The sequence below is a fragment of the Triplophysa dalaica genome, chromosome 1 (genome assembly GCF_015846415.1).
Source record: "Triplophysa dalaica isolate WHDGS20190420 chromosome 1, ASM1584641v1, whole genome shotgun sequence".
Classification (NCBI taxonomy): Eukaryota; Metazoa; Chordata; class Actinopteri; order Cypriniformes; family Nemacheilidae; genus Triplophysa; species Triplophysa dalaica.
Genome location: NC_079542.1, coordinates 15,485,475 through 15,976,045, shown reverse-complemented (window position 1 = coordinate 15,976,045; position 490,571 = coordinate 15,485,475). Strand labels below are relative to the sequence as shown.

General features: G+C 38.3%; 25 protein-coding genes and 1 long non-coding RNA gene across 46 annotated transcripts; 13 read left to right on the top strand and 13 right to left on the bottom strand.

Annotated features, from left to right (window-relative positions):
* Positions 1-31,973: 31,973 nt before the first annotated feature.
* On the bottom strand, positions 31,974-75,980 carry ambra1a (autophagy/beclin-1 regulator 1a). The gene is given in 12 exon segments (XM_056747335.1): positions 31,974-32,023; positions 32,533-32,605; positions 35,819-35,886; positions 35,889-35,969; positions 47,508-47,648; positions 48,501-48,547; positions 48,549-48,684; positions 51,989-52,009; positions 61,489-61,578; positions 74,026-74,192; positions 75,668-75,753; positions 75,975-75,980. Coding segments are annotated over 12 exon segments (966 nt in total).
* A 5,572-nt stretch (positions 75,981-81,552) lies between these two features.
* On the top strand, positions 81,553-88,178 carry acp2 (acid phosphatase 2, lysosomal). Its single transcript, XM_056745072.1, has 11 exons — positions 81,553-81,713; positions 82,561-82,656; positions 83,861-83,947; positions 84,088-84,240; positions 84,406-84,504; positions 84,658-84,747; positions 85,839-85,971; positions 86,460-86,548; positions 86,693-86,799; positions 86,893-87,065; positions 87,197-88,178. Exons 1-11 carry the CDS (start codon positions 81,630-81,632, stop codon positions 87,325-87,327), a joined length of 1,242 nt encoding a protein of 413 aa, XP_056601050.1. The 5' UTR covers positions 81,553-81,629; the 3' UTR covers positions 87,328-88,178.
* A 204-nt stretch (positions 88,179-88,382) lies between these two features.
* On the bottom strand, positions 88,383-96,141 carry snx1b (sorting nexin 1b). Its single transcript, XM_056745058.1, has 15 exons — positions 95,819-96,141; positions 95,506-95,626; positions 95,218-95,360; positions 95,056-95,122; positions 94,932-94,975; positions 94,690-94,831; positions 94,445-94,523; positions 94,261-94,336; positions 94,064-94,177; positions 93,881-93,974; positions 93,462-93,667; positions 90,443-90,586; positions 89,866-89,946; positions 89,551-89,622; positions 88,383-89,477 (listed from the first exon to the last, which is right to left on the bottom strand). The coding sequence occupies exons 1-15, from the start codon at positions 95,948-95,950 to the stop codon at positions 89,427-89,429; spliced, it is 1,566 nt and encodes a 521-aa protein (XP_056601036.1). The 5' UTR covers positions 95,951-96,141; the 3' UTR covers positions 88,383-89,426.
* A 364-nt stretch (positions 96,142-96,505) lies between these two features.
* slc8b1 (solute carrier family 8 member B1) lies at positions 96,506-105,480 on the bottom strand. The gene is made up of 15 exons (XM_056756774.1): positions 105,044-105,480; positions 104,589-104,741; positions 104,377-104,429; positions 103,774-103,831; positions 103,203-103,308; positions 102,730-102,897; positions 102,420-102,527; positions 101,990-102,049; positions 101,487-101,617; positions 101,175-101,316; positions 100,637-100,758; positions 100,378-100,531; positions 100,104-100,184; positions 97,953-98,017; positions 96,506-96,874 (listed from the first exon to the last, which is right to left on the bottom strand). The coding sequence occupies exons 1-15, from the start codon at positions 105,218-105,220 to the stop codon at positions 96,686-96,688; spliced, it is 1,767 nt and encodes a 588-aa protein (XP_056612752.1). The 5' UTR covers positions 105,221-105,480; the 3' UTR covers positions 96,506-96,685.
* A 3,174-nt stretch (positions 105,481-108,654) lies between these two features.
* LOC130418889 (troponin I, fast skeletal muscle-like) lies at positions 108,655-112,177 on the top strand. Its single transcript, XM_056745084.1, has 7 exons — positions 108,655-108,746; positions 110,938-110,975; positions 111,063-111,099; positions 111,186-111,314; positions 111,418-111,507; positions 111,600-111,776; positions 111,901-112,177. Exons 2-7 carry the CDS (start codon positions 110,968-110,970, stop codon positions 111,988-111,990), a joined length of 531 nt encoding a protein of 176 aa, XP_056601062.1. The 5' UTR covers positions 108,655-108,746; positions 110,938-110,967; the 3' UTR covers positions 111,991-112,177.
* Positions 112,178-116,673: 4,496 nt separating this feature from the next.
* On the top strand, positions 116,674-119,993 carry tnni2b.1 (troponin I type 2b (skeletal, fast), tandem duplicate 1). The gene is made up of 7 exons (XM_056745097.1): positions 116,674-116,704; positions 117,991-118,040; positions 118,627-118,663; positions 118,770-118,898; positions 119,137-119,226; positions 119,336-119,512; positions 119,690-119,993. The coding sequence occupies exons 2-7, from the start codon at positions 118,033-118,035 to the stop codon at positions 119,777-119,779; spliced, it is 531 nt and encodes a 176-aa protein (XP_056601075.1). The 5' UTR covers positions 116,674-116,704; positions 117,991-118,032; the 3' UTR covers positions 119,780-119,993.
* A 1,136-nt stretch (positions 119,994-121,129) lies between these two features.
* On the top strand, positions 121,130-137,403 carry lsp1b (lymphocyte specific protein 1 b). 3 transcript variants are annotated; one of them, XM_056752396.1, is made up of 15 exons: positions 121,130-121,380; positions 123,843-123,986; positions 124,297-124,729; positions 125,022-125,143; positions 125,475-125,531; positions 125,628-125,832; positions 126,398-126,436; positions 127,405-127,448; positions 128,325-128,406; positions 129,126-129,266; positions 129,728-129,823; positions 130,666-130,752; positions 130,927-131,017; positions 131,164-131,205; positions 136,798-137,403. In XM_056752396.1, exons 1-13 carry the CDS (start codon positions 121,322-121,324, stop codon positions 131,008-131,010), a joined length of 1,593 nt encoding a protein of 530 aa, XP_056608374.1. In that variant the 5' UTR covers positions 121,130-121,321; the 3' UTR covers positions 131,011-131,017; positions 131,164-131,205; positions 136,798-137,403. The 3 variants fall into 3 exon arrangements, with proteins under 3 accessions (XP_056608374.1, XP_056608366.1, XP_056608383.1); XM_056752388.1 differs by lacking the exon at positions 131,164-131,205; XM_056752405.1 differs by lacking the exons at positions 126,398-126,436; positions 131,164-131,205 and having other exon boundaries at positions 121,131-121,380.
* LOC130425923 (mucin-17) lies at positions 131,212-136,790 on the bottom strand. Its single transcript, XM_056752376.1, has one exon. It carries the CDS (start codon positions 136,335-136,337, stop codon positions 132,075-132,077), a length of 4,263 nt encoding a protein of 1,420 aa, XP_056608354.1. The 5' UTR covers positions 136,338-136,790; the 3' UTR covers positions 131,212-132,074.
* Positions 137,404-142,779: 5,376 nt separating the features above from the next.
* tnnt3b (troponin T type 3b (skeletal, fast)) lies at positions 142,780-152,249 on the top strand. The gene is made up of 12 exons (XM_056735558.1): positions 142,780-142,814; positions 142,912-142,922; positions 144,626-144,769; positions 146,842-146,860; positions 147,360-147,405; positions 147,501-147,617; positions 147,738-147,815; positions 147,909-148,013; positions 148,093-148,205; positions 148,299-148,389; positions 148,739-148,779; positions 150,999-152,249. Exons 1-12 carry the CDS (start codon positions 142,795-142,797, stop codon positions 151,033-151,035), a joined length of 822 nt encoding a protein of 273 aa, XP_056591536.1. The 5' UTR covers positions 142,780-142,794; the 3' UTR covers positions 151,036-152,249.
* Positions 152,250-152,498: 249 nt separating this feature from the next.
* otog (otogelin) lies at positions 152,499-183,238 on the bottom strand. Its single transcript, XM_056735446.1, has 53 exons — positions 183,013-183,238; positions 182,385-182,483; positions 182,134-182,288; positions 180,722-180,843; positions 180,384-180,592; positions 180,152-180,282; positions 179,942-180,048; positions 179,712-179,821; positions 179,368-179,493; positions 179,182-179,290; positions 179,022-179,068; positions 178,139-178,284; positions 177,159-177,291; positions 176,874-177,051; positions 176,615-176,739; positions 175,383-175,595; positions 175,112-175,277; positions 174,205-174,279; positions 173,985-174,028; positions 173,724-173,889; positions 170,214-170,321; positions 169,586-169,724; positions 169,345-169,479; positions 169,021-169,164; positions 168,812-168,931; positions 168,576-168,692; positions 168,289-168,445; positions 168,108-168,134; positions 167,599-167,766; positions 166,078-166,356; positions 165,891-166,008; positions 165,725-165,804; positions 162,776-165,162; positions 162,478-162,655; positions 162,227-162,375; positions 162,004-162,093; positions 161,727-161,913; positions 161,085-161,305; positions 160,868-161,006; positions 160,311-160,499; positions 160,020-160,229; positions 159,814-159,918; positions 159,635-159,739; positions 159,290-159,391; positions 158,738-158,836; positions 158,463-158,503; positions 158,253-158,328; positions 157,947-158,125; positions 157,772-157,876; positions 155,473-155,592; positions 155,133-155,178; positions 153,439-153,518; positions 152,499-153,358 (listed from the first exon to the last, which is right to left on the bottom strand). Exons 1-53 carry the CDS (start codon positions 183,134-183,136, stop codon positions 153,158-153,160), a joined length of 9,186 nt encoding a protein of 3,061 aa, XP_056591424.1. The 5' UTR covers positions 183,137-183,238; the 3' UTR covers positions 152,499-153,157.
* Positions 183,239-186,200: 2,962 nt separating this feature from the next.
* On the bottom strand, positions 186,201-193,982 carry slc22a18 (solute carrier family 22 member 18). 2 transcript variants are annotated; one of them, XM_056754734.1, is made up of 10 exons: positions 193,464-193,982; positions 192,642-192,739; positions 192,409-192,554; positions 192,180-192,312; positions 188,507-188,616; positions 188,308-188,418; positions 188,071-188,171; positions 187,870-187,971; positions 187,634-187,754; positions 186,201-186,836 (listed from the first exon to the last, which is right to left on the bottom strand). In XM_056754734.1, exons 1-10 carry the CDS (start codon positions 193,557-193,559, stop codon positions 186,652-186,654), a joined length of 1,203 nt encoding a protein of 400 aa, XP_056610712.1. In that variant the 5' UTR covers positions 193,560-193,982; the 3' UTR covers positions 186,201-186,651. The 2 variants fall into 2 exon arrangements, with proteins under 2 accessions (XP_056610712.1, XP_056610721.1); XM_056754743.1 differs by having other exon boundaries at positions 192,642-192,779; positions 193,464-193,576.
* Positions 193,983-194,259: 277 nt separating this feature from the next.
* Positions 194,260-214,844, bottom strand: ptprja (protein tyrosine phosphatase receptor type Ja). Of its 7 annotated transcripts, none has more exons than XM_056747694.1 (31): positions 214,681-214,844; positions 209,061-209,082; positions 208,723-208,914; positions 208,260-208,364; positions 207,050-207,307; positions 206,654-206,914; positions 206,281-206,547; positions 205,928-206,185; positions 205,030-205,281; positions 204,533-204,787; positions 203,707-203,970; positions 203,069-203,320; positions 201,895-202,158; positions 201,485-201,745; positions 201,108-201,377; positions 200,376-200,630; positions 199,920-200,192; positions 199,684-199,830; positions 199,347-199,539; positions 199,024-199,142; positions 198,636-198,717; positions 198,189-198,236; positions 198,090-198,098; positions 197,774-197,861; positions 197,293-197,383; positions 197,140-197,213; positions 196,920-197,054; positions 196,605-196,721; positions 196,370-196,530; positions 196,096-196,231; positions 194,260-195,892 (listed from the first exon to the last, which is right to left on the bottom strand). In XM_056747694.1, exons 1-31 carry the CDS (start codon positions 214,732-214,734, stop codon positions 195,737-195,739), a joined length of 5,319 nt encoding a protein of 1,772 aa, XP_056603672.1. In that variant the 5' UTR covers positions 214,735-214,844; the 3' UTR covers positions 194,260-195,736. The 7 variants fall into 7 exon arrangements, 6 of the variants coding, with proteins under 6 accessions (XP_056603672.1, XP_056603679.1, XP_056603685.1 ...); XM_056747701.1 differs by having other exon boundaries at positions 208,260-208,361; XM_056747707.1 differs by lacking the exon at positions 198,090-198,098.
* Positions 214,845-217,265: 2,421 nt separating this feature from the next.
* On the top strand, positions 217,266-234,980 carry ptpn5 (protein tyrosine phosphatase non-receptor type 5). 2 transcript variants are annotated; one of them, XM_056755117.1, is made up of 14 exons: positions 217,266-217,703; positions 218,040-218,131; positions 222,013-222,211; positions 222,348-222,458; positions 222,610-222,687; positions 222,843-223,081; positions 227,372-227,558; positions 227,645-227,729; positions 227,821-227,900; positions 229,109-229,246; positions 229,503-229,613; positions 230,538-230,698; positions 230,868-230,981; positions 231,220-234,980. In XM_056755117.1, exons 3-14 carry the CDS (start codon positions 222,044-222,046, stop codon positions 231,311-231,313), a joined length of 1,566 nt encoding a protein of 521 aa, XP_056611095.1. In that variant the 5' UTR covers positions 217,266-217,703; positions 218,040-218,131; positions 222,013-222,043; the 3' UTR covers positions 231,314-234,980. The 2 variants fall into 2 exon arrangements, with proteins under 2 accessions (XP_056611095.1, XP_056611088.1); XM_056755110.1 differs by lacking the exon at positions 218,040-218,131.
* A 1,661-nt stretch (positions 234,981-236,641) lies between these two features.
* kiaa0232 (KIAA0232 ortholog) lies at positions 236,642-250,391 on the top strand. The gene is made up of 8 exons (XM_056747182.1): positions 236,642-236,855; positions 240,637-241,168; positions 241,829-241,969; positions 242,691-242,760; positions 243,018-243,105; positions 243,209-246,521; positions 246,998-247,106; positions 247,287-250,391. The coding sequence occupies exons 2-8, from the start codon at positions 240,935-240,937 to the stop codon at positions 247,301-247,303; spliced, it is 3,972 nt and encodes a 1,323-aa protein (XP_056603160.1). The 5' UTR covers positions 236,642-236,855; positions 240,637-240,934; the 3' UTR covers positions 247,304-250,391.
* A 377-nt stretch (positions 250,392-250,768) lies between these two features.
* Positions 250,769-270,893, top strand: tbc1d14 (TBC1 domain family, member 14). Of its 2 annotated transcripts, XM_056748202.1 has the most exons (16): positions 250,769-251,784; positions 252,057-252,173; positions 255,045-255,738; positions 256,171-256,297; positions 262,132-262,247; positions 262,346-262,428; positions 262,688-262,805; positions 262,899-263,005; positions 263,858-263,944; positions 264,355-264,449; positions 264,531-264,602; positions 265,378-265,506; positions 265,594-265,703; positions 265,949-266,207; positions 267,725-270,581; positions 270,782-270,893. In XM_056748202.1, exons 2-15 carry the CDS (start codon positions 252,113-252,115, stop codon positions 267,779-267,781), a joined length of 2,115 nt encoding a protein of 704 aa, XP_056604180.1. In that variant the 5' UTR covers positions 250,769-251,784; positions 252,057-252,112; the 3' UTR covers positions 267,782-270,581; positions 270,782-270,893. The 2 variants fall into 2 exon arrangements, with proteins under 2 accessions (XP_056604180.1, XP_056604189.1); XM_056748211.1 differs by lacking the exon at positions 252,057-252,173.
* Positions 270,894-283,019: 12,126 nt separating this feature from the next.
* Positions 283,020-285,035, top strand: LOC130426060 (uncharacterized). The gene is made up of 5 exons (XR_008907142.1): positions 283,020-283,207; positions 283,310-283,382; positions 284,026-284,151; positions 284,350-284,461; positions 284,640-285,035. It is a non-coding gene; the product is annotated as an uncharacterized LOC130426060 (long non-coding RNA).
* Positions 285,036-290,627: 5,592 nt separating this feature from the next.
* On the bottom strand, positions 290,628-292,959 carry ccdc96 (coiled-coil domain containing 96). The gene is made up of 2 exons (XM_056749539.1): positions 291,699-292,959; positions 290,628-291,470 (listed from the first exon to the last, which is right to left on the bottom strand). The coding sequence occupies exons 1-2, from the start codon at positions 292,818-292,820 to the stop codon at positions 291,129-291,131; spliced, it is 1,464 nt and encodes a 487-aa protein (XP_056605517.1). The 5' UTR covers positions 292,821-292,959; the 3' UTR covers positions 290,628-291,128.
* A 29-nt stretch (positions 292,960-292,988) lies between these two features.
* On the top strand, positions 292,989-297,194 carry tada2b (transcriptional adaptor 2B). The gene is made up of 2 exons (XM_056749540.1): positions 292,989-293,372; positions 293,994-297,194. The coding sequence occupies exons 1-2, from the start codon at positions 293,103-293,105 to the stop codon at positions 295,179-295,181; spliced, it is 1,458 nt and encodes a 485-aa protein (XP_056605518.1). The 5' UTR covers positions 292,989-293,102; the 3' UTR covers positions 295,182-297,194.
* A 398-nt stretch (positions 297,195-297,592) lies between these two features.
* On the bottom strand, positions 297,593-300,843 carry grpel1 (GrpE-like 1, mitochondrial). Its single transcript, XM_056749541.1, has 4 exons — positions 300,692-300,843; positions 299,230-299,386; positions 298,800-298,881; positions 297,593-298,442 (listed from the first exon to the last, which is right to left on the bottom strand). The coding sequence occupies exons 1-4, from the start codon at positions 300,757-300,759 to the stop codon at positions 298,096-298,098; spliced, it is 654 nt and encodes a 217-aa protein (XP_056605519.1). The 5' UTR covers positions 300,760-300,843; the 3' UTR covers positions 297,593-298,095.
* Positions 300,844-305,767: 4,924 nt separating this feature from the next.
* sorcs2 (sortilin-related VPS10 domain containing receptor 2) lies at positions 305,768-456,250 on the top strand. 8 transcript variants are annotated; one of them, XR_008907140.1, is made up of 28 exons: positions 305,768-306,193; positions 351,953-352,020; positions 391,091-391,190; positions 425,548-425,712; positions 426,650-426,723; positions 428,506-428,570; positions 431,092-431,210; positions 432,559-432,648; positions 437,288-437,467; positions 437,980-438,126; positions 439,497-439,599; positions 440,708-440,784; positions 441,227-441,318; positions 442,394-442,501; positions 446,618-446,738; positions 446,910-447,043; positions 447,181-447,309; positions 447,503-447,674; positions 447,856-448,042; positions 448,356-448,489; positions 449,146-449,269; positions 450,057-450,169; positions 450,279-450,401; positions 450,803-450,902; positions 451,016-451,056; positions 451,401-451,427; positions 451,715-451,817; positions 452,367-452,385. XR_008907140.1 is itself a non-coding variant. In XM_056752557.1 (28 exons), the coding sequence occupies exons 1-28, from the start codon at positions 305,834-305,836 to the stop codon at positions 453,253-453,255; spliced, it is 3,417 nt and encodes a 1,138-aa protein (XP_056608535.1). In that variant the 5' UTR covers positions 305,768-305,833; the 3' UTR covers positions 453,256-456,250. The 8 variants fall into 8 exon arrangements, 6 of the variants coding, with proteins under 6 accessions (XP_056608535.1, XP_056608516.1, XP_056608507.1 ...); XR_008907141.1 differs by lacking the exon at positions 452,367-452,385 and adding an exon at positions 452,292-452,307; XM_056752557.1 differs by lacking the exon at positions 451,016-451,056 and adding an exon at positions 453,191-456,250 and having other exon boundaries at positions 452,367-452,503.
* Positions 456,251-456,508: 258 nt separating this feature from the next.
* On the bottom strand, positions 456,509-466,389 carry shrprbck1r (sharpin and rbck1 related). The gene is made up of 14 exons (XM_056745328.1): positions 465,339-466,389; positions 464,607-464,781; positions 464,434-464,517; positions 464,130-464,271; positions 463,754-463,844; positions 463,320-463,635; positions 463,000-463,112; positions 462,708-462,881; positions 460,417-460,577; positions 460,155-460,266; positions 459,429-459,608; positions 459,111-459,209; positions 458,830-458,973; positions 456,509-458,519 (listed from the first exon to the last, which is right to left on the bottom strand). Exons 1-14 carry the CDS (start codon positions 465,606-465,608, stop codon positions 458,439-458,441), a joined length of 2,142 nt encoding a protein of 713 aa, XP_056601306.1. The 5' UTR covers positions 465,609-466,389; the 3' UTR covers positions 456,509-458,438.
* A 136-nt stretch (positions 466,390-466,525) lies between these two features.
* maf1b (MAF1 homolog, negative regulator of RNA polymerase III b) lies at positions 466,526-473,206 on the top strand. The gene is made up of 8 exons (XM_056745341.1): positions 466,526-467,047; positions 467,674-467,758; positions 470,766-470,897; positions 470,985-471,147; positions 471,306-471,427; positions 471,529-471,648; positions 471,735-471,827; positions 472,027-473,206. The coding sequence occupies exons 2-8, from the start codon at positions 467,676-467,678 to the stop codon at positions 472,049-472,051; spliced, it is 738 nt and encodes a 245-aa protein (XP_056601319.1). The 5' UTR covers positions 466,526-467,047; positions 467,674-467,675; the 3' UTR covers positions 472,052-473,206.
* A 2,665-nt stretch (positions 473,207-475,871) lies between these two features.
* Positions 475,872-479,518, top strand: si:ch73-174h16.4 (leucine-rich repeat-containing protein 14). 2 transcript variants are annotated; one of them, XM_056749573.1, is made up of 4 exons: positions 475,872-476,422; positions 476,667-476,946; positions 477,053-477,934; positions 478,293-479,518. In XM_056749573.1, exons 2-4 carry the CDS (start codon positions 476,669-476,671, stop codon positions 478,870-478,872), a joined length of 1,740 nt encoding a protein of 579 aa, XP_056605551.1. In that variant the 5' UTR covers positions 475,872-476,422; positions 476,667-476,668; the 3' UTR covers positions 478,873-479,518. The 2 variants fall into 2 exon arrangements, with proteins under 2 accessions (XP_056605551.1, XP_056605552.1); XM_056749574.1 differs by lacking the exon at positions 475,872-476,422 and having other exon boundaries at positions 476,692-476,873.
* Positions 479,519-480,655: 1,137 nt separating this feature from the next.
* On the bottom strand, positions 480,656-482,506 carry LOC130427624 (uncharacterized). Of its 2 annotated transcripts, none has more exons than XM_056755177.1 (6): positions 482,394-482,506; positions 482,194-482,315; positions 481,901-482,069; positions 481,545-481,714; positions 481,359-481,420; positions 480,656-481,168 (listed from the first exon to the last, which is right to left on the bottom strand). In XM_056755177.1, exons 1-6 carry the CDS (start codon positions 482,418-482,420, stop codon positions 480,984-480,986), a joined length of 735 nt encoding a protein of 244 aa, XP_056611155.1. In that variant the 5' UTR covers positions 482,421-482,506; the 3' UTR covers positions 480,656-480,983. The 2 variants fall into 2 exon arrangements, with proteins under 2 accessions (XP_056611155.1, XP_056611163.1); XM_056755185.1 differs by having other exon boundaries at positions 480,656-481,096.
* Positions 482,426-485,784, bottom strand: LOC130420088 (transcription initiation factor TFIID subunit 3-like). The gene is made up of 11 exons (XM_056747212.1): positions 485,654-485,784; positions 484,976-485,093; positions 484,709-484,779; positions 484,582-484,633; positions 484,167-484,331; positions 483,896-484,042; positions 483,598-483,735; positions 483,067-483,228; positions 482,757-482,972; positions 482,501-482,585; positions 482,426-482,436 (listed from the first exon to the last, which is right to left on the bottom strand). Exons 1-11 carry the CDS (start codon positions 485,782-485,784, stop codon positions 482,426-482,428), a joined length of 1,296 nt encoding a protein of 431 aa, XP_056603190.1.
* A 1,449-nt stretch (positions 485,785-487,233) lies between these two features.
* On the bottom strand, positions 487,234-489,860 carry LOC130419864 (WD repeat-containing protein 97-like). The gene is made up of 5 exons (XM_056746902.1): positions 489,655-489,860; positions 489,179-489,429; positions 488,929-489,047; positions 487,471-487,638; positions 487,234-487,397 (listed from the first exon to the last, which is right to left on the bottom strand). Exons 1-5 carry the CDS (start codon positions 489,673-489,675, stop codon positions 487,234-487,236), a joined length of 723 nt encoding a protein of 240 aa, XP_056602880.1. The 5' UTR covers positions 489,676-489,860.
* Positions 489,861-490,571: the final 711 nt, after the last annotated feature.

Sequence of the window (490,571 nt, the reverse complement as noted above, 5' to 3'; positions counted from 1 at the left end):
TAAGACCATTTGTCAAAAGGATAAAAAATTATATATCAGTAATCTATATCAGTGTCCTCATAAAGCTTTAAAACTAAAACAAAAAATGTAATATAATGGCGAGAATTACGTTTAGTTCTACTGTACAGGCTGCAGGTTTAAATAGAACATCAAAGCTTTTCCAAGAAAATAAATGGTGCATTTAAGCACAAAAGTAGAGAGAGATGGCATGGCTCTCCAAGACACTAATTATATTTAATCTTAGCAATGTGAACAGGGCTTGCCCTACAGGTGTAGAACTCTAATGGCCGACCACTAGCCCCATGCAAATTACAAAATTAGAGTGACTATAGTACTAGCCCCGGGAAACCATTATGTAAAATGTAAGTGGCCTGTTTGCCAACATTTCTTTGTATAGTGACCTTAGATTCATGTGACACAATTATATGATGTTAATTCCTGATTTGTCTTAAGCCAGTGGGTGAGTTTCAAAAAGTGCGTGTGTGTTTCTCTAACAAGCAGAAACGCTCTTGAGCAAAGAGTAAAGAGATGGTTCGGCTCCGGAAAAAGTTATTCTTGCACAGCAGCACTAAACTCCCAGAAGCCCTTCCCACAGGGCAGCCAATTTTTTACCATTAGCTGAGCAGGTATAAGCAACAATTTAAAAACATGATGTACTAAGTGACTTGGATGATTAGCCCGTCATTAGGATAATGTGTGTTTAGTGGCTTCAGTAAACCACAGGGAGAAAGGATTCGCCAGAATTACTTCATACAGCCTCACATAGAGAACATTAACAGTCAAGTACAGCTAATAACATCCCCTATTCTCCCATATCCTCATCAGTAAAGGAGAGGAGAGAGAGCTATAAAAGTGTTTTGTTATAAAAGTTCACTGATGCTTTTGGATACATTATTAATTCAGAAATCCAATCTTAAAATTGCAATTTAATATAGTTTTATGAGAACAGATTTATTTCACATCCTTTGGGATTCTGTCCTTCTGCAGATCATAGTCTCTAAACTCACCAGGAAATGAAAATATTAAATCACTGCCCCAATCAAACACACACAAACTGAGAAACGCACACACACAAGTGTGATTAAGATAAATTAAGATTGTATTTTGTTATGTCAGTTATTTACTCTTAGTCTTAATGCTTGTAATCAGACTTTATTATACTACTGTTGTCTACACATAAACAATTTAAAGTTTATACGTTAACATTACCATCAACAATTATCCCGTTTAAAATAAAGAGGGCTAGAGAGTGATAAATCTCTTTCAAACTATAAGTAAGTTGACTGAGATGCTGAGAAAATGAGGTGTTTCCTCTCTCAAGCTCTACATAGTCTGTTGTTTGTATTCTTGTCTAAAGGTTCGTGCTGTAGGTGCTCGTGACGGTAAGGGACCATTGCAGGTAGGAGGAACTGATTTAAAATGTTCACATTTTACAATTTCAGAAAAGAAAGTCTCAAAAAAAGGTTCACCTTAAGCAGATGGCCAGCAAAAAGACACAACAGTAAACCCAAGCATGAGTACATTCAACAGGACATACGCAATGACTCTGAGTGGATAGGAGAAACAGAGTTGAAGAAAGAATGACCACCATGAAAAGTTAAAGCTCAAGGAGTATAAATGTTTCCAGCAACAGTGTGTCGAAATATTGCTGTTTATAGATTATATTTTAGATTTGTCTTAAACTGTGAGAGGACATGGCAAAATGCACATTTTTAACCTTTTTTTGTCTTAATGGTTCCATAAAGATCCTTTTACAAAAGGTTCTTCCGATTATTAAAAGGGCAAGAAAGAGATGGTTCTTTAAGGAACCTTTGACTGAGAGGGTCTTTGTGAAACCAACAATGGTTCTTCTATGGCATCGCTTTGAAGAACCTTTTAAGTAGATTTATTTTTAAGAGTGTAGTGTTTGTAATTAGAACTCAAACATAAACATTCACACACTGATGCTTGGGCCTTCTTTGCCTTCCCACCCCTCTCTCTCTCTCTCTCTCTCTCTCTCTATCTCTCTCTTTCCCTCAGATGTGGTTATGTTAAATTAGATTTCCTGCAGCAGAACTGATCTAATTGGACTAAACTTGCCTTCTGGGAATGCCAATATTTCCCAGCATGCAGTCGGGAACATATCAGTTATGTTAGTGTCTGCAGGTGGGGAAAGAGAGACGGAAAGTAAATCTGGGAAAGCACCTGTAAGACAGGTAACATATGTCTCAAGCCCCACTGCATCTTGACAAAGTGTTTTGACATTGGCTTGAATATTTACTTTCTAAAAGTAACAGTGAAAAGTGAGTTACATCTGATTTCGTTTTTTTATTTTGGCTGTGCATTTGTCTACTTGCCACCCCATGACTACAAAGGGACACCAGAAGCTGAACTTTCTGGTCAGAAGAAGTTCCACCAGCTACAGATGGTCCAGTTCTGGCATCTTTGAGTCTGTTCTCGCCTCATCATTAATGGTATGGGTCAGACATTACACACCTAGTACTGTACTGTATATATGCTGTGTTGTATATTGCAAGAGTTTAACGTAGAGAAAACGAAATATATGTACTTTATTTACCTGTTCTCTCACTAGGCTTTTCTGTTCCACAATATTACTTTAGATCCGAGACAATGCCCGCCTCATAATAATCACACATTAAGCATTTAGATAAAAAGACAATTCAAACAAACAAATGGGAGTAGTGTAATATTGTAAACGTACTTAAATAACCAATTACAGATCCTCATGTTAAATCCTCTGAGAGTTCACCACAGCAGGCATATGTGCATGTCTGTGTGAAAGAAGACATTTGATTGACAGAGGCTAAATACGGCCTGACTTCCTCTCACAAACAACTCTATTTATAGAAGCAATCTCACCTCCACACAGATTTATATTTTCCAACAGCGTTTCCCTTATTTTCCCACATAAAATCTAGATCATTATGAATTCATGCTTGGTTTCACACTAGAGGATTGTGTGATCTCCAGAGCAGTCTGTGAGCGTTCTCGGCATAATGGCTGGAGTCTAAGACGGGGATAATTATCCCACATCACACTGAGTTAATGCCAGAATTATAGTTCAACGAGAGCTCAAATGGCCTTTCGGTTAAAACAAGAGGTCAACCGTATCTTATCTATGCTCAAATGAACATTGTGTCAAACAAGCTGAGGGAGATCAAATGAGAAAGAAATCAAACTGAGCGTTAAGTATGAATATTAAAAAAAATTGAATCTTACATTTTTTCCTGTAGTCTGCGGAGAGAACACATCATATATGTTTTAGGTTAAAGTGTCCTTGCCCATTTGATTGTTTTTTCAGCCCTTGTTCAAGGTTTTAACCTTTTCTAATGTGATTATGACAATACACTGCTCATCTTAATATAATCAAGGAGGATTTTCGAGAAGTTCACTTGTGTTTAAACTTGTACCTTGAGGATTTACTGTGCGAATTAAACAAACGTGAAACATAATTGTTTATAATTTTTACATTTCCCTGCAATGGGACTCGCACAGACACAAGGAAAATAATTTATAAAGAAAATCCTATAGGCAAAATGAATAACTGTTGTCAATATTGGGCATCTTAAAAGAATATAACATAAAATGTACACATTTATTTTCTAGATTTGTCACAAAAAAAACATAAGGATGTATTCTTTAAATACACTGTACATTTGTGTGAAAGGCTGTAAATGATTATTTATCAAAATCTTAAACATTTAAAAGATTTAGAAAATTCATAATCTACTGTATGTAATTCTGTCATTGATATACTGTATAGATAATAATAATTTTACTCTCAAACAGCAGAAAAAGGGTCTCCTGTAAAATGAACTGAAAGCTTCAAAAACTAAACAAAGTTTTAATAATGTCTTTCATGACATTTTGTACTGAATAATTGCCATCACACGTGACTTAACAAGAAAGTCCTTTGTGAATTTGCTAATTTTTCATTACTACCTGCACAGAATTTCATGTTCGCCCAGCTGACTATATTTCAGGTTGCTCTCCATGAGTCCAAATGAAATCCCAATGTCTACATATTGCTTAAACAGCAAACTTCAGGTGTAATGAGGGAGATTAGCGGGACAACGAGGGACAGAGTGACGGCCCACAAATCAATAGCTGTTCCGCAGATGAGGAGAATTTATTCTTCTGTAAGTAGAGCAGAGTCCGATGATCGTGGACAGTAATCAGATTTAGACTTATGTTCTGCTGAAGAAGCCACTACAGAACACTGTAAACACTCGGCGAAAGCGAGATCCTAGAGCCAAGGTTTTTTGATTGGAGAGAGAAAGAGAGAACATAAAAGGGAGGACAGTTTGTGTAGGAGAAACTGCCAAAGGCAAGAAAGGCAAAACGAGCATGGCTCGGGTCCCAGAACAGCTATAAGAAGCTGGACTTTATGTTTTGGCATTTCATTATTCTGTTATTTACTCAGAGCGGAGGCATGGCTCTTTTGCCAGATCATTAGACTGGAGTCAGATGTACGGTAGATAGGGCGCAGGGGATGTTGTTTCTGTTGGGTTGCTTTGATCCAGGATACAGTAACAGTGGGCAGAAATATAAGCAATACACCAACAACCCTAATGTGTTTCTGGCACATTTAGACACTGTTTATTTCAAACTAGAATGTGTTGGGGAGTATAAACCTTAAACACCTTAGTTTCAAAGTTAAATGTACCAACAGGCTGTCAAACATCTCTTTACAAACAATTTGGCCAAAGAACCTGTAGAGTATAAACCTTAAACACCTTCGTTTCAAAGTTGAATGTGACGCCAGTTAGATCCAACAGGCTGTCAAACATCTATTTACAAACAATTTGGCCATAGACCAGAGGTGGTAATCTCTGATCCTATCGCATTCAACTTCACAAAATCCACTGAATTCTCGCCGCTGTCTGTAGGTGTCGGGTTATGTTTCTGTGTATACTGGCACTATGGTGTAACCAAGCAATATGAGAAAGTTAAGCCAGTCCATCAGAATAAATGCCAGTGGGTACTTTTCTCAACTCATGGAGAAATGTTTTGACATACTTCTTTTCTCACACGTCTTCATTCATTCTCTTTCTCCTACCATTTCTGACAGTTTCTTGAAGCAGTGTGATTATTATGCCACTAAAATAAATGACATTCATGTGAACCTGTCCAGCAGGAAAGATCACACACATGTGCACTGTCTCTGTTTCAGTCATATATCACATTAAGACATCTGAATACTTCTCAGACAATTCTATTCCAAAAGGAATATCTGAGATGAAAGACAGTCAGGCATAGTAAATGAAATAATATAACAGAAACTGTAACTTTATATGGAATTCTGAAATGTATCTCCCATTAGTCTGCCAGATGTGGACCACTAAATGACCTAGTTCTAAAACATCTTGAGGTCAGTCCAGTTTAAGGGATAAGGGTCTATTAGTTGAAGAATGCAGAGCCTCAGCTGACTGAATCAATATTTAATGAACACACCAGCCTCCTATATTACTGCCTCTGAACCAACAGAGCCATTTTAAAGTAGTCTATCAAGAGTGACCACAGGGATTGTAATTGTGTCATCTTGGAATTTAGAATTTTGCTAAAGGTTTGTTCACCACTTTTTTTCATTTTATTCTTATATAATCAGTGTTTTTGCCATTTTCCCTGTAAAATATCCAAACAAAAATATGAAAAAAATAGTAACAGATAATAAGATAATCTATATATTTCAGAGAATACACATTCATTTTTTTTTACCCATTTTCAGAAAAAAAGTTGTTTAAAGGGACACTTCACCCAAAACCCTCAGGTAGTTCTAAACCTGTAATTTCTTTGTTCTGTTGAACACAAAGAAAGATATTTAGATGTAACAACTGAGATTTCTGGGGTAGTCAAAGGTGCTCCAGACCTGTTTGTTCACAAATTCTTCAAAATATTAACTTTTGTGTTCAAGAGAAAACAAATACCACAAATTATTTCTACTATGGTAGTCAATGATGCCCCAAAAACTCTTTTTTTTGTGAGTGTTCCAACAAATTTACACAGGTTCTGGATCAGCTTGAGAATGTATAATACATGAAAGAATTTCCATTTTTGGTTTGACTATTCCTTTAAGCATAGTGTTCACTAAATTCCGCTGTGATTTATGCTTAAAAAGATAGTAAAAAAACAATGAATGAGCACTTGTACTAATATTTTACCTGAAAAACAAGACAGAATACTGATTAAGAAATGACTTTATGCGGCGTAAACCTGAGGATAGAAAAGACTTCAGACTCTCTACCTATTGGGTTCTAAACTACTGTACATCAAGCTGCTGAATTAACGGTTTAAACCATTTCATAACTTTATTAAATATCTAAATCATGTGACACTGTCGTCTTGCTAGAAATGCATTGAGACATTCTGGAAATCTGGGATATGAGAAACTGCAAGATGTGGAACACTGTGCATCTGGAATTGCTCTCATTGATCAGTGCACACACATGGTCTCTTTTTATGAGGTGATTTCTCTTTTCTTGGAGGACTAGAAAAACAGGCAATGATTAAAATATAAATTATGTAAATTATGAGCCTGACGTGCACATCCATGATGTTGAAAGTATAGAAAATAAAAATAATACATAGCTATTACTTACATAGCCTAAATAATACAAGCATATTAAGCGTATTAGCGAACTCCTGTCGAGTGGGGTATGGGGTTTCTAAGAAAATCTAAGATGAAACTTCCAGAGAGAATGAAAGTCATGCGAGCTTGAGTTTTGTATGTATCTGTGCCTGTGGTCAGTTTCACACAGGAATTATGAGTTCATTAGTTCAATTGCTTCTTAGGTTGATTCTTAATGTCACATCAAACAAGCCTGTGATCATTTTAGGGGGCTGGGACACTATGCGATGTTTTTTAAATGTTCTTGGCACTAATTTTTTCAATTATTAGAAATGTATGGTCTGATGCAACCAGAGATATGAAATCCTGCCATAGTCTATTCTCTCACAGTAAGTGTAACACAATCAGAAATTAATATTCAATTCAGTCCCTCCCATAGTAAGAGAGGTAAGAGAGAGGTAAGTCTAGTAGAATACCCGTTACCTCCTCTAAATTGTGAGGAGATTGCTAGTGTCCACATTAACTCCTAGCTCACTCAGCGCAGCTATCTCAGAGCTTTTTTCGATTGTGTCAGCAGTGGTGTTTTCTTCCTGCACCTATGCAACCCACTTCACACAGTAACTGCCTCTCTACTACGTCAAAACCTCAGCAGAACAATCCTTCCACAGCTATTACACAACGCTGAAACACAAGAGCAGAGGTCAGATCAATTGCACTTTGGTCCAACACTTCTGTTTATAAGCTTTTTATTTGGGTGAGGTTGACAAACACACGGTTTGACTTCTACAACTTCACATTTTTCTAAAGAATCTTTGTGAAGTCCTTCCCATTTACCAAAATGTCATCCAGATAGACCAGGCACCCCCCCCCCCCCTAGGAATACCCTGGAGCACTCACTTTGTTAACTGATCGAATGTTGCCAGAGCATTGCACAGACCGCAGGGCATGGTCCAGAATTGCCAGAGGCCTGTTCCTGTTGTAAAAGCAGTCTTCTGCTTAGAGTTGCACCCACTACGTCCACCACAATTCCTGTTGTTGTGGTTCCGTCAGACCCTGACCACTCCCCTCCGAAACAACTTGAGCCATTTGCAGGGAGGTTGGACTCTCATCTTCCTGACAGGGGCCCGCTGAGCACAAACTACTGAGCAGCCCGGTGATGGACCAGAGGCAGAAACTCAAGTCAAGCAAAGAGTCAAAAGCTGAGCTTGCAGATGGTGTCTCTAGGTTAATTTGGGTGCTGCATGGGCTGGTGGGTTCAGGTTTAGTCCCTGAACAAGCTCGAGTGAAAGAAAATTGGCACTGCAGACTTCTCTGCCAGCATTAGGTTGGCTGCTCCGAAATCTACAATCTCAGGGGCCTTGTGCAGGAAGTCAATACCTATAAGGCAGCATTCAGAAATCTCAGTGACCCAGAACAACATTACTGTATGGTGTCCACACACCTCGACATTAACATCACCTTGGCCTATCATAGCTGCTTATTCAGCTGTGATAGTCGAAAAATCGGAAAGCAGCTGGTCTTCATAAATTTCTTAGGATGAATAATGGTGACCATGGAGCCAGTATCTAATAGAGCCTTCACTGGTTGTCCATCTACTTTTACCTCTATTTGACAACATACGACCGGATTAATCAACTCAACAGACGATCCATATGGAGGTGCTGGAGGAATGGCTGGGTCGGTGAAACCTTAATTTACTTTTTTTTACTAATCTCGGACCCTGTCCATTTCTAAACATTACCTACATCACAATAAACATTTAATAAAAATAATACTGGGGGATAATTTAAGAGAATATACGGTATTAAGATACATGACATTATTGCAAGTTTTTCTCTATGCAATGTACACTGATGTCAGTGGATTGTCACAAGCTATGAATTATAATGTCTGCTATGGGAAGCATGTAAATTGTAAAAAAGGATGGGCCCTAAAACAGATCCCTGTGGCACTCCGAATTTAACCAGAGATTTATGACATTTCATCATTCACATAATCAGCATAAGTGTTTGGATAAATAGGATTTGAACAGGCTACTACCTGTCCACCAATCCCACCATAGTTTTCTAGTCTATCTAATAGAATGGAAGTGAAAAAAGTGATAAAAGTGAAGGTGATGTGAAGTTTGGCCAAGTATGGAGTTCCATACTCAAAATTTGTGCTCTGCATTTAACCCATCCAAGTGCGCAGACACACAGCAGTGAGTTACACACACCCAGAGCAGAGAGCAGCCATTGCAGCAGCGCTCGGGGAGCAGTTGGGGGGAAAGGTGCCTTGCTCAAGGTTCTCACCTCAGCCGTGGAATTGAAGGTGGAGGAGAGCACTGATCATTCACTCCCCCCACCTACAATCCCTTCTGGTACTGCATCTCTAACCATTAGGCCACAAATGCAGTGGTCTATAGTATCATAAGCGGCACTCAGATCCAGTTGGACTAAAAGAGAGACGGTTCCCAGATGGCGATCAGATGCTTTGAGAAGATTATTTGTCACTTTAAATAGTGCTGTCTAAGTGCTGTGGTTGGACCTAAACCACACATTTTTTCTTCCCAGTTAAAATTGCATGAAAGGTCTCAAGAACACAAAAATAATCATATAAAAGTCTTAAAGGTGCAGTTTTTTTTAACAATTTTGCAGTAAAATATCCAAAAACCACATAGGCAACTAGACAAACAGTTAATTTAAATATGTAGAGAAAAAAAGTCTTAAGAACGAGATTGCAAAATAAGGGTTATAAAGGATTTATATTATTACTGTTGGGTTGCATACTACAACCCCCATGCCCCCAATGGCTTGGGGCCCCCTGCTCATTACCAGGTAGCTATTCTGTCTCCCGTTTAGGGCTGTATTTCAACATTCTCAGACAGTCCCAGGACAGTATGGAATGAAAGCGTTATCTGATGAGCTATCTGACACTGCAAGGCTTGTGCAGTTCATATCTCATCCTTGATTGCACATGTGTGTTGATGCATGTGCTCTTTAAAATGGTGAATAGGTGCTCTAGGGGCATGTGTTGAGATTTGGGACTTTCTTGTTAAAAATCACTGTTGGCCTGATTAAGTCAATTCTTGTAAAAGTCTGGACACACACACACACACATTCCCTCACTCAGGTGCAAGAACAAAGACTCCATGCTCCACTGGCTTTGAGATGGAGAGAGAGGAGGAGAGATGAGAGGAGCAATTGGAGAAGAGCATGGGAATGAAAGGAGACTCATGAAAGAGAATAAAAACTTTACTGTGTATTGACTTTCAAGTATCACAATGTGTGCTACAATGTGCATCATTTTTTCAGTTCTTTAATTTGATTATAATAGTGCAAACCTTCAAATCTGTCAATAATCATTTTATTATTACTCAAACTGTATGTCCAAGACCAAGTAAGAGATAATCCACAGTAATCAGAGCATTAAGGGATTTCAATGCGGGAAGTGGAGGCCAAAAACCACACGTAGCAAAGCGGAGCATTGGATTATCCCGCTAATATCATGGTCATTTGCCAATAAAAGATGTTATTGATGTTAACGGTGCAATTTTGATTTGTCAGGTGAAAATTATTTTCGGCAGTTTATTTCAAACATTGATTAAACTGACTTCAATTACCTGTGCATTAAAAGGTTTTAATGCACTCCTTCCAACCAATCAGAATCGAGTATTCAAACAAATATCCCGGTTACGTATGTAACCTCCATTCCCTTATGGAGGGAATGAGATGTGTCGAACCGACAGATGGGGTTCTGGCTTGAGAACCTCATCATCTTCTGACTTACTTTGAAAAGGCCAATGAAATTGCAGAAAGAGATTTGCATGCCTCTGGCCTGGACATCCAGGTATAAAAGGGAGACGGCGTGCTCTCTTTTTGTGCTGAAGAGCCTGAGAGGATCTCTTGATTGCTGCAGCAGGTGGCATGTGGGGAGCGCTGCAAGTTCATCACCTGGTCCCGAACGGGAGTGGTGGGAACTTTGGGTACGTAGCCATGATGGGGTCTCAGGATAACGTTACTCTCAAGTCTCTCTTGCAGGAAGGACAGCACCTTCACGATCGAGCAACTCTAATGCCTAGTGGCAGGGGCCCGAGCCTGAGTGATGGTCTCAACCACTGCAGTGGGTAGGCCACACAGGATCTCTTCGTCCCATCCAGGAGCCAGACATGGAGGTACCAAAGGACTGGTCTTGGATGCCACAACGTGCCCTTCCTTTGTGAAAGAAGGTCCTTTGTAAGGGGAATCGGTCTGGGGGGAGTTGTCGCCAGGAGCATTAGCTCTGAGAACAAAGTCCGGTTGGGCCAGTATGACGTAACTAGTAGCACTTGATGCTCCACTTCCCTGACCTTGCACAGGACCTGTGCAATGAGCCTCACTGGGGAGAAGGCGTACTTCCGCATGTGTCCTGTGGCCAGATGTGCGCTAGGGCATCCGTGCCGAGGGGGGCCTCGGACAGTGAGTAAAATAGCGGGGCAATGGAAGATGTCCAGGGAGGCGGTCAACCTGTGCCCGCCCGAACTGCACCCAAATGGGCTGGACTGCACAGGGGCGGAGTTGTCACTCTGAATGGATCATGACCTGCAGAGACCGTGGATCGGCTGTTTGAGGTTGCCCGGGACGTGAGAGGCCTGCAGGGATTTCAGCAGCTGCTAATTCGAGAGGAGAAGGCGTCATGTGAGTTGCGACATCTTCTGTGAGTGAATACCACCCTGGCCACGGCAGGAGTGCAGTCCAAGCGGGGAAGTGATGGAGATACACCTCGGTGTGCCATGCTCTCCAGGGAGCCCAACTCTGAAGCCAGTGCTGAAGTGGTCTCATATAACCATGAATCAATCCTGATGCCAAACGGACATCAGGATAAACTTCTGCGTCAACATTCTGAACGGGAGCCTGTGAAGGCCCTTGTTCAGAGTGCTTACCTTTCTTGGGAACAATGAAGTAGGGCCTGTAGAACCCTCAAGACATCTAGATTGCATCCTTTGGCAGAATGTTAATGGCCTCGGCCCGAAGTACAGAGGCATTCTCGCCTTGAACCGAGGTAAGCAGAATCCCCCGAAATCTGGGCGGCATCTGGCGAATTGGATTGAGTAGCCAAGACAGATCGTCCTCACTAGCCAAAGCAACAGGCCGGGGAGCTGTAACCTCGCTCCCAGACACCGGGTCAGAGGAAATAGGGGAAAGATCTGTGTCGGCGTCCCCATGGGGGGAGATTATGTGGCTGTGACTTACCTGCCTGTTGTCTCCACTGACGCACCATCGAGGAATGTGCCGAGAAGGGGGCGTTGCAGGTCCTAGCAAGCTCCTCATGCATCTCCGGGCAAATAGGTTTGGCAGCGCGCTGCTTATCAAGGTATCGGGAGTCAAGCATGGGTGACAACCAAGCAAGACCGCAACACCTTGATAGACTGTGCTCGCAGTGCAGGTATGTCGTGTCGATGAACGCTACCTTAGCATGCTGGCGACCCAAGCATGTGATGAAGGTATCATGCCTGTCGGGTTGGAGAATGAGGCGGCTGCATCCAAGGGTACAGCGGTGAGACATGTCAGGCGACAAGTGCAAGCTGTAAGAAATTGCTCTTTTAGACACCTTGGCCCGCTTTCTTTTATACCTGTATTCATGCCTTGACCTTGGCCTTGACCTGCCTGCTTTAGGAACACTAATAAAATATGCCTTCATGCATACACATTCAGTTTTCATCTAAAGATTGTGAAGAGGGCAAAACGGCCACAGAGTCTCAACCTCTCTCTCTCTCTGCTTTTTATTTTCCACCCATTTAGGTTATTATGTAACACTCTCAGTGCCTCTAAGTGCAGTGTCCTCTCTCTCTGTTTGAGAGGCGTGTGTTTGTATGAGGATCATTATTCACCTTCAAAAGACAAAGAGGTACTACAGCATCTGGTTAGACGTGAGAGATAAATGTGTGTGTGCGTAAGAGAGAATGAGATAAATAATTAATCTGATTAAAAACAAAGCTGTTGCTTCTACATGGAAAATTTAAGTTAATGTAATGAAATGATGAACATCCTTTTTTTAATCCTTTTTAGACATTAATACACAATTAACTGTCAAAAAAATTCCAACACTTTTTCAGCTGAGCCTTTTATAGTTCCTAGGTGTAAAAACAACATCCATTCCATTCATTTTCACATGTACTTTTATAAGTCATCCAATGTTAGCATATCTCTCTTCATCCACTTTACAATATGTGGGTATACATTCTAGAACATGCAGACAAGGGCAGATACTTTTATGCAAATATGTACCCGTAAAAAAGATGCTTCAAAGGTCATTTGGTTTTCAAATGGTTCTAGCTAGAACTTTGCCCATTCAGAGAACCCTACACAAACATAAATGGTTCTTCATATCTTTAAGGGGTTCTTGGCATTACAAAATATGTAGAACATTTTAACAATAAAAAAATAGAACTACAAAACAAGCAGCACACCTTCACTTTTCCATATATATAATAGTTTCTTCTAGAGATACACTTTAAAGTCTGTGTGTTGTGTGCTGTATTTTGTGACAACTGGTCACTGTGTCCAGTTTGTGTCACTGGAGCGGTGCCCTTTCAAAAAGCACACTTTTCAACATGAAGAGGGTATAGTAGTATCTCAAAGCTACATTTTGGTTGCAAATTGATACACATCTGTACCTAAAGGGTATATACTGTATTAAGACATTTTAAAAAAAAGTTATTGTTCCAGTGAGAGTTTTTGTGGTTTTTGTGTGTCTGTGTCCTAATATGAAAAAATAAAAATAAATTTTATTATCAGTAGCTTACATGACCAAGTCAAAGATACTTCAGACTGTTACGATTAAGCAGCAGGGAAAACAGGAGAATGGATCCAGGTAAGTTCTATAATAAATACATACTGTGCGTATAATCCATAATCAAACAAGGAACACAGCAAGGTAACACAAGCAGATAGAAGGCGTAACACAAAAGAACAATCGACAAAGCACAGCTGAACAAAGGGCCAATATACAAGGATTAACTCAAGGGGTAACAAGACACACCAGGTGATAATCAAACTGCAAAAAACAGCTTTCCTGCAGCTCAGTGGTAAGAGCATTGCGTTAACAACGCAAGGTTGTGGGTTCGATCCCAGGTTGATTGCACATACCTATGTAAAAATGTATAGGATAATGAAATGTCCTGCTTTGGATAAAAGCATCTGCCAAATGCATAAATCTAAATGTGTAGACAAAAGGGGCGGACTGTCCATCTGGCCTATTGGTCGTTTCCCGGTGGGGCGCAAAAGTATGGGGGATGCTTTGGCCGCTTAGACGGTCGTATTTTAAATGCGAATGCATGCAACTCAAATGCAAAAGAGACGTATGCATGCAACCCCCCTTGACAAGATCCAGAGAGGAAAGCATTCAAGTGCAGGCAGCAGTGATGCAGACACAACCCCTCCTCTGCTTTATCTTGGATTTGCCCTCTGGACGCGTGGCTGGCTGCACAGAAGCAAGGGGGGTTATGGCTTGCTCCGTGCTGGAGGAGTCGGACGGGGAGTCCCATGACTCCCTTCTCCAACGCCTTCCACGGAGAGTGGGAAGAAAAGGAACAGCCTAACTCGGGAAGGGTGGTGCTGGGTTCCCCAAGGTAAGGGTGCCCACAATGCAGTCATCTGGACAACAGACCGGAATAAGAGGAGTCCTCACAGCAGCTGGGAGAGGAGCCTTTGACAAGCTATTCTCTAAGCAGCAGCCATTCCACCCACTGTGGGAAAGGCTGATAGACCAACTCCTACCACTCGGGAAAAACTGGAGGGTCGTCCATCCCGGTCATCACTCCAGGAACGGAAGCCTTCCTGGCCTCGACTTCATGTAAGCAAAACGAATGAGCACAGGACAGCATCCCAAGGGCATTAAATAGAGGGAACTAACATGGGATAATTAACAAGCAATAGGTGTTACTAATGGAAAGCTAAACAAGGAGGGGGTGGGGACCAAAGACGAGACCAGAGAGAGCGCATGTTATGTCAGATCCAACAATAACGTGTCTCACTCCACACAAAACATGAGGCTCTGTCATGATCCTGCCAATAGACCAAGAAAGATATGACATGATGAGGGAGAATCACGACACCCCAGTTCGACAGACTTTGCCATGCATAGCATGCCCCAACCCCCCCCCCCTCTGGTCGACAGATGTAATGGGTATGGTAAATTTAGTGGAGGACAATAATTTATATAAAGTTTGTTTATGGGCTAGTTGTCATGTTTCTTTAGATTTTACACGACCCCCTCCACATCTAAAGACCGCTAAGGCAAGGACATCATTGACATGACTGCTTGATTGGCATCGCTCTGGTGAAAATAACTTCAGTTAAAAAATTTAGACTAATAAACCTTCAATAGCAGTCAGGAAGAAGAAGCTTATACTTTTTTGTGGGGTAATTTTCTCCCTCTCTATATCTTTCCACTATTCTCAACTCAACTCAACTTTATTTATATAGCGCTTTTTACAATTTTCATTGTTACAAAGCAGCTGTACATGAGACGCATTGAATACAAGTACGAATTCTAAAGCAGCCCCCCCGGCCAGGCAGATAGTGCAAAACAATATGCAAACGGTGGTGAGGAACCCAAAACTCCCATCGAGAAAAAAAAACTCAGGGGAACCCAGGCCCAACCAGGGGATTCCAGTTCCCCTCTGGCAAAAGCTGCTGCCTCTGCACAAGCTCAACAGTGCTTGCACAACAAGGCTTAATAAAAATATAAAAATTATTATCATTAACAATCTAATAGCATTTGAAATGTTGTAGGAAAAACAAAGTTGTCGCGTCCTTTATCCAGCTCTATCCTCTTAGCTCTTGTCAGGTCACCGCTTCCCATTCTCAGCTCTGCCATCAGGTCTGGGCATGACCTGCATCCTGCGGTAACCTTGGAACAAAGAGACAAGACTGGCTGAGAGTAGAGTACTGTTCTGCACTCTTTGATGCAACAAGTACATCATTTGTTGTTTGATGTGTCCCTGGTTCCGGTTGATCTAAATAATGCAGCCTAAATCCTTTGAGGATTATTATTATGGAGGTGTAGTGTATGCAAGATTAAAAAGATGAGTCTTTAGTCTAGATTTAAACTGACAGAGTGTGTCTGCTTCCCGGACCGTGCAGGGAAGAATATTCCAAAGTTTAGGCGCTAGATAAGAAAAGGATCTACCACCTGCACTTGATTTTGAAATTCTAGGTATTACCAACTGACAGGACGCCTGAGAGAGTAATGTACGTGGAGGTCTGTAATACAATAGAAGTTCATTCAAATACTGCGGCGCTAGACCATGTAGGGCTTTATAGGTAATAAGCAAGATCTTAAAGTTAATGCGATGCTTTATAGGTAACCAGTGCAAGGTTGACAGAACAGGGGTTATATGCTCATACTTTTTGTACGTGTAGGAACTCGAGCTGCCGCGTTTTGAACCAGTTGTAGTTTTTGTAATAGCCCCGCAGGGCAACCACCTAGAAGTGCATTACAGTAATCTAGTCTTGATGTCATGAATGCATGAATTAATTTCTCTGCATCTGACAGTGACAGCATATGACTATATTTATCAACTCCATGTTGGGGCTTTTGTCTTCCTTGCGTAAATTATTATAAGGCCTGGTTCTGGGCTGCTAGAGATCTCGATAATGATGAATGAAGAATTTTTAGTAATTATAAAGGGAGTGTTTCTGTGCTATAAATAATCCATTCCGAATTTAATAAAACTTGTTTTTAGTGCCAAGCCTGGATTGAAGTAGCCTGTTATTTTATGTAAACCTGTTTTTAATATATAGTATATAGTTATGCATATTATGATCAAATATTTTGTGTATGTTAATGTAATTGTAAAAATTTAAAAATGTAATTTTACATTTTTTGTTATTAGACTAACCCCCACCAAAAAAGTATTATGGTGAGGACCCCCCATAAGGCTTGATTCAATTCGATTACTGGGTGAGAAAGACCGCAAAATTAGTTGTAAATTTGCTATCAACCCAGATTACAGTCAGTTTAGGGGTTACGGGTCCCACTGGTCTTTATTTCAATAATCAATGTCACAGTTTATCAATAAGAATGCTGTTTGGACATTTCCTATACAGTGCATGTGACTATTTGGTTGTTAAATGTTGACGTAAGGAATACTTTTCTGGGTTCAAGTATCTATTCATTTGAAGCTGGGCTACAGCTTAAACTTCTGTTAATGAGCACTGTTTACTCACATCGCATATTTAAGCAGAGCATTTATTAACTCACAGTATACACTACAGTCTCAAAGTTTACGGAATCTCGGACATCAATATTTGAATAAATTATGAAAAAATGAATCACTGATTGGACATGTGGGATTTCATTATGAAGATAAAGGCTAAGATTGTGGTTTTCACATAGTTTTAAAGCTCGCCATGAGCGTATTTTTTGCCTATAGCAGGTTATTGAGCGTTTGGACACGGAAACAGTACATGACCTTCCATTTATGGTGGTGCGTGAAGCCAAACTTAACAACCGAATTAGCAGAGGATGAACAGGGTGCTCACACATTTCCACATCATTTCTGATAGTATAAACATACAACATGCCATTTCTGTAACATGTAATAGCTATGTAATTACATACGTAATGGCTACATGCTGTGCCGAGGGGTAGTAAATGGGCTGGATCATTAGCACGATGTTTTGCTGTAGTCATCTCCATTAACCTCAGCCCACTCTGTTTATCTGCCACATTATACAATTAAGGGTGGCTTTGCATTACAGAATTTCTCTCTCAGAAAACTACCATCATTAAATCCACTCTCTCACAAAGTAAAACTGTACATGTGTGCTTTCAGAAAAATGCCACCACACACACACATACACACACGCAGTGCCCACTTATGTGCCTATGCAGCTTTTCGTTTCCGAGCCTCGGTGTGGAGCACTTTATGCAACAGCAGATCTCTGGAGAGTAAGCACTGTTAGTGTAGGTGATAATGCTACACTATAATCATGTCAGTATGGAGATCGATGCTTTGATTCCACACAAAACACCTGAAATGGTCTAAAATACTGTGCATGCTGTTTTGTCGCCCTCAGGCTGACGGTATATAAAGTAAGCATATAAAGTGTCTATAATTATTTTTTTGCTCTTAAGTCAATAAAATGTGTCCTGCTGAAGAAAGTCATACTGGTTTAGAAAGAGATGAGAGTGATAATTTTTTGGGGTGACTATTCGCCTAAAGTTGTATATTGAGTGGGATGTTAGGTGATCGATCAGATGACCAACTGAATATTACTTAACTGCCCTTTCATCAAACGCTTATACTTTCTGAATTAACAAATTGTTATTCATGGCTTTGCATAATGACACATCCATGCAAATAGAGAAAAGAGCAAATGCACAATATTTGCTTTTCAGTTTTGGTGTAAGATTAAAACTTTAAAATATGAGGTTTACAGTACAACATAAGGGAAACACTCAACATTGCTAGTTATTTATAAAAAACTCTGCATACCACTGTATATTATAGAAGGAAATATGGTTTCATTCAAATATACAAAAAAAACTTTGAAAAACAAAAAGCTCACAGCTCTTATGTTTTTGGTTTAAAAATCTTGATTCATTAAATCTACGCATAAGTGTAATGTTTTGCCAAACCTCCTATGATTCTTCTCAAGCTTTACCTCATACCCCGAGCACAACTATGCAATATAAATTGTAATTTTCCCTCTATAATCTCACAACTCTACATCCATTCACAACACCAATCCTGCAATATTACACTGGAGACAAAGAAAGCAGAATCAGCAATGTTTAAAACAACACACATCAGGCTAATGGCTAACAAATTTACAGCCAGACAGCAGGGATCCCTCAGAGCCTTTAGGGAACAGCGTATAATCATTTTCACAATGCAGCCTCATACCTCAGAGCTTTGGGAAGTAGAAACTGACATCATTCCATCACAGGAATGGACTTCTCGAACCGTCAATTAAAATAATGTTGATATTTGTCAGGATGACACTGATTAGTCAGGCAATGAGCATGTATATGTGCAGCAGAATGCAGTCTGGCAGCAGGCCTCTCTGGAGTCATATGCATAGTCTCTTATAATGAGCCCTCTGCTGTCTTGGATCCATAACAGCAATTAGCCACCATTTAGATTTAGCTGAATGGAGCCAAGGCATTGAAGGTGGTTCTTGCATTGTATTTTTCCTCTACAGCAGCATACTTTGTTGGTCAGTTGTGTTTTAATGCGTGACTGGATGATGATGTACATGTGTGAATTAGTGTGTGGTTTATATCATGAAACTGATTTTTATGATACCAATGTCTCACCTGTCACAGAACGCTGGGTTACTCTGAGCACCAGAGAGAACCTAATTACACGCCTGCAAGACCTGGAACTCAAAACTGAGACTGATTAAATGGACTCTCCGGGGAGCCTTAAAATCCCAAAATAACTCATGGGGGAACTCACAGGCCAGGGCTGAAGTTGCTTCCATGAAACAATTGTCTTTTAATAACTTACAAACAGCACATTTCTGTTCATCAAAATATCTCTGTGAACGCCAATGCCTTCTAAAACATCATACATGAATATATATACATAAGAGTGCAAGGCGCTTGTTACAGAAATAAAGTTTATTGTATAGATAAATATCCTGTTACCTCACAAGAAGGGGGGAGTATCATTATCGACAATTGTAACGAGCAAGGCGGAACGAGAGCCGTGATGGAACGGCGCAGGGTCGGTGACGCAAGTGATAATGAGTGTCAGCTGCGCGTTGCACCGGTCCCGCATCTCTCACGGAGGAGATCGAAAGCATAAAAGGAAGACCGACATGAGTTAACGACGAGAGAGGACCAGGCCTGGACTTTATGTTATGTTTTATTATGTTTGTCTTGCCGGCGGTCGACCGTTAGGGAGTTGCCGGCATTTTACTTTAGTTTTGTGGTTTGTTTATTTTGATTAAAAGTTTGTTGAAATTTTGCTGCTTCCCGCCTCCTTCTGCCTTACTTGGACTTTGTTACATTGGTTCCCAAACCTGGGTAGAAGGAGGGAAATGCTGTCGGAGAGCCCTCGCTGCTGAGGGGGATCGCGGTGCAGAGGAGTTAGGGCCGTGCAGATGAGGGAAGTCTGCGAGTGGCTGCCGAAGGCGGTGGTGCTGGATTAAGTATGCATCGGTTGGGATGGATAGCTCACTGCCGTGCTCCTGGGCCAAGGTGGGGTTGTTGCTGTCCGAGAGGGAGCGGAGGAGTAGTCACCGTTGCCCGTGGGCCGGAGCCTGCTGCCACCCGGCATGAAGGGGAGGAGCAGGAAATGGGGGACTCGCTGCAGGCTGCCCTCAGCAGGAGGAACCATCACCGGCAACTATGGGGTGGAGGAGGATCGCGCCGGCCACTGAGCATCCAGTACCACCACATGGCACCGTAAGGAAGAGCCTCTGGGCTGGCTGAGGACCGAGCGACAGTGTGTCGGGGAACCTAACCTGATTTTTTTCTTTTTCCTTTCTCCCCTCTCAGGTCGCAGTAGCTCCTTGTGCTACCGTCTCCTTTTCTCTCGTCTCGTCTGTCCATACCCCCAGTTGCATTTTATTCTTAAATGTCCAGTTCATGAAATTTAGCGGCATCTAGCGGTGAGTAATAAATTGCAACTAACGGCTCACTCAACCGCTAAGCCCTCCATTTCGAAGCACAATGTTGGTTGACACAAGACAAAGGTATTTTGCATCTTTCCTGAAGGAGATAGCGTATTTTACAAAACGAGCTCTGTAGAGCAGTTTGTCCATTTAGGGCTACTGTAGAAACAACATGGTGAATTCCATGAAAGGGACCCGCGGTGTATGTAGATAGAAATTGTTCATTCTAAGGTAATAAAAACCTAACGATTCATTATGTAAGGTCTTTATACAGTATATCTTATTGCAATTCTGTCAAATAGATCCTGTTAAAAATAGATTTGTCAACTTCTTAAGAACGTGGTAACATTCTTACAAACATCCTATAATTTATCTAAGAACAGCTTCAATAATCCGTCCCAGATTTGAATATCCTAATATTAAAGTGATATTTCATTAAAGAGTTAAAGAGTACATTAGAGAGCACAGTAAACGACCACTACTGACTCGTCTTTCAGTTCAGCATAGCACTGGATCAAATGTGTATGACATAAATTGTGACCGCAGTTAGTGCAGATCTGGTCAACTCAGCAGCATCACAAGGCTAAAATATGAAGCATTGTGATACAGTTATTTACAGTATACTTATACATGAAGACCAGTATAACTAACAACAAAATATTTGCCTGAGATTGCTGCTCAGTAAAAACAGCAGGGAAGCATGAGAGATCTTTCATTCAGGTCATCTCCAAAGAAACAATCCACAGACTAAAATACATTACTAAATAAAATGCTTCCAGCTGCACATCCCTGAACTTCCTCATCAATATCTTTCCTTGGCACAAATAAAATCATTTACACAATATGTTTGTTTTCTTTTTATTCCTTTTAAATCACATAAAGGGTTGTGCTTTCTCATTTAGCAGCCAAAGACCTTTCACTTTTCTTTTAAAAGAAAAATCTTATTAATAACATGGTTTTCTGAAAAACAAACAAACAGAAAAGCACAACAAATAAAAACAGACAAAAATAAAGTCGTACATAAAACATCAGAAGAGTACACATGAGAAAACATCCACTTTAATCAGTCCTCAAGACCAAACACACGAAGTACTAAAACTGTTGTTTTTTATTGTAGTCGAGGCTAGTGAGCAGAATTCTGAAAGCAGAGGTATCATTGTTTACCAGAATATGAGGGTTGTGCCCTGTGACAAGATGCTGGGGCCATTGCCAGATATTAATTGAAAGGATAAAGTAGTTTGCCAAAAGAAGCAATGCAGAAAATTATGCATTAAGGTGCGAATACAACATAAAAACATTTAGACATCCACCTTTCTTGTGCAGTAACACTCAGTATGAAACGGCTGGCCAGAATGTTCAAACTGAGACTTCACATTTCGAAGCCTTTCCCTAAAGTTACATATCAACAGAAGCTACACTTCACCAGATGAGAAATTTTCATCATGTTTAGTGGTGACTCTAGTTGAGAGCCCTTATACAGTGCTAACAGTTCCAGTGGGATTTTGCTTGTGGACAGCTGGTCAAAGCCTAAAACTACTGAAGCCAAAATTAGTCTAAAATTCAGAAAGCTCAACAACAGAGGCCGGGACACACTTTGAAGTTCAACGTCATGGACACAGTCTCTGAACACATAGCCTCTCTGAACTGTTTTCTGAGACAGCAGATTGAAACCAGAGTAATACATAAGAAATGAAAGGAACGGATGCAACACAAATGTTGTCAGGTGTCTGGTTAACTTTCGAAGGGGCTTTAAAAAACCTACAGTAAATGACAGATCTGGGTTAGTGTCTTGCTCAAATGCACATATACATCAGTCAGATTTTTTCATGTTGTGACTGTCTGAGTCTCACACTGTGTTTACTGTTAATGATGGAGTCAGTTAGGGAAGTGAACGGTCACACAACCTTTCAGAAAATATTTTAGGGTCAGAGCAAGACAATTTTATAATACTTATAAAACCTTCCACCTTCCGTCAAAAAAATGGGTAAGGATTTTTTTATCCTGGCAGGGGAACACAACAGTTAAGTGTGAATATTAAGATTTACAATGTGCTAGTTTAAATAAAACTATGGCCTGTCTTTTACCTCCCGTACTCATCTCCATGATAACTTGATAACTATTCTCGCTTCTTCTGTAGTTATGGTCATGCACAGGCGAAAGAGAGGGTGAGGATGAAAGTAAGGATGCAAGATCATGAAGCTCCTCCCCCTCCAAGACACTGTCTGTTTCCATGGAAGCGGATGGGCCATTTGCGTCTAGAGCAGATGAGTAAAGAGGGATAAACTCCTGTGAAAGGAGGGAGGTGTGAAGTCTCTCCTGTTCTACAAAGGGTGCCATGTCTACCCCTGTAGAAGAGCCCTGAGGTGTTGGTAATGACTCGGGAGCAGTAGCTTGCGGCTTCAGCCAAAGACACAGGAGCTGCCACGGGCGGAGCACTGTGCATCCACTTTTGTCTGGGAGCCACTGTGAATAAGAGGCCATTAACATTTGGATATGTGAAACATACTCCTGACCTAAGACAGAAAGACCAAGAGGGGAAGAACTTCTAATAAGGTTTTGAAAAATGTATCAACTTTATTTCATTCTTGGATCAATCAATCTGAGTGAAGAAAACAGTTATAATGCTGGTTGGCCTTTAAAGAATAAAGTGACGCTGGGCAAGAAAAAAACATGATAAGCGAGGTGTGCCAGTGAAAGATTCATGTTTTGGCAACATCATTAAAGTTTTACACACATTAAGTGCATCCAAAACAGCTGGTGCAGGGCCGTTTAACATCCAAGACATATGTTGTATGGACCAATTAAACAGAAAGATATATGGTACAATTAAAACAAAGTGATAGTTTCTGAATTATTAAACAAGTGTTTCTGCAAACTCTTTGATCCTCACATAGCATTTAGGCACTTTGAATAAAGTTTAGTTTGTGCGAGTATGAAAGCCAGTTGCAGATGCTTGCATCAGCATCAACAATCCCTTTAAAGCTATATAGTTATGTTTCTTCATAATTATTTTGCACTGATCAGTGCCTCCACTTTCATTCTTTGATTTGAATTATAAATGAAAGGTGGACTCTAGACATGAACTGTGCTGTACCACAATTTATTATTGTAAAAGCTGACAGGTCATAGCTTCTGGGGTGATCATAAGTGTGGCAACAGGATATTCCTGGAACTTGTTATTTGGTCCAGAATGGCATTTTTGCCAATAAACTCTGGGACAGCACGACCTGATCATTATGTTCCTAAGGGGCACGAGTGTATGAATGCAGCACGCCATATCAACTTTATACCGGATATCTGGGGGAGGAGTCCATTCCATTCCATTCCATTTTCTACCGCTTATCCGAACTACCTCGGGTCACGGGGAGCCTGTGCCTATCTCAGGAGTCATCGGGCATCAAGGCAGGATACACCCTGGATGGAGTGCCAACCCATCGCAGGGCACACACACACTCATTCACTCACGCACTCACACCCTACGGACAATTTTTCCAGAGATGCCAATCAACCTACCATGCATGTCTTTGGACCAGGGGAGGAAACCGGAGTACCCAGAGGAAACCCCCGAGGCACGGGGAGAACATGCAAACTCCACACAGGGGAGGAGTCCGGCATGCAAATTTAATTTGCTAATTTCATTGGCCTTTTCAAAACTAGGCAGAAGATTATATGTTCTCAAGTCAAACCCCATCTGTCGGTTCGACACAACAGAGGTTACATCCGTAACCAAGACGTTACTGTTGCCGAGTTCTTTGATTATCTATGTTAATGTAAGATACTTGTGCTGTTTATCTGTGCAGGTATCCGTGGGAGTTGATCCATCATCTTCCTAAGTTTGACTGTGGGGAGGAGTTCAAGAACCACCTCAGACCCAGAATCCTCTATCCAGTCTGTGGCTAATGAAGAATGACATTGTCAACAATATTTCAGCTCATAAATGTTTTTTTAAAACATACTTTTATGACATTTAAATATTTTTATTAATTTCAATGTTTTAATTCTATAAAAAACTGTCAAAATAAAAATTCTACACACCAACCAAAACCGAAACAAATGTATAGACGTGGTAAGCTGATAACTTAAAAAGAAACAGGAGAGATTCCGCTCTATGTGATGAAATGGATTAAGTCCCGTCAGATTCTGTCTGTATAGGTTTTCTGACAAAAGCTTGAATTATCTTCTTAAAGCAGCACATGTATATATAATCCCATGATGGAAGTGCCTGCAAAACAACCTTGCAAGTCTCACCATTTTATTACGTTTATATAGTCTATCCCTTTTTCTAACAGATATTTATCATTGTTTGATCTGATTTCTTAAGTGAAACTTGAACATTCTTTGCTTCATGTTTCACATTAACATTTAATGGCTTCTCAGTCACCACCTCATAACAATTCAACAATGTTTTTATCAGTTGAAAGAATTGTGAAATAGACATCTATTTAGAAAGCACACAAAACAACATCAGACATGAATGATGGAGAAGATTTCTCTTCATCTATGGGACTATTACCTAAGTATTTTATGACACCTGCTGCAAAACACCTCATCAAGTATAAGACACAAGACAGGAGAAAGTGAGCAATTTGTCAATAATTTGCTATGTGATTGCTACGTGATTGCTCATTGTGTCTAGCCTGGTAATACCAAACTCTTCTACTCGCTTTGCTTCGTAGACAAAGGCCGAGTCCGAAATCACATACTCAATGAGTAGGCACTCAATTTCAATAGGTATGTAATCAACGGGGCTAAATGGGTACGTACTGTTTTCCCTGGGTGCAGTGTGAATGCGATCGTCCACCATATTGATGAGTGTACATGGGCCAGAGATTAACCATATGATGTAATAACAAGCACAACAACTTAAGTTATGAGAGACAGGTGCATTAACATCAGTAATGCTAACTTTACCTTCCATGAGTTTTCCCAGCATTTGCAACAAGTTTGTAATGACTTCACCAAGGAGATGTCAGGGCGCTGCTCCACGATCTCGCCTAAGGAGAGCACTGCTGATTCTATTGTCAAGGAATATAAGTATTATTCCTTATAAATTAAGTGTACCCAAGAAATGCATTGCTAGCCCACACCTACACTTGTGCACAATATTATTGATAAGTTTTGACAAATTCTTATATAATCTTTTCCTGAAAATGATAAATTGTATTAAAATAGGCTGCTAAATGTATTTGTATTGTCATATGCCATCTATGTATTAATACAGACTACAAAAAAGTGAATGCATATGTTTTAAGTGAAGCAATCATATAATGCATGATGTAATATGTTTTATTTACAGAAGACTATAGAATACACACGAAAAATAATACGTAAATTTGATGTAAGAAAATAAATGAACAGCAAAACACAAACACACTTTGCTATGTAGCATCTTACAGGTTAACTTCACACTACAGCACTTTAACAAATGCAACTGCAACGCAAAGAAACCCGATGTTAGCTAGTAATACACCTGCCTTGCAGTTCTCCTGTCCCGTGGGCTCATGGGATAGATAAGTATCCGAAGTATCTGTTGCTGGGTGCTTCAGAATGTGGGCGTAACCAGTAAGCTATAAGAGAATTTCTCACCTACTCTTTTATTAATTATTAGTGATGCTTTGAAAAAGCATCAGTATAACTGTTGTGCTGGAAATATTTTGTTCCGCAGTTTTTTTCGTAGGCCCCTGAATGAAGGCTCATATCGACGGGCCTATACGAGAATTGTGTGCTAGGACTTTTATAAGCGATCGGGCGGGGGGGGTTCGATAGGGGGGCAGAACACCACCCCGAAAATCCCATTGATTTAACATTGCGCCGAACTTTGACGGGTCGTAACTCCGAGTGAGAATTTTGTAGAAGCATATGCAGGTTTCCACATTTGAACAGCCTCTCAGCCTCTGTAAGAAAATAAATCATAATGGGGTGTAAAATGTGCCCCTGGGGCGTAAGAGCACCCCTAAAATCAGTTTTCTCTTCTTCTTGTTCAACCAATATTTCGGCACGCTACTTGTCTCGCAGCTTTATTCGTAGGCCCCTGAATGAGGCCTCAAATTGATGGCCTATATGGGAATGGTGTGCTATGACTTTTATAAGCGATCGGGCGGGGGGGTTTCGATAGGGGGCCAAAAAACTCCTCAAAATCCCATTGACTTAACATTGCACCGACCTTTGAGAGTTCGTAGCTCCGAGCGAGACATTTTAGAAACATGCGGATTACCACATTTGAAGACGTTATCAGCCTCTGTAAGAACATACATCACAAAGGGGAATAAGTTGTACCCCTAGGGTGTAAGAGCCCGCCAAAATTTCCCTATACTTATAATGGGGCCCATTGACTTCCATTCAAAATCCTGGATAACACTCTTTATGCGTTATTTTCAATGAGAAATTTGATGGGTCGTTGCCTCGAGCGAGAACACAACACCTGTACTACAACACCTTCAACTGAGCACATTTTCCTTTATTTCGATCACTGTCAAGTTTACCATGAGGTGTCATTTCTTATCAACAGCTCCAAATACAGAATCTTGCAAACGTCAACCCAATAAAACCAAATTTTCTTCAAATAGTGTTGAGCATGAAATCAGTCAGTCTCAATGGCTTTCAGAAAAACACATGCTGAGCACAAAAAAAAGCAAAACATTAAGTTACTGTCTGTGGTTACTGACTGAACATCAATCAAACAGTACATTGAACATGATCCAGAATATTTTTTTTGAAGCCAGAAAACATTTGGATACACAATGCAACTGTCAATGTTCTTCAGGGGACTCAATGATCTGTCAGAGCACTGAATGTTGTTCTGTGACCGAGCCAGCAGGACCCCGTGTGAAGCGTTATTATCACATCGCATTTTCGATCATACAGAGCTAATGACCGAGCCAATATCAGCCCGCATGGGACAATTAAATGGCTCAGCGTGGAGCATCTTCTCATGGGGTTTGTGCTGACTGAACAATGAAAAAGTAATATCATATTGTATCTCTTCCCTAAGATTTAAATGCACCCAGAGGCTTCTGTAAGAAACACATTTGTCTCTGATGAGCTATACATTAATTATTTATCTGGTATACAGCATCTGTCATGTCTCTTAAAATAGTGTGACAGCATGAGAGAGAGAGAGAGAATTAATACCGCTCAGTTCTAGACTCTACAAAACTACGGTATCACACAAACAAGCTTTTCAGCAAGTATCAGGCACTGTCAGAATGAAAAATGCTGTGAATTAGTCTACTCTTCAGAGCCGACATGAGGCTTCGTGTGAATGTTTTGACAGACTGTACAGTTAATTCCCCTAAAGGTGTGTGAGTTACTGCAAATATTGTAACAACTTTAGCTTTCCAAACACATAGAAAATATTTTGAAAGTGCTTATCACAATAAACATACAAGTTTGTATATGCAAATTCTGTGTGTTTAGCAGGAGAGGTAAAGGACACAGCACAGCTGAGAAAAGCGATAGAGATTATCAAGAATCGACTGACCTTTGGCTGGTATTCTGCTGATGACATCTGAATGTGAGAGTTCTCTATAAAGAATCGTTCTAACGTGTTGAAACGTCAAGAAGTGAGATAATGAGACAGGCCGGAGTCTGTCTGATCACAAAAGTTGGAGGACGTCTTTGGAGAAACTTTATAGTGATCATTGACTACCTTAGTAGGAAAATTGCTTTATTCATTTATTTTGTGATATTTTGAAGAATGTAGGAAATAAAACAGTTCTGGGGCACTTTTGACTACCATTGTCATTTTTCCTACTGTTGTAGTTAATGGTGTCCGAGAACTGAATTATATATAATTCAGGATCATGTTTTATTATTATTCGTATATGCAATTTGTAAGTTTAAAGCCATTATTTTACAGAATAAAACATTATCTGCTACACCATAGACCAAAGATATAAACAGCTTTAAGACCACCTGGAATTGGATTAGGGGTCCATTGGGATGACTTGTTTCAATTTAATGCTCCTAGACTTTAAGAGCTTAAGGACAGGTGTAGAAAAATCATGTTAAGCTCAACCATCTGTCACCTGTCAGCAAACTCAATCCACTCAGGGACATGAAAACAAGTGAGAGTACCAGTATCATGCTAAAATCAGACCCCTCCATATATCGTGCACATAAATATTCCCAGAAACCACTTCTAAAGAGGCTTTTTGGAAAGATTGGGTTTATTTCTCTGCCTGAAATATAATATGAGATGATTTGTTAGAAAAAGCACATGCTGAACAAAGATGTAAATGCTAAACGACCTGAGAAGCACACTTCACATTCAATACAGTGGTCAGAAATCAAAACAGACAGAAATGACTGAGAGTAAATGAGAAACAATGTATTGTGTGATTCTCAATATAGAGTTTCGACAAAAAATCTTCCCTCATACTCATTATATAAAAGATGTAGAGAGGATGCTGACACAAACCCTAAACCTCTTTTTCACTGACTGCAGTTTAAAACAATACAGTAGCACACTTAACCCTCGCCCACAGATCTCACTGCAGGGAGTGTGCACTGTTTGTGTGGGAAGATGGCTTTCCTTGAGGTGGGAGACTCAGATATGAACTTCTATACCCTAAAACTTTGAGTCATCAAGTTCTTGCCACCTGTAGTACCTCAGGGACACAATAACACAGGTGCTGCTCCAGGCAAAGACGTGTATATCTGACCTTGCTCATACGCAACAAAACTAATACTATGATGAATCTGGTACTGGGACCAAGTTACAGTACATACAAACTTAGTACCAATAAATGATTTTAAGGAATGCAAGATGGACAACGACACCCAAAACTTTTTAGCCTGATATAGCACACCCACTGATAGCCTACTGTGTGTTCAATGAATGCCTTGTGAATTTTGCACACAAGCATGATTTTAATTCACCAGGTACCAGCTTCATATGGCGAGTGAAAGACCTAACCTCTGAATTTTAAACGACTTCATGTCATTATACTTTTCTATTCATCCTATGTAAAAAATGCAAATACAACTTCACTTACTATAGGGTTTAGCTTTAACACAAATTGAGAAAAGAATTCTTTCAATGGTTTCCCGCTTATTTAGGTATTACTCCATGTTCATTTGATGCTTGCGACAACAATAAAGCTAGAGCCAATCCATTTACAGGACACATTAGGCACCCATGCCAACAACTCACCAGACCAAAATCCATGTATATTACAGATTCAGTTTCACAGAAAAATCAGTGTGGACCAAAAATCCACTTGTCATTGGAATTTTGTGTCACCTCTGATCAGGACACATCATCATGGGATCCTAAAATTGACCCATACTTGACAACCTGGAAATAACTCTCACAGGATTAATCCGAAGAGTCTTGTACTGACAGAGAAAGTGAAAAAATAGAGAGGAAACATACTGATGTCTAATGTACATCTGAAACTACATACAGATGGTCGGATGTACATTTACAATCTATTGATATGGAAGATGGTAATTATTTATTATAAACGGCTCAATAGACAAACACACGCTACTGTATGCACAGACAATTCTAATGCAGAATCCCAGCAGGCATTATATCAGACATATCGTCTCAACAACTGCTCACGGCCATGTTTATAAATAAAACTGCTCATTTAAGCAGACAGCAGGATACAGACCAACGGTCTAAAAATACAAATGTCAGCTGGGTCAAAGCCTTCTGTCGCTTCACTTCCCCTCTTGATTTATATCGGGACCTGAAGATATTTGAGCTTTATTGGAATATGCTCATTCATCTGTTTGGCATGCTGTTAAATGATACGCATGAGAAATAAGGGTAATAAAGCTAAGCGGAGGCATCTGAAGTGAGCAGCGATGGGGTGGGGTTGATGGGTAATAGAGGCTGAAGAGAGAAAACTTCTGGTACCAGTAGAGACGTTCAGAGTTTGTTTACTGGTTCTTGCTCTCCCTCTAAGCTAATCAACATTAAACATAAGAGCGTTTTTTAACGCTCACATTAACTTGAGTGATTTAGCTGTTGGGTGCCCAGTGAAGTGGTTCTCCTGTCCTCTGTAACTACAATTAGCATAAAAAGATAAAATGCAGCTCGCAATCTTCTCACTTCACCTTACTGACTCCTCCCTAGGGCCTACAGAATGAAACCGGGACAAACAATCCATACATATGTAATTGTGTATTTATGGCGAGATTGTCTAAGAGATAATAGGAATGTTGTGTGGATGGATACACTGTACTTTCATCTACTTTCTTTGTGTCGGGAACAGAGAAAAGCAGCCAATTCATTCTGCCAGAGCAAACAGACTAAAACTAAACAAGATTTTATTTTTTTCATCTCAAGGAAAAAACCTGAGCTGTTTAAGACAGTCAGAGAACGAATGATCTTGGGAGTAAATGATGTTCTGTTTAACAAACAGATTCTTACCATGAGTATCTTGCGCCCCTGAGAAGTGCTGGGCTGCTGAGGTTCATCCTCAGGGTTACGGTTCGTTTGCGTCCCTGCATTCTGTAAACGTTGCATTTGTGTCCACTGTGATAGAACATCTAGGGTAGGATGTCGTGGTTGCAGACCAATGGGATTCATCAGGCCCAACGCTCTATTTAAACCCCAATCCGTCCTGCTGGTCCTGGAAACACCAAACATCACCACAGCAGGATGAGGGACAGATACACTGAGTGTTGCAACAGCATCACGCTGTTTTAGGTGATTCTGGTCTGATCTGATATGACGGAGATATAAAATCTGCACTGTTCCGGAGGAGCTTAAGATTGCGTAAGACATGTGTATGGTCAAGGTTAATCAAGGTAAATTTTAGGTTTGTTAAGTGAAGATGAGTTACATTTAAGCATGCATTTGAAGGTGTTCACTTAAAAGCGTCTGTCAAATAAATATATGTAAATGTGTCAAATCAAGGGGGTCAAGATTTGGATGCAATCTCCAAGTTACTGGAATACTGGAACTACCTTAAGGAGACATAAACATCAAAGCAGCATTTAAATCCCAAATTTTTCATTATATTACAGTAGATGTTTGATAGTGAAAGATTTTATGTAAAGCTCTTAAAAGAATAAAATGGATTTAAATATTTCCCTGTATGCTGCCTCTCACATCACACCTCAGTATAGTCACTATTGAGAGGCTTGGGACTGTGCGTATTCGTGTGGTGCCATCTACCAGCGTTCTCACCACGTCAGAATGTCATTTTTCTGTAGCTCCACAATGATTAGTCACATGCCATCGACAGCTTGTGTAAACGGCTCAAAAACTGTATGTGGAAAGTGAGCGCCCATGAGCAAAGATAGCAGAATTCAAATTTGCTTTATGAACCGGTTGCACTGCAAACCTTGCAAAAAGCCTGTTTTTGAAGGATGAGGCGTTTACAAAACTATATTTTACCCTTAGAGCAAAGCGGTAGCTTGAGAATAAATGTGCAGCAGAGGTCTCTTTCACATGCAAAAAAGGTTTATATCTGGTTCATGAGTTTAAAACACAAAATCAGACAAATGTGCACATAAATAAATAAATAAATAAATGTGAAAATATACATTTTAGCATGGACTGGACATTATTTAGTAAATATCACACAAGCTCTTAAAATAAAAATTAAATAAAAGTGAAAGGAAATGGGTGCTTGTCAAGGGGTTTGGGGTTGGACTATAACAGAGGGTCAAGTCTGTTATTTTTTTGTGACAGCCTGTATATCTTGTCAGACCTAAAATACCATGTTTAGATGAAAGAAAAGCATCGCTAGATTCATGACAGTGTAAAAGTCACAATTAGGTTCACTTTGCATGTGCCTAATCACATGATGTCAGCAGTCTTTTGTTGTGCCCTTCCTCTCAGCACTGTGCTCCTGTCATGAGTCTTGATCTGGGCTGGCAATAGGAGGGCCGAGGGTTGGATGATCTAAAGGAAATAGAACAAATCAGTGAGGCTTTAATCAAAGAAAAAAAAGAAAGATTTGCGATACAAATCTGACTAAACAAATCTTCAAAACTGCCACTTTACAGGAAATAAAAAAACACTGCATTTTTTCAATAAATAAACACTGTGTTGTCAAAGTTGAAACACTCTTTTAAATTTGTTTAATTGGTTAAATATTTGCCAAACCCAAAGACATACATGAAGGTGACCAAAATAATTTTTTATATATGAGAAAAAATAAAAGTCATGAAAAATAGATTTCTGCCTGACAGACAAAATGCTCAATTGACCTGTTACTATTCCCACATAATCCCACATAATGAAACACTATTAATTTAATGGCGCTGAAAATTTTACATACTCAAAGCAATAAAAAAAGTTTAATTTGGTTTGGGTAACCACTCCTTTAGGGGAAAGCATAGGCTAAACAAAGATGCTGGTTTAAAATCAATGCAAAAATACAGGTGCTGTCAAAGAAAGTATGTTCAGACTTCTCCTCCTGCTAGTGAACTTGGTCTCTGAGGGTTGAGAAGAGCTGTCGCCATTTACATGTACATCAATGCACTCATACATTTCCGCACGGACAGAGCGAAAGAAAGAATGCGAGAAGTGCCTCGAAGGCTCAAGGACAAAACCATACCATACTCTGTCAAAATTTAAAACGGAAAAAAAAGATCAAGCTTATACTTAATAATTCTGTAAAGACTAATGGTATAAGTATAAAACAAGTTTTCATTCTGAGGTGGGACTAAATTAATCACAGAGAGATTTAATAACTTTCTTCTTGTTTACAACAAGACTGTACCATGAGCTATGGTTTCAATTTCCAGTTTGTAGGGGTTAAATACAGACAAATGATTTGTTGCCGTGAGTACGACAAGTAAAAGTTTAGGTTCAATGTAAAAAGAAGGATTAACGCTTTAAGCAAAGCACCCAGACAAGAGAAACCTCTCTCTTCAGCTGTGTCAGAGCTGCAGTCCGCTGACTGCTCATTTGCCTAGCTCAAAGAAACCCGCTCCGTTCCCCACGGACCCCTACGATGCATCTATGCAGCTCATTAGCATAGATCTGACAGTCCCATGGTTGCCGAGGCTGACATCCACTTCATCCAACCATGCCGCAACACCTGTCTCAACCCAAGAGCTTCCAGAGATCTGTTACCTCCCAAAGGGCCTGTCCAGCTCTTCTGTCTTGGCCCTATTTCCCTTGTACACTATTCTTATTTCTCTTTCTGTCTATGGAAGTCTGACTAATAGAGCAAAGCATCTCTGTCATTTCTGTTTAAAGAGTGAAGCGGGTCAACGAAAGATGTGATGGATTTGTATACTGGATATCTTAATTCCTCTTGATTTCTACAAAAGTCATTCACAACATGTACTGTATAACAACCGCTGTTTCAAACAGGTATTGGTATTTGATGCATTTGATGTGGGCTATGAAGGTCCTGCTGCTTATGATGTTTTTAAAAACAATCAATATCTGAGCACATTTAAATTAGGCATTTTTCAACCCATCATAACAAGTGGGTGTTCACAGCATGAGACCAGTTTGATTTCTGGACCCGCTGTAGGCTAATTGCCAGTTTTAGCGAGGTCGATACTACTCAAGTGGAGAGAAGCAAACCATATAGATGGTTTAATCTGACATTGGGTACAAGTGTAACATATAACAAAAATTATAAGGATAGTTCAGCCAAAAATTTAAATTCCGTCATCATTTATTTACCCTGTTATTGTTGTTAAAAAAGATTTAACACAAAAGAAGAATTTTTGAGGAATACTGGTTTAGTGTCAAAGGGGGCATTGTTGTTGGGACACCAACTTTCTTCAGAATATCTTCTTTTGTGTTCTGCAGAAGAATGAAAGTCAAACAGGTGTAGAATGACCAGAGGGTGAGAAATTGATAATAATATTCATCATTGGCACCAAAAACCTAATAAATCATCTAATGCAGAGGCGGGCCAAGTTTGTCATCCAAACAAGCCGAAATGCATCATGAAATGTTGTAATACCTGAACTGTGTGTGTAGTGGGTCATTAAGATTTCAAGAAGAATAAGACTCCGGTTCTTTTGAGGATGATTGAAGTGGAAATATATCTTGCTCCTGTGCTTCAGATCCTCATATAAACATCGAATGATGTTTATATTATAGAACCATAGAGAGTGTTGCCCTTCATCATGCTGTTCATGAAAAGGACTACTGAATTTTTTTGGGACGATGTGTGGGCCATTTTTTCAGTAATAAAGGAACATCATGAAAAAAACATGTTTGCAAAGGGAATAATGCATCAGGTCCTGTAACAGCCTCATCCTCCGAACACCTCTACCCATGTCAGTGATCGATTGTGTTGTATCCAAACTAAACAGCTGCTACTATAAATCAATAAAGTTGTCTTAGATCCTGAACATTCTGAGATGACATTCAGCTTGCATGACAATACCGGTGTAAACAGACTCATGCTGAAGTGGAATAATACTAAACAACTGGATGTCTGAAGTACACACTTAATAGTCAAAATACTTTTCTGTTTTACAATTTATTACCTATCTACTCAAGGAACATACATTTTTAAAATACATGTCACTTGATAGTTTATCTAATAAAATAGCATTCATAATTTTTAATGTGTGGCTTAACAGTCAAACATTTTTTTCAGGTCACTGTAGTGTGTAGGCGCACTGTTACATATCTTACATTCCATTAAGGACATTTTGTAAATTGGGATGTAGAACATTGCTTCATGCGTTCTGTCAATTGAATGTCAATCCTCTCCGGTAAGATTCAACCTGCAACCATTGTTTCTCTTCACAGAAGCAATTTGTGACTATTCTTCAACACATTAAATCGTTTTGCTGCTTTTGTAACAGTTGAAGGATTAAAGGCAAAAAAATAACAAAGACGGGACAATTACTTCTGTCGGCAATCCATTTGTCAATTTTTCAACAGAGATTAATAAAGCACATCTTTCTGTATATTACAATCGGAGACAGAATTCACTGAGTTCAGTGATCACCATTATCCCCCTGGTCATCAAATAAACCACAAATAAGGATGTGCCTGTGGACTTGTTCGTGGTGCATTTTTCTACATTCCATAATTAGCAAACAGTCTGTTTTAATGAAGTGAGTGTGTGTTTTGTTTACACACTGTTTGTGCCTTAATGTGGGCTTTCTGTATCCACAGTAACCTTGATAATAATTATGACAAACCTGCAGAACAGAAACATTCACAAACAAGTTGCAAATTATACAGTCAAATACAGTGGAGAGCAACGATCTTTGAAGAGAATTCATTAGTGTCTTTCTCTAACAAAAACCAAACTATTGCGCTTTTTGCAGATCTCAACCAGAAAACAAAATGCAGATGGGCAAAGCAGTTAGGTTCAAAAGTAGACAATATCTGAACATTCAAATAGCTTTTTGCAAGCACAAACACACCCCTGTGCTACAACGCATGGCTGTCTGCATATACATTATTTCCACACACCGTCCATCACACTTTATTATAGTTCCTACATTCTTCATATTATGGGACATTTTAATTTCATTTGCTGACCCGTATATGAAGTGCTCATTATAGGAAAGCAAATTTATGAAATGGGTTTCATCTACCGTATTTCATATATAAAAATCAAATTCAGACACAGCACTTTTGGTCTATAGTGCAAAGTAATAAAACTTAAAACTCTGAACTGTGATTTTCTGAGTGAAGAAAGTAATTTATACAAAAAGAGGTAAGAGTGGTATTTAGGTACTGTATACTACAGGTGACTCACACAGGTCTGCAAATGACCAGATCTCCTTTGCTGGTTCCGTAAGCAAGTCCAAGCCCTGGCTCTGGCAGCAAGCAGAATTTTTACTGAAGTGTCTCCTCTGGTCTGGGTTCCTTGGAAAGACCACATCAAACACCCTCTGAAACACACCAGACACTTGTTTAAACTGTCCCACAGTACTGTAGTTTCACCAGAGGTGGGGGACTCGAGTCACATGACTTGACTCGAGTCTGACTCGAGTCACAATTTTCAGGACTTGCGACTTGCTTGATTGAAGTAAGAAAATGACTTGACTTGACTTTGACTTGAGAGCAGGTGACTTGAGACTTGACTTGACTTTAAATGGAAGACTCGACAATGACTTGAACTTTGTAAAGTAATGAAATTACCTAAAATAATTATTGTGACTCGGCAGCACTACAGCGCCTGTGCCTTTAACGCTGCTCAACTCAAACCGCGCCAAACAAGGTGAAACAGCCAATTACTGTAGAGCAGTTACGATAGAGAGGAAACTGAACTTAAACTTAAAAAAACTCTTTAAAAACTTTTCGGTCATACTGACGAGAATAATTTCATAGTTCGAATCTGTTAAATGTCAAAAAAAAATTTATACTCACAATAACAGCAAAACGTTTTGTGCTGTAAAATAATGAAACCAGTTCAAATAGAAAACAAATATTCTCAGATTATATATTACGTATGAAACGTGCATACTGCGTGTCCACCGCAGAGATGACGATTAAGCATCATAACTTCATCACTGGGCTATATTAACATACATTTTATTTATATTCTACCGAAATGAAAAAGATTCGTTCATTTTGATAAACAAGATTCAATACCGAAGTCAATAAAATGATCCGGGATTCCCATCAATAGATGCAAATTCCCTATAGGCCTACTGTTCACATTAATGGACAGCACAAGTATTACAGCATCATATACTTAAAACATACAATAGTCAAGTTTTCATTCACAATTCTTAGTTTATAAGCTTCATAGCCTGTATAAATGCATTCTCTCAGATACAAGTATTTCCATTTCTGTGTAGACGTTGCAATTAAATTGAATTAGATTTTATTATACATTTCAGACTGGATTTCTTTTGTGTAAGCAACACTTTTATTTTCAGATATTAATGTTGCACAGATATGCATATAATTCATATATAGCAATGTGAATAAGAAACATAATGTATGTATATAAGTTCATCTTTTCTGTGCAAAAATAAACATGTATCTAAAAAATTAACCTCTGTTTATTTTAGTACTGCGACTTGACTTGACTTGAAACTTATCAGGACTTGACTTGACTTGCTTAGGGTGAACCCTTGACTTGACTTGACTTGTCTAAACTGTGACTCGAGACTTGACTCGAGACTTGATAGTTAAGACTTGAGACTTGCTTGGACTTGGCCATATGTGACTTGTTCCCATCTCTGAGTTTCACTCACTGTATCAATCACCTGCAACTCTCATCACCCTCTCAAGCAGAGACGTGTCGGATCATACAGAGGAGAAAATGTGAAGTCAAACCTCTTTCTTTAAACTTCTTTCTTTCTTTGCAAACCATTCACTTCTCCCTGTCGGTCAACCCTGGGATACTACTTACTCTACACTGGCGCAGAGAAACAGAAGGAAAAAACTGAGAAAATAGGACAAGCTCATGTCTGCCAGGGAGACAGCGGTTTCAATCATCTGCAGATGAATGATAAACAGACAAGTTTCTCTCTCTCCTTGCTAGACAGTGAAAATTTAGGACAAGGATAAAAGCCGGAAAGGCTGGCAGCAAAAAATCTTTTAGGGAGGAGAGCGCTTGTTGCATGTGCTGTATGTCTGAGTGACTACACCTGAACGTATATGAGTTGTGTGCATGTAGGGTTTATCAGTGATGTCATCATCATTCAGGCACCTATGAACGTGTGAATGTATGCAGTTTGTTTTATGAATTAATTATTTAACCGGCCGTAATATGTTGTTCATTATTTTCGGTCAAAACATTTCCAAAAGAAGTATCAAGTTTGGTGTGACCACAAAACATTGTGTAAGAAAAGTGTCAACAATTTCCCCTCGCTACTCAAAGTACCGCTTACTCCAGGTTTACAGGTGAAAAAAACCTGTTCTGAGCACCAGAAAACAAAGTTGATCAGACTTTTAAAAAAAGAGTTTTAAGAGTTTTCGCTGATGAAAGCGAAAGATGGGGTAGGAGTGTGTCTGTTTTGGTGATTTGAACACCAACAACGGCTATGAGAAATCGGACACCTTGCCTTTAATAAAGATACATTAAAATAAGCTGGGAGGATTATGGATATGTGAGCTCAAGGCAATCGAAGGGCGCTCCGCACTAATGTACTCGCCCAACTCACATCTTAAATATTACACTGCTCGCAATACAGACATACACTTTTTTATACAGGCATATCATCTGAAAATACATCATCTCGCAGTATTAAAAACACAGGCAGGATTTTGCAAGAATTTAACAACTAACAACAATTACTGTTACATTCAAATAACAATATAAATAAAATATTTTTTGTGCATAGTGCCTTGGATTTAACTTTTAAGAATTGTTTTTCTGTCTCTCATACTCTATATGGCACACAATTAATTCAGCTAATAGGCAAACACTCAAATTATACTGTTGTATTCATTTCGACACAATATGTCAACAATATTATATATAATATGATAGAACAACGCATTATGTGAACTAATAAATATACCTACTGTGAATGAGAACAAATGGCCATAAAAGCGGAAAACAAAATCTCTAAACTCAGTGCCAAAAGTGGTGTTGCTATGGCTACAGCTGAAAACGTCTTGGTTACGTATGTAACCTCAGTTCGCTGATGGAGGGAACGAGACGTTGTGTCGAGAACGACAGATGGGGTTCGCCCTTGAGAACCAATCAACTCTGACTACTATAGAAAAGGCCAATGAAATTTGGCGAATGCAATTTGCATGCCGGGCTCCGCCCCCGGAAATCCGGTATAAAAGGAAGCCGGCGTGCAGCATTCACTTACCTTTTGTTCTGAAGAGCCTGAGACCTCTCAAACTGCAGCAGAATACGATACGTGTTCGTGGCATAAGGGACACAACGTCTCGTTCCCTCCATCAGGGAACTGAGGTTACATACGTAACCAAGACGTTCCCTTTCTGTCAGTCTCTCGACGTTGTGTCGAGAACGACAGATGGGGTTGCCTATGGAAAACGCCACAACGCTGTATCGCGTCACAATGTCAGCGAAGCGACGGTAACAAGCCTGGGCGTGTCATCTCAAAGCTTTCGTGAGACTGTAACCTTCCAGTGTGGTGGTCGGGGTGTTCCAGAGCTTTCTTGGAGAAAGATGGGTACAGCCCTGACCGGTAACTTTCACGGACGGGGCCTTAGCTCTCTATAGGCGAGAGGCCGTCCGGATCAGTTTACACCGGGTAAGCGCGACTCTTAATCAGAGAAGCGCTACAGAGGCCACCTCCTACCCGTGGGGAGGAATATGGTGGATATAGGTATGGTCTCGTCCTTGGAGGAGAACGCATGGAACGTGCGGACTGAGTAGTTAACCGCGAGGTGGAGGCCCACCTGGGGAAGCTCATGGGTTACCAGGAGTGGGAACCATTCTCATGAGGATACATCAGACGGAACAGCCCAAGGAGGGGGTGTTACAGACGTCCGGTAGCACTAGGTCCGGTTAGAGCTATCTGTGATAGCTCACATGGTATCCCGGCCTAAGGGGGAAGGCTGCTCTGCCCAGCCAGCCCCCAGGGGATGCTTGTTTGGTGATGGATGGAATGCCTATTCTTAACCAGTGTCTGGGTAAGAAGGGAGGCTGGTGAGGTACCAGTTTCTTAGCGATGTGTTCGGGTAAGAAGAAAAGGTAAATAGCACACTGACCCAACCTGTTAGAGGGTGGAAAGGTGCTTTCGCAGGCATACGCCCCCCCGGATGCCAGTCCTACATGTCGCCACGCAGGACGTGGGCTGACACCGGGTTTACGCGAAGGTTGTTAACCCTTGCAAAGGTGTTTGGGCATAGCCCAACCCGCAGCTCTACAGTTGTCTGCTAGAGAGGCGCTTCTGCCAGTGTCCAGGAGGTGGCTAAACTCCGTGTGGAGTGAGCCCTCACTGCCAATGGGCATGGGAGATTCTGAGATCGTAATGCCGTCGTAACGGCGTCCACGACCCAGTGCGCCAGCCTCTGTTTGGAGACAGCCTTCCCCTTCTGCTGTCCTCCAACAGACACGGAGCTGGTCAGAGCTTCAGAGCTCTGCGTGCGGTCCAGTACGTACTGGACACAACACTAATCGGGTTGGGTCTTCCTCCCCTATGGGGACCGCCTGCAAGTTCACCACTTGGCCCCGGAGGGAGTAGTGGGAACTTCTTGGGCACGCATCCGGGCCTGGGTCTCAAGATAACGTGAGAGTTTCCAGGGCCGAGTTTAAGGCAATCCGGGGACACGGAGGATGCTCGGTGGTCCCCTACCCTCTTGAAGGAAGTGAGCGCCGTCAGGAGGGCCGTCTTACTCTATGAGGAAGATCGGAACCTCCGAGGGGCTCTTTGGGGGGCCCTGAGGCTCCCCAGGACCACTTAGGGTCCCAAGAGGGTATGGAGCGGAGATGAGGCGGATTCCGCCCTCTCGCTGCTTAGGAACCTGGTGAACAGGTCGTGTTGCCCTAGAAACTTTCCACCGACTGAGTCGTGATGAGTGGCAATAGCGACTACATACACTTTCAGTGTGGAAGGGAGATGTTAGTCTCCAGTCTCGTGAGAAGGGGAACACAATCCTGATCAAGCACCTCAGTGGGTCTTTCTCGTTGAGAAAGACACCAGGACGAGAAGAGGCACCGTCTAGAGGCGTGTAACCGCCTAGTAGATGGGGCCCTAGCCTGGGTGATGGTCTCAGCCGTATAGGGGGAGTAGCCATTTTAGGATCTTCTCGTCCCGTCTAGAGACCAGACATGGGTGTTCCAGAGGTCTGATCTGGGATGCCAGAACGTGTCCTTCCCCTGAGAGAGCAGGTCCTCTGTCAGGGGAATGGTTCAGGGGGAGTCGCTGTCCAGAGCATCGGCTCTGAAGCCAAGTGCGGTTAGACCGGTGTGGTGTAACCAATAACACTTGGTGCTCCTGCTCCCTGACCTTGCACAGAGTCTGTACAAGAAGGCTCCTGGGGGGGGAAGGTGTGCTTCCGCCCATCCCGCGGCCAGCTGTGCGCAAGGATATCCGTGCCGAGGGCAGGGACTATCAAGCGGGCAAATGGTGGTGTTACGGGAGGTGAACAGGTTTTACCTGGGCCTACCCGAATCAGCCTCCAAATGAGCTGGACTGCACGGGGGTGGAGTCGCCACTCTCCACGAGGCATAAACTGGCGAGAAAGCACGTCGGCTGTCTAGTTCAGTTTGCCCGGGGTGTGTGGCCTGCAGGGAACGAGTCACCTGTTGACTCCACCGGAGGAGGCGTCGAGCAAGTTGTGTTTAGCTGCTGTGAGCGAACGCCACCCTGACGATCTGTATTCGCTACAGCTATAGTGCTGTCCTCGGAACAGCACGTGCATGTCTCGCACGAGAGGCCGTAGCCTGCTCAGTGCAAGTAGCATAGCCCACAACTCTTGGCAATTGATATGCCAGCGCAGGCTGGGGTTCGTCCAACACCCCACCTGCGTGCCCGTTGCACACTACACCGCACCCCTGCAGGGAGACTTCAGTCGTCACCACGACCTGCCTCATAACCTGCTCAGAGGGACCTGAGTCCGTTGAAAAAGTCATAAAGACTAGGGGTTATGGTGCGTCGGCAGCAGGGCGGCATCACCATGCGCCTGCTGCCGGTGTGCAACGCTCTCCTCGGAACTCGACTCTGAAACCAGTGTTGGAGCGATCTCATGTGCATCAACTCGAGGGGTATTAACCCGCGAGGACGCCATGTGTCCCAGGAGCCTCTGAATTGTTTCAGGGGGACCGCTGTCTGCCTAAAATGTTCATTTCAGACAGTTCAACACTGGTTGGGCACAACTGCGGACAGGTGCGCCGACATGGTGACAGAGTTGAGTTCCATACCGAGAAAGAGGATGCTCTGCACTGGGGAGAGCTTGCCCCTCTCTTGGTTGACCTGGAGTCCCAATCGACCTAGGTGCCGGAGCACCAGGTCCCTTTGTGTACATAACAGATCTCGCGAGTGTGCCAAGATAGGCCAGTCGCTGAGATAGTTTAGTACCTGCTCGCCTTCCTCCCCTCAGGGAGAAAGGGCGGTCAGGGACAGACCGAAAGGGAGGACTCTGTACTGATATGCCCGCCTCTCGCACGCGAACCGTGGGAACGGCCGGTGTCGAGGAGGATCGAAACATGAAAGTAAGCCTCCTTCAGGTCGATTGCCACGAACCAATCCTGACACCTGATAGATGTCAGGACGCGCCTCTGTGTGAGCACCCTGAATGGCAGCTTGTGAAGGTGCTCTGTTCAGGGTACGCAGCCTTTGGGGGCAACCCGCCGTCTTTCTTGGGAACGATGAAGTGCGGGTCGTGACCCACTGAACATCTTGGTTTTGAGGGACGAACTCGATGCCTGTTTTGCCAGAAGGGTGATGACCTCTACCCGAAGTACGGAGGCGTCCCTGCCTCTGACAGAGGGAGAGATGATGCCCCGAAACTTGGGAGAGTCTCTGGCGAACTGGATCGAGTAACCAAGACGGACTGCCCTCATTAGCCAGCGAGACAGTGTGGGCAGCTCTCGAGCTCCCAGGGACTGTGACAGGGTGACCAAGGGGACGGTCTGCTTCATCATTCCCACGGGGGGTGGTTCGTCGGCTGGCGGAGCTAACCATGTCGTGGGGAGTCCCCGGAGGGAAGGTTTGCTCTGCCTACCTGCCTGGCGGGACAACGGCACGCACTGTCGGTTTGAGAGTGGTGACAGCTTTCGTATGTGTACGACCTCACGCCTCGCCAGGGTGTGAGGTCGGTTCGCCGAGCAAAGTCCAGTGGAGTGTGCGATCGGCTGCAAGTAAACCCGGGGAGAACAGAAAACTCAGTGAGTAAGTGGGCGCCAAGCCCTAAAAAGGGCCCGGCTTTGGTGACGAGGCAGGAGTCGTCCCGTACCGACCGATCAGAGCCGTGGCTGTGAAGGTTCGGGCCCGATGTTGTTCTCCCTGGGGTCTTCCCGTCAGTGTCACTTCTCGCAAGGAGGTTGCTGACGGGGTGGAGGTTTCCCCCTCGACCTCTGCTTCCGGGGTGCCGCCTGTGGGGGCACAGGAACCGGAGCCGATGTCGAAAGGGTCCTGGGTTGCAGGGAAGCAGACGTCACGTGAGATCTCGGAGGCCTGTAGGCGGCCGAGTCGCGGCGTGAAAAAAATGTGGTTAATTGCCACTGTCTGCTTCACCGTCAAAAAACTGCTGAGCGCAGTCCTCGACGGTGTTACCAACAACCCACCCTGCGAGATGAGTGCATCAAGAAAGCGGACTTCCTTGGTGTCACTCTTCTGCACAAGGTATAGCCGGGGGTGTCTCTCCTGGACCACTACCGTGGACATCGTCCGACCCAGGGCCCGTGCCGCCGCCTTAGTCGCCCGTAGAGCGCTGTCAGCGGCGGCACGGAGATCCTGCATTATACCCAGGTCGGCCTTACCCTCGTGGAGCACTCTCAACGCCCTGGCCTGGCGGACCTGCAGGATGGCCATGGCGTAGAGAGGAGGCAGCCTGGCCCGCAGCATCGCAAGCTTTCGACATCAGTGATGCCTAAGTCTTACGTGCTTTGGACCGTAGGGGTGGCCGATTCCCCCCAGGTGGTAGCCGTCCGCTGCACAGGTGCACAGGTTCGCAGAGTTCCCCATATCACTATCGCTGCTAACGTGGGTGGTCATCAGGGCCGTAGCCACAGATGTCACAGCCCGGGTAGCAGACGAAATGGTGGCTGGTTCCCGTAGGAAGACAGCCACCCGTGACCGCAACTTCTGAATGACAATCCGCCCGCAGTGCGGGCAGATGTGTCAACGAACGCTGCTTCAGCGTGCTGGACGCCCAGACACCTAACGCAGCGATCGTGTCCATCCCCCTCCTCGATGAGAGTGCCGCACCCAAGAGAACAGCGGGACATGCCGCGCTGGAGAATGCTCAGTTAGTCCTGAAAAGGACCTTTTAGAAAAAAATCTCTAACACCTTGGGAACCGCCGAGACGCCCAGGGGAAGGTCGCTGCAGGTAGGGACAATCCGCTGGTACACGTCGTAGATCCAGCGATGTAGAAGAAGAAGAATTCATAGAATTCGTTCTGTTCGTAGTCATGAGCGAAGGCTCTGAAGAACAAAAGGTAAGTGAATGCTGCACGCCGGCTTCCTTTTATACCGGATTTCCGGGGGCGGAGCCCGGCATGCAAATTGCATTCGCCAAATTTCATTGGCCTTTTCTATAGTAGTCAGAGTTGATTGGTTCTCAAGGGCGAACCCCATCTGTCGTTCTCGACACAACGTCGAGAGACCGACAGAAAGGGAACAGGCGCCTTGTGGGGATGCTTCTATGGCAAATGTACACAGCTGTTAATAAGCATTTTGCAACCATTCATCTTTTTCGTGGAGTACAGATTGTGCCATGATTCAAAGCAAAGGCTTGAAGTTGTTTTTGGGACAAAGTTTTTTTATAGGCATGTTGTTTAACAATTCATTAAACTTCAATAAATTAGCTTTAATGTCCACGCAGCCGCCCTTAGTACTTATAATATATGAAATGTCATTTTACACTATCTCTCTCCTGTGTTTTCGGAGTTGAGCATAAATACACTGCCTACAGGTACCACAATGCAGAACACATACACAACACATGGCACATATAAATAGACACAGTATTAAAATGCACTTTTTTAAAAGTTCATTTAAATTAAACTTTAAATTTATATGCAAAGTGACCAATTCGTTGACTCGTGCAAAATAGTAATGTTGCAATGAAAAAACCTCCAAGTAAACAGCTTTATTTTACAAAGGCCTGCATACATACAGTACTTTGGTACATTAGTATTTTCATCCAAGTAAAATGGTTTTGGGCCAGTAATTTACATCTTTTGCTGTGGTGTGTCATTAGTAAATATCAGTTTACATTTTTAAACACTCCTTTGGCCATTATTTGTACTAACAAACTTAATCCAAAAGAATGGTGGCAATGTTTCAAAGACGATAGAAGAAGCTTACCTGCAAAGCTGCAGTACTGTGAAGTTTTGGGCATTTGTGTAAAAATTCTGAGCAGTGGGTATGCGCTCAAAAATAATGTTGATTTCACTTATCAATTAACTTCTATTATTACACGGCTCCTTTGAATGCTTGATTCTGATTGGCCAGTCGCGACATTCCAAAGGTTGTTCTTTTAAAATAACAACCGCTCAAAACTAATAACACCCTGTAACCCGGATGCTGCAAATCATTTTGAGAGGGGCAGTTTAATAATACACAAAAATAATAATTAATTAATAACTTTTAATAAAAAATATGATATTATATCTACGAATTATTAAACCAATTTGCTTGTTTTGACGTTTGAACATCATTTCTTACTTTAAAACCGAAACTAACCGGCTTTTCCTCGCGGAAGGTCTGAATTCGGTAAAAATGAGCTAATAAAATATTTTCTGTTTTTTTCTCATGTGGCAAGTAACCGTGTAATAAGCGGGATAATGTACAAGCAGTCGGCTGTTATCACGAAGAAGCCCCTTCAGTGTGATACAAGACCCTCAGCTTCGCGTCGGGTCCTGATCACACTGTCGGAGCAACTTTCTGAGATAACAACCGGCTTTCTATACATTATCCCTTACTTAACTAAATCAAATTTAAATTTGGTGTGACTAGCCTTTAACGCATTGTTTAAACTTTAAAGCATCTTTCGTGATAGACTTGCACATAGATTTTCAGCTTTTGGGGATAGTTTCTTAGCGCCTATAGGAGACAATGCCACAATTCTTTTTGATTTAGTTGGCCTTGTTTTGGGATTTTATGACCACAGAGAGTCAGGATCTTGGTTATCATCCGAAGGATGGTGCTTATTGACAGTATAGTGTCCCCATCACTACACTGGGGCATTCGGACCGACACAGACCCCAGGGTGAGACTCCCATCCAGTTACTGACCAGGCTAAGCCTACTAGTTACTGACCAGGCTTAGCTTCAGTGGGCAACCAGCCTTGGGCTACAGGGTGATATGGCTGCTGACTTGATGATCGTGGGACCATCTCACTGGATTTTTACAAATAATGGCAAGTGAAATGTTTCAAATTGTAAACTGATATTAACTGACACATTACTGCAAAAAATGTAAATATCTGCCTTAAAACCTTTTTATTCGGGTGAAAGTACTAACATGCCTAAGACTTTGCATAGTTCTGTACATAATACACAATCTGCTTTCCCCGTTTAATTTGAGGAGGCAATAATACCGGTCCAATTGCATGAGCAACTCTGCAGTTTTGTTACAGTTGTTTTGCATATACAAGCTTCTGCTTCAGCATTAAATATAAATTACAGTTTACTGGGCCTCTTCTGTTGGAGCGCTTCAAATATTTCCTAGGAAAAAAATGTAGTTATGGCACACGTTCATGTTCAACTTTCTCCTGTACTTCAAAAGATTATTGTGTGAGTTCTTTCAACAAAGTCTGAGAAACTTTAAGAATGTCTCGTCTTAGTCTCATTTGTGTGAAAGTCTGACAGTGAGAGGACAGACCTGAGCATCTCATTGACTTCTGATTATCTCACATAGCATGAGTGCACTGCCCACTTCGTTACATCACCTCTGGTCCAGAAATACAATGTCCATTAGAGCTGAGAAACAGTGTCCGAGTGTCATTAAGAGAGACAGAACGCATGTGTGGGTTTAACTCCTGCAGACACTAACAAGGGTTCTAACTCCCCTCAACACCGGCACACTTCCTGATAAACATAAAGCTATTATTGTGAGAACCCCACTGAGGTGACCGGCCTGATTAAGGGGATGCAGTACATTTATTATATTTATTAAGCCGACCGTGAAACACACAGAGACTTTGCATAGGAGCTGATGAATCGCCCGCCAATGCCAATAAAAAAATCAAGATAACGGCTCACTTCGGGCGTCCAATGCTTATTTGGTGTTGCGGTGTGTTTAGAGACTAAACAAGAATAAAAATGAAGCCCTCCTGCTCCATTGCTCTCAAATTAATCCATGTTCAGAATCCTACCATGAACACAGCTTAAGAAAACAAAAGTCAACCATGTAGATATTTCCATTTCTGCCATTCGCTCCATACAAATGCACTGTTTTTCCATTTCTCTCCCTCTCCCTCGGTCTATTTGTAAGAAAGAGTATCTAGGTCAGGCTCCTATTCAAAGGCTTTTCTAAACCCCAGGCTCCCCCCTCCGCTGTTGAGAGTATAGAGAGCTGATCTACATAGGGCAGACCACCAAACTTCACGATAATCAAAGTTTATGAAAGCAGTTGCTAAATGGTTCTTGTGGACTGTCTGAAGTCTTAACTTTTGAAAGTGCTTTTGAAAATATGGGTGTCTTTTGTTATAAATGTTTAGATGAAGTGCAAATTTAGAAGGAAGCCTTTTTGTGTGATCGCTTTTGCCTTTATTATTTATTTTCAATGTGGACAATTATTTCAACGTGGACATGATCTGCTCATATATTATCTCATCTCTTATTATAATTATCTCAATGCTGCTAACACAGTGTGTATACAGTATATATAATGTATATACCCTCATTCCCCCTTCTCCGTGGTCCTCTGTGGGGCTGCTGAAGTCTGAAGGCCTATGCAACCATGTGTTGAGTGATCTGATGAAGTAAGATCCAGCGAGATGCCAGACCCACCATCACGAACTGACAGTTAGCATTGGGACCTGTGACCAAAAAACAGTTACCACACAAACCGCAGGTATACACACCTGTTACACTGCAAAATGTGATGACAAAAACTAATTTATAAAAATCCAGGAAAGCTATTTTAAATCCTTTTAATGCTAAAGGTTGATTTTGTCAGTAATTAATTGCTTTAAATGCTATAACTAGAGTTTTCAGAGCTGGCCGGTCCAATCTATTAAAGGCATGAAATTAGCAAAGTTCGCACCTAGACCCGCTCAGGCAGCAATTACGGCTAAAATCATTTTTCATTCTAAAACCTAATTGAATTTCGCAGCTATTTAGCTTGCCATACGCAGGAGAGAGAAGGAAAGACCTGCTGGCGCGATGTGAGCAGCAAATGGAAATGTGTTTGTGCAGTTTAGTATTGAAGATCTGGATTGATTCCTCTCATTAATCTACTGTTACTGAATAGAATGAATAATAGACCTATACAGCTGACAGTGATGACCTGCGGGAAAGAGGAAGAGAACAGCGTTCCAAATCACTTTAATCTAAAACAAGCAGAGCTCATACTTCCCCGTCACTGGTTTCCATTAGGAAACCTTTCTCAGCGCTGCCCTAATTTGGCTTTTAAATAGGGACTATCTAATTAAACCAGCCTCCAAAAGAGCTTCATCACCGCTGTCTGTTCAGCCAATTAAAGGGAAAGTAAGAGAGCACAACACGGACAGCCAATTCCGCTTGCGTGCAGTTTAATTAGGCACGAGTATAAAATAATTTAGGTCTTATGGCTCAATCAGTGTATTAAAACATTGCTGACACGGGGAGGTCAGTAATGTTTGTGAGCTAACTTGTCTAGGTCGTGGAGTTATTGACCCAGGGTTGCTTACCGAATCGTTTGGTGTAGAGCTTCTCTCCGAGGTTGTGTGGAGCGAGAGTAGAAGGCCAAGATGCTCTCATCATGAAAACCCCTTTGAATGCTGGGATTTAACACGGCCAACAGTTGCCTGTCTGCAGAGATATCGCAGCTTGCGTTGTTATAGATCTTACAGTTTGTCACCAACACGACTGATGCTAAGATACAAATAATCACATTAACAATCACATGCATTAGGTCAAAAACAACCATGTAAAAGAGTGATCAGAATGTCTGCAATGTTACAGTTTATCATCAACATTATATCCTGGAAACTTTAAATTAATCGAAAATGGAGTTTCCTCAATTTTTTTCTGCTGTAGTTGTAATAAACTGCTCTTTTAAGCGTGCAGATGTTAAGCGAGTATGCTCGTAAAAATGGCCAACAACTGAGGTTGACAAATGCTTCCGCATCTGCCAGCTTACTCTTCCACACCCCAAATTCTATTTGCACACAAGTCGTATCACAGTACTTTGTGTAACAATCTTTTTGCTAAATTAGCAGAAGCTGCGGAATTGCCGTGAGTTGAGTCGCAATAAAAGTGATTTAGCTACAAACAGACAGCCACATCTGTTCAACCCACACTAATGAATAAGAGAACAGAATGGCGGCAGAGAGATGAGTGTATGTACCTTCTTATTTCAGCACACCGCATAAACCTTACACGCACACGGACACACACACATATATATAAACAACATCCAATGCTATCATTCTGCTGAGCAGGAAGCAGAGAGAGGATGATGCTATTGCTCCGAAAATCACATGTCAACTTCGCAATTAATTTAGATTTCGGTTTCCTTTTTACCTTGTACACACAACATAATTCTTTACTGTTTCCATGGCAATTTGAATCCCAGTTGAAGCCATTTCTCAAGCAACAGAATGGCAGTAACTTCAGAAAGCAAACACAAGCCTATTACAACGCAAACAAATGTCTGCATTAGCTGAGGCTTTTGACTCAAAATAATGGTTTAGATGAAGTAACTTATTCAAAGCATCAGGAAAACAATAACAGAACAATAACACGTCGCTCTAGTCTCTGCCATTAGCAGAGGTCTCTGAATAAAGCATCAGGTGTGTGTGTGGGAGGGAGGCGTAATTAGGGTTGTTTGTGATTTTGAATGTGAACGTGTGATTAAAGTGTTTGTCATTTGCTGGAGAGCGAGAGTGTGTACGACCAGTGCCAAAAAAACGCAAGCTAAACAAGAGCAGGTGAGTCCTGGCAGGTGACTGCAAGTCATTATGCGCATTTTGAAAGGTGGATTTGTTTTAATCACCCCGGTGTGTGTTGATCAGCATCTGTGCTCATAGGGGAAGGTCAAGAGAATTTGAGAGCAGAAAATGGGAGATTTAGGCAAGAGGGTGTTTAAGCGGCCCAAACACACAGGGTTTCTGCAAATCTCATATTAATATTGAGTACCTATAGAGTAGTACTGCATATGTCGTATTTAGTTTGATCACATTTATAGAAGATAGATACAGCTGTATGATTACTTCCGAAATCATATGGCGCGTGAGGGGGGAAGGGGTAGGCTGAACTAAAGCACATTGTCAACAAGACACAGACAACAACTTCACTCACCGCATGCGGTTCATGTCCGGCATCTTTTAGCGCTGAAACAGCTCCATATATCAGTCTGATCATTTAAAATAACATAATGATTTCATTGCACGTTTCATTTCACATTATAGCGTGAGCTAATTAAAAACATTTATTTACATTAGACCTGGAATCATATAGAGTAAGTACATGTACAAACCCAGTTTGGAAACGCTTGGCTAAAATGTTTTTAAAGTCACCATGAAATCAAACAGTGTTTTAAACAATGTTGCAGTGATCATTAGAAAAAATGTATCTGTGCACAGCATATATTTTTTTTATAATTCATTTTCACTTGTAATCTTTAATAAAAAACATTAAAGATTAGCTAACTTGACATTTCATGCATTCTGACTTTAACCTGTTAAACGTGCTGGCTTCCCATGCTTAACATGGTCAACTTGTTTATAGACGAGTTGTAAGTATGATATAGTATTTCTGTGCTTGATACACTCCCCCAGCACTCCAACTTGTTTCGTAACAGGGATCCTATTCCTTTTATTGGGCAATTCTCCCTGGAAAAGCATGCCCATGGCAAGGCCAAAGAAATAGCCCACCCATGCGGCAAACGAAGAGCGATAGGAAGACCCGCTTATCAAGATTGGGTGCGCTGTTGTCCTGCAGCAGCAGCTGGTTACTCTTGCGATAGTGAGAGAAGTTTGGGTGTGTTTGTTCACGACATTTCTGTGAAGGATTTTATATAAACAGTGGATATAACGCTGGATTTGGAGATTGTTTGAAGCTGATAGATCGCGACGTATATGACGTATGCAATACTACTGTATAGGTACTCAAGATTAGTAAGAGATTGGCTAAAACTGAGTGTGTTAGCCCATCTTTAGGCTCCTCTTCCCCTCTCAACTCCTCACCACATGACGTAAGCAACAAAAAACTATACAGAACTACAGACTATACTGACTGTCCAATGGACAGTCATTTTTAGCCCCCCCTACAGCCCCAATTTACAACAAACCAAAAAGGAAGGGAAAAATAGATTTTTTTCTAATTTCAAAGGCTGTTCGGATATACGTTACGGTGTGAGTGTACAGCTTGTACAACAGTGTAAATTTGCTGTCCCCCCAAAAATAATCCAACACACAGCAATTAATGTCTAAACCGCTGACAATAAAAGTGAGTACACCCCTAAGTGAAAATATCCAAATTGGGACCAAAGTGTCAATATTTTGTGTGGCCAAAAATTATTTTCCAGCACTGCCTTATCCGTCTTGGGCATGGAGTTCACCAGAGCTTCACAGGGTAACACTGAAGTCCTCTTCCACTCCTCCCTGACGACATCAGAGAGCTGCTGGATGTTAGAGACCTTACGCTCCTCCACCTTCCGTGTGAGGATGCCCCAGAGATGCTCAATAGGGTTTAGGTCTGAAGACATGCTTGGCCAGTCCACTTTTACGCTCAGCAAGGTAGTGGTCGTCTTGGAGGTGTGCTTGGGGTCGTTATCATGTTGGAATACTGCCTTGCGGCCAGTCTTCGAAGGGAGGGGAGCATGCTCTGGTATTCCCTCAATGAACTGCACTCATGCAGCCCCAGACCATGACACTCACACCACCATGCTTGACTGTAGCCAAGACACAATTGTCTCTGTTGTACTCACCTGGTTGCAGCCACACACGCTTGACACCATCTGATCCAAATAAGTTTATCTGGGTCTCATCAGACCGCAGGACATGGTTCCAGTTATCAATGACCTTAGTCTGCTTGTCGTCATCAATCTGTTTGCGGGCTTTCTTGTGCATCATCTTTAGAAGATGCTTCCTTCTGGGAAGACAGCCATGCAGACCAATTTGATGCAGTGTGCGGCATGTGTGCACTGACAGGCTGACCCCCCACCCCTTCAAGCAATTCAGCAATGCTGGCAGCACTCATACGTCTATTTCCCCAAAACAATCTCTGGATATGACGGCGAGCATGTGCACTCAGCTTCTTTGGTGACCATGGTAAGGCCTGTTTGCGGCGAGGCCATGGAGTGGAGCCTGTCCTGTTAAATCGATGTATGGTCTTGGCCACCGTGCAGCTGCTTAGTTTTAGGGTCTTGGTTATCTTCGTAAAGCCTAGGCATTTCTATGTAGAGCAACAATTCATTTTTCAGATCCTCAGAGAGTTCTTTGCCATGAGATGCCATGTTGAACTTCCACTGACCAGTATGAGAGAGTGAGAGCAATAAAACCAAATTTACACACCTGCTCCCCATTCACACCTGAGACCTTGTAACACTAACAAATCACATGACACCGGGGAGGGAAAATGGCCCAATTTGGACATTTTCACTTGAGGGGTGTACTCAGTTTTGTTGCCAGCGGTTTAGACATTAATGGCTGTGTGTTGAGTTATTTTGAGGGGACAGCAAATTAACACTGTTATACAAGCCGTACACTCACTACTTTACATTGAAACGTAGTTTTGTTTCTTTAGTGTTGTCACATGAAAGTATACAATAAAATATTTACAAAAATGTGAGGGGTGTACTCACTTCTTTGAGATACTGTATATGCTTAAATGTATATGCAAAAATATAATTGTGCCAATTACTTAGACCAAATAAGATAGAAAAAGAAGCCAATAAGAACACTTAATAGATGAGAACTCTTTCAACACTCTCAAAAATTTCCAGAGTGAGATTTTAAGAAGCTGCATGATAAAACTTGTCAAAGGGTGCCAAATTTGAAGATGCTAAAATATAACATAGTTGTGATAAATTTGAGATTTATCACAATATAAATCCCACAATTACAACTGGGTTTCGATAAGTTTACTATTGTTCTAAACGGTGGGAAAAATTATAATAAATAACTAGATTTTTGTCTGGTATTGTACAAGATCCCTAAATATTGCAGATGGGTAAAATACCTTCTGGGCAATGTGTGTCAGACCAATGGCAGATGAAAAGAGTGACTAAAACTTTCATTAGAATTTTTATGATTTATTTATGCAAATCTATTATCTATAATCACACATATTAAAAACTGTCGTATCTGGATAGTGATATACAGAATAGTTGCAGCTAATGTTTTTTTAAATAATCAAGATTGGAACAATATTAAAGGGATAGTTCACAAAGAAAACAAATATTCTGTCATCATTTCTCACCCTACTGTCATTTCATACCTGTCTGGCTTTCTGTCTTCCACAGAACACAAAAGAGGATATTTTGAAGAAAGTTGGTAACATAACAGTCCCAGTACCCATCTATTCTATTGTATGGACACAACACGAGTGTTATTCACGATGCCATATTTTCCATTTTTGGGTGAACTATCATTTTAACAGACACTTATGCACAGTTCTAAACACAACATGTATACTTACAAATCCCTCTGTATGTTTACTGACAGTACTGACTAATAAAGTGCAAATAACAAATCAAATATCATCAAGCCTACTTACACCTATGATGAAGGGTAATTGAAATGAAGGCTTCTGGCTTACAGCACAACAGAGAGGAGGGTCACAGGGGCAGGTTGTGTAACAGGGGGTTGGGCCGCACTACTGGAGATGGATAAGTGGCTCACGGCTTCAAGCAGTAAGAGCTCCCTACTGGACATGAGTAATGGATTTGCAGGTATAAGGTGACGGCAATTCCAGTGGTGCTCAGAGGGAAATCCTGCCGCAAGAAGCTAAACAGTGGTTTAATCTTCCAGTTTCGGTGTTGTGATATTCTTCACAGAAGATTGGATGTGTGACAAGCAATGACTGATAAATGTAATGCACGGGACTCCAGATGCTGTGGACAGAGAGAATCTGGTAAGCAGAAATTAATCAGGCCTCTACAGGCATATTTATACTGGATCCGTTCCATCGTCTGATTCAATAAACACTGAGCCCAGATTTATCCTCAATTATTAACTCGGTCAACTGCAGAGCCATTGGTCCATGTCGGGAACTACAACACAAAGTCATCAAGCGATTAACAGACACAAGAAATTTGTGATGGGATTTCCTAGGCATGACTTGAGGCAAAAGCACAATGTTAAGAGCCTGTCTCACATGCCTGTCCCAGAAACGAACAAGAATGGGAGACAGGGATGAGAAAAAGACTGGATTAAAATGCCTCCGCAAAACATTCTCCAGAATAACCCAGTTTCAAGGTCGAATGAGTAAAAACACTCACGAGGACACAAACACATCTCCATCTCACGCATGCACACACATTAGCCCTTCAGATAAAACATTACTGTGATTAACCTGCTAATTAACAATGGACAACAAAACATGACTGATGTCAATTTAATGCACACAAATATTGTAACAAAACACAAAGACAGATACATAAGACAATGAAAGTGCAGAAAGAAAAGAAAACTAAAGATCAATCTGTGCATGCAGTGCATAATGTATTGTTGCCAAATCATTATGCAGGCTTATAACAACATGGCATCTCAGTCAACACATCCCCTATCAAATGCTTCCCTCTGTTTTGTAGACAGTAATGCCGTTTCCCCAGGGCACCACTAGAATCTTGATATTGGCTACAATATGAGACAGTAAAAAGATGCTCTTCTTTATTTATAAAATGTATACACACTATTGTGGCAATAATTTAATAAGACAGCTGCTGCTGGCATTTCACATACGAGCCTGCGTTAATATATATATATATATATAATATACATATTTAATTTCCCTTAAAGAGTATACAATATGTTGAGGCATTTTAAATAAAAAAAACTCTTCATCATTTATTACAAAACTGAATATTCATAGATAGTGTTTTTGCATCAAATCATGTGCCTGTGTTTATGTATTCATATAGATGTATTGTTATAAGCTGAAGCTCTACAGCCATGAAAAATGCCATTCAGCTGCTGAGCATTTACAGAGACATAGCACTACAATAAGCCCTGCCGTGACAGCATGATTTTTCTCTTTGAGTGTCTCTTAAATCTTCTCACCTAGAAACCCTGTGAATTATAATTCATGAGAACCATATGGGAACAAAGCCGAAGGTACATGAAAACAGAAAGACAAGAAGGAATCATATGGATCTGCATCACAAATCGAAACTTGCTGATTAAAATACAGCATGTGTGTCATGTTCTCCTGGCAAAAGCCAACACAGATCTCAGTAGTGATGGCTTGAGGGCAAATCACAAACATATTTGTAACATTTCAGTTTTGAAACATCACAGGGATTTGATCCTATGTTGTGATCTTTGCATATAACAACAAGTACACAGGGCTAAAGAGTTTGAACCATACAAGCCTGAGGACAGAACAAGGGCTACACTGCCTTCTGCTGAGAGCATGTTCCTACAAACACACCAACAAACCGGCCCGTTCCTAATTACGTATTAATGAGGAGGGTGGTGTTGAAATGATAGATCAGTAACAATTACATTGATTTATGATCCCTAGCTCATTCCCCACATTATTGGCTATACGAGGATATTGTAAACGGTTTCTCAATATGAGCTCCCTGAGGGCACTGTAGCTTTATGAGGAGGATCTATCCAGTGTCTCTGCTGGTAACTGAAACTCCCCATGTAGCACTTTGCTCTTAGATTTACAACTCTGAAGTCTCATTGACATTCTTAATTGGTTCTTCGACAATCTTTGCATATTAATGCATGTTAAAAACTGATGGATAAAATTATACACAAGCTAAAAATACTATCAAAACAAACTTGTAGGACCTCCAAGCCATCTGGTTAAATATGTTTTAAAATACTACAGATATCGAGCGGAGACCAGCAGTCGGGTCAACATTTTTCTTCTCACGATGAGGGGGAGGCGAGAAAGAGAGATTTGCTGGTTTAATTAAGGATGAGAAAGCACAACCTACACCGCCCTCACGGCGCAGGTCAAAGACCCGCAGCTAAATTACAGTCATCGAAAGGATGCATGAGGAAAACGGCTCTCGTATTCAACTCAACCTCTATCACAGAGCAAATTTTGACAGAACTACAGAGCTTCAATCGTCTACGGAGAATATATTTACATTTCTCAGATGAGACTGCAAATCTATAACGTGTCCCATCAACAAAAATCATTATCTTCGAGAATGAAGTATGACAATCCAGCATACTGGATTTCTAATGTTTCTGGGAAGTAAAAAGTTCCCTTAATTAATGTATCAAACTGTTAATAAGATAAGAGAATCTGTAATATTTAAGCCAGAGCACATCATTACAGTAGTTCAAGCACGTTCTGGGAGAATTAAATGCTTTTTTCCAACAATTAAACCAGACTGCATTAACATAATAATGGAGAAGGACATAATCACAGAGGCCACCCATGTTCACCAAAGCCTAATCGTACTTTTTAATTAAAAGCTACACAAAGTAACAAACCACACTAGTCTGATTGAAACGTTTTGATCTTAAGTGTTTGCTTGAACAAAGAGCTTCCCCGAATTGAACATGAGCTGTTTAAGTACTCACCGCTGTGACTGCTGTACAATATGAACTTTTAATGGTCTGTAAAATCAACACCTCAGCTTATTTCATCCATAATGCATATAACGGGTCTCATGAATTTAAGGATTGGAGTGTAATGATGAAGAGGAGGGAATGTGCACTGTGCAGGGACACTGAAATGTACTCATGCCTCTGTGGAGCAGCAGAGACCTGCTGGTTAATGAAGAGGGCTTCTGACCAGGAGGTCAATACCCTGCTCAGCTGACACTGTCTGGCTTTACCTCCTGCAGCTGCATCCCTTTCACTCAAGCCATGCTGTGGCACGTCTGCTTGATCTTTTGGTTAGGAGATGTGAGAACATTCAGAACACGTATCTGTGGATCTGAGTTTATAGCAAATGCTGGCTTTCTTCTTGCTATGATTTGTGACAGCAGAGTCTGAGATCGACCATGTACCAATCTAAAGTAACTGTTCAAGCTGTGCACATCTAACGAATGATGATTTATTCTTCTAAATGTCTGTAAAAAAATTATAAAATGTACCAACAATTGGTTTTCCATTTGTTTTATTGTTAATTGTTAGGTTAAAGACCTTAATGTAGCGTTATGGTTTTATTGCCTTAGAATGAGCTATTTCTATCTATCTATTGCATGGAATTCGTTGTGTTGTTTCTACAGTAGCCCTAAACAGACAAACTGCTCTACATAGCATATTATAATACGTATTGAAAATTTGTAAATACGTATATGAACACAAAACCAATGCAAGACAATATGTACTGGTGTTGTTCTGTCACCAATATTCTTCAAATGATCTTCTTTGTGTTCTGCAGAAGAAAAAGTCATACAGGTTTGCAATGACAAGAGAGTGAGTAAATGAAGACAGAATTGTCTTTTTGGGTGAACTATCCCTTCCCTGTCTTAAGTTATTTTGGCTAAAAAAATTATTCATTATCTAATGCTATTATAATGTATGAGGCAGGTTTTAGTTTACTTCTCCAACCGTGTGAAGAAAGAAAGACATGTACACCTAAAATGGGATGAAGGCAGTAAATTATGGCATAAATGTCTTATTTGGGAGAACTATTCCTTAATATCAACAGCTGAACAGTACTATTTAAATATGACTTGGGAAACTTCTTCACGACTCACGACACACAACAGCAAAACAAATAAGAATTAAAAAGTCTTGAGCAAATCAAATACAAGCACGTTGTTCTTGGATGGTAAATCTGTATTGAGAATTTATGTTGGGGTATTTGTAAAACTACACTTGGCATCAATCTTGCAAAAGTCTCCAGATTTACAACATCCCGCAAAGCTGGGGATTTTGCTGGCAACAGGGATAATGAGATTTTCAAAACTGTGTGTGTCTGAACATTTTTAACAAAACATCTCAAAAGATCTTCTTTGTTCTCAAAAAATGCCATCTGACAGTACCACACCAGTTGGATGCACTTTTGCATGAATGATATGCGTCGTTTTGTTCCGTCTTATTTCAGCGTCGTGATTTAAGTTGTATGCCCAGTGCAGTTTGAATCCTATCAGTAGTTTTTGCTCTGTCTGTAGAAGATGTGCGTATAGAGGACTAACACGTAAAACTCTCAATCCTCATCCATCAACAGATCCTCAGCATAACGGCCACGTCTGGGCTAAGGGATAAGGGAATGTCAAGCTGAATTTATAAGGATTACCTTTTTTTAAGTCTACCTTTCTTCACACCTCAACACTCACGCAGTGTTCACAACGCTCATTTTTTGGTGTATACATGCCCTCAGGGAAGCAAAGCTTTGTTTTTTGAGATACTGAAGATTCTCCCAGGCTGAACAGATGTCAGTGCCTAAGTGCTGCCAGGTGTGAGATCAAGCCCAGATAACAAGAATCACTCGTCAATCTTGTAATCATCCCTGGGTAAATGCCAAGAGCTTCCAGTAACAGTTGTCAAGAGAGGGCAAGAAATAGAGAGGCGGGGGAAGAAAATTACTCTATGTGGCCAATTTCCTCTTCTGTACATGGCATCTGCCCTCCATCACCCACAGTCTTGCGTTCAGTGGAGTGTTCACACTTATCTTCCTCATAGTTCCTCTCTCTCAAAACTATAGCCTCTTTCCTCGCTCACGTCCCTTTACTTTGAGGGGCATTGAAGCATTTTCTGTTTCTGAACGCGTGGATGGGCCTGTTGGAAATATTAAAGGACTAGTTTGTCCAACCTTCTGTCCTCATTAATTTACACCGTGTCTACACCGGGCGCGAGCGATGCAACATTAGTTTATCTTAGAATTGATTTTGATGAGAATAAGATAATTTTTAAGATCACAAAAGTCCTCTTAAAGTGCATTACTGACCTTTTTGTCCTTTTAAACCTGTTTGACTTTCCTTCTTCAGCAGAACACAAAAGAGCGTATGCAAGATTCATTCAAGTTTGACGTTATTGATGCATTGCCATATTTGATTTGTATGAGATCAGATTAATGATTTGAATTGAAATTAGTAATTTAAATTTTATTCTGTTCATAAATATATCTCCTGTTTTATATGGATTATCATACGCTACATTCATATCTGGAGCTTGAAGGTTAAAGGAGTTATGACAAAATTTTAACCCGAGCTTTTGATATATAAGAGGGAGTCATATTCACGAGAATATCAGGTAAGGGTCAGAACTGAAAATGCCCTTGTTACTGAGATTATATCTGTTATTGACACCAGGCCCAGCGAACACCAGGTTCTGGAATGCACCTATCTATGACGACACTGATAGGTTGAAGACCACCTCCACAGAAAAATATCAACGACTACTTCTATAGCCCCGCCCAGTGGTTCACGCATGACAGAACTGAAGTACCACAAGTGGCACGGAACCAGATAGAGCGAGCAAGCAATAAACAAACATGCTGTTAAAGATAGCTAAATATTGTGCAATCCCTGGTTGTGGAAGAATACAGTTGCTGCATAATAGTAATGCGTGGTTAAAGTAAATTTTTAAAGAAGTTCCTGTTCATGTGGAAGAACACGGAGCGTTAGTTTGTTTCATTTCTCCAAGGATTCCTTTGTGAACAAGGCACAGGTTGAATTAAAAAGCAGTGCTGTGCCGTCAATATTGGATCCGATAGGAATGGCGCAGCAATCTTATTTGAGAAAAAAAAAATTGTACTATGCGTCACTATTGCTTTGTGTATTGCATTGCAGAGGTTGTCTTGATTACATACGAATCATGATCTCTGTGATTTGGGGGGTTCATATATCATTTTTCAAGGTTTTATCCAATGTTTGCAAATAATGGAGGCTGTTTCAAAGTGTTTTGGTATTATTTTGTGTGTTGGGTGATATCCATAAATTACCGGAAGACTCCCATTTATTTATCTATCATGGAAACTCTCGTAACATTTGAAACCCACAATCACAGTGATCTTTTGTCTGGATCGTGATCACCAGTGTAAAATGCTGACAGGTACGGACATATATCTTTTAACACAATACAAGTATAGGCTATAAGATCTGTACGCAAAGCTTTGCCATCGCATCCGGGAAATAAGTCAGTAAATTTGAGTAAAACCATTCCGTGCGAATGCACCACATGAAATACCGATGTGGGGAGGTCATTTATAAATCACAGGAGGTGTCCAGATCATATACTAATGCCGTGTGAAAACTTTGAATGGTGCTGATGTGTAACCTAAAGTTATGTCTCTATCCAAATTCACGGAAGGCTCCAACTACACAAACTGCTATTCCATCATAGCAGTGGGAGTTTACTTTCAAGTGTCTTCACTGCGGCACGCCCATTAAAACTGAGCGTTTGTAGAGCTGGCCTCAAAACCTGGGTAGAAAATAGCCTATTACTTATTGATTTCGAAGTTTTGAATTTAAAAACCTGGCGACCATCATAAGTAGACCTCATATACAACCGTATAAAACAGTAAACAAGCCCAGTTCATCACTCCTTTAAGATATCTGTCATTCCAATAAAAACACTGTGGCAAGGGGGGCGTGGTCTAGCTGAGTCAGAGAGAGAGAGAGAGAGAGAGAGAGAGAGAGAGAGAGAGAGAGAGAGAGAGAGAGAGAGAGAGAGAGAGAGAGAGAGAGAGAGAGAGAGAGAGAGAGAGAGAGAGAGAGAGAGAGAGAGAGAGAGAGAGAGAGAGAGAGAGAGAGAGAGAGAGAGAGAGAGAGAGAGAGAGAGAGAGAGAGAGAGAGAGAAAATCGGCGGGAAATAAGTAGGTCAAAGGCCGATTGTAAACACCTGTCTGTAATTACAGTTATTGGCGGGAAAAGGATAAAAGCCAACACGAGGAGAGGTTCGAGAGAAAGAGTTTGGCTGAAGACAGAGAGACGTACGAGAGAGGACGTTTACCGAAAACAACGGAAAAGAAATGATGTGCCAGAAGGCCATAGTTAAATATTATTTTCTTTTACTTTATGTTTTTGTATTTGACAAATAAACCACTTACCAGCCATGCCGATCCTGTCTCCTTCCTTCCACGTTTTGAACCTCATTACAAACCCCTCAAACATTAATTAGTACTATAATTTTTTGCTCCGCAGTACAAAGACATACAAGTTTTTACTGGCCTGAAGAGGAGTAAACAATGACAGAATTGTCATCTTTGGGTGAATTTAAATATAAGGAGAAACATACAGTAGGTCTATGTATATTTGAAGAGTTGGTTCCAAAATGAGATAACACCGTTTTAAAAAAAAGTAAAAAATCATGTTTTTAACTGCAATCATTCTTTTTATTGTGTAAGTTAGCTGTATTTTATTTAGTTACTATGGCTGAAATCAAAACAAAACAACTGCAGTTTGATTGATATTAATTGGAATTGCCCATAAAACATTTAAAAAAAGGAGTTCTCATTTTGGAACCAAACTCTTCATTTGATAACATGACTTCTTACAAGAGTTTACTAGCTTTCCTGTGGCTCAGTGGTTAGAGCATGGATAAAAGCACCTGCCAAATGCATAAAAGTAAATGTACATGTACTAACCACTGATCTCAGTCAAGTCCCACCACAGCAAGCGAAAGGTTGTGTTTGAGATGTGGTTTGCTACTGCAGTTTGACCATCCCTTAACACAGCACCTTTAAAACACAATTTAAAAGGATACAGTACAGACATAGCATTGACAAAATTGTCATGAATACATAGAAAATAATGCATTTTTTAATAATCTGCTATTGCTGATATGGTCTAATTAAAAACAAAAGCAAATCTAATAGAATCTGACAACAAGCCCTCTACATTGTGTTGCGGTCTGCAGAGGTCTCGGAGTGCAACCCACAGCTTGTACACTAAAGAATAACACCATCAAATTAAGAAAAGGGACATAAACTGTGTACAGTCTTCATACTAAAAACAAATGAAACTATCCACACTAAAATCAATATGGCAATCATGTATGCTATCTTAACAACAGCTCAGCTTCTTCTGTGAAGATGCCCTAATGGTAAAATAAACTCTGTTATTCTCCAAGCACTTATCAAATCAGATGATACACACAGCACTGAATTCAATACAGATCTCTGTCTGCTACATAACTCTTCTCAGAGGTAAACAAGGTGATGCCGGACAGTGCTTTTCAATGTTCAACCCTGTCACCATAATTACAGAAGGAAGGAAGGCAAGCTTTGGCCGAATAGTATACTTAGAGGTCCATTTGCCAGTAGAGGGTCGATCCTGGGCCCGGCAAACAGATTAGATTTGCCTGTTATGACCTGGGCTCAAGGAGATGTAATGCAGACATAAATATCTATTAGGCAGCTTCTCCCTGCACTCTCCTGTCTACCCATTACTGCCAAAAGAAACCCAGGTGCAGCGAGATGGCATTCAGACGGAGCTTTCGGGAGCTGCTCTAACAGCCATGGACTAATGAGCTGGACAGGTTCTCTCGAAATGAAACACCCTTTGGGAACCAGAATGCTATGGAACTACTCTAAACTTAAGCATAATACTACGCATGAGAGGATATGTATGCTAACTGAGAGTAAATGTCATTTTATATGCATGAAGTTAAAAACATAAACAATATTCCTACAAATGTTTTTCAGTTTTACACAGTTTGAACCCTTTGAAGGAAAAGTCCACCCAGAAATTTAAATTCCCCCTCAAATTCGCCCTCATAATTTACTAACCCTTTAATTGAGCACAAGTGAATAATTGTACAGTAAAATGTCATCTTGTTAAATTCTCAGATGACGCTAAAGATGGTCATCTGAGGCGAAACAATACATTTGTGAGAGAAAATTATTAATATATTGTGCTCATTCAGAGAAACTGAATTCAAATAGAAATCGGCTGCATGTCTATAAATCTCACTAATTCTTGCACGTCTCAAAACTTGCTGTCATTTTCATGTTTTCATCATAATACTGTTTTCAACGGAAGAAAGGAAATTATATACATCTGGTATTGCGTGAGGGTAAGTAAATGATGAAATAATTTTTACTTTTGAGTGAACTACACCCCAAAATACCTGCTATAGGCCCGGTTTCACAGACAAGGCTAAAGAATAGTCCCAGACTTAAATGAATGTTTGACCTGTCTTAACTGAATATAACTTGCCCATAAATATCTTAAAATATATAAGTGCCATTGTTTTGTCTCAAGATGCACACCATTAATGTATTATCCTAAGGCATTTTTATAAAAGCGACATAAATTTCTTAATTCAAACTAAGGCACAGTCCTGGTTTAAGCTAAGCCGTGTCTGTGAAACCTGGCCATAAAGTTTTTGCTATATATATAACAGAGACATATTGTCGTTGTGCTTCTGAAACCTTGGATGTCCAAATTCAAAGTTTTTCAGGAAATGGATAAAACGCTGTTCATTTTAAATTATTAATAAATACTGTGTTGTCCAAGTTGACCAGCACTTAAAAAAATTTTTTGGGTCAATGTTTGCAAAACCCATTGACAAACATAAAGGGTGATTGTAATAAGGTTCAATAAAAGGAAGGAAGGAGACGGGAACTGGAAAACATTTAATCATTTAATAAAATAACAACTACGTAAAAAGACATCCGGCCCCCTCACGGACGACTGCCGGCGAATAACAACTACCACAACTAAAAGCCAGGCCTGGTCCTCTCTCATTGATGGTCCGGTCCCTCGTCCTCTTATGCTCCCGATCTCCTCCATGATACGAGATGCACTTAACGCTGACGCTCATTATCACTCACTCACCGGGATCGACTCACGGTCTCGTCCCGCCTACTCCACTATAGTGATTAATAATAATGAACTGTGGAAGAAATAAGCATGAAATATGGAGATAGAAGGTTTCAGAAGGACAGCAGTAATATACAATCTTAATTTATATGAAGATAAATTAGTTGGTGTACAAGCCTTTCCTTAAATGGGAAAAGGTCAGAATGAGAGAATGATGGACAGATCTAAAAAGAGTGTGACACATTACAGTGAAATCTCTGAAATCTTATCATCTGTCACAGCCCAGTTACGCTAACCTTTTCACAGAAGCCATTTTCCTCAGAGATACACAGTAACTTCACCCTGGAAATGAAACATTTGGGAGTATGGGGCACCTGAGGTGAATTTTATGAGGCGGACAAATCACTGGGGGATATATTCATTTATGTATTCATTTACCACTACACAGTTACATGATAAAGAAAGAAGTCATGAAATGTGGAGAGGGACTTTAAAACCTGGTTCAAAAGTTCAAAGCAAGTAACCATCTAGTTTGCCAATACCCGAAACTATTTTTATTAACAGATACACATTTCTTAACTGAGGCCAGCTGATTTTTTATACATCTCCCTGACTAATGTTATTGTCAAGAGGTATTCAGTCAGCATCAGACATGTTTTACTAATCTCATCATGTTGAGTTGTCCCTGACAATTATTCAAGAAGAGAATTCTAAATAGAAAAAGAAAATGAGCAAACAAAACAGCACACCATTTCTTAACAATATATTGAGCATAATTTTATAATAATGTCAAAACAGAGAGGACCCAAACTGCTACTGAGCGGACATTGATGTACATTTTATTGTAGAAATGAGCGTTTATTTATTTATTTATTGTCGGGACAGACATGTTTTGCAGTGCATATTCTGCATATATTGGCTGAACAGGAGACATGGTAACAGACTAAAGTCAGAGATGCGCTCATTCACTCACCATCGCAAAGATCTGATGTTTCAGACAAACCATAATTCCTCTTAAATTCATGTAATTTTCTCCCACTAACTCGATTTACTTATTATTTCATGAACCTTACATGTATAGTGTCATACGAAACAATGATTCCATTGCACTGGGACATGATTTGAAGGTTTTGATTTTAAACAGGTTTCAGAGTCTGGCAGGACCAGCGCTTCCAACCCTGCAGGCTGATTAAACCTCTGCTTAACATCAATTACAGTCTCTACACTCAGACACAGGCAGAAAGCACAGAGGAGGTCAGGTCTCCACCTTCACAGAGAGCAGGAAAACTGTTACAGCCATTAACTAGTCTCCATTCCAGCTGGCAATGTTTGTCTGGATACGCTTCAACAACCCAGTAGTAATAATGCTGTGTCATGTGGATATATTTAAATGCATGCACAACAAATCTGACAGCCCGCATGCTATTTCACAAAGGCTGTGGCTTTCAAAGTGTAACAGTATTAAAACGATAAAATGGCAATATTATTTCAAAATGAACTTTTCTATTGAGTAGCTTATCAAGTATGTTGACACTTCAATCTTGCAAAGCCTCGCATTTTCCCCCACCAGAGCTTTCAGAGCAGACATTTAAAGCCTAAATGGATCGATTAAATTTGGTTAAGAGTTCTCTGCATGATTGTGATTTGCAAGAGAGAGCATTTGCCAGAATAGACTTTGTCCAAAATAGCACAGTAAAAAGTACTATGCATGAAGAAAATGTGTCCTTCTGGGAACATAAATGAGACATTTAAAAGTATGTTGACCCTGCTCTTTTCCCTATATAATAAGGAATAGGTAAATAAGAAATAAGAAAGTCACAAGGACTTGAAACAACAACTTAAACAAACCGAGGCGAGTATATTCTGTGTTTATAAGTATATTTAAATTTTGGGTAAACTATCATTTTAAAGACGCAGTTACCTCCATATGAAAATAGGAATTTATCAGAATTTACTAATCTTCACTCATCATATCATTCCAAATCTGTATGTGAATAGAAGAGAAAAGAAGCTCTCTTGAACAACGGTGGCAACAAAGCACCACCACTGTGTTTTCAGTGAGTAAATATGTAGTTCATTTATAACAACTGGCTGCCTGTACATTATCCCATTTATTACACGGTTGCACGGATAAAAACTGGACATGAAATGTAACCTTGAATTATTTTATTGGCTAATTTTACAGAATGCAGAACTTCCATGAGGATAAGCCATTTACTTTCGGTTTTAAGGTAAGAAACGATGGTCAAATGTTACAAACAAGCAATTTGTTTTAATCATTTGTAAATATAACGTCTCATTTGTTATATAAAATTAATTTATCAAAAGAAAACTGTCAAAATGATTTGCTGCATTCAGCTTGCTGTGTGTTATTAGGCAGTTTACTGTGTGTCCTTAGTTTTGAGAGGTTGTTATCTGGGAATAAAAAACCTGCAAATCTCGCGACTGGCCATTTAGAATCAAGCATTCCTATACGCCATGTTATAAATATAGAGTATATATAGTGAGTGAAAAGTATAGTAACATTATATATATATAAATCAGTTCCCTTTTGAGAGAGGTCTCTCAACATTGCATGAAACGTTAGGGGAATCACCTTCTCTAAACCTTACTGAAACCTTATTGAATAACGCCAGTAGAAATGAAAATGTATCTGGCCAATGTGGTCCAAGACAGCGCTTAGGGGCGTGGTAGCCACCCCTGTATATTACACCGTCTGGACCACATAACCTCAAAATCTTTCTCCTTCACTTACCTTCTCGTGCTGTTGAGGATACACCCAGGAGAAGAGAATAGAAACAGCTTTATGATTGTTTCCGAAAACATATGGCGCGTGCCGGGGGGGAGGGGTAGGCTGAACCAATGCACAGGCACACCCATTGACAACAAAACACAGACATTAGTTTCACTCACCGCATGTAGTTCATGTCCGGCATCTTTTACCGCTGGGACGACTCCATATATCAGTTTCAAACAAGCTCCAAATCCAGCGTTATATCCACAGTTTATATAACATTCATCACCCAAACGCAGTAAACAAACAAATACCTGAACTTATAATAATGAGTCCAATAAGGGAAATAAGAAAAGTTGTTACGAAACTGATTTATATGTTTTGAAACATTCCGAAACCTGTACGATCGCTGGGGAAGTGTATCGAGCACAGAAATACTAAGTAATACACCCAACTCGTATTTTACAAGTTGACCATGTAAAGCATGAGAAGACAGCACGTTTAACATTGTTAAGAAGTCAGCATGCATAACACATCGTTGCAGGGCTGCTTTATATTCTTACACCAAACCTAAGGTGGAAAATTTGGGGAGTTATCTTTGATTCCTGCCTTAAATTTCACCAGATCACCAGATTAACTCAGTAGTCAAGTCATGCTTTTTTCATCTCAACTTCTGTCCAAAGTTAGATTTCTTTTTTTCTTTTAAAGAATTGGAAAAGGTATACATGCATTTGTTTTATCACGGTTGGATTATTGCAACTGCCTGTATGTTGGACTGCCAAAATCCTCCTTGTCAAGACTTCAAATGGTCCAAAATGCCGCAGCCAGATTGTTAACAAGGGTTCGAAAACGAGATCACATTACCCCGATTTTAATGTCTTTGGTTGCCAGTGCAATACAAAATTGAATTAAAAATTGTGCTGTTTGTTTTTAAGTCTGTGAAAGATCTGTCTCCCTCATATTTGTCGGATCTTGTTAATGTGAATAGCCCTGCTAGACGTCTGGGATCCTCAAATAGTATCACTCTATCTTATCCAAGATCAAGATTGAAACAGAGAGGTGACCGTGCATTTGCAGTGGCCGGTCCTAGGTTATGGAACAATCTGCCGCTATCTGTGAGATCTGCTTCCTCTGTTCATGATTAATGAAATGAAAATATGGTTTCATAAAGGTGTAGAGACAGGGATTCTTCTAATATTTTAAGCCATGTCTCGTTCCAACTTCTCAGGGAACCAAGCTTACGACAGTAACCGGAGACGTTTTCCAGAGCTAACGTAGCCATCATTTTTCAGCAGCATCTCAATATCAGAATCCCCTTACTTAAAAAATAGAAGGTGCTGAGGATACATGACCCCTGACTCCTCATTCTGAATGTTTTCATATGGAAGAATAAGGAGCAGCTGAGAAGCATTACCAATGCTCCACCTCACAACAACGGGTCACTACCCAGAAAGACAGAAAAAAAGAAACAAGAGAAAAGAAATAGAGAGACCTCAGCTGAACTCTCTAGCTGTGTTTTAAAGTGACTCTGCTGGGTTTTCTTAAGCAACTCTAACCCAAGGCACGAGTCTTTGTATGGACTCTTGGACGCATGTGGTGCTAAATGAGGTCATAGTGACTGTCCCATATAATAATTAAATTAACCTTCTTCTTTAAAAATACTAAAACGCTCTAAATTTACTTCAAGCCACGAAAAACTACCAATTTTACCAAGCAAAAAAACACAACCATACGTATATGTTCACTGAACTGCCAGAGAGAGAGAGAGAAAGTCTGGCGGAAGAAGCATTCCATTAAAGATAAACCGGTCTTTGCTGCAGTTTTTCATGCTCTGAAAAGTCCATATAAACTGGGTTTTTCTCTGACAATAACAGCCCGAGGGATTCGAAAGGCCCGCAGTGCTGGGTGGAGCAGGACTGAATGGATCAGAGTCATGCAACATTAGAAAGGGTCGCTGTTCTCCATCACTACCCCTTCATTCATTACATTCTCCATCCTTAGGCCTCCCGGCTCCTATCTGTACTGTAGTTGAACAATAAATAACACACACACACTGATGTACACGCCCTAAGGCATTGTTCACTGCCTTGCTTAGGGTCTTGTCATACATTTTGAATATTAGGCCCAATAAAATCTTGGTTTGAGATCCACATAACCTTTAAAGGGGCCATATGGTGCAAACACTGTTTTTCTGTGTCTTTGGTGTGATATCAGTTGCCCTTTCTTGTATAAGACATGTAAAATTTCAAAAATGAAAGTGTTTGAACAAAAGATGCATTCTATCTAAAAGCGAATGCTCACCCAGACCTGCCTGAAAGGCCTGGTGTAACCACACCCCCACAAATCTACATCAGTTCGTGGAATGATTTGTTTTGGAAGACCACCCAAATGTATACGCAAGTAAGCAGGGCGTACCTGTCCGTTTTTTGCGTTATACAACTCAAGTATGTCATGTGATACGTCTTATACGATTCTTATAATAATAAATAACTTTAATAATACTGTGGTGAGGAAGGCGGGACGAGAGCTGTGGGGTGGGGCCGGTGGCGTGAGTGATAGTTGGAATCAGCTGTGCGCACACCGGTCCCGCATATCTCACGGAGGAAATCAGGAGCATAAGAGGACGAGCGACGGGACTGCTGACGAGAGAGGACCGGGCCCGGACATGAATGTAATAAGGTTCAATAAAAGGAAGGAAGGAGGCGGGAACTTGCAAACATTCAAACAAACTTTAATCAAAATAAAATAACAAAAACACGGAAGAAAAATGCCACAAAATTCCAACTATCACTCACACCACCGGCCCCGCCACATGGCTCTCGTCTCGCCTTCCTCACCACAAATACTTTTTGTTGAAGGAGAGCGAATAATATAAAGATATAACTTTGAAGATCCCCACCAGCACTTCTCTAATGGGCTACAAATCGATTGTTACTTAAATGTGGGATATTTAAAGTTTTATTGTTTAAAACTGGACAGGCTTTTTTGTTTAAGGTAAATGTCAAAATTCTAGACTACATAAGTGAAACTCACTTTTCAAATAATATAATAATTGCCATATTTGGGTTTCAATTTAGTAATTATAAGCAAAAGATCCAATTAAAATTGTTTAGCCTGATAACCAATAATAAAAAAATAACAATGGTCTGATTATACGATTACTTAAATAATCGTTTTAGCCCTAATTCATTGTGTATGTCTGAACATAAACAACACAGATTTTGCATACCCCTCAGAAAATGTGCAGATGCGCCCCTGCATGTCATATCATCCCTTTAAATTAGAAATAAATCACCGCTCTGACGGGAGGGTCTTCTGACTGATTTCGATTAAAAAACTGCACTCTCTGATACATCGGATCATTCTCTGTGCAAAACGAACTAAATTATACCGTATAGAGAGAAAAATGGTTGACAGTGAAATAATATATCTCCGGGTATAGGTAAAAAATCAGCTGAAACGTAAATTGGTTTGCTGCGGGGCTTATATAAGGTTTTCTGAGAGCATTTAGAAAAGGTCCAAGTTTGGAAAAAGGGGACGATCTGTGCTGGTAACTGTAGTCGAATTGGATGTTTGCCTGGGAGTTCACAACAACAGCCCTCCCCTCTCATATCCGAACTAGGACCAATCATATCCCAGGGCTACACCATGAACCTCTGCAAATGTAAAATCTAATAGCCGCCCACAAAACATCCCATTACTGAACTTTAATCCTAATTAAATCCTGAGTCTTATTACTGGATGCTGGGCATTGCAATTCCCTGAAAATTCAACATGATTAGTTCCCCCTCAGCGCACTAGACAATTGCCAAAAACGAATGTAAAAGCGATTTTAAAAATAACACACAACAGTAATTTAACACATTTACATGTACATTGTACTACATCATAGCTGCACTTGTCAGGCGAGAGACTGGGCGACAGGTGATCTACGAAATAACGGCATGATGCGGTTTTCTGTGTGAGCTGGAGAGGGTTTAGAGAGGGGCATTTCTGAACCTGACATCACATACTGCAATTAGTGTGGGCTGAAGATGCCTCTGTGTGTGGGAGAAAGAGAGAATGCTTGTGCGCAAAAGTGCAAAATTGTGTGGAAATGTGTATTGTGTTGAATTTGTGCAGGATGTTTGAAGAGGGGGATCTTTGAAGTTAGACAGATGTTACAGGGAGGTTTGCACTCAAAAGTTGGTTGATAAATATCTGCCATGTCAGTATCCTCTCCACTGATCTCTCCAAAGTAAAACTGCATGTTATTTCCTAAATGTTTGTACAGTAGAGCGACTTTCTGGAACAAACAACCTCAAGCAGTGCTCCATTCGTTCTGTCTGGTCCTTCTACACTTCTTAAGAATTGTTGACTATAAAGAGCAGAGATGTGCAGTGGTACATCAGATGCAGCTGACAGCTGGTTTAGGCAGTTTTCGAAAATAACAGTCGAGAGCATGCATGTGTACTGGTAGGTGCGACTTGTGTATTTCGGGACTGTTGAGTGTTTAAATGCAGGTTTAAAGGTAAGATTTAGGAGAGCTGGCATATGTTCGTGTGTTTGAGTATATGTTAATTTTCAGGGTAACCCATTTTGTTGTGAAAAAACAGATGGAAAGATGGAAAGACCAAAAGATGGAACATACAGGGATGCCTGAACAATACCACTACAAATACACCTGATTTATGAAGTTAAGCAGAGTCAGTAAAGGTTCAGTACTTGAAGTGACAATAAGTTGGCGTGAGTGATAACAGCTTCATGAAAGTTGCTTTGAAACATTGCAACATTGTAAAAAGATCAATATAAAATAAATTTATAAAGAGACTTGTAACTGGAAGGTTGTTGTATCAAATGTTGCACTATTTTTCAAACAAAGTAAATAGTTACTAACTAACCAAGACGATGCAATGTATGAATTCAAAAAACAGCGTTGTTAATTGTGCATGTCTGGTACGTCATGAGGATAAATAGTTGCAATAGGGAATTTTTTTGGTGTGCTATCCCTTTAATGCAGCAAAGTAGAAGCTAACACAACTATTGCTAAAGAGCCTTGCTGAGAGCCCTTCCAGCCAAAATAGCAAAGCGAGTGGGCGAGATAGCACTCATCACTGACCTGACACAGGACGTTATACAAACATTTTTGGGAAATTTTATACCTAAAGCCTTCAGTGAGGAACCGCCTGAGAGAGGAAGTACAGAGAGCGCGTCAGAGAGAATAAAAAGGCAATGTTTTAGATTTTTTAAAGAATGCATGTGGAGTGTTAACAGACTCATACGCTGTATGGTTCTTAAAAGGTTCTTTAATGTTTTTAAAGGTTCTATTTAGAACCATATCTTCTGAGGAACCCCTTTACAGCTGAAATGGTTCTCTGTATTGGGAAAGGGTTCTTTATTCCCACCTTTTTGGTTTAAAGTAAATCAGTTATTTAGAAGCTGCCTCCTGATTGGTTGTTTGTCCAGAATCAAAGTGCTGATTAACAGTCCTGCTGAGGACAGTGTTGCCAACTTTGCGACTTTGTCGCTTTATTTAGCGATTTTTCAGACCCCTTTAGCGACTTATTTTTCAAAAAGCGACTAGCGACAAATCTAGCTACTTTCTGAATAAGCCTTGAAGACAAAGCAAAACATTCTGCTTCACTTCTACTGCCCGCCAGAACGTGAAAACAAAAGGATTTTAGCTTAGAATAACTGCTGGTGTGTAGTTTTAAGGGGTCGAGTTCACTCACTGTTAGATAGTTTTTTATTGTCTGCCAACAAAAACACAAAAATAATTAAGTATAAACAATAATAGAATTTAAGAACCTATTTATTGTGCATTTGGTTGAATTATTTTAATATAATACTATATACGACAGCTCAGAGAGTAAATTAAATAACAAATTAAAAAACCTCCTGATTTCTGATGAAGAAAGGGTTCTTTATAGCACCACTGAGGTTCTATATAGCACTTTTCAAGGCAGGTTTCTTAATGTAACCTCATAAAAAGGGTTCTATATAGCACCGTATTGTTACAGGCCGAAGAATCCTTTTTTGGTTCTATTTAGAACCATTTTTCTTGTAGTGTAGGGACAAAGTGACCATGTGCAGACACACGTGCGTTATTGTCCCCATACACATACAGATATAATGCAGGTTAGTAACAATAATCACCAATAGGAAGATTACAATTTCCGTACGCTCACAATGGTTGAAAGCCACAAAACTCGTTCATAAAGTCTTTAAAGTTCAAACGTGTAGATTTTCTTTAACAGTATCACTGTAAGTATTCTCAGCTGAATGAGGACATTCATTCCCTTACGGGGTAAAAAATATGGGAATGATGGATAAAGAAATAAAAGAAAAGAAGAGGAAATTTGTGGCAGACATAAGTATTAATATAGATGCTAACTGGAAGACTGATGGGTTTCATAAGTATTCTGATGAATATGGATCTGTGGTCCCAGGTTACAGAGAACGCTGAACTCTTCAGCCAGCGGGTGGAATTATTCATCATTTCAGAAGAGGGCATCTAATGTGTGCCAAAAAAAAAAGAGAAAGGGGGCAGAAGGGCTGTGTGGTTTGGAGTGGAATGAAGAGCTGATGCTGAATGAACAAGGGGAGGGTTTAAAGGGAGGGAAAGAGGGATTTTTGGTGCTGATGGTCCCTCAAAAAAACAAATGACTAAACCTCTAAACACAAACAGCTGGTTTTAAAAATACAAAGTGTTTTTTTATTAAATATGGGGCTTTATAACTGAGTCACTTAAATTAGATAGCATTGCTGATAATGAGATCGAGAGGAAGTTGTAATTTTATTATATACAAGAGTAAAAAAAGATTAGTTAATTCATCCACTATTCTAACAGAAAACATTGTTACACCTACACCAACCCTACACCTGTGACACAATCTGCCATCACGAGTCTCCTCCAACTAACCAGTGTCTGTCACACACTGTATCGTGAGGCAAATATGATCTATGTAGGCAATCGAATAACTTGAATAATGTAGTCAATGTTAGCATTAATATTTTGTGGCAGCTGGCTGGATAACATTTGTTTCTTCTAACATGTGTGCATGTATGCTTTGTGTAAACCAAGGTCTCGAGGTCTCGATTCCCCCCAAGATGTCTACTTAACATCTTGTTTTTTCCTTCATTGATATCTTGGTACCCGTAGAGCTTTATAATGGACTATTCATTGTAAATCTGCTTTGAAACATGTTATACAATACGAAAAGTGCAATAGAATTGAATAAACACAATAGAGTAATACGAAATTCTTCCCTCACTCAACCATACAAAGAATTGCACAATTGTGCACCAGGCAAAGCACAGAGCAAAAACACAACAGCAATACATTACTACATCCCATCAGAACCAAAGAGCAGTTTAATCCAAGGTCAATGCAAAGAGCATGCACATTAAACGCTATAAGAACCTCTGCTAGCGGCAACTCTGGCAAAATTGTTGGCAAGCTCAATAACAGGTGGGTTGAAAAGCAAACGCGATTCTGGCATTCAGGGCCTGGCTGGTATGTTTTCTGGGTTGCCTAGCAACAAACCAGGAAACTAAGTCCATGGAGGTTTTAACAGGCGGATGATTATGTGCAGGTACGAACGTGGTCACAATCACAGGCTTTATGTGTTTGTGCTTGTTTACTTACTCGACTCTTCAAAGTCAACTGCGTTGTTCTCTGCATTGGGGGCGGCGCCAGAGGTTGTCTGGATTAGAGGAGTGGGGTCAGGGTGACGGAGAGAGTGTAGCCAAATGCTGTCATGTCGAGACAGATACTGGATCATACGCTGTGCATAATGTGCTGCGGGAGACAACCTTAATGCGTACAACACACACAGAAATAACAGTGTTAGTTTCATTGAATATCATATCAACCAAATCATCCAGCTGATGATAAACACAACACAAATGACTTAAGCTAATAATTGTACATTTTGAATATTCTTTTTATTAACAGTATGACATATTTCTGTGCATCCAGAAATGAGCATCAATCTCCTAATTTACGCTACAGAAAGCCATCGTTTGGGCAGTTACATTAAGAAAGAAAAAGCACCGGAATCCTCTTCCTGTCATGTAGTAGTAGTTGTGCAGGGGCAAACTGACTCCTCCTTAAAACCAATGAGAGTTATATAATAATAATTATATAAAATAAACCCCAGGGTTCGACAATGGTCACATTTCCACCAGCCACATGAGAAATGAAGTACTTATAAAGCCAAAGATATCACACATGTTTAATTACAGGACAGAATCTTTTAAGACTTCTCAGAACTCCTCAGGAAATGTAAAACAGCCCAAATAATGACAGTCTGTCTCAAAGACCCTCAAGACAAAACACACACAGAGGACCTGTTTTCTGATGCCAACCTTTTAGCATTAGCAAACTATTGAAACGTTTATCAGTTTATTGAGGATGCTTTAGATTCAGTCTCAGACAAATGAGGAGGTAGACAGAGAGATCCACGAAAACAACAGTGTAAATCGTGCCATTTACTCCTGGGTATCAATGTGTTGGAGTCAGACTACTTCTCTGCCCGAATGGCTTCTATCACCAGGTACACTGTCCCCAAGAGAAAATGAGTCTGTTCTCGCAATTCACAGGCTAGATGTGCAGGTCGGTCTATGTTTTTGTATGTACCAGCCAGTCGGAGTCCGTGGTAACAATCAGTCTTGATCCTGAACCACAGCTTATTCCCCAGAGCCTAACAACGACTCACTAGCCATGAACTTGCTTTATTATGAGCCTCTCTCACAGAGTTAGAGAATGCTGACAGGCTATGTGTGCGTGTTTGAATTAGGGGGACATTGGGGCGCTGGCAGGTCTGAAATGTCACACCGCTGTCCAGCGGCATGACACACACTGTTCCTCATTACCCAGAGCTCGCGGGCCAAACAGCCGCAAGAAACAGTGTGACTATGAAATTCACTCTCCATTACACAGCAGTCACATAATTACCGGCCCTTCATACAAACCAACAAACAAACCTAGTGTTGGGGTAGATATATTTGAAGCATTGCAATATTTTACCTCGAAAAATTCTCATAGTCTTAAACCAAGAACAAATAATTTTTGTTCTTTTTTTAATTTTAGGAGGTCAGGAGGAGGAATGGCATTTAGAGATACTTTATTTATCCAAAACTATCCGAAACGAGACAAGAATTTAAATAAACTAAATTCAAAGTAATTTCAGTATAACCGCACAATGACACAGAGGGGTCGCCAGGGTCCCTGCTGATCATCTAAAAGTCAAGCCAAACATCACTCATCAGAGATAGGAATGAATCACCTGGCAGGGTCAGGGTAGATGGGATGGTCCCTTGATCCAGAGATGTCAAGTCGTGAAAGAGACAACAGGGATGACGCATCAGCCTCCTAAAAAAACACCAATAGATGTAAGAACACCAAAAACTCAAGCTGCACACATCATCATATATACATACCCGCTTAGTTAATTTCAAGTACTTTCACTTGTTGTTTACATGAAGCATTTCTCAACAGCTCCTTCACAATCGGACAGACTATTTTCCCCAAAAAGATTTTTCTTTTCTTTTAATTTACATCACTCTGTTTCTTAAGTAACACTACCCACCAACCGCCATTACAATCATTAAAAATCTCATTATTCCACACAAGAACATTAGTATGCTCATTACCGACTGCTACGCAAGGGCTAAATGAATATAATGTGCAAGTAATGATGTGCGGTTTGCCAGGCATGGCTAAGAATCGGTTAATAACCCGTTAAATTGGGGCATTTGTTAAACTCGTGTCTGTACTGTTCCCGATACATCAGAGAGTTGGCTGAAGGCCATTAAGAGAGAAGACAGAGTCCTGCAGACGAAATCATGCTGCTTTGGACTGGCAGGGAACAAAACTAGATGGACAGTAGTGTAGCGTGAGGGGCATGACTCAGTGTGTTGTGTGTATGCAAGCGTTTCTCGTGTGGGTGTGCTCTCCTCTTCATTAGAATGCCATCTTCTGCCCTTTGACTCGCAGCGAAAAACAGAACGGATCGATTCGGACTCCTTTCCAGGCAGTTTGGTTTGTTTGCTTCCTTTGACTCTCTTAAAGATCAGGATCTGCATTTGAACAGAGATCAAGCAAATATAGCCCTTAAAACAGTACGAGAATATTTTAGAAATCTGGATTTTTTTATCACACGTTGGTTACGATCCCCTTTTGAAGCACAGAACCTTGAGAAGTCATGTGATCCTCATTGTTCACAGTTTTTACATGGTTTGTGTTTACAATATTACAGTAGCCATCCATTTAATGTCAGTAATTGTTTTTCTCTGCATATAGCAATGTGGTTGTGTACTCTACTGCTATGAGGCAGCTGGTAATTTGAACAGTAATGAGGGTTGCTTTCTATCACAGGTACAAGTTCTTTATTGCAGGTAGGGTTGCCACCCTTCTGAAACCTGCGGTAACACTGAACTGGAGCAGAACTCGTGGGAAAACAACAAATGGTTATAAACCCTTTACTTCTGCATAAGTGAAGTGTGACAGGGTTTCATTACACAGAACAATCAAATTACAGCACAACTGTGCTCATGAGACAGGCTGATCAGCAACATGAGAAAGGAAGGATTGTTTGTTAAAGCCCATAACGAGGATAAAGTCCCATGGACTTCAGTCAGTGTTTAGATATTTGAGCAGTGGATTTATGCAAGCTTAGTGTGATAAGCTACTGCCCCCTAGGGGACTAGTTTTGGTATTGCAAGATACCCGAGGGGAGTTCAAAGACTGTCTCTTATATTTAAGATCAGTTTTCTTTTTTAAAGGAAAATTTACTTATATTTACAGACTGGTCAGCTTAACAGTACACGACACACAATCTCTTCCAAAAACGAACCCTCAGAAACTTAGCAGTGCTAAATTCATGGTATCAGTTTCTAGGAAACACATATGCAGGTGTATAAATGAATACAGTAATTGGAATGCACTGTAAGTAACTTTAAAAAAAAATCTGTCTGGTTGTCTATGCCCTTGGTCATGCATGACTATTCATCTTCAGAGATTTCTAGAGAAGTAGACAACTGGAATCTGGTAATTCAATATTTAGTTTACAGAATATAAAGGAGAGAGTGACAGTGCTGTTGAGGTGATGCAGGCAAGAAGAGAAAGCTTACAAATGTATACTGACAGATTCTTGTGCTTCCTAAAACAGTGGCAATAAAAAATATGTCTTACTAGTTTCTGTTGACATTTAAATTTGTTTTAGGTCTCTCAGGACAGTTTGCACAATTTGTTTTATGGGAGCACTCCTGACCGTCTCAGAAGTCCATAAGGCAGTTTACTTGTAATATACTTCGTGAAAATAAAGTGAAACTGGAGCCGGTTGTCTTTAATCACTTTTTTTACCCATTACATGACAGCCTATAAAGAAAACGCAAAAACCCTGCAGCCATTTGTGTACAGTTGTGTCCCGTGAAAATGTTCTCCTGCTATCACACAAATCCCAAAAGACAGACTAGTGGTATAAATTGACTAGATGACACCTACTTCTGATTAGTTGACTGCAATTCTTACTGTGTAGTAAAAGAGACTTTTTCACCTCACTCAACTTTAACTGTTTAATAATAACTTTAACTGTTTTAATAACTGTTTATTATTCTATGCTGTAAGGATTCATAATCTTGTTATTCTGATAAACATCTCATTACTAATTTCTCTTTCAGGTCTTGACCTGGATTTCAATGAAATGCACACAGGGCACAAACTGCGGTCCAGCAAATTTTATATAAGACAATTCCCAATATGCCTAAGAAGAGGTATGGTTCTACCTTTTAGTTTGCAACAATTATGTACGTTTTAATTTCTCTTTGACATGACCCATTTAAGCATTTGAAAAAAAACTTCACCTGCATAGTCATCATCAGGTGTGTTTTCAGGCATTTCCTGGGTTTAGGCTTCTTGTGATACATTCGTTGAACATGCAAACATGCTCCACTAGGCCATTTTACTGGTTGAACACGGCCCAACGGCCTGCTTTTTAGATTGACCAGTAGCAGCACGAAGGGAGAAGGGCAAATCAGGTTGAGGGACTCTGTGGGTTTGCGGCCAGGGAGGTGAGGATCAGACAGAGAGTTTGAGTTGTGGTAGACAGGACAAGGTGGCTGACCAGTCCTCTCCCTCCGCTGAGTAACCTGACCCTAGATGAAGAGGCTGTGTCAGAGTCTACAGTGGTTCAGGTGACTGTGCAATGGGTTTTCTTCACTGGAGAGTGGCTGGTAATGAGATGGGCCTGGTTGCTCTGGGTCCATGTTTTTTTTTAGCATTTACTGAATCCGCTGTCCCTCCTGACTACTGTTCTTCTGATGAAAGTGAGCGTAACACACAGGGTTTCTGCCAATCTCATATTAATCTTGAGTACCTATAGAGTAGTATTGCATAGTTCGTATCTTCGAAGAGTATTTAGTTTGATCACATTTATAAAAGATAGGTACAGCTTTACTATTATTTCCAAAAACATACGGCGCGTGCGGGGAGGAGGGGTTGGCTGAACCAAAGCAAGTGCGCACCCCTTGTCAACAAAACACAGACATAAGTTTCACTCCCCGCATGCGGTTTATGTCCGGCGTCTTTTAGTGCTGGGACGACTCCATATATCAGTTTCAAAAGATTTCGAAATGCAGCGTTATATCCACAGTTCATATAACATTCATCACCCAAATGCAGTGAACAAACAAACACATGAACATCGCGAGCGTATGCTCTCTCTCTTTCTCTCTATCTCTCCTGCTTACAAGTGAAAGTGACGTCTGTGCATGCTCCTTCTCCTGCTCTCCTGTTGCCGTGCCGTGTGCATTTCCGTGAGATTGTCCAATAAGGGACTAAGAAAAGTAGTTACAAAACAGTTTTATATGTAAAAAAACTTTCCGAAACCTGTATGATCGCTGGGGGAGGTGTATTGAGCACAGATATACTACGTAATACACCCAACTCGTTTTTTGACAAGTTGTCCATGTTAAGCATGAGAAGACAGCACGTTTAACATTGTAAAGAAGTCAATGCATGACACATTGTTGCAGGGCCACTTTAATGCTTCCTATGTCCCGAACACGTACTCCATAAAATAATGGTTCCCCCAGTAGAGGGCACTCGTGCAACGTAAGCAATGATGCACATCCGAGTCAAGAAGACTTAGAGAAGTTTGCGAGGGAAGGGCATACAAATTTGGAGTGGAACGCAGCCCCTGTCCCTGGTGGAGGAAAGCTCTGTACAGTAGAAGCCGAAGTGTAAACAGGTGATGGGGTGGAACTCCCTGAATGTAGAAGGACAGAAAGGAAGGCTAGTGGAAGAAGTGCAGGTTCTGGGTGGAGGCATACTACTACCGCTGCCTGTCCAGTCTGACCCAAGTAGAAGCCCTCCAGTTTCCACGCCTGGGCTTTGCTGTCAGAAAGCTGGAGATGGTGGTCTAGTGGGTTAAACCACTGACTGGTAAATCAAAAGGTTGCTGGTTCGATCCCAGCAGCCACCACCAGTGTGTCCTTGAGCAAGACACTTTACTCCATGTTGCTCCAGGGGGATTGTCCCTGTAATAAGTGCACTGTAAGTCGCTTTGGATAAAAGCATCTGCCAAATGACTAAATGTAATTAAGCTAAAAAAAGTAGGTGCCATTCCTGCCATATTATGTGAAATGGGTGTATGTTGAACAGGCTGGGAGTGCAACTATGAGCGTTGATAGAAATGAGGCATCTCCACACTATTTGTTGAAATCTCAGGATCATCGCCATCGCCAAGTATTTATGAAAAATTGAATTCAATGGTTATTTGTGGAACCAAAAAATGGTTATTCAATGGCATGGCTATGAAGAACCTTTTAAGCGCTTTATTTTTTAAGAGTGCAGTGTGTGTAGGATTCCAAAAACCTCAAAGTGACATAAATTCACCCAATTGCAACGTGAATGACTAAGAGAATGCAAAAAAACTTAAAAGTTGTGGAAAAATTAGGACTATTCCATCATATATTCATTTTTGAACTTTTATAAAATACATGAATTATGTTGTTTTAACATGAATGTGAACTTATTTTCTTGTCAGTACTCAAGATCGGCAAACATGACAGTTTTCTGCAAATAAAAACATAGTTTATTTGGAATTTGGGAGAAGTATTGTCTCTAGTTTACAGAATAAACAAAAAAAATGTTTTACCTAAGCACAGGTCTATAAAGAAATTTATAAAAAACTGAAAAACATATTTGTAGGAGGTCTTATTTTTTTCTGTGGCTGTAAAATGCAGCAAGGCAGCATGCTGAGCACTTATATATAAACAAGAGGGTGGGTAAACACGTAAATTTTCTTTAAAGTTTCAATGAAAAGATTATCAACATCTGATATGCCAGTCTGAGGAAATTGTAGAATTTAACTCAAACAAATACGTTGGGGCACTAACAAGTGAATCCACAGTCATGATTTCCTAGGGATAGTCAAGATTATGTTTGTTTAATCCTTAAAAGAGTTTATATTATAGCTGTGCTGAACATGTAGACAAAACCAGCAGAGCGCAGAACCTTCATAATCAATTTCCGACAACATCGACGTGTAACACATCAACAGACGCGCCTCTTTGCGGAGAGTTCACCAAAAATAGAAAAATCGGACTTTTTCCTTCTTACAAATATGCGGAACACTAAATCATTTATTTTTCCAACGCTTTTTGTCGGTATGATGGAGGTGAAATGGTCCAATGTCGTTTCCGAGAACTGTTGGGCTACATTTTAAATGATAGATTTGACAATTTTACATTTATTATATGCTTCATTAGAACTCATACTGTTCGTCTGTATGTATTCATGGCATTCTTGGGAAGACTAATAACAAATAAATCATTTCTTGATTTCAACTCAATGTAATCGCTCTCCATCAAAAGAGAATTAATACCAGCCAGCTGTTTACCTGGTGATTTGGAATGTTAAGGATGATGTCTTGGATTTTACCATAAGTAGGACTAATACATTTTTTTAACAGTTAAAACTGCTTATGTAAGGACAATAACACGCGGTCATTTAACAAAGGAATCTCATTAAACTAACAAATGACAATATTGCAATTTCATACTGAGTCTATCCCCTTTTTAAAAGCAGCCAATCATGTTACGTCTTTTAAAGCTGCAGAATGAGTAGGCCAATAGAATCACTGATCTACCCGGAAGCCCGTGCAGCTCGTCCTGTGTTTGCCGAAACGGCCAGGCAACGAAATATCAGTGGGGTTACTGCATTTCTCGCTGCTTTTGTCCTCGAGTATGGATTCATATTTCTTGATCCTCGTATTTTTATTTGGTTTCAGTTTTGCCAATGAAAACAGAACACTCAAATTTGTCACTGTGGTGAGTATGCGTCTGTCCATCGAGTACTGCTGTCGTGTTGTGTTCATTTAGGACATTCATTTAGGCTGCAGCTGGTCAGGTATAGACGCTTTAACAGTATGAAATGTCACACAGAACAGGCTTCTTCTTACTCATCTGTGTTTTGCAAAAGCTGTTCTGAAAATACAATTTGTATTTGTCAATTTTTGATGTTATATGTCCATAAAGGGCAAACATTTAAACTTGCTCAATCTGCGGTCTTATGACATGATGGGAGATCATGAAGTTGTTACTTTCGTTTTATCTGTATGCAACAGAAACTGCTCAATTTAAATGGAAAATGAATATACAGTAAGTAGTTTATGGCTTAGAGCTTTGTCACAAAACTAGGATCGCAGCATGGTGACAGGTGTAGTTCAGAAGCCATTGAGTTTTTGTCAATTTAAAAGTGTTTGCGTAACATGCATTGCTTATAACTGAAAGCATTCTTGGGACATTTCCTACTTGAAAAGAGACTAAGAGTTTGTGTACTATCTGTATTGCTCCCAAGCCAAACTGAGGTGAAGTGGTCCTTGGTTTAGTGTTATTTTTATGTAAATTAAAAGGAGATAAGGTGGAGTAGTCACTTACAACACATCTTAAACCGGAACTGAAACATCAAGAGAGAATGTGTTTGTGACGCACATTTAACCCAGCTGATCTCTGTGAAAGAGGAAGATAAGATCAAGGAGATGGAACATCTTAACCCATGAAAAATATCCGTGTCAGTATGGCCACGTGACATGACAAAATGGATTTGCTCATTCAGCTGCGAAATGTAATTCATCCTTCCAAAACAATACTTATGATGTATTTGTCTTCCTTTTAGCTCTATCGTCATGGTGACAGATCTCCAATCAAGGCTTATCCAAATGATCCCTACCAGGAGAGCGCCTGGCCCCAGGGTTTTGGACAACTCTCTCTGGTATGCACACACACAACTAAGTTTATCAAACATACAGACTTTTTTACTGGTTACATGCTACTTTAGGTGTCTACACGATGAAACAATGTAAACAGTATAGTCAAAGCTAGTTGTCTAGTACGAGGGCAGCAAACTTTAAGGATCCTGAAACCTCAAAACACGGCAGCAAAACAAAGAAGCTAACTGGCAACTTCCACATCAAACACCCTCTCTTCTCCCTCCCCTGCAGATAAGTGGTGAGGCCATCGAAACGACACACAACTTCAAATTCCTAAAACACTTCTCGTTATTTCTCGTGGATTTTGAACACAGCCTCCTCGCTTTATTAAAACAGTGCCTGCACTTACAAAAAAAAGAAAAAAGAATATACAAAAAACTGCCAAGTACATCAAAGACATATACACCGTGCGGTATAGAATGAAATCCAAAGCATCAGGAGGATCCTGTTACCTGGAAAGTGATTTCTCTTTCTGACTACATAGACCGAAATGAAACTAAAATTGACTTTGACAGGGGAATTGCTAGATACAGTATGTTAGCTATAATTTGGCTAAATTGACAGTATAGCACATTGTTTTTTTTAAATACCGCTACTTAAAGGCAGGGTGTCCGATCTCTCTTAGCCGTCGTTGATGTTCAAATCACCAAAACAAACAAAACCCTACCCCCATCTTTCGTCAGCGCTCGGCTAATGTCCGTCCTGTGCAGTGTGCACCTTACTGCTGATTACTACAAGGTTGTTTTGGTACTTGGCCCGACTCAGTTGTCTAAAGTGTAATTTGAAAATCAGTTACCACGCCTTTAATAAAATATACGTAATTAACTTTTATGTAACTAGTGATAATATATAATCTGGAAAGCTCCCTGCAAGTAAAATGCATTCACTTCAAAATCTCCTTTGTGCCTTTGCTCTGCGATAGGGCTGTTATGTATATCACAAGAATCCAAATATTGCAAATGTGCAATATTTTTGGGTTGTGGATGGTATGATTTTCAACGCAGGAAATGAATGGCTGCCTGTGGTGTATGTGTTCACCTTGCAAGCCTGCAGTTTGTTTTCACCTCCTCATATGTGCACTAATTTGAATTGACAAATCTAAAGTATTATCGTATCACATATTTTCTTAAATATAGGAACCATCCTGTGCGACAAAATAATGTAGCAGATGATTTTTTATGAATGTTATTCTCCTTAATTTTCAAGATTGGAATGAGGCAACAATTCGCACTGGGCCAGTTTTTAAGAAAACGCTACACAGGATTTCTGAGTGAAGACTATGAACGGCATGAGGTCACTGTCTCTCAAAATTCTTATTTAATCATGTTTATTGAACTGTTACATTAGCGAACTCTGAGTAATCAGACTTGTTTGTTATTGTGCAGCTTCTGACTTACTTGTCTGTATATTTCACTGATGTCTTTGTTCTGTAGATATTTATACGAAGTACAGATATTGACCGGACTCTGATGAGCGCAGAAGCAAACTTGGCAGGTCTATTCCCACCTAATGGTTCTAAGGCCTTTAATCCTGATCTGAAGTGGCAGCCAATACCTGTTCACACTGTTCCAGAGGATCAAGAGCGGGTAAAACATCTCCGTACAGCTCTTTTCTCACTTTCTTGCCACCTTTTTGTAGTACACTGAGAGTTGGCCCTTGTCTCCATACTGATGTGGTAATATTTGTACAGCAGCAAGTTTCTCTAAGTTCCACTTGACATACCTACTAACAGAGTGTCCTTTGTTTTCTAGCTGCTCTCATTCCCTCTGGAAAACTGCCCACGTTACGAAGAGCTCATGAACGAGACTGTGAAGTCAGACATTTTTATTAACATATCCAACACCTACAAGGTAAGTCATATTTTCCTGTAGTAGCAGCTTTATGTGCATGTGCTCATGGTCTTTCCAGTAATGTTTTACAGCTGTTATGATGCAGTGTTAAACAAAGCATCTGCAATTTTGTGATTTGGGTTTGAATAGTGATGTCATTGGGTTTTTATGCAGGACTTTATACAGATGGTGAGAAATAAAACAGGTTTGGACAGAGTCTCTCTTGAGTCTGTTTGGAGCGTCCATGATACACTGTTCTGTGAGGTGAGTTACTTCTGTACATCACGTGTACCTCTTTTTCATTGTTAATCTTTGTGTTTAAATATTGTCAATTTAAACAAAATAAGACACCGTGGGAGACTCTTGGGTGGCAAGTATGATATAAATGATAATCTTTGATGTGACATGGATGACAAAAACATGTCTAATGGTTCCTGCATTCCATCTGTTTTTAACACGGTTGTGCCATGTGTATGGCCTCTAACACTATATAGTGAAATTCTTACATTGTATAATTATTTTTATTCAATAGCAATGACTGCTGGAAAACAAATTAAAAGTGTAAATTAAATAATGTACATGAAAAGGTAAAAACATGTGTGCATTATTTTTTAAACACATTCTGTATATGGAATGCATTGTTTACTTCCGCATTAGCTAAGGGATGATTTGCGTTTAGGTGGTACTTGAGACTGGAAGAGCTCCTACAGTACATTTACATTTAGTCATTTAGCAGACGCTTTTATCCAAAGCGATTTACAAAGAGTGAGGGAGCAACAAGCGATATGTCATACAGGAGCCATAATACATTAGATCTCAATACAAAGTTACTGGTTTCAACTAAAGTTAGACCACTACCTGTTGAGAGAAAGTGTTTTTTTAAACCAATTCCGCATTGCACAAGGTGCAAACAACGTTAGTCTTGTCGATGTTCCTATTGGGAAGCTTCTTAAAAATTAATATTCCCTGAAGCAAACCCGGCGGCTTCATAGCTGCATCCATGTTAGCACGTCACGTTTGATGCGGTAATTTCACAGTAACGTTATGTTGTGTTCAGACCAAACGCGAATGGCGCCTCAAGCGCGAGTGATTTATATGTTAATGAAAAGAGCCAATAGACCTACTTGCTGCGCGAATCGCATTTCCATTATACCTTAAACTGTACATTTCAAAATTAAATGGTAAAGGACATACAATTAAAAGTGTAAAATGTGTGTGGAATGACTTGTAATGTTTCAACTATGACATTGCTTGATTCCAAATAAGTTTTATGATTTTAAAACCCAAGTGTTTATAAATTAACATGTTTACTTGTGGTTTTTTTCAATCTTTTTTCCGTTATACTCTTTCACCAGGAAATGCATGGAATGAAACCACCTTCTTGGGTGACTCCTGATGTGATGGGGAAACTGGAGGTTTTAAAGAACTTTGGCTTTCAGATCCTGTTTGGAGTCTATAAGAGAAAGGAGAAATCCAGACTTCAGGGAGGTGAGAGCTTAAGACTGGAAAGCATTTTCGTATTAACATTAACGTTATTAACGTTTTACTCTTTTATGCAAACATAGACAAATGAGTTTGTACGGCAGTGTTGTAGGAACAGGGGGTGTGGCCGCTACCTGTATTAAACACAGTGATAGAGGGTAAATAAAGTAGGCCCAAAAAGTATTAGGATGCTTTTGAATACTTAAGTCACATTTCAGTGTGTATACATTTCATTGCATTAGAGAAGAAACAAACATTTAACGCCATTTCATCTGTAATTTACAAGAAAACAAGTCTTTTGTGAAATGTTTTGCTTGAAAACTCTACTTTTCTAATGCAATTACAATCATAGATTTTTGAAATGTGGTTTAAGTATTCCTTTACTTTTTGGAGTATGGAATTGTAAATTTAAAGAGAAAATGGCCGATACTAAAGACAGATTGGATTACACAAACTTGAACATGCTAAGACAGCACTCGTGCTCTTTCTCACAGGCCTCCTGTTAGATCAGATCATCAAGAATCTCTCCGCTGCAGCAGCTCCAAGCTCAAAACAAGAAGTGAAGATGATAATGTACTCCGCTGTAAGTGATGTGTCATACTTAACAAACATCATGAGGAACAACAACCAAAAAAGCCCACTTTGTTCTGTCTGTAGTATGACGCATTAAAAAATAATGCGTTGTGTTAACAGAGAGTTCATGTTACATAATGTATTTCCTCATCAGCATGACACCACAATTGTAGCTCTGCAGGAAGCTCTGAACATCTTCAATGGATTGCAGCCACCTTATGTCTCCACCCATATATTTGAACTTCACCAGGAGCAGAATGGGTAACGCATCATCTGCATTTTTACTGAAATTTCATTTGTGTACAAGGCTAAAATACATCAAGTCATAAATGTTATGTTGTATGTTTCTTTTAGGCTATTTTCAGTGGAGATGTTTTATCACAATGGCAGCTCTGAGCCATATGCGGTGTCTTTACCGGGGTGTTTACAGCGCTGCCCTCTAGAAGACTTCATGAACCTCACACGTGACGTTATTCCACAAGACTGGCATAAAGAGTGTCAAATTGGAACAAACACAACAGACACTGGTAAACCTACTCGTTAACATTAAAAAAATGTTGCTACTATATATCAAAATGTTTATATGCTAGATTCAAACATCAATTTTGTATGATATACTGTACTTGTGTTCTGATGGTTCTCTCTCATTTGTTTGTAGAGGTCATTATTGGGCTGGCTATATGTGGCTGTCTGATCTTTCTCCTGGTTCTGCTGCTATTCATACTGCTGTGCAGGCAAAAGGAGCCAATGGCCAGCTACAGTCATGTCATAAATGAGAGTGATTCCTGACAATCATACCAGCTCCTCCGCAAAGAGGAATTCTGGGACAGCGAGGAGGACTTGTGAGGACACAACCCCAACATCAAAAGCCAATGCACGCTGTCTCCACTACCTTTGGCCCAAACATTTATTTATATTGAGGGAGGCGTGGCAATTTTATTACATTCTTGCAACTGCGAGACAGAAAAAGGGAAACAAGAGCTGCAGTAGTGTTTCTAGTTATAATAACTTTAATGGATAACTGCATCGTTGGTTTATTGGCTAAGATGTTTGCAAAATTCAACGAGGGGAGCTTTAATGTAAGTGGACTGGTGTGAATGTGGTCTCCTAGAAGGTTGCTGTCCTCTCTGAAGCTCGAGGACTTTTGCTGTCCCCGTTTGCAGTCCTTGTTCCTTGGTTCTAGTGCACTTATGAGAGCAATGTACAGTACTTGATCCTTTTTTCTAAAGGTTCACATGGTGCAATGAAATGTCTTAAATATAATCTTGAGGGATTTCACAAAGAAGGACTACTGAATGCACATCGAGGCTTTGTCATGTGTTAATATAATGCTTTTATGAGATTCCTTCATATGAGGTCACATACCGATACGTAATAGTTTATTAGATTCAGAATAACGTGCGCTTCTATTCTCAGGTGAAAGTCAGATTAGCCGTATTTAAGTGTTTAAATCGGCTGTTGAATGTTCGTTATGTATGTTAATACAGTTTAACATCATAACCATGATCAATGCAAGTTACATTTTAATCTTGATTATGAAAGATTTTGACCTCTCCACACAGTACTAATTCTGTTCCAAGTATATTTTATTCAAAATGGTATTGTTTGGTCAAAATGGTGAATAAAGAATACGGATTGTTTTCCCACTCAGCATTAATTGCAGCATAACATCTTAAAATATTAGCGTTATTTAAATTGTTGTATTGCACTTTCTCTGCTTAGTGCTCCCCCGTTCGGATGAGTTAAGAATGGTCTGGATAGAATATTTTAAAATGCCAAATGTATTATAATAATGTAATTCTGGTTCTGACATGGTGTACCTAAAAAAATGATAAACTCAGAAATTATTTTTACTGTTTTATTTTCATCAAATGCAAAGAATGGTTGACATGACAACTGTCGAAAACAAATTCACATCAGGAATTTAACGTCTAGTTAATTAGTTCAAATGGAGGCTTACAATACATACACACAGCAGCTCAGAGTATTTATCATCAGAGAAAGAGTTTCAACAACACATGTGGTTTTGCTAAGGATGTAACTAAAATAAAAAATATTGAGAATTAGCAACCCATTTTGGTTTCTGTAGGTAGTGTAATGTAACGCATGTAGGCGGGGAGTGTGCAATACACATTTTACACAAAGGAAAACTGTTCTTTTTTTACTTGTTGATATAGAATTATTATATAAATGTTTGGTCCACATATAAGTGGACTTCAATCTGAACCAGTCCAGATCAGTGCATATGTTTGAGTGCATCAAATTATCAGTCAAAAAGCACCAGTTGACATTTTCCACAAAACATATTGTACCTGAATGTAACATTACAAAACAGTATTTTCCCTCCTTATTCTGCGATTCAGTTATCACACTGTACTATACTTTGCATTAATTTGAAATGTTTTGCAATATCAACCTGGGTAATATGGCCCTGGAAACATCTGGTGTATTTGTACTGTTTCTAAAATGTAAATTCTGCAGATCTGAAATGAATGTATATTCTGAATTTTTTCGTCTCATACATGTTCACATTCATTTCAAGACCAAAATGAGACTCAAAGGCAGTTTAATGTCTACTAAAACAATACACAGGCTAAGCACCATTGAAAACCTTATAATAACACTAAACACACTTACTTATGTGCACAGGTAAAAAAATATTTTTGCTCCGCACACTGTTTCTGCTTCAAGATGCTTTGACCTCAACATTTTGCTGTTGACAGTGATAGGAGTCACTGCACAGAATTACCATCATACACTAAGGACTCACTGTCATGGAATGATAATTTGATGCATGTTGTCTGACAAAGAAGAGAGCAAAGGAAGTTTAGAGAGAAATGTTGATTGTCTGTTATCAAGGTCAAAGATTAAGAGCGTGTGAGGTCTGATCAGGCGATAGCTTTAGCCTCAGGCAGGAAGGCCTCCCAGCATTTTACAAGCTGATTGAAGAGAAGTTACAATAAGTATCTGTTTAATAGTGAAAAAGAAACACACACTGAAGAATGCACTTACCCGATGCTGTGTGTGAAGTAGGGATTCAATGTATTTCAGAATGTGCTGTTTAAAATCTCTGGTTTTCTCTTTCTGTGAAACAGAACATTCATTTTGCTTTTATCAATTTAATCCAATTACAAAAAAGCTGATATGCTGGTAGGTCCAGCATACCACTAGATGATTTTTCAGCTTAAGTCATGAGCCACATCAAGTGTTTGTAAACAATCTCAAGCATATTATAAATCCACACGGATGACTTTCACGGCCTTTGCAACCATGTGAATTTGAAGGTATTATAAGAACGTGAATGTGAAGTATAAGAACATATTTTACCTCAAACCTGAGCACCTCTTTACGCACAGTACAGGTGACTCTTTCAAAATCTCTCTCGTACTGATTGACTTTAGACTCCCACTGTGAAAAAAAACAGAATAGAGAATTTGTAACTAATCTTATATATCTTTATTATAAATTGGTTAATCGCAACATTCTGCAGCTAGATATTTTTGTATCATGACCACTAAACCATATAGACGGTTTCATTTGATGCATGCACCTGGCCCAAAGTACCGGGTCTGTGTTTGGTTATAATAATAGAAAATGATCATGTTTTATTAATATTCATATTGATATTTAATTGTATTAAATTAAAACTACTTAACGGTTTCATTGCATTGATTCATTGCAGAGGTCTACCGGAAGTTTGGGCCACATAACGTTTTTCTATTGTTGTTGCATGAACCAAATGTATAGGGATAGATTAATAAATGGGGATTTACAATCAGATGGTCGTTATAACAAAATAATACCCTTCGAAATGATACAAGACCCTCAGCTGCATTTCTGGTATATATTGCAACATCTGACTGTTCATTAAACCTACTTTTATTGTTTCTTTAAGAGGTTTTACCTCATTTATGTCATCTTTAGCCTGCTGAAGCTTGTCGGGTTTGTTTGCCCACAGCAGTTTGGCCTCAGCCTCTCGTTTCCTCTGAAGGGTGCTCTGAGCTTCCTGCAGACGCTGCCATGCCTTCATCCTTTGCTCAAAACAGCACTGAGAAGGACCACACAGTAAACAACATCAGCATATTAAAAAAAGATCACACTCCATTTTCACCAATTCATTATAAAGTTCAGGTGCTTAAAGGAGGCAAGAATTCAAAATCACAATTTTAACCCAAGCTTTTGTTATATAAGAGGGAATCGTATTCACGTGAATCTCATGTAAGTTTCAGAACTGAAAACGCCCTTTTTACTGAGATTACATCTGTTATTGACACCATGCCCAGCGAACGTCAGGTTCTGGAATGCACCTATCTATGACGACACTGATAGGTTGAACATCACCTCCACAGAAAAATATAAATGACTACTTCTATAGCCCCGCCCACTGGTTCACGATAAGCAATCAATAAACAAACATGCTGTTAAAGATAGCTAAATTTTGTGCCATCCCTGGTTGTGAAAGAATTAGTGGCGGGCATAGATTTTTTTTTTAATCTAGATTAATCTAGATTAATTCCAAGATTAATCTAGATTAATCTAGATTAAAATGGCTCATTTGAATTCTGCCTAAGGCATTCAGAATATGTGTGCTACTCAAATAATGAGAACGGGTTTCTCAAGCCAGGTGGCGCATTAGACCAGGGGCTCATCTCCTGTTTCCAAAATGCATCACAAACTGCTTGAGAAAGCTGTTCTACTATGATAATTGGTGATGAAAATTAAATTATGTTCAATAAGATGAACTTGTGTTTACTTCCGCATTAGCTAAGGGATGATTTGCGTTTAGGTGGTACTTGAGACTGGAAGAGCTCCTACAGTACATTTACATTTAGTCATTTAGCAGACGCTTTTATCCAAAGCGACTTACAAAGAGTGAGGGAGCAACAAGCGATATGTCATACAGGAGCCATAATACATTAGATATCAATACAAAGTTACTGGTTTCAACTAAAGTTAGACCACTACCTGTTGAGAGAAAGTGTTTTTTTTAACCAATTCCGCATTGCACAAGGTGCAAACAACCTTAGTCTTGTCGATGTTTCTATTGGGAAGCTTTTTAAAAATTAATATTCCCTGAAGCAAACCCGGCGGCTTCATAGCTGCATCCATGTTAGCACGTCACGTTTGATGCGGTAATTTCACAGTAACGTTATGTTGTGTTCAGACCAAACGCGAATGGCGTGTCAAGCGCGAGTGATTTATATGTTAATGCAAAGAGCCAATAGACCTACTTGCTGCGCGAATCGCGCGAATGAAGCCCTGCTTATGAGATGATGAGGCGGCTTCTGCTTCCGCGAATGACGCGAATCACGCGAGTTGAAAAATCTCGTTCTCGCCCCGTACAGTGCAGTTAAGCTGGTATACATCCGCGCTAAAATATCAAGGTGAAAGTCATCATAGCTTGCGTAGTATAGACCCAGCTCCCAACCCAACTTTGAGAATAGATTAACGGCGACATTTTTTTTATCGCGCGATAAGAGTCTCACTGGGTTAACGCCGTTAACGGCCCACCACTAGAAAGAATACAGTCGCTGCACAACCTTCCTCAGATTCCGATAGGAACGAGTGGTTAAAGTTTATTTTTAAAGACGTTCCAGCTCATGTGGGAAAAACATGGAGTCTTTGTTCCGTTTAATTTCTCCGAGGATTCTTTCGTGAGCAAGGCATAGGTCTACACTGAAAGCAGTGATGTGACTTCAATATTGGATCCGATAGGCATGGCGCAGCAATCTTATGCGAGTAAAACATTTTTGTACTGTGCATCACTATTGCTTTGTTAGAGATCGCTTGATGTGCCCTGAGCGCTCTTCGTACGAGATTAGTATTACCTGGGAACCTCTAGTCATTTGTATTAATTGCAGAGGTTGTCTGTGATCTTAAGCTCGTGCGAATCACCATCTCTGTGATTTGGTGGGCTCATATATCATTTTTGTAATAATGGAGTCTGCTTTGAAGTGTTTCGGTATTATTTCGGGTAGGGATGCAACGATACCAGTATCGGGTATCAGCCTGATACCAAGCTCTTGTACTCATACACGTAATGACAAACCGATACCAATGACCGATACCTCACATGACATACATAGAGCCCTATGATTTCCGCAATGCAGAAAACGCAGACAGAATCGAGGACTCCAGGCATAAAAACAGAATTTGCTGTAAAACACCGAATGGCAGGAAATCTGGCAAATGTATTATTTCCTAACAATAAATTAGTGCTGAACTGCTAACGTAACAGCAAACGAAATATTCAGATACGGTTTAAATATGTATTCTGCTTGTTTTGCGTGACTGTGTGTGAAAGAGTGCTGCGGTTGCGTGTACTGAACCTGAACGCATTGTGCTTGTGAAGCGTTCAGAGCCAGCGTTTTCCTGCACGAGGACACGAACACATAAACACCATTTGCAGTGATCCGTCAAAATTAAAGTCTGCTTAACTTAAACAAACGCTCTTTGCGGCGTCCCGTCAAAATGACAGTTCGGTTGATTAGAACAAGTTATAATACAATCACATTTTACCACACCTCCCCCCTTGATTTTTTTATAATTCGACCACAGAGCATATTGTTTGCTTTAGCAAGCTTAACCAATTTCACAGAAGGCTCCAACTATGCAAACTCCTATCCAATCAAAGCAATGTTTTTAATTCCATGTGTCTTAAATACAGCACGCCAATTAAAACCGAGCGTTTGCCGAGCTGGCCTCAAAACCTGGGGAGAAAATAGCTTATTACTAATTGATTTTGATGTTTTTGGATGTAAAAACCACGCGAACGTCATAACTAGACCTCATATAACAGTATAAAACAATAAACAAGCACAGTTCATCCGACCTTTAATATTAGCTCTGTACCGATTTTATTTGTGTGGTGGGCTTTTGGTGCTGGTATTGGTTTATGTGGACATGTGGTTGTGCGCTCTAACCCTCACGGCTCCCAGCAGTCGGACGTAGTCGGCCAGCAGCTCTGCTAGGATGAAGAAATCACTGAATGCCTGTTGGTGCTGTAGCTGCTCCAACTTATCCTCCACCTCTGCCAGCTGTGACAGCGCACGAGACAGCGCAGTGTTCTCCTCCACACTACCCAGCATCGCCACACTCTTACTGAACACCGCTGTGTTAGAGCACAGCTCTGTGGGATTCATATACTCTCGATTTGTAATGGGAAACTGAAAGCTTGGCTTTACACAAGGTTTACAGAACAGACATCAATAAATGAAAATCTTGGATTTATAAGTGATTTCCGTCACCATTTTTCATTTCCAAGATATTCTATGACAGTTTCTAACACCAAATTTAAGAACTGTGAATCTATTTGAAACTGTTATTTATTTTTCACTCTCACCTTTCCTATGGTTAACTAAAGAGTCAACAGCAGTGTGGAGTTTCCTAAGCAGTTGCTCCTCATTCTCCACTTCCTGCAGCTTACTCTCAAACCACTGCCACACACACATACATACACAAATGGGTATCAAGCTCCTACTAAATGTAAACTATATGCCTTAGAAAATAGGGACTGGTATCTTACATTATCTGATTCATTCATTTTAACGGTCTTCTTATTGACTGCATCTGACGCTCTGTTTATCATCTTTAACAGACCAGGTCCACTCAAAGTCTGAGTATTCACCGCCCTGGGCAACTAAAACACACACATATTCTCTATGTACAACATTAAACATCATTTTTAAAATATGATGTTTCTAGGATGATATTGGTGATCACCTCGTCTCTTTCTAAAAATTCGCGAACATCAGGGTCCTGCAGAAGAGATGGATGGGCTGCTACCCTCTGCAGATACCTACAGACAATACAGACGAGCAGTTGACCAGTTAATATAACATGGAAAAAAGCAAGTGTGTTAGTGAAGCTGCCTTCTATGTGTATGTAAAACTGTCCATGAGTTTACCTCTCCAGCGCTGATCGTCTCTTCTCCACAAACTCAGCAGAGGATGAATCCTCCTTCCCCACCTTCACTTTAGTCATTCCTGGGACACAACATCAAACCATAAACACACTCAAACTCAACCCACACTGACATCGAAGCGCTCTTCTTTAATAAAATTAGCAGTTTCCAGTTTTCACAAAGACCGTTGGCAAAGAAAGTTGAGAAGGTGACCATGACTGGATCAAACAGAAAACAAGATTCTTTACCCACTACGCTCTTCTGAGGTGGGGGAGGGATTATGCAGCCTATCAGGGAATGCTTTGCAGACAGCTTCTCATAAAGTCCAAGAAAATCACTGAAACGCCGGCGCACTGAGAATGTCTTACTACGAAACATGGGCAGTGTCGTCTGGAAAGAGAGCAAGAGTGACACATGAGAGAGCATAGTGCTGGTTTACAAACCTTCAAACCACCATGTTATTGGGTTTAAAAAGTGAACAATGATGAACCTGAGTTGACACTTTGTAGGACATGTAGGCATTCATGCCATCACCTGCAATACAAAAATACATAAGATCAAAGTCACTAAAGTAAATAAACAAGTGAACAGCTCAATACAAAGGGGTTTTCTACCCATTTTCTCTGGGTTGGTGACCGCAACGTTCAGCTCAAACTGATCTTTGCTTTCTTCCTCCTCCAGCTGTTAAAAGATACCAGAGTTTAGTTACAAATAGGATTATACATAAATAATTCATCAATGCATCTGAAGGCACATGAGGGGTCTTGTTTCAGTACCTCCTCCGTGGTCTTGTTGACAATACTGGGTTTGTGAATGGAATTACGGACATGTGCGGTGTTGCATGCCAATGCGGTCGGGCCGATAATCTCTCGCCTGCCTTGACTAGTGGTGTTGGTAAGCGTCAGTTCTACAGTGGCTTCTGCAGTTTGAGCAGAGAAGACATCTTAACATGACCTGTGGATGCCTCACTACTTTACAGACAAAGGTGGAATTTGTTATTCAGATCAAGCGTTCTTATGCATTTAATGTGAGAAATGCTGCTATAACGGAGTGGAGAAAAATACCAGTGAACAGATCCAGTTCTTCATCCGAGTGAAGACCATTAGTGGTGTGATGAATACGAGACCCCTCCTCACTGAATATATCAGCCTCTTCGGGAGCGGATGTGGGTGTGATCGGTTTACTCTGCATAATAATATTAATATGGCATTATAACTAATGTAATGAATCATGACACACTTCTCCTTTAAGGACACGATCAAACTGTGACCGTTAGACACTTATTATTAGCGATCAGTTATCTTTTGTTTACTGACACTTAAATATTCACACTTATTCATATTAAAAATATATATCTATCCCAAACAGGTGTCTTACACTCGCCCCGGTGAATATGTCTTCCCCTTCATCATCATCCTCGTCGCTGTCCAGGACTCGAGTATCTAATTCAGCCTCCTGATCGTCATTATCGGGGAAAGGCGGAGGATTCCGCCCGCAGCTGGCTGACATCGTTTGTTTCGATCATAAAATATATAACAGTGCTTAAAACTTACCGATTACTTGTTGAATTTGGAATAATTGCTATCTGGCCGTATGTGAGAGGTAAACAAGGATGGTGTGTCACTGCTATAGGTAACATCAACCTACTTAAAAACATCCGCGGGTCGCTCTGCGCTTTCGGGTTCAGAGAGGACGCTGCAGCGTTGTTGTATGGCCACCTGCTGGTCTGGAGAAGATACTACATGTATTTCATGTCATATAACTGTTTGGTTACAAGCGTTCTTCCAAATATCTTTTCGTGTGTTTTTTGGAACAAAATGATGAATACAGTTTTGGGACAACTAGTGAGTAAATGAAGATAGAATAAAATTTTTTGGTGAACTGTACATTAACAGCTAACCAACCAAGCTAACTAAATTACGCCGGTTCAATTAGTTTTTTCCACAAAGGATTTTTTGCATAAAATACAATATATCATACAACATTGTAACTATACACAACTACTGTATTACAGTCACCCTAAGAACATATTCTGTGCTAAAGAACAACAGACAACATGCAACATATTTTGCAAGTGTTCTTTTTAATAAAATAATTATTTGATCATTTCAGTTCATCAATCAAGGTCATATTGTACTACTAGTGAACAGTAATAACTGGCTCAGAGCATTTAAAAAAAATCAATCATCGTGTAAATTCTGTCCTGAGGGTTATGCACTGGTTTGGTTGGTTTCCCTGCTGATGTCAGAAGTGAATAATTTTAAACTCTGTGAGAAGGGCAACAATGAGGAAGACAACATAGAAGACCAGGAGAAAAATGCCATAGACCCTGCTCAAATGGAAACACTGCAGAGGAACCAGTATGAAGGAGAAGACTATTGATAAACCCAGTGCTCCACACAGAACCCAGCACAGTACGCCCTCCGGCTCCAGCTAAACACAGAACAAAACAACATTCACAGATCAGCCTCAATGACGCAATCCTCTTACTGTCTAAATACAAACATTAAGCAAACTAAAAATTCTCCTGACATGTTATCAGGTGCATGTTTAAAGTCTCCATCTATATGCCTTTGTTCTTATCTAGTCAAGACATTGGGTCTCATTCACTAAGCATGCGTACGCACAAATTTTCTGTGATATACGATATATATATATATATATATATATATATATATATATATATATATAATTACACGTAGATGTATATTAAATATTACAATTATTTCATCATATACATTAAAGAATAATAAAAGCTGCGTTAGACTATAGCTCGAGCTGCAAGGTTTCTCTGCATTGCAGCGCTTTTACAGCCGTCTAACGAGAACTCTCCAACCTGCGTGTTTGTATAAAAAGTGGTTTATTGTGTATGAACTGCCTTTGAGGACTGTGCACTTGGAATTACTTGCGAGAAAGCGTCTGCTGATTTCGTAACATGGGGTTGCCTGGAGTAACTTTGACTTGTAATGACGACAGTTGGTAAAGGGAAAGTTTGGTGGAAAGCCCTAATACAGGGATGAACTGGGTGTGATTTATGCAGAAGGCGGAAAGTTTTTGTTGTAGGTTCAAATGTGCATATAAATGTGACCCTGGATGACAAAACCAGTCTTATGGGTCATTTTTCGAAATTAAAACTTTACATCATCCGAATTAACCAGCTTTCTATTGATGTTTGAGTTGTTAGGATAGGACAATATCTGGCGGGACACAACCGTTTAAATCTCAGGAATCTGAGGGTGCTAAAAAAATATTGAGAAAATTGCCTTTGAAGTTGTTAATCAGAGGCACTGTGGAAGGTCATCCACTCACAAAAATAAAGTTTTGATATATTTACGGTAGGAAATTTACTAAATATCTTCATGGACCATGATCCTTACTTAATATCCTAATGATTTTTGGCATAAAAGAAAATGGATAATTTTTACCCAATTTTTGGCTTTTACCTAAAATGTTACGGAAATTACGCAATAATAGTGAATGAGACCAATTGTATGTAGAGCAAGAGACATACCGTGATGACATTATCATTATGGAACATCTGCACCAGGCAGCCCAGACCCACACCAAACAGCATGTCTGAAATAATGTTAAAGACTTTCAAAGTTCCCTATATTTATACTTCACTTGTACTGCGTAGCAGGAGGTTATGGGGAAAACTCATTTTTCTCCAATGACTAAAGCTTTTTAATAACGCAGTGGATAATGCACAAAGTAAAACTTTGAACCGGACCTTTACCGATTGGGGGCTAATGGCTATATATATTAGGGTCCTTCAAATGCCGCGCTGTCCCTGTCCCTTGTGTGGGGTCATCCTACACGCTGCTGATCGTCACAGCGAGTGCATCTCATGCTTGAGGTTATCCAAAACTGAAGACGCACTCAAAGAGAGGGAATACCCTCCTTGCGAGAGCATAGTCTTTCCTCATTGTGCTCACGGATAGCATTCTTTTCAGAGCGAATCCGCCCCTTGTGGACTCCCGTTTTCTTCCTCACAAGACCCTGTGAGGGAAAAGAAGCGGTGTAGAGAATCTAAGTGCTCGGGAAAGACCAGCCTCCACCACTGCGTGGCTCACCTTCTCCACAGGGAGAGATTTCGCACTTCTTTCACAGAGAGTGTCCCTTGGCCGCCGCAAGTGATATTGTCTCGTTGGAAGCCAATTTGAGGAAGATGACAGCATGTCATGTCGCCTTCAGATCCGGAGGAGCTGTTGGGCTCAGTGTTTGACCCCGTCCCCCTGCAGAGCACAGTGAGTCCAAGCCTGGTATACTGTAGACTCTGAGCTGTTTCGGGTCATGGGCTACGTGTCTGGGTAGATCCAATCTACTTAACTACACCGGCGCCCTAGAAGAAGGATCCCCTTTGGCTGGAGCAGGGTGATTCCCTGTGCACTTCATGCAGTTGAAAGGTGGTCTTGACAGATGCCTCCAACACAGGTTGGGGGGCTTTATGCGTTGGCTTGCCGGACTTCGGCCAATGGTCGGATCAGGAAACACTCTCCCTGGTGTTTAGCCCGCGGCGCGAATCAAGAATCCTCTGACATTTCGTTGATACTGTCCTTCCTGCAAGAGCTGTTGGGTAAAGGTCATTCCTCTTCGATGCTCAAGGTTTATGTGGCAGTCATTTCAGCTTCCCATGGCCCCATAGCAGCCCAAACGGAGGGTAAGAACAACTTGGTTGTTTGTTTCTTGAAGGGATCCAGGTGGCTCTGCCATCCTCGCCCCCTCACTGTTCCCACGTGGGATCTGCCCGCAGTGTTGAAAGCTCTGAAGGGCTCTCCCTTTGAGCCTCTGCAGTCTGTGGACCTCTGTCCTTTAATGCTTAAAACTGCTCTGCTTCTAGCTCTGTTGTTGGTTAAATGTATGGGCCATTTATATGCGCTCTCTGTGAGCCCCTCCTGTCTTAAATTTGTGCCTGACAACTCTTGGGTGGTCCTCACACCAAGACATGGCTACATACCTAAGGTGCACTCTACCCAGTTTAGAGCACAGGTAGTGACGTCCGTCAGAGCACTGAAGGTTTACATCGAGCGTGCTGCCCTCTTCAGGCGGTCGGAATAGCTCTTCGTTTGCTTCAGTAACCGCACCAAAAGGTTCCCGGTCACAAAGCAAGGACTAAATGGATAGTTAAGGCTATTACGCTACCATATTCTTCCTTGGGCCTTCAATGCCCCACGGGAGTTACAGCCTCTACTAGAGGTGTCGCCACCATCCTGGGTATGGTGTAGTGGTATGTGTCCACAGCCTGCTGGGCTTAGCCTTTCAGATTTATCAGATTATATAGTCTGGACCTCCTGGCCTTGCAGGCTCGGGTCCTTTCTGCTAAACGGGCTCACACTAGGTCGCCAAACTGATGGTTGCTTCCAACCGCACTGGCACTAAGCACACTGTCATTGGACTGGACCTGGACTGGTTCAAAGTTTTACTCTGCACGAACCAATGGACATGCAGTATTCACTGCGTTATTAAAAAGCTTTAGTCATGGGAGAAAAAGGAGTTTGCCCCATTATGTCCTGCTACGCAGTACTCTTTCCCGTATCTCAGGGAACCGAGGTTACGCCAGTAACCGAGTACGATCTCTCTGTGATAATACAATAGATGTGCATACACAAATAATAAGAATATAAAAACACAAAGATAAAAAAGCACACAGATTAAAGGATACTGAAGATAATGCCCCCAAAACATGCTGAAATGGCCATCCGTGGGTAACCCTGACGGGCTATGGTAATGTCGGCAAAGCAATCTGAAAAGAACACACAAACCACATTCAGTCTAACCAAGTACAGATACTGTGCGTGTAATGTCATGATATTGCACTACTTTTTGGTACTACCTTTTGGTAGAAAAGGTGTACAATTATTTTAACAGCAAGCTAGCTGTTACAAAACTAGTTAAATTTCAGGTGCTCAGATATAATGTGCTATAAGTGTGAATACCGCCAATGCTGTTGCCCCAGGCTAACAAGGTGAGCCCCAGTACAGTGTTACTGAGACAGAGAACAATTCCCAGAAGATGCAACACACTGACGATCTCAGACGCCACAGTACTGATCCACAGCGCGCTGACCACAAATCCCAGCAGAGAGAAGAGCTATACAGATAAACAAAAAAAGACCTCTAAAAAACATTTCTGTTTGTATGGTGCTGGATGTATGTTCTGATAAATTCAGGAATTAATGAAAACTAGATTTCATACAAAGTGGTATGGAGGAGGACGCTCATTTGTGGTAGTAAAGAAGACTATGCCAGAGAGGAAGGCTCCAATACATGCTATGAGCACCCACACCGGAAGCTCTCCTTCAATGAGGTATAAGCCATCTGGAATGAAAAATACTTTTTAAGAATTTAACAACATTTAAGAATTAAGTTCCTAAGCCAATGCCCATAAAAGTATGCAGGTTCTAAAAGCCACAAGTATACTCTAACTATTCATATTTATGTAATAGCGTAAAACCATAAATATTAGAACATAATAATAGAACCAACTCACAAACCACATGTATGAAAAAACACATATATACACAAAGATGTGGTAGCAAATGTTTTCAGACAGTCACAAATGAATGCGAGATGAGTTTCTATGGTAAGCACTTATATGTTTGGGTGTGCATCTTTCAAATTCGTTTATGCGTAGACATTATGTACTGCTCACAACAACTTATGAATGCAATGAATAGATTGTTGTAAAACAAGTTTGTTTCCTTTGTTCTTTCGAAAAATTCAAGCTGACTCACATTTCCCAGACTTGAAGGTGAGCACACACACTAGTGGCCCAGTGATTATGTGAAGGCAGTTCAGAGGACGTTTCCAGTTGTGATCCTCTTTATCTGTGTCCACCACAGGAACTGTCAGCAGTAAGACCACTTCTACAGGCACCTAACCAAGTCAGTCAAATAGGCAAGAAAACAGTATTGGATGAAAACAAAAGCTCACTACAAAACATTTTGTTATAACATTTGTAAATGTATTATCTTCTATGTTTAAAAGAACTTAAATGTTTTTTTTACTTAGTGAAGCAAGGAAGTAATACGTGTGCAGATTTTCACCTTTATAATTTTAAGGAGCCGCCCTCTCCAGCGCTGTCTCCTCCAGGTCCTGCTATCCACTGGGTTAATGGCATTCAGGAAGATCTGGTTGGTTGATAGAGTGTAAGGCAACAAAGGCTCATACTCTACATCTGAAACACACATTCATTCCAACATATTTAACATACATGATGCAAGAATCTCACACAGACCTTCTTATACAGTCTAAATTCAACATTTATGAGCAAGAAAAGCATTTTAAATGAACAATCATTACATTTATTGAATGCAATGTTCAAGCATAGGGCAACACTTTCACACCAAACAAAATGTCCTCAATGTTAGACACTTGTGAAATCTTGGACTTTTTGTTACTACTACCTAAGCAGAAGCTTATACACATTGCACATGCTGACAAAACCATACTCCTCAAAGAGTGTAAAACCACACACATGCATTTTGAAACCACACACACGCATTCTGAAACCTCAGAAACTCACAGTTATCATTTAGAAGTTACCCACCATGTGCTTGAATGCTTCCACTCAGACTTCCTCTATGTGAATCACTGGGAAGAATCTCTTCTGAATGCCACACAGAAAAATACTTATTTTAGATTTACACCTAAAAATGAACACCAAGGTGACCTCAAAGATAAACAAAGAGTACAAGCCACAAAACCTACATTTTATATTAGAGTCTTTAAGGGCATACTTAGAAATTAGAAATAAGAAAACTTCATAACAGAAAAAGCATGGCCGTTTTTCTGACTGGACTGAACCATGCGCAAGATAAACATACAGAGCTGTTAACTAAGGTTTTGGCACCATAACATCCAAGTGCAGCTAGTTCGTCTTTTACTATAATAAATCATTAAGTCCTTCCCATTCAATACTTGTAATTTGATTGTAATTTGACTTTAAGAGTGGTTTGTTCTTGTATTTGGGCCCTGACCTCTGCCGGAGTTCTCCAAAGAGCCATTTAGCTGGTGCTTCTGACGACTGTATATATATGCACTTACAACAACTGCCAAAACGTATACAATATACAGCCCCAGATATCCTGCAAATAAGAAAAATGGCGGTCAGAGAGAAAGAGAAATGTCTTTTAATTGGTATTGCCAAGTATTTCACAAAACTATGCAGGAAAACATGAAAGGAGCTAGAAATGTGCATGAAACATGCTAAGTGAAAAGAGATGAGCCAAATGGACAGACAGATCATAGAAGGCATAGATGTATTTAAGACAATAACAATTATCGCACCCACTGTCTCTCCCAGGGTGATGTGGCCTTTATAAAGGATAGTGAAGGTCCAAAACACAGCTGCCATGTAGAATATAACATCACGAAGGAACGGACGGGACGCCACAGTAAACGGTTTAACCAGGGCAATGCTCCCTGCGACAACTGTTGTTACAAAAATCCCTGCGCCTAAAAAGATTCAGCAAAAGTACAGCAACAATTGATCCATATTCAGCATTAAAGATATGCTAATACATCATTAATATAACATCAACATACATCAGAATAGTAACAATACATTGATGTGACATTATGGTAATGTACTTTATGTGTAAGGGTTGAAGAATATCAGAGGTATTGTACAAGACTCTGTGTTGTGTTGTGTTAACGTCTGCATACTAGCATCAACAAACATTTCATGTCTTCCATAGGGTTTTAAACATGTAGTCCCCCCTTAACTTATGTCAGAGTCCTTCAGAGTGCTGATAACTGACCAAACAATGCTCCAACAGCAAGACCAGCGGTCTGAGGGTGAGAGAAAGCAGCCAAGGCACTAAACACATCTGGAGCCCCATTTCCAAATGCCAGGAACGTCACTCCCTGTTTGACTCCTTCATTACGGAAAACAACAACGGTAAAAAGAATCCACAAACACACATTATAAGCCCCTTTTCCCAACCAAAACACAAGCCTTACTCACTAAAGCAAATTCATTCCTTCACTCAGTCACACACAGGAATTTACACTTTACACAATCTTGCACACTCAATGACACAAAAAGTTTAGCAAACTTCTTCAAACTACACAGACACACACCACTACAAACGCAAAATTTTACAAAATAGAGTACAGGTTAACATTAATGTATTATTGGCTTACATACTGTAATATACTATATACTGTATGTTGTGATTTGCACTTTACTCCAGAGTTTATTACACTGCTCTGGTTGATAAGAACCACAGAACAAGTGTTATTGAACTTCTACAGCCAAATGAGCACAAATGATCAGGATCAGCTGATGTGGGCATAACTTCTGTCATGTTTCAAGCATTTAAAGGATACAGCCACATTATGAGTCAATCTTAGTGTTGAGGAGATGGCTGAGAGGTTTGGGCAGAAACTACAAAAGAAAAAAATGCATTATTTAATATCTCATATTACGACGCATGTTACGCTACATACTAAATGTTTCCATTTATACTAAAACTGCATGAATAAACAAATCCGATTGTTCTTCTAACGAACAACCAAGTGACTTCTGGATTTTATAAAAGCAGAACCTATTAAATCACAATATAGAGAAGTAAAATGATTCACATGATCTAAAGAAATACTAACACAGTGCCCAGGTCACAGTGATAACCAGGTCATGACCGCAGAATCATGTTAGATTTGATTCTGCACTTTCTTTTTAAAATGCTGTTTGTAATAGACACACTATGGAAAAATGCACTGTGCAAATATCGAGGCAATACTAAACTGTAAAATAAACCAGCCTAAATACAAAAACAGTGACAGCCAGACCTCACGACCAGAACTTGACACGTGATTAAATCGGGCTGGATGACCATTGATAAATAGTTACACACCAAACTCTGAAGTCTGTTGACAAATGCACTGCATGCGCAGATTAACTAAGAACCTTTCGCATTCACACAAACTCACAAGTCTGATGCAATCAGCCCAAGAACAAGGAACAAAACAAACAGCCATAGGACCTGTTGGAAAAGAGAAAGAAGCACCAAAATAGAAGTGAGTTGAAGAAGATTAGAAAAATGTATGACTCTCCGGCAACACTCCCCCACGCAACATCATTCTGTGTGGTATTTGCCCAACTGTGTAAAGTAAACAGAGTGAATACAGCAGACTGTCCTTACATAGAGTGTGATGACTAGGGGCAGTAAATTAGGCAGGAAGAGGCAGAATGTGATCCAAGGGTAGTTGATAAATCCTTCATCTGAAACACAGTCAGGTGTTTTCTTCACAAACTCGCATCTCTGACTGGCAGACAGGTTCATCACCATATCGCACTGCAACACAGATCAACTATTATCAAAGAAGCATTTTAAATTATATAGTTATTACATAATCAAACACCACATGCATTTACTCAACAACTGTGCTGTATATAGAGAGCAATATGAGGAAAAATGTAATCGTTACATTAAGACATTAAAAAGTGCATCTACTGACAGAAAGTATACAGTATGAGGATGGAGTCACGTGATCCTGCATGTATACGGACGAACTTAAATGATCGTGCAGGTAGCGAGGCAGCGATGACAGCTCCAGCCGTCACGGAAAGATTTTAACTCCTAAGATTTTTACTCACCTCGTCTCCATCGCTGTTCAATGGACCAGTTGCAGGTGAACCTGAATTCCAGGCATCGCCAACAGCCATGCGATGCGTGTGTGACTCATACAGGGCAGTGTAAACAGACCCCGCGCAGCTGGCACGAGCCCACAACAGGGCAAGAGTGCAAAACAACACTAAACGTACAGCAGGCATTTGTAGGAAGATACTGTTCCAACATTGCTTTTCAATTCTTTACTACAATTTAAAACATTCATCTGTTTTTTTTTAATTGGAGTAGATCGGCAATAGCTTTGACGTTCTGGCGATGTTTATCTCCGATGTGATAATCTCATATTGGATCTATACATTGGCTTAAAATAACACAGGAATAGTCATCCGTAATGCCAAAACACAAAGTAATGGAAAGCGTTTCAGTAATTTCAGTACTTCCTAGTTTACAGTGACGAGCGCAGTTTAAGGAGCCGCCTGGTTCTCTTCTTAAAGGGATAGTTCATCCGAAAAAAAAAAATTTGATTTATAGATCCTCGTTTCATTCCAAAGCTTGAATGACTTTCTTCTGCCGAACACAAAATAAAATATTTTGACGTGCACTCGTGAGCGAAAACATTTCCCCCATTGACTTACATTCTAGACACAATATATGTCTAAAATAGGCCTATCTTCTTTTGTGTTGCAAGAGTTACAAGTTACTTGTTCTGAACCATGAGGGTGAGTCAAAAATGATGTTTTTTTTTGTGGGGAGGGGGCTGTCCCTTGAGGCGAATCCTCGGGGACGTAATATGTTAATACTTATAATTAACAGGATGAAACCTTACAAAGTCAAACACAGAGAAACCAACCAAAGCCGCAAAACATCACAGAATCCATAAATAATACAGTATATATTCCGTATATGGATGTTTGTGTTGTTGACACACCAAAGTCACACTTCTTGAAGGATCTAATTTATTATTTGAAGGAATTACTTAAATCATTCCTTTAATTTCTTTCCCATTGACAGATGGTGATATTGGTGAACTTCGTGTTATGGTTTATTTTACAGTTCATCACACATATTCACTATGATGCTTTTTTCTAAACGGCCAAAACTAACTGAAATAAACGGGCTAAAAATGTATATTCATATACATGCTTTGACAAGGATTTATTGGGGAACTATCCCATCATTATTTTTCTACATAAACGACCCTCACAACCCTATGATTTTACTCACAAAATAAAAACATGGTTACTTGATTGCTTTTGTCACTGTGGTTGTGATGCTTTTTCTATCTAAATTTTCAAAATTAGCTTTTCAAATTAGAAATTAAAAAATACAACAAAATTGATGACTGCTGGAAGCAAAACAATTTGGCCTCTATTGACATTCGGATTTATAGACCCCTTTTATCCTAAAATCCTTCTTTGCTTTTACACAAAAGAGAGACACACACAGGTTTTGAACCAAATGATGGTGAATCAATGATGACAGAATGTTAGGGTTAGGGTCAAAGACCTGTTCACTATTTTAACATAAAACTTTATTTTTGCAAATAAAATGCATTTTTACATATTACTACAAATGGTAAACAATCTGTCTGAAATTAAACTTCATGCAAAGCTAAACTAATGTATAGTGTATAATATGGTTAATTCTCATAGGCCAGCTGCTTTCTCCTGTGGTGGAATGGTATTTTTATTTTCAAGATATATGGCTGCTAGAACTGTTGCTCGATGTTGATGACATTTTTAAGATCGTGACATTTGCTGAAATGAGGTGTTAAGTTATGAGGTAGGGTTAGAGTTACCTTTACCCGTGGTAATTAAGTAGGACATGTGATCAGCAGAACATCCAACAACCGATCTGAAATCTGAATGAAAGAAATCATATAGCCCAGTTGGGTCGTTCCAATAAAAACAAAATTGAATATCAAAAAATGCTAGTGTTGTGATCTCAGATTTTGTTCTAAAAATGGCATACATGATTATGCAAAACAAGTTCTCTGTAAGCACTTAAATTATATTAATGTTATTTACGACACAGTAGCAAGAAGTACTAACACCACAAAACATCATAGAAACCATAAATGCATTCTGATGTTTGTGCGCTTGTTAATCCACCAATTGTTACTTCCTGCAGGATTATGACATTAGGAAACTAGCTTTTCCTATTTAAAGGCCTTACTTTAACCATTACTTCCCATTGAGAAATTGTGTGTCTGTGTGTCAGAGTGTTCTGATATTTCTTTGCTTTCTTGTATCATTCAATTTCAAGTGGTTGTTAAGATCTGGTTTATATATTTTTGTTTATTACAAAAATTGGGACTTCAGGGCGCTGAGCAAAGCATTTATTTGATAAAGATATTTTTAAACGAAACTCTACCATTTCGTAATGTGACTTCTGTTGGTCTTCGGAAGGATGAGCTTAGCCTAATTGTTTAACCTTTCATCACAAATTAGATTTTCTATTTTGTCGGATGGCCAAAACGAATCAAGTTAATTATAGGATACTTTGCAACATCCACAAGTTGTGTCTCTGCATGTGTGTCTAGGATATTGCTTGAGCTGGGTGCAAGTAGTCAATGTGTGCAAACGTGTTAATGGTAAAAAAGGTATTGCAGGATTGTTCCCGCCGGGGCTGGACTGGCAGTACCAGTTGGGGTGTCAAAGTGGAGCCATTCACAGAAACACAACGAACAACAAAAACACCTCACACACACTTATGCACACATGTTGTCATTCACACACATTGATGACAGCATTGACGCCCTTCTCTTTACCCTTTGGAATTAAAAGCCTGTCGGGAGGCAAAGTCTCCCACACGGAAACTTAATGTTAAATGAAAGGTCAGTCAGGCCGGATGGATAGAGTTTCTTCTGAAGATGACTACTATATTTTTGGCTTGTGTCATGGATTTTATGCAATTACAGCACTGCTTTGGCGTTTGAAATATGCTGTATATAATTGGACAGAGCAGAATAGCAGCATGTGCAATTGCAAGACAAAACTGCAAGCAGTTAATACTGAGTGCTGTGCAGTATATAGTATACAGAAGTATTATACATACTGTTTGTAACATGTGATGTCCTTTGAGCTACTATTTAATTGTTTAAAGGATTGATCCTGTGTTGACTAGTTTATACAGTTTACTGTTGTATAGAGATTTTTCTTTCTCTCATTTTAGGTACATGGTTTTAGATTTTTCTCCCCAAATTGTTTAGGAGATAGCCATAATAATCTAGTTTTTGAATAAAAATTAACAATAAATGTTTGAGTATTTGTTTTGAGTAAAAATCTGTTATATTGCCATTAAATTGCAGACTTGTCAAGTCTGAGCACATTGTTCAGAACTCTTCTGAACTGTAATTTGTTTGAAAGTGTATTTAATAGTGTTTCCTTCAATAATAATTCATTAACCAAAAGGGTAATATTGATATGTGTGTTTGTCCTGTCTTCTGTAATTTATGTTGTTCAGAGTGTCGTAACTCATTTAGCAAGGTAAATATGTAATAAAATAAGAATAACAATCTTGAAAGCAGTGGTTATTTATATGTTTGAAGCTGGGTGGGGTAAGATTGGCTTTCAACGGCTTGAAGGCTCATTGGTCTGCTGTGGTCACTAATTCCATAAAGAGTTAAACAGTTTTGCTGAGCACATCACAGAACACCATCAAAACCATCTTTCACTACGGAGGCAGTCCGCAGTTCCTCATCTTTTCTGTCACCCACATTTCCTGAAGGTGAGAGGTTGGCTGACCCTTTAAACATTGTATTGTATTTTATAGTTTTTGGATGTGTTTTATGAAAATTACATATGTGCTATATGCAAACTGCATTCCTGATTTTGAATTTATTTCAATATGAATTATATATATGAATTGAATGCAGTATATATTTGTATATACTGTATGTGTTATATTAGAAGTGAGTTTGTTTGTGTTTCATTGCAAAAAACTGTTGTTAATCATTAGTTTGTAACTGTTGAAGAAATATAAATATTTTGAAATCGATTGTGGAAACATTTATAAGTGCCTTTTACCTGCATGTTTTGAGAAGTGTTGTGGAAGGTGAGATCCACAATGAGGGACAGTTCCTCTGAAGCAACCATGTATTAATGTTGTAAAAGCAAGTATTGCAATGGCACAAAAATGAGCCTTGGTTACCCCTGACTATTCCAATTGTAGTAAATGTTTCAGAACATCTTAAATCATATTAATTTAAAGTTTTTACAATTTCATCAAAGTATCAATATCAATTCAATATAACTCAATACGGATGATAGAGCCGAGGGAAGACTATGTGCTAACATTTCAATAACCCTGAAATCTGAGGCCTTACTCAATCCATTACTCAGCTCATCGTGACAGCCCGCACTAGTTTTAGATCTTCAGGAATTCTGGACACAAGGATTTGAGGAATTTTGAAAGACAGAATTATTTTATCTGGGTTTTATTGTTAGAATATGAATTACTGTTTTCAAGAGAGAAAGAAAAAGAACAAGACAGATTGTATAACTGATCTTTAACTAAAAAGTCTTAAGCGATTCATTGTGAACTCACCAGATAGGATCATTTTACACTCAGAGATCAGTTTTCAGCTTCACTCACATCTACAGTATGTCACACACAGCTAAATGCCAGTACTGGGCGATACATACACATGCAGTTGCCAACCTCTACTTTGAATGCAGATTTATTTTTACCTTACAATATCACAAAATGATGTCACCATCTAGCTATAATAATAAAAAAATATATATAATTTGACAAGTGCAATAAATATAAATTAAAGTGCAGCAATTAAGAAGGTAATGTAATCAATTAAATAATAGGTTATTCTAGACACACGTTCTTGTATGTGACTGGTGGGGTATTCCCGGTGTACTTTGTTTGAGTAAGTGTAATTGAGTAAGCTTTGGGTGAGACGGCGAGACATGTAGTACATCTATAGTTAACAGTGTTTATAGTATGACTGTTGATAGAAATACTCAATGCCTGAAACTGAGTAAGGGCTGGATCTCTGATGAATGCAGAAACTTGTAACATCGGTTTCTACACCTAGGTGGCAGTAATGTTACCATGTAGCTTGTAAGAATCAGAAACAACTAAATAGCAAAATACCGTTGTTTTACATTTACAAGGAATTTAGGTATTTTCAGCAAAATGATAGTGAAGTTGTTTATTTGTTATTTAATGAAAAAGACTTTACTAATTGATTTTAAAGCACCTCGGCATAAGTCTAAAGTTGCAACCGGATGTGGAAATCTGATTCTCACCCAGTGTTGGGTGTAACTAGTTACTAAGTAATTAGTTACTGTAATTTAATTACTTTTCCCTTGAAAAAGTAAAGTAAGGGATTACTCATATGTTTTCTGTAATTTAAATACAGTTACTTTTGATGTAATTAAACAAAATACTTTGTTAAATATATGCGTGTGCAATAGCGTAATTGACTTCAAAATTCAAAGTCTTACTTTAAAATCTGTGCTTTAATGTATAAATCTCACATTTGTAATACTATGGTCAGTTAATAATATTATTTATTTGAATGAATGAATTAAATAAGCCGTTTCATGTCTATCCTTGAATCACTGAACTAATCAAGGTTGATGTATGATATAGAAAGTAATTAGTAATGAGTAACTAAATACTTTTTGGACAGACTAATTTGGACAGTAATCTAATTACACTATTGAATATGTAATGAGTAACTAGTAATTAATTACTTTTTCAGAGTAACTTACACAACACTCTTCTCACCATATGTCAATCCTCACCGAACCAAATAGATAAACAATGAATAGTTCTCCTAACAATATGTATACATTATATACACTCAAAGATGAATACGCTCACTAGATAATCGAGTAGCCCCATTAAAGCTATTACATATTTATATGGACATCTCACCTGGTTTTCTGTATTTCCACAGAACACAGAACCGCTCCAAAAGCCTGTCATCATGTCTGAGTAAGCCTCTAACCAATTCTTCTTTCAAGCACAAATACTTTCATTCAACAGTATTTAAATATTTTCTCTCTATTAAAATCTTGTCAGAAAAAAGATGACATCGAGCCGCAGGCATCAACTCAAGGTATCAGAACCTGTTCAGTTCGTCTACAAACTTCAGGTATGCTTTGTGTTTTGTTGCATTTGTCTTTTGTTCTTTCTTTGTTCTAGAGTTTGCTCCTTGCTATAGCCAAAGACCTGATGGAGGCAGAGGAAAAGCAGACACAGGAAGATAGAGTGACTTATATGGACGAGAAATGCCCTCCTCTCTCTTTGCCTGGCTCTATGCAGGAATTACAGGTACAGACTCTTGGCGCAATGAAGACACACGCACAATATCGATATGAACGTGAAGCATATTGTAACCAAATCTGCTGTTGAACATTTTTACTTGTGTTTTCAGGATCTGTGCAAACAGCTCCATCAGAAGGTAGATGTGGTGGATGAGGAGAGATATGACTTGGCTTCCAAAGTGTCAAAGAGTGATAAAGAGGTGTTTTATTCATTGTTTCTGTTCTTTCATTCATCTTCTTTATTTGTGTGTGTTGTTGGTTTTTCATTTAATGGAATTGTTTGTTTTTTTAGATTGAGGATCTGAAGATCAAGGTTCAGGACTTGAAAGGTAAATTCAAGAAGCCCGTTTTGAAGAAAGTGCGTATGTCTGCTGATGCCATGCTGCAGGCGCTGCTGGGATCTAAGCACAAAGTGTCTATGGATCTCAGAGCCAACCTGAAACAAGTCAAGAAAGAGGTCAAGGAGGAGGTGAGCGCACACTGCTTTTGTCACATGCATTCACACACGCTCAAGTATTGACATACATAATTGAGCCTGTCTTGTGTTAAAATTCAAACAGACTGTCAACCGTCTCTTCATTTCATTATTTCAGAACAAGGAGGCTGTTGGTGACTGGCGTAAGAAAATCGATGAACAGGCCGACATGGGCGGCAGGAAAAAGATGTTTGAATCCGAGGCTTAAGCAGGCAGCCTTTTATTTTTGGACTCGTTTGTGATGGCCCTTGCATGTTTCACTGTCAGGAGTGCTTGCTTCTTAACAGCACATCCAGCAAGCCAACAGTAACTACACCAAGACTAATATTCAGAATGTCATATACAACATGAATCATATGTGGACTCACCTTAACAAATAAATGTGGGAAAAGACACTGCTGTCATATGATCTGATTATTCTTTGGTCCTCTTCACTTTCCACCATCATTCTCACACTGCTAGCAAAATCGATAATCCTCATGCCATTTATCAAAATCTTTTTGAACATAATGTTACACATTTGAACTAATCCCATCAACAGTAGTGTGGCATTATACATACTTGAACACACAGGTTGTGCTTACTGCTAAACAAGTCTTGAAAAACTGCAGAGGTCTCCGCACTCGGGTTGGTGTTCATATTGTCTTTATCATTAATATCTCCTTTTCCTCATTGTTTACCTTAATGGAAAACATGTAGTATGAGAGATCTGTGGAGAAATGTGATTAATGTGTGTGTAAAATTGTGTATTAAATTATATTAAAATGGTTACAGGGTGTGGATTACCCAGTGAAAAAGAAGTGAGGAGTCTCTGAGATGTAGCTAAAGGTCCTGTTGGTAAGTTACATAAGTGACAGGTGTGTCTGTGTATGTGTGTGGGGGGTTGTTTTATTGATTCTGGGCTCCAAATGTCTCGGCAAGGAGGGTAAAAGTCTTACATACTTACACTGTGGGGACGGTAACGGGGTAAAAAAAATGGCTGGAAAAAAATTACAGTACATTCACAATTCAAGCACAGCTGACCAGATTTCTACTGACTGAAATTAGCCCAATGACCCAATTAAGGTTTCACAAATAAAGGTCAAATAACTGGAACAAATGTCAAACAAGAACATATTAAAGGATTTGACAACAGCAAATTGTTTTACAATCTAACACCATTAGGTATAGGGTGAATCAGGTCATTTTAAACCTTTCTGACTTAGTTTTTTCTGCAGAACACAAAAGAAGTTCAGTTACCAACATTCTACAAAACATCTTATTTTGTGTTCTGTAGAAGAAAGAAAGAAAGTCATGCAGGTTTGAAACGACAAGACGGTGATTAAATGATGACAGAATATTCATCTTTCAGTGAATTATCACTTCAAGTGGAGTTTATTTACAAATCATGTACCGTGAGTCTTTGAACGAATCGATGGCGCCACCAGGTGGCTGACAGAGGAAACAGCAGAAGATATTCTCAGGCAGGGTAGATAGTACTATTTTTATCTCACTTTTAGGGTGAATTCCTGGTTCTGAAATCGTACATTTCTGATTCATCCTTTTGTTTTCATCAAGTAGTAGGATGGGAGACCATGCCTTACAACTTAAAACTAGCCTACATCAACCAGCATGACTGATGTTTAAACACCCAATAAATATTCAAATGAAGATAGATATGAAAGTATATGAAGACATAGTTTATATTAATATTCAAAAATGTTTTAATCAGATTAATCGGATCTGTTTTGTTGTCAAACATCATAAAATGTTCCCTAATAACGCACCACACCGTACCACCTCAGCAAAGCCTACATGCCTTCTGTAAGTACAACTTTTAAAAACATAATATATTCCTGAACAACATAATATTTTCAAACAGATCTGCTGAAATTTAGAGTGATTTGGGGGAGTCAGTAAACCAGACTGATATGATGTCATTATTTTAATAGTAGGCTAATTACTATATTTGTTAGGGTTGTACAATGAATGCAAGATATGTGTCTGCAGACGTGTCGAGTTCCCAGCTGTTTTACTGCCGCTCAGTGGTGCTAGAGATAACAACAGGTGGAAAAACACACACATATATTCCAGTAACAGCAGTGAAGACGATTTAAATCTTCATATTCCCCATGATCCTTGACCAACCAAATTATTAAAAGAGCTACTACCTGTTGCAATTGAGCCCATTCATGACATTATACATTTACATTTTACATTTTAGGCATTTGGCAGACGCTTTTATTCAAAGCAACTTACATTGCTTTATCCTATACATTTTACATAGGTATTTGCAATCCCCTGGGATCGAACCCACAACCTTGCGTTGTTAACGCAATGCTCTTACCACTGAGCTACAGCAAAACTGTATTTGTATTTTCAAATCAATCTAGGCCATTTCCCAGGACCCTTTAAGCTGGCCGTGCTTAAACTTCTTATAAAAAAAATGTAGCCCCTTATTAATTAGGAAGCTATAGACTGATTTCAAATCTCCCTTACCTGTCTAAAATAAGTAGTGTCCACTTAGTTGTACTTTTTCTTACAAAATAATGACATGCACAAAATTATTTAGTCGGGCTTTAGACCACATCATAGCACTGAAATTGTGCTTGTTAAAATTACAAACGACCTTATTATAGCATCAGATAAAGGCAACATCTCACTCCTAGTCTAACTCTTGCAACGTGCAACCATCTTTACTAAGTTAGATTTATGCAATGCTTAGTAAGGATTAGAAAGTGGGATGAATGGAAGACCGTTTTTAACACTCCCACAGGCCACTTTCAATACTTGGTTATGCATTTTGGCCTGTCGAACTCCCCCGTGTTCTTCAAGATACTCGTAAATGACGTGCTCAGAGATATGGTCAACTGTTTTGTCTTGGTCTAACTTAACAACATTTTGTTCCCCTCAAAACAGAGAACTAAGGCAGAGAAGTGCGAGCTCCACGAACGATCAGCCCACCCCAGAGAATCGCAGAGTGGTCTAGCGGTTCCCGGGGTTTGACAATTTCTACAGGCGGTGCCCATGAGGCTTTAACCAGATCTCCCTGCCTCTGACGAATCTCACCTCCACTCTTAGACGGTCCGCCTGGTCAGAACGGGCTCAGATAGTGTTTGCTAAATTAAAGAGCCTTTTTGTCTCTCCCCCCTATTCTCCGCAACCTGTCCCGTCAGTTCATTGTGGAGGTTAATGCCTCAGAGGCAGAAAAGAGGACAATCTTGTCCCAACGAGCCTCCCCTGACGACAACTTACCCCCACTGAGCCGAATTACAACATCGGGAATTGACAAGTTGGCTGTCAAGACGGTGCTGGAGGTGTGGCTGGAGGAGTGGCGCCACTTGCTGAAGGGCGCTTAGGTTCCCTTTCTGGTTTGGACCGACCCTAAAAAGTTCGAGTACATCTGCTCCGTTAAGAGAATAAATTCCCGGCAGGCCTGCTGGGCTCTCTTCGTTTTAATTTCAACTTCTTTAACCGCCCGGTTAGTAAGAATGATAAACCTGATGCGCCATCACGCCTGTTTGAGGCCCAGACTGTCTCCCCCTACCCAGTGCCCATTGTACCCCACGGACGAGTGGTTGCAGCGGTCAACATCAGAAAAAGCTTTGGATGGCACCACCATCCAGGTTAACTGCTCAGAGGGCCTGTTATTTGCTCCCCGGTCGGTTTGTGACAGCATACTCCAGTGGGGGTACTCCTCCAGTCTAGCTTGCCACCCCGGAGTGGCTCGCATTAATTCGCTAATCAAGCAGTGGTTTAAGTGGTGGTCCATGGTGTGGAACGCTTGCAAGTTCTTTTTGGCCTGCCCTGTCTGTGCTTTGAGCGAGAGCTGTAGGGCTTATTCGACCGCTGCCCACCCTTTCGAGACCCTTGTCCCACATCACCATGGACTTTGTCACAGGACTACTCCCGTCCCGTGGCAACACTGTGGTTCTTACTGTGGTGGACAGGCCCTCGCAGGTGGTTCATTTCATTCCCCTTCCCAAATAACCATCAGCGAGGGAGACAGCGACCATCGTGTTAGACCATATCTTCAATATTCATTGAAATATATTGAAATATCTTCAATATATGCTGTTTAGACTACCAAGCTCCTTCTGAGGAGAGATGCTGGGTTCCGGCTCATGTCACACTGGACCTTGAATGTCCACTCTGTCCACTGTCCCAGTGAACGGGGTCACTAGAAGCGCTTCACTTTTTCTGTTCACCCTTATGTTTGTTTTCTTTGTCATTTTTTGTGAATAAATCCACTCCTCGCACTAATTTCTCTTTTTCTGAGTGGGTATACTTACAAGACTTCACATGCTAAATATGACAACCTTCCTTTAAGATGGGGATGCCTTAATTTAGGAAAATGCATTTTTTTGTTTTTAATGTCATAAAAATATAAATCTAGCCTATGTGTAATTTTTGATTGTATATGTAGATAGAATAATGAATATTTATGTTTAAAGGATTGGCCATACTTGTGAGGCTTTACTGTACTGTGTGGCATCTGGCATATACTGGCATCTTGTGTGATTACAGTACAACGTTTTGGAAACAAAATTGTTCTCACAATATAGAAAAACCTGACATTTGCTACATTTTTAGGATATCCCTGATGTCCCCACAATTCAAACCGGTAAATAAACTGACTGTTCTGAATGATTTTAAATAAAGATCTAAAGAGGCCAACAGATTTCTTTGGTGGTTTAACAAGGCTAAAATACCATTAGCTCACCACAAAATCAATAGTCTTAATGGAGAGTCTTCGTAATAATAGTTCCAACATGTGTGTTTGGGAGAGAGGGGGTGTGGAAACCTCATTGGCTTACAGAAAAATCTGCGTCCTTAAAAAGAACGAAGAAGCCATCTGGGAAGCCTATATAAACCCATCTTATGCTATAGCCTCACACTCATTCTTTGTCATCCCCTGTGAACCTCCTGCTGTGAACTGAAAGGTGAGTCTCTCCATTATTCTGTTCATCACTGAGAGCACTAGACTTGATCACTCTAACATTAGAGATGCTAAGTTGTTAATAACAGAAGATCTTCTTGCTGAGCTGCTACTCAGCAAAATCATGCAGTCCTGGACATGTCTGAAAGTAGTGTTTGTTACTAGTAAAAAGGCTGACCGGCTAAACGATTTTATTATTTTATTTGAAACACTGCTGTCAACTTCACAGTCGTATGCTATTGTATGTTATCATGTCAGTTCTATTATCAGATTACTTCAGCTCAGATAAGTGTTCATTAAATGAATCATTATAGTGGAAAAACATTTTATAGTACATATAACTGTTTTAATATTGTTGTGATCAACATCAGTTTTGACAAATTATTTATTGCAATATTTATCGTTTTGCAAATTTTGGAAAGCTTTCATTTAAAGGAACAGCTAACCCCAAAATTATATTTCGGTAATTTACTTTTATTACAATTCTAAATAGCTTGATGAAAAGATGATGACAGTATCAATCTCCTTTCACGTTAATTGTAAAAGCAGTGTCAGCATTCAGAGTCATACAGGTTTAGAAGACATAAGCATAAATAACTTTGGATTTTTCTTAAAACGTGTATTATTCCATCTCTAAAGCTCATATTTTCAGTATTGATGTGAAACATCGAGTAAGTATATTCACTCATTTTCTAAGATCATACTTTACAAAGCACCTCATCAAAAGCACACATTCATTTCTTTACATTTTTCATCAAAGCAGTCTTTCTTCTTTGGTTCTTCAGCAATTTTTGTATTTGAAAAGCATATCACTCTTTACGTCCGTATTTCCTTCATGTTTTAAGTACTCGTTTCTATATCCCAAAAAGATAAAAGACGTCTATCAGCTCAGGCAGCATTCAATCAAAAATCCTTTCTTTTTTGGCAAAAAGCCTAATATAGTCGCTTGCTAGCAGAGTATTTTTGAAACTGATGGGGGTTTCAGCTGTTGGGCCTTGAAGCTGATGAGATTCCTAAGGTGGCAGCAACAGGTCTTCTCCCAGCTGTCTCTGCCTCCTACAAAGGAACACCAAAAGTATAAGACAACTGCTCCCCAAATTCAAACATCTAAACACCTAACACTCCTGTGGGTATTCACACTTCTACATATACCCAAGTTCCCTCAGAGGAGGCCTGCCTTTCACACAGACTGTATTGACCAAATTTAGACTTGCTCCAAGGCTGATGACTGAATGCATATTCCCATTACTGTTGATTGAAGGCAACATCTCTCTTCTCCTTCACCCACAGGAGTCTTCACCTTGACAGGGGTCGCCACAAAGAAACGGCAAGATGTCTGAGTAAGTATTGATTTACATCATCAACTTTGTGTGGTTGAAAGTGTGTAACCACATATGAACACAGACTACTGTATAAATGCATGCTCGACCACATCACTCAATCTACATTCTCAGTTCACACAATTATTATCAAGCTTCATTGAACAAACTAGTTTAACACATATAAGCACATTAAATCTGCATGATATATTTTATATGATATCTCTTTTCTGTTTCACATTTTATAATCATGCCAATTTGTCTACCAAACAGACCACACTCTTAAAATGTAAGGTCCTTAAAATGTTCTTTACAGTGATGCCAGAGGAACCATTTTTGGTTCCCCAAAGAACCATTCAGTCAATGGTTCTTCAAAGAATGTTAAAGGTTCTTTATGGAACCATCTTGACAGAAATGGTTCTTCGAAGGCATTGTGAAGCACCTTTATTTTTATAAGTGCACCTTAAAGTGATCAAAACCTCTCTAAAACCCACAGACCAGCCTAACTAGCCTGGAAGACAAGTCTAGAATACGACTAGTGTACAACAGAGTGAACTTACTACATTAAGTGTATTGAAACATAATGTGTTTACTGTATTTTCTATAGAAAAAAGATGACATCCAGTCGTAGAAACCATTTGAAGGTGAGTTTATTTCTTTCCTCAATAAGCTCTAGTATAAAGTTCTGACCTGAAGTGTCTTAAAATTGCCTGACAACTATCTGTGCTTCTCTTTATTTGTGTGCTCCAGAGCTTGTTGCTCCAGATTGCTCATGGACTTTTAGAGGAAGAGGCGACTGAGATCGACCAGGAAAGAGAGAGATACATGGAGGAGAACTGCCCTGCACTTTCACTGCCTGGAAGCATGCAAGAACTACAGGTACACACAAACTGATACATACATATAGAATACTACCATACTTAACCGTTAAAGAAATAGATAACCCAAAAAAACATACCATTATAACATTTGACTCTAGTTGATTTGAACACAAATGGCTTTCTTTCTTGTGAGCTCACATGTGTATTATGAATGCACACAGCATGTACAGTATTAAGTATGTAACTTTACACATAACTAACAGTGTTTTTGTGTCTCTGTGCGTCTTTGTGTAAAGGAACTGTGTAAGAAGATGCACCATCTGATTGATGTCGTTGATGAACAAAGATACGATATGGAGAGCAAAGTGGTCAAATCTAACAAGGAGGTATTTACTGAGCAGTAAAACAAATGTTCTATTCTATGAGACCTATAGATCATTTATTGGTTTTTTAAAAAGCAAATTGTTTTTATATGTTTTGTTTTGATCTTTGCAGATTGAGGATCTGAAGATCAAGGTTCAGGACCTGAAAGGTAAATTCAAGAAGCCTGTTTTGAAGAAAGTGCGCATGTCCGCTGATGCCATGCTGCAGGCGCTGCTGGGCTCTAAGCACAAAGTGTCCCTGGACCTGAGAGCCAACCTGAAACAAGTCAAGAAAGAGGTCAAGGAAGAGGTGAGTGCATGTTACTACACTTTTAACACCTTGTTAAAGAATATGTGTAAGCATATATAGAATTTACTGTAGATAGTTTTGAAGTACGAGAACAAAATTATTGTTTTTATGTAAAAGCGATGAGAGAACTACAAAAAAGGCATTTAATTTTAAAACATTTTGATCTTTATGTTGCAGGAGAAGGAGGCGGTGGGAGATTGGCGTAAGAACATTGAGGATAAGGCTGGTATGGATGGCAGGAAGAAGATGTTTGAGTCCGAGGCCTAAAGCATTTCTTTCCTCAACTATTTTAAATTTCTGTTTAGTGATGTATACAGTTAGATTGTCTTGATGCTTGTAGTCTTCAGAGTTTTGATAGGTATAAGTTGAATACAAAAGGTTTGTATCAGGGGGGTTTGATGTAAGGGTTGAAAAGGGTTAAAAGTTACAGAGTATTATTGTAAAAAATATATTTCACTAATAAACACCCATGTGAATCAAAGTGTTTTTTTTAATAAAACATTTGCCCCAATTTCACATGTATGAAAGAAAGAAAGAAAGAAAGAAAGTGTGGTGAAGGAAAAGACGGCAAGAGGGAACTACTAGTTTCAGTCACTCATTTCACTGGTTGCTAAGCAATTTTCTAAATAAGTCAACAAGGTGCTTTAAAGGGACGTTTCACCCCCTAAAAAATCTGTCATCATTTACTAACCCTCCAGTTGTTCCAAATCTGTATACATTAGTATAGGAACATTTTTGTTCAACAGAACAAAATAATATACATTAAGAAATTGTTCCTACTATGGTAGTCAATGATGGCCAAGACCTGTTTGGTTACAAACGTTCTTACTAATTTCTTTCTCTTTGTTAATCAGAACAAAGACAGATTTGGAAAAACTTCAGGTTGGGTAACTGAAGTTTTAATTTTGAGTGAACTGTTCCTTTAAGTTATCTGACCCTCCTCCTTAGTGGCCGATTCTTAAGGTCTAACATAAGGCCCGGTTTCAAATGACACAAATTTCTGGTTACATTTACTAGCATGTGATATCCTCAAAGTGTCCGTTTATGAATTTTGATGGACCCACGTAAAGCAGGCTGTATGCAAAGGTTCAAACGTTGAGAAACTCTGAGAGACACAGTATTGTCATTTAAGTGTTCTTCTTGAATACCATTCGTTTTCAGACATAAACACTTGTGATGTATTCATCATTGAGTCACCAGTGTGCACTAGTTACCAAAATGATTTTAATTATAGTTATGTTATTGTTTTCCTAAGACCATGATTCATATTTTACATGAAATGATAGTAATCAAGGCAAGTGATCCATTTATCCACATAACTGCTGCATTATCTCTGGCAGTTATTTAACAGGAAGGTAATGCATGTGAATATGTTTGCACTGCTGTGAGTTGCAGTCTCAACTGCATGATTGACAACATATACTATTAGGGGTGTGTGTGTGCGTGTGTGTGTGTGTGTGTGTGTCTGTGTGTGTGTGTTTGTGGTATCATCTTACTTTCTCAAGGGACTGTCACATGACCAGCGTGCTTTGTGCTGATTGGAAGGAAGAACTGGAAAAGACAGGAATCAGAGTTTCAAAGCTCTGAATGAAAAACACATGGGGAGAGCGTGAGATAGATAAAGAGAGAGAGAGAGAGAGAGAGAGAGAGGAGGGGAAGGGGAGCACAGTCACACACCCTTTAGAGAACTCACAGGAAGGGAAAGAGAAGCACACATTCTGATATCTTTTAAAAAACATTTTACGTCTCTTCAGTCACAGCAAGGCTGCTGGGCTCTCAGTTAGTCAAGCTTCAGTGGAAGTCACAAACATGTCCACATCAATCCTGCGACGAAATTCCAGCATAAAGAGACTGCAGAAGCTTGAGAGGTGAGGTGGTTTTTATTTGTGTCTTTGTTTGTGTCTGCGACGATTTGAATTGTGTTCTTTAAATGGAAACTAGAATTAGCGACACTGCAAAAGTTCATTATGAAACTCCTAGTCTGCATCTTATTTGGTGAATATTTAATTCCTAAATCATGACTTTTAACTCTTATTTTGCTGATGGTGGTGATTTATTATCTGGTAGAACAGTGTAGCACTGGACAGTCATAAGGACAGAGAGATTTTTTAGCAGGGACCACAGAAATATGCTGAGTGTGAGGGGTCAAACAGAGGGAAACAAGGAGCATGGACTCTTTCTGCTGTGTTATCAGCTCTTCATGAGCTTGCAAGGGGGGTTAAAGTTCTCATAGGCTGTTTAGCGGATATACATTTAAAGGTCTAAGAATGTATGGTGGACACAGTGAGAGGCAATTAAGCACACATGTTAAGACCTAAGATTTGAAGGTTGTTGGAGGGGTTGGTTAAATGAGTTTTCACAAAGTTGTGAGTCATGTCATAAGACACGTCCATCCTACAGGATGTGTCTATATTTAAAAACATTGTCCCGTAGCCTCTCCAGATGGCTCTCACGGCACATGGTGACTCAATTCATGACATCATATGAAATGGCAAAGACAGGCTTCAATAGCTTGTTTTATTGCTGAAATTTTCCTAAGGGCGGTGACATCATATGGTAGTGTCTCTGATCAGCCCCTGCTCTAAATCTGCTGTGATAGAGAAACAGGCCCCTCCCACTCTGCCCCGAGGACATGGAGCTCATCTAAACTGTGCAGGAAAATGTGATTGTTTTCAACACAACTTGCCATGTTGAATGAAAATTTTACAAAGGAAATAGTAGTTACATTTAATTCGCCCTAAATTAATATCAATTTTGTAATTGATCAGTGGTTAAAGAATTGGACTGCATTCAATGTTGACTTCCTGACGATATACAGAATCTAGAGACTTAAGGACGACATGACTAAAGGAACACTATTATTTCATAATAATAGGCAGTTATTATTAACCTTACTTCTTGACTGACTCTCAAATGATTCGTTCTGCAATTCATCTGTCTAATCCCCTCCTTCCCACTAGCCTAGTCTGATGTGATTGGTCAGAAACTTAGTCTGCTATGATTGGTCTACTGCAAATGAGGCTCGTGAGCTACAGTGATTGGGGGAGAAGAGTGAAGTTTTTGAGGGCAGTCCTTGCAAAATGTAGGCGGGACTGTGGTGGTTCGTGAATCTAGGGACGACTCGTTTGCGTGATTCAGGGTGATTCTCTCCCTTTTTTCCAAGCCAATAACTTTGTTATTCATTCACCTTCGGATTAAAAACTTGGCAGACTGCATACTTTCAATCACGGCAACATTACACAATGCATGAAATGTAATTTTCATGATCACATATTATGTACTCTTTAATTTTTTATTTCTTCTGGTTGTGCTGATGTGTAAATGGAAAATTAATAGTTCACTTTTATTACCATAGTCATTTTTATTCCTATTACGGAAAGTCAATTGGGGCTTATTTTGAAGTGAACTACTCCTTTAAGATCTTTAATTGCTATAATGGATTGGCATACAGAAGACTTTTCTAGTCAGCAAAATTGTAGTAACTTAATTGTAGTAAGCAAAATAATAATAATAGTAATAATAATAGCTGAGGTCTGTGCTCTTGTGGTAAATTTTGCAAAATTATATTTAGATCTACAGTATGTTGTAATGACATGCTCCCTTTGTTTCTCTGTTGGGGTATTTGTGCCAGTTGCATTTTGTTTAGCTTTTGTAATGTCAACCTCTATGAAGGAAGTCAGTCAACCATTTCCTGTCAACCCTGCTCTTCCTGTCCTAGTTTAACCGACTTCCTGTTCAACCCTGACCCTGCCTTCTGTCAGATGACCCTTATCCCTATCCCTACAGTATTATTATCATGATTATTTATTACTGAGGAGGATTGTATGAGGTTATCTGAAAGAAAGCAGACTCAGAGTACAGTGTAGCTTGAACATGTCTTACTGTATTCTGGGCTGTATTCAGATGCTTGTCCTGGGCCCTATGATGACACTGTTTTTCATCATCTATAAAGCATATTTTTCCCAAACTTTTTGGGTTAGCCCTCCAATAAACAACAAATTGCCCTATATGGATTCACATAAAGTTAAAGTAAACAATAGTTACTGTATATAAAATTAAATATATAGTGTATACATGCATGATGTTGTATGGTTTTATTGGAGAGTTTGTTTTTACAAATGACACAATGATAAGATAGCAGCCATGCTCTCAAGGAAGATTGTGGAATTGAAAAATATGCGGAGAAACTTTGCTGAACTACAGTGTTCAGGTGTTGTAAACCACATTCATATTGGCGTTCATATTGGCCCACTACCTTGGCGTTGTTAGCACAATGTTCTAACCACTGAGCTACAGGAAAGCTATGAATTAGTTGCTTTTTTGTATGCAGGCTCACTGCTCAGCGCAGTCTGGAGGATACAGAAGAAATTGAGAGGGAACGCAGAAGACGTACAAGAGCCAGTTCCTCTGCTGAGCCCCAATCCTATGTGACCCCGCAGGACACCCCGCACAATGCACAGAGTCTGGACAATCAGTCAGTATCAAAAACCTGAAAAACACCCCACTGTTTTCAACAAATCCATACCAGAGTGTGTTATTTGTTTTGTTTCCATGGAATATTATCCCTAGAGTGTGACTCACACCCACTTTCTCTGTTTTACTCTTTGTGTGTGTGTATTCATCTGTGTGATAGTTTATGTGTGTATACTGTACATGTCAAGACCGCACCTGCTCTTTTGGGTTCAATCGCAGAGGGATATTGTGTTCTATTCTAAATCAAGTTGTATAGGCTGTTGTGTTTTTGGCATCAGTAGGTAATTCTGAATGTGTTTCACTGTTTTAAGGGGTCAAAACGATCTGGTTCCACGTTCTCCACAATCTTTTGAAGAGGACGAAGGCTTCAGCGATTGGACACAACAGCTGAGTAGGCGAAAGCAGAGACAAATGGCGCAAGTGGATGTTGAACCACATTTAAATGAATCCCATCACTCGAAAGTCCAACTGTGTTCCAGCTCTGCTCAAAGTAAACTGTATCAAAATGAAGACGACATGTATGACGCAACCACATTCAAACAGACCCGATCACCCCTTTCAAATCAGAAAAATGTAGATGAGGGTGACGATGAAGGTGATGATGTCAGAGAGAAAGAAATAATGAATAACATTCACAAAGAGAAAGAGTTCAGGCGATGGTGTGAAGAGGAGGAGAATCCAGGAAGAACGAAAGACAATGAGTCCTGGAGAAGAGAAAACCAGAGATGTGAAATGGATGAGAAGGTAAGATGTTTTAACATGTTAAAACAACTAATAAAACTTGCACGTAGACCAGTGCAATACATTTTTGTGTTTTCGAAATGTCTTAATGTAATTTAAAATTATGTTTCATGGCATTTACTGAAAAAGGGAAGTTATATATTAAAAGCCCATATAGGTCTAGCCAATATATATAAACTTATTAAAAATGTTTGGTTATGTCACATGAAGCCATTCCCCTTCACATCCAGACCGCAAAGATACCTACAGTAAATAATACATTTCATGTTAAAGCATACATATTTTTAACACTAAGGGTATGGATAAGAAGGCAGAGATGAAGATATCCTTTACCTCCACAATCCTCCTCCAACAGAATGGGAGATTAAACAGCACTAATGGACATGACGGGAGGCAAATAAATGAAACGTGCAAAAGGTAAACAAGCATGCACAGTTTTTTTGTGATAAAACAAGTCAGAAAAACATCAACAATCATTGTTTAATGAAATGTTATACATTCCTAGCATGGGTTGTAAACGCATGTAGTAGCGAAATTTCACACTTATTGAATGTCTGCTTTCAATAAGCATAAAAAATATGAAAACACAGAATCAGAAGAATGTGTCAATGTGATGTTCTCAACAGAGATTGAGAAGTAACTGCAATGTTTTACACATACAGAGTGTGTGTTGAGAAATGACACGTCAGGTGAATTTCATAACTTCCTCAGAGCAAACTGTCCTTCAGTTCAGCCTGTTTAATCCTAGGTCACAAAGAAGCATGGACTCTCCAGTCGATTCGGCTGATCTCTGCACATCAGAGAGGTACAAATCTCAAAAAAGTAAAAATTCTTCATAGTCATTCATGCTACTTGTGTTAATGATTTATGGCATTCCTTTTCCTAATCCCTTGGTATTTAGTGTGTCCGAGGATGTGTTTGTAAGGAGCAGTGAAGAAAATCATCAGCCCAGAGATACAGGAGATCAGGTACAGAGAAGGATGATAGAAGAGGGGAGAGATAGGAGGAGGAGGGATGTGATGGAGAAGCTGAAGAGGTTGAGTATATCCAGCGGAGATCCAGAGGAGCCCTTCAGTCCTCTCAGCCCCAAAAGTCCCGCCTACATGGTAAATGTAATGATGTTATCATCAGCATTAGACACAACAATATGTCAGAAAAATTACATTAAATACACAACAATTCCTTGAATTATGTTCACATTTGCTGCATTTAAAAAAGCAGATAAAAAATAATGCAATGCTTGTTTGGTTTATTGTCCCGGTATCATTATGATCTGCTGATCTGTGACACTAATGCTACCAAAACCTACAAAATAGAGCAACAAAAATAACAGCATGTACAGTACAGTAGTTAATGTGATTTATAAAAAGCATTTCATGCATGTTGGTTTTCATTGTTTTAACATCCGAGAACCAAATCTCTACAAAAAAACGTAAACCTAACAGCACAGAAACGAAAACAAAAAGTCCTACTTAAAGTGTAAAATCTAAAATGTTTGTGTATGTGGCATCTGCTCAGTTCTGGTGTTTTTCTTTTGCTTTGTGGGGTTTTCATCTTTTTCATTGCAATGTCAGTGTGGGTTTGGGTAGAATGGGGACTGAACATTGCTGAGGTGCTTTGTGTGTGTGTGTGCTTTGCGTGTGTGTGTGTGTCTTTGCTTGCTGGTTTCAGACTGAGGGTGAGGAGTGTCACTCAGAAGGTTCAAGTTCGGTGAGTTGCTTACTTTGTGCTTGTGCATGACCGTATATGACACATTAAAATGTGTGTTTGTGTGATTTTCTGCACCTCTCTTTTGCTTTGTAATGCTTTAACTGCAATTGAACTGCTGTTATGACTCCTGTCTGTATTTCTTACACAAATCATAAGTGCAGGTCACATCCTACACATACAGTACAAATAATAGACACTTATGCCTTTACATTGTTTGGCAACATATAAAAGCACACAGGAAGTTGGTGCCCGGATGATTTATTTTAGCAATAAATGCATCTCATCCTGTTTGGCAACACTGAACCTTTATGGCCATTACCGTAATTGTGAAAGAAACAAAAGAGTATTCACAAGGATTTAAATGATCAGCAAAGACTAAGCGACCGGATAAAAAGCCTCCATTAATTAAATTTTAAACTTGACACATAATGACTTTGCATTGACACATTATGGCCTTTTGCAAATACCATCTGTTGCCCAATAAAATTGCACTTGCATGTGTTCTGCAATGTTGCCTGTCAACATTACGCAAAATATATCTTAAAGCATTTTTACACTTAAAGGTCCAGTATGTCATTTTTTGGAAGATCTATTGACTGAAATGCAATATAATATACATGCCTACATCTTACACAATGAAGCGTTATGAATTATTACATTAGAATGAGCTATTTATATCTACATACACCACGGGTACCCCTACATGGAATTCACCATATTGTTTCTACAGTAGCCCTAAACAGACAAACTGCTCTACAGAGCGTGACTGGTTAATACGTCATAGTGACAACATTATAGTCCTTTGTCAGGCACCGTATTGCTTTGAGAAGGAGTGGTGGACTGAACCGTTTGTTGCAATTCGCAACCTAGCGCTAGATTGCGCTTAATTTCATAAACTGTACCTTTCAGAGAGTAAAATTGAAGTTATCAAATATTTCTAATTAAATGTATTCACTGTTCATTTACAGATCGCCGAGAGGACCGAGTCTCTAAACCGGTCTATTAAAAAAAGGTGAGTGTACTTGTAATTGTTGTTGTAGAGAGATTCAAGGTAGGGAAGGAGACGGGAACCGGAAGACATTTAAACATTAAATAAAGTAATAACAGCCGGCGGCCCTTCACGGCCGACCGCCGCCGAACAAAACAAAAACAAATACAAACATGTTCAAGCCTGGTCCTCTCTCTTCGACGGTCCGGTCGCTCGTTCTCTTATATGCTCCCGATCTCCTACGTGATTCGAGACCGGTGCGCGCACAGCTGGCGCTCAATCACAATTACTCACCGGTCTCGAACCACGGTCTCGCCCCGCCTACTACACTACAGTTGTTTTTCTGTTTCGCTGTGGGGTGTCTTTGTATGACATCATGGGTTCATTTTTGTTTATGCAAGCCATGATTATACATTGAAGGTTGCTGTCAAAAAGATTAATTGGATTGTCAGTATTTCTCTTTGATCGGCCTCTGAACAGGAAACATTGATTCATTCACCAGGGACAACTGTTTGCTGTTTGGGAAATTGTTCACCTTTCACTCAGGCAGACAAGACATGAAATGACATGTCGTCCCTTTCTTTCTCTCTTTCCTCCTCTCTCTCTCTCTCTCTCTCTCTCTCTTCATTTAACTAGGCAATGAAAAATAGCCATTTGCCGGTGTAGTTAACATACTGTAGACATACATATCAAATATAAATATTATATGTCTATGTTTATTATCTAGTCAACAAAATAATCTGCAGTTAAAGAGAAACTATACCCAGCTACATTGTGCATTTATTATGTGCCCAACACTACACTATCATATAAATAATGCGGTTGTTCATTTGAATGGTGTTGTCTTGAAAGAACAGTATCTGATTAAGTAACTGATTTCAACTGTTTGTTTCACAACAGAAACAGCATTAAGAAGACCCAACCTCCAACCATCATCTCTAAACTAGATTGCAGAGTGGAGCAGTACAACCATGCTGTTGAGGTGAATTATACCTTATACCTGTGTATTGTTATGTCTACAACTTTCTGCATGTACTTAAAAACTGAATTTACATTGAATTGTACCTTGTGTCTGTGTGTGTGTGTGTGTCTTCTACGGCATACACATCCATGCAACTTTAATTACCCCACCCAGTGCTTACCTGCACCTGATCTGATGTTTACCACTCCCTCACATCTCACTGTGTGTTTTCAGCATGTCCAGACATCTTTTCTCTGAGTCATGCGGATTCTTTCAGAGGTCCTCGCTTTGAGCTTGTCCTTTCTTTTCTAATCATATCAGTCAAGAAATTGTAAAGCCCCATGGCACATGTGTGTGGATGCTGGTGACATAATCACATGGTCTCTGATATTATGTTTTGATTCACATAGGTGCTCATTTCTAATGACTAATTCACACCTGGTACAGATTTTAACAGACCGGTTCCACACCTGCTTATACCCACAACAAAGTCACAGTGTGTGAGGATTACAATAGAAACACCTCTTTTCATTTATTAAAGTTGCTTGCTAATTCTTTGTTATTTTAAAGACTGTTTTGGTTGTCTTGCCTTAAATATGCTGTCTCATAAGTTTCTAGCCATTTATAAGTTTTTATGCTCCAATATAAATATATATATATTATATCCTTTCAGCCCACTTTTGCAGTCAGGGGCTTCTTGTTTTAATATGGAGGTGGTTCCTGTGTATATGTTTGTGCAGGAGAGCAGTAAGGAAGGAAATGCAGCCAAGCAACCACTAATGGATGTCCCGACACCAGAAGAACCTGTATCAGCTCGGAAGACACTGTTTGAGGCAGGGGAAGCCTGGAATCAAACTTCAGGAAAGACCCCGCCCTCCAAGGTGTATATTGTCGTCACATCATCCACTATTTATTGACATAGATGTGATAATATTTGTTATAGCAACAGTGGAAATGATCACCCAAACACAGTGATTCACTCAATATTTGGATAAGATACTGTAGTTGATTTATTGTTGAATTAATGTTAAATTAACATTGATTCAACAATAAATCAATGATCTTTGCTATCTGGGGCGTTACCTTGATTTAGAAATGGAATGAATTTATAGATCTTACATTCAGTCAGATTGATCAGTCTGGTTTGCTTCAATGCTATTCACAGCATGTGAGTGAGTGAGTGAGTGAGTGAGTGAGTGAGTGAGTGAGTGAGTGAGTGAGAGAGAGAGAGAGAGAGAGAGATTGAGAGAGAGAGAGAGAGAGAGAGAGAGAGAGAGAGAGAAAGAGAGAGCGATAGAAATTGATAAATAATAAAAAATGAAACATTATGGCTCTGATTCAGGACACAGAGGGAATGAAGGTGGGCGTGGCAGATCTAATTAACCAATGGGTTAAGGGAAACTCTGATGTCAGCTGCAAAAGCCCCTCCTCCACAACAGTAAGTCTCTCCTTGTTATTCACACAAACTAGAACAGTGAAGCCACAATATCGTCCTAATTTAAAATAATCTGAGTGGACAGAAATTAAACAAAAATTCCCTCAATTTCATTTTCTGGCTTTTCATCATTCTTCTGATGAATCTTCTTCTTTTCCTCTAGTTCTCTTTTTTCCACTTTCTGCTGTTCTATTCATCCTTTCCAATAAGGTAAACAATTCTTATCTCACTCTGAATGGATTGGTTACAGTGGTTTCTCAATTTCTCAGCTGGTTTCTCACATTGGTTTCAAAACGATCCGCTGGGTTAAAGTCTTTTGATGTCATAGAACCACAGAGAGCAGTTGGAACTGAGGATTTCAGAATATTTGTGTGCCCTTTGTCTGCATGCATTTATTTACATTATTTAGTCAGAATATTTTTGTTTTTTTGTGTGATTATTTTATTGTTCTTTTATGAATTCACAACAAGATCTGCACTGTAAAACAAACATTAACAAAGAGATTTTCAAATCAAAAATAAAATAAAACATTAAATAAAAACATAACGCTTACTGTAAACTTGCCTTTCTTAGATGAGTTAATGTGGCTGTCAACTGCAGTAACCACTATGTGTGAAATGGTTAGTGTTCTATAGAAGAGTACCTGCAGTGTAAGATCTTTTCTGTTACAAGCATGTTGTTTTGTTTTCTGATGCCATCTAGTGTTTAAAGCCAGAACAGACGTTTTGCCATGACAAAAATGAACTCGCTTGATAATCTGCAATTTAATGTTAAGATTTTTTTATATTTAATTATTGATACATTTTATATTGTGAATGTGTGTGTGTGTGTTTGTGCAATCTCAGGATGTTAAGGCTGGAGAGGTGCGTAACATAAAATCCATGTGGGAGAACATGGGAGAAACATTCTCTCAAGTCGAACCACATGGAAAGGTACACCATACTGTCTAACTCATCTCATCACTTAACACTAATCAGTTAAACAACTGTGAAATAAAAAGCTTGTTATTTCATATATAAATGTGTGTTAGGCTTCCTGTATTGTGTTATACTCACCTCTCCCTTATCTGTTTGTTTAATACAGTATTTTTATCTTTACCATTACAGGGATATGGTGGGAAAAAATACAAATTTGTTGTGAGTGGGCATGGAAAGTATGAGAAGGTCTTCATTGAGGATGACAAAAACTGAAAAACAAGTAAGAAATGTATTCTCTTTATTTAAATATTTTTCAAAATGACAAGATATACATACAGCATGTGCATTATTGCACAAACAGAGTTAATGCTTTATCAAACCAGACTAAAATGAATAAAAAGTGTTACATCATCTTTGTTACTACAGATAACCTACATAAACAGATGAACTAGCAGAACTTTGAAAAAAGTAAGGGTCAACACTCAAACTTTTTTTATGTCAATCTAGTAAATGAACACACCTTATACTATTCTAAACAATAATAATGAAACAATGATCCGTTTTAGTATGATTTCATTTTCTTATTTTCAAATACCTACAGTATATACCTCCCTATAAAGCCCATAATAGCTTATTTTGACGAGGGTCTAAACTTTACATTCTAAGGGGTGATTCACACATAGCGTCTTTTGCGCGGGCAATTTCATTATTTTAAATCTAAACACGCGGCAGGTGCACGCAAATAGGGAGCAACATTTTTTAAGGCTTGTCGATGCTGCGTCGAGTTGGAGAAAGTTCAACTTTACAGTGTGCCGTGCGTGAGCCGGATGTCATTTGACTAGAGAAAGCGCCGCGGCTCGTGTTTTCCGCGCAGTTTTAGACGCGAAATGTGAATTGCCCCTAAGGCACTCTATTCTTAGCCTGCCAGCTCGGCTGACCCGTCTCGGATGACATGAGATAACTTAACCCTTAAATCCATCCCATGGCACACCTCTCTCTGAGCCAGTTTCCTTTTTGATCATTCCCACCATGACGTTGTCAGACCGTGTCTACATTTTCACTCTCCACAGTTCACATCCTGAACAGCTGCACCCATCAGTAGCCCTCTTAATGTAGGAATGCACTAGGCCTCGATTTCTGCTGACCAATCCTTTTACAGTACAGCACTACTCACAGCAGACCTCACTACATAGCATACATGATTAGAGTCCGTCAGCGATTGAATTAAAGAAAGCTCAATTAAATTCAAAGTCCGTTGCACCAACTAAAGCGTGAGTGCTTATTCTAACATTACAATTGGATAATTCAACATATACATCAACTTATCTACTATAAAATCAAGCATCTGTAGTTTTTGTTGTAGGAGGCCCAAATCCTTTGGCTGTTCTGTTGAAGTCCTTTGGCTCTTCACCTTTCTGTTTGCGACTAATAAGTCCTCTCTCAAAGGCCGTGGCTATTTTGGTGAGAGGCTTCGCAGCCGCCTCCTTCAGCTTCCGAGCATTAAAACGTGGGCTATAGAGAAGGATGGGCAGGCGGTGGACAAATGATGGAACTACTTGGTGATCCTTTTCTACATTTTTTTGCTCTTCCTCTGTTTTGTCGGCATGTATCTGCTTCATTATGTTTTCCTTCGTGGAGAACATTTGAAAAAGTACAGCATCCCACATTTTTAATGCCCTGGGCTCTGCTTTCTTTTTCTCTACATCTTGACCCTCTATCTCTTCTGTGACACCTGCAGACTCCTTGTTATCAATTGTCTTTATATCTACGTTCTGTCCGTTTTTCTCAATTTCGGGCTCAGGAAAACTAGGTTCTTCTGGTTCAACCACCATGTGCTTTTTTAGTTTTGTCCAGCCGCTGAGTTTGGCCTTTAGGCCTTTGGGTTTCTGAGCAGCTTTTAGTTCGTTTTGTGTCTTGTGATCCCCTGATGCAGATTGAGAAGAAGTCTGACTGCTAACTTTGTCATTTGTGCCTGATTTGTGGGTTTTATTTTCACTGGATACCTCAGTGTCAACAGCATCATTTTGTCTCTCAGCGGTGAAAGAATTTCTGGAAAAGTCTTGAGATTTTGAGGCATCACTGATAGACTTTGATTCTTTGGCTTTATCATCAGTGATGATGTTGGTTTTTGAACCCTGAGCAGATAGATGTGATACAACCATGCTTGACTCTTTGACTGCTGCAGTTTGGGATGTTCCTGATTCTTCAGATGAAGAGAGTGATAGAGATTTGGCCACTTTAAGAAGCATGGCAGCAAGGTTAGGTTCTGCACTTTGAGCTTTGGAAATAAAATGTGATTTGTTATTTGAAAATATTAATGATTTCTGAGGATCAGATTTAAAGGGTATGGTTTGTTTGTTATCATGTAGTTTGCTAGGTGAAGTTGAATTTGTTTGTGCTTTTGTTAAATTTTTCAATTTAGAGTCAATTGTAAGTTTAGCTGCAGTTTTGCTGGCAACGCTCATGTTATTAGAGTTCTTAATGTCTGATGTTAAATCAGACATTAAAACAGGTGGTTTTGACTCTTTTATGGCACCAGTAAGAGACATCAAGTCTTCTTTTTTGTTTTGCATTAGAGATATTTCCATTGCCAACAGGGTGGTTGGAGATTCACTATTAGATGCCTGTAAGAAAACTACAGGTTTCTCAGAAGAAATACGTGCATCTGAAGGTGGTCTGGTTGTTGTGTTTGAAGGGCTAGGCATAGATTTCAGGCTCGTTTCGTGTTTTTGTATCTGCTGATTTTTAGTTACATCACTGTTTAACAAATGTTGTAGGTTAGGAGGTGTTTTTTGGTATACGTTTGATACAACTGCAGACTTATTTGCTCCTGGATGAGCTGTGTCTATTTTCAACAAATCTGCAGGTTTAGATACATCTGATTTAGTGTAACTTGCAGTATTGGGTGCATTCGATGTATTTGAGACTCCATGTTTTGATAGGTCTGTCATGGAAGGGGCTGCAAAATTAGATGTTCCTAAGCTTGAGTGAGCTGAAGGTTTAGGTTCTTCTGGATTTGGGAGGTCTCCAGGTTTAATATCAGGAGGGATCTTGTTGTAACTTCTGGTGTCGGCGCAGGGCATTTTAGAATAGTTGTTAGTTGAGTTTGATGTGTCTTTTTTCACAGTGAAACCTTCAATGAGTTCATTGTTGATGTTCATGGTAGTGTGTTCACTGCTTGCAAGGATAGTAGAATCGTAAAGCTGGTGCATTTCTAAAAATACCTGGGTTTTCCGCTCTGGAGTTGGAGAAACTAGTGACTTCATTGTTTTCTCTGATGCAGAGTTAGACCTTTTGGTTGGATATATAGATCTGTGTGCATACCCTGACTGAGCTGTTTGCAGTGGGAGGTTTTGAATAGACCAAAAATTCTGTCTTAATAATTCGATTGTATTTGAGTTCGGAATATTTGATTGTGCCATGGGAAAAGGATAAGCTGGCATTTTTTTCCCCTCTGTTGTGAATGAAGGGTTGATGTTTGTAGCCGCTGAAATTGGTGGTCTTGAAGCTTCTGATACAGCAACACTGGATGGGTTTGCTGTCTTTTCTAAAGGTGTATTTTCAGCATTTAGAGCTGGAGGCCTTGGCACCCTAGGTATTGAATCTTGTTTGCTTGAAGTTTTAACTCGTTTATCCTGGGCAGTGTTGTTTACAGTTTGAGTTTCAGTATTGTCAGTAACTGGTATCTTTGTTGCGAGCTTTGAGGAAGAAACTGCCGCAGAAGGTTGGAAAACCTCTGAAACTTGCTTTTGCACATCAGATGATGCTTCACTTTTGATATCAGATTTGAAATTGAATATTTCTTGAGATCCTGTTGCAGAACATTTGGAAACAGAAGCACTTTTCAAATCTTCTTGTACTTGAGATACAGAAGGATCATGGTGCGAATGGACCTTGAATCCACCATACGCAGTGTATTCTGCAGGTGTCAATCCATAATATGTTGACTTTCGTTTTGGGGTATTGGGTTCATTTTGAAGTGGTGTCTGGTTGCCCACAAAACGTGCTGGTGGTCTTGGTGACCAATATAAAGGAGTAATGGATGTATAAGATCTGGAGGGTGCAATCATGGGCTTTTCTTGTTTTGTATTACTTGGAGCAGAATTAGTTGGTGTTATTATATAGGGCTCTGAAGTTTCCGTTTTGGACATTGAATGCTGCTCTGGAACCTTAGATGTAAGCATCTCACACTCCCTTGAGCTTAAATTGCTAGATTCAGCGAGTGTCTTGGATAATGAAACTGCACATTTAGAAATCTTTGGTGTGTGACATTCCTTAGAATAGGCCTCAGAAATAAATGGTTTGAGTCCTGTGGCAAATTGAACAACACCGTTTGGAGTGGAATAGTTTATTTTATCCACAGCAGTTTTTGGAAGGACAGCATTGTTATCAACTACATCACTTTGATTTTTCACATTAATGGATGAGGAAGATTGGAGCCAGTGATTCTGAGTTTTCTGTCCCAGGTAGTTTCTTGAAGATGCTATCGATTCCATTGTGGATGAAGAAGTGGTGTTTAATATAAACAATCTTTGATTGTCCTCAGTTCTTTTTGTAACAGAGTATGTATGTGTGTTTGGTTGACTTAAAGGCGCTTTAGCCTCATATGCCATCGCTGCATTCTGTTGAGCATTTATTGGGTCCTGTTTTGCGATGGACGGTCCTTTAAAAGCTGTCTCACGTGCTAATGTGTCCTGAACAGGTGGCTTTAATACATCATATAATGAAGTCTTTGGAGTGAAAATCCTAGTTTGTGGAAACAGAGGTATTTTCTCCACTGTGGAAGTCATGCCTGTGCCAAATTGTGTATGCTCAGAGCCAATTTCCATAATGTGATCATTTGCAAAAGGCTTGGGAGTAGACAGTGCAGGTGTAACATTCTTATTTTCTTCATTCATGATGTGACTCTGTGTCACCCTTGTCTGGTGAGCAGATGAAAAGGATGATGTCACATTTGGAGCAGGTGCTCGAACTGGAGCCAAAGTGGGAGCTTGTGTTTGCCCTGAGGCTTGATAGTTATCCACACCATAACTTAGCTGTTCTTCTGAAGGCCCATACCTAGTCACTTCTCCAAAAGGCTGGGATTGAAGCGTTTGGCTGAATGCTATCTCAAGTGGTGCATCTGTGTACGAATTAGCAGTCTGCTCTGTGTCATCGTCAAAAAGAAGCGATGAGCATGTGTATAGTGGTGCTATCTGATGCTCCAGGGATCGGGCAGGGCTGTAGTATGACAGTGTTGGTGTGGAACTGTAGTGTGAGCTATTGGGAGAGTACAAAAATGGGGAACTCGAGTAGTGGTGGAAGGGGCTTGTGGAAGAATATCGAGAGTCAGGGGTCCTTCTGAAGAGAGGGGTTTCTGGAGTCCTGGGAGGAGTGGAGTGGTCACTGTGCTCTAGATCAGGACTAGCTTCATTCACTGGAGATAGGCTGGACCGGAATGGGATGGGTGTCTGAGAGCATGAGCCGACTTTCTTCTTAGTTGTTTTCTTTTGGAGTTTTTGCAGACGGATGTTGTCTCTCCCTGGTTTGGGCAGTAGAGGGGGAGGGTACTGCTGTGAAAGCAGGTTAGACTGGCTACCGTAGCTTAAATCCATAAGCATTTTATCACCTGCATTAAAGACAATCTGATGTTAAACATAATTTCTTAATTAAAAAATCTTCAACAATTCTGAATTTGACCTTCACCCAAAAATGTATTTACTCAACCTCATGTTTTTCAAAACCTGTACGACTTTCTTTCTTCTGCAGAACACAAAAGAAAGTATTTTAAAGAATTTAAGTAACCAAATTACCTCTATCATTGACTTCCATCATATAATATATATATTTTATGTTTCACATAAGAAAGAGTCATGAAGAACATGGGGTAGCACAAATAATGGAAAAAATATTTTTGGGGTGAACTATTATGCATGTTGATAACAAAAACAATTAGATTAACTTGACACATATGCTGTAGGCCATGTTCAGTCATTAGTTTCCTGTCTATTTTTAGTTTATGTAAAATAAATACTTGCTCTGTAATCTCTTGCATAACGTATTTATCTTTTCTCTCTTTAGCTGGCTGATAATCACAAAGATGGAAAACGAAAAGATGCCGTTATACAAATGTATAACAGAATGTGATCATCTCCATCATTATCACACAATATTACCGGTTATTACTTACATTATATAACACATTACATTATAATGTGAAGCTTTAAATCCAGTTTTTTTTTTTAACTCTATCAAGCTATACACTTGAATCACTTGTCAGACTGTTTAGTTTGGAAAAACACAACCGTCAGTAAGTATTTAATACAGAATCAGGTCTGGAAGATACTGGGAATCAGTGAAATAAACTTGTCTGTGATGGTTTTTTAAATCACATTAATGTAATGTGAAATGTTGGGGAGCACAGAATGCTTCAATTAATTTTTAAAATGGATTTGCATTTTAAAAGAGGATAGAAATATGTAGGTTATGTCCAGAAAAGAAGTAACAGAGCAATGTTTTATACAAAATGTTCAACCTTTTTAGTGAATGTTTTTTTTTCTGTTTGACTGTACTATGATTTTGCCAGATTTTTGTCTCATACAATGAAGAACATTTAGTTAATCTTAATACACACCCCAATCTCATAAATGACTGTGAGGATTGCATGAATAAAATAATGCATTTTTATATATTTGCCACAAAAAGTTAATAAAACCGCCCTGTAAAAAAAGTGAATGTCTCAAGTCACTTTACATTTTCTGCAACTTTATACAAAAAATTGTAGCATGGCGTAGAAGGTCTTTATAATGTCCAGCCGTCACACACATTGCAATGCAAAATTCAATTAAAATGGTTTATCTGTCCAAATGGTTTATACTCTTGCACCATCCAAACCATCAAACCAGCCTGGACTAGCATTGAAATTCATGGAGGTTTAAGTATTTTCTTTTCAGCTGGGCTGTCTCTGAGCAACTTTGTGGTCAGTGTGTATTCTAGTGCCTGTAGCAGTGTTGTCCCTGAAATGTGAGCTGCTCTACATTTTATTTCTGCTCACTGAAAGACTGCACATCCTGCCACCACAATAAGGCTTGAAAACATAATTCTTACTCACAGAACAATAGCACGGACACACATTCATTATCCAATATCAAAAACCTATATATTTTATGCAAAACCTTTACACAATATTTGTTTGTTAGTCTAGATAGCAACCATTAAACAAATAAAGCAACCTCCGAGAACAAACTTCAAAGTTTAAACTCTGAGGCTTGTGTAAGACTGATCTCTCCAAGTATGTTTTTCTTTGGACCGGAGACCTTTGAGATCACTGCTAAAGAAGTAGCTGACTGATATCTGAGCCATGTCTGTCTTATTTGGCTTCGGCTCTCTAAACTTAAAGTGCAAAGACTTGAAACTAAAAGGTTGTGTACAGTATATGGCATTCCAATACAAAATTTGACAAATCTAGGTGTGTTGGTTGTGCCATGAGCATTTGTTAGACTCAAGGTAAAGCTGGTAAAGAGAGGTGTGCTGATCTGAAAAATGTTTGTAAACAGACATAAATCAGTCAGTGCTACAGTTCTGCTCAAGCACACTGAAATGTGTTTATTTCAAAAGCAAGATATGCAAATGCAATACATTTTCTATGTATATATGCATATGTCAAAAAACAATGCAAATTCAATCAGCGTTCAATAGTATAAAAGCATGTACTTTGATAGCACTTGATTCTTGTGTTGGTCAGCGCATTGAACTGAGGCCTTATTTCTCACACAGAGCCAAGCACCAGTCAGCCACTAGCACGTCACAGTCACGTTGTTAATGAAAGCTGAAATGTGCAATTTTGGGGAGTTTACCTGTGCGAGTTCTGCTGCGGGAATTAGTTTGCGTCTGTAGGCTCCAGCATCGAGTGTGGTGGGGGAAAGATTAGTGGAACAGAGCTACAGGACATGGTGACCTACCCCTTTTCCATGCCAAAAATAAAACTCCTCGCCCTGTATGCCATGCTCTGACAGCCAGTGAACTGTAACGAGACAGGGGGTTTCCACTTCACCTGAGATGTGCTGTATGACGGGGCTGTTGTCGGTCTGTTTCTCCTTTGCTGTTTTCTGGTCTGGTGAAGGCCACGTGGAAATGTGATATCTGTTACAATGGTATTACGGTTAACTTGTCTGTTAATCATCTGCGTTGCTAAATGCTATTTAGAGGGACTCAGTCCCCCGTGTCTTTCATCTCAGCGTCCCGTTAAATCCTGTCATTAACTCAGCTGTTAGCACCCTTAAAAATCTACGATTATGTCATCTGAAAGCAGTGGCTGCAGGAAGACATCTGAGACTATTTCAGGTTGGACTTTTTTGGAGGATCTATTGACAGAAATGCATTATAATAAACATAACTATGTCTTCAGAAGTGTATAAAGATACATTGATAGATAGACAGACACAGACAGACAGACCGACAGACAGACAGAAAGATGATAGATCATTTATTTGTCCTCAAAGAGGAAATTCATTTTCACAGGAGGGTGCATATGCAACATGACATATGTACATATCACAATACACTACAATCAAAAACACAGGTCACAAAAGAAAAACACAGTGCCACAATAGCTAATTCCTAATGTTTAAAGCACGTATAGCTGTTGTAACAAAACTCGTACTATAGTTAGTCTTCTTAAACAAAGGTAGTCTATACCTACTGCCAGATGGAAGGGGTATAAAATACTGATTTAGAGGTTGATCTGGGTTATTCAGGACTGTCTGTGCTTTCCAAATCACAGCTAAGATAACCGAATGTGATAACTTAGTAGACATGCCGATAATCTTCCCAGCCAAATAAGTTATCTTTAGAAGTTTGTTCTTATTAGCGACTGTAAGCATGTGGAAAAAACAGATGGAACCATACATAAGACCCAGCTGAATTATATTTCTATATAAGAGAAGAAGGAGATGTGGCTGCACAGACACATTTTTAAGTTTACGAACAACTGAAAGTCTCTGTTGACAGCACTTGTAGATACCTTGAACATGCTGATCAAAATTAAGATGGACATCCAATATAATGCTAAGGTATCTTAAATGATCGATAGATAAAAGTACTAGTATGGGTCATTGATTTTGAAGAACAGAATATCAGTTCTTCAGTCTTTGAGACACTAAGGAGGAGAAAATGATCATCACACCATGTGAAAAAATGTGGATAGTAAATAATAATTATCCTTATTATTTAGCAATGCAAGAATAGCTGTTTCGTCTGCATGCATATTTAAAATAATGGGTACAAGTAAATGAGCTCTGAAAGTCATTTGCATAAAGATAATAGAGAAAGGGACTTAATACACACCCCTGGGGTGCTCCCGTATTAAAGACACTAGTTGGTGATAACAAATTATCCACTTTTACCATTTGGGGTCTATCAGACAGAAAATAAAAAATCCAGTGAATTAATAATGATGGAACTTACAAGACCAGTAGTTTCTTAACTACCTGATGATGCTGGATTGAAAGCAGAACTAAAGTCGATAAAAAGTGTCTAGCATAATTTCCAGAAAAGACCTTAAGCGTTATGTTTTTATAACCTTAGAAGGAGCTATTTCTATGATCATACAAGGTCCCATTTCAATGAATTTACCATGTTGTTTCTACATTAGCCCTTAACGGACACACTGCTCTATAGAATACGTTTTTTTAAATACGTTAGCTTCTTTGGCAAAACATGATCAATATCTTAGTTCTGTGTCAGCCATCTTAGTGCTTTGAAAGGGAGGGGTGAGTGGTGGAGTGAGCTGTTGGTTGAAATTCAAGACCTCACCGTTAGATGGCGCTAAATTTCAGGCACTGATGTCTTTATATGACTTTATTATACAGAAATGAAAACGGGGTGAAAAACAGGAATTGGTTCCACAAGCTGATATTCAAACTTGAGTCATCCAAAGCACTGCTGAAATATATGAGCCCTTCCCCAAAAAGGAATTGGATAAGATTCTTATTCCTTATTTTTTAGCAGGAAAAAAAAAATTTAGTCCCGCACGACAAAATATTAATTACTTGTGCTTTTAGAAAGCTAAAAACATACAATCAATATATTACAGATATTGATAAAAACATGCAATCAATATATTACTGATCCTGAGTGGAGTACACATTGTATATAAGTTCACTTCAGCTGTTTTTATTGTCATGGGTTTGATTAAAAGTATTTTTCACAATGTTTATAATGTTTGATTGTACTAACCGAAAATGGAAATAATGTTACTTTCATAATTCACCAACATGACTATGAGCATCAGTGCTAGTTGATATTAATGAACAAATAAAAAGCACGACCCACAGTCCACAACTTCCACACCGTAAAAGTTTTATGCCCCTCTGTTAATGTCCTGCATGCCGAGCTCATTTCTATAAGCATGTTCGCCCACTTGAGCTAATTTTTGCTTGGCTTGTGCTATGACAGATATAGCAATTGGGCGTCTCAGCCTTCCAAATCTGATTGGCCTTTCATCAAGCACATTCTCTGGGTCTCCTTATGGTCCAGCTTCCCTCCTCCCAAGATTACTTCCTCAGCCAATGAGGTTCCTTAGAAGATCAAGTATCAGTATAACTCAAGGACTTAATAGGTTTCAACGTTTGCAGAAGCCTGCAGCCCGTCTTCGCCATCAAGAGACTCTCTTCTTTCGGCTTTTGTGAGGTAAGGGTTTGGTTAAATGTTCAGTATGTCCAAGACAAAGTTGGATAGAGGTTAAGCTATTTCCCTGATGGTGCTTTCTTTTTTAATGCTATGCGGATCAAGCTTTGGTCACAATCATTTTCGGATTCATCTTTATACTATTAGCAGAATTTGATGTAATTTTCTCTATCCCAAATAGTTTTACATCTTATAGTAAAAGCTGTATGTAAATGAAGATGTTGCTATGCTGAATGCCACATGGGCTATGAAATCTGTCTAACAACTGTGTAGAGAGTATGGGGAGGCAAAATAGAAACTTAGGTTTAAATATGTATACGCTATAATAATGTAAAAGTGAGAATGAGCACCAGCTAGAGTTTACATTTACATTCATGCATTTGGAAGACGCTTTTATCCAAAGCAACTTACATTGCATTGTACTAAACATTTGTATCAGAGTATGTGCAATCCCTGGAATCCAGTTCTCTCTCAGTGCGGGATGGCATTGTGTGAATAATACACCTAGGCTTTTAACAACCACCACAATCCAATTAAGGATTTACACATGGCTGGCGTTCTCTTTTCACTTTAGCAATGACAATAGAGGCTTAACAATGAACAGCTGACAGCAGGATAACAGCACAAACAGGGCAGTCGTACTAGAACAATGCTGAAATGATTTCTCAACAATACAGTTGTACATGGACATGGGAACAATCAAATTTTATGACCTGTCTGTTATGATAATTATTTGATTGTAATGTGAGATACCATTCAAATGTTCGTTTCACGTCAGAATAGAAACATTGGAAAAATCCTAAAGTATTCCCTTAAATGGCTCATTATGATGTGAGCAGAGGCTCATGCCCACAAAAGGCAGGATGGACAGCACTAAGATCTGACAGAATGTGAGAGAGCTGATGCTGAGAAATCTGATCATGTGTTAATCTCCAAACGCTTATGCAGCTGTGATGAAGATCTGAGTCACAGAACACACCCAAAAATACATACACACACAAATACCTTTCTGTATTTTTATATTTCCATTAAAACATTATTTAGTATTATTAATTTAACTGTTATTCTTGTATGGATTTTTTGTTAAACTAAGGCTCTGCTCTCTGTTACATCTGCTGAGTCTCTGATTTGTCATGCTTCACTCTGATCACTTTTAAGTCAATCATTTCTTTTTACATTTACATTTATTTTATATTTACATCATAAGACTGTATTCTATGCAGCTGACTAGATACAAATATATAAAAATGTTAAGGCTTCCTAAAATACTTTTCAAGGTTCCTCATCACAGCTGTCAGTGTGACATCATTGCCTCCTGTGGCACTAAACACACTTTAAAGAGCATGATTCTTCTCTCTGTCTCCTACATACAGATCTAAAGCTCCTGTCATCATGTCTGACACAGAAGACGCGTATGTATTCAGATTTTTGTCTCAATTTTTTATATTTAGTTTGATAAAACGATATGTTCAAGACCAGTATAACATTCTTTTTTCTTTCTTCAATTAGTGGGGTCGAGGGTAAGTAAAAATCTGTATTTTTTTACTATTACATTATTATTGTTATTACTGGTTTAGCAATACATAAACCCCTGCGAGTCCAAAGTGTTTCATAAATGGTTAAGTGTTACAAATTATTAAAATATTTAAAAATAGAATAACATTAGAAATATTACGTATATATATATCATGTTGAACATACGGTTATATCTAAACTATGTTATTCATTCAGTGTCATGGTTGTTTTGGTATGTCAGCAGTTGTTAACGTAAAAACAGTGAGAGCCTTGGTAATGCATCTGTGCCTGTATGGCTTTGCTCCATTCAGTGCTTAAATTCAATTCATAAGACAATAAATAAATATTTCATACATTGATATGTCTAATGCAGAAGCAGTGTCCTGAATATGCCTGCAGTGACTGATATTGTGCCACCTGCTGTCTGACAGCTGTTTTACATATCTCATGCCGGCATACTGCCATCTGCCACTGATACAGAGACTTTTTTTAGTAACAAAACTGGAGGCTGACTTGTCAAGAGCAGTGGCCGATGGCAGTATTAATGATGCTCATGTTACACATGTTCTCTGAAGCCAATGCTCCTGTGGGGGTTGAGATGCTAGATCACATCAAATGAAACAAATCTGTCATCATTTCCATAATTTCTTTCGTACTGAACATATGAGCACTGACTCCACAGAACAACCACAAAATGCTTTGTATGCATTTAGGGTATGATGTCATTCTAATTACATTTTAATGATGCTGAAAAAAGCTTTTTGTAATTGTTGTCTTCACTGCTTTCTTTTCTGCCATTTGAAGATTACGGAGAGGAAGGTAAAATAAACAACAGTAAACAAACAATTAAACATAACAACAACAAAGGAAGACAAAAACAATACGGAAGATTTATTTATTAACTATCCTTTCAACATACTAATCCAACACAATTTCCCCTTCTTCTGTTTGAACCTGCCTGACATTGTCTTCATATGTTGTAAATAAGTAAACTTTAAATAATTAACTGAAAGCAGGACATGAAAATTAATTGATTAACTAATATTTGTCAAATTTAAAATTTGAGTCAATAATCATATTGATATTTATTAATAATAAATAATCACTTAGACCTTTCCAACGAGTGCTCATGCTGCTTCAATGGTTCGAGGATTTTATGACCTTTTGAACAGAATACATAAGATCTAGCACAACAGACTGCAAATACTGTTACCAAATCAACACACAATAACTATTTTGACTTTGATGAAACTTATGAGGCCATTGCCATGGAATCTAAAGTTCTTGTGTGGCTGTTGAGAAGGTCATTAAAAAAACCTCTGTTATGCGTGTCATGTCTGTTTTTCATGTTTGTATGTCTTTTGTGCTTGTGCAATTGTGAGCTTTACTTTTAATTATTGTTAGACAAATTAGAATTTCTCTGTGACACTAAGTAGTTAGAAATGGATTTGGATTATTTTGGCTTGAAAAACAGGACGTTCAGTATTTTGGGGGTTTTTGCATGTGAAATCATTGCAGGTCTCACAAATAGGTTCTCCCTTGATAAGCATCATAGCCCATCATTTCATTGGTTTCACACATGACGATGTGTCTTTCTCTTTAACCTATGATTAATCACCCTTGTCTGACTGCTCCCTCCTCTTCAACGCATTAACGGTTGCCAACCTTCCTTCCCCTGGTTGCTTGCTGCATGTGTTATTATGTGAAGAGGTAGTAGAGGTAGAGGTAGCTCCAGAGGCAGCTCCTGAACCGGAGCCTGAGCCTGAGCAAGAACCTGAGCCAGAGCCAGAACCAGAGCCAGAGCCAGTAAAAGAACCAGAACCTGAGCCAGAACCAGAGGTGCATGAGGAAGGTATGTGGCATGAATATTCATTCATCCTTCCCATTTTCCTCCCCAAACACTTAAAAATTAGCCGCATTAATATAGTTCTAGTTCCCCAGTAGTTCCTTCCCTACAAACCATGTATCAACAAACTGCCGGTACCTCCTCTTCTTACAAGCCCACCATGATACGGTAATAACAGCTTACGTGTGCCATTTCACTTCCTTTCATTTGCCATTTGAATGACTTATCAGAATTGGACAAATTTCCATTTTTAAGTTAGAAAGATTTTCCAATTCGGATTCACATGCAAAATGTTGGGAATGAGCTGGAGCGATCGAGCTCTGACAGACACGGGCACTCATCACACCTATGCAGCATTGTTCAGATTGAACGCCGGTGGTTTGAGCTGATGAATCATACTACAACCCTGCTCTTAACTCTCTTTCCATGTCATTTAGTTTGGCTCATAGTTGCCCCCAGCATGATACTACTGTAGGTAGGTTGCATCTTGATAACAAACAGATGCTGTTTGTAAAAACAGAAACGGATAAAACAAATGCATGTATTCAAATAATCCCACAATAAACGCAACTAGTTTAGTTTGCTATGGGGTCTCATAATTTTTTATAGAATGCTTATGGATATTAATTCCAGAAAAAGGTAAGAATTTTTCAAAGGGACAAAAAAGGCTACCTTTAATAAAGTTACTTATTGTCTCTAACGTCTAAAGCTTAACACTGGAAAGGCTTTCTTTGACACTGTGGGCAACACACTTATAAATAGTAAAAGTTCACATTAAAACATTCCCTTATTAGAAATAAATGTTTCAAACAGAATGCAGGTGGTGTCAAATGAGACGTCTTCTATTGCTAAGATGCTTTTTGTCCACTTTGAAATTCCAAACAATGTTTTAGGAAAATATGTAAACTCAGTATAACTTGCAGAAATGTGGTTGTTTAGCTCTGTTCTACTTAATTTGCTCATATTGAGGTGTCTCTTTCAATACATAATGTAAAGCCATAGCCTTATCTATTTATTTAAATATACTCATTTTTTGATTATCATAAATTACACATTGTATTTTGTCATTAAAGCTGACACCTCAATCTGAGTGTCCGCTCAGCTGAACTCATCTGAGCACGAACCATGTTAATGTTCTTTGTTTTACTCTTGCTTTCAACACTTGATGCATGCAGAGGCCTATGAAGAGGAAGGTATGTTGGTAATTTTTCTGTATTTATCATTTCTGATTGGAGAGAAGTCATGGGGGAGGGATTAATGCTTGCAAAGACTACTGTAGAAAAAGAGGTCTGAAAGTTTTTTTATGACCAGATTAGCTTCTGAATGGGGAAACACACAACACTGTCCAGATATACTGACTGAATATATTACATTTGCAAGGGTGAAAGAATATGAAATGCTGACAATGCTCTTTGCTTTGCTTCTTTCTTTTTGCATGAATGTGCCACACCACTGGAAGAAGAAGGACAAGATGGTAGTTTTTATTTCTGGCGTCTGGGTGTGGCTTTTGCTTGTGTTTTGGGGTGTGAAGGTCACAACAAATCTTTAGGAATCATTGCAACAGCATAAACCTGTGTCATTCCACCTGCATAATCTATTCAGAGATCCATAATGTACAAATTAACACAGATTTAATATAGGTGTAGGCAGTCAAAAGAGATGGGAAAATGAATGAAGGAAAAAAAGCGGTCTTTTTCCAAGAGTCTTGTGTCATTGTGTTATTTGTTGAAAAGATGGGAGCTATCCCCTTGTCAAGAGTTTATGTCTGTTTTCACTCATGTACTTACACTATAAGCTCCTTTTAATGCATTTATTCTTCTGTTTGATTTGTTGACCCATATGTTTCCCAAAGTTCTCACTAACCTTGTTGATTAACATTACTGAAATTAATATATGTAGTTTCCCTATGTAAACATAAGTTCATATCATTCTTAAGTTCAAAACCATAAACGTCCAGCACTGAGTTTTTACTAAGAATAATATTGTGTTCAACAATTTTGCTAACTCAGCTCCCACTTTTAAAATCTCTATAACCTTTTACATATCCCTCTCCCTTTTTTATTATTTCATCCTAACAGAGGAGAAGCCCAAGTTCAAGTAAGTAAAACTGTTCACTAAAAACTCATTTACACCTACAGTATCATGTGCCCTGTTTTAAAAAAATAAGCATACTTCAAGTTTATTTTATTAAGCAAGGTTCAAAGATATTTTAAAGTATATTTCATGCTAGTACAGTTCTAACTGTACTGTTTCAATACAACTTAAGAAAAAATTGCCCCCCTATTTAGTTTATTACAGTGAGTGTACTTTAAAATGTTACAATGATAGTAACAGTAGTAAACTTTGAGAACATAAAGAGAAGCAAAGAAAGTAAACTGAAAGTATCCTTTCTTATTTCAAAAGAAGTATTCTAATAGCAGGCTTGAATAAAAAATTTGTAAGGGTACTCAGTAGTACATTTAGTATAGAAGTAAAAGTCAACTAGTGCAATAGAAAGTGCATATTTCATATTTTTAGTTTGCAAATAAGGAGCTTTTAAAGCTTCTACAAAGTTTCCAAAATGTCACGTAAACACACTTTATTGTATTCTTTTCAGACCAAGTGCTCCTAAGATCCCTGATGGAGAGAAGGTTGACTTTGATGTAAGCAAATACATCTACTATTTTTGTGCTGTAAGGATAATGTATTCAACACTGTACAAATAAATTTGCAATTTCATGTGTGTGTGTATAAACAGGACATCCATAAGAAGCGTCAAAACAAGGATCTTGTTGAGCTGCAGGCCCTGATCGATGCCCATTTTGAGGCCAGGAAGAAGGAAGAGGAGGAACTCATTGCTCTGAAATCAAGAATTGTGAGTGTCATGACAAGGTTGTTCCTCCAGACCTCTTGACCTACAAATGCAAGTTTTGTGCAGCGTATCAGGATGGTATAATGGACAATTTATGTGTGTGTTGTGTGTGTGTGTGTGCAGGAAAAACGTAGGACAGAGAGGGCAGATCAGCAGAGGACCCGTGCTGAGAAGGACAAGGAGCGCCAGGCAAGACGTGAGGTGCGTCACTCTGTGCATAACACAAATTTGCACGTTTCACACACAACAACATGTTGTTAAGACGGATGTTGTGTTGATTTGACAGGAAGAGAGGGTGAGGAAGAGGAGGCTGATGCTAAGAAGAGGGCAGATGACGACATGAAGAAGAAGTCTGCTCTGTCTAGCATGGGCTCCCAGTACAGCAGCTATCTGCAGAAGGTACAGATCAACCCCTCGATAGTGACTTTTTACTCTGAGTGTAGTATCAGAGTGATTCCTCCATCTATTTCTGATACAGGCCGATTCCAAGAGGGGAGGTAAGAAGCAAACTGAAAGAGAGAAGAAGAAGAAGATTCTGTCAGACAGACGCAAGCCACTGAACGTTGACCATCTGAATGAGGACAAGCTGAAGTAACTTGAAGCTTATATTTTGACGGGATGTTGTCCATGAAGTGTTAAAAAATAGCACACTACATGCATTGTGGTTTATGTGCGTGTTTTCAGGGAGAAGGCCAAGGAGCTGTGGGACTGGATGTACCAGCTGGAGTCTGAGAAGTTTGAACACACAGAGAAACTTAAGAGGCAGAAGTATGAGGTGAGGGAACTGTCAAATGATCTTTCAAACCTTCTTAAAAATGTTTCACTTTTATTATTATCAGGGTTTTTTTTACTTGGCAAAGCCAACTAGTTTTTCTTGAGCGCATTGTATACGATTTAAAACATCACAAAGTTTAAAAAACTCTTTATCAAAGTAAGACTTCCAAAATGTAGTAATCTAGACACAAGGTAACACATTTTTATATTGACACCTGCACTAAAACACATTGCAATATCCAAAGGAAGACATCAGTCACAGTGACAGGTGTATGTTAAAGAAATATGTTACGTTAAATAGTTTGTGCGCGTGAAAGTACGCGTCTCAGCTGTGCTCTGGTGTTCTACAGATTACTACCCAGCGTATGAGAGTGGAGGAGCTCAGTAAATAGTGAGTAACTTGTACTGTAGGAAGCCAAACAGGCTTCGGTCAACTACAGGGACTTGATAGCATGGTGCATGCATGAGACTCTCTGGTCTCCAAGGCTCTCGGGATACAGGTCAACTCTGACCACAGGTGAAAGGTTGAATGGCTTTAATATGCTCTCGTTCAAATACTCAGTAGAATCAAAATCGGAGCTCTTTCCACCAAGAAAAAACACACATCGACACCAACTGAGACAAATTAAACCAATATACCAACAGCCTACAGTAACTGTGATATAGTAGTGCTCTATACTTTACAGTCATAAAGCATCCATTTTAACGTATTCCAAGAAGTCCAACCAGCAGGTAAGTGTGTGTAAATGTTCACACGTTATATATTGTTAAACATTTTTAAATAGTTCAATCATTTTCTACTTTTTTGGCAGTGTAATAAAAATAATTTATATTCTTCGACACACAATATGTGCCCCCTCAAAGCTACTTTTTAGTTCAATAAGATCCCAGCTTTTAAAGTTGTCAAGTCATGAGAATCAAGCTGTCACAATCCAGGATCCAGAGATAAAGGTAATGATTCGGCCGTTTAAAAAATGCTGATGTGTTATTTTCAGGTTATCTCTCTCAGAAACCGCATCGATGAATTGCAGAAACAGTGAGTAGTTCTACCCACCATTATAGATCTCGCACAGATGGACTGACTATTTTCCATCTGCCCTTACTCTAATATTACTTACTGAATTATCTAATTCATTTCACACCCCATAAAACTCTCAAAGACACTGTCACACATGAGATGCCAGTCATATTGGTTAGGATGAGTATGACTGTCATTGGCGGCAAGGCTTTACAAAACATGTCCTGAAGGTGAATAAAGGGCAGTGCTCTTGAGGTTATAGTTGATATGGGTAAGTATTTGGGACATGTTTGTAGCATTGTGACATTCTGAAGGTGAAGGCTTTGAGAGGGTGAGATTCATCAGAGCTGTATGAGGTGTGTCAAATCAAGTCAGACAGTGGGTTCTCTATGAAGTCTTCTCATACAAGCTTCTGTTATAATGATTAACTGAGTGATTTACAGCCAATGAAAAGTAAAGCAATGTATTACTTAAAGTAAGAAACTCAGTCAATGCGAGGCACTTCCAGAGCTTCAGCTGTTTGATCACTTTTTAGTTTAGTTTAGCTTATTAGCTCAGATTTTTCGGCAAACTTTCCTTAGAGTAAATAGAAAAGACAAATAAGACAAAAGTTGACGTATATCATTTGAATTGCGAAAAATCATTGTGTTAAGCAAAGTTCTGACAATATTGGTCTTAAAAGAATATAAAGAGAAATAGTCCATCACTTATACATGACTTAACAATCCAATCTCTGCATAGTGAAAGACATTTTCTACAAATGATTTTTTAAGCATAATGGAGAAACGTTACCAAAGATCTCTGTTTTCATTTTGTTTGCGTGGTTCAGTTTTGGCAATTACGCAGAGTTTTGCTCCAAACCTACAGTTTAAATGTAGCTTTTTTTCATTGGCGTCTGTAGAAATCTGAATGAATGTGTATGGGACAAGTCAGTTGGTGGTGTTAATTGTGGTGATGTGTAGATGGGTCGTGGTGATAATGATTTAAGACTAAGACAGTCCTGTTTAACAAACTGACAGAGCTAAGAGAAAAAGTGGTAAGTCTTGCATGGAGTGAGAGTGTGATTTTATTTCCATGGGCATGTCGAACTTTAAACTGAGAGGAACATCCTGCAGGACTGGATTGAGAAAACTGGTTAACAATAGTAACTAGCTAAAGTTTGTCGTCTTATGAGTTTTTAAAAATCACAGAAGTCCTGTCATGTAAGGTGTTTTCCTCATTTTACTAGAGATGCACTGATAGTAAAGTTCTCCACCAATACGGTGACGATTATTTATATTGATATATGCCGAATCAGATTCTTAACTTTCTGAATATTATTAATTCATATCACGACTCTTAATATCAAAGATCAAATTGGTGATGTGTCTTAGCATTTTCTATTTACAAAGCAGATATTCATTGCATGTTCCTGTCCTATTTTGATTGACAGGATATATTGGCCCTGATCGTCGGCTGTTTTTAAACTAGATAGCTTTTATTGACCGATACCAATTATTGGCCGATATATCGGTGCATCTCTACATTTTATACAATCAGGTCAGCAAAAAACATTGTCTCTAACTCTTATCATTCTTTGTTGTAACCTTCAGCTCAAAGAAGGGTGCTGCTGCTCGCCGCAGAAAGTAAACTGTCATGGAGAAGTCTACCGTCGTGGTATGGACGTTTCTGCTGCCTGTCTCTTTAAGCTCTACACATACTTGTCAGGACTTTCTGACACCAGAGATGGTCAAAGGCGGTCTGCCACTCCCTGCGTGATACTAACACAGTCCGGTTTTAGCAGTAGTTGCAGTAGACACTTCCCCCATGTGTCTGTCTTTAGGTTCTCACCTTCTGTTTTTGTAAATAATGTTTTGGCTTGCCAGCTATATCTGTTGCACTGTAACTATCTGGCAGTTCAATAAAATTATTCGGGACTGAACTAAATGTTTCCTGATTATAGAGAAATATTATCTGATATTTAAATATATTCAGCTACCTTCTTTCTCTAAATGCCCTTGTTTTGTCCTAGCCATAGCCTTATATTTTTCAGAAATGCCAATGTAGGTTTTCATATGCAGCCGTGCAAACAGTGTGAAAGTTTCTTTATAACTGACTATTTATTTTACATGGAAAAAAATGTTACAGGTATTTAAAAAAATACCACAGTAAAGTGGTTTCCTATGGAGTGGGCGTACAATATTGTGGTGCCTTGTAAGTTTTGAGGTATTGTGCCAATGATCTTAGTGTATCTTACAATATGGCATACATATCCAGTATCAATGCATTTAGGTGACTGATATATTTTAAAAATATTAACACAGTAAAACAAATTCATATGGTGACAGTAGGTTTTAAGAATTAATGTTTATAAGTAGTCTCTGACTGTTGCAAATAATCTTGCCATGATGTATAATTATATTAAACAAATGTGAGTTATTTAAAGAGAAACATACAAAAATAATGATACAACTGATAAAAATACCACCATGATTCTCGCCTATAAATAATTAATATAGCCTAAAAACCTGAAAACACATTTTGTTATGCTACGCTATTACTTGTTAGGCTAAAATTAGCTGGTCCACTAAATGAAAACATCTCAGTCACAGTTACTCTTAAACTACAGTTTATTTGACAAAAGTGGAATTTGAAAATAGTACATTTTTGTTTCTGCTTTTGGAATTTTGCAGTCATTTAATTCAGTTTGTAAAACATACTGTACTATTTCCATAATTTAAGCATTAGTGTTTATTGCAATATTTAATCTAGTTTAATCACAACATTTGTAAGGAATAAGAATTTGAAAAAAAAAACAATGCTGTACGTGTACGTCGATAAAATAAAGATTGAAATTCACTATGTTTTACTGTTTTCTAAAGAATTTTATTGAAAATGTAAATAAACATATTGTATGTTACACAATTAAAATATTCAAACTAAGCATAATATTCTTCAGCAGGTATAATATATTTTAACCAAGAACCTAATAAGGGCTCCACAAAATATTGTATAGAGTCTATGAAATATAGAGGTATTTATTATGACCATCCTTTTTGCATTTTGTAGATGGAAGTTTGCAATACTGTGGACACAGATATAAACACAGGAACTTCACATATTCGGTTTTATGTCAGTACTAAACATCTCACTAAAGAAACTACAGCAGTTTTTATGCGTGCAATAACGTAGAAAAAATCTTCAACCTCTCAATAATTTAGACCACATCAAGAAAATATGAATTCTGCAGCAGCTGAAGTGCCTCAAAGATCAGAGCTACACATAATGTATGCTTACTGTATGTGTGTAAAGTCTTGTATCTTAAAGAAATGCTGGTAATAAATAAATAAAGTGCTCAAAATACAGCATAAGGTCAATTACTCAATAAACACGTGATTGTTATAAGGCATGTCAAATCACTTAAAATCATTAGCAAATAATGTTACCTGCAGAATAGCTTCTAAATACAATTAGTAAGTTGGTGTTATTTCAGCGTTTTTCAGTCATAAAAAAACATATATACAGAACAGAAGCACAGCCGCATTGAGCTGTTTGATTCCTGCATCATTTTTACACAGCAGAGCATGTGCTTCCACATTTCCTCACACTTCAAACAAGCCACCCATTTATACCATTCTCTGAGATATTGTTTGAGAAATTTCATAGAAAAGACAACACTATTTAAACTTCAGATCTCATGGTGAAGTTACAGTAACTTTCAAGTTGAATTTTAAGTAACACTTTCTTTTATGGTTTACACTTTTTTATGGGCTTATGACCACTGGCAGGAACAGTCTGTAGGTTCCTGTATGGAGTAACTGACCCACGTGGAGTTTCCACTACAGTAAAGTTGCACTGAACGTCGCTGGAGTCCCATCTCTCTGCAGCACTTACAAAAGCGTGCATACGTGTTGATGTTGTAGTTGTAAATACTTGCAGACGGACACTTTCCATCACATGACACTATGTTGACCTGTGAAAACGGCATATGATGTATGAGCCACACAAAAAGGTCAGAGAAAAATGAGAATGATATATTTTTTTGATACTCACTGGTCTGTTGCTGCGACAGTCATTCTTTCTAATGGTCATCCTTACTGTCACTTTCTGACATGACTTTCCATCCTCTTTACCTGCAGGGTGAGGAGCCAATGAAAAAGATTTTTCATCAGAAGTTAAATAACCTTAAGTAAACTGCTCTCCCTATGTTACAATAAGCATTTTAAACACTAAAGAACCACCTCCTCCTATAGATTACCATTTATTTACTGAACTGGTTGTTCTGCAAGTTTTATTTTTGAAGAAGTATTTTTATTTGACATGTAATACTCAGAAGCTTTCCAGAAAATGTTCATTTTTGTCTTCCTATTAACTGTTGGTAAGATGGTGTTTTAACGTTGCAATGCAACTGATAACAGTCTGTTGGTAGAAACACTTTAAAAGGAACAGAACGATTTCTTAAAAGAAATGCTGGCAGACCTCCGTTTCATAATTGTTCATGGCTTTGTTTTATGTAGTAATAATGAACAAGAGGGATTGTTCATTCGAATAAATAAATAAATAAAGATTCGATAAGCATTTACTCATCATTGTGTCTTTCCAAACCTGTATGACTTTCTATGGCAAAACACACTATTTTAAAGGACACTGATAACTAAATAACACTAGCCCCATTGACTTCCATTATATAAGCACAATAGCACAGAGACATTTTTCAAAATATTTGGTGTATTATCGCTTTAACATGTGGTTGATTATAAGGCGATGATAAAGGCTGGCAGGAAAACAAATAACACAATCCTTTCCCCACTTAGCGGAAAAGTAATTAATATAAATAAAAATAGTATATGTAAATCATATAGAACAAAAATTGTATTCAAAATTGTTTCAACACCCCAAAAGCAAGAAAAAAATCAAAACCCCCAAAATGAGCCCCAACAAATGATTTTCCAATAGAATTACAGATCAGTAGCCAGAAAAAGCTGTATTACTTGGGGTAATGTGGCAGAAGAAGCAAATTGGCTTAATATTACCTTGCCATATTACCCGAAACATTTCCAGACACCCTATAATCACAAACTATACATGCGATGTGATTAAAGTAAAGTCTAGACACTCTGGATCATGCATATCTACAGAAACACACTACTGTAATCGGCCACTACCAACAGTACATTGTTGGAGATCAACAATGCACTGCCCAACAGAGCAAAATGGGGAAAGATTTAGATGTCAAACGAAATATATTTAATACTAAAGAAATATCATAAAGGATGAAAAATTGTTCCGTTGTCTTCGGTTATCTATTGAGAAACCTGTATTGTTTGAACGGGGGAGTACATTGTTGGAAATCAACAATGGTGATGGAGAGCCTCGTGGTCTGATGTTAGTATCATGGTACCTTGTTCACAGTTTGTGCTAACTGTGGGTTTCAAAGGGCTAACAGAGAAGGGGAACAGGGAGTTTGCAGCGCCTGGAGAGATTGTTACACAATGTTATACTCATCCTGATGCAGCTTTTGTTGTGCATGTCTCTTCTGTTGTGATTTTTTATGAAAGTGAGCCTGTTTTTGGGTGATACTGTAGTTTCTATAATTATGTCCAGTGAAAATATAAATGATAAAACAAACACTGATTGTAGGTTGTGAGGCTATAACATATATATATACTGTGATATAATGAGTAAAACACAACTGATGTTACTGTTTGTTATAACAAAAGTAAAGATGAAGTGATCTTTGTACTCACATGTCTTGCAGCAACCATCCATGTAACTCACAACAGTGCCACCAATCTAAGACAAAATGAAGACTTTACAAACTGACTTTTTATTTGTAATATGTCGTTTTTTGTAAGATATTTTTTATCAGTTTACAAGACGAATAAAAGGGTGTTTTAATACAAATAACGGAAACTACTTCATAATCGCTGATCCACTACCAGCTCAGACAAATAGAAACCATAAAAGCTGTGTACGTATGTGTTAAATCTTCAGCTGAACTAACCATAACAGAATTCATCACTTGCATGAATGTTTCTTACCTACCAACTGAGGGATGTTTATAATTAATAAGGAAAGGACATTCACCTTCAGGCATTCTGTTTCATTGAAGGGAGGGCAGCTGTAGGGATGAGAGACAAGAACGGGTCCTGACAGGGTCTCTGTACAGTCATAGTGCATGCAGTCAGACCCCCAGCTGCGCCCGGGCTGCAAGAGACAACACAGAAAAAAAAAATTGTACTTTGTTTTTTATTCAAGACATACAAGAAAAACATTACAGAACTGTTCTCTGGTCACCTGTATGTTTTCTTTTTACAACGTGTTGACAGAAGTACATGTCAGGAAATACAATGGCCATCACCCATATCAGAAGTCCTTATTCACAATCCATTTGCAAATTTGCAAATATTTCTCAATACGCAGATTCAGTGAAAAGGATATACACTCCTGACTCTGAATACCGGACACAATATCAAACCAATCCATCTTTGGCGGGGGATCAGATTGCAACCACTTTCGTGTTATCGCTTTCTTGCTGGCTGCCAGCAAAATCTTTAAAAGATATTTGTCCTCTTTCTTCAAGTTAATTGCTAATTCCCCAAGTACATTGCTATAAATGAACATTCAATTCCATCCCCAAAAACGTTTCCCATTATTTGTAAAACCTCTTGCCAATACACCTGGATTGCTGGAGAGCTCCAGAATACATGAAAACCATCTGCTCCCCACATTTCCTCCAACATATTCCTCTCCCCTTATCTCCCGTCTGGGAAGATTTTATCTTAGGAGTTATAAAGTATCTTAAAAGGTATCGCCAGCAAAACTCTCTCCATGTTCCTCAGCCTGTTGTACTAGCCTCTACCTTGCAAACATTCAACCAATCTTCTTCCGAAATAGTTAGACCCGATTCTTTCTCCCATTTTAATCTAACATTTTCTGTAGATTTTTTATTAGTAGATTGGATAACTGAATATAGTTTTGATATGAGATGTGTAGTGTCGTTATTCTTGTATTGATCAAGGAGTATATCAATTAGACAAAATGTATTTGTTTTCAGAAATATTATTAACTATGCATTAAATAGTTATCATTTTGTGCAATACATAACATAAAAGTTTAGTTTTTTGTCAAGTTTGTACCATACACATAATATTTTGATTGTTTAATCTAACCTGACGGGGCAAATATTGTATAAATATGCCCCCAACATCAATTTTGGCTATTACTGGTTATTTAAAAACTGTAGTTCTAGAAGGCAGGACAGATCATTAAAGGCTAAGTTCATCACAAAATCTAATATGTGACCCTGGATGACAAAACCATTCTTAAGGGTCAATTTTTTGAAATGTAGATTTTTACATCGACTAAAAGCTGAAGAAATAAGCTTTCTATTGATATATGGTCTGTTAGGATAGGAGACTATCTGGCGGACCGAAAACGGTTTACAAAGCTGGATTCTGAGGGTGCAAAAAAAGCTAAATATTGAGAAAGTCGCCTTTGAAGTTGTTAATCTCAGGCATTGTAGCAGGCCATCCACTCACAAAAATAAAGTTTTTATACATTTACGGTAGGAAATTTAAAAAAAATCTTCATGGAACATGATCTTTACTTAATCATTTTTGGAAAAAAGAAAAATCTGTAATTTTTACACCAACAATGTATTTTTGGCGATTACTAAAAATGTTTCCGTGCTACTTAAGACTGGTTTTGTTGTCCAGGGTCACATATGTGTGATGTTTTACTCCCCCACATGACGTTAAACATGTTTTGAGACCTCCCAACTTCTTTGGAGCACAAATAAAGATTTGTCAGTCTATTGTTCACGAGAGAACTTCCACACATGCACATTCGGTTGGGCAAAAAAGTGCAAGTCTTCCTCAATATCGAAATCATCAGATATTTTGCGAAGATTAGCTAATGTACGTCTTCTTGTAAACACGGAGTTGCGTGTCTGGGTTGTTAGTCAGAACACCGGCATCTGCCCCCACTGAATGAGTATGCGTGGAAATGCTCTAGTGAAAGCGCACCATAGGCTGACATGACAATATATCAATTAAAGTTGTTATTTTGGTTTGTTTTTCACACATTAAACATTCTAGTCGCTTCACAAAGAATCAATTGAGCCACTATGAGCGGATGGACCAATTTAACAATGTCTTTTGTACTTTTCTGGACCTTGACAACAACTATAAACATTATGTCTATGAGGAGGCCTGGAAATCTTTTGTACGTCACCTAAATATCTTAATGTGTGCTCCGAAGATGCCGGGAGGTCTCAAAACATGTTTAATGTCGGGTGGGTGAGTAATGAAATCAGAACTGGTCTGGGTCTGGTCTGCTTTTTATGAAAAGTTTCTAGTGAAGATGAAAATGAACAACATATCACCTTGTGCATAGTTACAGATCCATTGTCATTCCGGTGAAGACAGGAAATGTTCTTGCAGACACCACAGCAGCTGCTGTAGTCTTTAGGAGGGAAGTAAATCTGGTGCTGTAGAACAGATTACATACAGTTCATTTTTGTGTTTGGATTGTGTGTGTACGTGTGTTTAAATACTCACAGGCTGGCAGCGTGCTGTGCAGTTGGTGCTGGTTGCTTTGAGGAGATAGAAACCTGTGGCGGGGTTTAGTGTGTGTGTACACTGTGTGGTGTAACACACACCCTGATCACGATGTTCGACCAGTGTCTGCCCGGGCCGCATCACTCCCCTTACCCCATCCACACACACTCCATCTCTCACTACACATACATAAAAATGCGATTCAACCATGCATTAGGAAATAATGTATATGACTTGGAATATGTAATATATAATATGAGGAAAAAGATGTCTTTTTAGAGCATTTCCGAGAGTGTGTGTTCTCACCACACATGAATCGCTTGCAGTTACACTGGTTTTCTGGATCAGACAGAAATGCTCTGTCTAACTTCATACTCTCACCCTGCAACACAAGACATCTGATATCAGATTTGACCCAACCGTTCAAACAAGTGCCTGATCACAAACAAATAACAGAAGAATAAATCATTTAGATATATTCATTCAATTTCTAAAAGAAACCGTGCTAAGACTCACCAGAGAACACGTAGGACGACGGATTTTTTCACATGCACATTCTAGGAAAGAGTGAGGCTTTAGTCTTATTCAAAAACACACAAGCACCTCATTTGTAAGTCGCTTTGGATAAAAGCCTCTGCTGGTTGACTAAATGTAAATGTAGATCTGCATTCTGTTCATCGGCACACATTCATTGACAAAAACAAACAACAACGTACAATACACTTATTGAATTACTCTTTAATTTTTATTAATTATACTTTAATCACAGTATTAAGAGTGGAGATGCTTACCACACGTCTGTGATGGACAACATATGTCTTGAATTTTTGTGGAAACTGCAGTCATGCCAGCGGGACATGTGACCAACGAGCATCGAGAGGGCTCACACCCTACATGGATATTCACATCTTTTTTTTAAATATCACAATATCACAAGGAAGTAAACACTGGTCCAGAAGCACTTCCAGTTACAGTTTTTATGTGTGGAATATTCTATTTTTTTTCACCTTTCGTATACTGTAAAATAAAAGCTTAAAGGTAATCCTTAAGCACTTTAATTCAGTTATAAATATTCTGTTGGTTGTATTTTGTTTAGAGTTTGTGCAATGTTAAAAAACTAAAACAGAAAGTTCTTCTGTACCAGCTTAAGTGTTTAAGACTTCCGAAGTGGTCTATAGAATTCACTCCATTGACTCCGTTCACTTTTATACCTAGCTAATAATATTTTTTGACCCTACCCATCCCTTAAATCTAAAACCCTTCTGCATTTTACAGTACAGTTTCATTATATTATTTAAAACGAAAATATTATTTGTATGTCTATATCAAAAGTTTGCACTTACAGCAGTGGTAAGCTGGGCAGCAGCGTTCTGTGCTGTTTGTGTCAACGATAAGCACTTCTCCATCCTGACACACCGGAGCCGCCTCAGAGCATCTGTCACACACTAAAACAAAACATTAACCAAAAAATATCAGGCTATACAGAATACATCAGAGAACTTTAAATGATTAAATGTAAATTGTTATTGCTATGCTGAATTAAAACATTATAACAATTAATTATTTATTATTTAATGACATAATTTAATAGCATTACATTATTTTTAAATAAGTAAATATACATATAAAGGCAATAAATAATTGTTAAAGAAATATTACAATTAATAATATTATTAGTAATGACTTACTGCAGATGTGGGCCAAACAGCAGCTGCCTTCAGCCCGTGTGGCAATCAACGTCTGATCTTCTCGACACACAGGAATATCCAGAACACACTGATCAGGGTCACATTCTACACAGAACACATTATTGTCAGTCACATCCTTAGCTACACTGAAGCAAGCAAATACAAAGAATCAAACTCACCACACATATATTCCGGACAGCAGGAGTCCTGCTTGTGATATGACACCAGCTTCTCTCCATATTTACAGTCTGGAGGAGCAGCTTCACACAAACTCTGATTACAAACTGTCAAAAAACAATCACGCAGAATTGTAACATCCCCACCATCCAAAGTGATATTACGTTAGCATGTCTGTAGTTATGTGTGAAAGGATTGTGAAACAGACCACAGGCTCTGTGAGGGCAGCAGCTGTTGTCATCTGCCAGATTCACACTGATCTCTCCTGTCCGTGTGCAGATCGGCTGAGGGATGTTACTGCAGTTATACTCCTCCGGCACGATGCTATCATTCTCACACTTGTACATACAGCAGCCGTCCAGTGAGGCTTTCCATACCTCTCCCAGCGCTCGTGGCGTTCCAAAACTATCCGTACATGCTAAAGACACACATATTACAACCTAAACTTAAAGAAACAACAACGACAAGAGGGAGAGAGAGAGTGAAATAGAGGCCGTACCACACTTGCTGGGTGGAATGCAGAGAGAAGAATAGGGCCGGTGTAGTAGAGTTCCCTCTGGACACACACATCCCTCTGAAAGGCCGGTGCATTGCTCTGGGACGAACTCAAATTCTTGGTTTGAGCAGGAAGGGGCAGTGCAGGCTGGCAAACAGGCTTGATAGCGCAGATTTTCTGGGCAAGCAAATGCTACAGAAACAGAAAGAACAAGATAATAATATTGTGCAACACACACACCTGAAAGGTAAAGTTTAGCCAAAATTTTGTATTATTTTATAATTTATTCACTCTAATGTCATTCCTAACCTGACTTTCTTTCTTCGAAAACACGAAAGAAGATATTTTCAAGAACGCTGGTAACCAACCAACATTGTCCCCCACTGACTTTCATTGTATGGACACAAAACCACTTCTCAAAATATCTTCTTTTGTGTTATACATATGTGAACACAATGTAAATGTTAATTAAAATACATATTCATATCATTACTGGAAAAACATTTGATTTCTCTCATAAACTGAATATTATGCGAGAATATGCTCTAGTAAATACATACGGCAGAAATCAAAGCTCCTCCACTCCATGCAGATGTTAAATTTGTGGCAGGATGCAGCGTAAGCGGCCAAAGCGACGCAGGGATTATTCACATACTCCACATCTCTCACCCACATCTCACAGAACGTTGATGGAGGCACCTAAAGCACACACATGGGTTAGGAAATGAAGTAGTGGCAGTTTTTGGTTGGAAAGGCCTTGACTGTTGTGTGTCATACATAAGGATGGCAGATGGTAAAGCTCTGGTTGTTCAACATCCTCATGCACTGGGAACAGTCACTGGTGGTACAGTTGACCTCTCTCCTTCTGCTGTGATTGATGTAGCTGGTGGTGTTGGAAATCTGCCAGCTATCGATGAACACTGCTGGATCCTCTTGTTCCAGCACAACCGTACCATTAGACAGAGTCAGATCATTCAATGGGTTACCATCACAACTACCTGCACAGGGTGGAAAAAGGAAAAGAATTGAGAGTGAAGAAGGTAGATGGTATTAAAATATGATGTGATGATAAAGTATGTAGTTAGGATATTGCCGTGACTTGATACTCCACCCAAAAATGAAAATTCTGTCATAAATAGTTGTTTCAAATCTGCGTACATTTCTTTGTTCGGATGAACACAGAGAAAGATATTTGGAACAATGTTAGCAACTGACATTTCTGGGGCATCACTGACTACCATATAGAAGAAGAAATTAAAATGGTAGTCAATGGTGCCCCAGAAATGTCAGTTGCTAACATTCTTCCAAATATCTTTATGTTTAACCGAACAGGAAATTTATACAGATTTGGAACAACTTCAACAAAGTAATTTACATTTTTCGGTGGTGTGTCTCTTAAATACTATAATGGCTTCATACCACACAAGCCCATGGTGGGCAGTCTGTTTTTATAGCTGTCCATCTCAATCACCATCATGCCTGTAGTGTGAAACCACTGGATCTTCAATCCAGCTGGACTTCGGATTAAATACATGTTTCCCGTGTCCAGAATCTCAAACCCAAACTTCTTAAAACGTGGTTTTGCATACCTGGAGTTCACATACAGCTGAAAAACCAACCAAATGTCTATTTAATCTATTTCATCTGTAAAATCTACAAAAATAAAACAATTTTAGACAGAAATGGGGACGCTCACACGTCTCTGCAGACGGTTGATGAGAACTTCATTGGATTTGTGAGTGATGTTTAAAGCTGCCAGACACAAATTGGTGAAGTTCCACACAAGCTAAAAGTAAAAAAGATCTTTATTGTGACGATAATAATTTATGATTTATGATAATTTATGATAATAAAACAAAGACTTAATGTTTTCAAGGTAGATAAAAGGTCAGAGTTCAGAAATGCTTTTCATATCTCACAGTGTCATCTGGTCCAGAACATTCCTGCACCAGGATGCTGATGGTCTCATTGGGAAGCTGAGTGACTACAAATAAAGCAGCTTTAAAAACTGCAACGCTGTTCCCGTCAAATGTGATCACATTCAGATCAGGAAACACCGAACAACGACCTGCACAGCAAAATGAACATTAATTAAATTAAAAAGACATTTAACAGTTCAAAAAATGCCAGAATGGAAAAGATTATGGTGTATAAGGTGTGCGTTCCTCACATGGGCAGTTCCATCTTGGACAACACTTATCCCCATTGACCAGTACAGCGAAGCCAAGCAGACCACAGTTTGGAGGTGTCGGATCATAAAGGCAGCTCTGGGATTTATTGAAGAGAAGCAACTGGCCGCTCACACAAATAAGCTTAGTGCATTCATCCACAACCTCTGAGTATGGAGACTACAGATGTATATATACACACAAAATTAAGTTAAATACACATTTAATACACTTTTTGTTATCCAATATGTACCAAAGTGAATATTACAAAACCACAAAAGTATTTCATATGTGACTCACAGTGCATACTCTGCCGGGCATGAGTGCAGTAGTTTTGGAAACCGCAGGTGTCTGGGTAGTCATCCAGTGCTCTGGTTGTGTGGTGTAGGGAGGGCTGGTCATCACGGATGAAGCAAGTGTTGTCAGAACAGTGTCTGGAGCAGGCGGTTTGGACGTGACTGAGGTAGGTTTATCCACCAGAGGGCGCTCTGTGGAGCTGCTCATGCTGGTGATGGCAATGATCTCAGTGACAGTAGGAGAAACAGGTGCTACTGCTGTGGTACTGGCAGTCTGGGTGACAACTGATGCCAAGCTGGCCACCAGAGCAGACGTCGTTGTTCCGGTTACTGACGGCAGAGTGGTGGAATGTGGAACGGATTCAGTAGTGTCTTTTGTAAATCCAGTTGTGTATTCAGTCGTGCTTTCAGTGGAGTGTGTTGTAGCGACAGGAATACTTGTGGTTGTATCTGTGGATGCGGTGGTCATTTTATCTGTGGGTAGGGTAGTGTGTTGTGTTGTAAGTGATGTCTCATCTGTGGCTGGACGGGAAGTGCTAGTTGTGACTACTCTTCCTGGAGTTTCGTCTTGTGTGGTAGCAACAGACACCCATGAGGTTACGACTGGTGTGACACGCGTTGTGAGTTCAGGAGTTGTACTGGAAGTGCTGATGAACTCACGCAAGACTGTTGACGTTTGTGTTGTTGAAGCAGTTGACGGAACGGTTACATCCCTGTCAGGAGAAACCCTAGAGGTGTCTGTGACAGGCAGTGCGGTCATGGGTTTGGTTGTTGATGTTTGAATGATGGAAACCGTCTCCTTTTCAGTCGTGGTGGAAGTTAGTAGAGACTTCTCAGAAGTGACACTTGTTTCTGTGGGTTTTGTTTGAGTTTTAGATTCTGATGTTGCCGTTGTCACTGTCAATTGTGAAGTGACCTCAGGCACTGCAGTTAGTGTGCTCATAGAATAAGGTGGAGGTGGTGATGTGCTGACTTTATCTGTGAGGTAAGCAGTTGTGGAATCTAAACCCCAGTGAGACTCTGTGATGTCTATTGCAGAAGCAGATGTAGCTGTGGATGTTGTTTTTTCAGTTAGTGACACGTGGGATGTTAGTAGGGTTGATGTTGTTTCTGTAGGTGCTGAGGTGAATGGGATGGTGGTGTAGGTGGTAACTAAGGTCTCTGTTGTTCTGGCAGTGGTTCGGGAGGTTTCAGAAGGTATAGACGGAGTTGATGTGGTTTGGATTTCTCTCCAGTCTGTTTGTAACATCCTCCCAGTTGTTGGAACTTCAGGATAGGTTTGAACAAAATATGTTGGCTGATGTGCTGCTTTTGTTGTGATTTCTGTTGGCACAAAAACAGGCGCTTGGGAGGACATTTTGGTGATGTGGGTTGTTGGAGCGGTTGTGGAGACGGATGTACTTTTTGATGTTTCAGGTTGGTCTGAGGTTGATGGAATAAAAGGTGTTGTTTGAGTTGGAGATTGTGTTGGAAAAGCAGAGCTGGTTGATTTCACTGGTATGTGGGTGGTTGAAGTTTCTGTATCTGGCGGGGGGGTAGAAACAGTTTTGTATGTAGTTGTATCCAAAGGTTTCTGGATTTCAGGGGTGCTCTCATGCGTTGTCTTTGAAGTGTGTAGAGATGTAGAAACTGTGAGATTTGCTGTTGTGACTGAAGTACTTAAAGCTGATATTGGTGTTGTGGGTGCTGGTGAAGTGAACTTTGTCGTGCTGATGGTTTCAGAAGCAGTCTGTGAGCTACTACTAGACATCATAGTTGGAGTTGTGGTCTTTTCAGTGACTTTCAAGGTCTCTGAGACTCTGGGGGACTCAGAACTCAAGGTACGTGAGGTGAGGGGAGATGAGACTTCCACTGTTGGGGAAGTGGCTTGTGTTGAGCTCATGCTAGTCGAGACTGGAAGCACATGTAAAGTGCTTACTCTGGTTGGCTCCTTACTTGAGGTAGATGACAAAGTATGGCTCACAGTCGGGATAGTTGTGGTCCTGGTGAGTGGTACTGAGGACTCTGTTGGCTGGGTTGTTGTAGAGGTCACAGAGAGAGATGCTGAGATAGAGGTAGTATGCACTGTGGTGGGGAAAGTGGGACTGTCAGTGCTGCTTGGTGCTCTAGTGGTTCTCTCAGTGGACGCCAGCGGGATCGAGGAGGAAGAGGATGTTGTTAATGTGGTAATGGTTTCCAATAGAACAGGTGTGACAGCAGACGAGGTGAGTTTTTCAGTCGTTGGCATGCGTGTTGTAGGTGTAGCAGCAGTGGTGCTGGACTCTGGCATAGTTTTGATTGTGAATGATGTTGAAACAGCAGGAACACTCAAGGTGGAAATTGCTGAGGATGATGTCGATGTTATTGCAGTGCTGGGTGGTGTGAATGGAGGTACAACGACTGGTTTAATGCCTAAAAATAAACACAAAATATGATCATTAACACAACTACAGTGTACGTAGTACATGTGTTATGTTAAGATAGCTGCACTAGTGCTGTTTTTATTGGTTCCTACAGGCTAGGATAAAAAAATGAAACATTTTTAAATTAGTTAAATTTAGTAGTCAACCAATATGGGTTTAGCATCAAAACGGACTTTAACACATTAAATTATTCAGTCTACACTTTTGTGTTTGTGAGGTCAAATGATGTATTCATTGAAAAAGAATTAATTTATATAACATCTGTTTTCCTGCTGGAGCTTCCAGTGGGCTGGGAATGTGACCCCCATGGTATTGTTAAAGAAGACTTATTATTCATTAAAGATATATAGGATGATACGATAGGTAAAAATATTAAATATCGTCCGATTACATCAGCCATGGCAATATACTGCGTCAGTATACTGGTTTAAAATACAATTTAAACAGCAAAACAATACTTTTGGTAAAATCATATAACAATTACTACGTCAAATTTTAGCTATTAAAGTAAGAACAAGCATGAGGTTTTATATGACTTAGTTTTAGCTTACAGTCTTCCGGATAGACACATCTGTGAGTGACCTCATCTAATACCATGTGACTTGGACACTGGGGCAGGCATCCCTCCACCCTACAGAAAGATGAAAAATACACTTTCAGCCAAACAGGTGTTTATGTGGCGCTCTGCATATATAAATAAAATGTATGTACTCTTACTTTAGTATGCTGGTACAGCTCAGACCTGATGGATCACTGCATGTCCTGAAACACGGACTCACACATGATTCATACCGCCACTGACATCGAGGACCCATTGGATAGTCCGGTATGGTGCCTGTAGTAAAAAATAATGATTATCTTCTGTCCTATATTTAAATGTATGCATATATGTGCACATACTGACCTGTCAGTCTGAATAAAGTAGCCCTGCGGTAGCGATCTGAGTGACTGTATTTCATGAGCTGGAATCTGGACATCATGAAATGTAAGAAATAACCAGGCCTTGCCAAGGACTCCAGTGAATCAAAGCCTGAAATCCATGTGTCCATGTGAAGAACAAATGTAGCTGCATCCCAGAATGCTGCAGTTTCTTCCCATTTCTGCAGTCTTAGCTGGCCACTGCCCTCTACACTCAGGAAGTAGTTGGGTCTGTCTGCTGCCTCAAATGACACCAGTGATGAATCTGCAACAACGATATTAAACCCATTTGGAAACTACACATTTGCATATACATGGTTCAGTTTTGAACCAATTTGATTATAAGACAAATATATTTAAACTAGTGGTGGGCCGTTAACGGCGTTAACGCCGTTAACGCAGTGAGACTATTATCGCGCGTTAAAAAAAATGTCGCCGTTAATCTATTCTCAAAGTTGGGTTGGCAGCTGGGTCTATACTACGCAAGCTATGATGACTTTCACCTTGATATTTTAGCGCGGATGTATACCAGCTTAACTGCACTGTACGGGGCGAGAACGAGATTTTTCAACTCGCGTGATTCGCGTCATTCGCGGAAGCAGAAGCCGCCTCATCATCTCATAAGCAGGGCTTCATTCGCGCGATTGGCGCAGCAAGTAGGTCTATTGGCTCTTTGCATTAACATATAAATCACTCGCGCTTGACACGCCATTCGCGTTTGGTCTGAACACAACATAACGTTACTGTGAAATTACCGCATCAAACGTGACGGGCTAACATTGATGCAGCTATGAAGCTGCCGGGTTTGCTTCAGGGAATATTAATTTTTAAAAAGCTTCCCAATAGAAACATCGACAAGACTAAGGTTGTTTGCACCTTGTGCAATGCGGAATCGGTTTAATAAAAACACTTTCTCTCAACAGGTAGTGGTCTATCTTTAGTTGAAACCAGTAACTTTGTATTGAGATCTAATGTATTATGGCTCCTGTATGACATATCGCTTGTTGCTCCCTCACTCTTTGTAAGTCGCTTTGGATAAAAGCGTCTGCTAAATGACTAAATGTAAATGTACTGTAGGAGCTCTTCCAGTCTCAAGTACCACCTAAACGCAAATCATCCCTTAGCTATTGCGGAAGTAACACAAGTACATCTTATTGAACATAATTTAATTTTCATCACAAATTATCATAGTAGAACAGCTTTCTCAAGCAGTTTGTGATGCATTTTGGAAACAGGAGATGAGCCCCTGGTCTAATGCGCCACCTGGCTTGAGAAACCCGTTCTCAAAGACTTACTTTTAGTCATTATTTGGGTAGCACACATATTCTGAATGCCTTCGGCAGAATTCAAATGAGCCATTTTAATCTAGATTAATCTAGATTAATCTTGGAATTAATCTAGATTAATCTAGATTAAAAAAAATAATCTATGCCCACCACTAATTTAAACCTTTATGGTGGGTGATGAAAGTATTTTAATTGTATATTCTTTGACTTGAGCATCTCACCATGTGGTCTGACTTTGCTGAGGCCTGGTGTCATCATGAACAGTGTCAGAACCTCATCAGTTCTGGCAGTGTCTCTTTTTGGAAACACCAGTCCACTTGTCTTATTGACTGCTAACAATGTGCCTCTATCTCTGTAGGTCAACATCTTAAATGGACCTTTCCCTAAAGCTATGAAAAAGATACACACACACATAAAACAACACATTTTAAAACATCATGAGTAAAATTATAATGCCAGTATTCTATATGCCTTATACGGTCATTTATATATATAAACATTTTCCAATACTGTATATCTCAATACACTGTATTCTCCGTATATTGCCATGCTAAGATCCAATATCTGTACTTACATTCATCTTTTTGTTAGGAATTTAGATTGACAACCAGTAAACATGAAGAATCGTGAATTTGACATATCTATTTAATATCATTTTCTCAGGTCCCTCCTATATTCATATAAACACCTATATGTGTAATTGTTCTATGGGGAAAATATGCAGATGTACCTTTGTTGTAGTATTCACAGTCATGAGCTGTAAAAGAGAAAATCAAATTATTACTATAGGCTACTACAAAAATGTAACTGAAGCACTCCAAGATCTGTCTCCTCATGTCTTTCAGGAGAAACTGTATTAACTTTATAGTTGCAGTCTACCGAGGATATGTGATCAAAAAGCTGTCACTCACGGCAGACGGAAGGGGAGCGCCAATCCACTGTCACGCCCTTTTGGCAGCAGCGATGAGTGTATGCCGCCACGCTGGTGCAGAAACACTCGCAGTCTCCTCCACGATTACAACCACACGTGTCTGCCAGACAGTTCATATAGAACCACGTGACATCCACCTACGGAGCATCAAACACCTTTGAAAACACCCTCAATCACTCACATATACTACATGTCCACACACACAAACACAATGAGTGCATTGAGATGGACTGGTCACTAGACTAGCAATTAAGTATTGTCACTTACCACTGGGTGGCAGACTTGAAACACTTCACTGAGCAAAATTCCACACTGTCTTTTTGCAAAGGGCTCCCGAAGAGGGTTCAGATTGCAAGGGTGCCTTATATCAGGGCTGTTCACACACTGAAGAGACATTCCCACAGAAACAAATACTGTCAAACTAAGCAACACACGTACAGTATGTTCATCCACTGAGAAAGTAAAAAGTGTATGTTGTATGTTTGCTTTTCTGTTTGTCATACCTCTGCTGCTGTCCAGCTGTTGCCAAACTCCTGCGGTGTGGATGAATCAATGTTCTCTGGTGTTCTCATCTCATTCGCTGTCTTCTGGTCAAAGTTTCCACACAGACCAGATAGCTTGCCCTAAAATTACAATAAAAACATGTATGTAGTTACAATACGTGTATCACCTACATCACTGTCACTGCAGTGTGTTTATGAGTGTGCTTGACCTGCCAGCGGGGTCCAGCCTGTATGTGGATGGTGGTTTTTCTGTCCCAAAGCACTGTGAGGTCCTCCCCAAGCAGATGCACTATAGTGTAGTATCCTGCCAGCCAGATATATGCTTTCTGCCTGTCGATCACACTGGATGGGTTCTGTCAAGAACCACAAAAACAGAATAATCTCAAAAAACATATTATTCTTGATCAAACCAAATCATTATTTTGTAAACATTAGACTCGAGCCAGAACACCATATTGTTTATATAACACATCGTTCTTCAAACTTATCCATGTATTGTAAGTATTTGTATGAAATATTAAAAGTATTCTCACAGGTCTGCCGGAGTCATCATCAAACACTATGAAGGAGCGACCAATAGAGATGAGGAGAGATTTCCTGCAGATCACGCCACTCTCAAAGCAGTCCACATTCTCCGCTGTGACACTCATCATTGCATCAACTGAACTCTAGAATATACACACACAAGCAAACATTTTGGTCAACAAGACACATGCACACACATAAAAACGTTTAATAAGGATGTGAATGATGAGTTTCTTGCTTAAAGCTCACCTTGACCAAATAAACCTTGCAGGCACCGATATAATCAAATAGGAAACCGTCAAACGTGCGGTAATGTCGATCTCCATACGTCGTACACATGGATGGACACGGTCGGAATTCACACTGGAACGTCCCGTGCTGACACACACTGCAACACATTATTTACAAAATACAAACACTTTAACTATATATTTCTTCGCTTACTGTTTTCTTCCAATTGTCTTTAGTGAAATTATGCTGTTTAGTTAGTTCTGAGCAACATTACATTGTGATAAAGTGATTTTCTGTCATAATTTACTTAACCTTTAAGTTGTTTCAAACCTGTATACATTTCTTTATTCTGTTAAACACAAAAGAAGACATTTTGAATAATGTAGGATAACAAACAGTTCTGGGGCACCATTGACTACCACAGTAGTTTCTTTTCCTATTGTAGTCAATAGTGACCCAGAACTGTTTGGTTACAAACGTTCTTCCAAATAAACTTTGAGTTCAGCATAAAAATAACATTTATAGAGGTTTGAAACAACTTGAGGGTAAGTAAATGATTTTATCAATTTAATTTTTGGGTGAACCGTCACAGTTGCAAGAAAGAGGTATGTAGATATATCCACAAAATGGATGTGAAAAGTCTCACCACTGATGGCAGGGGGATGATACTCGGTCTCCTGGGTAATATTCTTTCCCTTTCCACAAACAAGGACATGCGTGTGGCTCGAAACACTCATCGCCATGTTTTAGGAGCCTGTTGAACACACACACACATGAACCTGTAGGCCTATCACACATACGAATATGCTAAATAAGAACATATGAGCGGTGCTTGAGAGGTCAGGGCAGCAGGACTTTTGGATGGACAGCCCGAGACAGAAGAATATCTGGATGGATAGCAGTATAAGAGAAGACCTCACTGGTCACCTGAGAAAAAGCAGGCCATTCTCATTCTCACAGATCCAAGCTTCCTTTTAGTTAGCCCCGCACCCTTTCCATCTTTCTGATACAGATCTTGTAATATCGCCGAAACATTTTCATTGGCCTGAGGGCGCTTTGAGAGTTCCCAGCACACTGTCTGTTAGAACTGAGTAAAGTTACACCCCAGATAGACAGGCGTTAACAGCTTTCTTTATCCCACAGCCAGCATGCTGGATCACTTACTCCCATCAAAGAAGAAATATGCACCTAGCGCTGTTCTGCGTGCATTTATTAAGAGACGGAGAGATGAGACCATAACTAAAGAATCACACAGTCCATTGCACACCAATTATCTTCATGCACTGGTGATGTTGGGTTCAACACGAAAAATGAAACATTGACTCAAAACAACAAAACAAAAAGACTGGGGGGCTAAAATTTAATTTGGTGTCTAATTTTGTATAATTATTACTATTGAATTGTTTTTAAAAGAACCCATTGTAAGAAGAGTTCTCAGCTGGTGGGACACGGCCTACAGTAGAAATGGGTCATAGGTCTGTTCTGAAGGGGGTTGCAGACAGCAGAGAAATTGCATAACATAAAAGAAGATCATAAAATATGATAAATATTAAAACAATTGTATATCATAAAAAAAAATCTAAATTCAACAAATTACAAATGTCCTGTTCATTTGCTTTAAAGTTACCGTTAACTATTGTTTTCTCAACATTTATAAATGTTTCTTATATGGCCAATGTGTCATACATTTCGCATAATAATGGGCCTAATAAGGCTCATGGCAATGTCATTTACTAAACCACACAAATGTACTTTCTAATCTCTGGTAAAACATACAATGGCCACAATGAGATCTGCAGGTTTCAAAAGGAGATTTAAACAATGTGACCTCACTCTTGTTAGCACTGTGAGAACTCTCATCTCTGACCCAGTCAAATGCACGACACTCGAGAAGCAACAGAGGTCATTTGCGTTGACCCCTGACCTTAACCCTAACCCTAAACCTGACCTTATTCCCAAGAGAAAAAACAATTGTTTAGCATCTATATTCACACAAGTGAAATATCCTTAGCACAAAGATCACAGAAAATTTACAAATGTCTATTTTGCTTTTCATGTGGTCAAATGAAAATGTGCTGATTTTGAAGTATGAACTATAGGAATGTCTTTAAGCAGCTTATCGTTATTTGATCCAGCTGTGCACCTGTTTACTGCGTAAATAAGAATTTCTGCCATTAACCACATTGCTTTGAGGTGGAGGAGGGGGTAATTGCGCCGTCTCATTAGAACAGGAATTCCCCTGCTCACAAAAACACTCCTATACCTGCTGGTCCCATGAGACACACGGGTATCAGCATCACTCATTGCTTAATGGGGAGAGAGAAATAGAGAAGCAGGCCATCGCTGAAACATTTTTAACAAACTTCTACAGGTTATACTGAAAAGGTATTCAAAATATGTGATTTAAGAAAAATGTTACCATAGGTAATGTGAGCAGGGGAATTCAAGCAGTATGAAAGGTCTAGATCAAATATAAAACACAGGTACCACACAAGCACACTCATGTTTACCAATATGCCCAGATCCTTTGCTTGTCTTTGAATTTGTGTGTTTGCAATATATGTCTTCATGAAAGACTACATGCTTGACAATACACTGCATGGTTGACAGAATAAGATAAGAGAAAAGCATTTTAATGAATAAAAACGACACACTTCAGGTATACAATGAACGGTAGCACAGTTTATCTATAATTCTGCCATACTTTAGATTTTTCCCAGCATATGTAGACTTCTGATTATTTTCACATCCAATACATATATTATTATAACATTCTGCTTTGTCCTCCGCTGCAATCATTTTAGACCTCTGGAAACTGCCCACACCAAGGCAGTGGCCACATATACGGCACATAATAACAATATCCACTTATCAATAATCTCATCATCATTATTTCTCTAGGGCCCTTTGTGACTTATTGACACCGGTCCAGATGCCAAACTATCAAGTTGCAGGAATTCATTAAACACTCATGACAGAATCTAACCCATGATATTTCTTCCCATGATGCTCTTGAGTAACGCTTTTCTGTTTAAAAGGTCAGTAAGTCAGAAGCAGGTGAATCACGCACACACACATTTGGCCATCTAAAATATCACATCGCCTCTGTTTGCAGTGGAGACTCTGGTTGCTCTCTAGATGTCTGTGAGCTCATTCAGTGTGTGAGCGATGAATGTTCATGAGAGTTGTTCGCTTTGTATTGAGAGTATTAGATTGCCATTGTAATTCTAAATATTCAATTTTCAATTCAATATACAATTTTAATAAAGCCAAGTTTCTATTTATAAAAAAGTTTTGATGACAAAAATGGAGTAGTGAACTAAATGTAAGCACTTCAAGATTTCCAGGTCAATTTAGCCACGATCTTTCAACAAACATAATAAAAAAAAGAAACTCGCAGACCCAGAAGAAAACCAAGAAGTGGTCTTATCGTGCTGTTATGGCTGAGGATTGCTTCAGGAAGTTAAGCTTGTGATGTGGCACTTAACCTCAGTTTGCTTGTGTAGAAACTGGCATTAAATGTATCAGATGACAAAAATCCATCTATAGTTCAAGAGTCGCGCTCTCCGAGGCCCCTTTAGTGGGAATGTGACGCGAGGGGCAGAAAAAAAGAAGGGAAGTGGAATCGAACGACAAAGAACTCTTTTCACCCGCCACAGAAAGCAGCAAAGGTTCTCACTGAGTCAGTCTGAGACCCTTTAACTGATCTGTATCGACATCAGTACCTCCTCCAACAGACACTATCCGTGTGAGACCTCAACATGTAGAGAGGAATGCCATTTGTCTGTAAGAGCTCTTCTGGGAATTGTTGATTCCTGCCCGAGTGTGCATTTGCAAATCTTTTCTATACTATAAGCACAGGTGCCACTGATCATTTTTACTCTGAATTGTCTAAAAACACTATTTGACCCAGATTATCGAAAAACATCACAGTGGATGCTTGTGTAATGGAAAAGTGTAATTCCTGACGCTACTCCTGAAGCTTAGCCATGGATCATTGCTCCATCACACACACACACAACACACAAGGCACTCACTACATGATCCTCTATCACAAACATACACAGAAACATCTAACCTTTGGAGATAAAAAAATAAACACTACAAAGTGATACCAATTATGCATTCAATAAAAATATAATGGCTCTGAACTCACCCTGCAGGACAGACGCAGCCGGGCACACACGGCTCATGGGCGGAGCAAGTGAGGTTTAGTAAATACGACTCGCAGGTCTGTTCACAAGCTAAACCTTTACTGGGTGAGAGCCTGTCCACTCTGTTCCCACAATCCTCATAAAACTGGTCCGGTGGACACAGCGAATCTGAGAGAGGGTGAAGAACACACATATTGTCAAATTTAGCAGTGCACAAATGTAAACTCAGACTCACAATTAAGAGGCTGAAACACAATACTCACCAATAATAGTGCTCTGGGAAAATAGCTTTCCATCTTGGCAAATTCTGATGAAGAAGTAAAAAAAGATTTTCTTAGATTTTAGGCAGAGAGCTTACGTAGATCAAGGGCATAAGCAGTATTTAGATCATTGCTTAAATACAAAACATTACTTTTTACTGAAAAATGTCATGTAATGCAGAGTATGTTAAATGTTTAAAATGAGTGAATGGGACTATCTTACTGTACACCCGATGATGTCATGATCACATCTCCGGGTGAGTAATCTGCACCCAGAAAACTGCAGGGACACTCACTCCTGCAACACGAAACATTATATATAAGAAACAGATCCAGAATATTATGTATTACAAATGCTTAAATCGATAGTTTAGCTAAAAATTAAATTATATTGTCATTTAATCAGGTTCAAAACCTGTATGCCTTTCTTTCTTCTGTGAAACATAAAAGAAGATATTTAGAGAAATGCCTTAGTGGTTTTGTGCACATACAATGGAAGTAAAAGCGGGACTATGTTGATAGTTACCAACTCTCTTCAAAATCTTTTAATATCTCTGCTGTGTTCTGCAGATGTCACAGGTTTGGAATGACATGATGGCCAGTAAACAATGAAAGAATTTTCATCTTGGGTGAACAATCCCTTTAAAGTATGTCCAAAATGATGTGACCTGGTAGCAAGAAGAGTTCGTCTCGGTCACGTCCTGACTTTCTCTAAGCTTTTGCCAGCATGAGAGCTGTAACTCTAGCACCGAGTATGTGGCAGGGAGACACGGGACATTAAGGGAAGTGAACCCGTGCGAGGGTGAGGAGGCTAAAAGCGTTATACAACACCTGAGGTTGTGAGGTCCATAACATTTTACAGCCTGCTAGACTTCCAAAAGCTTCTCTCATAGATGTGAAATAAACCAATATAGTGCAAATTTACACATCAAAGCTTTATATAGTCGCTCATTTCACATTTTTATATAATTATTTGTTTATGAGATATAGCCTGCTGTCCATGATGATAGGTGATCACCGGAGCTCAATCAATAAGCTATCTTTAGAAGAATCATATTCAATACGTAAAATTGAAAGTGAAGTTTGGGTGCTCGATGAACGATAGAAGGAAAAAATCAAAGTGCGCGTACTGTGGCACGCAGGTGTGTGTATGTGTGTTCAAGTATGTTCCTTCTGGACACACACAGCCCTCCTCACACTCATCTCCACAAGTCTGTGGAACAGACAGAAACAGGCAACGACGCTGGCATAAAGACACACACACTCCGTACTCCATGGTGGGTGGACATGCGATGGCTGGAAAAAACAAATATACAGTATGAACGCATCCTTTATCCTCTCACACAATAGGAATACAGTTGTCATGTATCTCTGTAATATGTAAACATGTGTCAGACTCACCACACTCAGTCACATGTGAGCGGAACTCAACTATGACGCCGTGTCTCCTGCAGGTACGGGCGTAGTGAGCAAGGATGGAGCAGAGGCAGGGCGCACCACACTTACAGACGTCTGCACGACACTGCAGCTGATACCCCATAGGACTCACATACTCATGACAGGCAGCAAACACCTCCTGCATCAGCACGTCACACTTCTCCACTGCATAAGCCGCTGAAGTCACATGACCAACACAGAGTTTGACAAAAGCACATCCTTGTGCCAAGGTACTTATATGGATTTTCGGCATTGCTTTACTGTTCTTTGGATGAAAAAATAGTACAAGTGCATTTTCTCGTATAGCATTGTATATTTTAACAGCTAGAATGAAGATGATGATTCATTTCCAGGTATTGGACAAAACAATGTTAACACCGGGAAAACAGGTGATATCTTTTGCATTGGACTACATTTTGCCTTTAATACATAATTCTCATAATAGATTTATACAACTTTGAACAGTCCCCAGTAAAAAAAAATAACATTTGTCTATCAGAACAGACGTTTCAAATGCTTAAGAGTGGTTGGAGAAGAAAACTCTCTCATAATTGTGTAAACTGTTGCTCTTGAAACATTAAACAGTCGGGGTGTTAAAGTTATAGATGCTCCTGCTGAATGAGCTTCCAAGATTTGTCCCCTACAGAAATTGAACTAACCACTAATGAACACAACTTGTTTTGGCACAACTTTGTAGCCTACACAATAAATAACAATAACCAGAATATCAAAGAGTGCTCAAATTATTATGTCTAATAATAATATCACTGTTCTGTACAGTATGTCATATGGCAGGGGTTTTCAAACCGGGTTCCGGGACCCCATGGGGGTTGCAAGTCTACTGAACATTATGATTGTTTCATTTCTAAGAGTTTATCTGATTTTTGCTACATGCATAGTCTCCAGAATTGTTTATGTTTGTTTCTATCTAGTGAGTTTTTATCACCATAGTTACTCTTTTTCGCACTCCAACTGAAAGTGTAACCAACTATTTAAGTTCGGAAACAATACATTGTCTTTAAAATATCACATTAACCCTTCATCTAACAAAGTTTAAATATTTCTCGACACATAAAAAATATAGATGTCTATGTATTTTTGAACGGGGGTTCCTCACAAAAGGTTAATCTTATTTGGGGGTCCGTGGCATTATAAGATTTGAAAATCCCTGTCATAGGAAGCTAGAAAAGCGTCACCTGCTTGCTGGTGCGTGTCACAAGGGTCAAGCTGGGGTAGGCTTGGCCGTGGCACACATGCCGAAGACACTCGCCATGCATTTCCAAACAAGTATGGTGTGCTCTCGATCATGCCAGAGGGAGCACTACAGTGACAACATAATCCACATTTTAGACACTTAGAGTAGGGTTAGAGAAGAAGTTAAAACTGTAAGCAAAACACATATGCCAGGTGAAAGAAAGAGTGATGGATCAGCAAAACTGAAAAGATAGAACTCACAGGAAGTCATCCTGAAAGTTCCCATTGAAGGTTCCGCAGAGTCCAACAGTATCATCTCTCCACTGCTCCTCTAGCTGCAGATACAGTCTAAACTCTCTCCAGTTATACTGCAGACGCAGACCCTGCGATGACTTCACCTGAACAAACATCGACGACAGCTCCTGGATCTGAAACACATCTGCACACAGCAAACAGAAGAAAGGCTGTACACTAGGGCACTAAATCATGTCAACACAGTGATACAACAAATGACCATCATATCAAAGAGCAAGCACAGTAACTTACCATCTGAATATGGGAGTGAGATTCTAAACTGGCTGGCTAGAAAAACCTCTCCACTGTGGCTCATGGTGATCTCAGTACGTGGATCTTCATCAATCACCAGGTTCACGGACTGAATACAAGCACCATCCAGATTCTGCGGAAAATAACATGCACAGCTCTCATTCATGCACTCATGGATAAATGTCTTTGGGGGCTAACAAACATATCGGATCATCTGTACATTTCAATTTTGACTAATTCACATAAATGCTTCATTCCTAAACCACATGATTACTAAATGAGTTACTGGGAGCTGTTCACAGGAGATAAACCACTTGCACTCTGAATCACTCCATTCAAGAAAATGATGAACGCTACCAACAGGTGCTTTTGCTGGGATCTTTCACCGGCCGCTTTACTGAAATACATCTCTAGCTCTTTCTTCTCTCTCTCTGGCTCTCCTGCCATCAGCAACTACAAAGTCACTGGCTCTGTCATTCAGAGGCTCAGATAAGCAAAATAGCTTGTTGAGATTCCAGACAGTGACACCATACACCAGAACAGCTCTCCGTGTGTTGAGTTTTAGCATCAGCAGATCTGGGCTTTGGGAATGGAACGCTTTGAGAGGGACGATCTCTTCATCTTTTGTATCTTTTCATGTTTCATGTCAAAGCAAATATAAGGTCTAATAAGGACACAAGTACATCTAAGACCGTTTCATCTCAACCCAAAAATCGAGACCCAGTCTTTTGCACTACTTTTGCTTAATTTAGCAACAAATTTAACTAATGGAAACCAGCAACACAAACCACTTGTGATAAGTTAGCTTGACCAATCACAAAAGACACTGTTTTAAGTCTGTCTGCTGAACCTGCATTTCAGCAACCAGATCAATCTTTAAATCAACACAGCCAAACAATTCTGGAACATGGTGAATAAATGTTTGGTATGCTCCGTCTGGCATGCTACTGCAAAGAGAATAAAAGTGCATAGGGACTCACGGTTCCACAGGGTGCATTCTGAATGGTCACGGTGAACCTGCCCGAGTTTCTGCTCTTGGCTAAGACATACTGGCACGTAGCAGGAAAGGTGTAAATGCGGCCATCAAACGACTGGAAGAACATGTCCCCGGTCACAGAGCATTCTCCTGTACCAACAGAGCAATGCCTCAGTTAAAGCAAAAGTTCTCCAATTCAAATTAAGTTAAGTATCAGATTGAAAGACAGTTATTGAAGAGAATATGTGACTCTGGACAAGTCTTAAGTAGCACAGGAACATTTCTAGTAATTGCCAAAAATACAAGGTATGGGTAAAAATTACAAATTTTTCTTTAATGCAGGAAATCATTAGGATATTAAGTAAAGATCATGTTCCATGAAGATAATTTATAAATTTCCTATTGTAAATGTACAAAAACTGTATTTTTGTGAGTGGATGATCAGCCGCAGATTAACAACTTCAAAAGCGATTTTCTCAATATTTTGCTTTTTATGCACCCTCAGATTCCAGTTGTGTAAACAGTTGTTGTTCCGCCAGATATTGTCCTATCCCTAACAAACAATATACTAATAGAAAGCTTATTTCTTTTGCTTCAGATGATGTAAAAATCTCAATTTAGGAAAATTGACCCCTAAGACTGGTTTTGTCGTCCAGGGTCACATATTACTTCAAAATAACACTTATGAATAAATGGTACAAGCAATTTTAAATATTCTTGTTACATGACAAACAAAATCTCTACACAGAAATAACATATTATTCTAATGGAATGAAATAGAGAGTAAAACCATTTGTAGGGGATGAGAAAATGATGACATTGAACAACTTATGCTATTACAAAGTAAAATATAGAAAATCAAGCAAACAGATGGAAAACAAACACACCTGGACAGTTGTGCTCTGTGCAGTTCCATATTCCCCCAACACACGTGCTATAAGAAAATGATCAAAACTGGATACAGACTTCAACGAACACACAATTATTCATGCATTATTTAAAAACGACATCATGCATGTGCAGTATGGGTAGTAAATAACGTCTGACCAGTTGTTGCAGTCTTCCTGAATGATTTGACCGGAGGGGTAGAGCATACCATGATGCTCACACGGACAGTCCGATGCCTTAACACACACTCCATCCTCAAAGATCAAATCTAAACACAGCCAAAAGATTTTATTTACTGTACATCAACTAGTGAATCTACTGAGTATGTGTTTTGTTTTTAATCACCTTCAGGGCAATAACAGCCATCCAAACACTGAAGCTTGCTGTCTATACACATGCGTTCAATGTTGCATTGCGTAGGGCAGCATGGGATACACTCTCTGAAATGTAGCTCACCAGGGCAATCGACAGCTACAGAACAACAAACCATTATAATATTTATCTTAATGTAAAACAATACACTAAAATAACACACAAAAGTGCTCTAGTAGCTTAAATGGACATGGCACTAGCAGCGAAGAGGTCATGCGTTCCGTTCCCTGGAAACACACTTTATATTGTCTTTCTATAATGGTGACAACAGGAAACATGGCACATGAGGGATATTTGAGGATTCCCAGGCAACCTACCGCACTCAGGAAAGTGTGCTCTCCAGTTATGTAGAGTGTGTTCAGCATGGGCACATGCCCTGGCATACTCTGTAAACACCTGGCATATGATATCATCTCTGGAACCAGATCTAGACCAGATAAAATCACAAACCATGTCAGTGGGTTTTTATTATGGATTTACAGCTTCTTAGTAAATCATGCAAGCAGTTCCATAATGTGATAATGCTGCCATACATATCAGTACTTACAGACAGAGGTCATTGGAGCAGCTGGCCATGTATGAATATGGACTGACAAACTCGTGGCAGGACATAAACGGCTCTTTTAAAAGGATGGCACATACTTCCTCCACTGTCTGAAATGAATAACCAGAGTTGTTATTTACAAGGTGCATTGTGGGTGTATCTTTGAGCGCACAGGGCGGTGGGGCCGATGTGTGCATGTTTCATGTGCTGTACCGATATGACATAAGGACTTTGCGTGGCACACGGTGAAGGGTAAAGAGAGGAGACGACAGGGCATCTGGCTCGCTCTGGCTCATCCTCTGCCCAGCTGTTTCCAAACATGGCCAAATCCTGTGTGAAAATACCTGGACCAAATATCAGCGAGTGGAATAACATTAGAAAGCTTTATCATATATCAGTTCCATTTTTAATCACAACCAAAATGACAAAAATTATTAAAACTTGCCATAGCTGGTCTTCAGGTCATCCTGCGTGTCAGCATTGAAATTCCCACACAATCCACAAGTGCGTCCCACAAACTGAGGACTCATCTTAATGTACACAGAGCCAGTGAGCCCCTGCCAGGCCAGTGTAAAACCCTGTGGCTGAGACACTATTATGTAGTCCGAGATCCTCTCAAGTTCAACATCATGGATGTTATGGGGCAGCTGCACGCTACAGAGGAACACATTCAGCCATTAGAAATGCACACACTTTACATCTTTAGATGAATCTGTGAGATCACTGCAGTATAGGTTGAGGTTAAGTGAAAAGGGCTTTAGATAAGTGTGATTGTTCATTTACCTTTGACCCTTGAATGTAACATTGAAGTTCTGTAACCTAAGCTCTCCCTCCCACGGTAGGAAGAGACTGATGGAGCGTGTGCAGGAGTATGGGAAAGAATTGCATTCTGGGTCATTATGCACCTGTGAATAAATAAGCAGAAATAAAGCATGATAACGGGATATGATTTTTTTTATCGTATTACAGAAATAGAGTTAAAAAGCTACAATAAAAAAATCCTTCAAAAACATCATCCAAAGAGTGAAATCTTTGTATCTAGAGATGTCAGACCAAGGCTGCTTCAATTCTACTCAAAGTCATTCTGATAAATGATATTGGCACTCAAGCTATGGCCTAAAGAAACTTCTGTCTGAGGTAACTTACTTCTTCTGGATTCCCATCAGTGAGCCTAAGAGAACAAAGCTAATCCTGTTTTGGTCCTAGCTGTAATGACTGTATTAAACTGTAATGAGCATAAATGACTATAATAATGAGATCACTTTCTCAACGAATGCCAATGAATATATTCCTCAGGCAAGAGTTGTACTGTGTATACACAAGCAAAACCACTCACACAGCATATTATTTTAAAGATGCCTAGCAATAGAATATAGATGGTTTCATCAGACACACTTGTCTGGCCCGAAGATAACGTCCGTTTTCTGTTTGTTGATCAGTCTGGCTATTTATTTATTTCTCAATTTTTTTTTTTTAATTAGTTTATATTAATATTTTAAGGTAAAATAAATGTATTAAATAAACAATTTGTTGAATTCTATTGTATGTTAATCTGGTAACACTTTACAATAAGGTGGTATTTATTAACAATTAGTTAATGCATTAGCTAAAATGAACTAACAATGAACAATACTAATGCAGCATTTATTCATATTAATTCATCACTGATCACTTTGTTAATGCACCACGAATTAACATGATTAACTGTATTGACATGAACTAATATTAACAAGGATTAATAAATGATGAAAAACTAAATTGTTCATTGTTAACTATTTTTTGCCAATGCATTTACTAATGTAAACAAATTCCACCTTATTGTAAAGTTTTAACATTAATTTGATTAAATAAACAATTTAATGGGTTGACTTGTGTAACTTTGTCGCATTTAAGTTTATCCAAGTAACAGTTCTTTGTAACCCAAAATAATACTGGCTAGACATACTTTTAACTTGCTAGATATTGTAATTTACTTGTTATTTCCTATGTTTGTTTTCACTAATAATCTACATATACTCTTTTCTTTGTGGATCTGTACCAGAAGTCAAGTTTTGGCCACGAAAGCGCTCATGCGCAGTAACGTTTTATTATCTTTTTAGACCTATGAAAAAGCCATTATGTACAACTATAATTACACACTTCAAAAACAGATCTAAACACAACATTGCTTCTAGAGATTGAAAAGATTTTTTCACCTGTATATGGACACTTGACTGACTGTCTTCACATTCTCTCAGTAATGTGTAGCTACATTTCCCAGGGTAGAAGTAATAAAGTCCATCAAAAGTTTCATAGTTGTATTGACCCCACGAGCGGCACGTCATCTCTCGCTCAAAGCCTAAATTGGGAACTGAAGCGTTTCATCTATTATTTCTATGCCACAACATGTCACTGTCTTTCCCATATTTTCTAAAAGACGAACGTTTGCCTGTATGATCAACAGTACCTGTCTGACAGTGTGTTCCTGTGGCCTGGTATAAAGTGCAGTTACAGGAATCTGGATGGACACACTGACCTCCATTCAGACAAGGAGATGAACACTCACCTACAATATACAAGACAAATAAAGCTCAGTGTGCCACATCAATCATAAGTTATGATGTGTGTTTCAGTGCCTTTGTGTGTGGTATCAGAGAGCGGTGCAGGTTACTGGATTGCTCATTGAAGCATAAATGAATCGTGCTCTTTTGTGTAATGACGACACCGATCAGCCTGTTCAACAGATGTTCACTGAAAGAGCCACATTCTCACATTTCAAATAATCAGAAATGTTACTTGTCTAAAGTTTTACCAACCAAAAAATAAGGTAACTACAACACAGACTCAAACAATCTATTATCATGCATACGTGTATAGTAATAACAGCCTAGAGTTAATAATAAATGCAATGCTTTTAGTTAAACACATAGATAAATGCCTGCAAATTTTTCTGCATGCACATAACATAAGCATGTCTGTTAAGTTCCCTACAGTTATATAAGAGACGATGGCACGTGAGAAATAAAAAGCACAAAGACCCCACAGACACAAAGACTTGTAAAGGTATTGAAACATTGTGCTTGTGGTGGTCTTACCACTGGCTCTGCGTGGTGATGGCTTCTGTGCTTCTGTCTGCACTGATGATGTGTTGCTCTCTTGTAAAACTCTCTTGAAAGAAAAATCAATTGAAGTTAATGTAGAATAAAATGATTCATTCATTTATGTGTGTGAAAAGCCGCAGAGCTTCGGTTGTTTGAGATTAAACAATTTCTCTAGTCTTTGTGAAAAATGCTTTATGAAGACAAATACTGATCTTTTTTCACTAGGCCACTTTACCTTTAATTCAACAACATATCTGTTCTGAAACTGCATTCATTTGTTCTCATAAATCAATTTTTTGTATCATTTACCACAGAATCAGAATTTCACTGTAGAAATTCCGTACGAAATCATAATCTGATAAATAAATTTCACTAGCATAGAAACAGGAACCATTAGGCCTAAATGGATAAAATTTTAATAGTACAGGTGGGGGGGGGCATGATAACGATTAACCAATCATTTTAGAAATAAATAATTTTCTTATCTGACCGAAACCAGCTCTATTCTTGCCACTTTTCCCCATCACACCTGATATCTGCGAGTTCAATAATTTTATGTAGGCTGCAAAGGAGATGCATTCTGACATAATGAACGGGGCCAGTGTGTCTCCGTGAATAGCGGCTCTGGGGAACAACCGATCCAGCTTTACCAATCCTGAGCGCCCAGAGGACACCTGAAACCGCTTTACTGCCACCGAAATGACGGCTTTTGTCCCAAACCGCTCAGCAAAGTCAGAAAAGAGGGATATTTTTCATAAATTATTAAACATCTGTCATTGGTCGCAGTCTGTCATTTAAAAGATATCAGTGGTGTACATCAATAATGAAAAATGGGTCTGCGTTTTAAAGCTCGTTTTAGCACTTGCTGAAATCGTGAGCCTGTAATAATGTGATAAATAATTCGAAAATTACCTTGATAACATAATTTGACATCCTACATGTCAAGTAGCCTATACTAAGAACTCTTCTAAACTAAAAGTAGCCTATAGCTGTTTCATACGTGTTCATTATTGTATTTAATATTTTGAACAAAGTTTAATGTAAATCATATTTTGCTATTATCATTATTAATTTGTATTAATATCACATTTTTTTGCCGTTACATCATTTATGTCATTCAGATGAAAAATACACACAACATTTTTCAAACACCTTGTTTGCAGTAATGTTATGCATTTAACCTAATGCCACTGCATTTAGCGCAGGTTTCCTGTGCGCTTTCTCAATGCATCGCTTCAGCTCTCCTACCTGCACCGTTTGGGAAGCGGGGTCCCATTTCTCCAGCATTATCCTGCTGCTCTTGCTGCTGGGACACACAGAGAACAAGGAGTGGTTTGTTCCTCACACACAGGTAATCAGCACTTGTGTCACACAGAAAAGCGAGAGACTCACAGGCGTTTCGACTGAGCTTTGTCAGCCTGTTCAGAACTATTACAGACCCGAAGACCTTTCAATAAACCATCTGCGCCTTTTGTTAAACATACGTAAAATTTGACTCGAATTAAGTCAAAATTTAAAAAAGCAACATTTTAAAATTGCGATAAATAAGTGCGTAAACACTGAAAATATGTTTATCAAATTTCGATGATGTTCTCAATAATAGACATTTATCCAAAAACTATATTTTGCAATACAAAGGGGGGGGGGTCAAAAATATAAAAACAGTCATGGGACTCACAGGCAATTCGAGTGAGCTTTGTCAGCCTGTTTCATAACTATTACAGACCCGACAACATTTCAATAAACCATCTGCGATGTTCATAAAGTCAGAATTAAGAATTAAGTCACAATTCAAAGAGCAACATTTTAAAATTGAGAAAAATTAGACCGTGAATACTTCAAATATCTTTATCATATTTTGACGATGTTGTGAATAATAGATATTCATTCAAAAATAATATTGTTATAACACGGGGGGGGGGGTTAAATCAATAATATAAAACAGTCATGCAGTCAGAAATGTAAATATTAATGCTTACTTTTCAAAATCATGCTGGCTTGTTAAATTCAGTATTTCGGTTCCCCACGTGATATGTGCTGAAGAGAAAACAAATTGTGGCCAAATTAGTTTATTTATACATTAATGATTGCAGTTATTCTTTTGACAATCGGCATAACTCTTTTCTGTATCTAACCACGTACAAGTTTCATTCTTTTAAAATCATCGTGTCTAATACACGTCTAATCTATGCATAGGCTACATAATAATTATGAAAACAGTTTACCCATTTTATACTGTAAAATGAAACTTTACATTTAATCTCATTGTTCTTTACAATTAAAAATGTTAATTAAAGATAACATATCAGTCTAGCATCGTGATAGGCTACTTACCTTGATATAGTAAGATAAAGAATAATAAATAGATTATAAAAAGTTTCTTTCCGGGAGTTAAAAAAGGATCCATTCGTGACTCATGCGCATCACTTTAGTTGGAATAAGATTCTCCCCTCAATGTCCTGCACCGATAGGCATTACCGACTCATATTCCCGTCTGCCTTCAGCCTTTCCTCACGCTCTCGCTCCTGTGTGTCCGCGCGCATCCCACCACCACCACAACATAATGAGATAATATATGCAAATGAACCAATGAACGTCACGTACTGCATGAAGCATGAAGGAGAGGGAGTCATGTTTACTTACAAAGGAAGAAATTTAAGTTTCATCTTGAAGAATTGTAGGCTTATGTAAATCTGTCAGACTAAAGATTCAGACTTTAAATGTCATTTTGGTCGACCTGCTGATGGCTGGGGATACCCTAAGCAGTTAATAAAGGTCTTCATCATCTTAACCCTTACTTTCCACATACGCTTCTGAATATATTTGAAGACAAAGCTTTGCAATTCACTGCAATTATACACAGTCCAGCAAAATAAAACATCAAATCAAAAAGGTTGGTAAAATGTGCAGGCAAAAAAAATAGGGAAAAATGTCTTCTAAAGAAAAAAATCGATAAAAATGGAAAGAGGAGACGTATGTAAAAAATAACACAACACAAAAGCTTTTCACATGAACAGAGCTGAGAAATTTTATTTGGATTCTTATTCGCATTTGATTTTGTGTAAAATAAACAGTGCTTATTTAATCTCAATTATTTGGTTAATTTTGTACAATTTGAAGGAGTTGCAGTGTAACTTATCAGGAAAGGAAAATCTTATAAAAAAACACAACTAATGCAAACATAAATTGAAATAAAGCTTTTATTGAAAAGTCTTTCATTAGGATACAATGCAATTTAAGGTGATTATGCATTTTGCATAATGATGATACACTACACAAACATGAATAATGACTTTTTTTGTCATTTCACAGATGTGCATTCTACTTCAAGTACAGCACTCTTATAATATTATTGCACAACTTGTTTGCTCGCAGACAAAAAAGGACTATGCCACATAAAATATCTTAATGTACGAAACTTCATTAAAAAAATGCTGACATATGAAAAAAAAAATCAATGAAAAATTATTTGTATACATATTATTTGACAGTAACACAAGATTTTGACAAATCTATGCTAATCACAAAACAGAGTAGCTTGCCTATTTGTGATTAATTTATGATGCAGTAAGTAAGAAGGCAGATAAAATGCCTATTTAAATTGCCACATCACACAACATCAATAACTCCGTGTCATGGTCTATGAGGCTGTGAGCGCCCTCCAGTGGCAAGCAAAAGGCTGAAGACAGCAGCATTGGTGGCAAACTGAATGAGTCCAAAGGACGGAACCCCATATGTCTCATAAAGAAATCCTCCAATAGTCGGGCCCACCGTTCGCAAAAGAGACTGAACCGAAGCACACAGACCCAGCATGGTTCCTGAGTACACCACACAAATTTAAAATGTGCTTTATTGCCAGCCAAGAACCAATTCATGCTTAAAGAAAACATGGATAGGCCAATTTTATAGTGTAATACATAGCATATAGTATAATGATGAAAAATCCAATTCATAGAATAAAATCACAATTATTACTGTTTTAAATCTCAGGTGGGTTATTGCACTACTAGTTTCTTTGAAGAAAAGGTCTTCAAACTGTCCCAGGTGGAATATGGTATTATTCTCCACCTCATTTATGCATTTGGTAGTACATTTATGTATACATATATCCAAAGTAACTAAAAGTGCATTTCATGTATGCATTATACTGTATCAGAGTGTGTTTCCTGGGATTGAATTCACAATGCACTGCAATATCAACCAATCATCTCACTTGATTAGTACAGTTAATGGAAACAGAATGGAAAATCTATGTTGATTTTCCTACTGACACACTTGAATAAATAAACATTTAAAACATGTGACTCATAAAATGCGCTCGTGTTTTGTGTTCAGTACTGTATGTTTGAGTGGTCAACCACACATCTCACAACATTAAAAAAATACTTAAAACCTATCTCTTCTGTGAATATTTGACAGAAAGAGAAAGGGTTAGTGTTTTTTGTCTATCAACGTGTAGTGGTCTAGCTAGGTAGTGGTCTAGCACCTATTTTATTGCTCCTGTATGACATATCGCTTAAGACTCCCTGAACTCTCTGTAAATCGCTTTGGACAGAAGCATCTGCTAAATGACTAAATGTAAATGTGTGTAAATGCTTAAACATGTGTGGATTACCTGTGTCAGATGGAGATACGCTCTTAGTCAACATGCTATCTGTGATGACATTGAAGATACTGAGAGAGAACATCATTGGTATCACAATGAAACAAAACTGAAACACGTTGGTCATCAAAGCCTGAAACGCACAAAAACACACATATTACTAGGGGAGTCACATAATCCAGCTATTTGAAATATCCAGCTATTCTGCTAATACCTCTAAAAATAATGATGATATGTGATATGTTTACCTGTGCAAGTCCTACCAGACTGGACAACCCAATAGAGAAGAGTAATAAAGAATACTCTGGAAATTTAGATGTAAGACGCCCAATTACAGCACCTTGAATTACCTGAAACAAGAAACCAGTGTGAATTTTAATATCATAGCAGCTACGGTATTTAAACAACAATTTATCTGATACATGACTGAAACTAAATTTTGCATGTACCATATTTACAATTCCAAAATATGCCATCAAATATCCATTCTGTTCTGCCTGCAGTTGGAAGAAGTTTATAGCAATGATGGAGAACATAACTTGAAATATACCTGAAACACAAAAGCAATTGACAAATAGATGAAACAAAACAAATACAACATTTAGGTATTTTTTCACTTTAGAGCGATTCAATATATTTAAGAAAGAGACAAGTTACAGCAGCACTAAATGAATATATGTGTTCACCTGTTGGTAATCCAGAAATAATCTTCACTGTAAATGTTTTGCCAACACCTGGAAATTTCATCAATCTAGAAATCTCCCCCAGATTAAACACAGATTTAGATGGTTCCTTCTCTAAACACACAAACATACATCAAATAATGCTAAAAGTGTATTTCTGTTGTGTCTGGGTATGATTTATGTATCTGCACGTATGTCATACTTTCACTTTCCGACGTAGTGTGTATTTTGGTCTGTTTAGGGATGAAGTTCCACACCAACAGGAAAGATACAAAACTCCCTACAGCTGCAAAAGATGCTGCAAACTTTTCCCTGCATAAACAAACATAACCATTGCAATTGAATGTAGTGGATCACAGCTGCTTTGTTCAGACTGAACGGGTTTGCGTTTTCCAAAACCTTCATAACGCTACGTCGTTCTTAAATTATACCTTAAAATTTACCTTATCGTTAATACGTGTTTCCCGAAACCTTAGTTAAGTATTCCTTCTGTAAATCATACTTTCATAAGGTTGGTCTGGACTGTTCTCTGATATTCCTTATCGCCTTTGATGGTTCATACCGCTATGCAAAAAGATTTTCTACATCGCAGTTTAATTTAAAATATCAAATTTAATATAATAATTTAATATGAAATTATATTTAGTATTAAATTTCATTTGAACTTTAACTTAGTTTTAATTTTACATTAAAATACTCGGGTTTAATAAAGGCTTTTGAGTATTTTCATAAATAAAATTGTCATATAATGATGGTTGTTAGCGTTTTTAATTACAGCATATTATCCCAAGGTTCATCAGCTGGCAAACCATTTGACAGGTAAAGCGTATAGTATTTATAAAGGGAATGAATGTTATGGGTAGTTTGGTCAAACTATGGCAGTGAGACAGCGAATAGTTGTCTTAAATCAAAGACGGTGCCGTCCGCAGAGCCAGTAAGTGTATTGGCACAATTTCATTAAAGAAAATTTTTGTCCCCTGGCTACCATGTTAAAAGAGAAAATTCTACACAAATTTAGCCTGCCACGGGAGCAAATTCTGCAGCTCTTGCATCTTGTGGGCCCAACTATGTTGAGACAACTCGACGGAGCTATTCGTTTTTTTGCATGGCGAGATTTCTGGAGATGTTTGGGGATGAATATGGGCTGAGAAAGACCTCGGTGTGGCGGTGCGTCCACTAAGTCACAAACATCCTGCTCCGTCATACCACCGATTACAAACGTATGCCTTTCACCAGGCACAACGTGATGGAGGCACATGAAGGCTTCCATGCGAGTGATTGGAATTCTGGATGGAACACTTATCCCTATATGCAAACGAGTGATTAATGGCAAAAATGTGAATCAACATAGATCGTGGAGAACTTTAACACATGATGGCAAACTATGAAAATATAAATGACCCTTTCAAAAACAAGCGAAGCCAAACAGCAAGGTAATGTTGCTGGCTAATGCAGAAAACGTATGGCCGTGAAGGTGCGGGATCCGACACTTGCAAAATTATAAATACATACATACACAGACAAACACACACATATTTCTTTCTTTATACTATTTCACTGAGCCCTGATAAATGCAATTTCTTCTATTTCTGAAGCGTTTCTTTATAATAAACATTGTTCTCTCAATACTTTACCCACTCTATAATGCAAGGTAGAGCGAACAATCGATTCTCGAGCCATCGATATCCACCTTTTCAGCACCACAGACACGGACAGCACTTGCTATCGTTGCCTTTAAGAAGGTTTACCTTAAGTAACCTTAAAAGGTATAGTAAGGGGAACACGCCTAGAAAAGGTATAATTTGCGTTAAGGTGCACCTTTAGAGCCTTTGTAGCATGCTAAGAGACAGCGTTATCGGTAAGCGCAGCCAAGAGCATTAGATTCAATTACATTTCTTTAAATAGCCTCAGGGTGAAAAATGTTTCATTTGCACTTGTTGTCTGTGCTGTTGTTAGTGCCCAATTCACTAAACAATTATCGGCATGTGGTTGTGGTGCACACACCCAAGGAATTGCTCCATGCGATTCTCAAAGCTTGCCAGTTATGAGATTTGGTTGTGGAGGATGCAACCGGCCACAGTACTATGCTGGGACTGTACAGCATTGTCTACTACTGTAATCCTGGGACCTGAAAAGGTTCATTGATGTAGGTGGATACAAATGTGCAGCAAACATTTTATTTAGATAAAAAAAACATAAAATATTAAGTGACATAACAGTTTCATAGTGTATTATGAGTGTTTAATAGACGTGAAAAAAGCACACAAGAGCGATAGTGAGATCCCATCTACAGTGTAACCCAGAGTACACAAGCAATAACGCAATAGTAAACTCTATGGACCCGCGTCAAAAAAGTATTCCCTTAATATTTACATATATTTCTGTAACTCTAACTATCATATGCTGTATCAGTAGAAAGCTTAGAGTCTCTAGTTTCTGGCAAAGGGCACCATTTTGGCTTTTATCGTAAAAAAAATAACTTATTCAGGCTGAAATTCATCATATCGACATGTCACAGCCCCTTTAAAATCATGTGTTTATGATCATGCACATTTTTTATAACACTCAAATATGTCCAACATGTTCAAGTTACAGTATATATCGAATGAAACCTCTTATTCTAAAGAATATAGATCTCCAGCTGGATTTATTGATGTTTTATTCACAGATCGAATGCAAGTCGAATGAATTATGAAATATTTGTAAACAAACAACACATCCATCGAATATCTAAGCTATAAATGCTACATAATCTCTTTCGTTACATTGTTTTCTACAAAATAAGTCCATTCTTACCTCTTTTGGTGGTTTTAAAACTTAAATATCCGCTTCCACTGTATGTGGTTATGTTTAAAATTGGGTATGCCAAATTCAGGCGGAAATTACGAAAAAAGGACATTTGAGTTGATTTAGAATAATAACTTAATACCACATGATAGAGATCAAAAAAATCTATATTTGTTGAGACCTGTTGGAATTAAGAACAATTGTCTGCAGAATCCTGGGCCCCACTTGTGCCCAGGAAGACACTTTCAAAAACAGACTTTAAAAAAAAAGCGTCTTTATTTCTGTATTTTTTTTCATAGGACTGACAACACATTCAATAATGTTTATCACTTTCAGCAGTGTTTCATGAAATTTTGAGGGGATTCCTGGAATCTGACAGAAAAAAATGATTTACGTATGTGGAAATGGTGTGCATTTAAAATTGGGTATGCCAAATTCAGGCGGACATCCAAAAAATGGCCTAGAGTTTAACAGGTTAGCAAACTATGTGTCAAGAGATATTGAGTTTTCCCCCCAAGCAGTCACACTCTTAAACAAGCCAAACTGTTTAATATCACAATGGCAATGCCATTCATATCATTATATTATGAACATTATTAAAACAGAGGATGATTATCTGACAAACCAGTGGAACCTCAGACCTCCTTTCCTCTATTCCTATTCTTGACTGCTTCCCCCTGAATAAGGCATGGGAAATGTCCAATTGGGCAATTCAACTGTGCTGAAATAGTGGGATTATAACAACTAGTCCTATTAAGCGGATCACTACATCTGACAGATGACTGCACTCGTCTACTGTATATACTGCAATACTGACCAATCACTGTACATCATATGTATATTTGTTGTTGTGTAGTTATGTTCAAGTCTATTTCTGTAAATTATTTTTCAACTGTTGTTTAGTTATGTTTAAACACTGTAAAGAGGAAAAAGTTTATTTTGTAATTGTGTACAGACAATTATTGTCTCTCTCTATATACTGCCATGTTGACGGGAACTGCACCCAAGCTTTTCACCCACTGTTGCACTTACGGCGTGACAATAAAAGGATTTGATTTGCGTTGCATTTGAAGTGTAGTGTGTCCTACCCAAACCGCGTGCAGAGAGTTCCACCCAATGATGATCCTGTGATCATGCCAATGCCAAAACAGAGACCGAGTTTTCCAAGAGCTTCTGCCCGCTTCTCACTCGCTGAGAGATCTGCTACCACCATTTGACTTCCTTTTAAACACACACACACACAAATACAGGTTAGCGCTCAAATACACATGTTCATCCTTACATCTGTAACTGTGTATTAGAGGATTTCCTAGTTACCTGGCAGTACATGCATAAACACAGCAGGCAATTTGTGTATGAAAAGCATAAACGGGCTGTCAGCCACTGCCAGCAGTGAGAAATAAACCACAGATGCCAAGCAGGACACAGACAGGGCTGATCGTGCTCCAAACACATCCGCAAACCTGAGAGTAGACATGGCACACACATCAAAACAAAGTATAATCAGAGAGACGGAATAGGAAGGTAATTGACAAGAAATTATATATTACCTTCCATAAATAGGGCCTCCTATCAGCTGAATAACTCCAACTGTGGTCTGCAGATACCCGAACCAAATTGTGTCGAACCCCAGCCTTCTTGCCAAATACTGCTCCACAGAACACACGACTAAACATGCCATATACAACCTATGAATTATAAAAGCTAGACTAGCTGGTTGAGTCTTATTATTAAACAGAACATGACTTACATCGTGGCCAGCTTTCAACCCAAGAGCAAGTATAACAATATGTGACCCCGGATCACAAAACCAATCTTAAGTAGCACGGGAACATTTTTAGTAAAAGACAAAAATACATTGTATGGTTCAAAATGATCGATTTTTCTTATATGCCAAAAATCATTATGATATTAAGCAAAGATCATGTTCCATGAAGATATTTTGTAAATTTACTACCTGAAATATATAAAAACTTTATTTTTGTGAGTGGATGGCTGCCACATTGCCCGTTTATTAACAACTTCAAAGGCACTTTCTCAATATTTTAATTTTTTGCACTTATTTTTTGTTTTAAACGTTTGTATATTCCAACAACTCATCAATAGAAAATCTCAATTTCGAAAAATTGACCCATAAGACCAGACCTAAGGTTTTGTTGTCCAGGGTCACATATATTATTTATACTCCATTATATTATATTATTGTTTGTCAATAAAAACAATACTTAATAAAATAGAATAAACTATAAAATAAAAATTGCTATAATATTTTGAATAAAATAAAAGATTTTAGTATAAATGTAAAACAGATGGCTCGGTAATATGATAGATATTTAACGTCATTGTAAATGTGAAAGATGTGAACGACGAACCGGTGTTATGGAGAACTGGAGGAAGAGCCAAGTGACGTCCAGAACTACGATGAGGTAAGTGATGTAAATGACTCTCTGCTTCTTTGCTGTATCCATAATCGACAATTATTTACGCGTTAAGATTCTCCACCAAAGGACATTTAGGCTTTTATTTCACTCGATCTCCTCCTTACTGTACGTTCAATAAAAGCATCCGATCAAATGTGTCCACGGTCATACTTCGGAGTCACGACAACATCTCTCACCACTAACGTTACGTGGATGTAACAGTATGAACTGTGTAAAAGTGACAAAGCATAATTCATGTGAGTGAAAGGTTGAGCCCAACAACGCGCTGCGCTGAACTTCGACCCCGTTTACTCTCACAAGTTATAACAGGTTGTAGGACTTTGAACAGTTCGCGATTAATTCAGTATTTGTTGAAACAAATAACCGGTAACGTGACTGGATTATGGAAAATAAGTCAAGAAAACCCTTAATGCTTCACCCTCGCCATTTTGTTGTGAATAGTGTCGACAATTCTCCTTCCTCTCTGTGTCGTGATCACTGGAGGCGTGACTATGGGCCGCTTACAGGTCACTAAACCCCAACAAACCTGGCCGACTGATTATGGATCAAAAGTCACTAGAGATGTTATTTAGGTTAGAACTTTCAAAAGCATCATTTTTTTCTACACGGTAGATGTAAATTGTACTTAAAGTATTTACTTTTATTTTGTATAATACCACGAACCAACATTGTCAGGAATCACAATAATTCAAGTTTGTTTCAAATGCACACAAAATAACCACAATGGTGTTAAACGAAGTGCAGCACTTTTTTTTATTTAAATATAATACAGAGTTCATCTGTAATATGTAATTTACCGTGACCAGCAGAGTATTCAATACACTTAAAAAAATAAAAGGGCAACATTTTAAAACTACAAAAAGCTAAGGCAAAAATATATTTATGTACAAATATAACAATTTCAATGCACAAACAGGGTGTGACTTTCTTTGTAATAAATTATCAGTAGGTTTATACTGAACATTTACAGTATATGAAACAATTCCTGAAGTATTTGAACAGTAACTTGAAATGCTTATCAACTTATTGCACATATATGGTCCCAACAATTACAGTAGTAGTTAGTAGCCATATACTTTTTAATAAAAAATTTCAGCTGGTTTTGACTGCTAAGGTAAAAGAAAATTGGTAACACTTTACGATAAGGTTCAGTTTGTTAACATTATTTACATAAGATAAAATGACCTAATCATTAGTTAACATGACCTCACAATAAACAATACTGGTACAGCATTTAGTAATCTTAATGTCAACATTTTTAAATAACTTTTTAATCACATGTATTGGTTAATTTTAGTTAATGCACAATGGACTTGAATGAATTATAATGGTTTTGGCTAACATTAAAAAAGTTTTAAAATGCTGTAAAATATTGCTTAGTTACATGTTAGTTACTGGATCAATAGATCTGTTCTTATTGTAAAGAGTTACCAAAATTATTTAATTTAAATATTTGCAGTGTTACTTGTTATTAACCTGCAGTAAAGGGGTTGGATTTATTACACATTAGGGACCAATTGATGTAAGCTTATTACAGAAGACACTATATTGGAGGTTCTTCAGAGCAATAGGAGGATTTTCAATAGTGAAAGAATGGATACAACTGTACAGTATTTATTTCACTTCATACAACCTAAACTGGAAAGTAAATATTTGGAAAGCCCAATATGTAATTCTGTTATAAGCCTATGTGCATCCACCTCTTGTGAAACCAGCAACTAGCTCCTTAAATATCCAAGGCCTCTGTAACTTATCAGATTTAATTACGTAACTGTCAGATGAGAAGAAATAAAAATAACTGCATTACAAACTAAAGCGAAACCAATTGAGAAACACTGCTAGGACCATTCAAGAGAAATGGCATGTTTTCATCAGCAGGATAAATTCCTCACAGGTTATTGCACATCTTCATTACGACGAATGAAGATGAAAACATGAAAATGTTTAAGGTGAGAAAATGCATATGTCATATTACACTATGAAAAAATTACCACTTTTTTCAATGTGAATTAGCACAACACGGCACTGCCACTTCACTTCTGTACTTGATTAAAAACTTCATTAATAAAACTAAAAAATATTTGGCATAATTCTTTATAAACAAACATACTTGAATAAATATATTTAGATTTTTGTTTCTTTCAATTAAACTATCAATTTAAAAAGTGTTGACAGCAGTGCAGAGTAAGGTTCAGGGCATAGGGTCAGGCATTATGAAAACCATTTTTAGATTTTTTCAAGGGTTCAAAGTTCTCATAAATAGTGAGTGCAGCTGTGTTTTGGTAGATCAAGTCTACATTGTTTCCAGTCCTAGACTTGATGAAGTCCATGGCACACTGGTTAAGAAATACATATTGATCCTGCAGAATAAGAGAATATAAAAGGTCCACATTGTTAGAAAACGAGAACCTGATAATAGCTTGTCACACATCGACATTCTTTAAATACTGGTGCACTACCTTTTCCAATAAATCTATTTAACATTTTACATTTTGTCCAACAAAAAATGCTGATGTATGTGTCTGTACAACCAACAAGAATTTTAATGTTGTTCATTGATTACCTCTGTCTGTACCATCAGCGGTCTATGCATGCGTAAATCATGGATGATCCCATATACATCCACTACACCATCACGTTCAATCTGAAAGATTAATCGATCAATGGCGATCAAAGTTCCTGTCCGGCCCACACCTGCACTGTATTTTGGGTATAGAGAGAAATGAGTATGAATTTCAGTTTTCATTTAATTTTCAAGGCACTGTATGTTTCTTTTAAACGATATGTATCATTTCTTTCTCTCAAATATGTTCAAGTCTTCAGAAAATGTTCAGTACCTGCAGTGCACAAGTGTGGGTGAATGTCGTGAGTACTGTTCCATGTGTTCTCGGACCAGGTGCCTGAAGTTGATGAGAAGCTCAGTGGTCTCAGGTACTCCATGATCCGGCCATGCAGTGAAATGAAAGTGACGAACTGATCGTGTCTCTGCTGTTTTCACCTGTGAGGTCAGGACAGATTTATGCAACAACTATGATGCATGACTTTAGAAAAGGACAACATGAACCTACTTACATTTTTTACTTCAAAGTCACTTATGGTCCAGTCCTCTAGTGGGATCGTTGAAGTAGTCGTCACTGTCAGATTGTTAAAACTTTTCATATCTGATGGCCAGTATTCCTCACATTTTACCTAAAAGTGACAGCAATAATTTCCGTTCAATGTTTGTTAAATAGATGCAAAAAACAATGAATAGGGAAAAAACATAATGCTGAATATACACAAATGAATGCGATGAGTTTATTAATGACTAATGCTAAATACAATCATTATCGAATTATATCTATGAAATGTCAGGTGAGAAGAGATCATTTAGAATAGCTTCTGTACCCGCCCTTGCTCATTGCATTTGGTGAGCATGACAATGGTGTGCACATTTTTCTCCCAGATCATCCTCCAAAAGTCATTGACCGTGCAGGGCAGAGGTCCTTGTGCTGCGATAAACTCCTTCTTTGATGTGTAACCCTATAAACACAGAGTTAGCATGAGATTTGTGTCAAAATGCCAGCTGTGATCTGATATATTCTTGCTTTGAGCTTTTCCTCCTTACGGGCATGTAGCTGGCATTAATGTACTCATCAAATGGGCTGCTGGGCATAGAGAGCTTAACTCGAGATGAATCATCTGCCGAGAAGACATGAACCACGTTCATTTTAGAAACATGAAAGAATGACCAAAATAGACTAAATAGCAGCAGACTTACATGGCAGCACATTGTTGTAACGATTCTTGGCTTTGTTTTCAGGGGCCGTAGCGACAGTTTTTGCCTGACTCATTCCAACCGGCCTTAGATCCTACAAACACACAAATATGAAGAATAGACAAAAAACAGAAAGCAGCTTATTGAACACCATCCATAGATTTCTCATTTAGTTAATGATAAATAAAGCATTCGTTTCTCTGTGATTTCTGTTCTATTAAATGCATAATTCAATAAGTCACAATGTGTCTAAATATAATATGGGAATGCAGCATGTACAATAGCAAGCTTCAAAGATCTGTTGTGGTCTGTCTTCTGGCAACACTAGCACCACCTTGAGGTCTTTCTTAGTCAGTAAACAAGCATTCGGTCAAATCTAACCAAATGTGACTTAACAGCAGTCCAAGATTTAGCAGCTGCTTCTTTTTTTAAAAGTTCCAATAAAATATTTTTGTAAAATAAAGTCAATATTTTGAAAAATCACCTCAAACTCTTCAGCAAATCCACAGAAAGAATCAGCTCTTTGCCTCTTGTAGTAGGCCTCATAATCTTCCACCTTGATTGGATTAGTCCTGTGACATCATTTAATAAACCACCACAGAAACTATGTATTAAACCATTCAACACATTGCACAATAATAATAATTTAAGACAGTATAACTTTAAACATAATTTGAACATAAACAGAAACAAGACATCTCATTATCAGACCCATCAGAAAAATATGTTGTTTTTTATAAAATTATTTAATTTTATTTGAACACAAATGCTTACAAAAAAGAGAGAGACCAAGTACTTACACTTTGTTTCTGTAAGAAACAAAGAATTAATTAGTGTTATGTTTATAATAAATATTTTATTCTTCTTCCGATGCTATTTGATGAGAAAAGTACACTTACCGTATGGAGTGGATAGGAACACTAGTAGAATCATCTTTACTTTGTTTCCTGATTTAAGATAAGATGAATTATTACACCACTAAAGCAAAGATTTAAAGGACAACAGCTCACCCAAATATGAAACTTCTCTCATAATTTACCCTGGCACGCTCCCAGTCTTTAGATTTTTGGTTGAACTATGCCATTATTTAAGAAACTAGCAGTATGTGAATAACTCTACCATGTTTCGTTTGTAAATGGCAAGCAAAAGTTTATCCAATTCAGTTAATCATTATACATCTATTTTAACTTTGTGGTAAACAAATAAAAAAAGAATTTGCCCTCGAAACTCAAACACACTTAACGATCCAAAACATTTTTACACTAACATTTCCTGTTCCTCTAAAATGTATCACATGACATTGGTAAATATTTAATGTTTGAATCCAAACATAAAAAAAGTCATACCGTCTACAAACCACAACACCGATCAAGATTACAATGAGAACAGCAATGACAGCGACTCCTCCAGCTACACCCCCAATTACCACTGAGAGATGAAGAAAGACGTTTTTTTATATTATATATTAATTACACTAGGTTATGTTAAAGTCACCATCCACAACAAGTACGCTGTTCACAAATGGTTTGTGCCTTTGACGGAAAGGTGATCAATGTTTTACTATAAATGCAAATCAAATACACTGTTCGCAAAGGAATGATAGTAAGAAAATACACATACATGCATTGTAAAACAAGCATAATCACCTGATCAATGACACCTGATCAATAAAACAAGCATGGATGTGTTATTGTGAAAAAGCTGATGTGACATAGTCAGTGTTTTGAATATTACCTGGGTTCTCTGGCAGAAGGATGGAGGTTGGACAAAACTGGGATATGGAGTAGTATGAATTAGACACGTTTACTAAATTGTTGCTTATCTCCAGATGAGTGAAAGTGATGATAGCAAAACTGCAAAAAGCAAAACACAGCAACAGAGGCCGTGTAACATTTAGCAAACACTTTAGCAAGCAACAACAGTATTCATGAATCTGCACAGTAATGAAAATGAAGAATAAAGTCTTGGAGTTTAGTTATATTAGTGACAAAGTATGCATTACATTGAGTGATTTCTATAATCTCTTTGCTGGGTATAGTAAAACCCAAAGGTCTTACCGGTAACTTCCTTTAGCATTAAGTTCCCCATTTGTGTAACCGTTCCACTGTGTCTGATCTCCAATGACAAGGGTGTGTTCATCCACATTTCTGTGCACCGTTGCTTTCACAACAGCCAGGTAAGTGGAGCACCGATTTGCTTTCCAGTGTTCATAGGTATTAAACAGCAACTGGTTAGACTCAATCTGGCAACCTGTGGAAGTAAAACTCACATTTACATTTGTTTAATTACCAACTAACAGAACCATTTTACATGTAATGAAGATGAGCTTTTATATTATTGAGGTATAGAAAATGTTGACATTATACGGTCTGAATAAACATCTATAAGACATACCAGTAGCGTCGGCGTGTACAAGGACACCATAATAAAGCACGGGACCATTGGCGTCATTAAAGACTTCCGGCTGAAGAATCACAGTAAACTTGTTGTATTGTGTTTCACTCACTTTCGCTGCTTTTTCTATTGTAGGGACAACAGGTCCTATACACATAAAAGACCGAAAATATATGTAGAGACATATAGAGCAAGCAGAATATTACATATTTTACAAATAAAAAAAATCTCATTACTTGTTATTCCAGTCATGCATTGGATCGTCTTCACTGTACTATTCTTGCCACAGCCGATTGTCCAAAGAGAGGCATTGTACGAAGTTTTGTACTTGAGTCCAGTGAAGCTGTGGTTGAAGCCGGTGTTTGAAGCTGTAGTTGAAACTGAAGAATCAGAGGAGAGCTCGAGTTCAAAGGATAGATATCCACCAGGAGGAGAACCCCATGAGAGCATGAGCATTGGTAGAGTTAGATTAGGTCCAATACAGGTCAAAGTCTCCACTGGAGCTGCATCTGTACATACAAAACATTGATTCTTTAGTAGAGATTATTTTAGCATTGTAAAGGATAACTGAGTTTTTCTTACTTATTTGAAAACATTTTGTACAATTTACAATCAAAGAAAGACTATCACTACTCTATCTAGATCTATTTTTCTAGGGGGTTTGTATTTTAGCAGTGCAAGTTTGTATTTACCTGTACATGCTTCCTGCCTCTCATCATCTCCCTCCGTGTCGTCAGAAGTGCTGCTCCTCACACTGATGGTATACCGTGTGGAAGGCATCAGATTTTCCACAGTAAATCTTCCTGAACCGGTTGTATAATTCCTTAGCTCCGCCTTCTCATAAACTCTTACTACATACTTTGTGACTCTTTCTACTTCCACCCATGTTACAGATATAGCATTTGTTTTCGTGGAATTAATTTGTAGGCTTCGGACAGGATCAGGCTCTATAACCGAGACAGGAAGGGATTAAGGTTTTTAACAGAACAATTCAACACTCTTATACTGTTGTAATTTTATAAAAGACTTGTAGGTGCAGTATTGACATTGTGAAAGAAATCGAGTCACTTGAGTTCATACTAAAAACTGTGAAATGCTACAAGATGACGTACATGACACATAAATGTAACTTGTCGCCCTTTGCCTGCGATTTGGGCTATTCTTGACTCTTATTTATCATTATCAAGTCATCCGTTTAAAAAAACATTCCATTAAATTACAATTGTAGTTTGGTAATGAAACAAAATAATACATTTCCACCATTTTTCCGATATTTCAGAAAAAAGTATTTCAGAACTTTCAGAAGGCATAGGGCTTCAGATCAATCGGTTTGTAATGTTAAGATACATTTTTGACTAAAATGTTACTTTGTAAATAGAATTTGATCACCATTCGCTACAATAATAGAAACCGGTTGAACTTACTAGTTGTTACAGGGAATCTGAACACAGATTCACTCTTGAAACCCATTGGCCCCTCAGTAGCTACAGAAACATTGTAGGATGTTCCAGATCGCAAGTTGTCCAGAAGAAAAGTGTTATTTGTAGTCCAAAACTGACTGCTGTTAAGGCCTAGCCAGTAGGTCAGGCTGTAATTAAAGCTGCCAGGAGTCATGCCCTGAGCTTCAACCCACCACAAGAGCAGAGAATGGTTGCTCTTCGACAACTCCTTCAATTCTCCTGGTTTGTTTGGATCTAAAACACAAGTAGCATCCATGAATACAACCATCTGGTGGGTTTGTGTTTTAAAAGTTTTATTTTTGAATGATTTCACATTGCTATGGTTCAGGGTTGACACTTACAGGTTGCATTGTTTACTGCACTTGATGTTTCCTGTAAGGTTCTTAAAACAGTGGTGAGTGTGACATTGTAGAGAGTTGCAGCTTTTAGTTGACTGAAGGTATGATTGTGCTGTGTGTTATTGAGGTTTATGCTTGCGTTCCATTCCATACTGCTGATGTTGAGAATATACATGTCAAGTCCACCGATAGGAGGATCCCACATCACCACGAGAGAGTTATTTGAGCCCCGATTCTCTACTTTTGGAACCACCGCAGAGGGCTCTTTGGAAAGAGAGAAAGAGAGAGAGAGCTTTCAGCAGCATTCATTCCTAATATTGTTTTCAAGGAAGTATTTGTGCATTGTGTGTTGTGTTGTGTGTGTCTTCTTGGTGGATCGTGTGTAAGAGTCAGCACACATATCTCATTCATACTTGTGAAAGTAGTGATGTTCTGTGGCTCTCCCAAAATGCCATAAGCCAAACTATAAAGACTGAACAGACACTGGGTCCCGGGCACCAGGTCCGTTACGGTGATGTTTTCAGAGGACGTTGAAAGGTTTTTACTGTTTGGTAAGCAGTTTGACACTAATATTCTATAAGAAATTCCACTGTGGTACCCAATAGGAGGATACCAGTTCAGCCTCACAGCAGAAACATTCAGAACTTCGGAACTCACATTGGAAACTGGATATGGTTCTGCAACACAAACAACGAACATGGGACAACTGTAAAAGTAATGTCTATTAAACAAATAAATAACTAATACATCATTGGACTTCATATTATCATCTAGTCTTTTTCATAATTTGTGAAAGTATTTCACAGACAACAAAATAAAAATATCACCAAACACCTCAACTACAGACACAATTTCTGCATCTGCAACAGTTCAGCCCAAAATGAAATTTACTCTTCCTCAAGTTGTTCCAAACCTGTATAAATTTCTTAGTTCTGATGAACACAGAGAATGATATTTGGAAGAATGCTTGTAACCAAACAGTTCTTGGCCACCATTGACTGCCATAGAAAGAACAATTGCTTAAAAATGTCTTTGTTCTGTTGAATACAAAATAAGATATTTTGAAGAATGTAGGTTCTGGGGCACTTTTGACCATGATTGTCATTTTTTCTACTATGGTAGTCAATGGTGGCCAAGAACTGTTTGGTTGAAAGCATTATTCCAAATATCTTTCTCTGTGTTCATCAGAACAAATAAATTCATACAGATTTGGTACAACTCGAGGGTGCGAAATGAAGATTTTTTTTTAAGGTACCTTTAAATGAGAGCAAACCTAAAACTAAACTGTTATTGACATAATAATAATAAAAATAATAATATAACCGAATCAATTTCAACTTAGTATAGTGACGTTCAGTTAAAAAGAACAATGTATACGTATATAAAAAAATATCTAATGAAAAATAGTTTATCTAAAAATTTTACAAAGTGAAAACCGCTTTATTTTTCTCTGACAGACAGAGAACTCTAAGCTTGCCTTATTTATGACTCATAACCACAGATTAAAGTATATGAGCTACACTTCAAATGTTCTGAACATACATGTATATGCAGTAGTATGATTTCATGTGCAGTGTAGTTACTTACTGCTGTAGACTGTTATGAAATGGGGCTTAGACTGGGTGTGACCTGCTGTCTGTGTGATAATGCTGATGTTGTATTGACTAGCAGACTGAAGTGACAGCAGCTCTATTGAGGTGTTATTCACAATTTTCTGCTCATTTGTGATGTTGAGCAAATAGGAGTACCCGTACTGCTGATCGTCATGTTGCTCCCAGACCAGAGTTATACTACTTTCTGTGAATCTGGTTACTTTCACTCCAGTTACAGGACTTGGATCTGAAAGGACAAATAAATAGACATGCACTTTACACTTAAGCAATGGTCTGTCCAGTTTGGTAATTGTTGATCACTGTATGATAAAAATATGACACTATTTTTTTATGTCTAATTTAGTAGGGTCCGAAATGAGACATAAAAAAATAGTGTCATATTCAAGAATTAACTGGGTTGCAAATCTATCGTTAAAAGAAGTCATGCCAGATATTGTCACTGTTTCTCAATTAAGAAGACGCATCTGAATGATATGAATGGCAAAATAAACAAATAAGACATTGTAGATTAACATGGAGAGCAAAAGAGAAGAATTTCGGTCTGTTTTTCACACAAATAGCTTGTGGAATAGTTATCATACAGTATATGATACAAAGGTCACAATTGCTTACTCGTATATGTGGAGATATACAGAGGAGTGCTCCGATATCCCAGTGCACCAACGGTCTTCACAGTGATGTTGTACTGGACACCTGCCCTAAGGTCAGTCAGAAGGATGAAATCTTGGCTCCCGTTAATTGAGCGTGATAGATTTGTGCTGCTGCACTCCAGGAGGAAGATGTATGACCCGGAGCTCATATTGAGCGGTCGAGCCCAGCTGATGTTCAGAGAATCTGTGCTTCCTGCAGACAACAAGTCACGAGGAGGAGTAGGCACTGTAAAAACAACATCATATATATCATTCCCACAAACAATCTGTTCACTGTAGCGGCACTTCTTTCACTATGCTGAGCTACTAATATTTTCTACCATTACGCCAACGTAACAGTTTGGATCTTAAAGTGATAGTTCACCTACAAATGAAAATTCTGTCCTCATTTACACATGTTCTAATGAACACAAAGAATGATATTTGGAGGAATGTTAGCAACTGATATTTCCAGGACACCACTGACTACCATTTGAATTTTTCCTACTAACGATGTCCCAGAAATATCAGTTGCTAACATTATTCCGAATATCTTTCTTTTAGTTCATCAGAATAAAGAAACATATACAAGTTTGAAACAATTTGGCGGGGTTCATGACCGAACTTTTATTTTTGGGTACACTACAACAACAGTTTCATATTTGATAGTTTACCCTAAAATAAAAATAGCGTCATCATTTACACCCCCATGTCATTCAAAACCTGCATATGACTCCATACAAGCGGTTTTTAGAAATGTGATTTTTGTGTGAATTTGTGCAATCAGTATGTTTGCGTTGGAGTCTTACATGTAGCATTCTGGATAACATCACTGTCCTGTTTAATGGGTCCACTGATGCTTGAAACCACAACATTGTACAAAGTACCAGGCATTAGGCCTGAGAACACCACAGAGGTTTCATTTTTTAAAACTGTTTTGGAAACATTTGGAAACGGTTGCAGTCGGACACTGTAGTGGCTCACAATGCCAGCGGGCGGCCTCCAGTCCACTTTTATACTCAGAGTAGTTCCCACAGCAGAAACTATGGATGCTTTATCAAGCCCTGACAACAAAGAATTAAATGAAGAATAACTCGTTCATTTCCTCGCTGTGTGGCATACCTAGAGTGTGTATAACTGCACAATATGATTTGTATACTAGACCACCCATAGGAACATTTAAATGCTTAGTGACACAGGAAACACTGACTTGCTGTACGTTTTTGGGTGAAATTTGTAATACTTCAGCTGAAACTGACAATATGATAAAAACAGCAGTGTTGAAGTAACGTGTAAAAAGTAATACCTGTAAACTCCGAGACGGACACAAGTTCTGAGCTAATGCCGTTTGCTACAGTTTGCACAGTAAATGTGTAGTTGCTGCCAGGTATCAGGTTTGTTATATTTGCAGTCTCACTCCTGTTTTGTGCCCTTAGTTCTCCATTCACACTCACGTTATACACATATGTAGATTTGTAGTCACTTTGATGAGACCAGGAGAGCAGCATCTCAGTCGAGCCAATTCTAGTGGCAATTAAATTAACCACTGGAAGAGGCTCTGAAACACAGATACACAATGCCATTATACACTAGACTCACACACATCTCAAGTATTGTGTGCTACAGTTAATACGGTATGCAAAGAGTATTATGCAAACTGTATATTAAAGTTCACTCAAAATTACAATTCCGATTACATTAACTCACCCTCAAGTTGTTTCAAATCTGTAAACATTTCATTGTTCGGATGAACACAGAGAAAGATATTTGGATGAATGTACCCAAACAGTTCTTGGCCACCATTGACTACCATAGAGGGAAATTGTTTTTAAAACAAATTTCTTTGTTCTGCTGAACAAAGAAGAAGATATTTTGAAGAATGAAAACAAACAGATCTGGATCACTTTTGACAACCATTGTCATTTTTCCTACTATGGTAGTCAATGTTGGCCAAGAACTGTTTGGTTACAAGCATGCTCATATTTTCTTTTGGGTTGAACAGAACAAAAGACATGTACACAGATTTGGAACAACCCGAGGGTGAGTAAATGATGACGGAAGTGAACTGTCCCTTTAATTGAGGTGTAGCACACATTATACAGTCTACACATGTTTCACAGTTTTTGGTTTGTATATCAATAGTTGTAGCCATTTCAGTTGCTGAAGTTCTTGATTTACATGAATTGTACTGTATTTAGACTCACTGGTATTACACGTTATGGTTAGTGAGGGGCCAGAGATGTTGCCATTCAATATGTGAGTTCTAACACTGCAATTATACTGAGTACCGGGTTCCAACTCAGTAATCTGATAATTGCTGGATGTGGTTTTGAACGTATTGTTGAGTGTGGTAATGTCGATTATGTAGGAGAACAGGCTGGAGTTTCCACTAGGGGGGAGCCAGGTGAGATTGACCCATCTAGTGCTGACAGAAAACCCGAGATTCTTTACTGGATTAGGAGCTGGTGGAAACACAAGAATACAAACATACAACCATTAAACAAATAGTGTAAGCCAAACATCATTTGTTTACAACCCAAGAGAGAGAGAGAGACACCTGAATATGAAGTGAGGTTTACACACGAGCTCCTGCGATTTTTCACTCCAACCGTGGCAACACAGATTTCATACCGGCTGCCTGATGATAAATTTGAGAGTATCGAGGCAACCTGATTTATGGTTTGGTTGCCATTTGATTGGCCGGATGTAAAAGATACTTCATAGGACACATCAACTCCATCCATCGAGAGAGGTCTCGACCATTGCAAAGAAATAGATGCATTGGTTCTGGACCTCACTATGAGTGCTTCAGGTGGATTAGGTCCTGAAGAGAAAAATAACACCATGCTATTAACGGTTGTACTGGTATAAATGTTGTTTTTGATGTTCTGGTGATAAGACAAAGAGTGTATAAAGCTTTTCTAACTCACTTGTGGCAAACGATACTACGGATGAGATGTTTTTCAGGATTCCCGAAACAGACGTGACTGTAATGTTGTAGACTCTTCCTGCTGTAAGGTTACCAATCTCAGTCAAGTTTTCAATTCCAGGCAGCTCCTTTGACATGCTCAGCTCTGCACTGGAAATGTTCACTATATAACGCTCCACTTGACCTGGAGGAGCCATCCATTTTATGGTCAGACTGCTGTTGCTGAAACTCACCTCAGTGATGTTCTCCACCTGTGCTGGATCTGTGTACAGGTAATACATGTTTCATTAAAATGGAATTTAAAGAACATTTCAAAACCACGGGCATCCATACACGCAACCTGATTAAATCTGGAAAACACAAACACTGCTAAAATCTCTCGTTGTGCATTACTTACATGTGTTTTGGGATTTCTCATAAGCCTGTCCCTCAGTGCGGTTATCAGAGGCCACTGAAGTGACCTTGAAATTGTATTTGGTGCCAGGTGCGAGTTGTGAGACGTGCATGGAGGTTTGGTTAGTGGTGAGGGAGAATTGCGGGTTTACACCCCAAGCTACTCTATAATACGGGCTGATGCCATTTTGAGGCATCCAGCTCAGAAATACGGAGTTCACAGTGATAGATGTCACAGAGAGGTTAGTGACCTGCTCAGGGCCTGTGAGTGCAAGAGAGTGGACATAGACACCCAAAAACACACGTTAGTTTACAATATTGTTTCTAGAGATACAACATCACTAATTACACATCATATCATCGCGTCCTTCTGAAACCTCAAATGACCAAATGTGCCCTTTTTCAGGAGATGTAAAAAACATTGTATTTTTTAAATGATTAAATACTGTGTTGACAAATTTGAGAAGCAGTTTTTAAAGGGATATTTCACCCAAAAATTAAAATGTCTGTCATCATTTGCTCACCTTGTTCCAAATCTGTTAAACTTTATTTGTTCCGAAGAACACAGAGAAAGATATTTGGAAGAATGCTTATAATCAAACAGTTCTTGGCCACCATTGACTACCATAGTAAAAAAAATTACCTGATCATTTTTTGGTTCTTTTGAACACAAAAGATGATATTTTGAAGAATGCAGGACGGAAAACGACTTTTGAATACCATTGCAATTTTTCCTACTTTGGTAGTCAATGGGATCCAAAAACTGTCTGGTTACACGCATTCGTCCAAATATCTTTGTGTTCATCAGAACAAATTAATTTATACTGATTTGGAATATCTAGAGGGTGAATAATTTATGACCGTTTTTATTTTTGGGTTAACTATCCCTTTAATAGTTTTTATTGAAACCCACCTGACAAACATAAAGGATGACTAATGAAAATGATTTATGGCAAAAAAACAGCATATGGAGATTTCTAAAGACAGCAGCGATATGCAAAAGGATTTTGTTTTTTGTTTGATTAAACTCAAACTAACCAAGTAAAAAGGGACACCTACACTAAAAGGGATTTGTTTTAAGGCATACGTTTAAAGTCACACCCCAAAAATGATTTCATCATTTACTACCCATCATGTCTATAAAATCCTTTGTGACTTTCTTCTGCAGAACACAAAAGTAGATATTTCGAAAAAGTTTGGTAACCTAGACTTACGCAGAGTAAAAGTTTGATTAACCAGTGGTAACTGTCCCGTCCAGGTCAGATTGACTGAGGTTGAGTTGAACTGCGTCACAGTCAGATTGTTGGAGGTGTCTCCTACTGTTGGTAGAGAGTCAAGAAACACTGACATGACTGAAAGAATGAGGAAATTGTGTGGACAAATGATACATGAATGTGCGAGAAACTAGATAACAATCAGCATAACTTACTTTGCAACTTACTGCTTAAAAACATAGGTGTCAAACTCCAATCCTAAATGTCTCACTGTCCTGCAGAGTTTAGCTCCAACCATTCACACTCAAACCATTTTATTAAATTCTTTGGAATTACTTGAAAATTACAGGCAGGTGTGTTGGACAATCTTAGCTTGACAGGCCTGCATGTTGACACCATCAAAGGTCCCTTAAACACTAAAACTACTTACATTCATTTCATAAGTAGAATAAGAAAGGCTTACTGGTGCGGTTGCTGCAGCACTCATCTGAACAGGTGATTTTTAAGAAGTATGTGTATCCAGGCTGAAGTCCAGTCACTGTGAGGCTTGACTGATTGCTTGTGAAAATGGATCCCTGTGTACCGCAGGAGGACATGTTTCCTACATGGATTGTGACATCTGCTGTCGAGTTTGACTTGTTTAGGCACAAAACACCTAAATACAGACATTTGATATATAAATACAGACATATTATTCAATGTAATTTACATTATACACCACACAATTAAAGATCTACAGATAAAGTCTGATTGAAATGGGCTGTAAAATTGAAAGCAGACATAAGACATGATTTTACTTACATTCAGAATGTCCATAAGGGATCTGGGGAGGAAAACAAATTCTTGTCAGGCATATTATCTGCATCTTTTATTTATTTATTTTAAGTTTGCCTAGTGTAGTAACAACTAGCATTGAGAAATGTAAGCTAGTTTACAGACATTTGATCGTCTTTGTTTAAAATGTATAGCATTGTTAGTTGTGGAGTTTATCCGCATTTGTGTGTTACACGCAGATGTATCTGATGGTTTGAGGTATACCAGGGATGTTTTCCACTTCAGCTTTTTATGCCCTTCCCTCATTAAGTTCCCTCTATCTCATGACCTCAGACGTACATGATCGTTACAAATTTATCTCTCGAAATTTATGAAGTGATGAAGGACAATTTCACTATTATTCTTACATGTGGAAAATACTTATATTAGAAAATGAAACAGTGTTTCAACACTTAAGACTGTAAATATGACTAGATCATATTTCATTTCCCTCCCATTCTCTAAATATATATATTTTTTTATTCTACATTCTAATGTTGTTCTCTTTTCCTAGTTCCGGGAACTGGTTTTCACTGGCATGTATTATCAAAAGACACACCTTCTGTTTTGCTATGATCTGATTATTATCAGGAACCTTTTCAGGTTACAGATTTCACATGTTATCAATGTGTATATTGTCTTTCTGTTCTGTTCTGAATGGCCACAACTTCTGTATAGGAAGCAATAAAACCAAAATGAACATTAAAGAAAAACAACACTCTATAGTTATATAGTCATATTTCATCCTCCATATCTCTATGCACTTTATCCTGAAATTAAGTTTCTTTTGTTGAGCCTATCAGTTAGAAGGGTGTGTATAGTTTAGAGTCTATCTGGGTCATGAGATGAAATGTGCCAGTCTTTTTACTTTAAACAATATGTTTATTCATTCAAATTTTGTCTAAAACAAGACTTCCTCTTTTTTGTTGAGAGTGTTGACTTCAAGCACTTTTGCTGAAATGGCAATGGCAACAAACTAGGGATGCACCAATACCATTTTGTGAAGACAGAGTGAGAGCAGTACCAATATTTTTTCAGGTACTCGCCTAAACCTTTAACTGTGTTTTTTGTGAGGTGTGTATGACTGTGTACTTTTACAGTTACAAGATCATGAGTTTAGTATCATCTCTGTCACAAACAGCCTGGATGTGGTGGAATGGAAAGTAATGTCTTTGTTGGTTCAGCCTGAATGATTAGAAAAGTACATTCACACTTCTATGAGTTCAGAAATGTTGCTCAAATAATAATCAGTTCAACTTTAAAAACACGTACAGTGTACATTCAAGGTAAATTTTATGTTTGACTGCAAAACACCTTCATTTGTTACAATTGAAGAGTTCAGATGCAAAACCCTCTAAAAGCCACCTCCGTCAAAAATAAGATTATGATATTGAGTGAATGCTCTCTACACGTACCATACATCATTCACTTCTATGCTTTTCGAACATCTAATTTCTATTGGTATTCAGTACCATTGATGATATATTGTTAAAAAACACCCCAGTGGTTTATGCAAGTTGCTACAGCAAGCTCAATTCAGGTAAAATGAGTCAGAAGTGTCAGCCTTTGGTATGTATCGCCATCTTTTGATTAAATGAAAATTATAACATAAACCTTGATAATCCAGAACTACTATTCACACACATTAACTGTACAACCTTCTGCGGACTCTTCTCTTATCACCAGATGTACAGATCGGTCCATCCACTCCCCACAGGAAGGAGGCCTTACCCAGAATGCATCCACACTTCTTACTATGACATAAAGTCCGGTCATTACACTGTGAAATTGCAGGCATTTAACTTGTATGTGTTGACATGTTATTATCTCCCTCGACACAGTAAATTCTGTCATTATTTTCATACTCTCATGTGAATTCCTGAAGACTAATGTGAATTTCAGAAGAATATTCTGACCACACTTTTTGAATGTGCACATTAGTAAATGAAACCTCAGTCTCTATACACTGACTGAGTTCTGTTGTTTTCATACCTCAATTTGGACTTTCAACGTGAAACATCAACTGATTAACAGTTTTCGACATGTTTCAGCAATTTTCCCTCTGTCTAAATGTGCCCTCTTAGAGTGTCTGATAGGTATCAAACAAAGTGAAAAACGAAACTCTGAAACTTCCTCTTTTCAAATTCAAATAATTGCCATTTCTGTTGCACCCCCTTTCATCACTGTTCATCACAAAGACACGCCACACAAGAAATTTTCCATCATGTGACTGTAGAAGCAAGGATACTGTAGCAGAGGTGAAGTACTATTTACAGAGAGGGTGGTATTATTGTAATGCTGTTAAACTGTTAAAGGAATAGTTCACCCAAAATGAAAATTCTGTCATCATTTACTCACTCTGTATAAATTGCTTTATTCTGCTAAACACAAAGGAACATCAGTAATCAAATATCTAATCCCGCATTTACTGCCATAGTAGGAAAATAAATTCTATGGGAGTCAATGGGAATGCTACACAATTGTTATGATGCGTTTGTGTTTCTCTCCATATACATTAATATATAGAGACAAACAGATAGACAAGACAGAGATTAATATAACTGCCTTGCTCTAAGCAGGAAAATTCTGTTCGCAATGCAGACACCATATTTGCATGTTGCTGCTGTGAATAAGAGTAGTGCCATGCAGACAGACATAAATTACAGTTTAAAACTACAACGCCGTTTTACAGTAACAGTACAGTACGAGTGGTAATATATACTTTAGCACAATGTGTATACACATTGCAAAGAACACAGATGTATTGTAGATCCCAAAAAATCTCCATAAAATTGAATCATGTATCGCCTTGTCATGAATATTGTTAGCTCTAGTATAGCATACAATTACATCAATATTTCAGCATGAATGGCATTTTCACAATTTGCATGTTATCTATTTTATTATTTATGCAAATTCATGAAGCCTGACATTTTCAAGTTTGCAGATTTCAACCAGCCATAACATACAATAAAGCCATTGAAATCTGAATGAATAGGGCAAAATTTACATTGAACACAGAAATGTGTGTGTGAGCGCGTGTGTTTAATCTATTCCGCCCCGCAAGGATCCTTCCACAAGAGGCTATTATAAAGCTAGACACAAGCATTTTTGGGAAGGCACAGAAAGCAACCTCATATCTCACTAATGACTGTGAATTTAATTTCTAAACTTTGGAAAGTACATTGCACAATCCTGGTCTGTACTAAGGCTTCTGCTTTATTTACTTGTCTTTTACTCTCAATGACAGCGTTTATTACTTCCCAGAACTTTGTCATTGTCTCTACACTTTATGCCTATCAGGCTCATGGCGTCGCTGTTGGAAATGTGCATTTACAAAAATGTATTTTTTTCTGTTTAAAAAGTTTATTAAAAATGCACAATTATGTGAAGAAAAGACTAGGAAATTTTGCAAATTTTTTGAAGTAATAAAAGCATCAAGCACAGACTGTCAATTTAAAGCTGGATGCTACAATGTATAAAGACAATATAGCCAACATGTTTAATTTTCACAACCTATTACAGTTCAACACATTTTAAATACTGCATACTAGTATTGCTAGAAAGGATTTACAACACAACAAATAATCCACAGTGTAGCATCTAAGCATTTTTTCATACTGTACATGAAAGGATATTATTTTAACCATTTTGTCTTGCATCATCAGAAAGCAAACATAATATTATGAAAAACGACTACATCCAACAGATGCTCCCTATTAAACGGAGCCCAAATTCAACGAGATACAATGCACAGATCTTGAGATAAACCTCAAAGAATAAGGGAAGTCTGCCTCCCTGGGGACGAACTGTAATGCCTAGCTCATGCAAACTGTACTGCTAGATTTCTTCTGCATGTTTAATTACTCTAACACAGAGCACCACATTTCATGTATAGAATAAAAAGCAAGAAAAAAAATAAGAGATTTGAAAGAAAGAAATAAGAATTTACCCATAATACGGTTCCAAATAATTATTTTGACTCTCTATTGAACACAAAAGTGAAAACGTTAAAGAATGTACTGAGAAGTATTCCTAAATAACAACGTATTAAAAACTTGTCTCGACAATCTAAAAATCCCTTCTTTATGGAAGAAAGCAAGCCGTGCATTGTGTTTCATGGATGAAAGAACATCATATACACAAACGTATTCGGATACAAAGCAAAGATCTTCTCTCCTAGCTGAATTTCTCATTTCTAGACAAAACAAAATGGTTGTTTAGTAATCAAACCAAACCTTTTACCATTTGTCTGGGAAAATCTGTTCAACGTTTTACAAACAGTTAGGTCTTACTTACGTTTTCCACACATTAGGGCCTTATTGTAAAGGTTACTTTTTATCCACGTATGAAATCAAGATCTATGTTTGCTCTGAAAGAATTCTTCAAACAGCAACGCCCATAATGACGTTTATTGCAATAGATGGTTAGATTAGAATAAAGAGCGAATAGTGGGTTAGAGGGACAGGACTTCATACCATCTTCTTTTCCCTGTTCCGCAGTTCTACGTCACAGTTTTCCTTTTCTCCATTACCCCCCAAGGAAGATTATTTGGTCCAAATGAGCTGGACATTTTCATGACACATTTACGTAAAACACTTTACCTTCTTGATGTGTTAATCGCCACACCCTAAGGATTAAAGGCACTTTGCATACACGTTTGTATAAAATGAGAGAACAGATTCCTTTTATATCACAGTGTAGAATCACCATTTGATTTTTTGGTAAACCAATGCAGGCTTTTCTTAACAAAACATGACACTTGCCTTATTGTTTCAGTTTGGATAGAACTAACCATCTTCTGTTTTACTGGCAAACGACAACTCAACACAGTTTTTTTGGCGGAACAATATATAAACTGAATTATGTAAAAGACAACATGATACTAGTGAGAATCATATCAAGTATCTGGCTGAGGTTACTGTCCCCTGTGAAAAATCTGAGACATCTATTCTAGAAGCATTGAAAAACGTATCCCACAATTCATCTCAGTCTGTTTCCCTCTCTGTGCACCAACGCAAACGACGGAAGAGATTAATCTTTAATTTGCATAGATAACTACTGGTTGCACTTCTGGTTAATTCGAACATCATGGAAAATCTTCAAACGTATTTAAAACCACTACTATTGATAAAAAGAACTGCTGCAGACAAAGTTAACAGGTGAAGCATATCAATAGTCACATCTATTGCGAATGACAGAAGGAAACAAAATCACTGTTGAGTAACTTCAGTTCAGTTGCGGTCATGAATTTGGGAAGAGTTTTAGTAAAGCAGGAACAGAAGTAGAAACAGGCTACATTTTCTATGTAACATTTTCTATGAACCAACGTGTGCAAAACAAGTGTAACAGTTTGCGTCAACATGCAAATTACAAACAATGAGACTGTCAACTCAAAAACACTAAATAACACGCGTGACATCGTTTCATTTTATTTCAAAGCCCCCTACTTACGAGCTCAACAAGTTAACGTTAGTTCATGAAAAAATAAGCTTGATAAGTTTTCGACTTTACGAGCAGAACTTGTTATGCTATTTACACAGAGAAACTTCAAGGTTACAGTTACTTTACAAGGAAATGAACGCGGAATAAAAACTCATACACTCACCAACACTAGCAGAGCAAAGACGATACTTTCAAGAGATAAATAATGCTGACCCATGTTGGCTAACGACAAAAAAACTTTTATGTCATTTTATAATTAGTTCAGAACAGAGTTTTAATGATAGCGGCAGTTTTGCTCATTCCTTCTTCAGGTGCTGTGGGTTCTGACCTTTTATCATTGATTTGTTTCATTTCTCTGCGTGAAAGGGGCGGAGCTACACGATGAACTCCGCCTTCAAAAAGTTTTGCTGCAGATCAGGCATAAACACCATCGTTAACCAACCAACACATAACATCCAACCAACACAAAACATGCAACCACCCAAACTTACTCAACTTTTACTTAGTTTCAAGGACAAGTTTCTTTCCATTCGCATCTCTGAATATCTGTTAAAAGTTGTCATAACAATGACAATGATTTTGAAAGTCATATAAAACAATAGATTTAAGTCATTAATGTGATCGAGATGTAATGCATTTAGGCCATTTATATGTAGCATTTTCACAGCCAAACAGTCATAGTTGCTAACGGTATCTATCTAGTCTCATCCATACATGACTGTGTATTTTGTACGTAATTTGTGTATTTCTGTTATTTCTGCACAGCCTGTTTCCTTTTAGGTCACATTTTTTTTTGTGGAACTGCAGTCAAAACTGTTGGTATTCTGATAGGTTGTTTAGGTTTACATTGTTTTCTCAGAAATGCATTTGATCGTTAAAGAGAATGACGCAAGAGAAATGAATGCTGGTAAATTACAATTCTTTCAAGATTTCTCCCAGTCACACATACATAATGATCGGTAACAGCAAGTAAGTACTTATACAGTATTATTAGGGTAAAAATAGCTGAGCAATAGTCTGTTGGTACGTAAGAATGGCACAGGCCTACATCACACAGAAAATTATAAATTCATTGTTATTTTGTCATTTACTGTTACTTGGCCTTTTTTGTACTGAAACACAATTACTATCGCAACCAGCTAAAATTAACACGCCAAATGAAAAATAAATATAATTGTTTAGAAGTAGCAGATCAGAAATACTCTAACAACACAACACAGCACATCTATTAAAATTCTTGCTAACCATTTTACCATCATCTAGTTCTTTAAACTGTTTACTTAATATATAGCACAATAAAACTACACATGATGATGAATGTGCTGCTAGTGCTAAAACACTTTAACTATTTGTCACTGGTTACAGTATAAGAGTATTTCACTGTAAGTCTTTCTAACAATCAGACCTGTTGCTGTCTGTTCCACTCTTTGGCTTTTTCTGTTGTCTGTGTAACAGTTGTCTTTTTTGGGGGGGTCTCAGTAGTGTTCAGCTAAGTATGTTGTCTCCTGGGTGACAGTGCAACTAGACAAAGTACAAGGCAAATGAGATGACTAAACAGGAAGTGGTCAAACACACAGATCTCTGGTGAATGTAACACTCAAACTCTTATCTGGCTTCTCACAATGGCTTTTTAGACTCTTCTGATCATAGCGAGCATTGCGTTGACTGTAATTTCTTCTAGTATCTATGCTTAAAGCTACATTAAGTGCAGAAAAAATATGTAAGACCAGTTCATGTATATTTACCATCTGTACAACCAGTCGAACAAGTAAGTATTTACATCTATTATATATCTCATTTATAATAATAATATTTAAAATAAAAAATGAATACAAAATGAAAAAGGGCACAGTGAGTTCAAACATGTATGCACATTAATATAATCAAAAATGACATAAACCCTTCCACATTATCTGCTTCCATAACTAAAATGTGTCAGTACCACTTAGTACCAGTAGATGGAAGCAGATACCTAGATTTGCCAAAATATATATTTTTAGTCTTTATCGGTTCCATATGTGGAGTAATTTGCGTGCAAAAAAAAACAAAGAAAGAAAGAACTAGGGGTGCATATAAATTATTTGCCATATCGATATCGGCAAATAAATTGTAATTTTTAATACTGATTTTGGCCGATTTAAAATTTAGGCCGATCAATTATGAATCATTTTCTCCGGTTAAACCACTTCAGCTGCATGCTACTCACAGTTAAAATCGAGTGCAGTATTGTCTTTCTGTCATGATCATTCACTTGTTATTAGCAAAACATTGTTTATGTAGGTAAAGAATGAAGATTTTTATAAATTATAGGATGTCTGTTAAACATGTGGCTATTGAAAACGATTTTCTGGGTTGCTCTGGAAGAACATCTATAATTTGTTTATTAAATAAACATACCAGAAAAGTGTATAGTAGGCTTTGCATGATTTTCAGGGAAAAAAAGAACAAATGGTTACCTTGTTTTCTGCAATAAATGTTTTCAAATAAAAGCAGTTGCCAACTTTTTTACTTTCGTTTCAGTCTCAGAAAATGTTTTATTAATATTTAGATACTGTATATCGGCCGATAGGCTATATCGATTATCGGCTTCCAGTGTTAAATAATCATCGGTAATCGGCCAAAATTGAGACTTAATATCGGTACAAAAAGTGAAAACCTCCAGCACTTCATTTGCAAAAGGAAATGACGCAGTTGCTAATGTGAATGCTAAGGGGACTTTAGAAAAAAGAGGGCACTAAAACGCCTAGTGATCTCCAGCATCCCTCCAACCCATTGTACCCCAAGATCCGTTGCCTAGGTTACATCTCCAGCTGCCACCTGAAGCGAAGCATCACAGCATCCTCCTCACGAACTACAACAACTCACACGTCAACGCCTTTTCAATATCATACAAAAAAGGGATCTCACGAAACAAAAATGAAATATATGTAACGGTTAAAAGAGAGCGCATATATTTCGACCCGGGTGCGAGGGAGCGCGCGTGCGCGCACCGACCCTCCTCATTGTGATTGTCAGTGAAGAGAGGCGGGCTCATATGGAGGGCCGCCGTTCAGCTCTGCAGCGACTGCAGCGTCTCCCGCTGCCTGCTCTTCTTCCGCGCGCGTCTCCGTGAGCGCTGTGATGTGAATATTAATGATGTTGCGCGAATCTCCGCGCTCATTTTCACCGCTTTCACCTATCTAAGAGGTAAGAATGCATCTGTATTTTTCCTATACCGTGCAGTTTGCAGTTTAATCCGGCGTTGCTGGCATCATAGCGTTTGCTCTGTAGATGCGCGCATCGTGTTTTTGAGGATGCTGAGATGCTGTTTCGACGCAGCGTTATTCTCAATGAATAGGCGATGCGAGTCAATGAGCGAGGCGTTCCTTTATGATGCTGTAGCCCTATTTAAAATGATGTTTTTGTTTTTAAAACTACTTTACAATCTTGATGGTGTTTACCGATTATTTTTTTCTATTATAGGAAAATGTTGGATGTTTTACACAATGACTGACAGGCACCTGTTCTGATGTGTTTGTTTAGACCTGGAGGCGGAACCACATATTTAAATATACCTGCGTGACAGATGAATAATTCTTCACATTTTTGTGAAAGAAGACGTGTTTACTTAATCGGTAGGTAGTCGTAGACAATTTATTTTAAAGAGCTCAGTAGTTGTATTTTTGCGGCCATGTCAAAATGGCTCAGCATTCAACAAGTGTAGGCTATGTCCTCCCTTCTGCAATGTCCATGATATTTTCCAGATTGACTGTCTGTGTGCGCGTGTGTGTGCGCGCGCGCGCGCATTTATACCTTCTGCATCTTAGAGAGGGTCTATGCAGAGGGTCATCAGGATAATATGTTCTCTGTGTTCAAATTGAGAATTTAGATCAACATAAATGAGGTTAGTGCATGAATTATTTTTAGAAAAGCTATGTGGGTATTTAGTTCGGATTTTTACACAATGTGACTGGTTGAAAGGATCCTTTGCCCATGAGATCAGACTTTCTCTCCCATCTCTGGCTCAGTTTTTGTCTTTCCTTCTCTGTGATACAACTGGCTAATCACATCAGCAGTGGTGGGCAGAGAAAGAGAGGTGGGTTTTTAAGACACCATGACAGCACTCATTCATGGAAATCTAAAGATACGGTGTTATATTGGGCCCAGTCTCTACAAAAAATCACAAAGATTGAACTCATTCAACATAAAGTGTAATCCGCTAATACAAGCGAGCACAAAGAAACCCCGGGCCTGTAGTGTAGGGCTGTTATTACAGTAAGCAGGTAATCTCTCTTTCTCGCTCTCTGTGTCTCATATTGCTCTCTTATATCAGAATAATTATCATAGAAGAAAATTATGTATTACCATTCTTATCTGAGAAGTCAGGACAAATAAAAATAATGTTAATATATCCACAATGAAAAAAACAGGCTTAACGTGTGAACTTCTGCACTGCCATGCTTATAAAATATTCAACAATTTGTACATGTATTGCCCTCCTCTATCAATATAAGAATGCTGACATATTACCTTTGTTTTAATCCCAGACTATAGTTAAGCACGGTGTGTAGAAAGTGAAGTACATCAATGTTAAGTGTGGTTGCCGTGGCATATAGCTTTGTTTAGTTTATGATGTTAACGTGTGTGTGTGTGTTTTTATTTGTTAAGATATTTGCTTAAGACATTGGTAAACAGGTTCTCATCAAAAATCTCTATAAATGTTGCAGGAGTCGGATGGGAACAGGTGTTTCTCCCTTTATTTGTTGCTGTTTTGTGTCTGGTGCAAGATCTCATTGTGTGTCTGTGTGTACAATACTATGTGTGTATGTCTGTGTGTGGGGGTGTTAAGTTGTGGTTCTATATAAACCTTTTGCCGCTGAGTGTATTTGTTTCCATGGTTACCCCATGCCAATGTAGATCACGTCATCACCAGACCAGACCTCTGCAGCTATTGTTTACTGATGATGGTAGAGAGAAGACTGAGTGTGTCTTTAGATTTTAGATATGGCCCTCACAAACCATACACACTGCTCAGGTTCCTCATTGTCTGTTAGTCTATTGTCATCTATTTTCTGCTTAATTCTTGTATGTCTAGCTTGGATTTGTCATATCACCTGCTATATTTTGACCACCTGTCATTAATCTGCGATAGACACACATGGAGGGCTATTTATTTGAGACTGCTTAGTGACTTCTACTGTTGGTTGACTTGGTATGCGGCGTCCTGTGCTTGAATTGCCATCTGTACAACTTCGCACAGAGTGCATGAGGAACAATTCTGATATAGTGGTATTAAAATTGGGATGCTGCAGTTCAAATAGTTTCACTGTATTCATTTTTATTTTTTTACATTTTATTCCTTTCTGGAACCCCCTCACATAACTGCTTCTGGTTTGTTGAAAGTCTTGAGAGAGCTATTTGTGATGATCATGTGATCCAAATTTTTTCGAAAATAACTTTTTTTAACACATGTGTTTCAATTGAAAGTTCAATATTGTTGTATATTACATACTCTCTTTATAAATAAAATGGATCAAAGTGATCCAGAATTTAAATATTCGTACGAAATGACATATAAACTTTATATTTTGTTTCCACCCCGGACTTCTGGATTTTTTGCAATATTCTTTTCAGGCTTGCCAGTGATGTTATATCAAAAAGCAGAACTATTGAAACACAGCACACTCAGCCAATCAAATTACAGGTTCAGAACTGTTATATGAAAGAGATCATAATTATCTTTACAATTTTTAAAACACTCCTTTTCTCTAAACACAAATTCATAACTTCTAACCCAATTCCCTCAACATCCTATTTTCAGGGAAAACTTAAGCTCTGAAAAGGCAAACTTTTCCCTCAAACATGTCAGAGAAGCCCTCAGAATCACTTACACTACAACATGGTCTTAGACACTGCACACTGGTGAGATGCATTCAAAACACTGTTACTAAAACCTCTTATTGGGATTCAAGAATATAGTAAATTGACAGCTGCAGTGTCTATGACAATATATAATCTTAAGGGAGTGCAGATAGAGCAGATTTAGGAAAAAATAAAAATACAAAACTGTAAGTTAGTAATCTTAAATAAAAGTAACAATATAGAAGAAAAACAATATAAAATGGGTATGCAGCACAATACAGAATACAATTGCATAAAACATACCGTACTGTGAACGTGGCATCCTATGTACCTTTGGCCCAATTTCATTTCAGGATACTAAAGCAATTTCTTGGTCTTCTGACAAGAGATTTTTTGTAAGTGGTCGTCCCTGAAAATAAACTACATAATGACTTCACAGTAATAAGACTAGGAAACAGATTTCATTCAAAAAGAGAAGATACTGTATGTGCTGGTCTCTTTCATTAATTGATCTTTTAAGCAACAATGAAAATGATACATTTCATTCAGATAACAGTGCCTACAGCCAGAGGCTGTTCTTTCTCTGTCTCTCCCCGTTGGATGGTTTGTGACTGGGGATTGAATGCTGATTGAGCAAGTGGCATGAGATGATTATGCTTAGGTTTGATGAAAGACAATCTGAAGGGTGTGTACTTGTGTGTGTATTTGTGCACACTTGTTTTTTTTGTGTGCATTTTTATCCTTCAACACTGCAATCTCTTCTCTCTATAGCTCATTCTGAGAATTCAAGAGCATCCAGCTGCAGCATGAATAGCATTGAAGAATAAATAAATTAATGAAATTAATCAGAGGGTAACGGAGCAAGACGGGGGAGGTAAAGATGGATGTAGGTGAAATGGAGGAAGAGAAAACATTGGCAGATGAGGGTCAGAGAATATAATGAGAGGGGTGAACATTGAAGAAAATATGAAAGAAAAAGGTATAGGCTTGAGAAACAAAAGAGAGGAAGAGTGAAATGAAGAGAATTGATGGAGAGGGGGTCAGACAGGATAAAAAAGTGAAAGAGCTTATGTTGCTCAAGTGACTGTCAGTGTGTGTGTGTGTGTGTGTGTGTATGTGTGTGTGTGTTTGTGTGCGCGCGTGTGTCTGTGTGGAGATAGAGTATTGATTAGTGTGATCCATCCACTCCAACACTGAATCTTGACTCTGCACTAAAGGTGACACAACCTGCCATGTCTGAGTTATCAGTAATTTCTCCTCCTAGTTCAAAATTAGACGATGAGTATAAAATATAATGTATTTTACTATAAACATTCTGTATCTTTGCTATTCCAACCTTTTTTAAACACTGATATTCATAATCCTTGTGAACACTGGTACCGTGATTTTCACACTGTATATGGCATAACATATCGTTATCTTACCGTGATGTCCTCATCACTGTCTCATTTGCATAGTCCACCGCTAAATGTGTCATTCCTCCCACAGCAATGTCATGAATTATGAAAGTCTGTGTAGCGAGTACTATACTGTAGCTACTGTAGATCACAATTAGCTCCTGTTTGGATGAAAGTCGCTCATGATTTTGTTTGACATGTTGTATCATGTGCCTAAATGACACTACAGTATTGTTTTCACACTGCGTATGTTTTAGCTGTTTACAGACACGACTTTTCAAGAGCAGCATGGCAGAAGCCCCTGTCGAAGAGGACACACCAAAAGAGCAGGAGAGTGTCACCCCACATGCCAGTGATCCCCTGCCAGGGCCTGGAGCTGCTCTGTGGGGTAGAATATTGAAAGCAAGTGTCACGGCTGGTGCTTTCCTCCTGCTGTACTCGCTGTCTCAACTCACAGTGAGTTTATGCACACTTCACTCCACACATATTATACATGCAGATAACATTTATTAATCTAATAAAAATGAAAAGCCTTTTTTAGGGAATTGTGTATGTAATATATACAGTAAGATTGTTTTATTGCTGTGTTCAGGGTTTGTGGGTTCATTACATGCTGAATGGATACAGGGCTTTTCCAGCCGCACACAAAGTTTTGGACCTTCTACAGTACCTTCTCTCCACCAGTGATGCCTCTGACCAACAGGTGACAGACATCGATGCTTTATCGCTTTATCATATTGCCCGCAATGTGAAATGGTCTTAGAGCTACTATAACAACTCACTGACAAAAAGGACATTGAAGTATTTGTGTTTTTGAAGACATAACTAATGCACTTGAATGGACTTGTTTACAGATGGAGATTTGGAGGGTAGAGAGTTTTTTGCCCCTCATAGCTACACTCTTCTTAGGTGTTGTCATCATTGGTACTGGAGTAAGTATTCTGTATATGCTTTATGAAGCTTATTTAAACATAACATTATCTTTATACAAAATATACGAACAAACATGGGCAATGTATATGTATGTTTTATAACTTTATCCTCTGTGCATAAGTTGAACTTTCCTTTTCTCTCTTTATTACAACAGACACTGTTCTGCATTAAAACCCTGGTGCCTGGAAACCCAACTTGCTTTCCTGATGATCGCCGTCAGTCCATGAGCAGGCAACCCTCCTTTACATATTCAGAATGGATGGATACCAAACAGGATGATTTTTATGAACTGGATGCTGTTCCTGAGACACCCGTGTTCGATTGTTTTATGGACATAAAGACTGAAGCTGATGCTGTCACGCTCACTGTTCAGTCTGTGGGTTTGCAGGAAAGGTGATACAACACGCTCTTCTTTGCATCTCTTTAATCTGAATTTTTACACATAATCTATTCGTTCTCATAAATATTTGTTGTTGTTGTGTAGTAGCTTTGTTAAAGGTTTCAAAGCAACAACATAAACAAACGATACTGTGCATGCGCACGTTCATGGAATGCCCTTAACTTCCGGTACTCATTCACAAATAATTGAGTGCCTGTTGATTATTTGATAACAAACAAAAGACTTGAATTTAGACTGCGATACCAAGCTCAACAGCTAGATATCATTGTCGTATACAGTTTCTTTAAAGGAGGCATGAATTAAAATCACAATTTTAACCCAAGCTTTTGTTATATAAGAGAACTGTCAGAACTGAAAATGCCCTTTTTACTGAGATTTCGTCTGTTATTGACACCATGCTCAGCGAACGTCAGGTTCTGGAATGCACCTATCTATGATGACAATGATAGGTTGAACACCACCTCCACAGAAAAATATCAACGACTACTTCTATAGCCCCGCCCACTGGTTCTCGCATGACAGAACCAGTGTGACAGAACCAGTGTCACCGAACCAGATAGAGTGAGCAAGCAATAAACAAACATGTCGTTTAAGATAGCTAAATATTGTGCCATCCCTGGATGTGGAAGAATACAGTCGCTGCATAACTTTCCTTCGGATTCCGATAGGAATGAGTGGTTAAAGTTTATTTTTAAAGAGTTTCCAGCCCATGTTGGAGAAACATGGAGCATTTGTACGTTTAATTTCTCCGAGGATTCCTTCGTGAACAAGGCACAGGTCGACACTGAATTTGTGGAGAGTTTAAAATAAGAAAGCAGTGGTGTGACTTCAATATTGGATCCGATAGGCATGGCGCAACAATCTTATTTGAGTTTAACATTTTTTGTACTATACGTCACTATTGCTTTGTTAGAGATCGCTTGATGTGCTCTGAGCACAATTGCACAACATTAGTATTACCTGGGGACCGCTAGTCATCTGTATTAATTGCAGAGGTTGTCTGTGATATTAAGCCCATGCGAATCGCCATCTCTGTGATATTGTGGGCTCATATATAATATTTGAAGGTTTTAAACACGGTTTGCGAATATTGGAGGCTGCTTTGAAGTGCTTTGGTATTATTTCGGGTGCTGGGTGATATCCATAAGTTACCGGTAGTCTACCGTTTGATTATTTATCATGGAAACTCTCGTAACATTTGAGACCCGCGATCACGTTGATCTTTTGTCCAGTTGGGATCACTGGTCTCCAATGCTGACAGGTGCAGTAATTTTAAACGCAATATAAGATCAGGATCTACAAACTATATGCAAAGCCTTGCCATCACATCCGAAAAATAAGTCAGTAAATTTGAGTAAAATCATGCCCTGCGACTGCGTTACATGAAATACTGATGTGGGGAGGTCATTTATAAATCACAGGAGGTCTCCAGATAATACTAATGCCATGTTCGGAATTAAAGTATATACGCACCCATTCGCTAACAAAACACAGACATATGACTTAGTTTTAATTACCGCGTTCGGTTCATGTTCTGCATCTTTAAGCTCTGGGACCGCACCATCTATAAGTTTCAAATGATCTGCAAATCCAGTGTTATATCCACAGTTGATGTAACATCCATCACCAAAATGCTGTAATCAAACAAACACACCTCTCTCACTATCCGGGAATTACAAGCTTCAGCTGCAGGCACACATTGCAGCCGATCTTGATGGTAAGCGGGTCTTCCTATGGGCCGGCTATTTCTTTTGCCTTGCCGTGCTTTTCCAGGAGAATGGCCAATAAAAGGAATAGGATCCCTCTGACAACAGAAAAAATATAATATAGTAAAATACACCAGCTAACAGAGAAATGTAATTGCGTCCCTGCGACGCTATCGTGACGGAGGGGGCCCCCGTGTTCATTGGGCACGAGCCTCTCCGTGCTAAATATTTGGTAACACCTGCAGTTCCAGCATCACCCAAAGTGGCAGGGGAAGGGTTACAAAAACACTGATATAGTGTAGTCTAAATGCTTGCCTTTCATGATCTCCTTTTGTTTATTATCTCCCGGTTGCACCAATGGTCCAAAAGTTAGTGTGTCGCACTTTTCTGAAACAAAACAATGTTGTTATGTATCCACATGCTTTTTAAGTGGGTATACGGTTGTTCTTGATCTTTTCTTGTGGGCATACAGCGTATACCTGTGTATCACTACACCACTACCCCCAAGGTTCGTATAGGTCTCAGGAAGTTTTTAACATGAAATTCCATTATATGACAACTTTTCTTAGTCCCTTATTGGGAAAAACAAGCCCACATGTCAACATTAGAAGTGCCTCCCTGGCCCTCCTCCAGGTGCTGCCGCAGTGTTGAATAAACACATGGACCGAAGGAACAGCAGCTTCAGAGACCTGGGAAGGAATCAAGGGTGGTTGATAACCAAGACAACACAAAAAGGGGGACAGCCCAGCAGATGACACCGGCAGGGAATTGTGAGCATATTCCGCCCACACCAACTGCTGACTCCAAGTGGAGGGGTAATGGGAGAGCAGACAGGGAAGTATCCGGCCAAGATCTTGGTTAGCTCACTCTGTCTGGCCGTTGGTCTGTGGATGGAATCCAGACAACAGACTAGCAGTGGCACCAATCTGCCAGCAGAACTCCCTCCAGAAGTGGGAAACGAACTAGGGCCCCCTGTCAGAGACCACATCTTCTGAAGACCATGGATCTGGAAGATATGTTCAATGACCATTCAAGCTTTCTCCAGAGCGTAAGGGAGTTAGGGAGGGAGATGAAGTGGACTGCTTTCACCACAGTAAGGATCACAGTATTGCCACTGGTTGGAGGGGGATCTGTGACAAAGTCCAGAGCAATATGTGACCAGGCTCGGGAAGGGACGGGGATGGAGCAGACCAGCGGGAGGTGAATTAGTTGATTTATTTTGAGCATAGACAGAGCATGTAGCCACATACCGACAGACCTCCTCTGCCATGGCCAGCCACCAAAAGCACTGGGGAACGGCTGCCAGCGACGTCCTCACTCCTGGATGGCAAGATAACCTGTAGGAATGGGACACTGAAGAACCACAGTGCGGTTCAGCTCAGGAACAAACAACAGACCCACCGTACATCCTTCATGCACCTTGACTCAGCGTAAAGCCTGCCTAACACGCCCTTCAAACTCCCCAGGCAACGGCCCCCACCACACTTGCAGGAGTCAAAATGCTATTGGGACAGGTGGCATCAACAAACATGCCAAAGTGCCGTGACAGGGTATCAGGCTTGCCATTCTTAGAGCCGGGCCTATAAGAGAGCACAAAGTTGAAGCGCCCAAAGAACAATGCCCAGTGGGCCTGTCAGGAGTTAAGTCTTTTGGCAGACCGAATGTACTCCAAATTTCTGTGGTCGGTCCACACCACAAATGGCACTGCGGCCCCATCCAGCCAATGGCGCCACTCCCCCAACGCTAACTGCACTGCCAGCAGTTCCCTGTTATCGATGTCATAGTTCCTTTCTGAGGGAGACAAACGTTGTCAGTAATAAGGGATGCAACTTGGGATGCAACTTGTTATCATGAGGGTATACTTGAACCCCCCAGACACCTACCTCTGATGCATCCACATCCACCACAAACTGTCAGGCCGGATCAGGTATGAAAAGAATGGGAGCAGATGTAAAACGGTACTTCAACTCCTCAAATGCAGCCTAAGTGGCCGTGAACCAACAAAACTGGGACTTGGTGAAGGTTAATGAAATCAGAGAAATTCGCAAAGCCCAAGAATCTTTGCTGGGCTTTGCTCGAGTAGGGCACCGGCCATTACGAGACGGCCCTTACCTTCGCGGAATCAATGCGTATCACCTCCACCGAAATGATGGAACCAAGAACGGAACTGACCGAGCATGAAAAAGACACTTCTCCGCCTTCACAAACAATTGATTCTCTAGCAGCCTTTGTAAAACCCGTCTAACGTGATGGATGTTTTGAGAGGGGGAAAAAGATAATGTCATCTGTCAGGCCATCCAGAAAACAGGCTGTAAGAGCTGCTTGTTGCCACTCGCTGGTTGCCGTAAGTGTGTCGAACTCGATAACAAAGTCAGCCACTTAACGTTTACCCTACTAAAATATTAAAATATTTGGGTAACCTATTCTATTAAGGTTGTTCTTGTAATCCTCATTTCTGTCAGGTAGTAAACATTTAAACCGACATCACATCTGAAATCACCCACATATGTGATCTAAGTGTTTAACTATTTCCTGCCACTTGCCTTAAGATCACTAAAACTCTGCTGTGATTTTTAGGAGAGGTTCAAACGTGTCGTTGACTCTGGACATGTGTACCCCTGGCACTACAGAGCCGTATGGAGCCCTCTTGTCCCCCAGAGATCAGAGCACACAGGAATACCTGGAGAATGCATCCAACCTGCTTACACCTGAACAGCTGCATAAACGCGCTCTAGACGATGCTGTACTGCAGGCTGAGTTTTACGTGAGTATCCCATAGTCACATGTAAATACACACAATAACCCGTAATCATAACATCATCGATAGACTTCTGATTCTGCTGCAAACAGGAAACACCCATGAACTTTGTGGACCCCAAGGAATATAACATACCTGGAGTGGTTAGAAAAAATCGCTACAAAACCATACTACCAAGTGGGTATATATTCTGTACACCGCTTACCATATTGTTTCCTCTATGTGAAATAGTCTGTCCGAATTTGTAATTATTTTTCTCTTTGTGCAGACACGCATAGCAGAGTTTGCTTAAAAGAAAAAGGGGAGGGGGATTTTCTAAGCACCTATGTTAACGCAAATTATTTGAAGGTGAGTATCAGATGCAAATGGAAAAGATTTGTGATTGAGTGATAGAATACACCACAGTTATGCAGTCAGAAAGCTATCATTTGTGGGGGTCTTTGAGAAGTTTTAAAATGCTTATCAGGTTTAGGAGCTAACAGGTTAAGCTGTTTAGCCTTTCTGTAGCATTTTGGAAAGATGTTTCATTCAGGGGAACAAGAAATCATTTGTTTCCAAACCGCTTAGTCTAATTTATGTTAAAGGTCCAGTCAGTGAAATCTAGTGGCAAGGTTGCGAATCGCAACCAATTGGTCACTCCCCCCTCCCGTTTGAAACACTATGATGGCTGATGGAACATGGTGAATTATATGCAAGGGGACCCCCGGAGCATGCCTCTCAGCTGCTTGTCCAAGCTCTGGTCATATAAAGACTTGACTTCTGAAATTCTCTACTGGCTGGCCTTCCAACCAATGCGTTCAAGCCCTTGCAAATGATCCAGAATGCAGCTGCACGTCTAGTTTTCAATCAGCCTAAAAGAACCCATGTAACACCCCTCCTGATTATACTTCACTGGCTGCCAGTTGTCCCCTCGTATCAAGTTCAAATTTCCGACACTGGCCTTCAGAACCAATTCGCCCATCTACTTTAACTCAGTGCTCCAGGTCTACATCCCCTCCCGTCAACTTCGGTCTGAAAATGCCTGGTTCCATCACAGATTGGCACTGAATCACTTGCATCTATCCGAAGTGAAGCATCTTTCACAAGTTTAAAAAAACAGCTCATAACACACCTGTTCCGCATTTATATAACTAACCAATAACTCTGTATGTCTGTGAAAAAACAACAACTGTTGTTCATTCTCTTCTTTGCTTACTCCAGCTTTTATCCTCCTAATAACATGGCCTTGTAAACTAACAGTACCGTTCAGCGTGTTGACAAAATGTTTATATGCTTTTCTAGTTGTAAGTCTCTTTGGATAAAAGCGTCTGCCAAAACAATAAATGTAAATGTATATTATATGGCATTTCGTTTAATAGATGCAAAAAATAACAAACTTGGCCTTTAAAATATAAATAAATAATTATTTCTTATTTTTGATAAATCAAGCTTATTTATAACAAGCTTTTATGAATTTCTTACCTATTTGTGCGATTTTGAAATGATCACATCACATTTTTTGATTGTTTGAAGCTACTAAAATGTTGCTTCGTTGTTTTAATCTATGCTGTTATCAGGGCTATGGAGGGAAAGAGAAGGCGTACATCGCTACACAAGGTCCCACTGTAAACACAGTGGGGGATTTCTGGAGCATGGTTTGGCAGGAGCGCTGTCCCATTATCGTCATGATCACCAACATCGAAGAGAAAAATGAGGTTCGGTTATCTGTATAATACCAGATTCTCACTTCCATATGTTGCATTTACTATTCAAGCGGTATACGGAATGTACATGGTAGCATAAAGTATATGTATTCAGTATTATTATTTAGAACTAACACAATCTTACAAGCACAATTATTATTATTTTGGACAAACGTGGAAGATTTATAAATTAGTAACTTGCCAAAAAATTATACAAGTACAATTTTATTGATGAATGTGGTAAACCATATTTATTTGTGTTCCACAGAAATGCACAGAATACTGGCCAGAGGACAGTGTTGTCTGTGAGGGTATCAAGATCACTGTCAAACAGGTCATCCAAGCAGATGACTACAGTTTAAGGATTTTCACTGTGAAGGTCTGTTTGTTTGCGTTTGCAGATGGAAAAACTAATTTGTACTAAATATTGCGTAGAAACAACTGCTTTGCATTTTTGTTTTGTGTGTGTTATTTACTAACTGCAGAATCCCATACATATCTCTAAAATAAAAAACAAAATGTATATTATCAGATTCTAGAGCCCTTGAAAAACAAAAGAAAGAATTAGATATTATTCTGCATCCTCATATCAACTAGAATAGAGACCAGTAAGGAAATAAAATAAAACTTCTTGTTGTCTTCAGATACATATTAAATTCTGTATTTAAAGCAGTCAATTCCTTGGGAGAAAGTTTCAACATGTCATTGTTATTATTCTGTATGAGCGAGAGAGAAAGACGAGAGGTAGAGAAAGTGAGAATGACAGGCTGAGTGGAATATTTTTCTATCTCTGTGTTTTCTACTGTCTCCTCTGGAGGCATTGTTGTCATGGCAACAAATACGCAGTATTTTAAATATGCAATGCAGTGTTTCACATAATTGATGGAAATATTGTAAATCACTTTCTGCACAAGATATCTTAAAGCAAAATCAATTTCTGTTAGTATTGGTATAATAAACCTGTTATGTTTGTAAATGTGTACACTCTTAAAAAGAAAGGTGCTTAAAAGGTTCTTCACACCGATGGCATAGAAGAACCATTTTTGGTTCCACAAAGAAACATTTAGTCAAACGTTATTTAAAGAAACATCTCTTTTTTTTGTTTTTATAATCTAAAGAATCTTGTTTTGCCACAAATAACCTTTTGTGAAACAGACAGGTTCTTTGGATGTTAAAGGTTCTTTATGAAAGCATTTAGATAAAAAAAGGTTCCGCTATGGCATCGTGAAGCACCTTTATTTAACATCTGTGTTGATGATCTAAAAATGATTATTAACATATAAATGAATGTTTGTATGTGTAGAGTGAGGGTGAGGAGCGCACTATCAGACAGTACTGGTACACGTCTTGGCCAGATCAAAAAACTCCAGATAAAGCCCCACCTCTGCTAGAATTGGTTCAGGAAGTGGAGGAAGCAAGAAAACAGTCTCCGCCTACCAGTGGTCCTGTCATTGTCCACTGCAGGTACCAACATATACATATGATATATGTTTCTATACATATATCTATACAGGCATTCATAATTACTTTATGAGTCAAGGCAATTATGTGTTACGCATTTTTCAGCAAATTTCTTTTGTACTGTTTTTCTTTTTTCCTGTTGATGTCTAAAATCATGTTTTCTAACACTTAGTGCCGGGATTGGACGCACCGGCTGTTTCATTGCAACCTCCATCTTGTGCCAGCAGCTAAGAAATGAAGGGGTGGTTGATATCCTCAAGACCACCAGCCAGCTACGCTTGGACAGGTACAAAGTTTTATTACCACAATATGTTATTAAACATATCAGTTTGAGTACTGAGAAGGCAAAATATTTGTTAGCTTTAAGGCCTCAGTGGTATCCACTGCAAACTGAGGTCTTTGAAAAAGATGTGGTTGCATTATGCATTATGTGAAACAAATGTTTATATTATGGACTGTAAAAGTGACTGTGCTCTTTTATGAATGAAGTGCATTCAAATTGATCTCATGCTGTTGTTTTTCAGAGGTGGGATGATTCAGACAGCAGAGCAGTATCAGTTTGTTCATCATGTACTCAGCCTGTATGAAAGACAGATTCAGAAGACCTCAGAAGAGTAGAGCCTCCATGAGTGCACAACCTTCACACCCCTCCTTATCTGAAGATATGAGGCAGGGACTGACGTCCAGTAGATCTCATGTTTTTATATACAACAGTAGTGTAGGATGAACAGGCCCGATATAAGATACTACATTACCCACAATTCCTTTCCCTGTTTGCTTAGTCCCATACCTAATCCAGACACCAGTCAGTTATTAAATTTAGTTGATTGATTGATTTATTTCTATTTTGTTTATTTGTCTTAATGCGAAACGCAACAATGTTTCTATGTGTGTAACCTTCATAGGCAGCGACATTGTGTGAACACAATAACAAGCAGACACAAAGGCCTCCATCTGTTTGAGATAGATTTCTGAGCCTAAATGACAGCAATTTTTCTTTTACTGCATTTTTACAGGATTTATAACGTATGGTAACTTTAAGATTTGTTGTGAAGTGTGTGTGTGTGTGTGTGTGTGTGTGTGTGTGTGTTGTGTGTGTGTGCGTGTGTGTGTGTGAGTGTGTGTGTGTGTGTGTGTGTGTGTGCAAATGGTCATATGTTGAACAATTCGCAATCTGTCAGTGTGTATGTGTGTGTGTGACTACTGGAGCCACAGAGAGAGCGGAAGGGAGAGAAAATGTTTACTATATGTGCTATGATGATTATCAGACTTAACTCCGGAAGTGGGTTGGTCTCTAGGGAGAGGTTAGCCTACCACATGTAATACAAAATGGCCTTAATATGTGTCTTTCTGTCCTATCTAGGGTTGTTTTGAGATGTTGTCGAGCAATTCTAAAGGCAGTGTGGTTTTGCAGCCTGTCATAGTCTCATTAGATACAATTAGAAGTGAGACGGATGCCTTTTGCCTTCTTGGTTTGCGTGTTGTTGATGCTACAACCTGAAAAGTTTGAGTTGGACTCTAAAAAGCATTGATGCTGCACCTCAAGGTTTTATGTATCGAAATGCCGAAACACTGTTTCCAACTAATTTGTAAATCATAGCGTGTATCAAGCAGAAATCACAACGGTGGGACGTATATAGTTGTTCTGTTTTTGCCCTGGACGTCCAGGTTACTGTGACTCATCTGTGACTTACCTTTATTTTCTTAGCTTGTTTTGCTCTGGATACATTAACATTGTTTATATGTGGGTCTGCGTATCTGAATAGTTGAAATGTATAATCAGTATTTGCCAAAGTTGGCAGCTCGTACAGCTTTGCTGTGACTTGCAGTTTGCATGAGCAAGTACATTTTGAAGTTCTATTTAATTCTGAGCAAGACGATTTCGAAATAAGCAGATGTCTGTGTGATCAAGTGATCATGAGCTTGAGATATGGCGGAGTCTCTGCTGATGGAATGACCATCTTCAATCAATGACCTCATATGATCCAGATGGAAGCACAACACTGGAATTCTAATGCAAGTAAACCTTCGACTTTCTCAAACAGTACAGCTGTTACTCTGATGGTATCCGGTTGTCATGTGTTCCTAACAAGATGTTTCATCCAGGCAGCACTGACCTGAAAGTAGGACACCTTCTTGTTACACCTGATATTTTACTTTTGTCGCCAGTTCAAGGCCTCAAGATAGTGACTAAAATGGACTTTCTTGCTTTAATTGCTGCTGTTATAATAGTCTTTTTATTAGGCTATAGCAGAACTGCTTTTGTGTTTAGTTGGTACTGAGTGATTGAATTTTTTTATTTAATTAACTGATATACTGTATTACTCTTATTTATGGAAAGAATTTTGTCTCTATGTTTTCGTGCTGTTATTATACTGCCAAAGACTTTAGTAGTCCATCACACAGAACAACACACACACAGAAGACATCCTAATTCTACATTTCAAACCGTAGCGAGACCAACATGTGGCATTGTATACATGTATGAAACCAGCATTTATATTTTTATCCTGTTTTAAAGCAAAGAAACTGGATTCCCACAGTAAAACCTGTCTCCTCTTTTACTCATATTTTTATTGATCAATACTATTTTGTAAACAATTTAATAAGAAGGAAAATGTCTCTAATGAGAACTTATGTTATCTACTAATGATCTAATGATCTAACTAATGATCAACCAGGGTCAAGCTAAAGGAGGAAACAGGTTTTGATTTAATATGATCTGTTTACTCCTTTAAAGGAACAGTATAGTAAATACAAGCAACATTGACAGCATCTTAGGCATACTACTGCATTTTAGGGCTAGGCAATAAACTAGGTAAAAATTCAGATACAAACGAATTAAGATAAATACTGACTTATCCAGGACTTACATTTTGGGTTTTAAACACTGGGCTGCTTTACTTTAATTCATAGTGTGATTTGTAAAAGTGACTTTTCTATACAAAATATATAAAGTTCTTTAGGATTCAACATAATGCCACCAATGCTGTCAACAGTGCTTGAGCGATTCCAAAATCCAGAACCTTTCATGAAGGAATAATTTTAATATTTTAAATAATGCATCTGTAACATGCTGTTCACCGTTATGCTCATTCGACAGGTTTTGTACCTTGTCTATCAGGACAACCTTTTAGAAAAAAAACATTTTCAGTCACAAAAACATGTCTGTTTCAGGACTATACTGTTTTTTGTCAGCAGTCATTACGAGAATTTATTCACAACAGAGAGTTCTATTCAAACACGTATTGGATTAGTATTAAAAGGGTGACCTGATCATCTGTGATAAGGTCATTTTATTGGATGTATAAATGTGTTCTTTGGAGAAAAGTTAAATCTTTCATAAAGCAGTTCATCAGGACCACTATTTTAGCTAATTCAGTCCTGTGTCAGCTGAATAACAGATTTATTTAGAGAATCAAATCCAGTTTGAATCAGTTTTGTGGTTCCTAGGCTTGTAGAGCAGGGCCAGTGTCGCAGTTTAGGGGCTTGCAGTTCCATACCCCTCCCTGAGCTCACTGCCCACTCACTCTCAGTTAGACCCCACTTCCTACTGAACACTCCATCTGTCGGGCCGTCTGTGTTGCCAGAGAAGAGTAACAGACACATAGGCACCAGCAAATAAGTATATCATACAATCATATACATGCAAATTAGATCTCGGGCCAACCCAGCTCGGATTATATTATCACAACAGTAAATTGATCGATTTTAAAGAGAATCTGCAGTATGCTCTTTTATGTTGAAATTGATTTTAATTGAATCATCATGAACTACTCACTACCAGCATAGTATGTCTTTATGCACTATTGTACAAAGCTAAAACAAGCACAAAGATGAAATACTGATTTTTGAATGTGAATGCAGGGGCCTGTGCCTCAGCTGTCTTAATCTCTGAAATATTTCATTGTAACCTGAGTATTTTACCTTTTTGCTTCTTCATTTCACCTGAAACGTTCTCAAGGTTTTGTTTAGAAACCATGTGTTGATCAGTGTTTTAATATTTTATGCTTATTTATTGCCCTGTGATTTTGGTTCAGATGGTCGGCACTGATCCCATTGTCTGAAGAAAAAGAAGAAAAACATGAGTTTTTGTTAATTTTATTGCTGTTCTATAGTGAAATAGATGTAATTTGGAAAATACAATTTGCCTCATTGCTTTCGTATTGTTTCTCTACTGTTGAAATACAAATAGAATGTAACATGAATAAGTTTACAATATCATGGCTTGTATTATTGGTATATGCTTTAATTTTTAAATAAAATACCATTCTGTCAATCAGAACTATTACGTGATTGAAATTTGATTACATACAGACATGTTGCTCTAAATTCATTCGACACATTTCCTAAAGCCTGTTACACATTAAGCATATTAAAATAATAATGCCATAAACACTTAAAGCAATGAATAATGTTATTAAGAGCAACATCTTTTCATTTTTTAACGTTGTGCTACCGTAATCTACAAAAATGAATGTGAAATCCAGGTCAAAGCAAATAATTAATGATTTGAACCGGCATGGTTCTGTATTAGCATCTCTCAACCAGCAGGTGGGGCAAGGAGCACAGCAATGACAATACATCATTTCAAACATCTCAATTATAAACATTAAAGAGATAGTTCACCCAAAAATTAAAATTAATTTGCTCACTCTCATGATATTTCATACTTCCATAAACTACTTTGTTCTGATGAACACAGAGAAGTATATATGGAAGAATGTTAGGAATTTGCAATTCTGTGACATCATTGACTGCCATAGTACTAAAAATTAAGTGGCAGTCTAAGGAGCCCCAGAACTGTTTGTGTTCCTTAATTCTTCAAAATATATCACTTTGTGTCAACGGAACAAAAAAATATATTTTTCCTACTATGGTAGCTGATGATGCAACAGAACTGAAAATTGCTAACACTCTTACAAATATCTTTCTTTGTGTTTTACAGAACAAAGAAATGTGTATAGGTTTGAAACAACCTGAGGGTGAGTAAATTATGACATAATTGTATTTTGAGTGAACTATCCCTTTAAGAAACTAAAGTATGTACTAGTTTATGTGACTTAGTGTGTGGTAAACAGCATTTAAGCTTTATTAGCCTTTTAACGCTTGATTTGATTTCGTTTCAAGATTGAAATTTCGTTTCAGCTCCCTTTGTAGTAGCCCTTCTGGTGGTCCCAGCACGTTGGTTGAGAAACACTGCTTTATAAATAAAAAGTTACAACTATACGAATGTTAAAAAGTTACAAACAGCAGAAGTTTATTTAGTTTTTATTTCTCAAAACCTGCATGTACAACATGCACAATATTTTAACATAAATTATACATACAACTTTACTGTATTGCTCTTTGTTAAAGATTCGTGTTGTCATTAAATGTCCACATAGAAGATGATCCTACATACATTAGAGTGCGTTTCAGATCACTACAGAACAGCCATACATCGTTCATTCGGCTGACGCAAGATCTAGCGGAGGGATATCAACCAATGTAACACGTTCGTAATCTGTCTTGTTGCCTGGAGACTAGTAAAATGGTGTCTAAAGTTGCTTCAAAGCCGTCCACACCACGGCCATTTTGGCTCAAACTAACTGTTATATGATGTTAGGACATAGATATAAATGACTAGATGCCGCATTAGCTTATTTTTCTATGGGCCGCTTTAAGTAAGTCGTCCGCCACATTGGAACGGGGCGAGCCGGTCCTATAACGCTCAAAATCAAGCTGACTTTGTATGATTATGAAAACATATTTATTGTTGTGTAACAACAACGAAAGGCTATCCCATTTTTCAGGAATTTAAATCCCCGTGGTTTTCACAGCCGTGGTTGCGTTGCGCAGTGTCGGGGCATTCTAGTAAACTGGATGAAGTCAGCAGACCGTTCCAAGATGACGGACACGTATAAGTGCCTGGAGAGCTTGAGCGCGGCATCTAGTTATTTATATCTATGTGTCAGGAGACATATGACGCGAGCCCAGCTTGATCCAAAATGTCGTCAGCTGCGTCCTATCCAAAGCTAGGGACGTAACAGATTCGTTCCTGCGCCCGATAGCTGTGACGCTATTGCGGCGGATCTCAGAGCTCGAGCTCGGATCGGCAGCGGGAGAGAAGTCATCGCTTCTCCTGCTGCTTTTAGCACACTGCGTAGGGTTACAGCAGGTACGATTATTGACTTATCCTAAACTGCGTTTCTGTGTTGTAAATGTTTGTTACATACTACATTTTCAATATGTCAGATCGCATAGTCAGATATTACAAACGACTGTAGCTAGGCAAATCAGCCGCGCCTCCTCCCCGGTTTAGCTACAACTGTGTAACGTTACTAGCATAGCTTAGCGCTAACGTTACCCTACTGTATGTGTTTACTAACCTTCTTCCTATTTTAGACGTCATTGTTTCTTCAAATAAATGTTTGAATAAAGCTTTAAGGTCCGCTCTTTGACGTTTTTTTTAAACATATACACTTAAATTGTCTAGGAAGCAATAAACCGGGACTAGACTCTGTTGCGTAAAATGGTGTCCGAGTAGCCAGCAAACGAGACTTTATGAGCGGTCGTTTGTTTATACTTTAAGCCGCATCAGATTGAGTCTTTATACGACAATGACATTTGTCGTGCCATCCGGATAACGTTAAAGCCAAAATTTGTATTTTTTTATTTAAATGTTGTGCAATTAGGGGAAATATCCTGCCCTGCCAGTAAACAATTTGTAACTTATCAGACAGGTTACTATGGAGCAGAGGAAAACGATGGACTTCCAAAGCTTGCATATGATTATATAGTTTCTCTGCATCGTTAAGCAGAACAACATATTAATGACCGTTAATTCATGCTGAGTAAGAGAGAAGTAGTTTGTCTACTGCGCTTACACCTTATAGAAGGTGGCCCGTGGACGCCGATGTTTTTTTGACCAAACTAGCTGTAATATTCGTTTATTTGGTTAATTGAAATGAAGTAAATTAGTAGCAAAAACGTTACAGTCGGTACCTTTCGATGAGTAACTGAGTTCAAAATTGGGGTTTCTGGTAACGTGAACTGGCTTGTGTCAGGTGATAGTTAGCCATTAGCTAGTCAGCTGGCCTCCTGTCATTCAGTTATTCTCCTGTCATTGTCAAATAGTGATTGCAATTTGCACTGGATGGTATTTTGATGTGGTTATCATTTCTTTTTAAACGCGTATTCTGGAGAACTTGGGATATTTTGCTTTTTTAATTGCCTTTAAAAGTATAACGCATAATTGTAACGCTTGTGGATATATTCTAACGCGATTAATTTAAGCCATATGAAGGGGCAAACGTCAAGGGCATCATTTCGCATTCAAGCACTATAGATATAATTTTGCATGCACTCTTGATCTGCTACAATATTGAAAAGAAATGCAAAAGGGAGTTTGATGCTGTAGTCCGAAATGCATTACTGTTTATTTAGACTCCCAAGCGGTTCCTCATTTAATAAGTTCTGTCTCGTACTCTAGTGGCTTTGTGATTAATGTGAATAGGGTACCAGAGCCTTTGTGATTAGTTGTATTGTTTAAAGAGCTAACCGAAAATATTCTTCTGATGAGTGATTCAACTCTTGCAATGAAGTGAATACCCGGTGACACTCACCCGTCATGTATGATGATGGGTGTGACGACAGAGGACTGGGAGGGGTGGACCGCTTATGGCATTTTAAGTTTATACTTGTTCGTACTTTTCAACACATTTTATTTCTTACTTCACTCAGATACGATTGTCTGAATAAAAATGTGTGGTTTGAAAATTACCCTGTGGTTTTTGAATGTACCCTGTTTGTGTTAAGGAAGGTAGTGGTTTTTAAAGTAACATTGTTTCCTATTATGTCACAGATAAAGTCAAACTGCATTTATAATTGTTATATATATTTTTTTCTTTATCATGTATAATTAGTTTTTTTGCAATGTCACAATTATAGTACACTGTGCACCAGCTGGCTGTGTCGTGCTTATGATTTTGGTTTTTATGTAGTCTGTGTGGCACATTAGTATGTGTATATTGGCTGGAGGTGATTATTGCATAGCTGAGTCATAACAGGTATGACCTGCTTATTTAGATTTTTTGTAATCTCATGCATTGTTTTGCATGACATGAATGCCATAAATAAGATTATACCAAGGTCGCATTCCAGACAGACTGGACTTTGTTAATTACTAGTTTGAGTTTTAAAATGTAATGGGTTAGTTTACCCAAAATGTAGATTTTGTCATCTCTTGCTGAACACAAAAGGTAGTTATTTTTCGCAGTGGTAAAATTATGTAGAATTCACTAATAGTTGAGAGATCAGTTTCTATGAGAGACTGTGCTTGATCGTTCTCACAGTTATAACAGTAAAATCCTTTCAGAAAACTCTGAAACCCACTGCATTAAGCAGTAAATGAAGACAGTTGCTTGTTAAGATCAACAGTACTCTATTTGTGAAGAATTCACAGGTTTATTTCTGTGATTTACTCTAGTGATGCCTTTACTTGTTACTTGTTAATGTCAGAAGGAACATGATAAAAAAAACTGTCATGAAATACAGAATGCTTAACATGTAATGCACAGTGAGGAAGTGAGTCTAAGTGGTGGGGTTACATGGTTCTGAAATGCATACGAGCAGTTTTGCTCTGAGCTGTATCGGGCCTGCTCTTATGAGGACTTTGGTCTTGAGGCGTGAAAAAATATAGTGATTATTCTTTTTTTTAATTTAAATTCTGTTAGTTCCCCTATTAAAGTGCTGTCTACATAGTGTTAATTTATCATAAGCGCTGTCTAATCATACAGGGCTTCCTTAAAGTGAAGGTAACACACCCAGTCTCTGCCAATCTCATGTTAATCTTGAGTACCATAGATTAGTATTGCATACTTTCTATCTTAGAAGAGCACTATTTAGTTTGATCAAATTTATAAAAGACAGATACAACTGTAAATTATTTCCGAAAACAAGCGAGCCCCTGGAGGCGTTTGGGGGAGGTGGAACTACAACACAAGCACACAATGCATTATCGCATTATCCCTGCATAACTGTTGATTCACTATAAGTCCATGTTGTTTACATAATGCACATACATGCCGATTGCCAACAAAACACAGACATTTGACTCGGGTTCACTTACCATGTCATACGCACAACTCATTTTTTGACAAGTTGACCATGTTTTGACAAGTTGACCATGTTTAAGTATGAGAAGCCAGCACGATTAACATATTAAAGATTTTAAAAATGCCCCAGACACTGAGAGCATTTACATGCATAGTCTTACTTCGGTTATGCTTAATAAGATGATAACAAGTAAGGTCATAAATGCGTGAAACAGTTTTATTTTATCGGGGAAAGCTCATAAACTGCATAAGCAAAACCCGCTTGGCAGAGGTAGTTTATTTTCCCATTTGTTATGTCTGCATGTCTGACAGCGCAATAGTAAAAGTACCAAATGGAAGAAATAGTGAAACAATGCGTAAAAGCTCTCGAATCATGCAGTTGATGTAAAACGTCAAAATGAAAAACTATTGCATATCCAGGCACTGCGGACATGAGAAGAGATATAAAAATACAACTTCTTACCATTTTCCTGCTGCATTTTTTTATTACTAAACAGACTATCGGCGGTGACAACACTGCACACGAGAAACCTGTCATGTCTCAAACTTCCATGTAAACGCGTTTTTTGGAGAAGCCGGATTATTACTCTGTATGTGAACATGTGAAAACAGGTTTCTTTTATAAGCTGATTTTCGATTCACTGTAGAACTTAAACACAGACTAATCGATCAAACTACAAGATACACTTTGTGGTGTGAATATGACATGCAGTTGAATCTTCCACCTACTATTGAATTTTGATTGTCTTTGATATAATTTTTACTAAAATTTGACACTGTAACAGCTGAATGACCTGACAGTAATTTGGAAAAAAAACTTATTTTTTTTGCTTTATCTTGCAGGTTAGGCCTGGAACCAGCTGTTATTTAAGATGAACCCTTATGACTGAAAGTGACCCCATTTAGTAAGCTGTCAGCTTCCAGTGGTCACAGCCATGCCTGAAGATTAGAGCCTCTCTTTGCTTACAGCAATACAAATATAGAAGATTCTACATGATTCTTCATGTAGACCTTCCTGTGTTTGTCCTGCTGTATTGAATCCATCCTCCGGTACATTAGTATAAGTTCTGTCCCTTTCATACCACTCCCCCATGTCCATCTGGGAACATGCAACTGCATCGAATGGCTCCAACCTAGTCTCATGCGTCCAGTGAGTGGAGAGTCAGACGGCCCTGCCCCTGAAAGAGTATCACAGGCCTTCCCTCCGTCTGGCCCTGTGCCCTCCTCAGAGATGTCTTCACTGCAGTCACTTGGGCCAGTGCAGAGTTGGCTGGGTCAGGAGCTGGAGAAATGTGGCATAGATGCAGTGATCTACACCCGCTACGTCCTTAGCCTGCTGCTGCACGACAGCTATGACTATGACCTGCAGGACCAGGTATGGAAAAAGTGTATTGGATTTGGAACATGTATAAATTTAGTTAGATGTGTTAATCAGATCAAGTGATGAATTTCACAGATATAGTATGAAATAACGATTTCTGTCATGTCATTCTTTACCCATATTACTTTCTTTGTTCTATAAAACACAGATACTTCTGTTTTGTAACTGAAAGTTACCTTCAAGATCCCTTCACACCAATTGCTATATTGTCTGTAAAGCTGTGCTAAACTCCACAAGGGACATGCATCCCAAGGAATCCAAATTATTATCTAATTATTATTATCTTTTAAGGCGAAGCACTAGATTTGCTTATTCAATAAAATTTAAATGTAAACAGATCCGAGGACAAAATTCCTAAAATAAATAATATTAGTTGAATGTAAGTTCAAACTGAACTGATACTCTCATGTCTAGTAACCAGTTGTATCATGACATCTGAGAAGCAATGACATTTGAAATGATTGATGTGCTGCCATATTTGAATTTAGCGCTCAGATATTTCTGTTAGCGTTTAAATAGTGAGCTTTAATTAAATGGTTTCCCAGTTATTTATTCAAGAATGCTGTGATTGTAATAATTGTATTTGACAATTGTGTAGCATCATTTCACTAATGCTAGCCAATCAGAGCAAATCCTTACTTTTTTTTTGCACAGGAAAATGACATCTTCCTGGGCTGGGAGAAGGGAGCGGGAAAGAAATGGGGGAAGAGCAAGAGGAAGGGAGGGACCGACCTTAGTCTGGAAGAGATGAAGAAACAAGCTGCTGTGCAATGTTTGCGTTCAGCATCTGATGAAGTAAGACCAGTTTGTTTTACTGTTAATTTCAAATGTGTATTGCCAATTACAAAGTGGGTTGATAATGTTTATTTTAGAGTATGAGTAGATGATGTAGAGTTGGTAGAGCAAAGATTGGTTAAACTGTTAACATTCCAGAAGTAACCCCCTCATGGCTTTAACCTCTAGTGATAGATCCTAAAGCTTTGTATTTGCCTCAAATCCTTTACCATGAAATAGGCTTATTGCATTAGAACTACTTTATAGGTGTTTAGTGAATAACACTGACATTCTTAAATTTATAGGGAATAACAAAAGTTGTGTCCACACAGCACCAACAATCTTTGAAAAAATGTGCATATATAAATATATATTAAACATGTAAAGTGACATTGTTATTTACCACTTCTACTATCTATTCAATTTAACAGTAATAACCTGTCTATCATTCGGCTAGGCGACATCAGGCATGCTGCAAAATGGTTTTACACACTGTTTCCCTGTGTTTTAATACAAAGAACTAGTCTGTTTGAGAATTACGAGTAAAGCAAAAAACGCTGCCTTTGATATCCTGTTTTTACCACGTTGATGTATTCACACTGAAGCTAGTTTGTTGTTATTTCTCGGATCAGAGTCAAATAGCCATAGCGGGTCTCACTACACTGATAGTTAGGAGTAAACATTATCTACAGACAGTTTTCATTTAAAATAATGCAAATCAAAATGTCCTTTTCCCCTTCAGAATTCTGGAATTGAAAGCTTGGTTGAGGAACTTTGCTCCAAACTCAAGGAGATTCAAAACAAACAGAAAGGTTGGTGGACATGTTATCTGTTTCCTGGAGGTTGCACAAAAATAAATTTCACTATAAACTTGTTCTTTAGTTGTTATTGTTTTGTAGTGCTTTAACATGTCTAGCATTACAGTAGTGACATTTGCAATGAAAACATGACACAGAAAAGAGTTAATTATTAGTTTTTTTTAATGATGTAGACTTAATGATAATTGTAAATTTTTATATAGGAAAACTATCATGTTGTCATCTTCATGCTATGTTCTGTTATTTTATAGAAAAAGAAAAGCAAGGAAGTAAAAAGACAGATATATCTCAGTCTCCTGAGCTGGATGAATCACCTTCCTCCAAGGACCAGGTTGAGATGTAAGTAAATTAACTTTACAACCTGTAATGTAATAATATGGAATGTTGCACACCTTGATTTAAGATCACAGTTAAATAATCGTAGTGTCGTTTCTTCCCTTAGGTACTATGAAGCTTTTCCACCACTTTCTGAAAAACCTGTTTCCTGTCTCCAAGAAATTATGACAGTGTGGAACAAAGCAAAAGCTTGCACATATTCCAGCTCATCATCTGCTGTCCCTCAAACAAGCACAGACACATCCTCCCCAAAAGACTGCACTAGTGAAGGTGAAGCTTTTAAGGACCGAACACTCGAAGCACCCAGCTCCACTTTAACCAGCGAGAGGGCCCAGCAGCGACGCACAAAGAGGGAGAAGGAGAACCGATTCCATGGTAGCGCTACATCAGTGGCAGATGATCAGGTTACTTCTCAAAGTAAGAAGCAGGCCAGACACCGGACAGAGGGGAGGTTCCGCCCCAGATCATGGTCCTCTGGCTCTAGTGAGGCTGGCTCAAGCTCCAGTGGCAACCAGGGTGACCAGAACTCTATTTGCAAAGCAGTCCGCATTAGACACAAGTCTCGAGAGGTCAGCAGCAGAAACAAAAGAGGGCGCAGCGGTGGACAGGTCAAACTGGCTTTAAAAGTGATTGACAAAGAGGAAAGGAAAAATGCACGTCGCAGCATAAGCACCACTGGAGGCCCGCATAAGCAACAGCAGCACTACATGAAAAAAGGCAAGAGACCTCTGAGGGAGATTCGCAAAGATGCTAATCTGGTCGAGGCACAGGAGTCAGGAGGAGAGGCCAATAAAAAGGAATATATGGAGGAGCCTCTTTGGTACACAGAGCCCATCTCGGAGTACTTTGTCCCCCTCAGCAGAAGCAAATTGGAAACAAAGTATCGAAGTAAAGACGACTCCACGACTGACTTTGATATGTCCATAGATGTGGACTGTCTGTCAGAGAGAATTCAAGGAATATGCATTGCAAATTCTTTCCAAAGGGCGTACCTTGCGGCAGGCACTTTTGTGGACGGGCACTTTATCGAAGTGCCCGGTGAAGGTGATGAAGAGTGTACTGAACTGAATGGGATTCTGAGCTACCCTCCTCCTGATGATGGTCAAGATATAGATGACAAGCATCTGTCTGAATTCACTCACTTCTATGAAGTTGATCTTTATCAATCCATAATGGATCCTAGTGCCTCCGATGCGGTACAAGAAAGTCGAATCTTGAACATGATTCGTCAGAAGAGCATTGAGCGAAAACACTTTGAAGCGGGGTGTGTAGTTTTAGATGGCCTTGAGCTGCAAGAGGAAAGTGCAATAAGGGTGGATTCTCTGGGAGCCTCAGAAGCTGATACTTCTTTCACACAAGATATGGAAAATATTGCTCAAGTTTGGGAGTGTTGTTCGTCATCTAGTTTGGAGGATTTGGAGGGAGAAAGTTGTACAGGTGACTCTCCTGTCAGACTCTCCCCTTTGTTGGACAGTGGTCCATTTAACTTTAGAAAGTTGTCCGGAGCTTTCGCAGGGCCTCATCTCCAAGAAGCCAGTGATAGCATCTCTGCCCTGAACTCCTGCTTTTCGCTTTTTGAGTTGCAGTACGATAGCCCTACTTTTTCTTTCCCCAGTGACTCGCTCACATGTGGTCAGGACAATGTAGACTCAAGTAGCTGTTTAGATCCACAAGGCAACAAACAATCGCGTTTGCTAATTTGGACCAAAAACAGTGCCTTCGATGAAACGGAACACTGCTCTAATTTATCAACTAGGACCTGCAGTCCGTGGTCCCACTCAGAAGAGACGCGATCAGATAGTGAGCAGATAGGTCCTCCAGCGGATGAGTTTGCACAGTTTGGTAATGAAGAGGTCCGTTGTATTCCCCTTATTCCACCTTCCTGTCTGGAGGAGGACCTTTTGGATTTCTTGCAGGAGAACTCAAGTCACCAGCAAGGAGAACAGAGTATAGGCACAGAGTCAAACCAGCCGTTCAATAAGAAATCGAAATTGGAGTCTATATGTGGCATCGCATTAGAGCAGGATGAGAGTAAACTGTATAATGCTGTTGTGTTTTCAGATGTCCCAAATCAACAAACTGATGAATACACCTCAGGGATCATAAAAGATATTTGGATGGCTATTGGAGACAGAGACTGTGTCTTAACACTTGGGGTGAAGAACGCAGGAGAGCACTTGTTTTCTGAGGAGGCTGCTGGCTACCAGTGCAGTTCTCTTGACAAGGATGTAAAAGGTGAAATCACTCAGAAGAAGGCTGTGCAGCGTTCAGAATATCATCTTTGGGATGAGCATAAAAAGGATGAGGGTCTTTGTAAAAACAAGCTGTCTAAAATGGATGGGGATTATACAACACCGTCCAAGCCCTGGAATTGTAGTTCACAGGACAGCACATCATTTATCCTCGGAGGGGTCTATGGAGAGCTGAAGACTCTAAGTGGTGACAGGGAATGGGCTATGATTCCACCCAGCGATGCTTGTGGGAGTCTATTGCAGTGTGCAGCAGCCGCATCCTCTGACATGGTAACCTTTGCTGGGGCAGACGTGTTCATGAACCCAAGCAGTTGCTTTGCTCCTGGCCACAAGCCATTGTGGAGACCGCTTGTGTCCCTCGGTCAAAACGAGCAGGCCACCAAAGGACCAGGGGATGGTCTGAATAAGGGATTTTCTGTCGTCTTCCATGAAGATTTACTTGGATCATGTGGAAGCTTCCGTGGAGAAGAACCGGGACTGGAATACCCGTTTTCATCCTTTGATCTAAACAACCCTTTTTCCCAGGTCCTGCATGTGGAGTGCTCTTTTGAACCAGAGGATATGGCCTCGTTCAGCCCGGGATTCAAGCCAAAATCCATTTTATGCTCAGACTCTGACAACGAGCCCTTTTGCCCTTGGTTATATGGCATCAACCGGACTCAGTATCGGGCCATTCGAATTTCCCCAAGGACTCATTTCCGGCCAATATCTGCCTCGGAGTTGTCTCCAGGAGGATGCAGCGAGTCAGATGTTGAGTCGGAGAAAGAGGAAGTAAGTCTTCCAGTCGGTCAGGTAGACCTCTTTGATGACCCACAGGCTGACCTCAAGCCCCTCGAGGAGGATGCAGAGTGTGAGGGTCCATATTATGGGAAATCGGAATTAGAGTCGGGGAAGTTCTTACCCAAATTAAAGAAGTCTGGCATGGAGAAGAGTGCCCAGACATCGCTTGATTCGCAGGAAGGTGGAAGCACCCTGCTGCCCATTACTGAACAAGAGATTTGCGAACATTGCGAGACTGCAGCAGTGTCGGAGTTGCATTCTGATGTGCATTCCTCTGTTTTTCAACAAGAGGAATCTTTCAAAGAGACAGAGTCTTGCAAATCTGTTGCAACTGATCAGATTCCAAAAAGTGGGGAGTCATTGGATGGGGTTCAGGATATGCATGAGGTAACATTTTCCTTCAAACCCTGTGGACCATATATCAATATATATACTGCATTTCACATAAAGGGATACTTAACCCATAAATGAAAATTTACTGAATGCTTCAACCAGACAAATTTTGCCCCCTATCGACGACCATTGTAGGAAAAATATAATTGTAGTCTAAAGTGCCCCAGAACTGATTTGCTGTACTACACTCTTCAAAATGTCTTCTTTTTTGTTCAACAGAACAAAAAAAGAAAGTAATTTTTCCTACTTTGGGTGGCAAAATCTGTCTGTTACAATCATTCTTCCAAATATCTTTGTCTGTGTTCATCAGAACAAAGAAATTTATACAGATTTTGAACAATTCGAAGGTGAGTAAATGATGACTGGAAATTCATTTTTGTGTGAAGTATCCCTTAAATAAGGGAAGGTTATAGTCTTCATTCTCATAATTTGTTTGCTTGATTGTTTTTTTTGTCCCTTTACCTCAACAGTTTCCTCTGTTGAATTTTGGAGAGCAGTGCTTAACTAATATACAGCATGAGGAGTACTGGTGGCAAAGTACTCTATGTTCTCCTTTGTTTCCAGGTTCTCAGTGCAGAGGTAAGAGGTGCTCAAAGCTTTACTGTATTAGATTCTACAGAAATCATTTGCACACTGCTTGGAGTTTGTTAGCCTATACAATACGTTGGCAAGAATTTATGTATTCACTACAAATTGTAGTTACTACTTTGTGTTGACATTTACGTAATATTAAGTTGTGTCCCTTCCTTTGCTTTTTAGGAAGCAGTAATGTATAAATCGTCTGCTGAACACCAAGGCATAATAATGCCAGTTTTCTCACATCACCTTCAACCATAATCCAGAGGAGGACCCTCATAAAAACATCAACCTCAGGGCCCATGGGCTCTTATTTACCCACACTGTCCTAAACCCTGTTAATCCTCAATCAGTTCACCTGAAACACCATATCAGTTTAGAGGAAAAACATGGGAATTGGTTGGATGTGCAGTTAGATGATTTTGTTCAACAGCATTTATTATAGACTTGTTTTCAGTCTGCTAATTCCATGGTTGATCATTTTTTGAAGAGAGTAAAAAAAGGCATAGTTAAGCATTAAGAATGTTCTTTCATTTACCCCTTATAGAGTTTAGCTTCTATTTTATGTTTGATCAAGGATTAACTGTAGCTGTGGTCCTACTGATTGTGCATGTGCTTGTGAACCTAGTCTCAGTCTTTCTAATAGCATAAGTTTCTGTGACCTAACTAAGAATACTCAGAAGTCAGGTTGAAAGCACTACGATTGCAAAATCCCCAGATCCCATTTAGTTTGATGTTTGTGTGAGGTTTGGTGTGCTAAAGAAAAAAGTGCTGTTGAGCCCCCCAATGCACACTTTTCTGTGCTGTTTTACATTAACCTTCTGATGGTGTCCCCATTACATGTTGCTTTGAGAGGATACTAAGGAATAAAAGAGGATTGGATTTTTACAAGCTCAACCCTGCAACAGGAAAACTGAAAAACAGAGAGCTCGTATAACGCAGAGGGTTAATACACAAATAGATCTCTTGCAAGGCTATATATCCTTTAAAGTTGCTTGCATTTCTTAAGTATACCTCCTAATACAGCCATTGTGATTGATTGATTTGAATTGTTTAGCCATTTATTTCACCCACTTCAGGATTTAATATAAAAACTTTTGGTGACAAAGAATAGTTGCAATATCAATATTGTTCCAAATCTTTAAACAGTTTATTATTTGGAAGTAATTGTACATAATTTCTTATAAGTTATCGTTAAAAACTATTACACACAAGATTGCACATAGATGTTTCTAAGATATATATAGTTTTATAGAGTGAAGCAAAGATTGGTTTGTAGGAAAATAAAGAGGGGTGCATTAAGCAATATATTTTGGCACACCATAACTCAACCTTCTCAAATCTTTTGTTATATGCAAAAAGAAACACAAATTACATTGCTTCTGAAAACTGGTAGATTTCTTTCTATTCACCCTTTTTTGCAGTGAAGGAGGACTAAACTGCTCTGTTGGTATTTGTAGTGACAGGGGAAAGAAAGGATGCAGGGATGTAGTGTTACCCTTTTACGTTTGCATAAAGAATGCTGTTTGGTTTGAAAAGTTCAAGATTATTCACTTTCAGTCTTGTCATTTTTGTAATGCAGAAACTAAATCCAGTCCATACTAGCATTGTTCATTATTTTGGCATATTCTCTTCGATTACCTTTCACACAATGAGAGGATTTCTCCATGTTTAGCCTGCCATCTGCTGGCTTTAATATGTTCTATCAGATCTTTCCAGTTTATTTTTTGTTACAGATGTACCTATTTGAAAATGTTACACGTATACTGCATAAGCAGATTGTAAATGGTGTGACGTGTGCATTTACAAGTTGAACCATAAAAACTGGGACTTTGGGAACCAGAAAAAAAAAGAATTTCCAAAAGCACCTTTGATGTTTGTTTTGCTTTTATTTAAACTTTTGGTATGCAGGTTTTTTTCTAGATATGTGGGCCTAACAAAAGCTAATGTTTAGGATATGCAGATGCTGCTTTTCCACATACACATATAAAACTGTGCTTGTGGCTTGATGGAGCATTACTTGCAAATATTTTATAGTAGTCAATCTGACAAAAAATCTCAAATTTATGTCAACATTTACCAAACAAATTATTTAAAAATGACCTTTATTCATAACCTTACTTGGCAGAAGAGTTTTGTTTTGTTGTAACAGCAGATTTTATAAAAAAGGGTCACTATTGCCTATGCCCCATATCAAGTGAAAACGTGAAGAGGCAGGATTTTGAGTTGCAAACTAAGCCCTTGTGTTTTGTATGAGCCAGGTTAAATTGGATTGTTTAACTTTTTATTTGCTTCATATGGTTATGGGAGTGTGATGTCTTGGATCATAATATCTAATCTTTACATATGTGTAGTGATTGAAGCCTTGTTGGATGGCACAAAGAAGTTGTTTTACTATATGCTATACAGCAAAGGTTTATGGATATCTTAAATTGCTTTTACTTTGACAAATAACATTAAATTGTACTTTACGTTTTCCAAACTCAGTAATTGAGATTCCAAAATCCAGTTTTTTTTCACTATTAATACTTGCTCTCTAAAACATTTGGGGATAAAGGTTTCCATCCTCTGAAGTAGACAGTCCTCTGTGTTGTTATTCTTTCAAGGGGTTGTTATAGGGTGGATGGGTGATGGAAAACAAAAACCTTTTCAATTTATGTATGTTGAGGGGCATAAATGATAAATATGTGTGATAATTACGACACCATATGTAGAGCAATTAAAGTTAAAGATTTGCAATAAAAATCCTCTCTAATTAACTTGATAAACATTTTAAAATGTTTGAATAAACTTTACAAAAAAAGAGTGAAACAGTTTTATTTTAAGTCTGGCTTTGTGTGTGTCTGTTAGTGTGTGTGTGTGTGTGTGTGTGTGTGTGTGTGGTGGTGGTGGTGGTGTTTTTGGCGAAAGACCTTAATACTCATGTCTGTTGGAGAGTGAAAATTGCATTCATTTGTCATCTTGTTGATTTCAGAGTTTTTTTTTTGATTGTGTATTTTGAAAGGGAGTGACATCAGTGTGTTCTGAGAGGACAGCTGTTATGTCTGCACTTACAGTTTTAAGTTTTGATTGCAACGTTGTGCAGCTTTTAGTACTGAATTGTTTCTTCATTTCCTCTCTGTAACAGCTTCCTAATTGGAGGCCAACCCTGTATCTTTTCTCTCACAACATGATCAAATTCATCGAACCCCAGACATAAAGTTGGTTGCATTGTTCAAATGCAATCAGAGTACATAATTTTGTTTCATGTGAAGTTCAAAACCTTTAATAAACATTTAAAAAAGTTTATTTTCCGTTTCTTTGAGACATATGTCACTTTTAAAGGGATACTACACCCAAAAGGGAGAATTCTGTCATAATTTTTACACCCTCAGATTGTTCAAAGGCAGCATACATTTCTTTGTTCAGTTAAACACAAGGGAAGAAATTTGGAATAATGTCATTAACCAAACAGATCTCAACCACATTGACTGCACACAGTATTTATTTTCCCTAGTAAGGCAGTAATTGGAGGGCGAGATTGGCTTGGTTACTGACATTCTTTACCAATATCTTTCTTTGTGTTCACCAGAACAAAGATATTTATACAGGTTTGGAAAAAATTGAGGGGGAGTAAATTATATTTTTGGGCAAACTATCCCCTTGAACATGTGTTCTGGAGTTTTAGCTTTAAATTAAGCTTTTCCCCTTAGCCAGCCTGGTTATAAAAACTGTATAAATAGCCTGTAATAAAATCTGACTAAGGTGCATCTGTCCATAGGTTAGAACAGTTAGAATAAAGATGATGCAAAACACTCTATAGTTAATTTACGTTAAATAGATAGTTAACCAAAAATTCAAATTCTTTACTCACTGTCATGTTTGACCATTTTCCTTTGCAGCACCCAAAAGAAGATATTTTAAAGAAAGTGGGTAACCTAGGGGATGACTTGAATAGCATGGGAGTGAATGGTGACAATTTCATTTTTGGGGTGTACTATCCCTTTAAATAATAAAATGTATAAATGTATCTATAAATGTTTGCCATTTGCGCGAGTTTACAAATAACGTGATTCAAATAAGGTTATGGTGGCGATACCTTAATAAATCTGGTAATGTCATTGCTAAAAAAGGCTACTTGTGTAAACGTAGGGAGAGAAATAAGAGAAGCTCGCTTTTATCAGCCCAGTGCAGGTTTGTTGGGATTTGTATTAACGTGAGTTACTATAACAACAGTCTGCCACCAGGTTACTGATACCGTCAGCGCGCAGCCAAACTTCCTGTTCATGTTCACCTTCACGCCGTGCGTAACCTTACTCCATAAGCGATACAATAAGTTGTATTTTGTATTGATTACTGTAGACAGTAGCGTTGAATAAAACACGAGCGTTTCAATTTTGTCGCGCTCAGTGTACAGTGTCGACAGGGCACTGGAGGTCACTTCCTGATTTACTGACAGTCGGCAGTATGTCCTAACACTTTCAAACAACCTCAGCTCATCTTCCTCTCTTTAAATTACATCGTTTTACGTGATCAACCAGCTACGCTGTCGCTACAGGTGGAATCAACGATAGTTTTCCCACTTTCTTTGAGAGACGAGGTTCCACTTGACGCAGGTGAATTCATCGATGCGTTTGTACTCCTTTCTGCCCGTTTCTATCGGTGTGGATATTTTAAAATGGCGGTGGCAGCATCAGAACAGGTAAGATACTTTTCGCGAGCTTACATCGAGCCGATAGCTTTAATCGTGTTAAGAAGTTTGACCGTAGTTTAGTTGCAGTCACGTGTCATGTAGTATAAAACTCGTGAACTTGGGAACAGTGAGTCAAGTTAATGAAAGAAGGGGAAAAGTTGTACGTACGTAAGTTGATTGCGTAAATCATACAAGAAACGCAGAAGTGCGTTCAATGTGTCATATGTAGTTGACAGAGCCATGCGTGCATGTGAATTAGTTTGATATGTTATGTTTTGGAGGGTCGGGACTAGTGATAGGCATGAAGTGATGGACACTATACACCTGCAGCAAGAACATGGCAGAAGCAGTGCAACACACGACCAATGAAAACGACACAAACTGGCAACACAATGACGGTGAGTTAGATATAATATACATTCTACAGGTGCTGACGTACTCGCTTTCTCCAGTCCGTCTAGTAACTGCATTAATATTTATGTTGTATACTTAATGGTGGAGTTTGTATAATATGTCATAAAACCATTAAACATTTAGTATTTTGAGATTTTTGAACATTTAGCAGTGAACCAACTACAGTGGGCTGTACTAGTGTAACCTTTTGAATAGACATTCACACCCTGAAGAAAAAATGCTGAGCACTTTAGTCTTGATATTTCCAGTGAAAAATTATTTAGACAATTGTCATCTTAATAATTTTTGCCAAATTATACAACATACTCTTATTTTGTATTTAAGGGCATGTATTTGTGCTCTATCAAAATATTTCTGAAGTATATTATTTTTAACAGAAAGTTCCATTGTTATATTGATAAGTGTTCAATCCCAAACGTTTGGAGTTTACAATTGCAGGGTTTTTTGGCAGAAGCCGAAAGCTGAATACTTCATGTGAATGTAGTGAACTCGGTTCAGTTAAGAGAAGAATAACCTGTAGAGCTTGTCTTATTCATTGCCTCTCCCATCGGTTAAAATATATATTTTTATATCATAGTGAGCTAATGCTGCCTTGATGTGTAAATTGTGATATGATCAAGCCCTATACCCCCAACCATTCTCCCTCTATCTGTATAATGAAATAAACAAAAATGGTCTATTTTATCAGAAAGAACATTATGTCTATGATCATAGTGCTGAAAGGATGTTATAACTTGATGTTTCCTTGGGTCACATTTTCAGTCAGGTTCAGGTTGCATTTTGTACTCTGGACACCCTCTAGATTTATCATGTGCATCTGTTATGTGTGACAGAAATACTACGAATGAAAGATAGAGGTTGTTGTGTTGTTTTAGTGAGGGTCAAAACGCTGTTTACCCAGTCACATCCATTAAGCCTTGTCACTCACCACATAGAATGAGTAACAAAAAGGGTCTGGAGAGTGGAGACTGACATATGGGAATACAGCGAGTGCTGAGACCAGTTATCACCTAATGGAAGATCTGTGTAGAGCAGTTGATATCAAACTGTGATACCAATAGTGCACGCGAGATTCATTTTCCTGCCGACTTTAGCCCCAACTCTGATAAAACACCTGAAGAAGCTAATCGGCGACTTCAGGAACAGACGCGCTCAACTTAATGCGGGTTTGCGCAGATTGTTTGGCAAATCGCATTAAAGTACCGCGAGATCGATTCGAATGCGCACGGAGCAATCTGCACTTGACTCGCTGTCGCGGTACTTAAATGTCATAAGCTGATATATTTGCGCAGCGCCAGAGTTGTGAACCACTGCACTGGTGGTACCTGAAGAGACCCCTGGTGGTACGTGACACAACAGAACATTTTATATTTTCTAAAACTCTATATTTTGATTGAATTACTTGTTTTAAATACAATTTCAAATGATCAATTTCATCTCAGTCTATGTGGAATTTTAGTATAGTTTATAATTATTGTTTATTTATCATTGGTCGATGTAACTTAGGCATGTGACAGACAGCTCAAACACTGCTGGATCAGACAGACGCTTGTGAGTCTCTCACTCTCTTCTGATGAGCTGCGTATAAATTAAGCTTCTTATGTATTTCTGCAATTGAACCGCTGTTTAAAGCTGATGTTACGGCTCCGAAGTGCTTATTCAACATGCGTTTGCATCTACTCGAGGTTAAATCAATGAAGCGTGCTGTGCGTTTAGATTTAATTTTGCACACGCTTTGACAAGACCTGCTGATGTAAAGTGTGAGTATCTGCTTGTTATGTACAGCTGTTGTCTTGATGTTTAAGTGAATGTATATTTATTTATCTTACATTCTTTCCATATTGTTTGTCTTTAATATAGGTTTGTACTGTAGTCTTTCTTCAGGTCCCCACAAAGTTAAATCCCCCATAAAAATTCTTTACAGAACCCTGTTTACTGTGCAATACAGAAAGGTTTTGTGTCCACTATTACTGCTGGCTAACTTGAAAAACATGGAAAAAAAACATGTTCTTTAGTTTGAAAACAGCTAGTAGATAAGAAGTCTTTGTATTATTAATAATAGATTCGAATTGGAGGACCAGGTGTAAAGATAAAGATTTGCAGCTCTACTATTCAGATTCGCTTAATAAAACTAGGTGTTATAATCCCACTATTTCAGCACAGTAGTATTTCATAGCCCAATAGGACATTTCCCATGCCTTATTCAGGGGGAAACAGTTAAGAATATGAATAGAGGAAAGGAGGTCTGAGGTTTCACTGGTTAGGCATCCTCTGTGTTTTGGGGGATAAATGATTATAGATTATTATGATAATTATCATAGCATTCTTACCTTTCCTTGCCATTATCAGAGACCTCTCATGAGTTTTGTGTCCCAATTTCAACACATTATCTTGAGTAAAAGATGCCTTTTGGTGAGGTGCTGCTGATAATGCCGTTGTATGGTTCCCATCAATTTATAGAGTGTTTATTCATATGATTTTTAATGGTGGTCTTCAGGTGGTACTTGAAACAACTAATTTTATTAAAGGATGTTACTTGATCTGAAAAGTTTTAGAACCATTGGTATGAACCTTTTTCATGAGGAGGATTGTTTAGATACAATTGAAGCATTTATTTTGACATAATTCTATACATAATTGACATCACTTGGAAGACAGTGTGAGATGGATTCTGTTTGGTCCCTATGGACAATTTCGGCTATTGTCTATAAAGAGTCCTGTTAAAAGAATTCATACAGTGAATAGTGCAATATAAAAATATATATATGTTGTGTATAAGAATCTGAATGAGTCTATGCCTGTAAATAATATAATTTTCCTAATTTCTCAACTCGGTTTGTGATGTACTTCTCTAGGTTCTCAAGTGTCTTCATTCAGTGACTCAAGATTCGATCAGTGTTTACAGAATACCTCCAAGCCTCTCAACCAAAATAATCTCAACCATCACATGCACTCAGAATCTCAGCCACAACATCTCAACCTCAAACCCTTTAATGGCCAATGTGATGAAGACTGCAGTAGTTTGGCCTCTCAGGATTCTGGTATCCCCACACTTGAGGTCAACCCACCGGAGCACGTCCATGCACGAGTCACCACTGCTCAGATGTTGTTTCCGCCTCTCCATGATGATAATCCAGCTACACTAAATTTGGATGCATCAGACAATTCCATACTCAAATCCTCCACCTTCCCCCGCTGCGACTTCGACTCTGTACGGCTATATAGCTCTGGTGGTCTCGGCGGTGCGACGGGCAGGAGTGCTTTGAACCGCAGTGATGATATTTCTGTGGGCAGCGTGTCCAGTTTGAGCACTGAGTTTTCTGCTACGTTGTCAGTCAGTAATGAGGACTTTTTAGACTTCATGGTAACATCCGAGTCCAGTGCTGTTGTTACATTTGAGAATGAAGATCACGTGCATCGTTGTAACAACTCGGTCTTACCCAATAATGATCTATCTGTAAGCAGCCCACAAAGACAACCTGGGGGTTTGTCAACATCACATGAAGGCAGGGAGAAAAAACTGGGGCCGCTTGCCAGCTTCTTCCACAGGTTAATATTTCATTGCATTTGGGTTGCTTTTATTTTCAGTTGTGGATTTTTCAATAGTTTTATCACATGCTACATTTTTTGTCATAGGGAAGCATTTTAAAAGTAGTGTTCTTCATTTTTTTAAATTATCTGCTTTCGTTGTAGGCGTATCATATCTTAGTTATAGTGTATCTGTTATTTGAGGCAAGTTATCCTTTCATGGTCAGCCTCATAAAGGTTGCATCTACATATGAGCTTTTCTTTCCACAGTTTTTAATTTATAAATTAGTTATTTGATATTAAATATTTTCAATGCCAGACTAGATTTTTTTTGTTCATTTTCAGGAGTTCACATTGTGTCTGAAATAGAAAAGCTATTAAAACTGAAGAGATTCTGTCTTAGCAGAATTAGCCCTTTCCTTAATGCCTTTACTTCATTTGTATATTTGTAAGGAGTCTTTTTACTAAGAGGATGAAGGACACTGCTGCACTTGAAGGTCAAAGAGAGCCTGGATGGAAGCTGTTTGGCAAAGTTCCACTTAAAGAAGGTCCACCCAAAGACTCCAGGAGAATACAAAAGGTATGTTCACTTGTGCCGTTATAAGGCTTATGGCTGACCGGATACTGTAGTTGTGGTTTTGCTCATTTTAGAGGTTAAGCCACAGTGTTTCCCACAGAATTTAGGGAGACTATGGGATATCATCCCTGTGTTTTCTTGGGGGGTCAAGGGGCAGGCAGTAAGAAAGGGGCAAGGGTCAGTAAGAAAGATTAGCATTTTTTTTTTAAGGTAAATGCTGCAATCTGGTGCTTTTTAAGAGCAAAATTATGTGACTAAATCTATAAAGGATACAATAGCTATAGTAGTAATTTAATCATTGGCTCCATAGATATAAATGGTGATATTATGGCACAACAAACGGTGAAATGGTTAATTCACAAATAGATCCATCAAAATGTTCTGTAAAAACAAGAGTACAACAATTTTGTATTAACCAGTAGCATTACATACAAATAGCCAATAATATGCCATTTAGATAGTTCAGTTAGAACCAGTGGTAATAACATGTAAAATAATTTTCTAACGATTGTTAGATAAAACAATAAATGAATTATTACTTTCACTAGAAATCCAAAATATATATAACCAAAATGTATCTGATAAGAGTAATTTTAGGGTTAATCGAAGTGCTTTCAGAGCTGTTTTTTACAGGGTTGCTATGATCCAATGCTCAAAATATACTAAAATATGCTATGATCCAATGCTCAAAATATACTTCATTATAAGAATGCCAATAACTTGTCATCTCTGTTCATTTAGTGTTCCCACCTTTCATTGAGCATGGCTCATGTGTGTTGTATGTGTCATATGAATGGAATCTTGCTTGTCAGGCTAAATACAGGAATAATCTGGATTTATTTAATGAACAAGATTCATTTTGTTATTTCTAGGTCTGTGAAATGATTCATCATGATTAATCGCATCCAGAATAAAAGTTTGTGTTTATATAATGTATGTCTGTGTACTGTGCTGTGCATATTAATCTTGTTTTTGTAAACACACACATACATGTGTCATATACATATTTCGGAAATATTTGCATGTATTTATTTATATTAACCAATAATTTAATTATCTATCAATGTTTATTTATTTTTTTCTTAAATAAATGCATGTATGTGTATATTTTTATAAACACAAAATTAATATGCACCGCAGAGTACACAGACATACATTATATAAACACAAACTTTTATTCTGGATGCAATTAATCATGATTTATCATTTGACAGCTCTAGTAGTTCATTTTATCTTCCTGTTATGTACTATTATGCTCAACCTGCATTGAGAGGTTTAGCAGTCATGCAAAATAGTGTATATTGTAGTTGGTATTAAAAGATTAAGGCTTACTGAGGAAAAACCCACACAAAAAATGTATGCACTGATATTTACTTATATATTCATTGTACATATTAAATACAGTTGGAGTCAAGCAGTGTTTTGTTATTATGGATTCTTGTTTTTAATAGTTGAGCTGTATGAGATTAAAAAAAAAACTAGTCTGTAGAGCGGTTTGTCCATTATGGTCTACTGTAGAATCAACATGGCAAATTCCATGTAAGGGGACCCTCGGTGAAATAGCTCATTCTAAGGTAATAAAAACATAAGGCCTTATTATGTAAGGTCTTTATACACCTCTGAACACATAGTTATGTTTATTATATTGCGTTTCTGTCTAAAGATCCTACTTAATCTTACACACACCACCTTTAACCTTCAGAAAAATAAACAGAAACATAACTCGCAATAAAAGTTACCATTATATACAGAACCATTGCTTCATTTAAGCACAAAAACCAATAGTAGTGCAAGATTGATTGATTATTGACTTATTTTTTGTTATTATTATTATTATATGAATCAATGAAATGGCTTTTTTACATTAAGCTTCAGTGTTGTTTCTGTACGCTACAAACAACACTGAAGCTTAATATAAAGAAGCTATTTCATTGATTCATACAATAATAATAATAACAAAAAATAAGTAAATAAAGCCGACAATGTGCTTAAGGTAATTTGAACCCCACTATTTCAGCCTCCCTGCATCCATCTACATTTCACCCACGTGCAGTTCCAGCCTTTATCTTTCTTTTTGTTCTCTGCTGTTGTAATGGAAGATTGAGTGATTGGGTGACAGGTTTAGAGTTGCTGGTTTATTTAGACTCTGTGGCACTGACTCATTGGAAGAGATGAGTTAAGGTGAACGCAACACTATGCACTGCATTTTTATATTATTTATACGTTTCAATATTCTACCATTTGTACGATTTTGATTAAACAAATTTGTGAGATTGATTTTCTCCCAGCATGTTTATATGAATTACTTTAATCCAAACTCACAATAACGGCTGGTTCCCGATGGCACAGGCCAAATAACACATCATGTCTTTCTACGTATATAACCCAGACATGCACAGCCGAACACCGAGCGCACCGATCACACAAGCTCTCGCTCCTGTTAGCTGGAATAGATTAGTATGACTGCCTAAAAATCAAGGAACCTCTCTCAGCACTGATGGTGATTACGAATAACATTAGCATGCTCACACACACACATGGACACAGCAGGTGCAGGGGAAAAGATCTGATCCTCTGCATCTCTCAGATGTAGGGCCTCACGGTTGGGCACGGGTTAGCTGGGAGGGACTAACACAGAGAGAGAGAGAGAGATACAGCAGTGTCAGGTAACTTAGCTAGGGTGAGACAGCAATAATAGCAGAGAGGAGAGCAGAGGAAAACGGTAGTATCATGCTACTGTTACTCAGGGTGTGTCCCATACTCGTGTTCTTCATCTGCTACCGTGCCTTGCGTTTCTGTCTGCAAGGTACTTAGACTTGTGCTTGTGGAGAATGATAAAGTGTGGTGTTGGAAACACTGGATTCTGAATGTCTCAACAGCACTGCAGCGTTCATGGTGAGTTCAGATTTTTATGCCTTTGACGTTTCACTTGACTTTCTTCTGAGACATAAGTATGTAAAAGGAGGGCTTGATGATGAGTTGGAAGAGGAAAATGAGAAAACTGTTGAAAAGGAATTGACACTGAGAGAGATTTTAGCCTTTTTGTTTCACTTTATCAGGTGTATCTGCTCTGTGTGGGCCTGTTGCTAAATTACATTGTCATCTGGTTTGTGGGTCAGCGCTTAGTTAATGGTTTGTTAAAATGATTTGGACTCTTAACATTAGATAAGGAATGAAAGTTTATGTCCTTCTCTTGTATTGTGTTGTTGGCTCATAGTTGAAAAGTGGGTCAACTTTTTTTTGAGAGAGTGCAGTGTGGGGGCGGATTAAATATTTATATTCACTCACTGAAGGAAAGTGTGCTTTCTGACTGCATCAATAAAACAAAACTTATTCCTCTTCTTTCATTTTGTTTGGATATACAGATGATTACTTAGAAAATAGCATAATGTAAAACAGATTTAGATTGTCATTTCAAACCTGTATGACTTTCTTTCTTCTGCAGAACAGAAAAGAAGATATTTTGAACAATGTTTGTAACCGAACAACGGCGTACCCATTGCCCTGCATTGGTTTTATAGAAGCAAAAGGGGAACCAACAATGTTCGGTTACCAACATTCTTTACAATATCTTCTTTTGTGTTCTATAATCTATAAGAAATCCATATAGCTTTGAAGTGACATGAGTGTGAGTAAATGATGACTGAATTTTCACTTTTGGGCGAACTATCACTTAAAGGTACAGTACCACTAGGCCAATGTTACATCATTTTTTCAACTGAGCACTTACAATATCTCAAATTTTTCCAACTGCTTTTAAATCCTGAGAAAATTGCCATTCTAAACAGTGGACCGGGGCTGTTTAGCTGCCTGTCAATGGCGTCATATCAACGTTACTCTTTGTTACCGCCTTTACTGACATAGCAACCGCGTGACACTGTCGTAGACAGATGCGGAAGTAGTTTGTACCATCTGTCCGTCTAGTGTTATTGCAAATGATGTGGGTACATTCTAAATAACTTTTACTGATTGATTTGAACACTTAAAACTGTGCAGTGTTATAGCACCATCGAATTGCACCATTCACGAGTTTACCCTCGCAGATAAGCAGCTAGGTTGTAGGATGAATTGGTAAAGCATGGATATGAAGGTTATGCGTATTTGGCATGCTGTGCTAGGAATGGGCTCCGAGCTCACCGGGTCTATCCGAACCCGAAGCACTCTACCCTGGTTAGGGCAAGTGCGCCGGGCTCGGAACCGGCTCGAGCCCAATACCCCCCCGGGGGTCCTGCGGGACTAACAGGAAAATGAGAGGAGCTGGGATGGAGGAGGGATGTTGAACTCGCGAGAAGCATCAGGTAAGACTGCTTGTCTATTTATGATGGAGCTTGCTTGAGCTGATAGGGAAAATGCTGTGGATGCTGATGTTGTACCAGCCGAGATGATCGTGATGAGGTCACATGCTCGAGCTATATTTGATTGCTGATGATATACCGGCGGGCTGATTATATGCTTAGGTTCCTCCGGAACTTTGTTAATAAAACATCATTTACTGTAACATCTATGACTTACAGTTTAGTTTTAAACCTTACACTACTCGGGTCTAAGTCATTGTAATGAAATAAAATGATTTCATCAAACGCAACATTTATAAAACTCTTCTGCTAACATGAATTCTCGTTCCTGTCTGATTGATGTATCAGCGATACCATCAGCGGTGGAGTTTAAGACAACATATGCCATCATTCCACGCTTCTACACAGCGTCATCAAGCTACGCGATTGTTGTTGTTTTGATTGTGCACCCTCTAGCGACAATTTCTAAAAGCTGTATCTTTAAAGAACATGTTCATTAAGGGTATAGTTCTCCCAAAAATTCCTTCATCATTTACTATCCCTCATGTCATTGCAATCCTGTATGACCTTCGTCTGTATAATACAGAAGATATGTTGATAACCAAACAACATTGACCCCCATTTACTTCCGTTGTATGGATACAAAACCACAAAAATATTTATCAGAATATCTTTGTGTTTCACAGAAGAGTCAGATGTTAAACCACTTGATTAAGTTAAGCATTGGAATTGTTACATTAATGTTTATCATGGGTATCGATTGCTTTTGAAGACCACCGCTATTTCCGGCATGTGCACATATGCTGCATGTGATAAGTACAGTGGTGTAACCAGGATTCTGTGGTTGCAAAAATAAATACAAAGCCTTAAAGAAAAGAATTAAGAAATAGAATGATGTAAAATTCTTATATTGCCTAAACTCAAAATGCTCTTCTTTTCACAGACTAGTTCAGGGACTTTGTATCCGTCGATACATGTTGCTATCCAATGTAGCAAAATCAAGGATAAACAAATATTTATAGTTGAAGCTAAACATTGTGACAGATTAGTTTGATGTTATTGTCTTCTCACCCCATGGCTATATTGTTTTATTTTATTTTCCAAATGATCGATCACAAATGTGTTTGCATGCCACAACTAAGTAATGTGAGCGCATTTCATTGCTGTGCGTTTTTTGCTCAGTAATGTATGTTAGATATATGCATTATTGTGTGCATTGCGGCTGCTGTGCTCTACTCTGTGACCTTGAACGTGTCACTGTATCAGCAGCTTTCTACTTACATTAACACACAGCAGAGTAGTTGATGAATGGTTGATACAGAGAAAATCAATGATTTCAATGATTTGTAAGGTTAGTGAAACTGTGAATGACATAGAAATAGACTGCTATTAATACAAAACTGAAACGGACAGCTACTAAAACAAATCATACAGATATATATAAAGATTGTAAGATCTGTGTATGGATGGAATTTACTTAACATGTTTTGTATATTTATGGTTGTGCATAGATTTTATTATGCATTTATTTATATTTTGCAGGAATATGAAAGGAGTGGAGAAACAGGCAATTCCACGTCTCCTCAGAAGAATGTAAGAAGGAACCTGGACTTTGTGCCACTTTCAACCACAGCGCTTATACTGGAGAACCGGCCAGCGTGAGTGTTTGTCTCCTTTGCTATCCATTACCTCTTATCAAACTGCATGAACAATAAATGAGATCTAGATTGAAAGCGTTCTCTTTGAACGTGTGTAGGAATCTTCCAGCAAAGCCTGAAGAGGAGGCCCAGAAACACAGACAAGAATATGAGGAGATGGTGGCACAGGCCAAGAAGAGAGGTGACTTTCTTCTCATGCTTGTGTTTTTGTATGTGTGGACACAGTGCCTAATATTCATTTTGAATAATAAGAATGATAATCTGTCCCTCTCTGACAAGTATTTGTGATACCCTTTGTGAATTAAATTTGTAGTTGAAAATGAAAAAAATGTCATCATTCTGTCATCATTTTCACACATTTGTTTTGAGCTGCAGGGGATGCTGTTGTAAAAGCTATAATCTAATATTGTCTTTTACTTTGTGTTTCACTTACTGTGAAGAACTGAAAGAAGCCCAGAAGCGGAAGAAACAGCTGGATGACAGGTGTAAACTAGAGGACAGCATTGGCAATGCTGCTCTCACCTGGAGTCAGGAGATACTACCCAACTGGCAAAGCATGTGAGTCAGTAGGACAACATATATCACAAATCGCTGTTATTCCTTGTCACAAAAACACACAGATATAACTAATTCTTTTTCTCCTTACTAAAGGTGTTCATTGAGGCGGGTGAGGGATTTGTGGTGGCAAGGTCTTCCGCCAAGTGTAAGGGGCAGAGTCTGGAGTCTGGCTATAGGCAATGAGCTGAACATCACAGATGGTATGAATGTGTGTGTATGTGCACAGTCACACCAACCTTAATTATAAAGTAGCATATGTAGTTTGTCGTTTTCATTGAAAGTATCTCCTGCGTCCAAAGTGCTTTAATAAATAGAGTAGAACTGCATATTCAGAACACAGCATTTTTAAGCAAACACTCAACGTTGTATTGATGTCATTAGGTAAACAGCGCTGCAGTAATCATGCTTTTGTGGTTGTTCACATGCGTCCCTATGAGAACTCTGCTCTGAGAATCCTTTTGTGGTTTTAAATGTTTTTGCAAACTTCATCTATTGTGACCATGAGTGAGAAAGGAAGTATTAAGTGTTATTGTAAATGATCCTTGATGAGGCAGGCATGTCTAGCTGAGTAATTATAATATCAAAGTAGATTTGTATCATTGTTCAGATCTATACATTCTGTCTAATTAAAAACAATGCACCTCTTATGTTTGCTCCCCCATAAAAAAATCTTGTTGATCAAAAATATCTTCAATAACAATTTTTTTTTTTGAAAAGTTACATGGTTATCTAACTATGCCACTTAGAGGTTTTCTTTCTTTATTGTTTTCGGGGGGGTGGGGTTGGGGGGGGGGTCGCTGCTGTCCTTCTGAAACTTTGAATCTAAATATTTTGAGCTTTTCGGTTTTTTGGGGGGGGGATCGGGGGTCGCTGCTGTCCTTCTGAAGCTTTGAATCTAAATATTTTGAGCTTTTCGGTTTTTGCCATAAATCTTTGTTTGAAAGTGGATTTTGCAAATATCTTGGAAGGACAGTGACGATTTTTAATTATTTTTTATTCTATGTATACGTGTAAATGACACATTCATTTTGTGTGCATGTGTTTTTAAACAGAGCTGTATACCATATGTTTAGCAAGAGCCAAAGAGAAGTGGAATGCCTTTCTATCTCCAACAGCTACTGCAGAAACAGAGACTGAAGGTTATTATATGTATTTTTTCCATTAAATTAGCTATTACTTTCTATGACTGCATGTATGATAAGGTCTGATAATTAGTCTGATCTAATTACTTTTTGTGAATATATGGGGGTGTACGTTGCCTGGAAACTGGGTGTTTTTTTAAATGGCCTCTTTGGGGAACACATTAACACCCATACATTTGATTCTTTTTGGTAAAATCTTTAAACATCTTATCTGTTTGTCTAATGGATTCATGTTGTTAGGAGATGATGTTCTTACGCTTATTGTAATAAAGTAATCTAGTAAAATTAGTTTTGCATGACATCTGGTTGAAGTACTACAACTTTAACTAGGTTAATAAAGTAGAAAGTCTGTGTAGTAAATATTAGCGTTATTCTTAGTTAATATCTACTTTATTGCTTTTTTCCAGATGTAGGTTTGTCTAATGCTGACCGGGAGGACAGTCTAGAACTGATAAAGTTAGACATTTCCAGAACTTTTCCAAATCTTTGTATATTCCAACAGGTAATGGTCATTTCAATGTATCTGCTGTTTCTAGTGATGGGTTTTTATAATGCATTCATATTAGCATGCGTCTCCTTTCAGGGTGGCCCATACCATGATGTATTGCACAGCATTCTTGGAGCTTACACTTGCTATCGTCCCGATGTGGGATATGTAAGACCCCTATCTTATTTACTTGAGTGATGTGTTTAACATGCTCTATACCATTCCACTGTTTAAGACAACAGAATCACCTATTTAATCTAGCTGTGATTGTCACAATCTTAACTTTTACAAACATTGAGTCATACCAGGAGGTTTTGACAGATTTAAGAAGGAACTGACAGCTTTGTTGTGTGTAATACAGCTGGTTTGCTATAGTAGACAGGGATCAACCAGTAGGTTATCAGACATATATGCGTAAGAGATGTTTTTTAACCCAGATGTGTAGAAGTTCAACATAACTACACACCCCTCGTACCATATGCACACAGACCACTATTTCGATGTGTGGTCAAAGGACGCTTGCACATACACCTCTGCATAGATGCTGGGTGTGAAGATCTATTATTATTACTACAAGCAGCTGGAAACTGTTATATTTAAACCTTTCCACTATTCTGTTAAAACGCATTCTCACATGATCATTTTGTTCCTCCATGAGCACAGCCACACCCACATAAATTGGGTGTTAAATTGGAATGAGAATAGAATCATTGAAATTATTGTTCATTAATATTTAACAAAAGTTGTGGTTATTCATGGACCATAAAGGAAAGTTATTTAATTCAAGTGGACGTTGGTAAACAAAATGTTTGTTTTCATGAAGAGCAATAAAAATACATAGCAATCTAATGCTAAATTAGGTTGTCATAATTCATGCGGAAAAAGGTTGAGTGCTTTTGTAAATCGCAATAAATTAATTTTGCCTGTTTGTTTTCATGTGTAGGTACAGGGAATGTCTTTTATTGCAGCAGTGTTGATTCTCAACATGGACACAGCGTATGCCTTTATTGCTTTAGCAAATTTGTTGAACAAGCCTTGTCAAATGGCTTTCTATCGAGTGGACCACAGCCTTGTGAGTTATACAAGCATATCCCTCTCACACAAACACAGTGTTATGTCCATGTTCTATTCATATTGTCCTTTTATCTTGCCTTCCTAGATGTTGACATACTTTGCAGCATTTGAAGTGTTCTTCGAAGAAAATCTACCAAAGCTATTTACACATTTTAAGAATAACAACCTGTCCTCTGATATTTATTTAATTGACTGGTGAGTAAGCATGTTTCACATTGAGATTAGTTAAATAACTTTGACTCTGAGAATAATTAATTTAATAATAAATTATATTCTTCATCAGTATTATTGCTGTGCACGCTGCACATATTATTTACTAAAGAAATGCTGTTTATTAGAAAACACTATATCCTGAAGACAGAATGTATGTAATAACGCCCATATCTTTAGTGGTTCAGACATGTATCTTATTGAGAGTTTGTCTATTTTTGTCTGGGTAGGATCTTTACCTTGTACAGTAAATCCCTTCCACTGGACATTGCGTGTCGTGTATGGGACGTCTTCTGTCGAGATGGTGAGGAGTTTCTCTTCCGTACTGCACTGGGTATCCTGCGTCTTTATGTGGACATTCTCACACGCATGGACTTTATCCACATCGCTCAGTTTCTGACACGTCTGCCTGACTACATCTCTACTGAGGAGCTCTTCTCCAGCATAACCAACATCAACATGAACTGCAAGAACAAGAAATGGGCACAAGTGGGTTTCATTTCCATATACAGTTTCTTCCATAAACACATACAGTGAGGAAAAATAATTATTTGATCCTCTGCTGATTTTGTAAGTTTGCCTGCTTACACAGAAATGAAGGGTCTATAATCTATATGGTATGTTTATTTTAACTGATAGAGACAGAATATAAAAAAATCAGGGGGACATTTTGTATTCAGTCAGTTAAATAAGTATTTGATCCCCGACAAAAAATAATGTTGTACTTGGTGGAGAAACCCTTGTTGGCAAGCACAGAGGTAAGACATTTTGGATAGCTGGTAACCAGGTTTGCACATTTGTCAGGATACATTGTAGTCCACTCCTCTGTCAATCTTTAAGGTCACTAAGCAAATTGGAGTTTTAGCCTCCTTCACAGATGTTCTATAGGCCTAGGGTCTAGAGACTGGCTAGGACATTTAATGTGCTTCTCCTTAACCCACTCTTTGGTTGTCTTGTTTTGGGTCTTTGTCATGTTAACCGCAAATCGACGACCCATCTTCAGTGATCTAGTTAAGGGGAGGAGGTTCTCGTCCCAGATTTTAGGGTTCATGGACCTCTCCCTCAGCCCCTCAATGCGGTGAAGTCATCCTGTACCCGTAGCAGAGAAAAGCCCTAAAGCATAATGTTTCCAACACTGCTTCTCTGTCGGGATGGTGTTCTTGGGCTCATAGTCAGCATTTCTCTCCCTCCAAAAACAGGAGTAAATTTTGGACTCCCAGCAGTGCCAGCACTTTCGCCAAAGCCTTTTCTGAATAATTTTGATGTTTGTTATCTAACTGTAGACGGGCCTTTTTGGGCAGATGGACCTTGGGGTGCTTCAGGATTTCAATCTATTGTGGCATAGCATGTTACCAATGGTTTGCTTGCTAACTGTGGTCCCAACTGTCTCGAAATCATTAACAAGCTTCTTCCATGTAGTTCTGGGCTGATCTTTAACCTTACTCGTGATCATTTTTACTCCATTGGGGAAATCTTGCAGGGAGCTCCAGACCAAGGGTATTTGGTAGTTATTTTGTATTTCTTCTATTTCAAAATAATCGCAGCAACAGTTGTCTCCTCACCAAGCTTCTGTCTGTAGCCTATTCAAGGTTTGTGCAGGTCTACAATCTTGTCCCTGACATGCTTTAAAACCTATTTGGTCTGGACCATGGTTTTGGAGAGGTTGAAATGAAAGATACAGATTCTGTAGGCAGGCATCTTTTATATACAGAACAAGCTGATTTAGGAGTACTTTCTTAAAGTGACAGGACTAGTCTGTGGTCCATATAGGCACATAACCAATCTGTGGAGCCTGAATTCTTGCTAGCTGGATGTTGATCAAATAATTATTTCCCTCACTGTCCAAACAAATACACTGTAGTATAAAATATGACTTATTATATATATTGATTTAACTATAACACAATACTAAACAAACAGACAGTCTAAGATCATATTTCCTGATAGTGTATTGCTTTCACTGCTGTTGTTAGTTTGCTAACATTTCGGTCTTTGTTCTCCTCCAGGTTCTTCAGACTTTGCAAAAAGGGCAAGATCGGGCCAGTCCACTACTGAAACGCTAATACAAAGAGGAAATGACTCCTGTATACCTCATCGAAGACTATGGAATTGCAGTGGTCTCATCTATGTCTCCTGTTCTGTTCCGTACAAACTGTTTCTTGGATATAAACTGAGCACATGGGACAGGAACAAAAGCAACATGTCTGTGATTTGGGGTTGCTGAGGTAAACAGGTCTGTACTGAGGAATGTTCTCTGTTTAATGTGTTTTTTCACCCTTTCCATTTTGCTTCTCTTTTATTCAAATGTTTCATTCCACTTAAAACGGTGTTTCAATTTAAGCAATACAGGTGTATATTTTCGCCGTGGGTTTACTTAGAATGTTGTTTTATTTATTGTTTTTTTCATGTTTTGATGTTCGTTAAACAAATTAATTGACATGAAGATTCCTGACCATCGTGCAGAATTCTTTCTAAACTCAGTCAAAGCGTTGAATGTCAGTGAATCCCACCATTGCTTCTAAAATGTTTGCACCCTTTTGAAGAACTTAAGGTGTTTGTGTCGTTGTGCTATTGTTACAGGATTCTCTTTTTCTCCATTTCTTTATATGAATACTGTATATTGTGACACTTAAAACCAAACACGCTGGAGTAATGATATTAAATGGGCTTTGGTGTGGCCGTTACTGTAGTCTGAAATACACAAATTATGTGACAGAATGTGGCTTTTACATTTTGATGAAATTTGGCTTATGCAGTGGTCTAAGTGTTGAAAAGAGGGTAGATGAAAGATTACGGTGAAGAACCTTTCAGGAGGTGTTTGTGGTTTTTAGTGGTTGGTGGAGGCTCATCTCAATTATGCTTGACACCTCACTGTGTCTGATGACATAGAAATGAGCTTAGCTACACTTTGCAGTGACTTCTTGACTTTAATTACTACATTATGCGGGGATTAAAAATATCTGAAAACTGTATGAAATTTGATCTGAAAGATTTGCACAAATTCCATGTTATTTAACTTCACAAACTGTCGTGTTGTTTTTTTATATTTGTTTTGTATGTAAATACCATGCACTAATGCGGCCTAATTTATGATACCATAATTTAACAGCAATAACTCATCTCCTTTTCACTCATCATTTAGTTAAAATCTTTGTGATCATCAGTTGGTTCTGACAGCATCTTATTGAACCTACAAAGGCTTTATTATATTCATTGGCGTGTATAGTGCCAGTGATGGAATATAAATTCCTGTGTATGGTCATTTCTTGTTTGTATGTGTGTCTAAACAAACTATGAGGGCACTGCTAAGTAAATAATGGAAAAATGTGTCAACCTGCAGACGCTGTTTTGTTGATGTTCTTAAGATAATTTCAATATGTGGTGAGATTTTAATGCTTTATTGTTATCACTGTGATCGAAGGAATAGCTGTCCTTACCACCACATTATTTGGGGGTTTAAACCTCACTGCTGCAATAAGCTGCTTTGCACGTGTTTTCTTTTTCACACTCGCAGCCTCTTCTTTTCTGTGCTCTGTTTTTTGTTAGTATATAGGAAGCCCAGTCCAGGAATCTATAATGTTGGCTGTTACATTGTCCACTTGAATTTTTAGTACCTTAATAGATCCCACCTTAAAATAATTTAAAGAGTCTGTCACTAAAGTACTTATTGTTTATTTATTATGCTTTCTTTGTATTTCCTTAAAGTTTTAAATTGTCCTGTGCTATAAAAAACAGCTAGTTCTTTCCAATAACTTAATATAACCAAAATATAATATAACCATAATGGATCTTCTGAATATTTATTGGTGCATTTGGATGCTTTTTTGCAGTCCAGTCTACAACAAAAAGAAACAAAGTCAATCTTATTAGTAAATGCTAAGCGGACTTATGTGTACAATCTGAATCTACATTGTGTTGAACTTTGTTGTGCTGAAATCTTCCCAACATAAATGGCCATTAATTTAATTGGCTGTCTGGATAATCATATACTGTTGGTCATATGACAGTGGAGTCCATAAATGTGGGAATCATGTAAAATAGTGCATTCTTGTTCATTTGTTTGTGTGATGAAGTGGAAGAAGGAAACTGATTAAGGCAGTGGGGTGTCTATGCTCAGTTAAGGGTGATACAATGTTTTTCATTCATCTATATGTGCTCTGTATACAGTAAATATGACAGATCAACTGCACATGCAATCTTGCACCTAAACCTTTCATATTGAGTAGGCATTGACGCAACTTGCTCGGTTAACATCGTCCTTACTTTTGGACGATGGGCTGATGGGTGACAGGAGAGGTTTAAGCAAAAACATCCAAAAATTCATGTACAATCACAACGTTCTCTGCTCTCATTTGTTGTGTTTTCTGTACTTGTTGTATTGTTAGAACATGCTGCCTTTGTGTTTGTTGTCAATATCAATGACTACTGATAAAATAAATGAAAATGATAAATACTTGTATTGTATTGTAATTCTATTAAATGTTTATGGTACTTTATCTCATCATTTCATTACACGTAGGCTAATATTGAGAATTAGTTTTAATTGGTTTTTACTTTATGGTAAGATAAACAGGTCATAAGGATGATGATGACTAACCACCAAAGAAATGTTTCCTGTGTCTTTTTTTCTATTGGTTTCGATCACAGTGGAACATTCTCTCACCTCTAACCTGCCCCTTACCCAAACCACACTCGCCCCTCCCCTTCTACCTTTAAAAAGCATAGTTCTGTTTGCAGCACATTATACTGTTCATATTAACAACATCTCGAGAAGCAAATCTGCAACTATGCGTCACTGTTATACTTTTCTTCTTGTTGGACTTCTGGTCGTCACATGGATCCAGTCTGGTGTAATGGCCAATAGTAAGTGTTTGTTCAGTCAGTGATATGAATTAACATACCAGTACTACATTTATTAACCTGTTAAGTGACATGTTAAAAAAAAATTCAGTTCCGACATTAAAAAGTGGTCAGAATCTAATGATGTGATGCAGCTGTTTTTAGAGCATTTTTAAGCCAATGTTTTAATATTTATTAACCAATAAGTTACATTACCAACACAGATGCCAAACTACCAGTTGAATGCTGCTTTCAGTTTTATGAAAGAAAAATCCTGTTCGTAAAAATCAGATCCTACGAAAGGACGGCAATTGAATGTACCACGGCTGGAGTCATGTAAGATTCTGTAACATTCAAATGAATATGCATTCCTATTTTGTGTGAATTATATGTATCTTTATACCTTAATCATATAATGTTTTACCATAAAAATGCTTTTTTGTAACAACTAGGATAGATGAACAGATCGCATTATATTATAACTTTGTATGACTGTGGTGTGGAATAACTGAAAGTTTGTTTCTGTAACAGTTTTACCACAGTGAAGAACTTTCAAGTCTGTGTGAACCCTTCCGATGACTGGGTGAAGAAAGTCATTCAACGAATTGATAAAAAGCAGCTGGAAGCAAAGCTTTAGTTCACTACACATTTCTTCTATAATGATTTTGTCTTTCTTTCACTTGTTTTATACCAATATTTTTTGTTATTAGAAACTTCAAAGAATGACTGCATTATATCCTGTTTGATACTGCTTTGTTTTGCTTTAAATGACAAAAGTATACCTTTTTTAACTATAGTGGTAAAAGTAATACATGTAAGATACATCAGAAGGGATGCATGATCGTTTTCAATATCTTTATTTCCCAGTATTTTCATAAATATAGTAACATATCCCTGTTTTTACATGCAAGTTAAAGTACATAATAAAGTCTATTTTTCTGTGTGAAAACCATTATGCCTTGTATGATTCTCTGAATTCTAATAAAGCATAACACAACAACACAAAAAAAATTCATGAGTAAGATTCCTGAAAGATCTCTATTAAATGTAAAACATGAAGGCTCTGTGGGGAGAATATGTGTTATTTAAGGGAATTGCTATAAAATTATTTATTTGGGCAAAATTACATTTAAAGCTGTGATGATCAGGTCCTCGCCAAAGTGCCGCCACCACGCATTGGCCCCCGGAACAGCGAACGCTGGGCAATGTGCATATAGGAAGTTACATTAGAGAAAGACTGTCATTTATTTACACGTATCAGATTTCCTGCTACTGGTGTTGGGAACACAATACTTGCTGACTTCACTTACCTCTATATGGATGTCCTGAAAATACATAACAAATAATCTATGGAGTATAATAATCCAGACATTCAATTCCATTCACTTTTATATTGCATTGTTGCAACTTAACATGAAGTCAAAACAAACCAAAAAGTTAGTAGGGTATTAGTTATTAAATACAAGCGGTCAATTGTTTGGTTGTTGATGGAGGTTGCCTGAACTGGAGACTGGGATGATCAGTCATGCTCACAGTCTCTCGCAGGAGGAGGGCTAGAGCTGGTGTAATCTGTAGTTACCCCGGGATAGGTAACCCGATGGCCAGTCAGTCCGCAGGCTCTCACGGGAGGATCTTCTATATTCCACTGAAGATGCTTGAGCCATGTCCCTTTAAAAGACGACGTTTTATAAAAAGTTCAACAGCTGTCCACTTTCTCTGTGACTGTCTGTCAAAAATAGAGTTTGTACTACATTTGTAGATAAAAACATTATCAAATTTGCTAGAATACTTAAAAAAACAAAGCATGCAGATGACGAGGAAGAGCTCTGTCCATATGGGGTCAGAATTGTGTACTAAATATATAGAATGATTAAGGCACCTTAAACCAAGATAAATTAATGAACAGGTGACCGACTAGGAATTCCTTGTTATCCTGTAAAAAATCCCCTTAAAAATGGTTAAAGTATTGGCAGAAATTTACCAGTACATTTTCCTCTATTTTACGGACATTCCGTTAATGCAAAAATTTATGCAAAAATTTAATGCAGTGCAAAATGTAAAATACAGGTAAAAGAACTGTAAAGTGAATACGGAAAGTTCATTTATATTCATACAGTATGTTGGCCTATTTTTTTTTAGAGTGAACTAAATATTTTATAAAGTATAAATATGTCAAAGAGCACCATGCTTAGAATGTGTTGGTGATGTTGGCTTTTTTAATTACCTATTTTTAAATGTGCCACTGGATACAAACACCTCAGGCCTGACACCGGAAATCTAACACTTGTGGTCGGCCACTAGACCCTTATAACCTCACCGTGTGAGAGTGCACTTTCTGTGTGGATGGTTAGCACAAACAAAATCATGTTTCCCTTGAACGGTGTTTCACCTCGAACAAGTCAAAATACACCTATAAACCAAAACCAGGATTATTTTGTGTTTAAAGTTATTCCGAATAAGCACTTAAATTCAAGCACGATCATATTTGCCTCAAAATCGGGGGGTAAAATCAGCTTCTTTATGAAAAATATGAAATGCATTTGGTTGCCTTGTCGACATGACTAGATAAATAGCGCCATCTGCTGGCACTCAGGAAAAAAACAACAACAAGACAGCAGACCGAATAAAGCTTTTTATACTTTTTGAGAAAGCAAAGTAATATTTCTTAGTATCGATTTGATTCTTACAGTTGCCTACTTAATATCTTACAATAGAAAAATTACACTTGAAAATATAGTCCTTTGTTTAAATACACTCTTTAAATTCAACACATTTTAAAACGCATAATTCATTAAAGAGAATATAGTCTATATGTGAAAAATTAAGTGGAATATACCTGATAAGTAAGATCACTGAGTAAAAACTATATCAATTAATTTTTTGATATATTTTGGAAAGCTCTTTATAAATTTTAATTGATTGGAGCGAACATCAACACAAGATCTTCCAGAAGACCAAAAGAACACTTCACGTCCTCTATCAGCTCTTTTTACTAACTAGTTGCTGCCCGCATTAAGTTTAAGTCATACATACAAAAATGCCCCTCTCTGCGCCGACATGAAATCTTACCTTCACCTTCTTACACATTTCCAGAATCTAGCAGGCAACAAATAAGCAACACCTTGGAAATGTATCACCCCATCCACTTTTGGAAACTGTCTTGGCTCTTCGCCTCCTTCATGGCTTCACCATGGTCCATCACCATGTTTTTCTGCAGTTTGTTTCTGAGCCCTTTTAATTTAGTCTCTATGTTTTACATTTACATAGCTTTGTGTTTATCTAGTATTAGTTTCGTCCTTTACAGGTTCTTGTAGCCCATGGGTATTCAATTAAAGTTTTAAGAGGTCCTTATTTTATTCCAAACGGAGGTCCGGACAGTATGTTTTTTGAAAATATATATTTAATCAATTTAGCCCATATATATAGTTATATTTTATTGGACATTTATTTTATATTTTGATATCCACAGTATGTAGCCTGTGTCTTGCTAGCTCGACCTGATTTTGCGAAGTGGTTGATGTCCTCAGGACAACATATTTATAAATAAAACCTAAACCCACACCAAACCCCAACCTTACCATAACTTACCCCTAAAATCAGAGGGAAATGATAAGCGAAAAACAATGGTCTAGTAGGACCTAATCTTGCTTGGAAGATTACATTTAAAATAAACTGTAAATTTATCTCTGAAATCTGATTGTTTGATGTAAATGTTGTCCCAGGGTCAGCATGATGTTGTCCTAAGGATATCAACCACTTGGCAAAAACAGGAGAGATGTATTGCGACTTTAGGGGAATTTCATCTTAAAACTAAATAACTACTGACAAATTATTACCATAAAGGCCTAACATTTCTCAAGACACACGCAAGCATGAATCTGGCGTCCTCCATTTTTTCCGACAACAAAGCACCTGAACAGAACCAGATCAGAATCTTTACATACGAAAAGGGAATTACCAAATTTCCGAGAGCACGTGAAGGCCGCATTTATGCTATGGTGGCGTCTCGTTTCGGAGGGCTGCGTACTCAGGAGGTCTCATTTGAAGTCTGGGACGTCATGGAGGCGGTCTCGTTTCAGAAAAGCAGGTAGGTATGCACCCTTCTAATGGAACCTACTTTCACAAGAATTTGGAGGACACATGAATTGTATCCTTCATTGCTAGAGATAACCATCAATTCTTTCCGTAGGCCATGTCTGTCATTTGAATAAACGGCAGCAGCTGCACATTCAATCAAATATGTGGTGTTTAAATGTTAACAGTTTACAAATTGAATCTTAGCAGGCAGATGTGGTAAATATGTTTTGTAATGACTTCTTGCCCTTCTTTTGTAATATTGGAAGGCGTCACTAGAGGGCGCTCGCGATCTTGAGGGTAGAGTCCCACGTGCGTTGCATAAGCTCACATCATAACACTGCAAACACCCGTCAAAACTCTCTGCCTCATCAAAGACTTCAACACAATATAGAGAATTTAAATCAGATATTTATTGACAGAGATGAATAAACATTATTTTTAGGCTTAACATTATAGTCTTGTCTTACCACATAAACTAAGCAGGTTGTCCGATTTGAGAAAAAACAATTAAAAGCTTCTTTAGTCACACCCACAAACATCACTGTCCATTAACTTAAACGCGCCAACTCGATCGAAAATCAGTAAAATATGCGTTTACTCTCACATCTGTAAGAGAAAAATATTAATAAACCGCTAAAGTAAAATCAGGCAGTGAGGTAAAAATAACTGACCGTTAAGGTTTAACTGACGAGAGCGCGCGGATCTTTGCAGAACTAGGAAGGCGCGTGCTTGCTGGAGACGCGCGCGCACAAAATAAAAAGTCTTAATTGTGGTATCGAATTAAACTCCAGTTTAATAGCTGTCAGATTAATAGTATCAGTATCAGATTAATAGTATTCGTTAACAGATTTTACTCATGATACATTTTCCATACAGTAACACAATAAACAGAAGTGACCAGATTCATTAATCAGATGACCAGTGTCCCTGTTATCTGAGGACCAGTATATCACGTCGCTACAACGTTCTCCATGGGATTAATTCACAACGTTATTTGAGGACGTGGCTATAGGACGTTTCTGGAATTTAATGCAAATATTCTAAGATATAGAACGTTGCCTAGACATCCTCAGAACGTGGTCACATAGTAATTTCATGGTGACCAAATGAAGACGAACTGGCGATGTTGTCAGAACCTACTGTGTAAACTGGGTAGTGTCTTCCTTTAAAATTGGCCTTGACGTGAATCTAATGTGTGAGTTCCCTGTGAATACGGGAATATGGTTCTGCAATCGGCAATATCTCCAACGTATTGTATTTCTTTCGCGTTTTCTGGTGAACTGTTATATTTTGTCTTGATCACAAAAACAACTTATGATGGATGGCTTTAAGGACTTATATGTGAAATCGAGAAAACGGAGTATTTTATATGTAGTATTTATAAGCCTCTGACACCTCCACGTCAAAATTTATTGTACAGTATCGTCATTAAATCTATTGAAGTGTGCAACAATTCGCTGTGCAAACTATTGTTGCCGAAGACATTTGGTATATAACTAAATTTATTCATTTATTAATTTTAAACACAACATAACAACAACAGCACATGATTGCATTGGTAAAGCATTTGAACAGCAAGGGATTTATTTACATTACTGACGTTAAATGCATGAAAGAGAATAGACACAGCTTTGACCACAAGCCTGCTGACAAAGTCAAAACAAAGCAATGTTTTAAGTGCCTATATGAGAAATTCAAACAAACACTAATATCTTATATAAACTAACATCTAATGTAAAAAAATAAGGAAATGCAGGAAACATTTGAAAGATTATACGTTTCCACCAGCTTCAAAGAAGCAGTCACTTCCACAACATCCTTCTAAGTCATCAAAAGAAGTAAAACCCCTGCAGCACACCTCTTTTCCCACTCCCCCTGTAGCCTTCACCACAGTCTTTTTATAGGGTATCACGGTGAAGGCATCTTGATAGTTTGTAGGGAATCGTACAGGGTTCTGAAGTTAGAACTGAATGCCTTCCAGTTCTCCACACCTGGTAAATGTATAAAAATTAGCTGACCACATTTACAACCAACTGCCTTTGAAGTACAACACTGTACTAACAAATGTCATATATGAATTGTGTAAGAAACAATTCTTTAAGGACTAAGCACCCATCTATGATGATGTCACCAAAGACAGAATAGTTAATTAGACTTTAATTCAACCTTGTCCAACCAACGTAAGGGAGCCTCTCTTCTGAAGCTTTCCAGGCAAACAATGTTGTTGAAGCACCTACATGTGAAGGCAAGGGTGCTGATTGCACATCCATATCCTCAAGCACAACCTGCAGCAGGAGTTCCCAGAGGACTGCAAGAGGAAGCGGTAAATAAATAAAGTATAACAATCTATAAATGTGATAATGATCCACTTGCAGCTTGAAAGTCGACTAAAATGGCAAATATATCCCTGTTTATGTTCAGGGGTGGGTAACTGGTTGCAACTATGAGGAAGAGACAATACAGAACATCACTATTTAAAAAAAAGTCAAGATTTATTATTAGTAAGAGGGAACCCGAAACAAACTAAACAATACCCTTGTCCTATTGGTTGTGAGCCCTGATTCTCCCTCTTTTACACGGCTGGCTCGTCACAAATGATCTTGATAAATTCATGATATTGAGAAGACTTTATTAATACAGAGACTTTAAAAATACAGTAAATGAGAATTGATTGCATGCAAATATGACTAATTAAATATCACACAAAGTGTAAATACATTTGCTATCATTTGATCAATTTTAAGAAATTAACTAATAACAAGAATTCAATTGTGTAAGTAAAAGTAAAAATTTAAAAAATATGAATATTTTATATGTTTTTTGTAAAGTTTAAGACTTGATAGCGCTTAATGTTCACTTCTCTTAGATATTTAGAAGAGTTTGACATATTTTTCAGTTTTGTGGTTACCACTGTTTAGAAGATAGGTGCATGTGATTAGGGTCTGCGAAGCTCATGTGTTTTTTACCAATTAGCATAGTCTCATGCATACAATTCTGAGATCAGTCTCCTCTTTCTCATTCTGTGTTGCACAAGTCAAGGTGAATATATAATATATTATAATATATAGAATAATATATAAATATTATTCTAATTTTTTTAGAATAATATTTGTGTGAACGGTAGTAAAATTTAATTTAGCTATACAGCATTCAAAATTTAGTATTGCAAACTTGTCCGGGTTTACAGTGCAATAAATCCAATTGAAATTCTTAAGTTGGTAATAATATTTAAGTCTGAGTACTCCACACTAAATCAAGAGTACATCTGAACTATTTTTTTTAGTTACTTGAACTCAACAATACCATTTAACATTACTTCGTTTTTTTTTTGAGGCAATCGGTTTGCATGCTTTTTTTAATTTTTTTTAAGTACAAATTAGATTTTACAGTGCTGTTGTCTGTAAAGCAGCTTTTCTTCGTGCTGGAGTCTGTAACGCAGCTTCTCGTGCTGGTGTCTGTATCCAGCTTCTCTTCGTGCTGGTGTCTGTAACGCAGCTTCTCTTCATGCTGGAGTCTGTAACGCAGCTTCTCGTGCTGGGGTCTGTATCCAGCTTCTCTTCGTGCTGGTGTCTGTAACGCAGCTTCTCGTGCTGGTGTCTGTAACTCAGCTTCTCTTCATGCTGGAGTCTGTAACGCAGCTTCTCGTGCTGGTGTCTGTATGCATCTTCTCTTCGTGCTGGTGTCTGTAAAGCAGCTTCTCTTCGTGATTGTGTCTGTAGCGCAGCTTCTCCTGCTGGTGTCTGTATGCAGCTTCTCTTCGTGCTGGAGTCTGTAGCGCAGCTTCTCGTGCTGGTGTCTGTAGCGCAGCTTCTCTTCATGCTGGTGTCTGTAAAGCAGCTTCTCTTCGTGCTGGTGTCTGTAACACAGCTTCTCTTCGTGCTGGTGTCTGTAACACAGCTTCTCTTCGTGCTGGTGTCTGTAAAGCAGCTTCTCTTCGTGCTGGTGTCTGTAACACAGCTTCTCTTCGTGCTGGTGTCTGTAACACAGCTTCTCCTCGTGCTGGTGTCTGTAACACAGCTTCTCATGCTGGTGTCTGTAACACAGCTTCTCCTCGTGCTGGTGTCTGTAACACAGCTTCTCGTGCTGGTGTCTGTAGCGCAGCTTCTCTTCGTGCTGGTGTCTGTAAAGCAGCTTCTCTTCGTGCTGGTGTCTGTAGCGCAGCTTCTCTTCGTGCTGGTGTCTGTATGCAGCTTCTCTTCGTGCTGGTGTCTGTATGCAGCTTCTCTTCGTGCTGGTGTCTGTAAAGCAGCTTCTCTTCGTGCTGGTGACTGTATGCAGCTTCTCTTCGTGCTGGTGTCTGTAACACAGCTTCTCTTCGTGCTGGTGTCTGTAACACAGCTTCTCCTCGTGCTGGTGTCTGTAACGCAGCTTCTCGCTGGTGTCTGTAACACAGCTTTTCGTGCTGTTGTCTGTAACGCAGCTTCTCTTCGTGCTGGAGTCTGTAACGCAGCTTCTCTTCGTGCTGGAGTCTGTAACACAGCTTCTCTTCGTGTTGGTGTCTGTAAAGCACCTTCTTCTCGTGCTGGAGTCTGTAATGCAGCAGCACCGTTGTCGGTGTTTATAAATTAGATATGGGGTGGGTAGCATAAAGAAGCCTTTTTAAAGCACCTTTATTTATATATGTCTGTGGACACTGACAGCAGTGAAAATGTCTCGACATCTGACCACAGCCAAGACATTTTAGAAACCATGTTTAGACACTCACCTCCATATTCAACAGTTCTGAGTTTATGCCCAGCTATATGGGCCATTATCAGACATTATCAGATAATGTGTTGGCTTGTAAATGTCACCTGTGCAGAAAGGGCACGTGAATAAATTGACATATGCATGAAAGCGCTGTAGTTGTGGCTCTTCACCTCTCCGCTGAATCGTGATGTGCTGAAAAGAAAAATATTTAAAATGAATTTCCCCCACTGTGTATTACAATAAATAATTCATTAACATATGTAGTGTCTTTTAGACTCAATATTTTTTTTTCATAGAAATTAGAACATGCTGAAAAAATAAGCAACCACTACCTATGCTGGATTAATGGCTAAAGTCACATACAGACTCATCAAAGAGAATATCGCCTGTTGGTTTGCGTAAGTTAACGATAGATTGAATGGAAGTAAAGTGGAGTTTTTACAACTCGCTAGCATATTTACACATATTAACCAAAACATTCAACAGATTAGTTTAAAACAATCAGCTTACTTTCATGTTTATGCGAGAACCCTCATTTGCAGTTTTGTTGGAACCGCCCACTCGATTTTTGCAAATCAGGCGAAGAGATTGAAAAATGCCTATCCCTGTTTGAAAATTCCCATCAATGGTAAAGGCCCCTTTTGTTCTGCAGAGACCTATACTTGTATTCCTGTGGGCGGAGGTTATTAAAAGCACTCGGAATAGTGACATCATGTACCCGGGAAGTAGAGGGCTGTAGTCCTCATGGATTTCCATCAATTGCAGGGAGTCTTCGAAGGATTTCCGGCAATAACAGGGTTCGCGCCTGTCCTTAACGTCTTAAATTCACTTTTCATAATGTTGTTAACCCTTACACCGGTGTAATTAGAACATTAAGCCCTTTGGCGGGCACTGAGCCAGAGACACGCAATCCGGCCACATATCACAAGTATTCACTGCTTTCAATCAAATAATGTTTATTTTAGGCTTCAGACATATACAGGTGCCTGTAAGCACAAAATAAGCAAAAAAGAGTTTGTAAAATACACACACTGATGTGATGAAATACACACTCAAATATAATTTGACGGACGTGTTTTATTCACATCAGATACTCAGTGTCTGAACTGTAAGCAATTTCTAAGATCACTCTATTCTTCTACCTGTTCACTACGCACTTACTTTTGTGTACCTTGAGGGAAATGGATGAATTCACGTGATGTAAATCCGACAAATCTAGAACCGTGGCAGAAGAACACGATCATTATTAAAGTGTTTAAATAACAAAACACATTCACTTGCACATATTTGACAATCGGAATATCAGATATTTCATGACATGGTCAACAGTTTATGAACATTTTGAGTAAAAATGAAAAATTATGTAAAAGCAAAACGGCTCTGCGGTGTGTCACATGATGAGCAGTGCTGCATCGTAATGGAAATGTTAAAGTAATACCTTGGAAAAACTCACACTAGGGGCTCGTTCTAAACATTTTACTTACTTGTCAAAGTAAATGGGCTTACGTTTTTCAAATAGTGTAATTAGCTTCATAATTTTAGCTTGAACACGTCTTCAATTTAGGAAAGACAGTATTCTACTGAGGGGGATGTAATCAAAACCTGGAGTGGAGCAAAAGCACGTTCCTCTCTCCACTCTAAGCGTTCTGTAATCACTCCACTCGGAGTCCACTCCAGGTTTTTCAGTAGTGTTTTCTGACTGTAGCGTGTTAATCTTGGTTTTGGAGAAGAGCATGTCAGGCTGCGGCTGAGGTAGATATATGTTTCACAGCCAAAAGGCAGAAAAAAGAAATTTCACTCTAGAGACTTTTGCTCAAGAATTTTGCACAAGAAGCATTTTTCTCTTTTTTTTCTGTTAATTAAGAGTTTTTTAGAAAACATTGTTTGGTTGGTTGATTGATTGGATAAATAAAAATAGCAATGACAAGTTATGTATATGGTTGATTATTTGTCAAATATTTTTTAATAGATTAAAAACTGCTTTTAAAATGCGCAAACTGGCAATATTAAAACAGTTTAAAACATCTCTCCTTAAAACGCTATTTGTCTTGATGTGTCAGTTAAAGGAATATTGGCCCGAAAATTAAGTTCAATCAGAAGATGTTTTTTGACTTTAATCCATGAGTCCGATTCCAGCCGTTCTATGTAGTCCTTGAAAAGCGAATTCTGTTAGAAACAATATCTTTATTGTCATTGAACTTTGAACTTTATAAATTTCACAGGTATTGTTTATGCTCTAACAGCAACATTACACACTAACTAAAGGTTGAAAAATGGGAACGCAGGAAATGGGTACTTTCATGGGCAATCGTTGAACTGATGAATCTATTTGTTTCGAGACTAATCACATTGACTGAGGTCAGTGTTTCATATACACAGCCTAGCTGTATGTATTTATTAGTTAAACGTAGTCTTGGAGCACTGCCTTTGTGCTTTTGACTGAATAGTTTTTCCCTATCGTGCTTCTTATACTTTACAATAAAATGTGTTTTGTATCATATATATGATATATATATCTTTATTCAACTCTAAGTAAAGGCTTGCAACGGTCTTGCTTCTTGTAGTTCAATACCAGTAATAGAACAATGATTACTGCTGGTGATTTGTACATGCATGCAAGTCTAGTATGCAGTTCACTATTTGATGAAAGATTAAAAGCAACCATAAAAAAATGTAAATACAAACTTAAATATATATTAACTTTTCAATCAAAATAAATTAATATATATCTCTCAAAACAATGAAAACAGCATTTTTTTACGTAGCTGCACATATATGCCAACAAGAAAATAAAGTGGACATGTAAAATGAAATTTCAACACCAGTGTTACTATAGTGCTAAACATTTCCCTGCACTGTTTAAATGGTGATTAAATGTAGGTTAACACTTGTCTGTTGCTAGCTAGCTTATTTCACTATGGACATTAAGCCAACAGATTAATTCCACTCACAGACTATAGGCTACCCACATTTCTTGCTGAAAAACTGGAAACTACACTGTATTTCTGGTGCATCTACTGACTGCAACTAAACACCGTCACTGAGAGTGCTAAGGCAGGACCAAACCATTTCATGCAGATAGGAGGGGCGTCGGTCAATATGGATGTTTACTTTTTGGTCAATGGGGATTTTAAACTTTACTGCCAAAAACAAAGAGATCATTTTATTATAATATTAATAAATATATACAGAATGATGATGGTTTAATTATTTTATATTAGTTTTTACCAATTTTAGGGTCCCTTTACCAAATTTTTGGGAACTTTTCCCACCTATACGGCGCCCCTTCTTCATGGTGAGATAAACCAGTGAGTCATGTGATGACTAACCACCAAGAAATGTTTCCTGTGTCTTTTTTTTCTATTGGTTTCGATCACAGTGGAACATTTCTCACCTCTAACCTGCCTCTTACCCAAACCACACTCGTCCCCATGGGCGCCGTAAAGGGGTGGAAGGTTAGGACGATTCTAAGGGCCCAGCCTGATTCAGGGCCCAGAAGAGCAGACCCCCTTTTTATTTTCCTATTTCTTTTCTCTTTTTAATACATACATTAAATGTGCTAGGGCCCCTCGTGCAATAAATGTGCATTTTTTCCGTTTTGACCATAGATTTAATATTTAAAAAACAAATAATGTAATTACTCTTTCAGTCACACCCCTCCCTGCTCCCTCTCACAATGGTTCATTCCACCTGCGCTGTCCGAGCTACGATCGCTAGTGTGACGTCTCTTGCTTATTGGACTTGTTATGATGCAGCACAGACAGTGACACACGCAGGCATGTCACATCAAAAGTCAGGGCATCAAAAACGGAAAGAAAGGAAGGAAAGAGAAGACAGAGAACGCCAAAGTCGACAGTATGTCACACAGTTTTTCAAAAAGAAAGGTAGCTTGACCTATTCCTGTATTACAAAACTTATGTTTGTTGCTACATGACCTGCTTTTATCTAGCTAGCTTAGTAAAATAATTACTGAATTATGAACACAGAATCAGCGGCTGCTGCACACCCACGTCCTCCTTCCCCCACGTCCCACGTCCCCGTCTTAATCAGCCGAACAAGGTGAGCCTGAGCGCGAAACTTCGCGAAGATTTTAGCCTCTAAACACGTCTTATCTACTGTATTCGCCACATGATGATAACTTTCCAAAACAAAAAGTAATCTACACGCTTCTAAAACGACAAAATCAGTTTGCCGTGTCGTGTGTTCTGTGAAGTGACAGTGCTGCTGCTACGATAGATGCTGTCAAACTTGACGTTCTTAATATGAATAAAATGCCCCAGAAAATAATAATATAAAATTGAATAAAACGTGTCTCTACTGTAGCTGATGTTTCCTGATTGAGCAGTTTGACCCAGCTAAAGCTTGTTCATGTAAAGTATATGTCAATATGTGTACATAATGTTCTGTTGTGCTTGCAAATGCAATTGAGATAATAAATGTTCTCCCTTTTATGTAAACAAGTACATATTTCTATATTTTTTCTTGTTTTTGTAGGCTTTGTACTCATCCTAAACATTTTAACTATGCAATTTGCTAATTATCTTTTTTATAAGTATACAGGGCATGTTTATTGGGTTAGATTTTATCTGTAAAAAATGTAGGGGGCCCAGAAATTTTGGTTTCCATAGGGCCCAGAATTTCTGGCGGCACCCCTGCTCGTCCCCTCACCTTCTACCTTTAAAAAGCATAGTTCTGTTTGCAGGACATTATACTTTTCATATTTACAACATCTCGAGAAGCAAATCTACAACAATGCGTCACTGTTATACTTTTCTTCTTGTTGGACTTCTGGTCGTCACATGGATCCAGTCTGTTGTAAAGGCCAATAGTAAGTGTTTGTTCAGTCAGTGATATGAATTAACATATCAGTACTACATTTATTAACCTGTTAAGTGACATGTTAAAAAAAATTCAGTTCCCACAGTTAGAAGTGGTCAGAATCTAATGATGTGATAAATCTGTTTTTTAAGCATTTTTAAGCAATCTTTTAATATTTATTAACCAATAAGTTACATTTCCAACACAGATGACAAACTACCAGTTGAATGCTGCTTTCAGTTTTATGAAAGAAAAATCCCGTACGTAAAAATCAAATCCTACAAAATGACGGCAAGTGAATGTACCATGGCTGGAGTCATGTAAGTTTTCATTAAATTCAAATTAAGATGCATTCCTACTTTTGTATTTTTAAACCATAATAAATTTTACCATAAAAATGCTTTTTTTGTAACAACTAGGATAGATGAACAGAACCCATTATATTATAACTTTGTAAGACTGTGGTGTGGAATAACTGAAAGTTTGTTTCTGTAACAGTTTTACCTCAGTGAAGGACTTTCAAGTCTGTGTGAACCCTTCCGATAACTGGGTGAAGAAAGTCATTCAACGAATTGATAAATAGCAGCTGGAAGCAAAGCTTTAGTTCAGTACACATTTCTTCTATAATGATTTCGTCTTTCTTTGATTTGTTTTATGCATTATTTTTTGTTATTATAAGCATTATATGATTTGATACTGCTTTGTTTTGCTTTAAATTACAAAAGTATACCTTTTTTAACTATAGTGTTGTGGTTAAAGTAATACATCAAAAGGGATGAATGATCGTTTTCAATAACTTTATTTCCCAGTATTTTCATAAATATAGTAACATATCCCTGTTTTTACATGCAAGTTAGAGTACATAATAAAGTCTATTTTTCTGTGTGAAAACCATTATGCCTTGTATGATTCTCTGAATTCTAATAAAGCATAACAGATAAACACAAAAAATGTCAATTCAATGGACAAAATTACATTCAAAGGCCCTTGCCAAAGTGCCACCGCAACCCGCAATGTGCATATAGGAAGTTACATTAGAGAAAGACTATCCTTTATTTACACGTACCAGATTTCCTGCTACTGGTGTTGGGAACACAATACTTGCTGACTTCACTGTTCTATATATAGATGTCCTTGAAAATACATAAAAAATATATAATGTATGGAGTAGAATAATCCAGAAATATTAAAGTCCATTCACTTTTATTCTGCATTGTTGGAGCTTTACATGAACAAAGTCAAAACAAACCAAAAAGTTAGTAGGGTATTAGTTATTAAATACAAGCGGTCAATTGTTTGGTTGCTTATGGAGGTTGCCTGAACTGGAGATGGGATGATCAGTCATGCTCACAGTCTCTGGCAGGAGGATGGCACGTGGCGATCAGCTAGAGCTGGTGTAATCTGTAGTTACCCCGGGATAGGTAACCCGATGGCCAGTCAGTCCGCAGGCTCTTACGGGAGGATCTTCTAAATTCCACTGAAGATACTTAAGCCATGTCCCTTTAAAAGACGACGTTTTATAAAAAGTTCAACAGCTGTCCACTTTCTCTGTGACTGTCTGTCAAAAACAGAGTTTGTACTACATTTGTAGATATAAAAAAAAAAATATGCTAGAATACTTTAAAAAACAAAGCATGCAGATGACGAGGAAGAGCTCTGTCCATATGGGGTCAGAATTGTGTACTAAATATATAGAATGATTAAGGTACCTTATTAAACCAACATAAATTAAATGAACAGGTGATTATTGTATGATTATTCATTGTTATCCTATGTCTACAGTGTAAAAACTCCCGTAAAAAATGGTTAAAGTACTGGCAGAAATATACCAGTACATTTTCCTTTATTTTACGGACATTTCTGTTAATGCTAAAATGCAATTTAATGCAGTGCAAAATTTAAAATACAGGTAAAACAACTGTAAATAAATACAGAAAATTCCTGCAGTGTATTGGCCTATTTTTTTAGAGAGAATTAACATGACAGAAGTTTTATAATAAGTATTAATAGCTCTTTATAAATTTTAATTGATTGGAGCAAACATCAACACAAAATCTTCCAGGAGCCCAAAAGAACACTTCACGTCCTTTATCAGCTCTTTTCACTGACTATAGTTGCTGCCCGCATACATACAAAACTGCCCCTCTCTGCACCAACATGAAATCTTACCTTCACCCTCTTACACATCTACACCTTGCAATCAACAAATGAGCAACACCTTGGAAATGTATCACCCCATCCACTTTTCGAAACTGTCTTGGCTCTGCACCTCCTTCATGGCTTCACCATGGTCCATCACCATGTTTTTCTGCGGTTTGTTTCTGAGCCCTTTTAATTTAGTCTCTATGTTTTACATTTACATAGCTTTGTGTTTATCTATTATTAGTTTAGTCCTTTGCAGGTTCTTGTAGCCCAGCACTGTAAAAAAGGTTGCTGTAAATTTTACAGTAACTTACTGGCAGCTGGATGGCAAAAAGTGTTTACAGTAAACAGTTTACACTTTTTACTGTTATGTCTTTCCACAGTAATAAAACTGTCTTCTGTATTTAATTTACAGTACCAGAATTGATTTCCTATTACAGTATCAGGATTTTTTTACGATTTGGGTTTAGCTTCATTTACTTTATACAGAATACATTTCCTACCTTTATAAAACAATCTATTATTCACAAGTTGCAATAAAGTTGAAGAAACAGGTCTTGTCACAGCAGATAAAGTTGTATTTTAAACATTATTTCATCTCAAAATACTTCGAAAATCTACTATCTACAGGTTGCTGTTAAAACGTCAGAGCGCATACGGGTCACATGTACATATTACAGTAGTTTTGGTTTGTTTTCTCCTTCCGTGTCTGATATCTTCATTAGTTGATTAGTCCCTCGCCTGTTTCTGTTTCCCTTGATTGTGTTTCCCTTGTATTTAAGTCCTGTGTTTTCCTCAGTTTGTTGTTGGTTATTGATTGATGTTAACTGGTGTTTTCTCCTGGTTCTTGGTTTTCGTTTGTGGATTTATAATTAAAATACCTTTTGGTTTATACCCCGTTGTCGTGCGCTCGTGTGTTCCCGCTACGCGTGACACACTGAGGGGTATTCAAATAAAGTTCCAAGAGGTCCTTTATATTTTATTCCAAACGGAGGTCCGGACCGTATATATTTTTTTAATAAATAAATCTTTAATAAATTTAGCCCAGTTATATATATATATTTTTTATAAAATATATGATCTTTTATTGGACAATTTATTTTATATTTTGATATCCACAGCATGTAGCCTATGTATTGCTATGTGGCTGTAGGGGAATGGCCTCTAAATCGAAGTCAAATAATTAATCTTTGTTAATAAATAAAAACTACTGACGACAAACAAACAGCAAATGTAATGTAACAATTAAAACGCTCTCATCATAAACAGAAAACAAATTTACTCACTAAATTAGCCTTTCCATGCTATTCAAACAAGAACTACTTCTATCTTTAAGTAATTTCTCAATTAGAACGTTGTTCATTAAACAAATGTGACCCTGCTTCTGAAAACCCAGAAACATTAATTTAACTGCATTGCGTTAACAACGCAAGGTTGTGGGTTCTATCCCAGGGGATTGCAAATACCTATGTAAAATGTAGGCTATAGGATAAAGCAATAAGTCGCTTTGGATAAAAGCGTCTGCCAAATGCGTCAATGCAATGTGAAAATACAACAATATCTTCAATATTGACTGAATAATGCCATTTTAAAGATTTAAATCTTGGGGATGTGAATGCTTTAAACTGGGTTTTCACAGGGTCACATTAATGCTGAGCTTCATAACGCGAGCAGAGGAAATAAACCCCAGGCCTTAAAATGAAGCGCGTTTAGCGCTAGATAAAGATAGCGGCAAAATATCAATTAGGCAACATAAATGTTTCTAAAGGCACGTGTGATGCGATTCTGCGATTGAAGGCGCTCAATTTAAACAACCGAAATAGTCAAATGTTTTCAATAGTTCATTATGCTTCCTTCACGTGCTTAGGGTGCTTACCGAAAATATGAGTTTCCGATGTAAAAGTTGCAAATGAACGCCCTCTGGTGTCGGGTTTCCCACTGGGAAGCTGGAAATAATTTTGATACCCGAGTTCCCAACATGGCGAATGGGAGAAGGATCTCGTCGTTAAATTAGTTAATATTTACATTTAATAAAAATAGCCCGTATTTCATCAATAATGCAGAATAGTCAGCAAGCTGACTAGTAAAACTAGTAGGATGTGGGTTCAAACTATTACATACAGGCCTAACATTTTCCCATGACACACGCAAGCATGAATCTGGACAACAAAGCACCTGAACACAACCACCTCGGAATCTTGACATACGAAGTGGGAATTAGCAAATTTCCTATATCACGTGAAGGAAGAATATTAGGTCGCCCCCGGGGCTCTCAGTAAATCCTTGGAGTCTGACGTCATCACGCAACCGTCTTTTTTTGGCAATTTTAACAATCGTAGGTAGATGGTTAGAGTAAGGTTAGGGTGTGGGTTAGGTTTAGGGTAAAGGTTTCGGAAGACTTGAAACATCAAGAATTTAGTCAAAACCAACAAGCCACATCCACGGATTTGATTCGAAAAACCAAAGATTTAGTGAGAGCCATGTCGCGCGGTCCAAAGAAAAACTCAGAATCCGGCAACGTGGTCCGCCAATTGAGGATAGACTGTAGCCTATTGAAGGCTATAGCGCGTTTTAGTGTTTTCTATAACGCCTGTTGTTTTCTGTGATCTATAATGTTGGCTTTTATCCTACGACCTGGGTTCCACATGTGCAGTGTTGGGTAAATTACTCTGAAAAAGTAATTAATTACCAGTTACTCATTACATATTCAATAGTGTATTTAGATTACTGTCCAAATTACTCTGTCCAAAAAGTATTTAGTTACTCATTACTAATTACTTTCTATATCCTACATAAACCTTGATTAGTTCAGTGATTCAAGGATAGACATGAAACGGCTTATTTAATTCATTCATTCAAATAAATAATATTATTAACTGACAATAGTATTACAAATGTGAGAATTATACATTAAAGCACAGATTTTAAAGTAAGACTTTGAATTTTTATGTCAATAACACTATTGCACACGCATATATTTCACAAAGTATTTAGTATAAGTACATCAAGAGTAACTGTAATTAAATTACAGAAAACATATGAGTAATCCCTAACTTTACTTTTCAAGGGAAAAGTAATTAAATTACAGTAACTAATTACTTAGTAACTAGTCACACCCAACACTGCACATGTGTGAACATCACATTTTTGATTTTGTGCACGACAATGCTTAATTCTGTTTAACTGGCACCTGTTGTTCACAAACGTGTGCACTTATACTGCCATTTGGTGGTGTCAGAAGAGAAAAACACCTTACATAAAAATTTAAAGATGGCGGCGAATACATCGGAATAATAAAGGCAGCTATGGCAGGCCAAAATGTCCAAAAGGTAAAAAAACAAAAATGTGTTGCTTCTTGTTAAGTTATACATAGAATTGTGGTATAATTAATATGGCGTGCAATTTTGACACATTTAACTGGTGTACTATGACTCTAAACTTGATGTCCACACATGTGGACAATGGGACTTGAAATTGAAAATGTAAAAATGCATAAAAAAATAACTTTTAAAGTTTCTAAACAAAAGTTTTAGAAAAACGCAGTTTGGGAAGAATTTGTTAGAAAACATAAATTTTAATTATTTACGCCCACACTCTCCCTGGTGTACCCACAGCATTCCCACACTTCCCCCAGTGTACCCACAGCATTCCCACAGCATGCCCCCAGTGTAGCCACAGCATTCCCACACTTCCCCCAGTGTATCCACAGCATTCCCCCAGTGTACCCACATCATTCCCCCAGTGTATCCACAGCATTCCCCCAGTGTACCCACATCATTCCCCCAGTGTACCCACATCATTCCCCCAGTGTACCCACATCTTCCCCCAGTGTACCCACATCATTCCCACAGTGTACCCACAGCATTCCCCCAGTGTACCCACAGCATGCCCCCAGTGTAGCCACAGCATTCCCCCAGTGTACCCACATCTTCCCCCAGTGTACCCACATCATTCCCCCAGTGTACCCACAGCATGCCCCCAGTGTAGCCACAGCATTCCCACACTTCCCCCAGTGTATCCAGAGCATTCCCCCAGTGTACCCACATCATTCCCCCAGTGTATCCACAGCATTCCCCCAGTGTACCCACATCATTCCCCCAGTGTACCCACATCTTCCCCCAGTGTACCCACATCATTCCCACACTTCCCCCAGTGTTTGCAGGCTGTTAATAAAAGAGATTTGTACTTTATGACACAATGGTGTATTGACTGTTTTCTGTGGATACAGACCGATTTTCCACATGTGTGGACATCTTTTTTTCAAAAAATGCTTCATATTCAAACATAATATTTGGTTATTATATTTACTGGTTCCTCCTTACCCCATATATCTAGAAGAAATATAAAAAGCAAGCCAAACCAAAGCTCGGGTCTTATCAGTTTAAATGTTTTTTTGTAAATTCTTTCGAATATTAACATAACCAAAATGTATCACTATTTTAGGAACTTAATATCATGTGTCTACGTGTAGAAAGGAGCAAAGTCATCCCAAAGAACCGCTGAAGCACCAAAATATGGTTCTATATAGCACTAAAAGTGGTTCACCTATGATTACGAGCGAGACACTTTTAGTGCTATATAGCACTATTTTTTTAGCGTGTTATTCAAAGTTGGATGTAGTATGTCCCAAAAATAAAGTTTTATCCTCAAAATTAACAAAGTGACCTGTACTGTGATACATTGAATTACACTGTAGACTAGAGAAACAATGATGTTTTATATGATGCACTGAACTTGAATATAGCAAAACAAAAGAATAATAAGAATGATTTTTTTATGTAAGGCTGTCCATGTAAGAGAAGAGAAAACACTTCAACCAATTTATTGTTGGGGATGTTTGTATTGTCATTTGTATTCTGGTTTACTTTGCTCTATCTTTAGTTTTACACCAGCACACTTCAGCACGAGTTCAGCGTGGCGTCTCTTTAGCGTCTCAAGTCTCTGCTGCAAGCACTCTGAGGTGTCCACCCTTTCTTCAAAGTCCCGGAGTAGTGTGGTGTTACCAAGCAGACCACATCTCTGTTGCAGCTTAAGGTTGTCTGTACGCAGGTTGTCACGAGCCTGTCGGGTATGTGTCAGCACGTCACGTTTAAGAGCCAGCGATGCATCCGCTTCTGCCAGTTCAGTGCGTTTGGCAATATTCTCTATCTGCACAAAATGCATCTTCTCTTTCATGTGGGTAATGCCCTGAAGTAAAGTGACAAAATAAGTTACAAATTAACTAAACATTTAAAAATAATAGTTTGCAACAGATAACGCTGGGCTATGTGTATCATCTGTATAAAATTTATAAAAATTACAAATTTACTAGCCTATATTATATATCATATTTTGTGTATATATTGTGACATTCATATGCAAAGAAATGAATGAGAAAAAAAATCTCATCATCACTATAAAACTTTTGTGATTTACCTGTACAGAGCAGGCAATCTTATTTTTTAACCTGAGCAGCTCTTCACCACGCTCCTTAAACTTCTCCTTAAATGTCTGATTCTCAGTCTTGAGCTGCTCAAAGTCCATCAGGAGCAAGCCATCAGCCAACTGCTGTTGAGAATGAAACGCAGCCTCCAATTTACAAACTTTATTCTTCAACTTGATGCTATTCAAACGCACACATGCCACTTCATTTTCCTTTTTCTGTTCATCTGCCAGTAGCTGCTCCACCTTTTCTAGTGTTGCCTGCCGGCCCACTTTACCAGTCAGAGCTTTCACAGCAGCTTCATTTTTCAGTAAAGCAAAAGATCGCAGCTCATGTTCAACCTGGTTGAGTTTCTCTTGGCTTTGCTGGCACAGCTCCTCCTCAATACACTGTTGATGGAGATCTAAGCTACGCTGGTTCTGAAATTTCATGTCTTCCATGAGATCCATGTACTTCTGATACTGCTCCTGATCCGAGATGTGTTTTGAGGGTTTTGGATGTTTATCATTACCTGCGTTCCTACTAAGGCATTCTGATATTTTAGTTTGGAGCTGAACATTTTGCTTTGTGAGCTCGTCACTCTCTTCCTGTAGTTCATGTATAACATCCTTATATTCAATATGGTTAACTTCTATCTCTTTCTCAAGCACTAAAGGTTCTTCAGGAGGACTGGACCTTTCTCCATCTGGCATGCAGGGGTCCAGAACTGGTGTTTTGTTCTGTACGTCCTCATCCTCTGCTGTCATGGTGCCCTCTTCTCCGGCAAAATACCTTTCAGATCCCTCAGTCTCACTTATGGCCTCATTTATTAAGGATCCTAACCCAGCTTCCTCCTCTGTTACCACATGTGGTCCTGACTCACTTATGTCTGGTACACTTGCGTCCGATGGTATTATGTCTTTTGTCACGACACCCTCTTGTGGGCCAACTGAATACATCACATCATCTTCAACGGTTTCTGACATATAAGGATGAAAAGTTTCATTTTCTTCCTTTCCATGTTGAACACTCTCTGCTTGAGTAAGACCCTCAAAAGTTTCAATGTTTTCCACCAATATATTATTTTCTGTATTAAGCATTTCTTCATGTTTATTCTCTGCTGAGTCCTCTTCCATTTTGAAAGGTCGAGCAGTTGAAATTTATATAATCCTCAAAACTGTTAAAAAGCTCAAAAATAGCGACGAACATTCGACGAACAACGTCTCTAACGAAGGAGCGCTTGTTTAAACTAGTGCGTGTGTGTTGCCCTGGATACCCACGGCGAGAACCAATCAGAAGCGCTCGCTGTTTATATTTATGAATATGAATGAGACGCAGCTGCGTGACTGGAGATACTGTAGTGCGCATGCCCGGCCCCGCGGCTCTGCTGCTTCCAACAACAAGCGGTAGTAAGCAATATGGCCGACCTGGGGAAGAAGTACTGCGTGAACTGCCTGGCAGATGTTACAAATTTGCGGATTCGCTGTGCCGAATGTCAAGATATTGAACTTTGTCCGGAGTGCTTCTCCGCGGGTGCCGAAATTGGCAACCACAGACGATGGCACAGCTATCAGCAAGTTGACGGAGGGCGCTTCTCGCTCTGGGGTCCCGAGGCTGAGGGAGGATGGACCAGCAGGGAAGAGCAGTCGCTGCTCGATGCCATCGAGCAATATGGATTTGGAAACTGGGTACGGGTTAATATAAATATATATTGTTACAGTTTACTTGAACTTTCTTTTCTTTACGAAACTTACACCGTAATATTGTCATGTTTACTGCACAGTGTAATATAAAGCTTGCAACGATTACCGTGAGGAAACATTTCAATGAAAAATACAATGTAAAAATGTTTTCTCTTGTATAACAGGGAAAGGTGGCTTAGGAATGTTACAGAATGCTAAATATGAACAATTATTAATGTTATTCGTAAAAGCTATGCAAAATTGAGGTCAATATTACCATACGAGTTCCCATAGGAAGAGCAAACTTGAATGACTATCCATTATTACTGTAAAAATGCACTTTCGTTTACTAATGCATATTTGCATTGATTCTGCAAATTTACATTTAATGCAATTTAAATTTGTTTATATAATGCTTTTTACAATTGCAAATAGCGAAACTGATGATTTAAATGAATTAAAATTAGATAATGTGACTTTAGCCTGGATTTCACTGACAGGTTCACATATAAACATTTATATAATACACAAAAATATAAAATATATATTCATGCATTCATTTAATTTTGAGTTTCTGTATTCATTATTATGACCTGTGCTTATTAACAGATTGTTTCTTTATGTTAGGAGGATATGGCTGCTCATGTCGGTGCATCTCGCACCCCTCAGGAGGTCATGGATCATTACGTTAGCATGTACATCCACGGCAATCTTGGCAAAGCCTGTATCCCAGACAGCATCCCAAACCGTGTGACAGACCACACTTGCCCAAGTGGAGGTCCTCTGTCCCCAAGTTTGACCACACCGTTGCCCCCTCTAGACATATCTGTGGCCGAGCAGCAGCAGCTTGGATACATGCCGCTTCGTGATGACTATGAGATTGAATACGACCAGGAGGCGGAGAAACTCATCAGTGGGCTGTCTGTCAACTATGACGATGAAGATATAGAGATTGAGATGAAGCGAGCACATGTTGACATGTATGTGCGGAAGCTGCGTGAACGCCAGCGACGTAAAAACATTGCTCGTGACTACAGTTTAGTACCAGCGTTTCTGGGCAGGGACAAGAAAGAAAAGGAGCGTGAGCGGCCTGGTGGTGCAGGTGGGGTTGGAGGGGCTGGTGGAGTTATTGGATTGGGAGGAGGTGCCACAATCATTCCAACAGGGTCATTGAGCTCCTGTGCAACAGCAACTCCTAAACGTAAAATCACAAAGGAAGAGAAGGAGCAGCGGACTAAACTACGTGCCCTCTGCCAATTCATGCCCCATCGTGAGTTTGAAGAGTTTTTCGATAACATGCACAAGGAGCGCATGCTGCGAGCGAAAGTTCGGGAGCTTCAGCGCTACAGGCGGAACGGCATTACGAGACTCGATGAGTCGGTTGAGTATGAGGCGGCACGCCACAAACGAGAAAAACGGAAAGAAAACAAAAGTGTAACTGGCTCAAAGAGAGGTAGCAGTGTTGGAGGAGGAGCCACAGGGCTTGGAGCAGGGGTCGGAGCTGGAGGCGGAGTTGGTGGAGGTGGAGGAGTCGGTGCCATTAAAGAGGAGGGGAAGGACAGTGAGTTTTCTTCAATCGAAAACTTGCCTGGCTTTGAACTACTGTCAGATCGGGAGAAGGTACTGTGCAATTCAATGAACCTTACTCCCACACGCTATGTGACTGTCAAGACTATCATCATCAAAGACCACCTACAGAAGAGGCAGGGGATACCCTCAAAAAGCCGCCTACCCAGCTACTTGGACAAGGTGTTGAAAAAACGGATTCTTAATTTCCTGTCAGAGAGCGGCTGGATATCCCGAGAAGCCTCCTAACAACACTGTCCAAAGATTTGGCTATAAAAATAATGACTGTAAATATATTTTTCTACTGTTTTTATTACATGTCATGAACACTTGTGGGAACAGAAATACTGTAGGTGCCACACTACTGGATGTGGACATTTGGTCAGTCTAATATATCTTTTCTTTATCTTAGATGTCTTTATAGGAACATAAACCTAATGAAAGTTTGCAAAAATATTTTGATTAACACACAGGTTTCAGCTTACATAGTCAGTATATACAGAGAACTTGTCATACTTTAACACAAAACACATTTCCACATGTTAAAATGCCTTATTTTTTAATGTGGCGTTAATAAACAGCAGAATAAACAGAACTCAGCGGACTTACAAGTTTTACAAATGCACAATACCACAAAATACAGTTAATCCATTAGGAAGAATTGCTATTAAAGTTCAGATCGAACATTTACAAAAGTGACAAATGAATGTTAGACTGTCAAAAGAAAAACATCTTGTTCAACGCAGAATTTTGATATAGGTTGAGGTTTTTTGTATTAAGAAGGAAATTGGGTTTCTTGTTTTGCTTGCCAAAAGTCTTGTTCTTGTTGCGTTCATGTGTTCCAACCTGAGTTTACTTGTTTCAGTTTGAAATATATTCTGTTGTGGGCTTGTGAGACACATGAAGCATGTTTGATAATATGTTCTAAATGTCTGATGTTCATGCTTGTTTTTTGAAGTTGACCTTTGTAAGGTTATGTTACTATAGCTTTTTACTGAGCATGTTTCAGAAGCTCAAGATAAATGCCACATTCCCAAGACTATACAAATTATAAGTTTCATGTCTGCATAGTCTGCACACTCCTGTTTCAAAAAAGGGTAATGATATTTTAATTTTTTTGGAAATTGTAATGGATAAAGTTGGCCTAAATTCAACATATGCAATACCAAAAAAACTGAGATTGCAATTTTTTTTCACACTTTGTAATGTTATTGTTTGTTGCCTGGCTATGTCTACCCCAATTGTTTTTACATAGTTTAATTTTTTTTAAATATATTAAGAGTGATCAGAATAAATTGTTTTTTTGCCATTTTTACTTAAAACAAATATTGGTTGCCATTCCTATCATCTGATTGTATAATTTTTTTCTTTAGATATTGAGTAAGTCTGTTAAACCATCCATCACATTTCCTAATAATATTTTTACAATATTTTGTGCCTTGAGGCATATATGCCCCGTTTTATTATTTAATTCGCTTTAAAAATATATTTTATTTGAATATTGCATTGCTCCACTTTACAAACCATATTATGTGTTGATTTTCAAGTGCCCGTTTGATCCTGTGGCTTTTTTCTAATTCCTGTTAGACGTTAATCATAAACAACCATGTATTGGGACAGAAACTGATCAGTCAACGACTTCATAGTCTTTTGGTGATGAACATGACTATAACTTTTCCATAGACATAAATAATAACGTAGGTGTGGGGACACCTACTTGGAATAATGAAACTGAGGGGCCAACATAGTGGGACTCTTTTTTGTTTTCTTCTACCTTTTTTGTGCTTCATCCCTGTTAAGTTGTAAGAAATTTTTGAAAGGCTTATGGTAGGTACAATTACTTTCCATGTTTTTCATGGTTATGAAATTGGATCACAAGTCACAAAAATTCTTCAGCCATCCCTAAAATGTAAGAGTTTGGTCAAGCATACGCATGATTTATTGAGGAATGAGGATAAATATTTCACTTTTGTTTCGATGTTCATGCAAAGCATTGTGCTATTTCAGAATGTAATTATTTTTCTAAAGTAACTGAAAATGTGAGCGGGGAATCTACACTGAAAATGTTCTTAGCGTCTCACCGTTACCTTAAGTACATTTTTATAGTTTTTTAGAGCCAGTGTGACATTTTAAAATGACAAGAGACCCTTTTTCTTGGTTGTGGCATGTGTTCAAATGTTCTCTTGTAAAATTGTATTTTGGGAAGATTATATTTGTTGAATATGTGAAAATATGTATTTTGCTGCATATGTCATGTTCTCCCATACTTTGTATTAAAGTGTTCAAATATTAATCATTTTGTCAATAGTTTTCGATTAAAATCGTTTCCAGTCATCTAGAAATGCAATTTCTGCACCCCAGGTGGTTCAATGAATACTCCCTGCCTGCCACTGGTCAAGAATACAGCTGTAAACCAAAAATATTTGGTTAAACCAGTGTCACATGTTTAAACAATGCCACATTATTTAAAGTAGGAAAAATCTAACTAAGAATAGCTTATAATTTTCTCTGCACATTAAGCAGAAATAGTAAAAAGCAATTGTTGTTTATTAAATTGTAAAAATCATATTTGTTTATTAAAGAAGTACAACTGTTAAAATCAACAGCAACTGGTAAATCACATTGCTAAGGTTTGAAATTGGTCAAATAGTGGCTGCAGCTGAAAAGAGGTACAAGCTTTATTTGACACTGACAAAGTTGTCTGTCTGTCTGACAGAAAAATTACCTTAAAATTGAATGTAATAGTTTACTAAATACTTCACAACCAGTATTTAAAATGACATACCACTTATTCACTCATTCCATTCCTGTAATGTTTCCAAAAAAACTGCCAACTTTGGACTGTCTCCATAGATGACAGGATACATGGTGGCACTGAACCATCAGTGGTCTTCATTACAACAGGGGAATTTATTTTTTCAGCAAACAGGTATACACAGCTTAATAAGCTGCAGTGTTTTGGGTGCATATTTGACCACATACACTTATCTCTTAAAATATGTATTTTTATATATTCATAATTAACACAAGTTAGTTGCAAGTATATTGGATTTTGCCTCTCAGAGGCCCCATAACAAAAGAAAAAAAGTAGGACTTAAACCAGCTAACAAGAGCTGATCTGTCACCAAGGAATAAACTCATCAACCATAGTGTATACAACCAGTTAAGGGGCTTTAACCACACCCACCAGAGCTGGCCGGAGTGTGCGGCCATGCAGCTTGTAGCCCACCTTGGTAACTATGGCTATGGTACCTGGCACCTTGCCCTCCACAGGTGCGTGAAAGACCGCCTCATGCTCATAAGGATCAAATTTCTGACCATCAGGGTTCAGCTTTACTAGTCCATGCTTGTTGAAGACTTTTTGAATCTGAACTTCAGTCATTACAAGGCCATCATACAGGTTTTTCAGATGAGGATTAGCAGCGGTTAATTCTTCTTTCGGTACACTTTCTGTTGCCTTCTCCAAAATGTCAGCCACCTCCAAGAGATCTTTGCAGAAACCCTGAATTCCTGAGAAAAGAGGAGAAAACCATTGAGAAAACTGGACTACATTTTTAGTTTTAAATGTTTCAATAGGCCTAAATTTTGTTGTATTTAAGCAATATGATACTAAACGCTATGCTATATTGTAAATTTAATGACAGCTTAATTCAGCTAAAGTAAAGCAGATGGTTACATCCTCTTCATCAGTATGAATACGTTTACAATAGGACTGCTTGATATGTCAAAAAATTATCAAGATATTTTGGCCAATAGAGATCCCGATTATTTAACAAGATTACTTATTAACTTTTAAAACTACATAAAAAATAAATAACTTTGCTTTAAAACTGTGAATTCAACTGAAAAAGCTTGTTTAAAGCTTACCAAATAGTTTAGAATCCTCAACCATCTTCTTACTCCTCTGCCTTATGTTCTCAGTATCTGCTAGTGCACGCTTGTATTTATCCTGCAGTAAACAATAAAAATACATGCAAGAACCAGATCAGACAGACAATAAGGCAAAGGAAAACAGAAAACCACAATAAAACATACAAGGTCTTTCAAGTTAAAATTATGCATGTAAAGGATCATTTTTTAAATGACCTTGGCGCTTCCACTTAAAGCACGGCCTTTTGTTTAAACACATATGTGATTAAAAATGGTTAACAGTGTCCATGGGGTGCCTGGGGAAATTAAAAAGGAAAACTTGCAGTGAGGGAAGAATTCAATGTCAGGCTGTGCAAGGGATGTCTCTGTATGTGGGGGGGGGGCATTTCAACACTTTTATACAATGCAACTTTATAAACTGTAATACCGTGACATCCTTTAGCTGTTCTTCCAGCTGTGCCTTTTCTTCTGTTAGGGCTTTCTCTGTTGCATTGAGATCCGGCTTGTGAGCACCATTATCTTCTTCAGAACCAGTCCCTGAACTCTTCTGTTGGGCTGCGGTGCAAAGGAGGCGTGGTGTAGCCCTGAGGACCATAAGACATAAGACTATCAATAAAACACAGGGATAATGCTAGGAATCAATGTACAATAAAAGGTGTTGTGTTTGCTGCTGTCACCTTAACTGCATGAGAGGTTAGCAAGACCTTACATTTTTTAAAATATGATTTAATTATAGTTTAAATAGTATTTGGATGCACCAATAAATATAGATTGACCGATGACGATAACCTATTGTTCTTGTACATCGGAAGCCGATAACCGATATACTGGCCAATATACAGTATCTTAATATTTATATAAAATTCCCCAAGACTGAAACAAAAGGCAAAAAGTGGACAACTGCTTTTATTTGAAAACATTCATTGCGGAAAACTAGGTAACCATTAGTTATCCCCCCTGAAAATCATGCACAAAGCCTACTTTAACCTAGTTCATGATTCTTTAACTTTCAAACTTTTCTGGTATATTTAATGAAAAATGATAGATGTTCTTCCAGAAAAACGTCTCAATAGCCACATGTCTAACAGGTCTCAAGACAGAAGAATTCACACAGCAGTCTGATTCAAACAATATGCTTATGATCCTATAATTTACACATTCATAAATACTGTATCTACACACTGTACCTAAATCAGCAATGTTTTGATTATAGAAGTAAGTGAATGATCACGACAGAACGACACTACTGTACTGTAACTGCGAGCAGCATGCAGATTCAGTAGTTTAATCAGAGGAAATGATTTATCGGCTTTAATATATCGGCATACATTTTATTATCGATACCGATATGGCCGATAATTGATCGTGCATCCCTAAAATATTGTGTAATTACAAATTATGTGAGTAAACCTGGTTAATAAGCAGTCCACTCTTCTATAAGATCCAACAGTAACGTTATATCATGACAGTAGCACGTGCTAAAACTTGCTCAAGCTTCTACACATTTTAAAGATATTAACCAAAAACGTAATTCCAAATATCTCTGAATGCTTTAATACTGAAACCCATAATGGCAGTATGTATGCAAAACATATTTATTGTAAAAAGACTAATTACACCTGAAGGGTATATAAACTAACGTATGAGGATTAGAGAGAAGGCAAGCTTATGTAAAACCTGTTTTCAAAAGAACACGCAAATAACCAAACTCAGTTTAACAAATGTAACGTTATCTATAAAGAAACGTTAGTGTCACAAAAGCTGTAATCAAATGTGTAATTTGTGGGCCCTTCGAAATTAGCACGAATCATTCATTCGACGGCTAAAACCACAACAAAAACATTATTAATTGTCATAAATCAACATATCAACCCAAGCATAGAACCTACCTTACAAGTGTTGGGGATGCTAATACATAATAACTCTGTCTGACCGCACGTACACACCAGTTCGCCATCTTCACTGACAATGTCCACGGGTGCAACACAACTGCGCGGAGAGGTGATACATCAGCCAATGAACGCCTCTGATCTTACACCATCATCTGAAACCACCAATCCGGCTGTGACTTACACTAGCGTCGTTCTGTAGTTTGGTTGAGAGGAAGGTTGAAACATCGCACACGTGACAAGGATTGCGTGTATCCTTTGCCAAGTGAAGGTTATCACAATTTTCTTACTCAACCACACTGTGACTTACATCATTCGAAAGTAAAAATTCAGGCACATACGCACGCACAATTAACACGCACGTTAATTTAAAACACTTCGCCAATTTACTTTATTTACTAAGTTTTAATTGTATCCGTTGCTTCATATTACGAAATGTGACCGTGTAAACTCAAGGGATGCTGAAACGATCTAAACCTCAATTGGATCTTACGAAAGACATGACGTAAGGGTGACCATATGAGCCATGACGTATGCAAATGTGACTCCCGGAAGAAATGAAGCTGTGTCCCAATTCGGGGGCTGCAACATTCTAAGGTCAAGGATTTATAAACGAGGACTTGTTCTTCAAAGCACCGCAGCCTCAAAAGTCCAAAAAATGAAGTGAAATGAGAAGGTCTAGCCTCGCAGACTCAAGAGGATTTCCTAATTGCAGCAGGACTACATAGCAGATTTTTTAAACAAATACAGAGCCAGAAAAATGATATTTTATTTTAGAGAATATGACACGTTTATGTACATTTAAACAGCCCAACAGTATATTAAATTAACCAACCGTAGAAATTTAAAACACAATAAATAATGCATCAATAATGTTAATTAACAACATCACCTATACAATTAAAACACTGAAATTGACCTTTTTGTGAATTACATACTTTTATTTAACTAAAATTAACTAAATGATTATTTAAAAATGTCAAGCCGTTACAGGCCTAAGCTGTGAAGGATACAGTCCATCCATCATTAAAACCTTGCTGAAATAAGGTCGCATTTTGGGGCTGCATTTGAAGCAACCTTTGAATCAGGACTGCCTTAATATTTAGGTCTTAACAGGTCTTAAAATGCAGCCTTCAAAGAACGCAGCCCCCGAATTGGGACACAGCCATGGTCACCCTAGTTTAAGGTAGACATGAAAGAGGTTGCCAAGTAAACTTTGTCTGGTCCTTAATAAGGTAGCCCTGATCATTACGTTTCCTTGTTTAGCCAGACGATACTTACGTGTGTAATGGAAATTCTTAGAAAAGCAAAGCCATCAGAGGATAATTGCGGGTTATTTATTTTTGTCCATTTATTTTGTTTAGTTAGCACAAATTAAAGTGACTTGTCACCGACTTTCTCTAAAGTTCTAAGCACGACAGATGAGAACAATTATAGTCTTTCAATTCAGGCCAGTATAGTTTACCTTAAAAATGTACTCACCCTCTTGTCATTACAAACTCTAATGAAATTCTTCTGCAGAACACAAAAGATGATATTCAGAAAAATCTTGGTAACAGAAAAATGATGGTCCCATTCACTTGGATTGGTTTTCTGTCCACACAATAAATATTGATGGGGACCAACGATTTTTGCTTACCAACATTTTTCAAAATGTCTTCTGTGTTTTGCAGAAGAGAGAAAGTTTGTCATTTGGACAGTAGGCTAGGCCCAAGATCAGCATATAATAACTAAAACACGCATAATAAATGTTTATATTTTAAATCGATAGACCAAAATGTGTCTCCGTGTCTATAGCTCTTGATTAATACAGGTGCATTCCAGGGACCCCAAAATTGTCTTGAAGGAAACCAAACTTTAGTTTAAAGCATTAGCATAAACAGTAACAAACCAATCAATCAATTTTCTAGAGAGGAATAGAATAATGTCGTTCTGAAACCTTTTATCTCTATATTTCATGATTTTTTTTTTGGCCATAAATCACTGATATTATTTACCCTTTATGTTTTTCACTGGAAAAAGCACATAGGCTACTTCATAAAAAGTATTAGAAAGTGCTTGCGAACTTTAACAGCACAGTATATCAAAATTTAACTATACTGGGTTTTTCAATTCCATGAAAAACAGCAAATTTGGAAATCCAAGGTTTCAGAAAGACTTAGATATATAAATTTTATTCAAGAGCAAATTCATGCATAGATGAATGATGTGTTTTACTAGCTACCCCCTCACAAAAGGTAGAAGAGCTACAGTGGTGTGAAAAAGTGTTGGTCCCCTTCCTGATTTCGTTTTTTTTTGCATGTTTGTCACACTTTAATGTTTCAGATCAAACAAATGAGTAAAAGATAACACTAGTAAACAACATGCTGTTTTTAAATGAAGGTTTTTATTGTTAAGGGAAAACTAAATCCAAAACTACATTGACCTGTGTGAAAAAAAATTGCCCCCTAAACCTAATAACTGGTTGGGCCACACTTCGCAGAAACAACTCCAATCAAGCGTTTGCGATAACTTGCAATGAGTCTGTTACATCAATGTGGAGGAATTTTGGTCCACTCATCCTGGCACATTTGTTGTAATTCGGCCACATTGGAGGGTTTTCACGCATGAACCGGCATTTTAAGGGCATGACAGCATCTCAATTGGATTCAGTTCAGGACTTTGGCTAGGCCACTACAAAGTCTTAATTTTGTTTTTCTTCAGCCATTCAGAGGTGGACTTGCTGGTGTGTTTTGGATCATTTTCCTGCTGCAGAAACCAAGTTCGCTTCAGCTCGAGGTCACACACAGATGGCTGGACATTCTCCTTCAGGATTTTTTTGTAGACAGCAGCAAAACAGCCCCAGACCATCACACTATCACCACCATATTTTGGGACCCACACCTTCCAAAAAGGTCAACTTTTGTCTCGTCAGTCCACACAGTATTTTCCCAAAAGTATTGGGATCATATAGATGTTTTCTGACAAAACTGAGACAAGCCATTATGTTCTTGTGATGGGCAGCATTTTTGTCTTGGAACTCCATTTTTGCCCAGTCTCTTTCTTATGGTGGAGTCATGAACACTGACCTTAACTGAGGCAAGTGAGGCCTGCAGTTCTTTGGATGTTGTTGTGGTGTCTTTTGTGACCTCTTGGATGAGATATTGAACTCAGTTGTGATAAACCACAGCTAAGTTATGTTTTAACAGGGGGGAAAACACTTTTTCACACAGGTCCATGTAGTTTTGGATTTTGTTTCCCCTTAATAATAAAAACCTTTAATTAAAAACTGCATGTTGTGTTTACTTGTTATCTTTGACAAATATTGAAATTAGTTTGATGATCTGAAACATTAAAGTGTGACAAACATGCAAAAAAATACAAAATCAGGAAGGGGGCCAACACTTTTTCACACCAGCTATTTCCCATCAGGTGCAGCAGTACCTGATTGACTTCCTCACTGGATGGATACTAAACATGAATTAATGGAATCCCTGCCTCAGTTACTCGTTCTGCTTTTTGTGAGATGTGTTTTAAAAATATCATATCATAGCAAGTATACATTTCAACCATTAGCATTTTTATTATGCTCAAAGATATAGAAATAACGGCCTCTGCCAGTACAGGAGGTGCAGCAGATATACCAGCCTCTGCCAATTTAAATTAAATACACTGGGGACTTTTAAAACATGTATTTGTACAAGCAGTATTTATTCTATATTCTTTGGGGTTTTTATAGCTTTTAAACTGAGGTTTTTATAACAAATCAAGTAGATATCACTAAAAAGATCACCAATGACTCATCTGTGTTTGATACCTTGTTTTCTGTATTTATTTTTATGAAGTTACTTGACATTTTTCGGAAGGTGTTTGAGACTGCTGACCTGCCATTATGGGCTGTCAGGTATGTCCCTGCAGGTGGATGTGTCTTCAGATCTGAATGTGTCAAGATGCTGCCTGTCAATCATTTTGGATGTTCCCAAGGCAACCCATATATGGGAAACAAAAAGCAGTGAGATTAGTTAGTCAGTTGTTAGTTTACCTTGACAGAGTTGTATATTGCTAATGTTGCTTTTCTGGTGAGTGATGTCACAGTAACCTCAGCTTAATGTAAATTAATGTAAAGCTGAGTTTGTGGTGTGCTATTTATTTTACTATTATGCATTTTTCTTTGTGGCAAGCCATCTTGTTCATCTACTGTTTTAAGTCTACATGTTTGTTTGAGCGTGTCCATGTTATAGAATAGTGGTTTTAATTGTTTATGATGTAAGGCCCCCTCTTTTGGCAGCGTGCATCAATCTGTGGCACCAAAAATAACGACCTAATTGCAAACTTAGTATTTTAATTTAACCAAAAACATTTCAATTATATAATGCTGAAACATTGATTAATTTGGTTGGTGACCTTATTTTTCTGTTGCTTGATTGCAAAACATTTATAATAAATTAATCAATTATTTTATAAAATGCCACAAAGACTATGTTCCCCCTGGATCCATCGTGACCTGAGTGATAGAAGGTTAATTTACAGTATACATCAATTACAACAGCTCTAAATTGTGGATTGATCTCAAATGTAGTCTTCACCTGATTGAGAAGCTGTTATTATAGTTTCTTTGGGATTGAATTTGAATAAACATACACCGTTGATTTTATATGATGTTTAAATATGTATGTATAAGTATCCAAATCCTGTTGTTGATGCTGTTTATTTTTTATGTGGAACACAAAGAGAGATTTTGAGGACTGAGCTCTTTATACAACAGACAAAGGACACTAGTTCTATAATTTAAGGTCACTATGTATAATTGATGAATAGTTGTATTATTATTATTATTATTTAGAAACATTTGCCATTGGTCTCCTGTTATGAAGAGGAAGACTACAAACAAACTAGTTTTAATTCATAACAAGTGTCACTAGGTGGCAGGCGAATACGAGTGATCGCCACCTCTTTCTCTGTCTATTATACACAGCACATGAGCGCTGTTTCTCGCTCCTGTTCCCCACCCTCTCCACCTCTCTCTCTCTCTCTCTCTCTCTCTCTCTCTCTCTCTCTCTCTCTCACTCACTCACTCTCTCTCTCTCTGGTCTCTGTCCCTCTCTCTCTTACATTAGAGTATTCCATCTTTCGCTCGCATCGCACTCGCATTGACAGTGTTAAATGAAGGCGCTCATCATGGCGCACGTCGTGGCAGTTTTTGCGCACCTGTACCCAGCTGTGTTTATCGCTTTCGCGTGGATGTCACTGAGCGGACCGATTTCATGTCACAGCGGCGTTATAAACCGGAGAACCGTACGGGACCTAGAGCTTGACAGCCACGGTGGGCATGTCATCGGCAGAGATGAACCGCTTATCTCAGCGCCCAGCCGCGGAGATTACAGCGGGGACCCGGGCGGAGTTCCCCGAGTCCGGAGGGCATCGACTCCGGAGAAAGTCTCTCTACTCAGCAGCTCTTTCGTCCTTAAAGGGGATGCCACCCACAACCAGGCGATGGTTCACTGGACGGGTGAAAATAGCAGTGTAAGTGCTCCCTTTTGTTGTAATTGCTCTCCTGCCCCGAAAACTGTTACGACGGAGAGTTGTTGTTTAGTTGGTGATCCTGTCGAATGCTTCGCGCAAACATACACGAATCTATTTAGGACTAAAGCATAAGCACAACAGTAGGTTGGTAGGAAGCAGGTGTTTAGACCGCAGGTAAATGCATAACGCACTCATACTCAGCTGTCATTATCCCAGGAAAAAAAAACTGAGTATCGAATGGTTTCCTTCTTTTGTTAAGCAAGCCATCCTGTAACGTGAGCCAGAATGACAGCTGATCCGGCGCGTATCTGTCCATCTTCACGCACCTGCCTGACAAAAGTTCACTGAAGCAGGGACGTTTTTGCCAACTACAAGCCATTGTCTGGATCACACGAATTTAGAAGCTTTGCCATTCTTGTTTTAAAAGCATTGTCACCAAATGTACTGTCATAGTCTAGTTATTTAATATCACATTTTGAGAGTTAACCGAGAATGCCCCTTTGAGGGAGAGCAACGCGCACCGAACAAACCCACACTTGTCTTTGTGATAGTTTGATGAATTGTATCTAGAGGAGACATCGCGCGTTAGCAAGCCTTCGAAAACAACTCATGGTCAAATGTAAAATAAAAATCTTTAATACATGTTTTAAACTCTCTGCTTCCGTTTTTATTGCTTTCAGTTTAATTAGCTTTAAACACGTTTATCCTTGCTTCTACATAAAGGCGTTTTGCAAGACTTTTATCTTTCTCATGCGGTTTAATAATTTTAAAACTAATATTTATTTTTTGCCATTCAACACAACCATATCGTGATGACTTAAGTTGTGATTTCTATTTTGTAATCACAAAGCAATATTTGTGAGTTAGAATTTGAAGATGTAAGAGTCTGTGCACTGTGGTCCCATTGCAGCTTTTAATTACTTAAAGACCTCAGAAGGCTGCATCTCTTTGGCAATGAGGCAGGAACTGTGAATTATGCAAGTGCTGGCTTTTATGTCAGATGTCCTAAGGCTTGGAGAGCTGTAACCTCAATTACGCTAAGCAACCAATAGACTCCCATTGGATAGAATTGTGCCCCTTTTTGGACTTTATTTCATGTTTGGTACAGATATCCATTCACAACATGCTAAAGTCACTATAGAAAATGGAATTAGACCTTCAAAATAGATTGGCTGCAGTGCGATGTGAACAATATGCCACAAGAAAAAAGGACAGCATTTTGTAAGCTTGCGAATGTGGTTATGTGCCACGATATTTTGGGATGTCTTCTGAAATTCATCTTTGCTAAAATCATGACGTATACTATAATTATTGAGGTCAGTCATGTTTTCCCTCAACAAATTCACTCCACTGACCTACATGGAACTATTACACATTCATACACACCTGCTGTAATTGAAGAAAAACAATATGCCCCGGTTTCACAGACACATTTTATCTTAAGCCAGGACTATGCCTTAGTTGAATTAAGATTTTTATGTATTAATTAAGATATTAAAGGCCTTAGAAGAAAACATTACAGATGTGCATCTCGAGACAAAACAATGGCACTGATATATTTTAAGATATTTCTAGGCAAGTCATATTCAGTGAAGACAGGTCACACATTTATTTTATTCTAGCCTTAAGTCTTGAATTTGAAACCGGGCCTAGTGTTTACTGTAGCTTCATGCCTTTGTAGTTTTATAAGGAAGTTTTTGCATACATCTGTCCTGTTACGATTCAAGTTTTAATAGAAAAAGAATCGCGAAAGTCACAGAAAGAGAGTTTCGAACATTAAATTTGCTGCATTTGTTGTTTGAAATGAGAAGGAATCCTTGATTAGTTCTAGTCCCAACTTCCGTCAATTCCTAAAGGCTCTGCTACTAGAGACTGGACTCCAAACATAATTTCAACATCATAGCTCTTTCTTCTCCTTGACTTTCTCTGGGGAGCAAGATAATTTAGTTTTATTTGAACCTCTGGCACTTTTGATGACAAGTATCTACTATCAGGCTTTTCTCTCTCTCTATATACTGTTGTATATATAGAGAGAGAGAGACAGAAAAATAAACTATATAAGATTATGAGAGAGAGGGATTGTGAGTAGTAGAAAACGCGTAAAATCTCTAGTTTAGCTTTGCGAGTTGTTCTCTTGCACTCGTGCCTATAGCAAATCTGATAAATGATGTGTCTAGAGACACCGGTACCACGTCCTGTAGTCTACACTCTTTTTCTTGAGTCATCATTTTCTAGTCATCATATTTTCCAGTCAGTACGTTTTTTTATTCTATTTAGTCAGTAAATTGTCATAGATACTTTTTAATATGCTGTTTTTAGAATCATATTAGGGTTTCGAGAACAAAGCTGTTGCATTATGAGATTAAAGTTAAAGCATTACCAGATTAAAGTGTAATCATACAAGAATAATAACGTAAAATTAGGAGATCAAATGGATAAAGGCGATTAAAGGAGTAATTGTGGGAATAAAGTCGAAACATTTTGATGGAGGAATCACGTAACGAGAAAAGGCATGACAATAATATGTTCCCAGTGTATCAGCTTTGATGTGGAAAATCAGGACTATTAACTTGAGTCATATTTTAAAATAAGACTTAACAAAAATAAATTCTTGATCTTTTTGCATCAGCACTGAATTATAAGCATCTGGACACTGTAGCAGTTATGCCCTGACTTTTGACATTTAGCCATTTACATTTATGCATTTGCTAAATGCTTTATCCAAAGTGACTTATTCAAGTTATAAAATGTGCTACAGGAACACGAGTCAATCAAGTTGTCCTAAATTTTTGTCTCTGAAGTGCTTTCATTAAGCTACTAGCCTCTTTCAAGACTTGCAGGATTCAGGTTATGTTGTGTTCAGTTAAAGCCAGAGAGATCAGCTATTGTAAAGGGCAGGCATTTCAGAAGCTTAGTTTCTACTGAATGGCTCTCTACACTCATTTACATACACACTGAATCTACTCATCATCTACTTAACCTTCTCCTCACTCAGTGCAGAGCTCTTACACATCAGATTCTATACAAACTTTGGCCTTTTATGCCATATAACAAAACTTTTTATGCAAGCTCTCCAAAGTGATCTGTCTTTCTGTTCTATAAATATTGTGGTTTTGTAAAGCATTTGTGGACTGTTTGTCAGATGGCAGATTAGTTTTTTTGTCATCAGCTAGGTAACTACTCTATTGTTTTAGTATGTTAATACACCACATACAAGAAGTTGAATGCATAGACAAACATAATCAAGACCCTAGTCGTGTCCAAGCAAAAACATGGATTTTAACATGTAATTCTTTGGATGTAAATTGAGAATTTGAGGAGACATGGAGGTTGTTAATACACATATGCCCGTTTTTTTAAGACTCAAAACTAGTCCCAGACTAAAATGAATGTTTGATGGTTCTTAACTGAAAATAACTTGTCCTAACATATCTTAAAATATGTCAGTGCCATTGTCTTTTCTCAAAATGCAAACCCGTATTTTTTTTCCCTAAGGCATATTGTCAAAGTGCCTTACATATTCTAATTTCACTAAGATCTAGTCCTTAAGATAAGCCTTGTCTGTGAAACCAGGCCATATAATGTCTGTCTGTATTCGTTTTTCTCATTGTCAAGTCCCCTGAAAGGTTTATTTCATAAAAGAGGCATTTGTTGTTCATATTCTTAACAGACCATTATTTTGGACCCTCCTATTACATGGGCAAATTGTTTGCACATGTTAAGTGAGCCCTTGAGATGATTTGTCTTGTCTGTCTAAATTCATCTTCCCTTAGTTGTTTCTAAAGAGCTGTCTCGCAATGAACCAGATTTGCCTAGCCAACATGTGGTGCAGTGGGAAAAAAGTGTTTTCCATCCACTTTTTATCTCCAAAAATCATTTTTCCAATTCTCGTCTTTTTTGACTGCTAATTACTGGCATGCCTTATGTGGTTAAGCTATTTTCAAAACCAAGACTTGAGTTTTCTCTGTGTTTTTCCCTTCTATTAGCCCAATTTATTAGAAACTTATTTGTGGTCTTGATCCCTTCCGTTCCCAATGAGGATTTCTTACTTTTTTTCCTGGGAGACCTCGCCAGAATCTGGAGAGCCAAACCAGGCTGGGAATTCATGTGTAGCATGCAGAGTGTATTTCATGATTTGGTTTAAGATCTGCAGCTTATGTTATTTTCATCAGTAGCACTATTAAAAGAGCAATGTGGAGATTTTCGTGGAATCTAGTGGTGAGGTTGCGAATTGCAACCAACGACTCACTCCAGCACTATGGAGGCTGAGAGAAGATTAAAATGTCATCTAGTATTCGCTTCGTTCCCCGAATGAGATAACCTATTTACGAAATGCGCGCTGTAGAGCATTTTGTCCTTTTAGGGCTACTGTAGAAACAACGTGGTCAATTCCATTCAATTGGATCCGCTGTGTATGTAGATAGAAATAATTCATTTTTATTTAATAAAAACATAACGCTTTATTCTGTAAGGTCATTATACACCTCTGAAACATATTATTAAATTGCATTTCTGTCAATAGATCCTCCAAAAATCCAAACAATGGAGTTTCTTTAAATCGTAAGTTCAGTTAAAGTAGATTTGTTGTTTCATTGTTATCATTGTCTTTTAAAATTAAGATCATATGTTTGATGCCATTGATAGTGTTTTATGAGATGTGATGTGAAATGAGGTTTTGTTTATCCATGTATTGGGTCAAACTAGCCTGCAGGAGTGTAGGTTTAAAGGCAGATTTGATAATTTTATCCACAAATGTACTGTGTATACACTATACAGGGTGTCATTGTGGCATCTTTTAACACCTTTTTATGATGCCACAGGTCAGGTTGTTGAACTTTGGTTTCAAAGGAATGAATCTTGTCCTTGATGGTTAATGAAATAAAACATAATAGGACTCGCTCAATGGTCAATAAAACCCACAAAGATTCACTGTATCATAGACATAGCCCCTGACCTTGATGTTTGAAATAAACACAGAGAGTTGTTCTGATAGGTCTGGATAGGACATTGTGACTTGAATGAGGTTTGATGTATGAAAACAGGCAAAAGTTCGGAGTAGCTGATTTGTGCTCGCTTGATTCATAAACATTTGATTTCCCTTGTTCTGTTTCTCATGCCACACACACCTACTCGCCTCCTGATCATTTTGGCCACACGCTGCATGTTAACCTGAAACATCCTTCTAGCTCACAGTTTCACAAACAATTAAGTTGGGAATGTGGTTAAAGGGCAGTGAATTAGTACTTGAAAAGGCTTTGGCAAAAGGGTTTCCTTGCATTCTGTTAAATATAAATTCAATGATGCTGAATAAATTAATACAGATAAGAAATGGCCTACAGCAAATAAATGCCAAGGATATTTTCTTTTCTGTGTCTGCTGACAAACATGAACCATTTTCTTGTTTTCTCTCTGTAAATGATTTGTGAAACCATACAATTTAAAAGTTGTGTGTTTGTTTGCTCTGAATGCTAGTTTATAGAGCTCAGGAAAGCTTCAAGGAGTATTTCAATTCAAAATGTGGCCCCATTGACTTTCCATAGTAGGAATAAAAACAACTATGGAAAGTCAATAGGGGACAATTTTGAAGTGAACTACCCCTTTCAGTTTCAGCAGCACAGTTTTAACTGCCGACTAGAATCAATGCTAATGTAATCCTTATTGGTCCCTTATTGCATTTAAACCCTAAATTCTAATTTGTAATTGAAAGTAAAATGATTTGTCATATACAATATGTTGACGTGCTTATGTTACTCTCTCTCTCTCTCTCTCTCTCTCTCTCTCTCTCTCTCTCTCTCTCTCTCTCGCATATTTCCTCTTAATGGGTGTGACCATGCTTTAATGAAGTCTATTCGTATCGCATAATGACTTTCTAACCTTCAGCTCACACACACACAAATTTAAGAGATTTTTCATGTGTAATTTTCAGCAGGACTGACAGATACTATGATGAAGACTCTACGATCTCTATCAGTTTAATTACTGAGGCACTGAGATTATTGGGACCGTTCTGGTCTGTCAGGACGGCCTTATAAATGCACCAATTACAAAGTCATCATGAAATGCCTCATAGTAAAAAAACATAGCATTTTTTTATTACTAAGGACATCTTCATGCTTGAGTTATAAACCTGGATTTATGCATAGTGACTAAATATTTTAAACTTGAATTAAGCAGATTTATATCAAAACTGTTACGTTCCATTGTGACCAAAGACTGTCATTATTTATTGACACTAATGTACAGACATCAGACACTCCGAAAATGTGTGTTACTCATTGTCAGTATATTGCAGTAGTTCCTCATGGCAGAACGCAAAATCCAGGGGGCAAGTATGGCTCCAGATCCAGTCTCCTCCAATTGCATTTTGATTGGTCGACACTGGGTCCAGTCTCCTCCCACTGCGTCTTGATTGATTGAATGGTGGACACGTCATTCTCTTGTTGTTGCTCTGCCATTTCCACATTCAGTCGAAACTAAAGTTATTAATTTGACAGAAAAACGAACTTGCTGAAAACTAATTTTATTTACTTATGTGTATTTTACAACATATTTTATTAGGTTTATGGTAAGGGTTTGGGTACTTTTAAAAATGTATTTTATTACATTTAGGGTGGGGTTTCGGGTTAACATATTTAACTGTGATCATTATTTACAAGCGTCACTACATTATTTTTACATTGAGCAAGAGCAAACGTTGGTGACCACGGTATATAAAGTATATAAAGTGGGAGGAGTCGATCTGGTTCCAACCACGCACCCTGGGTGTAGTGTTCTGCAGTGAAGACCGGCTCCCATGATGCATTCCTTCCTTTGACCTTTCAACTCACCTTTTCAGTGAAAGTGCACATTCTGACGTCTTGGCCTTTCTTTTTGTTACAGTCATTTTCACTCTCTCTCTGTCTCCCCTCTTTTGATAAACAAACAGGATGTCTGTACTCCAACCCAGGACTTGAATAAATAATAAGTAAAAAGTTAAACTCTGATTAAACTCAATTAACAGTTATTGTCTGCCTATCGGGAACAAATACATAATTACAGCTGATTATAGTCATCATATCTTCTTGTTATCCGACTGGTGGATAGCTTGAACTGCTTTCGGAAATGTTCTGCCATTCCTCTTTGTAGATGGCTGAAACATGATCCACATTATCAGTTCATCATAAGAACCCACTCACAATGCTTTGTTTATCTGTACACGGTAGATCTAGTAGACATATAGGCATCATTTACTTAAACAATTCTTTGTTGATGTCTAATTTATTTAATTTATTTTGTGTCTAATTTATTTTGAATAAATTATTATTTGATCTGCATTTAAACAAGGTTTTGAATATGTTGATCTCAAACAAGACTTATATAATGATTTGAAGCTTCTAATCTGGAAAATGCTGGAAAATCCAGTGATTGGTATTTCCTAACAAACCTTTTATTAAAGCTCTTTTTAATGTCTTGTAAATAATAGTTTAAAGCTTGGGAATATATTTAGTCAAAAAATGTAATTCGTCATGTTCTAACCTTAAATTCACCGTTCTGTGTGTGTGTCCATGGGGATCGAGTGCGTACTGTATGACTGTATAAATACACAATGATGTAAATATTTTCCACATTCAAAAAAAAGATCTGCTGTTTCGCCTAGAATTTTGTGTGCAGCTCAGGTTCCCATAACGCTTATTTGGTGGATCACCAGTGCGTCATTTCCAAGATTTTATAAATATTACAAAATTTTTGTAAAATAATTGTGTAGATCTCATTTATTCTCATGAAATTGTGTATATTTCTGCATTATATCAGCCATCTATCACCCTCATCTCTAGATATTGATATCAGCATTGGTCATTAAAAACCACATATCAGTGCTCCATTTCAGTCCTGGTTTTCTTTCATCATTCCTTTAGGTTCCGCCACTTCACCAAAATCAATTATCCAATGTTTTATCTGTCAGCACATTGTGTTAAAGATTTATTCACCCACGTATACGCGCCCACATTTTAATTTAAGATCCAGTCTATTGGACTCATGCAGACTCATGTATGGGGGCAGTGGATTATAGAGCAGCGAAAAGGAAATTGAATTTCCTTATGAAATGATTGACTTGATTTTGGTTTAGTTTATGTGACCGTGGTTGCGTATTAATCATAGAGGGAGGGTTACACATGGAACAAGATGATGGCAAAAATACCAGTGACCAGCTGCCTGCACTGAGAGGTCAGAACACTGAAACGCGGACACGCATGCCTGTATGCCATACCATTATGAACCATAATAGCACAGCCATATGGCTAATGTACTCAAGGCTTAGTTTCAACATATTGAAATGTGCCATTGTATGCATGCGTTTCAATAAATGCGGCGGTCTTAGTTTTATGGTAAAACAGTATAAATGTGACACCTGCAGATCTTTTGTGTGTGTGTGTGTTTGTGTGTATGTGAATCTAATGGACTTTATGAGTCACACTCTTATCTCTGTCTGTCTGTCATTTAAATCCAACAGACCTGCCCCCTAACAGCCACCCAGCACGGTGACTTTACTCCATCCTCCATTTGCTATTTTTGTCCTCAGTTCATCTTTAATGACGTATATAATTCACTAATTTTACATTTTATGTGTTTAGATTTCTTGCTTTTGCAGCCAATTTATATAAATGTTTTTATTAATATTATGTGTGTGTTTATACAAATATATTTTTAGCTTACGTGGGTGTGTGTGAAGTCTGTTTTTGGAATATGCACTGCTTGTGTGCTGCTCTCTCTCTTTCTCCTCTGTCAGCCTCAGCTTTTCTTAGCTTTGAATTCGACGCTCACTTCCACAAAGGATTTGTAAAACTCAGCTCAGATTGAGGATGACTGAAGAGGGAGGCTTTGGGTTTGCTTGTATAATCTCTTGTCTTGATCAGCTGTTGGGTTGTGGTAAAAGAGAGCTGCTGGTCACGGATCCACTGCCTCTTTCCTCTCTCTGAAGCGGACCCATTTATATTTAGCTACAATGCACAGAGCTGACAGAGAATAGCACTGAGTAATTCAATCAAGAGAAAAGAAGGACAAGATTCTAACTGGCTGACTTGCTCTCCTCCGACCCCTGAGGGGTTTTCCTGTTACTGCCGTGCTTGGTTTCTTACTGAACATTTTGCAATCTCTTTTCTTTTCAGCGTTGCTTTACCCTGAGAGAGTCAAATCTATAAACGGACTGTAACAATTTAGTGCATTTTGAGGTCATATAGTACCATCTTTGTCTGGCAGGGCTGTCGAATCGTAGCCTCTTGATGGCCTTAATTCTCCAAAGCTGCTGTTGTCACAGTTACAAATAGTTTGAGTTATTAATACATATGTGTAGGACTCATGCCATGTGGTTGACTTTGCTATTAAAGCAGTCACTCATTTGTACATCGGCTACTCTTATGCTGCCAAACACAGCATGAGCAAAATTAAAGTCCCCCTGACAGCTTTATAGCCTTTCTCTCATCGTGTACGAAAAGAAGATGCACTTTTAAAAGATTTATCTGTGTGTGACAGACACTGCTGAAAGAAAAACTGATGAATGTCCATCCATTTATACATTTCGTTTGACAGTAAATTGTCAGATATGTCAGAGATGCATTGTTTTGACGGGTAAATGCAGTAAAGAAATAGTTCATTGAAAAATAATAAGTATTTTATTAAATTCTTTATTTTATTTTTATATTTAAAAATAATTTTGTTCATGTGCCCTCATGTTGTTCAAAAACCTTCCAAAACCTTCTGTAAAAAAAGCCGTCACAATTCACTTTCATGAAAAGCAGCATGAATATTTCCACAGAAATGAATTTCTTTATTAAATAAAAAATCAAGAAATTACTACAAAGATATAGTATGTAAGATTTTTCACAGTATTTACTTTGTTAACTTGTGTACTTATGTTTTCCCAAATGTTTCCAACAATGTTTAAATCTAGAGAAATTTGTCAGTTTATCCAGTTTAACATCCCTCCTCCCTAACGCTGGGTTCAAACAGTCAGCGTCAACGCTTATCATTTACTTTGAACTGGTGATGTCACGCATTGCCAAACAGATTTGTGGGTCCGTCAGCGTCGCATCATTGGCGTTGCTCGCGACAAGAAGTTCAACATTTCTCAACTTTTGAAGCCAACGCAGGCGTCAGCCAATCAGATCGCCTTCTGCAAATAACCTAGTGCAGGCACTAACCAACTACGTTCATGCAAAACCGGAGAACAATTTGACTGTTCTGTTGTCACTATGACGATCGCGTTGCCCACGCTTCAGACACGCCTTTCGTTTAACGTTGACGCGTCCATGTGAATCCAGTGTAACATCCTCGGGTTCATTCAATGCGCTTTCACCGCGTCATCAAGCTGCACCTTTGTTATCGTTTTGAATATTTCACCTCTAGTGGACGAAATTTACATACTGGACATGAACGTCAACAAAATCCACTCAATTTAATTTTACTTGAAATTCATTATGCAGTTGTTACTTTTATACTTATATTTTATACTATACTGCAGCTGAATATAAGCATCAGACAACATAAGGCTAAGCATTCGCTGACTCAGTGCTTGAAGAAAGACTGATCTTTTCAGATTTTTTTTCTGTTGGCATCACTGATTTCCTTCCATCTGTGACTAAGAACATGTCTCATGTGCTTGGCATGCTGCAGTTGGGTCAAGATCACCCACTGAAAATTGATCAGTACACTTGCCAGGTACTGTATTTAGACTCCTCCAAACCTCAGATGGAAATGTTTGTTAACCAATAAAATGATAAACATGTCAGAGCTCATGAACTGCTTTATATGGTTCTTTGCCATTTGTTGTAGCTAGCTTGTTTGTTTCCACCCTTATTTGAATAATTGTCCCTCTTTGATACTTCAGACAATGAAATGTAACTCGGCATACAGGAGAACCAGTTTTACCTGTGAAATGGACATGCGCAAGAGAGGCGGCTTATCTGATAATGAAATGCAACTGAATGACCCATGAGAGGTTTATTATATGGCTCACAGGAAGACCTGTCTAATATATTATTTTTCAGACAAATACTGTATGTATTGTAAGCGTGATTTTTTAAAAGTGACCATAAATCTCTGCAAGTCCTCTTCTGTTCTTTATCTTACTTATCAAGCTCTGTTTGACCTGATGCCTGCAGTACATGACTAAGAATTAACCTTTTAAAAATTCATAATCTTCAGTAGTACTTTAGCAAGCGCCTTGTATTCTCATTAGCACCTCCACTGAAAGTTGGTGATATAATCTGATCTAACACATTATTTTATTTGTAACAAAATACTGTAAATCACTTTTCATTTTAATGAATGAGACATGCTCAGAAGCGAAACGATTTCATTTAGAATTAATGGATTATACATTTACTTTTTATTTACAGTTGTTTATTTAATTAAATATACACTTCTCCCAAAATTGTCATTATTATTAATATCATTATGATTATTTACCTGTTTAAAACCTGTGCATGCTGATGATTCCTACAGAATATGGTGCATTTATTGCATTGAGAGTAGTGTTCAAGTTTGTGTACATTTTCCCTAAGCACTGATTACATTCATGCTGTCCAATATTTATAATTTTATGTATTTCGTTTTGCTTCAGCCACAACCCAAGACAACAGAAATATCTTGTAAATACATGCAGCTGAATTAAGATTCAAATAAAGACTTTTCACAAATATCCCACCAAGTCTAATTCCAGCCAAAGAACACTATTACAAATTAACCATTCAACAGCGTATGAGGAATGTTGTGTGTGTGCTGCTCAAGGCTGATTTCTATTCTCCTCTGCTAGAAGCTGGACAAAAGCCCTCAGCTCTCTATTTTGCTGTCTTCGCCTGACTGATTCCACTGCAGTAGCACATGGAGACATTTTTCTCTTCCTCTTGTTCTCTGTAGTTGTTTGTCCCTCTTTCTCTTTCTCAGTCTTTCTTTTTTTTTATCTCAGCTAATCTTCAGTCTCGTTCAAACCTATTCATCTTTCTTCCTTGCTAGCTAAATCAATTGTTCTTTATTTTGCCGGTGTCTTTTTCTCTTTGATTTATTTAGACTAGTTTTCATACATTTTCTGTTTCATGTTTCATCACAATTTTTCTTTTCGTTTCACAACATTTAGATTTTGGTAACTGTCCACATGAAAAAAAATACTTTCGGATATACTATAGGAAACTGAAGTAAAATTCCTAAATATTTTAGTATGTAGTTAAAAAAAATATACTACAGTGTGCTAAAGTATGCTACAGTTTCCTATAACAAACACTATAGTATTTTTATATGGATGGTGGTGTTTGTTTATTTGTTTCTTTATTTATTTGCATCTACTTCTTCCGATCTTCTTTCAACTCCATGTATTCTGCTTTTTTGACTGAATGTTGACCTCAGTCATGTTTTGGTCCGGCAAGATGACTGAGACCTCTTTCCCTTAAGCTATTCTATTTTTTTCAATCTTGCACAGACACACATACAGTCTCTCTCCCTCCAATTCTCTTATTTCCCATTCTTTCTCTCCCTCTTTCTGATATACTTTCAAACTCCCTCTCTTGATTTTGCTACAACAGTCTGGGGAGAGCCACAAAATCCTGAAATATTATTTTTCCGCTTTCCTTTATGCAGTGGAATTTATGGTAAATCTCTCTCTCTCTTTGCTGCACTGAATTGACTGTAATCTTCCTTCAATCTTTCTCTCTCTTTTCCTCCACACTGAACCCATGATCACACTGATGTTCCAAGTCTTAAGTGGAGCTGAGCGCTCGTGTAATAAAATTCCCAATGGTTTACAACATCACCGCAGTTACAGTCAGATGTGCAAACTCACGACCCGTGAACGCCACCTTGGATTTGGGACAAGGCTGGTCACTGAGAATGGTTTGCACTTTTCTCATAAGCTTTCGGCTGTGACTTGGTTTGATTCTCTAAGAAGAAAAGTGACTTCTCACGTTGATTTGGGAATTTTGTATATCAGCGTTTGTTTGTATGTATGCATGTTTGAAGGTCTATATCGGCTTATCTAAAGGGATAATTCACCCAAATATGAAAAATTTGCCATCATTTACATCAATTACTTTTTTCTGATGAATACAAAGAAAGACATGTGGAAGAATGTTAGAATTTTTTTCTGGGACATCATTGAGTACCAAAGGAAAAATGAAATGATAGTCAAAGGTGCCCCAGAACAGTTTGTCTTTCTTAAGTTGTTCAAAGTATATCTTTATGTGTTCAACAGAACAAAATAATTTACAATATTGTTTTCTACTATGGTAGTGGATGTGTCCCAGAACTGAAAATTGCTAACATTCTTTCAAATATCTTTCTTTGTGTTCATCAGAACAAAGTCATTCATAAAGTTTTGAAATAATGGTGAATTAATGAAAACAGAAATTTCATTTTACTGGCAAACCTGCTGCAAAACTACATTAAAGATTAACAGTTTATCCTTTTATTTTAAATTGGATTTTATATTTTTCAATTTGCTTTGTTTGTGCATTATGGTCCTGTGTTTGGAAATATTCATGCATTTCCTTGTCTTTTGGATGTGTGTGTGCATCTTAACCCACATTTGTATTCATTTCATTCAGTAATAGGAAGGACATTTTTACCATTTGATTGTGGACTGAATATTTACTAGGAGGCATGAATCAGCAGGGACCTGATAATGTGACTTACATCATAATGTGACTTATGTTCTTAATTGCATCTTTTAAACTTATTTATTTTTTGGAGTATGCTGTGATCTAATGTCACCGTATGTTTCTGCCTTCTCACACACTTGCTGTATTGGGTGTTGAAAAGTATAATACCTTGAGATATTGATTTTTTTCTTCCCAACTCTAATCTTTAAAGCAGCGGCATGTGGAAATGAATAAAAACTGACTAGTGAAAACACTGATGAGATAGAACATTTAAAATCAATGTGCAGTGTCGGAGGGTTAAGTATAAAATAATCACTATCAGACTGAACAGACCCATTGTCTCGCATCTCAGATTTTCTTTTTTATAGTTTTTTTGTGGTCACACTCTTTTGCACTACAGTTCATTATCATTTTTTGGTTTATCCCCATTATTATAGATTTTCATGATTTTAAGTCCCCATGAAATGAACTTCCTAATGAACTGTCTTTAACACCCTGTTTATGTGCATATTTACTATGCTACATTAGCATTCTGTTCATTTGAACGCATAACCAAATTGTTGCTTGTTCCGTTAACAGTGCTAATGAAAACCCTTTTCTTTGTTTGTGAGGGGTGCCAGACTTTTTATTTCCAACTGTGTGGAACAGCACAGAAGCATCGTGTAAATGCATTGCATCTGTTTCACTGGCTCATCGAACTAAATCAGAAATCTAGCAACTTCCTCCAAATCCCCATCAGAATAAATGTTTCAATCCGACACATTTTGGATAAGACGTTTCCTTGAAATATATTGGAAAAAGGTTGTTGTTTTGAGTGCTTACTACGTCTGAGAGAGCGTAAGGTTAAACATTTTGACTCTCATCCCATCCAAATTAGTATGTGTATTGTATTGCAATAATGATGCTAGAGGAACCTCTAGTGCTCCACTCCACGAGTTATCTAGACTTGCTGAAGTATCGATGAAGTGGATTTATCTGATGCCAAGAGTCATTAATGGATGGGCACAAAGCCAGGATTAAAGGGTGAGATCTTAACTCACACTGTCCAATCAAAGCGCTCATTTCTGGAAAACACTTAACAACTGCTCTTGGCATTACGTCTTTGAATGGATAATCAAAAGCGCAATCTTGTACAATTTGGAAGTTTGCAGTGTATCCTGTTTCCAGAATGTTAAATGTGTTTCTAAATGATGTGATGAGGTCACTAATTGTGCTTGGTCAGTTCAACTTTGAATGGATTGCTCTGTAGGGAAATGAGCAACCTCATGCGAAAGGAATATGATACAAGGCTGTGGAAATGAGAGGTGGGGCTATATTGTGAATATAGCAACAGTGTTTTATCTGGCCTTTTTTGTTTTTATAGAATGCATAAACTAAAATTAAGGATAAAATTGTCTATTTAACTCTTAATTTAAATCTGTAATAGTGCTGTCAAACTGTTTAATCATGATTAATTGGTATTTTTAGGTTTTAACCAAACATGGTCAAAGAGAGGCAAAAGTTACAGATTTGTACTGTCAAAATGATTATTCACGTTTTAGTTCTATAATTTACTTGTGTGGCGTGTATATTTATGTTTTTATATATATATATACATATATATATACATATACGCAAACATATATGTATATAGTCTATTTATGTGTAGAATTCCTGCTTTCCTGTAGCTCAATGGTAAGAGCAACGCAAGGTTGTGGGTTCGACCCCAGGGGATTGAAAATACCTATGTAAAATGTATGGGTAAAACAATTTAAGTCTCTTTGGATAAAAGCGTCTGCCAAATGCCTAATTGTAGTATATATTTATACATAATATATGTAACAGTCCATTGAGGGAACACTCGAGAGACGCAGATAATCTAATATATTTTTATTTTATCCAAGATAAAGACAACAGAGAGAAGCACAACGCCATATATATAAACAAAACAATACCGGTCACTGACTACAGACCTTTACGCAAGAAAAGCCGTTTGATTTCGGTTTTAAAGGAAGAAATTACTTTCAACCAACAGGCAAATTGGTTTAATCATTTGTAAATATAATATCATACATTTTATTAAAATATATATTTATATGAATTTTTGAAGCAATATTAAACTGCATCCCCCAATAGGTTTGCAGCATCCGGGTTACCAGGTTAGATTTGAAAATAACAACCCTTGGAATGTCGCGACTGGCCAATCAGAATCAAGCATTCAAATGAGCCGTGTAATCAGTATAAATAATCCTTAGCTGATGAGGGTGATGACGGGCAGGTGTGGGGATTACTGACGACGAGACACAGGTGTGGGAGCGTGGGAAATGAAGTCCTTGGGGAGAACACGGGGAGAAACAGAAGGGAACCGTGACAATAAATGTAATGTAAATGTAAATGCATATGCTATACACAACTCTCACACATATATTATAAAAACACAAACTTTTATTTTGAATGACGATTAATCATATTGACAGCCTTAATCTGTAACTTTTGCCTCTTTTATTGTCAATCTAATTATAAAATGTTGCTACGCAGCATAAATAGCAGCTATTTATAGCAATATTGTTTGTAAATGCTGAATACGCAGCACAACTTTTCTGCACAGTTTACCATCTGTAGATATTTTTTTTTGGACTGATATTTGATCCGGTTTGGTTGCTTTAGCAGGGTCAGTCTTCAAGTGGGGAGAGAGGTCAACTCTCAGGGTCAGACCAAGGTGAATGAGCTAAAAGCGCTGAGATGTTTTGACTACAGCCGCCATCCTCCAAAAAAAGTCTGCATACTCATCAGGGTAAAGTCAACACAATATGCCACAGTTTGTTGAACATAGATGATGGTTTATTAACTTGAGCTCTTTAGCGGTGACGTCTCTTATATAGCTTGGCTTCTTTTAAAGGCCCTTGTGTATATACAACCACGAGCCAACCCAGCAACACCGTAATTAGTGTGCCTGACCCCATGGTCACCAGAAGCGGGCCTGCATTGATAGCACCTGGGCAGGTAACTGAGGACACTCCATCAGCACCCTTTCAGATTTCATGGAGCATTGCTCTTGATGAGAGAGGAGAATGGATCGTGAGCACTCATATTGAGGGTCAGTGTGGTTTGCCAGGACTGTTAGAGCAGGAATTTTGATCTAGTCTTGCCAAATGAACACTAAATGCCCCTTTTAAGAGACGTAATTCCTTTCGATGGCAACACCTTTGGCACGTTGCCTAATGCGCCCTAACCTTCTCCATCTACAATGAATTTTTGTGGTAAGACAATGTGTCATTATAAGGCTCATGGGCTTAAGCGACTGGACCAAAATCCCATTGGCTGATACTGTGAGGTTGAATTTCGTGTTAAGCGAAGCTAACAGATTATGCACCAATAAAGGAGTTTGACAATGCCTCACAAACAGATCTGGGCTCGTACATTTTATTTGTCACTATGCCACTAACATGTCTGTAAAGGGAAACTTTCAGGATACAAAGCATTTCCAAATTGGCTTTGGATCGAGTGTGAATCTCCGTGAAATGCCAGCCACCTTTCTGGCTAAGAATAGCCTAGTCTTTGACGTCAAACACGGCTGCACATGTAGAGATTGCTAAACAACAACAAGAAAGCACTTGAAAAGTTTTATTCCTCCACTATTTACTGTGAAAATTTCTGGATAAAACTCAGTTAGGTGTATGTAGTTGTATGTTTTTCCGGGTACCAAAAATACATTTTTTTACAAGAACATGTTATTACATTGTTGCTGTTTTTTGCCATTCATTTTAAGCAGAGATCTGTACTTACTTCACCTAAACTGGTCAAAAATACAAAGTTTTAATGCCATGAGTTGTTATTTAATTACATTTAATTTTTTTATATATTAGATTATAATATTTATATTGAAGAAAACATGTATAAAATCACCCGTTGATCTCCAAGGTCATTATTTATACTTGAAGTATTTGTATTTTCAGTATTTGTTTTGAGAATAGTTGACAGAACCACATAAAACACATTGTGTGTCTTGAAAGGAGGTCTATAATGCCTGGAGATTGCCAATTGTTAATGTCGCCATAATCTCAATAGCAGTTGCTGGCCGACGATTGCCCCAATTTAGCACATGGGCACGTATTTTTGGGTTGAGCCAATCACCTGAGCCCTACTTCACGATCGTGCACATCCCCAAATCCTTTATTAGCAACTATCCTGATTTGCAAAGTGAAAAACAGCGGAGAGAAAAACATCTACTAGCAGTGCCATGCTAATAAGCCAAACCCTGAACTCTTATTATGTCTTCCTATTGTGTATTCCCCTCAGAAACTAACGGGCGTAAGCGGCAGACATCCGAAATACAGGAGTAAGAATAGTGCTTGCTCAGAGTCTGTCGCGCGGGTTTGGTATTCAGGGTTGAGTTGAATTCTGATTGGTTGTCATTGTGATTGCATGGTCTTGTGAATACCCGAGGAGTCTGCAAATGTGAAGGTATATCATCCCATGCATGTCAATGGGTAAGCGGTTTAATCATCTGCGGTTTGCCAGAGAAACATTTACAGATTCTATAAAACCAGAATATGAAGGGAGCCAGAGGTAGGCTGAGAAAATATAAATTGAGGAACACAATGATGAAGCAATCCTAAACAAAGACAATGATCTGTCATTGTGATAGCTGAATGAATATAATAACAGCCATTAGAACACATCTGGCTTTTGGATGGTCAAACGCTTTGCACTGTGATTGAAAACCTCAGAAGCCGCTGTTTATCACACATCAATGTGTTTAGTTTATAGGAAAGTGTGATGTATGTTTTTCTCGTAGCCACTATATTCATTTTGATATCTGCACACAAGCAAATCAAGGTTTTTCATTTGTTTAGTCACCACATCAACATGAAGATGTGCTTGTGTGTGTTTATCAGTCAGAGGAATGAGATTGGTTAGTTATGATCAGGTGTAGTTTTGCTTGAATTAAGGTCTTTCCTCTGTGTCACTGAGCTATTTAAGGCCCAATAACACACTTCATTACTATCAATCGAGCTTAATTACCCGTGGCGCAGCCATACAGCCAGGTGTATGGAGTTAATTAACAGCCAGTCATTCATTTGCTAAGGAACAAAAAACGTGAGGAAGTGCATCTTAAATTAGCATGAGAACTTCTCCCGACCCCAGGGCCAAACAAACATACTGAAACTACATACTGTAATTGTAATGTACTTAATACAGTATATGCATGCATGTATTGTTTGTATATACTGTAAATAAAAGCTGAGTGAGGATATAAGAAGTCCAAAGTTTAAGCCCTGCTTGCAGATACATATTTTGTAAATTATGCTAACCTGTAAGCAAGCACTTAGTTTCATTAGACAAAAGTTTATCTTTTAATCCCACATAGAGCCGGAATGTGTGAATTTGAACAAAAAGCCAAACTGAGAATTTCCTTCCAGACCCCGGTTTAAGCATCTTTTATATGTGAATGTGTGGCGGTGTGCCATGGATTAGTGTGTGTTCAGAGGTAAAGGTATTTAACAGGTAATCCAATGAGAGAGATGCTGGGCAGCTGTACGCTTTACCTTCTCACTCAGCAGCTGTTAAATCTTCCCCCACTATTGCAGTTTCCCGCCAAAGACCAGCTATTACGGCTATCGGTGTTTGTTCTTTTGTACTGCGGGTGGCGCTGTTATGCATCTTTGGAAAGAACATATATATTTTATCTGTTTCTGGGGTAAATATTTGATTTTGATCTTTTAATAATAATTTTAATCTTATCTGGGTGGAGTCTTTAAAAATGCTAATTATCTCAGCTATTTAATCAAAATGATGCATTTTTTAAGAAACTGTTTTGACAAGTTGACCATGTTAAGCATGAGTAGACAGTTGTAGCCAAGAAGTCAAAATGCATGAAACAGCTTAAATCCCCCCTTTAAAAAGTCCTTCTAATAATCTACTGTTGAAATCAAGACATTCTTTCACTCCCTCTCGCTGGGTGTCTCCTCGTATGATTAAGGATTAACCTTACCCATCACACACACACACGGACACACACACACACACGTGTGCCATCTGGCTATAATAGATAAGGCAGTTGTTGATTAGCGCTATGAATGTCACATTTGACAGCAAGCATTGAGAGAGGGGTCAGAACCAGACTGCTTAGATTCCAAGCAGTCTCTCGCCCCACTATCTCTCTCTCTATGGGCTGCAATCTGAACTGTTGTTAATATCATATGAGCTATTATTTTGGCTTTCATTTACATCTTTCTATTTAGATCAGCAATGTGTTCCACTCAAATTACAACTACAACAGTTGTATTACATTCGTTATTGAGTAGGTCTATTAGAGCCTTGTAGCGGGACTCGAAGACTGTTGTTAGAGGTAATGTTGCTTAATCTCACCTCACCTAAAAATGAACATCTGAGACTAACTTTATTTAACTTTACCTGTCTTAATTACAAGAAACAAGTTACATCAAATATTTTATACACTATTACAAAATAAATCTTAATGGCTAAATTTGTGAAGTATATTTTAATTACAACAAAGACATTTGTGCTTTGGTTCATCAGTGATGTCATTTATGCGATGTTATAGAGATTTAAAACCTCATGATGTTTAATTTAAGGCATCTATTAAAGTTTTGTTCTTCAGGCAGTGATTCCTGGAGGGAGGTATATTCTAACAACCTGTTCATTGATGTTAGACTGTTGAGACTAAGCTGTACCCGGCAGCAAGTGTCAGATCCTGTTTTAGAGCTACAAAGAAACGCGGTGTGCTTAGCCGCAGGTTGAGACTTCAAGCCTTAAAGTAAAATCAGGTCTCAGTAGACCATATCCTAAAATACAGGATGCTTCTCTAATATCTACGAGAGCCACACATGATTTTTTTTATTCTTCTGTAGTGATGAATGCATTCTTTTTGTCCTTTAGTCATCTTTGTGTACCCATGACCCATTTATGTATCTTTCTATGATGCTTAATAGGTTGACCTGTTTGCTTAATGTCAAGTAGCTGATGGACCACACCCTAAGTAAAGGGATACAAATAATAAAATGAAAATTCTGTCATCATTTACTCATGCGAGTTGTTCCAAATCTGTATACATTTCTTTGAGAGATTCACAGAGAGATATATTTGGAAGAATGCTTATAACCAGACAGATTTTGTGCCTCATTGACTACCATAGTAAAAAAAATACAATGGTAGTCAATAGTGCCCCAGAACTGTTGCTGTCCTACATTCTTCAATATGTCTTCTTTTGTGTTCAACAGAACAAAACAAATTATAAAGTAACGTTTCCTACTATGGGAGTGCAAGATACGTATTCTTCCTAATATCTTTCTCTGTGTTCATCAGAACAAAGACATTTGGAACAACTCAAAGGCGGGTCAATGATGACAGAATTTAATTTTTCGGTGAAGAAGCCCTTCGCTCTTTTTTAGCTCTTTCTAGCAGGTTTTCACCTAGTGACATGCGAGGGTGTATTTATAAAAAAATTGGGAAACTTGCAGACTTGGGGTAAATACCTGCGTATCATTGTTATAGACACAGAGAGACCAGCGTGTTCAGCAGTAAGGCTCTTTTGCAGGAAACGTATTATGCTCAATGCTCGAGAATACATCAGGACTTTGTCTCCCTTGGATAACCCACCTATTAATGTCAGGTGCCATGTACTGTATAGTGTATCGTATTTTATTATGTGTGATTCAACATTTAAATATTTTTCCAAACCTTCAGATTTCATTTTACCAGCTTGTGTCTGTCTTAAATAAGTGAAACAAGATCTTTCTTTTTTCATGAACTTTTCTTTTCCTTTTAGAATCTTAACAGTATAAAAAGACAGGCTGCAATGTAACAGTCAGATGTTCCATAGTCTCACCCACATCCCTCTCCCAAAACTCTAATTTGTTATGCCAAAGTTGTATCCCATATGGACTGAATCTAGGTGTTAACATTCATAAAATATGCATTTAAAATATACTTTTTATAAAGAGCTATACTGAATGATAATCGTGCTCTTGTTTAAAAGTTAACATTTCTACTTTGTTATTGTATTTCATTTTTACATTTCTGATTTCTATGCATTGCTAGCCGAGTCTTCTTTTTGTCATGTCCACAGTGGGAGATAATAGCTGGCATTTTATTCATATATTCATACTCAAATTAAATCACTGTGTGTTTACAGTATGTGTTTTTGTTTGACAGTAGAGGTAGAAAGCAAGTGGTGGGTTTGGGATTTCCCTCTCATCATATTATTCTAGTCAATTCTGAATGTCAAATCTGAGAAACGGTATCATATTAAATCTGTCTTTTGATTGACAGTTTGTCAGCTGGCTTGAGAAGCAACAGTTGTCATGTGTGTTTAAGTGTGTGTGACTAATCTATCTGTCAATAGCTGCTCATTTATTTTAGCCTGTTAATGGACACTGTGGATTCCACAAGCTAAATGTATGATAAATGTCTGTCCTGTCATGAAGAAGTGTATCCAGATGATGTGTGTGTCGGAGATTTTGACAGTTTTTTCTTTAATGAGCACACATGAATACCTTCATTTGGCCTTCAAGGGAGCTGCTGACAGATTCATATGTCTACTTTTCGTATACATAGGCACACATACAGAGGCTTCATACATATTGATCTGATACATTAAAGAAATACTTCACCTAAAAATGAACATTTATTTTGATGAATTTTACCATGTACCTTCCCATGCAATTAAATCCAATTGGATCATTCCGAGCATTAATGAATGAATGAAAGCACCATAAAATACCAAAAAGTAGTCGTGAGCTTTGAATGTGTAGAACAGAAAATCACAAACTACGTTCTGACCTTTTTGTTTCTACAAAAGAACATCAATGATGTTTAAAACAACTTGAAAATGTTTTTTGGGTAAACTATTCCTTTAAAGGGGTCATATGGTGCGAAAACGTGTTTTTCTGTGTCTTTTGTGTGTTATATATGTCGCCCATGCATGTATTACACACGTAAAATTGCAAAAATTAAAGTGTCGGAACAAAAGATGCATTTTAACGTAAAGCGAATGTGCACCCAGACCTGCCTGAAACAACTCGTGTAACCACATCCCCATAAATCTACGTCAGTTTGTGGTATGATTTCACCCTGACCACCCAAATGTATACGCAAGTAATGTGGGCGTACCCGTCAGTAAAATTGCTTTGGAACCTAATGTTCCAAATATGGTAAGAGGCGTTACATTTCCGTCACATGCTTGCAGTATTCGACAAATCACTACGCACTAGATAACTGGCCAATCATAGCACAACTCGCTTTTCAGGGCGATGAGTTTTGTAAAATATCTGAGCGTTTCAAAGGGGCGGGACAAAGATGAGATACAAACATTCACGCAATGTGAAAAATACAGCGTTTTTTAACCTTAAATCGTGTTTACACCTTTGATTACATCTAAAACAAACGATAACATTCGTTTTAGCCATGTCATATGAACCCTTTAAACTTTTAGTCAAATGACTATTTCGTTGTCATTAAGTTGCTTTGACATAAATTTTGCAAAAGGTATCAACGCACCATAGAAGTTTAAATGAATCTTTGCTTTATTGAAAGATGCAATCGTTTACAATGAATACAATTTAAATAAGTTTTTACATTTATTATTTCTCATGATTCTTGTACACTATTCAGTCTGGATGTGTGCATGCATGAATGAAGTCTTGATTGGTGAGTGTCATCTTGGCAATCTATCAGAATTCAATGTCGTGGCTGTGCCTTCTCAATAGCTATTAACATTTTTTGATAATGATATTTGTTACCTACGCTGTCACGATTTTCTTTGTAACATAGTAATAATTATAATACTAATGGTTCCCATAGAAAAAGCACTCAAGTCAGCCTTATTTAAAATCAGGGTCCCCATGAATGTCTTTGCAAAGCTTATTTGCATTCATAGCAATAATATCACTAACATATCAAAACTTCACATAGTTGCACATATCTGTTTATACATCCCTTTGTTTTGTTGTTGTTTGTATTTTCCTGTTTAGGTGCCATACTGATAAGTCTACCTGTATCGGTAATTTAGTATTTCATTTGAATAAAAAATAACATTATTTTTGTCTGCGTCAATTAGCAATTTGACTCATTCTGGGGCATAGTTTATAAGTATCAGCATTAATTTAATTATAAAAGTATTAAAGTCCGGGTAAAGAGACATTGAAATATGTGTTCTGAGTTTGTCACACAACAGAAAAGTGTGTTATTAACCACCCAGCCAAATTTCAATGGAGAAAAAAACATCCAAGTAAATAAAATAAGTTATCAATATCTTGGATAATAAGCAGGACTCTGCTCTCAAACGCAGGGGGTGTGTCTGCTGTTGGTGCTGAAGCCACGCCCACTCGCGTCGCTCAACCTGAGTTCCCAGTAGGCTTATGTGAAGCTTTTTATGTGATGCGCACTATATCCATTAACAGATAATCACTGAAGCACGTCTTAATCACACGCAGTGATCCTGGCGAGAGATTTGTTTAGTTGGGCAGAGTGAGAGCGTGAGAGAGCCTGATAGTGTGTGTGAGAGTGCTTGCAAGCCTGAGCTCCTGATTGAGCAGACGCCTGATGCTAGACACTCTAGTGATAGGGGAGGGGCCAAGCATACTCGGGCGCTCCATTACGTTATCGATCCACCGTTTTAGCTCAGCCCAAAAAATCCTGAACAGAGCATGGGTGAAACGGTTTAACTTCACAAGTCTTTGTAATGCGTTTCAGCAATACATTTCTAACACCTACTGTTTTAGAAACAATTCTCAGAATTGTCTATACCCTGACTTAAAAAGTATTACATTTTTGAGGTATCTGCATCTACAGGCACATAAACTTCATAGAACCTCATTGATCTTTTAAATTAAATACAACTCGGATTGTAACAGTTCATCTAGAAAAAAAAGAAAGTAAATGGTCTCCATACCAAAGTGAGGTAAAAACGGGCTAACTGTCACCAATGAGAATTTAATCATTTACTCGAGCTGTAAACATAACAGTGGAAATGGAGTCAATTTATCACAAATTTAATAAAATGGAAAAAGAGGAGAGGCATTCATTTTTCTTGGTTGGCCAAGTCGCACTTTCAGAGTAATCATAATGTCAGAGACAACAGTTATTACATTTAAGGCTCAGAATAATACAGGATCAATATGTTGCAAGTCAAACAAATGCTGGCACTTACTAGAACATTGCAGAATCAGATTCTGTTCACTGATTCACATATGGTAGCCTATTTACGTTTATTCAAATTTCAATGGTTTATTAAAATGGGTTAACCTTCTAGAACAGTCATTTTATTTCTATTGCATTATTTCTATTATATTATGTAACTGTGGAATATGTGTTGGCCTAATAATGGCATAATGGCATCAAAGCTATAGCATAGTCGCTCACAACGCTTGAACATTTTCTTTGAGGTTTATTCTGAGATGGACCTTTTCAAGTCATTTTCGAGTCATGCTCATTTTGGATGCAGCCAAATGTGAACTAATTCTGTCGCTAATTGAGAATATCATTTCGTTTATACAAGCCAAAGTGTTTATTTCTTTGTACATGCAGCTACTAAATGCCAAACATTAGACATTTACAACTTAGGACGTTGTGCCAGTGAAGGCTTGTGTAAATTGGATTTGCATTCGATATTGCAAAAGGCTTCAGAAGAACAGTCTAGTGAATTAAAATAGCATTCAATGACAGTACTCAATTGCTTTTACTTTCACTCCATTATTATAAAGCACAAGTTGGTTATTTAATGATTTTAGATGTTTAGTTTCAATGCTAGGCTCCACAGACCTAGACAACCACCCAGAGCAGCCTATTGCTCTGCTCTTCATATTAGAGCTTTCACTTTGACAGTGCTCCTAAATAATCCTGAAGACTTCTCACACAGACAGGACAAATAAGACAGAAGCAGCTCTTGAGTTACTGAGACAGAATTCGCAATCCTTGTTTGCTTTATCCTTATGTTTTCCTCGGGAATAACAATCGGGTTGTTATTAGTATGTTTTGGAGTCTTTAATGTACAGGAGTCTGACAGAAATGAATACAAATTTAACTGCATATAGTCATGGATAAATTGCGTGAAACATCCTTTGCTCATTTTGTTGACAGCCCACTTCAGTTTCAGTAATTACCACCGGGAGACCCCCAGCTCACCAAAGCACCATCTCACACCTGAAGCCCCCATGCGTCCCCCCGCCTTCAGGAGACACTAATGAGGAGATCATTAATTAAAGCCCAAACGAGCTTCTCTGAGCTTTTGCACCACGAGCAAATCAATTAAAGTCTACACACTGGCTTAATTAGGCTGTCAGGAACATCAGCTCCGGAGCTGGAAGGGGGTCACTTGCCTAGAAGTGCATAAGGTGGGGCTTAATGTAAAATGGTAGGGAAATGATAATGATGGGCTTGTCAGTCCACCCACTGGTGTTACTGTGGGTCATCGATTAACAACGCAAAATGGGCGAGGTATTAATGGTCTAGCTCACAGTTTTCAGTGATTTTGACTGTCATATAAAGCAAACAAAACAAATTATCTTTGACCTCTCAAAAACATGATTAGCAGATCTTCATAGTCAATCGATCTGAGGTGCAGTTCACATTATGTTTTTTGCCATGGAAATCTCTTTGCACTTTTATATTTGGTAACTTTAGATAGTAGTGTGTGAGTTTGTGTTTACTGTTTTGATCTGAAGCATCCAGAGCTTTATTCAGGGGTCTGGAGTTATCTTATGTCGGACTTGGCAAGGATTTGGTGGATGATGCTTTAACCTAATTTGTGCGTACGCATTTTTCAAAGTCACAAAAGTATAGCATAAATCACTGTAGCATAAATGCCTTGTGTCCTGTTGTGTAAACTTTCTTGGATGTATTACTGAAAGACACGTTTATCAAAGCAGAGGATTGATCTTGTTCTGTTTTCCACAATTCAAGGAACATGACTGTTTCATAATTCAAGAACCAAACACGTCATGTTATCCGTAACAGTTACATCCATCATTGCCATTAAGACTCTTGTTTATTGTATTCATATACAAACCCCCTGAATATTGAACATCTCGGCAACCCAATGGATAACTCGCCCAAAAAAGAAAATTCTGTAACCGTTTTGTTGAACACAAAGAAAGATATTTGGAAAAATGTGAGCAACTAACATTTCTGGGACATCATTGAATACCCTAGTAGGAAACATTATTATGTAATGTTTTGTTCTGATGATCACAAAATGAGATATTTTGAAAAATTCTGGGGCATCTTTCCCTCATTTTTTGGTGGAGTATTCCTTTGACCCAAAATGAGTTTTTTGATCTTATTTAAATTATTTTACATAATTGATGTAATTCATTTCTTAACTTTTAATTTGTAAATGACTTTGTTTACCCAAACAACACAGTTTTTTATCTTCACATTCTTCTACCAACCTCAGACGTTAAATCACACTTCTCAACCTGTTTTTCTTTCTTTTCCTCTTTCTTTTACTGCCACGGCACTAAACTGCACCTATTTAAGGCTTTCGCAATATCTTCAATGATATCTTTGTTCTTTGTGTAAAAGACTATGCAGGTTCTTTTTTAATCAATTATGCATGTGACAGTATGCAATCACAATCTTGATGAGGCTGATGAATTATGCACGCTCATCTAATTAAATCTTCCTCTTCTTTTATCTTTTCTAGCTCACTTAATCTTGGTTTATTCCAATCTCCCAACATCTTTTGCTTTTTGTCTTCATATATGCTTATCTTTCCGTGTCTAAATCTTTTGTGTGTATGGTTAGATATCTCGCATCGGCTGTTTTTCCTTGAAATTAATTCAAGAAAATAATTCTTTGGCTTAATGCAAGCCTGGTCTCATTTATTTAACAGGAACATATCCAGAAAGAAAGTCACTTGAGAAATGAGCTCCTTGACACTCTTAATTACCTCATCTGAATGCATTTATTGAGAAGGCTTTCTTTAAAAATGTCCACATTTGAAGCTTTTCAAAAGTACAGATTTGGTTAAATGTGTAAATGTGTGTGTGAGTAAGGCAGAATTACACTTTATGACTCTTGCACTGATTTGCAGTTGGGGCGAGCCGGCACTAGATGATATGAGTTGGAGTCAGACTGCAGGGTTCGGCCAGTTGAAGTTATGCATGATGGGTACAGGCCCAGAATATCAGACCATGATTCCATCTAGCTTAAATATATCAAACATGTTTGGTATTTCAAACCAATTTAGGCAAAATCTTGTACTGCATGATGCTCCACAACTCTAAAGTCACTCACTGACCGGCCTGGAGATTGAACATGCGGTACAGATGGTAAAAGTCATGTAAATCCAGCCTACCTGCATTATTGGCAGCATTAAAAGAATCCTCCTCAATTGTTCTGTAAGGAGAGTAAACACATCTGATTACTGATCCTCCGAGTGGGTTTTGTGATTACACCTGCATGCTTTTCCTAACAATCCGACATCTGGGTTTAGTTAACAGCACTTGTGATTTCTCTTCCACCTTCAGTAATCAAAAGTAACAGATGCAGCTGTTCTACAGCATAGATGTAAACAGACACAGTGGGTCACTCTGTCTCTCTATGTTTTGCATGGGTCACTTTGTCTTCTATTTATATCTTCTTCCCATTTGTCTTTCTTCATGTATACGTAGTAGCCCCTCTCTCGCTCTTTCACTCACTCCATGTTTTCATCATTAATCTGTCATTCTACCTTTTCATTTCCTTCACACTCTGGCAAACTTTCATTTTCATTTGTCCTCGTTAAACGTTTCTCTTAGACCAATTTGTCTACCTTCCTGTTTAATTTCACCGGTGTCACAACATTATAGCCTCAGTAATGTTTTGTGGCTTTGTTTTTTGTTTTTATTTGTTAATTTGTAGTTGTAGTTACTTAAATGTAGCGTATGAATTGTTGTACAGGTATAGCAGAATATGGGAAACCACATATTCTTTTTTTTTTAAGTTTGTGTCTAATCAGGTCTGTACTGTGAGAGTAAAGTTAAGGGCCGGGTATAATTTACTTTCCCTGTCTGGGTTCGTCTCGCACACAAACGCCTCCACACATCTTCTTGTTCATACGCAATCACGGATAAGCAGGGATAGATGAGTTTGACACATGCTCAGTACATCACAGAGTGGACTCGGTTGATTCCTAATTTTTCACGCATGGGCTGTTGTACTCGTTTCGTCATGAGAGAGGCTTGTTTTTCCGCCAAATGATGCAGGCGCCTCCTCTGGGCGGGCGCTTTCGTCACCATCATTTAGAGGAAATATAAGCCTCTCGTTCGCCTGTAGCGGATGTTAGACATTATCGTTTATATCATGTCAATATGGATATTTTTCTTAAACAAATGCATCGATGTGCTTCAGAAGACCTTTGTTAAGACCACGGGGCTGTGTCAAGCTGTTAATGTATCTGTGGATGCGCTTTTTGGAGTTTCAAACAATTGCCCCCATTCACTCCCATTCTACCGCTTGGAAGTAAAAGTATACGATGGGTGTTTCTGCAACTACGGTCACTTTTGACTGTTCAAAATAAAAAATCAACCCTGTGAATTTAAATCATCAGAGTCTGAAATGCATTTTAAAAGGTCATTAATATTTTAACCTGGAACATGTTTATATTTATTTTGGTAATTTAATCTACAGGAAACCTTGAAAATGTGCTGCGTGCGGTAAAGACATGTTGCAGAAATGAAGTTTTAGTGACTTTTATGCATCTTAATATAAATGAATGAAACAGTAATATACATTTATTTTTAACATGTAATACAAAGTAAAGAATTACTAAGCTGTATGATAAGGACACACAATAAATACTGACACAGAAAAGACTATATTTACTTTATATTTTTGGGATCTTGTAAGTGAGGTAGAGTCTCGAGGTGGGCTAATCAGTCACCAATGTGCTCATGTGGTCATTTCTAATTGCATAGAAACAAGACTTGTTTGTCTTTGATAAAACTTCATTATAGAAGACTTTCATTGTAGCTGTAAGGACTTAAAAGTGTGGGAACGGAACATTTAATTAATTATAAAAACCATCGTTAAAATATACAAAAACAATTACGATGCTGTAAAGTAATATGCATATTAAACGATTCCATTTGTAATAATGTCAAATTGTAATTCAATTATCTTATTTTACATACTGTATCTTAATATTGTGACCAAAGTTGTGGGACATGAACAAAAACGTGGTATTATTACTCCGACTGCATTATTCTTCGAGAAGAAAGTCACAATCACTTATGATGCCTTGAGGGTAAGTAAAACATGTGGATATTTTAATTCAAGCCTGAAGTATCACTTTAAAACTGGTATTGAAACAGCTCTTCTAACTTGTGATCATCCACACATTGGGAACCTTTGTCATTGCAACCAGCTCAGCTACAGCTGCTAACAATCTCTCTTAAATGGATTCTCACAAACACTGAAATAGCACTTTATATGTATATTGCCTGTATTTTGTGAACTGGCAAAAGGAGTTTAACTTGATTAGTTGATTTTTATTTGAGTTTACCTCATTTTAACAGTTCTGGACAGAAATGCCAATTGTTATTGCGCTGAATGATCTATTGACATGTTATGGTTAGAGGATACTCTGATATCAACAACAGGCATACTTCTGAAGTAGCTTTGAAAACTGAGAGTTGCAATAAAAAAAAGCTATTTTAAACAACTGTAATAAAAAGCAAGCCTGTTAAATCAAAGCATAATGTGTATTGAAAATGTGGTCCAGGCATGAAATAAGATCTTTGTTAAATAATCCAGCAAATGTTTTTAGGGCTTGTGTAGTGGTAGAACCAGATGGAGGATATCCAATAAAGAATATGGACTAAATCATTAATGCAGAAGCTATCACATTAACTGACCAGCCATAGACACGGGAATGAATGTTCGGGCTTCAATTTCTATTTCATTTCAATCAGTGGATGTCAATGCAGGAGTTTGAATCTTTTCTATCTTGCATCAATGTACTGTAAACATTGCTTAACTTAGATGTATCGAAGTAAAGTTGGTTTGTAAATTTGATTATTGAGTGGCCTTGCGTGTTTCTGTTTATGTTGTGGAATAGCTGGGCTCCAATGAAATGAATTCTTCCATTAAGCGCTTTGAATATGACCTTTTTATTGATTCATGAATACACAATTACGCATTCTCTCCTTGCTGCCTTACTTCACTTTCTCTCATTCATTCATTCACTCACATACACACACACACACACACACACATTATACCTGCTATAATGAGCCAAATCTACATTAGCACTTCACAGTCATATGGTAATAAACTTTATGAAACTGATTCTAAAATTCTATATTCTGATTGGATAAGCTGCATTCAAAGCTGATTCAAAATTCTGATACACCTGTGCCCACATTCTCTGTTATTACTGTACATTACCTAGACAGTGTAAGCAGCCTGCAGATGGGTTACTAAACTTTATTACAATTTTTTTTATTCCTCAACATTATGTTAAATCATGTTAAATTGTCTATTTTTGTTAAGGGTTGGGGTTTCTCATTGTGTTATTTTATAAAAGCAATAAACCACTCAAGCTTATGTGCGACAGTGATTTTTACCATGGCTTCAGGTGTACAGTATGTAACACATGGTCTTTAGTTGAGCTTACTTGTCAAGTCTACATCTGTTAGTGATGAAGAAATAAAAACACTGTTTTGACTTTTAGAATGCAGCACACTATTACATTTGACATCTCTGCTAGACACAGCGAGGGGGGAATACAAACAATGATTTCACTATTACTTTTGTTCTTCAATAATTCAATATTTACCTTGATTTATGGGTTTGAGTGTGTGCGCGATACTCATATATACATTTCTCAGTGTCACTAGTTGAAATTCATCCCCTTAAGATGCTCCACTAAGCTATTTCTTGTCTATAAAACCTTTGTAATAATGTCTTCTCTTACTTGGTGTCATGTACAGATTATGGTTGTGTTGATGTGATCTGAATTGCCATAGGAACCTTTTGCCTGACTGACCCAAGATCACTTACAGTATCATTACAGTCCATTCGCACCAATTGCGTATAAATAACACGCGCTGTGCATTACTGTATAATACGGACACCAAATTGCGATTTTGCGTGCATAAATACGCCTTTTTTTGCGTGCATATGATACGCCAATTAGCGTGTTTGCATATTAAACAGCAATTTGTCTCATTACCCTGTCCCCTAACCCAAACCCTAAACCTAACCTTATTATTTTAATTATTTCAGTGTTTCCTCTTCATGTACGTTTTAAAATGGTTGCTCTCCACCCAGGTACAAGCTAACATTGGCGTATCATATGCACGCAAAATTGCAATTTGGCGTCCGTATTATACGATAATGCAACAGCGTGTTATTTATACGCAATTGGGTGCGATCAGGTTTATCATTATCTGTGGAAAGTTACTGACTATGCAACACAATATGGAACCACTAGTTATGGCACCATGGTCTGGTGATGGATTAGATTTACAACACTAAACACCTAGTGCATTATTTTGCATCAGGCTGTTTTTAAATCAGTTTAACTGCATCTCTGGTTAGTCTTCATGGAAATTGCATTTAGAAGTGAACATATTTAAAACAAACCATTTATGGATTTTCTGTGTAAACCTGACCCTGTATGTCCCTCCAGTCTTCTTAAGTGGCAAGAGTGTTAGAAAATGTAATTTCAGCAAAAGGGCTGGGTTTAAGAATAAATATAAGTCTCTTTAGATTTGCTTCTTCCATCTGCCCCTCCAGTACACCATACCCTGTAGTTTTACGTACAACAATTCAGTCCGCGCATCAGTTTAAGTTCACTGTGTAAGAAAATATGGTGTGCTTTTCAAATGAGCGTCATTATGTAAGCCCCTCTCTCTGTTTTTCTTGCCTTTCCATCATTCTTTCTCTATAGTTCATTCATTTACTTACTCAGCTGGAGTTTGCCTGTTTCATGTCACTCTCTCCTTCACTCTTCTGCCCTCTGCTAGGACCTCTGTTTAAAATAATGTGTTTCTTCCACAACACTGTATTTACAAGGCCCTGCTCGTGCTTACATCGGTTTGTAGTGTGGTTAGTGTGGAAAACAGTTGGAGATGTGGGGAACATTGCGGTCTGTTCGGTATCATGATCGCATGCAGGTGAGGAGAATTGAGGAGGACCTGAATTTCACTGTCATTGCATGCAAATCTGTGAGTGCACAATAGTCACAACGTAATGAATGCAAAACACAATCAAACTGATGGCAATTTGCAAACATTTTGTAAGGTGGCTTTCACAGTTTGAGTTACGGCTTCAGTATTTCTTTTCTCTTATAATCGAACACAATCTCACGGTAAAAACTCAACTGTTTTCCGAGGTGGCTAATTTTTACTAATTTGTATGAATTTATACAATCTCATTTATACATTTTAGTGCATTTTGCTCCTGCACTAGTGATGTTAGGTTTAGGGGTGGGGTTAGGGGAGGGGCTTCAGTATTGCTATTTTCTAGATTTTCTAGTTATCATACATTTGTGTATAATTCACTGCGTACGCCAGGGATTTTAGGTTTCGGGTGGGGTTAGGGGAGTGTGTTTTTTTTTCTAGTTATCATACATTTGTTTACTATTCACTGCGTACAAATGAATATAAATTAGCCACCTAGTAAAATAGTTACGAATTCCCTTGAGATATGATTGAATAACCTTATGTTTCTGTATATGATTCACATTCATACAAATTAGCACCTCATAAAATAGTTGATTCTTTTACTAGTATTAATCACCAATTGAGCATGCTTTTGGAGATTGTTTGTTCAGATATGCATTTTGAGACATTTTGGACAAACACTATATCTATCTTTGTTAGCAACATTGTTGAAAATCTTCAACTAACTTTACTTAGGGGGAAATTTTAAGGATGGATTTTTTCGCGGCATAAGTCAATCTATTAGCGCTTCATCTTAATTTAGTTTTTGTTGATTAAAATCTACTAACAGTTATTGTCCTAGGAAGGCCACGACTTATTTTAGCCCTGACAGCACTTTTCTTCTTGGTGCTGCTTTGATAAGGTCAACACTGCTTGACTCTGGGGCTCTTCCAATAGATGTCAGCTATATTCTGAAATATATTTTTTTGCAACCATCTGACTGTGTGTCCTTTAAAAATTCTGATGAACTAGGGTCAACTCAAGACCACCAGGGGTGGTCTATAAGGTTAGACCTATTGTCACGCAATGTATAGTAAATGGGGCGACTTTCAAGACGGCGTTGTTATGATCATGAGAAAAGCATTCCTTTTCCATGTGCTTCTGTATTAACAGACAAGTTATAAATATATGTCAAGTATATTTTTTATCATCAAAATATTGTAAACGTGGCAAATTGAGGTTTATGGTGTTACTTTATATATTTACACATTGGCAGTGAAAATGGAATAACAGTTGAAGTTCACACTGTAGGTGTAAATATTTCATGCTAGTGATGAAACTAAAGAAATCTGTTCATTTGTATATGTTGGCTGCTGAGATACATTCTTTTTGTATATGAATGTCTTTGTGTCTTAGATTTGACTCTGCTTTACTGGAAACGCTATAGTTTTATGATCTTGGAGCTCTTTTTTCTTTTAGTGATGATCTTTAAATTGTTTTCATATTAAGTGAGAGGTACTATCTTTGCAGTTGGCACTGTTCCTGAAGGACCCGTAATCCATCATAGCGGAAAGTTAGTAAAGCAGCACCCTGACCTGCTGCTAATACTTTACACTAAGGATTGTCGTGCTACACCACCTGCAATATGTTTTCAGTTCTGCAGAGTCTTTAGAACAATTCACGATCGTGCAACGTTAGGTTATTTTTTTCTAAAAGTTGAATATTTCATAGAGCCTCAGGTGTTGTTTTTGGTGTTCTTCATACCTCAGCAACATCTCTATTCCATGATGTAGGATTGATGATGTTTGTGTCTGATGCATCAGAACACAGGGCAGGTCTAGATTAATAATGAATTATGAAGGTATGAACTGACATTTTCCTGCATAGTGTCTTCTGCCTCCCTTTTTCTCTAATAATATAGATAGTTGTTGTATTTTTTGCAGATATAGAAATTGTATTAGAAAAGTAATTGATTCCCCTTTCAGTACAATTTCAATGATAAACTTACTAAAAGCAGCATAGGACTCTATCATAATCAGATAGAGCATTACTGCCAAGTTTGCTTGGACACACAAGGAATTTATGTGTATTAGTGACAGAAGCTTCATAATGATGAAAGCATGCAAAAATGTGCATGACATCATTCAATCACACACTCTCTGAGCAGAGCTCTGACTCAAGTAAAAACTGGCATTTGCCATCTGGCATTTTTATTTCTGTATAAAAAAACCTACCTCTAGTGGGCTGGAACATACTGGAAACAGGGTGGTCCCACAAAACAAAGTAGTGTGTGCCAGAAAACACAGCCGATATCCTTTGGCCAGTTAAAATAAATATCACAAATTTCTCTGTGTTCTAAAACCTAATAACTTCAGAAACTGTGAAAAATGTATTAAACAAATAAATGAATGATATGTACGATAAGTGTAGATTAGCCTTCTATACTACGTAAATCTATCAAATTAATTTTATTAAGTGGTTAAATGAAGGAGCCATCTGGCAAAAGCTGTAAAAGAACTTAAAATGAGGCAAGGAGCAGGGCTAAAGTGAGGAAAGCTTCTATTTTACTTTGAGGTAAGTACTTTTTTTTTAGGTAAGAGAGCAGCAGTGAGATGAATGACTCTTTGGAGTCAGTCAGGCCCGTGTGCACAGTTTAATGGAGTGATGAGGCCAAAAAACACTTGATTCAATTAACCATGAGAGCATTAGGCTTGGCTTCAGAGAATTCTCCTTACTTATCGTGTTTACGTTGCTCTCTTCTAAACCTTGTGTGGTCATCGTATCCCTCTCAATTACTCTCTCATCATCAGATGGGTTTCTTTCTAGTGGTCATTGTAATTTCCCTTGATCCTCGAGAGAGTATCAGTGTGCGTAAAAGATGATTCCATTAACCAGGCAATGGTTAAAGCTTTTGTTTGGAAAGGTTTTAACATGAGGTTAAAGAAAACACTGGTTGTATAATGATGGATTTGTGTTCTGTCGTTTCATTGCATTTAAGATCCCATTCCCCAAGATCCCGTTTTTCAACCTTTAGTTAGTGTGTAATGTTGCTGTTAGAGCATAAACAATACCTGTAAAATTATAAAGCTCAAAGTTCAGTGCCAAGCGAGATGTTGTCTTTAACATATTTCGCTTTTCAAGGACTACAGAGAACGGCTGGATCGGACTACAGCCCTCTACTTCCCGGGTACACGATGTCACTATTCCGAGTGCTTTTAATAACCTCCGCCCACAGAAATATGCCAAAAAAGGGGCGAGACCTTCCTCATCTGCCATCGATCCATCAAAGATTGTAAACATTTGAATGAGCTGCGAGCTAAACTACTTTTACTTTCATCACAGTCCTGCAGCTGGTAAAAATTCAGCTACACACATTCTAAGATAACCAACTGTCAAATAACAGCTTCCATGACTTTAACGTCGGCTGTGAAAGATGTTCTGTGTAAAACACTGATATTGTGTGTGTGCATATACCTCTAAAACACTTGAAATGTCCTTTGAAGTCCTGCTTGCAAATGTCTCTGAGTCAATCTGCTTGTTTTATTATCCAACTCGGGTCCATTATAAAAAGCTAAACTAACGCTTCTGTTATTAGTGTTAATTAATATAACTGTTCTGACGCCATTCGGTCCGGTATCATTTCCCTCGCCATAGTAGGAAAATAATTGCGATCTCTAACAAAGTTTGACGTTTGCACATGCACTAGCATGTGTTTGATGAGCTGATGAAGTGAAGTTTACGCCATTGTAACTGTTTATTGCTAAAAGCCAAAGTTTATGAATACACGTTCACTGAGAGGGGCACCGACCAATCACAACAGCCTGAGAAGTGGAAGCTCGCTGATATGGTATGGGTGGGACATCTTCACACACAACAGGCAACCAATCACGACAGACCTGGTCAGCTTTACCAATCAGAGTGTGTTGGAAGGAGGGATTTTATATAGTCCGGAAGAAATCCAGCCGTTTTGTTAGAAGAGGGACAGCGTTGAAAAATAGACTTGAAATATGTGAAATATAAAACGATTTTTTAGATTAGAAACATGAACATCCATTGTTAAACACCCAAAAAACACAATCAAAGCTTCAAAAACAGAAAAAGACTGGCTCCTTTAATGGTTTTGCTCACAGCTGTCATACACAGTTTTTGTATAAAACTGCTGTTGAACCCAAGTAATAGGAAACATTGATTGTATCAGCTCATCTAAAGACATCTAAAGATTAATGAATGCATCTAAAAACTGTAGTGACACAACTGAACGTATTTAAAGTATAGTGTGTTATGTGTTTTACATTTATTAGGCCTATTAAAATCCAGCAAGTAACTATTAGTTAATCTATTTGTTTATATTCTTTTAAATAATCATACAGTTCTTGAACAGCTTTCTATCTTTTTTTCTGATCAGAATTTCCACCCTGAACTGTTTGTTTGGTGTTTGTGATCTTCATTGGTAATTGTTTCATTCCAGTCATCAGTTGTTGATAAATTTGTTTGACTGGATCCTGTCAAACATTTTTGTTAAGCAGCAGCGCGGCACATGGCATCGGTGAAGCGTTGAGCTTTATTCAGTCAGCCCTGAGGGGTCTCAGACGGAATGGCTTTCACATTCCCCTTCTTTTTAAGATGTGTAAAACCATAAACAACCAGCTCGAAACCATCAAACAAGCCTTTGTTTATCTGAGACCCAATCTTTTCCAGCTGTAGCATAACGTGTTCATTTTCTCTTTAATTACTACACAGCTATGTTTAATGGTTATTTAGCAGGGATCACTGCACAGTGAAAGTCTAAACATCAGACTTATCCACACACATACAAAATTTTGTGAAAATAATGTGACTAATGGACACTTCACCCTTCTAAAGTTGTCAAGACGGATTCAGTGGAAACATTTGTAAAAAATATAGACACAAATGAATCACTGGAGTGGAATTATTGCAATGCAGCGACAAATCTAGTGGGTGGATATGGACAGAATGATGTAGAGATATGGGAAATGTGGAATTAGCATGATACAAAAGGATGATTGAGAGAAAGGGATAGATTACGATGTTACATAGGTAACAGCTGTTATGCCAGTACTAACAGCTGTGTCCACCGTGAGCCTCTTTCGCTGTGTCTGGCTGAGAAAAGCCGTTCATTGTCAGCTGGCCAGGAACGCTTGCCAAAACTTCTATCCGCACGGTTCATTATAAGCCTACGTCTCCCCACGGTTCATCTTTGCACTCATGCAGGACGTTCAGTCACCTTTAAAACACTAGCACGAAACATTCACGGTTGACATTGTGTGTCTGTAAAGCCTCACCTGCTTTCTACTCTCCCCAGTTTTGTTTACATTTTCCCACAGATGTACTGGTATGGGAATGAAATCATTGTAAAGAAACAACACAGCTGCAGCGACGCCCTCTTCTCTCTCATTCTCTGCATCAGCTGTTTTTACATGTCCCTCATAGGAACGCAAGCGTGCCAAGCATATCCGTTGGTCGCCAGTGCTTTGCAAATGCATTATTTGTTTTGTTACAGCTAAACAAGACATGTGCCAGTGCCAGCAACAATAATGCACAAATCCGGTGAGACTTTGTTTACACTTTATAATTCTGTCATACATAGATATCACTTTGAGATATGAACAAAGCTTTGCAAAGCAGCCGTAAGGATATAAAGCCCAAGTTTTTAATTTAATTGTTCATGGGGGTCTATAATCTCTGTTAAGATTGTTTTATAAGACAAATTATAAATAAAACACAATACTTATAAACATAATAGTCATCTAATAATACAAGTCTCCACAACATAGCACCTCTCTATATGCGTGTGCAAAATAAATACTTGTGGCACTGACTCAGCAGAGTTATTATAGTTTTTATTTTAGATTTATATTGTATTATTAATATTTTTAAATAGTTTTTATTTTTAGAATTTTTCTTTTTATGTTGATTTTAGTTTTGACCTTTTTTTATTGGCTTTTTATTTTCCTATATAAGATTAATTACTTGTAATTTTATTTTTGTTTAATATTATAATTTTAGTGCTAAAGTTTTTTGTGGCACCATTTAAGAAAAGTTTTCCAAATTTTTTGAGGTCAATATTTGATTTGATTTTAATGAACAGAAACGTTTTAGTGAATTTAAATAACCATGGCACTCAGTCCGTCTTTTAGTAAGTAAAGCTATTTAGTTAATGTAAAAGGTTTGCAAATAGTTCTGTACTGACGGATCTGTACACTAATTCTCTCTTAATCTCAGATCCCTCTGCGAACCCAGTCAATCTGTATGATTGATGGGGAGAGATCTATATGAAACTGTGAAATAATGTAAAACCCTAAGCATCACTCTCTTGGATTATGGGTATTAAACCTGGGATGAATTTGCATGCATAACAATTTAAACCAGAGTCCTCTTGATTTAATGAAGAGGAACACTTTAATATTTGGCCTGTTCTTCATTTATCACATTTGGTCTTCATCTCCTCTCAAACCCGTTCTTAAGCAATTAAGAAATGTTTGCTTTGTGAAAACCAACCGATCCTTAATTTGAAAAGGACAAGATTGAGTATTTTAATAGTTGTCTATATATCTCTTCGGATGTGTGTGGTCTTACAGCGTCATCCGGATTGGTTGAGGGGTCGTGCATTCTCGAGAAGTGATTTATTTTCATGTCTGTCTTTAGGAGAATGAATTACATTACAGACTTTTGTTCTTGTTCATGCTAGTTTTTAGCTTCTATTCACTTCTCTCTCCGTCGCTTGATTTATTGCTGTTCAGTGAAGTTCATTGGAATGTTGGATGGTCAAATGAAGAAAGTGCTCTGTTCAGTCACAGTTCACATGTGGTATGTTTGCCATGTATCCTTTTTGAATGGTGCCCCTTGTGGCATTGTGTTTGTCCATTCAGCTTGTCACAGCCTGGTTGACTTTTCCCTAATAAATGTCACCAACTGGTTGAAAAATGTCATTCTCTCAAAGCGTAGAGCTGCGGGCAAAGAACATCCCCTTGACACTCTTGGAGAACCTTTCGTGCAAATTTTTGGATATTTTGAAAGGGATTCCAGAAGTAGTCTGTGAAAATATAACCGGAATAATAGATTTCACTGTCTTCTTTTTACATGCGTGAGAAATAAACACTTGAAGCATAGTTAGAAAGCCAGCAAGAGGGGTACTCGTTCTTCAGTGCATCTCCACAGAAACAATTTTTCTTTCAAATTACTTTTTTATACAAGGTTACAACCCATTAAGATGTTTCTCTTTATCAAGGGTACAACAAAGTGTGTTGTATTATTAAAAAACAGATTATCATCATCACATCATAAATGTCAATCGACCCATCTGTCTATCTACATAAAAAATCTCTACCACCATCTATAATATGTCAAGCAATTAATGCTTTCATCATTTACATCATAAATTGTTTTTTCATGATTCCCACTGTCCTACTCACCTGCACTCTGTCTTCACATCTAATTAGCAGCAGATTTATGATGTCCATAAAAGGCTCCCTGTCGACGGCTCTGTACTTGCTATCTTTCAAGCATTCTACGTCATACGAAGAGCTGCGGATATTTCCTGATTTAGATGTAGCTAAAATCAGCTTGCCAAGCTGATATTCTGGGATGAGGGCCAGTGTGTTGGTAAATGCGTTGAGATCACAGCTCTTTTACTCAAAAGGTCTCGGTGAGAGAGTCTGTCGGTTGCCGTGCTGTCGACTGATTGATGGCTGGCCGTCCTCCGTCCTCCATCGCCATTACTCACAGCAGCCGAAATCGTTTTCCCCACAAGCAGAACTGTGACCCCTCATCTCACGACAGAACGGTTGAAGAGACAAACTGTGGGCCTGCCTTTTCTTTAGTGACAGCGTTTTATGTATTTTATGTCATTGGAAAAATCCTATTTGACTGGCGAATACATGATTTATGCGTAAAGGCTGCTGCAGTCTGACTCCAGCTACAAGAGTCACTTTAATGTTTCTTGTGTATAATGATGCATTTATTCGCTCCTATACAAGGATAGCGATGGTGACGATTAGCAAGGATTTGTGAGTTTCTCCAATTTCAGTCTCTTTCATTTCAAGCTTTGAAGCCGTCCTTTTAATCCTGTTTAACCACTTCAAGTGTCATGTGTGTGCTAGTTGTATTTTTTTCATCTTGTGCTGGTTTTAAAGACATCATATTTAAAGAAACTTTCAGCATTTCTATGTGTCAACCAATAATGTTGAGTAAATCACGGGCACTACAGTTTATTTGTGCTCCAGATATTTATTTTCACAAGATTATAATTCACTGTTTAAATTTCAATGCTATGTTGTTCTTTTCTATACTGTAAAAATACTGTAGTTTTGTGCATTGTATTGATGCCCAAAAGAGAAATGCAGATTAGAAGTCACTAGTCAAACCATCTGTCTGTTTTGTTCTGACACTTTACTCTCTTTTTCTTTTCATTCTAAACTTTCTCTTGCTCTTGAGAAACAGATATATAGAGGGCTCTAATCTCAACGTGTGTGCATTAAGAAAGCTGTCATTTCCCTTCTGTCTGAGGTTTGTAAGGGCTTTAAATGAAAGATTATTCTGTGCATGCTGATATAAATTTAATAAGGAGCTCGCTTAACAGGAGTACACAGGTTTTGCTTCAGACTGCTGATAGTCAGTTCTTTTCTTTTGACCATGTTTGTAGGATGTCAGTGAGAGAAAAGCTGTGCTCACAGTGATTCATTACTGTTATACTGCAGATAGCTATGTGCGGACTGACTCTTTGCAAAGACCACCATCTGAAGCTTTTGCGGGGGCACTCGGCCCCCGGGTCGGCTGCGAAAAACTCACGCTGTGCAGCCTGATGCTTTAACAGGAGCGTGTCGCTTCTAGGTTTGATTAGCTTCAGTTCTATGAATTGCACTACCTGTAATTGTCAGAATGCTGTTTGTATTGACAAATAGAGCAACACTGCCTCCAGTTTGTGTGCTGATGACACTGTGATGTGAAGCATAGATTCGTCTGTCTTTAGTGTGCTGAGCATAGTTCACTTTACTACTGTATGTTTTATTCATCCCAAGTATGGAAGCTCTTTGTCTATGACCAGCTATGGGAACACAAACATAAGTGGAATAAGATACCGGGTCATTGGTCCAGATACAGCTGTGTTTGCAGAAACAGTAACTTTTAAGTATTCCCAGAGTCCTGAGAGAGATTCTTCAGATAGGTAACAGATCCCATCTGGTAAACTGTTGTTACTGACAAATTATTGCATGAACTTCCAAGAGGATGTTTGGGGGTCTGATGCCGGAGATGATTTTCAGATGATTTCGGTTTTAATGATGGATTGGGGATGGGCTAAAGAGAGATACAGTCCAAGTTTAGGAAAGCACACAATGTTTAACCGTTTAAATAATTGTCAGATGGCTCATTTCCCCTCTTCCTCATTTATTACTGTCAGTAAACAGCAGGATACAAACTTTTTGAATGTGTATATTTGCTGTGTATATTTCTCAAAAGGATTGTACAACAGCTTTGAACAGTTTTTGTGATTAATGGTTCTCATACTGTTTTTGTTAGATTAATGTGGTGATTAAAATAAACATATACAACATTTACAACCCTTTTATTATAATGCAATATTGTACTATATTTGAACGTTCTATTTACTTAAAGATACTGAGATATACACCTTTATCCTGGACTCATTTTCTTTGTTTCCTCTCAAAGCCTGTTGAGATTTTTTTAGAAAAGATCCATTAGCTAATAGCTGTGAAATTTTGATATACTTGTATAAATTTGCATTAATTTCTCTGTCGCAAGACCTTAGACATATATGCAGACCATGCCTGGAACTAGACTTCATTTGCAAGAAGGAATTAAAGTGCGCAACATACTTATTCCTTGAGATCAGCAGCAAGAAAAATATTCCGGCTTGATTGAAAGGCACCTTTGAAAATATATCGACTTGATTGCCTGGGTAATTTAATTTTTAATAGACTCGCTTTGGGTATAGCAGTCAGATTGACTCTTGCCATGACTCATTGTAGAAGCTTAAAATCGATTTAGTCCATACACAAGCTCAATACTGTTAAAACACCTTTGCTTTTTGACTTGCACCCTTCCGACCTTTAACTCCTCTGTCGTCTACAGAGGGAGGGACAGGCCCCGGGCAATGACCCTCTCAGCCAATCCCCGGAGCACAGCCCCAAAGCTCACCCAGTCACGCTTCTGCCACATTCCAATACCTGCCTGTCAATCACTCTGTCAGAGCCTTAAAACTCTCTGACCCTTTATCATGGCGATGCTTTCCCATTGGGTTTTGCTGTCAGAGACAAGAAGTGTGAGGCGGTGGAGAAGGATGAAGGAGACACACATACACAAGTCATCCTCTGAATTCACACACTGCTGATTTGTTGCTGCAGACTCAGACGTCCTGCTAACATGAATAAAAGATAGGAAAGACCTTAAGGGATACACCTCATCCTGGCTTTTATACCTCAACCAAACAGACCAGAAAAAAGAATAATTGTGCTTGTGTGTGAGAGAGATACATCCCGCTGTGTTTTCATTTTTCTTTAACAGTTGTACCTTAATCCTAATGCACAAAAAAGAAAAACATTTACTGCCCATTTTTACCAACATACTGTTGCATGCTGCATTTCAAAAACAATACTTTGGTCACGATGCTTCTATTGTTCAAGCAGCTTGTAGAATCATATTTTAAAAATGATCTTGTGGTAGTACTACATTAAGTGTTACCATCTGTATTGTGTAAATTGAGCATATCAAGATTTCATTACGTGCCATAAGACCATAAGCTAATTCAAGATTTTTTTTTTACCTATTTTCTTAGCTAGAATGTTTCATTTTAACTACAATATTACATTCTTTGATGGATGGATATAATCATTAATGGCTATCAAGATGTGATATTTGCACTTATTAATGTAAGTACATTCCAAAAATGTAGGATAACATTGTTGCACGTTTAACATTGTGTGTTAGAAAATATACTGTAAACCTAACATGAAACATAAGATAAACACTACTGTAATACTTAAACGCACATGACAAGCATGTAAAACTATTAGAAACTATTATTGCTGTTTGAACAGTACATAAGGTCCAGTACCAAATTGATAGAAATGCAATATAATCAACATAGCTATGTCTCAAGAGGTGTATAAAAAGCTTACACTGTTTTTATAACCTTACAATGAGCTATTTCTATAGACTACATACACTGCGGGTACCCTTTTATGTAATTCGCTATGTTCTGTCAGCCGTCATAGTGTTTCGAAAGGGGGGGGGGGGCTGGAGTGAGCGGTTGGTTGCAATTCGCAACCTTGCAGCTAGATTTCATTGACTGGACCTTTAAATGTCTCACACAGCTCCAGAAAAAAGCTCTTTTATTTTAAACAAAAGTATGATAGTATGATAGTTCACCCCTCTAAAAGAATCGGTCATCATTTACTCACCCTTATGTCATTTCAAACCATATGGCTTTCTTTCTTCCGCAGAACACCAAAGAAGATATACTGCAAAATGTTGTTAACTGGCACCTATTCACTTGCATTGTATCGGTGTCCATACAAAAGAAGTGAATGGGGGCCAGTGCTGTTCGATTACTGGCTTTCTACAAAATATCTTCTTTTGTGTTCCGCGAAAGCAAGAAAGTCATAAAATTTGGAAATGACAAGAGGGTGAGTAAATGATGACAGAATTTTCTTTTTTGTGTGAACAATTACTCTAAAACATTTTTGTAATGCGACTCGAGATTTTGAGCAGTGGATTATAAAGTATAAATTTCTCATAACAGTATTTTATGAGTAACGCCTACAGTATATATAGACAAATTCTCTGGATAGATGCATAGAATTTCCATTTCTATGCATTTTATGTAATCCAACTAGCATGAATTTTGTGTGTTGTTTGTTTGTGGAAAAGTCTACGACAAGTTTTGTTTTAAATAGTGTTCATAGCTCTACATTATACACTGCCGGTGTATGAGGAAAGGGCATGTTTGATGTCCAAATTTAAATTGCTAATGTAACGCCACAGGTCAATAGCTTCTGTCAGGTCTTTTCACACTTCTAACTTCCTGCTGCTGGCTAAAGAAAGAAGTTCCTTGGCATCATCCTGGTGTGTACATTAATACTATAGCAACCGCTTGCAGTCAGTCTAATAAGACTTGTTTTCATAGCAGAGGTTAAGAGGATGTTGTCCAGCAAGTGGTTGGACTGTGGTCACAGTTTGATGAACATGTCAAATGAGGGGAACATACGTGCGGTTTATAATACCACAAACATATCATGCTGCTGTGTGAGTGGAACGAGGCAGTGTGTTTCTGCTGTATTTAAATAGCTTTTTCTTGGTTGATTTAGTCTTTGGGGAGCTAAAGGTTTTGATTGAAATGATATCTGCAGATATACAGTACATGGGAGATCCTAATAGCTAGTAGAAAATAGAAAAATATGAAAATACAATAGTAAAGAGTGTTTTGAACGTCTTCTTTCATTGCTTCACACACAGTATTATAATTCTGTGAATATTTTATACTGCGTATAAAATATTCATAATATTTTACTATCATGTAGTCCAAGTTTTGTAGAACAAGTGTTTTGGATGTTCAATAGCATTTTTGAGTATGGGATGTAATGTGATACAGTGTGTTTATTTTACAATTTTCTTATTCTGTATTGCCCGGTTTCCCAGATAAGGATAAAACTGATCCCAGATTAAGATTCATGTTTGAGCTGTTTTAACTAAAAATAACTTGACATGACATATCTTAAAATTATCAGTGCCATTGTTTTGTCTCAAAATGCACACCAGTAATGTTATTTTCTAATGCATTTTTACAAAAGCTATTTGAATATCCTAATTCAAGACATAGTCCGGGTTTAAATCAACCCTTGTCTGTGAAACCAGGCCTACGTGTTTATTTTGTCCTCATTAAAAACTGTATGAACTGGTATTCAAGAGTTTAACAAATTATAGTCCAAACAGTGTAGTATTTAAATAAATAAATTAGTTTGTAAAATTCTTTTCACTTAATGAAAATAATGTTTTTTTTTTTGTAGGTCCTCCTCATTCTGACTAAATATTACCATGCAGACTCCAACAAAGTTCTTGAGAGTTCCCTCTGGCGGTGAGTAACAACATATTTTTTTCTTTAAATATACAAATAAAACAGTGAGTTTACTAACAATGGGAATTATTGAATTAGTTTTCATGCCAACTTGAAATAAGTGGTGCTTTTGAATATTATTTACCAAAGCTTTAGCATTACTGCCATTTAACCTTTTTGTGCACAATGAGAATCAATCTGACAGTTACTGCCAGTTAGTCAGCCTGTTTATCAATCCTGTGATGTTCATATTACATTATTGTAATATGAATCTAGGAGGCAGAGTACAGTAGTTATTGATGGTATGCCTTAAGATTTTTGTATCCAAACATTTTTCTTGGTTTTCTCGGACTTGTTCAGAAAATATTCGATATTTCGAACATTGGTAGTTAAGTCCTGTAGTCAGATGTGTTCATTTACAGTATATTGGAATAGAACCAGAATTGCTTTTGAGATATTCAGGTTTTAATGTGGCTTTAGGCTTTTTTATTTGCTGCCAAAAATTGTGTAAACATTTAGTTTTCTGTGTACTTGTCAAATCCTTTAGGCAAGTTTAAATTAAACATTAATAACCTTGCAGCAATATTTCATCTTTAGAGTGTATGCTTTCTTCAAGATAAAAGATCCAAAGCCTGGACCCTAGAAAAATGTATGTGTCATTGGGGTTTTCTGTCAGATTTGTTTATTTGAAAACACTTTAGATCACTGATTTAAAATCTAGTGATCTAATTCTGTTTTTTTTCCACCATGCAAGTGAAACTGTTTATGAAGACAGCATAACCAGTTTATAATTTAATCTGAAATTGCCTTTAATGAGACGTGGGGTTTCTTCCTCACGTTGTTTTCTGCAGTCCTCCAGGGTGTGATAACAGAGGCCAGTGCCTTTGCAGTGAACTTAGAAATGACTTCATTAAGACTGCTGAGGGGTTTCCTGGATCATGTGCTAATTGCCTTACACTTCCCACTTATTAGTGATTAACCGTGGCCGAATAATGACTGCCAAACAGGTCTTTGTTTGTTTTGCTTTGTTGTTAGGAAATTGTATAAATCTTCCTGCAAAGTTATGCTTAATCATTAGTCGTGAGGAGAAATAGTTTTAGTTGACTTTTATAACGGGCTTAAAGACTAAAGCCACTGAAGTGTGAAAAGAAGATGGAGCTAAAAATATAGAGCCGTATATGGAATAATTGATGCCATGTTTTTTCCAATGCACTCATTAGGCTGTCTGTCTAAGGTTGATATGCGGGTGGGATTCATTTTACATTGGGCCTCAGAATAAATCAGTTGCACAGCTGCCTAATGACCAGGTGGAATGCTAAACACTGTCTTTTACGCAGCTAGCGCCTCTTCTTCACTCTGAAAATGCTCCCCGTGCAAAACAGGGCAAACATACAGCGCTTTTCCACCATCGCATCGCGCTGAACCGATCTAAGCACAGTCTGAAACGGGCAAAGTTACAGTATGTTTCCATGTGAGCCTTGTGCGACACGGCATGATTACAAACTGTTCTCGGCTCGGAATTTTCGGCATGGTTGTCTAACCGTGCTAATGGTGCTGATGAATGCGCGCAGAGGCGTTAGAGCTCAGTCTCTTGTGTTACCAAGGCAGCTTGTGACGCTTTGTGTTTACATTCTAAAAATTTCCGTTATCAGCCCTCCGGTGGAAAATGAAACCATTTACGTACTGGCTGGCATGGATCGGCAGGGAGTGGAACGATTAAGCAACGAGAAAGATTTGGCACGATGGTGGAAAAGCGCTCATAGACCAACTTCCACTAGAGGAGGTGTGGAGAGAGTGTCTTTTTCTTTTAATTAGGGGTTGGAGCCGAAGCGATGAGACCCTGTTGTATTATTTTATTAGAAAAGGGTACATGACTGTGCGAGACATGTGTTCAGGCAGGTAGGGTACCTGTGTGGCAGAGAGTTACCATCTGGATATTTCTTTACGACAGGAAGGCGAAATTACAGTTGGCTACCTCCTCCTTCTAATTTGCATGGTACTTCAAACATCTTCAAGCATTGTCCTTTTACTTATCCATTTCGAGTCTCCCGACTATTGAGTTATGCATGCGCCTTGTGAAAACGACACACTTGAGTTGTCTTGTTGGCCTACCGCATGATGCTTTTCAGGAACAGTTGGTGAGAATGGCCACTCCGCTACGTGCTTCTCATGCAGTAAAAATGTTCAGTCACACAGATGGCTCTGCTCGAAAATCAATGTTGTAGAATAAATGAATCAAATTAGGTAAATCTTCTCTTTATTTATGATATTCATGGGGCCGCCGAACTCCAGACTTCAAAGACTGGGCCCAGACTGCCAGTCATTCTGTATGAGGCAGCCTATGAATTATGTACAGCTCTTCTTGTTGATGTTTTAATTGTTGCTTCGCCTCTCATAAATTATGCGCTGAAATGATGATGGAGCGATATCCATTCGAAGACACAAGCGGAAGATCAATCATATAAAGCTGCAGATTTGCAGAAGTAAAAGACTTTGGGGCTTTTTGTTTGTTGGATAAAACCAAGCTTGCGTATCATCATTTTATAAGTTCAAACATTTAAGACAGTGGTGTTAGATACAGACAAGCTTAAATAACCTAAGAATAGAAAAATACTTTACTTGTGCAGTATATTTACTTTATGGTAACTAAGTAACTGAGTGAGCTCTGAAGTCTTATCATAGGACCTCACAGACAGCCCCTCAAGTTAAGCCCTACTTTAATTGTGTCCAGTAGCAATTTATTAGAACCTTTCTTTATATCCTGTGGTGTTTCATCCCTCCGTGGAGAGGTTTTGTCGGTCTCAAAATGAAGCTTTTGCAAAACTGAAACTCTTGTCACGGCTGCACTGCCTTTTAAAGATAAGCCATTATAGAACCCAAATGTTTTTGGGGTTTTCTGGCTGGAATTAATAGGAACACTTGTGCTTTTGTATTTGAATTGTTTTAGTCTCTGAGCTTTTCCCTTGTCTTTTATTTGTACTGAAACTTCATGTTTATTAAGTTTCTGCATGTATACTTGATAAAGCCTTAGTCCTTTTTGGATGGAAATGTGTATGGCCATTAGAAGGTCAAGCCAGGCTGTTGTGAAAGATGGCTGAAATAATAGTGTTTGATAGCACTAGATTGCACCTGAAAATATGATCTTATATAAAATGTCAAATTTGTATGATGGAATAAAAAGTCCTAGTAAATAACAAACAATTGGGGATGAAGGAATTGAAGGAGGAAGCTTTTCCTATTGGATTAAAGATCAAATATGTAATTTTTAGAGGATTTGTTGACAGAAATTGAATACAATATTTATAACTATGTCTTCAGAGGTGTATACAGACCTTACATAATAAAGCGTTATGTTTTTATCCCCTTACAATGAACTATTTCTATCTACATTATTTATACAGTAGCCCTAAACGGACAAACTGTTCTACAGAGCGCATTTTGTTAATACATTATCTCCGTCGGCAAAAAGCGAAAATGTTACGACCAGTGACGTGCACAGGAATTTTGAGGGGCAGTTGCTCTGACCTGAAAAAAGGGCACCCCCCCAAAAAAAACTGAAAATAAACTCCCGGGCTATATGAAGGACTAAGAAAAACTCTGATTAATTAATCAATTCGCCTACACAGTGTCATGTCATCTTAATCACAGTGCAAAGTCTCTGTCTCATCTGCTGGTTGGCTTTTCGCAGCCAACCCTGCAGTGATGTGCTACGACAGCGTTTTAGTGCCACGTAAAAAAAAAAACAAATAAGATTTCGAGAATAAAGCCGAAATGTTACGAGTTTAAAGTCGAAATGTTACGAGAATAAAGTCGAAATGTTACGAGATTAAAGTCGAAATGTTACGAGATTAAAGTCGAAATGTTACGAGCTTAAAGTCGAAATGTTACAAGATTAAAGTCGAAATGTTACGAGATTAAACACGAGATTAAAGTCGAAATGTTACAAGATTAAAGTCGAAATGTTACGAGATTAAAGTCGAAATGTTATGAGAATAAAGTCGAAATGTTATGAGAATAAAGTCGAAATGTTACGAGATTAATGTGGAAATGTTACGAGAATAAAGTGGAAAATCTTACGAGAATAAAGTCGAAATGTTACGAGATTAAAGTCGAAATATTACGAGATTAAAGTCGAAATGTTACGAGATTAAAGTCGAAATGTCACCAGAATAAAATCGAAATGTTACGAGAATAAAATCGAAATGTTACGAGATTAAAGTCGAAATGTTACGAGATTAAAGTCGAAATGTTACGAGATTAAAGTCGAAATGTTACGAGATTAAAGTTGAAATGTTACGAGATTAAAGTCGAAATGTCACCAGAATAAAATCGAAATGTTACGAGAATAAAATCGAAATGTTACGAGATTAAAGTCGAAATGTTACGAGATTAAAGTCGAAATGTTACGAGATTAAAGTCGAAATGTTACGAGAATAAAGTCGAAATGTTACGAGATTAAAGTCGAAATGTTACGAGATTAAAGTCGAAATGTTACGAGATTAAAGTCGAATGTTGTATTTTACGAGTTTAAGTTGTGTTTAAGCACGTCTTCTGAACCAGTGAGTTAGTTCGGAAGGCCATGCAAACACCAGCAGTCATTTTTAAAACCTCTTTAGTTCACATTTGTACATTTTTATAAATCCAAAAGGATTGTGTCTTTTATAAGCTTGATGCAACCGTAACATTTCGACTTTAATTTCGTAACATTTCGACTTTATTCTCGTAACATTTCGACCTCTTTTCAGTGGGCATCTTGGCTTCAAACAATACCCAAAATAGTGATAGCATTTAGGCATTTAACCTTTTTGAATAAAATAATTAATGTGATGCATTACTTCCATCATTCATTCTTCTTGCTAAAACGAAATGTGAGAAACTAACTATCAGCAAAAAAAATAGAAGCATATATCTGTCTTATTATTTAGGCTAAATGTGGCAAACGTGGCAAACTCAGCCTGGATTTATGAAGATTTTATTTCATTTCACAAAACTTGATGATGATGATCGTTCGTTTGTTATACGTCACAAACTCACCTTTTCTGACAACGAGTCGTCTCACCCAACAACCGCGCTGCAGCCATGTAAACAGAGTTTGCCCTTCCCCTACTGACTTTCATTTTCGGTGACCGAATATGGAAGTGAATGAGGCTTTGCGGTGTTTTTTTATTTAGGCCTACGTGAAATTATGCATCCGTTGTACGATTTATTTTTTTATTTTTTTCAACCTCGGATGGGCAACACGAGTCGAGAAGGGCATATGGGCAGTTGCCCGGGCAACCTGAGCAACCCCCCTGTGCACGTCCCTGGTTACGACATCTTAGTATTGTGTGAGTTGCCGTACTGCTTCGAAAGACAGGGGGCAGGGGTAGAGTGAGCCGTTGGTTGCAATTCGCAACCTCACTGCTAGATGGCACTAAATTTCATACACTGGCCCTTTTAGCAACACTTTGCATTTTTGCATTTAAATTAGCTTAACGTGTATATAACCTTAACTTTGTCTTGTGTCTACAAGATTTAATGTCTCACATGATCCCTAGAAGCACAGAGATGTTTATGACATCAGTAATGAGCATTTCCTGAGGTTCTTTACAGTTATTGATAGAGCAGGTTTCAAAAGTTTACAATAATCTCCTTCCATATTCACCACACTTTTTTACATTCTTAAGTAAATCGTCCTAGTCTTAATAAATGGGAATACTTCTTCCTTTGAACTTAACTTAAATGCAGAGTCAGCAGCCAGACACACAGTTTTTCACCCAGGACCCTGCGGCTAGCAAGCTGAGACTTCAGTTCCATGTTTTTTACTATTTAGCAATGATACCGTGTCAGTCCTGCCAACACGGATCATATACTGTGTCTGAAAATAGCTAACACAATGTTTTGCAATGACTAATTCGCTTATGCCTAGATAAGAACAATGTGAAAGGTAACGGAAATAATTGTTGCTTAGCACATAGCAAGATGTTAGCGGCATGTCATCTGCAAATCACAGCTTTAATCACAGACCTCTTAATCACATATTCCACCAAACGCATGAAGGACAAGACATCCATTTGGATGTCTTGGAAACTCCCTGTGTTTTTTTTATTAGGGGTGTTGGAATTATCTTGGGGAGCGGGGGCAGTGTAAACTTCCGAAGTTTGACTCAAGAATAGTCATAACAGTAGCCAACACAACATTTGTGTTGTAGTCCGAATTTCTTTGCTAAAAGGTTTGTAAGCGGGTGTGTTTTTGAAGTTTCTGCTTGATCCTTAAGGAACGGTTCACCAAATATGAAAATTCAGTCTTCATTTACTTAATATTTTGAAGAATGTAGGAAAGCAAACAGTTCTGGGGCACTATTGACTACCATTGTCATCTTTCCTATTATGATGGCCAAGAACTTTCTTCCAAATATCTTTCTCTGTGTTCTGTGTCCCTTTAAATGCTGTTTTAAGCAGCCGGATACAGTTTTTTTGGCACCCTTAGTAAAATAAGTAAGTAAAAATTAAGTTGTGTAAATTAGAATTTCCTTATACATTCAGATGCTACGGTTCTACAGTTGTATTTTGTTGTTTGGTGTACTGCAGTTTACTTGAAAAGAAAGCACATTTATTAACATTTTGGAGAGGCACATCAAATTCTGTCAGCCTTTTAAAAGCAACCGGCAGACCTCTCTTTATTGATTGTGTTTTCCCCCGATGTGTACAAATGACAGTTTCAAACAGTCTGTTTAGCGAACTCGCAGGCACTGCGAAGCTGATTGTGCAGTTTTGAGAGCGCAAACCCGGGCAGCACAAATACATTCTGATGTGTTTATCTTGAGTGTGCCGCAAATAAAAGAAATCCACTCACTGAGAATTGACAGGGCACCGTTGTGCGTGTAGACACAAGATTACATCCACATTCACACACTGGAAGGGAAGAGCACATCCAATCACACCTCTCAGATCCATTTTGTGTCTCACACCTTCTCGCACATACTCACACATGTCTTGTGCAGATGGGATTTATAATTCATATGTTCTTCACACATCTTTTGAACTGCTGAAGGAGAATCGCCAAGAGACATTTCCTCCTCCGATTAATGCCGTACCCACTCACACACACATATACCTCGAGGGAATTCGCTGCTCCATAATACATGAAGAGATTCTCCAGCATCTTATCAACCCCCACCCTTCTGACCCCCTCTGCCTCCAACAAGTGTAATTAAGGGTCCTTGGGGGAGGAGCAGGGAGCGAAATGAAATCTCTTCAGGCGATACCTCCCGGGCCAACAGTCAGCCCCTGTCTTTGTTTATAAATATGACTTCTGTGTCTTAATATTACACCTGTTTATTTTCTTTCTCTACCTGTTTTCCTTTATTTATTTCTACTGTTTGCCAGTTTAGCTCTTTGTTTATGCGGTCACACATCACTAAGGTACTCAGAACAGAGACAGCAGGGTTGAAAAATCTTTATGGAACAAAGTGCTTTCAGAGGATAACATTGTAATGTTGTATTTAGTGATAATGGGATTTGGCAGTAGTTATTTTTAAGAAGTTTAAAACCTTTACTGTAAATCCTTTCTTCTATCCACAAGTTTCAGGAGGGCGCTGGTGTAAAAATTAACGTGGATACAACTTCCGGTGAAGTGGTGGAAGTAGTGTTTTGCACCTTGAATAACCTTTTCTGATGACAGAAAATGAGACTGATTGATATCTTGAATTGTAATGCTGTTGGTTTCATATAAAAAAAATATTTCAAGACTGACGAGCAACACCGGCTGTTCGTGTCTGCACTTACAGACAGCCAATGCTTATAAAAAAGCACTTCACACAGATCTTAAGTCAAGACGGACTTGTGAGGGACTTTTTCAGTTTTTAAAACACAAACTTCAAGATGTGGACTATTATCTCAAGCAAATAGATAACGAACATTAAACAGCACTTAGACTGAATTTGCTCATGTTTAAAAGAAAGTTTGCAGCTTTAAAAGGGAGTTCAAATAGATTCATGTAATCATCAATACACTGGTCTTCAATAAAATCACAAGACATTAAACTGGACTTACAAGGATTCTTTACTGTATTTTACAAAATTTTTGTAAAACATCTGTTGGAATATATCACATCATGTGGACTACATTTCTCATCTGATATATTTAATGTAAATTATCTATTTCTTCCACTTATTGCCTTATAAACAAAACGAAACCCCGCCATCATTTTCAAATTGCTCATTGGTTTACTGTCTCAAAAACATAAGTAATAAAGTTATAAAATGTCCGCCGTCAAGTATTAAAATCATCAACCCAATCCTCTATAAATTAATAGAGAGAATGCTAATGTAGTTTATAAGTGCTGTCAGTGTGTAAGTTCACATTTTGCTATAAAAGAATGATTCAAAATACTGCAGAAATGCGTTTGTTTACATTGAACTGGACGTTACTCCCATTTTTCGCGGAAAGCGTGATGGGTGAGAAAACTTGTGGATAAGTTCTACGGTAACCATCAGCACAGATGTATCCGACAGCTTTTGTAGTCTTTATGTAGCAACTTGTTATTAGCCACTAAAGCTTTTAAAGCACACACTAACATACAATATTTTGAAAATCGGTCCCGCTTTTAAGTTATAGTGTCAAATGTACAGCCGCTAATTATATTAAGAAACCATTCCTAATTTTCATTTCAAATCAGCATTTTTAGATATATTGTGGCCATTCCAGTCCAGTGTCTGTTGAATTTCAACAAAATCAAACCTCATGAGTAACAAAGTCATCCAACAGCAATCTGAAAAACTGAAAACATGACTAAAAAAAGGAAAACTGTGATAAAAATGTATCAGATAAAAATAAGACTTTTTGAACTGTTCCTAAATACATGTACAAATATGACTGTTGTATTATTTAAGTGTGAATATGAACTTGTTTTCTTTTCCGTAATTTAGCTCTGAAAAAATACAGAGCATCTTTTCTGTTATCTTCTGAAAATAGAATCAGTATTTTTCTTTGAAATTTGGTAAACAGTTTTGTTAGTAGGTCACAGAATGAAACAATAATGATCATTTTGCCCAAACACATAAGGCTTCCTTTAAATAATACACACTAAAATCTGAAAAAATGGTCTCTTCATTTTTTCTGCGCTTATTTATTAGGATTTATATATATATAGCAAAAAATAACACGTGGAAGCAGTATATAGTTCTGTGTCTGTAAAGGAGGATTTTTTAAAATCCTCTAAGGATGTGAACAAAAGACTTTCGGCCAGAGACCTATTGCGCTCTGTTCTTTCTCAGTTTTCCTCTGTTTTATACACATGCACACTCATTCACAGAGGAGGAACATGTGGAGGACTGGAAAATAAGCTCTAACAGAAGAGGGGAAGATTGTCTGGAGAGAAAAAATATTTAAGCTGCCTCTTTTCTTGGTTTAACCACCCTGCTGAGGTCAAGTCGCTTCTAAATATACTAAACTACGCTGAACTAACGTACTATGTATTTAATATTCCCACGTCTATGTGTTTGTGAACATGTGTCACAATAGCTTAAAGCAGAAGGAATGAGTGTGAAGATGAAGACTGTGCTATTTACCCCTCAAAGCTGCTAATGGTGATAATGAACAGAGAGAAACAGACATAAGAAAATAATGTCTGTCTCAAATACTCATGCCACGCTGCTTTTTTCTCCTGTACCAGACATAATATGTGATGAAATGACAATAAGTCATTTGTTGATAAATTTTCCTTTATATTGTAAACATCGTTGGGATATATTTTTCCCATAAGGGAATAGATTAAACCTTATAAACATTTTAAAGTATTAATTTAAAAACACACATTAAAAAAATACATTACTGTGTGCATCTTGAGACAAACCAATGAGATTGATATATTTAAGGATATGTGGGTGCATGCTTTTATTGGTTAAGAAGCTCAAACATGCATTTTAGTCTGGGACTGGGCTTAATCTTGTATCTTGTGTCCAGATATCTCCTATCAGAAATCCTGTTTGAATGAAAACGGTGGCGGATGTCTGGAGCACCGGGAGTTTTCCCGGTGGGCCGCTGCTCTATGTGGGCCATCCCACTGTAAGGATATAAAGAAATAATAATTATATTTTATTTTGCTTACTTGTTATAGTTGTGATTTCTGTGCACTAGCCACAGTGGTAACATCGCTCTTCAATGTCAAAAGTTTGGCCAATCCAACAGGGTTTAGAGAATTCTAGCAAATCAAATTACAGAGACCAAGCAGAATTAAACCAATCAAACTGAAGAAGACAGACGTTTCAGCCAATTGAAGAAGACTGGAAGACGGAAGTTCGGTAGGTGTGAATTCAGTTTGATGACGGTGAAGTAGTGAGATATGGGAAGCCAAACATAACAAAGTCAACTTTTTAACAATAAAAATGATAAACGGTAAGATTTTAGGGTTTGCAAACTACTTGACTTTTGCAAATTCTTAAATGAAAACTTAGGTGGTATGTCACATAATGTAAGATGTTTAACATGCATTCAAATTAACATGCCTAAAAACATAACCGACAGCATACCATTTATAGCAGCGGTTCTCAATCCTGGTCCACGCGACCCCCATATTTTGTATGTTTCTGTTATCCCTTCAGAGGTTTTATTCAATGCGACCAGATACATAAATCACTGGATATTCTGCCACGGTTCCAGTTCGAAATGAGCGTGTGTACGATTTAAAAGGCATTAAGGTGCACAAGAAATATGTAAATCTCATGATTACGGCTAAATAACACTTCTTCTTATAAACTGGTGATTTAAATCAAGTGTGTTAAACAGAGAGAGATGCAAAAAAATGCAGAGCCGGGGTCACGATGACCAGGATAAAGAATCTGTGGTTTATACCATTCAAGCCATAAAATAAAACTGTGTAAGTTATATGGTGGACTTAATTAACATTGAAGAATTCAATAGATTGCAGAACTATTATCACAGGTAATGAAATGACTATTTGTGGTCATATTTCGATTTAATGTATAGTTTTATAATGCTTATTGAAGCTACTAAATTATTAAGCACAAAGCGTGAATGTTTCTCCCCTCTCTTCTCGGCTTATAATTCTTAATGTTCACTTTTGTTTAGACTTGTACGTTGATTTTGGGCTTTATTTTTGATGTAATAAAGTCCAGTCACATTTTTGGCGACATTTAAGTAAATAATGCTCATCTAACATTATCAAGGTTGCTGACTCATAAATACTTTCACTCTCTACTGTTTCTGTAAGAGTGGAAACTGAGGGCTTCATCTACTACACACGCTGATCTGTATAGAAAGAGATAAGAAATGAGACAAACAGGAATAATCCTCCTGATCTGATCATATAAAATATCAGCAGCATTGAGGAGCGCGTGCCTGGACAAAACATATCGCTTTGAACGTGTGCATGAATGAATGTGTGTGACGGGAGGAAAGAGAGAGGGAAAGACATGTAAATCTGGAATGTAAATGGTTTTTGAACTAGCTGGATGAAGTCAAACGCGTCGCCATCTGGAGAGAGTTTCAAATTTCTATGGACATTCCTTCTGTGACGAAAAACAGACTCAAACTAAATTACAGGCAGCTGCTGGTCGGAGAAACACACAGGGTATACTGAAGCGGAGAAAGGGAGAAAAAGTGTCCCCGCGGATTTGTTCTTCATTTGCTTTTGAGAAAACTGTGAAAGCATTCGTAGCTCAGAAACAATACGTCTTCTCTTTCCTCTCCATTATTCCTATTTACCCTCTCCAGTTAAAGCGTTTGGCTCGTAACCAGCAGCGTTTCACCCTCTCTTTTCGTAAGCACCGTGTTGCCAAAGTGTGTCTGAAGTTCCGGACCTCACAGCTCAGAGGCTAAACGGTACTGACAGAGCCCGGGTACTGACTGGACACATGGGAGACGTAGTTTGCTGCCAGCGAGCCGGTAACGTCAGAAATGATCTATAGGTTTGAGAAGGTTAAGTACCATAGAGGAAAACCTTGAGGGACAGGAGATCTTTAGGATGTATCTTCTTTGTGGTGATGGCCTGCTTCTTGGATATGTCTGATCTCATTTGATTAATTTCCACTGCTTTTTGTTTCCTGTCTTCTCTACATAAATAATACATTCCTTCATTTCCTTGGCCTTCTCTCTGACCACACACATGCCGGCCACACTCAGCTGGATCTGACCGTAAGAATGTGTTTTAAATCGAATTGCCCGGATCTCAATCGAAAGCATATTTTTGCAGCCATATCAAACAGATTTGACAATTTTCTGCAATTTTCAAATAAACGTTATCGTGCCATCGCTGCACGCTGCTTTGGCGCTGTGTTTTGCTTGGATTTCTATGCTCTCTGGCTTTGAATTGAGACTCACAGTCACACACACACACTAATTCTCAAGACTGAGCATTCAGCACGTTTCAGAAGCAAGTTTACCATGGTGCTGTAGGCTCCGCGGGGGGCGCCGGGGATATACAGTCACACAACACGACACAACACAGAGACTATCCATCTCTCTCTCCATTTCCAACAGACAACCTGCTGCGTGTGTGTCTGTGTGTGTTTGGCTGAGGTGCTTGGCAGTCAAGCCCATCAATGCTGTGAAAGTGTTTGCCAGCCTTTTATCAAACACCTCGGTTGGAGCTCATTGATTCAGCACCGCAGGGCGGTCAAGCAAAAGAAATCCTTGGTTTAACCGGAGTGTCGCGCTGTGCTGTTGGTTTCTCGTTCGATGACGTACTGTTTCGGGACCAGGTTTTCTTAACAAATGAACATTGTAACATATTGTTGAGATAGAAAGGCTAAAAGCATATGCGATTTAATTAAATTCCTTTTCTCTGAGCGCTGTGTAAGAAGAATACATCATAGCAGTTCAAAGTGTGAAGAGACCTTGTTGAGCTCACAAACACAGCGGGTTTGGACAGTAGCCTAGCTTCAAGTGCAGATGCAGAAATTCACTTTGCTGTGATCTTGTTTACGCAATCCCTCTTCTTCGCTTTTTAAGGCTGACACTTACTCGCACGCACAAACCTTTAGACTCAAAGAGATCTATGTGCCAAATTCATGGTGTTTAATTATATGTCTGTGTAGAAAATATACAGTTGGAAGTATATACAATGAGCTGTACTTGAATGTATTAGAATAGTATATACAGTATTTCCACAACACAAGCACACAAAAAATAATGGTTAACATTGTAGCCAATAGTTAGTTTATAAAATGAAAAATTAAATAGTGAAGAAAAATAGGTATATGTTTATATCACTTACAATGGTTTATAAATGCTTTTCTGGAAACTCTTTACAATAGGGTATTTGTAAACATTAGTAAATGCATTAACTAACAATGTGCAATGTAGTTTTTGAGCATTAATCCTTGTTTATGTTAATGTTAATTTTAAAGTATTATCTGATTTTCTAAAGATTTTTATAAATGAAGACAATTATACAAATGCACTATTCACATGTGATACAGCACAATGTTTTTTGCACATACCGTAGTGCCAGCCTCTCTTACACAAAAGCGACATAGTTTCTAGTAGTTTCTGCTATAATTGATAGTAAAACATAATGGTGCGGTTTCCCGGACAGGGATAAATTTAAGTCAGGAATCCTTAAATTAGGATATTTACGTCGGTTTTAAAACATTCTTTACAAAGATAACATTCCTGGTGTGCATCTTGAGACTCCACTTGAGAGAAAATCGCTCTGATATATTTTAAGTTATGTCAGTTGTTTTCGATGAAGACACATCTAACATTTAAGTGAGTCTGGAACTAGGCTTAAGCCCTGTCCGGGAAACCGCCCCAATTAGTTTAATGCTCTTGGACTGTTTTGCTGTTTTGATTTTGTGCCCCTATTTGAAGGTTTTATCTTCTGAATGTTACATCCAGAAAAAGTAGATTCCTTGTGATGTGGAATTTGTCTTTTATTTATAATTGTGGTTAGCATCACTCATAAAACATGCATTTTAAGACAAAATGAGATATGGGAAAATGAGAGCGATATTGCATATTTCCAATAGACGTATGAACCAAAGATTGAGGATTTATAGTAAAAAGAGAAAGAAATGTATAATATGAGAAAAAGATAAGCTTCTTTATTTTATTCAGACTCTCGCAGATACTGTAGATTAAAACCTGTGCCATTACATGACGTGATCCTGCTTTAGATCATTGTGATTTTGGTGTTCAAAGGGCCTTCTGAACCTTTGGCCTATTTTGCAGATGATTGAAGGAGATGATGTAAACTGTAAGCTTAATTTGACTCATAGTGAGAACACGCTACGATCAATAAAACCACTAATGAGCCACAACCTATGATATTATACTGTCAGGAATTGGTAGGCAGAACCCAGGCGCAGACAGCAGATTACAAACTCAAGATTTATTTAAATCCAAGACCCACAATGGGGGTAAATATGATAACTGAAATGTTCAAAACATGACACAAAAAACTTCCCACGAGGGGGGAAAACATAATAAGGCAGGAGCTAACAGAAAACGATGAATTACTTCAAGACTAGGTAAGCAGGAACAATGACACGGGTAGAGACTAGAACGAACCAGCACAGGACAGCAAACACAAGGGCATTTAATAGGAGAACTAACAAGGGATAATTACAATAGGCAGATGAGGGGAATGAAACAATGGCGGGAAGCTAGACGAGGAAAAGATTGTGGGGTCAATACATGGGGGGATAGTACATGGCACATCACAACAAACGGTGGCCATGTGCGTCCACACAAAACGCGTGGGACTGTCACGATCCTGTCACAAGGCTAGAAAAGCATGCCTGAGCGAGGCAGGATCATGACATATAATGACCGTTGAAAATGTGTTCACCTGATTTCATCTTTATGTGCCAACAGGAAATTACACACTTTCTCTTATCAAAACTAAGTAAACTATTATGATTGACTCGGTTGTTTTAATGCCCAGAAAAACATTTTGTCTGAATAAATATCCACGATCTTCCCCAGTCTCATTCCATACTCCTGGACCTTAAGTTGAAAGGGAAGAAAGATCCGCTATGAAAGAAGCTTTTTAATTAAAGCAAAAGGGGCTGACACAAATACTGTCATAGTTTGCCAAGCCTCTGGCCTCCTCCTCACGCTTATTTTCTTTCACCCCCTGCTATCCCACACACATTTCACACTGTGGAAGCCCATGGGCAGCAAAGAAATGAACAGTCCTGCGGAAGCTCTGGAACTATAGGATGTTCTCTAGAGAGCCAAGTTGTGCTGCTTTCGCTGGCTGGGTGTTTGTTTGAATGTGCTGGCACACTCGGTTTAAGGGACTGACATGGAAATCAGATTGCGTCTTGAGCCATGAATGTTAACAAGACACATTCATCAAAGATACTTTTGCCAAAATGCATATTTTGCAAACATTTTGTACAGTGACACTTATTTGCTTTGGCATTGTTGTCAATTCTTTTCAGCTTTCTCACAGTTTACACAGTCTTATCAAGCGACATTTTTAACCTTGACTCTTATTGTAAATGACTCAACCACAGAAGGCCAAGGCTTTGCTATGAACATCCATTGTATCACTTGTATTTCTTTGACAATATGGGGAGAGGAAAACAGTCCACTTGATTACGAAGTTACTCATCCAGAAAACAATCACGGTTCCATGTTAGCCTAATAGTCCCATCGCATATTATGGTTAATGTTGTAACACATGTGGGCACATTAAGTTAATTAGCTCTTGAATTGTAAGATGATTCAATCTTACAGAGCAGTAATGACATATAGGGAGAGAACAGATTAAATATTTCTCTCTCCCTTGTTCATTTGATTGTACAGTAAATGACGGTAGACGATTTGAAATGATTATTTTAATATGATCATGATTGATAAAATGTGAGATATCATTTAGTAAAATGAAATGTTGGGTGTTTATGCTCATTATGTCCCTAATGATGCATTGCATTCATAAGCAAAATTAACTTTAGTTTCACTGAAGAAAGGAACTGAGTTGCTTTTTGGTATTTACTTATGTAGTAACACTTTAGTATAGGAGGCAATTCTCACGATTAATTAGTTGTTTTTAGCATTCCTATTGGCTGTTTATTAGTATTTACAGTATAAAGCACATATTCTGCATGACCATACTCTACATCCCTAATCCTACCTACAACTACCTTACTTACTATTAATATGCAAGAAATGTTTATTCTTTTATTGGGGAAAAAGTCGTAGTTAATGGTTTTTGAATAGCGATATCTTCCCCCTATACTGAAGTGTGACCACTTATGTTAATCTCCATTCTGCTCTTGATTCTTCTTGATTTATTCAAGTACATTTAACCAACATATCTGTAGATTTCAACAACAGATGGTTACCTTCATAGTAAATTCATAATAACATATATTGGTAGATTAATATTGAGTTAATGAATGCAAGTTTTAAAAGATTGGTCAAATATTATAATTACTGTTATTATATTAGTGCATTTATTAAAGCGGCCCTGCAACGATGTGTTATGCATTCTGACTTCTTTACAATGTTAAACGTGATTTCTTCTCATGCTTAACATGGTGAACTTGTCAAAAAACGAGTTGGGTGTATTACGTAGTATAACTGTGCTTGACACACTCCCCCAGCGATCGTATAGGTTTCGGAAAGTTTTTTTTTGAACATATAAAACTGTTTCACCACAACTTTTCTCAGTCCCATATTGGACAATTCTCCTGGAAAAGCATGCCCCACGGCCACATGAGAGCAGGAGAAGGAGCATGCTCAGATGTCACGTTCACTTGTAAGCAGGAGAGGGAGAGCCTGCGTTCGCGAAGTTCAGGTGTTTGTTTGTTCACTGCACTTGAGTGATGAATGTTATATAAACGGTGGATATAACGCTGGATTTAGAGATCATTTGAAACTGATATATGGAGCCATCACACACTAAAATATGTAGGACATAAACTAGATGCGGTGAGTGAAACTGTGATGTCTGTGTTTTGTTGAAAATGGGTGCTTACATGCTTTGGTTCAGCCTACCCCTCCCCCTCCTTGATTCGGAATCAATCGTACAGCTGTATCTATCTTTTATAAATGTGATCAAACTAAAAACTCTTCGAAGAAACGAAGTATGTAATACTAGTCCATAGGTACTCAAGATTAATATGAGATTGGCAGAAACCCTGTGTGTTACGCCCGCTTTCATAAACACATGACTTCACTTCACAGATGGCAGTAGCCTGTCTGGAAACTACACACAAGAACCAACAGGTTTTTAACACCCACGGCCATGGGCGTAAATGTCTTTTAACAGTAGGGGGGCTCAATACACATACATTTTCTCAAGAGCAATTACTACACAAAAAATACAGTCAAAATTGTTCTCAGACTTGCAGTCATATTATAACTGAACTGAACTTTCACATACTGTTTTACAAGTGAACAATTAAGCTTTTTCCATTTAGGTCCCGTGTTCACATCATGCCAAGTCGCCAAAAATAAAAGAATGCATGGGAAACGGCTTCGACATGTTAGTTGCAGTGTGTTACGTCCTATGTAACAAGCTAACGTTAACTAACTAACTAACCTTTACTAGCTAAGTAACGTTTTTATCGCTAACATAGCAGATTCATGAAACATACACCGGTAATCAGCATTTTTTGCAACATGCTGATGCTGATTACATGATGGAAGGGGGGAAAACGCTGGCTGTTTTAAGAGAGTAATTGTTACCTGCTGATTTATTATGTGATTTGTTTATTTCTGATGGTGATACCACATCACAGTAGGACGTCCAACTCATCCATTTCCCTTTGTCTCTTGTTCTTTATCTCACATATGTGGCCCATATGGAGATTCATCTGGAACTTTATTGTGACTTCTGTAATCCTTTTCATATTTGGACTGTGTTATTTCTGTTTAAGGGTTGTGCTATTCTAGTATATATATATATATTTAGTTAAAGCGTACCCAGATACAGTAAGATAATTCTCTCGATTGACTATTTTTATGCAGTTTTTCTAATGCTATTATGTTTATAATCAAATATTAAACAAATATTCATGTACATAATACTAGTACTGGTTTAATATGTTCCTCTACTGTGCAGTCTTTGGCAGCATATTACACTTCTCATTGAGTCCGAATTTAGATGGAATAAATGTGTTGAAAACCTAATTGGGATTATTTAAAGTGCCCATGTGCAAATTACATTTAATTCTGTTTAATATGAATCAATTTATGTCATGTTTGATGAGAGAAACAGTGGGTGAGCTAGAGAGAAGACGAAGAGAAGAAACTGGATAGGTGCCAATGTGAGCTCACACTGCTGTGCAGGAAATATGAAATTTTTGTAGTTTAAATAGGTGTCATATTAAAGTGAAAAATATGTCTTAAGGATTTTGCCTATAAACCTTGTAGATATTGAATTGGGAATTCATGAAACAATAAGAAATCTGAACAAGTGAGAAATGTGAAAACAGCTAGGGACCATCTATAAACTCTTTATTCAACAGCACACCATAAAAGAGAGCCTTGGTAGAAAAGTAATGGGCCTTATTAGGCTTTTAGGATCTAGTTGTCTTAATCAATATTGTCCAATTGAAAAAAGTATAATAGTCATTAAAACAAAGCAGAAAAGTATTCCACAAGGGCCAAACAATCATAAAAAATGTATTCAAAGTCTCTCAGGATCTTGTGTGTTGGTTAAAGTCTGTAACACTTTAGTATAGGGACCAATTCTCACTATTAACTAGTTGCTTATTAGATCCCTAGTTTTAGCATATTGGTTGTTTATTAGTACTAGTAAAGCACATATTCAACATGTCTATATTCTACTTCCTTAATCCTACTTAATACCTAAACCTATCAACTACCTTACTTACTATTAATAAGCAACAAATTAGTAGTTTACTGAGGCAAAAGTCAAAGTTAATGGTTTAATAATACAGAGAATTGGACCTTAAAATAGAATATGACCAGTGGTGGCTGGTGATCTTTTAAAGAGGGGAAGCTCATTTTCGGCTTGAATGCGAGCACTTTCATTGATTGCATGCTCAACCCTGATCCTGCCCATGCAACTTAATCTTGCACATGCACTCACATGTTCATTGCTATTTTCATGCCTTTTATATGGCCTGTCAAAGTTTGACAGATCTCCAAACCCCAATTTTGACCAAACAACACATCCATGAGATGGTTTCATCAAGAGACATGGCCAGCAGTACATTTTCTTTTTCACAGCACTTCCAGTCAGCCAGCTAACTTTGTCATACCAGGAGAGCTGAAAAGACCTGTTACTTTTCCCTATCTTTTGCACTAAATCAATCTTAGGTGTTGATCTGCCCTGCTGTTTAATTCTAAGTTTCTCCTCGTAAGGAAGACTTTCTAATGGCTTTGCCAAAATCAGGTCGACAATATTAGCACTGTCTGCCATCGTGTGCAGCTTGCTAGCTGTCTAGTTCAGACTATATGAATTAATGAACAAACGATCTAATATATATATATATATTTAACTCAACGGGAGGAAATGTGGGAATTATGTTAAACTGAAACAATGAATGTGGTGTGAAATTGTGTGAAATATACGATGAAGGTTGCAGCAGTTTGTCTTTCGACTACACATGCAAAATCCGCGATGGGACTGAGTTGGAAATGGAGACACAGAGTGATACGCGTCATAATCTGAAGACCACGCCCACACCAACCGTCTCTTTGCATTGCGAGAAGCTGCCGCCTCCTTGTCATTTATGATTTATATAAAAAAAAAAAAGGTCTAAAAGCTGATATGTGACAATGTGTAAGCAAACAAGCTAAAAAAAAAAAACAAGAAATACGTTTTTATAAGCTGTTGGCCCCAAAAAACGAGCGTGTTAGCACATAAAAGTAGATTAAAAAGAGATGACAGACCCTCCAATCATCACGCAGGCGCTCGGAGTCCGGGCCAGCCCACTCCTCCATTCATCCCAGAGACGCTGAGCGTCCGTGGGCGGGACATAATCGCAGCATTATCCAATGACCGTCTTGTTTCTGAGCACTGAAAAAAACTGTTTAAAGCAGCCCCATTGAAGTCAATGGACTCTGGGCTTCAACAGAGTAATGCACTGTACGCTACGGGAATAAATGAGAAGTAAATCGAGTCAGCCGACCTAAGTAGCTGATTCTGAACGAAATTGTTTTCACACATTTTTAGTCAATAAAATGTTAACATAATAGTGAATATATTTGACCATTCATCTTTTGACAATTATAGGGGAAGCTGAGCTTCCCTTGCAGTCTTAAAGAAATCGCGTCTGAATATGACCAAAAACGTTTTAAATTATTATTTGCCAAACTCATTTAAATTACCACTTAAAAGCCACTAGTGCTGCAGTGATAGTGTTATTGTAATTTGATTTTAACTTGAGTTTGTTTCCTATTTTATTTTATTTTTGCACAAAAATACGGATATAAAAAAATAGCAAAAATCAATCGAATACACTACATTACACTTGGAAAAAAATGAGGTTTTACAGATTTGTGCACCTGCCAATGGGAATATCTGTTTGAGATGGAACAGATGTTCTCACATCACACCTGTAGAAGTTGGTTAGACTCTCTACCCGTTTTGCAGAAGATCGATGTCCATTTAAAGCAATTCGGTACTCTTGTTACACCCCACAAAGTTATTTCCACTTACGCTTGAATGTGGAAACACCATCATGTCTAAAACTACCTGTTAGGATTATGTTTCAGAAACATATTTCAAATTTCAAATTAAATCTGACAATAATGTCATTATATCCTTATCTATCTTAAACACAACATGTAGGCTTTTTTCGTTTTTCTCCGATAGTTGATTATTTAATATGTAGTAATATGTTCAGGCTACAACAACATAAAGTTAAGAAAAAGGAAAATAAAGCACAATTTGGGGTCAGTGACAGGAAATTAATTGGCTTTTCCATATTTTATCCCTCAGGTCATCCAGCCTATGGGTTTTATAACAGATATCTCTGTGAAGCAAACAGCTGTTTAGTTCTCTATTTGAAAGGCATATAAAATCATGGCAACATGGACACTCAACTTACATCACAACATTCCAACAGTAAGACTGGCTGAAATCATATGTAAAGTATATAGATTAAGTAAATAAATTCAAATTTAAGCCAGGTTCGCTTTTTAGTCTGTGGTTTGGAGTCACAGAGATGAGATTGGTATTTCACAACATCAACTTCAGTGATACTGTATCTGTCAGGTAAACATTTTTTTTTCTGTGCCACTCCAAAACAAGAATTCAACTGTATAAACCACAGTGCAGTTTGTGATGACTATTGGGTTCGTACAGACATTGTATTCTGAAATGGCAGGATTTTCAAGGATTTTTCAAGAATATTTTTTATTTTCAAGGGTTACTCTTAAAGATCTCATATATAACCAAGATTCTTAAGTAAACTTTAAATTTACATTTACATTTAGACATTTAGCAGACGCTTTTATCCAAAGCGACTTACAAAGAGTTTAAGAGCAATAAGCGATAGTTCATACAGGAGCCATAATACATTAGGTGCCATTACAAAGTTACTGGTTTCAACAAGAGCTAGACCACTAACTGTTGAGAGAAAGTTTTTTTTTTTTTTCATTTGTTTGTCAAGTATTCACAGAAGAGGGTTTTAAGTAGTTTTTTAAATGTTGTGAGAGATGTGGTTGAACGGACAGAGTTAGGAAGAATGTTCCACCAGGAAGGAGTTGTGAATGAGAAAGAGCGGGAGAACGCAGGGATCTTGATGGGGAGTAGGAGTGCAGGAGAGTGTGGAAGTAAGCCAGTGCAGATCCAGTGATAGTCCTGTAGGCAAGCATAAGTGACTTGATTATTATGAAACTGTTTTCATCTCCTTTGATTTCATCTCTGCTCTTTGCGGATGATGTCATCGTGCTGGCCCCATCAGACCAGGACCTTCATCACACATGGTTTGCAGCCGAGTGTGAAGCGGCTGGGATGAGAATCAGCACCTCCAAATCTGAGGCCATGGTTCTCAGTCGGAAAAGGGTGGCTTGTCCACTTCAGGTGGGTGGAGGGTCCCTGCCTCAAGTGGAGGAGTTCAAGTATCTGGGGGTCTTGTGAAGGATTGAACGGCAGATTGACAGACGGATCGGTGCAGCTTCTGCAGTAATGCAGACGCTGTACCGGTCTGTCGTGGTGAAGAAGGAGCTGAGCCGTAAAGCGAAGCTCTCGATTTACCGATCAATCTACGTTCCTACTCTCACCTCTGGTCATTAGCTGTGGGTCATGACCGAAAGGACAAGATCCCGGATACAGGCTGCCGAAATGAGCTTTCTCCGCACGGGTGGTTGGGCGATCCCTTAGAGATAGGGTGAGAAGCTCGGTCACTCGGGAGGAGCTCAGAGTAGATCCGCTGCTCCTCCACATCGAGAGGGGACAGTTGAGGTGGCTCGGGCATCTTTTCCGGACGTCTTCCCGGGAAGGTGTTCCGGGCATGTCAAGACCCCGGGGAAGACCTAGGACACGCTGGAGGGACTATGTCTCCCGGCTGGCCTGGGAACGCCTTGGTGTCCCCCCGGAAGAGCGGAAGGAAGTGTCTAGGGAGAGGGAAGTCTGAGCATCCCTGCTAAGACTGCTGCCCCCGCGAACCGGCCCAGGATAAGCGGAAGAAATGGATTGATGGACTATAAAAATGTAGAGATAAACAAAAATATAATATTTAATAAAACTGTACAAATAAAGTGTGGTACTTGAAATATGCAAGTAAAAAAATTATTATTTGGTAATTTCATTTTAAATTGCCCTAAGCTCGTTTCAAGTACCTCTTCGTAAGTTTTTTAAGTTTTCAAGGGTTTTTTAGAACATGAATTAAAAAGTGGCAATTACAAGTATGTCTAACACTTCAAGAACCCTTTGACAAACTGGAACTCATAATATCATCTCACTTAATAAATAACTATCATGACTATTTTATCAATGCTAGTCATCACTGCTGACTATACATTGCTGAGCTACCAGCCCGGTTTGTTTCACACTGCACAGATATTATTACGTCAATCAGAGAGCAGACATCTGTTTTCAGTTGCACCTTTGTTTAATCAGGTCACACATGTGCTTTGTTTGAGATTGATCAAGTCTGACCTGATTTCCCTAGAGCTGTGTGGCAAACTGTTTAAGAAGCATCTGCTACATTTCCAAATCACTGCTCGAGTGGACAGAGAGAGCACTTAATAAACTTCTGCTGTGCTTGACACATCATGCTTTTGTTTATCTTAAAGTCAACTTTTAGGAATGTTTTAGTCTTCTGTCATAATTTGTATTTGCTTAACCCACACACATCTGCCAGTTTTGGACAACAGTTTGATTTGAATAGAGTTTATTGCCAAATCTTTAATTTAATTAATCTTTCTAAGATTAAAATGATTGGTTTCATTAAAGGAATAGTTCAAAGAAGAAAATTATGTCATGAATAACTCACCTCAAGTGTATTACTTACTTTCTGTGGTTGAATACAAAAGAAAGATATTTTGATGTCTGTTAGCAACTGAGATTTTTCGGACAGCATTCACTACAATAGTAGATTTATTTTTATATTTTAGATATTTTGAAGAATTTCGTTCAGGGGAACCTTTGACAACAATTTAAATGTTTTCTACTATTGTATTTTATTCAATGGTGCCTTAGTTGTTAACATTTTTCTAAATATCTTTCTTTGTGCTTTACAGAACAAAGACATTTAAACATGTTTGAAACAACTTGACTGTGAGCAATACAGAATTTTCATTTTTGGATAAACTATCCCTTTAAAGAACTGTATTGCAAAATTGGTCATTTTTCTATTACTGTACATATTAAAAATGGTTTCACTGTGATGTAGTACCGTGTTTTTATTGTATGTATGCTCTACCATGCTATCATTTTATTGGTATTATTATTGCTGCCACTTTTTGCATCTCTGTTGCTGGTTTAGACCTTTATTTGTGCCATATGATTGCACTTGCTTCTTAAATCTTAACTTTTTTTATTTGGGGTTGTAAGGCAGGTATTGCTCCCCATACAGTAAATCTTCAATATAAATAATGCTATATAATGCTTTAGTTCTTGTTTGCCAAGAATACCATTCACAGTATAAAAATAACTTTTCTTGTCACAATCATTTCTGTGATTTGTACTCCTTTTTTAAGACACAACTTTCTTCATTTAAAATTAAATGCAAAGACCTCAAAAGTGTGTGTTGAACCCGTGGATTTGACCTAAAAACTTTGTGCAAAAACGAAACTTCAGTTTTTGATTTTAATGGGTTCGCTTTTTCTGTGTATATGTTAAAAAGCGTGTCAGTCATGTGTGTTTGTGACCTTTCTGTCACCCTTGGGCTAAACCTAATTTAACCTGACACCAAAATGTGCGTGTGGCTCTAATGGATACCTTGCTTTGCTTTGACTGCTGGCTTGCAGAAACCCTCTGGGATCACAGGAGCAGACACACACACAGATGTAACAGGTCAAGTGGAACTGAAGTCTGCAGATATTACTTGTAGAGTTTGGTCGTGTATGAAGAAGTACCCTGTACTGCTGTTCAGCGGATGCAAACCTTTAGGTCATGGGTTCCATCCCAGTGTTTGCACATACATGTACTTAAAAACAAATGTATAGTCAATACAATGTATGTCACTTCGGACAAAAGCTTCTGCGAAATTCATAGATTTTTTTTATCATTCTATTGCGTTATCTCACCTGAGGGAATCTGAACTCTGTTGTAAACATCTCACCTGTCTACATACAATATAAACAATATCTCGTAACATTCACCTTGTGCATGTTTTCCACTGCCATTTCCTTTGATTCAAATCAGTGCACGTTCAAAGCAGCTGTGAAGCTCTTGATGTGCGGCATTTTAGGTACAACAAAAGGGTTTTGAGGATTGATCGGATCATGAAGAAAGTGAAATATATAACTCCTAGTCAAGGACTTTGGGTTTCAATTATGCTAAGTGGATGGCTGATTAGATTACCTGTCTCTTGTGCAACCTTAGCTGCCTCTATTCTGAGAGAGAGAGACATTTGCTCAATAGGATGGAGATGTGTAAATGGTTTTCAAAAGGCTCTCTTTGACATGTTGTCAAGTGCCGTAGCACCTGCTAACCTCTTGCTACCATAAATGTATTGATTACCTCTATGACGAGCCATTACCTCTATGGCTTTGAGTTTGTGTCTTTTGCACAAGGGAGCAGGTGGAGAAAAAACAGTTAGTGATACACCTCATAAATCAAATGGCATTCACTGAAAGTGTTGGAAATACACTGGAAAACAAGAACACTCATGTGATCGGTCTTTATGATGACCTACATTAATGTAATTATTTTTTATCATTGTAGCATTCTTTAATTTATAATAAACATAATTGAATCACAAACTAAAATATATAATTAAATGATATTATATAATAATGGATGAACTAAAACTCTATGTAGATGGTTTTAGCAGCCACAACATAAACAAACGTTATGGGGCCAAAATTTTATTTCCAGTAGACTTTCGCAATGAACCAAAAGCTGTTGAGTAGTTTTAATGTAATTTAATACAATTCATGTACAATAAAATATTAATATATATTAATATTAATATACAATAAATATAAAATGAATGATTATATTATAAACAAATCTAGACCAGAAGTGAACTTCGGGTCAGGTGCGTGTCTCGATAAACCCGTTATGAATAATTGTAGTGGGATTTGTGTAATTTATATACAGATATAAAAGTGAAATCACTCAGACAAATGCACATCATTCGTATTTCTCCTATTGCGCTTTGAATGTGATTGGTGTTATGATTGGTCTTTTTTCTCTCTTAAGCCTTATAAAACCTTATGAGACGTGAAGTGTTAAATGAGCAATGTTGCAAAGACAGAGCACCCTGGTTATGAATTTCCATATTCTTATTTAGCAAATAGCCATATTGCATTTGCAGACCAGGCTAAGTGTGTGTGTTTTTGTTTGTTTGTTTTTTGTTTGTGTGTGTGTCTGCTTAGCAAATGTGAAATTTTAACAAGAGTCCCTAGAGGACAAACAGATGTACTTGTCTTTGAACTTGCCTTCTGAGGATGTTCAACTCTTGGTCGCACGTGGGCTCTGTCAGAGATAACAGACCTTGTAAAGGCACCACTCTATTCCCTAATTGGATTGTTTATGGCCCTCAGTATTGTGTGTGTGTCTGTGTGTGAAAGAAAGTGCTTATAATTGGCTGACTTTTGTTGGCCAGTGTGTTGTACATGAATGGATTATAACTCAGTAACTCTTTTTTGCACTCTCCTTGTTCCTCCGTGAAATTAAGTAAGTGGATTAGTATAATAACATGAATGATTAAAAAATACATTAAATATACATTAATGAATCGCCATCATCTAAATGCAATCTCACATCAAGTGATGTCACGTTTGATGATGAGCCAAAAACTGAATAAATCCTTCACACGTACACAACCCTAAGTGCCTAGCGTCTGCATATTGTAACATTATGAGTCCAGTATGAAACCAAGTGTGCTTTTAACACAATTACATAAATGAGCTGCCTGTTTTAAAGAAGCCCAATAAATTTGACGCTTCTGAGAGAAAGAAAAGTGACAGAATGAGACTGTCAGTCTAACAAGGCTTTCAGCTATCTCTGTCTGTAAGGTGCAGTAATGTAAAATGTTAATGGATTCTGTGATGTTCAGTAACTAATGGACAGCTAGAGATGCTGCTGGGATGTTTTGGAGGCTACATTTCTTGGGTTTTAATATTATGGCAGGTATAAAGACCCTCTCATTGTTCAGTTACATGTAGAGTCTTCATACCCACCAAATTTAAAAGGCAGATTAAACTGCGATCGGCCTCTGGATTGTTAGACTGGACTAATGAAATAGACTTTTGGCTGCTCACTTCCCCGCTGGTCCCACCCAGCTCCTCCACGTCTTTACTGGTTCCGTCCAGCTTTTCTATGCCCCCGCTGGCCCCACCCAGGCCTCCTTCAGCAGCCAACACCCCTTAGTCCTAGATCTGTTGGCACCCGGAAAATCCTCAACTCACCCTCTGCATGCCAGTGCTGTTGGGTCGGATGACTCCACCCTGTCCTTCGAACCAACTGCACCTTGGCTCCTACCTCCCTCTTCTCTACCGTGGCCCATCATCCCACTGGCTCCACCAGGCTCCTCTGTCTCTCCGGCTCCGCCTTGGTCAATCATCGACCATCCGCCGACTAGGGGCTTCGATGCTTCGGTCACACCTCGCCTCTCTGCCCCTTCGGCTCTGTTTGGCTCCTCGTTCCCTTCAGCTCCACCTCCTTCCCTTCGGGACCAACTTCATCCTCAGCTGTCTGGCTCCGACGCGGTCTTCCGCATCCACGCCTCCACCTCGGTTGCCTAAGCCCTTCGGACCTTCAGTGTCGCCCGGGCTCTCTGTCTGCGCGGCTCCTCCCTGGACTCCTCGATCAAAAACTGTTGAACAGAATTGTGGAGTGTTGTACGTCGTCTATCTCCCTGGAAATGTGTCTTTTCACATGCATGTTAACATATCACACACTTGTTTATGGAAGAATGTGCTTTAAGATTACAGTATATTTAGCTCAACTACTGAATCTGATTTTTGAAAATTAATTCTGTTTTTATGTGGTACTTATTAATATTTGTTTCCAATTCCCATTTGTTTGTTTTCTCTCTCACATGGGATAGATTTTAATGAATGATAGGGATGTTACATCGTGCAATCCTCAGGCAAGCAAAGATTTGTGCCAGAGTTCTTCCTTGTGAACAATTGCCTACTAAACAAACAAACAAAAGCACACACAGTTTTTATATTTAAAAATCTCACTTTTCGGGAGCAAGCACATTTATGATCCTCAAAGCATTGCCTTGGTTTAAACGGTTTCTCTGTCTGTCATTGAACCTGCCATTTCTTTTTTATTTGAATGATTGCTTTCAAGTTACCCAATGATGTCATGACAGGCAGTTCTTCCCATTGATATGACCCCTGACCCCGACTCACTCAGATTTGTCCTTCTGATCTCCCATCAAGTGTCAAAGGTTAATTAGTACTTCTGAGATAAGGGGGACAGAAAGTCTATCTGACAGCTCATCATCATTCTATAGAGTTGTATTGGCATTACTAGAATGAAGAAAATACAGCATTATCATAATTTTAAATAAACTTTTCTTACTTTTAGATAGAGAATGAATTTAATGATCTTTGTATAATACAGTTTACTGCTCAGTCACTGTTATATAACATAATGGATAAAATCTTTGAATGATGTCAATTTAAAGGGCCGCAATCCCAGAAAATGCACCATTAAATGTTTATCTACCAGAAATTCAGTCGCCAGCGTGTGTGCAGAAACACCCTGTAATTATACAAATCCATCTATTCTCCTTTTTGTGATCTCCTTTAACCCACAACAGTGACACAAAACCGGCTGTTGGTGATCCCCTAACAATCTGATGTCACATTGTTTACGCCTGCCCATGACTGCTCACAGACTCCGCCTTATGAGCGCTTAGGTCCACCTTCAGTAGGGACACGCTGTCAGCCATTTTCAGGCAAGAGCAGATGTAGCCACTAGCCAGTGACAAAAATGTCTTAAGAAACAACAAATGTGTGATGTTGTTGGATGTAAAATGGAACATAAAAGTAGGCCTGGAGAAGACATTTCCGAGAAGTGTGGGTTCGTCCCGCTGCGACCTCTCGGGCCGGAAATTATAACGATCGAAAGTCCCTGGCGGCTGTTGTTTACATGTTCACGGCTAAACCTGAACATTTACATTGATCCAAAGACAGGTGTTATGTCGTACTGTTAGTGGTATAACACATCGGGCCAATCGGTTCAGAAGACTTGTGACCGACATCATTTCTGTAAAGCTTATTCATTACAATGAAAGAAAGTTATAGCAGTGTCTTTCTAGGTGAGGTCAGTGTTTTCTCGTATGTCCTGAGTGCGACAATACTTAGAGCGGATAGAAACAGAGTGTGCATTTGTAAGACAACCTGATTGCTGATCTTTACATACCTGTCTGACATTTACAAGTACTCTGAGTGCATGTTTTTGCTTATATCCGTGTTTATGTTAGTAATATGCATGCACATGATTAATCATAAATGGCCAACATTACATACAGCATTTGTTGTTCTATCTATGTTTTTGTCTTCTCCATTTAATTCATATTTATGAACAAGGCATTAAGTTGATTTTTATTGCAGTTAGTCTATGGTTTTGGTAGGATAGGGCATTACAGACGTAATTGCGTTTTCCGCCAAATTGCTTGTCCTGATGTCATCCAAAGCACACATGTATGCGCTCTACATGTTGCACATCGGGATTTGATATCTTCGTTACATACACCTGAGCTATAAATCATGCAGTCTACTTTTGAAATTGTTAATAAAAATTGGTCCTAAAGATTGCTGTAAAGGAAAAGGGGATAAATATTACATAAACATAAATATTTTACTGTAGTTTATTGTAAATATGGAAAATAGGGAAAACTGTGATGATGGCTTATTTTAAAGGCCGTTTTGGTGCTAACTTAGGTTAAATGTAATGCAGAAGTAAGCTTCTAAAAAAGGTGGCAAGAGAAAGAAAGTAGAAATGTGTCACTGGTTTGCTGAATGCTTAGCCTTCTCCCACTGGTCCTTATGAGAATGTCATTTAGATAAATGCTCCCAATTACAGCACTGCTGCCCAGTACTCATAAGGGACAGCTCTATGCATGTGTGCGTGTGTGTGTGTGTGTGTGTGTGTGCGCGTGTGTGCGTGTGTGACTGTGTTTTCTAGGGTGTAAATGAGGACATTTCTGTGAGTGTGTGTGCTTGAGGGTGTTTCCACACAGCCTTTGTAGTTATACTACGATGTTCCAGTGAACTGGTTTGTTTGAAACTGTATCTAACCTGAGTCTTGTTTAAAAGATGCAGTCAAAATTATCTCTGTTCTCAGCGTCAAGTTGGGAGGAAACTAACACACCCTTGAGTTGTTGTTATATTATAAATGCATAGTTGTCTGGAACCAAAAAACACGTTAACCCTGGAGGGCTTTCTCCACGTGTAAGGGCCATGCCTCTTTTTATTTCAGCTGTGGTGTTAGGAGAAAATAACCTGTGTCACAGGAGATGATACACAGCCCATGCTCCACTTTAATGTGACGCAAATCTCATTTTCACGTCAGGACTGAAGCAAATGCTATCAGACTGCTGAAACGCATCATTTCCACTCCAGACACAAGAGCAAATGTGGAATTGGAGTGTGCGTTACAAACGTGTTGTTAAAAGCTCATAATGGAGGATGCACTAGACCATTCAGAGCAATACAAAAGAATATTGCTTGGTAATTTCTACCCCATTACTCACAGCAGTCTAACTCTTTCTAGTCTAGGAAATACTTAGTATACGAAGCTTCCAAAAAAAATCATAAAAAACATTTGATGAGAAATTCAGAGTTGTTTCGAATCTCTAGAGGTGTGTTGTGTGTAAACAATGAAAATGTGGTTGTTTTGAATTCTGAAATGCATTTTAGAGAATCGCTGTGAGACAAAGTCCTCTGGGAAGCCAGGGAGGTGGGTTGGTGATGTGCAGTTTGAGAGAGATGTCAGAGATAATCAAAACAGACGTTGCTAGTGAGTCACTGTACTGTAACTTTCGTCAACACACTGTTTCAACAAGATCTCTCTCTCTTTCTACTGGCTTCCACTTTTCAATTGAACTCTTCTTTTAGCAACACGGTAGTCGAACCTACAGTTTCCGATTCAACAGACTGTTGCTTTATTATCTCCCCACATTTCCTGCCTCTTCATCTCATTAAGCAAGACTCTCCAGGCCTATAGCGTGTAGTGTGAGTTAAGCAACTTCACTGTTTTGACTGGCTCACTGCTCCTCAATCAGTTTTTTATTTATGCCTCTTGATATACATGATGTTATTTTACCTGAGGCTCTTGAGAATGTTTAGGTTTGTCTTGTTGGCCGGTACTCAACATTCGTCTCATGTCCTTCACAGAGTGAAATGAATACATGGTGAATCTATTAGAAAGAGGATGGGTTCTAATGGCCTGTGGATATTCAAAATTTGTTTAAAGCGATTTATAAAAAAATGTTCTGTCATCATTTATTCAACCTCATGTTGTTTATAACGTGTTAATGATTCTTTCTTCTGTGGAATACAAATGAGATATTTTGAGAAGTATTTCAGTGGTTTTGTGTCCATGGATGTTAATGGGATCCAGTATTGTTCAGTTACCAACATTCTTCAAAATATCTTCTTCTGTGTTCTGCAGAAGAAAGTCATACAGGATTGAAAGGTAAATGATGAATGAATTCTCAATTTTGGGTAATCCATTTAAAGTTAGTTAACGCATTAGGCATCACCAATATTATAACTATATATTATTATTTGATCATTTAGGCTTGTGTTCTTTTAGAAATATTCTGTTATTCAATCGTAATTTATTTTAGTGAATAATATGTTTTTTAAACAACTGTACTGTAAATCCAGAAATTACTAAAAGGTAATCAAGATTAATAAATGCTGCAAACATATTATTATTATGTAAAATATGTTTTTTATGTCAGCTATAGATTTTACCAATGTTAGTCTATAGTATTGCTAATACAATAAAGGTACAATGCAATAAACATTTTGACATGAGCCTAATATTAAACCTATACATACAGATTCTTAAAAAAAGGCCAGGTTTTAATGCATGGAAAGAAAGACTTCAGTCCTTTACTGGGAATGACGTGCCTTAAAATAGGCACAAATTTGATTTATGAAGTTGCGTGACCTTTTCCCTGCTCTCTGTGCAATAAAAACGAATGATCGCCTTTCATAATAGTAAGTTAGATGGCATTAGTGAAAATGAATAGCCCTTCAGCAGTATAATATGAGGGGTGTACATTAATCAGGAGTGGCTTAATAACTATCAAATACATTTCTAGGGCCTCTGAATGGTGTGGGAATATCACTGAGGTTACATCAAAAGCTCCATTGAAATATTGTGTATTTAAAATGCATTTATTGATCTGCCACATTTTTCCATCTGAATGACCAGGTGTAAATTAAAAAAAAACATTCAGAAAGTGCTTCCAAATAGATGTTTACATTTGTGATTGCACAACTTGGCGCATCACAAATTTTTAAGTTAAAAGGAAAATCTTTGATTTGATTTATACACATAGCCAAACTTTGATTTTAGCCTTAGTTTATATGCCTTTGTCTTATTTGACCACACTTTTTCTTGTTACATTTGACAGCATTATGACAGTGGAATTCTGCATTATACATAATTCAGACATACCTACACACTCTTTCTTTCTAAGTAAAGAGAAGACATCCTTCTGCTCTTATGTTCTGCATTCTCAGCTACTGACAGATCAAAGTGATCTTTGGCTTCTCCTTGGCTTCTCACGCAAGTTTCCATCTTATTCGTGCAGAGAATTTTGATCGATGACCTTTATAGTAGAGTCAGGGTGGTTTAGCTTCCACTCCTGTATTTGAACCAGCAGATTCCAATGGGACTTCCAAACACTTGGATATTGCTTTTGCCTAATTTAGCATTTTTTTTCTTTAAATTCTTAGGAATGCACTTTATTTTCACATTTTCACATCAGGATGTTACTGTAGCACTGCATTAAACTCTTAAAATATCCTTATCTCCTCCTGAGTGCCCTTTCTAGGCCACTTGAAGCCTATTTTAACTAGTTTGTGTCTATTGGTTAACACCTCTGTGTGGGGTGTATTTCAGACTGAAGTTGAACAGAGAGGTTGGACCCACTTGGATCTTCAACAATGAATAACTGTTTATGAGTAGGTTGTGTGTGTTCAAGTGCATTTAAAATGCGGCAAGTTGGTAACTAATCGTAAGTCTGCATTCATTTCCACAGTGTGCAGAATCATTGAGATACTTTTAGTTAACCTTTCAAAACATTTCTCACACATTCACAGGGTCACGGACATTAAGGGTCACTTGCTCACAGATTAACCAGCATTTCTCTCAGCATTTCTTTCTCAGGTCTAGCTTTCACAATTTAGTTCACATGTCCTTGAGTGAGAATCTGTTATACAGTACGATTCAATTGGTGTGAATTTGCAAGGTTGAGGAGAGGTTTTTGACTTTTGTATCTAAAGTTTGATTTTGGTGTAGCTTTGGTAAACAGGTTTGTTACCATACATTTGGAAATTGTATTTCTCGTCAGTTGGTAGAGTGGATATGCACTTTAGATCTCCACATTTAGTGCCATCGTAGGGAAACTAACTATTATGGGAGTCAATGGGGGATGAGATCTGTTTGGTTACTGATATCCTTAAAAGTATCTTCCTTTGTGTTTAGCAGAAACTAAGAAATGTGTACAGGTTTGGAACAATCTAAGAATTCATTCTGGGGGGATCTATCCCTTTAAAGAGATATCTGACGATACAAATGAGATTGATTCAGAGGGACTTTTATTGGAGCATGAGAACAAGACGTCTTTGATCAAACCATTGTGAGATGCATACTGCATGATGACTTAAAGAAAATTATAACAGTTTATCCAAATAATTACTTTAGGCCAGTATTCTCTATACGTATTTTGTACCTGAATGGTTTGACATTAGAAAGATGGTGTAACATGCTATTTCATGCATTCTGACTTCTTTACATTGTTGAACCTGCTGGCTTCTCATGCTTAACATGGTCAACTTGTTAAAATGAGTTGGACGTATGATGTAGCATTTCTCTGCTCGATACACTCCACCAGCACTCCAACTTGCTTTGGAAAATTTGGTATATTTGGTATTCGCTTTCATTGGCAATTCTCCTGGAAAAGCAGGACCACGCGTCATCCACCAAATGAAAGAGCACACCCACGTGCTAGGCTGAGATAAAGCCCACTCAATCATTTTATTTCATTACCTGCTAATTAAAACCTTATAAATCCAAACCTAATGTTGCTTTAAAGTACCATTTTTCTTAAATGCGAATTATACATTTTTCTACTAAATGTTAGCACAAGACTTAAATTGCTTTAGAAATATGTATTCACACAAACCTACATCTTGTCAGGCTTAAAAAAAAGTATTTACACTGAACATGCATTAATGATGATGTCTAGTGTGTTAGAATGAATGTCTCTCATGGATCTTGGAGATCAAGCTAAAACACCTTCAGGAACACATCAAACGGGATTTGTTGGCTGAAAGTGAGAAATTTGAATAATCAAGAATTTCGGTTCATTTGAAAAAGTGTTCAATTCTGAGTTACATTTCGGAAAGCAAAAGACTCAGCAAAATAGACTCAAATAGTTTTAGCTTTCCATCAAACACCCATGTTCACTTTTTACAGTAGGTGCTCAAGATTAATGAGATTTGCAGATGCGGCATGTGTTACCCTATCTTTAAGAACCAAACAGACAGAAAAGTGAACTTTAAAACATGAGAACAACATGCATATTTCTTTCTGTACAGCATATGCTTATAAGGAAACAATTAAAAAGACTAATTTCAGCATGACAAGACATATAGACATGATGAAAGTCTATTGAAGGTACTCGCCAATGTTTAGTTTAAAAAAGCAGTCAGATGTCATGATGTCTGATTGTAATGCTGACCTGCTCCTGTGACTCATGTCTAAAGTGTTTTGTATGAAGGATTGCATACAGCCCCTGTCTCAAGTACACTTGTCCCACTGTGGATTATTTTTAGCAGAGATCCATCAGCAAGCAAAAAAGCACAATGACGTAGACATCATTGAAAAACGACATACACATTATTTGTCAGACACATTTATAAAAAGAGACATTCATGAACATGTCTTCAACATTACTTGTGCCATGCTATACTAGTTAAGCTACAGTAGTTAAGTTAAGATGTTATGGTTATCTAAAGAATTTCAAAAACAGCAACAGACATAAATATATTAAAAAGGAACAATAAGACAATACACTATACACAGCAATCCAGAAGAGAAAAAATGAATCTGCACTTGACTCTCCAAAACAAATAGAGTGAGCAGTGGGTTAAAAATGAACTTTCCATACACTCTATTTTCATCTTCAAACCTTGATTTAATATGACAGTCAGTGTCTGCACATATGACTCATGATCCCAAATGAATACTTTAGGAAGTCACAATATTTTCAGTTAATTTCCAAACCTGGAAACAGTTCAACTTCCCTTGTGGCAAGAATATGATTTATTCTGAGATTCATATTGACTTTAAATCTTTGTTTCGTGACTTTATTAAGCTTTATACATCACAAAGGGCTGTGAGGGCTTACATCATGGTCTATAGATCGGTTTTAGAATGACACTGTTTATGTCAGTATTGCGTATTTTGTACCTAACAAGAGTTGCAGTCCATAACTGGAATTGTTTTAGGAGTCTTAGATCAGATTTATGTGGAAATTAAGATGCTTAATCATGCTGGGTTGTAGACACACTTGTTATCTTCTCTTTTGTTGTATTCATTTTTGAGTTTACACACAAGTTTTTTTCGGGGGAAAATAAGTACTATAATTAGAAATCACTTTGAACTTTTGAGGATACAAACAGAATGTTTTCCCTGCTGACATGTTTCATCTTTTTTTACTTAAATGTTTTTTTATAATCTCGTGCACTCCTCCACCAGCTGCATTACTCCTGTCAGCTAATCGGTGGCATCAAATGAGCCGTCCGATAAAGTTAGCATCATTACCGTAACGTTTGGCAACCGATGCGCAGCGTGCCACACAATCCTCCAAATTAGCTTTATTAGTTACATAATGTTCCTCTGAGGCCTCTGACATTTCACTCTCCACGAGAGGATTTACTTAATGAGCTGGCTGTTCCTGGCGCTCGCTTCAGCACCACCGCTGATGACCTCTGCCGAGTTTTCCTCCACTTTGGAGATGCTGAACGCCTTCATTGTGTAATTGCTTATTCTAATTAACAGACGCTATGTTTCTGAATAAATGGCATGTGTTAGGAATTCAGTTCTGCTTCAAAACAAGCATGGGATTTTAGATAAATTAATTGAATTGGGATCAAATTAGAATGGCTTTTTGGTAATGAAGTGTGCTATTTTTGAATCATAAAACAGGCTTTATAAAAAAGCTTACATATAAGAGTTATTGAGAATGGTAGTATTTAGAAGACATATGTGTACAAATCAGGTTTAACAAATCCAGTAATGAAACGTTTTAGACGTTTCAAGAAAGTGATTTTGCACTATTACTGCTAAGAATCTGTTTCTAATTGGTCAGTCTGGTACTGAAAGTCATCTTGACTGGTTGGCTACTATATATACAGTTGTGTAAAAATTAAGAGACCATTCCAAATTTTCATTTATTCAGCATTTCAAGATGTTTTGTGGCCGTTCCAGTACAGTGTGTGTTAAATTTCAACAAAATCAAACCTCAGGAGTCATCCAACAGCAATCTGAAAGACTGACAGCATGACAACATGAAAACTCTCATAAAAATCGTTTACATTTTTTCCTAAATATTACCGTTGTATTGCTTAAAAGTGAATATGAACTTGTTTTCTTTGCAGTATTTGAAGTCAGAAAAATACAGAGCATCTTTTCTGTTATTTTCACCTGTTTCTCCCGTTTTCATTGTCTGCAAATCAATGCAAATAGAAACAATATCTGTATTCGGGAGAATATTGTTAGTAGTTTACAGAATTAAACAAACATGATAATTTTACCCAAACACATCTTAATTACCCAAACACATATCTATAAACAGGAAATTATGTTAAATAATCAGAGGCTGTTTGTTTAATGTATCACACCACATTCTGTCACAGTTCTTGATCACTTTGTTGGGTTTCTTTTGCGATGGATGTACATTCTCTCTTACTTATGTCATTATTTATCAAACTTCATGTTGTTCTGAAATCATATGACTTTATTTCTTACATGAAACACAAAACACCAACATCAATATAAAAAAACCCAAAATGTTTTATGAAAGAAAGACCGCCATATGCATTTGGAAGTGTGAGTAAATATGAATATGGTGAGAATTGTACTGTCACTTTCATACATTCTGTAGAGGGCTGTAGAGGGAAGTTCCTCTTTCTGTCTCTGAGGATATGACACCTGACATCAGTGATTAGTGGTGGCCCACCTTCTCCACTTGCCCTTCTTTCTCTCGCTCTTTGATTCAAACTGAACTAGCGTAAACACCTCTGCTCTGCTCCTCTGTTCTGTCAAGAATGAAACATAAATGTGCGCTCAGCAGGAGCTCCAGCGAGGAGTTCTGTTTAATTAGTTCTATGGGGGAAGTCTTTAGCGCCGTATATTTGTGTTGAATTTTATAATTTGATCCGACATTGTGTGCTCTGTATCAGCTGTCAGCAGCACGTCTCCTTCTGAGACCTGCTTGGTATTGGAGTTTAACTTTTTCTGTTAAAAGAAAGGGAAAGTGACTTTAAATGTAACCTTATGACCTCTTCTGTTCTTTCATAACTGTGTTATGATGTAATGGTGATTCGTCCTGGCAGTGTAAGGCAGGTTTAGACCACAGCTTTCTGCTTGGTTTATTATTGTGAGGTGAATTGTTCTGTCGTACATTGGCAGGACTTGCTATTTGAATTTGCTCGATGCAGATCTTTTATGACTAAGCTATGATGTTCTTCTGACTAGTTTTTCTTGTTTGGCCTTAAAAACAGTCATTTCTGATGTGCACTGTGCCAATATAGCAGACGTTTGGAACATACACTTTTTAGACAAATTTATATTTTTTCCACATTTTAGAATAATTGTAAACTACAGAATATCACAATTGTAACTATAGAAATTATATTGTGGCTTTAACCATTCAATAGAAATATTATACTGTATTATTTATAAAATAGCCACCCTTTACCTAGAATTAGCTAAATTGTATTTTTGGGATTGTATCAACCAGCATCTTGAGGTTCTCAGTCTGGGAAGCTTTTTAAAAACAATTTGAATTCCATATTTCATATTGTATTATGGGGTCTTAATGGCTGTTTTTTGGGCAATTTCAAAAAGAATATTTTTATATAAATGTTAGTTTCAGGACTACTCAGTTGGCAGAATTACATGTTTGGCTAAAATTTAAACATACACTTTAAGATTAAGCATTCAGTGAAGTTATTCGAAACTTTCAAAGGGTAGTGTATATTCCAATGTGTATGTGGCAACACACAAAAGTCAACTTGAAAATGTTTGAAATTAGTATTTGCGGTGAACAGGGTATTGTTTCTGCAAGCAAAAAATAAAATAACAGGGTTTTGCTCAGATAGGTGCATACGAAATGGGAGGTAACGTCCTCTTAAGGGCACTTCGGGCAGGGGAACCCAATCATCGCTCTAAATAAATAGAAAATGACATTGGTTTTATAGCTCCTTTCGCCAAGTGTATTTTAAACAGTCACGTTAGGAGACACAGTTGTTCTATTCGCTCTAACAGGAGCTCTGCTTTTATTATGCAGAGTAGAGATCTTTTTAATTTTCAACAGCGGTACTCGAGCGGGTCCATCTATTGACTTTTTGTGCTGAACTGAGAGGATGCGAGTAAGTGATCATAGCAGTCATTTCGTTTGCTGTGTACTGCTGAAACAGAATGTCATGAACATTTCAAAAAGACGGCTAACATCTTTCCCACCACTGCAGTTTGGCTGAGTTATCAAAAGTCACATATTTGCTGACTGTTTATGCTGACTCATATCAAGTGCAAAAACAAAAACAGCCAAAGTGCGTATGAGATCACTGAGGGCTTTAAAGCAAGCAGATGGGTGATTATATTTGCAGTATACAGACTTCATTCTAAACATTTTTTTAAACTGATGGTTCAGCCAAAAATGAAAATTCTGTCATCCTTCACTCATCCTCGTCTTATTTCAAACATGTTTGGCGTGTTAATCATTTGCAGAATACAAAAGATGATGTGAAAAATGTTTTTGGATAAACTATCCTTTTAAACTTTTAACAGTATAAATATAGTATTTTAATCTTTCATTATGTTAACATTGCAGAAAACTAAATTTAATCCAAGAAAAATCATAGATGTGAGTCATGTTTATGTTGCCTATCAGTCCTGTGAATAAATTGATGTTATCTGTATATGAGTCTCTCTGGGTGCATGTGATTGTTTCATAAATTTCTGTGTGTGAGTCAGTGTTATCAAACTGTGATAATGTTATGATGACATTTCTCTCTTTCCCCTCTCTCTCCCTCTCACTTTCCCTTACTAAATGCAGATCCAGTGATTATGGGACAACCTACTCCAAGCTTAACCTGATGCCTGGGACAACTATCATAGTCACAAACTTCTTCATTTGTCCCACTAATAAGAAAAAGGTAAGAACACCATTGACCTAGACACGTACTTTGTGAAGGTTGCAGTCATTGGAGCACTCTGATGGATGCACATGTAACTGTCTTTGAAACAGAGCTCATTATATGATATGAATTATGTTTTCACCACGTGTGTTAATGAACGGCTCTGTGAATGTGGTAATTAATTATCATGAACAGACATTTCGCAATTAGCTATCAAATGGAAGTTATTGGCAGCGGTGCATGTTTAAGCACAGATCAGCTATTAACAAATCAAAAATAGCACTTAGTAGCTCCATATGGTGCTTTTCAAAACATGATATTAGATCATATGTAAATGCAGTGTGTGTGTGAGATAGAGAGAGAAAGAGAGAGAGAGAGAGAGAGAGAGAGAGAGAGAGTAATTAAATGTGAGGAGTTTAAGGTCACGTGAATTTTCTTTCCCCATATGTAGATAGATGGTAATGATCACCCTAGAGCAAGTATGACATGTTCAAGCGTGTCAAACTCGTCCTAATAAAGTTTACAAGGTTCTCCTGCTCATTAGCAATCTCCTCACAGCAGTCTTCATGTCTGAATAAATGCTCGCTGTTTATGAGTCTGTTTATATGTACGACAAAACACTGATAACCATCCAAACTCAGCTCAGAATAAATAGCTGACGTTGTCAATTCAAAAAATCATTAGGTTTTCAACTTGTTTTGGCATTAATAAGTAGATATACTTATGCACAGTACATTTGCAAACTGAGTGAACCGACAAAAGGACAATGAACATGTTTACATCAAGGTAAAGCCATATGTGTTTTCCTTAAACCATCCTTAAAGGGACAGTTAATGTGACCAAAAATGTAATTAATCAACCTCAAGTCGTTCCAAACCAAATAAATTTCAAACACAAAGAAAGATATTTGGAAGAATGTTAGCAACTGACATTTACGAGACACTATTTACTACCATTAAAATGGTTGTCAAAGGTGCCCAGAACTGATTGTTTTCCAAAATCCTCCTAAATATTTTCCTTTGTGTCCGACTGCAAAAAAAATACAATACACTTGTCAATGGTGCCCCAGACATTTCAGTTGCTTACATTCTTCCGGATATCTTTCATTGTGTTTATCAAAACAAATAAATTATTACAGCTTTGAAACAACTTGATGGTGTTTTTGGGGGGTTAACTATCCCTTTAAACCGACCTTCAAAATAAAAGAACCTTGTTTATGGCACTCATGAGCTTAGACATTGTCTGTTTATTAAGCAACATCGGTGTCAGGCTGTGCATGTAAACACACTCAATAGTTAACCAGACTCATCAAAGCATATCTGTGTTCTCAGCACCCGTCACAATGCATGGCGCTTAATATTATCATGAAAACACAAAACAATATGCACTACATCTAAGGACAAGGCTTTTGTTTAGATGCTTGTGCTTGCAAAGTAAATTGTACAGAAAGTGATGATACAACAAAAGAAACTTTGTTCCAAGTCAGACTCCTTTATCTTCTAATCTTGGACAAGCTCACCTGGACTGTCAACACAAAGAGGGTTTTGAACGGGGCAGTATAATGCATGTGCTTTCTGCTATGTCTGGGAAAGAGGGGCTTTCATGAAAACAGACACTTTCAGGCTTCCAAGGCACAATATCTTTGATGGTACCGCTGTCTGGGGTGCTACCAATGAGCAACAGAAACCGTTCGGACGAATTCCAACACATTTTACCTCACAGAAATGATCTTATTGATGAACATTGGATAAACCACAATGGTGTTGTTAATATACACGTGGTTATGGTGTCTAGTGTCCTATTTTTGTTTCGTCTATATCGTTTCGCTCTAGTGTGCTTTGTGACACTCCACAGGTCACAGTACTACAATGTCAATCAATGTGGCATTAGAGTCCCAGCATAGAGGAGCTGGATCAAACACCACTGACCCAAAACCATAGCGTCTGGCCTCCATATTTCTACAGCGCAGAGCTCAACCAAGCATGAACGAAGGGGCGAAACACAAAAAGAAGCATCAGAGGGAAAAGACAGAGAGGTAGAATGAAACTAAATGAAAGCAAATAAAGCTGTCGTTTGTCTCTAATATATCTGACCTCAATTAAATCACATTTCTTTTAATCACAAGTCGCTTAAGAAAGATAAGGTTTATCTTTCCTCTGTTTCAAATGAGAAATACTGTATTTAGCATTGAAATGAAACGCAGCTGATGTTGCAATAAGGCATTCAGTGTAGTTCAGTGTTGGCCGGCTTCATTTTGGTAATGGCTTGTGTAGTTCAAACAAAAGGTTTAAGCAAACAGTTTCATTTCAAATGGCATAAATTTCACTTCCTTTGTCCTGCGTTATCTCTTGGTGGAACTCCAGCACGTGATTATTCGGGAAATAATGTGAGATTCGTTCTTACTAGAGATAAGAAGAAGGTTCATTAAGGGTGGTACCCATTGACTTGCATTGGTTCTGTGTCTATACAACAGCTTTGATATCAATATTCTTCAAAACATCCTCTTTTGTGTTCTGCAGAAAAAGAAAGTCATATCGATTTGAAATGACAAGAGGGTGAGTAAAGTGTCATTTTTGGGGGAACCATCCCTTTAACCAGTCTATTAATACAGTACAATAAAGGCTGTTTCATCGGCCGCGCGTGCGCCTGACCCCCAGTTAACTTCTGGCTCATGTTTGGCTAGTGTCTAAGAAAAGTATTAGTAAAGTATTTATATTTAATTTAATTTTTGTTCATATTATCTTGTTATTTTACTGGAAAATACAATTACATTTAGTCATGTAGCAGATGCTTTTTTCCAAAGCGACTTACAGAGAGTTCAGGGAGCAATAAGCGATATGTCATACAGGAGCAATAATACAATAGTTGCTAATACAAAGTTAGTTTCAATAAAGCTAGACCACTACCTGTTGAGAGAAAGAGAGAGGGTGAGTTTTTTTTTTATAATTAATATAATTAATTAATTAAGCATTTTGTTGAATTCTGTTATATGTTCATTTTATTAAATAAACAATTTGTTGAACTATATTTCGGTCACATTTAAAGAAATCATATAGTACATCTAAATCTGTTGAGCTTGGTGTCGAAGTTTAAATTGGAAATATTGGAGAGACAAGTTTAGCCAAGTAACGTTTCTTCTCGATTTCTTTTGATTGTTATAATAAATAATATAAAGGCACTCTATTGTTTGTGAATGTGATCTGTAAGTTCAGTTGAGTTCACAAAAGTGCGTATGCGCAATAACGTTTGTTTATATGTTAAGATGAAACCGTTTATACTGTTTGTAGTTCAACAGTGTAGCATTTATCTTTTTACAAACAAGTCTTACAAACTGTGATGTGTTTTGTGCATGTTGTGTATAGACCACAGTCTCAGTGCAAAAGAGTCTCGGGATCTGTATTCAGAGCGTACGGCTTGAGATTATATTCACATTGCTCGGTGTCGTGAAACAGAGTAAAATAGACATGAGAGCCAGTGGCAATATCTCTGACATTTGAAAGTTTAATTTGTGGATTTGAAAGTGACTGAAGTAAAGCAGTGTTCAGTGTGGACAGCAGAAAGGAAGCCTCCATAAGCGTGACTGAGTCATGGAATCATGTTCCTTTTGGTGAAAGTCCTTACAGTGGTGGAAAAGAGGAACCCAAGATAAAAGCCAAGAGATGTTCACTAGACTCCTCATAGCTGCTTTATTTTTAAGAATTTAGCAGGATTTTCTACCATTTTCTCTTTGCTAGAGAATTTTATACTTGCTATATTTATCAAGACGTGGACATGACAGAGAATAGATTTCCACACTACTTGAAATGTTCAGTGTAGGGTTGATCTGTTGACCAAGATAGCAGAATAAGATATGTGTTGTACTATTTGGTAGTTGTTTGAAAGATTGTACTTTCAGTAAGGTACCAAAGAAAAGATAACCGATTTGGTACTAATCAAAGACATGTCGAAGACAGCGGTTCTTTTTATGGATCTTGTCATTAAATGCTGAAAACAAAGATTTTTGGCTCAGCTTTAAAGATTAAGGAGGCGATTAAGCAGTCTTTTATAGCCCATCGTTTAGCCAAGTATAAGTATTACAAATTGCTTCTTTGGTCATGGACTCTTTAACTTGTAATGAGCTATTACTGTATAAAGTGCACACACACACACAGCAGCAAAAGAGGGTTTGTAAACCAACACAATCACACTTGTATAAAAACTACTACTTGAAATAATTAGATATCATTTTCTTGGGCCGTATTTTCCTGTATTCTCATAGTATAGTATTAGCATCAGAACATCATATGTTGTAACATCAAGGTTTAGTGACAATGAGTGTGATGACAGTGAATATTCTCCTGACCTTCCAGAGAGGTCAATAACACTGATAAATGTGTCTGATTCCTGATGACCTGTGTTCTCCACTCATCATTGCCATTACATGGAATTTGAAAGGTTGAATGAATCGGTCTGACCTGATTTTCCATAACCAATCAATGAACGATAAAATTCAGTACCTTTATTGTATCACAATGACTGATTAATGTATTCATAAACCAGCTGGTTTTAAATTAAAATGAAAAAAATTAAAATAAGGCTTTTTTTCTGTATTCATGCAGGTAAGAAAAAGATGGTTTCCCACTGAGGCCTTGATTTATTAAACACGTTTCTTTGTCTCATTCTTTGTTGCCTAAAACTCAAAGCTGCTTTGAGACAGTTTCTATTTAACAAAGCGCTATACACATAAATCTGAACCTAGTTTATTTAAATTTAATCAGCATGCTTCCACTAACCCACTTTTTGTCGCAGTCGTTGTTTAAGCTTGTTTTCTATAATTAGCTTTGCAGACATTAAATAAATGTGCTAATCGTTTTTAATACCCACAGAAGATTTGAGGTGGCCCTGCTTCTAAGACTTCTGAGATTCAGTTTAGTAAGTTTTCAAATAGTTTACATTTACAAATTCTACTTGTAAACAAAAGCCTTGGGTGTAGAAAAACAGACAAACACACATGTACAGATGAGTCTATGGAGCACATACTGTACATATGTTCTGCAAATGTTTGACCTGAGGTACAAGAAACTACATAGGAGGGCTATAAGGTTTATTTATATTACCAGTGACATAAGGCTGAATTTGTACCACAATTAACCTTTCATATACCAGATGTGGTACCACTATACTAAATAAAACTCAGGTTGATGATGTAATACAATGTATGTAATGGTGTGTGAATTGAAGTAAAGTTAAAAGGGGCAGTGTCCAAGTTATACATTAAGACCTATGCAGTAAAATAGCACTTTTCATTTTGTAGAATATAGTATGTAATTACGTGGACATACTACAGAATATTGCATCTTGATACCGCAGACACAAGTCACGTGGTTATGTGGATTCTTTCCCCAATCTGCCAGTCATCCTGTCACAGTTAACATGCAATCATACACATTTTACATATCATTTCCACTACCCTTAATTCATTATTTCTCATTTAGTTTTAATTTTATTTCATTTACACAACCCTGCCGTATTAGCAAGGCAAGCAGCAGCAGAATGATCTGCCAGTCACAGGTCTCTCACGACAGAGCTCTCCTTTTCCATCATGATGGATCTAATATTGTTTAGTAAATGTCAAGCCAAACTGCTTCTGCAATTTAAATATATCAGCGAAACAAGTAAATAAAAACTTTTTATTAAGTTCAAGTTCTTATTGGGTGATTAATGTCATAAAAAGAAAGACATGACCCCTATTAAGCACTTGAACCCTTTTATAGCAGCATTTCTGTGAAAACTGAACAGCTGGCCGTGCATCACTTATTGAGTCGATCAGTATGTTGTTTAAACTTCACAGTGAGGTTTTCTTTTTAAACATAAATCAATAATTACATCCCTTCATGAAATAACAATAGAAAGTATCTTCAACTTTTAATATCAGACTTTGATAGGGCAAACCTGATATAGTTTAAGACAGTGTTCTGTTCTTTTCCTAGAGTAAACAGGAGCAAATATCTGTGATTTTTTGCTTTTCTATGTTCTGTCTTGCATGCATCAATCATATTTGCATTTCTGAACTGTATCCCCTTTTCCCTCAAATTATTCCTCTTTTGTGGGGTTTGTGAGGAGTAGTAGCCATGTCCAGATCAAACTTGAAAAATCAACTTGAAATAGTTTACCATCTGGGACATTTCAAGGCTGATATGAAAATCTGGTCCGAACTTCGGCCTTTGCACAACTGTCTCCAGTTGGGAAATGGAGATTGATAGTGAAAAACTTTGAAATGTCCCAGAAAAGTGAAAAGACGCACTCACTAACACATATACAGATCTAAACCTCAGCTCCTCAGATTTAAATAGTGCTCTCAGACTCTTGGACCAGTGGGGATTTTATGTCTAATAAGGTGAGTGGATTTGCTTGGCATTCCCATCATGCAATATTCCTCATCTGTTTTACCAGCTGCTAATGAACTGGAATTATAAATCAGCCAGGAGCAAAGACTGCACGGTAATATGCACAAACACTCACTGAACCGTATGCCATTTCTGCTGAGTCAACCAACAGGTCATTTGTCCTATGTGTCATGCCGTACCACTGGGGTTCCTCAGGTGATTTGATAGTGTCTGCCTGAGTTCATGTCTTTCTGATTTCCTGTGACAGATGCTTCAGTGCATTAAGATCACACCCACCTGAATGACAGTAATGTGTGAACTCAGTGATTTACGTGTGACTTTGATGTTGATGTTTTGTAGTTTTCATCATTTTTGCTTATTGCAATGTCGATGTTTGACAGCTGATAGCAAGATTTTTCTTTGACAAATTATATTTTGTGTTTGATCAATCTTTCAGATGATGTCAGAACATCTTCTCACACATTTGAAATCAAACAACATTTGTTTGGTCTCTCTTTTGGTATAGTTCAAATAATGTGAATGTGTGGGAATGGAAGTCTGTTTCTTTGATTGTGATTTTAACAATCCTCAGGTGATTTAGTATGGAAGCATTTTGTTAGCAATTTTCAACATTTTCACAAATGTTGTTTTGTGTCCATACAGTAGAAGTGAAGAATATCTACAAAATATCTTTTTTTGTATTCTATGGAAGAAAAATAAAGGTTTGAAATGACACGAGGGTGACTGTTCACAGATTTTTTGGGAGTTTTTGGGTGAACTATTGCTTTAAATGCTCTCTGGGATTCAGCAATCCGTTCTCTCAGTAATCTATTTTAAGCATAGCATTGCGAGTTTGTGTATCTGTACGTTATCTGGTGTCCGTTCTTCTGACTGTTTTGTAGTCAAAAAAAAAAACCAGTTTCCTTATGGTTTTAAGATAAGAAACGATGTTCAAACGTCACAAACAGGCAATTTGGTTTAAAGGAGTCATAAATTAAGATATCAATTTTAACCCAAGCTTTTGTTGTATAAGAGGGAATCGTATTCAAGCGAACATCCTGTAATTGTCAGAAATGAAAACACCCTTGTTACTGAAATTACAACTGTTATTGACTCCGGTCTCAGCGAACGGCAGGTTCTGGAATGCACCTCATAGATATGAATGACGTCGTGGATAGATTGAACACTGCCTCTCAAGAAGAAGATCAACGACTACTGGGTGTTTACTTCAAAGTCTTCAATGCGGCACGCCCATTAAAACCGTGCGCTTGTCGAGCCAGCTTCAAAACTCATACAACAGTATAAAACAATAAACAGGCCAGTTTAGGACCCCTTTAAAAAACATATTTATATTTACACTGTCAACATAATTTGCTGCATCCGGGTTACAGTGTGTTATTCGTTTTCAGAGGTTGTTATCTGGATATAATGAGCCTGCAAATGTCACGATTGGCCAATAAGAATCAAGCCTTCCAACAAGCCGGGTAATAATTATACATAACTTACACGCATACACTGTTTAAGCCCTTTTGTATTCTGTCGAAAGTTAAACTTGTATTATATTGTGTGTTTGCATGTCGCTCCATGCCATGCCACTACTGCTCCTAATTGGGTTTATACATAACACATCTCAATAGAGGTACAGAACAAACAGAAGCAGTTGGAGGCACGTCTTTTATCTTTGTCTCTCCTGCTCACACTGGCACAAATACAGAGGAAGCATGTGTCATTTGTGTAGCTTCCTGTTGCTCCTTCCCATTACTGTCTCCTTACCCAGCATGCACCTTTTGTGAACATCCAAGGAATTTTAATGTCTCTCTCTCTGGTTACACATTAAGAATCAGTTTAAACCAACACAGTTTCATTCTTGACCATTAAGCAGTAGACTAGAAAGCCGATCTGGGGAAATTGGTTCAGGATGGACAGATAGAAATATGCTAATGATGGTCTCTCTGTGTGTGTGTGTGTGTGTGTGTGTGTGTGTAGGTGTGTGTGTGTGTGTGTGTGTGTGAAAGGTTGATTCTTGATGGTCATGGAGAAGTCTGTCTACAGCTTTAGAGCTGCCTGTCATCCAGGATGATTCTCATTAATGGGATATGTGTGTCTGTGTGTGAGTCAGTCGGTGCTCTTTCTCTCTCTCATGCGGGGAACAATGACAGCTGTTTCATATTCCCCATATCCTCTATTCCTTCAGTCAATGAGGAATCACCGATTCAAAGAACAGTGGAAAACTGTGTGTCCCTAGGGAAACACATTAGTTTGAGCTTTCAGAATTATGAAGAAAACCACAAAGACTCTGTGACCTCCAAGCCTGGTTGTAAGTGCTGCATTTTGTGTGTTTGTCATGTTGAATATTTGATGAACTTATGTGCAACTCTTTGTTTAATGCAAATATATGCCACTTTACATTCTTGAGGAAAGTGTAGTCACGCTCATTAAAACACATACTCAAACACACGCATGCTCACACACACACACACACACACGCTTGTTTAGGTGAGAGAGACAAGCATAGCATAGTAGGCTATAGTATATGTGTCCAACTGCATATATATATATATATATAAGACACACATTCACACCTCAGTGGTCTCTGATAGGGGTCTGTGGAGTCAAACCTGTCCTTCACATTCTTATATCTTACAGCTGGAGTTATGACAGATTGTTTGGCCTTGAATCTTGCTCAGCTAACCGAATACAACTGCATCTTGACAAAATGACTGAACATTCATACCGTAAAATCCATCTTCCAAAAGCTCCCCCACACACACTTTGTTTTTGTCTTGCTCTTTTGCTCTCTTTTTCTTGCTCTAATAGTGGAACAATGCATAGATACAAGGTCTCTCCTGCTGCTGCTGAAATGAGAGCAGAAAAGATTTTTGGATTTTTAGAGGCTTCGTGATAATATATGTGCATGCAGTGTATTACACTACAGAATTTAATGAAATAATAGATTGGACTGTGTGAATTATACTGTACAGTACAATATCTGGGCGCTTCAATTGGAATTGGAGTTTTGAATTGTAACGGTAATAATTATTATGTGCTTAAAAGTGTACTTTAAGTCTTTGTGAAATATCTAAACAAATCCATATAATCACCATTTTCCGAATCCTTCTCTCTCTCTCTCTCTCTCTCTCTCTCTCCTTCTCTATCTCTTGCTCTCTCCTTTACTCTCACACACACACACACTCTCTCTGTCTCTCTCTCACTCACTCTCTCTCTAACTCCTTCTCTATCTCTCGCTCTCTCTCACTCTCACACACACACTCTCTCTATGCATATGCATAAAGCAAAACGCAAGCAGATTCTTTCAGTCCTGAAATATATGAGCACTTTTGCCAAAACAACATCCACATCATCTCAAACAAGGTCACAGTGATTTGACTGAAAGCAGATTGTGTGTCTATGTGTAAACATAAACTGTGATCCAAACCAGAGTCAGAAACTTAGATCCTCAGACTTGATGAATGCTTGCTATGAAATATAAAAATAAATACAAAAATCTTAAATAGATGGGTCTGCCAAGGGTTTGCCATGAAAAATTGTCCAATTTGTTCGTGAACTGGAATCATTGTGCGTGTCTGTGTGGCCAGGGTCAAGCTCACTCCTGTCACATGTCTTCCCCCTGTTTCATTCACCGTGGTTTTCTCTCTCTTTCTACCCTGTTTTTACTTCACTGGCCTCAGGGCTTTTTCGGTGCTAGTCTCCATCGTTCACTCTAGGTGCCTTTCTTTGGGTGGTTTCTTCTCTTCTTATATTACTTTCATTGGTGAAAACATAAAAAAAATTCTACTGGAAACCAAAGCAGCTTTGAGAACATTGCCAATTGCTTCTCAGAATCTGGGCTGAAGAGATAATAGTGTTTGTGTGTTTCTTTGGGATTTTGTTTTTGTTTGAATGTGAATGTGAATGCCGATTTGAAAAGATTGTATGCCACAACACAACAATTTCATGAAATAGAACGTTACAGTAGATGACATGGATTTTATCTAGCAAGAGTGAATGTGCTTTACATAGATTGATCTTGCAAGAGCTTGTTCTCACTTGTCTGGTTTACATCAGTTGGAAAGAATCTTTTAAACCAGAAGAGAGTATTTTCCATTTATCTGAAATCTCAAGTTAAAGCGCTCCGGTGCTATCAAAACAATGTTGTCTTGAAGGATCCCAACAAGTTGCTCATAGCAAGACTGATTCAACCAATGCGTGAATGTGAATAACAGAAGCATTTAACAAATAATCATAAAAGCATAAATTTATGGTGTAAGAAAAAATATATTTTATTTTATCTATATTATTCTTATAATTATTAGTCACAGTTTGAGGATTGAGGGAGGAATAAATCACAAGTTGCAGGTTTAGGGTACAGACAAGCATTCTCAACAAACTCTTTCACACATGCCTGAGATGCTGCTAGGTAAAGGTGATAAACACACGTTTATAACCCTGTCAGGTGCATTTTCACCCTTCTTCAGCACCGCAGACAGTCCTAAAGAAATATCTGTCTGCTATCTTGCTGAATATGAAGACTGAGCGACAAATTTGCCTCGGTTTGACCATCACGCATATCAAAATCAAAGACAGTCTGCATAGGGCTCCTCTGAAAAAACATAGACATAATTGCACTGTAGACAGGCCATTTTTAAAGCTGAAGTTTTGTCTCTTGTTGGGTCAAAAGACAGACGTCAGTGATAACCTTGACATTAATTAATACAAGAGAGTAATCTTCAAGCTAACTGCAAATTAAGGTACTGAAGATAACGTTTAGTGCCATCCCGTTGATGAAACAGCAACATAATAACACTTCATAACCGCAAGTGTGTGTTTACAAAGTCAATTTTTAAACGACTTAAAAATTTCTTTCATTTAAACTAAAACAAGCAGATTGTCGCTGTCCTCCAAAACCTCGGAATTCCGAATTTCTTGATTTTTATCAAATGTAAGAACACTGTTCTTTATACACTCACCTAAAGGAACACCTGTTCAATTTCTCATTAATGCAATTATGGTGGTGGTGTAAGGGTGTGGGGGATGTCTTCTTGGCACACTTTAGGCCCCTTAGTGCCAAGTGGGCATCGTTTAAATGCCACGGCCTACCTGAGCATTGTTTCTGACCATGTCCATCCCTTTATGACCACCATGTACCCATCCTCTGATGGCTATTCCAGCAGGATAATGCACCATGTCGCAAAGATCGAATCATTTCAAATTGGTTTCTTGAAAATTACATTTATGCATTTGGCAGATGCTTTTATCCAAAGCGACTTACATTGCATTATCCTATACATTTTTGTTTCTAAGAATGTGCAATCCCCTGGGATCGAACCCACAACCTTGCATTTTCAATGCAATTCTCTTACAATTCTCTTGAGTTAAGAGGTTTCAGAAGGAATATAGCACCAGTCCTAAACTTATTTCTTCTGTTTTATTAGCTGTTCCTCATTCAGATGCAGCTGTTAGGTTTATCCAGAAAATAATGAATTGAATGGGAAATTGCTGTAACTTTAAGTTTGTGTTTTAGGGTCCTCGCCATCAAACCATTCTTTTATCTGGATGTTACAGTAAATGAAGTGGTTTTATTCATAAATATGGATGTAGGTTATATCATAAGCCGAAAGCCCACAAACATGTATAAACAGGCAGTTTGAAATGCATTGTGGTGACACGGACATGCTCAGACTTTTACACTACTCTTCTAGAGACAAACATTTTACATTCAAATCTGCCTCGGCTTTTTATCCTAGTAGTTTATCCAGCCTGCCTGATTCAGACTTCAAGACGGATAACTGACTTAAAAAGCCAATAGCATTTTTAATCCTCTCTTTTATCACTCATGAACGCTGTCAATGTTGTTGAATAATTGATCAAATTTGCAGAGGAATCTATTTGAATTCCTCATGTATTGAAAGCCTCCTTAAGTGAAATACTTGGATTTGATGACTGACGGGACCCGTGGACAAATTCATTTTATATGAACTTGATCATGTAGAGGTTCTTTTGATGATGTGCACATGCTGTTTTGAGCCGGAGGCTCTCTGTATGTGTGCTAATCGCCGTAACGTTTTGTGTCTCAAGGAGAGAGACAAAGTCTCAAACCTTCATCCACTGGCAGGGGGTCTATTTAATGATGTCAGCTTCTTAAGGTCACAAACTGTTTTGCTGTGAAATGTAAGATTTAATATTTTCTCAGCCTTAGTTTCTGCTTCAAATTGGGTTCATTTTGAGATTGGTATGTATATATCACATTTTCATTTGAATTACATTTACTGTATAATGCGATTCCTAAACCTCACCTGCAGGTACATTGACCGTATTAGTGTTGAATGTAAATGTGTGTGAGATGTCAAGTTAGCATGTATAGGGTAGAGAATTCACAGTCAGTAATGCAGCGTGAGAACAGAGACAGTTGGATTACAAGTCACACAGATATGAAATATAAATACAAGGAATAAAATAAGCATGAAGTAAAATAAATGGGTTTGGTCTTTTAGAAAGTGTGAACTGCATGCGTTTTGCTCAAACTGGGTGGGACCAGGTGATCATTCTCTGTGTCTGTGGTAAACTATTTATTTTGCTATCTATGCTCAGTTATATTGTTAGTTGCATTTTAATATATTTGCTTTATTGCATTATTTGCACCAAAATTCTACTCATAATTTAAAGCAGGGGTATATTAAGATTAATCTCATATTAATCTTGAGTGCCTATAGAGTAGTATTGCATACTTTGTATCTTCGAAGAGTATTTAGTTTGATCACATTTATAAAAGATAGGTACAGCTTTACAATTGTTTCCGAAAACATATGCCGCATACGGGGGGGAGGGGTAGGCTGAACCAAAGCACGTGCACACCCATTTTTTAACAAAACACAGACATCAGTTTCACTCACCAGATGCGGTTCATGTCTGGCATCTTTTAGCACGGGGACGGCTCCATATATCAGTTTCAAACAATCTCCAATTCCAGCGTTATATCCACCGTTTATATAACATTCATCACCCAAATGCAGTGCACAAACAAACACCTGAACTTCACGAATGTATGCTCTCTCTCTCTTTTCACAGGCAGAGTCAAATATTTTCTTCATTTACTTCACATATTTCACCGAAGCGAAGTGCCAAAGGGTGAAGTAGAGAGAAAGAGAGAGAAGTAAATGAGACAGATAATATAAATGAGCTCAGACAAGTGCAACAGAGAATGAAAGATGGGGAATTTACTTGTTGTTTCCCTCAATTCACTTCAGAGGAACTAATGGTGGAAAAGCTGCGTGATTTATTGACTTCTCTTAATTCTAATGGTTTCCGAACTCTCTGAAACATCCTCTGACTGACCTTGACCGTTGTGTACCCTTATGCTTGATCAGGACACCCGTGCACCCAAACGGACTATACATCAATTCAACATTTCCTAACAGCTTCAGACGAATCAACAGCAGCGCCCTTTGACATGAAATATTAGTCATTTCAGTTGGAGCTGGACTGTCTTGACAGACGCACACACTACAAGCACTCATGTGGATCATTTAGAAACATATTTGCAGATGGAGCTGGCAATAACAAGTGTCAGTATAATGTTTTGGATGTTCGTTTACAACATCGGGTGACCATCAGTGCCACATACTGTGCTATACACCGTCATTGTTTCACAGACCCGGAGCAATGTAGAGCCTACAATGACACTGTGTGACCTGTCGTAACATGTCATAGCCTCCCTCCTGCTGTACACTATGATACCACCACACCTGCCATTGTCTGGCTAAACTTGCTTTTCATGAATAATGCATACGCAGCTGTCTTACTGACCAACAAACACATACGGAATATGCATAACAGAGTGTATTAGTATGCACTAGAGACACCCCACCAGACGAAATAAGACAGACCCCACATGTGTTTGGACACAAGTATGTGGATGTTTTCCATAACAATGCTATGCACTGGTGCATAAACCAGCATGTCACATGTATTTGTGTGTGGGGAAGGGGTTTAGCCTTAGCTGAACAAAAGGATGGTATAGAAGTAGAGATTTGGAAAGGGGTAATTTAGGAAGGCACTTGAGGGATGGGTAGAGATGGGCAGGTAGATTACAAAGATGAATTAATAGCAGAGATTAGAGTTTATCTTCACTCATTTATTTGTAACAAATCACTCACCAGAAATGGCTAGACATGTTTGTTTTTGTAAAAAGATTGATGGTGTGGGCTTTCATGAAGCTTTCATGATACTTTTAAAGCGGCCCTAACACACAGGGTTTCTGCCAATCTTATAGTAATCTTGAGTACCTATAGAGTAGTATTAAATACATCATATCTTCGAAGGGTATTTAGTTTGATCACATTTATAAAAGATAGATACAGCTGTATGATTACTTCTGAAATCATACGGCGCGTGCAGGGGGAGAGGTGGTAGGCTGAACTAAAGCACATTATCAACAAAACACAGACATCAGTTTCACTCGGTTCATGTCCAGCATCTTTTACCACTGTGGGGGCTCTATAAAACAGTTTAAAACGATCTCCAAATCCAGTGTTAAATCCACCATTTATGTAACATTCATCTCCCAAATGCAGTGAAAAAACAAACACCTGAACTTCGCGAACATATGTTCTCTCTCTCTCTTCTGCACACAAGTGAAAGTGACGTCTGCGCATGCTCCTTCTGCTCTCTTGTGGCCGTGCTCCGTGCTTTTCCGGGAGAATTGTCTAATAAGGGACTTAGAAAAAAGTTAACCATGTTAAGCATGAAAAGACAGCACGTTTAAAATTGTAAAGAAGTCAGGATGCATGAAACATCCTTCCAGCACCCCTTTAATGATTAATGAAGAGTAAACTTTCTCTTTGAAATACTGTACTACATCAATATTTATTTTTAGCTGTGAATAAGGCAAGGCTTGGAAAAATGGTGTACATGTTAAAATATTAAACACACTTACTAACATAATTACTAAAATAACACGTTTTAATAGATGGATGTGTTTATATAGTTAAAGGGACAAATCTGTCATCATTTACTCTCCATTGAGTTGTTACAAATCTGTATAAATTTCTTTTTTCGTTGAACACAGAGAAAGATATTTGAAAGAATGCTTGTAACCAAACAGATCTCATCCCCCATTGATAACCATAGTAGGAAAAAATTACAATGGTAGACAAAAGTTCCCTGCACTGTTTGCTTTCCTACATATCGTCTTTCGGGTTCAACAGAACAAAGAAATGTACAAAGATTATTTTATTACTATAGTAGTCAAAGGTGGCAGTTACAAGCATTCTTCCAAATATCTTTCTCTGTGTTCATTAAAACAAAGAATTTTAAACAGATTTGGAACAACTTAAGGGTGAGTAGCTGTTGAAGTCTGTGGTAATGGAGGAGATACAGTACATTACTGTATATATATATTATAAAAAGTATAATTTTCTCCATATTGCAAATCAAGCCCCAGGCCCAGGCAAATCATCTGAACTTTTTTACATTTTCTGAAAACTAAGAGTATTTTCACACATGCTTTCCTTTCATACAAGTTGTGAACATGACTCAATCAAGTTTAACAAGCCTCTAGAGGAATGACTCATGTAACAGGAGGCAAATTTTGCCATGTGAATAAGCCCGTCATAAGTGAAACAGGAGAAACGTGGCATAATTTCCTGTTAAGCGTTTTTTTTTCATTACTTTTTGTAGTCAGAGTACTGAGTTAGGAGCTGCTGCAGAGTTATTATTACAGAAGAGAAATGCGTTTTGGTGGTATTTCACTGTGCCAGACTTTACTGAGTTTGAAAACATTTCATCAGCTCCCTGTCACCATGTTAATGAGCCTATTCAGACTATTGCATAAAAGTCCCAGATGACCTGAGAAAAACAACTCATTATTAAGGCCATGTCATCACCTTTCACTTTAATTCCACTTCCAGACTGAAAATTTACTTTTCAAAATATTTATTACCGAAATAAAACTTAAGATGTTCATACCACACGCAATCCCTTTCTTTACATCTTTTAATCCTATGCCTCTGGTGTCTTGGCATCTCCTTGCATCTTTTCTCTTTGGCAGCAGGTTCTCGTTCTTTAACAAAATGTACACAATTAATTTTCATTGAAGATAGCTTTGATATTAAAGCTGGTTTAGTTAAGTTTAGTTTACAATATTTTGGGGAAAATTCACGAAAAATTAATTTTCTTAATCTTATTCATCACTCATAGTCCAGTCTAAACCAGGTAGATGCTGTTTGCACTGAGACAGCACTGTGAAATACCAATTACTCATAAAATCCACTGCTAACCCATGAAAGGTAGACATTAAAAACTGAATTTTATTCTGTTACCGGATTTGCATAATTTATTTATTGACTCAGGCACTTAAACAACATCATCTGTCCACTCTTGTCTCTAGATTAGTTATGAGTAACATTACATTTATGAAGAGCCCCGACCTTCTCCACACGGGTGTTTTTAGGGCAAAGAGTAGTTCATGTAACGGTTACGGACTAAGGGACATGAAAGATTAATTTTTCTCTTTCCTCTCACTTCTGTTTTTAATCTGCTCATTCAAAATTCTGCAGTTTACAGCAGAATATGCAGGACGTGAAAAGGGAAGATGGTGTTAAGAAATCGGCTGAGGTGCTTTTAAAAGATCACCTCCCTAACAGTCTAAATATTTCATTCAAAACACTCTTTCTGTATGACCTGTGCGACAGACACACAAATGCACTTTCACACATGCACGCTACTGAACTGGCATTGAATTTGATATGTCTTGACACACATCAGTATCACACCACAGCCTGGCTGTCTAATCTCTCACCCTGTGTCCGATCGTCTTATTCCTGATGTGATATTTCTCTGTAAGCCAATTCAATATGACACAATCTAGACCACAAGAATAGGTGATATTGTTTTATCCAACAAATGTCAGAGTCAGTGTCAAGCCCCTGTCAACTCAAAACATTGAAGTTACTTATGTAAAAGGTTTAAAATACATTTTCTATATGTAATTGGCTGTACATGAGCATCTGTAAACATAAATCTGCAGCCTATCGAATGGCTAAGCTAATTTCCTGTCATCTCCATTGGCTACAGTATTTACCCAAACAAACATATCCTTGCTTTTTTATGTGAATAAAATCCAAGATTAGGAGTGTGTAAATTTACATGACCATTCATTCATGTGGTCTGACATCAAATTTCTCTCCTCATTAAAGGAGTAATTCACTTTTAAAAAAAATTGTATGATAATTTACTCAACCCCGTGTCATCCAAGATGTTTAAAATTACAGTTTCAGTGTTCTTCAAAGGGCTTTAAACGATACCAGACGATGAATAAGAGTCTGATCTAGTGAAACGATCGGTCATTAAAAAAAATTGTATATGCTTTATAAAACACAAATGCTCGCCTTGCTCTGTTCTGCGATGCGCGTTCAAGACTTCACAAAATACGTAATTACGTAAGTTTTCAACGTAATTAAGTGTTACATGAAGTCATGAACGTGCATCGCAGAACAGAGCAAAGCGAGCATTTGTGTTTAGAAAGCATATACATTTTTTTTTTTTTTTTAAATGACCGATTGTTTCTCTAGATAAGACCTTTATTCTAGGGTTGTCATGGTACTATAAACATGTCTTACGATACTATACCAGCTGAAGTATCTTGATACCAAGTAGTATCACGATGCTGTGCCATATAAATCTAATCTATACTAAAAACACAGATTTAGATAAAGCATTTTGTATTTAATGTAGTGAAATGTAGTGAATACTTTGCACTAGAATATGTTGTTGTGTTAACTGTAGCAATTTAATAAATTGTAGCAAATACTGTAGTGTACTTCAATATTTACTATGATAAGACTCAAAAACACTACTATCTATGAGTTTTAGTAGTTTACTCTAGTAAATACTAAAATACAATAGATCATTTTTCACGTGGGAACTAATTCAAATGTGGGAAAAAAATTCATTGATACAGCAGGCTTATATATATATATATATATAAAGGGAAATATTAGGCTTACTTTAAACACAGAACTAAGACGGCCAGTAGTTGGCGTCTATTTTCCACTGAGTTAGTGAATCATTTAACCAACTCGTTCAGACGGCAATTTGAATCAATAACTCGTCCGAGTCATTCAAAACACATTCATTTAGGAGATAAACAACGCAAAAAAGCAGATGTAAGTGTTCAAATGAATATCAATGTGCATATGCAACATTAATCACGGTACTACGATACTACCGTTTCAAAAATAGAGAGGCATCGCAGGTATTTTGAAGCTTTAGCATTGCGATGCTACCGTAGCACCGGTACACCGTGCAACCCTACTTTATTCATCGTTTGGGATTGTTTAAAGCCCTTTGAAAGGCTTTGCACTGAAACTTTAATTTTGACCTTTAGCCGTTTGGAGTATATTGAAGTCCACTCTTTGGAGAAAAATCCTGGAACGTTTTCTTCATTTCTTTTCGAATAAAGAAAAAAACATAAACATCTTGGATGACAGGGGGTTGAGTAAATTATCATGAAAATGTATTTTGAAAGTGAACTACTCCTTTAAAGACATGGGCCTTGAAGGCCACTGATAAAGCCCTTACAATATCTGTTAGGCGCCTCATTGAGCTTCAGCCAGTGTTTATAATAGTTAATGTTGCTGAAAGATTAAGGGTCTGTTATAGCTGAAAAATAGTTAGCATTTGCTTAGTTGAGCATACAGACAGAAAGCAGTTTAATAAATAAAGAGTTTGGTTCCAAAATAAAATAACTCGTGGAAGGAAGGGCTGGAAGCCTGGGCGTGGAAGGAAGGGCTGGAAGCCTGGGCGTGGAAGGAAGGGCTGGAAGCCTGGGCGTGGAAGGAAGGGCTGGAAGCCTGGGAGTGGCACAAAGGGCTCGAAGCCTGGGCGTGAAAGAAGGGCTGGAAGCCAGGGGGTGGAAGGCAGAGCTGGAACCCTGGGCCGGGCAGGCAGAACTGGAACCCTGGGCGGGGCAGGCAGAGCTGGAAGCCTGGGCGTGGGAGCTGGAAGCCAGTGGAGATCCGAGGTTTTACATTGGCAAGAGACGCGGCATGTTCTGGTTAAGTTGGCATGCCGTTGGCCGACACTGGAGGAGTGCAATGTTCCTCCATCATGTCTGCCACAGTAAATGAGGAGCCACTCAACCGCAAAGAAAAATCTATACACCCTACAAGAGTCCAGTGAGAGGTATTACGTGGCATAGCCAGGCCATATCGAACAAGTTTCATTGAAGTCCACCTGGTCACACAGTTCATAAAACTCGACCACATAATCCTTGATGGTTAGATCTCTTTGTCAGAGACAAACAAGATGATCTTCTGGATTCATGGATCCAATAATTTTATAATTTTGTTGGTCTAGCATTTCTGTGAAGGTTGTTCACTGGTGGCGAGTGTAGTTGAGAATCTCAACTTCTATTTTCTGTTTTCCTCGTTCGCCTGCAGCGGATGTTAGACTTAAGCGTTAATAGCGATGTCAATGTGGATAGTTCTCTTAAGCAAACACAAAAGCATGGCATGAGTGATGTTGAATAACAATGAATAATATTTCTCAGTTAAAAGAGTTTTCTTACATATTTGAAAAGCATAAATAATAGCCAAAATTTACCAAATAGCAACAATCCAAATTATAAAACATAAAGCAACATCAAATGAAAACGAGTACCAGAATTATCAAAGAAATAGATTTATTATCTTGAGTGTATTATAAATACATGAATAAATAAAATTATGCCAATCTGATCAAATATACTTATCAAATAAACAGCGCAAGGTTTAACCATCGGGGAAGCATTGTGTAAACGTAATGAATCTTAGTATTCCTCCTCCCTCTTTTATCTGGGGTTGATGACATGCAACAGTGGGGTAGAGGGATTAAAACGATTTACAGATAAACAGCAACGTTGGCACTTTCAGGCACATATAATTCAGCAAAACATTTGTGCAACACCAGCAAGCATTAATGCAGCATTACCGTGAGAGGACGACATGTTCAGTTTATTTGAGACACCCTTGATGAGAAGAAGGGTCAGAATAGGCGGCAATGGTGTTTCTCTTGCCCAATAGAGGATGTAAACTGTTAAATGTGAAACTTTTTAACCCAAAAAGTAAAGTGTGAAAACGCCTTTAGAGAAATAGAAATTGCTGCAATTTTTGTGATCCTTTTACTTCTAAGTGGTTTTTAAATCTCTATTTTTTATAGTGATACATATTCAAATAACCAAATATTGCCAGAGTATATTCTGTGGATGTATGCAGGTCTGAGTTTGAGTGCAAGCGTGCTGTGCCTCTCTTCTGTGATTTGTCCTAACTTAACTTTTAGTGGCACAATCAAGTTTCTTTCTCTGGTAGTATTTCTTAATATCCTCCCTGGCAATGCACAGTGCTCTTCTGGAAATCAATAATGGACAAAAGATGAATGAGGGCAATTATGATGACAAAAACGAACAGAAAAATACTGGGTCTCCAGTGGACCTCTTTTCAGTATTGGCTGGCAGAGGATAGAGAAAAACAGAGTGTATCGTTCAAGCACTTTTTCTTTTGACTAAAAATGACGTGACCTCAAATAGACTCAGTGTACAATAAGAACATGTACTTTAAAATACCTTCAGGATTCCTGGCTTCCCTTGGATTGAATGTTTTCTGCTTGTGTGCATGTTCAAAGGCACACATGTTTATTTCCTGGGGAGATCCTTCCCCCTGTACCCCTGAACTATTCTTGGCTCTTCTGACTGATCTCTTAATAACCCCCTCTCATTTTCTCTATGGTAGAGTCAAAGCGGAAATCAGAACGGTAATCATTGTGAAAGATGTGGGAAGAGCCGTATCATACCCATATGTAAAATGCCACAGATGAGTGTGTGTGTGTGTGTGTGTGTGTGTGTGTGTGTGTTTTCATGTGCACCCCGCTGATGCCCCTCCAAGCACTGTCATTTTCACCGGTGGTTGCCAGTACAGTAGAGGGAAAAGGAGAGAAAGAGAAATAAAGATGAGAGAGAGGGGAGAGAGAGAGATTCGTATAGCACGAGTGAGAGAGAAGATTAAAAACAAGTATGGTTGAAGATCACTCATTGCAACATTAGTCTGTTATTATAAGTGTGTGCGTGCGTGCGTGCGTGCGTGTGTGTGTGTTGTTTTGCTATATCTATGTGAACAACAATTTCAAAATCCCTGTTAATATAATGAAACATAAAAAAAAGACTTGTGCAAAGTGGTCCAGGTCATATATTAAAAATAACGTTAACCAAGTTCATATTTTGCTTGTGTCTGCAGGTTTCTGTGAGGATTAGGTTCAGGTGTAGTATAATAGCATAATCTGTGTTTGAATGCAAGCAGAATGGGAAATAAATGATAACAGAGAGACAAGGACCACATAGTTCAAAGTAGGAAAGGAAGGAGGCGGGAATGTTAAACAAACTTTTTATCAAAATAAACAAACAATAACATTGAAGTGAAAAGGCCGGCAGCCACCTCACGGTCGACTGCCGGCTCCAAGAACATAATCAAATAATTAAAAAATGTCCGTGCCCGGGCCTCTCTCGTCAGTACTCCTCTTTTCATTTAATACACTTTATTTTGAGCTTTCTTGCTTTCTTTACATTTTTTTATTGTCAGGACACTCTTGAAATCAGGACACATGGTCACTCCAGCCTTCATGCTCCTGACAGCCAAATTAATCATCTGAAAGAAGGCAGCATGAACTTGTCTTATTGCTGTGTCTGGATTTATTACAGGCATGTGCAGTACGTGGACCATTCAAGCTCGGTTTAGTGAGTAAATTAAGAAATTAGATAACATTTAAAATGTAGTTTACTACGATTTAAAATTACATTTTAAATGAAAGAACTAAATCAGCTAGACCGCTTAAGTGATCAACATGCGTTCATGCAGCACCTTCTTATTTTACCCTGACTCTGTTTGGTTGTAGGTGACTAAAGTTACTACTTTAATATTAGTTTCATGCTTTAAAGGTCCAGTGTATGAAATTTAGCAGCATCCCCTCTCGCTTTCGGAGCAATTCGGCAGCACACACGGAACTTAGAAGTCGTCATGTTTCCACTTCTTTGCCGAAGGAGATAACATTTATGGCAACTATAGAAAAAACATGCCGAATTCCACGCAAGTGGACCCGCGGTGTATGGATATAAATAGCTCATTCTTAGGTAATAAAAACAGAACGCTTCATAATGTAAGGTCTTTAACACCTATGAAGACATAGTTATGTATATTGCATTGCATTTTTGTCAATAGATCCTCCAGAAGAATTCACATTGGACCTTGTAAACTGATACACTATTAGAACGATTGTCTTCCAGCACTCTTTGTGATATCTACACTCATGTCACAGCAACAGCAGTGAAGAAAAAGAAAGTAAAGATGACATTGCAAAAACATTTGAAACGGAATGCTGTTGCCCACAAATGTTTTATCCTGGTCTTCTGGTCGATTTTTCTTTAGGAAGGCTAACCAATTGTGTGTTCCACTACCGGCAGTGATCTAGCGCTTATTGAGTAATGCCATTGTGTTGTGTCCCTCGGGCCTCTGTGCGTATCTCACGCTTTTTTCAAATATGCAGTACACTGTCTCGCTTGGCTGCCTGTCTGTTGACAGTCTGCCGGGCAATAGGTGTTTTACTGACACAGTTATTGAGAGAACCCATCGGCCGATTGTGGGCTTTTTTCATCTTGGTGTGAGGTCCATTATAGCAAAAGGAAGACCGAGACATCAATGCTGTGTGGTACAACAAAATCGTCTCCTCAAAATGCAAAATCAGATACGAAAATGTCTATACTGTAGACAAGCATGCTGTATCACTAAATTATTGTACGATTTAAGAATTTATTTTAATACACTTAGAAATGTACAGTAGTAGACACTTAAATATTTGTATTCCTTTTTATTGTAAATCATCTCAATGTGTTTGCTTCACTGTAAACATCGGTATATCTGTAACAAAATAAAAACAAACAAACAAATAAAAACATTTTAATATTTTAACAACTAGATGTTTGAACATCAAAGGCTGCAAAGCTTATGTATGTGTGTTGGAGTATGTGAGTAATGACAGAATTGCAATTTTTGGGGTTACTATCCCTTTAAATGAGACTCTAGTCGGCTATACGTATGGACTTTGCGGTTTAATTTTTACATTCCTGTCTCTATATTTGAAAATAAATCTCTTGGCATGATCTTTCCCTGCCTGCCTCTTTCTGAGCCTCTGTCACTTCCTCTGGGCACTGGCGAAATTTCCTCTACCCACTTGTTCTCTTGACATCAGTAATCCATTAACAGCTGTTTGTTACAGCTGTACAAATACAAGAACATTTGCCAGTTGTCTACTCGCATACATCACGAATAAGGAAAGTGAGAACAAATAAGATGAAAGGGGTAGAGAGAGGGAGACGTTTGACTAATGATGTTTCCACGTGAGCTAAGTTCGCTTTTATTGACACAATTGGTCATTATTCCACCTATACCTCTCATCCAAAACGAGCAAGAATGTTTGAATTGGATTGTCTCCCACTCTCTTGACTGGTGAGAAGTGCCTGGGGACAGCGGTCTCCACGGAGACCACATGGTAACCAGGGTAACCTGGCCTTTGACACTAGATGAGTTTTCAGAGGAAATGGGATGAACCTTCGGGGCGGTAAAGAGGGCGCCTGTCTTCACCCGCACAGTTTTATTGCAGAGCCGAAATTGCAAATAATGCTTGGTTAACATCACACACATTAGTTTAACTTTCAACACCCTTTCGGTTTTACTAAACAGTTTCACTGCATGTGTCCTGACACAGTATAGCTGCTGCTTTCTCTCAGAGCAAATCATTCAAGTGCATGTTTTCTCTGTCAGAGGGGCTTCACATCCTGCTCTCCATCTTCTTGTCTTCACTCGCTCTTCTACTTCTACTCGCAAAGTGCACTAGGACTGATCGGGAGAGGCTGTCTTGATGAATTATAGCCCTTATTACTATAAGCAGAGGTGGTGGTGGTAGAAAGGTTATTAAATAACAAAGCCTTGCTCTGATCTAGAAAATCTAACTCAGTAAACTCAAAAAGGAAGCATATTTCATGGAGGAGCCTTGTTGTGTGGTAGCTGGTATTATACTTTTTAAATATACTAAATAAAATTGAATTGAATTCTGCAGTTATGCTATATTTTCTGCTTGTGTTTACACCTGCTGTCCGTTTGTAAGGTCCTTCATGACATCTTAAAGTAAATCATTCTTCACATAATACATCAGGAAATACATCTCTTATCCTTTACCCTCATTCTCTGTCCATCCCCAGTAATACCTCCCACAGCTTTTTATTTCTTATTCTCATCTCTTTGACCTCTCCATTTTCATTATTCTCCTGTCTGGAAATGGAATACGGCAAAATAATCTCACCATTCTCAGGTTTAACATGATGGTTCAATAAAAGCTAAATGAAATGGAAAAGCGCTTCTCGAATAGAGATTTGCTGATACATCAAGCAAACAACGTTCTATTTCATTTTGGGCAGAGTGAAAGGTCAACCGTTCATTTTACCCAAACTTCTATTTATTCATTTCATCTCTCCCTTGCTCTTCCTCTCTTTTTGCACACATTTAAACTCAGTCTTTCTCTCAGTCTGTGTGCAGCCATCAGGATTCAAATTGACTGTGGATTCAAATTGAGTGAAGGGCTCCTGTTACATTTATACATAAATCATCGGTCAAACAACAGAAGGTATTCTATCATGAGGATGCATATTTGGCTCCGTGAGATCGGAATTGAGCATTAAGCTGTTTTCCCTCAAACTAAAATTTCACCCAGTCATGCAGTATAATCTTTAATAGATGATGAAATGATAAGCAAGTCTATTCAGAGGTGTACTGTACCTGTGTCTGTGTGGCCGATGAACGCTAGGACATTACTGGCAACGTTTGTGTTTGCTTTTTATTCCCCACAAACCCTTCCTATGAGAGAGTTCCTGTATTTATTATAATCAATCAGATATGCTGAAAGGTTTGAGCGTGCACAGCCCCTTCCAAAAAATATCAGCTTGTGTGCACCTCTGCCAAGACACGCAGAGTCCGGTTTTAAACTGTTTGCTTAATACCGCTGAGGGTAGTAGAGCACTAAAACATTTCATGATGAATATAGTGTGGTGGGATTGAAGTTATAAATGCAACTAGACCTCGTTCATGTTGTAGCTTTTGATAGCAGGTGAATGGCTGAGGAGGTACCGACTGAACCAGGAAATGGAGAGTTGTTGAGATCAAGTAGCTCTGCTCTTTAACAGTTCTGCCCTTTAAGAAAACTACACTTAACCTCCAGTTTCCACAGAGGAACTGTAGCTGTAATTAATGTAACATTCTCTAAAAATCGCTTTCTAAAGGGCAAAGTCATAATCTGTTGCTATAGTATATATTTCTAACTGGGCTTCCAGTGGGATACGGAAGCACAGTGCAATTTGTTTTTGTTGTAGGCTTGATGTGAATTGAAGGGACAGTTAATCTAAAAATGAATATTCGGTCATCATTTACTCACCCTCGATTTGCTCCAAATCTGTTCAAATTTCTTTATAACCAAACAGTTCTCGGCCACCATAGACTTACCATAGGTGGAAAAAGTACAATGGTAATCAAAGGTGCCCCAGAACTGTTTGCTTTCCTACATTCTTAAAAATGTCTTCTTTTGTGTTCAACAGAAAAAAGAAATGTATATATTTTTATTAATTTGGTAGTCAGTGGTGTTCAAGAACTGTTTGGTTACAAGCATTCTTCCACATACCTTTTTTCTTTGTCAGAACAAAGAAATTTATACAGATTTGGAATAACTTGAGGATGAGTAAATGAAGACAGAATTTTCATTTTTGGTGAACTGTTCCTTTGAGAAATTAAGGAAACGCTGTTCCCTATCAAAAGCTACACTCGATGCTGCGTTCCAAATGCTATGGGAGAAAAGTCTTTGTTCGACCGGTTGTGAAGCACGTGTGTCAAACACGGCAAAAATTATTTTGGCTTAAAATAACATAGGCAGGTGACATGGCTATTTACACCCACACCTGCCACTTAAAAATATGCTTGAATGCGGACGCGTCATCAGGTTCTTTTTTCTTCAAGGACCGCTTTGTGTGTGCGTGTGTGTTGTGAGGGAGAAGTCTCCCTCTTTGTTGTATTCTAAGTCGTTCAAAAGAAACAGAGAAATATATTACCAAGATTCTTACACTAGTGACCAAGCACTTTCTGAGTTACTTAGCCTAGTGTAAAAATAAGGGAAAAATAAATAAAACTATGGCTGACTCGGATCGTAGATGTGTTCCTCCCTGTGAGAGGATCCTCTCCGATTTCCATAAGCATGAGTTCTGCTTTGGCAGAAACCTCACTCCTCCCGTGTTTATGTGCCATTGACGTCGATTTACTTAACGATCATTGGCGCAAGGACACGGGGATACACGGCGATGCCCAGGGTGGAAGAGACGCTTTCCATAAGCATGAGTTCTGCTTTGAATGCTTGGGGGCTGACCATGCCACCCAGGGACTTGAGGGAGAGTGTGAATTCTGTGATGTTTTTGAATTCAGAGTTCTGCGTGCTCAGCCCGCCTTTTTTAAACGAGACCGAGCCACCTCTTCCTCATCCTGGGGCTCGCGGTTTGATCTTGCTGAGGCACGGGAGATGGATCCGTCCGCTTCTCCTGTTCATTCGCCGAACGGCGACGTCCTCGCGTCTGGTTCTGGTGTGTGCCCCGGCACTTATTCTGAGCCGGCGGAGGACGAGGTTTCTCTTGTTTCTGCGGGGTTAGATAGCACCGCCTCGGAGCATTCCTCTCACGATATTAAGTCGATTGAGGATCTACTCGGGGCGGTAACCAAGCCAGTCGACAGGTTCAAACAACTCGACTGGCCGCAGGCACAAGAGGCCCCCAAGGGTTCAAAGCTTGACGACAGATATCTGTCTGGTGGCCGGAGGGATGAGCCCCAAAATCAGGCTCTCCATTTCTTCGAGGATCTCGCTCATGGCAGAAACCTCACTCATCCTGTGTTTTCGTGCCATTAACATCGATTTACTCAACGATCATTGGCTAAAGGACACGGGGATACATGGCGATGCCCAGGGTGGAAGAGACGCTGGCTAGCTATCTCTCCCCTGGGACGTCGTCATCCCTGAAAAAGCCTTCTCTTCCCACCAAGCCTTGCAGAGTCACATCTGCGTTGGTGGGAAAGGCTTTTCAGGCAGCGGGTCAGGCTGGTGCTGCCCTGCAGACCATGGCAGTTCTGCAGGCGTATCAGGCTGACCTATTGGATGATGTCAGCACTGGCAGGGTTATTGACAAAGCAGCGTTTTCATACCTATGCTGCACAACAGATTTGTCTCTCCGCTCAACCAAGCAGTCGGCCCATGCCATAGGCCGTTCTTGGTTGCTGCACAGAGGCACCTGTGGGACAGGGAAAGAGCCGTCCTACTTATGCCCCGATCTCGCCTTCCAGACTTTTTGGTGTTGCGGTTAATACCGTTGTCACCAGGGTCCGGGAGGCTAGACGACCAAAAGAGGCATTCGTCAAATATCTACCCCCTGCTCGCAGAGGCAGGGGAGCAGCCCAACGTCCCCCTCAGGCCACCTCGGGAGGGCCGGACCTGAGGCGCTTTATCACTTCTAAGGAAGAAATCTTGAGACATGTGTGCCCGGGACTGTGGGATTGTGCCACAGTCCAAGAGAAATTAGAGACTCCATTTCGGTACCCTCACAGGGCCGCTTTGCAATCTCCGCAGCTCCCAGCATTTCGGGGATTAGCGGTCTCAAAAGTGCTAAATATTTGATCGTCTCCTGCCACACTTCAGGGAACCTAATGTCTGGCATCCCCCCAACAGGACGAAGTGTCGACATTGATACCCCTTTCAGAGAAGCTGTCAGTGTGGAAACTACTGCCAGGTATCTCTCCATGGGTAGAAAGGGTGTAACCAAAGGCTACAGAATTCAATTTGCATATCGCCCTCCGCATTTCAACGGTGTGGTCTCCACTTCTGTGCAACCGGAGAGAGTGCATCTGTTGACACAAGAATTACAAGCTCTGCTGGACAAAGGGGCCATAGAACGTGTTCCCTTATCAGATATGAGGCTACCATGTCCTAGTGCGCGTGGACAACACTTCAGTAGTCTCGTACATAAATCACCAGGACGGACTGCGGTCGCGCCACCTGAACAAATTGGCCCAGCAGATTCTGCCCTGGGCAGAGGGTAAATTCCTGTCCCTCAGAGCGATTCACACCCCGGGGCATATGAATGTGGGAGCAGACTTGCTGTCCAGACAAGCTGTGACAAACGGGGAATGGAAACTCCACGCTGAAGTAATCAAACAAATCTGGGAAAGATTTTACCAAGCAGAGGTGGACCTCTTTGCTATGAAGGAGACAGCAAAATATCCCCTCTACTTCTCTCTGACTCATCCAGCTCCCCTGGGTCTGGATGCGATGGCCGATACGTGGCCCAGTACGTGCTCTTCAGACTTACGTCCACTGCACGAGCCAGTGGCGTAAATCAGAGCAACTTCTTATATGCCATGGGGGCCGCAACAATGGGGCGGCTGCAACCAAGCAAACAATATCACATTGGTTGAGGGCTGCTATTGCTCTGGCCTATCAAGTGTGCTTGATAGGCTATGAAGCTCGTGGTCAAGCTTCATCTCTAGAAATCAGAGTTCATTCCACAAGGGGGGTTTCATCTTCTGTGACCTTAGCAAGAGATGTCCCCTTGCAGCAAGTGTGTGATGCGGCGGGCTGGTCCTCTCCGCACACATTTGTCAAATTTTATAGTCAGGATGTCCATGCCACTCCAGGCTCACGTGTCCTGGAGTCTACATCCAAGAGTCATATCTGAGGCCTCCTCTCGGATTGTGCACACACGTCACACAACATTGGGGGGTCCAGAAACTTCCAGTGCGGCGGCGTTGGTATTCTCGTTCCCAAAGCGTTTGAAACGTAGCATCGAGTGTAGCTTTTGATAGAGAACGTCACCTGCCGAGGTAATATAAAGACAAAATAATTTTTGCCATGTTTGACACACGTGCTTCACAACCGGTCGAACAAAGACTGTTTTCCCATAGCGTTTCAAATGCAGCATCTCGTTCCCGCTTTTTCAGGGTGCAGGGTTACAGCCAAGTAACCCGAGACGTTTGCAAAAGATGACTTTCTTACTTAGTCTTCTTTTCTTTTCTTATTTTCAAATAAAAATGTCTAAACATTCTTGAATCACAACGCATTTTCTTGAAGAGCAAACTGACCTAAGAAAATAAGTATTTTTTTGAGTCAAAAATATGAGATTTCAGTGAATTTGTGCTTGAAACAAGACTTATTTTCTAAGGTGATTTCGCTCATCAAGAAAATGCATCTTGGTTCAAGAATTTGTAGACATATTTACTGGAAAACAAGAAAAAAACACTAAGTAAGAAAGTCATTTTTGCAGCGTATTCAGTCATCTGTCCAAAGAGTATTCAAATATAAACACAGCTCTATCTTTATCGAAAGTCCATTTGTCAATAAGCAGTGCAGTTGCCTTCAAAGTGTCTGTAATGTTCTAATGTAGTTATCAAACAAAAGACAAAATCACAGATGGCTCTTTTTGCACGTTTAAAGTGGTGGGCTAGGATTACTCGCTCGGATCCCACTAGAGTCAGAATCAGAGAACCCCCGTGGAGACACGGAAGGAGATTAAACTCTCCCTGCGGAGAATCTGTGCCATCTTGACCCAAACAGACTGTCTGGTATTGGCGGATACATACAGTATGGAGGAATATCTATCTGTTCGTTGTGTTATGTGATTGGCAAGGGTCTGTCTGGTGATACAGATCATGCTTTTGCTCTCTGCTGTGATCACTGCGTCTGTTTATGCGTTCATGAGATGTGTCGGAATCACGGCTTGATCCACAGTCATTTAAGCTCCGGCTTCATAATAATGCAGAAACGATTGATCCCAACGGTGACTCCGAACCACAGATATAACAGGCGTTAATTAATCTACTTACATAATTGAGCTATTATCCAATGGCCCAATTCCATTTCAGCCCTCCAACTACCACAGAGAGGGGATCTAAAAATCTCACTTTCAAAAGACTTTTGTCCTGTCCCTGCTGCATGTCATAGTTGAGTTGAGTTCCAGTCTGTTGAACGTTATTAATAGCGAGTGTCTCCATGAGCACATTTATGATCAATATGATAACAGCTGTCTTTGCTTTACAGATCTTAAAGTTTAATAGTCCAGAATTAATATTGTAAGATGATGTATTTCCATCACTCGTTGTCCTGCTTAGAAATTAAACCAAGATGAGCATTTTCAGCACATAGGGTTAATGTTCTGTGAGCCTGCTTGCAATACTTGTCCATTAATTTTCAGTCACATAAGATCACAGTTACACAAGCTAAAGGTGGAGTTGAATTGTGTCATGCAACAGAGGACGGGATGAATGGACAACTGAAACAACCACTGTGATATGCGTCATTCACAACTGGATTGTTCAAAGGAATTAGTCCCCAAATAAAGAAAATTCGATCACCATTTACTCACCCTCTTGTCATTTCAAAACCCATATGACTTACTTTCTTCTACAGGACACGAAAGAAGATATTTCTGGTAAAAGAATTCTGGTTGCGGTGGTACCCATTGACTTGTAATGGCTTTGGGTTTGTACAATAAATGTAAATGGGTACCACAGTTGTTTGGTTACAAACACACTTCAAAATATCTTCTTTTATGTTATGCTGAAGAAAGCCATAATAGTTTGAAATAACAAGAGGGAGTAAATGACAGAATTTTTAATTTGGGGTGAACTATCCCTTTCATAATGCGCCTTTAAATGTACACAACAGGTCCTTAGGGTACAATAATGTACCCAACATACATAAGTGCATGTCTTGTATACCTGTAAAGATACAAAAAGGAATGGAAAGGTACAGTTTTCTGCTTTTTTCTGACAGTGTATGTTTGCAGCTGGGTTTGTTTTGAGTCCATACAAGTCAAATTAGCAAATTTATTCCAATATCATTATTTTCCACTGCGGTAAACCAAAACCTCAATGCTGGCTAACTATAGAAATGAATTGCATAATATAATATATATCAAAGCCATAATAATATATATTAATCATCATAAGCATAACTTTTCCCACAGTTCAAATATGATGAATTGTAATTGTAATATATAACACTACACCAAAATACATGATTCCTGGAAAAACATAAAGCACAGTAGCTGAAGTGCAGTTCTCTATATACTTGTTAGAAATTGTGTTACAGACACAGAGGGGTGACAAGTTTAACTGGCATTTAACCATTTTGAAATTATGGGATAATGTATAACTGACTAGCAATCCCATGTGTCTATGTAAACACTATCTAGCATTGTCCCTACAACACAGTAATAAATGCTACACAGTATCCCCTCAGCACAAAGCTGTGATTATACCCAGATCCAAACATTATAATCCCTTATTTCTTTTGTCTTCGGTGTTTTCATGGGCCTGTGTCCCTGGTGTAGGTCTTTGATGTGTGGGCTGTTCTGTAGTCCAAGCTGAGCCATTATGACAGGCAGGAGGGACTTAATAACAGGGCTTTCACCCTGAGCATGCTCCTGACAAATTACCTGTGTGAGACCTGGATTTAGAGAAGGGTCAGTGAAAAGATCACCCACACACAGACATACACAGACATCACACATTGCCTTTGTCTCTACAGAGGGAGTCTCTGCACTAGCCTCTGTACCCTTTCAATGTAACCTGCTGCAGTAGATATACAGTAATGTATGCTTAGTGTTTGTTCACGGTGTATGATGTTTGTGGGTGAATATTTGCATTTCTTACATTGTGAAGAGAGAGAGAGAGAGAATATATGTGGATATGCATGATGTCATCAGCTTGCTTGTCAGCGGTGAGGCGGTCTTTAAATCCGTGCCACGAACCCTCAACCCAATGTCTGCTGAGGGCTCTCACACTAAAAGAAGAATCTCTCTCTCATCCCTTCCATGTCATTCTCTCTCCCTCGCTCTTACTCTCTCTAACTTACCGTGATAAGTGCATCAGGCAGAGCCGAGGCAGAACGCAAACCCTAGAAGGTCTCAGTTGTTTCAGGAGATTTCAGCATTCAAACAGAGCTGCGAGATTCTCCCCTCGGCTTTGAGCCGATATTGAAAATCTGCCGTCGCCGCACTCACTTCTGTTCGAGTCTCTTTTGTTCCGCAGGCTGAGCTCAGGTGCACAGAACGGGCCTCTCTCACTTTCATCACCTCTTCGTAACTCCATGCTTCTCATTGTCTTGCGCAGCGCAGACTGGATATCAAAACTGCCAATTTGCATATGAAATTGAGTGGAAAGGAAAATTAGTCGAAAAACGGGGAGTTAAAGCAGCCGCACACACCTGCACAATGCGCATGTTTGCACCTTCTCGTGTGTATTCTGTCGCTCTGTTTACAATGTTCTCGCATGGAAATGCTCAGTGGAGTGTTTGAATGATCAGCTGGTTTAGAGCTTTGTGCAACCGTGAATATTACACCTATTCATTAGCATGAATAATTAGGTGGGAGCAATCATGTGGTCTCTTGAATGTAAATAAACGTAAAGCCAGACATTTAACAGTACATATTAACGTACATTAGCAATATAAAAGCACTGTCAATACAAGCAAGAGGAATGTTCTCGTGCTTTGTATCAAATGGTGTGTGTGCTTTTTTCCACTTGCATGTGTGGTGGTCTTCCACACTGTTTGCTGTTTGTGTCTGTGTAAATCCTCTAAGCTTTCCCTAGTGTCCTCCATTCAATCAAAAATTGACATTACAGAGCTTAATTCTATCTAAAGAGAACTATGTGACATGCCTATTGTGAGAGCGGATCCGTTTTGGGATATGTAAGAAGATTATTTTATAGATTACATGACCTAGACATTCACTTTATTGTGTCTCTCATTCTGAAGTGGCAGCCAGATGTCACAAAGTCATGATTAAGCTCTTTAAATCTTTCCCAGGTGCCATCAGCCACCACATTCTGTTATTTTACCAGCCTTCATAGCTTCTTCCGACCCTGCCAGCTTGCCCTGCTCCTCAGGGACAGGCGCAGGATGTTGTTTGATGGCTTTTATCCACAGACCACAAAGGGGGCTCTGTGCTAAACTCTGCGAGTTTTTGCTGTAAGAGGGAAGTTTTACAGAGAGGAGATTCTTTCCTTTTTTCCCCAGAGCCTTTGTTTTGGGATGGATAACTTGTTTCACAGAGAGTTTCTCTGTTTGGCAGACCCCATGCGGATCCCAGCTTGTTTTCCTGGACTGGCGCAAGTGGCAAACTCGCATCACGTTAGAGACGCTTCAGCGCACAGTTGGTTGAACAACAGCACCACTCGAAGGTTTAAGAATGATCTGCAGCCTAAGATCATGTTAAGGAGATGACTGACAAACTTGTCAAGTTGTTTGTAAAATTTGTGTCTGTAAACTAAAACATTAAATATGGAATGTGTGTTCAGTAGATTTATTCCATGTCATTTCTTGTCAGAAGATATTGTTTCAAGGTGTTTGTTCCAAGCATCATTGCCATAGTTTTTATGGATTTTGGCTGTCACAGTTGTTTCTGTCACTTCGTGAAAGATTTTGGTTCTGTTTCAGGTCTCCTTGTTCTGACAGAAAACTCACTGGATTATTAGAGAAATTATTAAGAAATTATTTCATTATTTATTCACCCTTATATGACTCTTTCTTCTGTGGAACACAAAAGAAGATGAAAAATGTCTGAGTGGTTTTATGGGCATACAATGCAAATCAATGGGGGTCAATGTTGTATGTTTACCAACATTCTTCAAAATATCTTCTTTTGTGTTCTGAAGGGAAAAAAGTCATACAGGTTTGGAATGACACAAACATTTTTGGATGAAATATCTCTTTAATTGTAAAGAAGACTGTTTGAAAACCATATTGATATTTTCTTTGACACTCTTAAAATCAATAAATCTTGATCAAATAAAACCTTTTTGTGTCATAGACTGTACATTAATACACCTTACTGACGTTATTTTTTGCATTCGTAGGTGATCTTGGTGGGCTCCAACATTAATGAACGTGACCAGATGTTCTTCATTAGCACGGATGAGGGCTCTTCTTTCCAACGGCAGCCCGTCTCCTTCTCAGTGGAAACTCTCCTCTTCCATCCATCCGAGGAAGACAAGCTCCTGGCCTACAGCAAGGAAACGCAGGTCAGTTGTGAAAGCGCCATTCATTGCGTAATACAATCAAGCAAAACACAACGGTTATTAATTTCCACAGCGGTGAGGCCGATTGAAGGCAGCGTTTTCTTGGCAACCGTGTTTACATCCAAACCGATTGCTTCATATCATATTTCTTCATTTCAGCCGCATGTTTGTACCGTTTTTTTTGTCAGGCTCAAATGCTTGAATTAGTCTGTGTGGCTGTCTCGGTATTAATGATTTGGGTCTCGCCTAGCTGCCCTGACCTACTGTTCTCAATATATTTCTCACCCAGCTATTGTTTATGGCTGTGCTTTCTGCTCTCCAGCATATTGGCATGCTCATTATTAGAGTTATGAGCAGCACTGTTTGGCCTTCAGGCCATGGTTGTCTCTCGCTAAAGAGCGTGTTTACATTGTTAACGGCTCGGTGAGCAATGAGGCAAGAACTGTGTGTGTTTTTGTGTTGTTGATGAATTGCCGAAACCTCTACCGCCTGCAACACAATGTAAGCAGTGCAATTTATCATCTTTGAGATTAAATGGGAAAGACAATAAAGAGGTGTGTGGTGAGTTGGTTGGTTTGATCGTGAATGTGCATTTGTCTGTTTGTGTGTTTGTTATGAGTTTGGTGCCCACAGTATTTTCCGTGTGACTGGTGGTCAATATAATCTCATTACAGGGATGATCAATTGGGGTGGGACGCATACACAAACAAATGCGGCGCACACAATGTGTGATTTCAGTATGGACAGTGCTAACAGCAAATCTTTATTGATACAGTATTACTGCATATACAGTAACTCAGTCGTTCAGTTCTCACGATGGTGAGAATTTGTAAAGTGTGCATTAATCTTATTCTTGCCCAAAATCAATATTATGACCGTAACGTAAAGCTATCATGTTAAAGGATGTAAATTGTGTGATTTATTTCTCTTTCTGTTGCAGCTCTATGTCTCCACTGATCTTGGACACAAATGGACTCTACTACAGGAGCGTGTCACTAAAGACAGAGTTTTCTGGTAAATCTAATTCTTCATGTTGAGTACTTTAAGGGATAGTTCAGCTAAAAATGAGCATTTGTCCTTTGACATTTTACATATCGCTGCTGATCTTCTGAAACTTTGTATCTCCATATTTCATGATATTATTTTTTTAAATAATAAATCATTATTAGACACCCTTTATGTTTGTCACTGGGTTTTGCAAATATCTAACCAATAAGAAGTGCTTGTCAACTTTGACAACACAGGATCTAATCATTTAAAAAGGGCTGTTTTTTCCATTTCCATACCAAACTATTCCCTTAACTCCAGCACTCAGTTTTTAGCTGTAGATGGTTTCATTGGCCTAAAGTTTACTTCTGCTCTATGTTTTAATATAACAATTTATTTTGTGTTAAATTTATATTCATATTTTGTTGGAAATAAATTGTATTGAAAGGTCTAACAGAAGTTAAATTTGGGCCACATAATGTTTATGTTGTTGCAGCTGACATCGTCTATATTGGTGTGTTTTATACTTTTTTCTTATTTCTATATATTTATTCTTTTTTTTGTTCTTTACCTTTCACCACCTTTAACTCTTCTTAATATTTTCTCCGTCCGTTCCTCATTTCTCTCCTCTTCCACCATCCAGCAATTCCAGGGAATTCAACCCCTTTTTATTCTTTTTGTATTTTCCATTCCTTCTTACACTGGTTATGGTTCACTGCTGCCACAGCTAGGATTTAGGGCCTGGACAGGAGTGATTTATTTCTCCACCCAAACCAGTCTTTCTGTCTGACCCTCTCTTTCTCTTTTTTGATCTTTTTTCCCTGATCTCTCTCTCTCTTCCACTGTCATGCCACTCCCCACCACTTCCAACCAGAATCACCTACACACGACACTGTTTAGCATAGCCCGTCTGCGGTTGATAGTGATGAACGATCCATAAGTCAGCTTTGTGTCACCACCAGCAGTAGTAAACCACATCCAGCACATGTTTTAGTTGGCTGGAGGTTTTACAATGAAATTTTAAATCCAAAGCTCCTTTTACTCAGCAGCAGGGGGTTCATAAGGGTCGTACTCTTGCCCTCTCTACTGTCTCCAGACCTCTTTAAAAAGTCTCTGAGAAGAGACGATGGAATGGGGTTCATAGTGAGGATTGCTGTTCCTGTCCTCACTGTCTGCTCCCTCGCTCATAAAACACAAGAAAATAGACGGCATTAATCACTATGGGTTTAATGCACAGGCTTGCTATCAGGGCGGGTGGTCTGTCAGTGTGGTCAGCAGAGTAGCCTCTGGCTCTTTGTGGGATGTTGTGACATGATGGTCAAGCCGCTTGCAATAAATCACTCCGGAGCGAGATTATAAATGGATTATACTGCTGTTAGCGTTTTTATGTAGTAACCATTGCAGAGGGCTGAAAGAAATGAATTACAATTGAAAGCCATTTTAGTAAGCAAAGCTCTGATTTCCTATATGTTTAAAAATTAACATTGAAAGGGGAAAATAATGAATTATTAACAAATGCAAACACTTTCAAATGTCTTATATACACTTTTAGTGATCTACATGAACACAGACACACACACAGTTGATATCGTGTACCTAAACTGCTTGTAGTTTTAAAACTAGAACTTTACTGAGCAGCTTACAGTCTTCTTGTCTGAAGGCCATGAGCCATGGGCTTAGACTCTGAATGTGTTACTTTGAGTAAGGAGGTGGTGAGGGAGATATTATTCATCGTGTCTCCTGTCTGTGACTCAGTCAGTGTTTAGTGTGTTTTTTTTGTGCTTTTACTAACTGTATGGTCTTTTTAAGGGCTATGACGAAGGTGGATGTGGATCCTGATTTGGTTCACATGGAGATTCAGGACATAAGTGGTGGTAAGAGCTCATGTATTTATAGAAAGATGCATTTCAATTCAATTCTACATTCCATGACACACCATTAAGGGCAGATGGCAGGATGTCCCAGGACAGAGTGTTTTCTGTAAATCTTGTGTGTGCTTGCATATGAAAGAGACCAGGCATTCAGACGCAAGCTGTTACACAGAGTTCCATCATACTTAAGCCAGTGAAGGTTACAGTCTGTCTGACACCCTAATGTTGGGGCCACACCAAAGGATTTTGTAAAAATCTTATAAGATTTTTAAACGGTGAGAGACCACAAACATGAGGAGAAAAATCCTAGATTAAATCATTTTGCTCCTATAATGTGTGGTGCGCCGTGATGTGACAAAGAAAGCACATCACACACCAACAGATTTTCAAACAGTCCTGACTGTGAACATTATATAAAATTATATATTTTACTATAAGCTTTTTTTATTATATATGTGTTCAATATAAACAAATGTGTACATATAACCTTTTATGTCATTTTATATTATTCATCGTTAAGAAATTGCTCAAGCAGAATCGTCCAAAGATTTAAGGTAGCACAGAACTAGATATAATTTTATTGCAACTCAAATATTGTTGTATTTATCTCTTCACAGTGATAAAAAAAAAGAATACAATTTTGTAAAAAACAGCTGCTGACATTATCACCCGAATGAGTCTACCGGCTCCACTGGACCTATTTTTTCTGTTCCACCTTAAAGCATCCACATACTCACACTATAACAACTACCATCACTTTCATATAGCCAGGTTTTTATTGAAATTTTTCGTAATTGCAATGATAGTGTAATGCTTTTGACTGAAAATTGACAGAAGAAAGAAATGGGTTTGTTGAAGTGATAACAACGGTTGTTATACTTCTGTCAGCTGGCTTTCTTATAGGGTATTGTTTTGTTCCACGTGACAATCAACGGAGTTCGTGTGCGTTTGTCCTCGGGGTTTCCCCCACACATCAGGATTTCTGATCGTAAATATTCAACATGTTGAATATTTAAGATTCGTGATCGGGGCCACTTTCTACACACATCACACCACAGGGAAATCTGATATGAAAATCTTTAGAGCCGTTTAAGATCATCAGAAATTGGCCCGATTGTCTTTGGTGTGGCCCCAGAATAAGATGTATGAGGGTTACATCTATGCAGCATATAAGTCAAGGAACACCAACTGACTTAAAGCAAACTGTGTCTACTTCTTATATCATATGGAAGTTAATTTGTAGCTTTTCACTATATCTTCTGTGTCACACATAAGCAGATGAAGACCTAAATTGTTTTTGCTTCTCAGTGGCACCCCTCACCCCTTTAGAAGCCATGCTGAATATGAGTTTGTGTGTGTGTGTTTGCGCCTCGTGTCTGACCTTGTGTGACACAAGGCAGAAGCAAAGCGCTCAGCAACTCTAATTGCTTTTTTAATGAATTTCTCTGCTATCCTGCTTTGATTAACCATTTGTCCTCTTCAGTAAGTGACCTGTCCATGTGTTTGCCTAAAATTAAAACATGACAACATAAAGGGAAACAACACAGAGTGTGAGGTGACAACAGCAAAACAATAGGAAATTAAGTACATAATTACAGTAATTGATTGCTTAGAATTGTGACAGTGTGTGTGTGTGTGTGTGTAGGTGTTAGGATCTAACCATAATGTTTCCACAATGGTGAAATTCTTAACCACCTTAATTGTGGGGACCATCCAGTGGTTCTGTAAATGGAATTTGAAAAACTACTCAAGTAGCTAGTAACTTGGTAACTTTGTTTATGATTATATAGGCCTACTTCATAAATGTAATATTAACGCCAATGTTTTAATATTACATTTTAATCAATATTTTTAATTATCATAAGCAGATATCTTTGCAATATACCCACAGAGACTAAATAAAAGACAAACACAGAAGAGACAAGAATTTCATCTAGTCCGGATCTTTATCTTATTGTAAGCATTCTTAGCATTTCTCATGATTTTAAAAGATAATCTCTCGTCTTGAACATAGTCATAGAAGCTGGTTAAAAACGCGTTTAAAAAAGAAAAAGAAACAATTTTGCAACAGTGCATACAGTATGATAATATCAGTTAAATCCCCTAATTTCATAAGTAAACTGCGGCTGGGTATTTGAAGCATCTGTAGCATCATCTGATTTTTTTTGTCACTTGTTGTGCATGTATGAGAAATAATGAATGTGTGTGTTCCACAGAGGTTGCTGATTCAGCTATTATGTAACATCTAAACAGAAAGGCCACCTCAACTATGTTTTCCCATAATTAATTTCCTGCCATTCTGAATAGAGCAAAGCGATGGGTCCAGTGAGGATCTTCCTCAGCTAATTTTGTTCTGAGCTTCTTTTTATAACACAGACACTTCTCTCCATTCACCTCTGGAATAGAGTTCAAACCTCCCCGTACAATAAACTAATTAAAATAAAGTTCTCTAAAATAAAGAAGTCGAATTCTTCCATCATGCTTCTCTAACTCCTGTAATGTTTGTGTTTCTGTCTTTTTTCAGGATACCTTTATGTGACGTGTCTCATCCAAAACTGCTCAGATAAAATGGTGACAGCACAGTTCTTGGGAAAGATTGACCACAACTCCCTCTCCGTGCAAGATGATTATATATTTGTAAAGGTACAATGATGGGTTCTGTTTTGTTGAATATGTGAATTCAAAGTTTGTTGGTGTTGCATTGTGCATGTCAAAGAATAGAGAAGAGTGTATAAATGTATGAAAAAAATAAGACAGATCCACTCTGAACATGATCCATCTAATCTGTCTTCTGTCCAACCTGTCAAAGCAAAAGTTGCCACATTGCTGTTCATCCCCAAGCCTCCAGGAAAGATTAACAATATTAAAAATCAAGTACATTAACTAATATTGGTTGGTTTTGCTCAAGGAGAATTTCTGACTATTAGAGAGCTGAAGTGAAGGATATGTTATGTGTTTATTCTGTATGTTCTTGACAGACATTGAAGGATACAGAAATGGTGTCCATCTGTTCTGCTCTGTCTGTTATTCTTTCTTTTTGGCATTAATTTCCGTTTGAGATATTGATTCCTTTTTCAGAATTCATTCTCACTTAAAGGTTAGTTCCATCAAAAATACAAGTCCTGTCATCCTCTACTTCCTCTTCCTTTTAAACCCATAAGATTTCCTTCTGTGGAGCACATGAATATAAATGTTTAAAGAATCCTATCTTGACATAAATTAAAGATAGCTCTTACTGTGTTTCATAAAAGAGAAAAGTCATGTGTTTTTTGGAATTACATGAGGGTAAATAGGTGATACAGTCAATTGGCCTTTAAGGTGAAAAGTTTGTTTAGAGATAAAAAAAATAATAGTTACAAACATGTATATGAGATCCAAAGTATGAACTCCGTTAAGTTTGGATATGATGTCAGAATTAAGCTTGCCAAGAGAGATAATCTCATACATGCGCAGAAAAGTGAAAATAAATTTGATCTTAATTTGATTTATTGCTTCCTAAATTTGATTTTTTATGATAAGCCATTGGCTCAAGGATTCACTTTAATTAATGTCTTTCCCATCTCACCTGCTCTGTTGTTCTTTGAAGGGATAGCAACAGTTGTAGAAAAAACTAATTCAAATATGCCCTTGAGAAACAGAACTACAATGTGTGAAATGTTTGTGTCCGGTCAGCAGGTTGCAGAGTTACACAAATGGCATGCTAATGAAGCCTGGACACACCTCTTGTGAACAATGGAGACTTTTTACAAGAGGTTAAGAGACATAGCTTTTTATTCAATGCTAGATCAAACAGATTCTGTTGGGGTTCTGGTCGAGTTGAAAGGACAGTGTGAATTGAGATGAAACCCACAGAGAAAGAAAATTGATAGGAAAGAAAGAGAAAGTTGTTTTGTCCAGAAATTGGAATTGAGCACAAGCCTATGTCATCAGAATGGTGAAATAATGCAAAATATGCATTGGTAAAGAAAATAAGCTCTCTTTCTTCTGACAGGTAACCACAGGAAATCGCACCAAGCATTATGTCTCGTACCGGAGGAATGAATTTGTCCAGATGAGGTTTCCAAAATATGCCCTTCCAAAGGTAAGAATGTCTCACCCTGTCAAACGGCCAATTTTCCCCTACAGCTAACCTCCAACACTCTCTCAAGCCACCCCGGGTTGTATTACAAAAAGTTTCTTGTAAATTACAGAGATAAAATAAAGTTTATTTACTTTTTGTGTACTAATCTAATGCAAATTGATGTTGTAGTTCATCATTTTAAATATGTTGTCCCTGTTGCACTATAAGCTAAGGTCAAATGTTAAAGATGTATTTTCAAATATATATATATATATCATACAAGAGATCATACAAATTTTCAAATAATCAGCATTTCTAGATGTATTGTTGCCCTTCCAGACCAGTGTCTGTTAAATTGCAATAAAATCAAACCTCTGGAGTGACATAAAGTCATCCAACAACAATGTACAAAGACTGACAGCATGGCAAAAATCGAGGTTACAATTTTTTGTCTTACGGGAATTTTTTTGGAAATTTAGATGTTTACATAATCTGAAAGCTGAATAAATAAGCTTTCTATTGATTTATGGTTTGTTAGAATAGGACAATATCTGGCTGAGATACAATCGTTTAAAACTCTGGAATCTGAGAGTGTAAAAAATCTAAATATTGAGAAAGTGCCTTCGAAGTTGTTAAACAGGGGCATTGTGGCAGGCCATCCACTAACAAAAATAAAGTTTTTATATATTTAAGGCAGGAAATTTACAAAATACCTTCATGGAACATGATCTTTGCTTAATATCATAATAATTTTTGGCATAAATGAAAAATCGATCATTTTGAACCATACAATGTATTTATGTCTTTTACTAAAAATGTTCCTGTGCTACTTAAGACTGGTTTTGTGATCCAGGGACACATATATTAAAATAATTTTGGAATTTTCCCCGAGACTGTATATTTAAATTGAATATTTGAAGCTAAATGTTTTACTACGCAATAACACCATTCTATGCATCTCTGGCTGCACTGTGTTTGGAGTTCCTACTGTTTTTTGTCATGATCTAACAGTAAATTATTGTTTGACGGCGGTTATTGTCGTTTTATCAGTTGCAGCTGTTGTGGATTTCACTTTAAAGCCATAAAGCGACTATGACGTATTCTGGCAATATGTTTGAACTGAAGATCACAGTTGGTGTCTAGCATTGAAACACTACACCGTTATAAGCCAGACAAGGGTTCTAACCTACTGAGTAGCCATGATGTACGGTAGTAATGTGCCAGCGACAGACAGCTGGCTCAGGGTTACAGCTGAGAACTGACCCGGCTGTCTGTGGCTTCAACCCTAGGGAAAGCTTCAGTAAAATGCTGCATGACTGTAATTGAATAACATTGATTGGAGTGGGGGCCAGGGGTTCTGCTTCATGTATATTTCACCTTAGAGAGAGATGGAGGCGGGGAACGGCAGAGGCTTTAGGGCAGCTGCTGTCAATGGCATTTGTAACTATGCCAACCGCTGATTCACATTGACAAAGTGAACGAGAGAGAGAAAGTGTGAGAGAACGAGTTTTACTAAGAAAGATGTCCCAGATTACCAGTCATTCTCCGTAATGGTACAGATAAAAGCTTTGATTGAATTACCATAGACGCTTTTAAGGCTAGATGAACATATAGAATGAGTCGCACGGTGCCATTAGTTGTACGTACGGCGGGATTTATAAGTCTTTTTTTTTGGTGTAAATTAATATTGACGTTTTTCCTCCCTGCTCTTTGAGATGCTTGACGCTTGACTGAGCAGATAGGTCAAACTTTAGACACCCTTTTCCAGAATCCAGAAGAGAGCCGGAGCCTGTGTGTGCGAGCTAGGGTTGGCTCTGATGTTGTGCCCATATTTTCCACAGTAAATAATTGAAAGCCTTTTGAAAAATGCAAAACCCAATTCCAGTTTGCTGTCTCAGATATCTCCAGAAGTCCTTTGCTCGAAGTTATGGATTAACAATGGCTGTTTGCTCCAACGGGCCGATTTGTTTGGAGCAACATTAAACACTAAATGGTCTTATCTTCCCAGTACTTCCTCTTTCTTTGTCGTACTCTGTTTTGCTCCCTTGAAACCTCATGTTCGTGTATTACCATGAAGTCTTACTATATTCAGTATATTATATTTATTGTGTTTTGGTGTTAATGCTGAAAGGGAGTTAATGAGAACATTCTCAAATTATAAGAAACCTTTAAAAAAGCATAATTTTTTTTATCATACATAATAAGCGGGGGGGGGGGCACAGTGGCTTAGTGGTTAGCACGTTCGCCTCACACCTCCAGGGTTGGGGGTTCGATTCCCGCTTCCGACTTGTGTGTGTGGAGTTTGCATGTTCTCCCCCTGCCTCGGGGGTTTCCTCCGGGTACTCCGGTTTCCTCCCCTGGTCCAAAGACATGCATGGTAGGTTGATTGGCATCTTTGGAAAAATTGTCCGTAGGGTCTGAGTGCGTGAGTGAATGAGTGAGTGTGTGTGCCCTGTGATGGGTTGGCACTCCATCCTGGGTGTATCCTGCCTTGATGCCCGATGACTCCTGAGATAGGCACAGGCTCCCCGTGACCCGAGGTAGTTCGGATAAAGTGGTAGAAAATGGAATTGAATGGAATAATAAGCAGGGGTCAAAACTTTTACCATTTTTCAACACTATTCCAGAAGTTTCTAAATTTCCATTTCTCAGAATCACTTTCATAGGGCACAATGTTCTTCTTTTACTTGGAGCAGACTGTTAACGAAAAACAATGCTATTGATTTTGGCCAATTAAGACCTTTCTCTTTGCTGCAAGAATGGCACATCATGTCAGAATCCAAATAAACGCTATCGGAGCCCAGCGAATCTAGCAGGCACAAGCAAATATTCTGCTGAAGTATTAATGTGCAGTTTTGTCTTTTCAATAAAAAGAGACCTTGAAGGGTCTTCTGTCTTCCACTCTGTGCGCCTGTCTATTGAACAGTCACGCATCACACTTCTTTTCAAAAATCCCAGTTGTCTCTATCAATGGCCCAGTATAGACAGTCAGCTGGAGCTGCCGATACTCAGGAATTGTGTTTGAGGGCAGAGCTAGAAGCTGATAAGGGTCCTGTGCCTGCTGTCAGAGGCAGATGGATAGTGCTGTCTTAGAGCTGTTATCTGGACTGGCAACCTGAGTGCCCTGTCTAACGGTGAGAGGGACAAAGACAAGAATTCGATAACTGATAGCTCCCGAACCAGCCACACATGTGCATGGAGGAGCAAACACACACACGTTTACTGTTTGGTCTTGCCTTGTCTGCCTTGTTTTTATTTTGGGCTTTTAAGATAGACTTGTTTAGAGATAAAACAAGAAATGAAAAGAAGTAGATTGGGGTGGGGAAATGACATGAATCACATTTAAACTTGAGTCGGCTGTAGCAGCACCACTGTGTTTCTCACCAGGCCACGCCTCCAATCTCATTTGCCTTTTAACGTTACATCAGGATGCCCATTAGTGGAATGCTTTAAGATTTCAGCTTCAATCTTGTCCTGAATTTTAAATCCACATTTCAAGTTTCTTCAGGCCAACTCTTAAGCAGCTGTGTTTAAAAGCTGCGACCTTGTTATTGGTTGTGGTCGTGAAGCACCTTTATTATGTGTAGTGTATTCTTTTATATCTGAGTAAACTGTAAAGATTAGTTACGTTTAGAGGCTTCGACAGCAGTGAGGTGGAACCAAGTTTTAAGATAGTGCTTTTTATATTCTCATGTCTGTTATACCTTATGATTAGCTTTCCGGTTACTTCATTGTTTTTTTCTCATAGCAACAGGTGTTGTGTAACTGGCGTCTCACAGTGGGGGCTACAAACTTCTAAACTGCTCTTACTGAGACATAAGTGCTCACATTAGAGCTGGGAATGCATTAACGCTACTGGATGTCTTTTACTTCAGGGATGGTGCTCGCTCTTCACTTATGTTCTTAAGAATGAATTCAGCTCTGGGCCATGAGCTTGTACTCTTCATCTTTGTGCCTAAATTAACTTGACCCACTTTTACTTTATCTCCATGAAGAACATGGTTGCGAACTTCACCGTCACAAGTCAGAAGGACGTCATTGTCACATAACTCAGTTCAATGCCACTAAGCTATCAAAACTGAGCAGCTTAGTGTCAATATTATTTTTATGCTTATCATAGTACATTTATGTTTTTTACATCTAAATTTGTGCCTGCACAGTGCATATTTTCACTTCACGGTATTAATACGCGGTCATCTGAAATATCAAAAGAAGAAGCTTACAATTTGAATGAATAAGTAAAAAAATATTTATTCATGACAGAATTGCATGTAGCACTTTTTTGATTGTAGTGAGATTATTTTGTGCTTATTTGAATAGCTCTTAGTTATTGTGCTGTTATATTTTGATGTTATTTCTCTTGGGAAGTTAATTCAATCGAATTGCAGAACAAAGTTGGCCAGACATGAGTGAGTCTCTGTACTGTATTTGTTTGTGATTGATGTTGTTTGAATCTGTGCTCTTCTTTTTCCCGGCGCACAAATGCAAACTCACTGACACGAGCAGAGAAATGAGTCTCAACGTTAATTATTTCCTCAGATACAGAAGAAATGTTGTGTACACATGTAGACTAAACGATAATTCATTTATTTTTGTCATTTGCATTGACTTTATTTAGCTTCATATCCATGCTTTCATCTCTTTGTGTCTTTCTCTTTAGGATGTGCAAATTGTGAGCACAGATGAGAATCAGGTATTCCTGGCTCTGCAGGAATGGTATCAGACGGACACATACAACCTCTACCAGTCAGATACACAAGGGGTCCATTACTCTATTGTGCTGGAGAACGTCCGCAGCACCAAGCAGCCTGAAGAAAACGTCCTCATCGACATCTTGGAGGTCGACATTTCAGCCCACACAATACAACTGTTTTATAAAGATAGTCACAGCACAGTCTTTAAATCCTTGTTTATGCATTATGAAATAAAAATAGAACAGCTGGTGAAGTAAACACGACTGTAGGAATTTACTTGAAAAGATTTAGGAGCTCATAGCATATTGATGGAGAAATTTATCTAAAATTCCTCACAAACACAAAGGAGATCTATGTACTTGTATGTGTGTGGGTGTCTGTTTATGCAGTGGTGTGAATGTTTGTGATCTCTAGCAGCTCTGTCTACTGTATACACACATTAGTGTGTTCTTTACATTAGTGAGTGTTTTAGGAAGCTGGTGTTTAGATGCTCCGAGAATGAACTTGAACTCACACTATTTTTTTTAGGTTTTCTTAGCTAAATGTATGACCTAAAAATAATATTTAACAGCATTCAGCCAGTGTAACAGATTTAAGCATTTTACAAAATAGAGTTTAATAGTGTAATAGTATTCTTCTGCTTTCTTGTGTTTTTCAGGTTCGTGGAGTTAAGGGCGTATTTCTGGCCAATCAAAAAATAGATGGAAAAGTCAGGACTCTCATTACTTATAACAAGGGCAGAGATTGGGAACGTCTGGCGCCACCCACAACTGATATGAATGGAAAACCTGTGAACTGCAAGAAGGTAAAATATCTTCTCTTAACACATCATTCCAACATTTCAACCGGTATTTTTGCATTTACTTCACAGTCAACCCTGTTGGCCAACTTGCTGTTACAGGACTGAGAAGTTCTTTCTGCAGAATATGAAATGCAGATATGAAACATTTAAAGCTTCTGTTTTTACAGGTCAAGATGAACTTAATTGGTCAATATCGCATTTGATATAAAAACAATTCAATATTTTTATTGTGTAAAGTATCTCATGCATACAAATACAATGCAAACCATTTTTTAGATAAACACACACCCACACATACATATATATATGTATATATATATATATATATGTGAAGAGTTTGGTTCCGAAAAGAGAACTCCGTTTTTAAAAATGTTCAGATGTTTTGTTTTTTTATGCATTCCAATTAATATCAAACTGCAGTTGGTTTGTTTTGATATAAGCAATAATAACTAAAAAAATACAGCTAACTAACACAATGAAACTAAATAAAATGATGAAACGATTTATCCCTGGCATCTGACTCATCGGCCGTTATTTGCAGTTTTGAGTTGGTGTGCAACATAAGAAATACGCTCTTGAGTCATCAATCCACACGCTAATATAAATATCCACAGGGTTTTACCCTTCACACACAGACAGATGTGGCAGTATCTATAGTTTGAAATGGCCAGTTTAAACACTGGGGCTGGAATCCCATGACATTAATTAAGACAGATATGCTTTCCAGCCGACATGAGACAAGATAAGACGAGAGAGGACATATATTGACTTGTCTCTCCTCTACTGTCTGTCTGCCCACCCGTCTAACATCTTCATCTCTCAGCCCACCCTTTGACATGCCTCCTTTTTATTGTTCCCCTCTCACTTATTCACTCCCCCATGACCTTCATCTTTCATTTTTTTGTCAGTCTTTCTGCTCGTCTGCATGTCTTTTAGCAACTTTATTGTCTTTTATTGTCAGCGCTTTTTTTGGTGACAAGCAATTAACCAAAAATTCTGCATTCTGAAATGAAAAGCAGTGAGAAACGTATCTTTATTTTTGGGGAATGGACTGGAACAGCATTGATGTTTGTCTAGTTTAAAGACAAGGTTTGGCCATGAACTAAAATAAGCAATAGTATCCACCTCAATATCGTTAGGATCAATTGAGGAGTTGGAAGTGGAGTCACATGCGTTATACTAATTCTTATCTTTGTTCAATATTTAACCTAGGACAATATGTACTATATAGTGTGAAATGGTCAATACACGTTTATACTGTATGAATGTAAAGAATATTGGCTGTGGACTTGTTGGATAATGAAATTGTGTCTAAGTTAGATAAACACTGTAGATAAAAGAGATAAATGCTTTCTTTCTGCTTCCCTCTCCAGCCTGACTGTCACCTTCATCTTCACTTGCGATGGGCTGACAACCCGTACGTGTCTGGAACAGTGCACACTAAAGACTCCGCCCCGGGCCTTATAATGGGTGCAGGTCAGTCTCCATGACAACTACAAGATATTGGTATTGTCACTATAGAGGTGTGCAGGCCAAACACTTAAAAAAGCTCTGTTTATGGGAACACTAGATCTTTTCAACTTTGCGATTATAATTAATAGCAATTTTTGAAATCATTCAAATCTATTTCAGTTTATTTGCAGTTACTCCAAATTATGTTTCTGTTTTATTTTTATTTTAGTTAAAATGGAGAACAATTTCAGAAATGTTATTACACTAGGGAAAATCATTGAAAAAGAGGGGTATGATGAAGTTCTAAAGTACAGTCTGATAGGATCGTCATCATTCGGTCATTCATGAGCTTACATACGCAGCTCACATTGACGATTCTTTCGCTTCTTGCTTCATGGACAACTTGTTTACTCTTATTTGTTAAATAACATCAACCTGGATGGTCAGATGTACTTGTGAATTGCTTTATAGAAAATCTTGATTTTGAGAGTAGAAACGGACAAGGAATATGAAATATTTACTTTAAATTGCCTCAGGATTCGTGAGGAATAGAGAAAGACAATACATTAATGTTCTTGAATATAAGTCTAGAGCTGTTGCTTCACTGCCTGTTCACAAGGTCATAATATCTGTCTTGTCCTTCAGGGGTGTACTTATACACACACTCCTACACACATATATCAAATTCTTGTCTTGTCCACTTACGAAGATATGAGTAATTGAAGGCCTCAGCCTTGGTTTTTAAAGACCTTACCAACACATTGTAGCCTTTTTCCCCCTAAAATATGTATGCACGTGTCTGCGCAAGCACATACTAGATATTTAAAGTCGGAGTTTCTTCTTCACGATACATCTTTCTCTAACTATTAGTAATCATTCCCTCTGTAACATATGACTCATACCGAGCTCTAACTGTTTCTCAGCTCAGTAAGTATTTGATCCATGATTCCCTCCAGTTCACTGAAGTTTATTGTTTTATATATAACTCTCTCACTCCTGATCCATCCTCTCTCTGCAAATGAAGCAAAGCGAGGAAATTGGCCTCCAGTTAAGCAAGAAAAAGGGTGATATACACTCTCTCTCTCCTCGCTGCTTTTATTAAGTTGTGTTTCTGTTCATATCATTTCGTCAGGTAACCTCGGCTCTCAACTGGTTGAATATAAAGAAGAGATGTACATCACCGCAGATTGTGGCAAGACCTGGAGGCAGGTGAGAATCAAAGATTCATTGCAACAATGGCTCCTTAGTCTCCAGAAACGCTTCATTGTTGCTTTTTCTGTGACTTTAAGACACACACACTTTCTGCTCTCTATGCATCTTTCACATCTGTCAAGATTCTCTTGTTCTTCAATAGTGTTTCTCTTTCATTTGTATTTTAACACACAGCTTTCCCGACTGTTTGATTTGTCCTTTGAATTCAAGTTTCTGTGCTTCGTTCTTTTTCTGTTCCCGGTTTCGTTTGACACCCTCTTATTTGCAGCCGTATTCACTTCTGAGTATGTGGCAGTCTGGGTTCTGGCTTTGACTGGATTGTTCCTGCCTCTCATTTCTCAATTGTGTTTTTTTTATAAATGACCAATTTTTATGATAATGGAGATCAGTATGATAAATATGATAATAGCAAGAAATCAGTTTTTGTTCCTTTTTGTAGGTGTTTGAGGAGGAACATCACATTCTCTATCTGGATCATGGTGGTGTCATAGTGGCCATTAAGGACACCTCAATACCTTTAAAAATACTCAAGTAAGACTTTTATTTTATTCTCTCATCGTTTCTAAACTCGAATAACAAGTAGGCTCAGGAATAAAGAGGACGGAGATTGAAGCTACGTGTCGTACTAAACACTGTAAAGAGGATTTTAAGAACTTCCCTCCTCGGCTTTTACTGACCTGATTGTGCTGTTAATCCTTTGAGTGGTTGCTTTAAGAACCCCATTTGGCTTTGGAGAGCTCTTCAGACCACCCGAGTTCAAGCAGCCTAAATCTCTTCCTCTGCTCACAGGCAGCCCTTTACCCCAATATCATCATTAACATGCTAGATATTGTGTGCACCTTGCTCGGCTAATGAGTGTAAAGAGAAAGTTATAAAGATCAAAGAAAAAATCTTTAGCATCTCCGACATAAAACGTGAAGACTTTCATTGGCATTAGAGTCTGGGCAGTCCAAAAACTACATCTGTCGGAGTAAGAGTTAGATCGTGTAGCTTTTAGACTCAGATTTGTGACCTACTAACTCTCTAGTTCACTGAGAGAATCTGTGACTTGTTGAAATATTCAGATAAGATGGCATGTCTTTGCCATTTTTACCTTTACTCCACACCCTGTAAAAATAATCCAGATTCCGGCAAATTACATATTTTATCATTTCAAAATTGAAGAGCCATTTGGGGCAGAATCATTATTTTTGATGTAATGTAATTATTATTGGGTTGGCGGTCAACCTAAATTTGTGAAAACCATGCAAATAAAAGGACATACAGTATGACACATTGATATTTTTTAGGGTTTTGTTGTCAGGACTGTAAAAGCAAGAGGAGCTAGTAACTGAAAGATTTTGAATTGAGTCACCTTGAAATTTCCTTAACTTTCTACAGTACTATCACCATGGCTACCCACCATTAACTCTCACTGAAACACAGTAATTTTCTTTGGGAGCACATTGATAGATGCAGACATGAGCAATCAATTTACTTTTCATTGATGTAATCATTAACTTTCACATTTGATTTACTGAAATATAAACGTCTTTACTCAAATGAATGTATACTATAATGATATTCAATTTTGTTGCCAGTCTTCATAACACAAATCTTACCATAGATTCAGCATAGATGAGGGACGAACATGGAGCGTTCACAACTTCACCAGCACTTCTGTATTTGTGGATGGACTTCTGAGTGAACCTGGAGATGAGACACTGGTTATGACGTAAGTCCACTAGCAGAAAATACACATACCTACATGTTTTTCCAAACCTAAATTGCCTACTTTCTGCCATTGGACATAAAATTAGATTTTACGTTGATTGTAATTGACTGATATCCTCTGGCGCCATTCATTATCAACGTTTTCAAAAAGAGTAGCATTATCATTTTGGTGTACATTTTTAGAAATTTAGTTTTAAATTTTATGATCTCAGGATAATTGTTAAACATGGATAAATTTTTTTAAAGATAAATGTATGTAACTATATATATTTCCATATAGGCTAGTCTATATTCAATAATCTTCATCGTTTAACCCTTAATCCATGACGTCTATGTTTATGGCCATAAATGGCTATAATTCATTGCCTGCATTCTGTTGTGGCTGTTTAATCTTAAACTGATATGGTTATAAAAGTGTATTTTAGACAAAACCTGAATTTTACTTTAGTGGGTTAAATCCAACATTCCCTGCAGAATAGTCAAATTGTTTTTATAAATTTAGTCAAAAATTCCGGTTACGTACAGTTGAAAGAAAAAGTATGTGAACCCTTTGGACTTACTTGGATTTCTTCATAAATTTCTCATAAAATGTATTCTGATCTTCATCTAAGTCACAACAATAGAGAAACACAGTCTGCTTAAACTAATACCGCACAAACATTATACGTTTTCATGTTTTTATTGAACACAACATGTAAACATTCATAGTGCAGGGTGGAAAAAGTATTTGAAACCCTAGGATAATGACTTCTCCAAGAGCTAATTGGAGCCAGGAGTCAGCCAACCTGGGGTCCAATCAATGTGATGAGATTGGATTGTTGATTAGAGCTGGCCTGTCCAATAAAAAATACACACCAGTTTTGAGTTTGCTGTTCTGAAGAAGCGTTGTCTGATGTGAACCATGCCTCGCACAGAAGAGTTTGAAGTTTGCAAAAGAGCACCTGGATGTTCCACAGCACTACTGGCAAAACATTCTGTAGACAGATGAAACCAAAATTGAGTTGTTTGGAAAGAACATTTTGCAGGAAACTTAAGACCATCTGTCCGCCAACTGAAGCTTAACAGAGGATGGACGATGCAACAGGACAACGACCCAAAGCATAGAAGTAAATCAACAACAGAATGGCTTCAACAGAAGAAAATACGCCTTCTGGAGTGGCCCAGTCAGAGTCCTGACCTCAACCCGATTGAGATGCTGTGGTATGACCTCAAGAGAGCGATTCACACCAGACATCCCAAGAATATTGCTGAACTGAAACACTTATATAAAGAGGAATGGTACAAAATTTCTCCTGACCGTTGTGCAGGTCTGATCTACAACTATAGGAAACGTTTGGTTGAGGTTATTGCTGCCAAAGGAGGGTCAACCAGTTATTAAACCCAAAGGTTCACATACTTTTTCCACCCTGCACTATGAATGTTTACATGTTGTGTTCTATAAAAACATGAAAACGTATAATGTTTGTGCGGTATTAGTTTAAGCAGACTGTGTTTCTCTATTGTTGTGACTTAAATGAAGATCAGAACACATTTTATGACCAATTTATGAAGAAATCCAAGTTAACCCTAAAGGGTTCACATACTTTTTCTTTCAACTGTATGTGGTTATGACTTGAGAACCTATCATCTGCCGACTAACTTTGAAAAGGCCAATAAAATTGGCGAATAAAATTTGCATGCCGGACTCCACCACGGATATCCGGGTATAAATAGAGACGGCGTGCTGCATTCATTCACCTTTTGTGCCGAGGAGCCTCAGAGCATCTCTACACTGCTGCAGCGGGCACAAGCGTTGCGGCATAAAGCGTCTTATTCCCTCCATCAGGGAAACGGAGGTTACATACCGGGACCTTCCCTTTCTGTCGGTCTCTCGACGCTGTGCCAAACCGTCAGATGGGGTTCCTATTGAAAAACGGCACAGTTCAGTGCCGCATCACAATCTCTAGCAAAGCATTGCTGACTGGCCTGGGCATGTCAGGCGAGAGTACTAGTGCGAAATTGTAACCATCCAGTGGACAGGTAGGGGGTCCCAGAGCTTTGGAAAGGTGAGCTTTCGGGCGGAGGCCTTGTTTCTCTAACGGCGAGAAGCCGCCTGGCACCGTAAGGGCCACTGGGAAAGCACTATTTCCGCACTGTGTAAATGCGCTATGGAGACCACTTCCTACCGTAGGGGGGAGCTTAGTGGAGACACCAACATGATCTCACTGGCAGGGAAGAACTCATGGGAGAAATTTGCGGACTGAATGGAGTACCGCGTGGTGGAAGCCCACCTAAGGGTGGTCATGGGTTACCAAGACGGGAGGAAGGGGAACATCATACGGAACCACCCTGCTTGGGATGTCAGGATAATGTGAGAGTCTCCAGCCCCGAACTCTAGCCAATCGGTGGACACGGAGAATGCTTGTAGGTCCCCTACCCTCTTGATGGAGGCGAGCGCCACCACGAGACCCGTCTTCATCATAAGATGAGAAAGAGCGGCATCTCCCACGGCTCGAAAGGGGGCCTCTCGAGCCCGCCAGGACCACATTGAGATCCCAAGAGTGTATGGAGCACGGACGAGGTGGATTCCACCTTCTTGTACCCCTTAGGAACCTAATGAGGTACAAGCGTTCCCGATCAAGTTATTCCGTGGGTCTTCTCCTGGACGAGAAGAGACACCACTTATAGGCCTCGGGCAGGGAGTACCATAGCGAGCAATGGGTGGTGTCCAGGGAGGTGAACAGGTTTACCTGTGCTCGAACTGCACCCAAATGGCCTGGACTGCGCAGCGGTGGAGTCGCCACTCTCCGCAAGGCGTAGACTGATGAGAGAGCATGTCGGCTGTCTGGTTCAGGTCGCCCGGGATGTGTGTGGCTTGCAACTGTCGTAAGCGACTGCTACCCTGATGGTTAATATACGCCACGGTTGTAGTGTTGTCCGATCGGACCAGCACGCCATGAACCAGTCCTGAAATCTAACAGCATACTGAACGCCTGCTTGTGTAGGTGCCTGTTCAGTGTACGCAGATCTAAATGGGAGGCAACCCTCGCTTTAAGTCCCTGTAAAACCCACAGAACATCTCGGCTGGTCAGACCAGCTTGATCGCTTCTTCGTCAGAAGGGTGGTGACCTCGTCCCAAAGCACAGGAGCATCCTACCTCACATGCTTGGGGAAGAGTATGACAAATTGGATCACATAGCCGAGACGGATGGTCCTCCCTAGTTACTGTGATGGTCTGGGAAGCTCTAACCAAGCTCCCAGGGACCGAGACAAGGGGACATGAGGTTCGGTCTGCTTCATCGATCCCGCCGGGGGGTATCGATTGCTAGCAGTGTGGCTCCCTCGTCATGGGGGGGGTTCCGGGAGGAGTGCGGCTCTACTGATTTACCTGCCTGGCAATAATGCCGTGCAACGCACCAACGAACTGAGAGTGCTGAGGACGTCTCGCTTTGTCTCAATGTCAAGTTGCCGATCACCGTTGTCTGGAGGGTGAGAGAGACTGAAAGAAAAAACCCAGAGGGAGAGAGAGGAAACTCTTGAGAATGTGGACGCCGAAGGGGCCCAGCAGGAGCTGGGGCAGGAACTGTCCAGCAAATGTTTAACAAGTATATGTCATTCGATGCAAAGACTCCGAAGAACAAAAGGTGAATGAATGCAGCACGCCGTCTCCTTGCAAATTTCATTCGCAAATTTCATTGGCCTTTTCAAAGTTAGTCAGGAGATGATAGGTACTCAAGTCAAACCCCATCTGTCGGTTTGACACTTAGTTGAGAAATCGACAGAAAGGGAACTGTAGTTTCAGGAGTGTTAAATGTGGGCTGAATGCTGTAATAGATAAACTGAGAATTTAATAAATGGTCCAGACATAGGGCTCCACCTAGTGGCAGCGCTTTTTTGAACGTGTTTGGGGGTTTCTTTTGTATTATAAAGGCAAAGTGATATCAAGGAGCTAAATGAAAGAGGCCCATACTGGTTATCAAGACACTTCTGAAGAGTCTGTTTGTGTCCACAAAAAAAGCTCCAAAACTTATTGTGTGAAACATCACGTCAAGGTTAAACTTCAATACTTAGTTTTTGGTGAAAGACGTGAATGGCTTTGTTTCCCTACAGTCAAATGTTTGCTTGTTACTGTGCACAGGGTATTCGGCCACATAAGTTACCGTTCAGATTGGGAGCTGGTGAAAGTGGATTTCCGGCAGTCTTTTCCCAGACAGTGCACAGAAGCTGATTATGACTCCTGGAAACTGACTGACTTGCAGGTTTTTTCAGCCTATTTTCTCTGTCCATCTGCATTTCAGGCATAATTCATTCAGCAATAAAACCTTCAACTATAAGTTTCAGCTGCTGGGTGGAAATATATTTTAATATAGTTTGTGAATCAATTTATTACTTTTAAAATGGAGATGCATGATATGTTTTTCTTCCCGCAGGGAGAGAAATGCATCATGGGCCAGGAACGAATGTACCGGAGGAGGAAAGAATCATCATTTTGCATTAAGGGAAAGAGCTATACATCAGCTCTAATGGCTAAACCTTGCCAGTGTACAGAAAAAGACTTTGCCTGGTACAAAAACACAGAGATAGCCATTGGCAAATTTTGGTTTATACTCAGACATCTTCACAGTTGCTACACATTTAACTGCCTGTTTTAAAACCCAATGCACAAAACCTATAGTGAATGAGATCTCATGTGTTTTTTAGTGATTACGGCTTTGAACGTGCTCCCAGCCTCAAGTTAGAGGGTGACCGCTGTTATCCTGACTTCTGGCATGATCCTGACGCTCCACCTGAAAACTGTCATTTTGGACACAGCTATAAATCCAGCACAGGGTAATATACACACACATTTGCATCTCATAGACACACAGATTTACACACATCCCAAGATATTGTGATCCTGCTGGGTTAAGTAGAACATGACAGTGGGGTCGTGGGTTTCATCAGATCCTCATTCAGCAAGATGCGTCCAAGTTATATGCATGCGCGTCAAGGTTAACATGTGTTTTGTTGTCTGTTAATGAAGTTACCGGAAGGTCATCGCTAATGTGTGTGAGGGCGGCATGAATAAAGAAGAGAGCTCAAAGCAGCATTCCTGCCCTCTGCTGCCCCCTAGAGGCCTGCAGCTGGGTATTAAAGGACAGATGTTGGCTGTGGCACCTGGCGATGACATCACCTTTATAGTCCATCAAGAACAGGTGATATACATAATGATAATGTAGATTATTTATATCACTATTCATAATATATAGAAACAAAAAATTCTGCTCCTGCCAAAATGAAAGTATATTTATATGTACATGCATAGTTTTATTTTTGATTGCAAAAGGGATGCAGCATAATAATGTTTTATTTGTCAAATTGTGTGACCCTGTGCAGGGTGACACCACCAGCACCAGATATCAGGTCGATTTGATGGATGGTGTCAGGGCTATATATGAAAACCTGACTGTCACAGATGAACCCATCCAGCACCGTTATGAGAAACCTGGTGTTTACAGCGTCAATGTGAAGGCTGAAAATTCTGCGGGACATGACAAAGCCACCTTGTATATCCAGGTCACGGGTATGTGAAATCTTCATTAATGAGCCAAAGTTATTTTGTTTTAAGGCTGTTGCACAACTTTAGGAATATAATAAATGTAATACTAGCTGAAATATGTTTCCACATGTACAGCATCTGTTTACTTACACAGGTTATTAAAGGTTACATCTGCAGCGACTGTAGCCTAAAATCTTTTCCTGTTGTGGAGAAGAGTTTTCATTTATAGTTAAATTGCCACTTGTCAAAGTTCATTGTCATTTTAGTCTATAACATGATACTGTATGAAAAAATATATAGAGATGTGAAGAAATGTATTCCCTCTTTTTCTCTGCAGCTCCTCTACAGGATGTTCATCTTGAGGTTGTACCAATAGCTGGCAGAAATCATGAAGTAAACCTCACAGCTATAGTGCTGCCCGCTGAGGCAAACCTCACAGTGTTTTACTGGTGGATTGGAGACAACCTTCAGGTACTGTGTGCTCACCCATCTACTGTAAAATAATTCCAGATATTCTATAAATCCATGTCTTCTATTGAATACAGGGTTTTTCAGTTTTTTATAAGATGTTAGCATGTTCTACATGTAGCAGCTTTAATGTGAGTGTTAAAGTGATATTTCACCCAAAAATAAAAGTCTGTCGTCATTTACTCACCCTCTTGCCATTTCAAACCTGTATGACTTTCTTTGTTCCGCAGATCACAAAAGAAGATATTTTATAGAATGTTGGTAAAGGCTCGTATTCACTTGCATTGGTTTTGTGTTCATACAATAGAAGTGAATGGGGGCCAGTGCTGTTCGCTCACCAACTTTCTTTAGAATATCTTCTTTTGTGTTCTGTGGAAGGAAGAAAGTCATAAAGGTTTGAAATGACACGAGGGTGAGTAAATGATGACCGAATTTTAATTTTTGGTGAACTATCACTTTAAGCTTGTTGGAATTTGGATTACATGTATACATAATTTGAGTTTAAAATAGAAGTTGGTTAATAAAACAAACTCGTCTTCAATGATTTCTCATGGGTCATGTAATTTAATCACTACATGCAACTCAATTGAAAATAATTTGAAACACTTATGCTTGAAGCGTCAGCTGTACAAATATATGACGTGTCTTTCTCCCGACAGCCAAAACTGACATTGGAGAACTGTCTGATCACCAGATTTTCCCAAAAGGGGGAAGTTCTTGTGACAGTTCAGGCATCTAACGGTCGATCCATGGTGCAGGACAGCAAGACTGTACATGTTTATGGTGAGATATACACCACAAGACAAAAAAAATCTAGCATCAGAAGCGTCTGGAAAAACACAAGTTGTCCAAAGCCATTATCTCAATTGACTCTCAAGGCCAGGAGCACCAAAAAGCACATATAAAATCCAAACCCAGTCTCCTTTATCCACTCTTTATTAAACACACATATGCTTACAAAAACTAATGGCACATTTAGTTACTCGATTCGTTTTTTAAATGCCTGACCACCAACCATGTTTTTGCTTGTGATGTCAGTGAACTGAAATATTCATGTGATTTCAGGGCCAGATTAAATATTTATGAGTGTGATGATGTGATGAGGTCATGTCTTGAGAAGCAAAAATAGCACTTTCCCTCTGAGACAAAGTTCAGCTGGAGTTCTGTGAAAACGTCACGGCATTTTATATTTTCTCAAGCTAAAAGAAAACCTGTTGATTATTTTTTTTATCAATTTATGGTCGATAACTTTAGGAAGAAAAATTATATATAGGATATTAGTGCTTTATTGTGGGCTAAATCTTTTGAATTGGCTCTTTGACCATTTACAGCAGAACAATTTTTATGTCAATTATAGTAATGTTTGGACTTCACAATAGTTTATATAGTGCCATGATTATGATATAGAAAAACAAAAGATCTTCCACGTTGTTTGCTGCCATGATTCTTAAAAAATAAATATATCCTTCACTTGATAAAGCTTTGTATTTCATTCTTTACCTTCAGCTGCGATATTTAATATAATATAAGTATAATACCTTTAATCTTTACATGTTACTCTTCTCTTTAGATCATTTCCAGGTCATTCCCCTGAGCTTCAGTCATAATTTGGACCACTTTAATCCAAACATCCCTGAATGGAGACACGATGTTGGTCAGATCGTCACAAAAATCCTTGCCAAGGTTCACTCTTCAGTCATAAACAACACACGAACCTGTTTGTTTTGTTTTTCAAAAATAGATTATAAATTATAGATACTAACAAACTGATCTTGCACTGCTTGTGTCACAGCTCATAGGGGTTCATCAGGATTCTCTGGTTACCATGGTGAAGCCTGGTCTTCCCACCACTGCAGACCTGTATGTTCTTCCTCAGGACAGCACACCACTGAAAAGAAGTGTGTTTGTGGACAAGGTACAGAATTAAAACTAAATAGTCTTCAGAGAATTCATGAAAGTGTAAGTTGTTCTGGCCTGACTTTAAAACTGTTTAAATAAATATGGATTATAATAAACCTGAAATGACTGTTTAGAAAAGCCTGGAGACACTTTGGTAAAATTGCAAAACTGGGTATTAATTTCTTGTTTACTTTTACGTGTTTACCAAAGCATCAGGGCTTTTTTACAAATGTCATTATTTACAGTAACTTAGCTGGTATCAACATTAGTCTTATTGTTTTGCTTTACACATTTCTAAGTAGAAATTGCTACTGTCATGCAATGAGACAAAATTACAAATTTTGTAGCTCATAATCTAATGTTTGCTTTCGTAAGTAATATTATTTCACATCTTTGTGTGCTTTCTCCTTGTCAAAGCGTGTCCCCACCATAAAGCAGGTTCTGAGCGAGAAGAATGTGAGCTTCATCATAAGAGGAGGACTACAAGTGCTGGTGAATTTAGCAGATTCAGATGGAGGTGAGTAAAATGCACAAAAGCTACCAAATATGTCAGTGAATCACAGAAGAAATTACAATATTACATCAAGCCCTTTATGGATAACCATTAAATATACTCATTGTATTTGAAAGGATCTGTAACTAGTGACTTGTCTGGAGCCCAACAGAGACTGGTGTGTTATGTTCACTTCCCTATTTAGAAGTGTGCTCAGTATCTTGCTCTGTGCTCAGATCTTTACTCTTAATACGCTCAACTAGTCAACGATTGGGAAAACAATAATCTGTATTTTTGTCACATTTTCTTCCTCTGATATGTTTGTCTCTACTTCGATTTCTGTTTGGCTTTCATGGTGAAGAATGTCCCTTTTTTTTATTAAAATACACGCATGCTTTTGATTTAACTTTGCTGGGAATTTCATGTGTTGTGTTTTTATTTTATGTTGGTTTTAGTCGATTGAATTATTTAATTATTTAAGTTTGTTTGTTTGTTTGTTTGTTTGACTGGTATGTGTCACAGCCACAGAAATAGCTTCATCCACACAAGGTGTGTACATTGTGTGTGATTTGTGTATGTTTTCAGTTCACTCACTCACTCATTTTTCTTTTTTTAAATGTTTTGGAAGTTAATGAATAAATTGTGAGTTCTCACCACGATATTACTTCTTTATAATTATTATACGATAATAAATTGTATATAATCGTCTATGTAATATTTAATAGAACTGTATATAATATATAAAATAAAACAAAATGCTTAAGTATTTTTAAATTGGGTGGAATTAATAGTGATAAAGGGATTATTGAACTGTGTTGATCTCTCTCTCCACACAGGTTCTCGTATGGGTGCTGCAGGTCCTGGTGTTTGGGCTCTGGCTGTAATTCTTCTGATAACTCTGATCTCTGCCGCAGCATTCATACTTTTCAAGTTTAAAAGGTGAGTCACTTCATACATACATGGCATTAAAGAAAACATACTTATTTAAAATGCTTACATTGTAAATTGTTTTAAAAAGAAACCCTCATATTTAGATTTTCCTGTCATTGCCAGGTGGACTATTAAAAACACTTTTAACAAAATGAATAAAGTGATATGGATACATTTGATATGATTATACTGTATATCCCATTAGCGCTATATTATACGTATGGTTTTATAGGTATAATTTGCACTTCCATTTTGCCTTGCTGCCCATCTATTATCATCTATCAGCCCTTGAATTGCATGAGTATACAACACATGTATACAGGAACCTTAAAGAAGGTTCAATGATGCTATTTGACATTCACTGTCATGTCAAACCCCATCACAAAGAGAATGCATGTTCAGTCCCCACGTGTCGAACTGACAGCCAGCCTATGCTGGTGCCACATTAACCATAACAGAACATAAACTACAAAACTGTGACAGGAAAAACTACAAAAACCATGGTTCCTTGCTGAGGCCAAAGGAGAGCAGTCTAACGCATCCCTGGCTGCGTTTCAGAAAACTGCCAGGACGAAACTTTTACGCCCAGATGTACAACGAGAAGGAGCAGGAAATGACCAGCCCTGTCAACCACAGTGAGGGTGAGGAGTTCATCGATGATGACATGGACTCGCAGACACTAGGTAACGCTGGAGGTAAAATCTAATTCAGTTACCTTAGACTAACCAGTCATTTACTAACCGAAAACAAAAAGCTGTCATTTAAAACTAAAATAACTTGCTATCGTTTGTTTCGCATTTCAAGAGAGATGATTTTTAATAGAGTAAAAGGGCTTGTTTTTTTATCATTTTTTAAAGAGCAATGTACAAGTGTGTACAATATAAATATAAATTGCAATTAATTGGCTGCATTTGCTATATGTTACAACCTTAAAGGTACAGTCTACCCAAAAATTAAATGCTGTCTTCATTTGATCACCCTCGAGTTGTGCCAAACCTGTATTCATTTTTGGAAGATATTTGGAAGAATTCTTTGCAACCAAAACATTCTTGGGCACCTTTGACTACCAATGTGAGACAGTGAGTCAAAAGTGCCCCAGAACTACATTCTTTAAGATATCTTCTTTTGTGTTCAACAGAACAAAGACATTTATAAAAAATGTTTTCCACTATGATAGTCAATGGGGTCCAAGAACTGTTTGGTCATGAGCATTCTGAAAAATAACTTTCTCTGTGTTCAACAGAACAAAGAATTTTATTCAGATTTGGAACAACTCGAAGATGAGGAAATGATGACAGAATTTTTTTTGTGTGAACTGTCCCTTTGGGTGGCGAAGAACCTGTTGGTTTTACAGAACCATGTCTTCCTTCTCTTGTTGCCAGGCAGCCACTCAGGGGTGGTGTTGAGCATAAATTCAAGGGAGCTGCACAGTTACCTGACAAGCTGATGACCAATGGGAGTGTGCCAGTGATGAGCACAATAAACTTTGCCTTCCTGCTCTCTTACTACCCTTACAGGAGAGCGTGCAGAGAAACAACTGCAACAAAGCCTCTCTAGTCCTCTCATGACCTTCTCCAGCCTCTGTTCCCTCACTCCTGACAGTGGATTTTTGTGCCCCGGGTGCACTGATGACCACGTACACTTGCATACATGTCGTGTATGACTGTTTATCGATGTTGTTGTCATCTGTACACCCTGCAGTCTGTCTGTTCTCAATCCTGTCATTTCTAATCGCGGGGCCCCGGGAAGCGGCTCCTACCTGTCACTGCACTTCTTTATGCCCAGGGACAAACACATTGATCAGACTTTTCTTCACTTGTCTTCTCTGTTTCATCCATTCTTTGTAGACCGTATTTGTAAGTGAATGCTGTACAGATGTGGTGCGATGCACATAGTGAGAAGGATACGATTACATGTTTGATTCAAGGAAAGCAATGTTTGTTAGATATAGCCAAACGGAAAACACTTAAAATATTCTACACATCACTTTCTTTAAATGCAATAACACAACAAAACAGTTGAATCAGTAATAATATATATTTTGCCCTTCTGTGGATATGCTATGCAGTAAAGTCGTATATTTTTTGTCTGTGTCCCATCTGGCTCTATTTTAGTAACGTAGAGATTATTAACATTAAAGGGATAGTTCAATCCCAGTTTTAAAAACGAAAATTCTGTCATCATTTAATCACTCCCAGATTGTTCCAAACCTGTCTACATGCATTGTTCTGATAACAACTCAAAGGAAGATAATTGGAAGAATTTTAGTAACTAAACAGATCTCATCCCCCATTGACTTCCATAGTATTTATTTTCCCAACTATGGCAGTAAATATGGGGTGAGATCTGTTGGTTACTGACATTCTTCCAAATATCTTCCTTTTATTTATACATGTTTGGAACAACTTAAGGGTGAGTAAATGATGACAGAATTTTCATTTTTGGGTGAACTATCTCTTTAATAACATGGAGTCCAGTGATGCAAACGAACTTGATTTTCTATTCACTCTTAATAAGGATGTGCTAGTTATTAAGTCATTGTTTGTGTTATGTTAATTAGCACAGTATGTATCATTTTAACAAATTATATTTTGTTCTGTGTTGTGTTGTTTTTTATGTTAAATAAATGAAAGGCACAACACAAGGTCAGTTTAAAGTAACTCAAAATGCTTTGTCTAGTTATGGGCAACCCATTTTGTTTGTGTCCCAATAACACAGAATGTATTCTTTCTAACAAAACAGTTTTAAGAGTGTAGCAAGTGAAAGTATTCAGTATAAGGTCAAGGATTCAAAATGTGGCTCATCTTGGGGCCCTAAAAAATATCCCACCCCAACAAGCTGTGCCTGTAATAATTTTGTTTTCCGAGCCTTATTCACGTCATGTTTCTCCAGTAACTGCTGTGCCAAATATTTGTCTTGTGTCTTTCAGATCATAATCCATCTTCCTATGCTTTTTCATTGCGTAATGAAACAATGCATCATAAAAAATCCGAGCTCATTGTTTATTGTGTCATGATGCTTTGGTGAAGTCTAGCTAAATTCATATTCTCCTTTATTTATTCGACTCATAAACATTCAATCTTGACAGGGAGTCCCCACGGAAAGATCCACAGTGTAGCTATCTGTCTGAGGAGTTTGGTAGGTGTAGCGTGTAAAAGCCTATATTAGGCATAGATGGACACGGTGAAGTTCCCTTTGGTTTGGCTTGTACTGTATATAGACCAATGTGTACATAGATCTTCACTTGTATATAGCCCATCCTAAATGACACTTTCAATAGACCAAAATGTGCACTGTTTTTCCCTAAATGCCTCGCACTGGGTTTTCTTGAAGTTCAGCAGTTTACATGGACGTTACAATGATCACTTCTGCATTGTTTGCGTCATGTAATAACTCGACAGTCATTTCTTATATTTGTCTTCACTCAATGTTATTTACTGTAGTTATTCATAAATGTCATTATATCAACATTCGCACTAAACCGTGTACTTGTGTGCGTATTGATATTATTCAATATCAATGACATTTCATAGGTTCAGCTATTTCAGTCAAAGGCAGCCACTGAATTAACTGACTACATACTTCTGAGTGTCTCTGTTGTGTTTGGAAGTGAATGGATGAGGGTCTCTCACTTGCACTAACCACATTGTTGTTGTACAGCTTGTACAGTGTTGTTCCGGGGGGGTTACGGGACCACTTTCTTTTCATAGAGACTGCTGTCTGTTAGAACCGCACAGATATGGCTGAGAAAGACACTGTGTGTCTTGATCGACTGTATTTGAACCAGGGGGGATTGGTTTGGGGGATCAAATGCAGTCTGTATATTGATGGTTCGCAGAGTCACTGTTTCTTTAATGAAGCTTGAGGTAAACAGACTACCGTGTATTCTTTCATTTAGATTGAAATAAGATCTTTGCTCAATGAGTCTCAGCCTAAACCAAATTGAAAGATGGCCTCCCTGCTCAGATGGTGAAGTTAAACTTAAGGTTTATCAGTAATAATACAAATCTGTTTATTTCTCTATGATGCAAACGACGTGGACTTTTTGCACCATAAATCAAACGTATCTCTTATTTGTATTGTGTATGCACACGTTCATGGTTATTTGAGGATGTGTCATGCATATTTTCATCCACTTTTATGTGAAATAAAGAAAAAGCTTGGGTGTTGTTCTGCAACCGGACACTTCTTTAATACACATTGGGATTCATGATTCTCACCTTTACAGACTCACTCGTTGTGGAAAAAGAAAACACAAATTATGTTTTTGTTCTGTTTGATTTGTTCTTGTTTGATTATTATGTAAATGTTTTTGACTTCACTACAAAAGGTGAAAAGCACTTAATCAGGGTAATTTGAATTCAAACACACCATAACTGTATAGGTTTGTTTTGTTAGTTGGAGCTGTTTCAATAAACTTTTAACATTGTTCATGAAGCAGACACCTGTGGACACCTGTGGTTTCTGTTTCACTATATAGGTTTCACATGAAAGTTATATTGAATGACTTGTAAAGAAAAATACACCCTGCAGACCAGCAAAACATTTTACATTTAAGTAACACAGAATTTGTTTATGAAAAGCACTATCAGATTTATAGTGTTGTAGAAAAGATGCATTAAATGCAAAGAAAATTCCGAAATATAGAACAAAACTATTGTATACAGTCTTGTATTTTTTTAAGAACACCATGAGCCATGTTAAATTAGTACACATATTTTTATTGCAAAGAATATTTTAACTGTTTTAAATATTTTAACAAAACATACTCAGTACTATCATCTGTAAGGCACATTTAAGACTTGTAACCCTGAGGTCAGATTATTCTAGTAAGATTTCAGCAGGTGCAGGGACCTTTACAACTGTATTTATTCACTTTTAATGGTACAATACATGCAGGTACTCTCTTCTTAGTGACCTTTATAGTGCATATATTTTAATTATAGTGAGGGTACACTGTATTATCATTCTAAAGGTTGAATTAGCCCTCCAATGAAGAACTGTGCAATTTACACCTGATGTCAATGCATTCATCCACACAAAAGGTTCCACAAATACATTAGTAAAATTACACAAATATAATCTTACATTGTACATTTTGTGTTATATAAATATAAATAGTGACTCTGTGAAAATGTAAAGTATTTCTATCTTGATGGCATAAGTAAATTCTTTGGGCAATGATATTTTATAACAGTGCATAGATTTAAACCTTTGGAAATTAATATTTTGGTGTGGCTTCAGAACACATAAACCTCAGGTCCCTGACCATTAAATTAGCTTTACATAACATTGTAGCATTAATTCACAACACTAAATCCCTAGGCTGAATATTAACTCATAAAACTAACAAAACATGTCACATTTTAAAGCATGCACTGTTTGTGTTAGTTTTACTTAAAAAAAAAGTGCCAAATACACAAAATATAATGTCTTTTGGTTCTTAGGAAAGGTTGAGGGAAAACACTGCACACATACTGTTATTCAGGATCACACATCAACAACAACAGCTACATATATAAAATAAAAAATAACACTCCACTAATCCTAATGTTAGTGGTAAACTTACAACAGGCAAGAAAAGGCACTTTTACAGTAACAGTGTAATAAAGCTTTTAAGAGTGAGACAAGTCTAACACTTCAGTATTGTTACGATTCCCTTTTGTAATGTATCAGAGCTTTATTTATGTCCTCCTGGGATCATTCTGGTGCCTCGGCTTGTTTCGGTTAAGTTTCCGAGTCAGCAATACTCAGATGACCCCACATTGTATTGTACTTTTTTGTAGTAAAATATATTTTATTCAATACTGTTGTTTGTACCAATGTTGCTTATGGTTCTGAAATGTCAACAACCTCACAGTTTGAAAGCCATACACCCTAGTCATTTACAAATGCTTCATAGACTGGTTGACAAATCATAAAAAAAAAACATTTCAAAAAATGATTTATTCACACCTTCCAAGTTGAGATCTTCCAAGTTGAGATTATAATACTTTGTACCAGCTGCGTAAATGGTGAAGTTGAGTGGAATTTAAAGCATTTCTGTGACGATTTAAATTATTGCAATTGAAGGCAACACTGTAAAACATTTTTTGCTGCCTCAAGTTTTTTTAAGTACAGTCAAATTGGCTTTACAAGTTATTTCTTTACATTTATTTAACTCATTAAAATAAGTTAAACAATTTTAACTTATATTTTATAATTCAACCACTTGCCAAAAGTTAAAATAAGTTGAAATTACAATTTGATTTGATTGTACTTAACAACGTAAGGCAGCCAAAAATGTTTTATAGTTGTTTTATTAGTATGATTACTGGACTAAAGTAGTTTTCCAGTAAGAGGAACTCTTCAGCTGGATTTCCCCTTGCCTACATAATGACCTCATGGCAAAGACTCATTTACAACATGTGTTGTAGAACAGATCTATACATATTCAGAAATCTTAGAATGCGTTAAAGTTGTGCTTACCTTCCCTATGAGTGTCAGAAACTTAAAACTGAACTGAAAGTTCAGAAAGGTGGAAATATGACTTTATGGATGTCATAAATGCTACAAAACCTGGCTATTCTTTGTCTTTCTCACTTTCTCCTCACACTTACATTTTCTTGTTCCTCCTTGTCTTGCTCTGTCTTAGTGACAATTCTGGCATTTTGGGTGGCATCTCTGTTTGTTAACATTGCAGCGGCAGCCTCCACTTGTGTCTCCAGGACCCTGAAGTGAGAAAGAAAGATGACAAAACCTAAATAGGCCTATTTCTGACAAAAAAAACAAAGCATATTTTCTTTGTGTTACAAGAAACCATGTTGTAAGAAACCATCCAAGAGATCTGACAGATGGAGTTCACTGGTTCTGACCATTAATCTTCGGTCAAGTAACTGTTTTTTTCAGAACTAAAATATCACATTCTTATGAAATGTATTTCTGAGTACTACATGAGCCTTTCTTGCCCCTGAATTCTAAACAATGATACAAAATTGAGTAAAAAAATCAAGTTCTGTAAAAAAAGTTAATAGATTCTTACTTTAGGCCCCCAGCGTGGTCCTCTGGTGACCCAGCAGATCTCAGTGTGGCAGACAGTACAGCGCAGCCAATCACAGCCCTCCTTCTTCTGCACAATGATGCCACACTGGGGACAATGCATCGCCTCTCCAGAGTTCACAAGAGTCTGTTGACGGGACAGAAAGTGGAAAAGATTTATAAATATTATTTAATCTCCCCCAAAAATGTAATGATGATATCGGCTGATAAAAGAGCTGACATAAGATTTGACATGAAGTGAGGATCTGTTATTTTGCGCTTGACCTTCAGCAGGTCTCTGGTTCTTCGAGCTGCAGAGTCATTGATGGCACGGGCTGCTATGTCATCCTGGTACTGCCTACAGTTCATCCCTTCATGAATGGCCTGTGTAGAGGAAAACAATGCAACCTGTATTATAACAAAAACTCAACAAAGATAATTAAAGTTGTAAAGTAAATGGAACAGTGAATAGAATTGTGGTGAGATTGTATTATCAAAGATTTTCTTAAGAATCACAAAATTAACCTCTTCCATATTACATATTTTAGTATACTCATATTTGGGTCTCTGCATTACAGTGTGATTTAGCATAGGAGAGTTTACCTTGCAGAGCAGGCAGTTGTGTTTTTTGCAGACTGGGCAGTGGAAAGTATTGACAGTATCTTCATAAACACACCAGCCTGGACAGTCAGCAGTTGCACAGTGATAACTGCCCTCACATCGTGACTCTGCGACAGACAGACCCCTTTGCAGCCAGCGCTCATAATCTTCTACCGACACCAGCTGTGACACAGATATACGTTTGGTAAGTTTAATGGATAACATGCATTACATGTTATACTCAGATGTTGTACGACTCCAAGATATCTTGCTTAGAATAAGTTAGAGTTCACCCATAAATGAAGCCCAGTAACCGAGTTCAAACCCACAGGAGACATTTTTGAACCCCTTCTATCACAGGACCGTTACAACATATCTGGTTTGTTAGTTCATTTCGTAACATTTACAACATAATTCATCATGAAACCAACAATGCAAACGAAAATGAATGCAAATTTGCTTGTTTGATGTGATAATGAGATGCAGAGGAAGAGAACAGCTCTCCGATCCAGTATTTCAGCTTAGGGGTTGTAAGGTCACGGCTTCAGTTCATATGTCAGCACTGTTTCTGGTCTCCTGTCTATTGTGTTCAAGACAGTGCTACAACAAAGCTACGACTTATGAGCACAGCAAGCTAGGTGATGTTTTATCAGCGTTTGCTCAGTGTTTATCATTGTGAAGCCGATGTTCAGAAACTGAAAGGCTTATGAATTAACATGTAGTTCTCACAGCTCTGATTTCTCTCTCCTGCAGGATGCGGTCACAGGCGTAGGCCTCGTCTCTGTATGGACATGCCACCTGAGGATCCTCAGACATCAGAATGACAGAGCGCAGACACTCTCTACAAACACAAAGACAGAATTTACTGAAAATAGAACATGACATTACAGGACAGTATACGCGACAGTATAATGTGCTTCAGCAGTATTCGTCTAAATAACAAATAATCATATAAACATAGAGATTTTTTTCAAGATTTTGTCTTTCTCACTTGCAGAAACAGTGGAGACACTCTCGGAGCAGAACTCCCTCCCCAGATTCAAGCTCCACGTAGCAGATCCTGCACTCCACTCTCTCTGGATTAGGAACCAGATCCTGTCCATCAATCTTCACCAGACGTGCAAAGTTCTCCCTGCGCTCTGCTTCTTTGGCCTACAGACAAAGAGAAGTTGTAGAATCATGTACAGATAGATCGAAAGTGACCAAATCTAAGCCTAGTCCCAGACTAACTTAAATGTCGTGATCGAATACAACTTGCACTGACATATCTTAAAATATATACTTTTGGATAGTCTAGTTTTTGTAAAGTACGTTAAAACGACTTAAATGTTCACTAAGGCCTAGTCCTGATTTAGTTTATATATTTAATGTATGATAAAATACACAATGAATCTAGTCACTAAGATTATATATTTAGACTAATCGAGTAACATAATTACTAAATACAAAGTCATCACTCATACCCAGTAAAAACGGCGACACCCAAGCATCAATGCATTAAAAGATCTTTATTTTTCGCATAGTCACAACCTGTCAATGTCAAATGTAAGAATGTCACACAGGAGTAGACAGAAAGGTATTTACTCATGCATGGCAATTACCATAGTCAAACAAGTTATGCTACATTACAGCCTTAACCGATCAGACAGACTATTTTCAGCAGATCCGTTTTATGCACAATGCAAATATTGCCTATCCACATACATGTACAGCACCCTGAGGTTCAGCTGTCTGCTTAAGGACGCAGTGGTCATCTGTGAACTCTCTCTTCATATATTTTATTATAGATATAACATCATACACTCTCTCGCAATCGTATCAAATTATATCTTCCTGCTGAAAAAAGGTACCATGCTGTTGTCCTGGCATGCATACATGTTCCAATGGAGTCACCATAGTGCAAAAGTCTTTTAAATACTGTACCGTGTCAGTTTCAGCGTGTTACACATTGTTTAGAAGGGTAGGGGTTATTTAGGACCTTGTCATGTGCTCCGTTATGGTTTTGTGATAATATGCAGCGTGTGTTAAATCTGTGGACTTGGTAGGCAAAGGTGGTTGACTAAAGTAAACAAAAAGTTGCTTTATTAGATTACCCATCACAGATATTATTCTTCATTTTTTTCATTTACTTTCAAAATTCCCAGACTAAAAATGATGAACGTGTTGAATATATACAGATGGGGCTGAATTCGTGCCAAACAGGCCATGCCATCCAACATGTTACATTCCACAAAGGCTGTGCAACAGTTTTTGCGAGAAAGCTGAGCAAAGGTTACTACTTACATCTACTTACAAAGATATACAATATATTATCTGATGCTCAATGCCTATTTATAGGCTAAGTACCTGAATAAAGTTTTAAGCCAAGGCACGGCTAACACGGTGTGGAACAGAAAAAGAAAAGTGTCAGCTGAGATCCAGCTGAAGTAACAGCATCATGCAATTCGAAAATCCATTATTGTGTAACTGAGTTTATTCTGTTTAAGTGGTTTTAAAAAGTGCTGTTTGTATAAATGAGGTTGGCATGTATAGCCTGATCAGGTTTATAGGGACTGTGGAGTGTATCAGCTGCTGTCGGTGTGTGGTTGAGTCTGTGCATTAAAAGTGTGTCAAGTTTGTAGTTGAGCACTTTGTGTGGATGTGTGTCAGTAGTCCTGGTCAAGGTTGTGCAGTAGTGAGTTGTTGCCCCTCAGCTCCTCTCTTCTCCCTTTCTCCTTAAAAAAGAAATAGAGACAAAAGAGAAGAGATTCAGACTGAGGAGTCAAACAGAGCTCAAGTTTGATCCTGTTCAGTAATATATAGGTAGTATAGCCATCTACCTAACTGCATTAAGAATCAGTTTGTATTCTCATTAAATAAATCACTCTGACCAGAGGATCCTTTCTATAAAATGTGGTGTGGATGAATTTGATTAAAAACATGCCAGTCTCATCTATTTGTATTAAAGGGAATGTCACACACACAAATATGTTTTTTCTCCCTCATGTCGTTTGAAACCTGTGTGACTTTCATGGGAACACAAAGGTTGATATATTGATATGTATTCAGTAGTTTTGTGTTCATACAGTAAAAATCAACAGGGCCTATGTTGTTTGGTTACGGTTATGTTCTTCAAAATATCTTCTTTAGTGCTCTGCAACACCTTTTTGGGGTAACTAATTCATTTACAAATCACTAGTCTAGACTAATCTAGTCCATTCAGCACAATAGTTCCAAGAGAACCTGCTGAAGGAATAAATGTGAATGTGGGTGATGCGTGTCTGTGCATCTGTTGGGTCTTACCTGTTGGTACTGTCTTATTGCTTCTTTTTCTTGCTGAATGCGTCGTAGCTCGAAAGCATCTGGTCTGTAGTTTCCGGGAACAGTGTACCCTTCAGGTCTGTCTGCGCTACACATTTCACAGCCTGGCCGGGTTGGTTTATTAATATATGTACAGGTCGGGCAGGCCCATCCCAGCTAAATACACACAAACACATGTATTATATGATTTTACATCATTTAAAGTTATTTTTATTAAACAATATTGAGGTATTTGTTCAATGTTGTGTGTCCCTTGAGAATACTCATTCCATACCTGTGTTTTTGTTCTGTTGGGCACCATTGCTTCATTCAGCTGGGGCATCTCAAGGTTGATCAGGTCACGGATTTCACCCAAACCCAACCTCGCTGTTCCAGTAGCACTGTTGCCTAGGAGGCGAAATCAAGATAAGTTTTACTATATCGCTTAAAGCAAACATCAGAAACTATATTTTTTATTCAGGCGTTTACACACTAGGTTATGCTATAAAAACGGTTATTTTCCCAATTTATTGATCAATAAGATTGACAGTCTTTTGCGGTCACGTTCATGCATAAACATTTAGCAGTGCTTGAGGAGTAACTATGCATACACACTCAGACTATTATGGTTGTTGTGCAGTCTTGTAGGCAGGGTACTGTATGGTCTCGATGCTGCGTTCAGAGCCGCTGGCCCATTGGTAGCCGATTCTTGACGGGGCTGACTAGATGATGGCATGAGTAAAGCACTTTCTTGATCTTGTTGATACAGTGCCTGATTGAGACGGGCCTGATGGGCAGAAATAAGATAAAGGAACGCAGTGTCGCCATCTCGCTGAACTCCGTAAGATGCCAGAGATCTCTGATCAGAGCACAAGGACTGACCGATGACCCAGCGCTGCACACGTGGATGAAAACCATAGTCTGTGAAGACCTAAGAAGGCAAAAGCAAGTCTATGTGTCAATGAGACAGCAATATGCTGTTTGTCACTTTATATGAACAGCTTAAGTCATTTTGGGGAAGAATTTGGGTGTGTACGTGTGGCACTTACTTGTTGTTTGAGAGCACCAATGGTAGAGTGAGGGAAGACGATTACTGTGACACAACAAGAGGAGGAAGCGTCCTCTACCACCACAGCCAGGCTGTACAACAGATTAATGCTCCAGATGAACACAGATGAGTACATACATGTGGAGTGTATTTAAAGGGTTTAGGAAGCGGTGCATTCAGTATGGACAAAATATACAAATTATAATTAGTTCTAATGCGTTCTATTGTGTAGACACGGTGTAAGAGAGTTGGTATAATTTACAAATGATTTGACTGTAAAACAAACTTAAATACAAGACTGATCGATGTTTATAAAAGAAGCATATAAACATGACAGTCAAGAGCGTGTCTGTCAATGCCTGTAATCATGTATTTACCTGATTTCAATGTCTGTGTAATTTTGTTTAGAGGGCTTAATGCACAGAGCAGCTTTCTGTTTAGCCAAGGAAGACGCACAAATGGATGCCCCCCGAACATCACCTGCCTCTATAGCACTAACCAGCTCTGCACATATCTCCTCTAGAGAAAAAAGACAACAATGTGAAAGTAGAATAAGGGGCTTTCGGAATTGGAGGGAGAACACGAGGGTGTAACTGAGATATTTGCAACAGCACAATAGGCAATTGGTATTTTGTTTGGCAGTGGAGTATACACACAAAAACACAAGAACACAAATGCTACCTGTATGTTGCATTGGTGTGGTGCGCTGTGAATTTGAAGGTTGAGGAACCTGCCGTCCATCCTCAGGTGGGGAGCTAATGGCCACTGAAAACAAGAGAAAGAGAGGCGGTGTAAAAGGGAACTGAACAATCAAAGTGACATACACAGTGATATGCAAAAGTTAGAGGGCAAACCTCGATGAGCCTCTCGGAGCGATGACATCACCACAGTGGCCCACTCCTGTGCTTCTTGCTCACAGCGGAAGTTGAACGTGATCTTATCATGTGGGGGTGTAGCCAAACTCAGCTCATGGCACTGTGGTGACTTGATTTCATAGCGAACGGTCTTGAGGTCAAACTCAGCAATGGACTAAATGAATATGAAGAGTCAGCAAATAAGAAGCTTGATTAATTATTTCAATGCTCAATTATCAGAATACTAAAATAACACCCATTTTAATATGAGACCAGGATCTAAGCTCAATTAACACATTTTTCATCAGGTTTACAAAATATGATTTGATAACTGATGAACTAAATGAATATCAAACAGACTCAAAACAGTTATAATATCCCCGTTCCAACAGCAACAAAACAATTTTTGTTATAGTTTGATTTTTCCAATTAATAAAAAAATGGACTTGATTGCAAATATGTTTTAAATTTATGTGACTAAATATAGTACAAAATAATACAGCTATCGTGAAACTATTGCCTTTTGGGCTGCAGGGGGAGGATGTTAACAACAAAGGCAACCAAAACAACATGTGACTCACTCGTATGAACAAACCCGAGATCAGCTACATATAATGACGACGCAAAGCTTTCAAAATAGAACCAGGAGCTGGCCATGTAGCCTCATGTTATATAACTGGTGTTAAAAGCACTAGAAAGTGAGTGTACATGGAGGTTTACATGTCAACTCACCACACTGCGTCCAGCAGCTACTCCGCTGACGTCCCGTAACGTAAGGCGGAATTCCCCTGCCTTCCCCGGGTCCATGCTCAGCTGAAGACGGAGAGATTCGTCTCCGGCGCCCGGGAGACAAAGCGGTCGTATACCAGAGTGGCATACCGACACCTTCACCGACATCAAAACAGTGTTGCAGCCCGACTGCGAGGCCTCATGGCCGAGATGAGACGATGGTGGCTGGGCCGGCGGAGGTGTGTGAGTCCACCCGCCTGAGCTCAGCGACATGCCGACATATGATGTTTTGAAGCCCTACTACCAACCGATTTCGTGCTTTAAATCGAGGGTTGGGGATATTCTACCACTCCATTGGAAGTAAGCGGCCTTGCCATCGTTGTTTTAGTTTCATTAGGAGATCAGAGCACCGTCAGAGCAGGAAACAACACTACGAGAAGGAACGTTAACGCCTCCTTCTGTTGAAAAAGCTCGCTGCTGCAACTGCTTCGCTTTCATATCTAGGGGATATCCCAATTTTTACTCTCATGCATATCAAGGCATATTTAAGTAATTTTTGAAAAATATTATAGTGAGAAAATGACTATTATATTAATGTAATATTTCTAAAAATACTGAAATCATTGAAGTTCACACCTTTTATTTTTTCAGCAATATCGAGAATGCGGACAGTTGATATATAAATCTACCGTCCGTTACTATATGAATAGTATGTAAATTATGTTTAAAGTTATGCCTTTGTTGTTTTATTTGCAGATCATTTAAGTGTCTTTAAACATTTATTATTTTTATGATTTACGTATTTAGTGTTAATTAAAACGTGTCATTTAAAGAAAGAAAAAGAGAAACTCGTCTGTTTACTTGGGCGATTTACACATCAATTGAAAGCTACGTCACAGGTTTTTTTAGCTTACGTTTACGTCCCAGTTGTCACGTCCCCACTAGACTACGTGACAAATGGAAAATCGTATAACTGTCCTCGCAACCGTGAAGAAATTAAAAACTAGCGAAATGTTATTTTTAACATTTGTCAATACAGAAATGTAGATCACTTTTGGGACATTGCTTGAATGACGTTCCATTTCGCCAATGAAATAAAAAGGACATTTAACTGACATTCTAAACAGCCAATAAAATAGGTCAGTATATTTCGCACTCACACGATGGGCGGGACCGTTGGAAACGGAAACAGACTGCTAGGAGGCGTGGTCTAGTTCACTGTTTTCGGATATAGAGGCTGTCGATCGATGTTTGGGAGATTCTTACGGACGAAATAACGAATATAAGCGTTTACTTTTCATAAAGACTGATAATTTAAGCATTGGGCTATCTAATCGCGTAATTTAAAGCGGGGCTTAAAGTTACATTCTTCAGTAGGGAAATTTGTTCTATGTTAAATAGGGGGATGCTGCAGTCGGTGTCTTGGAGCTCGACACAATCGCTAAATTTTATGTCGTGTTTAATGCAAATAAGAAGCTTTATGATAAGAGAAAACACCAGCAGGATATGTCAGTCTCGACCGAATCATTTTCAAAGATACTGAATTGAAAAAATAACATACCACATATTGCACCGCGTAACGTTATAGACGCCAGAAGATTTGAGCTTGTATTGTGTTCATATTGCACAACAAACCCGTAACGTTATCGTTAAACTGATCCGTCTGGGAACAGATCCTGCGTATTTCTTCACCGCTCATTTTCCAATAATCGGTAAGTAACGTTACGTTCGTTTGTACAACGTAGCAGTCAGTTACGAATTAATTATACTGTTTATAAGTCCTCGATATTAACAGCATAGGAGTTGTTTGGCTGCGTGTAAAGAAAATGCATTTGTTGCTTTCAATAATATTGCGTTTTTATGTTTTGTTTTCTTTAATTTGGCCTTTAGAATGTTGTCGTGCATTGTTCCCTCTCCTTGTACCCCACATACACACCCACTCAGGTCGATTTATGAAGTAGGAAGTGTTTTGTTGACGAGTGGGGGAGGGGACGAGGGTGTAATGGGCTTCTTTAGTGTTTAGCTTTTAAGATATTTGGTAGTCAAATACAGATTATTTGAGGCAATTATAAAAGTTATATATTGTATTTTATATTGTATTATATCTTCTCTATTTGAAATAAGGCAATAACGACACACTTTGAATGTAACTAAGCAACACTAGACACACTAAACTATTTCCACTTGGGTATCTGTAACACAGTTTAATTAATCACAACTTGATACTTATTACTACTTGGTGGAAACTGGTTCTGTTGCCACATATGTCCGTTTTAATAAGTTTATCCAGAGACAAGGATATATATGTGATTTGCAATATATGTGTTTTATTTTCCAGCTATGAAGCTTCTGGAGAATTCCTGTTTTGAGGCGTTAAACTCCCAGCTGTGTGTAGAGACTGGAGACGCTCGCATCCTTGGCAGGTATAAAGTTTGTTATTTATTTGTTGTCCACACAGCTGTAGTCATAGAACATTGTTTTGTTAAAAATCGTACAGTCCCAATAACCTACAGAGTTCTAGATATTTAACTGTTTCATTTTGTTTTTAGTTTCTATTATGGTCTAACATCTTGTCACACATCAACATATGCATATGTTCACACTCCTCATGTGGTTAATTGAAGTGTCACATGAAGTGTTTGGTTTTATTAGTTTAGTTGTGATTCAACACTTTACAGAAAGAACTGTGCAGAACTGTTACCACAAATTATATTGATAGTTGCTTGCAGGGATGGTAATGTCTATATGAGACAGGGACTTGTGTTGGAAGAGTCATGCATTATGCATTAAAGGGATAATTCACCCAAAATAAAACATTCTGTCAATTACTCACCTTCGAGTTTTTCCAAATCTGTAGAAATTTCTTTATTTTGATCAACACAGAGAAAGTTACTTGGAACAATGCTTGTAACCAAACAGTAATTGGCTACCATTGACTACCATAGTAGGAAAAATGTATTTATGGGTTTCTTTGTTCTGTTGATCACAAAAGAAGATATTTTGAAGAATGTAGGACAGCAAACAGTTCTGGTGCACTTTCGCCTACCATTTGTAATTTTTGCTACTATGGAAGTCAGTGGGGTCCAAGAACTCTTTGGTTACAAGCATTTGTCCAAATTTCGTTGTCTGTATTTAACCAAACAGAAATTTGTGCTGGGTTTGAAACAACTTCAGAGCGAATTATTCGTGAAAGAATTTTCATCTTTAGGAGAATTGTCCCTTTAAAAGTTCAGACATGTAGCAACAAAGGTTTAGTAACTTTCTTTATGTTTGTTTACTTCTGTATTTGGAAGTTTCAAAGTGTCACAGTAGTTCTAGTACTGGGCCATTATGAGTTATTATGTAGGTGTGTAGCAAGGATGATGTGTCCTCAATGGAGATACGGTTGTTATTAGGGCTGTGACGCAGACTATAGTGTCCTCTAACACGTACCAGTGTGGTTATTTATGGTTGAGTGTAAACACAGCTAAGTTTCTTATGATCCGGCAGTTTGCTATTTATTTTCCTATTGGATTATTTAGTGCCAAAAAAATGGAACAAAATTTAAATTCCAATATTCGAATATATATACAACAATATTACATTTAATGATACTGACCATGCCATCATTATTAAAGCGGGTGTAACACACCGGGTTTCTGCCAATCTCATATAAATCTTCAGTACCTATAGAGTAGTATTGCATACTTCGTATCTTCGAAGAGTATTTAGTTTAATCACATTTATAAAAGATAGACACAGCTTTGCGATTGTTTCCGAAAACATATGTAAAAGTGACGTCTGCGCATGCTGCTTTTCCTGCTGTCCGGCCGCATGCTTTCCGGGAGAATTGTCCAATAAGGGACTACGAAAAGTTGCTGCGAAACAGTTTTATATGTTCGAAAAAAAACAGTCCGAAACCTGTACGATCGCTGGGGGAGTGTCGAGCACAGAAATACTACATAATACACCCAACTTGTTTTTTGACAAGTTTCCCATTTTAAGCACGAGAAGACACAACGTTTAACATTGTAAAGAAGTCAGAATCCATAACACATTGTTGCAACTAGCAAAGGCCTCCGAATGTTGTTCACATTCTGTGTCTGATGTGTCATTCTGTCTTGTACAACACTAATGTTATAGATTATAAAAGTAAATTTTATGGTTTCGTTTATTGCTGCACTCATTTTTGAAGGCTTGAACTTTGCTTGTGGAAGTGGTCCACAATGTCATATGTTGCAGCCTATGCCCTTCACCTATAAATAAATGTGTCTGTGAAGTGTTTCTGGGACTGTTTATAGTTGCACAACCACTTACATAACCCTGAAAGATATACACTCATCATATTCCTTTGGAACATGTCTTAAACTATAGGACGGAGAAGTCAGGATTAAAACAATATGATGGTGATACAAGCAATATCGCGCTTGCGTATCTTAAAGCGAGCTTAAAGTTCACCCAAAAGTGAAAATTCTGTCATTTACTCACTGTCTTGTCATTTCAAACCTGCATGACTTTCTTCTGCAGAACACAAAAGATATGTTGAACATTTGTGTTAATCGGCATTCTGCACCCATTCACTTGCAATGGTTTTGTGTCAATACAATTGAAGTGAGCGGGTGCCTGTTGGGTTACCAACTTTCTTCAAAATATATATTTTTTACTTGTACAGGTTAGAAATGACAAGCAGGTGAGTAGATGATGATACAATTTTCATTTTCAGGTTAACTATTCAATCCACAATGTAAACCCGAATAAGAATTGTAGGTAATCAGCTACTTTTTATAATTTTAAGTAAGCAAGTAAGTTATGAGTTTGTTGTACATGCATGTTAATTCCTTTTAATTAAAATTTGTATTAAGGTAACTTTTTATTTACAGTTAAATAAAAGATTATTAAGACAACCTTAACATTTCAGCTACATCAACAATTAACAAACCTTCACAGAGAGCGATGTAACACATTACTGCTATGGCACCTCCCACCACCTAAGCATAAGAACCCTTCTGGACGATGGTTACCCCAAAAGTTAAAATTTTCAAAAAACTCTCAATATCTCAGATAAATGAACATTCATCATTGACAATGCTTTGTTCTTTGTTCTTTTTTTTTTTTTTTTAAGTGCATGCTGGGAACTGAAATTCATTCTTAACAAATCGTCTTGCTATAACTTGTTTAAATTTAGTTAAAGTAACTCAAAAGTACGAATTAGTTACAGGAACCCAAAATATATAAGTAAATACAGTACAATTCGTTTTATATAAAATTAAGTTTACCCTCCTTTAACTATTTGATCACTTTGAACATTCAGGTTTACAAAAAATCTGAAATTATGCAGAACTGGATTATAAACTTCTATGTGAAATAAGTGTCTAAATAATGGAATATAATCATTCAACAATTGAAAAATAAATTCATCTTGTTCTATTCTCTTCCTTTTGCTGGTTGCAGGATAGAGAGTTACTCATGCAAGATGGCTGGTGATGACAAACACATGTTTAAGCAGTTCTGCCAGGAGGGGGAGCCACACGTACTGGAGGCTCTGTCACCACCACAGTCCAGCAGTGCTCCGAGTCCTAACCTGTAAGTAGAACACACAATCCTGTACATAAACTTCGCATCAGCTGAAGTGGATACACCGTAAACTCATGTCCATGCCTTTGCTCTTAGATTGGGGAAGAGCAGTGAGGATGGAGAGAACCCACTAAGTGATAAATGTTGCAGGAAGACTCTGTTCTACCTCATCACCACTCTGAACGAGTCGTTCCGGCCTGATTACGACTTCAGTGCTGCCCGTGCCCATGAGTTCAGCCGTGAGCCCAGCCTCAACTGGGTTAGTATGACTGATTGCACATTTTAGTGCTAGCACATTATTTTAATAACTTTAAAAAGTTGGGATAATGGTTGGCATGAACTGTACATCTAGTTCCATAGAGACCATACTTTCATATGTACTTGTATTCATCCTAAAATTGTGTTTGCTTCCCCCAGGTGGCTGACTCTGTTAACAGCAGCCTTTTTTCTGCTGTGGGAGAGCAGTTCAACACTTTAGCGCCGGAACTGTGGAATGCCATTGGACAAGAGATAAACCTGCAAAGCTGTGACGTCTATAGGTGTGTGAAGAAATAATCTGTAGCCTACCTTATAGATGTGAAAACCTTTTCAAACCTAGCTCTGTACATCTTTGTTTAAGTACATTTTAATTTGTTTGCAGCTACAATCCAGACCTTGACTCGGACCCATTTGGTGAGGAAGGCAGCTTGTGGTCCTTCAACTACTTTTTTTACAACAAGAAACTTAAACGCATTGTATTCTTCACATGCCGTTCAGTCAGGTCAGAATCCCTCTTTGAAAAAGTGCAAACATAGCATGATTCTTGCTGTCAAGGCATATTGAAAATATTTTTTTCCGTATGTTAAGTGTCCTCAGTAGTTATGGTTGTGGTGGTTTTGACAATGAATTGGACATGGAGCTGGATGAAGATGAAGAAGCCGAGAACTTCTCGGAGGACAGGTAAGATCATGCATTCGTGTGTCTTATCTTTTTGAACCTCTTAAGATCCGTTCTGTCTGATTTCTCATGATGTCATGGATAGTTACACTGAAATACAAGGTGGCTCTGTCCAGTAGAAATAAGAACAAGTTAGTGTGTTCACATCATGCCTTGATCAATGGTTGTCATACTTTTAATGGTTCTATGTTCTGTATTGCAGGTTCCCCCGAGCCCTTTGTGTCTGAATGCTTTCTCAGGGATGACCTTCATCCAAAGGGTCTCACTGTTAAACTCTCACTTCTACCTTCTAACGCTTTCCTGAGTTCATCATCACTCTTTTTTTATTTGTTTGTGCACTGTCTGCTTGTTTTTTTTAGGGAGTTAAATCTAGAGCTTTATTTGCCCCTTTTAAAGAACACAGAGTATGGCTGAAAAGATTTTGGGAGGGGGACTGATTGTACATGGCTTGACATGAACTTCTATGGCAATGGGCTGAGATGCACACCATATAAAAGCTACAATTGAAACCAGTCCAGCCCTTCTGAGTATATGTGACTATTGTAGCATATCCAAACACCAGCATTTCTGACAGCTGAAACAAGACATGTCAGGAAATTATTTAAAACTTATATTGGACTGCAAAGACTATATATGAGCCACCATTTCTAGCCCCTTTTTTATTGCTTCTCTAAATGTTTTCATTAGTTGACCTCATGTGTGCGTTGGAAGATTGTTTCTATCCATTTGTCTTTTATATGTTTACTGTGTAAAAGCTTTTTAAAATTTGTTTTTGGCAGACAGCTTTATCTCAAACAACCAAGTACATTTCACTAGGATGTGATTCTAGGTATTTGATTCATAAACCTGGCACGCTCTTCAGAAATGTGCAATTTTACATAATTCTTTACACTTAAACAAATGTTTTATAGAAATTGCTGATGTTTTAGAAATGACCGAAATCAGCTAGCTATATACACTGATTGTATCATAATTATTACCTTTTTTTTGTCTTTCTGGTACGAATTTATCTGTTAAAATGGTTGTTGGCATGACATCTGTAGCTATGTCACTTCCATTCATCAGTATTTAGACTGCTGCATTATATATGTAGTTTTATCTTTTTTTAGACACATAATGAATAAACCAAATGATGTTATGTTGGCGTAGCTGAAAGTTGCACCTACAAACCAAACAATTTCAAAACTGAAGTTTTTCAATGTGTCAGTTTTCATGATAAAAGAAATTCAAACTGGCTTATCGTGTTTTGACTGAAAGATGTGTGAATGAAATGTGTTTTTGTAGCCATTTTAGCACTACTACACATTTATTGTATTGTCAACTATTTTATGCATTTCTGTGACCTTTCAAGAAAACCTATATATAAAGTTTTGTGATGTTTATCAGTTGTCTTCTATTGAATTTCTAACCAAGAAAAATAAGCCAAATCAATGCTTGACAAGTTATCACAATTCATACAGTATATGAAGAGTTTTGTTCCAAAATGAGATAACTCCGTTTAAAAAAAATTTAAAATCATGTTTTTTTTATTATATAACCATGTTTTATTGTGTAGGCTTGCTGTATTTTTGGAGCTACTGTGGCTTAAATCAAAACAAACCAACTGCACTTGACATTGACCGGAATGCACAATAAAAACACCATGTTTTATCTCATTTTGCAACCAATCTCTTCTCTCTCTATATATATTAGTAAACTAATTCAAGAGTTAAGTGACAAAGCGAAAATCAACAATAAAAATTTTACTAGTAAAAATGATCTTCTACTTGTAACAATTTCTATTTTTGATATCAGTAATTACATTTTCACTAGTAAAAATGTGAATTCTTAAAAATCAACAATGACATCATTACTCGCAAAAATGTGTATTCTTGATATCAAAAATTGAATTTCAACTAGTATAAAATGGGTCCGTGTATCATCTGATCATTTGATTATTCCATTCAATACAACAAACGGGGAAAACAAAGCTGTCGATATTTCTTTTTTTCGTTTTTCTTTATGCACATTTTTTCGGGAAAACGACGTTTTTCTTCTTATTTCAGGGAAATCCAATAAATAAATAATCCAAATCGAAATAACCACCCGAATAACTGTTTTTTCATTTTTAGGTGAGATCGCATGTCTTCTGCGAGCGCACGCTTTGCGCAATGCACAGCCGCCTACCGGGATCGGCTCTGACTAAATCCTTGGTGTTTCCAGTCTGACGTCATGACGCAACTCTGTTTTTTAGCAAGTTTAACTATCATATGTAGTTTTTATGGTTAGAGTTAGCTTAGGGTTAGTATGTGGGTTAGGGTGAAGTACCGGGATCAAGTGCATTTATATATGCTTCGTTTGTACTTTTCACTCCCATTAAAAGAGTCACACTGAGAGAGGAGGACATGACGATGGAAAAGATCTCAAAAATATAATATTGGACAATGCCTAACGTTCACATACAATACTTTCCAGAGCTTATACAGTCGAAGTTTGTTAGCATTATTGCTTTTAATATGTGACACTTAAGTGAACAGTTAGCCACAGCAATTGCTAGCCGCAGCAAAGGTGTAAATCCATACATTACGGTTGTAATTTAGAAGTTATGTGATGCAAGCTGCCCCTCCCCCCGTAACGTCACTCAACCGAATTCATTAGGTTCCTCCAGCAAAAACTACAGTTCTGCTATATAGTAATTCACAAAATTGTTCAGTTTGTGCTGAAACTGTGAGGTTTTTATGTGTCATTTGCACTATTAGATTACATCAGTTTTAGCCAAATTGACCTAGTAAACTGCCAAATGATTGAAGTCATATGTTATAGGGAATAATTTCCTTTATGCAGATTTTGCTTGCATTAGGCTACTGTTTTTTCAGGTAACATGCCATAGCCTGTATCGACCCATAATAATGTTGAAGTGTTCCCCAGAGAGACTATGGCCTCTTTTTCCGACATCTCGTGACATGTCACATTATTTATAAACATTTCATGAATATGAAACATGTACAGCTAAAGACATTGTAAATTATAACTGATGGATCGCATTTGTGAAGAGCGTGATGCCGCGCTCACATAACGCGCATGCGCAAAGCGTGCGCGCGCAGAAGTCCGTGCGAAATTACCTCAAAATGAAAAAAAACAGTAATTCGGGTCGTTATTTCGTTTTGTTTTATGTATTTATTGGATTTCCCGTGTTAGGATGACATTAGAAGATAACCATCGTTTTTTTTTAAATTGTACATACAGGAAAACGGAAAAACGAAATATCGACTCTTATTTCTTTTCCCGTTTGTTGTATTGAATGGAATAATCAAATGATCAGATGATACACGGACCAAAATGTCATTCTTGGTATCTAATTTCATTTTTACTAGTTAAACATCACAATATGCTGCCATTCAAATTCAATTTCAGATATCAATAATTCATTTCTTACATGGTAAAAATCTTATTTCATATATCAGAAATGCAATTCTTAATAAAAAAAATTTGATATCAATAATTGTGTGGTTACTAGTGATAATGTCTACTCTTGATATCAACAATTGAATAACTAGATGTAAAAATGCCAATTTCTGATATCAATAATTACATGTTCACTAGTGACAATGTTAATTTTGATATCAATAATGTGATTGTTACTAGTAAGACAGGCATTTTAGATAACATACATTCATGCATTTGGCAGACGCATTTATCCAAAGCATTACATTGCATTCTCCTATACATTTTTACTTATGTATCTGCAACCCCTAGGATTAGGTTCTTCAGGTTGTTAACGCAATGCTCATACCACTGAGCTACAGGAAGCTATCTACAATTACTCTCAGATTTTATGATATCAGAATTACCAAATGCATGGAAGTCTATTGTGTCTATTGTGATACTTAACTAGTAAACTTTGATAGTTGTTATCAAAAACATAATTCGGCTTGGCATACATATCGCCTATCGCTCCCTGAACAGCTAAGCTATGGATAAAAGCGTCCGCTAAATGTAAAATATTACAGCTTTACAAAATAGGCTGGCATACAATTTACGTAAAAAAATATCACTTTTGAACGGGCATTGACACATAATAAAAGTAGCTTACTAAGCACTTCAATATTTTTGACCATTCATATTATAAAAAATATATCATTCATAAGAGAAAATATCACAATAGATGTTCAAGTAGTTCTAATAGGATTGGAGCTTTTAAGAGACAACCGCCACACATTCGTGGCGTCGTTGTTGCGTCATCCAAATGCGACTCCCCTCAATTGTAAACAGCGACGCAGCACCATGAATGACCCATATAATACATATATAGAGTAAAAACGCTTCAGATGTATATACATCTTTTGTTTTAGCAATAATCGCAAACGTCATAGTATTTTACTTGCTCGCGATTCACGCCCTGTACTCTAGTTATCAGGCAGGAATTTAGGTTGAGCACGTCAAATCTTATATTTCGTCGTTATATTTTAGACACTCAAGACGCTCCCGACATTTCGACTGCCTGTTAACGCAATCTATTTTAATGTAGTCAGTGTGTAGGATTAAAACATGAAGATGATGATAATTTCATGGAAACTTTAGACACACCGATGCGCCCTTTACAATCTGGGAAAATAAAGGTATCGTTAACGTTAAGACCTATATTATTTTGTTAATGAACCAGCATTCTGCTGCCTACTTCTGTTTGCCATATACTACAGCGTTTATCTCCGGGTGTCTATGTTACCACAAGAGTTTAGATTTAATCTTAAAACACTTTTAAAGAAAGATTAAAGATAATATTAGACCACATGTCTATTATCTTATGATGCGCTTTATATATAACGTTACAAGCGTATTGACAGTACTGTTCTTTTTACGCAGTGATGGTTCTATCTTTGGTGAAGCTGTGCGCTCGGGAGGTGGTGAGTGACCACAGCTCGTCGCCTTGTTGGTTAAATTGTGTGCCGCGGGAGCTCTACCGATCGCTGCTGGATGCCGCTTTTACCCACTGTCGTCCACTGGCCGTCGGCGAGCTCGTCCAGCGATGGCCCGAACGGATACTGACCGTGGGAGGCAGCAGAAAAGCGGGTCAGTGCACTCCGAACCGCCTGTGCGTTCAAGCGCTGCTGTTGGCGGTGGTCAGAGGACTGAAAAACAAGATGTATGTGTCTTAATGACCTATCTGCCCTCTCTCTGACCTTTATTGATGTATGAAAGTGTGAATATATTATTGGACATTATTTACATCTTTCTTTCTACCTTGTCAGGTGTTGCCTGCAGGTTCTGGATCTCAGTGGACTTCAGTGTGAGCATGAGAGAGTTGAAGACTCAATGGGTGGATGGTCCCTCACTGTTGCCCTTTGCTCAATGGTGATACAGGCACGAGCTGCTGCCTCCAGGGCTCACAGAAGAGATGGAGAAAGAGAGAGAAAAAGAGGGCTTGAGGCAGAACGTGAGAAGGGTGGCACCGTTAAACGAGACCGGGGCACGGTAGGGTGTATGAATTACAGCGAAGAAAACGTGAGAGGACGTAGGGAAGAAAAACTAGGGAAGATGGAATGCACAAGTAATGGAGAGAACAGCTTCGGTCATGATCGGGTGATGGTACCGGAAGATGAGTCGGTGAAGGGTGTCAGGAGGAGGATGGAAATTCAGAGGAGAAAGACATCAGAGTTGAACATCAGTAATGATGGAAGTGGTTTCTGTAAGCAAGACTGGGATGAGGTGGTGGTTGTCCATACCAGGGCTGATCTTTTCGTCAATGCCCGTTCTTGGGACCGTGTCCGTGATGCCCTTAGTCACCCCGGCCCACTGAGGCTCCACTGTCGCTACCTCCGTGTGGAGGAACTCTCAGCATCCTCCATAGCTTCTTTGTTACGCCTCTTGCCACAGCAGGATCTTCACGGTGTGGACATTCGCTACTCCAGCCTTGGGGTGTCAGGCCTGGCAATGCTGCTTCCGCTGTTTGCTCCTTTTCTGCATCTTCACTCTCTAAGACTGCATTACTGTAACTTGGACTTGCAACGCACACAAATTGGCCAGCAGGGGGCACTTCAGGAAATGTGTAAAGGGCTTGGTTTGCTCAAGAGACTTAATAGGCTATGCCTGACAGCACTCAGACTGCCAGGACACCTGCGTTTGCTCCTCAGGTATATACTTTGTTAACATCGACACTAATACACACCTGTGATTTCTACTCGTTCAGACACTTCTACACACTCTTCAGCTTTACACACACGCTTTCTGTTTTATTGTTTCCCAAACTCTATTTAATTTCTTCTGTATTCAGTGCAGTTGTGAATTTGCCCGCATGAAAAAAGTACTACAGGATTAACTACAGTTCATTAATATACTATAGTTATACTTCTAGAAAGTTAATTCTAGAGTAGCTGTACTATACTACAGAATATGCTAAAAGTATACAACAATTTGAAATATTAATGATCATGCTGTAGAGATCAGCAGCTTTTTATTTGTTATTAATGATTATCCCTTTTCTGTTTAAAGCTCTCTCTCCCAGCCTCTGGAGGTGTTGGAGCTGCCATACCTGTGCCTGACGTCCACTGATCTGGCATACCTCTCGTGCAGCCAGCACGCTCCATTCCTGAGAGAACTTGATCTGAGTGAGAACTGCCTCAACGAATCCTCCCTGCCGTCTTTGCGTCGTCTTTTTGGTCAAGCTGAAAGCTCACTATCCCAGCTTTCACTCTGCGGTTGCGGTCTCTCAGACGCTCACCTTGATGCACTCCTGCCCTCCCTGTCCTGCTGTCGGGTTTTACGCAGCTTAAGACTGGCCTTGAACCCACTGTCTAGAATGGGACTGCTTTCGCTGGCACGTACAGCTGCGGGTATCCCTTCCCTTCGTCTTCTGCTTTATCCTAATCCACTGGAGGAATATGAGCCAGGTCTGCCAGCTCTTCCCTCCAGCGCTCAGCTGCTGGACTGGTCGCTGATGGAGGAGCCGGAGGGCAGAGACTTGACATTGAGGCTGCTGGATGAGGTTTTGAGCTTAAGAGGGCGCTCGCGTGATCTTATCGTGACCTCTGACTTTCTGAACTACAGCCCAGATTTGTCAGTGGATGATTAGTGACTATTTTATTTGTTTGAGCTAGAGTGGGTGTCCCTGTCATTGTTCTTAAATGCTATGAGTCTCCCAGGGCCTTTATAATAAGTGCTTGACAATCAAAATCAACTTTTTTTCTTCTGGTTGCCAAGTATCTTCATTAATAAGAATCATCAGTCTTAATACTAGTGTCACATTTATACCTTGTGTAGAAATTATCTTGTTTTTCTGTCTCGTAGCATATTTTGGTTTCATTACTTTATAATATTGTAAAATGGTAATGGTTATACCAAGCACTGAGGGAACCAAAAGCAAGGAACCAAACTCCTGCTGAAGTTTCCGAATTGTCTTATGTTTTCCCCCCATATTTTCCATTCTTCATGAAAAGCTACTTCCATTTTGATCATGTGTGAATGTTTATATAAAATAATTTTATTCAAAGGAAAACGGTCAGGTTCTGTTGCATATAACAGGTTTCGCAATTTCAACAAGGACCGAGGAGTTCACATAGACAATTTATCTCTTAATTGGACTGTATAAGAGCCTGTTATATATTTTTTATCTTGTTTTTCTTTTGAATATTATTCATTTAGTTTACTCATTCATGTGGAATTTGGGTTACAGTAAGTGCACACTTACTCACCAAATAAACAGAAACTAAAAACTTTCATGCAAGAAATATTGTTCAGATAGGGACTTCTAAAGTGAAATAGTTTTTGCACAAAGCCCTAAACAGACTACAAATAGGCCGCAAAGCAGTGTAGGGTTACTTCCGCTAGCGCCTCAGAATGGACTTTTCCAAGTCCCTTGCACTGCTGCCGAAAATCTGGCTAGATGATGTACAACATCTTGCAGACAAATTTTCGCCTACGACAAGATCAAAGCTAGATAAAAGATACAAATCCTTTGTTGAACAGTACCTGTTTGATTATGAAGGTAAGTGTTTTGTTGTCTTTTTGTGTTAGCGAAGGTGCTAGGATAACTACTTGAATATGTGTTCTGTCAGTTTTTTTCACTGTTGTTTAATTTTAGCGCGACGGCAAAACAGAAGTTTTTCTTCTTGTTTGTTGCAAGACGGCTGTTATGATACACTGCTTTGCGAAAAGGTGGAAGTTAAGTTACGTCATTGTGAAAAGGGCGTCATTCTGCAGGGTTAGAAATAGGATTCACAGTCAAATAGAAGAGAACATAATCTAAATATTCATTTTATATACTGTAATCACACAAAATACTGCTTCTTCAGAAACTACTGAATTTATTACATCTGACAGCAATCACATTACCTCAGGCAAAGGCATCAATTTTTGTGAAAAGTTTGACTGGCCCACCTTTTACTTCCTATGACGCAAACAGCTATATGGTTTATACCTCTGTCAGCAATCACCAACACCTCCTTCCTTTCCTGTAATAGCCTCCATACGCTATGCAAGTTTCATAAATAAATATAGTGGGATTTTCTGCATCTATGGTTTAAAAATATACAATATATCCCCATCTAGTATCCCCGATGACTCGCTGCCATTTTTAATGCTGGCTATTGTGAATCTGGCAGAAGATTACTTAAACCAGCCATCAAGAAGCCTACCAACTCCTCACTTAACTGACAGAATGTAGAGACATTAATGAAGTGCTTGTCAAACATCATGGTTGGTCTGAGCAGGAATGGGTTCAGATTATTGCACCCAAAGAGTGCAGAAAATGTACTGCTCTCAACCAGCCAACTCCATTCCTCAAGTTGTCATCAAGAGATGCCACCGGTAAATTGGGATCCAGTTTCACATCCCTCCCTGAAGACCTCTATAAGCAGAGTCGAGGTAAACATGGCTGGTACTAATCACTTTCACAGTATTCCATCACCTTTTCATTGATATTATATATAAATAACCATCACCATCTATGGCTAACAGACTTAACTGTTATGTTTGCCTTTATTCATCTATGAAAACATAAATTCTCACACTTATCGTGGGTCACACATATCAGAATCTTTAAAAAAATCTTTTGCAGAAAACAACAATCATGTATGCAGCAACATGACAGGCGAAAGTGTCTTCTGAATCAGGTGAGAATTATTTCATGTTATTCGTATACTAATATCTATGTATTTTAAGATTCTATCTTATCTTAACTTGACTTTATCTATAATACTGTACATAAGAGCGATCCAGGAAGAAGTATTTGTGTGGTATGGGCTTTTTTGAGTGCTGAAAGTCCAGGGAAAAGGGGAATGGAGAAAGTGTGACATAAGCTGTTGGTAGAGAGAGGAACCGTGTGAAACCCATCAGCTCTGGTCGATATTGCAATGGTGGCAGAAGATGTCCTGTTGGTGTATATTGTTAATTTAAAGTATGTAACTGGTTTACTATTATTGATATTAATTATTATTAAGTCTTATAGATGTTTGTTTAAAAAACACCAGCGTTGTATAGGCTACGTGTTGCAGAATAGACTATAGACATAACAACAGTTGTAAACTTAATGCATTCAATTTGTTTGAAATATGCTCTAACCTTGAGGCTCACGTATCCTAGACATACTGTATGTCTCTCCCAGGCGCTGTATACACTTCAGTCTAAAAACAGATCATTCAGAAATTTAACTTCATTGAGCATTATACTATTTCAACAATGCAAATAACAGTTCTGAGATTCAATGCAAAGAAATCATGTTTAATAAATGTGTAGAGCGTTACATACCTAGGTAAGCTAGAAGCCACCAATACAGTGTCTTTCCTGCCCTCAGGTGGAGGGGGTGGGGCTCGAGCCTGTTTGTTCTTTTGTACAGAGCAGAAATATTGAAGCACCACTATTGGAGTGATCACACTCTTTATTCCTTTACTGTGCAGGAGCACTGACCAACTGTGAACCTGTAAAATACATAAAACATGCACCAGTCTGAAATGGCCAGTTCAAATATTCTGCTCAATCCCAATTGAAGGTTGTTCACATGCACAGAAAAGAAAAGTGGAGCATATCAGACCCTGGTCTGATTAGTTTTACACATAAAAGAGCACCACTACTGTTTCCAAATATATCTGAATATGATTTCACACCTTGTACTTTCTGGTCCATGTAGACAGCCAGTTGGCGGCCATGTCTCGAAGACTCTGGTGCTGCTTAGGCTCATCTTTTGTCAGAGTGTTCCAGTGCTCTAATTCTGGACATAACCACAGTTCAGCATCCTCTACACCCAACCTGAGCAGCACACACAGAACTAAACCCCTGCCAGAGAGAGAACACTTAATTCCTATATACTGTAAAAACAAAATGTGCTTCACACAATAGAATGCAACGTAATGCAGATCATTTATCTTGTATTGTGTAAAGCCTTTGCATTATTCCTTACTGAAGATCAACTTTTTTATCTGCTAAGGTGGCGAGTAGCTCCACAATTGTGTCAAAGCTGCCAGGACTCACGTGCACCATCAAATTCAGCAGTTCACCAACAACATGCTGTTCCTCCCTTGACTGCAAACACATACTTATCAAATACTCATACCGTAGTGTTTGCCAAAAAAAACTGTATGAAGTCATTGTTTCATTTACCATGTTTGTGTGAATGCAGTTTTGCATGCAAATCAGCAATCCTCTGCTAAGTGATTCTTTGCTTAACACTTCCTGTTGTATTAGCAGAAGTAGTGCGTTGAGAATGCTTTGCTTCTGAGCTGTGCTGGAACGGATCATGAAGTCCAGCACATGCAAGCAGAAAGCCTTGGGGTTTAGTGAACTTGAAATGCACTGTAAATACACAACCAAATATCAATTTATGAGGATACATATCGGGATAAAATAACTGGAATCATAAGAAAAATGTTCCAAATGTTCACAATCATAATGTTTTTAGCTTTTAGTTAAGGCTGTACTGTATGTAAGATATGCATGAATGGAGTGGATTTACATTAATCTTACACTCGGATCAGGAAACATCCTCTGAAACCACTGCTCATCCACAAACTGCAGGAGGAACTCGGGTAGATGTGAGGAGGCGGGTGGAGTGGGCTGTTTGGGTAGAGAGGGGGGGGCAGGTGACGATGGCATAGGGGTGGGTGAAGGTGAAACAGGAGTGGGTGTGGGTGTGGCAGGAGGGGGTGTAGGATGCTTTATTGGAGGAAGGGGTTTTGGTGGCTGTGAGGAGATGAGTATACTGTTAGATTAAAATAAAAATGTTAAAAGAACTTTAAATGAATGCTTGGAACTTACTAGAGTGAACATACAGTACCTTAACAGGGTATAAGATTTTCTTTACCACTGGTGGGGGTCGATGAAGGTTCTCCTTCTCAGGTGGAGTTTCAGTGATGGGTGTAAGAGAAGGCATGTCAGGCTCTTCCTCCTCCTTCTCCTCCTCTTCATTATACAAGACTTGCACTTCATCTGGTTTTCTCTGTATATAACAATTAACATTACAAATATTTGTTGGTTTATTAGTATTATGGTGATTAATTATGTCGGCCATTTGCATACATCGCACATACAGTAGATTGAGGTTTATGAGAATCAAGTTATACTATATATTTTTCTGACCATTTTTGCCTAAGCAGATACCTTCAAATTAAAAGACCAATAAAACACAAAGAACTTATCAAAAAATACAAAATAGGTATTCATCTTTCAAAATAGTCAGATTTTCACTCCATGATTCTCATGGCCAAAATAATTCCCATAGCGATATTATCACGATATCTAAAAAGAAAGAAATAAAACTATTGGTCAAATACATTTTTAACGTGTTATTGTAAAATATTTTTCTTACCTCTTCTCCATCACATCCCGTGTCAAGACGAAGTCTCCACCTGTTTGTGTGTGGAATGACTTTCTCCCTCTTCATGTCAGGCCATAGTTGTTCTACCAGCACAGAGTTAGGGATGAAACCGAGTGGAGCCTGTGTGGTCTGAAAACAAGAGCAGGATTATACAATAACCAGTGATAGAACAAACACAGACTAGAAATGAGTGCAATTCAAAATTATGTTTTTACACTGACAACAAATAAACAACTTTACAGCTATAAAACACACAGTTACAGTACCTTACATAGATGAATTACCTAACCTTTTTATTAGAGGAATGCAGTCTCTTGGCCATTCTGTGATTGGGGAAGAAGCCCTCTGAGAATGATGGAGGAGTCAGGGGACAGAGCTCAGGAAGTTTAGGTGGAAAAAGTTCAGCATTCACATCAAACATATCTTCTTCAGGAATCTAATGTTAGATCCGAAATCAATAAATTAGCTGTCACGTTTAATTTCTAAGTTTACTGTGAATGTCAGTTAATGTAAATAAGACAGTACATGCAACCAGGTTTGATGACTTCATAGGATCATACTTTTATATCAGGGCGTTTCATGTACATTAGACGCATGTAGTTATTGAACGCCTCTTGTTTGGTCTGTACAGTGGCTGGTTTTCTCCTCCTGCATTCAACCTCTCCTTTTCGCAAGGATTCCAGATCTTTATGTCTTGCGGTCAGTGCTCCAAAGTCCAGCATAAACTGTAAAAAAAATATTTTTTAAGTGATTTTCACATTTATATTTTTACAAAATGTCACTGTTTTATTAACAGATCTTTCTCATATTTTTTCACTGTCAAAAACTGTCAAATTACCAAACAATATTTTATGGAATATTTCTGGCTCCCCAGCTGTCAGAAAAAAAATTGTCTTTATAGAATTTTTTTACAGAGTTGGCAAAAATATGGGTGAGCTGTGACACACACAAACAAATAAACAGATACACACTTACTGTGTCTTTTAGCCTTTCAGGACTGTCCTTTTTAGCAACACAATTGTCTTTCCTAGAGTTAAATGTTAAAAACAAAGAATAAAGATTTGGGAGTGTGTTTGTATATTTATATTGTGTAGAAAGTTACCTGCATTTATAGCTCTTGGTTGGGATGCAAGATGTGGGCAGGTCAGAGTCTGAATCCCATTTGTCATTTCTCTGTTTAATAAGTTAATACAGTACATTCACAATGAATGACATATTTAACAGAGTGTACCTCATTTACTTTCTACTGTCTTACGAATATCTTATGTTCTGCATGCATCAGTATGACATTAAGAGCCTTTTAGTGAAACTAAAATGCAATTTAAGCAGTATGCTCGCAACAGTACAATCTGTATCTATAGCCTCAGACCTGAGAATGTAGCTGCGTGTAGGAGATCCTATAGAGATCTCCAGTTATCCCTAACAGCAGATCTCCACTCTCTTCACAGTATGCCAAACACTCTGGCTCTGCATTCAGCTGAAGAATTCTGAAATAAATACACATTTAGTGAAAACTGAGCATACTAACCATGAAATGAGGGAAAAACGAGGTTTTCCATTTCAGAATGGGAGGTATGTCAAACCCGAGAGTTCAGGGTAAGTCAAGCCCATTTCTGAAAGAAAGGTAACTTATACTCAGAGTCAGTAACCATACCATAACCATAGTAACTCAAGTCAAGTCATATGTAGAGGAAGATTGGTCTAATTGAAATCAGAAAAGTAAGACTGATTGGTCTTAAAAAATTATTTGTTAGTGAGACTAGTTGTTAGTCTAGACACAGTCTTAATTTAGCGACTAAGTTTATGCAACTGGCCCCAGCTATGAGTCTAACGCTCTAACAAGTGTTATATGTTCTACACACCATAATTTCTAGCAATTCTCAAAAATTGATGTGAAATCAATATAGAAATAAATATGTATTACTATATGTTCAATGTATCTGTCTTTTTGCATTCTTTTATTGATTAATATATTTGTTTATTGGCACATGTATCTATTTATTAATTTATACTCAAGTCATTTTTAGTGACCTCTGTGGTTTTCTACATAACACCAGGGATGTAGAGCACATTAGTAAAGTCACTGTAGGAACAGTGGTTAGGAATGTGTGCATCGTTCTCAAGCACTTTCTGCCGCCATGTTGCCTTTTTTGTGCTGTTCCCATGGTGAATCGTCATATCGGAACTCCATGATCATGGCTTTTTTAGTCATGGAGCACACGCTTAACTCGGGGTAAGCCTATCCAGAGTTAATTGAACTATCTCAAATCACCTGTTCTAAAACCAAAAACTCAAAGTTTCGATTCTCAGAGTAAATCAACTCCGAGTTCAAGCTTTAACTTAGATTTGGTTGAACCTCCTTATTGAAACAGACCCCAGGAAAGTGTATATTCAAGTTGTTCAATAGGGTATGAAAATATATTTGAAATATACTAATAACGAACAGTAGCTCCTGTCCTGACCTGAGAAGGCGATTTTCTTTATCCCAGATCTGTACAGTCCCATCCTGACTGCTTGACGCAAACACATTAAGCTGATGACATGCACAAAGACCTGAGAACACATTACCCCCAAAAATATAGATTTAATCCACTGCCAAATGCTTAAATGTAGATTTACCAGTCTTTAGTCCTGAAAGGGTCAAAGTGTGATATATATGTGATCATATTTGTATAAAACAGATTTACAATCTATAGACAAATGTGTTTATTTGATATTGGATATATCTCAAGAAATCATCTAAATAATTGAATCTATGGTGCCTAGCATTTTAAAAATATCAGGCAGCAGTCTTTAACCTGTAATTTTTTGATGATGGTCAACATTGGGTTGGTGGTCAGATCGCCTCTGGCTCTCCAGGCTATATTGCATCAGGCTATAGATGTCATTCTCTGGATTTTGTAAAGCGAGGATGAGCTGGGTTCCCATCAGTGCCGACCGAACAGGAGGCAGATCACAGCACACACTAAAATAGAGACTTAAATACTGCAGCGATGGAGACACATTCCAAACCCATAGAGCTTTATCTTCACCTACAACATTAAACAATCAACAATTTAGCAGTTGGTCTATTCAGTCTTACGGCATACATTAGTTGTGAAGTGTGTATTAACCTGTAGTCAGTAGGTAGCCACTGTCAGGATATGCCTGTATGCTGGTGATATCTTGGTTGTTGTGAGCAGGGATTCTGTACAAGACTTTTCCCGAATGCATATTGAGCATGGATACACAACCACCACAATGTCCCACTATAACCAGAATTCTATAACACATGACAACAGATCTAGTCACACTACAAAAGCCTGTAAATATGATGACGACTACAGCACACACACTAACCTGTTTTTTGCATCAAGTTTGATCTTCTTTGTCTTGTGTGCTTTCTGCATTTGCAGGGATTTCCATTCTTCCATTGCACTTTCTTTATCTATAATCTTACTGTATAATGCCATGCAGCATACCTTACCTATATATGACTTCACTTGCCCACCTGGCCAATCCCATTGCTCTATCTGTGCCACTCATCAAGGGGAGTTACTGGATTGGTCACGGTACTTAAAATAGTGACGACCCCATCCTCAGTGAGGATCAATAATATTTCCTTAGGCACACAGTAATCCGCACACCTTATTCGTCCCTTGGCTTGGAATCTTGTGAGCACTTCGCCTGTCTCGGTTGCGACAATTGTAACATTGCTGTTTCCTTGAATACAAAGTACACATGCTGGGAGGGAAGGAGGGCATGGTGGGGTCGAGATTTGACGGATAGGTCCTCCCAGGGCTCCATCCAGTCTGCAGTGCAGATTATAAAGACATTTTAAGGTCCAGAGATCTACACTGTTAGAGGAGTATGAAAAGAAGGTACCAGAACTGTCGGGACCCCCCACGGCCAGGGGAGGCATGTACCCATTAGGAACAGACACAACCTGGACCTGGTCTCCAATGTCTAGCCTCCAACATCTTAGAGTACTATCAAGAGAAGATGATAACAGCAGACCAGAGACGGGACACAGAACTAGAGAGGTGATAAGAGCTACAAACACACAAACAGATACAAATAATCACATTTTAAACTAATATGTATGATTGTAGTAGAGTCTATTGTCTACGTTAATAGCAAGGCTTGATCCAATTAATCGGCCAATAAATTGACAAAGTGCTTATTTACATCATTGAGATAGTTGGTTAAAGTGATAGTTCACCCAAAAATCTAAATTCTGTCATCATTTACACACCCTCTCATCATTTCAAACCTGTATGACTTTCTTCGGCAAAACACAAAAGAAGATATTTTAAACAGTGTCGGTAACCGAAGAACATTGGTGTCCATTAACTCTTCCCTGGTTGTTCCTCTGTTTTCTGGTGTCGATCGTGGAGTGGGACCGGGTTGAACCTGCACGGTTTTCGGTCAGTGGGACTTTCTGGGATGCAGATGGTGGGCTCTCCCTCTCCCTCGTGGATATTTGCTCGGTGGCTTTAGGTCACTGAGTGCAGCTATGACACGTCAGAGGGGATCTGGCCCTACCGGCTGAGCCTGGTTTCTTTCAAGGTTTTTTTCTCCATTAATCAATCATTGGAGTTTGGGTTCCTCACCACAGCAGGGCAGTGTTGGCTTGCTCACCAGGAGACTGCATTTATTTATTAATTAGATATTATTTATTAGAATGATCTTGCTTGTTCTATAAACACCATGCACTGTGCTGTGTTTTACCTTTTCTGTTTTCCTGTTTGTCCCTGTAAAGCTGCTTTGGAACAATGCACATTGTGAAAGCGCTATATAAATAAACTTGAATTGAATTGAATTGAACTTGCATTGGTTTGGTTTCCTTAAGTCAATGGACTCCACTAATTTCGGTTACCGAACTTTTTCAAAATATCTTCTTTTGTTTTCGGCCCAAGAAAGAAAGTCAAAGAGCTTTAAAGTGACACGAGGGTGACAACATGATGACAGAAATTGCATTTTAGGGTGAACTATCGCCTCAAGCAATTTGATTGAAGTATATTTAGTATCTTTGCATCAATTGAAAGGTATAGTTCACCCCAAAAAAAATTCTTTCACATTCTTCATGTGATTCCAAACCTGAATGATTTACTTTGGGAGAACACAAAATAAGATATTTTAAAGAACGCTTGCACCAACAACCTGGCCTCACAGGTTATCATAAACAGGTTTTAAACAACATGAGGGTGAACAAATATAAATAATAACAGATTTTCGGGTAAACTATCCCAAAATGTCATTAATGAGGTAGTAAAAAAACAACTATTGTAAATGGCTTTATTGAAGTCATATCAAGAATATCAAGTTAAATCATTTTCTGACCGCTGTGTCCAACAAAAGACATTTGAAGCTCCCAGTCAGGTCCCCACACTCTGATTGTCATATCTGATGCAGAAACTACACTGTCTTTAAGGGGGCAGTAGACCAGCCCTGTGATTTCTCTGAAATGAAAAGATTTGAGAGGTGAGATGATGCTTTTGTAAAACAGGTTTTAGACAGTAGACAAAAATAAATGTATAATGGTTGTAAATAAACCTCAATATCGGATTAAAGTACTTCAAAAAATCCTAACCTTAAATGGAGGTTCTTTATGTGGTCCACAACACGTCCTTCTATAATGTCAACCACAACCACAGCTCCTCCATATGCAGCCAGTACCGTAGGGCCACATTGAGCCCTGTTAGGGACCAGAGCTAGTTGTGTAATCACCATGTGAGTCCCTAAACCTTCCATCACCCGTTTGTGACACACCAAGTGTGTGAGACCCCACACACATATATTTCCCATCCCACCTGAGACTAGCTCATTAGACTGCTCCCGAACCTGACACAGACAAATTGAAAAAACATCACATTCTGTACACGTAAACACTTGAATTACAAATTATTTTATCCAAAGCGGACATTCTCTCTGCATTCTGTGGAACCAGAATGATCTAGGCATTGCTAACATGCTTTATTAAAAGAATACTAGATTACTGATGCACCATCTTTTGTCATAAGCTAACGTTACAGGAGATTTAACTATATCAGCGGTTTTAAGAAGCACCTTGCAAACCCTGATATCCATGGGCTCCACTGCATGAACGAGGGGTTTCAGTTCTGCATCTAGTAAAGTGAGAATGGCCCCAGGTCCCCAACCAACAAGTCTGCCTGGGATTTGAGTGGAGGTAAGGCCAGCATAGGGAATGGTGATGGACGGGCTAAAAGATGATTCCCGAAGACGGCCATCAGGATAATAGAACTGCACACGACCGCTGCTGCAGAGACTGGCGAAACCTGCTGCACCCTCACCACAGGTCATATCACAAACATTGTCTTCACACGAGAGGTGAAGGATGTGAAGAAGGCCGTGGGTGAGAATGTTGAGCTTCACATCATCGTCAGTCATCTTAAGAGATGCAGGATAAAAGAATTGACAATTGTGTGTTAATGCGAAGGAAGTGATGTGACGGGGTGGCACAACAAAAAGATGCGAAAATAGAAATAGTAAAAATGTGACATAGGCCTGAAATAATGTGCTGTGATTTCCAGTTATCTCTTCATGCATTAAAGTGAATAGAAATTTGTGCACATAATCATAACTAAGATTTGTAAATTACTTTTATATATATTCATTTAAATTTGCACTGCATATGTAAGTTACATAATATGAGAGACATAATTTTTTAGATTAGATTAGATTCAACTTTATTGTCATTACACATATATAAGTACAGTGTAACAAAATGTAGTTTAGGTCTAACCAGAAGTGCAATTAGCAAGTGCAGGATATACAGTGTGAATAAATACAGAATACAATATTAGGAAAATACTATACAATGGCCATGTACTATGAAAATGTGACAGTCGGTATGTACTATGAACAATATAAACAGAAGGCTATATACTGTGAACATTAATGTACAGGTGGTTATGAACAGATAACAATATAGACTATACAATAGTGCAAGTGACTTGAGTGTG

Bases quoted from the DNA above. Each gene is read 5' to 3' on its own strand.
- tnnt3b (XM_056735558.1), top strand. From the start codon at position 142,795: ATGTCTGACACAGAAGACGC. The intron at 147,406-147,500 runs GTAAGCAAATAC...GTGTATAAACAG, and splicing joins GAGAGAAGGTTGACTTTGAT to GACATCCATAAGAAGCGTCA. The intron at 148,780-150,998 runs GTGAGTAACTTG...TGTAACCTTCAG, and splicing joins GTGGAGGAGCTCAGTAAATA to CTCAAAGAAGGGTGCTGCTG.
- sorcs2 (XM_056752529.1), top strand. From the start codon at position 305,834: ATGAAGGCGCTCATCATGGCGCACGTCGTGGCAGTTTTTGCGCACCTG. The intron at 391,191-425,547 runs GTAAGAACACCA...TTGCATTCGTAG, and splicing joins GTCCCACTAATAAGAAAAAG to GTGATCTTGGTGGGCTCCAA. The intron at 448,490-449,145 runs GTACTGTGTGCT...TTCTCCCGACAG, and splicing joins GGATTGGAGACAACCTTCAG to CCAAAACTGACATTGGAGAA.
- ptpn5 (XM_056755110.1), top strand. From the start codon at position 222,044: ATGGCAGAAGCCCCTGTCGAAGAGGACACACCAAAAGAGCAGGAGAGT. The intron at 222,459-222,609 runs GTGACAGACATC...ACTTGTTTACAG, and splicing joins GTGATGCCTCTGACCAACAG to ATGGAGATTTGGAGGGTAGA. The intron at 229,614-230,537 runs GTCTGTTTGTTT...TTGTATGTGTAG, and splicing joins TAAGGATTTTCACTGTGAAG to AGTGAGGGTGAGGAGCGCAC.
- LOC130420088 (XM_056747212.1), bottom strand. From the start codon at position 485,784: ATGACGATTCACCATGGGAACAGCACAAAAAAGGCAACATGGCGGCAG. The intron at 484,332-484,581 runs GTAAGTGTGTAT...TTTTTTTTACAG, and splicing joins CTGAAAGGCTAAAAGACACA to TTTATGCTGGACTTTGGAGC. The intron at 482,586-482,756 runs GTAAGATTAATG...GTGTATTTACAG, and splicing joins GGATGTTTCCTGATCCGAGT to TGCATTTCAAGTTCACTAAA.
- acp2 (XM_056745072.1), top strand. From the start codon at position 81,630: ATGGATTCATATTTCTTGATCCTCGTATTTTTATTTGGTTTCAGTTTT. The intron at 84,505-84,657 runs GTAAGTCATATT...GTTTTTATGCAG, and splicing joins ACATATCCAACACCTACAAG to GACTTTATACAGATGGTGAG. The intron at 86,549-86,692 runs GTAAGTGATGTG...TTTCCTCATCAG, and splicing joins AGATGATAATGTACTCCGCT to CATGACACCACAATTGTAGC.
- kiaa0232 (XM_056747182.1), top strand. From the start codon at position 240,935: ATGCGTCCAGTGAGTGGAGAGTCAGACGGCCCTGCCCCTGAAAGAGTA. The intron at 241,169-241,828 runs GTATGGAAAAAG...TTTTTTGCACAG, and splicing joins ACTATGACCTGCAGGACCAG to GAAAATGACATCTTCCTGGG. The intron at 242,761-243,017 runs GTTGGTGGACAT...GTTATTTTATAG, and splicing joins GATTCAAAACAAACAGAAAG to AAAAAGAAAAGCAAGGAAGT.
- grpel1 (XM_056749541.1), bottom strand. From the start codon at position 300,759: ATGGCGAACTGGTGTGTACGTGCGGTCAGACAGAGTTATTATGTATTA. The intron at 299,387-300,691 runs GTAGGTTCTATG...TATGGTCCTCAG, and splicing joins GCATCCCCAACACTTGTAAG to GGCTACACCACGCCTCCTTT. The intron at 298,443-298,799 runs GTAAGCTTTAAA...CTCTTTTCTCAG, and splicing joins TGAGGATTCTAAACTATTTG to GAATTCAGGGTTTCTGCAAA.
- LOC130418889 (XM_056745084.1), top strand. The intron at 111,315-111,417 runs GTACAGACTCTT...TTGTGTTTTCAG, and splicing joins GCTCTATGCAGGAATTACAG to GATCTGTGCAAACAGCTCCA. The intron at 111,777-111,900 runs GTGAGCGCACAC...TCATTATTTCAG, and splicing joins AGAAAGAGGTCAAGGAGGAG to AACAAGGAGGCTGTTGGTGA.
- LOC130427624 (XM_056755177.1), bottom strand. From the start codon at position 482,420: ATGCAAAACTGCATTCACACAAACATG. The intron at 482,316-482,393 runs GTAAATGAAACA...ATGTGTTTGCAG, and splicing joins ACTGCATTCACACAAACATG to TCAAGGGAGGAACAGCATGT. The intron at 481,421-481,544 runs GTATGTAACGCT...ATCTGTTTTTAG, and splicing joins GTGGCTTCTAGCTTACCTAG to ACTGAAGTGTATACAGCGCC.
- shrprbck1r (XM_056745328.1), bottom strand. From the start codon at position 465,608: ATGTCGCTGAGCTCAGGCGGGTGGACTCACACACCTCCGCCGGCCCAG. The intron at 463,636-463,753 runs GTAAGTGCCACA...TTGCCTTCTTAG, and splicing joins TTGGTGCTCTCAAACAACAA to GTCTTCACAGACTATGGTTT. The intron at 463,113-463,319 runs GTGTGTATGCAT...TTCGCCTCCTAG, and splicing joins CAACAACCATAATAGTCTGA to GCAACAGTGCTACTGGAACA.
- slc8b1 (XM_056756774.1), bottom strand. From the start codon at position 105,220: ATGCCTGCTGTACGTTTAGTGTTGTTTTGCACTCTTGCCCTGTTGTGG. The intron at 102,050-102,419 runs GTCAGGGCCCAA...TGTGGCATTCAG, and splicing joins TTTGGAGAACTCCGGCAGAG to AAGAGATTCTTCCCAGTGAT. The intron at 100,759-101,174 runs GTGAGTCAGCTT...TTTTCATTCCAG, and splicing joins CACCTTCAAGTCTGGGAAAT to ATGGCTTATACCTCATTGAA.
- tada2b (XM_056749540.1), top strand. From the start codon at position 293,103: ATGGCCGACCTGGGGAAGAAGTACTGCGTGAACTGCCTGGCAGATGTT. The intron at 293,373-293,993 runs GTACGGGTTAAT...TCTTTATGTTAG, and splicing joins AATATGGATTTGGAAACTGG to GAGGATATGGCTGCTCATGT.
- ccdc96 (XM_056749539.1), bottom strand. From the start codon at position 292,820: ATGGAAGAGGACTCAGCAGAGAATAAACATGAAGAAATGCTTAATACA. The intron at 291,471-291,698 runs GTAAATCACAAA...ACTTTACTTCAG, and splicing joins AGATTGCCTGCTCTGTACAG to GGCATTACCCACATGAAAGA.
- tbc1d14 (XM_056748202.1), top strand. From the start codon at position 252,113: ATGGCAGAAGCAGTGCAACACACGACCAATGAAAACGACACAAACTGG. The intron at 252,174-255,044 runs GTGAGTTAGATA...GTACTTCTCTAG, and splicing joins AAACTGGCAACACAATGACG to GTTCTCAAGTGTCTTCATTC. The intron at 265,704-265,948 runs GTGAGTAAGCAT...TTGTCTGGGTAG, and splicing joins GATATTTATTTAATTGACTG to GATCTTTACCTTGTACAGTA.
- slc22a18 (XM_056754734.1), bottom strand. From the start codon at position 193,559: ATGGATACAGCAAAGAAGCAGAGAGTCATTTACATCACTTACCTCATC. The intron at 192,313-192,408 runs GTAACTAGGAAA...TGTGTTTAAAAG, and splicing joins GTTTATGCATGTACTGCCAG to GAAGTCAAATGGTGGTAGCA. The intron at 188,172-188,307 runs GTGAACACATAT...TTTGTGTTTCAG, and splicing joins TATTTCTGGATTACCAACAG to GTATATTTCAAGTTATGTTC.
- maf1b (XM_056745341.1), top strand. From the start codon at position 467,676: ATGAAGCTTCTGGAGAATTCCTGTTTTGAGGCGTTAAACTCCCAGCTG. The intron at 470,898-470,984 runs GTAAGTAGAACA...CTTTGCTCTTAG, and splicing joins AGTGCTCCGAGTCCTAACCT to ATTGGGGAAGAGCAGTGAGG. The intron at 471,649-471,734 runs GTCAGAATCCCT...CCGTATGTTAAG, and splicing joins TTCACATGCCGTTCAGTCAG to TGTCCTCAGTAGTTATGGTT.
- LOC130419864 (XM_056746902.1), bottom strand. From the start codon at position 489,675: ATGGATATCAGGGTTTGCAAG. The intron at 489,048-489,178 runs GTTAGGATTTTT...TTTTCATTTCAG, and splicing joins ATAAAGAACCTCCATTTAAG to AGAAATCACAGGGCTGGTCT. The intron at 487,398-487,470 runs GTACCTTCTTTT...TCTGCACTGCAG, and splicing joins GGGGGGTCCCGACAGTTCTG to ACTGGATGGAGCCCTGGGAG.
- tnni2b.1 (XM_056745097.1), top strand. The intron at 118,899-119,136 runs GTACACACAAAC...CTTTGTGTAAAG, and splicing joins GAAGCATGCAAGAACTACAG to GAACTGTGTAAGAAGATGCA. The intron at 119,513-119,689 runs GTGAGTGCATGT...TTTATGTTGCAG, and splicing joins AGAAAGAGGTCAAGGAAGAG to GAGAAGGAGGCGGTGGGAGA.
- ptprja (XM_056747694.1), bottom strand. From the start codon at position 214,734: ATGGGTCAGCATTATTTATCTCTTGAAAGTATCGTCTTTGCTCTGCTA. The intron at 208,915-209,060 runs GTAAGTAAAATC...GTCTGTATTTAG, and splicing joins CCCTTATGGACATTCTGAAT to GTGTTTTGTGCCTAAACAAG. The intron at 198,237-198,635 runs GTATGACTTTTT...ATCTTAAATCAG, and splicing joins GGTGTTGTGGTTTGTAGACG to GAAACAAAGTAAAGATGATT.
- LOC130425923 (XM_056752376.1), bottom strand. From the start codon at position 136,337: ATGCTTATGGATTTAAGCTACGGTAGCCAGTCTAACCTGCTTTCACAG.
- otog (XM_056735446.1), bottom strand. From the start codon at position 183,136: ATGAATGAATCATTTTATTCTACATTAACTTCAATTGATTTTTCTTTC. The intron at 159,740-159,813 runs GTGAGTTTGATT...TGTTCTGTGTAG, and splicing joins CTGTCCGGAATATATGTGTG to AATGTGACCCTGATCAGTGT. The intron at 155,593-157,771 runs GTGATATGTTGT...TGTCTCTTGCAG, and splicing joins GATCTGTAACTATGCACAAG to CCCGGGCGCAGCTGGGGGTC.
- snx1b (XM_056745058.1), bottom strand. From the start codon at position 95,950: ATGTCAGCCAGCTGCGGGCGGAATCCTCCGCCTTTCCCCGATAATGAC. The intron at 94,337-94,444 runs GTAAACTCATGG...TATTGTCTGTAG, and splicing joins AGACGATCAGCGCTGGAGAG to GTATCTGCAGAGGGTAGCAG. The intron at 94,178-94,260 runs GTGATCACCAAT...TGTGTGTTTTAG, and splicing joins AATTTTTAGAAAGAGACGAG to TTGCCCAGGGCGGTGAATAC.
- si:ch73-174h16.4 (XM_056749573.1), top strand. From the start codon at position 476,669: ATGGTTCTATCTTTGGTGAAGCTGTGCGCTCGGGAGGTGGTGAGTGAC. The intron at 476,947-477,052 runs GTATGTGTCTTA...CTACCTTGTCAG, and splicing joins AGAGGACTGAAAAACAAGAT to GTGTTGCCTGCAGGTTCTGG. The intron at 477,935-478,292 runs GTATATACTTTG...TTCTGTTTAAAG, and splicing joins CACCTGCGTTTGCTCCTCAG to CTCTCTCTCCCAGCCTCTGG.
- lsp1b (XM_056752388.1), top strand. From the start codon at position 121,322: ATGTCCACATCAATCCTGCGACGAAATTCCAGCATAAAGAGACTGCAG. The intron at 123,987-124,296 runs GTCAGTATCAAA...CACTGTTTTAAG, and splicing joins GCACAGAGTCTGGACAATCA to GGGTCAAAACGATCTGGTTC. The intron at 125,144-125,474 runs GTAAACAAGCAT...GTTTAATCCTAG, and splicing joins ATAAATGAAACGTGCAAAAG to GTCACAAAGAAGCATGGACT.